Source organism: Misgurnus anguillicaudatus, chromosome 11 (genome assembly GCF_027580225.2).
Source record: "Misgurnus anguillicaudatus chromosome 11, ASM2758022v2, whole genome shotgun sequence".
Taxonomy (NCBI): domain Eukaryota; kingdom Metazoa; phylum Chordata; class Actinopteri; order Cypriniformes; family Cobitidae; genus Misgurnus; species Misgurnus anguillicaudatus.
In genome coordinates, this window is record NC_073347.2 from 22,254,445 (window position 1) to 22,745,000 (window position 490,556).

Genomic DNA, 490,556 nt, shown 5'->3' on the forward strand with positions numbered 1-490,556 from the left:
GTTAGTGACCAGTACAGAATGAGATACCGGGTCTCTCCCCCCAGAATGTTTGGAATGGCACAGCTCAGGTCAACGGCTCAGTAGGGCGGTCTCTCTCCGGGGGGCAATACTGTTTGGTCTCTCCTTTGGTTGAACTGGACACGCAGCGGCTCTTTGGCCCTGGTTCTTCACCCTTACTCAGGTGTTTTTGTTTAATCTCAGACCTTTAACTCCCTGTAGCTTAATCTGATTGGAGGGGTATCTGTTTTGTCCGAGCAGGGTGGTGTGTGTTTGCGGACGGGGTTCCAAGGAGCCGAAAGCTAAGATCAGAGGGCAACATATAGTGAGAAAATGAGAACAGGGATTTGTGGTCTGAGATCACTATCACCTTGTCTGTGATGAGGAAGTCTATGAATGTCTTCTTTTAGCCTGAGATGCACATTGCTGAACGTAGGCTATAAAAACGATAAGACTTGACAGCTTCTTTCACATATTCCAACCTGTTTAATCAAATTAAATGCATTGTATAACTGGTCAATAATTATTCTTAGATTAGTGCTGGAATGGTATTATACATGCATGCGTATGATGCAAGTATATTATTGACTAACCAGCGATTCTAGTCCATTCAGCGCTGATGGGCCTATATGTCATCCAATTTACTGGCTGGTAATCAATTGCTTTCTAGGGATAATCTTGTTGACAAGTCTTATACAACCTCAATGAACTGTAAATAATGGTTTTACATAGTTCTTAAATTAATTATTTGAAACATTTGTAGGTTTGGTTTATTACAACGAATGTAATGGTGTTCTTTTGGCTAAATAATTTAATTTAAAGAACCATGGGATCCTCTCAAAATACACTGTTAAACCACTTATAGGACAAAATAGGCATCTTTTTAACCCTTTAACTGACGCAGCTCTTTTTGAGTGGGGGGTGGTAAAAAGGTGATGTACACCTTTAAATTAATATAACTCTGGCATTTTTTTTTGTCTAGAAGCCTAATTTAAGTCTTGTTTTAAAAAAATAGACACTTTAACGTTTTTTACAGAAGTGTCTGGAGGTGAAAATATATATTTTTTAAAGCAGTTTACATTTATTTGTAATAAATAAAAAATGCAATATAGTATTATTTTTAATACATAAATTTATCAAAAAACTGAGGCTTGCTGCATACTCTTGTCACAAATGAATAAATTACAGTTACTGCATTATTATTACTGCTAAAAGGTTTTAAAATATGAAAACTTCATTCTTAGACCTTTCCAACGACATATAGTTTGCCGTGATATATATAACATTTACATGTAAAATATTGAAGTAAACTTAGGTGTCCCCCTCATGGGACAGCGCCAGTTAACGGGTTAAACAGACATACTATTAAATAAAGGGGGTTGGTCTTTAACATTTACATATAGGCAAAGCGACTTTATTCAGCGTGTTACAAGGTATACAATTTTTTTTATCATATGTGTGTTCCCTGGATTCAAACCCATGACCTTTTGTGCTGTTAACACGATGCTCTACCACTGAGCTATAGAGAAGCTTTCAAAGATTAATGTTTGTCAACTTTATAAACACAGTTAACAGAGACAGAAAGATCAGACAGTAACCAATACAAACTTTTTATTTTTGTGGTTTTATGATAATAAATGATTTAGGAAATGGAATTTCGATAACCAGTTAAAACTACTGGTAACAAAATTTGTGCATGTATTTGTGCATTACACATTGGATGTCCCCAAACAATAGTAATAAAAGCCTTAAATTTGTTCTAGTTTGGACACGGTGTTACATGAAAGAAAAGAGGCACCGGTTACAAATGACTCCCCGTGTTTTACATTGATGACGTCTGCTATTGATTAACAGACCTGGATAATTTGCCACGGTTATTCTGCATTATCAGGCCTCAGTTTCCCCTGAAATTTGTCCCCATGACCATAAAGTTGTAGGAAACCCAGGGGATCCAGCAGGTTGTGGGAAAAATCACACCTTCTGTGCAGCTTGTGATGGCATGCAAATGAAGAGCAATTCCACTGAGAAAGAAGGGACGCAAAACTGCTTTCATCCATTTTATTGAGCTGCAACCGTCATCCTTAACCCCTGATAAACAAACAGGGCTACCTTCTTAATTTGCTTAGGGAGCAATTTAGACTTGTACAAGGACCCCTGCTGAACTGGCAGAATGGTAGGGGTGAAGGAAAGGGATGACCCAGACCTTTAAGCTGCTTTTACTTCACATTCTGCCTAACCCTGGTCATAAAATCCTTCCTGCAAATTGGAGCTCAATGGAAGAAACATGGATTCAAATGATGCAGATAACGTCCGCTTCAAGTGCTCTTCTAGTATCCATATGTTTACAGCGTTCACTACATCAGCAAGCAATAAATGTCTATAGTATTTATAGCGAAAAGACTACTTATTATTTATGGTAAACCTCACTAAACGACCTCTGAAAGTCAACGAAAGCAGAAAGTCAACTTCGTAAAATCTGGGATAAGTATTTAAATAAATATATATACTGTGCTGTCATAACCACCAATCATTTAAAATGCAACACTATAACAGTAGTTGTATTGCTACACTCGCACTGATATCAAGCGCACAAGCCAACAGCCAATCACAAAGTTATAACTTACACGCAAACGTTGTTCAAAGAGAAGATGGGACTTAACAGTTTGCCTGTTTGTATATGGAACATATGGAAGAACTGTTGACTTTTCCAATTGGAGCTGTAATCTTTTGTTTGCCCATGCATTTCTAAGGCTGATTGTCTGAATGATCTGAACAATTACAGGCTAAATGTGTTTGCCAGCCACACAGAGGACCCTGCACCCCTCTAAAAAGATCAAAAGGGAAGATTCCCCCTCCTTCTTCATTTCCTTTCAGTCCTGTCAATTCAGCTGGAAAGCCAACCATAAATGATTTTTTTTTACTTTCAGAATGAAATATAATTATGCAGAGTACCCTAAAATTAGAGGATATGTATATAACAGTACACACATAGGATACGGTATGCACATTTCGTATGCATTGATGAAGATTCTGTCTGTATGATCTCAAAATCTGTATGTTGCAATGTCAGTGTGGAACACAAATCATGTTTAACACAAATAATGTTTAATTAATCTTCATTCTGGTTTACAAAAACACTATTAAAGAGACAAACGTGCTTTCCACTCCACTGTAGCTGTGAATATGGTAGCAGGTGTATGGGTTGACATCAATGATGTTTGGTCGCAAGACATTATCAACCTGACATGATGCACCAAAAAACATTGGCAACCATTGGTTCCTCACATCATATAATTACTCGATTAAGATATTGGAAAATTACACAAATAGACCTGTCAACGTCAGATAAAATGACTTAAAATAAAGAGCCACACAGATCCAAAATCGAAACTGACCTGTATTGCAGTGTGTCATGTAGCTGTCCATCAATGTAAACAATGTGCAAAGTAGTTGAACCAAAAAGTGCACGATTAATAAAGTTATTGGCTTCTAAAGGAGTCGACTCTGAATCGCTGAAACGAGTCGTTATATGGATTGGATCTCCTGCCTGACTTTTCCACGTCACACAAGATACAAATCTCCACCTACAGCCTTGCCCGTGGGAGAAACGAAAACTATGACCTGCCAAAAGCTAGTAAGTGTGTAAACATCATATCACGCTGTGTTTTAAGTTTGCATTGTTTTCAATACCAAAGGAGACTTTTTCCTGGAGGGATATACTAAACGTGTCTGGCTGTGAAGAATCAGTGGTTAAAATTAATTTTTAACGGAGGGATTTAGATGTTTGGCAATGAAAGATGGTTCAGTACCAACTTTATTTGGATAAACATGCGTCTCCTAACCACAACCTGTAAGTATGATTATAGCTACATACTTGCTTAAATTAGTGTAAAATGTCTATTGTCATTTTTATTGCTTGGATTAATGATGAATGATATCGTTGTTTAAACTCTTAATATACTGTCAGAGAGTCACGTTAGCAAGTGGTTAACGTAACGCATGCTCACTTAAGGTTTTGCTATGACCCGGTAAGTTTACATAAATGCTTAAATGAGTGTAAAATGTTAGTTTTTATCGTTGGTTTTACTGCTTGGATTAATGCTGAATAATGTCGTTGTTGGAGAGTCACGTTAGCAAGCGGCTTATGCCTCACTTACGGGTTTGCTATGACCCGGTTAGTTTACATAAATGCTTAAATAAGTGTAAAATTGTTAGTTTCTATCGTCGTTTTTATTGCTTGGATTAATGATGAATGATGTCGTTGTTTAAACTCTTAATATACTGTCAGAGAGTCACGTTAGCAAGTGGTTAACGTAACGCATGCTCACTTAAGGTTTTGCTATGACCCGGTAAGTTTACATAAATGCTTAAATGAGTGTAAAATGTTAGTTTTTATCGTTGTTTTTACTGCTTGGATTAATGCTGAATGATGTCGTTGTTGGAGAGTCACGTTAGCAAGCGGCTTATGCCTCACTTACGGGTTTGCTATGACCCGGTTAGTTTACATAAATGCTTAAATGAGTGTAAAATTGTTAGTTTCTATCGTCGTTTTTATTGCTTGGATTAATGATGAATGATGTCGTTGTTTAAACTCTTGATTTACTGTCAGAGAGTCACGTTAGCAAGTGGCTAACGCATGCTCACTTATGGTTTTGCTACGACCCGGTTAGCTTACATAAACGCTTAAATGAATGTAAAATGTTAGTTTCTATTGTTGTTTTTATTGCTTGGATTAATAATGAATGATATGTATTGATGTCGATAATGTCTTCTCAGTAAATCATGATAGCACTAGGTCAATACATGTTGCACTATTGTTGTTCTGTGCCACTGATCTGTGGTCTGTGCAGAGACTCTGTCAGTTGACCAATCAGAGCAGAGTAGGCTACTGAAAGGTGGGGTTTAGGCAGACTGAGTCGTTGAACGGCTTCACAAGACTTGTTTGGGGATCTCTGAGAAATGGGGTAATTTTAAATTTATATTTTGAGAAAATTACAGTGTTTTTTAAAACTTGTATGCATTAAAACCTGTTGCCTTCTTACTGGCTCTATAAAAACAAATAGACCATTTACAATTTATCCTAAATATCTAAAGTTACACCATTATGATACAAATCGACAAACTATAAGGTGGCTACACTGGATTCCCTGAACATAGAGAGAGAGAGAGAGAGAGAGAGAGAGAGAGAGGATATGGCTGTTAAAGAGGTAATATCTGTGACATTGTATTGAACTACACTAAGCTCAGTAAGGGAGTGACTGAGAAAGTAAAAAGATACAGAGGCCTGCGTAACATGGTCACCACACTGAATGGACTGAGGTCAGGCCACCACTTTGGTTCAAACAAAGGCAGCCATCAAGTAGTCGCATTACTGACAATCACATACCATAACCTGGGATCAAATGGCCCCATTGTGGAGCTAATATAAAAAACATGTTGTACAATGACAAGCAGTGAAAGCTTACATGAGACGGGGTCCTCTGTCAATTACAAGAGGCTCGCCATAGAAAGAGAAGAGGAGGAAGACGAAAAACATCAAGGCAATTGAATGTGCCATAGAGTGAGGGTGGACAAGTTGAGTGATTGGAGGACAGGCTGAGTGAAGAAAAGAAGAAAATTGCATTCCACAAGCAACTGAGCATGTCTTCAGAGAAATTAAAGTCCTGAGAAAACAAGCCTGAATTCTGTTTCTCGACTGTGAAATGAGCTTTTTATTGTCTTTAAGTTACAATTGACCTCATAATCTGAGATAAAACAGTTTCAGTCAGGGCAAATCAGCCCAAATAAGGGCAGTAATAAAACATTAACAATAAAATAAACACTATATAAATAAACTAATACATGGTTTTCCCTGTTCTCTGAACATTCATAATAATGTCAAACTCTGTAGACAGCCTTTTTAATGAATATAAAAAATATGGTGAATTCAGGTAGATTAAAACACGTTTCTACCTAAATTCACCCTATGTTTTAAATGTAGCCTAAATGTTTTTTTTTTTATTTGGGTGAACTTTTTTTAACAGATTCTAAAATTATAATATATGTTAGACATAGAAGGCAAACATCACAACAGAATTAACAAAAGATATTTGCAAAGCCTAATAACCGAAAATTTTGCAGTTGCAGCTCTGAAAAATTCAAGTATCGCGAGAGATATTAGAAAGCAACGCTTTCATATCGCTCTCGCGGTACTTTGATGTCATACGCCGATCGACCTGCGCATCCCCGTATAAGGTCGAACACAACAACCTACACAGCGCATGGATCACGTGACTTTCATTTGGCGATGGCTTCTTGCGCTTGTTGTGTCTGCACGCTTTGACAAAACATGGGATTCTGCATATTCCTGCGTAAAACCGACGAATGTCTTCCTTTTAAAACCCGTCATATTAGTCGAGGTAGACACAGCGTGACAAAGAAAAGAAAAGAGAGGAGGAGGCGCAATGTTTCTGTTTCATTTACCCGAGGATGTCCTATTCCTCGTCCTGTCGTATTTGGATCAAAGATCGCTCTGTCGTCTCTCTCAAGCATGCAGGAGAAGTTACCAGTTCATCTCCAGAGACGCTGTTTGGAGGAGAATAGCGAAAGATATTATTAATACTGGCCTGACACGACAGGGAATAGACGTGTAAGGATTTCAGGATAAACTGTTTGTGTGTGGCTAGCTTGCAAGTTTTGGCCTACGCGTAGTAAAAGAACTACGTAGGCTGCGTAGGGCAAAGCGCCTTCACAGAGGTGGTGACGTAATGATAAACAGCGTAGCTTACGATTCACCAAATAATTTACGCTGACAGTCACGTGGGACTTGTTTACATGCAGAACTTTTAAGGGAGAGGGACGTACTAGTAAAAGAAGAAAGTAAACAGATTAGTGTCGCTGGGTATAAATGTTTTAGGTATTTTTGGATTATGGGTTATATTGACCACATTACTGTTTTATCCAAAAATGTTGACCTTTTAAACGCATCAACAATTTAATTGCTTTAAACTAACATGTGCATAACAAACACAAACTGAGCACCATGTATACTAGTAGCAACAAATGAATACAAAATATAGAAAATAAACTTTAAATGAGGAACTTAAAACGAATTAACAAAAGAAAATGTTTCAATATTTTTTATATTCATTTTTTACAGCTCAGTTTTAGCTTTCATTAAGATGCTATTACGTCATCACATCTTTTTATTACTCAAGATACATTTGGGTTGATGGCTTTGAACTGACTAATATGGCAATTTTTACACTTCGTTTATGTGTGTTTTCCCAAAATTGTATTTACTGTATGCTGGAAAGGACAGTTAACAGGCTATTCACTGTTTATTTATCACTAATTGTTACAGGTGTCCTTCGATCTCTCTGAAGGAAAGAGTGCGGGTGTCGCAAAACTGGAGCCGTGGATTTTGTCGGAAAGAAATTCTTTTAAAATGGAAGATAAAGTGAGTTAAATGTTTGTTATCTTATATTTAAATCCTCACACCCTGGTCATATAAATTTCAACGATCAGGTGTAAAATAACCTGAATTGTACACAAAATATCATTCACAAACTTGATGTGCAAGCCAGTAAAATAATAACATGGTTAAATCTGTCCATCTTTCTTTTGAAAAGGAATTCCAATGATATTGGAATATATCATACTTTCCAATCCCCTGATGCATATTTTTTTACATTTATCCTCTGACTCGGGGAGTGTCAATGACCTTGCCAATATGGCCAAGACATTATTGTGTCTTTTTTTTATTAGCCTTCTCGTCACCTTAAGCCCCAAGATACAGATTGAACTACAGAAAAACATGTGTAGGAGTAATTTCCATTCCTTGATTGTTCGCCCACAGCTTGTTGCCATGGATACAGCTGGACTGTGATGTGCTGTATCTGTCTCAGGCAGCAAACATCAGTGCGTATCATCTGAGAGCCGAGGGAGGAAAGTTGCAGAATAATCGAGTGGCCTTTTTTTCAGGACACCAAGAAGATGTGTGCAGATTCATTCTAACAGACACACATCTTATCAGTGCAGGAGGGTAAATCCATTTTCTCTTTTTACAGTTCTTTAGAGTTTTTATGTTCCATAATATTCATCTATCACTGCTTCATTTTTTTCAGTGATGGTAAAATAATCGTTCATGACAGAGGATGTGAATACTCTATTGCGTATTGTGGTCACAAACAGGAGGTGAACTGCATTGACTGTAAAGGGGGTGTGATAGTGAGTGGCTCTAGGGACAGGACTGCAAAGGTGAGATTGTGTACAGTATGTCTGGGCTACGCTCCCAAACACTACCTCTGTTTGCGAAACAAACAGATAATCCTGCCCCACACTTCTCTGCATTTACATTTATACATTTGGCAGATGCTTATATCCAAGGCGAATTACATTCAAGTTGTACATTTTTCATCAGTATGTTTTTTCAGGTGAGGGATTAGCATAAGCCAGGACTAGGCCTAAGGTTAATTGTGAAATATAAGTAAGGAATAATTGACGACAGGCCATTGAATTATAAGAAAATAATGCACACCCAAGGTGCAATTCCCGTCGTGCCGTTACACCTTGTGCATTATTTTCAAATAATTCAAAGGACCGGAGTCAATTATTCCTCTAATACCACGGTTACCACAAACATTGCTATTTTTAAGACATTTGACAAGTTAGGTGTGCGGTTATCAGAAATTAATGCATACTCACGGAACATTTCTCAGCCAATCAGGATACAGCATTCAACAGACCCGTTGTATAACTAGCTTTAAGCTTTATCTTTGAAATCGGGGTATAATATCCTCTTTTCTTTCATTGTATGGGATTCAAGACGATACAAGACAAGGTGATGATATAGGCGAGCATATATGTATAGGGCACAGGTATTTTTTAATAATGGAAAATATATCTATGACTGATCATACAGTTCACCCTCCATGAAGTTATCACCTCAAAATTTGGACCCTGTCCAATTCAATCACAGTAAATCATTGTAAATTGCATTCATATTCTAGGGTGTCTTTATACAGCCATCAATGCAATTTCACCCCATACCCCTTTGTAAAGTGATCCTATGCTGCTACCTGACAGGTCTATTTGATGTGATGTCATGGTTCACAGTGATCCCATCCCATAGTTCACAGTGAATATTAATTTGCCAGTGGGAAAAATAATTTTATTTAAACGTATTTTATTTTTGATTATTAAAAAAAGAAAAATAACCACTATAGTCTTAAAACCATAATATGCTGTTTCTTCAGTGTAAATGAAAATCTAAACGTTAAAATTCTTTTATACAATATGCCTGTTTTTTTATTTTATTTTAGATTTGGACACTGACTTCAGATCGACTTGGAGAGTGTTTACACACGATTCCCACATATGACAGAGTTTGGTCAGTGGCCATCAGCCCATCTCTATGGTAAGTCTGTACCCATAACTCTCAACTGTACCTTGAAAGGTTTTTCTGACTGGTTTGTTTGGTTAAGAGTCATAGTAATACTTATATATTTCACATTTTAGCCATGATGCTCTTTGTGTCTCATTCGTTACATTGTCTGACTTCATACTTGCTGGTTTTCTCAATTCTTCTGTCCATATGAATCACCAGCAGACCTGAACACCAACCTTCGCTTTCATCGAAGAGAACTTGAGATCTTTCAAATAATTAATGTATCAGTGGGTTTGAAAGAAAGGGATGGGGTGAGGTCATGATTACGGCTTGTGAGGTGAAGTGGTCATAGACAGGGCAACCCAAAGCAGGTGGCCAGCCCCTTTTTTAATACATACTCTTCAATTTATTGCCATGCCATTGCTTTGAAGTCAATTAGTTCACACCTCTAAAATGCAGATGGAGAAGAATGCGATCCCAGCCCCTTAAAGACTTAGAGAGAAGAATTGTGCCCCCTCATGGTTCGGAACAAGCCCCTTTTTTGAGCAATTAAATTACGTAGATATTCATGGATTGTACTGCACAGTGTTGCATCTTCAAACTTACCAATACTGTATGTTATAAAGTTTATGTTAAAGCGGTAGTCGAATGAAAGCTGTCATAATTTACACAGCCTCCTGTAATACCAAAACCTAATCACTTAATCTCCATAGAAGACTGGATGTTAATGCTTTATTATTCCAAACAATGAAAGTAAAAGGGAACAGACTCCTTTTTTGACACAAGAGAATTCAGATTTTCATTTATTTATGGGCAAATTATCGCAGTCTACAACTGTTTAACTGTTTCTCCGCTAATACATCTGGGAAAATTTCCTTGATGTGATGAGTTGTTTAAACAAGTGTAGGATGGAGTGAGGGAAAAACGTGCAGCCAGGATATTATAGCAGAACGGGGTTGTCTTTGCGGCCGCTGTCTTTGATTGCTGGGCCATGTATACTCCCACACACTTAATGTCACACGGATACATGAAGCTGTAATGTTAGCACAGAGTCTCCACCTGCTCCTGATCTTTCAAACGCACCTTTGTAGCGCCGTCGAACGAATGGAAACACTGTGCGCCTGGAGACGCTATAGGACACCGGCTGGCTCGGCCTTGTTCTAATCGCCGTCTCATCTTCTGTCACGACATGGCTCGCGCGTAGCGGAAGAAAGCCGCTGCTACCCGAGCAAATGCAATGGTTCAACGCAGTTTTAGTCACTCAGCCGAGTTATTAATCCCTGCTGCCCCGTCTCCTCGGCCAAGAATTTAGATTTCAAAATAAGAGACGATTATCCACGTCATTAATTCTCCAATTTGATGGCTGAAATAGCAGGCCTCCGAAACAGACTGCTGCACCCAGATAATGGACCACACTTCTTTACACTTATCGGCGATGGGAGAAGTTAATGAAATTGCTTTGAAATAGAGGCGTCAACTAACCTATAAACGGACTTTTAAAATGTATCGTTCTCTGGCTTGGTAGCCGCATGAAAGCGAATTAAAGCACAAAACAGCCATTGAAAGAAAATTTCCACTTCGTCGATCACTGTGTTTTTGAATTAACTTAGTTAAGTGAGTAACTTTTTGGGATTACTTTGTTTTTACTACTTCTGATTAAAAGTAGTTTACCTGTTGAAAAGTAGTTTGGCGGTTTTAAAAGATTAGGCTTTCCACCAATCAGAAAGAGCAACAGTTGCCTAATTGCAAGTTTTGGAACAGTCTTTGTAATTTTTCAGTGCTGCAACTGTAGACGGAGAGGTTTGAAAGTGGGGATTGCAAACTAGTGATGGCGCTGTGTGTTTTAATAAACCTGAAGGCAGAGATGGGAACCCCTTGTGTTGCAAATGTAATTGTTCCAGCGTCACGCTTGAGATATCTAAAGGCCAAGGAGTAAGAGAAGAGACGCTGCAGTGAGCAAGAGAAGGGGTGAGGGACAAAGAACAGAGAGGAAGATGTCGAGAGAGAGTGCATATGGTCGCCTCTGACACTCAGGTGTTAGGGGTTGTATTGTTTCAAGCCAAAGCAAAATCACACTTGTGTATAAAACAAAAGAACTGTGTAAGAAAATATAGCCTCTTTATTTTCCCGCCACCATTTGCCCATATTCTGAACTATATATGTTTCTGAAACTTATTTGTTTCTTAAAGTCATCCTTCAAGTTAAACCTATGTGACTTTTTGAAGGTAAGGTTCAGAATTTAAACTGATCACTTTTTGCGTAAATACCATTATAATCTATGAAAACCTATGCTTTCGAGGATTACAAAAAAGTCAGAAGATCACCATAAAAGTGCCATAACAGCTGTTTCCTCTACATTTCTGTATGATTTGGAGAAAAAAATCTAATTGTGATTTTTTTGTCTGATAAAAATTGCAATTTAAAGTCCGATTTATTAGTATATAATAAAAGAGCTACATCCAGATTTGTTGTGGTGGTTTTAACAGCACCAAAGAAAGATGCTGTGCTACTGTTTATTTAAAACCTCTTAAACATTGTACTAAGTTGTCTGCAGGACTTTGCTTTTCTGCAGACACACTTTAAGGGCCCTAAAATTTTAATTTTTTCCCAAATTCCGTTTTATTTATTCTCAAATTCCGTGTTTTCCGTTTTATTATTCTCAAATTTCGTGTTTTCCGTTTTAATTTTTCTGGATTCTGGTTTTAATGGTTAAATTAAATTTCAGTAATCAAATAGCATATCTTATCAACAGAAAACATTAAAGAATACAATTTAACAACAATTTATTGAAAGTTTTATTTAAAATAACATATAGGACAATGTATTTTGGCTGTCACTACAACAATGCTTCTGAGAAGCAAATGTTTAGTTTTTTCTTTTAATCATAAGACTATACTCATCTTGTTTTATTTTTCAAGCATCTGTAATAAATGTAAATATATTAGTTATTAGAATCTATGATAATAATTAGATTTTCAAAGATTTATTATAAAAACAAATTATTTTTTCCACAAAATGCAAAAAATTGAAAAGTTTTTTTTTTTAAAAAATGCTATAAATCTATTGAATCAATATATAAATGTGCATTCATCTTTGCAATTTTATATTCATTTAGTTGACTAGTGGGTATCCACTGATTAAAAAAATAAACATTAATGGCATTAATCAAAACACTTACTTTGTCATCTTAACACTGTCATTGCTGCGGTTATACTAGACGTCGTCGCTTTACATTTTTCACAGCGATCAGCTGTAAAATGTTTTGGTCCTGCTCGATTTTCCTTGACTTTGAGTAAAATAACGGAAAGTTTTTCATAAGATTTCCTGGGGTCAATGTGTCAGCATTAGAGAAGCTTGATGCTGTCGGGAGAACAAGCGACCGTCTCCCGAGTGCCTCTCGCGTAAATTATTAGACGTTGATGGCTTTCTTTCACATCACAGAAAACCACCACAGGTTTATCAATGCCATTAAAGTATTATTTTGTTTTTGTTTGTTTGTTGATCAGGAAGTACATAGTAGATGAGGAAAACTAGGATTCCGTGTACTCAACGCGCCGGCATTGTTTGTTTACATTGCGTGGAACGATGCGCTGTAATTTGTGGAGCGGATTTATAGATTTGTAGAAAAGGAGGAGTGGGGTTTATTGCGTTTTGGGAAAAAGGGAGGAAAGATGACAGAAAAACACGGCGGATATTGTATTTTACGTAAAATTAAGAATTTACTTTTAAATACTGATCTGATATAATACTGATTTTGGCAGTAACTATTTTTTTTTAAATGCCGTTTATGGCGTTTTGGAACCAAACTCTTCAAATATATTTTCAAAGTGGTGAGGATGTGCGCGTGCAAGAAAGTACACTGTACCTCTTTCATCTGCTTTGTTCCGGGCTTTAATGAAACCTGCTTATGCTCTGATGAGGCGCTTGTCATTGTTTATGATGCATGATGAAAAACGGACGTATATACCTTTCTTTAAGTCCAACATTACTCAAAAGGGAAATGTTTCCGCGCATGTCCTTTAACATAAGTTATAATGGGTTTTAAAAATGGCTGAATCCAAAATTTGCCAAATTCCATTACATTCCGCGTTGTAGTTAATTCCATTTTTATGCTTGGATTTCGCATAGCGGAAATCATTGGGCCCTACACTTTGTTGGGGAGTTGAACTTCTGCTCTCGCTCACATTTGTTGTTCAGTCAGCACTTCAGTGTTACAATGCCCTCTATTGGTTAAACTGCATCAAACTTAAAATGTGCATGAAGCAAACTGTCAAAAACTGCGTACTAGATGATTGTTATATTTGATAGTTCTGAATCGAAATAATCACAGCTCTTGCGATTCGAAAATTGCACCCCTTCAAACCCCTTTAAAAACTATTAATCTTGCAGGCCTACTTTCATGGCTATCATAGGGTGTTAAAAGAAGCGTAGATGTAGTATGAACAATGGTGCCTGGGCATCTTTTGTATATTCCAGTCATTGCATTTGACGAAAAACAGCATTCATCCTCCTTTTGTGTTCTAAGAACCGAAAACGTTCCAGTTTTTTGTGAAGAAAGTCATGATGTTTGAAATGACATTAATATAATGACAAAAATGTAATTAGCCCTCCTTCCCTCTTTGCTGTCAGTTTTTCCAATGAGCGTTATCTCAAGGTCGGTTACTAGGATAATCTGTCTAAAGATAAATGCCAAGGTTAACTGTGGTTTGTATGTTTTGTAGTCAACGTCATGATCCGAACATCGAGTCTGTCCGGTGGTCCTTGTCATTTTTCTAGGATTGCTTTTTGGCCGTTGATTTTTTTGGAGATATTGGGTATTTCATAGTGTTCATTCTTTTTATATTAGGTCATCTCAGAGCTGTTTCAGAAGTTATATCAGCACTTAATGCATGTGAGCAGTGGGCAAGACTAGTCCTGTGCAGACTTGAAGAACGTCATTTTGACTACACGACTTTCACAGCTGATGTTGCAATGTAAATGCTAACTCTGAACTTCCCTAAATGGTGTCATATGGCTAGCGGTCCCAGGTCCCGTAACTGTGAGACCGTTCCGAAAAAAAAACCCCTCTCCCATTGCGAAGGTAATGGGCACTCTGGCTCCCCGCATTGTTCTCATTTCTCTCCAGTGGGCTGCTCTTCTCTTCTGACTTCCATTTAAAATCCCATATCAAAGAGACAGCGCCCATGCTGGAGAAAAAACATCATTCAAAGCAACCCAAATGATTCCTGATTCTTGATCTGTAACCAGTGAGCTTGACTGGTCCCCCCTCCCCATCTCAGTCTTGTCTTTGTCTGCCAGTCAGACTTCAGACTCTCACCCCAAATGTTGATTCATCTGCTCCTGTCTAAGGGAAAGGCTTGATTGCTACTAATGGCCTCTGATTAGCATACATTTTATCTTGAAAACACTGTTTTAGAACCTAGAGGAACTTGTTTAGTTGGTAATGCGGTCCTCAGAGGAGAAAGCAACACTTTTAAGTCTTTCAGCTTCTCTAATTGGAGGTAAAATGGTTTGACAGTTTACATAGCAATTAACCTACATACTCTATTCTATAATAACATGCTTTGCTAGGAGCTCTACCCACTGTGGTAGAGTAATAGACAAGAGCTACCAAAGATCTGTGCAATATAACATTTTTGTTGAAAAAATCATGTTTGAAATAAGAAGTTGTGATTTTAAGAAACACATCAAAATCTAAGTAAAAAAAAGATGCAATGCAGTAAAAGATTATTATTACTTGTCGGATTAAAATTGGTTATAAAAATCCCACTTTAAAACGGCTTTGAGCAAATCTATCTCAAGGCAGGACACAAATGTCTTTGTCCCGTTGGGTTTCAGAGGTGTTGTCCTTTAATGCCCTGCTATGTCTGTCCGACCTATCTCATGTGAGAGTCCTTCTTTCCAGTAGATGTAGAATTAGTAGGGAGCACATCTTGTGATAAATAGTTTCCTGTAGTGTCAGACATGACAGATTCTTACAGACAAGATGAGACTTGTTGAGTCTAGAAGAATCCATCAAGAACAAGGTAATTCTAGCCAGAGTTTGTGTGCACCAGAGTACCTTGAATGTTTTTATCTTGCATTTAGCAGACCACAGTGATGAACAGGTTCGTTTAGCTATTTGAAGCTAATTTTTATAACATTTCGCTTTTAGACAAAATAGCAAGAAGCACAGAAGTTATTTTGAATCTGTTCTTTTTTAACAACTGTGACTGTTTACTACATAAAATCATCCTATATAATGCAAAGAACAATCTGTAAAAATATAACCTTGATATCTTTAATATTGACATAGTGAGGCCATTTCAAAGATTGACGTTAAGGCTACGTTTACATGTCAACGAAGTAGTAAAAAATTAAGAAAAAAGTTGTTCTTTTGGGTTTTAAAAAAAAAATTGACTTACTGTAAAAGTTATCTGCATTTCCACCGATCCTCAAAGATAACTAAGAACTCTGTATTATGCATGCCAGGCCTGTAGTTGGCAATGCTGCTTTGTGGGAAGGGGCGGTTCACATTTTGTGTCTAAAATCGTGCGGATAACGCGACCGTCGGTTGGTTCTTGTCACATTACATGCGGTGCGCTTGCAACATTCTGAAAAGTTGGAATGTTTTAAACTCGATGCGGTGCGGACACGCTTGGAAAAAATGGGCACATCGTGACCATGTCGCTTCCATTATGAGCGCGCCTACATTTGAAATAACGAACTTCAGCGCGGAAAAGACGCAAATTGTGAATCGCCCCTAAGCCTGCACACATACGCATTCTTCTACAGAGTTCTCAAGGGTTTTTACTACAAGTGACTCGTTCATACCTATAGACTGAATAAATGAGCACATATCTCCCGATTCACGATTGTATGTGTAACCCCGGATTTCCACCGACTGCGGAACGGCTGCGGATCCGCTGCGGAACGGTGGCGGAGTCAATCGGTTTCCATTTAAGTCAATGTGTGTATTTCCACTGACTGCGTTCCGAATCCGTCACAGCTCCGGCCAACCGGAGCCCTCCGGCACAAATACGCAGAGCTTCTACTTTTGCCGGATGCCGGACAGCTCTGCAGGGCGGAGCCATGACTATATCGCGTGATCATACCTGAAATCGCGAGATCTCATTTTGTGTTCTGGGCTGGTCCAGCAAAACGTCATAATTTAACGTCATAATGGGCGGAGACAGAACAAGAAATAGCACAATCATCACGTGAATTTGCGAGATTATTTTCTTATACCGACATTATCATAATTCCGCCTGCTTCGGACTCAGTCTGTAATGGCGCTTTTTCATTGCATAGTACCCCACAGTTTAGTTTAGTTTGGGTTGGGTCAGCTCACCTCACTTTGGAGTGGTTAGCTTTTCCATCGAGTTTGGTATCACTTCCCAGTGGGAGGGATTATAGGTGTGTCGTTATATTTGCGCTGCCTACTGCTGTGACATCATACAAGTGAGAGCGTTGTTGTAAATTCCCATTTATTTATTTCTCAGTCCGCCACAAAATTAAAATTGGCCACCACAAATAGATGCTTTCTGATCGCGTTTATCACTAACGTTACCTCTATCCCACATGACAGTTTCTGTTTAAACACCCATGGCGTCAGTAGTTGAAGCGCTCCGCTGAGCCTCATTGTTGCATTTAAGCATATATAATGCTGACGTGCTCGTCGCGAATGTTCCGCCACAAACTACAAGTCTGGAAAAAACTGGTATGTTGCCCCTGATTCTCAACCTGTGGATGTTTTTCATCGCTAAAAGGGAGTTTGGGAACTTATAGCAGAGCACAGATGACAACATGTTTGCTCGATCGCAAGCTAGCACTAAAGGTAAAGCTAATCTTTACATTATAGCGATGATGCGTAGTGACGATTCTCTCAGACCAATCAGTGATCTACTGTGTTTTTGCGTCACGTTTGGTATCAGCTCGGGTCGCTTGGAATCCCAACCGAAGTGGTACGAAAAAAGTATCGGGTACCACGTACTCCACCTAATGGAAAAGCTCCCAAAAGTAAGCTGACCCGACCAAACCGTACGGTACTATGCAATGGAAAAGTGCCATAAGTTAACTCCTGTTAGCATTGCATTGTGAGTAAATCTTTCAAACATGGTAAGGAGCGTCACATTTCCAGCTGACATCAAAGGTATTCAGGCCAATCACAACGTACAGGTTAGCTGGCCAATCAGGGACACAGAGCTTTTCAGATGGATAAGCTTTGTACAAAATCAGTACGTTTTAGGAAGACAGGAATATCAGGAGCTACAAAAAAGTATGGTATGTGGAAAATAATGTGTTTATTGAACCATAAACCACTGAAACACATTGTATTATACCAAATCCACAAAGTAACGTTGTTTTTTAGCAAAGAAATAGGTGATTGGTTGATGCTACTAATCTTATAATTAGATTGAAACTTTAGTCTGAATTTTACAGGCAGGGCCATATTTGGTCTGGCTAATACCAAAAACACATCTGTGAACTTGAGAGAATTACATTTGTTCAGTTTATTTTCTCATAGTTTAATTAGAGTTTATAAGGAGGCCTTACTTGACTGATCAAACATGCTTGTCCTCATTGGCCAACGGAGGCATTTTTGTCTGTTCGTCACACATGGTTATTTCTAAACCTGACTAATAAATGTCCTACATGGAGAACAAAGTATTCTTTATAAACACTTCAGTGATTTTATATTAATAAAAGACCATCTAATCTCTGGCTTTCCTGTATGTTGTGATGAAATAGGCAATGCCAGTATGGATAGATGCTCCCTATCTAGCTATCTATCTGCCTCATAGAGCACAGTGCACATACTATCTCAGTGGCTGCAATGAGTCCACAGCGACCAGGCAGGGGGTATGAAAGGAACAGGGCGCAAGCGTCTGAAAGAGAAGCAACCCCGAGGAGAAGTGAGAAAGGCTCCTTTTCGGGAAGGCCTGTTTTGTTTAGAGTTGGTCAAGCACAACTACAAAGATGTTGCAGGGGTACTGCCTTTGAAATTTTCCAAAGAAAATGATTGTTGGGTAAACCGCCCCCGAAATGCCACTCTGCGACAAACGGAGGGAGCGCGACCTTTGACCCTCGGTATGAAAGTACAGCGAGACGTACTCCTCCATACCACCCTAAGCTCGCCCCGCCCCAGTTTCACCCCCTTTGCTCCACCTCATTCAAGCAATAAAGAGCGAAAGAAGGAAAAAAGGCTGAAATTCATGTCATTCATTTTGATTCCCATCTCTCTCTCAAGGCTGGGAGGGCGAACCGTGTCTTAGGAGTCAAGAATTCAATTAGTTAAAAAAGGGGAAAAAACAAGAAAGAAAGCAAGAAAAGAAAGTCTGCAACAATAAAGCGATAACGGACAGAATGTGCGTTCCCACACGTTAAATACAGGCCGCTCACTACTGAAAGCACAGCATGGGAGCTATAGCCTCTGACTGCAGGTGGTGTCCTGAATAATTGCAGTCAATATGCCCCTTCTATGCAGGCTTTGCACAAGCAGATCATTACACACATGCCACATACAGGTGTTCCCCGGCATATCTCAGATGGAAACTTTTGTTATTCCCTAAAAGCATTTTTGCTCAGAAGTTAGCTGGGAAGTTTATCGCTGCTGCATAGCTGTCATTGTTCTTTCAACAAATGTATTCAGACACATTATGAAGATGGTCACAGTGCACTATACAGTGTTTTGGACTTTTTAGGATATTGAAGATGGCTGATAAATTAGCCAGTAGCATTTATGTTTGCCTGGTTTAAAATGTGGTTGAAAATTCCAGTCCTAGCACATAAGGGGTATTTCGATGCAAGTGTTTTATTACAGGCAGCTACAAGTATATCTACGTAACTGGTTGCTGACTTTCTCATGGATAATTTTTTTGGCCTAAATTAATGTGGGGCGGTTCTACTTCGCTAAGCAAAAGGTGGTATGTGGAATGTTCCTCTGACCTCAGATTGCAGAGGACATGAACAGAAAGCCAAAAGGTCTGTGAACTCGGGTGTGAGCTGAACAGGGGGGCGGGAGAGGGGGGTTAGGGGTAACTGGGCTAGAGGACGGGGCAGGAGGGTCGACACAGAGAGGAAAAGAGAAAGACCCGATCTATTGTCCTGCTCCAGCCAATATAAATACATCATAACCCCTTTCAATTCAAACATATTTAGAGACTAAGATGAAAGCACTTTAACATCCCCTTGAACAAAGCTAGGGGTCAGCAATAACAAATGAACAACATCCAATGCAAGGCTAATGCACGGGGGTTAAACTCCCTTTGAACCCTGTCTTTACCCATGGGTCTTTGAGAGACTGAGATGCATTTGGGGTTAATAGATTTATGTCAGTGCTATGTATTTTACTGCTTTTTAGTTGTCATAATGATCTTATCCATCGAGTTCAATTTTATTTTATGATTGTATGATTGTGTTGCCTAGTGGTTAGTTCACCCCAAAATGAAATTGTCGTCATTTACTCACCCTCATGTTGTTCTAAACCTGAATGAGTTTCTTTAATCTGTTGAACACAAAAGAAGATATTTTGATAAATGATGGTAAGCACACAGTTGACGGTACCCATTGACTCCATAGTGTTTGTTTTTCCTACTATGGAAGTCAGTGTGTACCGTCAACTGCGTGATTACCATCATTTATCAATATATCTTCTAATTGCTTCAATATATTTTTTTATTTTTTAAGGAGTCTTAGGGGCCAGTCACACTAAAAGCGCTTTAAATGCTTGCAAACGCAAGGCCCGACGCACTGCCTTTTTTAAAAAAAGAGCAGTGCGACGCGACTTTTCATATTGCTAAGCAACCATCGAGTCAGCTGTCTTTTCAATCAAATATTGAAGCGTGAGCTCTCTTTTGCTGTTAACTGTCATATTAGCAGAAACTTTAAAAAGAAGGCGCTTGCTCTGACCTTGTTTGAGGGTGAGAGGTGCACAAACACAAAGGAGAGAGTGAGCGAGTGGAGTCCGGTTCTTCAAAGCAACTGTAAACTTCCCTCACCACAACGTAAGGCCTGCCTCTCCCCTCATTCGATTGGACAATGGAAAGACTCGAATGACGTCGGGCGCTTCTCCGCTCTCAGCGCTCCTTCAAAAACACGTGCGCGGCAGGCGGCAAAAAAACGCAAGGCGCTCGGCGCGCATAAGCAGCGCGCAAGCGCGCCCTGCCCATAGAATATCATTCAAAAAAGGCGCCTGCAACTGCCATAAACGCTTTTGGTGTGACTGGCCCCTTAAGCCGAAAGTATACTAGGGACGTCCGCGTATGCGCGCCGTCCGCATGACGTCATTTTCGTCATCAAGAGGGTCCGCGGCCGGCCGCGCGGACCGTCCGCGTGCAGCCCAAAATTTGAGACCGCGCGGACAGTGCGCGTACAGTCCGCGTACAACAGCGCATGCGCGTGAAAATATTTAGACGGGGCACTCCACTATAAACAATTATACAAAGGAAATAGACAGCATTTGCACACACACAATCGTTTTTCTTCTTTAACTTTTACTTCTTCCTACAACAGAAAGCTGTGGAGCATGTTTGTTTGATTCCTGTTCTTTGTTGTCTTGTTTTTTGTTCTAAACTGTGTTTGCAATGGTGGATCAGTTACTTTTCTTCATCTATCTTAATGTTTTAATGTACTGTACTGTTTTAATGTACAGTGCTGCCCTGACAGCCTGTTAGACTAATAATTTGAATAAGAAATCATTTGTATTGCGTATAGTGTCAAACGCGGCCATCCGCGCGTAGCCGCGGGGACTATACTCGGAAAGCTGCACGGACGCGTGCGCGCGCGAGCCGGATGCGGACGCGGAAAAAAAGTATACCCGGGCCTTAATACGGCAAAAAACTGTAAAACAAAAATCTTTTCAGTTTTTGGGAAAGCTGCTCTTCACTAGTGTGAATGAATCAAACGACTTTTTAACCAGAGACGAGAGAGAAAACATCTAGAAAACATCTTGATTGCTCTGCTTAATACCAGATTAACAAGATAGCTATTTTTTGGGACAACGTAGCTAGTTTTTAGCTGGCTTAAGGGCTCATTATAGTTGTGCGTAGGTCCTACAGCATAGGTTACGCATCAGTTTTCATATATACTTCATTTTAGCTAGTAATTTGATGCTATAGAAACGGGGTGTGTCGTTAGGATTGGCGTGGTTGAATTGGTCGCGTGATACCCCGGCTCCGCCTCTGGCTCCACGAACGATTCCTTCTGCGTATGCCTTGGCTCCAAACTGACGTTTTTACGTAACATGGCGGCGACCATGGTCTGACTTTTTGGCTTCAATTCTTTTCAATGGAGGGAGGCGACGTCGCGTCGTCCATCTTTTTTTACAGGTTATGGTGTAACCACAGTAGCAGCGCGACCTTCAAATAAGAACCAGCTTGGCCGTTTAACCCACAAACGAAGAAGAAACAGCAACTTGTGGTGTATGTTTTGTGAAGACCAGCAGTCATGGAAGTAAATAAACAGCGGCTTATGTTGCAGTTTGAGTTAAAGGTGCAGTGTGTACATTTTAGTTGTATCTAGTGGTGAGGTTGGGAATTGCAACCAAAGGCTCAGTCCTCTGCTCACCTTTTGCTTTAGAAACACATAGAGAAGCTACGGTAGCCGCCACCGGACAAACATGTCATCGCCAGAGACAACTTAGTAAAAAAGTTTGTCCGTTAAGAGCTTCTGTAAAAACATGGCGGCACAAAATGGCGACTTCCATGTAAGGGGACCCTCGGTGTATGTAGATTAAAACGTCTCATTCTAAGGTAATAAACACATAATGGTTCATTATGAAAGATCTTTATATACCCCTAATAATATAGTTTTGTATATTATTTTGTATTTCTGTCAAGAGATCCTCCTAAAAATTACACATTGAATCTTTAAATCACTCCTCAACTTGGCCCATCTTTGTTCTCACCGTCGCAAACGGAAATACCTATGACGCAGTTTATTACCTGAAAGGAGGGGTTCTAGTCGACCAATCACAGTGCTTGCGGTACGCATAGAACTGATACATTTGGCGAGGTACCCGTCAGGCTACACAGAGCTACACTGTAAAAAATTCCTTGTATGTTTAAGTTTATTATAAATGTTTAAGTTTAAACAACTTAAATTAATAAGTCGTTTAAACTTTTTTGACTAGTTAGAAGTTGCTATAAATTAGCAACTATAAATTATTATAACTATAATATATATAAAATTTTCAACTTTATTTTTTTTATTCATACCAACTCCTCATTAGTCAAGAAAGTGGAAATTACTTGTTTAAGTCAAGTTATTTAAGTGCACCAATGAAATTTTTACAGTGTACGGTACGCGCATGCTATGGATAACCTACGGCATAGACCTTACACCACCGCTATAACATGGGCTTTACCCATTGACTACTAGTTGTGAAAGATTTAGTGAAGCTGAAAGAACATCATGTCCAAGCTGTTTAAAGCTGATAGATCACTTTGACCGGCATCAAACTGAGCTACCATGTAAAAACAAGCTTGTCCTTTTTTTGTTAGTTACTCCTCAAAATTGTTGCTGTTATCTCAATGCTAAACCTTTTATTTATTTATATAGATTTTTCTTATACCCTGTCTGTAAAATCCAGGCCATAATCTAATTACTAGATTAGGAGCATCAAAGTTTGATTTTAATCATTGATTTTACTTTAATTTCATTTTTTGATATGATCTTTCCAGTCAGTATTAAAGTTATCAAGGTTATATTTTCACAGAATGTTCTTTACATTATATAACATGATTTATGTAGAAAACAGTAAATTACAAAAATGACTTTATCTGGGTTTTTATATACCGGGTCACATACACTTTAAAAAATGTCTGTAGAAATTACAGTATTAATGGGTATTACTGGCAACTAGCTGCCAGTAACTTACTGTAGATTTTACATTTATGTTATTTACTGCCAACATTTTGTTCAAAGTTAAATGAACATGAAACATTTTTTGACTTTATCTTCTACAGTAAGTTACTGGCAACCAGCTGCAAAATTACAGCAATTAAAATTACATTTTAGAGTGTGTGTAACATATTTTGTTGGATCTTTTAAAAATGGCGTATGGTATCACTGCAGTCCACTGTGCACGTTTCTAGTGTTCAGTTCCTTTCAAAAAGCGTTTGCGGTGGTCCTGACCCAATACGTGTGGTTGCTTGTGTTGGTTTGGCCCTAACAATGTTGTTACTGTGGAGCTCCTCTCTCAGCAGGGGCTGAATTAAAGTTTGTGTGACCCCGGCACTAATTTCATGCTGCACAGTTCCTCAAATAATGATGTCAGTTGATTAGGTTACCAAAATGGTTGTGTTGGCAGTGAACCCCTGACATGTTCTAATGATCCTGAGGCGTGGTGGGTTTTTTGGGGGGCAGAGGAGTTAGGGTCCGGGGTGGGTAGCTTGGACCAGGGGCTTCGAAGAGAGATTGTGCATGGTTTTGGTTTTAGAGGAGCATAAGGTCGAGAGAAGGTGGAGGCACATTAGGCGAGAGAGAGGCATTGACCTTTTACAGCTATAATATCACTGGGAGTCCCTTTCAGATCAATCAGAACTTGTCTGGGAGACAAAAATGTATTTAATTGTGGTGTTCTGCAATTGTGTTTTTTTTTCTCTCCCTCCCTTGTGTTTTTTCACAATTGGACGCAGTGAGGGATAAGTAATTGAAGTAATAGAGAGTAATAAGGGCTGGGAAGAGAGAGCTTTGGCCTTGCCCCTATTGTATCTTGTGTCACACGGGTTCAAAGGTCAGGGAGCCTGCATATTCTATTAGGGCGCACGGCCTTCATTGGGGCAAATGAGTTTACCCAACAGTAATTAAAATGCCAGCACTGGCCAGGCGAGCTGAATATGGTTGATGGGCCACCGCTAACTGGGTTGACAGCTGCCATGGCTGTCTTTGCCAATATGCTCGGGCCCTCAAAGAACAAACCAACTGAAGCCATCACAGACAAGGACGCATGTTCTGTCGACTTTACTTGATTTCCCTCTTTTATCCCCATTTAGTTCAGTTTTTCCAGATATTTAAGCATTCACATCAGAAATGGCTTTATATTTTAAATGTTAGGTGGATGTCTTGTATAGGTGATCTCTTCTTAAATGTGTTAGTTTTTGCTTAAAGATGCAAGAAATTGTTTTTCACCCCAAGAAATATTTAATATATACATGTCTGATTATACTTATGGGAGGCCAAATGTTACAAGAAATCCAGCAAAATATGCCAAAGGGCACATCACTATTTGAAAGTGTCATAAATGTTTCAGCGTGCTTATATTGTTATTATGGGATGACCAGTGAAGAAAAATGAAGGGTCACTGTCCCTCTCTGTTTTCGCACTGGGGGTTTGGACACCAGTTGGACACCAGGCGCTACAGAGCTTATTCACACAGGCCGGTTGTTAATTTGAGGCCACACTGGTATTCCATTGTGAAGCACATTTCTTTGGTTGATGTTAGTGGGAGGGCACAGAGCCCCATGCTCTTTCTCCGAGTTTTCTCTGGAGGTATGAAAGTATTCGAGAGGGAGATCGAAAGTAGCGCAAGCGTTTTTTATCGTGTGTTAAGCATTCGCCGTGAGGTGTGTGTCACCACACGCATTTTACATAGTTGGCACAGAGACTAAGAAACCATTCTGTCAATGAAAGAGACCATCCCAGCAGGGCATTTTAGGAATACCTGAGTGTTAAAACAGCCACATTCCTGTGTGTTCGGTAGTGTGAGGACCCTATTGTTCGGCTCACCTCTGAACACAATGCAAGGAGCAGCAGAGCCCTGAGCCTCGCCCGCCAATCCCAGCTGTCCAGGAGGGCTCTAATCCCTGACTGTCACGCAGGTCAAAACTACAGCAGTCACACACCCGCCTAACACCCGCCCACCCATACCTGCTCAACTAATTTTAACCTGTCACCCAACTCAAATGGGGCATCTGAGTGTTTTTGTTTCTTTTCTCCGCGTTCCTCCTGTTTTCCCTAGATGTCTCATGAATGAAAACACATCTGTGAACAAATCCGCTGTCTCAACGTACCCTTCAGCCTCTTTACACCTCACTACGCTCCATTCACTTTTGAAAATTTGTTTTTAATGCGCTGTGTGTAATCTCTCCGGGAGCCAAAATATTACTCCACTGTTACGTCATCTGTCCAGTATTTAAATGTTAAAAGCATTAAATGCTGGAACAGAAAAGATTTCAGCATATGTTGTGCAAGGGACTGAAAACTCATTGAGTTTTTTCTTAGTCTTAATATCATTATTTTGTTTTAACAACCTTCATTTTTTTTTAAAGAGAAGTAATTAATGTATCTAATGCTTTCTTATGTCCTTTTTGTAGCACCTTTGTGACTGGAACAGCCTGCTGTGAGAATTTTGCTCCTCTTCGAATCTGGGACACAGAAAGGTACTTTAATTTGACTATGTATTATTGACTTATACGTTATCATGTTTTTTTCTTAGTATAGAACACTCCAAAAAGATCTTGTTTTACGTTGAAAAACTTTTACAAATTTGGCAACCTTTGTATACAGTAAGAATGTAACAAATATAAAAAGAAGCATAATAATTTAAATTAATATCTTAGAATGAATCACATAGGGAATTAAGGGTAGCTCCTTTTACTGTTTTTACATTTAATATTAAGGTGACTTGAATTTTTAACTTGTAAAAAGCAAATTTTAATGTGAAAAAACTATTTTTACTGTAGTATTACATGTATAAACACCACAAAAAATAGTTATATGTTAGTTCATTCAATTTTTACAGTAAAATTAAAGGATTAGTCAATTTTCTTTAAAAAATCCAGATAATTTACTCACCACCATGTCATCCAAAATGTTGAGTCTTTTTTTGTTCAGTCGAGAAGAAATTATGTTTTTTGAGGAAAACATTCCAGGATTTTTTTCATTTTAATGGACTTTAATGGACCCCAATACTTAACAGTTTTAATGAGGTTTAAAATTGCAGTTTCAAAGGACTCTAAATGATCCCAAACGAGGCATAAGGGTCTTATCTAGCAAAACGATTGTCATTTTTTCGTCTTCCTCCAGTCGTGTGATGCTTCAGCGCGACCTCATGTAATAAGTCATCACGTCAAGAGGTCACGGATGACGTATGCAAAACTATGCCCCAGTTCAGAGTTCAGATGTGTGGATTCTGACATTGAGTCTGTTCTAAAAGATATCGACAGAGCATTGATTTTAAAAGAGGAACAGAGAAACGCGAGCAGGGCATTTGTTGATGTTTTTGCCGTCCTTCCTATTCGGCAAAAGTTGGTCGCAACTGAAATGGCTAACGTTATCACGGCGATGCAACTCAGCGTGCACGACGAGAAAAAACAATTCACCACTTATGTTCAAAGTGAAATTATACTAGTCATTTTACATTTGTTCAAAATTCCACCTGGTATTGATAGTTACTGACCACAGCAAAAATATATCTCTGTCTGAAACATTATCTTTAAAAATAAAAAAAAATTCTGAAAAATGGTACTTTTCGCCTATTCTCCCCTACACATAACCGGACACCTTACTTAAATGTAGAAAATACATACGAATAAAAAACTGGATTGTATTTTATTTAATTCCTTCCTAAAGAATCTATATACTTATAAAAATAAAAGAATAAAGTATGTTTTTAAAGAGAAACATGTTTTATATATTATAATAAATGTAGAGTTGATTTGCAAAAACAGATGAGTTCCATTTGAAATTCTAAAATAAGCATTTTATCAAGCTCCTTATGTTCATTAATTGCACATTAATGGCAATGAAAATAACCTATTCATATAAAAACATGATAACAAACAGACACACACATTACTTTTTGCTGACTGTAAGCTTGTTTAAAGGCAGATGCAGCCAAATTTTGTTGTGAACGTGAAAATAAAGACACAGTTAACTGTAAGATTTTTTTAAATGACACGTTATGTGATGTTGGAGGACTGAGATAGACTGCGTTACTTTAATCTAGGTTTATTAGTATATAAGCAGAACAATGAGACTTTTAAGGAGAGGTTTGTGAAAGCCCTCCAAGTAGTCTGAAATTCAGGGATTTTATGCTTCTTTTTAATCAGATTGGAAGTAACGAGTAACTAACTACTTGAGTAGTTTTTTCATCTAATACTTTTTTACTTTTACTCAAGTAAATAATTAGATTGTTACTTTTACTTTTACTTGAGTACATTTTTGTATAAGTACTTGTACTTTTACTTGAGTACAGATTTTGGGTACTCTACCCACCTCTGTTGTAGCGAAATAACTAGCAGTTCGGTCAGGCTGGAAAGACGTAATTTCAACATACGTCACACACTCCGTTGCTCTGATTGGTCGTAGGTCTATCCAATTGAGTGCAGAGGCATTTTTCGGTTGAGACACGCCTCATAATTATTGCTCAATGGAGCGGTATCAGACTCAAATTCTGACTAGAATTGAGTATGGCAACGTCAGGCTACTAATAAATGTCTTTGTGTCAGTTTATTGTTTAAAATGATCCGCAAATGTGCGTTTTATATGTAACATGTAACCTTTCCACAGCATTACGCAATTACGTGAGGTCGCGCTGGCGCATCACACAGCCAGAGGAAGACGAGAAGTTGTGGTTTAAAAGTGCAAAAATGACAATCGTTTCGCTAGATAAGACCCTTATGCATCGTTGGGATCATTCAGAGTCCTTTAAAACTGCAATTTTAAACTGCATTAAAACTGTTAAGTGTTGGGGTCCATTAAAGTCCATTAAAATGAGGAAAAATTCTGAAAGGTTTTCCTCGAAAAACATAATTTATTATTGACTGAACAAAGAAAGACATCAACATTTTAGGATAACATGGTGGTGAGTAAGTTGGATTTTTTCAAAAGAAAATGGACTAGTACTTTAAATGTAATGTCTCATTAAATCTATAACCGTTTTTGATTGTAAATGTGAAAGTTATTAATAGTTAACCAATTAATGGGATTAATAGGAACAACATTAATATTAAAAAAAATTACAGTGAAAATAACTATTAAGGTGTTATGTTTAATGCATAAGCTTTGCGCTGCATTACTTAGAAGTTAAAACCACAATAATTTAATACTTCTGAGAAAATAAATCCAAATTTGTTACTCTTTGAAACTATTAATTGCATATAAAGTGAAAGTACAAGCTTATCGTTCTACTATCGTATAGTCATATAGTCTCCTCAGTTCACAGTCTTTCCCCTTGGGAAGTTCAAAGCTGACTTAAAAATTCCTATCATGAAAGGCCAGGATTAAACCTGATACAACCTGACTGGTTTCCGTAATTCCCCAGCTTTACCTGCTGAATTCAGCCTGCTTGCATGTTGTCAGACGGTGAAAGTAAAAGGAGGGGGGTTCCGGAACAAAATGACAAGGAAATTTGAGACGGGAAAAATTGCGGGGAAGGAGTAGAGGCGCTTCCAGACAGATTTCCCTGGGAATCACATGTTCTATAGAACACCGGAACACAGAAGTTTAGTTTAATGTGACTCACCGATGTGCTTATCGTTTGATCTGTGAAGCAGAGGTAGCTATAGTCTGCCTGATGGACACGTGGGCTGTCTAGCTATCAGTATGCAGATGCACGCACAGGTAAACTGGCCATTGAATCACCAAGTACAACCCGGTTAATCTAGGAACCAATACAGGTTACAAAGTACTTTTGCAGTTGGCGAAAACCCACAGACATTATGCAGTCTAGCTGATGTTGAAGCCTAAAGGAATATCTCACCCAGCAATATAATGTATTTTCCCAAAGTCCAATATGTTTTTCAGATTTTTTTTATTGTCTTATGCAGATGCTTTTATCCAACGTGACTTACGGAAAATTTGAGCACGGAGAGCATCACCTGAGTTTGAGTGTGATGTGTGTGAATAGCAGGGCCAGATTCAGGAGCTTTCTGGTGACCTGTCCAGCAGTCATACGTGTTGTCTTTCCTCTTGTCTTTGTGTGACTGCACCAGGGTCGATCGCGTCCTGCCGTAATGTGTTCCCGTCTAGTAATCAGGTGCACCTTGTGTGTGGAGCACAAAGCCGCCAGTCACAGGGGGCCGAGAAACCAACTGATGAGTGGAGGGCTCATGGAGGGGGTAACAGGGAATGGGGGGTGCGTGTTTGTGTGTGTGAGTGTGTTCCTATGCCTACTTTTTAACATTTCCCAGACAGCCACCAGCATAACCCTTAGACAGCCAGCACAAACATGAGACACATTAGAGTGGTTACATTCACCCTGATCATGGGAGATATCAGAATAGATATTCAGGCTGTAACAGAGATGATCGTAAATCTGTTTCCGTTTTTCTAAGTCAAGATATGAAGAGTTTGGTTCCAAAACGGGATAAACGCCTTTTTTTTAACGAGTTACTAGTATTTAGTATTAAGAAGTAAATTCTTAATTTTACACAAAATACAATATCTGCCATGTTATTCTGTCATCTTTTATCCCTTTTTTCCCAAAACGCAAAAAACGCCAGTCCTCCTTTTCCACAGAATGCAATAAATCCGCTCAACAAATCACAGCACACCATTCCACGCATTGTAAACAACAATGGCGGCACGTTGAATACACAGAATCTTAGTTTTCCTCATCTTGTACTTCGTGATCAACAAACAAACAAAAACTAAATAATACTTTAATGGCATTGATAAACCTGTGGTGGTTTCTGTGACGGGAAAGAAACGTAAGCCATCAACATATAATAATTTATGTGAGAGGCACTCGGGAGACCGGCAAATGCCGTTGCTTGTTCCCCCGACAGCATCAAGCTTCTCTCATGCTAACACATTGACCCCAGGATATCTTATGAAAAACTTTCCATTATTTTACTACGCGAAGCCAACGAAAATTGAGGACCAAAACATTTTACAGCTGATCGCTGTGAAAAATGTTAAGCGACGACGTCCCAAGTATTACCGCAGCAATGACAGTGTACTTAATATGTGTAAGTGTTTTGGTTAATGCCATTAATGTTTATTTTTTTATCAGTGTATACCACTAGTCAACTAAATGAATATATAACATGGCAAAGATAAATGCACATTTATATATTGATTCAACAGACTTGTAGCATTTTGAAAAAAACCTGGATTTATTGCATTTATTGGAAAAAATAATTTGTTCTTATAATAAATCTTTGAAAATCAAATTATGGATTTGAGTTTTTAATGTTATTATAACCTAAAGATGCTAAGTTTGTAACAGAAAATAGTGTTTTTCATCTTGTCACTTTCTTGGTATAGAAAACACGTTCTTACCGAAATTAGTCAAAATGGATTTATTGCGTTTTGGAACTAAACTCTTCATATTTACCCATAGGAGAAACATTGCAAATGAGAATTTTTATAGATCTTTTTAGATCTTATTTAGATCTTTATATGAAATTAATTTCTTTTTTGTTTTTTCCAGACATCAGTGATATTAAAATGTGAACCTGGACCACAAAATCAGTCATATGGGTACATTCAATGCTGAATAAATAAGTTCCATTGATGTATGGTTTGTTAGGATAGGACAATATTTGGCTAGATATAACTATTTGAAAACCCAGAATCTGAGGCTGCAAAAAATCTAAATATTGAGAAAATCGCTTTTTAAAGTTGTACAAATGAAGTCATGAAGAAATGTTTTTATATTTGCAGTAGCAAAATTACCTGCCCTCCATTCTAGAATAAATTTGCTGTACATCATTTTCATAATAATAATTAATATTTTTTTTTTGAAGTGAAATAGTTTAGATGATAGTTGAGGATCTTCAAAAAGACCAGTTTCAGCTATGATCTAAGCGCCTAAAAGGTTCCAATTTCTGATTTTTGTTTAGCCGGCTACTTCAAGTACTTTTCAAATAGTGGCGAGAGCCGCTGACATCTTTCTAACATGTTCTTGAAAGATCAGGGCGCATTTTAAGGAGCGCCTGTTGACTAGGTGGAGAAATAATAGAGAGGACGTGTACGGACTGAGATCACTCAGACCCTCATGTCTCAAAGTGCCAGCTGACCAGCTGCTTGGTGAACTAATTAGGGAGCTTTGATGAAAGGCACGAAAAGAGTTTTGAGGATGAGGGAGACCGAGATTTCACTACTGTTAGTCAGCACATTAGTAGCATGCTTTCTTCTATACTATCTTTTTAAGTCAAGTGCCTAAAAATGCTTTAAAATGATCATGATGAAACTGGAGTGGCTATCCCATAATACCAAATAATCACATGAGAAACAGAATAATGGATTTTACAATATGGATGCTTGTTTGCCCATTATATCAGAGAAGCATTACACTACATCAGCTGGCATTAAGGGAATAGAAAATCCCAATAATGAAAATTACTCAACCTCACATTATTCCCCAATTTTATATATATATATAACAGATTTGGATTGTGATAAGACAAAGACAGAATTAGCATTTTTTTGATAAAATAATAAATGTTTTGGAACAGACAAGTATTAAAATTATTCAAAGTAAAAAAACTTTCTAATTTCATAACACTTGCCCTAGTCTCTTGCTTTTTCTTACTTTAATGTCTTTCACCTCCTTAAGGTGAAAAAAGTCTATGATCTCTCCGAATCAGGGACACACAAGTGGTGCTTTCAAAAGACCCCAAACTTGCCATCAAAGAATCGCACAATTGCCCAGAAATTCTTCACATTTTTCTCTGAAAGAAAGAGTTAAATGGCTGGATCCTACCAAGAGCTGTGTTATACAAATTGCAATCTCATTGTTTTTAAGGGAACGCGTGTGACATTTAAAAGTCTCCATTGTCCTGATCCATACCATTCTTTTTTCTTATCCTCTTTGCTGGTGGTTTTTTCTCCTGTGCGCTAAATTGGTTGACATGCAGACGGCGCAATGCGATTTCTGTTTGTTTTAGGCTCTGAAAACCTCAGCAGGGCTCTTTATGTACCTGTCCCACATCCTTTCAGGGCACTGACTGTTTCCCATAGCTTCCCTGTGCCAGTTTACCCTCTACACTTAACCTTACAAGAGCGTTAGCTCAAAATGACCTTTTCCTGTGGATCTAACACCCAAAGAAATGTCTTCTTTCTCAAAATCCATCAATACATTAAAGTTCCCTTTCTCAAAGTGTGTGTGTGTGGCCCAAATGGTCAAACAGAGACAGAGGCCAGTTAGGGAGGCCAGCCCAGCCATTTTTCTTGATGGCCCTGAGACCATAACTCACAACTAATTACGAACACATGCCATTCTTTATAGTGTAGGGATTTAAAAACTCCTAAACAATTTAAGAACATAAAAGGGAGGACATTTATTTGCAACTGTCTTATTAGACAGTTTGTCTATTGACAGCAGTCCAGTTGCCTATTAAATTTACACATTATATGAAGAGTTTGGTTCCAAAACGCAATAAATTCATTTTGACCAATTTCTGTAAAAATGTGTTTTCTATGCCAAGAAAGTGACAAGATGAAAACCACAATTTTTGTTACAAACTTTCACATAGCATCTTGAGGTTATAAAAACATTAAATATTCACATCCATAATTTGATTTTCAAAGATTTATTATAAAAACTGATGATTTTTTATTATTATTATTACGTTTTTTGCAAAATGCTATAAATCTTTTGACTCAATATATAAATGTGCATTCATCTTAGCCATGTTATATTCATTTAGTTGACGTATACACCAATGAAAAAAATAAACATGAATGGCATTAATCAAAAAACACTTACTTTGTGATATTAAGAACACTGTCATTGCTGCTGTCATCCTTGAAACGTCGTCGCTGAACTTTTTGCCAGGGATTAGCTGTAAAATGTTTTGGTTCTGCTCGATTTTCGTTGACTTTGCGTAAAATAATGGAAAGTTTTTCATAAGATCACCTGGGGTCAATGTGTAAGCATGACAGGAGCTTGATGCTGTCGTGTGAGAACAACAGCCGGCATTTTTCCTTCGCCCGAGTGCCTCTCACGTAAATTATTCGATTTTGATGGCTTACGTTTCTTCCCCGCCACAGAAACCACTACAGGTTTATCAATGCCATCAAAAGTATTATTTTGTTTTTGTTTGTTTGTTGATCACGAAGTACAAATTAGAATTAGAATTCCGTGTGTATTTATTGCGCCGCCATAATTGTTTATAATGTGTTAAAAGTTGGTGCACTGGGATTTGTTGAGCGGATTTATTGCATTCTGCAGAGAAGGAGGATCTACTTTTTAATACTGACCAGATACAATACTGATTTTGGCAGTAACTTGTTTTTTTCATGTTTTGGAACCAAACTCTTTATATATATTTATGGTTTTTAGGAATTTACTGTTTTCTACATAAAATTATCATACATAATGTACTTAATATGAGTAAGGTCATGTCAAGGATTGCAATTAACGTAAAATCAAACTTTGAGGCATAATTAGATTATGAGTCTTTACAGATAGGGTCACACATATTTCTAAAACTACTATAACACAGGAAGACAAAAAAAGAAAATACACATTTGTTAACAGAATTTGTTTGTTTATTGTGTAGCTTGCTTGAATATTAATTGTCCAAATAATACTTAATCTAGCATTAAATTGTTTTCACTGTTCCACATGGAATCTGTACCTGCAAACTCCAAAGAAATTTCCTAAAAAAAATTTAAGTTCTTTATGTATCAATAAAAGTGTAGTACTTTTAAATCTGTTTATCACATTTGCATTAAAAAACTGCAAAAATTGAAGTTTTTTTTGCAAATTCAGTCTGGGGGTATTGATAGCAAGTTATTTTTTGCTTGAGCCTAACATATTCCGGGGTCAAAAGAGGATTAGGTTGAGGTCAGTTGTCGTTTGAAGAGTGCTTTAAAGGGATATAGAAAATAAAGCATTTTCTTTCTAGCTTGCCTGTTTATATTTGATGGCTACATTGTTCGTGTGATCACTTTAGCAGATTGCAAATATAACGGTCACCCCCAACTTTGTCTGTTAGTGACCCATAAGCCTCCACATGTCTGAACGTTTAACAGTTTCTTTAGCAAAAGCTGCAAATGTGCCACGATAGGACCCCACTCATTGTTGTGTACACACAAAATTCTGTCCAATATAAAAAAATACCCCAGCAGAATAAAAAGTGCAATTTCTATTCTGAAAGCACAAGCACACAGCCTTTCTTTGCTGTCTGCTATTAGTGTCAATGCTTGCGATAGGGAAAGAGTGTTCGTTGTAAGGACTGTATATGTATTACTCTACCGGGAGAGTCAGATCGAAGGGATGTCAACGCGGTTTCGTGTCTTAATTAATCCCCCCATTTCACCTTGTGACCTTCATAAAACACATGCAATCACTCCGCTAAATGACTCCTGTACTCTGAGTTTAAATCGAAGATCAATTTCTCCTTAGCAGCCCTCTAACCTTTTTTCACTCAATCTAAAGCTCTCGTTTAACAGGCTTTTCGCCCTTCGTCGAGATCAGACGACGTTTAGAGAAGGGACGGTCTTGCGTTTCCAAACAGCCACAGCGCACTGCAAGATCAGACGCTGAGCCGACCGTGGAAGAACAAGATCGCCTGCCATGCAGATGCAGTAATTTAAAAGATTATATGGTTATCCTCCATCCTGTAATCTTCACAGGTCCTTTCTAAAAAGACAAAAAACATGGGACACATAAAACCTGTGACCTAACAATTTAAGAATCCTGTGTGTTTGCTGTTGTACTTGGAACGGTGCTATTACTGGCTTTAAAATCAGAGCACAGATGTGAGGACTTCTTTTACGACGCTTGTTTTTCTCACTCTGACATTTGCAGAGGCCCGAGCAGACGTCGGACGCTATCTCCCAACCGTAGTTTACACAATTTCCTAAAGCAATTAACAAAATATTTGATGCGAATTGCTGTCATGGGACTGTGTTATGTAAACAAATGTTTTGCATCAATTAATTGATTGTTCCCATTGTCCTGCACCGTCATCAGTTCAAGTTGTTGCCACCGTGTTATTTTAGCAGCAAGGGGTAAATGATGGGTTCTTGCTTAATGCAGATGCCCGAGGGCTGGAGGAGAGTTTGTCTTTAGGCCCACCAGGGTCTTGGCCTTTTGCTTCTGCTGGACTATCTCTTAAAGAGCCTGTGTCTAAGAAAGACCCCCCTTGTATCCCCCAGAGCGAAGGTTGGGGATTACCAGTCTGCCCTCGGTGAACAAACTCACAGGAGACCTCAAACGTGGGGGGCGGTCGCTAAGGCCATTGGGCTCCACTAAATGGTTGCTAGGGACCAGGTATCAAAGGTCCACAAGTCGCACACAGTCACGGTCATGGAGGGAATTAAATAGCAACAAAGAAATTGTGATTCTACAATAATCTGGCCTCTGCGGCATGGGAGGGGGGTGGAGGGCGCCGTGCGCCCGTTAAGACTGTGATCATAGGAGCGTGGTGCTAGCCCAGACACCCCCCACACACACCCCCTTTATCGGTTTTCTTCGGCCCCTTTTCTCCACTCCTCCTGCTTCACATACATCTGGGAACGTACCTCGCCGCAAACTAATCTGCTTTACCGGCCTATTCAGACTCAGAAATGTGTTTACTTTTTATCTCCTTGTCCTAAGACTTAATTTAGCCTTTGTGTGCTCTGTGGATGTTGAAAACATGGGAATATAGTGGGATTTAAAGGTAATGAGAGATTAGGTGAGCAAAAGACGTTTGGTTAGAAACTAGATCTCTATTGACTCCGACGTGCTAACTGAGATGTGAAGCCTGGAGTCGTTCCAATCTCAAGAACGAGTAAACATGACCTGTTTTATGTGTCTGCCTGTCATCAAATCACTTTGATAAAAGTGATACTCAGACATGAGACAGAGGTGACCTCCCTCGTCCAGTTACTTTTTGAAATAGGGTGTAATTCTCTCTTAGGTGCTTTTTATTAATGTATTAATCTTCCCCAATGACGTTTGACAAGGTATAATCTGTAAGCTTCATCTGTTATCTCTTTTTCTGTCTCCCAGGTGTCACCTGGTGTCGTGTCTCGGTACGGAGTTTCGGCGCGGTGCAGGCGTGTTGGATATTGTCTACGAGTCTCCCTTCCAGCTCTTGACCTGCGGATACGACACCTTCATACGCTACTGGGATTTGCGTGTCTGCACCAGGTACCCCAAACCGGAATGATGGATAGGTCTATTGGCGGAAAACTTGAAACAGTAGCGCATCGTTACGATTCAAGCCGAATTAGGCTTAGCGCTTACTTTGACCTGTGCTGTCAGCAGATTTGGCCTTGTCTACAGAGAGTAATAAAGTTAGCCAGTATGTCTCACAGAGCCTGCGAGGAAGATTAGTGTTCTCTGTTAATCTAATAAGCCCTCCTGTGCATAGAGTACCGTTTAGATAAAAAAGCAGCCAGTCTTGAGCCTACTCTTGGGTCTGTGGACACAATTGTTCCTCTGAGGGATTGAAAAGGAGCCCGGACCCCCTCTTTGAGAGAGGCTATAGCAGAAGGACTCTCACCCACCCGGGTCCACACTGGTTGGTGGCCATATTGATGTGGCGCGGCGTGTCTCCAGGGCAACGAGGCGGGTGCTGGGGATCAGCGAGCTCCTTGTGGGGTGGAATAGGGCTCTATGTAGGGCTTTGGGGAGGGGGTACCCTTACATTCGCATATGGGCAGTCAAGTAACACAAATCAGAGGTGATTGAAAGAGGGCCCTGGAGAGTTTGGGGAGGGGCACATGTCCCCTCTTAAGATATCAATAATTCACAGTAAGACCAGTCAGGGGCTAATATGTGGTACGTCTTGATTCAGAGCAGTTAGTCATCTGAAAGTCGTCATCGACTGTAAAAAGAAGGCACTTAAATTCACTCATAACGTAAACTGTACATCAAGGGTAAGTGTGGGAAATTAATTTTAAGATTAATTGCGAATAATTGAACAGGATGTGTGGCAAGCTCGTGATTTGAATTATGTTGCATTGCAAAAAAATCTGTGTGCCATGTAGTCCAATAAAAATACCTTTAATAAGAAAGTAAAAAATACAAACTTTGTGAAAGTATCTTAACTTTATTATTTTTACCCTGATGGCTGTTTTAAGTATTAAACTTCACCTTACTAAAATTTAGTTAGTTTTATACTTAAAGAAAGAAACAATAAAAATTAGGGCTGTCAAAAGATTAATTGCGATTAATCGCATACAAAGTAAAAGTTTGTTTTTGCATAATATATGTGTGTGCACTGTGTGTAATTATTTTGCATATATATAAATTAGGGCTGTCAAAAGATTAATTGCGATTAATCGCATCCAAAATAAAAGTTTGTGTTTACATAACATGTGTGTGTACTGTGTGTAAATAATATGTATAAATACACACACATTCATGTATATATATTTAAGAAATATTTGCCTTTAAATACTGTATATACATTTATATAATTTATATTATATATAAATATAAATATTTTATATATGAATATAACCAATTTGCTTAAATATATACATGATTGGGTGTGTTTTTTATGTAAATAATTATTGTACACAGTACACACACATATGTTATGTAAACACAAACTTTTATTTTGGATGCGATTAATCGCGATTAATCTTTTGACAGCCCTAATATAAATACAAACACATGCATGTATGTACTTAAGAAACATTTAAATGTCACACAATTAACACAAAAATATATTCGGCAAACACAAACTTTTATTTTGTATGCGATTAATCGCGATTAACCTTTTAACAGCCCTAATAAAAATCAGCCATTTTTCCAATGGAGTAAAATTAAAACAAAGCAGGATTTATTTACTCTTCTGCCATTTTGCTTTAATCTTGTTTTAAAAATGTTAAGTAAAGGGGTAAAAATAGAGTAAACGAGGAGATTCAGGATTGAGAAAGACAATGGGAACATAGAAAAGTAGGATATGACCGGATGTGATTGGAAGTTTGCCACAAACTTTTATTGGTTGACAGTACTTGTCTCTAAAATAGCAAATTCATCTGCTTATGCCTCCATTCATGTTTAAATATTGTGCACCAAGTTATTCTTCATTTTCAGCTAAATAAGCAGATGATGTTACTGTCTGCATATAGGATGAATAGTCCAGGTTTGTGTGTGTATTGTGTGCACATGTGCAGGCCAGCAATAAACAATCCAGACGTCTCCTGCACACTTCTGCTGCCCTGCTGTCTGCCACACCGCCCAGCCACACTCCCTCACCATGATTTATTCAACACACCATTAATGGAGAATTGATCTCTATTGGCTCAGCATGTGCGCAGATACTTCCCTTATCGTTCCCTCCTTTCTGACCAACCTGCTCTAAAACAAGAGAGCCCCTTTCCGTAAACAAGGGATGAGGTTTCACCCTTGTGGCCCGCCAGCACAAATAAGACGCTCGCCTTTAAGCCACGCAAGGAAAGCTAGCCATGGTGGCTTTGGCCCTTGAATTTAAGGACTGGTCTGATGTAGCTGAACAGCTGGAATTGCAGAGTAAATAGAGACTCATGCTTTAGAATGTCTCTATATATATTCACAGCCCATTACATTGTTCTTTCAGATACATATTTGCTATTGTTTTTAGGTAGGTCACTCAAAAGAGAAAGCTTGGTTATTATTTACTTTCATGTCATTACAAACTGTATATCTTGCCATGGAGGTAACAAAGCAGAATTGCTCCCTTCCATAAAACACAAACATATAGTAATAATCACACAATAAAAGCATAAACTATGTTAACAAATTTTAATTTTTGCTAAAGTAACTGTATGAAATCATTAATCATGATCAAAATCATCATCTTAAGCATTTCCTCCTAACAGGAAGTGTGTGATGGAGTGGGAGGAGCCTCATGACAGCGCCCTTTACTGTATAAAGACAGACAAGAATCACATGATTGCCAGCGGCTCGTCATATTATGGAGTAGTGCGCCTTTGGGACAAACGGCAAACCCGCTGTCTACAGGTAACCGTGAGCAACGTATCAGCACTTATCTTATACAGCGCAGTGCAAAGGTCTAAGGCCACCACCAGTTTCTTGTTTTAGCCAAGTTTTAATAACCATCCATAGTTATTTTTCTTCTGTATGTATTTTTATTCAAATGCAAACAGAAAATACAGGAAATATGTACACAAGATGAAAAACCCACAATTAATAAAACAAATGGCTTCTTCGGGCAAAATCAGTTTTTAGTGTGTTTAGTCCCTTAAGACTAAGCACATCTTAAACTCTATTGAGGAGACTGAAGTCCAAAAGTCATTAGAATTATTATAATTGATTATACTAGATTATAATTAGAAATTAGGCTTAAGAGAGCCTGCGGGTTCCTGCTATTGCTCAAGTGTAAGGGGGCCTCACACTAAATACTGGACACTTTAACTCTTTCCCTGCCAAAGATGACGAGATAACTCGTCAATTAAGAGAAAACGCTTCCCTGCCAATGACGACAATTTCCGACTTTACGCAATACCACTATTATCCACCAGGTGGCGCAACTTATACAACACGTAAAAGAGAAAGAACTCGGTGTATGTTTTAAAGATCGCTCTGCATCTGATCTCTAACAAAAGTCCTTCACAAAAATTGAATAATCTGAGCTTTTTGCTCAAAATTGGGTGTTTTTGAAGGAACCTACCCACATTTGAGAGGTGATAAAAAGAGAACTAATGAAGGTAGGATGAAACGTTTTTTTATTTGTTTGAAAGCAGAGGGTCTGCTCTTTCATTTTTTATTTTGTTTGTTTATATATTTAAAAACGAACCTTTTCTGGAAGGCATTAAACTTGTAAAAATCATGAAAAATGCTGGCGCTGGTTGGCAACTTTTTTTTTAAACGCTGGCGGGGAAAGAGTTAAGGGTTCATTATAGTCCGGCGTAGGACCTATGGCGTAGCCACGACTCCATAGGCAACCCGTCATTTTTCGTTCATGCTTCTGCGTTGTTGTTCACACTTACTGTGCGTTCACACCAGATGCAGTAGAGGCGGCAAAAACCCGCTATTCGCGTGTAGTTGCATGCTTGAACATTTTGAGTTGGAGGACAAGTTCGGTGTTTTGCACTTGAAGCCCTGTTTTCAGATTGTTTGTGATGAAATGGAATGGTTTTGACTGGGGTTTCGACATGTGCGGCTGCCCAGAGAGTTTTTGGGTGTTTGTTGTTTCGCCTCCCATCTCTATTATGGCTGTATAGGTGCACTGAAACAATTTTTCCTAAAATGCATTAAACTTTTGTTTACAAGACGTGAAACTCACCGAGTGGTCAGGGGTGTTCATTGATATGCTCACACAAAAATCGCTGCAAAAGATGCATTCCAACAGGTGTTTTAGCATTCGTTGTAAACTTGTGGACCTATTTTTCCAAACGCCTCACACCCGTATATTCTTCCGTTGAGAGCTTGAATAATAGACACTCCAGCCCAGGTGGTGGCGATAATCCACCTTTGCCAATTGCAAGAATACAAACGGGTTCCCGGCGCGGAGTAATACCGTACCTCACAGCACATCTAATACAAGTCAATGGAGTTGGCAAAAACTACGATAAAACCTGTTGGAATGCGTGTTTTGCAGCGATTTTTGTGTGAACATATCAGTGAACATCTCTGACCACTCGGTGAGTTTCACATCTTTGTAAACGAGAGTTTAATGCATTTTGGGAAGGATTGTTCCGGTGCACCTGTGCACCCGTTGTGGAGGTGGGAGGTGATACAAGAAACACCCAAAAAATTCTCGGGCCAGCATCATATGTCCAAATTTCAGTCAAAACCATTCTATTTCATCATAACCAATCTGAAAACAGGGCTTTAAGTGTAAAATACCAAACTTGTCCTTTAACTCGCTTCATTCGCCAGTGAAAGCCGCTCATGAAATTTTTGTCATTTGAGACATTCACGCGGAAATCCTCATCATGGGAAGGGGCTTCTGCGACTCCGCTTGCTTCCTGTAATCACGTCACTACTAGAGCATGCTCCTGATTGGTTAATGTGGTGTGATTTTCCGTCAAAGTTTCGATTTTTCAACTCGCACGTTTCCCGCCACAACGCTCAATGCGCGTCAATTCGCTTCTAGTTCGTGCGAATGAGGCGGATTCGCGTCTACCGCGTCATGCTAAACGCCTCAATTGCGCCACGAGACCTCCAGATGCACGTAAATGCGTATTTACATTGACTTAACATTGCAGTAATATGCGCCAGACGTTTTATCCGCGTTTGGTGTGAACGCAGAATTACACATCTGAATCGCCTGTAGGCAATATCCACACTGGGCATGTCATGGTGTATATAGACAGGCTATGCATATCCTAAGCCATAGGTCCTACGCATAACCATAAATCTTTCTTGTAAAAGATGGATTTTCTGATTTTTTTTCCCCCCAGTTTTTTAATATTTTATACACATTTATTTTTATTTTCTGGATGTATTCTATTAAAGAGACTAAGAAATAACTTTTCTTAGTAATACATTTTATCATTCCTTAAAGGGGATATATCATGAAAATTTGACTTTTTCCCTTGTTTAAGTGCTATAATTGGGTTCCCAGTGCTTCTATTAACCTGGAAAATGTGAAAAAGATCAACCCAGTAACTTAGTTTTGGTAAATCATTCTCTGCAAGCATGGGAAAAATTAGGTAATGAAATTTGTCTCCCTTTTGATGTCAGAAGGGGATCTTATTATAATAATACCGCCCCTTAATCTGCACAATCCAACCACAGCACTGCCATTTAGTGCAGAGATCAGCTTATTTGCATTTAAAAGGACACACCCAAAAACGGCACATTTTTGCTCACATCTACAAAGTGGCAATTTTAACATGCTATAATAAATTATCTATATAATATTTTGAGCTGGAACTTTACATATGTACTCTGGGGACGCCAAAGATTTATTTGACATCATAAAAAAGTCTTGTGAAATGTCCCCTTTTAACAGCAAATCTAATGGTGGCCTAAGACTTTTGTATATATCTCCATTTTTATTGTACTTAAATTCATATTTGCTATATTTGATTTGGCAGATGTTTCAACTGGCACCCACAACCAGCAGCCCAGTGTACAGTCTGTGCTTCAGTACTACACACCTGTACGCTGCTTTAGCCTCCGTCCTCTATTCGCTTGACTTCAGAACTGTAGGCTCCCAGTCCTGGAAATTACCATACATTTAAATGCACAGTAACTTTTTAACAATTTCGTAGTGTCTCCTACACGCCAATCAATGGTGATGGAAAAACTCATCTTGGCTTTTGAATGATCAGTTCACCCAATGATACACGTATAGACTGGTGGATATTTCCCCCTGGTTTGCTCTGTCGCAGGCTCCTGCGAGCGAGCAGGGTTCACGACCTTCTGTGGCCCGAGTCTTAACGGACTTAACACATTGCCAGCGACCTCTGGGATGTCTAAAACAAACACTGCTCAGATCTGCCAGCGCCCACTAAGGGGATTTATGTTAAACCACAGGTCATATGATAATAGATATATTGTAACTGAAAGTATATTTTTCCAACAGTGAGCCAAATAAATGTATTGTTGTCTTTGTATGTTGGGTTTTTTGGTCTCGGTTAGCTCAGTGTATGTATGCTGTGAAATGTTTAGTCCGTTACGCTTCACTTGATTCTGACACCTCAGTAATGCCCTGTTCGCACATACAGTGTGATTTTATAACTAGAGCTCACCGAGTGGCTGTATTTTTTTACGCTAGTAGCCATTCATACCGCTTGTGGTCTACACGTCTACTAGCGTAGCTTTTAAAATCATCAATTGAACAAATATCTAATTTAACTAATAATCAGAGCAAAATGAAGTGTTTGTATATGAATAGTACAGTAGTGCATATTATATAATTTCATGAGATAAGCGATCCGTGCATCAGACTCAACAGAATTTGCGTAAACAGACAAATCCTATAGACAGCAGTAAAGTCTCTCTCAGTAACTTGCAAATACTCTGTGTGCACTGATTTCTTATCAATAGTATACATTTTCATAAAGTTAACTTACAACTGTTGTATATACAATCGCCCATACGACTAAAGAATCATAACTGTTGTGTTACATGTGTTTTAATAATCTCTCTGTGGTGCTCCTAAAGAGGCAAGGAAGACATTTGGTGACCCTCTAAGTGTTTTTGACTAGTGTCATACACCGTAAAGTGAGAAATCTGAGGTCAAAGGTTAAGTCTTAAAAGCTATGGGTGGCTGCCGGGTTTGTGCAGGAACAGACATCTGCAGGAGGAGAACAGAAAAACCAAAGTAGACTTGCCTCTTTTTTCTTATTCTTCTCAAAGTGTTGTCTCGCAGTGCAATAGTAGCTTAGTTAGTGTATGACCATCCACAGCTGACAGAGGCCTGCGCTGACACGGTTAATCCATGCCATCCCAAAACAACTACCTCATGCTTCTGATGTTAAAACCCCCTTGGATTTGACTCAGTCACAAGATGCCACTGCAGTGATGTTGTCCCATTACACTTTTGTTTGCTTTGGGATTCCTCTGTGATAACTCATAGGAATATATCCATTAATCTATCCTATACAACTCAGCGGTGTTAAAAGAGTGTAGTACTCGCTGTTTTATGTAACACATTTTACAGTATTTAAATCGATAGAAATCCACAGTCTGTGTTTTTGCAAAAAATCATCTTGCATAATGTAAAGAACATTCTTACAACCTTGATATCTTAGAAATTGACTAAGTTCATGTCAAAGATGGGAATCAATGTGAAATCACACTTTGACCCTTCTAATCTGATATTTAGATTAATGTATTACCTGAATGCACTATAAATCATTTTGAAAAGTGTCTAACAAATGCATACATAGGGGTGATTCTCACGAAATCCAGACTTAGGTGTCCCACATCAGATTTTTTAAAAAGCCCTTGAGGATAATTTTCTGAATTTACTGTAACCATTATTTTTGGAGGATTTAAAAAATATTTGCTATAGAATTATTTACATTTTTTAGATGATCATTATCAAAAATGATCATTACCGTAACATGATATTCCATTAAATATATGCATTTACAAACTCATGTTTCGGTAATGAGAACTAAAAAGTTGTCTAGGTACTATGACAAACAAAATTTCAACTTTTATCTGACATGATATTCCATTAAATATATGCATTTAAAAACTCATGTTTCGGTAATGAGAATAAAAAGTTGCCTAGGTACTATGACAAACAAAATTTAAACTTTTATCTGGAGAGAAAAAATAAGAACTGTCCCTTCCAACAATTTTTTTAAAATGTTAGTTCCTTGAGGGCTTAAACAATGATTGAAAATTGTTGCGGAGGATGAGAAATTTTTTCTTGGACACATTTATATTCCTTATTATTGTCTCTACGTTTACCAATGATCACCAAATACCACATGTTTCTTTGCTGTGGATGTTTATGGTGTAGCATGCACTGAAGCTTTTTATTTTTTGGATTTTTTTATTATAAATATTTCCATGTCAAAGAACCCAAATCCAGTCATGGACACATTGCGGTAATGACAATTTTCCCCTTAAATGAGGAAAAAACAACAAAATTGGTTTGTATGATGTCATTTGAAATCATGAGCAAATGTTTCATGACACATCATAAGTCTAATTTCGCGAGAATCGCCCATATTCTCAAAAATTTGCAGAAAAAATATTTGCAGAAACCATGTGGGCCCCATAATAACTAACTAGAGTTAATCTTACTCTTTCAATTGCACATTGTCCACTTACACAGCAAATCTCCCATATCCCACCCTATAACATATGTTCACCATACTTTGTTTATTCACTACTGAGGCAATATACGTTGACCAACTCGGGACAATGCACAGAGCAGTTGTAATTTTTTAAAGGTGGGGCTCATATTGGGTGGACGTGATTTATAGTCAATCACTGAATAATTATATCACATGCAACGTGGTACAATCCATTACCTGATTTTGTCATTGAGGATAAAAGGCATGCCTACACCTCCACGCAGTATTGTACAATCATGCAGGAAATATGGCCTCCTGGGACTCCAGGACGTGGTCAGTTTAATAAATAATAATCCATATGTTTGGAGCTCAGCAGCAAATGGGCACTCAGTCATATTGAAGATGACACTGTGGATATTCCTAAATGCAGGCAGTCAATTTTAGATCCATGAAGCATAACTAAAATCTGAGAATTAGAATTAGTTGTTTGCAATGCTTTAATCACATCTGCCTATCAATCTATCTAATGTGCGTCTGTCTGGCCTCTCACAAGGTCATTAACAAAAGCTCCTTCGGGATTTGTGGGTGAACCACAAGCTCGCAGATTCTTTTAAAGGTAATAAAGACCTTCAGAACCTACAGCAACACAAAGAAACACGCACATTATCTATACATCAACCATAACGTGATTATTTATTTCTGTCTTTTGTGCTCTCTGATCTTCATACTTGTCTGTGCATGTAAAAATGCAGGCATCAAAAAAGAAATGATTACACAGAGGTGGGATTAAACCACTTTACACGCTTTGCACCTGCCCAAATCGCTGTAAAATCATACAGGCAATTTAAGCTCAGTAAAAGGTCTACGTTACTCAAAGAGCACAAAGGTTTACATTTTCCGCCAGTATTACACAACAAATATGTTTGCGCCATCTGAGCGCATTCCAGCTTTGATCTCAGAAGAAACATCTGGATGACAAGAAGGAGCCCTCACAAGAAACCGCTGTTGACATTTTTGAAAGCATTATGATCTAATTTGTTTTAATGCGTAGGTCCAGTTGTTTTGTTTGTCTGTAAAGCATCTATTCCCTTGCTGGACACATGCTCCAGCATCATAACACGGTTCAGAGCAAAGACCGCTTCATAAATTTAGATTTAAAGGACAGGCTAAAGGCTGTAATGATGCATCTGGTGAGCTTTTTGGCATGCCTTTTTAAAGCCTCAATTACGCCGTGATTCTCCCGGCAGATGTTGGAAGAATAGTGGGAAGCCGAGCTATTTAACTGGGAAAGTGTAGCAGGTGAAACCGTATCCGTCAGGTTACCTTAGACTTTAGAAAGGTGGGAGCTCATGCTCCGTGCTCATGTTTTATATTTTGTGGTTACAAAATTGAAAAACGCAAAACGTGTTTAGTGATGAACATAAGTTAAAAATTCTCCATTCATATTTCTCAAGGTGGTCAGTTAACTGGATGACTTTTATTAATTTGACCTGTAAACAGCATAATAAGTTGGATTTTATTTATTATCCTCTTGAATGATAATCCCAACAGTTCTCTTTACTTACTGACTGGACTACAAATGTAATATGAGATGAAGTTAAAAGTTAGGCTGTGTTTTGCTTGGCCAAGTTCACTGGACTTAAATGGAATTGAGGACTTCCTTTTAAGTGCAGGTGACCCTTGTTTCCTACAGGACGATGCTTTTCCCAAGCTGCATTAGCTTGTGGTTAAGTATCAGGTGTCACAGTGGCTAATCACAGAGCCAAGAATAGGCTTCAACCCACATAGACATCTCAGTGGATTCTGGGGTAATTTTACACCAATAGTGCCATCTAAAGGTCACAAGGAGGACATATCTATTGCGCTTTTTCTGGCACACTAAAAGCACAAGCTTTATAATAATTTAGGACCCAACTTGCTTCCCCCTCAAAATATTTAACTGTTTGTAGTGTTATTTATAAAATCAGTATGTATGCATATATATATATAATGTATAAGGTCAGAGTTTGCAAAGCCTGCTTGTAGGGTTTTTTATAAAAGTATTTCGACAAGCAACCCTGCCCAGAATTACAGACATTTATGTAAACTGCTTTTATTGGCTTCAGATGTTATGCAAAGCATGTTGCATGGCAGCACACAAACGGGAAGAACAGGCAACGTATCTCAAATTGTTGTCATTTGGCCTTGTTGATCTGCTACATGTATCCCCATTGAGCATTGGAATCTGATCCATCTGTCAAACACTTTCAAAGTCTTTCGAGTTTGAATCATAAAGGGGTTGACAGAGGGTAAAAGGGTGGAGGGGTAGACCGAGCCAACGGTGCTTCTTTACCTCTCAGCTTTGACTGTGGGAGAAGCCCAGGACCTGTCACTCATCCGTATGCTAGATCCGAAGAATACATGCCTTTCATGCGGACCTCCAGCATCTCTCCTAAAGGAATCCCACCAGCAGTTAATGAAAGGCACCCTTTCCCTAGAGGAGAAAAAAAGCTAATTTGAAGAAACTCGACCCTACTTTGCAAATCAGTCAGTAGATATCTGATTGTCACTCCAAGAGCTGGGGTCTAATCCTATTGTCTTTTCGATAGGATTACTTGTGCTGGGTACCTCTCCCCCTTTGGCACAGCACGGGAGAAAAGGCAGATTAAGAGGATTAGCTTGTATCCTCCTAACTGTCAAGCTGGGATGTAAGGATCCATTGACTTTACTGCTCTGAATGAGAGAAGTGCCCGAAAAAAGAGAGAAATAAAAAGCAGTGAACAAGAAAAATTCCTGAAAGAACAATGTGATTTGTTTGCTTTTGTTCCTTTTAACTTGGCTTGGTTCAAAGGGCCTCACCTAAGAAGCCGCGGTCCGAAGTTAGGGAGATGTGTCCCAGGAATAAAGCAAGAGCCCTTAGCTATGTCTGTCAAAATAACATTTACCGCAAAACAAATAGGTTTACTTGAGAGATTACACAGATTTTTTTAGGGATCAGTGCTTGTCACTATCTCAATGACAGCAGATACTTTGGTTGTGTCTGAAACCTGAAAGATGCTGCTTTCACCGGCATCTGGAGGTAGGAAAATATCAAGACACATCTGAATCCTATCAGTATTTAACATAATGGCCTGGTTTTTTAAGTCAACCCACCGTTGGTTTAAAATGGACAAACCCAGACGTTGGGTTAAATTTGGGGATAGTTCGCCCAAAAATGAAATTCTGTCATAATTTGTTTATCCTCATGTTGTTCTAAACCTGTATGCATTTCTTTTATCTGATGAACACAAAAGAAGATATTTTGAGAAATGATGGTAAACACACAGCAGATAGTGACTATTGACTTCCATAGTAGGAATAAAAAAATATTTTGGAAGTATTGTAATAAATGATGAAGAAAATATTTTGTTAAATGATGGTAAGCACACAGTTGACAGTAGCCATTAAAATCCATTATATTTTTATTCCTACTATGGAAGTCTATGGTCACTTACTGCTGTGTGTTTACCATCATTTCTCAAAATATCTTCTTTTGTGTTCATCAGAAAAAAGAAATTCATACAGGTTTAGAACAACATAAGGATGAGTAAATGATGACAGAATTTTCATTTTAAAGTGAACTATTTAATGATGGCAAAAAATTAATAATGCCATTATATAAACTCCACCCCCTTTAATTAGGATTGCCCATTTAATAACTCCATAACACTGAATCAATTAATCATAGTGCAGCTGCTCAATACAACTTATATAGATCTTTTAATTACAGCTGATCAAATACATATTTAAATAAATGTTACATTTCAAACCATTCATTGATTTGTTTGTTTGTTGGTTTGTGTTCTAAAAATATATATAAACAAGTTCATTGACTTATACTTGGCCACTTATTAATGGTGCTACACTTCTGCAAGGTGGTGTCAGAAAAACAATTACCCATAATACACTGCAACATTCTCAGGCAATAAGATGCCAGTATGTATTGGTTTTATTAAAGAGCACCTATTTCATTGCTAAAAAACAACGTTATTTTGTGTATTTGGTATAACACAATGTGTTCGCGTGGTTTATGGATAAAAACACATTATTTTCCACATACCGTAAATTTTTCTAGCCCAAGATTTCACTCTCTTCCTGAAACTCATCGATTTGAAAAGCTTTGTGTCCCTGATTGGCCAGCTAATCTGTATATTGTGATTGGCCTGAATACCTCTGACAGCAGCCGGAAATGTGACGCTTCTTACCATGTTTGAAAGATATACGGTTGCTAACAGGAGCTGACTTAAAGGCTGTAAGTCCGAAGCAGGAGGAATTATGATAATGTCGGTCTTGTCTACATCACCAATCCCAGGAAGTAAACTGTTGCCTACAATCCATGTGTTTGTTGTAGTCCAAGAAAAGAGATTTACGTTGGAGATGATAACTCGCGTCATCGTTTAATTTGGGGTATGTACCTTTTGCATATCATTAACATGTACTAATGCCACGTTCCAGGCAACCTGTAACCCGTGTTTTTCCAGTTTTCTAAAGTGCACTGGAACGGCAGTCAAACCTGTGACTTCCCACCCGTGAACTCATACTAGATCGATGTAGTCCCAGTTCCGAGTCGTGAGGCATGTTTTTGAATCGTAATTTACGAGCTCAAAAACCAGCCTGGAACGCAGCATAATACACACTTACACACCAAAAAAGAAAATTTAAAAACGTGAAAAGGGAAAATAGGTGCTCTTTAACCTGTTAATTTTATGCCACATTTTTATGTTGTTTGAACAAAGAATTTTTAAGTAAAGCTGAACAAGACATATTTATTTCTTTAATCTTTTTACTCTTATTAAGTTCACATTGTTAAATAATTTTTTTAAGTAATCTCAACATGAAGGATTAATCAAAATTGGCAAAAGTGAAAGTAAATTTTTCTGAGTGCAGAAAATGTTTACATTTGACCCAGCACTGGGTAAAAACCTCTTAGGATAGATAAATTACAATCCATGCTGGTTTGTCCCTTTTGGACCCAATGCTGGGTTAAAAATAACCCAGCTTTTTTAGATTGTAATCCTGTGTGATAGAGTGGTTGAAGGATGTTAATTATAGTATAAATGTACATTTTTATAATTCCACTCTACCAAGAAATAAGCGTTATGTTATATCTTAAGCTCATCTAAAGCTTATTTAGATTTGTGCAAGATCATTAGGCATGATTTTATGGTGCCTTTAAAGTCTTCGTACAAACGCTACCTGTTAAATCATTGACAAAAGCCTTAGTTTTGTGCACAGCAAACGGGTGTACAAAGAGATTTTTTATTTTTAGTTATGTTCTGCCTACAAATAATGCTTATAAATTGTTAATGGAACAATGAAAAGATGTAGGCCTAACCTACAAAAAGTTAAAAATACTTAAAATTGCATGTGCTATAAATATAAATTACATAATTTTGCAATTCAATAAATTCCTTTCAGGTACTGAAACACTGTTAAAAACGGAGCATTCAAGACTCCAGAATTAGTAACTTATAAATTATGAAGCTAATTATAAAGCCAGTTCCTCATACCTGTCCCACTACATAAAGATTATTTGCTAAATTTTGAATCATGTATTATATTCTCGAATTAATATAGCCTAATTAATCTACAGTTAATAATATACAACATCGGCACCACCACTGAGCAGGATATATGTTGTTTACATATAGGGAAATATGTCATTTCCTGTCCCTTTAAATTCAGAGTCAGCTGATTTCTTTATCTCAGCTGGTGAAGAACAACAAAATAACGCCCAAATCGGCGATGAGATCGTGTAAGATGACAGATAAATCAGCCTATCGCTGCCTGTTCTATTTGCCAAACCCGGAAGTGTACGCTTGAATGGACCAATAGCGACTGTTCGAAGGAAGGGGCGGAGCTTATCTTAGACTTTCAGAGTTTGTGAACGAGTTGAAAGAAAGAGACGTAACTGAAGCTAGCTCGCCTCGTAGGCTAGCTGAATGTTCTGCCGTCTCGCAGATGTGGCGAAAGCCACAAGAAAGGGCGGAATGTGGGGGGTCCGATATATAAGACTGGGAATGGGCTTGTCTATTAGTAACGCGGTTATTGGACCGGTCGGTTCGGTGTCAGTGGAAGCAGCGTTGACCGAGGTAAAGACTCTGCTAGCATCATTAGCTTAGCCGTCAGACTGTAACTGTGTTTCAAAACCTAACGAGCACCCTTCTTGAGTATAATTTTTGCCCGCAAATGTCTAGTTAGGCAGTTAACTAGGGTTTAAGCCACAGCTTTTGTGTTTACGAAATTAATTAGGATCTAAGTTTTACAAGTTTCAAACATTTCTACAAGTTTTGAAATCAAGCTCGTTGTGCCTCAGTAAAATTAGTTTTTGGTAAACACAACAGTTAGGTGACACAAACCTGGATGGCTAATGTCACGTTCATATGTCTTTTAATTAAGGTTAAGGTTGCATTTAAATCTTGTGAAATCCAAGATAGTGTAACTGTGATATTTTTCTAAAACCAACCTCAAGTTTTTGTCTGTGGAAGAAAGAAAATGAATAATTGAAAGTTAATGCATAATGTTGTCTTTTGGCAGGTGTTACTTTTTAGTTAATTAGTAAATGTCTTTGAACTGTACACACTAGACTGTTAACAAAGTCAACAACACACTATGTTATTTCATTGAGTTACAGAATCCAATCTGGAGTTTGTTCTGTTTTTGATTTGTTGTTAAGATTACATGTGAGGAAATAGCCAAGCAATCTATCAAACATTTTTGACATGATTTCTTCCTTTATGTCAGTCTTTAAGTAATTTAAGTAATCTAAAATAACCCAAAGAAAATTACACTTTATATTATATTAATATTGGTGGTTATATAATATAAAAACCATTAAATACAAAATGGAGGCCAATTTATGTTATTGTGTTTTTTGTAATAGTTCTTTGGTAATTGGTTATTAGCACTGTTGGCACTGTAACAGCACTTTACTAGTTCAGCTGGCACTGAGTGACACATAAATGTAAAGCAGAATTAACCAGTATCTGTTTCTGGAATAATCACATATTTCAAAGGTTTTACTGAGGCTGTTTTGACTTGTGCTTTTGTTCTGACCTTGACTATGAAAGGAATGTGTTTGTGGTGATGCTTTAATACTGTTGTGTTTTAACAGGTGTTAGATCAAGGTCAGACAATTGGAAAAACAGGGAGTGAGCTGTTTGTTTAACATAGGTGTTAATGCAAACGTTGTTTTTAATATGAAAATGATCTCAGATCGAGTCTCTTAACATGACAGCACGTGGTTGTTGACAGCAGTCTCACTTTTTTAGACAATGGACTGGCTTAAAATCGGCTGTGTTTGTTAAGTCAACATTAAACTATAATCACAACCAGTTTTATGTGTGCACTTAGTGTCAATGAGGAAAATGTAAGATAGGACTGGAGTTTCACAGCCTTTCTCACTGCCCCCATTCCACACAACATCCATCAAAAAACAAGTTTAAAAGCATTTTGTAAATATTTTATTGCCAATAGTATTGAAATAAATTACACTTTAACATTAGGCATTGAGAATTTTTTATTAAATAATTTTGTTAATATAAGTTCATGTAAACAGGTATCTCTGTATACTGCATTAAACGTATTTAGTATGTGGCTTTCATTCATTTGTTTCATGTTTTGTACAGTTGCCTGTTACTTTAAAGGTGCAGCAAAGTAATCTGTTCAGTGCACATACAGACTTTTGTTTATCGGTACATGGTGTACTTTTTTACTGGGATTTTGTCATTTGAGAAATAACAATAAGTTAAAATTCTACCTAACTTTGGATTCTACAGAAGCATGTATCATTGCTTAACCTCAGAGCTCACTGTTCTGTCCTGTCCTCAAAACAATTTCTCTATAAACAATGAATTTTTATAAGGATTTCCAGAACACCACTCAGGTTTTTCCTGGCTCGAAATGAGGTGGAGGTGGTGCTGTCCAGGGCTAAGTTTCCCAAAAGCATTGTTAGCTAACTATGGTCATTGTTACCATTGAACTCTATTTGTAACGACAGAACTTGCGACCATAGTTGCTTTTGGGAAACGCCCCCCTGATACATGCATACACGTGTACCATGGCTCAACAACACACTTTACAAGCGACATAGGCTATTTTAATAGTTAAAGAAAATGACAATTATTAACTTTTTTTTATAAAACATTAAATTAAGTACCACATAGTAAAACATTCTGTTAAGATCTTAATCTTTTGCTTGATCAAATAACTATAGAATTATATAACAATATTAAATAATCTTATATCAAATAATATGTCCCCTCTCCTCTCATAACTGTTTTAGTCTACTATAGCTAAATAGATTTAAAGCGATACTCCGGCCAAGTATTTGAATTGCCCCATGATGTATTCAACCTAAATCAATCCGAGGTGCATGTGTTCATCATATTCACATTTAGATGAAAACATTGGGAGTTGTCTTGGTAAATGTCCCTGCTTTTCCAGACTTGTGTTGGGAGAAAACACTGATCAGGAAACAACTTCTGACTTTGAAGCCCCAAGAGGTGCATCCATTCTTAAGAGAAGTAATCCACATGGCTCCAAAGGGTTAATAAAGATCTTTTGTGGGTGATCGATGCGATATTGTAGGAAAAATATCCGTATTTTAAACTGTGTAGACTGTAATGACTAGCTCCTGGTGGAGACGCCATGTTGGACTCACTCGATTCACGAAAGTCACTGCGTAATATACTCATGGCAACAAACGCTCACTACGCTAAAACACTCACGTGAATCGCGTGAGTCCACAGTGGTGTTGTCGCCGGAAGCTAGGTATTGCGGTTTATAGAAGTTTGAAATATAGATGATATTCGTACAAGGTCGCATTGATTGCACGCAGATGACCTTTATTGGCCCCTTAAGGGGGTCGCACACCGAATGCACAGCTCAGCGCAGCACCGCTCTAAAAGAAACCATCACATTGTTTTCTAAGAGTATACGCACACCGGCGCCGGCAGGTGGCGTGTGTCCTCGGCGCCCAGCTACGACTCGTTGCTCAAATCCCTGTCATGCCACTCACATAGTTTAACATTAAATAACATCATATTTGTCCCAAATCATTAACGATTAACATTGGCTGCTAACGTATATTTTGCATTTTAAATAGACGCTATTTGACTAAGCTCGCGCTATTTATGTGCACTTCCGGTTCTACGATACCTCGCTCTGAGTTGTCCTAGATGCGGCGCTGGGCTGCGCGTTCTGTGTGCGACCCCCTTTAGAGTCCTGTGGATTACCTCTATGAAGGATAAATTCACTTTTTTTGAGTTTAAAGTCCCTGATCGCTGTTTTCTACCATTATAAGGCTTGAGGGAGCAGGGGCATTTACTAAAATAACCCCAAACATGCTTGTCTGGAAGATGATGGACACATTTATCTCGGATTGCATGAGGGTGAATAAATCATTAGGGTAATTTTGATATATGGCTGGTGTATCCCTTTAAACTAGCAGCAGCTATGACTTCAGTTATTGCTTTTACATGAATGCATCACCTCATGCCAGTGAAAACTATTGATTTTGTAGGTAATGAACTTTATAGGTAATGAAGTCTTAACTTGTAGCTAGCTTGTCAACAATCTGTCAATAATTTTCATTATTTGCAAAAAAGTCTTACTAATAAGTTTGATCAAATGCATAAAAAGGCTCTTAAAAAGGTTGTTTTTAATATCAAGTGTTCTTATCAACAAACATCCTAAATCTCTAACCTCTAATTTGTCTGTGCCCTTTCATTGCGGTTCCCTGTATGGGCTTTTTGGCACCATGATAGTTGCTTTCTGTTCTTGCATTGGTATGCAGAATGTAGACTTTTGCTTTTTGCAGCTTATCGCCACTAAACATTATCTCAACAGCACACGAATGAATACTGAAAGACGATTTTATGCCTTACACTAGAAATGATAAATATATGCATCAGCGATGCTTTCAGATTCAATATCTTTTGTAAGTGTGCTTTGTGTCCAGCTTACCATTCGAGGCAACTGTCAGGCCAGCAGTTGTCTTCATAGCGTTCATAGTGTGTAAGTGAGAGAGGGTGCGACACTGAGAGAAGGGACAGACCACTTGTCTGGTCATCCTGTTTACTTGCATTCCCTGGCAGTGCTTGCTGAGTTTGAAATGCCATGAGGGAGGCTGAGTGTGTGTGTTTAAATTGAGAGCTCCCGCTAATAAACTGGTCAGTTCATGTCACACTGTACCATGTGTGGATGGTGGGCCGCCCAAGCCCGACCTCCCACTGTCTTTTCATCGGTCTTTGCGCACAGTCCTGTGTGTAACAAAATCGTGTCTCTGCTGGGCCGATTGTTGATTTGTCGGTCGGGTGTCTACAATGCCTTTTCTGCAGGGCTTTCGACAGGTAATACAAGAATGCATAGGATTCAGGGCTTTTATTATTTATAATACAGCCTGTTTACGCAAAGGATTGTAACGTAATATGCTTCTCATTTGCATTTGAATTTAGAAAAAAATGTTTTTAGGACACCTGCAGGTGAACCCTTGTGCTATTGTGTTTTGGCTATTTAATCTTTTTTGTTTTGTTCTTGTGCTATTCTTTTGTTCTTTTATACCAGATATTGACTTTTGAGTCTCAAATAATGTTTGCGTTTTTTAAATGCAGGATATGTTTGAATGTTTTTTTTTTTTTTTTAAAAAACCTTGCAGAGCATCCATGTGTGAGCAGGAAGTCTTTCACCACAGTAGCATCATGGTCGGAAGTAAAACAACTCTTCTGTTGTTTGTGCTCATGACGTGTGTGTTTTATGTTTGGTTTTACAGAGCAGGCTGCTGTGTTTTGGGGTGAATAACCAGAGCTATTTCTGCGATTCAGGTCACTGCTGTGGAGAGTCTCAGTGCTGCAGCTATTACTATGAAGTGTGGTGTAAGTATCTCTCAGTCTTTTCTGCCTACACATGCTGTACTATCAGGCCAATCCACAGAGTTTATGTTGGCCACGGGACAGAATTTTTTTTGGGGTTGGGGTGCTGTGTGTATGGCCATTGTCGCAGAGGTCCAGACCGCTGTAAATCTTTAAAATCCTCTTTAAATTAATAATAATTAGTTTACACTTTTTCTACATGTTAAATTCACAGTTTGCTAAAGGGTTTAAAATCTGTGGTGTACTTTGGGATAGCTGCAGGGTTTGAGAGAGCCCGACCGATAAAGGATTTTGAAGGCCGATACAAATGTTTGTTGGTTTTAAAATCCGATATTCCGATATATCGGCCGGTTTTGTTTTTTTCAAAAACACGCAACAAAACATTAACAGATTTCCCTAACATTAGTTAATTGTAGTTATTTAGGAGTTTTGACTAAAATAAAATGATAATGCATTTTAAAAAGAAACGTGTGACCAACTCACCATGAACTCACTTAACCGTTGTTCTCTCTGCCCGACTCTGGCTGGATCAGCAGGTTGCAGGATGTGTGACGCCTTATTCATTTATCGGCCATTATGAATGCCGATACCGATAGTTTGGAAAATATATCGGTCGGGCTCTAGTTTGAGAGAAAGTTGTGATGAGGGCAAGGGGGTACAGTCTTCAAAGTAGGGATGCATAACGATTAATCACGATTAATCTATAGCAGAATAAAAGTTTTTGTTTACATCATGTATGTGTGTGAACTGTGTATAACTTTGTATAGATACATGCATGTATATATTTAAGAAATGTTTACATGTGTATACATTTGTATATTTATGTATCATTTATTTTATATATATAAATAAAAATACTTAATATATTCATTTTTTTCCTTAAAATTATACATGTATGTGTGCATATTTATAGATACATAATTATTATACACGGTTTACACACATATATGATTTTATTATGCTATAGATTAATCGTGATTAATCGTTATGCATCCCTACTCAAAAGCTATCTATACTTTGTATTTGCAGGTACTATTTGCACCTCAGTATTTTTGTACATTAACAAGACACGGTGCAATATTAACAGAGTATAAAGGATTATGCATTTTTAAAAATGAATAAATGGTTGCTGCATTATTGGGACACTAAAAGCCCTCCCTACTACACCGACACCGAACCCTAACAAATACTTTCAAATACTCTTTGGCCACTTTATTTTTGTTGCATTTACAAACCTACTGTTTCTGGTCATTGATTTACACTGAGTGCCTAGTGTTTTCTAGCGTCTGGATTTCTCAACAGGGTAAGGATTTTGTAAAATTATCAAAACTCAGGGGTTTCTTAGCACTGAAACATTTGTCAGTCCTGGATTTTTAGTCCAAAATCCTCTCTGCTTGAATAGGGAAAACCGATATCTCTAAAATCGTGTGCTAAAATCACAATTAGACAACATCTTTCAGCTCAGCTGTACCATAACTTTTGTTTGTTAAACTAAAATTGCACTAAACCCCTTGTTCAAGGTCACTTTAGCCTTGGCCACATGGGTGCCACGCATGTCCTAAAAAGTAAATCCAAAACACTTTTATTACCCCCTGGTGGCTGGCTACAGTATAGGTTGTAAAAACAACTTCTTAATGTAAACGAATGGGATGTGAGCCACACTTAAAAATCAAATTACACTTCATATTCCTTTTTTCCAAAAATGGTTTCTGTAATTTCTTATCATGCTGGTCTACGTAGTATTAGCTTTTTTTTAATAAGTTTGATTTAAGTTAGTTATTAGATGCATTTAAAAGTTGTATATCGACTTGATTTGGGTGTTTATGATTGAGTCAAATGGGGAAAATGTCTCTACATCACGGTCAGTACTGCGCAGACTCTGGTACAAAATGACATCATTGGTGCAAGATGTCAGTGACCATTTTTGAGATATTTTGGCTACAATTTTTAAAGTAAAAGTCTATGAAGATGTGTCGTCCATGTTTTTTTACTGTAAACAGCCTTTCCCCCAGCGAATCGTCTTTTTTTTTATTGTTTGATGGTTGTTTTAACTGGAAGGCAAGACTTCCGTCACCGGAACGGCCGTAATTTGAGCGTTGCATAGTCTCCTGGTACTAGTAATAGGAGTGCTGAATCTTGTTATATCAAATATCTTTGACAATGACCACTAAACGGTATTATTTGTTGGGTAAATAGGCAAGTTGGGTAATGCACAGTCATTTGGTTTTTAGAGCAAAGTACACTCAATCAGGATATAACAAGTCCCGATCACACGGTTTATTCTAATAATCAACAGTTTTTATTTCTATCTCATGCATATACTACAACTATTGAACTATGTGTGATCGGAGTTTTAATGTGATATAGTAACCTCTGATACAAGAGCAGTACATGCCTTAGAAAACGTCATGGCTTATATTTGACACGGCAAGTGTTTTGTTACTATAAACGGTAACGAGAATTAAGATGTACAATTACATAGCTTACTGGAACCACATGCTGTAAGTGACCCTCTGCATTATGAAGGGTTTGGGAAACTTAGTTTATCCAAAACAAATCTATTGCAGCACCATGGTTATATGGGTTAATAATTATGTGTTGGATATAACTTTTGAGTCATGCGCTGGCACCGATCTAGTTGTTGTTCTGCCCTGTTCACACCCGTTGGCAGTGTTCCTGTGTTATCAAATTACTCCTCTCCCTTTAGCGTACCATCTATTTTAATAACTAAGGACTAACCTCACCACCACGGTAATTACAGCACATCATCTGCTGAGTCAAGGGGCTGAACTTAGTCCTTTTCACATCGTTCCAAATATGTACGACCCGGGCAGACACAAACCCAGTGTAACTAGATCTGGCCAGCTCCTGTAAACAGTTGCCTTAAATTGCTGTATTAGGAAAAGTGCCCCCCTATCTGCCAGAAAAGGTCTTTTGCTTTATTTGGGGCAATGTTTCACACACTTGGATCTCCCATCACATTGACCCACAGTTCCTTGAGTTGGTTCATCCACGTTTATGTTTTGCATTATGTCCGTTGCATTCATATCTGAAATTGATGTTATGCGTGTGTTGTTTTTCAGGGTTTTGGTTGGTCCTGACCCTCATCATTATTCTGGGATGCTGCTGCATATGTCACCACCGTCGAGCCAAACACAGACTGCAGCAGCAACAACGACAGCATGAGATCAACCTCATCGCTTACAGAGAAGCCCATAACTACACCTCTGTGCCCTTCTACTTCAGTCAGTACCAGTTTTTAGCACTCTTTTGTAAATCACTATGAATAAGGGTGTCTGCTAAATGTCATAAATGTAAGTCAACAGCATGAAGACTTTTGAGGGATTTTACTTTTTGAAACACAGAGTAGATCAGACACTGCAGTACAGCTGACTACTATGAATATATACACACATAATGCCTGTAAAATCAAGTCTCATAATCTAATTATAAGATTAGGAGCATCAAAGTTTGATTTCACTTTAATTTCAATTATTGGCATGACCTTACTCAGGCAATATTAAAAATATCAAAGTTATATTTTCACAGAATGTACTTTACATTAAGAAGGATGATTTTATGCAGAAAACAGTAAATCGCAAATAAATGACTTCAGATGGGTTTTTACAGGCAGGGTCACATATATGAACTACACAGAAATGTCAGTATAGCTGTAACCAAAATAACATATAGACGGTGAGATTTATTATGGAATGCACAATACAATGTAAAACAACAGTGCAAGCTGATAAACCTTAAAGGGACACTCCACTTTTTTTTAAATATGCTCATTTTCCAGCCCTAGAGTTAAAGCAACAGCAAAGAATTTTTTACCTTAAAATAACGTTTTCAAAAAAGTTTCAGTCATTCATTCACTCGAAACGGGGTGAACGGCACTTTCACATTCGCTTTGCAGCCCTCTATCGGTCAAAACCGCACTAAAGAAGTTTCCAACCATCGGGTCGCGGTCCTGTAGTTCGAGTGAAAACTACACAAACTTGCTTTATGGCAGACCTACAATCCAATCAGAGCCAGCTATGCTGCAGTATTTACGACAGTGGTAATGGACATATACGCTTCTAACCTGTAGGGGGAGCAAAAAGCAAAAACTCTTTAGGGTTGCTTTAAACATTTTATTTTTGCCGTTTTGGAATCCATTCAGCTGATCTCCGGGTCTGGGGGTACCACTTTTAGCATAGCTTAGCACAATGCATTGAATCTGATTAGACCAAGGACTCTGCTATTGAAAGTTACCAAGGGGACTATTTTCAGGCGCTGCGTAATATCATTGCGCTTCCTGCAACCATGTTACGACAGCAAAGTCCTTGATTATTACACCAGAATGAGAGTATAATTCCTAGACATATCGGCCTAGAAAATCTCAAATTTTACTTTTCCGTCAGTCTTAGTACACGATGTAACTACAGAAGAGTCAAGTTTTAAATAGGAAAAATATCAAAACTCTTTGGTTATTTTTTAGCGCCATGCTAATGGTCTAATCAGATTCAATGGATTGTGCTGTGCTATGCTGGGGGTGGTACCGCCAGACCTGGAGATCGGCTGAATGGATTCCAAAACTGAAAAAAAAATCAAATGTTTAACTCTAGGGGAGCTGGAAAATGAGCATATTTTCAAAAAAAGTGCACTGTCCCTTTAAGTTTGCAGACAGTACAACAAAAAAAAATTGTCCTCTCTTCCAGGGTTTCTGCCTGGCTACCTCTTACCCCCATACGAGGAAGTAGAGAACAGACCTCCAACCCCTCCGCCTCCATACAGTGCCTCTCAGCCAGGCCAGTCCACCAGCACTGACCCCCTTTGTTCTGATCCACCGAATGAGCTCTGCTCTCCCCTGCAATCCAGCCCCGTTGCCTCTGCATCAGAGAACTGTTCCCCAGATCCCTGTGTGGAGACACCTCATTCTCCTTCAACTCACCTCAAACCATACCTCAGTGTTGAGGACGAACTTCAGCAGGTAGCGTGCGCCACCTCAGACAGCCTGGTAAAACAGAGCGACAGCAAGGAAGATCTGACAAAACCTGGAGATCAAAGTCTGGACTGTTCTCCTGACAGCAAAGACAAGACTCCAGGGCGCCACAGGCGCTTCACAGGTGATTCTGGGATTGAGGTATGCGTGTGCAACCAAGGGCCTGGAGAGGAAGAAGAGGAGGAGATGAAGGAGCTCATGGATGGAAAGATGCGTGAGGAGCAGGACTTCTGTGATAGCTGCAATTCCCGTAGCAGTGGCCCCCAGGGTCTAGGGGACGAGGAGCAGGGCCTGGCTGCCTCAGACGGGGCTCTGGAGCATCAGCGACCTCCTGTCTGCCTCCATCTGCACACCATTAACGAACAGGAGGGTCCACATAACAATATGGATCCCCAAAGTTGAGCACGACCAGTCTTGCTTTAGACTCTTGTCTCCCTTTACTTTGTCAATATACATCGGTTTGTACTGTCAACAGTGTCACTTTGGGTGTATTGTATATGCGCGAGTGAGAGCGTTTTAGCAGGGCGTTTGTGCAAGTCCTATGTTTTTTAAAGAATTATTAGGATAAGCTAGTAAAGACGTTTTATAGGTCTGTTTCCTCAAAGAGGGGTCATGATCAAAGCCACAGGGGAAATTTTGTTCCTCAGTTTATAGCCTTATAGGGTTGACATGCCTGTAGATCTGGAGGTGGTTTGTCAGGGTATATTGATTGATGTGTTGTTTTGAGGCACAGTTTTTATCTGTAATATCACTTAAAATACGGCACGTCTCGTATGGGCAAAATTACACAATGTAAGAAAAAGGGTCAAGACTGCCAGTGCATTCCAAAGAGCAGTCTACCAACACTTCAGAGCTTTAATGGTTAAATTCTTTGCTTTTTTTAATTAAATATTTGATCTGAAGTGTCACTGCATGATGAAGTGTCTAATTTTATCCATCCAGAAATAATTCTGGGTATGGTGATAATTTTGTTTGCGTCTGTCTTGTCATTGTATTATATGGTCTCGGCTTATCCAAAACAAAGCCGTATTTTGCATGATTATTTGCATAAACTGAATCGATCCACAAGCAGAAATCAACAGTTCCTGTTATACCACATGCTATAAAGTAGTGAATTATGAAGTTTATTATGCAATGACTCTTTAATGAAGGTATACCATTTGTGTAGACATACCCCAGCTTATACATTAGCAATAGGTGCCTTTGTTAAATTTGAGTAGTTTTCATATGCCTTAAAAAAGTATAGTTGTGTGTGTATGTATGATAGAATGGATTTGTGCATAAATGAATCAAGGGCCAATATCAGTAAACATTTTCATCAATGATAATTTCTTGTTTTAAAGGATCACTTGATAAGCCTTCCATTGAAAGATATTTATGTTTTGCCTTAATTTTACGTCTTTATTCGCCTATAGTGCAAGTTTTTGTATCTTAACACTGTAAGGGAACTCTTGCACCACTAATGGTAAGTTGAGTTATGACTTTATTACATAGAATAAGCTTTTAATGCAAGTTTATTGTAGCAGATCAGGTAAAATTACTGTTGTTATGCTAGTATTTTCTACAGATTAGCACTTACAGTTTATGATAAGATTGAGATACAGTGTGTTTTTGTTTATTTTGTGGCAGTATATATCTGCCCCAATCCTCCACTGCATTTCTTACACTGTCGTGTGTGTGCGTGTGTGTTTTTAATAGTTTTGTTCCGTTAAGGAGATTTTTTTTTCATCAGGCCACTGTGTTTATTTGACCTTTTGGTTCGGATTAGCGGTAAGGTTTCATGATGCAGCAGTTAATTTAGGTTTGTACTGCTTTGGCTGGAAAAACTGGTTTTGGAGGCGGATTACAAAACTGACTTGGTGCCTTTGGAAAATGTATGTAGCAGTATTGTCAGACTAACTCTAATATACAGTAAAGAGTGTGAATCTTGAGTGTTTTGGACCAGTTATTACATCATAGATACATATATAAAAATACATATTTTATTTGGCCAAAGATTGAAGCTATTAAATAAGGTCAGTTACAGAAGTGATCTGTCACAGCAAGGAGCTTATGCAGTTCATTCTCTATCTCTAATCCTGATTGTTCTCTTTTGTCCTTTGCTGTTTGAGAGACCAATGTTGTTTAAAGGTGGATATCGCAATGTTGGTTAGCTCGCTGTTAATGAGTTTTGGTTGACTGTTGTACCTGATAAAGTTATCATTGCACTGTTTTGACACTGATGCGGTGAGATTGTGTGTTTGAAGGTGACGAAGGCTTCGCAAGCCAATTGATTTTGTTTTTCTTAAGCTTTGATTTTAAGCCTGGTACTACATTTTCATTTTGTATCTGTAGTCACTTTCTTTTTATATATATATTAAACTATTTTCTGCATTTTGTAAAGACTCAACCAAAATGATTGATTATCAAAGAATGTTCAATATTAATAAAATAATATTTTTAAGTCAATACATGAGTTCTTTGACTGATTCAGCTTAGGACTGTCACAATGATTAAATAATCGTCTCATTGCAATTGTTCGACCTCATTGCGATGATTTCAGATCACCGCAATGATTGCACATCTCTCTAAAAACAAAAGGGGGAGCTGCAGGAATTTTTTGTTTTGCAGCCACTACAGGCAAGTGGACCAGTACTAATATGACCTTAGTAGGATTGGCTACTTTTTAAGGCCTGTTCTTGTATAGTTTATTTTGATTGAATTGAATAATAACTGAAAATAAAAATTCAATTTTAGACACTTTTACATTTCAGACACTTTATTGTGTTTATTTCTTAACAGGAATTTTCCATTTTTGAAATATATTGTCATTAAATAATTACTTTTAAATATGTGTATTAATATTTACTGCCAGGTAAACCTTGCAAAAGATTTCATTTAAATGATCACAACAATGTGTGAAAAAAAATCATAAACAAAACATTTTGAGAATTAAATGTCAAAGCAATAAAACGGGCAATTAATTGTCATAATCGTCAAAGCATTAAAACAGGCAATTAATCGTCATAACAGTCACAATTTATTAGACAATTAACCGCCAGCCAAATTTCATAACCATGGCAGCCCTAATTCAGCATTCAAAATGACTGGAAATTTTTTATTTTTATTATGTTGAAGAGGAAGTCACATTTGTCCCAAGAAATTCATTCTACCTGGGTTTAATTTGTGATACAGCAGATTTATTTTCTTTTGACCGCCGGCTCAATAAAAAAATATTTACAAATGTCTCATAAATAAAAACAGGAGCAGAAAACACACAAACAAATTTGCTTAGCACTTCTCTGTCTGTGGAAGATTTTCCCAGTCCTTTCTAAGTTTAGCAATGACCTTGAATTTCATGGGTTGAAGAACGACTCCAAACTTGCCCTGGAGATCAGGCAGGGGCTGGCTAGTGGGCATCTCCAGACTAAACCTCTGCAAAATCCATGCCAAAAAGAGAAAGAGTTCCATCTTTGCCAGAGCTTCGCCCAGACAAACGCGCACTCCTGCGCCGAAAGGCAGGTAGCTTGCTGATGGACATCGCAAACCATCGCCCTGCTCATTCAAAAATCTTTCTATAAGATAAGACAAAGCCTTGTGTTAGCATACTATCTGTTTCATTATTCAACGAACATGTATACATAGTGAGGTAGCCCGTTGGTGAAATACCAACAGCACCGTCATATCGAGGAGGTCAAGACTGTACTAAAAACCTAAATAAACAGAGATCTGCGTTTTTTCTGTATTAATAGAACAATAATGTTTACATTTTTCTAGGGGTTTGAATTAACGTGGAGTACAAAAACATTCATGTTCAATACATTATATCTAAGAGTATCGAAAAGTAACTGAAAAATAAATTTTTTTTTTTTGCTCCACGTTGATGGTTATTCAATAAAATCAGTTGATAAATGTAATCGTTACTGTGGTTTTAATAAAATAAAAATACGCGGCTCTCCTGTTTAATTTTGCATTTATAGCACAATTTTGCCCTACCTAATATGGCGGCGCCCTTGAGGGCAATGACATCATAGTAACGCTTTCGACTCGCTCTCGCGATTCTGTGATGTCACCGATCGATCGGCGCAGCGCTAATGATGTTACTGCTGAAGATTCTTACCTGGGTCGAACAGCTCCGGATTTTTCCACTCTTTCTCGTCGTGATGTATAGACCACAGGTTAATAATGACTCGTGTCCCTTTCTGCACAGTGTACTCCCCCACACTGTAAAGAGAATGAGTCATGCCATTACTGTTCGGTATGTCTTAAATCAGTTTAGTAACTGCTAGATAACCGTGAGGTCCACTACCTGGAGTCCTGGAGTGCCACGTGAGGGATCAGGAGCGGGGAAACGGGTCGGATTCTTAGCACTTCTCTTATAGTGGCCTCGAGATAAGGCAAATTTCCTCTGTCACAGAGCTGAGGGTGTCTGTCTTTTCCAATCTTAGCGTCTAGCTCCTCCTGAATCTTTTTCTGAACCTGGGGTTTAATGTTTCAATAACATTAAAGTTTAAAAAATAAGATGTTAATTTATTAAATGCGGTCAAGTGGATGCAGTTTTATTTACCTGTGGATTATGGACTAGGTATGCTATTGACCATTTCAGGACAGTGGTAGTGGTTTCCACCCCTGCCCCAAAAATGTCCCCCACAGTCATTAAAATGTGATCTTCAGTCAAACTAACATCATGAGTGTTGTTATTCTCAGAACTGCGCTTGGCCCTCAACAGCGCATCCATCAGGTCGCGTTGGATGTTATCACTGTAATTCAACTGTAGAGGGAGACAAAGGTTTTTGAGAAGGAATTGTTGATACATTACTTGCATTTTATTTTTTACTTACAAAATGTGCATTGTGTTAAAGTCAATTTTGAAATTTACCTTGTGCTCCTCGTATTTTCTTTTAAGCAGTTTGTCTCTGATGGAAACGCATTGTCTTAAGATTCTGAGGTCTTTATTAGGGAACATCTTGGAAAAAATAAATTGTTATTCTTTTGAATATTCTTAAGACAAAAAATGAATATGTATTTATTTAAAAATAAATAGGTAAGAAGAGTCATAATTCTAATGTTTCCAACGACACATTTTGATTTAAAAGCCCACCTGCAGCCATGGGAAAATATCCACCAAGCTGTCTTTAGCAACCGTATCTACGATTCCCTGGCTGTACTGGAGCATAGACTCAAACTCAGCATCCCCACGATTATATGAGGAGCTGAAACACAGGGCACAAACCACATTTGTGACGGCACGTGTCAGCTCTGGTGCCAGATCCACTGCACTGTTCTGAGTCTTAGTCAGAATTTGACACATGGAGCTCGCCTCTCTGCAAACTGTAATTGGAAAACAAGAATAAGGTGGAATTGAAGATTAGCATAATTTGAGTGAAAAGTTGGGAAATTAACATGAATATTAGAATGTATTAATATTGCCCCTTTTGCTTTAAAGACATCACAGGAACGTAACTACAATAGTCATTGAGAAGGACATGTCGCCCACAATAATAAGAAATGGGAAAATTGTCCTTCCCAATATTTGATGTTTTTAAATTTGATGCTTTTGATGCAATATTTGATGCTTTTAAAAGCCTCAGCAGGCACATGATATGCAATTTACTCCACAAGTTGTTCTAAAATCTGATGATGTTATCCCAGCATGATCTACAAATGATCCTTAAAACTTGTTTAAGTTGCTGTGTTGATCTGGAAACAAGAAAATCTGATTATGTTAATATGGTCAGAATGTGTTTGCTTTTCAGGTTGAAATTAGTTTGTAAATCCCCAATCTCCAAGTGTGTGTATGTGTGGATAAACAGTGTATACTTTTAGGAACAGTAATACTCACTTATCTTCTCAATAGAAACTGATCCCTCGCCAAACATGCAGAGAGCCCCATGCACCATCTTCCGATGGAACTTCCATGTGGAACTGTAGTCGGCAAATGCAATATCTTTTCCACCTCGAGTTAACAAGTCTGTTGTAACCTTAAAGAAAATCATGCAAAGTTTCATTTAGCCTACAAAGTAGTGAAATTTAAATAAGCGATACAGTTTACTTACAGTTCTTGGCCTTCCTGAAAATATTTTTCCTTTTTTGATCAGGACCTCTTTTGCATGATGATGGTTGTTCACAATAAGAACTTTATGGGAACCCATCATGAGAGAATAAAGATTTCCATATTTCTTCTGAAGCTGCTGAAAGTGGATGTGTGGAGCAACGTCACTCTTGAGACTAAGAATACTTCCAATGATAGGCAGCGAGGGAAGGCTTGGAGCGAATCTGTTGCCTGGCAGAAATCCATTCATTTTTCTTTTTAGATACAGTACTGCCAAAGTTACTGCAGAAAACAGACATGAACAAATGAACCATGGCATGATGTGGTGCTCTGACATTGTCAAATATATTCAAGCAAGTGTCCACCAGCTTAACAAACAGTATGAGCTGTATGAGCAAGTCAGCGGGAGATTTTATGTGAATTCTTCAATGCCAGCTCCTTGACCCTGAAATAGTTTGGCTTCAACTAAGTGTCATCAGGGCGTTTTTCAACAAAGCTCCTAATTGGTGCCCCACATTTAAACATGCATAAATTCATGTGTGAGCAATTTGATCTTTCTTTTCTTCTTAAAATACTCACTTTAATGGGTTTCATAAAATTAAAGAACATAAAAATAATCCAAAATATACAATAAACATTTTTTGTAAAGTAACCTGTATTCATAAATCTGTGAAATTGCCTAAAATTTATTAATGAATAAAAAATCACCAAAAACTGCATGTTGTATTTTGTTGATTTTCCAAAATCAGTAGTTTCAGATTCCTCTGATCTGTGCTTTTAATTTGTTTTTCAAGGTCAACCGCTCAGGCTCACGCTTTTAATTTGTCTCTCGCGAGTTTCCGTAGTAAACAGTGATGGCTTCCACCGAAACACAACCTCGTTTCGGGCAATCTGTTAAAGGTTTATTGTCTGATAAAGTCAGTTCTTGTAGTGGAGATGTGATTGCTTTAACCCGCCAAGTGTTAAAAGGATCCCGCAGCCAAGAAGTAAATATTTAACACACTATTAAATACGCTATTATTATCCAGACTGCAAGGGTGATATAGCAACCTTGCTAGCTGTTATTTCTAGTAACAAACCCAGGTGCTGATCCGTATCGGATCTTTAGATAGTGAGATCTAATATGAATGCATTTATTTCATATAATGTTTATATATCCCATTTCTACAGTTACTCAGCCAGGCAGCGAGAAACATGGTCATTCAAGAAGATGCCATTCTGCACTCTGAAGATGTAAGTGACTGATGTATTGTAACGTATTGTAATATTACTATTACTAACATGCATTATATTTGCATTATACAAAAATGTCTTAAAGTGTTTTATACTTACAGAGTCTACGGAAAATGTCTATCATAACGACCCACTTGCAATATCAGTAAGTATTTATCTGTATCAACGTCTATTACACAACTTCAGTAAGTTGTGTACTTGGATATATATTAAAGGGGACATATCAAGAAAATCTGACTTTTTCCATGTTTAAGTGCTATAATTGGGTCCCCAGTGTTTCTATCAACATAGAAAATGTGAAAAAGATCAACCCATGAACTTAGTTTTGGAAAAATAGGTAATTGATATTTGGCTCCCCCTGTGATGTCAAAAGGGGATAATACTTTCCATTTATCTGCACTAACCACAGCACTCATCAGCTAATTTGCATTTAAAAGGACACACCCAAAAACAGCACATTTTTGCTCACACCTACAAAGTGGCAAATTTAACATATTATAATTATCTATATGGTATTTTGAGCTAAAACTTCACATACGCACTCTGGGGACACCAAAGATTTTTTTGACATCTTAAAAAGTCTTGTGAAATGTCCCCTTTAATGATTGCTGTAATCTAAATCAAATTAATTGCTTGTTATTTGCAAAGTAGTATAGTAATATTATTTAATTTAATTTATGCATTTGGCAGACGCTTCAAGCGACTTTAGTGCTTTATAAGGTATACATTTTTATCAGTATGTGTGTTTACAGGGTTTGAACCCCTGACCTTTTGCACTGCTATTGTAATGTTCTACCACTGAGGTATACAGAAGCACTATTAATAAAAATATTAGTATATAATAGTTTAAAAAATGTATAGAAAATAATAGTGAAGGAAAATGCAAGTGCATTTTTATGGGAATTCCTTCAATACTGTATATACAATACAGCTATTTACGGTTTTTATATGTTTTTTATGCAAAGCACATTTTCTGTTACTACTGTTTGTAATTCCAGTTTGTGCTAATTCAAAGTTTGATGACTATCATTATTTTAAAATGTGAAGGAACTATGCATAAATGTCTAAACATTTGTGACTGGTTGTTTACATGTGTAGACATTATTGTGGACCCTTCATTTGTAAATAACACTGTATTTTATTATTTGCCTTTTAACTTTAGGCAAGAGGCTATTCAAAAGAAGTAAGTCATAATGTTTACATAATTTCAGTAATGACATGATTTATGTGATAATGTGTTTATACACCTCTTTATTTGATTTTACAAAACATTTATTTGTCTTCTCTTTGTATTCTTCACAGTGTGGAACACTCAAAAAACCTGCAGGACCAGCTGAGACATTTAATGAAATAATGGGGCTGTGATCTTAAGCTCTTCTATGATCACACCATGGACATAGTTTCCATTTTTTTATATTTCATCTCATTGACAGATCAAACATTATGTAGCACACACTGCTTAACTTATTAAAACGGCAGATGATGATTTATACTGTATAGCAGATTGCTCTGTTAAAATATCCACATGTCAGTATTCCCCTTTGCTCTATATTTTGCTGCTGGGTGGCCCTTGTAAAATGTCTGCAGACCTTCAAGTGAAGGCTTTTCTGGAGGGAATTTTTTTTCTGTTTTCATATTTGTCTTTTTGTAATGATAATACATTGACAAAACATGTTATGTCTCTTTATGCTGGATTGGAATGTGTAGGACCATTTGCTTTTGATTTTTTTAGGACTTGCCGAAAAGAAGGTTCTTAATTCACTATTTACAAATTGTGTTTTGATATTATCTATTAATTTGTTGTTTAATTGTTGCATTGTTTCATATTTACTTAAATGTATAATTTATAATTGTATACAAAATTACCAATACTTTGGTTTAAGTTTAATGGAGCTTTATTAAAAGTATGTGCACAAGTAAGGCAAACAGGAAGAAACATCCTTTGTTGAAAGTTCAATGTGGGGGTACGTAGTAAAGTTTATCCCACATGCAATATCAGCAGCTCCTCTGCAAGGGCAAGCAGATGGATGTCCTAGAGTCGGCCTTGAGCATAACTCAAGGATTCCACGACAAAGTCTTGATTCACTATGTTTGCAAGATGTGTATGCATGTATTTTTTGAAAGTAAAATTTAAGCATAAGCTTTGAACTCACTTGTTTCATCGTAGTTATTCATGCACAACGTGCATATACAGCGATTCAAGTTGTAATAAAGGCAAAAGAATTAAAGTTTAAGTCAAGTTTAAATGGTTGATAAATGGTCTTGCACTGCCAATTCACTTTCACAGGATCATGGGAGTCAGTAATAAAAACCTTGAGCTGGAAAGAATGTTCTGTACCTCCCTTAGTTCAACTTATCACTGTTCAAGGTCTCTTATAATACCATTTCTTGCAACATGCAAGCGGATTGAAAAAGATTGTGTTTTTTAAAACAATAATGTTTTTTAGACATTATTTTTTAGATTATTAGAACATTCACAGCAAGAGGAAATTATTAGATAAGAATAAGAGGGGGAATTATTTTGATAAATCCTTTAAATAGATGCAGTTTCAGTTTGTACATAAAAATGGTCATTTAGTACATGCACTAAGATTATTAGTTTAATTAATTTAGGTTTACTAAGACCAGTTTCAGGGTTATTCTAAACATTGCATTAGAGACTCCAGTGTGAAACTATTGACAAGGTTAAGCATAGCTGCAATTACATATTTATGCACGTATATGTACAGAGAAAATAATTTGTTATTATGTCAACTATGTACTAATGGTTTAATAAAAAATATAATAAAAAAAGAATGATTGTCAGTAGTTATTGGTTGGGTTTTGGCTCCCTCTACAGGACAAAAAGAAAAACAGCAGAACATTGCCAGTAGATGTTCGTTTCGTGCACTGACATAATAATGAATGAAGGCGTTTTTTTAGAGAATCAGACGAGTTTACAAACTAAACTTTACCATCGAAATAAAAATCACATTTTCTTTATATTTTGATATTTATTCATTTATAGTTTTACGTAATTTGTTTAATTATAGCAAAAGTGTAATAACTTTGTAAAAACACTTTTTTGACATATCAATTACATGTGTATAACGATGAGTTTACTACAAAAACTATTGTTAAACTATGTTTACTGTAACATGGTTCAATAGTAATCACATTTTTATTTATATATATATAATTTTGATTCCAAAACGAGATAGCTTTTTGGTTGTGCATTCCAATTGCAGTTTTGATTTAAGCCTTCATAATTAAAACAAAATAAGCCAGAAATAAGCCTCAAATCCTCAATACGTTAATGCAATGTATTGGTCAGTAGTTTTATTGCTGACATACTGTTGGCCGTTTGTGAACACTCCCACCTGTTAGGTAGCCATTTTTTTGACCATCGATTGGTCTTTAAAAACACCCACTACCGCTTTCATGCACGTTAAGCCCGTCCCTCTCCGACATTCCACACGTCGTCATTGGATACGGTCTTCGATAGTCCCGCTCTAATTTGCATACACGATCCGATTGGTCAAAATGACAGTCCGTCAAGAGGCATCTGTACAAACAGCAGTTTACATAGAGCGTGCTGGTGTGTCATCGTGGTGCAGAGAGGCAGCGATACGCGCTGAGTAATGCCGGCCGTGTCGCTTGATGTCAGGCAGGCTATAGACAGGATGAAGGCAGACTCTAATTCCCTCTGACTGTGGCATCTTCATTCACTAAAATCTGCCCATTGTCAACATGGCAGAGCAATGGACCGCAGTGCCCACTTCTAATATGGCGGCGCTGAACCGGGCTCGATCATTGACTGTTATTTTCTTAATTGTCAGCGGTTGTTTGATTAGCTGCGCGCATGGCAAAGACTCGCCGGATGAAACCGTCATCATCGGACTCAGACTCGAGGACACGGACGAGGTGTCTTTTATGGACAGAGGTTATTTGCGCGTGAGCGAGAGATCTCGCGTCAGGTTAAGGGTCTACGGGCAAAACATTAACAACGAGACGTGGTCCAAAATTGCTTTCACGGAACACGAGCGCGACAGCAGCGCACCTGCGGAGAATCCAGGAGACGCGCTTGCCCCTCGTCCATGTGGCATCCGAACCTCCGACATCATCATCCTTCCCAACATGGAAGTTAACAGAAGGACGTCTGGGATTATTGAATTAGAAGTGAAACCGTTGAGGAAAACTGAGAAGAGTAAACTGTATTTCTTGTGCATCGCCACAAACGCACCTGCCTTACCTGGCGCACAGGACACGTGGTCTGAAAGCACCTGGGTTTATCACGACGGGCACGACACAAAAGTTCTTGTGGTGGAGGAGAAAAAGTTCCTGCTGCCTTTCTGGCTTCAGGTGATTTTTATTGCGATGCTCTTATGTTTGTCTGGGATGTTCAGCGGGTTGAATCTGGGACTGATGGCCCTGGATCCCATGGAGCTCCGGATAGTCCAGAACTGCGGCACGGAGAAAGAGAAGAATTACGCGAAGAAGATCGAGCCAGTAAGAAGCCAAGGGAACTACCTTCTTTGCTCCTTACTGTTAGGAAATGTCCTGGTCAATACCACTTTGACTATACTGCTTGATGACATCGCAGGCTCAGGTCTGATTGCTGTAGTGGTGTCCACTATAGGCATTGTAATATTTGGGGAAATTGTGCCACAAGCTATTTGCTCCAGGCATGGCCTTGCTGTTGGGGCCAACACGATATTCCTGACGAAATTTTTCATGATCCTTACTTTCCCTGCGTCTTATCCCGTCAGCAAACTCCTGGACCATGTCCTGGGTCAGGAGATAGGCACGGTGTACAACAGGGAGAAACTTTTGGAGATGCTCAGGGTGACAGATCCATATAATGATTTGGTCAAGGAGGAACTCAATATTATCCAGGGAGCTCTGGAGCTCAGGACTAAAACCGTAGAAGATGTCATGACACCCCTGCGAGACTGCTTCATGATCGCCGGTGATGCCATCCTGGACTTCAACACCATGTCTGAGATCATGGAGAGTGGCTACACGCGTATACCGGTATATGAGGGGGAGAAGTGTCATATTGTTGACCTGTTGTTTGTCAAGGACTTGGCCTTTGTGGATCCAGATGACTGCACTCCTTTGAAAACCATCACTAAGTTCTACAGCCACCCTCTGCATTTTGTCTTCAATGATACAAAGCTGGATGCCATGCTTGAGGAGTTTAAGAAAGGTAAAACTGAATGCAGTGTTTCACAAAAAAAGTGTTTCACCAAACCCTGGGATATTTCCATGCATTTATGATCAAAGTTATAAGGTACATCTATAATTTAAAGAGATTTTTAAAGATCAACAATACAAAATAATTAATTGTACGAAGCTATTTCTGTCAGCCATCTAAAATCTTTTAGACCAAGGGGTTTGAGGGCAACTGGGTGACCTGAAGGGGTCTATGACATTTCTTACTATTAACAATTTAAAACCGTATGACTAACAACCCTGGTTTCATAGACAGGACTTAGATTAAGCCTTAGTTCAACTGGGACATACGTGGCTTTATAAAGATGCCTTAGAAAAACATTACTGGTGTGCATTTTGAGACAAAACAATGGCACTGATATATTTTAAGATACATTAGTTAAGTCTATTTAGGACAACTCAAACATTCAGTTTAGTCTGGGATTAGGCTTAAGCTTTGCCTGTGAAACTGGGCCATGTTCTTATATAGGTCATATAATGTAGAGTTTTAGTTAATAATGAATTGTCACCAAGAAAAGCTTGCTTTTAAAAGGGACACTCAACTTTTTTTAAAAAATATTCTCATTTTCCAGCTCCCATAGAGGTAAACATTTGATTTTTACTATTTTGGAATCTATTCAGCCGATCTCTGGGTCTGGCGCTACCACTTTTAGCATCGCTTAGCATAATCCATTGAATCTGATTAGACCATTAGCATCGCGCTTAAAAATAACCAAAGAGTTTTGATATTTTTGCATTTATAACTTCTAATCAATGGCGTAGTTATCAAGGACTTTGCTGCCGTAACATGGTGCAGGAGGCGCAATGATATTACGCAGTGCCTGAAAATAGTCGCCTGCTATTGAAAGACACTAAAGGGACTATTTTCGGCTGCTGCGTAATAGCATTGCGCCTGCTGCAGCCATGTTACGGCAGCAAAGTCCTTGATTATTACGCCACAAGGAGAGTATAGTTACTAGCCATATCTGCCTAGAAAAATCGCAACTTTTAATTTTCTGTCGGTCTTAGTACACGATGTAACTACAGAAGAGTCAAGTTTTAAATAGGACAAATATTAAAACTTTTTGGTTATTTTTGAGTGCGATGCTAATGATCTAATCGGATTCAATGGATTGTGCTAAGCTATGATAAAAGTGGAAGCACCAGAATGAAGATCGGCTGAATGGATTCCAAAACTGTAAGAATCAAATGTTTAACTCTAGGGGAGCTGGAAAATGAGCATATTTTCAAAAAAAGTGAAGAGTGTCCCTTTAATACTGGGAGTCACTTACCGGGGTTGGTCAAAGTTAGAGTTCATGCAAGTGTTTAGGTTTCAAGGCTCAGCATAGTAGTATTGTTGATTTGATGTTAGATAACAGTTAACATGTTAATTTCAACAGTGGCACCTGTTGATGGGATGATATGTTCTTTGCAATGATAAAATGCTGACATTTTAACATTGTTGGAGCAGAGTTCATAAAAGGACCATATTCACTCCTGTCTAGTCCTATAGCTGTGTAGTGAGGAAATTCAGTTTTGGATATAATCCAAGCTTTTATTTTATGACATCACATACAGTACACAAGGCTGTTTTTTACGATAGCTCGTCATTCCTTCAGCAGGCTCGGCTACGGACTAGTCCGTCTGGCTTGCGGTTTTCATTCACTGCCCTGAGCAATGTGAACATGACGTCTCTAAGCAATGACTGTGATTTACTGTTCTTTCTGTAATATCAAACAGCAATATGAGTTGCTTTGATACTTGATACGCCTGAGTGTATTTAAACTCCATTTGTTCATTATCACTAGTGGTCAGTTGATTTAAAGACTGACATTAGCGTATACCTTCTGCATTAATTCACCTCATTAGACTTCTGTGTTGGACAGTGCTGTTTTTAAACACGGTTGTCACCCTGTTGGGAAGCGGACCACAGTAGAACCGTGGCCCAACATTCCACAAATTCTGCCTCAACAGGAAATGGACTTAAACAGATTTGGGCAACAATTGAGGTATGTGTAGTACAGTGTTGGACACCCACACATCTCCTGTATAAAAAAACTCTATATCACCCACATCAGCCTTTTTTCTCTGTCTTTGTTGAGACTCGGCATACCTTTTAAAGCACGTTTACTCAACACAAAAGTAGTGATATGCTGTTATGGGGAAAGCAGGTTGTCACCTGATGTGTCAAAGGGCAAGTGGCCATTTAGCTGCATTGTAATGGTCTGTGTGTGTGTTTTACACAAATGCTAATTCCAGGTCCCACTTGGTGCAGATGCCTACAGTTCATTTTATTCTAGCATTGCAACTTTTTTTTACTCCAATCTACTTCATTTGTCCATTTCATGTTCATGTAAACAGCTCATTGTTGCTTTTTAGCCTTGGCTCCTCTGCTCTTTAAAATCGACTCTTGCTGGGAATGAGAGGTATTTGCGTTCAAAATGTTGTGAGGTTTGTGAGGTTGGTATGTGTAATCCTATAAGCAGGGTCAGGAATTCACAGGGTTAATTGATGTTTATGTTGATAAAGCAAGGAGTTTGGCAGAGTTAAAGATGAATCGTGTTGGAAAGATGATAAACGGTTAAGATTTTGCATTTTGTGAAGTTTACAGTTAGTGTCAAACCAATACTTAAAATAATGTATCTGAAGAATGCATACTTTCCAGTACCCAAGCATTTGGTCTTTCACACACATCCAAACAAATACACAGTTAGACCTAAGCTGTATCAGTAAAGCTTAACAGTAAAAGATTTTAGTTAATTATTATTTTTTTTTAATTATATATCCGTGTATTTATTAAAAAGTAAGCAGAAGCGGATTAACTTCACAATTTATAAAAAAAGTATTTTTTTGCTTTTATTTGATAGCATTCAGCTACAAATCTTTCTTTCTGTAGATTACATATCATTTATTGTAGATTGGTATCTACAATACATTTCCCTGGGGGTGTGTATATATTGTGTGTGATGAAAGTGTTTTTAAAGTCTAGACTAGTTTCTGAACGCATTACTTCATGAAGCATTTAGTCTGTCAGGAAGTTTTATGTCTTGACATTAACTTTATAAAATTTATTGTATTCATTGTATACCAAAACCAACTGAATTTTAATGAGTGGGCCCTTTCTCTTTACTAAGCTTCATGGCTATGCTTGAATATAAAGGATTTAAGTAGGCCCTACATTCCTGGTTGTTCCCCCCTGATGAAGGCTCAGGCTGGAGGAGATGCTCTGTATTCAAATAAGAAAATCTCAACCAAAAACAAGGCAATTGTGACCCTGCCTGTGAAGCTGTAGTCATTTTTTTGTGATTTACTGTTTTCTACTATACATTATCCTACATAATGTAAAGAACATTATGTGAAAATGGAACCTTGATATCTTTAATATTGACTTCATTCGTACGGTCATGTCAAAGACTGAAATCAATAATTGAAATCAAACATTTAATGCTCTTGATCTCCTAATTAGTTTATGAGACTTTAGACTGGATTTCACAAGAGAGGTCACATTTCATGGACACTTTATACATTATGGGTGCTGATTTTCCTTTTGCGTTTTATATAACTGTTTATGGCCTTTTTTAGTGTTTATGACACCATGAGTCATATTTTGTTCCAGCAGCTTGAATTTACAGCTAACTGCATAGAAATGTCCCTTTCGCGAGCTGAAATATTATTAAGATTGTTGCAAGTCTCTGGCCTGGGAACAGTTATTTTATTGTTAAAAAAAGGAGTAGATAAAAAAAGGACTGTCGTTTTGATAAGTGCATGCAACATTTGTAAGATATTCCAGTAAGGCATCACAGACGTGCCACCCACGGTCCCACTGACTATTTATAGGGATATTCCATTATGGAAAATATCTATGGAAAAACCTAATTCCATAAATAAGGTGGGAATGGACCGAATGTGTCTGAAATGTGTTGTCTAGAAAGCATGTGTTTATTTAAGAGTCATCTTGGTTCCGTTCACTTGACTCCAGATGTTTAATGTAGGCTGTTCTGGAAAGCGTGTTTTTTTTCTCTCAGGATCGATGATAAAACATCCACGTAGAGTGTCTTAAATATTAAAACGTCTTATCTGCAGTCATCAGAGGCTATAATTCTTATGCCTTGGGAACTGTGGGTGAATTATTACCTATGTGTCTCCAATGACTACATCTATATATGTATGTCAATTACAACAAGTAGTGACTAGAAATAATTTAGCACATAAGTGGAATGACATAACATTAAGCTTTTGTATAAACTTATTTAAGTTCTTAAAGTGGCCAAAAGTAGACGGTGGTTTGTTTTTATTTGCTGTTGAAGACTTGCTGTGACACAGTGTGGGTGTTTCTTGGAAGGTCCGAACAATGGTCCTTTTTCTTTAGATGCTTTGGATATAGGACTGTAACTGGAGTGAACCGATCAAGTCATGTATTGTCTTTTATTTACTCCATGTGTTGAGTAGTAGCTGTTTCAAACTCCTTTAAGATGTAATAAATCAGGGGGTGAGAGATGTGGGCTGGCACAGCAAACCAGCTCAGCTTAGACTCTGAACTGTTAAACAGATTTTTATTAGCAAAATAATCTTCGCTTCCCACTGTTTTAAAAGTCTGACATGCTAGTTTTAAATGGAAACAGACCTATATTTCCTCAGGCGAGTAATAGTGCTTAGTGATTCCAGCAGGCATGACACAGGCCTAAACATCCGAGCATGGGATAAAATAAAACCAGTCAGTCATTAACTCCGCTCTCTCTACTAAAGGAAAACTGCCCTGTAGAATTGTAAGGAAACATCATCCTCTGTTTAATCTGGCGTTTGCTTGTATTTATAAAGAAAGGTTTACACGGACACCCTACATAACGGATTACTACGCTGTCATGCCGGTGAGAGCATCGCCCAAGTCGAATGGAAACTTCATTTCGGATCTAATATTAGCCCTGGCTACGGAAAATTCCTTTCAAATGATCACTAGCTGAGAAACAGGAAAAGAATTTTCTTTAACGTTTTGGTTGACAGTGCTGGGCAAGAATTTTTAAGCGGCTTAACGAGGAGGTCCTGGGAAAACAGATGTGGAAGCATGAGAGATTTGCTTAGAAAACGCGTCGGACGTTTGTTTGACTGACCACAAGAGCCTTTTGTTTTAACACCTTTTTTTGTTGCAATTGTCAAATTTACTCTCTCTTAGATCACTCCAGAAAGATGACTTTAGTAAGAATGCATGGCATATTTTTTTCCATAAGTCAACAAAACTGAAATTCTAGTTATTAGTGCATTTATGGGCATAGAGGGTTTAGAAGCACACCCATGTTAGGTTTAATCTTAAGAGAGAGATGCGTCATAATCAGGCCTGCCACAAAGATTTTTTGAGATTTTATGCTTTCAGATACCAGGAAGAGTGAAGTACTAATTTAAACACATTTCCAGAAGTCCCTTTCACAGATTCCATAGATTTCCAGACATAATCAGCAAATTATGCACTATTGGAAGATAGTGCTGGGATGTCTGGTTACCCTGGAAATGTAATTTAGGGGAAAAAGTGTTCCGTTTGTATATCAAGAGTTCAGATGCAAAAGGTGCTAAACGGCACCTCTATCAAAAATGACATGTACTATACATTGAGCAAATACTGTCAAATCCCCTTAATCTTGCCCTCAGGCCACTCAGAAATAAAAAAATTTAAGCAGAATGCATTAAAGCGATACTTCAGCCAAATATCAAAATTTCCCAATGATGTACTCACCCTCAAGCAATCTGAGATACATATGTCCATCACCTTTCAGACGAACACATTTGACCTTGTTCACACTGTCAGTCCAAATTTTGGTGCATATCCGATTGGAATCCAATGACATTTAGAATGACCAAAAACCGCATGAAATCTGTTTTTTATTTGTTTCAGGCTAGATCCAGAGGTGGTTTAAAATCAGTTTTAAATCGCATTTCAGAAATCCATTTGTGTAGTTTTTTTGGTTGCGTTATGCTGTCACTTCACGCAACCCCATCGCAAACTTTGGTTCACTCTAAAAATGGCTGGGTTATTTTTGACCCATAATGGATAAATATCGGACAGAACCCATCACTGGGTTAAAATTTACCCAATGCTAGGTTGTTTTAACCAAACTGTAGGGTTATTAGACCCCATGGTTGCATAACAACAACCCAACATTGGGTCATTTTGGGTCAGAATGTGTTCTGTCTAATAGTTACCCATTATGGGTCAAAAATAACCCAGCCATTTTTAGAGTGTACAGTCCATTTCTGACAAAATGATGGGTGTTTGGGAAAGTCCATGTTTTGGGGATTATAGTTTCTACAACACCAGACGTTGAAGCAGATTGTCGTGTCAGCGCAACGTCATTGCCGTAGAAACCGTGCAGATAATCCGGAACATGGCGCACAGATTGGATCTGAACAGTTGTGATACACAATCTTGACAGTGAGTCTGTCAAATTGGATATGGACTGACAGTGTGCACAAGGTATTTAGTAAAGGTCCTTGCACTTCCAAGTTTTATAATGGTGGAAAACTGGAATCAAGGAAGGAATAACTTTTGACTTTAAACCCCAAAAAGTGCATTAATCCTTCAGAGAGGTAATCCACATGAATCCAAGAGGTTAATTAAGGTCTTCTGCTTGTAAATGAAATGATTTCGTAAGAAAAATATTGATATTTCAATTAGGGTTGTGCCGATAGATGATAGTATCGTGTATCGACAATCGTCAGACATATCGCTAATAACGGCTTTTATGACGATAGTTGGTGATAGTTATTATAATTATCATCATAGTTTCACATTAACATGCGCATACATGCATGCTTTTCCTCGCATGAGAGTGTTTGTGGGCTTTATTTTGCTTGAGAGAGCTTGTAATTCGCTCAGATTCCTTCTCGCATACATGTGGACTCAATGCACACAGCTTGGACTTTTGCTCGGACCTGAATGCGCGTGGCGTGGACTCCTAGCACCTGAATTTGTAATAGTCACAGCCCTGACGTTTCCTTGCACTAGAGAGACTGTTAAAACCAGTGAGTTTGTTGTTCCCACTACCTGGCACGCAGGAAATTTTAGAGCGCCTGGAATTAATGATGCACATGGATTAATGGCATCAGTTTTAAGAAGGTTGCGGTCATGAAAGTGTTGCCCTTTCTTTCCTTTTTGTCCACCAATCAAGTGACTGGTCATAAATAAGTAAAAAATGAACAAATAAATGAGTAAACTACTGCCCCGCCTCCTGATACTACCGTGTATCAGCGATCTTGCAGGCTGGAATAGGAAGATCTCCAAATGGGGCATATCGCCTAACACTGATTTCTATATTCATATTTTGGAAGAGACATTCACTTAAAGGCAGGATAGGCAGGAAATGTCTAAAAAAAACTTTTTTACAAATTTGTTTAAACTGTATTTATATACCAATACATAAGTAAAATGTAAGTACTCTGAAAAAGAGAGCATAAAAATCGAGTGTCTGTAGACCTCTCACGACAGTTTTAAACACAGCTCATTTTTTCATTCACTCCACCCCCTCCCGTCTGGGTTTCTTCTAAAGCCATGCCCCAAAACACATGAACGTGCGACGCGCTGAGAAGCGTTTACCTCAGACGAGTGGAGAGGGAGCAGCGCGGTGACATCATGTCACAATCACATAATACACCTAACTTTATCAGTATGAATTTAAACAAATAGGGTGGCTTTTAGTACTCACTATTAAGCCAGTGTTTTGCATGGAAGAGTTTCCGTGATGAAAGCATTGTTGACTCTGATGAGGACTACACTCCGGAGACAATACCGCTACCGCGTCGTCGACTCGAGGAAAAGCCACGCGATATTTACTCTCGTTTGATTTCTTCGTTTATTCCTTTGTTTGCCTTGTTTGCCTTCGCTGACTGGATATGCAGGTACTGCGAGTTCTGAATGCACTTTCTCTGCCGTACTTTTGCTCTTCCTAGAGTGCCTCGTGCACGTTGAAATCAATCGGGTGTGTGCATGTGTGGGCAGATCCCATAGCAACAGGGGTGGTGCCATGGTCGCGCGAGAGAGTGATAGTCGCGCAAGCCAATCATTTGTTTCGTCCCAAATGGAAATAATGAGATGTGTTTAAAACAGTCATGAGAGGTCTACAGACACTCGAGTTTTATACTCTTTTTCAGACATTTTACTTATGTATTGGTATATAAAGACAGTTTAAACAAATTTGTAAAAAAGTTTTTTAGATAATTCCAGCCTTTAAATAACTCTAAATGTGCTCTTCTGAAAGATGATGGACATAAGTATCTCAGATTGCTTGAGGGTGAGTACATCATGGGGTAATTTTGATATTTGACTAAAGAATCCCTTTAAGAATCCCTATTGAACAAGAAATCATTCACAGGTTTTGTATCTGAGCTCTTCATATATTGATACTCGGTTAGAACAAAATTTGATCACAAAAATGTCAGCAGATTACATCTTGGCCCGCTCATAATCTCAAAATTTCAGTCTAACTGTATGTGTAACATTGCGTTTTCTTTGCTTTTGCAGGTAAATCTCATTTGGCCATTGTTCAACGAGTGAATAATGAAGGGGAGGGAGATCCATTCTATGAAGTCCTGGGCATCGTCACACTAGAGGATGTCATTGAAGAAATCATTAAATCTGAAATTTTAGACGAGACCGATTTATACAGTGAGTAACTACCATTTTAACCTGTTTTTAACATATTCCAATCAAATCATTGTTTAATACCGTCCTCCTGTTGTTCCCAATGAAAGCTGACAATAAGACAAAAAAGAAGATTCTTCACAGGGAAAGAAAACAGGACTTCTCAGCTTTCAAACCCACAGATAATGAGTTGAGGGTGAAAATCTCACCACAGCTTCTGCTGGCCACGCTGCGCTTTTTGGCAACTGGTACTAAATATCCGGCATGTACAGTAACTGTGTGTCTCTCTGTGTTTTCCTAATTTTGTCATTATGGATGCATTCAGAGCTTTTTTCTTCCCACCAGAAGTGGAGTCGTTTGGTCCAGCTCAAATGTCCGAGAAGATCCTCCTGCGTCTGCTGAAACATCCTAACGTCATCCAGGAGCTCAAGTACGATGATAAAAACAAGAAAATGTCAGAGCACTACCTCTTTCACCGTAGCAAGCCTGTGGATTATTTCATCCTCATCCTGCAGGTCTGAGCCTCACCGGCTGTATTATGAGTCTGTGTTTTGAACGATTGCGAGATCAGATGATGTCACTTTTACAAGCCAGGCAGACTTATGAATGTAATGTGATGTCCCTGACTGCAGTCTTAAAGGAAACACCACAGTTTTTCAATATTTTGCTATGTTTTTACCTCGGCTTATACAAATTGGTACATACCTATCTTTTTTTAATGCGTGCACTTAATCTTTGTACAGCGTGTCGTGGGTGTGTTGGCATTTGGTCTGGCCCAGTTCGTTCCTTGGGATCCAAACGGGGATGAGTTTGGAGGCCACCAAACACTTCCATTTTTTCCCTATTTAAAGGCTATTACATGAGTAGTTACACGAGTAAGTATGTTGGCACAAAATATACATTTTTTTTAAAAGCAGATAAAAAATGAGAACTATTTTGCAGAGTTTTCAGCACTTCGACCTCGGCGCACTGTAACATCACTCCTGACTACTCTCACTAAAACTTCCGTCAATATTACTGCGCTCAAGGTCGAAGTGCTACAAACTAAGTAACAGTCATTAAATATGGAAAACATGGAAGTGTTTGGTAGCTTTTAAATTCATGTCTGTTTGGATCCTGAGGAATGAATGGGGCTGGGCTAGATGCTGACGCTTTCGCGGCGCACTGTACAGGGATGGAGTGCACGCATTGAAAAAAGATGGATATGTATTGGTGCGTCTAAGTTGAGGTAAGAACATAGTAAAATACTGAAAAACTGTGGTGTTTTCCTTTAAAATTTTGAGGCTTGTTAGTCAGTCAGTGGGCAAATCGAAAGCTCTGTACCAAAACCTAGGGAGCTGCCTGCCTAGACTGCGTTTGAGGGCATCAAGTTGCACTGGTGATGTAAAGGCAGTAGATTAATGCTTTTTTTCTGGTTTAAACCCGTTTGTCACACATTCAAGCTTTACAGTTCAAATTGTTTTCTAAGTATTTATCTTGCAGCATCGAATGTAGCCAAAGGGGAGTATGCAATCCCAGAATGCCTCGCAGCAATCGTAGTTGTAGCTATATATAAATAACTTGCTGTCTATGAAGGCAACCGCATTTGTGAGCAGCTTACTAGGCTTTAGAAGAGAACTATGCTAACTTAATGACATGATTCATGAAATGGTTTTCAAATAGCAGCATCTCTCTTGGCCCACAGGGGAAAGTGGAGGTCGAGGCTGGAAAGGAGGGAATGAAGTTTGAAGCTGGTGCTTTCTCATATTATGGAGTTCTGTCTCTAACCTCCTCACCAGGTCTGAACGATGTTTCGTCACACTCATATGGATCTTGTTGAAAATAATTGATTTTAATTGAGATTTCAATGTACCAAGTGCTGTGCTAATGGGAGAAAGGCGTTCTCTTCCAAAAGAGATATAACCTCATCTATCTCATATTTGACTCTTTCCAACAAATCATGCATGATGTACTTTCCACTATGGATTTATTATAAGATGACTTTGGGCATGCAGAATACATGTTCTTTAACTCTTAATCAATCACAGTACGCAAATGATTCTTGATGGATTATGTAAATCATATTTCCTCTTCATGATTTCTTTCTATCTTTCTCTATTCCTCTTGATCTCTAGTTCCTCTCTCATTGTCTCGAACCTTTGTTGTGAGCAGGGCAGAATCTCTGGCAGGATCTCCAGGTACTGCACGTCTTTCTTTGCCTTTTCCACCTTTTCATTAAAGGGACACTTCACTTTTTTTGAGGACGGGCCCATTTTCCAGCTCCCTTGGTGATAAACACTTGAGTTTTACCATATTCATGTAGCCGATCTCCGGGTTAGGCGGCACCACTTTTAGCATAGCTTAGCATAATCCATTGAATCTGATTAGACCATTAGCATTGCGCTAAAAAACGACCATTGATAAAAAAAATACCAAATGATACGCAGTGCCCGAAAATACTCTCCTGCTATTAATAGTTACCAAGGGGACTATTTTCGGGCCCTGTGTAATATCATTGCGCCACCTGCAGCCATGGTACGGCAGCAAAGTCCTTTATTATTACGTCGAAATGAGAGTATATTTCCTTGCCATATCTGCCTAGAAAATCGCAAATTTTAATTTCCATCTGTCTTAGTACACGATGTAACTACGAGAGTCTATTTTTCCTATTTAAAACTTTAGAAACTCTTTGGTTATTTTTTTGGCGCGATGCTAATGGTCTGGTTTGATTCAGTGGATTGTGCTGAGCTGTGCTAGGAGTGGTGGCGCCAGAACCGGAGATCGGCTGAATGGATTCCAAAATGGTAAAAATCAGATGTTGAACTCTAGGGGAACTGAAAATGAGCCTATTTTCAAATAAAGTGAAGTGTCCCTTTAAACCCCTGACAATTTTTCTTGGTGATCTTTAGACGATCTGAATGGCACATGTATGAGTAAAACATGATCCTCATTACTGTGCTTTCAAAATCATTGAACTGTCTAATACAGGGGTTCTCAACCTTTTTCACTTCAAGGCCCCCCTATGCCCACAACAATATTTGGAGGCCTCACAATTTCTAGCAAATTAAATACACTAGAGCTTACCATAACCCAAAAAATGTATATTTGTTACAGAAATAAGAAACATTTTGGTTTTTGGTTGTTTTAGCTCGGTTTTATGCTTGTTTAGTCTTAATTTTAATAAGTCACCTTTAGGCCTCTTTGGAAGTTTGTTGAGGCCCCCTAGTGGGCTCGGCCCTTTTATTAAGAAACACTGATCTAATAAGAATTGCAACCAAGACACGACTGATTAAAATCACAATTTGTGCGTAAAGCTACATGGATATTCATATATTGTAGATGATTTCTGGGTGCTTGTTTTGCTCTCTGGTGCTTTCATTTTTAATCATGAACACAAAATGTTGTCAGATTTTATAAATTGTGATATTCTTTATCTGTTAGAAATAATTAAAAAATAATCAACATAATAATTAGGTAAACATAAAACCCATAGCATGAAAACAAAAATACAAACTTTTAATGTAGTCTCTTAAACATTATATAATGCTTAACAGATCATTAATCACTCCAGTCATATAGCTAGAAATTTGATAAAACTTTGAAATCATATTTAGATTTAAATGTACATGATTATGTTCATTAATGCCTTTTTAATGAAAAATATGAAGCGTTACCAAAAGGCCTCTACATTATTATAAAATTGTTTATTTATTCATTTATTCCAGTGGTGGACAATTTTTTGCAACTAACAAAAGACCCTTTTTAGATATTGCCTTACAAACAGAAAGGGTCACAGTCAAAACCCATTTTCAGGCTGAAGTCTTCTATGTAAATTTGATCAAATCCACACAGTTAGACATCTGACCTCAGGATTATATACATTCCAGTGGAATGACTGTTGCACTGCCTCCCCACGGACACCCTTTGAACTTTTTTCTTTAAGAAGTAGAGAACCTAATCTTATTTTGATTAAAAACACTTCGCTGCACATTACGTGCCAGTTATTAAGCAGATGCACCTAATCCTAATTATGTCATGTCACTGTGTTTATGACGAAAGTTTAGAGAAAGCGTGTTAAAGACCAAATATATGTCTTACACCGTTTAACGTGAGCATGGACTAATGCTTTTGTCGGCTAAAGTTTGAACAAATTGCTGCTAAATTGCTTCACAGTTTGTATTGTAAATGAATAAATCTCAAATTTTGTGTCTAAACAAACGAAAACAGCGTTTATGTCCACAACATCAAAAAGAGGCATGTAAAATAAATAACCCAGACAAGCATCTTTACGGTTGTTTACATCACACCGGAACCAGCAGCCGACAACTGACCCTTTATTTACTACACAGAAAATAAGTCACCTCCACGACCGTTCGGACTCAACCACTCGGACTCCCTGAACAGGAGTGACCGGATGGAGGCGATCACTCCCACACTGGGCAGCAGTAACAACCAGCTCAACTCTTTCCTGCAGGTCTATGTGCCAGACTACTCCGTGAGAGCCGCCTCTGACCTGCTTTTCATCAAGGTCTGAATGAAACCGAGATTAATCCTTTATTAAGTGCTTAAAGTTGTGTTTTTAGTTCAGTTGTACGTTTTTCCATTTAGTACAGTAGGCAAAAAGACCCATGTGTAGTGCTGCAATGCTAAATTTTCAACGTTTTCAGTATAAATTTTTAGGGGAAGACGGCACAGTTTTTCAACGTTTTGCTATGTTCTTGCCTCAACTTGGACGGGTGGATACATGCCTATCTTTTTTCAATGCGTGCAGTTGATTTTTGCGCGGCGCGTCGTGAATGTGTTGGCATTTGGCCTGGCCCCATCATTTCTTTAGGATCCAAATGGGTGATTCTCACGAAATCCATGTCCAGCATCAGAATTTTTAAAAAGCCCTTGAAGCCAATTTTTTTGCACATATAAGATTAAGGTCTGAACTTGCTATAACCATTATTTTTAGAGGTTTTAAAAAATATTTCCTATAAAATTATTAAAATTTTTTAGATTATCATTCAAAAAGTTATCATTACCGCAACATGATATTACATTAAATATATGCATTTACAAACTCATGTTTCGGTAATGAGAACTAAAAAGTTTTCTAGGTACTATGACAAACAAAATTTTTACTTTTATCTGGAGAGAAAAAATAAGAACTGCTTACCTGATAGCCATCTTGAGTGTTTTTTTGAAAATGTTAGTTCCTTGAGGGCTTAAACAATGATTGAAAATTGTTGCGGAGGATGAGAAAATTTTTCCTTTGACACATTTATATTCCTTATTATTGTCTGTACATTTACCAATTATCACCAAATACCACATGCTTCTTTACTTAATGTTTAATGTTTATAGTATAACATGCACTGAAGCTTTTTATTTTTTTTAGATTTTTTAATTATAAATATTTCCATGTCAAAGAACCCAAATCCAGTCATGGACACATTGCGGTAATGAAAAATTTCCCCTTAAATGTGAAAAAACAACGAAATTGGTTTGTATGATGTCATTTGAAATCATGTGCAAAATAGTACATGAAGAGATGTTTGTAACTGTATGCTTCTTATTTTGATACTCTTACTTTGCATTTACTTTTTATCAAAATGTTTCATGACACCTCATAAGTCTAATTTCGCGAGAATCACCCAAACAGGGATGAATTTAGAAGTTTTTCCTATTTAAAGACTGTTACATGAGTAGTTACACGAGTAAGTATGGTGGCACAAAATAAAAAATGGCGATTTTTTTTTTTTCTTTTTTTTAAGCAGATAAAAAATGAAAACTATATTGTATGGCGGAAGAGCGAGAGATGTTATTGTGTTTTATTTCATGCCACCATAATTACTTGTGTAACTAACAGTCTTTAAATAGAGAAAACATGGAAGTGTTTTGTAGCTTCTAAATTCATCCCTGTTTGGATCCTAAGGAATGAATGGGGCTAAGCTAAATGCTAACACATTCACGACGCGCTGTACAAAGATTAAGTGCACGCATTGAAAAAAAAATGGGTATGTATTAATTCATCCAAGTTGAGGTAAAAACATAGTAAAATATTGAAGAACTGTGTCGTTTTCCTTTAAGATGTTGTCTGATGTCAGCTCTTCTGGTATATGTCATTCATGCCCTCTATCTATCAGGTGACCCGGCAACAATATCAGAACGCCCTGATGGCATCACGTATGGACAAGACGCCTCAATCCACAGACAGCGAGTTCACCAAGATCGAGTTGACCTTCACCGAGCATCAAGATGGACCACTAGATGAGTCAGCCACTCTTCTGATCCAACAGCAGAGCTCCGCAAATTCACACAAACCCAACCACACCGCCCACAACGACGGGGCTATTTAACTCCCTTGCGCAGAGGGAGAGACAAGAAAAGAGGGGGAGAGAGAGAGAGATGGTGAGAGATTGCGCACTGTCTGTTAACCTCTTCCTTTCCGCGCAGTGAGCGAGAGGCCTTTGTACACCGGGCAGCTTCACTGATGAGTCCTCATCTAAATGGGATCGGAACGCACTCGAAGACTATACAATGTGAAGGACCGCATATCCCACAATGCATGCACTAATGACCTTAACACATTTCGTAGACCGCGGATCAGTCAGGGACCATATCGTTTTGCTTACTCATCTACTGATTAAGATCATACACACCACGCTCAGGCTGCCCGTGACTCTTGGCGCACGCCCAGGAGGTACGGGGACCACAGTACGGCTACGGCACACTTGAAGTACACACTTTCACTTTCTGTTCAGAGAGAGAGCTGTGAGGGGTACAAGGTGAAGAAGAGCCACACCTCCACCAGAGGTCAAAGAAATAATGGTGCCTTTTGACAGTGCCGAGTTACTCTCTGCTTTGTCAACAAAGGAGAAATGGAGGCCCCTGAGGGCCCAGGTGACACGGCGATCTCCCTCATCTTCTATTTCACACATTTCCTATACAGTTAGACTCAGGAAGCCTGAGACGATGCTGCCACAGAAGAGACTTCCAACATTAGCAAACATTTAGCGTAGAAAGAAATAACACTAAGCCCGACAAATTCGCATATGTATTAGCTTATCGGACGACCGGAACTGAGAGGCCTCATGACCAAAGACATTTGGCATTTAACAAGTATAAGGTCGTGGTTCACTGTGGATCGTAACAGATCTTTTAGAAGTAACAAATCTAAGCTATTTCAAATTTGGTAACTCCGCAGCAGTTTGGACTCGAAATGCATAAGCAGACGATGCAGTGTTTGTCTGGATTGTGCCAAATAGTGCAGTTATTTTTTTTAATAACAATTTCGGCAATTTCTTCTGCCCTGGTTTATCCATGTCAGGGGGTTGTGTATCTCATACATGTAAAGATATGCTACGTACAGCATTCGCAGTACAAAGAAATCAAACGTGTTTACATACGAGGGCCTTTTTCATCTATATAAAGATTTTTTTACTTTAATCCTGAGGTACAGCGTGTCACCTATTTTAAGGTGAAAAGAGTTTGCTGGTCTCATGACCGGTTTCATTTTTATGTATGTTGGACCACTCTTTATTAACAGTGTTTTGATTTCCAGTGCTTTTGTTGTAATCACATAACTCTTAATTTGTATAAAGAAAATTGTTTAAATGTCACAACTACCTTTTTTATCAGATAAAATTAGCTGCATATATATATAGTGGAACCTCGAAGAAACATCTTAAAGAAAAGCTTTCTGGAGGCCCTAAACATTTCAGGAACTTACCCGATTAACTTTTATCTTATCGTTATACTCCATTGCTATTTTATTTTATTTTTTAGAAAAAGCTATCTGTGTAGGACTCCGTCATGGGTTTTTTAAAAGTGGTACTTGCATTTGAGTAAAATAAAACGTAAAAAGGAGAATAATTAACCATTAATGTATTTATTTTGAATTGATTACAATAATTTACATTTATACTATCGACACAAAGGGGAAAGATTCTCTGGCTTATGTTTTAAATCTGCCGGGTAACGTTTGGCTTAGTGGCTTCGAGGGTCTTTTTTCCAGAACCTACTGAGATGCTTCTGTCAAAATGATAAGCCTATTGGATATCAGGACATTCAAGTCTCAACTGTTATGTAGCAACCTCTCAGTGCAATAGTGATACAGCTATGCAGGGACAATCGTGACCACAATTAATATGCTTACAGGTAGTGCACGCAGGATGAAATAATAAAAGAGAATTTAATAAAGAGGCTGAGAGGTGAAGTCTTAGATTAACGTTACACAGAGTTATAGACTTGAGATGTTTGGATGTGAATCCATTCGGTGTAAACGTTTTAACAAAGGCATCTGTCAGCATTCCTGTTTTTATGTTACATATGTTTTATTCCAGTTCTTTTGGCACTGTGTTATGAGGAGCACCCTTCATTTCCTTTAAAACGTTCGCTGGTGTCCTAAAGTTTGGACAGTATTTTCATGTTGGATTGCCTGCCTTAGAAGAAAGGAAACGTCTTCACAAATGTGGTGCTCTAACATGCGGTTTGAGTCTATCATACACTGCTGCTATTTTCAATCTTGAATGTGTATAGAGATACTGTACAGTCATAAATCAGAGAGTACTATTGTATGCTTACATTCTATAAACCAGACATACTATATCAGATTTAAATATACCTATTATATATGTATATATAATGCAAATGGAAATTGCTATAATAAAAACTATGTTTGACAACTTTATTGCTGACTGTTTTTTTTTTTTATGTTTTGTAACGAAAACGACTAACAGGCTTCCCACGTCCTTGAAAGTATGTGAATTTGGAGAAAAAATTCAAGGTCCTGGGAAGTTTTTGAAAATATACATGCATAGATACAGGTCATTGAAAGTGCTTGAATCTTTTTATAGTTTTTCTGGGGAAAAAAAATCCATATTATTCCCTGTGCATTGTAGGATGATCTCATAAAAATTCTAGACTTTATAAGCACACGTGCTAAACTGTTCGCTTTAAATGCTCATATCTTCTGTATGCGAATGTTGATTCATACCAAAATGTTTTTTTTTTTTTTGCATAGTTGTGTTTGACACATGAAAACGTCTCTGGTTAGGTATGTAACTGTTGTTCAGGGAACGAGACGCTGCGTCTTCCTTGCCATACTTCCTGCGTCCCTGTAACGCCGTCTTTGGCAATATTTCAGATAGCGATATACTTCCTGGCTCCCGCATCACCCTGTCTTTGTTAAGCCTCAACATTGGTTGAATTTGATATACACATTCAGATGCACTTACCCCTGGAGGCGTCCCCAAAGTGTCACCGCAGTGACGCAACGCAAGTTCCCTCGAAAGGGAACTGTAACAGTGTATCCTAAAAGGTAACACAATGTAACCTTGCTCTCACTTGAAATGTGTCCCCACATTTAGTCCTTGAATTTGAAGGTATTGGACCTGGAAAGGTCTTTGAATTTGAAGTTAACTAAGGTGTGGGAACCCTAGACTAATACTACATGTTTATATCAGACCATACCAAGCTGGCCAAGTATTTAATTCTGCCTAACTGATGAATCTAATACTAGTTAAGAATTTTCCATAAGTATGAGCAAAATTAAAGGGATAGTGCACACAAAAATGAAAATTCTGTCATCGTTTATCAGAATGTTTGTAACAAATCCTATCAGAGGCCCCATTGACTTCCATAGTAGGAGAAAATAATACTATGGAAGTCAATGGGGCCTCTGCTTAGTTACAAATATTCCTCAAAATATCTTCCTTTGTATACCACAGGTTTGTAAAAGGGAGAGTAAATGATGACAGCTTAAGCTAAATAACCACCAGGGGGAGCTGCAAAACTGTGGGATTTGCCCTTTATTCTCATTTAAAACACTGTTTTTACATTTCAAATGTGAAACATCACTAAAAACCAACGTTGTGTGTTGCAAACCATACAGATCTAACACTTTATAAATGAAAAACCTTTTAAACACCTTAAATGAAAATATTTAAAGTGACATAAGACGGCAGTCTTATTTTTACATTAAAACTACAATACGATCTAAATGTCACATACTAAAAGGTTTACTCTTTTCAGTAAAGCACAACACCAAAACACAAAAACATGATGAAAATGCAGTAAAAAATAAAAACGGATTCACATCCCTCGATGGGCACTGCTGTTTTCAACAAACAAAATCAAACAAATCCAATATGTCAAACAAAATTATCAACAAATTAGACATAAAGCAAATACACCCACATATACAGTAGGGTCTTTTTTTGGGGGGGTTAAATAAAGTAATTTTAAAACCTCAACTATATTATAATCACACAATACAGCCTTTAATAATTTATCAAAATTATAGACTCTAAAACAGTCTTTGTTTATGGATAAATCCCTTCTCTCTATATTTCTTTATAGATTATATTTGCAATTATAATTAACTTAAGTAAACCATAAATCTAGTTGTTTATCCTTCAAAATACTGTTCAATAACATGTTAAAGGTTTCTATTCACATGGTACTGAAATTCCAAAGCAACATAGTAAGCAAGTAAGCAGTAAACTAATACTATAAAATAAATCCCTTACTCGACTTAAAAAAACAACAACAACAAAAGACAAAACCGCTGCTGGTGCTAATAAGAGTACTGTATCATTTAAAAAGCAAATTTAATCCTTTACGCAACAAAACCTTGAAACAAAAGCAAACATGGGTCCAGATCCACGAGACAGTATGTACCTGTAGGTTCTACTTGAACAATGGCAAAGAAGTGTGTTATGACCGAGTGTGATTTAGGGACAAGACTCCTTTTGGTCCACTGTCACCCACAAAGCTTTGTGTCCATGGTCAAATGCATCTTATTATACAATATCCTAATCCATAAATCTCTGTCAAAACCCAAATGCTATGCCATGTTCATGCTAACATCAAACAAAATTACTTTGAAAATATCTTGTTGAACTAACTGGATATAAAAATAGTAATAATCTATGATCTAGATTCAAGGTATACAACACAGTGACCATGGCGAGTGCATAAGTCATATTTCAGTGTTGGCTTTTCTTCCAAGGATTTAGCAAGCGATATAAACATGAGGTTGAATCTTTTCCACCAGAAGTAATCCTGTAACATTTCTTAACCAATGCATAACGTTTCATTATTTCAACGTATGGACGGATCACTGAATAACATGAGAACTATTTGCATACTAACAGATAGTACTCCGTTACAGTGTTTTAACAGGCAGTCAGACAAAAAATGGATTTGAGCTCCCATTGTAGGTGTGAAATGACTAAGGTAATATTTCCCAGCATGCTACACGGCTCATCTCCAAAAGTTTAAATGCAATCTACATAATCCATGAAGCCACTATATAAGTGTAAGCATGCTATTTCGCAAGCTTTAATAGACCAGCGACAGACTTTGTAACCGTTTTATGTTCACACAATATCATGCAATGTCTGTGTATGTTGTAACTATACACAAAGTCTGTAAATTCACACCTGTTAACCAAACCAAAGTATTTTTTTGCATTAAAAAAGCTTGGAAAATAAGAGCTTTGCATATACCTTATTTAAAAACAAGATGCCCAGTTTAGCTTCATACTCCACCTATAAATGTAGTACTTGGTACAGTAATAATTAGAATATACAGTGCAGGAAATAAACATACTCTCTTATATCTGAATGTGAATGCTATGATCATACTTATTGATACAGAACCCGAATAATGCCAGCTTATTCTTCTTCTTCTTCCTCCTCCTCCTCTTCTTCTTCTTCATCCTCATCATCTTCGTCATGGCAGTGGGTGATCTCCTCTGGGGTCTGAGGGAAGAGGTGTGGTGGATTGATCTCGCTTACTGAGCGGGTCAGCTGGTGTCTCTTACACTCGCGGTCTTTGAAGTCAATTGAGTGGCGGTTGCGTGTCGCCATTGGCGACTCCGTGTCAATAATGTCCACATGAGTGTGCTCCACAGTGGACTCATGAGGCATCTAAACATAAACCACAAGACACAATGCAGTAGCTCGAGTTTATTACATGAAATTGGATCGGCTGAAAGGTTTAATAATACTGTTGCTTAGAGGCATTTATATCATGGTATATAAATACACACTACGGTGAAACAGTAGTTTCATGCTTAATACAACTGTAGTGTTTTGTTGACCTCATCTGGACGTGGGCGGCTCTAAACAGGTAGCTGAAGGGATAATGGAGGAGATTGATGAAGGATGCAGCGTACAGGTCAGCATAACGCATTACTTGAGACGCAAAGAGAGTCTGACGGGAGCCACTGCGAAACAGGCTTCCCATCATTCCATAGCACATGTCCATGTCATGAGTCACTTTCTGAGAAAACACCACACCACAAATTAATATGAAAGAAACAATGGTACTTGTTCTTTTCTTTGTTTCAAGAAACGTACTTTAATTTTCTTCTGAAGAGAACTGATATCAGGCCTTTCATTGCTGCTGCTGTCCAAATCTCTGTGGAAAAAAATATTTATTTGTTTGCGAGTTAACATAATCCTCAATAAATCAAAGCTTATGAGATTTGAAGGTGGCGAAAGAAAGTATAAATAACTGCGGAGAGGAGAGAGGAAAAAGATGTTTAAAAATAGTAGAGAATGCACGCTGCATTATCTGCATGGCAAACGGCTGCAGCTAGCTATGCGTCCTTCTTTGTGAATGTAAGCGCATGCCTATGGGTGCTTATACGTGCGTGATACGTGATACCTACTTGTAGAGCTCTGCCAGAAATATATCCAAACTCTGCAGCTCTTCAAACAAGGCTATAAAATAAAGAACATGGTGAACTACAGTCCTTATCTAATTTCATTCCATAGATGGGATTTAAAGGATTAGTCAACTTTCTTAAAAAAAATCCAGATAATTTACTCACAACCATGTCATCCAAAATGTTGATTTCTTTCTTTGTTCAGTCGAGAAGAAATTATGTTTTTTTGAGAAAAGCATTCCAGGATTTTTCTCATTTTAATGGACTTCAATGGACCCCAACACTTAACAGTTTCACTGCAGTTTAAAATTGCAGTTTCAACAGAGTTTCAAAGGACTCTAAACAATCTCAAACGAGGCATAAGGGTCTTATCTAGCGAAACGATTGTCATTTTTGACAAGAAAAATAACAAAATATGCACTTTTAAACCACAACTTCTCGTCTATCTCCGGTCCTGTGACGCGCCAGCGTGACCTCACGCAATACGTCATCACGTCAAAAGGGCACGGAGGACGTATGCAAAATTACTACTAAAATGATACTAATTAATGTATTTGTGTCAGTTTATTGTTTAAAATGGTCTGCAAATGTACGTTTCATATATGTAACACGTGACCTTTCCACGGCATTACGCAATTACGTGAGGTCGCACTGGCGCATCACAGGACCGAAGATAGACGAGAAGTTGTGGATTAAAAGTGCATATTTTTCTTGTCAAAAATGACAATCGTTTCGCTAGATAAGACCCTTATGCCTCATTTGAGATCGTTTAGAGTCCTTTGAAACTGCAATTTTAAAGTTCATTAAAACTGTTAAGTTTTGGGGTCCATTAAAGTCCATTAGAATGAGAAAAATTCTGGAATGTTTTCCTCAAAAAACATAATTTCTTCTCGACTGAACAAAGAAAGACATCAACACCCCGGATGACATGGTGGTGAGTAAATTATCCGGATTTTTTTTTTTTAAAGAAAATTGACTTATCCTTTAATAGTAAGCCTTCCCTTTTAATATTGACCCACAAAATGTTTAGACTCACTGCTTTTGTCAGTCCACACATGCAGTTCCTCAGCCAGCTCAGGAATAACCAGAAATGTTCTCCAGCCCTGACGTTTCTTTGACTTAAGGATGTCTCCAAAAATGTGGTCACCGATGTACAAAATGTCCTTTCCTTTAGCTCCCAATAGGTCACACACTATGTCTGATGAACCTGAGAAGAAAAGGATAAACCGTATCAGGTGCTTTTCACTAAAAACATTTCATTAGTATAAAGAAAAACAGCATGAATATTATCTTACCACCAGAATACACTATGCCATGCTGCAAGGGACCTGTATATGTCCCGATCTTCAGCCTCCCAGTGGTCTACAAATAAGATGCATAATGTGAATCAATAAGTAAACTCAATCTGACTAATAGAAAGCGATTGAAAAAATTTGCATTTTAAGAGCTTACCGTGTCGACCTGTCTCAAGACTGTTCCCTCCCCGAAAAACACTGGCTTTCTTGCATCCACCACAATGAGGTCAAAGTAAGACTGCCAGGGCCTATGAGGAATACCCGCCTGTAATAAAGAAATAATAGATTCGGTCTATCACTGTCATACGCTGTAAAACTGCAATGCAATTAGTTCACATATGGCCCCTGACAAATCCTGTCATTCTGTTCATAAAAATTTACTCAATATTTGTTGAAAGCACACTTTATAATGAAAAAATGTCCAACTATGTACCCAATGGGTATATAGACACACCATAACTGGTGAACTAACCTTCAGGGAGTACACACAGCGGTATCCTGGTTTAAGGTTTTCCACACTTGTAAGAGAAATATGTCGAATGTATACTGACCCCTTTCACTGGACATTTTTATAGGGGGTCTGAGTCAAAATAGAAGCACAATGGTACATGCAAGTGTACCCTAAAAATTAAAATATACTGAATTGACTTACTTTTGGACCATGTGGAAAATCAAACAAGTATGTCATTATTTTCTGGAAAAGAAAAGACGGGGAATTGATATTAAAGAAGGTGTACCAAAAACAAAATCTGATTTGAATTAAAAGGACTGCTGTCACATCTAGAATAACTTACATCTGTGTATTTATAATCACTGTTGGTAGCAAGGAACACTTTGGAAACTTCATTCATTCGACTTAGAAGCAAAGGCAACTTGGCCTAGATGAACAAAGCACCAACGATAGACAAACAAAACAATTATTATTTAAATAACTTCTTATTGAAAAAGAATGAATTTTGAATATATGCAGAAGGTGATCATCTGGTTGACTTACATCCTTCACCACATATTTCTCCAGGTTTTCAACAGTTTTCTCTTTTAGTGACCCCTAAAATATCACAGAATAGCAGATCTCCATAGCATTACATTTATATTGAGACCATAATGATAATTTTTTTTTATAGAAATGGCACCTAAAAGTAGTATTTAACCTTAAAATGGACCCAGTCCACAGCATCCCTGACATCTTGAAACATGCTCTTGTAGGACATGAAAAGATCTCCATCTTTAAAGCCTGTCTCACAACTGCAAAATACAAATTATGTCAGCATCACACAAACTCATGACTGAATGTGTTTGTGTATTTATGTCAATGAACAAGAATCTTTGGGACAAAACAGATGATTTATCAAAGGCTCTTTAAAATTTGTTATAGGGGCAGTGTCCCAGACAAGGTTTAGATTAATCCAGGTCTAGGACCTTAGGGGGCATGCACACCGAGTGGCCGGCGTATGTTTTCAATTGTTTCCAATGGAAGCACTGTGCTTTTCAAAAATGGCAGCAGCTGGCGGGTTTTGACTGAGCTGATAGCAGCCGTTTTACCGTGCTCAGCGAGAGTTAAAAAATGTTAAACTTTTGGGTGTCACTTCTCACTCGGCTATCCAATCACAGAGGGTCGGGACAAATATCACAACAACCAACCAGCGCATCGTTCAATGACTGCTAAACAAAGAAGAATCATAGCAACCAAAACGCTCGTCTTAAAAAAGCTGGCAAGCGCCTACAGTCGGCATCCGCCTGCCGTTTTCAGCCACGTTTAAACGCTTTGGTGTACATGCCCCCTTAGTTATATTAGGACCTTTATGTATGTTTTACAAATTTACCTTACAAAAGAACAATACTGGTGGGCATCTTGAGACTAGGGTGACCACCCGTCCCGCGTAGTGCGTGTGCGCAAAGCGTTTGAAGCACAATTCATGCGTCCCGCAAATTGAGATCGGTCACGCATAATCAATGCTTGCTCAAAAAAAGCCCCAGGCAGCCAAATGAACATTACTTGATAGTTCAGGCTCGCTCGCCACTCGGACGTTACTGTTGCCCCTCAGTTGAACTACTGACTAGGTTGTTGTCAACTTTTTCTTTGTTGTCATGACAGCACAGTGAGCACGCAGCCACGCACGTGCATAACTTTTATATGTGCGCTTTCCAATTTGAAAAACTCTGCAAGGCCATCATCAATTAGATCTATGTGGGTACAAGAAAGACTGGGAAAATAAATATTTGTGGCTGAAAGTCCATAAGATGTACCCAGAACACTGAACAGTTTTTTCCTGCGCCTGACTTTACTAACATGCAAGTTCACCATCCTTCCTACCCCTTCTCGTTCTGTGAACCTCTGGAGTTGTTCCAGTGTTGTTGAGCAACTACAATTCGTGTTAATCCTATAATTTTATATTATAATTTATTTAAAGTGAATAAATTATAATGAAAAATAAATTAAATAGCTAAAGTAAATCGTAAGTGGAAGTGCATCTGTCAATTCATTGAATGTTCAAAATATTATGAATCTTTATTTAGAGAAAAATACACATTGGTTGGCCTATTCATGGGCATACATCATGTTTAGGGGAATAGGGCATTATTAATATGCCATGTACACTGCAAAAAATGATTTCAAGAAAAAAATTCGTAGTAGGTTATTTTTATCTTGTTTTTCAGCAAAAATATCCAAACATTCTTAAATTAAGATGCTTTTTCTTGATGAGAAAAACGACCCAAAAATATCAAAATTAAGTGATTGTGTGCATAAAACAAGCAAAAAAACTGCCAAATAATTTTTCTTGAATTTGCTGTTTAAGAAAAATTTTCAAGTTTTTTTGCTTATCCCATTGGCAGATTTTTTTCTTGTTTTATGCACAAAATAATTTATATTAAATTTTACATTTGATATTTTTGGTCGAAAAACTTATATTCTTGGGTCATTTTGCTCATCAAGAAAAAGCATCCTAATTAAAGAATTTTTAGATATTTTTACCGAAATCAAGACAAAAATACAATGAATTTTTTTTCTTGAAAATCATTTTTTGCAGTGTAAGGTGGTATGCATAGATATGTACACATCTATGGGTGGTATGTGCAAAAAATGGGTAAACCACTATAAATAAGTCTGCCCAGGGAGGCCAGGGAGTGTCCCACATTGTCCCTCAGAAACATACCCCTTGTCCCCCCTTGGGCTTATTAGCAGGTGGTCACCCTACTTGAGACAAAACAGTGGCTTAATTGATATTATGTTAAGATATGTCAATGCATGCCGTTTTTAAATTAAGGCAGCACAAACATGCATTTTAATCTGGGACTAGGATACGCCCTGTTTAGGAAAACGCCTTATGAAATTTAAAATGTAATAAAAGAGAGAACACACCCCATCAGTGGAAAAAAAACGTATTAATTAAAACAGTAGAAAAAAGCTGGCAAGCGCCTACAGTCGGCATCCGCCTGCCGTTTTCAGCCACGTTTAAACGCTTTGGTGTACACGCCCCCTTAGTTATATTAGGACATTTATGTATTTTTTTATATACATACCTTACACCAGAACAATACTGGTTGGCATCTTGAGACAAAACAATTGCAATGATATATGTTAAGATATGTCATGCTTTTTTTTAAATTAAGGCAGCACAAACATGCATTTTAATCTGGGACTAGGATAAGCCCTGTTTAGGAACCACCCTAAAATTTTAAATGTAATAAAAGTGAGAACACACCCCAACAGTGGAAAAAACCCTATTAATTAAAACAAAGTTACAACAACCATTTATTATTAAGCCTTTGATTTTTGATGTGAAACTTAAACATACAGTATGTGCAGTATAACTACTATGATTTTGTAGTATTAATCAAATTAAAAGTATAAAAGCAAACCTTGTGTATCTGGCACAACTAGTAAAGAAGTCAACCAGGCAGGCAAAGAGGTATGTCTCTGACAAAATACAAAACAAGACACATGATATAGATGATTCTGGTATTGATTGGTAAATAAATGTTCTGCAATGTGTTTAGTAATAAAGACTGCTTGTATTACCTGGCAGGTTGAAGAGTGTGTTGAGGATGTAGAACCGATCTGTATCTCCACGCTGGATGAATTTGTTTGGGTAGAGCTCTCTTATCTCTGGACTATAAATAAAATAAATATAAAAAATTATTTTGTTCCTTTTCACAGTAATTTATGAAACAACTCAATTAGTCTCAACAAAATGGGTAAATAGAAAGCTGTTATGATATATTTATTGCCAAAGGAATAAAGATTAAGCTGTTTAGTTTTAGCAGAGACACAAAAACATATGTCAAGTCTTTACTAAAGCTCACTTATCAAAGCAGCAACCGTTCTTGAATAAAAAGACCTTACCCACGCAGGAAGTTGAAACCATGAGCGCACACAAGGATGTTTCCGTATGCATCTACTTTCAGCAGATTGCCATACATTGTATCAAACACCAAGCCTCTGCAAGGTGAACAGAATTTGTGTGAACAAAAGAAGAGTGAAACTGGCACTATAAATAATGAAAAATAAATTTCGAAATCACCTTGTTGGAAAGGCAGGATCATAAACAAAGTTTAGCAGCTCTTGTGGATAACCAATAGAAACCAGTCTTTCCACTGTCAGATCAAAGCCAAGTGATTCATATTCTGGAGACTTGTACACTATTAAGAGAACACAAAAACAAGTTGATCAGAATGTGCTTGGACAATGTGTACATTTGGTTTAAATATAGCAATGATATTAAAAGAAATTAAATGTAATTGTACTAATGAGCTAGCATTAGTAGGAAACCAATAAAAAGAAACTTCTCTTGCTTCTAAGAATTGCAAGGTGAATTCCAATTAGGGTTGTCACAATGATTAATTAACGTCTCATCTCGATTGTTTGACCTCATTGCGATGATTTCAGATCACCGCAATGATTGCACATCTCTCTAAAAAACACAAGGGGGAGCTGCAGCGCATGTATAAACGACACAGTATCTGACTATGTCAAACCAATAAAACAGACAATTACTCCTCATAACCGTCAAAGCCCTAAAACAGACAATTAATCATCATAATCGTCACAATTTATGAGACAATTAACCGCCAACCAAATTTCATAATCGCGACAGCCATAATTCCACCTATTATTTTTATGCCACAGGGATGTTTAATGCTTTATTCTGTATGGTTGAGAAATGCATTTTCATAATGCATTCAGAAGTATTTCAATGAAAACACCTAACTGCTAAAATTATATAATTACATGTAGGATAATTGCATAATTAAATTAGTTAACATAGTATTGTACTTAATTTGCTTCTGTTTTAACATTTAATGATTATCTAAAAACATGTATTGCAGTGATGATAAAAAAGAACTGAAATCAGATTTTATTTAGTTGGATATGTTAACGTCGCCGACAGCTGCATAAAGTTTGCTTTCTCTCGGTATTAACTTAAAACATGGATAAAAGTAACCAACTGGAAATAAACAAATGTAAATTAATAGTAATAATAAAAAAATCAGCCTTGACGACAACCTTATGTTCCTGCTGTTTTTTCTAATGCAACGGACGCACTCGAAAAAATTATCGACATGGTTTTTTTTAACTATCGGTAACGATTAATCTGTAAAACCGATTAATCGGTCTACCTCTAATGTTATTACCACTTTCTTTAATGAACTATGGATGAAATCCCTGCCTTAGTTGATTATGCCCGTCAAAGAATAAAATTTTTCAATCAAATATAATGCTGCACAATATATTATTTCAGCAATAACATTGCAATATGTGCATGCGCAGTAGTCACTTTGCATGAATACACAATGTAGTAAGGTAAATATAAATCAGTCCACTGCATTTTTTCCACAAGGAACTCTGTCTGATGTGACCTAATTTACTCTCATTCATGGGTTCTAATAATAAACATAGATTTATTTACTATTATTTTTATTTTAACACAGTTGTTGACATGCAGGCTTTAATGATGAAATCATAGCACTATTTTTTCAAGTTGCCATCCCAGAGCTGTACAACAAAACACAAGGTAAATGCAGGTCATCGTTTTCGAATAATTTATTATTTTCAAATAAAGCTATTCAAGTCATCTGCCAAAATATTGCAATGTCAAAAAAAAAAAGTGCAGTCCTACTCAGTAGTAATCAATAATTTGACTGTGTTTTGGTGTCTTTTGTCAAAAATAGAACACACGAGTATGTTAAACCTGGTTAAAGTACTGTCGATTTTATCTAGATGAGATACACCAAAACCTACGGCTGTTAAACTGTTCATGCTGAGGGCTTTGTGGTCGAGGCAATCAAAGGTCAAAACTTCAACTGATACAAAGGACATGGAAAGTTACTCAGATTACAACCCTGCTTCATTATGCTGTTGAGAGGTGTACTATTACACACTTTAGATCAAAGCATCCACAAATACTTTCAGTTAAAAATCTGTAACTCTACGAGCATCATTCACTGTCTATATCAATTCATGTGACAATCCCATTATGCACACTTACAATGTTGTTCTGTTGGCAGAAAGGCTTTTCATTTATATTTAAATGCATGTAGGCTACTACAAATAACAGTACTGGCTCCAAAACTGTGGAACAATCATCCCCTTTAAATCCGAAAGGCCCCGTCTTTCAAGGTTTTTAGGTCTTGGCTGAAAGTGTTTTTAACCCTTGCATTTGAAGTTAGGAAATTAGTGTTTTGCTTTTTTTACTAGCATTTTATTGTGAAAGCTTTTATATTGATGTCCATTATGGTCTAGTCTAATCTAGTCCGTCTCTAGTCTAATCTAGTCTTTCTCTAGTTTAATCTACACTGTAAAAATACCTTGTTGCTCTTAAATTAATTTTAACTTGAATAAATAAGTCATTTAAACTTTTTTGACTAGTTAGAAGTTTCTATAAATTATAAAGTTGTAATAATTTAAACCCATTAAACTACATTATTTTAACTCCTCACTAGTCAAGAAAGTTGAAATGACTTATTAATTCAAGTTGTTTAAACTTAAAAATGTAAGTGCACCAAGGAATTGTTTACAGTCGTCTAGTGTAGCTGAAAATTTATTTCCAGCAGCAACTAGAAGGATTTCAGCTTGAAAGAGAAAACTGAAATGTCAACCCTGTGACCAACCTTCTAAGATCTTAAACTGCTGGATCTGTCAATATAGCAACAGGGTTCACACCCAGCTAAAGATTTATTCTTAGATACTGTCCAGCACGCTGTCACAGGCACTTTTAAGAATAGTCAATCTCAACCTACAGTCAAAATAGGTGTGTATTAAACACATTTTATGGCCCTAAAAGAATAAGCTGCATTTCTCTTCTGACATTCGCAAAGCTTAGCACTTTTAGTACAGGAACATACAGCGCATATTAACATTAGTCTAAGCGGCTCTCATCTGACAAACCATATGAAATTAAAACCTTTTCCTGTAAACTTTAGTACTTGTTTATGGACAGAAGCCAATAAACAGGAAGATGACCAATCAAATAGATGATGTTTAATGTTATGGATGCTAGAAATGTTCTACCATCTTCCATGTTGTTCACTTTAAGAAGTCACATTTCAGACCTTAGCCAACCAAAGACAGGGCTGCTATTTACAGACCTATTACACCACTGTGGGCATGTTGTTACTATATTCCTTTAATAAACTGCTCCTCGATACAAGGTCTGTGTATATTGTTGTTTCACTTCTGTTGTGTTATAACTATTAATAACACAACTCTTGTGTTAAAAACTGCCTTCATGGTGTAAATTTAAAACAACTAGCAATGCAGGAAGAAGTCAAAATGCAGATACTTATCTTACACTGCTAAAGTGTAGTCCATATCAAAGCCAAAGCATTTTATCTTCTCCATTGCCAAACTTCTATTGACAAAAACTCTGTGGACGTAAATAATATAATCAATAAAATCAAACTTAGACCGTATCAGACACTGTCATTCCAGTACAATCTGTGAGCTGTGTTTGTATTAATACAGTTAATGAGTAACGCTGACATAGAAGTGCCTGTAAAAGCATTAACTCACATCTCTTACATTTTGCTTCAAGAAACTATGCATTTGATAAATAATATCTATTCATAGTTCAGCCAACATCAGCAAAACATGAGATGTGTAGAATATGTCAAGGTAATATTCATTGATTTCAAATTGAATCAAGTTTACAAGACAGAAATTACCTGATGATTGGTAATAAAAAAGCATGCAAACGCTCCTCATAAAAAATATTATGGTCCATCACACTATTATGAATTAGACACATATTTTGTTATGGGCAGCTCTGGCTAAACAAGTTAAAAGCCAACTGAGTACACATTTATTATTGCCTAAAAATGTGCCATGGTCAGTTGTTTACCAACACATTTTCTCTTAATTTCAGTAAACAGTAGTGCATTGTTTATCAGTTGTGCATTTCCAGTAAAGCATTTAACATGAATTTGCATTATTGAATCTAAAACCAATGAGCTGCTACACTATGAGGAAATTACGTGTTAAATAGCATGATGACAGGACTCAAAGGGAAAAGAAATGAAGAAGTCATCTTACAGTTTGCTTCAACTTGAATTTTTAGTGCAGTTCATGATTACATGGGAGGAAAAACATCAACTACAAAACAAATGATCAGCAAGTCAGCAATGCATGTCAACAACAAAACATTGGCATACCTCATAGAAGGATGACAACGGGCCAGATCCTGTGGTAAGCTTTATAATAAAGGAATACATGGACTATATATTATACCAGCACATACAGACTAGCGTATGCTACTGCATAAACAACTGCACTGGTCCGCTTATAAATGACTACCCGGGTCCTCATTTAAAAAAAAATATTATTTCCCTTTGTGGCTCCCACAAAGTTTACTAAGTCAAATATTCTACATGAAAGTATTGGTCTCATAAAAAAGTAATGCTGACTGGCCAGATTTACCTGTCAAACTGCATAAAAAAAATAAAGCCGATCTGGTTAAGAAACACAGGCAGTGTTAAATCCAATATGTCAGCACAGTCGGAAAACACTTCATTCTTTTAACATGGCACCAAGCTGGCTTACATTATATGCAGTGCTACAGAATTTCAGGGAGGTGAGCGAGTTTGACGAACAAATGTGCGTTAACACAGATGCATTCATCAACACACACACACACACACAAAAAGAAAACAAGAATGCTTTGCAAAATTTGTATTAAAGTATGACAAAAGAGACATGGCCTCATGTAGGGATTCAAACTTAGTAATGAATATTCAAAGGCTTGTTTTTAATTTACAGAGACCGGGTAAGCTAAGCAGAATTTGATTTAAAAGAAATGCACAAAGCAGTAAATATTGATAAAATGTATTATTACCTGTGATGTACATCTCTTCTGTACTTTTTCATCGATAAACCATCCATGTTGGCTGGAAGGTCTGCATAATCCTGGAGTCGGTCACTCCAAGACGTCGTCATCTTTAACCGTTTTAAGTCTGAAAATGTACACAAACCCCTCAGTACAACATGCATAATGTGACTATGGGTCTTTTAATGAAACAAATGCATCATTAAAATTAAAGAGAACACCCAGTACTGGTTTAGCAACTTTGAAGTTTCCATCAAATGGTAAATTATTAAATAATAGCTAGTCTAACCCTAGAAATACCATTCAAAATGTAACAATAACAACAACAATAGAGGAGACACACAAACCAATTGTAAAAATATTGGGAACATCATTAACACATATATTTTAAGAAATGTATAATTCTTTAAACAAGCCAGTTAACCAGCTTGTTAGTGTAACTTATTTCCTGTTTGTAAGAAAACAAACAACCATAAAAGACCGACCAAAAAACACCAAACAGCAAGATACCCCGAAACACTATTGTGAAATGTGTTCGCTGACTTAGTGTTTATAAATATATAACAGGCATAGGTGTCGAAGCGATAATAGGCTAGTCTGCCGCACATACCACCTTACTGCAGTCTCGTTCAAATAAAAAACAATATTCAACGTAAAGCTTTAAAAAAAAATGTATCTGACATATTAGACAACTGTGTTGATTCATGAAAATATGAAAGAATAATTGTGAGGAAATCTTTCACCAGGTAGTTCCGTGACTGTACATTTAGCACATCAGCTAACGTTACTCACATTCGTTTAATTTTTAAACAACCGGAAAATAATGCGCTAAATGAGGGAAACTGCTTTACAAATGTTATTATAATGCTGATATACACAATTCTCCTGCGACTATGTAAAAGCACACCGTTATTGAAACACGTTATCCCCCTGTAAGTACACGTATGTTTCAGCTGGCTACTTACCTCGCCTCCGTCAGTGATCAACAACTGCAGCGCTGCGCTATCTGTGTATTGCGCATGCGCGCTCACCCACCGTACGTGCATAAATCACTTATAATTTTAATATTCAAAGTAATAGGTAACGTTTTCTTTTTACACTTCTTTTAGACAAAATAATTACGATTTTGCGCTTCATCGTTGACAACCTGTGGAAATGACGTCATACAAATATACAAGTAGAGTATAAAATTAATCTAAAAGTGAAGGTCATAGAACAGCTACAGATAGACTCTATTAATAGTGACTTTAACTAGATTGAGATTATTGTATTGTTGTTGTAGTCTTGTAATACTTCGGAAGTATAAATGATCAGAATAAAGCAGAAATCATGATCCGTCAAAACTCTAAAAGAAGGATCGCATTAGAAGAGAAATATTGCCATCTACTGGCTGTCAACTGTTGACTATGTTTTTAGATTATTAACCAATTTAATATTCATCGTAATTTGACAATTTGCAATTTAGATTTGTTTATATTAAAAGACGTAAAATGTAAATATGTAAATGTAAACTACGTTATGATTACGTTAAATGAAATTTGATTTAAGCTAATATAGGCATAGGTACAAGTGTACACATTTTAAATAGCAAACATAAATAAATAAATGAATAAATATGTATGACTTGTAAGTATTCATATTTGTTAAAGGTTGTGCAGAAGTTATTTGCAGGCCTACATTTTTAGCAAAAAAACAAAGAAAAAAAAACAATGTGTGTCAATATCACGTATAAATATATAAACCCTGTTTTTAGGAATTTTAATAAATACACCGATTATGAATGTGTGTGTGTGTGTGTGTGTGTGTGTATAATAAGCTAATATAGGCAGGTACAGATGTACACATTTTAAATGGCAAACTTAAATAAATACATATGTATGGCTTATAAGTATTGTGCAGAAGTTATTTGCAGGCCTACATTTTTAGGGAAAAAAAAAATAAAACAATAACACAAATTTTGTGTGTGTGTGTGTGTGTGTGTGTGTGTGTGTGTGTAATATCATATGTATATGAATATGTATATTTCATGTATGAAATTATTTACTAAATATACATTTAAAAATATACAGGTAGTAATTAAAAACATAGAAAGTGATGAGATTTCAAGTAAAGAGATTTTAGGTGAAATTATAAAATGGCTTGAAGTGTGAAGTGTGTTTTGCTTATTATGGAGAGACTGAATAAACACGGATTACATTGTAAAGAAAGCATAAAGAATTTAAACAAGAGGTTAGATCATAAGTTAAAAATAGACCTGTATTTAACTGTTTCAGCACTGGGCAAATCCGGACAGTTCCATCTACACATAGCCGTTTCAAAAAATTCTGAAAATCTTTGTGTGAAATGTACTGTAAATCGATCCGAAAACAAATAAACTAAACAAACAAGCGCTTTAAAGTTACAAATAATACTTTAATTTTGATTGCCACCACAAGAGGGAACATAACACGCTGTTAAATGGAAGCGTCCGCCGGGTATATAACGAGAATCACACCCATTTTTAGACTCCTTCAGTTGTTACCAAGATGAGTTACGGGTCCGATCTGTACATGTCCTCATCCTATAGACGGATTTTTGGGGAAACCCCTCGTTTTACGGCTTCCCCATCTAGACTGAGCAATGCCTCTCCACGGGGTTCTGCGTCTTCCAGTGGTTTTAGATCTCACTCTGTTTCCCGCAGCAGCACAACTCCCGCCGCGTATTACAAGAGATCGGGCCGGTCATCTTCCTTTTCCCCGATCCCTTTCGACAACGTGGATTTCTCGCAAGCGTCTGTCATAAACAACGAGTTTAAAATCATTCGAACTAATGAAAAGGAACAACTGCAGGGTCTCAATGACCGTTTTGCTATGTTTATTGAGAAAGTGCGCAATCTGGAGCAGCACAATAAAGTCCTGGAGACAGAACTTATCACCCTCCGCCAAAAGCAGACCGAGCCGTCTAGACTGTCTGAACTCTATCAACAAGAGATCCGAGATCTTCGCGCCCAGCTCGATGAAATGAACAATGAGAAGTCTCATATACTCATTGAACGAGACAACATAGAGGAAGACATGCAAAAACTCCGAGGCAAGTTGGAGGACGAGATTCGAGCACGAGAAGAAGCTGAACAGGCTCTCAGAGCATACAAAAAGGATGTAGATGATGCCACCATGGTACGAGTGGATCTGGAAAGAAAACTCGAGTCCCTTCTGGACGAGATCAATTTTTTGAGGAAAGTGCATGATGAAGAGGTGACAGAGTTAACGAGCATGATCCAAGCAGCCCAGATATCTGTGGAAGTGGAGTTATCCAAGCCCGATCTCACCTCGGCACTGAAAGAGATCCGAGGCCAGTACGAAACCATCGCATATAAGAACCAGCAGTCTGCCGAGGAATGGTACAAATCAAAGTTTGCCAGTCTAAACGAGCAAGCCAGTAAAACCAACGAGACAATGAGAGCCGCGAGGGAGGAGATCAATGATTACAGAAGACAACTGCAATCCAAAACCATCGAGGTTGAAACCTTACGAGGCACAAACGAATCGCTTGAACGACAGATCCGTGAGATGGAGGATGCGCACAATGCCGAGGTCGCAGGATATCAGGTAGGCACATAATTATAATATATTGTTCTTGAGGGGTCCTTAAGGCGTTTGTATTTTATTTTTGGGGGCTTGGGATGTTAATAATTATAATGTACACTTACAAATGTAATTCATGATGTTTTAATAAGTTATATGAGCTCGATGGTTTCTGGGCGGCCTCTGTCCATGGTGCTGAACTAATGCGCGTGATGTGGACGAGGTTAATACGACTTAAGAGTCTTCTGATAAAGAGGATTTTGCAAGGGTGGCTTCTGCAAGGTCATGGTCACCCAGTGAAATAAACACAATTTATATTATATTAACAAAAATATTGATACTTTACTAAACAGTTAGTACCATATAACTTGTGAGGTGGTCATGTAAATATGAAAGTGCAACAAACCAACAAATAAACAGACTTAATGTACAACATTACTTTATAAAGCAACGTCTGTCCATCTTATGATAGACATTGCACAATAGTGTTAAAATAATATTTGTTTTCATTGACCCTAACCAGGAAACAGTTGGACAGCTGGACCTCGAGCTTAGAAATACTAAAAGTGAAATGGCACATCACCTCAGAGAGTATCAGGATCTTCTGAATGTCAAGATGGCGTTAGACATTGAAATTGCAGCATACAGGTACAGTACACAGGCAATTATTCATTGTTACTATTTTAGTTACCCATAAAAAAAGCTTAAGAATGAAAATGTCACAGTAAAATTAACTATCAATGTCCTTTTAGGAAACTACTAGAGGGTGAAGAAACACACTTCAGTTCTGGGGTCACTTTCCCCAGCACACCCAGCATTAGTTATGGGTATCAGAGTCATTCCACTTTTACATCAACTCGCAATCCCAAAAAAGAGGAAGAGGAAGAGGCACAACCCAAATCTAAGGCAGCCATCAAGCGGGATGAAAACATTGAGGAAACTGCTGTTATTAAGAAGGTAGAAAAGAGTGATAATGTTGATGCCAAATCTAAGTAAAGTTAAAATCTGACAAAATGTTTTGTTTAATATGTTTTTCTCTAGTGAGAAACCGATTTTAATCATTGTGTGATGTCTGAATGTTTGACATAGTAAACACTGTCATTAGTAGTTTATGCTAAAAGCACTTTTAAGATATTCTTACTGTGAGATGGTTGTAAACATCATATCTACAGAATGTTGGTATCACACTCCAGAATTACTGCCTCAAATATCTCCTAATTAATGTAGCATTATGGATTTTAGCACTGTAAATTATGTTATAAGACTATTAACCTTAATAATATGGAGAGAGGAGTTAAGAGTTTTTGTAGAAACAATTTAATAAATTTAGATAAATTCACATGTACTGTATTATCATGTATTGTTGGGTAGCACTATTGCATATTTCAAATAGAGGACCAAAACAACTTAATTATAATTAACTTGTACCACATGTATGCCTTAAACACATCAACAGCAGCAATTTAAGTATCATGTTTCTTCGTATTTGTCCATATTTGGCTCTCTTTAACATTAATAAAAATGTATCACAAATCTGTAGTTTGAATGGTTCTTGATTTTACGATATGCCCATCAGGATGAATAATGCTTCACATGCATTTCTTTGACCATTGTTGTTTATTCAAGTCTTTATAAGCAATACCCAAGATGAACATCCAAGTGTACATATATCCAAGTTTAATATATATCATATATCTAAATATATATCTGAAATGAATTTAGTTGTTTTTAATGCTAAAGGTGACCTTCTGTTTGAATGCTAATGGATTCTGTTTCTTTCCACACACACAACAGAGAATTTAAAGGTCTGATTGATTATTCCCTCAACCTCAATATGGCTTTGTGTTAGTCTAAATGACTGCCCCTTACTAAAAAAATATGACAGATGCCCTTTTAAAATCCCCATTATAAATCACCAAAAGAAGCTCCTTATGTCCTAAAATTAAGATAAGATTAAGCCTAAATGGATAAGACGGCAAACGTCAAGGTAATTCAAACTGATACAGTGATCGCGATCAAGATGAATTACAAGTTTAACAAATTCATATTTTGATAAATGAAGACATTTGAAACTATGACCCTACAAGTACATTCATTTGATGTAATATTTGTAGTGGATGCGGGTCTCATGGAAACCATTTTTAACAGTCTCTAGTCTAGACTGTCCCCACGGATTTATGTGCCTCGACCCCTCCTCTTACTCTTTTAGCAAGCCTCTCTCTAAAGCATTTAGTGATAATGGTTAACAAAGAAGCTCCTACAATGGACTAGTCATTTTCAATACGACAGAGTTTAATAAAGTAGGGTATATTTACAAAGGAATTCTCAAAACTGGAAAGATTTCTAAATAAAAATGGGTGTGCCATTTATGTTGCGTGTGCGCACACACATCTGCCCACGCACAGACCTGCATTTACTCATAATGTTGCTGTAGAAAAAGACTCCATAAATGAAGCTTTTGTAAAGGTATTTTTTATTCTCAGACGATTTTGTAGCAAAAACAAAAACCTGAGTAATACAGAGAGTAAAGCACTCGAATCACAGTTGAAAGAGGAGGAAGACAATGAAATAATAATTAACCACTTAGAGAAAACTATTAACTTGCAATGCTATGACACTGTGGGCACACTGCATTTTACAAAGAAAATATACCTTTTCTTTTTATTTAATTGTATTTATTTAACTAATATATTCACTGTTAATTGATCTAGAATAATAAAGTATTTTACCCTAACTTGTAAAAAACTGCACTCCTACATAAAAGGTGTAAAATCGCCTCCTTATGTTTCCGCAACATAACAGAGGTATAAAACAGAAAATTAACAGATGTGTAAACTACAAAAAAATACTAATTATTTTGCTATTATACAGTGTTTGGTGTAAATAACTCATCAATCCTCACAGTGTTTAAGTTATCAGTGCATTTGCTGAAACAATGCTGGCATCTTTCTAACAAATAGAACAAGGAAGGCATAATTTTTGCATAGAATATAATTTTTTAAAGATCATTTTAGCTCTTGAAATGAAATCGCAATGGGCTGAAGTTCACATTAGTTGGTCTTTCTATAGGTTCACTGAGCTGGCAGCATAAGTCCAAAATGTAAAACCAGCATCCCATCCTAAAAAAGCAAAGATACTCTTAATAAACATAATAAATGTCTTATTCTGGAAGATTGCTGTCATTTCGATATTGATTCATACTACTAACACTACTGTACTTTCCGGACTATAAGCCGCACCAGAGTATAAGCTGCATCATTCAAAAATGTGTCATTAAGACAAAATAACATATAAGTCACAGTGGATATAACGTTGCATTTATTTAGAAAACTATTTCACAAAATCCAAGCCGAAGAACAGACATTTAATCTGCAAAGGCAATTTTTTTAACTAAACAATAGCAGACAGAACAGAAGGCTGAATAGATGTCTGTACGTTAAAGTAATATTATCAGTTATTTAAACGATAAAATATAGCATACAGAACTTACCTGGAAGGTTGAATAGGCTAAATTAACCAAACAAGCCAAGTAGCGTGAAGTTTGCATACTCGTCATTCCACATTACTGAATCCATTGAATTACATAAATACAGAAGCAGCATACGGACACTCTCATGTTGTCTCTTGCCTCATAAATGTCTAAATTAATTCAAGGTGCACCTGACGGTAAGATGCAGCACCAGCCAAGTTATGAAAAAAAACGCGGCTTATAGACCGAAAAATATGGTTATTGTTTAATATAAAAAAATTATATGATGTTAAAGTACATATAGCCAATTTCTTATTTCTTCAAAACACCATGTTCTGAACCTGGTTTGTCTCTCTCACAAAGAAAAACACAAATATCCAATTTAATTTTGTAAAGACCAAAATACTTGACACAAAAGAAACTGCAGTGAAGATTGGTGGTAACAACCACAAACATTTTTTTTAAACAAGCCTTCATCTAAATGCTATTTTCAGATGACATTACACATATCACGCAGCAGGTGAGGCTCTAATGTAATGCTGTGTGATGACAGGAACTAGACAAGGCGCCTGTAGTTCACACTTATTAGCAGTTTATACCAGGCTACGGCGAGCCGAGTCTCTCTAAAATATCACACTGCTACTGAATAAACACAAGTCTAGGCTAGATTTCTCTGCACATAGCCTTAAATGGATATCTGTTACAACTAGCTATTTGTAGGGTTTATGCAATATTTGCCAAATGCCAACAAACACTGACACAACGTTGGCTGGTTTGTTGCCGTTCGTCGGATCAGTGTAAATTAGCTCTGATATAACTGGACAATTTTTAAATCTTAGGTCTTAATTTCCCTGAGATCGGTAATGTTTTTGTCTTGCGTATACATTTATCTCTACACTGTACGTTTTACAATTTCTAAAAGTAAAATAAAGAAAAAAAAGTCCTGTAATATACCAGTTCTATGAAAGTTATATGGAAAAAATCCTGAGTCGTACTCTTATGGAGGTGAAGGTAAAAAGAGAGCTAATGTTATTTGCACTGTTGGGCACCCACCTTAAAGGAATTTTTCCCCAAAGTGTTACACACTTCACGCAAAGACTGGTACTGCTCAAGGAGATGCTGTCCACATACAACATCAACCTGCCAAAGAAAATAATTAACTATAATACTACAAAACAACTCAAATATTAAGACTTGTAAATATATACACAATTACATACATTCCCATACATGTATACAGTACAGCATTGGCACATTCAGAAACTGTAAACAACTAAACTTCTACAATTTTTTAAAGAAAACTGTGATGATTGCCCATGCAAAAGTCATTGCCACTATACTATGTGGTAACCTGCGGTGTTCTGAGAGATATTTAGTACAATGGCATGCTGTTTCTAGGGTGCCATGGGTCCTTCTTACTAGCACAAGTCAAACATAAATAGGCTATTCCCAACATAATTAGGTTATTTTTTGAGTCTATTATGTAAAACAGGTTGTCCTGGTACAAACCACACAAACCCTGTATCCAGATACGTTTTGGCTAATCAAGACTAAGTGATCAGGTGCCAGGTAAATACCATAAGCCAGTAATCCAACATCCGTTTAGCCATACAACATGCAACCTCCACCTCAACCTTTAATGCAAAAGCCTATTTTAAACCAGAGGCAATTGTCTTAGTCTGCACTGGTAAAGCTAAATAACATAAATACGAATATCAAAGCATGAGATTTTCTTTTCAGACATAACCACTGCTATTAACAACTGCAGACAGCTATTTTAATGCTTGACTGAGCCATGGCCCTTTTTAAAGATTCCAATCCTTATCCAGAATTGGGATTAGGGGAGAACTAATTAAACGGCAACGTGGCAGGACTGTAAAGTGTGATGGAGAGTCACTGAAGCGTTGAAAGAGAAAGCGAAGAAGCTATTAACATTATTTTGTTAAATGCCCTTTCGTAAAGGCTTATACTGGAAAGAGCAGTGGCTTTCTTGAGATTGATTAAGAGTCTATCTCAATTGGCAGAGCATGGCATCAGCAATGCAAAGATTGTATAACTTAAAATAATATAACGTATACAATGAACAAATAAAAAAGCAAAACGCTTAATGACTCAGCATCCCTGTTTAATTAGCGTCTGACTTACTTTACCAGACCTGTCAGATTGAATTATTGAGCGTCTGACACAGCGGTGGTTTGTTCACCAGACACATCCTCAGACACTGTCAGACCTCTGACAGAGGTGGCCATCTGAGCCAGGATTTATGCCTCCGGTTACATGAAAAACAACCTGTTAACTGTTTCCTTACACATGGTCTGTTTTGGACATGCGTTTTGCGATTTAAATTCAAGGAATCAAAAAATGTGGATGTGATAAAAAAAGCAGAAACAAAATTTTTCTGTGCTTCACCTTGCAATTTGGACTCAGCTCCATCTTCCTCCGGATAAAGAGCTCCACATGACGGATAGTAGCTTGCCCTGACACACGCACATACTTCCTCTCTAGAGGCTTGAAAGTGAAAATATTATCAAAAAACATTACACAAAAAAAATAGCATTTAGCCATTTATTTTACAAGAACAAAAAATGCAATTTGCTTATTTGCATAAAAGGTGTGTAGCAATGGAACAAAGTCGTCAAGTTACATTTCAAAATATATTGTCAAAATGTAAACATTACCTTATAATTTGCAACTCCTTCTTCAGCTCTGTAAATCATAGATATGCAAAAGAAATGGATTCAAATACAAAGCACATTTCCCTTATTTGCATAATAACAAATTAAACAAAGACGGGCATTTGCAATTTAACCATTGCATAACAAGCTCGACCAAGAAAACAGAACAACGCCTATGAAAAATCTTTTGATGGGTTTTTGATGGATTGGCTCCATCTTGTGGTGCACATGAACTACTTGGCATTTAGCAAGTAGTAAACATTAGGGGTGAGGGGATACAGCATATAGTATTGCGATATTTTTCAAGGTGATACTGTGTCAATACACAGACACCAAGTAGCGATTTTTTTTTACGCATTAAATTTGCATTGTTCGAAATACCTGTAGTATAGTAGCACAGCAGTGCATTTAACCCTTGTGCGTTTGCATGAACATGTTTGTCTATTTTGAACTCAAGTATGCTTTAAATTGATGCATAAGGGTTAAGTAAGGTAAACTAAACTATAATACAAATATTTTGCAAGGTGCATACAACATTTATGACAGGTTTTCATAAAAGTGTTGGTCAGTTTGCCTGCCTGATAATCCCATTTTGCAGCAATAAAAATCCCCCTAGTAATATACTGAAGAATATCTAAAAGTGCAATATTATGGTATTGTGCCATAAGGACCGTGATAATATTGTATCATGGAGCCTCTGGTGATTCCCACCCCCTAGTAAACATAAAACAGCTTTCAAAACTCATTTTACTTTTATGTTACTTTTTTATAATAAAGGATGTATAGCAATTTTTAAAATAGCAACTCCTTACTAGTCAAGAAAGTTGAAATGAATTAAAAATATAAGTGCAACAAGGATTTTTTTTTACAGTGGACGAATGAATAAAGGGGAGGAGTTGAAAGATAAGAAGGTGATGTCAGCCAAAAAAGGAAAGCCATTTTTTTATCAGTAAGCCTTTATGTTACTGATAAATTTGCAAAAACGGGAAAACTTACTGACCCCAAAAACTCCAACATCAGAGACACATCCAGCTCTGAGGGAATTGTAAAAATAGACTGAGGCAGCGCATCTTTCTTATGTCTCTGAGGCAGCTTTACTGGACCCATGGCTGGCACTGCCACTTGGGATAAAGAGAGAAAAGTGCAATCTTAATGTCTCAACATTAGACCATTAAAAGGCCTGTTTATTTGTGTTCTACACAATATTCATAAAATAATCTCAGTAGTTGATTAAATTTATACAAACCTGGCTTTGGAACTTCAAGCCCTCTCTTTTTATAAAATTCACATATTCTTGACCTTTCATCTTGAAGAAAACAAATTTAGTTGGCAATTGTTGTTCACACGTACAAAACAACAACAACAACAACAATCTTGAAATGACAGACTGTGCTAGTAAGGGGCAATTTGGTTAAACTAAAGTGAAATGGAAAATAAAAGACTGATTACCTTCTTCCAAATATGGCACCATCTTAAAAACAATGTCTTGTAATTGCCTATCAGGTCTAAAAGAAACAGATGAAATTTGACTCCTTTACAACTAAGCTAAAGCATCAAACAGTGAAGAACACAGAAATCCCTTAGGAACTTTCAGGCATACGGGAGGCCATTATATAAGGGAGGGTCCTGAACATAGCAGCTAAACTAAATCTCTAGTGATAGCCCTAACTAGTAAACAAGACTATTAGGATTTCATCATAAAACAAAAAAAATGATGTCACTGCTTTACAAATTTACAAGAACAGCAATAAATTATTTTTACCTTACGTGGTACAGTGGCTGTGTCTGATGCACTACAATAGCACAGTTTGGACACCTGTTGCTGTAGAAAAAGTGCTTTACTATGCAGCTCTTACAAACTGGGGAATGGAAAGAAAACACAATTTAGATAATCAGATGTAATGTTAAAGGGCAGTTTATGACAACAAAAAAATCATCAATACTTACAAGTATGAAGACACTCTGTAATAGTGGTTGCATCAATGAGAAAGCCATTGCAGAGGGCACAGCGAATATATGGATAAAAATTCCTGAGAGGCAGCAAGTGCTTAACAGGAAAAAACAAAGTTTTTAATTAACATGCAGGAATAAAATAAATACATAAGACATAAATAATCCAGACAGATAGTCTTGACAAAACTAGAGAAAAATAGTACAAAATGGTTTATATGGAAAAGTACAAAAGTTAAATACTTAAAGCATTCATGTATTTTATAAAATGTCATAAAACTGGGGCCCCCCCATCGCGTGCCCCCCAATTTGAGAACCACTGCTGTAAAGGGTCTGAATTCCAATGTTTTTATTCTCATTACATTTACAAACATTTGTAAAATTATGTTTTCACTTTGTTATGGGGTATTACGTGTAGATCAAATGATTATAGCATCAGGCTATAACATAACAAATTTGAAAAAAGTGAAAGCACTGATTGCACTGTACAAGAGATAAAACAAGAGAGAGAAGGTACTTGCAGGCTACATTTTAAAGGTAAGATAATGATACTTAAACTTCCTTGCACAAACTTTAGATTTGATGTTGTAAGTTACCTCGTCGTCGGGTTTATTTCTCTCGCTGTGGTCAGACACAGCGTGACAGAGGGAAGTGTTTATGGACCCACGCGCAGATCCCTCCACTTCAACTGTCTCTACAGTTCCGTCCATAGTCCACCCAAAACAATCAAGTTCTCAAAACAACTGCACAACAACTCACAGTGCCTGTCTGGTGTCTTCTATAGTGTCTGTATGCGTTCACTCTAGCGGTATCACCAATATTCATTTCAGGTATAAGTTTAAAAAACACTCCTGTGCACCTTCACGGTGTGAGCGCGGTACTCAATGAAGCAGTTTAATCAGTCCAGAATAAAAGTCCCACGCTCAAAAGCAACACGTTGGTGCCGCACTTAACCAAACTAGAATAAAAGTCCCCAGATGAAAGTGGTTGTGGGGTAAACAAACGAAATAAATAAAATTAAATAACTAATAGGCGTAAAGAAATGAACTAAAACAAACACAGAAATGTAAAAATAAACAAGTGTATACATAAATCAGTATAATGTCATTATAGGGTAAGGTAGTACAAATAAATGTATAAGGGATTGCATACTGATTATTTTCCCAGATTAAAACTATACATTTATTAATAAAAATATGACCTTTTGTGAGCTCTATGTAGATTTGAAAAAAAAGGTTTTGCATTAAATTGATTGAAGTTTTGGAATTTTTAAATTGAAAAATAACAACTAAAATAAAAAATATATATAACTGCCACACATTTGCTTTATGAAACGCATTGTTTGTATTTTATAAGATGTTTAAATAATAGCTAAAATTATTCTTAATTATGTATGCGTACACGCAGGAGTCAGAAACTGTTTTATTTTGGCAATGTTTTACTGCTCTCTACCGGCGCAAGGAAAGTATGACAGCAAAGATGGCGGCGTCCAGGAGCAACGTGGATGAAATTCGTGATCGAGTAATATTGGGTGAATTTGGGGTGAAAAATGTAAGTTATGGCTCTGCGAGAGAGTTGTACACGGTTAACTGTTTGTCTGTGTGAATATACATTTATTAAGCAATTAAGCATTCGCAATTCGATAATATACGTTTGCACATGTGATACAGTTTTCTTTACACATGTATATGTGAACTTTTTTTTATTAAGAGGCGTTTCTAATGCACACACATATTAAATTGTATTGTATTTCAACCAAATTCAGGTCCATACTACAGATTATCCTGGAAATTATCCTGGTTACGATGACACATGGGACCTGGAAAATTTTAAAAAGGTGTGTGCTTTACTGCACTTTACTAAAGTGCTTACGTTCATTGCCATTAGTTGCTAAATCTGTTATACTTAATTGGTGTAAACGTGTATAACTTTACTCTTCAGAATTTCAAGATCGATATTATTCATTCGGATGAAACCACGTTGGAGTTTGATATGATTGGAATAGATGCTGCTATAGCAAATGCTTTTCGCCGTATATTACTTGCTGAGGTATGTTTAAATTACATTTTACCTATATGCATTTACGTCATCGCCCACCTTAACTTTTGCTATTAGTGTTCTTGTAAATAAAAAATGAAATAAAAAAATATAGTGTTCTTGTATTGGAGACTGGGGCTACTTGACACAAGATCATATCTAAGTTACTATAAGGTTTTGAGTCAAATGTATGCAGTTGTTTTTTCTAGTACTGTATGTTGTATCTTTTAAGTTTTTATTAAATAATATAAGGCAGTAATATTTTCTGTAACTAATGTATAGAAAAAATAAATTTTAGATTTTATAATATCATAATCCTTGCATGTGTTTTGTTTTAAAAATAATCTTACTATTTTACTGTTTACATTCAGTTAAAAATTATGAAATACAGGTGATGGTGTAACAGCACACCCCATATAGTGTAGTTATTACGTAACGTAACTATAAAGATAAAAAAATCTGCTTTTTCCCTTAAATTGATGTTCATGTATGAACCGACCCTGAGAAATATTCGGTTGAATATATGGCAACCAGTCTGGATCTCCCCTTTGTTATATAAAAGCTGGTCTTGAAACAGTATTATAGTAATTATATAGACGGTTTTAGCAGTAACAACATAAACAAACAGCTGTCGCGGTCCGCACGTAACTTCCGGTAAACTCCGCTATTAATAAATATCAACAAAGTACTTTAAACGTAGTTTATTTATATAACAAGCAAAAATACCACACATAGATTACCTAGGAAACCAAAACATTTGTTATATTCGACGAGGCATTTGTTCAAGAGATCAGTTTAGCAACTAGTCAGACCATTAAAAAAACGTAACCGGAAGTAAAGTTCGGATCCAGACGTGTATCACTTGTGTCCGATGAAACCGTCTATAGCTTATTAACACACTGACCCCATACATTCTTCATTGTTTAATTATGCTATTTTGTCTTATTTGCTAATTTAGGTACCAACAATGGCAATTGAAAAAGTGTTCATTTACAATAACACATCCATTATTCAGGATGAGATTTTGGCACATAGACTTGGTCTAGTGCCCATTAAAGCAGATCCTCGTCTTTTTGAGTACAGAAATGCAGGTGAGAACACTTAGCAAACATAATCAGCAAGATTTGTATATTTTTTATCAGATTATCAGTTGTTACTTAACCATAACTGCCAGAATTAAGTTATAAAGATATAATGACAGACATAAGAAGTGTGTGTTTTGTTTATCAGAGGATCAAGAGGGCACGGAAATCGACACAATTCAGCTTCAGCTGAAGGTAAAATGCTCCCGAAATCCTAGAGCACCTAAAGACACTGCAGATCCCAAGGAGTTATATCTCCATCACATGGGTGAGTAAAGTGATACTTACTTGATCATTCAGTTATGTGTTGCATAAAGGTCATAAAACATTTTGATTGCACAAAAATCCATCTGAGTACTGTGACTGTCTTTAGAGAATAAGTTTACATCAATATTACTTTGCTTACCACAATCAAACCTTCAATGTTTCTTTGTTGTGTTTACACTTTTACACTGACCTCTTGTGTTCGGTTTCAGTGTACTCGGGTGACATTAAATGGGTCCCTGTTGGAAACCAAGCCGATGTGTTTGCAGATGCCAAGATTGGCCCTGTGCATGATGACATTCTCCTGGCACAGCTCCGACCAGGACATGAACTTGATATAGTCATGCACTGTGTCAAAGGAATAGGTAAACTAACATTAGAGGCTGTTTTATTTCCAGAGGCGCAAATATTTTCTTTAAATAAGGTTAAATGAAATAGTTCACTCCCAAAAGAATAAAGAAAGCCATCAGGTTGTAAACTACACGAGGGAGAGTAAACCGTAATGAAAATCTTCATATCTGGATCAACTTAATTATTTTATAAATACAAAAAGGACAGGTTGTAGTCTCTTTTTCTTGTATATTTATTCATTGATTAAAAGGGACATAACATGAAAATCTGACATTTTTCATGTTTAAGTGCTATTATTGGGTCCCCCAGTGCTTGTATCAACCTAGAAAATGTGAAAAAGAATAACCCAGTAACTTAGTTTTGGTAAACTAGGTCATTCAAATTTGTCTCCCCTTGTGATGTAATAAGGGGAATAGGGGATAATACCGCCCCTTATTCTGCACTATCCAACCACGGCACTGCCATTTTGCATTTAAGGAAAACACCAAAATGGCACATTTTTGCTCACACATACAAAATGGCAATTTTAACATGTTATAATAAATTATCTATGATATTTTGAGCTAGAACTTCACATTTGTACTCTAGGGACACCAAACATTTATTTGACATCTTAAAAAGTCTTGTGAAATGTCCCCCTTTAACTTAAACTGCTTGAGATTGTGTAATCTTTTTATTGGCACCTCACAGGCAAGGATCATGCCAAGTTTTCTCCAGTGGCAACTGCAAGTTACAGACTTCTTCCTGAAATCACATTATTAGAGACCATCGAGGGGGAAAAGGCAGAGAGGTTAAAGCGCTGCTTCTCACCTGGAGTTATTGAACTTGAAAATGTTAATGGTAAGACTTTATTTGCAAGTAGTGTTGATATCTGTGACCCTGCCTTTGAAATCCATGATCTAATTATGAGACGCGGAGCATCAAAGTTTGACTTTAATTTTAATCTTTGACATGGCCTTACCCAGTCAAGATATGTTATATATTTTCCCAGAACGTTTTTTATTATGTAGGATGACTTTATGTAGAAAAAATTGTTATGTTGAAAAAAGTTGTCATAATATTACAAAATAATCATGAATTTCAGGAAAGCAAGTGGCTAAGGTTGTCAACAGTCGTTTGGACACATGCAGCAGAGAAGTTCTCCGACACGACGACTTGAAGAACTTGGTGAAACTTGGAAGAGTGCGGGATCATTTCATATGTATGTTCATAATGAAGGGTGTTGCATACAATATTTGTTGGTGATTTCCGAATGATGTAATAAATGACAATTTTCTTACTCTTTTTTTTTTTTTTTCCCCAGTCACAGTTGAGTCGACAGGGATACTGCCTCCTGAAGTCCTGGTTAGTGAGGCCATTAATGTACTCATTGCTAAGTGTCAGAAGTTTCTCACAGCACTTGATGCAACAGACATGGACTAAATAGAGAAATTAAGGGCAGTAACAATCTGCCTACTACCTGGAATGAAAAGGACCATGTATCAGTTAAATAAATGGTGTGATTGGTTTCATGAATCTGTATGTAGCTTTTGGTCTAAAGCTTTCCTTTGTGAATTCACACCAATTCCATTACCACATGCAAACCAACAACTGAACTTTAGCAGCCGCACCATTTATTTCATTCTTAGGACCGTAACGGCCTGAAGACTATGCTTAATGTCTATGTTATCTATGTTAAGTTTACTCTCTAAGCAATGTAATAGCAGAGGTGAATAGTGAAGTATTATTACTCAAGTACATTTTTCATTTTTATTTGGTGTTTTTCCTTTGAAAAATGTGTACTTAGGTTAATTCTAAAGCATAATATCATATTTTTTACTCATTTGCATTTCATATTAAGTTGTGTTTAATAATTAAATGCATTTTAAAAAATCTAGAACTTTCTTACTTAAGTAAAATAAAGTTTACTGGAGTAAAAGTAAGAAAGTACTATATTTTAAATGTACTTGCACGTTAAATTATTCAAATCAAATAATAAAAAATATATTTATAAAATAGTGATGTAAAAAGTATAGTATTATGCTTTGGAATAAAGTGAAGTAAAAGTTTTCCAAAGAAAACACTGATAAAGTGTACAGAATTGAAAATTCTATACCCAAGTTGTGTAAAACTACTTTATTGTCCACTTCTGTTTAATAGTCAGTTTATTATGACTATTACAAATATAATGCTGTATATCGCATTTGACCAGACATGTAGTGACATGTTTATGTTTTCCCATGTATATTAAAATCTTTGGTTTGTGTCCATGATATTTTGTCAACTATTAATGTTTTGATCTCTCCCATACGGCAAAAAATATTTTTTATATATATTTAGAAAGATTGCCAAAAAATATATTGGCTGAAATATAGTTTGGAATATGTTTATAAAAATATTTTTTCACTGATATATTTTTGGCCATTTTTTGTATATATTCTAAATATATTTTAAAGCGTTAAAAATGTATTTAGCCCTCCATATATTTCAATTCAAGGAAATATATTCATGTCACATTGGAAGAAAAACTTTGTTACAAACCTGTAAACATAACAGCTTTAAAAACGTTAAAATGAAATATAAAACTTAAAAAATATACTTTATAAAATGTACTTCTATTTAGCATATATTTAAAATATATTTAGGCAAAAAATTATTTTTTGCCATATGGAATGTAAAATTAGAAATATATGAAGAGTTTCGTTGCAAAATGAGATAACTCCGTTTTTTGGTTGTGCATTCCAATTAATATCAATTCAAATGCAGTTGGTTTGTTTTGATTTAAACCTTCGTAACTTAAAAAATACAGCTAAGTAGCACCATAAAACAAAATAATAACATGACATAATAATAAACATGTTTTGAGAAAAATGTTAAAAACTGAGTTATCTCGTTTTGCAACAAAATTTGCTTGTCCTTGAAATATATTTTGAAATATATGTTGATATATGAAGGTTAAAACTAAATATATTTCCAAATTTAAAAATATGTTCAATTAAGCATTACATTCTACAAATTGTATTTAGCATATATCTATTTAAAATATATGTTTGGCCAGAGAAATTTATTTCTTTCCGAATGGGCCCTGCCTGGTTGTTGGCAGTATCCAAATAATCCACCAATCTTTAAGCAAATGGTCTTCAACAAGTAAGGCATAATATTAACCCCTTCAGTGTGATACAAGACACTCCAATTTGCGTCGGATCTTGATCACACTGTCGGGTTTATTTCTGAGATAACCAACTGCCTGTGCATTAACCCGCTTATTACATGGCTATTTACCTCATAAGGTAAGAAACATTCGATACTGATTTGAAATATTTTATTAACCCATTTTAAACGAATGCAGACCTTTCACAGGAAAACCCATTTATTTTCATTCAGTTTAGTCATTTGTTAATACAATGTCATTGTGCAAGTAGACTAAATAATGATGTGCTATTGAGACTTATTCCAATCTTTGTAGCAGTGACCAGAAAATCTGCATCCTTAAAAGTTAATAGGATGGCATGTCTGTGTATGTAGGGTTTGCTTGAAAAGTTAAAAACAGAGATCCACATAACCAATCCATATCTAATAGTTATGTTCTATTGAGACTTATAAAGTGAACACGCTTGGATTCTGCATGTGCCGTTTTGAAATCAAAACATGCTGACTGAATTATAAGCTAATGTCCAGCATATGCGGTTGTTACCAGAGGCAGATGAATTTAAAAAGTAGCTTTAATACATTTGCACTGTTGGACTTTGTTTGGCACAGTTAGGGCTGTAGTCAACACAAAGTATTATCTCTTTTTCCTTCACTGGATGATACAATCACTACAGCGCTTGATGGACTTTTGCAGATTTGGGCACAAAGCTTTGTATTTAATGTCTATTAAGCTTGGCAGGAAATGTGTTTGCTGTTCCAAGAAGACATCCTTAGATTAAGTCTGTCTTTTCCATGTAATTTGCCATTTTGACTTAGTCATGCATAAGTTTGGGCACCCCTGACAATTTCCATGATTTTCATTTATTAATATTTGGATGTTTGGATCAGCAATTTCATTTTGATCTATCAAATAACCGAAGGGCACAGCAATATTGCAGTAGTGAAATAAGGTTTATTGGATTAACAGAAAATATGCAAAATACATCAAAACGAAATTAGACTGGTGCATAAATTTGGGCACCCCAACAGAAAAATCACATCAATATTTAGTAGAACCTTCTTTAGCAGAAATAACAGCCTATAGATGCTTCGTATAGCCTGTAATGAGTGTCTGGATGAATGTATTTTGAACCATTCCTCCTTACAAAACATCTCCAGGTTTGATGGTTGCCGAGCATGGACAGCCCGCTTCAAATCACCCCACAGATGTTTAATGATATTCATGTCTGGGGACTGGGATGGCCATTCCAGAACATATCAGAATGTACTTCTGTATAAATACCCGAGTAGATTTTGAACAGTGTTTTGCGTCGTTGTCTTGTTGATATATCCAGCCCCGGCGTAACTTCAACTTTGTGACTGATTTCTCAACATTATTCTCAAGAATCTGCTGATATTAAGTGTATTCCATGCGACCCTCAACTTTAACCAGATTCCCAGTACCGGCACTGCCCACACAGCCACACAGCATGATGGAAACTCCACCAAATTTTACTGTGGGTCGAAAGTGTTTTTCTTGGAACGCGGTGTTCTTTTGCCGCCATGCATAACGCCCCTTTTTATGACCAAATAACAATCTTTGTTTTATCAGTCCATAGCACCTTATTTCAAAAGGAAGCTGGTTTGTCCAAATATGCGTTTGCATACCTCAAGCGACTCCGATTGTGGCGCGTTTGCAGAAAAGGCTTCTTTTGCATCAAAGTGCACAATCTGAGTGACACCATCTACAGCAAGTTGATGTTGGAGGTCTTTGGAGGTGGTCGGTGGGCTGTTTTTGACCATTCTCACTATCCTTTGCCTCTCCAATATTTTACGTGGTCTCCCACTTCTGGCCTTAACAAGAGCTGTGCCTCTGGTCTTCCATTTCCTCACTGTGGACACTGACCGCTTATATCTTTGCGATAACTTTTTGTAGCCTTCCCCTTAACCATAATGTTGAACAATCTTTGTTTTCAGGTCATTTCAAAGCTGTTTTGAGGCCCCATGTCAGAGGAGAGTCAAAGAGAACCACAACTTTCAATTGGCCACCTTAAATACCCTTTCTCATGATTGTATGCACCTGTCTATGAAGTTCAAGGCTTAATGAGCTCACCAAACCAATTGTGTGTTCAAAATAATCAGTGCTAAGTAGTATTTAAATAAAAAAAACAAGGGTTAATTTCGTTTTGATGCATATTGCACATTTTCTGTTAATCCAATAAACCTCATTTCACTACTGAAATATTAATGTGTCCTTCAGTTATTTGATAGATCAAAATGAAATTGCTGTTCCAAACACCCAAATATTTATAAATAAAAATCATGGAAATTGTCAGGGGTGCCCAAACTTTTGCATACGACTGTATTATTAGTGGAAAGGGCACTGTATTTGCAATGCATCAGTTTGATCTGCAATCGTTTGCACCATTCCACCCATGACACATGCCGTAAACAGATATCTGTTAAAATTGGGCCAGAGTGTATTCGGAGACGACGAGTTGCCTAAGGACAAGGCGCAATAAGTGGGTCACCTTCTATTGTGTGGCTCTCATCACTATAACAGCTGCGCTGGGGAGGTTCTGCTGAGACTGGTTGAGACTGGAACACACGGATGGAGTCGCTTGGCATTCTCCATTGCTCTCCGCTATCGCAGACTGTGTCATTACGTAGCTTTGCTTTTTGGCAGGAACCACTCAAAGGATAAAAGACAGAAAAAAGGCCAGCACTACTGTTTAGAAAACATACTGTATTATTTTCCTTGGAAAGCAAATTACAGTCACTTAAATAAAGGATCAGTTCAAATCACTGACGTACTACAATGCAGCACATTGGGCCTGGACATAACCATTGTCCTATGTTTTAAAATTTCAAAGTATTTGCTTAGTTGGAGTGCAAAATGCATCATGGTGGTCTGTGAATGCATTGTAGGTAATGTGCCATCTGAGGTTGGTTAAAATGATCAATAATGTGGGAAACATGATGTTATGTATTGTGACCCTGCCTATTAAATCCCAGTCTCATAATCAAATGATTAAATTAGGTGAATCAATATTTGATTTCAGTCATTGATTTCAATGTTTGACATGGCTTACTAAGTTAAAATTAAATATATCAAGGTTAGATTGTTCACGTTTTGTCCCAGACAGAGTGCTTTAAATTGTTTAGAAACGTATTGTGTATAGGGGCATAATGATGGTGAAATAAACAATTGATAACCAGCCTCATGACCTACCACAGGCCACCCACAGTCTGTTCATTGACCTGATGCATTTGCATTGATCTCTATCTTTGGCAATCTCTAATCTGATTGGCTGACTTGACATAACCTCAGGACGTGTACACACATTTTGTTATTTTCCGCAGTATTTTGAGGATAACTGTTTGTGAGGACTCTTCCACCCTGCCTGTGAAAATTCAGATCAAGACATTTTTAAAATAAAGACATCCTACATCATGTAAAGACCATTTATTTATGCTTTTATCCAAAGCGACTTGCAGATCATTATTTTTTAATCAGTTTGTTTGTTCCCTGGGTTCGAACCTATAACCTTTTGCACTGCTAATGCAATGCAATGCTCTACCATTGGCTATACAGAAGCATTTTGGGAAAATATAACTATTAATATTGACTGAGTACGGCCACACTGCAAAAAATGACTTTCTTACTTAATATTTTTTTGTCTTGTTTTCAGTACAAATATTCTTAAATTAGGATGCATTTTCTTAATGAGCAAAATGACCTAAGAAAATAAGTCTAGTTTTTAGACAAAAATATTTATAATTTAAGTTAATTAAACTTAAATTATATCTTTTAAAAAACAAGCAAAAATATCTGCCAATGGGGTGAGAAAATTTTTCTTGAATTACCGTAAGTGTTTAAGAAAAAAGTTATCTTATTTCAAGATTTTTTTTCCCCACCCCATTGGCAGATATTTTTGCTTGTTTTAAGCACAAATGAACTCAAATTGTATATTTTTGTCTAAAAACTATTTTTCTTAGGTCATTTGCTCATCAAGAAAATGCATCTTGATTTGAGAATTTTTGGATATTTCTACTGAAAGCAAGACAAAAATGCTAAGTAAGAAAGTCATTTTTTGCAGTGCATGTCAAAGATTGAAAGCAATGAGTTAGATTAAAATAGTTATAATCTAAAACAGGCTGGATTTCACAGACCGTGTCACATTTGACTTGTTTCAACCTAGTCTATAGCACATAAAACAACTGTGCTTGTTTATGTTTTACTCTCTTTATGTCTAATCAGGGCAAGATAAGAGCAATATGGACGAGACCTTTTGCCAAGGTCTATCCACATGAGACTAGCCAAACCTTGACTCCTTGTTTCCATTGTTAATAAAACTCCCATTGCATTTGATCTCCACTCAGATCAGCTGATTTGAATAACATCTGACTCATTATGTGTGAGACAATGGAACATTGGAAGTTTAAGAGGGAGGTTGCTTCTGGCATCCTGAGAGATCATTAAAACTGCACTAAACTTAATCTGACAAGGTTTGCTTTTTCTCAAAACAAGTCTGCAGGTATTAATCTCCAGATGCTGATCTGTGACCCACTTGGAAACGTTTCAAATAATCTTTGCATTAAACAGTGTCTGTATTTGTAGCGAGTCACAGGTGGCCGGGCTCTCAGGCCCCAGGACCAGAAGAGTTAATTGAATACAAGGCGCCTGTCTGCCCGCCCGCCCGTCCGTTCTCCTGCCTACGTGCTTGCCTGCCTGCCTGAGTGGAACTGTGTATTTCCAGTGAGTGAGAGACAGAATAATGCCGTGCCTTGTGTGCCCCGGCGAGCTATCACTGCTCTGCCGTTGCCATGGTGACAGTGCCCTCGCTGGGTACAGCAGGCTGGAGAAGTTGCTCTGGCTCTGCGTCATATTTATTCCAGCGGATCCGTGCGCTCTCTCCCGCCTCTTCCTCTAAATTCTCTCTCTCTCTTTCTTTCTTTCTATCTCTCTGTCCATGCTTTTTAGGGCTAATTGACCCAGCTCCAGAACATCAATACACAGAGCTTCGACTGCCACAAACAGCGCAGACCCTGAAGAGGTAAAACGTGGTGAGGCAATTGTGACCGAACAATGTGATCTTGATTGCATTCATTTGCATGCGGTTTTGACTGCGCACACTTGAACTGTGAGTGCTGTCAATCTGAATGGTTTGGGTTTTGTTTTCATGCTGTTAACTGGATTAAGACTTGATTATGGATCCTGCATCTCTCTGTTGTTTCTCGACAGTACGGCTACAGCAAGAAGACCGTTGTGACTCCGAGGGAAGGTGAGCGCGTGTGTGTGTCAGCACATGCAGGTAAACATCCAGTGTTGAACAATGCCGTTTGTCAGAGAGAGTGTGCAGGAAGGACAGAGGAGGGATCATCTTTGTTTTCAGTGGAGCTGCGAGTGGGAGCGTGTGAATGTGTGACTGAAAATGAAAGAGAGAGACCTGATTGTGCGGTCTGTGGTGAAGAGAATCTCTCGAGGCTTATGGCTTCAAAGCCAATCTGTAGCTCTAAAAACAAAAAGCCATTTCCTTCGAAGCCTCAAGAGCAGCGTGGAGAAACCTCTCCATGTGAAATTATTCTCCCTGGAGTGGCTCTCTTTGTTCTTCGCTCACACAGGTCCTTTTAACTAAAGAAAGTAAATCAAATGAGGAGTTTATTAGTAGTAGATCTTGTAGCTCAGCTGGTCAACCATTGCGCTTGCAGCAAAAGGTCATGGGTTTGAAGTGAATGTAAAATGTCGGTTTGGATAAAAGCTATAAGTCTGCTAAATGTAAATTCTTAAAAGTCCTTTGTGTCCTAGCTTGAGAAAAATGTGTTAGATTTTACGTTTGATCGGCTGCTCATTCATGCGCATGTGGAAAGTGTTGTCTTCATGTCAGCGTATTGATTTTGAGTGACAGGTGACATGTATCAACAGGAGTATGATGAAACAGCCCCGTTCCCCTAGATACGCCGGATGAGAGTCTGTGAAATCAAGGGGTTGTTCTCAACCCCTCCGGAGTTGTCAGACGGTTTGACAGGGGCAGTGAAGGACCAGTGGTGTGTGAGATTTGGTGGTTAAAAGCACAGCCCACTCGGGGGAGAGGCTTTGAGAAGAGAAAGCGAGGGAGGCGTTGGATCGATCGCAGAGCGGGTGCCATGTGGACCTCTCCATGTCCTCTGGGACCGAGAGAAGCCAATAAGTGTGTGACTTTGAGCTCCAAATAGGGAGGGAGGAAAGAATGCGACAAAGCCCATCTGCAGGATTTCTCTTAATGTTGAAGTAATAGGCAATAACTTCTACATTCGAGGTGACTTAGTGTTTATTGAATTGCTGAGGCAGTTTTACGCACTTGTTCCTCGACGAAATTAGACTCCCTGGCGTACTACTTGCTAAGCTGTCCGGGTGCTCCAGGTAGGCTTTGCATTTTTAATATAAACTGTCTGTAACAAAACCATTTTCTTGTCAGCACAGTTCCCAGTAACCGTGTACACTCTTGATAGAGATACTATTGGGTATTATGTAAATACCATGTTATAATAACGCACAGGAGATGCTACTGCATTGCACGATTCAATCACAGAACAGAAGACAAGCTATAAAAAGACATGAACGGAGATCAGTCACGCTGCAGACAAAGTGTGCGTCTCACTCTGGCAGGGGTGAGCTGTGCAGCAGACCCCAGGGAGCTTCAGGAGGGCAGGCTGTACGTGTGTGTGTGTCTGCCTGTGTGTGTTTATGTAGTGTGTCCTAGCTCCACTAGGCAGTAATGACTCCGTGCCTCTGGGCTCCGACTGCCTGTGTTTATCTCCGTTAGCAGCACAAGGCGAAAATAGGCAATACATTCACAGAGAAAAGAACAGCATCACATGGACAGCATGATCTAAAATCTGCCTCACAGGTCACTTTGACCACTTTTACCCCCCCGGTCCTCTTCTATGTCACACACACACATACTCTCTGTCTCACTCTCATATTTTCACCCTCCCACAAGTATTGCAATTTGCATATTAATGAACCTGGGCGCAGTGTCGAGCAGGAGTGTAATTCCTACTTCCTGCTTCTCGCTGAGCTCTTGTTTCTACATTTTTATTTTTGTGCCCTCCTCCTGCTGACTCCCCACCCCTTTCTATTTCTCAGAAGAAGCCCATGCTCACAGTGCGTGGACTGAACAACACCGTTTCATTAAGAGCAGTGCCAAACATGTGAGAAGATGTCTGTTGGAGGTTGTGCTTGCCCAGGTAAGCGCTCTAATCTCTTCCGCATGGTGAGCTTCTGGACAGGCAGGAGTTGCGAAACAGCATGGGTGTTTTGGGGAGGGGGGTGATTTTGAAATAGTGAGGGCTACCTGGAAGATCTCGTATCTGGCGTGCACCACTTACTGTAGGTCATATGCTGCTTTGTGCACTGTAGTCTGTTTATAAAACTGAAGAGGGTATAAGCATTGCATTTCTGTAGAGCTATTTGTTGTAGACGTTTATTAGTGTACTAAGCCATAAGTACAAGAAATTTGTAAGTGAACTCATAGCAGCCACTTCCTGGACATTACCGTGACCTGAATAGCCTCTCTGACTGGTTTAAATAGCTGTGCAGAGCGCGTTCCTTCTGGTGTGACGTCAGCCCTCGTTCGCACATCTTAAAGTACTTTGCATAGTAGAACAAGGTTTTACTTAAGCTGGACATTTTGCAATTTTATCTTTTACAAATTCAGAAAGCATTTTCTTGTTTTCCTTCTTGTACGCTTCCTGGAAGCATGCTTCATTATTTGTGCCAGTTGCAAGGAAGTGTATAACTGAAATGGACTTTCACTACCGCCCAGCGCAGTTGTCTACATTGCATGCTTAAGGCATGTGAAATCAAAAGCTTTATCCCTGGATGTGCAAAGACTTTTATGGCACTAGGTGTTGCCTACATCATGTACAGAGTTCGGGTACAGGGGTGAATCTGTGGGGTCTGTGTTTCCATTGGCAACTCAACCGCAGGGTTGGGTCATGGGAGACGGTTGTGGTCTCAGGGCGGGACACACTAAGTTGAAGGGGAAATGTCATAGAGATGGAAACATCTGATTCTTGTCCCTGTTATTATTAGAATACTTGTAGATTTTAGTCAAATGCATAATTCATTTATAGTTTTTGAGTTAACCATGCCCTTTGTGTAGCCATCTTTTTAGCACCTTGGGCCTTGGCTGATTGTTTCAATCAATGACACTTCGCTGCTGATCTATCCCTATAGGATATCTTAAAATCATTACATGTAATGAACTTTCTGTTTTGATCGATGACAACATGAAATGTCATACTTTACTGTACCTTGTGAGATGTTGTGCAATACCGTTAAAGGAGGGTATAAAAGCTGTTTTTCCTGTATATTTGCCTTTTGGTGGAACATCCAAATCGGCCAACTGAATTATAGAGATCTAGGTTTCTGTAGGTTAAAATACTGCTCAGACCTGTTGGACTTATAACTATCATCTATAGCAGATCGAGTGTGGTAAAAAAAAGAACTGAGAAGGTTGGACTTTGGTCCGCTGTGAAACAGCTTGTGTTGACTTTGCTGTGGAGACCGATGTGCGCCAGTACCTAAATAGAGAAGACTAATTTACACGTGCAGACACAGGAACCCTTGTTTCTGACCTGGTCTTTCCCCACATCTCTCTCACAAGGTAGTCACTGGATCACCACCCAGATATGTTTTTAATAGAGTCCATATGTTCAGTGTATAGACGTTTCCAAGTAGTTTTGCTTCAAAATATTCAGAATGATAAGCCACGTAATGTCCGTCCTCTCCTTCGATGCGATTGCAGATTAAAAACAAGGTTTTAGAGGAAAGGCAAGTTTGAACCGGTGTGGGAATTGTTTCTTGTCTTAAACCCAAGGCAAGCAGTTTCTTCAGACGCTCAAAAGAAAGATTTTTATCTCAGCACAAGAGCCAGCCATGAAAACCTCTCTGGCAACCCCACTGATAAACAAGCCAAAATTTGGCATATAACATTTGTTTAAAATCAAGTCACAAGGGTACATTTTTAGGAGCGTAGTCATGGAAATTTCCACAGACGTGTGTCCTGATTGCTTTCCTTTTTTTTGCGGAGAGAGGCGGGAAAGAGAGAAGCAGTGAAGAAGGAGACAGGCTTGAAATGAAAGCGACGACTGCCTTTGTGTGGGGTCTCTCTGTGCCGTTTCGTAAAGGCAGAGGAGCACCATAATGCCTGTCTGTGATGTTCACGTCTGTCACGACGCAACCTCCCTATCTTTGCTTACAGCACATGCCCCTCCTCCTGACACAGGTTTTATTTGAAGTCTGGTTTGTTTACATTCCTACGCTCATGTGGGCTGCACGTATAGTGCTGCGGTGATCTTTCCGTCTGGATTCGTGGATATTGCTGAGCATGGATTGCTTCTTCTTAATGGCCTCTTTTATAGCTTTGTTTGAACAAGATAACAACCCATACCGAAGCTTTTAAACATGAGCTATTTGCACGGTCGCTGGTGCTAAAAGCTCCATCCACTTTGCTCAAACAGCTCTTGAATGCACCTCTCACCCACACGCTCAATGTCAGCATGTGCTCTGTTACCTCACGCAGAAAGTCACATGGCCCCTCGATTCAAAGGAAACGACTTTAAGCAAAGCTAAAATAGCAACCTAACAAAGCCTGCCTGTTTCAAGTTGCACAACGGACATATGAGCAAAGAACGAGGGTAGGGTGTGCCTGTCAAGTCAAAAAGCTGTACTGATTTACAGTTTCCCTGCTGGATTGGTAATGCCTGTGCGTGGCATGTTTTGTGTGTGTGCGCGCATGCACACCATCCCCCCCTACCCGTTGCTCCAGAGCCGCACAGATCTGTCTCATTTCACAGAGCTAGAACAAAATGGCTTCCTGTGCAGAAAATCAGCTCCCCTCAACTTGTCAGCCACTGGCAACATTAGGATGTTGCTGCTCATTGTGTCAGTGATAGTGAGGGAATATTAGATGAGAGCTGGCATTTACCAGCGTCACAAATCTCCACTATAGTAGGAATCAATGCAGTGTATGAGCAGAAAGGATGTTATTTTACTAACATAAATGTTTTTTTACATTTTTATTCATATATTTAACAACCCAGAATGTATATCTAACAGGAATGGATCTTTAAATTGGCACATTACTATAAAATTGTCATAATATTTTATTATCAATTAAAAAAAGATAAATAAAGCATATTTTAGGCATATATTTTGGTATTTTGTTTGTCGGATGCAAAAATAAACAATGTTAAAATTATCCACTACAAAATTTGTATGTGGTGGATAATTTGTATTAATTCGTATGACCATATTCAAACATTTTCTATATTATATATATAAATATAAATATTTATTATATAAATATATTTTTTTCTTTAAATTATACATGTATGTGTGTGTATTTATATAAACATAATTATTAAACGCATATACACTCACCTAAAGGATTATTAGGAACACCATACTAATCCTGTGTTTGACCCCCTTTTGCCTTCAGAACTGACTTAATTCTACGTGGCATTGATTCAACAAGGTGCTGAAAGCATTCTTTAGAAATGTTGGCCCATATTGATAGGATAGCATCTTGCAGTTGATGGAGATTTTTGGGATGCACATCCAGGGCACGAAGCTCCCGTTCCACCACATGCCAAAGATGCTCTATTGGGTTGGGATCTAGTGACAGTGGGGGCCATTTTAGTACAGTCAACTCATTGTCATGTTCAAGAAACCAATTTGAAATGATTCAAGCTTTGTGACATGGTGCATTATCCTGCTGAAAGAAGCCATCAGAGGATGGGTACATGGTGGTCATACAGGGATGGACATGGTCAGAAACAATGCTCATGTAGGCAGTGGCATTTAAATGACGCCCAATTGGCACTGAGGGGCCTAAAGTGTGCCAAGAAAACATCCTCCACACCATTACACCATTGCATTAATGAGAAATTGAACAAGTGTTCCTAATAATCCTTTAGGTGAGTGTATTATGTAAACAAAAACTTTTATTCTGCAAACGATTAGTCGCGACTAATCGTGAGGCAGCACTAAATAATTGTACAAATTTGTATGATTCACGTCATACAACTTCATATGAATGAGACAACTTGCAAAATACTCTGAGATCAGGTTGAAATTAAAGCACTATAACATTTTCATCAAAAAAAACAAAACAAAAAAACATTAAAATGTTTAATATTTTCATAAGTAACATTATTTTTCACTTCATATTATAATTTAATTTTAATATTTTATTATAATAATTTAATATTATAATTTATTTGCAACCCTATAACGTTTTTACAAAAAAAGATTATTTATTTATTTAGAATAAATGTTGATTTTTGCCCCAGGTTGTTAAAGTTCAAGATTTGACATGCAACCTGTCATGCTGTTTGTGCTGTAGACATGATGACTGACACTTTAATTTATGCTGCTTTCCATCTCCCAAACCCGAGCCAGATCTAGTGACCAGTATCACAGAAAGAGGCTGTGCTCTAGACTTGGGTCAACAACCTAGAAACCACTTACAACAGCCTGGCAACCACATAGCAATGTATTTAGTGTAATACACCATAACAGCAACTTGGCAAGCATTTACAACACCATATACTTTGTCAGGATCCTTTACATGGGTATGCAATGTAAACATTTTAAAAAAGTAACAACATTACAACAGTAAAAAAGTAAACATTTTGTTCCGATAATAATGAGGTGCTTATATTGTAATTAAGCACTGTGCTTTGTTTTATATGACATAAATTAAGGATTAAGAGAGGGGTGTACGAAAGAAGACAGGAATCAGATGTTTCCCTCTGTATGATATTTCCCTTTCAACTTCGTGTGTCCTTCTCTGAGACCACAATAGTCTTCCATGATGACCTAACCCTGCGGTTGCTGTTGCCAATGGAAACACACTGATTCTGCTTACAGCAGACCCCACACATTCGCCCCTGTACCTGAACTCTATACGTGGCAACACGTAATGTCCCTGAGCTGATTTATATGCCCAGTGACAGCAAATGTATTTTCCTGTGTGTTTTACGGCTTATTGATTTTCCTCTGCATTCTCATCAAGTAATACTGCCGCTGTTTTTTGAGGTCTGACACTTTTGGTTGATGGCACAGAATGTTAGCCAACAAAGTCGACATTTACCACAGTTAGTTATTAGTCATTAAGCAGACACTTTCATATCCAAAGTGACTTACAGTATCTTTATTACAGTCACAATCCTACTGGGAGTGATTTGAGGTTAAGTGTTTGGCTCAGTGGTGATAGGGCATTGCTAGTACAGATCCTAAACACTACTAAACTGCAGAATACATATATTTAGAAATTTCAGATATCTTGTTCCCACTTACAGCATTGCAATTTGTTTTCTGGTGATTTAATGGCTTAAAGATATCAAAGAGATGCTTGGAAAAACAGCCAATTTAATCCACTAATGGGTTCATCCAGCTTATGTCTCTGGGAATCTAATTTGTGTAAGACTTTTCGGCAGTAATGAGGGGTTTGTAATAAAAGAAATGGGAGTCACCTGTAGAGCACTGGATGCATAAAAGACTGAAGAAGTGGTTCCCTGCTGGGCCACCCCAGAACATCCTCATCTGTTTTGTATTAGTGCTAAAGGCGGCTTTTAAAGTATGTCCATTGCTTTTGTTAACATGAGTCATTTCTAAAGCTAGGTCAGATTTTTAATTCATGAGTTGCATTAGAACTTAGTTTTTAAACATTCTTATACATTTATTTCAGCTAATTTGTGTTTAATGCAAATATTTGATGTGTTAAATCAAAACTATAAACAAACAAACTGCACATTAATTCTGCATTAACTCTGCAGTTTAAAAATGCTGAGTCTAATCCATTGGGTCTAAATAACCTAGAAAATGTCAATATGACACCAAACCTTGGGTTGAAACCACCTGAAATTTCTTTGCATTAATGTAAAGCTTATTTAAAAACGTATTTTGTTTTTTGAATAAAACCCAAGTTGCACTAACATTTCTCCTTACATACATTTAAAAAATATTTATAATTCATTTATATATTGTTTACTAATGTCTATGTTTTAAAGGAATATAGCAAATATGTACATCTCTGCATGTATAGCATGCGGATATCTCAAACTAGAGTTTGATTAAACTCGGCATGTCAGTTGCAGAAAGCGCATTCAATTGCTTTCCTTTATGTTTCTATGAGTGAGGACAGCTATTATATATGATTTGTACTGCAGTCAGTCCTCCTTAGTAGTTAGTATGACTCTCACATATGTTGTCTGTTGCCAGCGCATTATCGCGCTCCCCCAGCCGTGTAGCTGCGAGCAGGCTGGGTGAGCATGAGGCACATGGATCCTCCTTCACTTGTGTTTGGGAGAGATGAGGCAATGGGATGACAAAGAGCCCCGGAGCCCTAAGAGCCAAGCAGGGGCCTCATCAGGGAGAGAAATTTCATCAGCCGTGCCCGAGTGGATTGTTTAAAATGGGAATAGCTTCACTGCTGCCGAAGAACATTTATAAAGCTCCATAAAACTTTATAAAGCTCATGAATTCACTAACCCCCCCGAACATATAGGCTAGCTATAATCTTGTCATACATTTAAGTCAACGCGAAATGAAAACTGACCCTGATTACTTTCCTAATGCATATTTCTAGTCTTATTGAGAATGATTCACCAATGCATGCTATTCCAAATAAAATTTTTAACTAAAATGTATTAACTTTCTTTCCCCGTAAAACTATTGTCTATTTCCGCTGATGTCACTGAGGTTGGAAAGGCAATTGAATAAAAGTCAGTGGCGGCTCGTGACTGCTCATCCGAGGGGTGCAAATTCAAAATATGTGTTTGGAGTGTCATGTGTGTTGCTCGTGTTTTCAAAATATGTGTTTGTTGCATCATGTTAACCATGTGCATCACGTGTTTTTTCAAAATAAGTGTCTGCTGCACACACGTTAAAACTGTTCATGATAAAAGAGACGCTCACGTTCACAAAATACACGAAAGACACTCCCTTAAATGTGCAGTGTGTAAATTTTAGCTGCATCTGGTGGTGAGGTCAAGAATTGCAACCAATGGCTTAGTCCACTGCTCACCCCTCGCTTTTGAAACACACAGATAAGCTATGGTAGCCGCCACCAGACAAACATGTCATCGTCGGAGACAACTTAGTAAAAAAAATTGTCCGTTAAGGGCTTCCGTAGAAAAATGGCGGCACAAAATGGCGACCTCCATGCAAGGGGACCCTCGGTGCATGTAGACAAAAAGGTCTCGTTCTAAGGTAATAAACACATACCGGTTCATTATGAAAGGTCTTTATACACAACTGATCATATAGTTTTGTATAATATTTTGCATTTATGTCAAGAGATTCTTCTAAAAATTACACACTGCACCTTTAACAGTAAACTCTGATTAGGGATGAGATTATGCGAGTGTCTGGCAAACGCGAGTGTCTCTTTAATCATAAACATTTCTGTGTTAAAATGACCCAAATAATGGGTTGTTTTTACCCAACTGCTGGGTTATTGTTAATCAACAATGTTGAAACATTATTTGGGCCATTTTAACCCAAAAATGTGTTCTGTCCAATAGTTACCCAGCACTGGGTTAAAAACAACGCAATATTTTTTTAGAGAGTAGTTTAATCCATTGAATATCCATTGCCATTAAAAAATAAGTCACCACAGTCACAACATGAACAGGATTTCATGTTGACATAGACACATAATGTATTGAAATAGCAGCTTATTAGACCCTTACATCTTCATGCTCTTTGTAAATATGCTCATGCTCAGATAACTATCTTCATTATCATACCCACTAATTTATATAACCATCCTTTTATCCTTTAAAAAATATATTTATTATGATTTTATATTATTATGATATAGAAATATATATTTGTGATTGTTGGCTCTTGCTTGCTTTGTTGGGTTTGGGCTGCAGTCCTGTGGTCTGGGTTGTGTACCCATTCTTGACACCAGAGGGCAATGGTGTTCCAGTTTATCTGTATGTGTTGATGGGTTTATTTAAAGTGGTCTGACACGTGCCTAGAAGTGACCTACAGGCAGTTGTGAAATCACTGTGTACTGTGACTAATATAAAATTCTCTTGCACAGTTACTGGTTATGTCATTTTTGACAAAGTTATGTCATTTTGGTTCAGATGACTTATTGCTGATATGCAGTAATTAGGTTAGGTGTTAATTTACTCACTTTCATGTTGTCCCAGAAGAAATGTTTTGTACCTGAGAATGAGTTATTGATGACAGAATTTTTACCCCATTGACTTATTATTTACCCCCATTGACCATAGTAATTATTATTATTATTTTATTTATCATTCCTACTATGAAAAGTCAATGGACCCCAATTTTGGGGTGGACTACTCCTTTAATACCATGAAAAATACTGGGGAAAGAACACTGGAAAACATTTAGTAGGCCTGCACCCAGTTGGTAGAGCATTCTGTTAGCAACGCAGAGGTTGTGAGTACAATTCCCACACATAAGATTATGCATAAGATAAACGGATAATGTGTCCGAGATTTGTCCCGGCATCTTTGATTTCGGTCCATTCACACTGCCAGTGATTTTCTGGAACATGTAATGTAACTTCTTTCACACAGCACATTGATCCCAGAAAAGTGGTGAGTGTCCAAAGTAAAAATGTGTGAAGGCAAAAACATCCTAGAATTTATCCTGTGATCTCTCCCGGGAAAGGGACCTAGCATAGAGGGTGCTGCAGAGATGACGTATTTTTGTAGGCAAAACCCAGAAGCAAGTTAGCATTTTAGCAATTTCAGTTAAAAGGGCCATGGCATGAAAATCTGATTTTTTTCATGTTTAAGTGCTATGATTGGGTCCCCAGTGCTTCTATCAACCTAGAAAATGTGAAAAAGATCAACCCAGAAACTTAGTTTTGGTAAACCATTCTCTACAAGCACATGAAAAAATAGTTCGTTGAAATTTGGTTCTCCTTATGATGTCATAAGGAGCTCTTATTATAATAATACCACCCCTTAATCTGCACTATCCAACCACAGCACTGCCATTTAGTGCAGAGAAAAGCACAATTGAGATTTAATTGCAACAAACCACCATCATTGTGATCAGCGTTTGAATTTCATCAGATCATTTGCATTTTAAAGGACACACCCAAAACGGCACATTTTTGCTTACACATACAAAGTGGCAATTTTAACATGCTATAATAAATTATCTATATGGTATTTTGCGCTAAAACTTCACATATGTGCTCAAAGATTTATTTGACATCTTAAAAAAGTCTTGTGCCATGGCCCCTTTAAGTCATCCTGAAGTTTTTTGAAAGGATTATGGTTAAACTCCTTAAATAAGATTTTGGGTTAACATAAGCCCAAGATATTTTTACCTTTTAGGTAGCATGCACACCAAAGCGTTTATGCCGGCATATGTTTTCAATTGTTCAGAAGTGCCGCAAATTAAAAAAACGCCAGCAGCTGGCGGGTTTTGTCCACGCTGAGCAACGACACTCTGCGTTTTGTCCACGCTCAATGCTGAGTGCCGAGAGTTGATATTGAACTTTTGGTGTAACCATAGACTGTAGACGGTTTTCCGCGAATCACTCGCGGAAACCGAAAATGGGTTAAGAGGCGGGACATGGGTGAAGCTGAGGTGGCTGGTTGCTGAAAACCACGCCCGCTTAGCTCGATTCTAGTGACAGCAGTGGCCGTTCACCCCTTACTCAAGTGGCCACGCCCTTAATTATGCAGAAGTTTAAGGCTTAATATAATTTAAAGGGATGAGTTACAAAACAATTCACCCCCCTCACAGTTGTCATGAAAGGCAAAATTAGCTATACAGACCAAAAACACTTTTTGTACCAGGCTGTAAACGTATTATTTTCTACTGTAACACTCAGCTCGTCAATGTCACTTCTTACTCGGCCATCCAATCACAGTGGAGGAGGGGCACAACCAATCGGCACATCCTTCAAGGACTGATAAACAAAGCCGAACTATCATAGCAGCCATATCGCTTAGCTGAAAAAAGCTGGCAGTCGGCGTCTGCCTGACATTTTCAGCCACGTTTCAACCACGCTTTGGTGTGCACGGCTGCACGCACCCTTATTCTACAACAGAGAATACCCTTACTCTTGACTTTTCCCCATGTTGGTACATGACACTACAGACTTTGTTGGGGACTTTAAACGTAATCACGCATGAAGACCTCAAAAACAATGCAACATAAGCACAATTCCCAACAAAGATTTATCCACAGTGTATTTTCTTATGAGGAAACATGTCTTTAAATGTGTTTAATAAAGTTTGAAAGAGCTGTCGGAAGTTTGGTGGTGATGACATTGATGCAGAGAGACCAAGGTGTAGTTCGCAAAAAAAAAAAGGTGTAGCTTTTCATTTCTAGTAAATTACAATTCATAAAAGTTATGTTTGTCTGTAAAGCTTATTTTGTTGGACAAAATGTTGGTTAAACACAGAGCCTATTTTTTGCAATAATCCAAAAGTCTATGGGAAAAATGTATAGGCTTTTTGCTGAGGGACCAGTGTCCTGCTAATTTCCGGTTTAGGCTACAAAAATATATCATCCCTGCGACACTCAATTGCCATAGTATTCCTGGAACACTGTGTGAACAAATGACAGGAACAATGCCGTAAGTGATGTGTTTTAGTGAGAATGTATGGTGTGTAAATAAACCAAAATCACATGATCCCGGGACAAATTCTGGACAAAATACCCTGGTATTGTCCTGAATGCACTGTAAATCACTTTGTGCAAACTGTATTGCAAATGAAATGTAAATGCAATAGAGGAAAATGTTAAACGATCATTCTGTCTTTGTAAAAAAAAACATGCTGTGGGGTCATGGGAAGAGTACGCATCAGCATCATAAATTCTTTATTTATTGCCACAGAACTGAAACCAGTGAAACTTTCTTTCTATATTGGCACAAATTGGCACAAGATCCACCTTCCATCCAAATCTTGATTATAGCTTGTTTTATTAGAGGTGGAATTATCTTTAAGAGTAGACTGAGCCCCTGGAGATTAAGCTGAGGGTTTATGGACAATTGGCTAAAAAGACCTTCTTATTTTTTGTGCTGTGCCAATGAAAGCTATTCTTGTGTGCAGTAATTAGTTGTATGGCTTAGTTGTTCATCAATATTGAACGTAAGCTATGCAGTGTGACGTTGATTAACGTGAACAAATTGACCTTGCTTTAGCAATGATTTTAATTGGTTCAAGTCATGTGCTTAAACAAAAGTAACATTATAGGTTCCTAAAGTTGAACTTCGTGGTGGAGGACTGTTTTGTCTTTTTTTCCACGTTACATTTACACCCGTATTTCGATCTTATCTGTATTTAGTAAATGGCAGAAGGGAGGCAGGGCAGTAGTATGGGGGAGGGGTGCCTTTGGTTTAGTTGAAGGATTGATGCTCCAGCAGGGGGGTTGCACACGTAGAAAGACGGGCTTGTGCCATTGTTCGCGTGCAAGAACAAAGGGTCGCACGGGCACTTTTCTTCTTTATCCCATCGAGTCGGGTTCACTTTTAAAAACATCTACAACTTCCAGTACTGTGGTGGCCGTCTGCACAGCGCAATGGTTTTAAAGGGGTAAAGCTGATGTTACTGCCCTCCTCGCTTTAAAAACAGCGAGGATACTATCGACACACCGGGATATTATCGAGGAGGACCGAGGTCGTCGATTTACTGCGTGTATTTCTCCAGGTGCGGATAAAACTTAAGCAAGGTGCAACGGTGCATAATTGCAACATTTAGTTGTCAAGAACAGAAGGAAATGCATTGAATTGTGTCGCTATGGTGATGGATTGTCAGCGACAGCCTGTGCTGGGCCTTGCCTGTCTGGTGTCGCGAGAGCAGCCTGGCTTAGCTAAGCTATGCTAGCGAGTTAGTCGTTAATGTCAGATCATCAAACATTTAAGTCTTGAAAAACAATTAAAAAACGGAACTTGATGTAAATTCAAACCTGATTATGGAAATAGTGGTTTAGGGGATTTAATCGTGAAATGCGTAAGGTGTTAGCTTAGCACAAATGTGCAGACCTCGAACAGCCAGGGCAAGTTAGTTTACCAGTGGCCCTTATTAACGTGTATAAAAGTTTAATTGCACTGTATTAACGTAGTTTACCTATTTAAATTTAAAGCATGCTTTAAATTTTCATATTTAATAATATTGCTATATTTTTTTAATAAAATTGATAATTATTATCAACAATCTGTGTAAATAATGGATGTATGTATTGTTTTTTATATACCTGCAACTTTGCTCTAAATGCAGATATGTTTAAAAGCCAGTGTATTTGTGTATATAGGCTTTATTTGTGTATATTTTTAGGCTGTAATTTTATAAATATACTGTCTTTTTAAATTGACTGTTTTCTCGTCTTTTGTATCATAGGCTGTTCGTCCAAGTCGTTCAAGCTGTACTCCCCAAAGGAGCCTCCCAACGGCAGTGCCTTCCCTCCATTTCACCCAGGCGCAATGCTGGATAGAGATGTGGGGTAAGACTTAAAAAAATTGCGATCACAGGGTCGCATACTGAAAGCTGTGTACTCAACTTGTAGGCATTAGCCATGGGCATTTAGCTTTTGTAAAACATTACCTGTTATTTTGAGCAGCCAGATGTGTTCACTGTGCTGACACTGCAAATGGAATTGACTGTAATATTGTAGATATACTCATAATGTCTATGGTTATGCCAATATAGTCTCATAATGTATCATATTTTGCAGACCAACACCAATGTATCCCCCCTCTTACATGGAACCTGGAATAGGGTGAGCATATGTCTGTAAAGAAATGTGTGTACTATTTGAGAAGAATAAACCCTAAACATGTAAACCTATTTGCATTTCTGCACTGCTTTTTTATATTCTGTTTACTTATAATATCTGCATATTTTCTTGGAGACAAATAAATACTTTAGATTTATTATTTCACCCTATCGGTCCTCCTATTGAATGTTATATTTTTTATGTATTAAGTAATTACATGCTTATTATTGCATATTTAATATGTGAACACATGTCATGTTACAGAAGGCACACACCGTATGGGAATCAAACAGACTACAGAATATTTGAGCTTAACAAAAGGCTACAGAATTGGACAGAGGTAGGAAGCACATTTTAGCAGCAACATTTTGACTTATGTTTCACTTATTTGAATAATTTCAAAAGAACATCTTTCTCTGATATGTGGAATATAGTTTGCATGTGATTTTTGTTTACGCACATGCAAATCTTAGTTAAGGTCATAGTTAAAATGATTTTTTTAAATGCTTTTCTCAGCAGGACTGTGACAATCTGTGGTGGGATGCGTTCACTACGGAGTTTTTTGAAGATGACGCAATGTTGACTATCACATTCTGCCTGGAAGATGGACCTAAACGATATAGTAATGTTCTCTTTTCAACTGGGTCATTTATTTATGCAAGCTGTATTATGGCATACAAACAGCTAACACACGTGCAATATAAAAAAAACACATTTAAAGACAAAAAGTAGACAACATATAACCAATAGGTATATGAAAACAGCTAATCGTTATATATGACATCACTTTGCTATTCAGGTGCTAAGTAACTGCTTGTGCATTTGATTCAAGTCAAATAAGCAAGTTGTTATATTAGTTAATTTTGTGGTAGTTAATTGACTTTTCTGAAGTCATAATTACAGCTTATATTATTGATTGTGAATTATGTGATAAAATATAGGCTTGATAAAACAAGGTTTCCTATTTTTCCTATTTCCAGCTATCGGTAGGACGTTGATTCCACGATACTTCCGAAGTATTTTCGAGGGTGGGGCCACAGAGCTCTTCTATGTGCTGAAACATCCCAAGGAATCTTTCCACAATAACTTTGTGTCCCTGGATTGTGATCAGTGCACCATGGTTACACAGAATGGCAAACCCATGTTCACACAGGTATCATCTTCCTCTGCTTTTATATGTAGTTTTATAGTATAGAGGCTTTTTTAGCTGGTTTTGTATGAACAATCATACATTTTCGGTGTTTAGTGGATTGGTTGTCTGAACATCTAGTTGGTTCAAAGGATGGGATGTTGTATTAGGGTTTGCTAGACCCCATTCAGGAGATTTTACAATAAATGCTTTGGCCAGAGTTGCAAATCATATATAAGCATAAAAGTCAGAAATGAATCTTTACTTTGTGTGATTTATTAGTCAATTTTAGCCTCTATGTGTTGCCCATTCATTTCTTTTCCAAAATGAATGTGGTGTCAGATGAGGCTTACATCAACTCTTATTGCAATCTTACATGAAAATCAAAATGTTTCCATGAAATAAGCTCTGCAATAAGAACAACACCAAGTCATCAAATTGAATGTACATAAGGAGGCACTGCACATGTTGTTGCTTTTATGTTAAGTGCTTTTATCCCTGCAGGTGTGTGTGGAGGGCAGGTTGTACCTGGAGTTCATGTTTGATGACATGATGCGTATAAAGACGTGGCACTTCAGTATCAGACAGCACAGAGAGGTTGTGCCAAGGAGCATCCTAGCAATGCATGTGAGTTATTCGTCATTGTTTACTGACTGCTTCTGATATCCAAACTGTAATGTTAAACATCTGGAAGTAATTCACCCCAAACCACTTAAAGGTATAGTTCACCCAAAAATGAAAATAATGTCATTAATTTCACCCTCATGTCATTTCAAACTCGTAAGACCTCCGTTCATCTTCGGAACACAGTTTAAGATGTTGTAGATTTAGTCCAAGAGCTTGTTGACCCTTCATTGAAAATCTACGTACAGTATACTGTCCATGTCCAGAAGGTGTAAACAACATCATCAAAGTAGTCAATGTGACATCAGTGGGTCAGTTAGAATGTGTTGAAGCATCAAAAATAAATTTTGGTCCAAAAAGAACAAATATTACGACTTTATTTAGCATTGTCTTCTCTTCCGCATCTGTTGTGAAGCGCATGCGCAAGACTAATGTCACGTGACTGCAGTGACACGGATGAAGTATGACGCGGCTGACATGTTATCTGGTGCGCCCCAGCTGTTTTTTTTTTTGTGCACCCGGGCTTCATTTATAGTCTAAGGGAGAGGCACGCTGTACGTTTGAAAAAAAAAAATTTCGCAAACATGTCTGAGGATAACACGTCATCCGCGTCACTGCAGTCACGTGACTTTAGTCTCGCGCATGTGCTTAACAACAGACGCGGAAGAGAAGACAATGCTGAATAAAGTCGGAATTTTTGTTATTTTTGGACCAAAATGTATTTTCGATGCTTCAACACATTCTAACTTACCCCATGATGTCACATGGACTACTTTGATGATGTTTTTATTATTTTGTTGGATATGGACAGTAGAGATCGACCGATATATCTGTTTTCCGATATTTTCCCCGATATTTGAGCATTTTCCGATGATCGGATATCGGGTTTGTGATATCGGATTGACCGATAAACGAGAGAATTGAGAATTGCGCGCTGGACGCATCTGAGGAGAGGAGCTCACAGCAGCAGCAGCAGCGTGCACAGCAAATATGACGGCGGAGTGACGCGACTTCATTAAAAGGACTTTGAGTATACTTACTTTGCATCTGAGGCATTTATAACACATCTTATTTGTGCATTAATGTATGTTATGTTAAATAAGTTGATATATTAAAAGCAATGTATGCAGTTTGTCCAAGAATAGAGACGAACTCACAAAATCACGCGCTGTTCACTTACCGGGTTTGAAGGCTGAAGCTTTTAACAAGATTTACCCTAAGTTATATTAATATTTACCAGATAAACATTATTTTGCTAAAATATCTATATAAATGTCTGTGGATATGAATTAATTATTTATTACCTCCGCAAGCGGTCACAGTTTGATACAGTTAATGCGTGAGTAAATGCATAGATAACAGCGCTGTCAACAGCCATTTCATAAGCTATAACAACAAAATATTAATTATTCTGACATCAAATAACATTACCAGTTAAAAAAAATTCAGTGATGTATAAGCCGTTTTGTTTGTTACTTTCCTGAATGAAGTATTCCAGTCAGTGATATTATTTGTAAAACCTCTTTGCTAACTACTTGTTTTACTGCTGAAGGCTACATGTTGCTGGTCAAAACAACCATATTATTCCAAAAAAGGCACTTAATCCACCTGTTTTACTCTATAAACTATGTATAACAAGCAGCCAACTCCGCTATACTTTTCTCTCTCTCCCGCTGCCAACCGCAGCGCGACCTTTGGATCAGTCCATTTCTGACGAAATGATAGGGGTGTTTGGTCCATGTATTGGGAATATAGTTTCTACATTATTCATTAAATTAATATTATTCTTCACTCTTTCAGACCCCTCTATTTATTACTTTGTATGCAAAGAGGGAGTGATTGTGATGATGATTATTATTATAAGGGTTTGTTCAGTTCAGTAGTGTTGTAGTAATTATTATGTCAAAAACAGAAGTATAACAGTAAATAAAAATCGGTTCAGCATATCGGTTATCGGGCACACAAGCATCCAAATATTTGTTATTGGCATCGGTTTAAAAAAATGAGTATCGGTCGATCTCTAATGGACAGTATATCGTACGTAGATTTACAATGAATATAAAACATCTTAAACTGTGTTCTGAAGATCAATGGAGGTCTTACGACATGAGGGTGAGTCATTAATGACTTTATTTTCATTTTTGGGTGAACTATCCCTTTAATGTACAGACTTCATTCATACTCTCTTGTTGCTAATTCCAGCCTTGTGTAGGGCGTTGTCTTTTTTTGAACTTTATACTAAGAAATTCCTTTTTGATGTTAATATAATGGTATTGTTTAATAGAGAACTAAACTCTTGAGTGTAAAAGCATTATGCAGTTGTAGCATTAAAGCAATGATGTCATTGTAAATTCAGCTTATTCATCTTTTTGAGCATAAATCACATGTACACCTTTTTTTATCTTCCAACAGTCCCAAGACCCTCAAATGCTTGACCAGCTATCAAAAAACATCACAAGATGTGGATTATCTAACTCTACCCTGAACTACCTCCGAGTAAGTTCTTTTTACATCAGTACAAATAAGAAAACCTATCCAGCTGCGATGGCTACCCTTATCTGTTCTTTTATTTTGTGAATTGTCTATTTGTCAAAAAAATCCTTTTTCATTTGTTGGTTTTGTCTCTAGCTTTGTGTAATCCTGGAGCCCATGCAGGAGCTGATGTCAAGACACAAGACGTACAGTCTCAGCCCACGAGACTGCCTCAAAACCTGTCTGTTTCAGAAGTGGCAGAGGATGGTGGCCCCACCAGCTGAGCATCAGGTGACTTTTACCAGACCAGACATCCAACCATATTTCAACCAAAGTTTCTCAAATAACCATCTCCTCTCTCGTACCAGCTGAGCCTGCGAGACAAGCCCCCAGCAAACGAAGGAAACGAAAAATGTCCGGTGGCAGCACCATGAGTTCGGGAGGGGGCAACAATAACAACAGCAACAGTAAAAAGAAAAGTCCAGGCGGCGGCGGCTTTGCGCTTTCCAGCCAGGTACCTGTAAGCATCTCATTTTGATGTCTGTTTACAACTATACACAAGCTATGGGAGATAGGTGGTGGGTGGGAGCAAGAGAAACTTTTTAATTGGTCTTTTTAAAATACAAGTAAAAATAGCAAGACAGACCCAATTTTAGAGACAAGTGGACATGATCCAATGCTGGGCAGTCCCTGGTCCTTTTGGGCCGCAGGTCTGTGAGTTTTGTGGTTTATGTCAAGTCTGTTAAAGCCTGTTGGGTGTTTTGAGCTCCAGAGACACAGCCAATACTTGAGACCCGAGGTGGAATAAACCCGTGCAGCACTCAAGGATCCGGGATGCCCACCGCTGATCTTTTCACTGTGGCAGGGCTATTTAGTTTTCAACACGGTTCCCCAATGACTGAACTTAGCCTTTTCACACACACAGCACTTCCTGTAGGTTTAAGTTCCTGTGGCTGGTGAACTGTGCTGGGCTTCATGATTTGGGCACAAGTGTCTTATAGTGGGCAGAATAGTGGAGGTCTTCTCCCTCGACGTGGTGTAGAAAGCCACCGCGTCCCCAACGGAGCACCCCCCGGGTTGCGGCGATAATGTTTGCGCCCCTTCCTGTCCCCTGCAGGATGTGATGGTGGTGGGAGAGCCCACTCTGATGGGAGGGGAGTTCGGGGACGAGGATGAGCGACTGATCACGCGGCTGGAGAACACACAGTTTGATGCGGCCAATGGCATCGACGACGAGGACAGTTTCAACAGTTCCCCAGCCCTGGGCACCAACAGCCCCTGGAACAGCAAAGCCCCCTCCAGCCAGGAGAGCAAAAATGACAACCCCAACTCACAGTCATCCCAGTAGAAGAATTAGGGGGCTAGACTCGTAGCTGGGAGACACGCACCTTTGTTAAAAGCGCCAATCGCTTGACAGTTCCTAAAGGTCTTCGGCCTCGATTAGTCCTTAATTGGCTCTTTTTGTATCATATTTGAAGAGTAAAATTACTCCTCGCCATCCAACACGCCGTTTTATTCTTTTCATTTTTGTTGATTCTTTGAGTTAGAATCATTTTCCAGTATCGCCTTTCGCATTTGACCTCTTAGAGCCTCGATTAGGTTTGGCGAAGGCAGCCGTATCTGTGGGTTATTGTTCCAACCTCGGGTCTCTCTGTGCGTGCTGTGCTGTGACACGCATGGCCGTTTCTGTTGTGCTCACCTCACAGGAAAGGATCTTTTTTATCTAACCATTTGGTAATATGACCATTGTGTGCACCTCAGACTCAAACCCAACACTCCATTTTTAAAAACTAAATTATTTGTTTTATAGGACCTGGTTGGAACAAAAACCTGTACAGTACCGGAGCTTGAGGACCGGAGTTGAGAACCACTACGTAAAGTCCTTAAAGTAAAAATAAATAAAGTGTAAAGCATTGAGGTTCTTGAGTTTGGTCGTGCCCAAAATGGTCAGGGAGAACATGCCTGACCATAAAGCCAGACTCAAAGGAAGTGTTTAATTTTTTGCATTTTGTTTTTGTTTTTTATTTTTATAACTATTTCTAAGGAGAAAAAAGCAAGCAAACAAAACTCTAAATATCCTTTGCACTCTTATCACTGTATTTTGGATCTATTTTTCTTAAAAAAAAAAAGATGAATTTTGTTCTTATTGAAAATTGATAATCTTTAACTGGAAAAAATGCTGTCAATCTCAATGTAAAATAACACATTTTGTATTGTTATCAATATTTTAAGAAAATGCTACTTGCTCTAAGCTTTACACCTTAACTGTCTTTCTGTTAAAATTGTCTTTGATAAAGGATATTACATGATCATAGCATGTATGTCTGGGTACTGCATGTGTCAGACAATAGCTAGTTCAGCTGAAACACTCCCATTGTTTGCTGGATTTTAATCCCTCGCTGTTATTCAAGACATTTTGTTCAGAGACAAAATGCAAGTGGACATGGTAGATACGTTTTTTTTTAACAAGAAATAACAGATCAAAATTACTCAATGCTTTTGTCGTTCACACTGATTAGTTTGCTAAGAAAACAATTTTTCTAAGATGGTATATGAGGTATATACTTACAAATTTTTCTTCCCTAATGCTACAGACCAAGGAGCAAGATCCTTTAATCAACACATTTCTATAAAGACTTTTCTTTTCATTATTTTGTTTGTGTATTTGTGATTGTATATTTAAGACTGTAGCCTGTATAAGTTCTGTATAAGTGTAATTCTATTTACTCTTCTTGTTCATCTTCACAATCTGTTATATGTCAAAAGCTGAACTTCTCATTTCAGAACATGTTCCTAGATGCATTAAAGGTACTACCTGTCACCTAAGAACTACCTTTCATTCAAAAGGGTAGATTATAGTTGTTAAGTCAATGTCATTGTATTTATTATTATTTTTTTAAGTCTTTGCCATTGCATTATATATCAAGACAATACATGTTGCTCTGTATTTGTTTTTGCCTTTGTATGTTGTTTCATTTTTAATGTTGTTTTATCAGATGACACAAATATAATGGACTCCATAAGAATACTTATTTAAACTAGTGTTACAACAGTCTAGACCAGTGGTTCTCAAATTTTTTGTGTGTTTAGTGCACCCATTCGTGCCCAAAGGAAATGTTTGACATAAAATGTTCTTAAACTGAAAATTTGAATTAAACAAAACCTATTCAGTTACGCAAAATGTAGTACTGTTGGTTATTAGCATTGCTTTTTTTGAGGTTTAATTACATAGAATTTATGATAAATTAATATATTTTTATAAAACTGTTTGAGAACCACTAGCCTAGACCATCAATTCTTAAAAGCCTGCAGTGTATTCTTTTTTAAAACACCAGAGGGCACTCCTGTGAGGTCTTCATCTTATAAATAATCATCAAACTAGCCAAATCCAGCATTTCCTCCTATCTACGGCAACATCATACAGACGAAACATTTCTTTTTCTACATTCATCATCAGTCACTTGTAAACTACAGTGTTGTGTAGGATTCATTAACCAAATCGGCCACAACCCCCAGGTGTGCTTTTTCCTGTCCCTGTAGAGCCACTTTGTTAGTGGTTGTTTTAGAAGGATATTTTTGCCTAGTGTCTGCCATTGACAGTTGATGTATGGAAACAATAAAACACATTTTTACAGCTATTCTGTGTGATACGTGGTTAAAATATGCACAGCATTAAAAAGAGAGACTTTCACCTAATTCACATCTTACATTAAATTTATCTTATAGCAAATAATCGACTCTAATAGAATGGTGGTTTCACAGACAGGGATTAGCTTAAGCCAGGACTAAACCTTAGTTTAATAGGAAATATAACTAGTATATAAAACATGCCTTACTAAAAACATTACTTTTGTGCATTTGAGGCAAAACAAAGGGCACTTGTGTATTTTAAGATATGTTAGAGCAAGTTGTTTTCAGTTTGGACAGCTCTTAAATTTATTTTAGTCTAGGACTAGTCTAATCTCTGTCCGGGAAACGTCCCTTATAGCTCTTAGGCATGGGCCGGTAAGATTCTGGCGGTAGCAAAAATACCACGGTTTCACAGTGTTGCGGCATTGCCATTGCAACACTAAAATGTGTTATTTTCAAATGGCAGGTAAAAATAAAGCCTTTAAATTATAACATGCTTTCAAAAAATGTATTATATTTTCGTAATGTATATTAAATGTAAACATTAAATCAATCACATGACTTAATAAATTTTGTATAAAAACAGCTTATACCTTTGAGACGGTATCACAGAACATTTTAGTGGTTTTAAAACCTTAACTGTTTAAAACCTCGGTATACCTTAAAACCGGTAACCGGCCCATGCCTATATCTCATACAAGATCGAAATCACATTAGACACCAGGAAGTATATCCTGCTTTTAACAGAAAGTCGTACATACACTCTAAAAACAAATGGTGCTATATATCACCAAAAGTGGTTCTTTGCTCCTAATCATAGAAGAACCGTTTTTAGTGCCATATAGCACCGGTGAGGCACCTGTGTGGAGCCAGGTAGTGCTATGTAGAACCAATTGTGGTGCTATAGTGGTGATCTATGGCACCTGTATGGTTCTGCACAGGTGCTTCACCGGTTCTTCACCGGTGCTGTATGGCACTAAAAACGGTTCTTCTATGGTTGCGATTCAAATCAACAGTTTTGGTGCTATATAGCACCGTTTGTTTTTTTAGAGTGTACGGATAAAAGTTGGAAACATGGGTAACTAATTTTATCCTAAATCCTTGTATCAAAACAGAAAAATAGCATAATTGTATATGTTAACTGTAGGCTATACATATCCTGCACTCTTAAAATGAATGTGTTTTAATAACACATCAACATCTCTGTGTTATTTTTGGAACAACACACTTTGTGTTGTTTTTTTACACATTTTGTGTTTTTATTTATTTGAACACAAAATCAACACGAAATGACACATAATGTGTTAAATAGGATGACACAAAACAATGTGTTAAAATTAACACATCCTTTCTTAGAGTGTGTAGTTGCTTGCTTCCAAGAAAAAAAAATTCTGTCTTGCAACAATGTTTGTTAACTTATTTTTACAGTTGTGGATTATAAATTCTGTTTGTTCACTGTCACTAGTTTCAACTGAAATGTGATTACTCAAGGTAATTCTAACAACCGTTTAACCTTTAAAAAATTCCAAATTAACCACCACGAATTAATCTAATGTGTCACCCTGTTAACCAGTCCACCTGCAGTTTTTATTTTATCCCTTTTCTCTGAATGGCCATTTGTATATGTCATTCTCAAACTCGGAGCCTCCCATTTATCCAGCCCACACCTCCCTCCTCCTCCTATCAGTCTCTTTATTTTACTCTGGTCATTGCAGCTGAATTCCAGGTCGCACATTGGATGTCATTTGAACTGGTCTATGGGTAACAACTCGACTGGAAGGCTTTAAAAAGAATACAGGTACTAAAGTTACTCCAATTTTTGCAGACTATTTTTATTACGTTCTGAAGTTAATGTTTTTAGGTAAACAAAAGTTTAGTGTATGCCTTAGTCTCGCTGACGCCTATGATGTCAGAGTTGTCTATTAAATTTTGTCTTGACCTTTAAATTTCTGCTTCAATCTCACTCTTAGAAAGGATGTGTTCATTTTTTACACATCTTTTTGTGTTAAGCTTTTAACATATTATGTGTAATTTTAACACTTTGTGTCATTTTGTGTTAAAATAAAACAAGTTGTGTTAAAAGTAACACAAAATGTGTTGTTTCAATAATAACACAGAGATGGGTGGATTCTGGGACAACGCATTTAGTGTGTTGTCCCTGAATCAACACTAATGTGTTGTTTTTAACACATCCATTCTAAGAGTTAGTATTGTTAAGGTGTTACGGGTAAGTAAATGCTGGGAGAAGTTACATGTTCCCTTTCTATAATATTCTAATGACAATAATTGTCATTATTATACAATGGACAAGTGCGTTCATGATAGTCTTTGTTCTTATATAATTATTTGCTTTGAATGTCAGTGACTAATTCTTTCACAATATCTCAATGAAAATGAGAGGCGTATTGCATTATGATATCTGTAAAAAGTAATTTCATAAACACAGCAGTCACATACAAATCTGATATTGGTGTTATTATCATATGGTCTTATAGCCTGTTTTGTAGTTTTCAATATGATACTCATTCACAGGTGAAGTTTGACAGCCATTGGAATAAAGACATGACATGACAACTCATTGCCGTTGACTAGTAATCCAGATTGAGAATGAAGGGGCAGGAGGTCTGGGCAGTGGTCATTTGTGGCTGCTTTTTGCTGCTGCTTCAGCCATGTGGGTGCCAGGTGAAAACCTGTCCGGCGGAGACAAGAAGACCACAGCTACAAACTGCAAATTCAACATTAACCCAGCTAAACTTTAACAGTGGCTTTATGTCTCCAATTGTAAATTCTTTCCTGGACTCTGTCAAGAGCCGCCCTTTCCCTAAAGGTAAGTTTGCTGAGCTGTAATGTTTATTCTGTCTTATATTTAATACAAACAGAAGAAGCTTGTTGAGCAAGTTGTTTTTGTGTCGAATAACCATGAAGAAAATTTGAGAGCGTATAGTGGTTGTAATTAGACTTGTTTGGAGAAGCAGCTCTTCCACATGGCTACATGATATTCATTCAGGTGAGATAAATGCACTACGTTAATAGTCAGAAACAAATCCACTGGTCAAACACCATGCATAGTCAAATTAATTTGAATATCCTGCCTCCCTCTTTTGAAATGTTTTGTTTACCTCAAAATATTTTATTACAGCGCATTGCTCTAGGGAATATCTAGAATATAGTGCAAGTATAGTGCATTCAGAGAATTAACCTTCTTACTGCACACCTCATGAAGTCTGAAACGGTTCACAAATTGTTAACAATTTCTCTTTGATCTCTTTTCAATAGCAAACCTATTTAGATCTGACAATATAACGTCATGTTAGTCTATAGAAATGAGTCAGTTTTTCCGAAGCTCCCCTTATTTCTGTGCTTCCTTTATAGTTTGATTTTAACCAAAGTTTTCTATTACAATGACCACAAGCAACCATTATCAGCTTTTTAAAACAATTCAACGATTAAAAAAACAAAAGATGATACTGTTACTGGAGATACAAATGGCAAAATACCTCACTTTATTAAACACTGGTTGAAATTCACAGCTTCTCTAACATTTTTCCATGTAGATCTGCTGATAGGAATGATACAAAACATGGCTGTAGCACAAGACTCGATTAAAAAGGTAAAGACTTGTGCCTGTAAGTAAATGTTGAACCTATGCAAGATGTTTTTGCCTAAATATAAGAATATTTTGATTCAATAAAAAGTTCTAAGCACTTACACTTAAGGGAAAACACCACCGTTTTTCTAATATTTTACTATGTTCTTACCTCAACTTAGACTAATTAATCTTTTCCCAATGCGTGCACTTTTTAAAATCTTTGTACAGCGCCTTGTGAATGTGTTAGCTTAGCCCAATTCATTCCTATGGCTCCAAACAGGGATGAATTTATAAGCCACCAAACAATTCCATGTTTTCCCTATTTAAAGACTGTTATGAGTAAGTATAGTGGCACAAAATAAAACTTTTGTTTGGAGCCATAGTAATGAATTGGGCTAAATGCTGACACATCCACGAAGCGCTGTACAAAGATTAAAAGTGCACGCATTGAAAAAAGATTTGTATTAATTCATCTAAGATGAGGTAAGAACATAGTAAAATATTGAAAGACGGTGCTTTTCCTTAAAATGCTTGGTTATTTTGGGTCAAAAAGCGACAAGCCCAGCCGCTGGGTAAAAAAAACCCAAAAATGTTTAAATTTAACCCAACAATGGGTTAAAACAACCCAACATAGGTTAAACATAGTGTACTGATTTTAGTGTACTTTTTGTTAGTGGGCTCAGTTTAAATTCTCAATTAACACTATGTCAGCACAACATTGTGTTTATCTGATGTGTGTACTAGGAAATATTGCTCTGAAGATTTTTTACCGTAAGTAAATTATGTCGTCACATGCATGTTGTATTGTGTAAACACTGACTGTTTGCCTGTCATTGCTTTGATCACGAGCTACACAAGTGATAGCTCATACAAATATACATGGACACGCTGTATATAATGTAATCAGGAAGTTTCTTGTTTTTACAGTTGATTTGAAGTGTAGTATCGTTCCTCATGTACTCACAGTAACCTGTCTTACGTCTTTCACATTGTCAGGTTTTGGAATATGAGATAGGTTTCCTGGTCTGCGTGGCTATCGGGATCCTCTACATCATCCTCATGCCTCTAATTGGTCTAATCTTCGCCTGCTGTCGTTGCTGTGGTAACTGCGGAGGCCGCATGTACCAGAAACAGACGTCGAAAATGAATTGCAAGAGGAGAACCTTTTACTGGTTCACATTTTTCATCACAGTAATAATTTTGTGAGCGCCAGTTCGAATTTAAGATTTAGGCATCCTGAGCCAAGCTTAATGTGATTTTTGCCTGCTTAAACACTTAAAAAATTTGTATCAGTTATTAAGCTTTATCTGATATTTTAAAGGACAAGTTCGGTATTTTACACTTAAAGCCCTGTTTTCAGATTGTTTATGATGAAATAGAACGGTTTTGATTGAAATTTGGACATATGATGCTGGCCCACGAATTTTTGTGTGTTTGTTGTATTACCCCCCACCTCTACAATGGGTATATAGGTGCACAGGAACAATCCTTCCTAAAATGCATTAAACTTTCGTTTACAAAAACGAGAAACTCACCGAGTGGTCAGGGGTGTTCACTGATATGCTCACACAAAAATCACTGCAAAAGATGCTTTCCAATAGGTTTTATCGTAGGTTTTGTCCAACTCCATTGACTTGAATTAGATGTGCTATGAGGTACGGTATTACTCCGCGCCGGGAACGTTGTCTGTATTCTTGCAATTGGCAAAGGTGGATTATCGCCACCAACTGGGCTGGAGCGTCTATTATTCAAGCTCTCAACGAAAGAATGTACGGGTGTGAGGCATTTGGAGAAATAGGTCCACCAATTTACAATAAATGCTGGAACACCTGTTGGAAAGCATCTTTCGCAGCGATTTTTGTGTGAGCATATCAGTGAACACCCCTGACCACTCTGTGAGTTTCACGTCTTTGTAAACGAAAGTTTAATGCATTTTAGGAAAGATCGTTCCATCATAAACAATCTGAAAACAGGGCTTTAAGTGTAAAATACCGAACTTGTCCTTTACAGCTTGTTTTTGTTCTCAGTTATTAACATGCCCTTTTAATATTATTTACTTTCAGGGCAGGGAACATTTGTATGTTCATAAGCAGTACAAACACTTCAGAAACTTTGAAGCGCACCCCTACAGAACTTTCAAGCATATTAGATGATGTTAAAAGCTATCTTGCAACTGTTCCAAAGGTACATCAATCAGAATAGAAATGCTATTTGTTATATGTTACACATATTGTGGGTGATTTATAAATACTTTAATTCCTAGAAAAAAATGCATGTAGCATAAAGTTTTCTGTATTTAACAGCAACTCCAACAAGTGGTGGATGAGAGTTCTGCAACTGTGGATGAAGTACAAAATAACTTAAATGGTACGTTTCTCATTTATTTTGTTTATTAACCTAAATGCTTTTACGCTATAGTAAGTTTCTCCTATAAACTGAATTCCTGTGTATTTGCTTATATAAACAGGGTCTTTGCTTGGCACATTTATCCAGAACGGTCTTGCAGATCATCTCAGCCCAGCACTGAACTCCATTACAGATTTAGCCCAAGGTAAATGCACGGACCAGTCCCAGAAATACATTATTTATTGAAAACAATATCCATGTTTTTTTCTAACCATATAAAACTATACTATGAGTTATCCTTTATTAATATAAATTCTTAATCTATAAATTCATTAACATAAGATTAGTATATAATGCAATAACGTTTCTGTGTCATTTCCCCTCTCCGAGATAAGTTCCAATTTTCGATGAGCACTTTTTACACTTGTAGTTTTGCTACTACATCTAATATACTCTATAATAATACTCTAGAGACTAAGATTTAGATTTCACGCTTAATCTGAGTCAGCAGTGTGGCTGTAAATTATGTGCTTTCAATATGTTAGGAAGGCTTGGAGTTTCATTACATTTAGCAGATGCTTTTATCCAAAGATTAGGAAACAATAAAGTGATTTATCATAGGGAGGCAATAACACAAGAAGTGCTTAGAAGTTTCTATTATTTATATGTATGGAGGTCAACCATTTTGGCCTTTCAGCTTACTTTCCAACATTCATTAATCAGACGATATTTCTTTCCTTTGTTCTTTTTGCATGTGTGTTACAGTAATAAACAGCACCGGCGTTTCACTGAAGCATGTTAATAAAACTTTGGAGCAGCTGACACCAAAGGTGGATGACCTACGTCGTAATTTATCTGCGGTACAGCAGCGGATCAACAACACGCTGCATTCGGGCTGTGTAGACTGTACATCCCTTCAGACAGATGTAGACAAACTAACCCTGGATACAGATCTCAATGTAAGCCAATCCAGAGGTATCATGGGGACAAACAAGTTAAAAACCCTTTGGGGAATTTTGTAATGGCCAGTCAGTGAAGCATGTGATTACTGCGTCTATCTTTCTGGTACTAGTTTCAGAGCAAATTACTGCACACGCATGGATGACTTTTATCTTCCTCTACAGTTGTAGACACTTTGTGCTTGCACACAAATAAAGGTGCTTCACGATTTCATAGAAAAACATTTTTGGCTAAAGGTTCCATAAAGAACCTTTAACATCCAAAAATTTTTTTGTAGTAATAAAAAGGTTATTTAGATTATAAAAAGTTATTAAAGTTATGAACCTTTGACTGAATGGTTCTTTGAGAAACCAAAAATGGTTCTTCTATGGCATCGCTGTGAAAAACCCTTCGGGCACCTTAATTTAAAAGTGCAGTTTTAGCTGTGTCATTGAAGAGGAGAGTGTTCTGTGCCGTCCTCTTGGAAAGAAAATAAGCATTGTTAAAACCTCGGCACAACAATGTAATGGTTTAAGTTACGTAGATACTACATAGCATTTTTCTCCAAATACAGAGCACCAAGTTGTATTACCTGCTTAGCTTTGGCACACAATGGTCCAAACTTTCCCATTGTTGGGAAACAGCGACAGGGGAACAACACAAACAATAAGTAACACTAGAAGTTAACGTCAGTGTTTGTAAGCCGTTTCTCTTAGAAACCCAATTCGTACCATTAAAGAGGTTTAGTCAGTACAAACTTTAAATAAGAACGGCTAGTGGTGGATTTGTGTAGAAGTGGTTTTGCCCTCTGGTGGGCTGGATTAGCAGTCACGGTGCGGAACTAAAAGTCTAAAACCACATTGAAAATCTACGATTCAAAATCTGCTATTCAAAGCCTAATTTAAACTAAAAAAAAATTAATATTTAAAAACATATAGGTAACACAAAATGGGTTAATACTGGCAGATAAAACACTGTCAGAAGAAAAAGAACATAATTGTCACTGGGACTGTAGCTACTCTTTAAAAAGGTCATAATATGCACCTACTAGGTATAGATATGTACCTCTGAGGTACAAGTATGTACTAATTTGCATCCTTTATGTACAATGTGTAGTTTTTGGAAGGGTACCACCCCAGTAATACCTGAGAGTGTACTTACAAAAGTTAATAAACAACTAAAGTTAATAAATTAACTATTTTAAAGTGTTACCAATTTCTTCTAACTCCTTTTGCATTATTTGTAGGCATATTAGCATATATTTGTCTGTTTTTGACAGTTTCCTGATCAGAATGACCTGATGTCTGCTGTAAACAAAGCTGAGAATGCTGATGTCATCGGACAAGCAAATAAGGGGAGGGCAAAACACAACACTCAAAACAACTAACCGTTTTCACAGGGATACAGTTTAGTTTCTTTTTGCAGCATTTATCCAAAAATGACTTTGATGTGGTCTTCTGTGCAACCTCTGTTCCCATTTACATTTGTTAATTTAGCCGACGTTTTTATCCAAAGGGACTTACAAATGAGAGATCATTGACAAAATGGAAAAATTGATAAAAACGATAATTTTACTTTAACACATACCTATATATAGTAAAAACAAAAGTAAGTGAAAATAAAGTGGTCTCTTGTTTTTTCTGCGGCTGTATGTGATGGTTAAACTTATGTGTGACACTGTCTGTGAAATCCATTTGAATAGGAGCATCAAAGTTTGATTTTAATATTGGACATGACCTCACTCAGTCAATATTAAATATATCAAGGTTATATTTTCTGGGTTTAAAATAGCTGGGTTTTTTCAGGCAGGGTCACATATGGGTGAGTGTGTTTATAGTAAACAGTAATGTTCCTACATGCTATTTAAGCAGTTTGGTGAGTGTTACACATTTATCTTCTAGGGGAAAGAGTTTTTTGACAGTATTCCAGAAAAGGCAAGAAACGCGACCAAGGAGAGTGTGCAGGGTATGTTTTTGTTGTTTAGTGTGTTGATTCTGTGTTAAAAGTAACACAAAATGTGTTGTTCCAATACAGGTTGATCTCACGGAAAGTTGTGTTATAGTCACGAAAATTTTGATTGGTTATTTGTGTCCATGGCACGAAATTCCAGTGTCTTTTTCGTTTTTGTGTCTGTTGCACGACTTTCTTTTTTGTTTGATTTTATGTATTGTTTTCTCATAGTTTTTTCCTATTTTCTTAGCATTGTCGCTACGAGTGGGCATTGTCGCTACGAGTGGGGTTAGAATCACTTCCTGTTTTTAGACATCCTAACACAAACCTCAATTCTAACACCAACTCCTGGAGAGACTAGTTTTAAAAGTGGAAGAAAAACATGTAGAAACCAATACATAAAAGTACATTCTAACCAAAACCCGAATCTAACCCCAACCCCAAGCGACAATGATTTAAAAATAGGGGAAAAAAATGAAAAAACAATACATAAAATAACACGAAAAAAATCTATTTATAGAAATGTGTGAGAGTGACACGAAAAGCTGAATTTCGTGCCATGGACACAAATTAAATAATCCATTTTTTTTCGTGACAATAACATGACTTTCTGTGAAATCATGTTGTTCCAATAATAACACGGAGATTTGTGTATTCTGGGACAACGCATTTAGTGTGTTGTCCCTGAACTAACACTGATTGTGTTGTTTTTAACACATCCGTTCTAGTTGTTAAAATGTCATATCTTTTTTCTTTCAAAGTGGCTCTATTGGAGCTTGATAAAGTAAAATCCCAGATTGCAGGTGTGACTAAAGGCCTTCCTCTGAATGCACTGGATATGATATCAAGCCCACTTAATAATACACAAACATATATTTCAACATATTCTTCATACATACAGCTGTCCAGTCAAATCAGGTACTATAATCGATACTCACTTGCATCTTTAATTTCTTGTGATTCATTGGCTAGTGGATCATTGGCTAGTTTAGGGCTTTTCACACTACGCTTAACATCAAAATTAACCTAGGGGTATGAAACCCTGCTCTTAATACTGGCATTGCGTTACCAAATGTGAAACAAAGCGCCGTTACAATGTTATTACTCGATGCTTAGCAACAGATTGAAGAGCAATTACCTCATATCACGACTCACGAGCTGTTCAGAAACTCCATAGGCTGTGTGTCAACAATCGTTTCACCAGTTGAGGAAAACGTGAAAAATAATGGGAAAACTTCTTGTAGTATAAAAATGTCCCAGAAGCTCATAAAGACTTGCGTGGCGACTTGTTTTGTCACTAATTCGGCAGCGCGAGACAGTTATTTAAGCGGTAGCCCGCTAAGTTACTTCAATTTAGTCAGTCATTTATCCAATCGTGAATGTTGACACCGCAAATATGCTAATTAGAACGTTAACACGGGGTTTAATAGAGGGTTTGCACATGACGTCACCGTCGGCGAGAGAGACTGCAGTTACGCCCACTGAGTGGCAAATGACAGAGCTTCGAATTTGAGTACAGCGTGATATCGGCGAAAACAAGGTAAAAAAGCGTCGAAATGGGAAAAAGCTGTTGTGCGTTAGACTGTACTAACAGATTAACAAGAATTCGTAGCTATCGTTTTACAGACTGCCAAAAAAAAAAAAAAAAAAAACACCGAAAGGTGAAGTAAATTGATCGTTCATCCCAACGTCCACAGGCCACAGGTGGGTTGACAAGTTTCTAGGGTCACTATCAAGCAGAGGTTTTACTTTCTACTTAAGCTTATTTTTTCAAGTATTTGTATTTTATCCGTGTTTTTCTTTGGAAACATTCCAAAGCATATTATCATAATTTTTACTCTATTACATTTAATAAATAATACGTTTTTGTTTTACATTTAATATTTAAGCACATTAACATGCTTTTACTCAAGTAAAAGTACACAATTTAAATTAGGTATTAAATACATTTTAATATGCAATATTAAAAAATACACAGTATGATTCTATGCTTTAGAACAGTGGTTTTCAAACTGGGGGCCGCGAGATGGTGCCAGGGGGGCCCCAGTTTTATGACATTTTATGAAATACATTAATTTATCATGAATTCTTTGTAATTAAACCTAAAAAAATAAGTCTACTAACCAAAAGCACTACTTTTTTGTATAATTTAATGTTTTTTTTTTATTAAAATGTTGAGTTTTAGAACAGTTTTTTTGTCACAAATTTTCTTTGGGGGGCCATGAAGGAATGCACCGTACACAAGGGGGGCCGCACGCTGAAAAAGTTTGGGAACTACTGCTTTAGAATGTAGTGAAGTAATGTTTTTCCCAATACAACCTAATAAAGCACAGATGCTTGGAAAAACATTGTCCACCTCCGCTATCAAGTCCAACTAAATTCAATTTAAGCTGATAGTCAGTTTTACTGGCATTTTTCGCAGCACCCGCTATGAAAACCAGCCATTTTGTTAAATGTTTGCCACTCAACAGGATGAGTTCCGGCGTGGTCACGTGGAAAAGTGACGCCAATGCATTGCATACCCTCTACTAACCCCTTAAAGAGTAACTAAACCCTAAACCAACTTTTTTATAATTAATGATCTGTAAGAATGGGGCTTTATTAGTGCTGTTCATTGATTTAAGTAACTTTTTGACATTTGGGTATAGACCGTTTCAGCAGTAACAACATAAACAAGTGGCTGTCGCGCTCCGCACGTAACTTCCGGTCAACTCCGCTAAGAATAAATAACAACAACGTTTTTTAAACGTAGTTTATTTGTATAACAAGCAAAAAAACAACATATAGATTACCTAGGAAACCAAAACATTTGTCATTTTTGACAAAGCATTTGTTCAAGAGATCAGTTTAGCAACTAGTCAGACCATTAAAAAAAACGAAACCGGAAGTAAAGTTCGGATCCAGACATGTATCACGTGCGTCCAATGAAACCGTCTATAAAGTGTTTCAATGCTACAATATATGGTGTAAAAACGTCTGAGTGCTGCCCTCTTCAGATTGAACGGTGGCTACTGCAGCTGAATTTTCCTTATGGATGTTGCAGTACGGCTTGATGTAAGCGGTACGACCCTACATAAGCAGGTTCAAGCTCACCACGCTCTTGTTATCTTACCACAAACTTGGTACTAGCTCAGTTCGTCCCCTTTATCTCCGTTGGGTTTGCCCACTTTTCTTGGATTTTTCAAATATTGCCAGTGGGTGGAGTCAGGCTCTGGCCAGGGGTTTAGTTACTCTTTAAACCGTGGTTTAGAATAACCCTTGGTTAATTATTTTAAGTGTGACAAACCCTAAATTGTGTCTAAATATTAAACACTTATTTTAGCCTGAAGTCTGAATTTAATTGTTTATACTGAGTTCAATATATCTGATTTATAATGTTCACCACAATTCACCATATTCTCTCAAAGTAAAGTTTAAAAAATCTTTTGTTTGTGTACAGCCAGGCTATTGGATTGGTCCTGAGCTGTCTGATTTTGCTTGTGGTGGTTTGTAATCTTCTGGGTCTGCTGCTGGGTGCGGCTGGACTGAAATCTTACGATGACCCATCTGAACGGTCATGCACATCCAACTGTGGAGGAATATTTTTCATGATGTAAGTACAAACTTTCCTGCAGATCTGTGGTTAACAAAAGGTGTTGTTATGCCTTCCATGGTGATATACAATCAAAACATGTCCATGTAGGTGTAATTATTTCCTCTTGTTTCATTTCAGAGGAGTAGGTTTCAGCTTCCTGGTTTCTTGGATCTTCATGTTGGTGGTGCTGATACTCTTTTTAGTGGGAGGGAATACTTATACCCTTGTTTGTGAACCTTGGCAAAGTGGGGAGCTCATCCGGGTACTTGTTCATTTAAAATGTTTGAATCTGATTTGTTGCAATTAAGTGCAACTTTGCTGGTCTGACAGTGTGGGCTACATCATTATGCTAAATTGATCAAGTGATTGTGTTTATTTAGGTTGTTGGTACTCCAGGGGTGATTCCAGGATTTGACCTTTCCGCTACTATGAATTTGAAGACAAACCTGACAATTGTTGATGTGTACAGGTAAGTCGCACATAGCAGCAGCGATCGATTGAACGAATTACTATTTTATATATCCAGCATTAACTAAACATCAATTCCTTATTTCCAGTGATTGCCAAATGAATAAGTCATTATGGACCACCCTTCATTTGTATGAGATCATCAATCTAAACGACTATCTGAGTATTTCAAAGGTAGGAAATTGTAACATTTTTTGCTAACTGTTGAATGAGCTGAATCGGCTTTCTTAACCTGCCGGGCACTAACAACGATTCAATTCTTTCAACAGTACACAGGGAACATCTATAACTCCTTTGACAGTGCACAAATTAACATAACAAATATCACAATCCTCACTTCAGAGACAGAGTCCCAGATACACAATTTCTCCAACAGTGCCACCAGTACGAACTTTAGCAGCATCATGCAGCAGGTGCACTTTACTTTCCATTTTCAAATCAGCATGTTTTAAAAAACTGAATCTAGAATAATGTAATAACAGGGGATCGATTAGTCTTTTATAAGGCATTAATTCTAATATTACATATTTCAGATCAGTGATATTTCAGATATTAATTTAATATCATCTGCACAAGATCTGGAGGATTTGGCCTCCAAACAGGTAATATATTGTAATGTTTTCAAGTTTTTTTAAAGTATGATTGCGGTGTATCATTTACACCTTATTTGTGTATTTTAGAGCAACCAAACTATCAAGAATGAACTAAATAGTGAAGCTAAAGAACTGCGAGACATCCAGGCTGCAATTTCTTCAACTATCATGCCTTCGCTGGTATGTTAAAATACAAGAGAGGTTTAAAATCAAATTTTTAATAAAACTCCACTTGTTAACGTCATTTGCTTTGGTTAAGTGTGACGTATTATGTTCTTCTATGTAGCTCGATCTGAACTCCACCATTAAGAATCTAAGTGCAACAGCATCACAAATCAATGTAAGTATCAAACCTAAGTTTTGACTACCTTGAACAAAATGCATCACTGTATTAAATAAATGAAGATGTAGGATGTATATTTTACAATATATTGGCTTTAATTTTCTGATTTTTTTGTAGGGAACTGTGGAGAATGTTTTAAAAAAAGTTGCTATTGCTCAGGACATTTTGAACTACAACATATCACAGATAGTGAAAACTGTAAGTGCTGTATTTCACTACTGTAGGAATGATGTGTCATAGTAATTTTATTAATATTAATTATAACCATATTGAAGAGTTTGGATGCAAAAGCCACTAAATGCCACCTTCGTCACAAATGAGATAATGATATTAACTGCATGCTATCATTTTATACATTTATTAAAAACTTTTGCTTCAAATCTGCTATATCCTGGCCATTTAGAAATATCGGTTTGTTGGCAGAATCCGTTTAATAAAAAAGTCTAATAAAAAATGCTCCTTTACAAGTAAACATGTCAGATGCCCTGTTAGAGGATTTTGCATCTTTAATTATTGTTCTCATTCTGCAGGGGAGCAAGGCATTCATAGATTGTCAATTGAACATCTTTACGACATTTGTTCAGTGGGCGAATCAAACGGTATATATTATTTTTTTCTTTATATTTAAAGTGTCGTCTAGCCTAATGCTAATTTGTTGCTAATTTAATAATATTGTATTGCATGTGTCAGATTACACAGCAGCTGGGGGCTTGTGGGCCTGCGGCTAAAGCGATCAATAGATCAGAAGATCTGGTCTGTAAACACCTGGTGGGAAGTTTGGTAAGAGTTGTTCAATTTGATGTCTTCTTTACCTTTTTAATGCCAATAGAGTTTTGAGTGTCCAGCATTTCCATCTAGTAAATCTTCAGTAGTGGACTATTGGACATCGGGCCAGATGCTAAATGTGTAATGTCCCATCTCTGTTTCCAGAATGGCTTTTGGTTCAGTTTGGGCTGGTGTATGATGTTCTTGATCCCCAGCATTATTTTCTCAGTTAAACTGGCCAAGTTCTACCGCAGGATGGAGTGCACAGATGTTTATGAGTAAGTTTTCTTATTAGATTTCTAAATATAACAGATCATGAATTACCGTAGCAGAGCATAATGTACCCAATGTAAAATACAGAGTTTAGTGATGAAAGTAATCCATTCCAATAATTTTTTTCTGATTTCTCTAGGAACAAAGTCATGATGAATCCTTTTCCAAGGGCCCAACTCGACCCTAAGATAAATACATAACGTGTAATGATTTATACACACTAACCCACCAATTGATGAACGTATATAAACTTTACAATCACAAGATGTTTGTGCCATTTCCAGTTATTTCTTTTGGTTGTTATTTTAAATACTGTTTTTGAATTGGCATTGAATGTACAAAACGTAAAGATGGACTTTTTAAGTGAAGGATGAGTTTACTATATTTTAGATGCGGTGGATTCATAAACAAATTTTTTTTGTGTCAAAATGTTTTAGCATGTGTTTTTAACATTTTGATTAAAGGTGCAGCGTGTATTTTTTAGAAGGATCTCTTGAATATATAAAACTATATTATCAGGGGTGTATAAAGACCTTTCATAATGAACCGTTATGTGTTTATTACCTTAGAATGAGACGTTTTTATCTACACATGGAATTCGCCATTTTTCTACCGAAGCCTTTAACGGACAAACTTTGGGACAAAGTTGTCTCCGACAATGACGTGTTTGTCCGGTGGCGGCTACCGTAGCTTCTCTATGTGTTTCAAAAGTGAGGGGTGAGCAGTGGACTGAGCAGTTGGTTGCAATTATCAACCTTACCACTAGATGCCGCTAAAATTTACACACTGCACCTTTAAATAAAAAAAAAACTAACTGTAACTGTCATATTTTTTATGCAGCAATTATGTGAATTTAAGGTTTAGAGAGCACTTTATTATATGGAAAAAATAAAATTATATATATCTTTACAGTGAGAAATGTTGACATACTGTTATTGAGGTTATAGATGTGTTGTTTTTCTTTTAATATGAAACATTTCCACGAGATGCTTGTTGTAATGATCAATTGAATAAATACACTGCAGGTAGTGACTACTGAGAACTTCTGTTAAACAACTTCTGTTTCATGAATTCATCACAGCTCTTTGTTTGGTGTAAAGCATTGTTTGCTATATTGTCTCTCAGTCCATATAAAAACCCCTCCCTTGCAAATCCTCTGTCCTGTGACCGTGGTCCCACGACACAACTGCCCTTACAGCAGTGAATAAACTGCACTAGTCCAGCACTTGTACAGTGAAACAAGCATTCCACACATATCTGTGCCGCTTAAAACACAGACAACAGGCTTTCTTTAGCAGTCTGACACCTTAAGGAAAATGTTATGTTTTCAGAAAGCAATGTGATATAACAGCTTTCAAAAACCTTAGTGTTGTTCAGCATGGTTTAACATTTAAATATGTACCCGTTGACTTGAATAGTTTGTATTTGGATTAGAGTATCTACATGAACAGCATAGGATACAGATGTGATTGCTCCTGAAAATATGCAAATCTAAAACCTATACACAAATAATATTTGTAATGCATTAAATATGATTTCACAAGCCCTTAAAAGTATACAATGCAAGGCATTTGAATGGTTATTCATCATGCATAAAATAGTGTTTCCACAACTCTCAGCAGACTGGTTAAATGAAAACAACAAGGTTTGATGTCAAAAAGAACTTTTAATTGCCTTAAAAACAAGCACACAGTGTGATACAGAACGCCTTTTTTAGTGTCTTTAGTTACTTTAGATCTTAAAATTTACAATGAAATATTAAATACAGTATAGCTTTGAATACTTTTGTCATTATGCTATTTTGTAAACACTTGGGAAATATATGAAACTTAAAGGAACAGTATGTAGGATTGTGGTTAAAACTGGTACTGCAATATCACAACTGGTGGCCAATACACAACATGACAACATAAACATAATTTGAGGGCTGCAACTCCACTTTTTAAATGACAATATCCTGGCCGGCCCACTGTTGTCAGCGATATAAGTATTTGAAATGAAAATGGTTTCATCATGTCTGGTGACATATTAGGGCCATTTTATGATTAATTGATATACATTTCTTACATACTGTTCCTTTAAGGGTTTTGAGTTTAAATACAAATAGTCATGCAGAGCAAAGCCGTCGTGAACCATTCCAATGTGTTTCAGTTTAAAGCACTGTAATTCACTGCATAATAAAATTAAGTTAAATTCAATTAAAAGCAGTGCTGTAAATGTTGCTGCAGCTTAGCCCAATATAGGTTTACTGACTTTATAAAGCTTTGTATTGGAAACACACTGCCTGTAATGAATTTCTGAATTCCCCTCTTTGACCACACAACCATAAGTAATTTATGTACTAATAACCGTCAATGCAAGTGAGGGAAGTGATGACAGAAATTGTTCACTTTAGTTCACTTTTTAAAAAGTTTTCTTCTCATTTAACTGAGCCAAAAACAGATCCGAGTATGTTATGGTCAACAACTGAGGAACAAAATTATGCATAGCATTTAATTGTTTTTTTTATAAAGTTAAAATCCCTGTAAAAGCACAAAGGTATGGATTTGCAAATACAGAGCATTACTTATACTTAAGGCATTGTAAAGCATTTACCCATCATCCAACTGCCAAATCTAAATAGTCCAATGCATCAGCATGCATGTTATATTATATTTTACTACTGTACATTTAATGTACCTCTTTACCTTATTAATAACTAATACATGTCTTAGCAGTGATACATCTTCCACATGTGATTAAATAAGTACAACAGCATTTTGACTGTAGTGTATTGTATATAGAAAAGCGAGATTAACAAGAAGAGATTACAGTGCCAAGAGTTTCTAAAATAAATAAAACATTGTGTATTGATGTTTAACCTTGTAATAGGATCAGGGTGATACCATTGCCTCCATGTGATGATTTAGAGATAGGTTTGAAGGTTAAAAATACAGGTTAAACTTAAAATCCAGACCTGTCCATATGCCAAACATGAACGATGCACATGTACAATGAAATGTAGTAAACCAAATAAATGTTAAAAACAACAGTTTTACAAACAAAAACTCATATAATACATTTTATATTAGGAATAATTAAAGCAGTTAATCTCATTACAGGAATGATTTTACAGTTTTAACTGTTCATGAAATATCATCTGATCCAGAAAGAACCCATAATTCTTTTCAGTAGTAAATAATACTTTTTAAGAGCAGGTAATTATGATTGAATAAATCTCCATTCTTAAAAAAAAAAAGGAGTACACGCATGATATTGGGAAACGGAAAGGTCAGCCCAAACTGGCTTGGGGTGTCATTTGGGCTCCAGGGGAACCCCTTTGCTTGGTTTCCTGCAACTCATTGTCCAGCTCAGCACCAAGCCTTGGAAGTCCCTTTGCCTGACGCGGAGGAGTCGGAGGAGGTCGGGTAGGTGACTGAAGGATGTCTGCGTACCTTTGACTAGGTTTAGTCTCCCTTTGGAGAACTTTCCTGAGCAGTGGTTTCAAAAGCCCGATTGTGACCTGGCCTCCCTGAGCCTCAAAAGGTCCTAAGTTCTGTTCTGAAGACGGGAGGTTTGTCAATACAATATTGAGTATGCTCGTAACGCTCATGTCCTCTGGGCACAGAGTCCACAACAGATCCAAATAAGGGTCTAGGTCCCTGTGCTGGGACACTTCACACAACAGAGCGCTAAAAATCTCCTTGTTTAGAAACGGGCTCTGGCGGCAAAACTTCTCGGCGACTTGCGTGGCGCGCTCCCATCTGCGCTGTTCAATGAGGATTCGCAAAGCTTGCATTATCGCATTGGGTCGTTGACTGCACAAGAGCAGCTCCACTTCCAGGTGTTGGTCTTTACATGGAAGTGCCATTAAAGCCCTCTTGTAAAGTGGCAAGCTCTCGGAGCTCTCCTTAACACCGTAACTCCACGAAGAAGTGGAAGAATTGCCAGCCTGCTGGTGTGCCAGCTCAACAAACCTTGGCATCCAGCCTGGCTGGAATTTATAGATGGAGTGGCAAAGGAGCTCAAAGACCGGAAGTACAACATTCCCTGTAGTGCGTTTCTGTTGATTGTTGCAGTGAGCGAAGTTTGCCGTTTGCTGGATGGGGTTGAGTATAATCTTCCACAATTCAGCGGAGGCTTTAGAGGACAGTGAACCTTCACCATTGCACCCTAACTGCAGAGTGGCCTGCACGGCGTGCCAGGACTCAGTGGGAAAGAGATTGAAGATGCTGTTCAGGTATTGAAGGTTTTCCTTGTCGATTTCAGCGCTGAGCAGTCTGCAAACTTCCTGCTGCACCAGGCTTTCACAGTAGCTTTCCACATCTTTTTCAGAAGCCTTCACCATTGATGTTTTCATGTCCTCTAGCATAACAAGACTCCTTAGCTCTGCTTCAAGAGAGTTCATCAACCTCTCTTGACCCGAGGACTTTTTCTCTGCAGATTTGCTCTTCTGGTTGCTAAGGTAATCCCCGAGGATGGCAGCCAGGGATATGGGGGCTTGAAACATCCCCCCTTTTTTGAGCTTCTCCACTGTGAGCTGTGCGCTACTGAGACTTCTTTGCTGATAATACTTACATGCCTCCTCAAACACGGCCTCTACCAACAATGTGCTCGAGTCAACGGCTATTGAATTTGGCTTTGGTTTAGCATCCAGTTCTCTTGGTGTAACTATAAATAACCCGGTCTCTGAAAGCATTTGTGGAGATTGACTGTCCAAAGAGTTTACAAAGAGAAGGCCCTCCTTTTTCAGACTTATTCTTTCGATTTCCAGACCACATTTAGTATCTATCAAAAAAAGGGTCCTGCCTACTGTTAGTGCCAGGATTTCGTTATACATATTCAGGCTATTTTGTGTTCCACCAGTGCTCAGGCAATTGTCAGGCAATTTGTATATCTTTAATAGACTGCCATCCCTCTTCATAATGCACACCCATCTGGTGCTGAGGAGAAGCAGGAGGTCTCCACATCCAGCAGGTGAGAATCCACAGATATCAGGAGGATTTATGGTGGAGAGAATACCAATGCAGCCTGCAACTAGTCTCTTAAAATCAGACGATTCTTTGTTTGAACTTTTCATTAGAAGTGAACCACGACAGGTACTGTGGACTGTAAAAGTGTCAGATTCAGGGGACCACGCTAGAAAAACTTTGAAAACATCAGTCAGGTCTGGTAAAAGGTACACCAAATCCCCAGAAGTGATAGCAGTGTATCGAGGATTATTGAATAATGCAATTTTAACACCTCCCAAACTGACACCCCCCTCATTTACTTCTATAGTCTGTTTGCAGACACAGTATTTGAAGTTGCTGCAAGGGCTTTCACATGAGGGTCTCTCCTCACACCAAACAATGAAATTCCCACAAATACACACAGATACCACTTTTGCTGCTGGGCTGTTACACAGATCCACAGTCTGGAGTAATTGCCATCCCGGCCTGCACTCTAGGAATTTCCAAAATTCTGCTTTTCCGTTCTCAAAAATGACTGCAAGTACGCATGCTCCGTCTTCTTTGCTTTGGGCGATGTAAATGACATCCACTATCGAGACACTGCGGGTCAGCATTAGATCAGCGTGCTTCTGACATTGCATTAAATGGGGTTTGTGGTATCTGTCATATGTCATAAGACCGCTCGTGGGCTCACGCACGATGACATGAATGTGACGTCCATCTGGACTCAGACGAACATCTGACAGGCTTTGAGAAGCGACGTTGGAGTACGCCTGTTTTAAAAGCTCCTTTAAATCCGTTCCCCTCGTGAAATCGCCGAAATCGGTAACTTGCTCTAATTCAAGTCGAGTCATGTTTGCTGAAATACAGGTCGATGTGAAATAGGAAGCACGCGCGTTAAAACACTTTCACTTTGGACCAGTCAACATCCATAGTCTCCCCAAAACACGTCCATCGCTCATCTCACGAATTAACTCCATGGTCGCGAACGTTACAGCTTTATTACCCGATAAACTTGTGAAATAAACGTTAATTTCACTTGTGTCGCTGTCCCACTCCTCCTGACATCACGAGTTTGTTAATTTCCGGACACTGTGGTTGTCGTACAAAACCCAGGGAGTCGCCTATCTAGGCAGCGTTTTTTGTGCTTCAAGGCTCGCGCATTTTACGCCCATAAGTGTTGTCTAGGTAGGGAGCTCACTCAGTTTTGAAACACAGCCTATGATTCTTCACTCTGGAGAAAGGAGGAGTTTAAAGCTCACCCTCTACATAGGCTATCTTCTATCATTGGCAAAATGTATTTGGCTATATTGCTGTAAAATATTAATAAAAAAATATATTTTACAGTGGAAGCATTGCTGGGTCTAAATGCAAGTCAGAAAGACAAACAAACTCACAAATTTGTATCAACTTAATTATTGATGACTGGCACCATATAGTCAATTCTCATGCATGAACTGCTTTTAGTTTTTAAAAAAGAAATAATACACAATTTTAAGCGTTTTATGTTTTACAGGCATATTTTTATGCATTTATGCAATATTGCTTTTTTTCTTTGCCTATATTTGACTATACTGTTTATATTGCCTATGTACCTGTCATTCAACAATAACATTATATATTTATTTGCATTTTTCTCTTTTCGTCCAGACTTTAGTAAATATATATACCGTATATATATATATAAAATATGTACCATCTCTATTATATATATATATATATATATATATATATATATATATATATATATATATATATATATATTATATATTGGTTTTACAGTCTGTTATGAATGCTTTTATGTGTTATTATTTTACGTCACGCGCTTGTCGGAAGTGACGTTGGTAACAAACGCACTTCCTTTGATTCCCGCGAACTTGTGGACTGCGGATTTGTAAAGTTTGTAAGTTTTAATGATACATTACTATTGGCTAATCTCTTATACCCATTTTGATCATTTGCCCTCTGGCTTTGTTTTTTATGTCCGATCTTGTTTTTATTTGCAGTGGACAGCAAGTGCAGCCGTCATCAAAACCTGTTTGTTATTAAGTTATACCGAATAATACTTTATACTATTTAAGTTAAATGTTTACGCGAATTACATGCACGCAAGCTCTTACTGTAGTAGAAAATTTATTAAAATGTCTCACTAAGATCGGTTTGTTTACGTTGTCTACTAGTGTTGATTCGCTCCATTGCTATTAATTAGCAGGAAGGATGCCTTACTGTGTCAAAATAAAATACAGTAACGTTATTAGTGTGCTCTATAATGGCTACTACAGTATACTGCCATAATACTACACAGCATGCTGTGCTATTTATTAAAATACTAAATAAATAGTATACTGTATTTTTCTATTCTGTGTGTTATTCTCTTATAGGTCAAATCTAAGGGCTCGTGACATGGGTGATGAAGATGAGATTGGTGCTGGTCCCTCAGGTATCAGCGAGGAAGATGATGATCCAGCACGCAGAAGAGAGATCAGGAGCAAATACAGGGATCTCATCAATTCTGTCCAGCGTAAGTCCCTTAGCATGACCGTTGCTTTATTGATATGATTTGAGTTTGGTTTATGAAGTAGGTATGTCGAAAAGAACATCTATAAAGCACTTTTTCTTTCTCTCCATAGAAAATCGGGACGACATGTTAAACCCTGCTAACAATAAGCTCACGGATGTTTTGGAAGAAGCCAACAGACTTTTCGCAAATGTTAATATATGCTTACAAGTTCAGTAGAGGAGTTGGATGAATGATTTGTCACACCTTCAACAGTACAAACTTAGAGTAATGTCATGTGTGTATATATTTGTATGTGCACCTTTTCCTGTGTAGTTGTGATGGTGTTTCTTTGCTGTCAGTTAAACAGGCTCGTGAAGCAGCGCTGGACGCACAGCTCTTGGTACTTGCCACAGATCTCGGGAAGGAGAAAGCAAGCCAACTACATGCAGAAGGCTCTGCTTTTGACCCCAGTGCATTTGCAGAACATTTGGTATGGTACTCTTAAGGCTAGATCTTGTGTTGAAACAAACGTTGTACTGTTTTATTCTAAAATTATTTTTTCTTTGGTTGATCCTTCTAGTTGTCTTTCATGGGACTGAATCGCTTGGAGGACGACGATGATCCGAATGGAAATTTGAATGGATATTTGCCACAAGATGCCTGGCAGAAACTGGCAAAAAGATCTCAGTGCTGCTTCAGGACAGCCCCATCATTCCACTACATGTGAGCAATATTATGGCAATGAGATATTTGTAAAACTTGTTTAGGGTGATATATCATGAATAATAATTATGATATTTTTAATTAAATACATCAAAGCATAATCATTAATTGCAATATTTAAAAAAAAAAATTTTGGGGCTGAAACGTTTTTATAAAATAGAAATGTTATACAAACAATTTTATCAATATTTAAAAAAATATGCCTTAAACTGTGCTCTTTTTAAATCAAGGCTGGGCTCATTTTTGGCCGAGCCTCCTCCACCACGCCAGAGGGTTGAAAGACAGAGAAAAGCAGCCAGTAAAGAAGCAAAGCGAATTATGCCCACTCAGGTGTTAACTTTATAATGCACTCAATTATCCACTTATTTTTTAGCAATTCATGTATAACATTATTTTGAAAATGCAATTCAAAGCTTAAAAAAATGGAGGAGTCGCACCAAGAGGCAACAGAAAAGGAGGTTGAAAGAATTCTTGGATGTCTGCAGGGTTACTTTGCTGATGACCGTAAGCATATGAACAAATTTGTCTGTTTGTTGTGTTTTTGCATTATGTTGGTGTTACTGTAATATCAAACCGAAATAGGTGTAACCTGTCAAGACTGCTGCCATTTTGGTACCTGACTTTATAATAATATTTCTTAATAATAATTCAAGTGAACATTTAGCAGCACAATAAATGTTTTTGTGCAATACATTTAAATCATCGACATTTCTATGCGCAGCTGAGGATCCCATTTCGTACTACGAGTTCGTCATAGACCCTAACTCCTTCTCAAGAACTGTTGAGAACATATTTCATACATCTTTTCTCATAAGGGTGAGTTAAGAGTCTATAGCAGTTTTTAAGATTCAATTAAGTGTTGGAATTAATGTTCTTTATATCCCTGGCAGGACGGTCTGGCAAGGATCTACTTAGACAAGGATGGGCTTCCTTGTATAGGTAACATCTAGCCACTTTTTTGGTTGTATTTGGTTGAATTTGCTTGCAGACTAAATTCAATTTGTTTGTGATAGCTCAAGTAGAAGAAGGTGAGATGGAGCCCGGTGGAGCGACCACCCGTCATCAGTGTGTAATCTCTATCAGTCAGAAAAGCTGGAGGGTGAGCATGTCATGACTGTTTGGTGTGCTTTTGCATTCTTTCAGCAGTTGTTGTTTGTTGAATAACTTACAGATATCTCTTTGTTTTACTGGAGGGAATTGATTGAAGCCTTTGAAATTAAGCAAGCTTTAATTCCGGCTCCGAAAAATGTGTCGCAGGAAAGTTAAGTAGAGAACAATTGCCAACAACCACTTCAACATTCGTTTCAAGAATCAAAACATTGTTTATAACCTCTACAGTTTTTTAATGTTTAAAAGATCTTAATTTTAGAGGTTTTGTATTTTGTATAGTTTGTAATAAAAGTGTTTTATATAATAAATGTATAAAATTGCAGTCTATGATACATTACAAGACAAACGGATATGTTAGACAAAAGCTACGTTTATTAAGAGAGATCCAATGTGATCTTTTTTAAATGAAAACTAAAGTTGATTTGACTGCTATGTTTCAAGGTTCAAAGATCTTCATCTGTTATTGCTGTTTATCTCTGTTCAATCTCAAAGCATCAGTTTTGCCATAAAAATCATACTAGAGTATGAAAATAATATTTTTCTATGTGCTTCACACAGTGACCATCACAGATTCATTATTTCATAAAACAGGTTTGCATTGTAAAACCATTATGCAAATGTTTAATTCTTTTGCAAGTCAAAACTCTCTTTACAAAGCCCTCCTGCCACAGTTTGAGTGTCTTATCAAAAAGGATTCCCAAAAAAGAAAGATAAAAATGCTTTAACAAAATCACACTCCATTTGTTTAATTTTTAAAGGGGACATATCATGAAAATCCTTTTCCACGTTTAAGTGCTATAATTGGGTCCCCAGTGCTTCTATCAACCCATTAACTTCGTTGTGGTAAACCATTCTCTGCAAGCATGTGAAAAAATAGCGGATTGAAATTTGGCTCCCCTATTGATGTCAGAAGGGGATAACACCACCCCTTAATCTGCACTATCCAACCATGACGCTGCCATTTTAACTTGCTGTAATAAATGATCTATATGGTACTTTAAGCTAGAATTTTACATGCGTACACTGGGGAATTTTTTTAACATCTTAAAAAGTTTTGTGAAATGTCCTCTTTAAAACAAAACTGTAAAAACAATTCAAATAAATATTTTATCTTAGATGGATGCAGAGATTGCTTTTATACTGTGTACTTAAAAAACTAAAGTCAGTGTAATGTACTTCTGTTATGATTTCCCAAAACAAATCATTAGTCTTTGTACTAAAATGTGGTTGAACATATTAAAAGTATAATATAGGGTGACTTCAGGAAATATAGACTACATGTAAATAATACCACCTAGTGGCCAAATATTGTATTTTCGGAATTGATGCATTCTTTTGTAGTTTTTAATAAACATCAAATTTAAATAGAAATAGTTAAACAAGAAAAACTTAAGTAAAGGTAAATTTGATATAATTTAAGATGTCACTAGCTAGTTTGAGGGCAAATGTTGGTTAGTAGTTAGTACAATTTAGTAATATTTCAGTTTTATTTAAATAAAATAAAGAAATATGTTTAAAGAAATGAATATATTTTTTAAATTTTGAAGTAACTTGGGTAACAGGTTATAAAGGTTAAGACTGACAAATGTGGTAAACACTACAATATATGTAATGAAAATATAGTGAGATTATTTTTGACTTTTTGTGATACTGCACAAATGGTAGCCAAATTTTTTTTTCTTTAGTGTCACAGCACTCTAAAAAAATTGGTGCTAAATAGCACTAAGCTCGTAATCATGTGGGACCCATTTTTAGTGCTATATAGCACCTGAAGAACCATACAGGGGTGATATAGCACCACTATAGCACCAGATATGGTTCTATATAGCACAGTAGGGTTCTACATAGGTGCTATATGGCACTTAAAATGGTTCCCCTATGATTATTATTAATCAGTTTATCAAAGAATGAAACACTTTATCAACCCAATTAATGAACTACAAAAAAAAAAAACATGGTATGCATGTCTCTAAAATAAAAATTGAACACTGACATTTATTTAAAGTGCACATAATAATAAATAAAATAATTTTTAATTAGCAACATGTGTTTTGCCTTTACTTTTTGTTTAATACAAAATTATATTTGTTTGAAATCTCTAAATGAAATGTATTAAGAGAGGTCATTAGTGTCCATTTGCACATTGCTTTAGTCCTCCATATGCACACAGATTGGTCCAAGTTTGGATTAACCGTCATGTAGTTTGACCCCACAGACATCTGAAGCCTTTTAGAAGGATCTGTCTTGTGTTAGACTATAATCATCCCACTGCTGTCTGTAACTCTCATCACAAGACGCTGAAGTGTGAAAGTCCTTTCAGGTCAGTGTATAGTGTTCAAATTTTAGCGTCTAGATCTGTGTTGATTTTTTATTTTTGCTGTTTTTTATGTTTTAACAATTAAACAGGTTGGGTGCTGTTTTATACAACTGTGAGTGTTATAGCATTTGGTCCTGCAGAGGTGGTGTACTGTATTTAGTTTTGCACTAGAGCTGGTTATTTAAATTTATAAATAAAAAAATATCTGCTCAGGTCAGTGTGGTTGCATGCTTTATATAGTCTTACATTTCATACGGTTTGTCATGTTTCTTGAAATGTGTGTAGGTTTTTTATAGTGGTAAAGAATGCCTGTATTAAATACTAAAAAAATTTAATATTATTTAGGGCACAATTGTATCTCTCTTGCCTAATGTCAAACTTTAGTTATTTGTAACATTAAGGATGCAACTTAGCAATTTTTATACATAAATTAATCTGAGCTCTTAAGATCTTGTGGTAGATGCTTGTTGAAAGCCTCCAGTTTTCTGTGTATTATTTTATGGGGTGCAAAACCAAAATCATTGCATTTATTGTGATTTTATCTGATTGTAGCAGCTATATGAATGTCTTTATAGTCCTGTTTCGATTGGGTGCTGTCATCATTTTATCTCTGTCCATTTCATTTGATGCCGAGCATCACGTCATCCAGCATGCAGCTGTTGCTCTTTTAAACCATCTGATGTTCTACAACATATTTTCAGTCTTATTCTCGCTCTATATTTTTCTCTCCTCCCCCTCCTGCCCCTGCATGTGTGACGGTTGCTTTCGATAACAGAGGGGCTTTTTACCCCCTTACTGTGCTGCATCTCTTTGCATCACTGCCGAGCTGTAGAATCGAGGAAAATGTGAAGACGCCCATTTTGCTTTCTTGAACTGTGCTATTTATATAATTGCATTGTTATGTAAAAGACCATGGAGCATGGATGCCACAGATATACCCTGGGCATTGCAGTAGATGAGGCTTATTCACACACGCACACACACATCCTTGCACGCTTGCACTCGCTTACGCTCTGCCTGGATTGATCAGTGATGCCATGCCTCTGTAGTGGCAATGCAATTCTGGAAAGACTATTTTTGCAAGCCTTGTAGTGCCGCTGTCACGTCTCCTCAGGAGGACATGGACTACAGGATGGGAAACTGCATTGGAGTCGCACGCAGTCAGGTAACATCCTTCAGAAATCGCAGCTTGAATGGTACAGTGAGATTGAGTGAGAGGAGATGCGATGGGTTGCGGAGATGCGGTGTGGTTGCCTGTGCAGGCAGAAGGGGGATGAGAGGCAGTATTTGTGTTTGAATGGGCTGACGTCAGGGGGATATGAAAGGAAGGAGCGTGATTTTTTTGCCAGTCTCTTCTTGTGCTGGCCTGTAGTGGTCGGAGCTCAGAAGAGGAAGAGAAGGAAAGGGGGATAGAAGGAAGAAAAAGGGGGAGGGGCAAAGGACACTATACAAGATCTGTACAGTAGAGGGTAAAAATGGCAGTCTGATGATAAATGGAAGCCTGTATTTTTAGTCAGGATGGCAACAGGCAAATTAAATGTATATACCAAGCTGAAAGTAAGAAAAGCAATTCTGTTGTCTGATGCTCCTATATGACAATAAATGAAATACTGATATAAGCCTTGTTTGGTTAGAAAGAAATGGATATTGTCTTGATGCCTTACTAATTATTTATTAATGAAAATCTCTTGTTTGTGTGATTACACATTGATCATGTACTACAGTCCTGCTATAACAGTGCACTTACAGTCTTGGCTATACGTTATACACTCACCTAAAGGATTATTAGGAACACCATACTAATACTGTGTTTGACCCCCTTGTGCCTTCAGAACTGCCTTAATTCTATTGGGCATTGATTTAACAAGGTGCTGAAAGCATTCTTTAGAAATGTTGGCCCATATTGATAGGATAGCATCTTGCAGTTGATGGAGATTTGTGGGACGCATATCCAGGGCACAAAGCTCCCATCCACCACATCCCAAAGATGCTCTATTGGGTTGAGATCTGGTGACTGTGGGGGCCATTTTAGTACAGTGAACTCATTGTCATGTTCAAGAAACCAATTTGAAATGATTCGAGCTTTGTGACATGGTGCATTATCCTGCTGGAAGTAGCCATCAGAGGATGGGTATATGGTGATCATAAAGGGATGGAGATGGTCAGAAACAATGCTCTGGTAGGCCATGGCATTTAAACGATGCCTAATTGGCACTAAGGGGCCTAAAGTGTGCCAAGTAAACATCCCCCACACCATTACACCACCACCACCAGTCTGCACAGTGGTAACAAGGCATGATGGATCCATGTTCTCATTCTGTTTACGCCAAATTCTGACTTTATCATCTGAGTGTCTCAACAGAAATCGAGACTCATCAGACCAGGCAACATTTTTCCAGTCTTCAACTGTCCAATTTTGGTGAGCTTGTGCAAATTGTAGCCTCTTTTTCCTATTTGTAGTGGAGATAAGTGGTACCCGGTGGGGTCTTCTGCTGTTGTAACCCATCCGCCTCAATGTTGTGCGTGTTGTGGCTTCACAAATGCTTTGCTACATACCTCGGTTGTAACAAGTGGTTATTTCAGTCAAAGTTGCTCTTCTATCAGCTTGAATCAGTCGGCCAATTCTCCTCTGACCTCTAGCATCAACAAGGCATTTTGTGCCGCATACTGGATGTTTTTCCATTTTCACTCCATTCTTTGTAAACCCTAGAAATGGTTGTGCGTGAAAATCCCAGCAACTGAGTAGATTGTGAAATACTCAGACCGGCCCGTCAGGCACCAACAACCATACCACGCTCGAAATTCCTTAAATCACCTTTCTTTTCCATTCTGACATTCAGTTTGGAGTTCAGGAGATTGTCTTGACCAGGGCCACACCCCTAAATGCATTGAAGTAAGTGCCATGTGATTGGATGATTAGATAATTGATTAGAAAATTGAACAGGTGTTTCTAATAATCCTTTAGGTGAGTGTAGTTTTTGTGAATTTTATTGTTTGTATGGCATAGCAAAACATGACTACAGAATAATGGTTGCCAATCATGTTACCAATTGACCTAATAAGATGCAAATTGGTCCTTCAGCTGTTCCTTATATGTACATTTAAAATTTCTGGTCTCTTATTGCTATACCTGTCCCAACTTTTTTGGAATGTGTAGCTTTTATGAAATCCAAAATGAGGCAATATTTGGAATGACATTTCAAAATGTCTCACTTTCAACATTTGATATGTTATCTATATTCTGTTTTGAAGTTTATGAGATATAAGTTTTATTCCATTCCTTTTTTACTCACAATTTCTACAGTGTCCCAACTTTTCAGATTTGGGGTTGTAAAAGTAAAATAAATGTATGCTGTTGCAGAAGTGTGCAAGCAAATAGGTATATAATAACAAATAACAAATAATATAATGCATGTGTTGATTTTGTTATGTAATGCAAAGAATTGTGGAAGGAAACAAATGGGATTTAATTGAAAGGAAAACAAAACATGGCAATATTTAACTATAAATATATGAAGAGTTTCGTTGCAAAACGAGATAAATCCATTTTTTACATTTTTGTTAAAACATGTTTATTATTATGTTATCATCTTGTTATTTTGTTTTGTGGTGCTATTTAGCTGTATTTTTAAAGTTATGAAGGTTTAAATCAAAACAAACCAACTGCAGTTGAATTGATATTAATTGGAATGCACAACCAAAAAACTTGATTTCTGAAAAATAAAAAAAAACGGAGTTATCTCGTTTTGCAACGAAACTCTTCATATATAGAATGCCTGCATTGGTTTGTCTCGTTTTGAGCCAATGCTGGGATAAAACAATAACCCATCATTTTTAAATTGTGCTTTTTACAATATTGCATTGTTTCAAAGCAACTTTACATACTAAATGAAAGAAAATACCAACCCAACATAGGTTTATTTATAACAGTTCGTTTTGTTCAATATTTACTGAACCATCCCACTTTTTTAGCGTGTAAGAACATACAGTACAAAGAGAATTTGCAATGAACGAGAATGCAACTTTGCAAGCAAAACCATTAAATTTACCTAAGCATTGAAGAAAAGTGGTACTAACAATGTTCAAAACCCCAAGGTAAAATCTCACAGGAAGCAAGCCAACACGGGGAAACCAAACGTCCAATGATGTGTAAATGGAGAGTGAAGTGGAGAATTAATGTGAAATTAAGTGGCCATATTTTACAAAGTGCATGTGCAATTGCTTTAAACCATGTTGACAGGCTTAAGAGATTTTGTTTGTTTACAAATGTTACCAGGAGCCTGGGCAGCTGACATTGTCATCTCTAAATCATCCAGGTCATTGCATACCCCCCTTTCCCCCATGCTCTCCATGTCAGCCCACTGCTTTACGCCCCCCCCCCCCCACACACCCCCTCTGTTTATGCCCCGTCTGCACTGTCGCCAGCCTTATGAAAATATAGCAACCCGGTGTGTCATTTACCTCAGGAGAGAAGTTTGTTTGCTGTGGCCCACTGTAAGGAAAACAGTGTAAGGAGCGTGGGTTTGGATAAATGCTTATATACTTGTATGTTAGGTGAGTGCGTGCACTGTTTGTGTGAGTTTTTGATTTTACTTTGCTGTTGTTCCTTATTGTGATTTACACAGTGACCTACACTAGTTTAAGAGTTTTACCTATTAATTACTATAAATTACACTGTAAAAAAATCTTTTTGCTGCCTTAACTTTTTTAGTTAAATCAACTCAGATTTACGGGTTATTTAGGCTTATTATTGTTTGTCTTGACAAGATATGAGTTGCTACAAATTATAAAATGAGGTTGACTACTATATTTTATAAGTTGTAACAACTCATCTCAAGATAAGTGGTGGTAAGTTGGAATGATTTGTAAATCTGAGTTGATTTAACTAAAAAATTTAAGGCAGCAGAGAATTTTTACTCTGTACCTGTAAATGTGCCCATAAATTAATCCTTTAGCTAATGCATTTGGCAAAATTATGGCACAATAACTACTGTACAGTATCAGAACACTATGTTTTGTCTATGTCCTTGCAGCATGAAGTCAATTCAACCTACTATTTTAAGTTTTGGCCTGTGAAAAGTTGACATAACTTATAAAATCAAGTTGAAATTGTTTACCGGTAACTTAAATTTTAAGTTAAAGTAACATAAAAATATATGTTGATTTGACAAAAATGCTGCATATTTCTTACAGTGTAGTAGTCCAGGAATAAAAAGGACATATTCGGGTTCCACCTAATGGATGTTCCCATGTCACCTGCCATTTGAAGCCCTTAAAGGTGCAGTGTGTAACTTTTAGCGGCATCTAGTGGTGATGTTCCCATGTTACCTGGCATTTGAAGCCCTTAAAGGTGCAGTGTGTAAATTTTAGCTGGATCTAGTGGTGAGGTTCAGCATGGCTCAGTCCACTGCTCTTCCCTTGCTTTTGAAATGCATAGAGAAGCTACGGTAGCCACCCCCCAAAAAATGTCATAGACGGGGACAACTTAGTAAAAAAAGTTTGTCCGTTAAGGGTTTCTGTAGAAACATGGCGGCACAAAATGGCGACTTCCACGTAAGGGGACCCTCTGTGTATGTAGATAAAAACATCTCATTCTAAGGCAATAAAAACATAACGGTTCATTATAAAAAGTTCTTTATACACACCTGATAATATAGTTTTGTATATTATTTTGCATTTCTGTCAAGATATCCTTTTAAAATATATAAATTAAAATATATAGGATATATAGGATATATATATATATATATATATATATATATATATATATATATATATATATATATATAGGATAATAACATTTGATATTACAAAATACAAGACAATTAACAGGACTATATGTCTTGTAAATCTGTAATGTGAGATATATCACTGAGAACATGTTTTTGGAGTAAGATTTGTTCTAGCATCATATTGGCTTACAAGCTATAGTGGGACAAAAACTTTAAGTTTTTAAACCAGTTCTTTCTTCATCTTATGTTATTGTCTTTGTTTACCACAAGAGTCTGTCCAAATCTGGTTATGCCGTCTCAGAAAAAGGTACAAAAGTTGTCACTGGGGTGGTATACCTTTTAAAAAGGCCATTTTTGGTACACATATATTACTCGAGGTACCAGTATGTACCTCTAAGGAACCAATATTCACCTTTTTTTTTGGAAAAGGTGCCACCCCAGTGACAACTTGTGTACCTTCTTGTACCTTCTTGAGTCTGTGAGAAGAGATGATCTAAACTTTATTATTCGGTGCATTATTTGTGTGAAAGTTGTTGTTGTATATATAATACACCCCTGTCTGTTTAGAAGGCAAACTGATGCACATGACTCGTGGCTTTAAGGGAAGACTTAAATAACGGGTGACAGACTGATCTATTTATAACAAGTTTCACATTCAGGTTTGGACTAACATGTACAGCACACAAACAGTTCAGTAGCATAGGAGTCTTACCAGCTGATATCGCCTGGTTTGTTTTTTGTAGTTTGAAAATAATTTAATGAGATGGTATATTGATATCATATCTCATTCTTCCACATGTATTGTGGGAGATGTTTTTCAATTTGATACCTGTATAGAAGGAAAGCTGCATACATATTCCATTGAAACGTCAGATTGCTTTTAAGCTTATAGTTTAATTTCAATCATTGACTCACTGATATGTCCTTATTCTGTTAATATTAAAGATTTCAAGGTTATCACAGAATATTCTTTACATCATGTAGGATGATTTTATGTAGAAAACAACATTAGCTGGATTTTCACAGGCAGAACGAGTATTTAAGTATTCAATTTTTTTATGTTTTAGGTCAGTTGCACTATAATTGCTTACAGAAGGGAGAGACTAGAGTAATAATTGTCTACCCACAAACACACTGTATACTCACACAATATGTCAAATGATGAGCTTACTACACCAGATTAAACTACTGACACAGCTAATGCATCAAAGACTCCCAAACTGTTTCACGATGCCAAGCAAACATCACCTATCAGATATTCTCAATGTATTCTTTCACAAAACAGTATGAATGTAAACTCTCGCCTTCATGAATGCTGAAAGATCATGGAAATAAACACACAGCTGTATGTGTGTTAGACAGATGGGATGATCAGTTCTGGGTTTCCCCACATGAGAGTCTGTTGTAGTTGCGGTTATTTGAGGGGGCAGAGACATGACGGATGCTCCAGGAGCTTTCCACTGGCTACAGATCAGCAGTGTGTGTGAAATCCCGCAAGACACAGATTTACGTTTGTAATGAGCTTGTGGTTGTGAGCTTGGGCTCTGTCCAGATGTCTGTTAGGCCCATCTAGAAGAGCTTTCTTCATGGGATATTAAGACTTACTAACTTTAATGCAGTGAACAGCTCAAGTCAAATGTGCCGGAAAACATGACTGTGGAAATGTGGCCCATGGGAATCGTTTATCCCTGCAGATTTTCCACTTTAACATCAACCACACCAAAGCTTCTGAAAGTACACTTTCAATTGTGCACTGTCAGAAACAATTGTCAAAAAATGGTCCTTATACTCTAGCTGTCATGGGCGGTCACTTTTATAAAAATATATACCTTTGCACCTAAAGAGTTTATATTAGTACCTCAATGGTACATGTATACATTTGTGTACCTAAATGGGTTAGGGCAGTGGTTCTCAAACTTTTTTGGCATGCCATGTGGCCCCCCTTGTGTACGGTGCATCCTTTCATGCCTCCCCCAAAGAAAATGTATTACATAACACATTCCAAAACTTTAAATTTGAGTTAAGCAAAACATATTAAATTTTAAAATGTATGCTTGTAATGTGCTGTTGGTTAGTAGCCTTATTTATCTGAGGCTTAATTACACAGAATGTATGATATATTAATGTATTTATAAAATGTCATAAAACTGGGGCCCCCCTTGCACGTTCTCAGGGCCCCCCAGGGGGCCCCGTCCCCCAGTTTGAGAACCACTGGGTTAGGGCCTCTCTAGAGGATACTGTCCCATTAACAGAACAGATTGGATTTTTTTTTTTGTATATATTTGACAGTTTCTTTTTCTAAGAGCGTAGAAAGGTTCTGGTAAATGTGAGATTTTCCTCGCCACCCTGCGAATTAAGAAGCTGTACTACTGGACAGCAGCTCTGCACTTTGTTCTGCTTTCACCAGAGCCTCTTAATCTCAACACATGACACATACTTACATATTTTACTCCTTGCTTCGCACAAGCTCAGCTTTATCTGGATGTCTGGTGAAGAAATTGTTTGTAAATCCTTGACAGTGTCCTTTCCGCTATCTGGTCCCTCAGTCTGCCAGAGGTGGTCTGTGTTGGGTTTCAGTGGTGGTCTGATGTGAAGGGGTCACCTGACAGCCCCGCTCAACAAGATGGGGAATGAAAACAGCACTCAGGAGTTGCCGGTAAGAGGGAATGATTGTCTGTTAAGTGTGCTCAGGCTTAAACTATCATGGGTTTGGAGCTGTTATGACATCTGTTAGTATTCTAACACCGACTTTCATGCTGCCTGCTTAAAATTGCCTTTGTGATAATACAGTAGCACAGACTGGGATTTTCACTTTTCATATCTGTTATTACTGTGTTGTCAAACATTTGGTCTGAATTTAGATGTAAAAGAATGCAGATGAGATGTGCGTGTGTGGTAGTTTTATATTTTACTGTGTCTGCTCTCCCTATAATTTAAAGAGAGAGTGCATTCAAAAATAGTAATTCTGTCATCATTTACTAATCCTCATGTTGTTTCAAACTATGATTTTCTTACTTAATGGAAGGGACCAAAGTCTGTTAAATTCCTAAAGAGGACCATAAAAGCAGTAAAATTGTCATCCATATAATCTGTATGCTATATTCCAAAAAAAAACAGAATTTATTACTCATGTCATATGGACTGAAATTTCTTTTTTAAAGCCATTATTCAATGAAAATCTTGCTTGACAGCTGTTGTCACCGTTTGGGCAATTCCATGCAAATGTCAACCATATAATGAAAAGTAAAGTTTTTCCTTAAATGTTTAACCTGAAATCTCAAATGTAACTATTTGGTGGTTTAATTACCCATGCAAAGTCTCTGTTAAAGTTTTTAAAGCATTTTTGCATAGTGTAAGTGTAAAGAATTGTCACGTCCACAATGTAAAAATGTCATGTCCATAACGTTGTTTTTTCCGCATAGATGCCTTACAAAAATTAAGATAAAATGAATATTAAATGTTTTTTGAAGAGCCACCCGTTTGTGCATTATAATTCACAGAATTTGTTGTCTCCCAAAACCTTTTGGTCACATACATAACACATGCATGTTACCCATAAAACATGTAAATAAACTGATATTTTTCTGGTGTCTGGACTCTATCATCAGGGGTTTAGGAATATAAAAACAGATTATTTAATATAAGAAAGACATTCTCAATGAATTATTTATATTTATTTAAAGAGGACTATCATGAAAATCTGATCAACCTAAAAAATGTGAAAAGATCAACCCAGTAACTTAGTTTTGCTTATCCATTCTCTGCAAGCATGTGAAAAAATAGGTCATTGAACTTTGGCTCCCCTTGTGATGTCAAAAGGGGATAATACCGCCCCTTAATCTGCACTATCCAACCACGGCACTACCATTTAGTGCAGAGATTAGCTCATTTGCATTTTAAGATTACACCCAAAAACTGAAATTTTTTACTCACACTTACAAAGTGGCAATTTTAACATGCTATAATAAATTATCTATATGCTATTTTGAGCTAGAACTTCACATATGTACTCTGGGAACACCAAAGATTTATTTTATATTTTTAAAAAGTCTTGTGAAATGTCCCCTTTAAATTTATTATGTAATATTTATATTATGTTAAGTTTTGACTGCAAATGTCACATTCATAACGCTGGATTTTACCTATATACATGGTAAAAGTAAAAGTTGGATAAATTTAAAAAATTACTTCAATTGGTAATGCCTAAAAAATTTCACTTTATGTTAAAATTGTTGAAATACTTCAAGTGTTATCAATAAAGTATTTTTTTAAAGTTTGTTCACCTTACATTTTCACTTAAAGTAAGATTTTTTTTGTTTATAAAACCTAATTTTTTTTAGGTGTTACCAATTGAAGTAAGTTTTTTAAGTAGAGCAGCTTTCACTTTTTACAGTTTAGGCTCCTTTAAAATGGAAATATCAACTTGGACATTGCTTTTAAAAACGTTTCTGTTCTATGGAAGAAAGTCGTATGGGTTTCAAAAGACATGACAGTGAGCAACTGATGTTTGTGTGATATTCCTTCAAACCTTATTGGGTCAGTTTTCCGGACAGGGGTTATCCTAGTCCCCGTCTAAATTGCATATTTGAGTTCTCTTAATTTAAAAACATCTTACACTGTCAAATCTTATCACATTTTAGTGCCATCAAGATGCAGAACCAGTAATGTTTTATGTCAGGTATGTTTGTAAAAGCGACTTATATGTCCTAATATAATTAAGGCCTAATCCTGGCTTAATATAAACCATGTCCGGAAAACTGCCCCTTAAAGTTTGCAAAGACTTTTACTGCTTACACAATTCTTTACTATTTATACACTATTTATAACCTGTTGTTTGTTCCTTAATGGATCCCCTAAGCCTCGAGGAATTTGTTGGACAAAGTTATGTTACATTGAACAAACTACAAAACTTGAAATTTAGGGATTAACCAATAGGAGTTAACGTGTGCTCTTCTTTTCTTAGTTTGTTCTCAAAGTTTACTTTAAGTATTCCTGGTTTGCTTTTAACACTGAAGCTTGCATGAGCATATTTTGCCTTGCATTTCTTTAATGGTCATTGCTTTTAACACAACTGCAAAGGGTCTCATTTTACGTCGCACTTATTTGTCTCTGCCACAGGAGGGCGCTCCAGATAACGTGGTGCTATTTCCTCCAGAAGAAACCGAGTTTGAGTCGTTTTCTGAGGTACTGGATGGCTGGTGCATGTGTGTGTATAGTTTTTGTAACTGCATTGCTTTGCTACGATAACTTTTATTCCGAAATTGGCACGTGATTGCAGTTAGCAAAATATTTAGGGAATATACTGTAGCCTACAGCAGCAAGTGTTTGCTTAATAGTTTGCCAAATAAGGAGTTTGCTCTCTGTTCAAACAATGTTAACAATGCAGTGATCTGAATTAGCTAACACAGTAAGCCATAATGTTTAAGGGGAAGGGGGTCATTAGAGGGCCCCTACAAATTGAGGCACTGGGCAGGCAATCATGTCTGTATTCTTTCTGAAAGCATAAACGTTAAGTGTGTACATATTTGTTTTTTATCTTACAGAAGCTTGAAAGTCTGTGTAAAACATGATTCCTAACAGTATGATACTGTAAGATCGACCTTTGGCACATTTCCCAATATTCACCTGCAGTGTGTGCATCAGAAAGCCCACAGCAGGAAGTGACAGAACAGCAGCAGATATAAGAGAGCAGGAGGTAACTAGAGAGGGAGGGGCCAAGAGGGAGCAGCGGGAGGGAGTGTTTAGCTGGAGAGGAGGGAGGGATCACTACTCAAGTTGCCAGTGAGTGTCCTAGTATGAGCCTTTGTACTAGTAGTTACTCTCTAGAGGAGCGTACTGTACTGTACACACTTCCTGGGACTAGCAGGGTTTTCCTCTGAATGCCCTCAGAAGGGCACGGATCTGTAGCTGTGGAGGGAAGCTGAGTCAGGAGACTTTGGAGGACATAGACAGGGCAGCAGCATGTGTTGCAGCATGTTTGTGCCTTTAACCGGCTGAACCATAACAAGCACACGTCTCTCTGCTAAGGCACTCTGGGAGTTAAGAGCTCAGGGGTGCTGCACTGTGAAGCCGCAGCGTGGTGTTGCAAACGTGTGTGTGTTTCTTCTTACAAGGTGAGTTTGGGACTTTGCTTTCTTCACGCTGCTGCAATTGTGAGTTGGGGACAGAGCTCAAAGTATGGATTAACTTACCTTAGGGCATTTCAGTATAAAATTACATTCAAGTATTGGGAAGTATTGAAACTTTTTGCAATCTTATGAAAACTATTCTAAACAAAAATTGGCTATGCTTTAATAATCTTTTAACAGAAGTCTCTTTGGGGTCACCATTAGTATAAAACATAAATAAAATGAAGATGCTAATCACTGTTTTTGAATGCATAAATTCAATATTATGGGCCCCATTTTATATCATTTATGGCAATCATTTCTATTTTTATTTATGAATAACTAACTAGAAGTCAGTCTTACTTGTGTGGGGCTTAGCTATAAAATGCCATGGCAACCAATAGCCCTACAAAGGATCCATGATAGCTAACAACAGGGATTTACTGTAGTTGGTCTGTAAAAGGGGCAGGGAGAAAGAGACCATATAGGGTCTGCATTTCAGGATCATTCATACTGCAGGTCAAAGGACAAATAAAATGTTATTACTACTAGTTACTGGTTATTACCATTTCTATTCCTTAAGTCGGCCAACAGAGCCGGGTAAAGGAAGCTCTGGACTTAAATCTTCTACACATACAGAGAGATGTAGATTACTACATGTGATGTACTGTGATGTGTGCTTACTGAAGTTGTTTAGATATAAGTTCAGAGCCCAAACAGGAAGCTGTGGAACTTGAACTCTACCGTGAGAAACAAGATCATAGATTATTTATCTAGGTGTGAAGAATTGGGTTATTATGGTATGAGCAAACTGTTACATATCACTTTCAAATGAATAGGAAGTTTAAAAAAGTACTATATGATCACGAAGACTTTCTGGCTATTGCTTATTGCTTTGAATAAAATACAAGTATTGTAACACATTTTGAAATATTTATTATATAATATTCGTATATAATGCGAATTATACATATCTGAGTCCAGCAGTGGTCTGTTTAGGTATTTATTTTATTAGCAGTTTGAGAATAAGCTTAAAGGCGGAGTCCACGATGTTTGAAAGCCAATGTTGATATTTGAAATCACCCAAACAAACACGCCCCTACCCCAATAGAATCTGGACCTTCTGTTGATAGACCCGCCGCACACATACGCATGCATTTAAGATGGAATGGACTGCAAGTTTGTGCCACATCTGACGGTTCATGTTTTCACAATATATGTGCTTTAATGGAAGCAATAAAATGTGACATTGTGCCCAAAGTTGGTATAAAATGTTTCCACAGATACTGATAGCCGATTATTCAGAAGGATATCTGCCGATACTGATACACTCAAAAAAATATTTAGGCCTAATTCATAAGATTTAAGTATTTTGATTACATGTAACATTTCCATCCATTTGGATTACATACTTCTAATCTAAAAAAAACAAATAAACTTTATATGATAGATATTTTTTAGATATATTTAAATGAAACCAATAAAATTTATGTAATAGTTTTACTTAATCCAATGTGTTTTAAATGCATTAAAAAAATTGATTATGTATTCTTTATTAATAAACCCAATTCACTTAAAATGCATTACATTTAGATATCTTACTAATAAACCATTTATACATTTATATATTCCTCCCCCATTCACCCTCCTAAATCACAATATGCTATAACAAAAAAAACACAAAAAATAAAAGAAGAGCCAGACCACTTGGTTTTACATATTATCAATTTATTTAATACTTCAAGGCATTACTCATAAGGCAGCAAAAAAGAGCAGCTAACAACTAGCATGACAGCCATGGCTTATACACCTCGTAATGTGTGCAAAAATAAATAAATACGTGTGTTTCAGACATTTCAGCCACAATCAACCTCAATCCACAAATAAGTGCAAACATTTTGAGCAAACAGGCTGCAGAAATACAAAAAACCCTGTAAAACTCGAGGTAGACATAAATCAGGGACAACAACATTACTTTAACATTTTCAGAAATCTGTGACATGATGTAATAATAATAATTTAGAATGATTGGGTGGTAAGAAAAAAAAAACACACATTGGCACATTGCTTAGTGTTTTGAGTGGCTGTGTGCCATTAACAATTTTCATGCATCTCTAATTACATGTTAGATATACATCAATTACATTTTTCAAAAACTTTTCAACTTTTAAAATTGTTAAAGCAATATTCCAATTTAATAAAACAAAAATCCCGACAATTTTCTAACCCCATATGTTTATGTTTTACTTTGTTCAGTCAAGAAGAAATAAAGTTTGAGTTAAAGATTCCAGGATTTTTCTCAATTCAAGACTATTTGACCTCAAGCTTACAGCTTCAATGCAGATCTAAAAGGGCTCCAAACTATACCGAATAAGGCACAAGGGTCCCATCCAGCCAAATGACCGTCATTTTCAAAAATAAAAATAAAAGAGGACTTTTAACTCACAACAAATTCCCACTAGCCGTGTGACACGCTAGCATGACATAATTGAAACTACTGCTCCAGCGTTTACAAGCGAGGAGAAAGAGGAGCGTTCAGATGTTGTTGTATGCTAAATGATACTACCTAATGTCTTTGGGTCCGTTTATTATTTAAAATGGTCCACAAATGTGCGTTTCACATTTGTGATGTGTAAACTTCAACGTTATTACATAGTACACAATGTCGCACTGTGTATCACATGGATAATGCAAGACAAGTTGTTGTGTTTTAAAAGTTTTCTTGCCAAAAATGATAATCTTTTGAATAGATAAAACCCTTATGCCTCGTTTGGGATCGTTTAGAGCCCTTTAAAGCTGCCTTGAAACTTAACTGTTGAGGTCCAATAAGGTCTATTAAATTAAGAAAAATCCTGGAATGTCTCTCTCAATAAACAATTTCTTCTCGACTGAACAAAAAAAGACAAGCATTTTCGATGACAGACAGTAAATTATCAGGATTTTTGTTTAATGAAAGTGCAATATTCCTTTAATGTTAAAAAGTTCACTTGTAAATGTACAAAAATGTACCCACTTTGAGGGGGATGCATCAGCGTGTCTGTCAGGTATTCACTGAAGCATCTTTCAGTAATTGCTTGGTTGTATCAAGTCCAGTTCCATTAGGATTTTTTGAAAGGTCAAAGGTGCACCTGATGTTCTTCTGGTAGTTCGGTTTAAGTGCATAAATGAGTCCAAAAAGTAATTTCACACCCATGTGTGACACCAAGTAGGTTTTGCAAAACTTCCACTGTCTGTGCAATCCCCAACTCACCAATTTCACAATTCTGGAGAAGAACAACAAAAAAATCAGTCCCAATAGCAGTCAAAGTGAAATTTTTAAAAAATGTGCAGGCAAATTGTTTTACAAACTCTGATATTTAAAATATGTAGACTGATTCAAATGTGTAAAATAATAGAACATTAGTCACAAACCCATCAAAAGACCTGAAAACAGATAATCACCTTGTTTAAACATCTAGTTATCCATAAGATATTTATATACACACACGTGCACATACATACATATATATAAATAAATAGATATAAAAATAGAGTAGGTTGACATACACTTACCACATATTCTTTAATCTGTCTCTCCATGCCTTCTTTGAGGTAGATACAGATGTCTTCAACTAGAACAAGACAAAAAAAACCACATTATTTAATGATTTTCTTTAACAATATTTTATGTAGATAATAGTTTTTATAGAGACAGATAAAGATTTTGTGAGACGAAGAGTATGTATTTTTCTGTTTCAGAAATATTGTGTCCCAGCATGTGTGTACACTACCGGTGAAATGTTTTTAAGCCTCTTATGCTAATTAATCATAACTGCATTTATTGAAAAAAAAAAACCCTACCTGTTTCCAATATTGACAATAAATCATCATATTAAAATGATTTCTAAATGATCATTTGACACTGGAATGATGAAAATCCAGCTTTGCATCAGAAATCAATATCTTTGTAGCATAACTTACATACCCTGTCTAGCAGGTTGTCCCACCATATAGACGATGAAATGATGCTGTATCTGTAAAAAAAAAGTTTTAGTTAGACACACAATGCACTCAACAACATAGTATAATTGTAACATTCTTTTGTTAATAAAGTCACAGAGATTATGATTATTTTATTCTGATAAGCCTATAGTAGCCTATGGCTTTATTTATTTCTTAGGTTTCAAACATTAAACCACAAAAATTAACCAATAAAAGCAACAGACATTGCAGGGTAACTTCCAACAGACCGTCTGTGTAGTGAGGTGTATTTTACTCTGAAACATGCAACGCGTCACACATGTAATTAAACAACAGACAATTATATTTAAGATAATCACATCAAACTTGTTAACTTTACTCACCTACAATTTGGCGATTGTAGACTAGTGAGATGACGATCTAGTCCAATGCAAAATGGCGAAGTCCATGTGCTGTAGCGTCTATTTTTGATTATGGCGCCACCTCCTGACTGGAGTGTGAATAGACGTCATTTCCGCTTCTACTAAAGTCAGTTTCCTGAAATTTGTATGTAAAGCAATCTCATAGAATTTATCCGGTTTGTTTCACGGCTAGATTTATTTAATTCATATTCATACATTTTAACTGATTAAATCTAATACTTTTTAAATTGAACAGATTTATATATATTCTAATAAATCGGATTACATATATTTTAAAAAACGAGTATTTAAATAAAATCTAAATGATCCAAATACTTAAAAGCTAATATTGCCAGGAATCGTTTTTTTGAGTGTAGTTTGGTGGTTATATTGACTTGGATTAACTAAATTCAAAGGTTACATTTTCTGAATGTTATTCATTCATAATGACCATTAAAATTAACCATTAAACTAGGGTGTTTTTTTAGAGATTTATTGCATTTACCTGTTCTCTTTTGATTGACAGGTTATATCAGCCATGACTATCGGCTGTTTTTAAACTTTACTTCTTTTGACCAATGTCGATCATTGGCTGATATATCGATGCATCTCTAGCCCATAGAAATTATTGTGAAGGAGGTATAAGTCAGATAGAAAGCATCACATCTCTTTTTACACCACACAAAGTATTAACTTTAAAAAAAATAGTAAATCTTTTAAAACTACAATTTTGGGTTATTTCCTAAAAATGAAAAAGTTGTGATTTAAATCATTTTAAAGTTTTTTTTTTAAAGTTTATAACATTACAAATCACACAAAAGTCCTTGTTTTCTAGTCTGAATGTGTGTAAATGAATCCTCAGGTTGATGGAGGATAGTCTTAGCATTTGCTTGGGAGCAACCCAGGTGCTGAAGGAGAGAGAGAGAGAGAGTTAGGAACACAGTACAGCAATACCATTGATTTTTCCGATGTAAGAAATGCATCCTGTTCTTCAGGAGTGTTGCTGTTTTCTGTGGAAAACATAAATGGTATAATTTCAGCCAGTCATCTGTCACTATTAAACAGCATGTATTCCAGGTTTGGTGAACAAATAAAGTCACTAAAAAGTGAATGGAAATTGATCCCTTAGGATTGTCTGCAGTTGGAAGAGGATGTTTAATTTGATACTGTGCCCTGATTTGAATTGAGTGATGTTTGTGCTCAAAAAAGCCTGTGAATGTTGTGTATCAGTGCATTAATACATTAATGTCTTAAAGCTCTGTGTAATTTTGTATGCATGTGTGTGTAGTAGTCAATGATAATGAAAACAATGGTCAATGGATGTGGGGGTGTAATGCACCTCTAATGTGACTTTTGTTCCCATGAGCGTGAAACATGATCCTCTTTAACTGTACAAAGACTTGCCTGTGAATCATACTGTCTGTCAATGAGTGTATTTTTAAGGGATAAGAGTTCTTACAAAGTATTTATTACACAAACGATAAGAGGAACAAACATTTATGACCTTACTGTGTGATGTCATTTTTATGTTTCATCCTCTTTGAGCTTTTCAAGAATCTCAAGGTTTGCTAACTTATTCTAACATTAAGCTTTTTATGTAAAGTATGTAGTTTAGCTTTGCAATAAAATCCTACATGTGACCAACATGTTGCTTTTAAGCTGATGATGTCATTAAACTAGCTATCAGAGCTGTTAAACTAATGGGTAGATGATATGATCAAAATTTTATATCATGATAGGAATTATTTTATATCAAGATAACTATATGTATCACGGTAGAGTTTTTTATTCTTTTAATAAGGTTTTTGTGTTATTAAAATATAAAAAATAAAAACAAACAGAACTCAGCCTCACTGAAGATATTGGTGACAGAATGATTAATAATAATAATAATAATAATAATAATAATAATTATATATATATATATATATATATATTTTTTTTCTCAATGATTTTTCATTAACATGAGTGACAGACAGGAGCAAAATTAGGTAATTTCCCCTTTAAGACCAAAGTCCGGATCTCATATACTGTTGTTACACATGCGTTTGTTCTTTTAGCTGTTTACTTTCTCTCCTGTTTATCAGGATAATTAATTTTGACGCATATGTGTAGGCCAATAAAGCGGCAAAATGCTCAAGAGCAACGGATGCGTGACTTGCGTGCTTCTCTCACACAGGAACAGCGCTTGCATGTAAACGGTTTCGTCGGACGCACGTGCGGTGGCGCGAATTTACGCGTCTGGTCGGAACTTTACTTCCGGTTTCTGTTTGTTTAATGGTCTGACTGGTTGCTAATCTAAACTCTTGAACAAATACCTCGTGGAAAATAACAAATATTTTGGTTTCCTAGGTAATGTACGTGTTGTTTGTTTTGCTTGTTATATAAATAAACTACTTTAGAAAAGGACTTTGTTGTTATTTATCATTTACCGGGAATTACGTGTTTTTCACAAAAGCCGGTTGTTTATGTTGTTACTGCTGTCTATAGCGCTGTTGTTTGTGTTTCAACAGCTTAAAATCACTTGTTATAAAACTGCTGTGCTTTAATACATGTAAGAACGTTTTCGTGACCACGCGCCCAGCAACGTGATGTGGGCGCGTAACCTCGATAGAGAGATGTCCAAAATCTCTACTGGTGGACAAATTTCTATCGGTTTATTGACTATGTTTAATAATAATTTATAACAATTAAACATTTAATTAAAGTAGTTTTAGACAGACCTGCTGTATTTTTATCACACTTGCATCAAAGATTAGGAGTTTAATTTTAATACTAAGTACTGTGGCCCTTTTACCAACTGCTTCAAAATGTAAATATGCAATTATGTGTTTGAAGTGGTTTGTGAATGTCTTTTTAGCTGAAGGCTATCTTTTGTCATCTGGACAACATAGCAGTAAAACCTGTTACATCCATGTTAGTTTATGTCCATTAATATCAATTTGTTCATTCCTGTGTGTGTGTGTGTGTGTGAGGGGAAAAAACGTGTCTGAACCAGAGGTGTAAAGTACTTGAGTAAATGTACTTCGTTACTGTACTTAAGTATTTTTTGGCTACTTTGTACTTGTACTGAGTATCAAAAATATAGGCAACTTTTACTCTCTACTCAATTACATTTTTGATTGGGTATTTGTACTCTTTACTCCACTACATTTGAAATGACACTTAACGTTACTCGCTACATTGTTTATTCGTCAAATAAAAACGAGACGAAAGTGTCAGAGGGTGATGATGGATAGAATCTGTGATACTATTGCGCCACGCAGGGCAATCGTATGAAATCAAAGTACTGCGAGACCGAATCAAATGCATATGGAGAAGTCTGGTCTCGCGGTACTTTGATGTCAAACGCTGAATGGCTTGCGTTGAGCCACCGTAGCGGGACATCTGCGTGCTGCGTATGTCATAAACTGTAGAGAAAAGTTCGCGTCTGGTCCGAGAGAAGAGATAAAGAGCAAACATATGGATGCATATCACATTTGCTTCAGTCAAGGGACCCTTTGTTAAACATGTGATGCTACAATCAAAACAAAAGTGAAGCGCGATCGCAGGATCGGGTCATCCCGCAAATCAAAGGCAAGCACAAATGTTTATATACTCTGATGCTATTTTATCAGCTAACCTAAGCTGGTTGATATAACTTACTATATAAGCCAAAATAAACCAGCGATGTCCTGTACTGATTGCCTGAGTAACTTAAGTACATTATAAGATTGATAATAAGTGTACAATTTCACTGTCCTCACATTTAATCAAGTATGCTGTAATACTGTAAAGAGGGATGCATGACTGAAGAAATGTAGTGCACTTAATGTGAGATAGTGGTGTTACGTACTACATGTGTTTACAATTAATCTTTCAAATAAACAACTTCACGTTTTTAATATGCATTATCATATTTTTGTTAGTGTAATTTTATTTTTGTTAAGCTTTAATTGTTTGTTCATGTTAGTTCAGAGTGCATTAACTAATGTTAACAAGATTTTAATAAAGTATTAGTAATTGTTCAAATTAACATTAACAAAGATGAATAAATGCTGTATAAGTGCAGTTCATTATTAGTTCATGTTAACTAATGTAGCTAACTAATGTTATCTAACGAACCTTATTGTAAAGTGTTACCATATATTTATATCACAAAGTTAGGCTATATATTTTTCAGCATGGCACATTCAAGTACACAATGACACTAGACTAAAATTAAATGGGTTTAAATTAAAATTAATGTAGATTTCTAGACTAAAATCTCATGGCATTTAGTTGAATCAATTCAGATGACAAAAATACTTAATTAAATTTTAGTCAAAAGACTATGACAATGTTTAATCTGTGTTTGTTCTGCCAGGTCAAAATTTTGAGGTGTTTGATTTCTTTTCTATATTAGGAAATAAAACCTCATAAATAAACTTTCTTGTTTTTCACTGACCTACAACGTCTCTTTGTGTTGAGGACTAGTGCATCTTTGAGCCAACATTCAGTACGAGTAAAAATACTTAAGTACTTTTAAATTGGGTTACTTTAATACTTTTACTCAAGTCGTATTTAAATTGGTGACTTGTAACTTGTAGTGGAGTAATTTTTACAGTAAGGAATTTGTACTTTTACTCAAGTATGGCTTTCAGCTACTCTTTACACCTCTGGTCTGAACTGATCCCTTATTTGCAGTACGATATAGTGCAAAACACTGTCTTTTTTGAGATTTGTGTAAACATTCTGATGGCACAATGACAAATGATCAGGGTGTGTATGGAGTGGCTCACGTGTTTTTAATAAAATAGTGGGTGTGGTTTTTTCTTTAAGCAAAAATGTTAAAGCAAGAGTGTGTAAAGAAACCTGAAAATAATTACATGTCACAAGTAGTTAATAATTATGTTAAGTTATTCAACAAACTTGTTTGGTAAGTGAACATTTTTAGGTATGTGCAACTGGGTGATACTCATCTCAGTAAACACTAGATATCAGTTTGCACTCTAATGGCTTTTATTGCATTTCTGAGGCTGCAGTTCACACTGATGAGGTGAGCCCAGTAAAGGAGAAGTGTAACGGTGCAGAGAACGGATCTGTCCGCACTGATTCAGCTACAGCGGAGCCACAGGTGTCTGATGAGGAAGACAAGCAGCGAAGACAGGAGGAGGAAGACAAAGAAGAGCTTGAGTTTCCTCATGACCTGCTGCCCAGCATTGACCTCAGCACTGAACTCAATCTAACCTGGGGATCCTCACTTGGGTAAACGTCTTATTTTGACTCTTTTTCTGGAAAAGTTGATGCATGGTAGCTGGTTTTGGTGGTTTTAAGTTAGATCAGATAGAAAACAGTTACCATGTAGTTAGTTACCAGTATAAACTGGATTTTCCAGTTGCTTATGCTCATGCATGTAAAGCAACTTGCATAAAATTGACACAAACATTTCCTAAGGAAAACTTGATGTAATCAAATAGCAAGGGGCAAGTTTCAACATGATAAGCGCTGCATTTGGAAAGCTATTCACATCTTTTATATCCTGTCAAGTTAAAATATTTTTAGAATGATCATTTCCATGACCTCTAGAATTAAATATGATAATATTTGTCTGTTGTAGTTTATTTCAGTCTTGAAACTGAAAACTACAGATTAGATTTTTAGACTCTGACACTTACTCAATTCTGTCTCACCGTATATGCACTATTAATGTTTCACAATCACAGCAAAATACACAACTTGCGCTTGTGTTTATTCTCTTCCTTGTACTCTGTTAACTGGATACACGCTGTGTGAATGTGCATTAATGTCTGACTCATTTCTATGGAAAATTTGACTAAACGGATAACTGGCTGAACTACAGAAGAGTTGCAAATCCTGCCAGTTGTAGGTTGAAGAGCCCAGACACATTCCTCTGAAAAGAAATTTACATTACAATGAGAAGGCTTAATATTATACAGTATTAAAAAATTATATTAACACATATTCTGTTGTCTATAGTCACCAAGCAATCCTAAGCAACTTCTAAAATAAAATGTGTTTAAAAAAATAGTTAAACTTGCATAAATATATATCAAAGAATATATTTATAAGCTTAAAGGGATAGTTCATCCAAAATTGAACATTCTGTCATCATTTACCAATCAGAAGTCCCATTGACATCCATAGTAGGAAAAAGAATACTATGGAAGTCAATGGGGCTTCTAATAGGTTTGGTTTCAAACATTCCTCTAAATACCTTCATTTGTGTTTATCAGAACAATGTATACAGGTTTGTAAACATGGGGGTGATGATGATGATAGAATTTTCATTTTTGTTTAAACTCTCCCTTTAACCTAACACAAGATTAAACATGAAAAAAACCAGTGATGGGATACACAGTTTTGCTTCTCAAGAAATGTATCTTTACTGGAAAACATTAAAACGTACTAACTCTGAGAATAATTTTGCAATGTAAATTGAACTTGTAAATTCACCGTAATTTCATTTGTAAGAATTAGGAAGCATGTTGTGAGTTTTCTCACAATTTATTCTTATAATGCAAAGGCTATATATGGACCTAATGTTTGCGCTTTTACAAATGCATCTGACATCTCAGATCCCTGTTAAGACTGGCCTCTGGTTTAATGTGTTAAGTGGCTCATGTTCTACGTTCATGGGTGTTTATCTGTGCATGTGTGCTTTTGTATAGCAGTGGGCAGGTGGGCTCAGGTGGGATGAAGAATGAGACCACTGCCAACCCTCTGCTGGCAGGTTTACAGCACTACATGGAGGCCAGTCCACCTGTAGTAGGCCTCATGAAGAGGTAACCGAAAAAATCATAAAAATGGAGATTGAGAGATATCACTCCAAACATTACAATGCTAAATTTGGCCAAACATTTTCTAAGATTTTAATATGGTGAGATCTCTCTACCTCCATTTTGTGTGGCTATTGACGTGGCATCACTTTGCTGTAGGCTTTACATTTGATTGAGCTGTTTTGCTGTGAACTAAACTAGTGGTTGGTTTGTGACTTGTGACAGCTGCAGTGGCCCTTAACACACTTGCATGAGGTGAAAGTGTTTGGCTTACCAGATTGATCTACAGCGTGAACAGGAAACCGTGTTTTAATGTGGTGTGTATGGTTGTTTTGTGTGCGTGTTCAGACGGTGTCAGTTTTTTCGTGTTGAGACAGTCATCAACGTGCAGTCACATATGGTTGTAATTGCATAGGATTGCACCGACACAGATGGATGAGATCTACGTTCCTACTTGACATGTTTTGATGATATTCATTATGTTTGCTTTTTCAGCACTGCCCTTCTTTGTTTGACGTAAACTCAGCAATAAACGAGATATTTATTGTACTTTTAGTATTATGTTGCTACTAGTAGGAAGGGCCCAAATCTGCTTTATTTACAATCTGTGGACTTGTGGGTATTTAAATGCTGCCTGACCGCACTTTAGGGAGTGGCTGCAGTTTAGTAATTCATGCAGGCATATGGCAAAGGCCTCAATTCTTAGCATATACACATGCACACATAACTACAGTACAGTATGTACACTGCAGTTATCCCACTTTCCAGTTATGCCAGGGAATGGTTTTAAATGTTTTTTTTTTGTATAGGAGTGGCAGCTCCAGTCATAATTATTTACTAAATAAAGAAACAGACTGCATGGTTGAAACCGTTGTCATGTACTGTGCAGTACACTCTAAAAATAGGATATGTTTATATTTTACACATTATGTGCTATTTTATTTTAAAACAAATAAAAGGGACAACACATGAAAAGTTTAAAGTAACACAAAATGTGTTCCAAGAATAACACAGGGATGTGTCTAGTTTGTGTTGTCCCTAAAATAAAACAGATTGTGTTGTTTTTAACTCAACTATTTTTAGAGTGTACAGTATATCAACAGGCTGGCAGGTCACGTGACCTCTATAATCCAATCAGAAAGAAGAATCATTTGGCTTTTTCCTCTCTCATTTGTTTCCCTTTGGGGTGAGGATGATTGATAGATTTATTGTAGAAAATGACAGATAGAAATGTTAGGAAAGCATCCTCTCTGTTTTATACACAAGGCACAGGAAGAAATACACTGAGGTCAGGCAGAATAGGCGATGTGGGGAAGCCTGGCTGTCATATTAGATCAGCTGTAACTATTTTATTTGTATGATGCTGTGTTTTGGCTCCTGAAACGTGAAATATTACCCCTGGCTTTGAAGTGTCGGCTGTAATAAGTTAAAAATGCACATTTTGTACATTTTTGGATTGGTGCTCGGATCATAGGCTGGTAGTTTGATGCAGGTCCCTAATGGATGATGAAAGCAGTGATGCATTTACCTTGCTCTGAACAGCTTAAAGGATTAGTCAATTTTCTAAAAAAAAATCTAGATAATTTACTCAACACAATGTCATCCAAAATGTTGATGTCTTTCTTTGTTCTGTCGAGAAAAATTATGTTTTTTGAGGAAAACATTCTAGGATTTTTCTCATTTTAATAGACTTTAATGGACCCCAACACTTAACAGTTTTAATGCAGTTTAAAATGGCAGTTTCAAAAGACTCTAAACGATCCCAAACAAGGCATAAGGGTCTTATCTAGTGCAATGATTGTAATTTTTGGCAAGAAAAAAAAAAATATGCACTTTTAAACCACAACTGTGTTACGAGCCAGCGCCACCTTACATAATTGCGTAATGACGTTGAAAGGTCACGTGTTACATATATGAAACACACATTTTCAGACCATTTTAAACAATAAACTGACACAAAGACATTAATTAGTATCATTCCACATACAACAACGTCTTTCTCGACACTTGTAAACACTTGGGGCGTAGTCCGTGACCTCTTGAAGTGATGACGTATTACGTGAGGTCGCGCTGGCGCGTCACAGGTCCAGAGGAAGATGAGAAGTTGTGGTTTAAAAGTGAATTTTTTTTGCCAAACATGACATCGTTTCGCTAAATAAGACCCTTAAGCCTCATTTGGGATCGTTTAGAGTCCTTTGAAACTGCAATTTTAAACTGCATTAAAACTATTAAGTATTGGGGTCCATTAATGTCCATTAAAATGAGAAAAATCCTGGAATGTTTTCCTCAAAAAACATAATTTCTTCTCTACTGAACAAAGAAAGACATCAACATTTTGGATGACATGGTGGTGAGTAAATTATATGTTTTTGTTTTTTTTTTTAAGAAAATTGACTAATCCTTTAAGCCACTCAGATTTGGATTTCTGTTAAGGCTGTTACCTAGCTAATACTCTAATTTCAGCTTTAAAAAGTGATTTGGAAATATCAGGAATGAAAAACATGCATGAGTGCAATTGATTTGTACTATTCAAGAGTAGGCTATGCTTCCTTTTTAAGAAATATTTGTAGTATGTGTGTTTGGTTTCTTGCCTTTTATATGGTAATGCATTTAGTTTTGGCCATGCATGAACTGTCATCCTGGCATTAGTGTGAGTTTTTGGCTCGGTGTGGAATGCGAAACTGAATGTTACTCAGATCAGATACATTGACACTCTCTTTTGGTGAATCCTGAATAGCTATGACGCTGACCAACTCTCTACTGCGAGCCCATCGGAGCACCAGGCCCAGTCAAGCACAGGTCAGGAAAATGTATCATCTCTCAAGCCTTTGGCTGAAATGGATTACGAACTTGAGGAAGCTTTTAAGGAATGTGAGAACCAAATGGCTGTTCTGGGCATGTCCTCACATGCAGACACCTGGAGTGCAGGTGATCTGGACAGGAGTTTCTCAGTTGCCCTACCTGACAAAAAGGATTCTGGATCATCTTCACAAAGCGATCGAAGTGATGTAGTGCACAAAAATGAGGCATCGGCAGGTGAAGTGGAAGTGTTTAGCTTTAGGGACTATATACTGGGAAATAAGAAAAGTAATACAGGTGCAGTCCGAACTGATTTAGGAAACAGCATCATGGAAAACCACAGTGATGAAGCTAGCCAACTGTCAGATCCAGAAAAGCAAACAAAGTCAGAGATAGAGACAAAAATAGACACTGCTGAATACATACCAGAACAAGAAACGATAGAGAGTATGTGGACAGGTACCCACACAGGATCAGAGATTGAAGCAGCAAAGCAAACACTTATCCAGGATCAGTTAACACAAGATATATGCTCTTTAAAGTACAGTATGGAGGCTGAAAGCACAGAAGGATTGAAAGGTTCAGACAGGGTTTACATCGCTCAAGAAGCAACGTGGTCTGCAAAAGATACACAAATTATTCAAAAGACAAATGCAGATGTGAAAATAGAAACACATGGTCAGTTAATGAGTGATTTAACCACGCTTACTGATAAACACACTGGGGAAATGTTGTTAAACTTGGAACCAAAACCAAACATACAGAAACAGGTGGAGTCAGGGACACAGAAGCCGATCAGTGGACAGAAAGAAACAACTTTAAAAGTACAATCAAGCCCAAACAATCAAAGAACAAAATTAGGACTGAGTTGTGAAGATAAACAGCCCATCTGTTTTCCATCACCAGAACCTGACACTCACCAAGCTCATCTTTCCCAATCCGGGGCTCCACCTGCCCCAATACTGCACTCCCCACAGGGGGGGCTTGAGCAACACGATGACCAGAATTGGACAGATGGCCACTGCAGATCAATATCAGACCAGGAAACAATACACCACAACCACTGTTCGATCGTGGAAGTCAAACATGAGAAAAATGTGTCCGTTGCATCTGCTGTTGTGATTGATTTTGGCCACGTTGCATCTGAACGTGAGCCCACAGGGAGTCGTGATTTACAAACATGTTTGCTAGAACAGGGGAATGGACCTCCTATAGGCGGTGGAGCTGGCGTGCACACGCCACTGTGGGGGAATTCACACTCTCTGAGCCGAACTGGTGCAGGAGAAGAGGAGGAGGAGGACGAGAGTGCCCTTGAATGGATTTCAGCTGCCGATTCGTTTTTGCAAACGACACCCACGAGGCAGGAATGCGAGGGAGAGGAAAGAGGTGATGCGTACCAAAGTGCCGCAATAATAGTACAGGCAGCAGAGAGAGATACGTCAGATTTAGATTCGGACCTGCTGCAATCAGGAACGCAGGAGCAAAAATGCACCATTTTTCCAAAGATTAATAGCTCACCTGTTCAGAGATTGGAAGAGAAAGAAGAAGTGGCTAAGAAGAGCTGTGACAGCAGAATGCCACATAACTCGTCGGAGAGTGAAGAGAAGGGAGGGGGTCTGCCGATCGTACTCTCACCAGCCGGAGACGAGGATACAAGCTCAGTCGGCACAGAGGACAAAGCCCTGGTCACCATTTCCTCTCCAGACGTCCCGGAAACATGTGACTGGAAGGAAGAGAGCTCCCAATCAACCGAGAGAATGGGAGAGGGAGAGAAAGAAGGGAGTGATGAGGAGGGGAAAGAGCAAAGTAAAGGCGGAGCACAGAACGCAGCCCATGCCGGCAGCTTGTCACTGACTGAGGCAGATTCATCCCACAGCATCACAGCATCGCTTACAGCAACGCATGATGAGAGTGACCTCACCCCTTCTGTCACAGCTGACACAGCTTTATCTGCTCTGACCATCAAAAGAACAAACGACTGCGACTCCATCAATCCACCCCCTCCTCGTTTCCTCTTAAACAACACGAAAACAGCAGAAGAGCAGAAAGAGGCAGAGGCGTATTTGAATCAGAGTCCATCAGGCAGTGATAGTTTACTCCCACCAGCTGTCTTTTCTGAAAGGGACGTACTCGCAGCGCAAGCCAGCGATCAACAGGTACAGAGCTCTTCACAAACTGGGATCACTAACAGCGACGCAGACATCAAGACAGACACACATCAGCAAAATCAAGCTGTAAGTACTGCAAGTGAAGACGTATCACTTAAGCTAAGCATGAAGAATATGAATGAAATTGCATTGAAAACAGAAACCGAGTGCTCTTTTGGGGGCCAAAAGGATACAGCGTTGAAATGCCAAATGACTAAATGTGCTTCTCTGCCCCCTCTGATGGTGTTTGAGAAACTACGTCATCCAGTTAAAGAGTCGAGCTTCAACTTTGAGGGTTTTCTCAACAGCAGCAAACCACCACCGATTGCAAACCTGCAGAAAACTGAGGTAGAAATCTCTCAGGGTGCAAATAATAAACCTATTGCCTCTGAGGAAAAAAATGAAAAGCAGGAAGACAAAAAGAAACAAGTGGAAATGACATGTCAAGAGCGGAAAAGCAGCAGAGATGGATATACCACTCAAGACATTAATGATTTTCAAGAAAATGTTAGTGTAATTATTGGTAGTTCTGAAGAAAGTGGAGAAGTGACAGATGATGTCATCAAAAACCGTCCTGTTATATCTGTATCACAGTCAGCTGCAGGTGAGACCACCAGTGTTTTAAGTGCTAAGGCTGTGAGTAATGAAACTCTGAAAGACGTTAAAGAAAAGCAGAAAATTAAGGAATCTTTCAGTGTTTCCCAGATCAGTCCAAACGATGAAAATGAGTCCGTATCCACCGAGAAGCAAAGCGTTATACCACAACATGTTTCTTTACAAGAGAATACAAGTCAAAAGGACAGCCCCGGTGTGAATTGTGTAGGAGCCGAAATCGTTGTAGGCGTTGAGCAGCTAGCCACTAAAGAACCGAATGGAAAGAGTGATGAATCAATAAGATGTGTTTCGGCTGAAACTGTCCAAAAAACATGTCCAGATAATTCAGAAATCCGTATAAATGACAATCTGGGGTCGGAACAGTATACATGTGAAGATAAGCCACAGGTAAAATCCACCTCCATGTCTTCAGACACAGACACAACTGGCCCTTGTGTGATCAATACTACGTGTTTATCTCAACCAGACATGAAATCGAACACCGAACAGCCTAATACAACCTCAGAGATGCAAATTCTGCCGAAAGCAGATGAATACCCAGACAAACTGTTCTGTGAGACTGAATCACAGCTGAATGATGGAGGGATGACAAGTGCTGCAGCGGATGCCGATTACAAGCCGGTCCCCTCTCCTACTGTTGCAGATACTTCAGTTCCAGTACAAAGAGATCTTTCCTTAAACAGCACACAAAGCACCAACAGTGATGCCAGGGATGTGCCAGTCATTGTACTAAAGACTCCAGGCCCGATGCTGAGTCACTGTGAGGACATTTATGACCGTGATATTGCTTTAGGAGGAGCCGGGGAGCACTGCAGTGTAGACTGTGTATGTGATTCCCATACAGAGGCTGTAAAGGACTTTAAAGAGGAGAGAGATGATGTAAACGAAAAGTTTTTTGAAGAAAAAAATGCAGATGATTACACTGTTGGTGTCTCCACACAGGAAGTTGCAACTTCTTCTGGATCCCTTCTGCTCACGGCTGATAGTCCAAAACAGGCATGTGGTTCACTGCTAGCGTCAGAGAGCCCAGAAACCGATAAAAATGCAAAGAGGAATGAGGGTGAGACTGATATTGGCATAAAAGGAAAGCGTGAATATTCAAATTCTGAAAATGTACCTAGAAATATTAAAATGGAGGTTGGCACGGCTGTTCAGGACGATGAGCAAAATAGCCAATCTCTATTGCACTCATCTCATATATGTAGTGATGAAAATGTCTCTTTTTCGATATCAAAAATCACTGAGCCAAAACCACTACCATCAGATCTTTCCTCTGGTCATGTAAGCTCAAAATCAGTAGCCAAAGAGTTACAGTCGATTACCAATATGCAAAATGTTTCAGTCTCTTTAGAAACAACTTGTACTGATGAGTCACTTAATTCTCAATCACCTGTGACAAGTCCAAATGATGGCATCAAAACCGAATCGCTTGAAACGTCTAAGGAACCTGCTCATCATGTATCATTAGATGCAAATGAAGGATTCATGCCAGTGATGGGAGGAGAACCAAACAACGAGTGTGTGAATGAACCTCAGGGACAAATTTCCAGTGCAAAAAATGCCTCTGAGGAGGAAGGAAACAAGCAAAACCAAAGGAGTCAAACAGCATTAAAAGAACAAGCAAAAAATACATGCCAAAATGACTTAGATAGTGCACATACATGTCAAGAAAAGGATGAGACTACTGTAAAACCTGAACGAAATGTTGATGAAACAGAATTAATAAATGTGGATGTCTTAAGAACATCAGGAGAAAAAAATGACCTTAACGAAGAAAATAACTTTACTCCTGTGTCTGATCCTGCTTTAACCTCAAAAGGGCGTAAAGAGGAAGACTCGGGTATTCATCCAGACCTAAGCCAATCAGATTTGTTATTTTCACAGTCCCAGGAGCTCCATCAGCAACAGGTGTTCATGAGCACCCCTCCAGAAGCAATATCAGATGTGGATGAGAATATGGATAAAAGTTTCGAAAATGCTGAGACCAATAATTATGCAGATGCTGAGGCAAGTGAAAATCAAGAGAAAGTGATTGTGTGCTGCACCACAGAAGCTCAAAGTTCCTTAAACGGCACATCGGAGAGTTCCACACTGCAGGAAGGTAATAAAAGACGTCTTATAGTCGACATTACTGGTCTACAGAATAATCAGCAGAGCATACAAACAACAGATCTTAGTAGTGAGAACAGCCCATATCCTGTTTGTGGTGAAAGTACATCAAGAGAAAACTCGAACCAAACACAGAAGGTAGTAAAAGAAGAAAGTGAAGTGTCACTATTACTGGCTACAGAAAAACAGGACACGCAGACTAAAGAGTCTGCTGTTTTAGCCTCACAGGAAAGTAAGAGTAACTGTTCAGAATGTGTCAACTCGGAGACCATTGCTGATAAGCATGAGAATCTGTGGAACAAAATCCCAGACGCCAAGAAAGAATCAGAATGTCCCGTAGATCAGTCAAGCGGTCCCAGCATCTCACACCAAGAAGCAGGAGAAAAAACAGATGGGCGGTGTTTCAGTTCAGTTCCCAATGGAGACAATGAGATCAGACTTGATTCACAGAGTGATGTTGCACAGATGTCAATTCTAGAAACTTCTGCTTTTCAGCATAAAGATTCAGGTTCTCAGCCTACTGACATGCAGCTTTCCATCACCACCACTTACATTTCAGCCACAGTGCTCCCAGAAAAAATTAAAGATGATAAACAGACTACTGATCAGGACTCCAGAGATACAGAGAATCTAGGTTTGTGCCGCTCGGTGGATCCCACTGAATCTCTAAATTGCAATTCTGAAGTTCTGAAGACAACACAGCCTAATACGTATTTTTCAGAGCAATTCTCAGACTGTACCCAAAAAACAGAGGATCAGGATACACAGTGTACCGCCCAACATTTGGATATCGAAAACATAATCAGTGCTGTTAAAGCAGAAGACACTGTTTTGAAGAAAAATCAACAGGGAGAAGAAATGATTAAAGCAGAGATAAATGTGCACACGGACACGGAGGTTAATCTTAAGTCTCCAGAGTCTGTTGTTGAAGGATCTAAAGATGATGAACATCAAAGGATGTTGTCAGCAGAGAAGCAAGCCATAGCCAAAGATGAGACACAAATAGAAATGAAACAGGCTGCTGTCAATGTAACATCATTATGTCCCAAGATTTCTGTCTCTTTATTTACTGACACCCAGGATTCCCTTCAGCTCCCTCTCATGGTCAATCAACAGTCTAGTCAGCCGGCAACTGAGTCTTTTGTGCAATCTTTTCAAGAAACAGAAAGGGTAGAAATTGGCAGTGATCAAAATCCTGACACAGCAAACAGCTCAACTGAAGACATAGGATCCTTTCCAATCAAAAACACTTTACAGAAAGATGACATTGAGGTTAAAGAGAAAGGCAACAGTGTATCAGAAAGTGAAGATGGGTTGCTGGGTTCAGGCCAAGAAAAAGCACAGCTATCACAAGTTATAAAGAGTTTAGATAGCCAGGTCACAAGTGTAATCTCTGTACCTGAGAGCTCAGGTACGATCAACGATTCTGAGAGTTCTGATTGGCTCAGAGCATTGAAAGAATCAGCCGCCATGTGTCAGATCACTGCAGAACACAGAGATGACACCTGTGGATCTGCAGAAAACAGGTACTGAAGCTTATGTGTCTTGTGTATTTAAGAAACATATGAAATTGTTTTAACTTATTCCCTGACAACCTTTTTTTAAAGCCAGCACGAACGTTTCACAAAATGCCTTCCAGGAAAATTTTCTTCTATAATATATAAACATACAAATATATCAAATGAAAGAACATAACCTCTGCCTTCAAACAAACAAACAAACAAACAAAACAAGAAAAACATTTTATCCTATCTTCATTTGTTCTCTTTTTATAGGTTTCTTCAAAAATACCAAAATGTGAGCAAAAAGCTGAAATAATTGCATTTTTGTAAACAAATATTGTTAGAGATCAGATTCAAAAAGATTATCAAAACATACACAGAGTTTAAAATTTGTAAAATTAATTTTTGCTTTTAATAAATTGGTGCCATTTAGTGGATAATAGTGGATTTACAGATTACAATAAAAACTTGTCAGGAAAGCGTCATTAGCAGGGAAAAGTTCTCTTAATTGATGAGATAACTCTTCAATTAAAAGATAACTCGTCAATGGCGGGAAAAGAGTTAAATATCATTTCAATCTCGATGAGATAACTCATCAATGGTGGGGAAAGAGTTAAATATCATTTCGATCACTAACAGTTTTATAATGAAACCTGGACTTAAAGGAGACAGAAAATTAAAATACGTTTTACCTTGTCTTAGTTGAATAACGGTAGTCTACCCGCATTCACGAACATACGAAAATCTCTGTTTCATAGAAATTCCTCCTGAACAACGGATACATGTTACGTAAAATGCATCTCATTCCCACCGCAACTCTCATTCAATTCTCTCCCCTTCAAAATAATTTGCATACTTCTGGCCTCTCGCCTCCAACGGAAAGTAAATCGCAGCAGTGTTCGCGAAATTCAACGCGAAATGGCGAGTCGCGTTCCGAGGTGTGCTCTGACTTCTATCTGTAAAATTTTGGTCTTTCTGTGTTCTGAAGATGGCAAAGTTTACATTCATTTGAGTGGCAGCAAAGGCAGCCAATCAGTGTCAAGTGCTTGCATTTCATATTGAGGTTGCCAGTTAAGCCCGAAGGGATGCCAAATAGGTGCAAAACCACACATTTAAAATTTCTATTATAGCTTTCTGAGGGTGGTTTTTAGGAAGCTTCTAAGGCATTACAGACCCAACCAAAATGTTGTTGTCTACATGTCACATCACAAAACAAGGATAAATACCCCGTTCAATCTTTTTATGTCACCTTTAAAAAATGACAGATGTGTAATAGTAACTTAAGGTCATGTGGCATTTTGGAAATGGAGCCAAGTGCAAGTTCTACAGCCTATTATCTCCTGTGAGTGACCTCAGCAGTGACATCAACTCGTGCCCTTTGTGGCAAGAAAGAATCCTTTCATACCCACACATACACACAAGCACACTAAATCAGGCTTCTTATATTTGAGAGCACACACTTACACAGAGGCTGTACACTTTTGATGGGTTCTTTGCTTTGGGAGAAACCATGAGGAAGATGTATTAATCTGCTCTCTTTGTTTATCTTTTCTTCTCCAGGCCACTTGAGTTCCTCAGTTCGCATCATTCTGAACCAGAATTCAAAACCCCTACTGAGGAAGGCTTCCCCCCAGCGCCAGAGAGTTTCCCCCTGGAGATCGAGGACAGTTTTCCCCCTGCTCCTAAAAGTTTTCTCCCTGCGATTGAGGAGAATTTTCCCCCTGTGCCTGAAAGTTTTCCCCCTGAGATCGAGGAGAATTTTCCCCCTGCTCCTGAGAGTTTTCCCCCTGAGATCGAGGAGAGTTTTCCCCCTGCACCTGAAAGTTTTCCCCCTGAGATCGAGGAGAATTTTCCCCCTGCTCCTGAGAATTTTCCACCTGAGATCGAGGAGAATTTTCCCCCTGCTCCTGAAAGTTTTCCCCCTGAAATCGAGGAGAATTTTCCACCTGCTCCTGAGAGTTTTTTTCCTGAGGACGAGGAGACCCTTTCACCTGACACGAAAGAGAGTTTACTTCCTGTGACTGAGCAAACAGAAGAACCACCAGACTGCAGGTAAGACCTCCTAAAATATCTCATTTGTGTTTTTATTGAGTACTGCTGATTCCTACCACATTTCTGCAGTTTAGACTAAAATTGTATTCAAATCTGACTATAACTGAAACATTATATTTTAGTACATTTATTAAGATGTATTTTTGAGATGGTTACCCCGGGTGACCTACATCCTCATTTAGCTTGCGGTTTGCGGATTTAAAATAATTTCTTCCTCAATCAGGGTGCAAAAATACTATTTTCGGGGTCAAGAAAATGACATCATTGCTATGAGCACATGATCATGTAGGTTAGTTTAAAACAGTTGCCACATAATGCTAGCTCCGGGTGTGCCTCATAAGTCTTGAAAAGTGAAGCCGCTGGCTCTTTGATCTTTCCCTGGTGGCTGGCTGCAGTACAAGTCATAAACCCCGCCCTCTCCATTCAAGCGAATGGGACTCTGCTCTAAATAAAAAAATATTTATTACACCTCCAATAAAAGTTTCCGAAAGATGGTTTTGGTCCTTTCAGGTAGTTGATATCACGCTGATATATGTTCAATTGTTCTTTTTTGTGATATGTTTTATTTTAGCTTGTAATTTGATGCTATAGAAACGGGGTGTGTCGTTATGATTGGCGTGGTTGAATTTGGCGCGCGAGCGTTTGGGCAGAAGTTTAATACCGCGGCTCCGCTTCTGGCTCCACGGACGATTCCTTCTGCGCATGCCTTGGCTCCAAACTGCTGTTTTTACGTAACATGGTGGCGACCATGGTTGGGCATAAAAAAAAAAGTTTGGTTCTGGTTGGTTGTCAGTTTAGGTGATGGGTCGGTAGGGATTTTATTTTATTTTATAATTTTTTTTTCAGTGGCAGCAAGGGATAGGTAGGAAATTGTTACATTTTTAAATTGAATAGCGGATATATGAGGTGACTTTGGCTATATTGCGTGTTTGTCTCACGCAGCGCAGCACGTCTCCACGGATTATCTCTTTTGTCATAATCAGGATTTGACATTAACTTTTTTGCTCACCAGCCAAAGTGGCTAGTTTTTCAAAGTTACTAGCCACTCAGCATTTTCACTGGCCAAATTTTTGTTGCTGGTAAATTCAATTTTATATGATGAAACTTGACTTTGGCATCCTAAAATGACTTTTATTCGAGCAAATTTACTCGCTAAATTAGATGCAGACTGAATTTCAAATGCAGTCTGACTACCCAAATTAAGACAACATTTATTAGCTGGTATATAGCTGGTATATCAGTATAGATCATATCATATATTTAGGTGCATGAAAAACATGCTAGTAAGTAAGGCATAAATAGATTAACTTTGAATGAATATATTAAAAGTAGAACAGGGGTGTAGAAGAAACACTAATTCTAAACTGAAAAGATAAACACAAAAACCATCGACAACCACTTTAAATATTTATTAACAACAGCAGTAAATACTGTCAAGAAATGTACATTAATTTTACTGTCAGCTAGTTTATGCATTTGTATTTTATAAGCTTGATTATGGTTACTGATAAAAGTGATTTAAGACTTTTTAATGACAAATGTTGAGAGGGCATTATTGTAACATTAAAATGATGCGCAAACCTCTCAGCTGGCGGGTTTTCTTTGATTTCGTGTGCATTCAGGTATGCGCTGAATTTCTCTTCGCTCTTGCCCTGAGAGTTTGCACGCAATTTATATCTAATCAATCACTTCCATGCAATTGTTTTATCTTTCCCGAAGTGTGTATGCGCTCAGACTGCGTCCTCTTGTGCATACGCAAATCCATCAGCTCTTGCGCGCTCTCTGGAAGGTGACGCTTTGGTCCGCAACGCCCCGCTGATCGCGTGCGCGTCTCTCAACAAACGGTCTCTTTGCGTTGCGCTGGGTGCAGAGTGCTCATGGAAGTTGTCGCATTGCATATTGTTTATCATTTCGCATAACTTTTAAGAAAACTACAATTAAAAAATTATATTCAACCTGGCAAAGTGGCTAGTGGGATTGGCTGTCTTACCCGCCACGGCCGAAATCTACCCGCATTTGGCGGGTGTTAATGTCAAGCCCTGGTCATAATACCATAAATTCAAATATTATAATTCACTTTCTGACCGCAAAAATGAGCCTTGGTTTGTCCTCTCTGGAAGAGAAAAGCCCACTTGCATATCGTTGTTCAGCTCGTCTTTTTTGGTCTGTAAGTTACAACTTTCGGCGGGCGCAAAAGATTACGTTGCTGTGCACGAAAAAGCATCTCGAATGCACACCAAAAGTTACCAGTGCTTTTGTGACGACAACGATGTGTGAACGATTGTGTTAACGACCGTATAGCTGCCTTGTTTTTAGCATTGGTAGAGGACGTTGCATCGCGTGCTTTACAAAAACGGTGCTGTACTAAAAGGTAAATTATAGTTCGCCTCAAAGTTTTTGTGTATTTATTTAATGTGTATTATTTCTTCCCCAAGCTCATAAAATAAATTTGGGTCGCACATAAATGGGCAGGGTCGGTCGGAAACCGGAACCAAACAAATTTTTTTCTTATGCCTTGGACATTTTTGGCTTCCATTTATTACAATGGAGGGAGGCGACGTCGCATCGTCCACCTTTTTTACAGTCTATGGTTAGCAGTAACTGAATGATACAATGGATGCACAAATAGCCCAGTGAAGAGATCAAAGCTTATCATTAACAAACCACAGCTATTGACCAATCAGCATCAAACACATCAAAAACTATCCATTTTATAATATTCCCCACCCTCTCTTCAGTCTATATCTGCTTGGTTTTAGCAGCCACACATCAGATAAAACTGAAGCACTTGCTGCTTGTCAGTCAGAGCTGTTAGCTTAACATACTGGAGCCACAGTGAAAGATCAAGAGATCCTGTGACCTCCTCTTGCCCCGAGAATCCCCATTCAACACCATATTGCTCGCCACAGATGTGTACTAAAGGAATTTCGTCTGATTCTGTAACTGTGCGTGTGTGTGCGTACACGTGTCCACTTGAGCATGCATATGTGTTTGCTATTTGCGCCAACGCCCTCACATGAGGTCATACCAAGAGGCCTGTCAGTCTGGAACAAAAGCCATAGATCAGGGCTGCTCCAGTTGAAAATATAATCTCCTCCTCTGTGTGAGGAGAGATATAGATGAACAGACAGACAGATAGAAATAAGATGAGAGAGAGAGAGGGAGAGAGAGGGAGAAAAGTGAGACCGTGTGAACTAGTTGCCCTAGGGATTTTGAGTGCTGTGCCTAAAAAATAGTTGCACACTTACTTCCGAAGGACTCTGAGTACTGATCTGAGGTGAGTTCGATATTTCCTTTGCTATTTTAAAGGATTCTTTTTGACTGATGGTGGTGGAAGTTGTGTGTTGTGGGTAACAGATGCTTTAGGATGGTCTCACAATGGTGGTGAAGGGGGCAGTAGAAAGACTGGTCCGGGAGGGATAAGTAACTGAATTCTCTCTCTTCAGTTTGCTTGCTTGCTTGCTCATTGTTTTGACAGTGTCAGGCACCTGATGATAATGATTTGATTTGTGTTGACAGATGAGTAAATTCAGTCATTGTAAGAATTCCCATAGGCATAGACTGGGTGTAGTTACGCAAACTTTGCTGCTTGTGATGTGCAATAAATGTGCATGAGCCCATACATTTCTGTCATTTCATTTGTTAATATAAATGTATTTTTAGCACGGTCAAAAGACAATATTAAAACTTTTTGAATTACAGTAACTTTTAGGGCTGGGTTTCGATTCAAATTTCAAGAATCGATTCGATTCCGATTCTCAAGATCTTGAATCGATTATCATTGTTCGATTCGATTCGATCCGATCTGATCCGATCTTCGAGATTTAGATAAATGTTTTTGAAAAAAGCCCGAAATGGTGCCAGATAGGGGTGCACGGAATGACCAAAAATCTATTCCATGAGTCATTTTATTTCACGGTAACAGTATATTTCATTGAATACATGTTTTTCAGTTTTTTGGATTATAAAAATGTGCAGTTATTTGCCACTCACTATAGCTTTTAACTGCTCACCACAGTTTTAAAATATGGACAATTTAAAGTTAATAATGTTAAAGTGAAAATGCCTGTATATATGAGAGACAGAGATAGATATTATGACGGGTGCTATGATGTGATGAAGTCTGTTTTAAGGTCTTGACGCTCTTTACTTCCTATTGCACATTAATATTTGCGTCTCTTTCTCGTCTTTCTGATCAAAGATGTTTGTACTATAAGCAAATTAGGCGTCAAACTACATCGCTCCAGCAGCGCACGTGTCACTGATATAAACGCGAGTTTTGTCTTAGCTTGCTAAAAGTTCAGAAACCTTTACAACTATTAGCATTATGTGTAAGAAGAACTCTTTATTTGGCGACCCGTTGCGCGCGCCTCAAGAAACCTCTGCCCGTCAGAGACCGGCTGCATGAGAGAGAGAGTTTCACTGGAGACCCGCGGTGGATTCACTGCATGGCGCTTATTATAAAAATTACACAAATAACTCGTTCATTTGTTATGAGTGGATTATTTTACATGTAGATCGCAGCTTTGAGCGTTTCTAGATTTTTCAAAACAACCGCTTGCTTAACGTTACTGACCGCTATGTTCGTTGTTTTAATGTCCTTCCACCTCGCGCGTACAGTATGCGTGAATTCAATGACGCGGGCGCGGCAAGTTTAAGTTATTAATTATTAAATCGATTCTTTGAGTTACGGATCGATCTTTAGAGATTAACATGAAAATCGATTCAGAATCGGTGAATCGATTTTTTCAACACAGCCCTAGTAACTTTATAACCTGAACTTTATAGGGTATAGTCAGATTTTAGATTTGGCTAGCTTTACAAGTTAAAAGTCCCATTCTTTCTGTGTTTTTAAAGCTTGGATAGTGTTTACAGTGCGCGATATACCATGTGTTCATGTTTCACATGGAAAAAAATGCGGTATTTTTCCACACAATTTACTTATCTGTATGCCACTGTTTTCACTGTTCTCAAAACGGGCTGATGTCTTTCTTTTTCTATGAAGTCCCTCCTTCAGAAATACTTATCGAGTTCTGATTGTGTAGCTTGTTTAGTGTGTCGTGATTCGATAGCAGCTTAGCTTGCCGTTAGCTTAGCTGGCGACTGACATATTCCCGTGGGCGGAGTTTAGTCAAAAAACTGTTTTAGTGATGTCCTTAAAGCAGGAAGTAGAGGGCTGTAGTCCAAACCGTCCGTTCACTGTAGGCTTTGAAAGGCGAATTCTGTTAAAGAAAATATATCGCCTGGCAGTGAACTTTGAGCTTTATCATTTTACAGGTATTATTTATGCTATTATACCAACATTACACACTAACTAGGGTTTAAAAAATGGGATCAGAAAGAACGTGACCTAATACTAATATGGTGGATGACGTTTTCCACATTTTCAATGCCTGAGCAGCTAAGATTTCATCACTGTAAAAAATTTCTGTAGAAATTACAGTATTACTGGGTATTACTGGCAACTAGCTGCCAGTAACTTACTGTAGATTTTACATTTATGTTATTTACGGGCAACAGTTTGTTCAAAGTTAAATGAACATGAAACATTATCAGTCTTTATCTTTTACAGTAAAGTACTGGCAACCAGCTGCATAATTACAGCAATTTTTTACAGTGTAGTTTTTAGGATTCAACCATTTATTTTTAAAGTGTTTCTTATTTCACATCGCTTCTGCCACTCCCAACAACAAGTGCAACAATTATATAAAATATACAAATTGATTTCAGCTGCTTAACATTTGAGCTCACGTTTACTGATTTTAGCAGAGCCTACCACAATGTCAACAAAGAGAACATCATGTACACCAGCCTTTTAATTCCCCTGATGTCATACATTATGCAGAAATAGCGCAGCTAAATGTGCCATTTCCAAACAGTTTAAAATGCTTAAGCCTTACCTTTTAAAGTGTTTTAATTGGTTCCAGTTCAAATTGAGAGGAAGAGAGAGAGAGGGTTGACTTGTAAACCATGTGATGTAAACCGTGTCAAGAACTGGGCAACAGTTACCGTGGCAACAAGTATTAGCCACAGCAATTACTTCGAGTACTGGAACACAGTTATTTTTAGAGAAAGCGTTTCAATTGGGGCTTCAATCAAAACGTTTCACAATTTTACGAGACGAGACAACAGGCCCTAATAATTGGGATCAAAAGAGAACAGTGTCGTCCCTTCAACACTGCTTATAAAACCCAAGCACAGCCTAATTGTCCAATAATGCCCTAAATATATCTATCAGTCAGTTTGATGGAGTGCCTCTGCACAGAGGTGTGAAAACACTGTGATACGGCGACTGTGCTAACAGTAGTGTCGTTGTTGTTTTTACGGCTGGTGAAACACCAGCTCCCCCTTTATTTACTGCAGTCTGTTTGCTATTAAAAACCTGTCTGGATCCATTCCTCTAGACACAGCTGCTTGTGGGAGATTAGTTGTGTGCTTGTGTGTAGGGCGGCTATACAGTATGTGTGTACGTTTCACATCAGCTCCTGTACATTGGTAACCTTGCTTATATTGCGCACAGTTGCTAACAATCTCACTTATACGTTGAAAGCAAACATAAGTGGAGGAACCTCGAATCTGCTTAACATCTACAAGTGTTTCTGATAAAATAGCACAGTGCTATGCGCAGTTGTTTTGGCTGTGCGGTGGGGCGAGTTGTATTTTTAGTATGTGACATGAGGCACGCCTGTTAACAGGAGCAGCTGAAGGGCTGTCTGCTGCGCTGCCTGTTGGATTAGGTTTTATCTCAAATATTGCTCAGCTGGGTGTGAGCCAGCTAACCCTGCCCTGTGCTAGTGAAGGAGGATGATTTGTGACATTGTGATTTATTATAGAAATAAAGTTCATTGTCTATACAGATGAATTATTAGTGTTAAGTATGTTGTTTGTCAAAATATCACATGTGACAAGTATTAGTTTCATAATGTTTTTAATCTTAATCCTAATATTGTTAAGATTCCTCATTTTATAAGTGTCCTTGGCTCAGAAGTTAGCACAGGTTTTAACACATTGAGCTGAGGTTCTTGTATGGGCAACATAGTATGTGAGTGAGGTGGAATTTTTAATTATATTATGAATTAGTAAGATTAAGATTATTATATATGATGTCTGTATGCGTTGTGCCTGTGATGGCACATTGAATCAGTCTGTAGGTACTGTGGGAATGTTTATGACGCGAACCATCTCACAGGTGACAGGACTTCTCACCTGCCCTGTGTGTTTGCATGTGTTTGTGTGTCGTTCATGTTTATGTAAGTGTGTGTTTGTTGTACAGGTCCCCCATTACAGAAGCTGTTGAGAGAAGTGAGCCCATTCTCTGCTCCCCGTCACCCCCACCACAGCACGTGGTTGCTGCCGCCCTCCCTGCCCACCTCCTCTACAACACAGTTGAGTTCCCCACTCCGCCTCCTACCCCTCCTGACAGGGCGCTCCCCGGGCCTCAGATCTTTCCTTCAACTTCTGCTCCTCCTGATCTACCTGAATCTTCCCCTGTCGCTCCTCTGCCTCATCCGATCCAACAGCTCCAGCAGTGTGAACCTTCAGCCAGGTAGGATATAACTATCACTACTGTATATTCAGCTGGTTAATTTTGCTTCTGTTTACTAATGGTGTTTTATTTATATTGAGTTATATAGTTTATTATTTTTAAATTGATAGCACAATATGTTCTTTCTCTGCTACAAAGCTCTTGAGACTGCTTTTATTCAAATTTATGTAAAACATTATTCATTCATATGCATTGCACCTAAAGGGTTTGTTTGATGGGGCTGATCATGTTGATAATGCTGAGAGACTTGAGGAGTACACAGAATGCGCAGTTCTGTACTTTTTAACTGAATAATGCAATACAGCCTGTTTTCCCCCTTTGGCTGAACTACTTTTGCAAATAAATTAGTTTACCCTGAAGTCTCCAGGCTTTGAATAAATTGTCCCAATTTCTCTGAAATTATTTGCACACTAAGCATAGTCTCAATAATTAAATTCTGTTATTATTAGTTTCTGCTGCTGTAGCTTAACCGTTACAGCATTGTGTTCGGCACACAAAGGGTGTGGGTTCGATCTTCTAGGGAACACACATATTGATTTATTGTATGGATTGAATGCACTTTAAGTTGCTTCTATATGCATTGATGTTATAATGTAAATTAACTCACCCTTATTTAATTGGTGTGGAATGACAGGAGGACCAGTAAATGTTTAATTTCTGCATAAATGTAAATCCCTAAAATCTATGTAAATTCTTCACAAAAACTTTTCCCTGCTATTTGGAAATTTTTTGTAAATGTATGATCTCAGATTTTTATCGGGTGACTGAATGAGATCTAGCATAAGATCCTGTGTTGAGTGTCTGTTCAAGGTGACTCATTGTTAACTGTGTGCATAGCTATAAAAGTTATGGCTATCTGAGGCTTTGTTGTGTTTGATAAGAGGGCCGGATGACTCAGACATCTATTGCATTTCTTGAGTCAGACAGTAGAGGACGTGAATGTGTCCTCTTTGTGCTCCTGTCAAAGTCTCCATTTGAGCTTTGCTGCCGACTGCAGCACGCAGGTTGTAATTACAAATACACAGTTTTAGAAGTGATTGTTTGATTCTGTTTTGTTTCAGTAATCTGTCTTGTGTATATATGTGTGTGTGTGTGTGTAACCTACTGTACCAAGGAAAGCTCATGTTCTGTTTACCTTCTTCTTTTAAGTACCTATTAGGGCTGTCACAATGATTAAATAATCATCTCATCGCCATTGTTTGATCTCACCGAGATAATTTCAGATCACCACAATGATTGCATATCTCTTTAAAAACACAAGGGGGAGCTGCAGCACCTGTATAAATGACACAGTATCAGATTACTTTTAAATATGTGTTATGTGTATTAATATTTACTGCCAGGTAAACCTTGCAAAACATTTAATTTAAATAATCACAACAATGTGTGAAAATTATTTCATAAACAAAGAAAAAAATGTATGAGAATTAAATGGCAAAACAATAAAACAGACAATTAATCCCCATAATCATCAAAGCCCTAAATTAATCGTCATAATTAGGGCTGTGACAAATAATCGTGCAAATGCGAGTTTTCTCAATATATTTAATGAATTACGGTGAAATGCCGCCACATACAAAAGCCAGAGGGTGCTTTCGTGCAGAAACGCCATTTGTGCCACAGAAGAAGTACCATTACAAACGCTATTCCAGGAAATTTCTAGAGGCATATTTATATCTTCGTTGTAAATACTCGTAATGATTTTAGATTGATAAGGAGTTTCTACTGATCAAAGCCCGTAGTTCACGCACAAGCTGCGCATGAAACACAAAATTGGAAGTTTTGCGATTCAGAATCGATTTCAGACAGGTCTTTTTAATGGGAAACACGATGCATCGTCACAGATCTAGTCAGAATCGTCACAATTTCTTAGACAATTAACCGCCAGCCAAATTTCATAACCGTGACAGCCGTAGTACCTATGTAATATGCTCTTCTAAGAGATGAATGCTTTGGCTGTTTTAGAAGGCAATGTAAAGTTATACATTACTGGTACTTGGGCAAGATGTTTATATGGTGTATGAACTAAAAACCAAATGATTAATTTACAATTCAGATTGTGTTTTCTCGATGACTAGATAACTCTGACTATGGCCTCTTTCTGCTCTGCGCTTTCTTAGGGCCTGCAAGTTAAACCTAGATACTAAAAGTCCATGTTATTTAACTTTAAAAAATAACTGCCTTTGCAATTTCTTTCAGTGGCATCGCTTGAAATTTTAATTTTTAATTTCCTGTGTCTAAACATAGGCACACACACACACACACACGGGCGCACCCACCCAAATACACACACACGCACGACTCTGTATCTTACATTACTGCAATTCTAATTGATTTGAAAAAAATTTTGTGGTTTAACTCTCTCATGCTTTCCAACTTGCTTGCCTAAGGTACTGGTTTGTCCTTATTCTAGGGGAGCTGCTGAGATGAAAGCAGAAGTTGGATAATGTTAGAGCTGCACAGGGTCTGGAATAAACATAGTAATAAATAGCTTTAACACTTAAATAAACACTTGCCGGCAGTGGGTATTCTGAGAAAATATACCAGCCATTAATATTTCTTGCCGTGAAAATTTATTGTGCATTATTTTTATTTAGGAAAAAATATCTTGTTGACAATGAAATTACTTTATCATGGCATATTTATAATGAGCAGTCAATCTCAGTCTTTTTCACTCACTACAATGCACTCTGTAAGGGGGCATGCACACCAAAACTTTTTTACACGGCTGAAAACGTCCAGCAGACAACTTTATTTCAGCTGACTGACAGCTTTCTTCAGCTGAGCGCTTTGGTTGCTGTGATACTTCTGCTTTGTTTATCAGTCGTTGTCCGATGCACCGGTTGGGTGTTGTGATATTTGTCCCACCCCTCCTCCACTGTGATTTGACGGTTGTGTGAGAGCTGACACTGACGAGCTGAATATAAGCATAAACCGCCAAGCGCAGGGTTTCAGCGCTGAAAAAACTGCCAGCTGCTGGCTTTTTTGAAAAACACCACGCTTCCATTGGAAACAACTTAAAACATGCCACTGCTGTAAAAGCTTTGGTGTGCACGCCCCTTAATAGTCATTTTATTCCTCATATTTTTGTTATGCCAAATACTATCATTTATCATGGAGAAAACCAACTTTCATAGATTTGCTAGATACATTTCTGATGGTAAAGCTTCCACTGTAAGTTATCAAAAACATACGTTGTTTTTCTTTAGTAGATGTTTGCATGGGTTTTATTTAATTTATGCGTGTCACATCAGCAAAAGGTTTATTGACAAAGCAAAGTTTACCTTAACTTGGGGCATGAAGACAATCCCTATTCTCTATCCACACTGCAAGCGTTGTAAGTGAATAGGCAGATCTGTGTCGAAAAGCTGTTTGTTCTGCTTTCTCATACATGAACAATAGATTTTTAATCCTCGTGTTTCAGACCCCCCCACCAATGCCCCAATTTCCCACAACTAATGTTGTCTCACACTGTAAATCAATATGGATTAGCCTGACCTAAGTGAGTCACTGGCACTCCGCTTGACGCACATAAACGCTTTGTTTTTTGTTTTACTATTTTTCTTTCACTTTGCGTCTATTTTACACTCACACACTCACATTTGTGACCCCGTCCGTAAAACCCCAATTAAAGTCATTTTCCCTACATAATGTAAAGAACGTTTTGTGAAAACATAACCTTGATATCTTTAATATTGATGGAGTATTGATTGAAATCAATGATTGTAGAGTTGATAGATAGGGGACATATATTAATAGTTAATCATTGAGTCAGTGAGTCATTTTTATACATTGTGAGTACTTGCAGACAGACATAGATAAGGTAATGAATAACAACGTTGGCTAGATACATAGAATCTATTATAGGTGTTACATTATTGTGCCTCCTTTTTTGCCTTGGTGTGAAAGAGAAACCAGTATCTTTGGTTTTGCGTGGGGTCGGCTTTTGTTTTTGTACTCTCTTCTGATCACCCATGAGGGAGTTCAGATCGACAGGGGAAAGCGCTCATCTTGTAAAGCAGTCGAGTCCCTGAAGAGAGCGAGAGAGAGACAGAGAGAAACAGGGAGAGGGAGGGGTTAGTTAGACAACCACCAGCAAACTGCTTTGCTAAGCTACACAGCAATCCAATGAGAAGACGGACTTGCTAGAGAGCAGGAGCATCTCTTATTCCCTCCCTTCTTTCCCCACACTTCCTTCTTCTCTTCTGCACTTGCCATCACACCGTTCCACATCGGTACCCTTAAGGCTTAGCAGCGCTCTTCTATTGTTGTCAGGGATACAGAGAGAGATTCAGCCTCCCCCTTCTGTAATGTAGAGCAGCCGGGTGAGTCAAGAGAGAGAGAGCAACCGAAAGGCTCCAGCAGGGATGCTGATAGCTCCGTGTGGGTAACCCGTGTGCCCCCGATGCCATCTGGTCCAGCAGCAAAGCAGTGCGCATCAGCCACTCGACCTCCATTCCTCTGCTCTGACGGCAGCCGGAGCCCTCAGGACGAAAGACGTGGAGGAGCAGGAGGTGCAGGAGGGGGGAGGAGGAGGTGGGAGACGGATATCATATAGCAGAGGATGGGAGCCGTAGAGTCGGCTGAGAATGGACAGCCCCTCTGTCCCTCTCATGAGCGTCCTGAAAGCATGTGAGTAGGATGGGGGTGGGGGGTCTTGATGATCTCATTGTCGCCGCTGTTGTTGTTGTTTTGATGGAGGTGTCTGGTACTGAATGTACAGCTCACCTGGTTTGGGATTGAATGCATACGAGCCCTGTGTAGAGCAGGTCACAATTCAATTCCAGTGACAGAAATGGCGCAAAGTGGATGTTATTATTGTCTAGACTTTGTGATATGTCATACATAAAGGTGAAGTTTATTTACCTTTGCCATGTGTTGGCTGTAGTAAGGCTTTGGCGTATGTGTATATATATATATATATATATATATATGTGCTGCATATAGACACATGTGTGTGTGTTACAGTCTGGAGGTCTTGCAGACGTCTGGATGGGGGCATAATGGCTGTATTTAATAAGGTAGAGATGCATTTGTTGTTGTGGGGGATGGAGGCTTATGCCGCAGCACTGGGAAAGAGAGAGAGAGAAAGAAAGAAAGAGACGGAGAGAGGGTGTTGAAGCAAAACACAGAGATTTGTTTGAGGAAAAGGATTATGGGAGACAGAGAGAGAGAGAGAGTTGGGCTATTTATAATGTGTGCTATTTTTGACCACACGTATACTGTAGGTGGATGTATGTTTTTATATAGAGAAAACTCTACTTGGTTATCCTTCTGTAAATGTAAACACAAAATTGAGCATTCTGTCATCATTTACTCACCTTCACTTGTTTCCAAACCCGAAAACTTTCTTCATTGGAGGATCAAAGGACTTATAGGATATTTATGTAAGTGAATGTCCAGCAAGATTTTCAGTCTATTCTTTGCATTGCATGGCTTCAGACGATTTAGGAAATGAGGCATGAGTCATATAGACTTGTAATGATGCTATTGTGGAGATTTTTAAAGCCCTAGTTCCCATCCACTTTTATTATATGGAAGAGAGCAGCTCATTGTGTGTCTCTTTTGGTTCTCCACAAATTACATTTATGCACTTGGGAGACACATCTCTATCCAAAGCGACTTACAGTGCATTACAAGGTATTCATTCTTACCAGTTTGTGTATTCTTGGGATTGCACACATGACCCATTTGCTAACCCAAACCCAAATGTCTTAAAGGTGCCGTGTGTAATTTTAAAAGGATCTCTTGACAGAAATGCAAAATAATATACAAAACTATATTATCAAGGGTGTATAAAGACCTTTTTATAATGAACGATTATGTTTTTATTACTCTAGAAGGAGACGTTTTTATCTACATACACAGAGGGTCCCCTTACGTGGAAGTCGCCATTTTGTGCCGCCATGTTTTTTCAGAAACCCTTAAAGGGATAGTTCGGCCAAAAACGACACCAAACCCATGATCCACTCACCCCCAAGCCGTCCAAGTTGCATATGTCCATCGTTTTTCAGACAAACACATTTTCGAATATTTTAGAAAATATCCTAGATCCTTCAGTTGATCAAATGCAATGCCACGGGGTCCAGCCACAGTCCACGACCCTCAAGTCCAAAAAAAGTGCGTCCATCCCTCACAAATCAAATCCAAACGGCTCCAGCATGATAAACAAAGGTCTTCTGAGGGTAATCCGTGCGGTGTTGTTGTAAAAATATCCGTATTTAAAATTTTATTAACGTAATTAACTACCTTTTGGTAGCGCCACCATCTTAGTCTCATCCGCATTCAGGATGAGAGCTTACGCAGCGTACAGAGGTTTCTCTGCTGCGGCTCTGTCCCCCCGCCCTCCGAATTTGTCATCCGTCACTAAGAAAAGTGCGTACACTACGCTAATACTCTCTCCTGAGTCTAAGATGGCGGCGCTACCGAAAGGTAGTTAATTACGTTAATAAAATTTTAAATATGGATATTTCTACAACAACACCGCACCGATTACCCTCAGAAGACCTTTGTTTATCATCCTGGAGCCGTTTGGATTTAATTTGTGAAGGATGGACGCACTTTTTTGGACTTGAAGGTCGTGGACTATGGCTGGACCCCGTAACATTACATTTAATCAACTGAAAGATCTAAAATATTTTCTAAAATATCCGAAAATGTGTTTGTCTGAAAAACGATGGACATATGCAACTTGGACAGCTTGGGGGTGAGTAAATCATGGGTTTATTATCGTTTTTGGCCGAACTATCCCTTTAACGGACTAACTTTTTTACTAAGTTGTCTCCGTCGATGACATGTTTTACGGTGGCGGCTACCATAGTTTCAAAAGCGAGGGGTGAGCAGTGGATTGAGCCGTTGGTTGCAATTCGCAAACTCACCACTAGATTCCGCCAAAATTTACACACTGCCTTTAAGCCCTGAATACACTATGGGATTTTTGCACTCCTATAAGATCATTACCATATCACACTGTGCGACATGGATCGTTTAAACTTGGGTACGACAAGCTGTATGGTAATGACACGGAGGCTTAGACGCCTGTTTCACACGTTAGTGCAACGTCACCAGCATGCGCTAATGGTAAACAAATACCAGTACGCAGGTCGTAGCAGCAAACACACTGTGCGTTGATCATGCTGAATGACACTGTCAGAAAACTATCGTAGGCTATCTTTGGACGCAAGAACGGAAAAACTTCGTCTTTGAACCTCTCTCACTGTACGACATAGGACCACCGATGAAGAGCCACTATCACAGAAATCGCAGCGATTGTTTCACAATGGCAATCTTTCGCCTGGGACAGCCAAAAACCCGGGCTTTATATAAAGCATTGTGTATTGCAGTATGCATGCATTCTACTACCATAAGTTTTTGCTTTATTCCTCAGCCTCATTGACCTAATTTTATAATAGTTAGGGACATGCAAAAGATCCTCTAGACAGCACATCTACAGATGAGGGAAAGTCAGAGTGTTGTACCATCATACAGTTGTGCTCATTCAGCCATGACTAACATAGCTTTTAGCATGTCTAAAATTACTCGCATTCAGCCTCTTTTGAGAGGTCTTACATAACAGCACTACTGCAGTTTGTTGGAAGTTGGCTTTGGAAGTTGCTTATAAATACATTTGTGCATTGGAGTATTTTGTACATGCAACTGCAAGCCATGCAACCAGGTTTGCTTGATGATTTTATACATTGTATTTTTATGTTCACACATGTTTCATGTGATTTATAAAGAATTTTCTGAAATATAAATATAGAAACAAATGTCACCACCACTATTCATTCACACATGGTCCAGTCAGAAGAATTATATATATTGCTCATACAGAAGTATCGTTTAATAATCTTCAATTATTCAGTTTTGCTTGGTGCCTGATCTAATCTTTGGTACAATGAAATCTTAAGAATGTTTTTCTTGCACTTTGTACACTTACAGTACTGTGCAAAAGTCTTAGGCCACCATGCCAGAATTAGATTGGTTGTTTTTGTAATGTTATAGTCATCGTATTTAATTGTTTCTCAGTCTCTTTAATAGAATACCTCCAGAAAATACAGGAAATGTCTATAGTATTAAAACTGTATAAATATAAACTGATTTGTCAAGTTTTTAGGGTAACTCCCCTTCCACTTGAGCAATAGCAGGAAACTGCAGGATCTCTTAAAACTAAATAAAATGAAATCCTAATTTCTAATTTCTTTTTACTTCATCCTGCTCAAAAACGCTCAAGATGTGTTTAGTGCCAAGAGAGGTCACACTAAACACTGACGATGCGTTAAGAAAATTAGTCCTATATATATATATGTGTGTATGTATTTTCTCTTTTTATCTTGATAAAATAGATTTAAAAAATAAATGTGGATGGACATTAAAACTTCTAAAACAACAAGTCTTGTGGTGGCGGCCTAAGACCTTTGCACAGTACTGTACATATTTGTGCATACAGTATGACAATGGATGACTATGGGCTTGACTATGTTATAATGTTAAGTTGGATTTAGTTGGTTTGAGTGATAGGCTGCTAACAGATGGTCTAAGACCATGACTTCCTCTGTGTCCCTAGATGTTTCAGTACATTGGGCTGTCTGGATATACTTAAATCCTTTTAGTACTTTAGTAGATTTCAGCAGACATATTTAGTGAGAAACTGTGGCTTCAGATGTCTTTCAGTAACCAGGGATCATTGCTTCTGTATACAATATTATTTTATTAAAACTGTCATGTTTTATTACTTCATCTATAACTCTTTGTGTCTGCTCCAAATTCTCCAGTGGTGTAATACAATGCTTCAAAGTGATCTCGATCCACTTAAACAATGGTATTCAGTATAACTACAGTACAGTATACATGCTTCAGAAGCCAAGTTTGATTTTGCTTTTTGGTCTCTCAATTATTTAGCCTCACACAATTTGCTCTGCCTCAAATATTTCCGCATTAATTGCGGATGAACTTCTTTGGGTTCCTTACTTGCTACTGTAGGACACATTGACCTGTACTGCTGTACTCACTTGCGCACTCTGCACCCATGAATCAGGTTTGCTGTCTTCATCCCAAATTTCTGTCCTCTTTCTGCTCTCTGAATTAAGTGGCAGAAGACCAAGAATAAAATGGAAACGAAAACTTGAAACTTTTTATGACAGAGCCATAACACGGCCGTAAAGCAGTCGTGGGTTGAATGCCAAGGCACTAAAGCACGATTTGTCCTTCAAGTTTTACTGTTTGGCAAGAATCTTTTAGACTAAACAATGTCTGTGCTGTCTTCAGCAGCATTATAATGTGATGTTTGAATCTATATTCTGCCAAAATGTTCTATACCAAATTCTTATTTTAAGATTTGTAAGAATTTTAAGTCAATGCCATGCACACAGCATGGTTCAAAGGGCATGTGCCCTGATTATTGGTCAATTTCATTTCCGCTCTGTCTTTTGACAACCTTTTGATTAAAATGAGCACCATGTGAATAATATTTTTGAGATATTGCTAATGATATAGGTGATGCATGTATGACAGCACTCTAGTTGTCTCTCACCACTTCTTAAAGCCTCTCAGACCCTGATGAAAGCTCCATGACGCAGGAGATCTAGAACACATAAAATATTAAGAGTGTTCATTTTGGTAGGGAAATTTGGTACATCACTTATCCCTCCAGAGAGGTAGGGGGAATTTCACTCTGTTTTCTCTCTGTTTCATGCATGCATTATATGCATGGCTATAATAGCTTTCTATGATTTAACTGCTTAATGAAGTTATATAAATTGCTGCCATAGTGTTTATTAAATTTAAATTATGTTTGTTAATTTGGCAATTGAAGGAATGGTTTACTCAAAACACTATCACTGTCAAACACTGCTGACACTGCATAAACATTAGGAACAGTTGAAACATGGCATGGATAAAGGGGATAAAAGCTGTTGTTCAGCAGGTACATGTAAAGGATTTCTTATACTTTTGTTTCTCTTTCTAAAAATGTATAAATATAGGTAAAATAGTTGATTCATTCATTAGAGTGAATGACTCTCATTATGCTAATATTCTGCTTGTCTTTGCCTCTTTATGGTTTACTTGGTCTCCCTCTACTGGTCAGTTTGTTTCCTTACATAATTGACAGTACACTCACTAGTCCTCAGGGCTCTATCATAAATACAAGCTATCACAATATATTATTTTATCAGTAGTATTATTATGTTTATTTTTAGGTTGAAGAGTATATTAAGGATGAATAGATCATGTATTGTAGTGCATTAGCATGTATTTACCTTTATCCATAAAATATATGTATAGTAGGCCTATATATAGTGCAGGGTAATAGCTGTGTTTTCAAATTAGGTGAATTTTGTTTAAACAGATTTTTAGGTTGTCAAATTCACAGCAGTGTCTGCGACTGAAGCCCAGCAGTGTCTGTTCTGTGCCAGAAAGCCTGACTGTTTCCAGGCAGAAAAACTCCCCTAAAACCCACTCATCACCTCTGTCTCCTTTTACACTTCCCTTCTTCATTTATGTTTATCGCAGATGTTTACTAAAAGTAGCATTGTGCATTGATCCTGCAAATGGATATACAATCACTAATGATTGATACGTTTTATAGTAAAGCAACCATTTTATAGCAACCATCGTACATTTAGCAATATACAGTTGGTCTCAGTGGAAAAACAAAATATGCTCGGATAGATTTACCTTTCCAACTAAGATGTGTTAACGCTATATTTCTTCACAATCTGGAGGGAAGTTTTACAGACAATGATGGGGAAGAATCATTCTTTGTTTTTTAAAAACACTCGCGGGGAACATAAAGCTTGATGATACAGCATCCCACCTAATTTCCTCAGCAGACCTTTAAGAAATAAATTAAGTTTTTTATTTTCCTATACCAGGAAAAATGGTATACATTTTTACAGTACATGCGCTAATAGACTTTCTGTGTGTGTGGGTTTGTGAAAGAAAAAAAGGAAATTGGAAATATCTGCCAAGACTTTGTGCAAGTTGCCAGTATGTGCGTTGCCTGGCGCATGGGAGCATATGTCTAGAGAGCACCGTCACCATGGCAACAATGACATTGAAGATATGTGAATATGTCCTCACACAGGAATTAAATGCTCATTTACTGATAACTAACTCATTAGCCATCACATCATAAACTGTAAAACTACTGTAGATATTATCTCTGGAAACTAGACTGGAGTTTATTTTTGAAATAACGTATTCTTGGTTTGGCCGTATTGCTACCCCCCCCCTTCTTTTTTTCTCTCTCTTCTCCAATAAGTGCATTGCCTGTCTTTAAATTTGGTTTATTATTGTATATTATTGTGTCCTCATATTAAAGCAGATTGCAAATACAGAATCACCCTTGCAGCTTAGGTCAATGTGAATTTATGTTTCTTTATGTTAGTTTATGCCTGTAATCACATTTTTACCAGCAAAATGTTAACCATGGATGTTTTACTGGTTGCGCTAGTTGAGAGGCCTGATGGGAACACCAACACATCAGCATATTCAATGCAGAGGACCAGCATCCTAAACACAAAATATGCTGATGATCAGCTATGCTGGTTTTTGCTGGGTATGTTCACTGTACTCAGGCCATCAATACATTTATCAGAGCTTAATGCAGCAAAATTGGATATATGACTATAGCCAAAGTCTTTCCTAAGGCACAGCGAAAAATCAGATTGAGGAAAAATTGAGAAAAATTAGGAAATATGGACAGTGTGAATTTTGGAATTTTTGATGTTTCCTTTACACTATTAGAAAAAAAATGTACCTACAGTATAAGATGTACATTAAAGGTGCAATTTGTAAGATATTTGCAGTAAAATCTCCAAAAACCACTAGGCCAGTGTTATATATTTTGTCCAGCTGATTACTATCAATATCTGTAATGTTTTCAACTACTTGTAAATCGTGAGAAAATTTCCATCCAAAACATTGACACGGGGCAGTGCAGTCTCCTGTCAATGACGTTAATATCCATGTGACCCTTTGTCACCGCCTTTACTGACGTAAACCACTTGACAACACTGTCGAGCTCGAAAAAATAAAATGGCGGCCAAGGAAGCGGCTAGAGCACAAATTTAGTGAAAATAAACGTATATTTTCACTTTTTAAGCATTTTAATTTCATTTCTAACGAGAAATTAGTATTGTAGTTTTCAAATATGTGATTAGTTATCACAAAGGCGCTCTCTGTTTATATTTCAAACACGCTGCCTTTGAAGTGCATCGGAAAGCCTTTCTCTGAGCGGCCTTCAGGCCTCCAAGTCTGAAGTCATGTCCTCATGAGGCAGCAAGGCAAGTCCTCACTGCCTTGAGTTTTCGGACGCAGCCAGTGTTGTGGACAAATGCGGAACTTTGCGCTTGCTTATGGACTTATGGATATCTCTGTACCGTCTGCCGCTGGTTGTGTCAGCTCCTGTAAGCGTACGGGCCAACCAAACGACCCAAGAAGAGTTTGGAACAAAATGAGGATCAATTTGGTGTTGCATTATCTGGATAGAGAGAGCTTCACGACAACATTTAACTAGACCGAGATTCTGATCCTGCTTGTGTTTTACGCGATGGGTGAGTTGTTTTGATTCGTAACCCTTCAAAAAACGTATGCTATTATATTGATCACAACATTAGTGTAATCAGCGCGTCTTCCCGCGGACGATATGCACATCAAAAGGTATTGTACAGCAATATAAATGGTCATTTTAAAACACTTCACAATAAGATTTGTACTGTCAATACATTATGTGAAAAATCATTGTAGATTGTAAGTTGAAAACTTAATTCTGAGCTGTGTTTACCATCGAATTTGGACTAATACTGTAATATCAATATGACTAACAATTTCGTTTTGAACATCACATATCAAATCATCAAACGCAACATTTATAAGACTTGATTACCTTATCCATCAACGTGATTTCTCGTTCTCGTCTGATTGATGGCTAAAGTTAAAGACTACAAATCCCATAATTCCACGCTGCTTCAGAGCGTAAGTAAACAACATCATTGTTTTTGTTTGATCTGGCGCCATCTTTCGGCGCATAAATACAAATTGTATCTTTAATGATCATTGATCATATGACTGCATTAACAAAAAAGGTGCAAAATCATTTAGTTCAATTAGTTTTTTTGTCTAAATATATTTAAAATAGGACTGTCAAACGATTAATCGTAGTTAATCACATACAAAATAAAAGTTTATGTTTGCATAATATATGTTTGTGTAATTATATACAAATACCCACACATTCATGCATATTAAAGAAACATTTACATGTGTATAGATATAAATTTATATTTGTATATATTTTATATAAAAAAAATGTATATATAAAACAATTTTCTTAAATTTATACATGCATGTGTGTGGTTTTCCATACATACACACATATATTATGCAAACACAAACTTTTATTTTGTATGTGATAAATTGTGATTAATCGTTTGACATCACATATTAAAAACAAAATACATTAAATAATAATGTTTATGACTGAAAAAGAAAAAAAAGGAAATACACTAAAAATAATTTATTCAATTTACTCAATTTGCTTAAGGTAAGTGGTGGCAATCAACTTATTTAAGCTGCATTTAAACAACACAACAAAAAAACTTTTGTTTATATGTAGCTTAAATAAATTGATTGCAACCACTTACCTTAAATACATTGATTAAATTGAATGATTCATTTTTTTCCAGTGTAGGTAAGTAAAAACAGTTTATTTTAAGAAGATAAATTCTTGCTGTCCTAGGCAGTCCTAGGTACAAATGTATGTTGTTTTTCAAAATAGTTAGATATTTTAAGATAAAAAATATTGTTAGACAATTTGCTGTGTTATGCTATAGCATCCATTCTGTGCTTACGATGGGGGAGGGAATATTTGTCAAAGGATGTATTAAAGAGAGAGAGGCAGTGAGTCTGCAAAGACCTGCAGCGGGTTTCTTTGGGATAAAGCCCTCTATCGGAGAGCAGAAGATATTAAGTAAGAGGTTAAGAGAGAGAGACTCGAGGGATGGAGGCAAGAAGAAAAGGGATAGAATGCACAAAAGCTTCGTAGACACAACACAGAGGAGAAATCAGCATTAGGAAGAAATAAGGACGCGTGTGAGTCTCTGATCAGCGTCAGGGATGGCGGTGAGCGCATGGCAGGCTCTGTCTCCACTGCAGTGGGCTCGCTGGGGCTGGGATACGCTGCTGGGTGGGACACCAGGAGAGGATGAAGCAGACCCAGCCCTGGGGATCCTCAGACGCCTCAGCTGGAACTCCAGACATGAGTATATGATTCAAGGCAGGCAGAGGTGAGCGTGAGGCAAGGATGTAACCAAATAATCAATATTATTAGGGGAATCAAGGGTTAAAGAAGAATTTTTAATTGAATTTACCCATGTCCCCCTCAGTGGTAATGGTCTTGGTGTGGGGTAATGGCAGGGATAATGCAGTTAGGCAGGGTGGAGGGCTGCACGTCTTGCATACGCTATGCCTTTGTTGCTTGATTTGGCTTGTTGCTGGGTCGTTGTGTGAATTTAACTAGTATGTGCCTATTGTGTCAGATTTTACCTGTATTGCACAGAAGTTATCTTTTATAGCTCAGGATACCAAACTGTGATGTCAGATATGGTTTTGTTTAATTGGGAATTTTGTCAAGATTTATCTTATTAAAATTCCTGTGACAAAGGAAATAGAACGCAAGGTGTCATACAGAGATAGACCTAAACAAAAATGTGAATATACAGTAGCTTGGATCAAATTGTGATTGCTTATTGTTGTTATCTTGACAAATCATAGTTTAGACATTGTTATTGTTGAGATATCTGATACTGGGAAGACTGACTTGATATTACCTGTTTTTTCTCAACATAAGGAATCTCAGCATGAGATTTGGGAAATTTGTTACTTAAATATTAATGACAGGAGAAACTGGCAGTGTGCTAGAGCTGATGAAATTTTTGAGCTGCTGTTATTGGTTCAGGGCTTTAATTTCCATCTGCTTTATAATAATCCTCATGGGAGTGATGTAAACTAATGCTGATGCAGACCTTTCTTTATAGTTAGCTTTGGATCACCACAAATGATTGTTTAATGTAGCTTTAGTTGAATGTATTTGATACTGTGGCGTTAATTTCAGCTCTACTGCATTGTGAAATGTGGCATTATAGTGCTCCTATACAGGCTATCTTAGTGATAGAGCATTGCGTTTGAACCCAAGGGACACAGATACTGGTAAAAAAATGTTTAGCTTGTAATGCACTGTAATAAGGGTCTGCCAAATGCATAAATGTGATGTAAATGTAAACTAATGTGTCTTATTTATCCCACCAGTCCTGGACAGGATGTGCAGCTTCATTGAATTAAGACACAAAGCACATTCAGTGTTCGTACCCCAATCGCATTACTTCATACTTCAGTGTATTAAGACTCTTCTCTTCTACTGTTTATTCTGTAGGAGTTCAGACTCAGATGGAGCATTTGAAACCCCCGAATCCACCACCCCTGTGAAGTCTGCTGCCTCACCAGTGCCCCCTTCAGAGCCCCCCAGCACCAGTTCAGAACCATTGCCCTCACAGGAACACACAAGTAAGAATTATTACAATTATTTTTTCTTTTACAAAGAGTCATGCCTTTAACAGTGTTCTCAGTTAGTTTCACTGACATTTAATTATAAAAAAATATAGTGACAATAATGGTATGGCATCAATCTGAGACATAAAAGCTTCAAATGTGCAGGTCTTTGTCATTGAGCTTACACTCTAGTGGACATGTACTGTATTGAAATTACTTGTTACACAAAAAAATAAAGAGTAAAAGTTTCTATTTCTTTATGTACACAGATATGCTACTATTCAAAAGTTTAGGGTCTAAAACTCATTGTTTACTGATTTTTTTTACCCCTCTAAATTAGTGATTCTTAAACGTTTCAGCCCCCTCTTGTGTGCAGCCCCGCTTGTGTGTAGTGGGCCATCCTTTTTGTGAAAATTCATAACATTAAACAATCTCAAACATACAATTTTATTTTAACAAAAACTTTAAATAATACCATGTAGTAGTTCTGTTGGTTGGTATTTTTGTTTTTCTTAAAGGGATAGTTCATCTTAAAATTCAATTTTTATGTTTATCAGCTTACCCCTAGGCCATACAAGATGGTAGGTGACTTTGGTTCTTTAGTAGAACACAATTGTAGATTTTTAACCCATTTTAAACGATACACTGACACAAAGACATTAATTAGTATCATTTGATATACATCACCGTTTTATACTTGTAATGTTTAACCTTGGAGAACCAACGGGGTCAAATTTGGCCACTGTTTATTGCTTCTACCCAAAATCTTCTTGGGTTCTCCAGGGTTAATGGCGGGCTGCGAAAGAACTGCATAGGTGCATACCGCCACCTACTGTATCGATAGTCCCGTATAGTGTATATGCGCCCTCATGCCGTGCTCCTGTCCCCTACATCTTGGATGGCCTGGGGGTTTATAGCTTATTAACACAAAAAAATCATTTTAAGATGAACTATCGCTTTTAGTTTGATTTCATTTATGATAAATTCATATATTTCATAAAATGTCATTAAACTACTCACCATTTTTAAAATATTAGCAGTACTGTAATTTTTTTTTCACTTTTACAACTTCCACTGCTGACATCACTGCCAGCGAAGTTCAAAATACAGAGTCATCACCTCCACCCCCGAGTCGATCTCCATCAACTGTTTTTGATGAGGACAAACCAATAGCTGCAAGCGGTGCCTACAACCTTGAGTACTTAGTCACTAATGACCCCTTCCAAGAATCAAATTCTGGGCAGTCAAGCCAACAGGGTCGTACGCCTCTAACACGCTCCTTAAGCCTTCAGTCTGGTGAATTAGAAAGTCCTGGAGATAAATCCTCAGTAGGTACCTCTGACCAACCCTCTCACCCACGAACACAGTCCTTTAGCATAGAAACAGAGAGTGCTCCAGGATCTCTCCGCAGAGTGAAGAAGCCCCGTCCAGGTTCTATAAAGAAAAAGCCTCTTTCCAGACAGAACTCAAATCCGGAAGGTTCCTCTCCCAAGCCTGCTTTTTCTAGCAGCACACCGGAGGAAAAGAAAAGGGGGAAACCTCGTGCTGAAAGCCCATTGCAAACTCAAGAGAGACTCAGTGCCTCACCCAGTCCTAGTCCAAGTCCCGCTAGTACCTTGAAGAAGAACAGAATAAAGTCTCGAGTGGAGACTCCTCCGCCATTGGCTGAGGAGATCACACCTGCTCCCACCTCAGTACACCTTCAAGCAGAGGCTGTTGATCCAATATCTGAGACCCCAGCTGTCCCTGACGAGGACTCTCCTATCCCTCCCAGTGCCTCCTACAAATGGGATCCGGATAACTTTGAAAACATTGACCCATTCCGTACAGGAGGCAGTAAGATTGCTAATTCGCCGGAATTATCCAGGAAAGCTGATTTTACATCAGTTTCAGACCCCAATACCAACACTTCTGTTGCTGTAGAAAAGCACCATTCCCCATCTCCTGCTAAAGAGGAATCCCTCAACGCCGAGGAGCAGCCAGTCGTCAAACGTCAACCAGTCAGGCTGGAGTTTGACTATTCTGAAGACAGTGGAGAGGCGCCACGCACCACTCCTCCTCCTAAAAAACTGGGCAAGAAGCCAGGGGCCAAGATGCCCATAAGAAAGCCAAAACCGGTGATTCGAAAGCCCCCTCCACCTCAAATGGAACAGTTAGACAATGCATCACCTGTCCCACCACTTTCAAATGACAATGATGATATCGCCATCCCCAAGGCATCATATAACTTTGACCCTAGCAAGTGGGATGACCCTAATTTCAACCCATTTTCTTCAAGCAGTGGTGTCCCCAACTCTCCTGGCTTGTCCAAAGGAGGCTATAATTTTGACCCAGACTCCTTTGATGAGTCTGCGGATCCCTTTCAACCATCCAGTAAGATGGGGAACTTACCTCCAAAAGCTGCCTCTTTTGACGTGTCAACCAATGACAGTGAAAACGATAACATTGTTGAGTTGGAGGATCACAACCAGAACAAACCTGCCAAAAATAAGAAGAAGCCTCTGAAATCGTAAGTCTGCTCTTATTCTAAAGTCATTATCTTATCAAATGTAGGTACAGTGTCAAGAGGGGGTATGTTGGCCCCTATAAATAAACTGTTTTTCTACTGTGATTCGCCATAAAATGTGATCTGATCCTCATCTAGGTCACAACAATAGACAAACACAATGTGTATAAGCCAACAACGCACACATAATTTTAGTTTCTTGTGTCTTTTTTGAAAACACCCATTAAACATTCACAGTGCTGGAGGAAAATGTAAATTAACCATTGGATTTAATAGCTCGTTGAACCTCCTTTGACAGCAATATTACTTCAAGCAAGCGCTTTCAGTAGTTCTGAACGAGACCTCCACATTGTTTAGAAGGAATTTTTATCCATTCCCCTTTACAAAACCGGTTCAACTCAAACACATTTGTAAGATGTCTGGTGTGAACCGCTCTCTTGAGGTCATTCCACAGGTTAAGGTCTGGGTTTGACTAGGCCACTCCAAATGGCGCATTTTGTATTTCTTAAGCTTCAACTGGCGGACAGCCACCCTGACATTATCCTGTAGGATATTTTCCCCTCAATGATGGCAAGTGGTCCAGGCCCTGGGGCAGCAAAGCTTTCCCAAATCATGATGTTCCCTCCACAATAGTTCACTGTTGGGATGATGCTTAATGTTGGTAAGCTGTGCCATAGTATTTTTAAACTTTTGTTCATCAGTCCATTAAATATTTTCCCAGTAACGCTGAGGTTTGCTAAGGTGGTCTTTTGCAAACTTCAGGCTCACAACAATGTTTTTCAGGAGAGCAGCGGTTTCCTCCGTGGTGTTTTGCCATAGACACTGTGCCTGTTCAAAGACTTATGTATGGTAGACTCATGAACAGAGATGTGTTCCAATGATGTCTTCAAGCCTGTAGCTGTTCCTTGTGGGTTTTTCTTGTATTTTGCATTGTGTCTTAGGAGTCATCTTGGCTGTGCGTCCACTTCTAGGAAGAGTAGCTACAGTATTAAACTGTCTCCATTTATGGACAATTTGTCTAACTGTAGATTGATGGATGTCTAAACATTTTGAGATTGTTTTGTATCCCTTTTCAGCCTTATGGAGTGCAACAACTTTTGATCAGATATCTTTAGAGGGACAGCAATCTTAGAATGTTTGAGTGTCTTTATATCAATCAAAGTTGCACTAAACCACATCTTTAAACTTATTTTACTAGTTGGACTCCAGTTTGCCAGCTTCTGATACAAATTAGCTTTCAGTAAAGTAATTAGTCTATGGTTTAACTTACATTTTACACCAGCACTGTGAATGGGGGTGTTTTCAAAAACGACACAAGAAACTAGAATTATTTGTGTGTTGTCAGCTTATGCACATTGTGTTTGTCTATTGTTGTGACCTAGATTAGGATCAGATCACATTTTATGGCGAATTACCAATTTATTCCTAGGGGTTCACATACGTTTTCTTGCCACTGACTGTATACGGTGTTGAATAGATCACCATTGCTCATCATTACCATCTTGCGTTGGCCGGCACATGGCTTCTAGCACAACCAATTTATCTTTCTTGGTCATTTATTTAGAGGGTTAATATGAGCCCCCATGTGTTGTTTCTTATTGTGTATGAAGTTTGGGTGAATTCTTCTGGATGATTTGAATACAGTATGTGACAGTGAGTGTGTTAGTATGTGTGTTCTGTCAGTCTTTGTGTCACATGTCTGTTGATCTTATATATGGCAGGGAGCCCAACAATTTCTCTTCTCTGTGTTGTTTCTTGTAAGTAGAGTTGATTAAATAAGCATTAGTAATATTATAACATATGTCATAAAATATATTATTTTTAAAACTCATGAGATTTTCATCCGACTGCTTTATCATTCATTTAATGCATATATTAACCTGATAAACGTTACATCATTCCTAAATCCTTTATAATTTCCTGCTATAATGGGTGAAATAATTAAGGGTAAATATTGCACCGACCTGTCATCATAGCCTTAATGTTTCCCTCAAAATAAACACATTTTCACAAATAAAATACACAATCAGTCATATATCTTACTAATAGAGCACTTATTCAATGTAAACCCGAGAAGTTAATATTGTGCAGCAACATTAAGATTTCAACTCGCTTTTAAAATGTTAATCCCTTATTAATAATATACTTGCATAAGTTGTCACAAGTTTTTCCAACATTTTCTGAACGACACAGGTATGTATTACTCTTTTTCAAGAGAACAGCTTGAATATGATGGTTGGAAGGCAAACAGTAGAAGTACAAACTTCATGTCCCCTAAATTAAGTGTATTTTATGTGATTTTTCCAAATCCATTCCCTTAATATAGCACGTAACAAAACTTCTGTTTTATGATCTCAAACAGTAACACTTTCAGAGTGAAGAAATCTCCAAAGAGGTCTCCGATTTCCGAGCAGAATGCACAAGTGAGTTCAGACACTTCCGCAGTTATTCAAACTAAAACTGATGGTCATTTTGAGGGTGATGTGTTTCTCCCTTTTTGCTGTCACCTCATATCATAACAGTGTTGTCCTGTGTGTTCCCCACTCTCACCCTCCACCTCACACACACATCATCACCTGCAGGAGCACACACCCGACACAAACCCTGACTCTTCACAGGATCTCGCTACTGATGAGGAGAAACTGGCTTCCTCCACCAATCAAAAATGGGCAACTCGACATGATGTGGAGGTGGAGCTTACCAACAATCAAGACTTCCCACAGCCATCTGATTTTACAACTTTTGTCAACGAGAACAGTTTATCCACACAGAATGATGGTGAGAGAGTGAATTAGAGTTATTATATCACCATACCATTCATGAGTCATGGATGAACTGTCAATGATCCTAAAATATTTTATATGGAGCAGTGGTTAGAGTCAAAGAAACTGGGTCCATGTCCTATTTGACACAAAAACAATGAATTTATATTTTTGCATTATTTATGTGACATCTAAGCACTGTTCCAATTTTTACTTCCATACTGTTAGTTGTATGTTCTGTAATTTTTAGAAACAGCTAATAGGATTACAGTAATATGAATCTAATGAATGCCACTACGGAGAATAATGGGAATTACAAAAAGAAAAATGTTGGGAATTCTAGAAAATGTAGGGGTTAAAATACAAGATAGTTCAATGCTATCTCATGGCAATTCGTACGTATTTTATGAGGTGGCTAATTCATGTTAATTCGTATGACCACATTCGTAGATTTTTGTACGATTTGCCCCTGTGATGTTGGGGTTAAAGGGCGGAGTTTCATTATTGTTATTGTTTTATGATAATCGTAAGTTTTTGCACATTTAACTTCTGACAAATTCATATGAATTAGCCAACTCGTAAAATATGTACGAATTCTCATGAGGTCAGGCTTGATAGTTTTGGAAAATAATGTGCTTATGTGCTTAATGTGACCTGTACACATTTTCATGAGATATATCTGATCATGTACCTCTGGCTCTTTGATCGCCCCCTTGTGGCTGGCTGCAGTACAAGTCATAAACCCCGCCCTCTCCATGCAAACGAACATGACTCAGCTCTAAATAAAAAAATTATTTACACTGACTTCCAATAAAATTTTCTTTTAAGGTAGCTGTTATACACTCACCTAAAGGATTATTAGGAACACCTGTTTAATTTCTTATTAATTCAATTATCTAATCAACCAATCACATGGCAGTTGCTTCAATGCATTTAGAGGTGTGGTCCTGGTCAAGACAATCTCCTGAACTCCAAACTGAATGTCAGAATGGGAAAGAAAGATGATTTAAGGAATTTTGAGCGTGGCATGGTTGTTGGTGCCAGATGGGCCGGTCTGAATATTTCACAATCTGCTCAGTTACTGGGATTTCCACGCACAACAATTTCTAGGGTTTACAAAGAATGGTGTGAAAAGAGAAAAACATCCAGTGTGCGGCAGTCCTGTGGGCGAAAATGCCTTGTTGATGCTAGAGGTCAGAGGAGAATGGGCAGACTGATTTAAGCTGATAGAAGAGCAACTTTGACTGAAATAACCACTCGTTACAACCGAGGTATGCAGCAAAGCATTTGTGAAGCCACAACACGCACAACTTGAGGCAGATGGGCTACAACAGCAGAAGACCCCACTGGGTACCACTCATCTCCACTACAAATAGGAAAAAGAGGCTACAATTTGCACAAGCTCCAGATGAAGACTGAAAAAAATGTTGTCTGGTCTGATGAGTCTCGATTTCTGTTGAGACATTCAGATGGTAGAGTCAGAATTTGGCGTTTAAACAGAATGAGAACATGGATCCATCATGCCTTGTTACCACTGTGCAGGCTGGTGGTGGTGGTGTAATGGTGTGTGGGAAGTTTTCTTGGCACACTTTAGGCCCCTTGGTGCCAATTGGGCATCGTTTAAATGCCCTGGCCTACCTGAGCATTGTTTCTGACCATGTCCATCCCTTTATGACCACCATGTACCCATCCTCGTACGGCTACTTCCAGCAGGATAATGCACCATGTCACAAAGCTCGAATCATTTCAAATTGGTTTCTTGAACATGACAATGAGTTCACTGTACTGAAATGGCCCCCACAGTCACCAGATCTCAACCCAATAGAGCATCTTTAGGATGTGGTGGAACCGGAGCTTCTTGTTGAATCATTGCCACGTAGAATTAAGGCCATTCTGAAGGCGATAGGGGGGTCAAACACAGTATTAGTATGGTGTTCCTAATAATCCTTTAGGTGAGTGTATGTTCAATTGTTAATTTTTGAGTTCAGTTTAATTTTAGCTAGTAATTATGCGATAGAAATGGGGCGTATCATTATGATTGGCGTGGTTGACGATTATTTCTACGCTTCCCCTTCTCAGAACTGAAGTTTTTATGTAACATGGCAATGCTTATGGTCGGCCATCTTTGGCTTCAATCCATTAAAATGGAAGGAAGCGACATCGCCTCATCCATCTTTTTACAGTCTATGCTGTAAACCCAAATGACCTGACAGTGACCCATTTTATCAGCCTTTGACCTAAATGTGAACCAGCTGCACCCTGGGGCCTGAAATTAACTGGGGCACTGGTAGAGGCACGAATGAGTTATCGTGTCTCTCTCATGTTTGTCCTGTCAGTTTAGGAACTGATAATCAGGGTATAAAAGATTTCATTCCCAGTCATGTATTATTTTTAAGCCTTAATTTACCCTAAATAAAATATTTAACCTTTCAAATCCTCATTGTTTTGGGCCTCTCCTCTGCAGTTACAGATTATGAGATTGAGTACATGGAGAAGATTGGCTCTTCAGCTCCGGTGAGTGTTTGATTCATCAACGAAGATGTAACTTATGGCAAAACACCAAACCCTAAGGGAATGGTGCATTACAAGAATTTTGAGTTTGTAGAAGAACATATTTGTCTTTGTTTACAGTCTCTCTCATCAAAGAAACCATCACTTTACCTTAAGCTGGACTCAGTGACAGACAGTCCGAAGAAAAGTTCCAACATGCAAGATTCAGAGCCTAACTCGCCATGCACTGGGTAAAACACATACTCAGCCATTTATTACTTACAGTAAAGACCCCATAAAATAGCTTAATGAGCATGTTGTCCACCAAAGTCCAATTATTAATCCATAGGGCATTTAAAACATGTATTTCCATTGACAGTATATTCAATGTAGTTTTCTGTATGTCTAATTCTTCACAGGAGCTTTGAGGAGATGGAGGCTCAGATCTCACAGGGGAAATCACCAGTGCTGCCACCACGCAGTGCTCGCGAGCCCACGGCACCAGAGAAAAGCAGAAAGAGAGAGAGTCAGTCTCAAAGTCAAACACAGAGCATTGAGAGAGATGGAGCGGTAAGTGTAAACCAATTAATCTGATTGGTTTGATAGATTAGAGTGATAGAACGGTCCTCCAATGAGCACCTTCACAAAGAGTGCATTTATTATACATTTATAATCATTGTGGAGACGTGTATGAAGATTGAGTGATTTTATTTGGTAACAGCTTATTGTATTTTTTGTCATTTCTTCTGTGGAACACAAAATTGAAAATGTATTTAATCTTTTACAGGCCTTTCCTGTACAATGACACATAACAAACTTGATTTATATGGATTACTTTTTCTAATGTTATTTGACCATTACCTATGATCTGCCACATAAAGGTTTTGTGCTCCACATAAGGATGTGTAAATAATGACAGAATTTTTATTTTTGGATGTAATGCTGTTCTTACATGCATCATAGGTTCTAACCACCACAGAATTGCATAATCTCAATTCAGGTTTCTTAAACCCGTCATAAAAATGTTAAGATGCACTAGGTTGCTTTGACTCACTGACACCCAGACACCTCCCACTCCTCTTGTCCCTTTCCTGCTCTTGGTCCCAAAACAGTCCCCGATCCATGGCCCTATGGACCCCTCAGATCTGCCCCTCTTAGACAGACTGTCTGATTCAGCCACCCCTCTCAGCTACCTGGAGCCTGATCTGGCAGAGACCAACCCCACTGCCTTCGCCCAAAAACTGCAGGTGTGTAGAGAGAAACCCTCCTGCCCTATCTATTCTCCCCTGGACTTCTGCTGCTACCTTATATGTGCCTGTGTGTGTGCGTATCATCACTCAACTGTGTGTCTACTGTCTTCTGCACTGTAAAATCATTTTCTTAAATAGTTCACCCAAAAATTCTGTCATCATTATTCACTCTCATGCTGTACAATTGTTTTTGTTCTGATGAAAACGAAGGAAGATATTTTGAGGAATGTTTGTGGCCAAATCGATCGGAGGCCCCATTGAGTTCCATAGTAGGAAAAAGAATACTGTGGAGGTAAATGGGGCCTCTGATCCGTTTTGTTGCAGGCATTTCTTGGGTATCTTTTTTTGTGTTCATCAGCACAAAGAAATATACATGTATACAGGTTTGTAACAACATGTGAGTGAGTAAATGATGACCGAATTTTCATTTTTGGGTGAACTATCCCTTTAAGGCCAATCTAACAAACTTCAACAAACTGGTTTATTCAGTTTTATGTTTCAAACAGAGATCATCTGTCATTTATTTTTCAAGGATATAAAGTGTCTGTTTCTACCTTGTCTGTTTCCTTATCCCACATTTGTTTTAAACATTTGTTTCATTTTGTTTTGTTCCTTGTTTGAGTCGATAGAGATTCAAATGATGGCACTGTATTCAAACTCCTGGGATGTTTCTTACAGTGCAGTGGATCTGACCTCATTCATAACATTTGTGTATGAGTGTCTGTATGCGTGTATGTTTTCTCCTCAGGTTAGTATTTGAGTGGGGTCAGTACAATTCTAACCCCTCTTTTCCTCTATGCCCCCTGTCCCCACTCCACGGGTCACTCCCCTTTCCTCCTCTGCTCCTCAACCAACCCTTCACCTCTCCCCCTGTGGCCCAGGAGGAGCTGGTGCTCGCATCCCTGAGGATAGAGGCTCTTCAGGTAGCCAAAAACATCTCTCAGAGCCCCTCTTTGTCCACTGTGTCCCCTAAGGTACTGCGCTGGGCCCGCACCTGTTTGTGTGTGTGAGCGTGTGTGTAAGCACGTGTGTGATATCCCCCTTTGAACGGAACCCCCTGACTGCTTTGTTGGTAACTACCCATAAACTACCTCACCATACTGTGGACGTGACATTTCACCCCCGGTGCTCCCCATGTGACGTATCTAACTTGGCTCCTGTACCCTTGATTGGTGCTACTTTCTCCCGATCCAGCACCCTCTTGAGCAAAAGAGGCGTGTTTCTCCCAGGGCTTTGTGACAATCCTGCATGTTTGCCTGGACAGGAGATGCATACAGACAAAGGTCAATGTGACTTGGAAACTAATACTGTAAAATATATAAATTGCTAAATCAAGCATGAGGACATTCCTTTAACTACAAGCAGTTTTATTTGTCAGGAGTTGATTTTTCTTAAATACAGAATTCAACTACTTGTTGAGTTCACACAGTGAGAATTATTTTGCATAATTGTAGCATCAGTGTGTAAATATTTATTTGTGCACTTCAGAGATATCCAAGATGTGAAATTAGCCTTAGGAGACAAATGAATAAGCCATTATATTCCAAACATATTTAAAATGTCATTTTCACCACAGTATGTTATCAGTGACAATTCATGCTGCATTTTAATTTAGGATGATGAATATGACAGTATGGTGGAGATGTTTCAGATGGTGTCTGCACATCATTGTCAGAAAACAAATTGAATAGTCTAAATTGTAAAAGTATGTTTTAAAATCAGTCAAAAGTGCCTGTAGTTGAAGAAACGCTCATGAATGTTCTTCAGATTATAAAATGCATTGTATACTTTTCCAAAGCACAAAAATTCCTTGTCACATTCTTGCTGGTTCCTGGTTTTTATCAATACTAATTCACATTAACCCACTGGAATACTGTGGACATACAGAGCATCTGTATGCCTGGCCTGAGGACGCTGGTGTGGCTTCACATGAAGCTTTGCTCTGATCAGATCTGCTCTCAGTCTGACCTTCAGACATGTCATTTTGAATGTGTGACCGTCACCTCAGCCTCAACATTTGTACGAGAAATAAAATGAACAGACTAATCAAATGATCTCAGACACACAAATCCACTACAGCCCCTTTGACATCTCTTCAATCCACTCTCATGATGTTGTCTTGCACGATTCACAGTCTCGCCTCAGGAAGCCCAGTCAGCGCCGCTGGTATCTCAACGGTTCCCACATGGCTAAAGTAAGAAGGACAGAAAGTAACTTTTCTGCAGTTAACTAGACCTAATCTATTTGTGCTAATCCCAGTGTCCTTGTATCACCATTAGACTAAACCATCTGTGTCGCCTAGTGACAGAATATAAGCATATTATAGAGAAAAAGCGTTTCATATCTTCTGCATTCACTGCAAATTAGTTTTTAATCAGTATTTTTCTTGTTTGCCTGTGGTTCTTTAAAAAGTGTAATTTTTCTTGTTTTAAGTCAATTTTTTTTACAGAAAAAAATATTTTAAGATATATTTAAAAACAAGTCTTGCTTTTATTGCAGTTTTGCTGCTTACATACATTTTAATAGATGAAAAGCAATATAAAATTACTGATTAAAAAGGTTTTTGCAGTGTTTGTTTAACCATAAACTAGGATGTCTATGCTAATTCTGAATTACTTTATTTTCTAGAAACAAAAAGTGTAACATTTTGGCCTTGAAAGAAAGTCACATATTAACAACACATCAACCTTCACCTTCTAGACACATTAAAAGGATTGGTCCATTTTCTTAAAAGAAATAAATCCAGGTGGTTTGCTCACCACCGTGTCGTCCGGAATGTTGGTGTCTTTCTTTGTTCAGTCGAGAGGTTGTGTTTTTTGAGGAGAGCATTCCAGGATTTTTTTTTTTCATTTTGATGGACTTTGGTGGACACGTAACACGTGGGAGTTTTGATGCAGTTTAGAATTGCAGTTTCAAAGGACTCTAAATGACCCCAAACGTGGCATAAGGGTCTTATCTAGCGAAACGATTGTCATTTTTTACAATAAAAATATGCCCTTTTAAACCAAAACTTCTCTTCTACCTCTGGTCCTGTGTTGCGCCAGCGCGACCTCACGCAATATTTCATCACCTCAAGAGGTCATGGAAGACGTATGCGAAACTACGCCCCAGTGTTTACAAGTGTGAAGAAAGAGGACCGTCCCAACGTTGTTGTGTATAATGATACTAATTAATGTCGTTGTGTCAGTTTATTGTTTAAAATGATCCGCAAATGTGCGTTTCATATATGTAACACGTGACCTTTCCACGTCATTACGCAATTACATGAGGTCGCGCTGGCGTGTCGCGGGGCCGGAGATAGACGAGAAGCTGTGGCCCAAAAGTGCATATTTTTTATTTTTCTTGCCAAAAATGACAATTGTTTGGGATCGTTTAGAGTCCTTTGAAATGCCGTTGAAGCTGCCATTTTAAACTGCATTGGAACTGTTGCGTGTTGGTGTCCATTGGAGTCCATTAGAATGAGAAAGATCCTGGAATGTTTTCCTCAAGGACATAATTTCTTCTCGACTGAACAAAGAAAGACATCAACGTTTTGGATGACATGGTGGTGGGTGAATTATCTGGATTTTTTTTAAAGAAAATGTACTAATCCTTTAATATGACTATATACTGTACTTACATCTTAAACATCACAAAAATGTCTTCTAATATTTTAGGTCTTGCACTTCTGGCAAGATCTTTAATCCACACCATAGTTAAATTTGTTCTTACTATTGCAAAACTAGTCTGGTTATTTTTGTAGAAGACTGCAGGAAAATCCACACAAACAGATATCAAACTCTGTCTCAGGATGTCCCGTATACCAAAGGTACAGTTTCTGCCCATGGAAAAGTTCTGAAATTTTCTAAAAATAGATTCAAGCTTTAAATGTCTTAGAAGTATTTTTGGCACAGTACTTCGATATAGGGAAAATGAGTGACACTGTATTATACAGCTTTTTAATGGAGTAATGAGGTTTAGTGATGATCACCATAAATTGATAATGTTCTTTAAATATTAAATATTTTAAAATACATTACTCCTCCTGAATTAGTCTCGCAGACACATTTCATATGCTGCCTCGCTGTATGTATCATACTCACTTTTCTTAACCTTTTCATTATTATAAAAATACATTTTTCATGCATAAACTACATTCTAAAATTATTTTCAGCCCAGCGTTGGGTCGGAGGGAGACAGGCCCAGCCGTTGGGTTAAATTACAGCCCGGTTGGCTGGGCTTGACCCTTTTTGACCCAACACCGTGTTGAAAAACCCCCAGCATTTTTTAAGGTGTGTATACGCTCTGAAGACTTCAGGATTACATCACAAACCCCCTTTGGCACTGACCTCTCTCATATTTGCATATTCATTTTCAAAGCTTTTGTTTCCCATTGGCATTCACAGTTGTACCTAAACATTCCTTATTGTCCACTGACTGTGTTTTGGGTGATAATATACAATAGGTGATGAGATGCATCCTGTTCTTTTTGGCTGGATCACACATTCAGGGAAATCAAAGTCTAGGTGTAATCATGCAGATTGTTGGAAAGGTTATGGAGCAGACTGGATTCAGGTCTAGCTGTGCATTTTAATGAACTGAAATAAAGGAAATAACATAACATAAATAGTCATAACATTCGTCTGAAATGAATCCTCTGCAGTTGTGAAGATACGGTATCAGTCTGTGGTTGAGGTGCTTACCAGATTTAGTAGGTTGAAATTAGGCAATATCCAGATTTATGTGATCATGAAAGGTCTCAAGACACCCAAGAATATTTGCTAGAATATTATAAGTTGGTCAGTTTTTCTTGTTGAACCTCTTGTGTCATAGTAGAGCTTTGTCTTCCATTTAAGTACAGTAAGTACAATAAGTGGTATTAATGTAGGTGTAAATGCTTCTTTCAGACCAAACATTATATGATTGACACACTTTGTACCCTAACACACGACCCCCTACCTTTAGCCAAAAGCCAAACTTAATTAATCTTTTAATCCAGCTCTTTTAGGGGGAATTAATCTCTCAATAGCCAGAGATTTTAAGGGCTAAACATGACGATTATTGAATAACTACTGTACACCACATGACTGAATATATACCCATTGGGTTGTATTTTAACTTATACTAATTTTTTTGCAACCCAAAATATTGGGTTATTTTAACCCATTGTTGTGCCAAATATAAGCATTTACTGGGTTAGTTTGTCCCTTTTTGACCCAACAAGTTTATGAATACATCTAGTCCTTTGGAAACAATTGCCACACCTGTGAATAGTGAACATAGCGAGCACCTGTAAACATTTAGTTTTAGTTTTGTTTTTGAAATGTTTAGATGATTTGAAAGTCAATGTATTGAATGACATTTATTACGACTTGTGTTTTTCTAATATTTGCCGTCTTTATTAATATTACAAGCAAAGCATGTCTGCTTTGTCTGTTGGATACATGCAGAATTTTGGTAACTGACAGACTCGTAGAGTATGTGCTCAGATGTTCTCTAAAATTTTTTTTTTTGCAAAAATGAATCATCAACTTCTCAATTAACTTCTCTCATCATTTGATCTCCAATAACCAACAAAAGGTCTGACCTAGAGCCTTGTAGCCCTCATCTGACCCAGCATTCCCCTCCTGACCCAGATCCGGTCACTGCCGCAAACTCTTTCATGACAAACAGCTTATTGCAACCATCTTGCATTGGGGAATGTCGATCATGGCATCCCAGCTGTATGCAGTGGGCCGGTCACAAACTAAAAGCTCATTTTCAACTGCTGGAAACTAAGAGCCTGCTCTCCATGGCATTGTGGCTTTGCTGAGTAGATCCTGTAGATGATGTGCTGCCTCCCTCCAGGTTGTGTGGACAAAATGTTTATGCAGATATAAGCTCAGGCCTTTAATGCTTTCCACACAAATCTCTCTTCAGCAGCAGAGGGAAATGGCCTCACCGGGAGACAGCGGAGTTTCCAGGGGTTCCCTGTATTCTCGAGCAGGATACGGTGAAGGTGAAAGCCCTCATCTGCCTCGTGACATGGACCACTCACTGGGCATTGCCCGAGAGGAGGTATTGTATCATATTTTTAGTATAGTATTGAAGATGACAGTCTATTAATTTATCACAGCACTGGTTTTCTAAATGTGTGTGACATGTTGCTGTTTTAATCATCAGGTTGTTGTCAAAGAGAAAGAAGCGATGGAGTGGAAGAGAAAGTATGAGGAGAGCAGACGGGAGGTGGAGGAGATGAGGTAGGACAGATGCTTTTATGACCTTGTGGTTACTTTGTGTTTGCGTCATTTTGTGACCCCATTTCTCTGTACTCTTCTGATCAGTGACACTACCCAAATTAAAAGCCAATTATAAAGGGCCTTAATGTATCAAATGTGCCAATAGGAGGGAGGAAATACTTTAGTTTAGTTTTTATCATCTAAAACGCACAATTTTATGTCACACAATGGAGTAGCTCATAGATGCATAGATAGAATGATAGAAAAAAATAAACTTTTCAAACCTTTGTTTCCAGGGACAGAGTGGATGAGGCAGTTGAGGAGCTCGGGGATTATGGCCAGCTGGACTATGGCTTGTTAGCATAGATAAGAATAAAGCTTATTTTATTAGTCTGATTGGGCTTAGGATAAGGAAGAACTAAGAGGCTAAGGGAAGGCATAGCTTATCCATCTGCTTACTTTGCTGGCAACCTGCTTTTCTTTACTGGCAGTTTCAGCCACCAAGGGTATTGAAAGAATGCCCAACTCCAGCGCCTGCCTTGTGCAAAAGCTCTGTATTAAAATCTATTGACTTCCCTCATTGCCTACTACACTGTCAATGGTCCCTAGCTGTCACTACGGTGGTATCTTTCAAAAAGTAGATCTTTGCACCTAAAGTTCCTTTTAGTACCTCAGAGGTACTTTACATACTGGTACCAAAGAGTGCATTTTAGTACCTCAAATGTGCACATTCATATCTGTACCTAAATGGTAGATATTTTTTCTGATAGCATACATACTGTAGGCAGCTGCTCTTTAAGGGCATTATCACTAATGACTGATTTAGGATGCTCTAAAAGGTAGCACCACTATAAGCCACAAAATTATTCTCTGCAGAGGAGATGTGGCTTGCAATTGCTTTCAATATTGAAAGTTGCATGCTGCTAAGTTATAAAAATTTAACTCTAAAAAGCATAAAATAAATATTTTAATACATTTCATTGTTGTGCATTTGGCAGATGCTTTTATCCAAAGCGACTTACAGTCCATCCAAGGTGTACATTTTATATTTTATAGATATGCGTCTTCCCTGGGAATCAAACCTATAAGCTTTTACTTGTTAATGCTATACTTGACCAACCGAGCTGCAGGACCTTAATATAAACCTACACTGACATAAAGGCGTAATTCAATTACAGACACTGGTTCCACATGTTTGAAATAAGTTTTCTTAAAGGGGCCATGGTATAAAAATCTGATTTTTTCCATGTTTAAAGGTGCGAAAGAGGATGTTTTCACCGACTGAGAATCCAAAGACCGTTACTGAGTTTTTGAAATGAGCGCATGCGTAGAAACAGTCCCCTCCTTCACAGCTCATTTCTAGGGAACGCCTTCCAAAACTTGTGCACGAGTATTTGAACACGAGTGCTTGTTTACCACTGGCATATGCTGTGTCGCGTCAGTGGATTCATTGTGTGAAATGATATGATAATAAACACATAAAGACGTAAAGTTAGATCAGTCGACGCTACTCCCATTTCAACTAGCATGTAGCAGACTGGTTACTGCCTTACAACTACAGTACAAGAACAACGTCAATATACCTGAATAACAGTACAACAATAATTATTCCACAAAGAAAAAATAATCACTGTTACCTGTCGAGGAGAATTTTTGCGAACTGCGCGTCTGTCTTGACACCTCTCTGTTCCTTCATTGCTCTCCAGTGTTTAAATGTTTCTCCAAGAACGACTCTGGTTAGATTACGTTCTTCTGACAATTTTCTCCTCTTCTCAGCGACTTCAAAAAAAGTCTTTCTTTTACGTCCTCTTTCACGTTTCTACTCTACCATGGTGCAAATTCGAGGATTGACAATGAAAATAAGCCGAAACTTAAGACGGAGTTTCATGCGCTTTGCAAATGCGGCGCCTGTGTAAAGTTACTGGAGCACACACATCTCTCACAAGGATCGTAATGGCAGTGATTGACAAGCCAGAGGGCCATTGGCTGATGTTTTTAAGGCCCTATCTTGTGCACAGATGACGTATATTAATATTATTACTTTCAGTGCACCTAATAAATAGTCTTTTATAAGTTAGTAAAGACAGTTTCAAGTAATATTGCAAAAATGTATAAAACAAACATCCTCTTTAGTACCTTTAAGTGCTATAATTGGATTCCCAGTGCTTTTATCAACCTAGAAAATGTGAAAAAGATCAACCCAGTAACTTAGTTTTGGTAAATCATTTTCTGCAAGCACGTGAAAAATTAGGTCATTGAAATTTGGCTCTCCTTATGATGTCATAAGAAGATCTTATTATAATAATAGTGCCCCTTAATCTGCACTATCCAACCACAGCACTACCATTTGGTGCAGAGAGAAAGTGAGAGAAAGAAAATAATTCACAGCACAATTGAGTTTCAATTGCAATAAACCACCATCATTGCGATCGGTGTTTGAATTTCATCAGCTCATTTGCATTTTAAAAGACACACCCAAAATGGCACATTTTTGTTCACACCTTCAAAGTGTCTATTTTAACATGTTATAATCAATTATTTATATGGTATTTGAGCTAAAACTTCGCATGTGTACTCTGGGGACACCAGAGATTTATTTTACATCTTAAAAAAGTCTTATGACAATGGCCCCTTTAAAATAAATTGAATGTGTTACCTCTGCAGATACATGTTAATTTTATTTTAAGATGTGAATCCGGTGTTCATAACTGAATTACATAAATCCAACAATTCTCTTTTATCAGTTATGTATCATCAAAATTTCTCTGAATTTATTTAAATTTCTAAATTGATTCATGCTTTTTTTGCAAGAGAATAGTTATGGAGTATGAGAAAACCATTGCAGAAATGATCGGTGAGTCTTGATTTATATTGCTGCAAGTTTGCGTTTTGTGAAAACTGTCAGGCACTTTTGGTTTGCCTGTTTCTTCTTCTGCTTTAGTACTTTAAATGACCAGGCACAAACCTTCCCCAATCATGTCACGTCTACACACATATGCAACACTTATGCACATGTGCAAGTTTTTAATATCTCATTTAATTTGCAGAAAAATCTTGTGTGCCTCTGGACCCAAAGACTGGTCAGTTAAAAGCACAACCCTTCCTCTCCCTGTATATTCCACTTGACCCGGCTTACTTTTGCAAACTAAACATGATCTGCTTAAACACGTCCCTCGCCAGGCCTTACCCACTGACAAGTTCATTGTATTTCTTTGCCTTTCAGTATTTTCTCTTTCAGACTTTGACACCGGGTGTCTGGTTTACTCTTGACATGCTTTTCTCTTTTTGCATCAAAAACTGTTTTCTGGACATGCTTCATTTTTTTTCACTTCTTTTATTCACGATTCTTCATAAAAAAACATTCACCTTCCAGCTGCATAATTTATTTCATTTTATTATTTATTCAAACATATTCGACTTTCTTGGCTTATATTGTCCAGTTAATTTAGTTTCATTCTCACTATATTTCATCACTTCTTAGTTTAATTTCATTTCTGGCTCCAGTTTCATTACTTTAGGAAGTTGTTCCATATCTGTATGTGACATATATACTTGTCTCTCACACATCCATCCCTGCTGGCTTGATTTAATGCAGTGCCTTCTTTCTGTTTTGCTCCCTTTGTCCCCCATAAATATTTGATAAATGACTCAGGCATGCCTGGTAAGTAACAGCGACTTTTCATTTTTTTGTTTGTGTATCATCTACATATGATAGTGACTGGCAAAAAGAGTTCTGGCTTTAGTCTGATATTGTCTGTTTTTCATTTTATTATCATCTTCAGGTGTTTTTGTAGGCCGATTCTCAGATATTCTCACCACCACAATCTCACATGAAAACTACTAAAAACTAATATAGAACAACACACTAAATGGCACCAAAAGTGGTTCACTGGCTCGTAATCATATAGGGAACCATTTTAAGTGCTATATAGCACCTATGTAGCACTTTTGTAGAACCCTATAGTGCTATATAGCACTAAAAATGGTTCCCATACGATTACGAGCTTTTAGTGCTATTTAGCACCATTGTTTTTAGAGTGAACTGCATTATAATTTATATAAAACCATTCACTGTATTAATAATAAATAATCAAAGTGTAGGATATTCCATAATCTTTTCTTTTGATGTGTGAAAGTTTGTCTTTACAGTTAAACAGGTTGCAAGTCTTTTCATTATGTGTCTCAGTGGTTTGCCATTCATTTAATGTGTGTGAAAGTTGTCTGCATGCATCACAGGGATTCAGGGTCAAAATAACAGCTACCATTTTCATTTAAGTCATCATAAAAATGCATATATAATGTGTAGAGTATTTAAACAGTGGTCACCAACCCTGTTTTTGGAGATCAACAGTTGTGTTACTGTAATGTCAACTTTTAATGATTTTATGTATCGATGTGTGTGTTTCTCAGAGGGTGAGCAGAGAGAGAAGAATCTGTCACATCACACTATCCAACAGCTGATTCTTGAGAGGGACCAGGCTTTGGCTGACCTCAACTCCGTAGAGAAATCTCTCGCTGACTTGTTCCGGCGCTACGAGAAAATGAAAGACGTCTTGGAGGGCTTCCGCAAGGTCAGTCACTTACACATGACCCAGTCCTAGCTAAAGTCATTATTTTGCAGTGGTGGCCAGTGACGACTTTTTCCGAGGGCACTCGATGCGGAGTTCGTCATAACATGTATGTAGCCAGTCATGTGTGTGGTTCGTAATTTCAAAATATGTGTTCTGCGCCTCGAGTGAACCTATGTGCATCACGTGTCTTGTCAAAATAAGTGCCTGCTGCAGACGCGTCTAAAGGGTTTATGATAAGAGGCGCTCGCGTTTGTCAGATACTCATATAATCTCATGTGTAATCAGAGTTTACTGTTAAGTGTGTCTTACGTGTATTTTGTGAACGTGGGCGTCTCTTTTGTCATGAACAGTTTTGACGCGTGTGCGGCGGGCACTTATTTTGACAAAACACGTGATGCACATGATTCACATGAAGCAACAAACACATATTTTGAAAACGCAAGCGACACACATGACACTCCGAACACATTTTGAATTTGCGCCCCTCGGATGAGCAGTCACGAGCCGCCACTGTTATTTTGTCATTTACTGTTTTGTACATTGAATCATCCTATATACTAATACATGTAAAAATGTAACCTTGATATCTTTAATATTGACTGAATTAAAATCAATGTGAAATCAATGACTGAAATCAATCTTTAATGCTCCTAATCTCATAATTAGATTGAGACTCTAGATGGATTTCACAGACAGGGTCACATATTTAAATTTATATCATGTAAAAATTGCATATTTTAGTAAATCTTTTGAGTTTACATTTAAAGAAAATTTGGTTAAAGGTCTTTCCATTATTAATGGCTTATCGGCTATAATGTTTCATCTTCCATTTAGAATGAGGACGTCCTGAAGAAATGTGCTCAGGAGTACCTGTCTCGTGTCCGTAAGGAGGAGCAGCGCTACCAGGCCCTGAAGTTCCATGCTGAGGAGAAACTGGATAAGTAAGCACGGTTCTCACACGTTCTCATCGTTTTTATCTGCTTTGCTTGTTATAGGATTTATACTTTCTAGATGACTGCTCAGCTACAGTATATAACTGATAGAAGTCAAGAAAAATGTAAAGTGATGCCATGCGTTTGTCCATGTGACGTGCAGGGCGAATTCTGAGATCGCTCAGGTGAGAGTCAAAGCCAAGCAAGAGCAGGCAGCGTATCAGGCCAGTCTGAGGAAAGAACAGATGAAAGTGGATTCACTGGAGCGCACGCTGGAACAAAAGGTCTGAAACTCGAAGTCCATCTGTCCATTTGCTACAGACATTGACTGTTGCATAGCTAAAATTAAAGGCGGGGTACATAATTTTGAAAATCACTTTGGAAAAGGGAGTCGGGCCGAGTACCAAAACACACTTGTATCCACTCAGCAATAAGGGGCGTGTCTACTAACCAACATCGTTGCCTGGGTTGCATATGTGTGGGGCGGGTCTATCATAAAAAGGTCCAGATTTTATTTGGGTAGGGGCGTGTTTGGTTAGGTGATTTCAGATATCAACATTGGCTTTCAGAGATCATGCACCCCGCCTTAAACTGATTCAAATGATTAGTTAATCTTCCCATCAATCATTGGTTAGAGCATCGTTTTGGTTGTTGCAATACAGTTAATTTAAACTTTCTTGGCTAGTGAGAAATTGCTGTAAATTATAAAAATAATGTTATATCTCATTCAACTTTATTTTTTATAATGTATTGTAAAGTCAAGTTGGAAATTTAAGTGCAACAAGGGATTTTTTTATAGTGGGGACATAGGGAACCGTATACCATATAAAATGTATACCTTGAATGCAAGTCAGTTTTAGATGAAAGCATCTTCCAAATGCGTAAATGTAAATGTTGTTGCAAATAATCTCGATATGTTTTAAAGCTAAGCTGTTCTCTTTCTTTTTAACAAAGCAAACAAAATAATAAGTGCATTTTTTTTTTTTTTTGCAGAACAAAGAGATTGAGGAACTGACCAAAATATGTGACGAATTGATTGCCAAGATGGGGAAGAGTTAGCCCCCTATCAGAATCCTGTGTAATACTACAACAGGACAATGTTTGGACAAGAGTTGTATAAAAAGATGGAGGTTCAGTGTAATTTTTCGCTTTTTGTGATGGACAGAACTAATGGATCTCACACTACTGATGTCTACACAAACACGGACGCTCTGGGAGGACGCACTATGTTCTGATTGTAATTATTTCATTTTGATGTATTAATGTACACAAATGTACCTATATCGAGGGTCTTGTGACAGTACTTTCCACCGGTAGAGACTTTTGTGAGAGTCTGTATAGCTCACAGAGAGAGAGTATGCGTGTTCAGTGAGTGTGAAGTTATGAGTGCCGTTGCCATGACAACCACTGATGGAGCCGACTGTTAAACTGATTCCTGTGGTTCTCGTCTTCTTAACCTAGAAACAGAAATGACCGTAAGAAAGAGAATATATGAATATATAACATAGAACAGTCTAAATAATCATTCACAGTTGTCACAAAGTGATATTCATGATTATGAAAAAATGCATGTTGTATGCCTTGATGGTTTTGTAAATATGAAAATGACTTGAATATATCGTAAAGGAACACAACTGCGGATTTTGATACTGTTAGTTTGTTTTGCTTCATTGCTTATCTTTGTAGATACTTGTTGTTTCTTTTGTTGTCTCTTAGCAAACTGATTTTATTTTGATATATAAATGAACCCAGTTGTGACTCTCAATTGCTCTGACTTGAACTAATTTAACACGGATTTGTCTCAGTCCAGCTATGGTGAATGTTTTACACAAGAGAAGTTCTGCCAGTTGTACAGGACATGCTTACAAAGTGCAATAAAAGATGGCAATACAGATCTTTTTAATCTTCTCATCCATATCTCACAAAGTCAATACACAAATACATATATATATTTTTTTATGTTTGCTGCAGTTATATTGCGATTTACTCCCTCACTGGGTCGTTTTAAAAAGCATTATGAACAAACAGTGACTCTTGCTCACATGATCTCATGTGTCTGGAAACATATGCAATAATTATCTGGCAGATGGGCATTAACCAGACAGACTATAATAGTGCCAGTGACATGCTGGCACACAACCAAGATGTCTGTGAGCAAGCAAATTAAAAGACCTGCAATATAAACAACAATACAAGAACAGAAAGAAACTGCTTCATTTTGTAGGTGATTTTACACTGCATATAATTAAAAAGACAAATACACAAAAAGTTATATAATTATTAAATAATAAATTAAAGTATTTAGAATTAAAGTAATTTACTTTTAATAAACAAGAAGGCATTAATAAAATGTATCTCATGATCACTAGATATATTGCATTTTTTATTGCCATTTTAATATATTGATAACATTTGAAGCCAGCCAACATCGATTATATTATCATACAGATCAGTGGCGGCCGGTGACTTCTTTTTTTGAGGGCGCTCGATGCGAAGTTCGTCACAACATGTTTGTAGCCCATCATGTGTGTGTTTCCTTTTTTCAAAATATGTGTCCTGCGCGTTGATTGATTCTGTGTGCATCACGTGTCTTGTCAAAATAGGTGCCTGCTGCAGACCCGTCTAAAGGGTTTATGATAAAAGAGATGCTCGCGTTTACCAGATACTCGCATAATCTCATGCGTAAACATAGTTTACTGTTAAGGGAGTGTCTTGCGTGTATTTTGTGAACGTGAGTGTCTCTTTTATCATAAACCGTTTTGACGCATGTGCAGCAGGCACTTATTTTGACAAAACACGTGATGCACATGGTTCACATGACGCAACAAACACATATTTTGAAAACGCAAGCACACACATGACACTCCGAACACTTATTTTGAATCAGTGCCCCTCGGATGAGCAGTCACGGGCTGCCTCCGATACAGATCATCAATTATACTGGACTGATGCTGACTTATTTTTTATATGGATTAAAGAATTGATTTTACCTGATTTATACACACAGCCTTGATTACTAAAATAGGTCTTAATTGGTTTTCTGTTTTCCCACGTTTGTTGGTTATCAAGTAATGTTAAACATAGATGATGCATTATAAAACCGGTAGGGATACCTGGCCAGCATGCAGCACTGTAGGGGTGGAGCACAGTAATTAGTCCCTCATCTCTGATTAGTCTAGATGTTAAGGATCCATTCAGAGCCTAAGATTGAACCACAGGCCTACAGTAAGTGGACAGACTGGTAATCTGTGTCTCCTCACTCCTGTTGGGTATTAGCGCTCCAAGAACAAGGCTTAAGCTGAAGGGTTTTGCAGGCAAACAACCTGCTTTTCATAGTAGTGACCTGACAGCAAGACCACAGGAGATATGAGGTCGGTCTATTTCTACCTGCTGATTGGCACCTTCCTTCTTGCTCAGAGTAAGTAACCTTTCCTTCAGCGTTTGTGTTGTTAAACTGGCCAAGTGTCCTCTTGGTTACTGTACAGGTGAAGCTTTGTGACAAATCCTGATAAGCTTTTCAGTCTAGACCTCTTAATCTGCTGTTTTGTTCTTCAGTTTAAATTTTCTTTGTTTTATTTAGCTTATACAGACCACTATCTGCACAGTGACTGGTTTCCGTAAGCGTGCATATGAAAATCGTGTCACTCTTGATTTGTGGAATACTGTAAATGTAAGGAATTCGTAAAAGCAATCCTTTAAACATAAACAAAAGAGATAATGTTCCCCTGTACCAAAAGCAAAGTCAAAGCAATTAAAACATAAACTTGAAGCTTTTGAATATTGCTTTTACTGTATATTGAGTGGAGATTTCCATGTTTGGCTGTGGAAAGTTTAACTTTAGGCTATATAATGGAAGTTTGTCATTTTTATTTATAAATGTGCTCTTTCTGACTGTGTATATACAGTATGCAACTTTTGCAAATATATTGTAAATATTCCTTCTTCAGTATAGCTTCAGTTTTTAAACAAAAGAAGACTGTTTTATTAGTTTTACAGAAAAGGGCTCTGGAAAGTCTATAGTGTGTAGTCTGTATGTGCCATAAAAATGGAATTTAGATGAATGCTTTAAAAAATAAGGTTTTACTTTAGTGCAAGCACAATACTTTATACTTATTGATTTGTGGATCATTTCAAACAGCTAGAATAAGTGCCAGTAAAAAGGTTTTGCTATAGGCCTACATGTCCTGTACACTGAAGGTCTTCGCTATAAAAGACAGTAATTTAGATCTGTTATATGGTGAGGACACAAATGCCAGAGAAAGCATAGAAATTCAGTTTTTGAAGGTGTTTTAGTGGTGCAGGCATGTGTGTGTATGTCTCTGATCTTGTTGGCTTCAAAGGATGTTTGTTTATAAAAGCAGACGAAGAGGATGATAGCAAAGAGGCACTTAAAAAAGGCTTAGCTACAACATATTTGCCGGGTTTTTACAAGACACTGTCTTGTTTCTCCACCATTTTTTTGTTAATCCCTAGTGTATGGTGAACGGTTGCTAGAAACAATGAACTGTTTGAGTTCACAGTCCCTAATGAAAAATGTGGAAAGTTTGGAAGATGTAAAATGGCCTCTAGAATTTTATAAGACGGTATCAAAATTATTTCTTTTTGACAGCATATTTGCTGCCATTGTGTGACTCTTCTAGTGACTTTACACAAAAATCCTCTTAAAGGGATAGTTTACCCAAAAATGAAAATTCTGTCATCATTTACTCACCCTCATGTTGTTACAAACCTGTATACATTTCTTTGTTCTGATGAACACAAAAGAAGATATTTTTTTAGGAATGTTTGTAACCAAACCGTTCATGGACCCCATTCACATCCATAGTAGGAAAAAAGAATACTATGGAAGTAAATGGGGTCCACGAACAGCTTGGTTACAAACATTTCTCAAAATATCTTCCTGTGATCATCAGAACAACAAAATTTATACAATTTTGTAACAACACGAAAGTGAGTAAATTATAACAGAATTTGCTTTTTTTGGGGTGAACCATCCCTTTAAGATAGTAGGCTTTGCTTAGACATGATTTATTTTTCCAGTTATGAGCATAGATTTATTCAAAATCAAGAAATGTGCTTTGATTGTCACCACAAAAAAAACAGAACCTTGAGTTAATGCAAATGGACACATTGAGCCAGTGTCAAAAGGATGTGCTATTCATGTAACTACATACTTGATAGGGATATGTTGAATGTTTTGCCTATATATAAAAACACGTCTTCTCTCTCCCATAACAGATAGTGTCTCTATAAAATGATGAAACTTTTTAAGCTTTGCAAACACATTCTATGTAATTGCTTAAGACTAATCTATTTTTTATTAAAGCTTCCACTAAATGCATAAATAATGTACAGTAAAATGTATTTTGTACTAGATATTTGTTTAGAATGTAAAGAAAACTTTTAGTGCAGGCTTACACTGTCAGATAAAAATGGTCAAAAATAGTTGGCTGTACCCTTTCCAAAAGCTCACCTTTGCTCTTAGGGAAGGAAAACACCACAGTTTTTCAATATTTTACTATGTTCTTACCTCAACTAAAATGAATTAATACATACCTATCTTTATTCAATGTGTGCACTTAATCATTGTACAGTGTGTCGTGAATGTGTTAGCATTTAGCCTAGCCCCATTCATTCCTTAGGATCCAAACAAGGATGAATTTAGAAGCCACCAAACACTTACACCATACAATATACAATATAGTTTTTTTATCTGCATAAAATCACGTTTTATTTTGCACCACCGTACTTACTCGTGTAACTACTCATGTAACAGTCTTTAAATAGGGAAAACTTGGAAGTGTTCAGTGGCTTCTAAATTCTTCCCCATTTGGATCCTAAGGAATGAATGGGGCTAGGCTACATTCACAACGTGCTGTACAAAGATTAAGTGCACGCATTGAATAAAAGTATGTATTAATTTGTCTAAGTTGAGGTAAGAACATCTTAAAATGTATAAAACGGTGGTGTTTTCCTTTAAACTTCTTCATAATAGCACATCAGAGGTACATATTAAGTGCATAATAGTACCTCAAAGGTACATATTGGTACCTAATGTAGGCCTATATCAGTAGCCTACATACATTTTACATAGTAGCACCTTTCTAAAGGGTACTGCCCTACAGGACTATAACCACAACAGACATTGAGGGGGACATGTCCACCCAAAAATCTAAAACATTGATATTTTTAATATACATACTGCACTGAATGTTTTGGTCCCACCCAATGTTCAAAATGTGGATAGGGCCTTGCTGCCCTAGTGACAGCTAGGGACCATTTTCTCTGATATGGTATAATCTTTTGCCTCTTCATATGACTTGTAATATTAAATGGATTCTTTTTTCCCATAGGTGAAGCACTGCAGTGTTATACCTGCATGGGTGCCACAGATGAAGACTGTAATCGGCAGGGCTCCAAAACATGTCCAAGCTTCTCAGATGCATGTGCTATTGTCCGAGGACATGGCAGTAAGTTTAATGGTAATGTAAATTATTACTGTGCAGTGGAAGAGCATTGTGTAAGCAGTGCAAAAGGTCATAGGTTTGAACCCAAGAAACACACATACTATTGAAAAAAAATGATAGTTTGTAATGCACTCTTTGGGTAAGAGCGTCAGCAAAATGTGAAAATGTTCTTGCATCGGCACAAGAGAAAAAAACTCTCAGAACATTAAATTGCTTACATCAGAGTAATTCATCACTTAAAAATAAATAAATTGGAAAAATCATTAACAACTTTAGTGTGTGTATATGAGTGCTTGAAAGAAATACATTAAATAAGGCTTGTGTTTGGGAAGACTGTCTGACTTTAGCTTGGAAATAGCATCTTCCTTTTTATTACTATATGTAATCAAGCTTTCATACCTTTTATGTCTTCTTAGGTGGTGTTATGAAGTCGTGCTCTTACAAATCCTTCTGCAGTCAGGCTAACAGTCAGGGCTACAGAGCTCCAGGGGTGAAAGTTCATTGCTGCTACTCTGATGACTGTAATGTTAAAGGACACGCCAACAGAATGAGCACAGGGGTCAACTTTCTTCTGGGGCTTCTGCTATTCGTCTGGCATTTGCTGTCAAACTAATGTGGCCATAGATGAACTGACCTGGCTGTTAAAGTTCATTACCACTGTGGGACTTGACCGAACGCTGCGTACTCCATGATTTTATTGTCATATTTAAAATAAGTCATGTAAAAATTTACAACACCTACATTTTTAGCAACTTGTTAAAAGCTGTGCATGCAATATAATGTTTAGTCAAACACATAGAACCTTACATGCACAGATGTTGTGTCATATGTCTACAATACATGAGGCAAATGTGGCGTTGTTTCAATAGGAACTCAAAAAGCCAAAAGCCTTTTATTCTGTAGGCCAAATAAATGTAAATGAGATCTATTTAAGTAAGTTTTGGTGGTACAGAGTGAACAAGAACATTATGGGGCAGATTCCCAGACAGGGTTTAGATTAACACAGGACTAGGCCTTAGTTATATTACGACATTTAAATAGTTTTTACAAACATACCTTACAAAAACAATTGTGTGCATCTTAAGATGTTAAGATATGTCAGTACAATATGTTTCTTTTTATTAAAGCAGCTACTTGCAACTAAAACATGTATTTTAGTCTGGGACTAGGATAAGCCCTGTCCGGGAAACCTCCCCTTTATCCCCTATATGATTTAATCTTTATGATACTCTGTGGATGGAAATGAAGACATGGAAAAACATACAGAAACACAAACTTGCTGGCTCTGTTTGTTTTTCTGCTTGACTGTAAATAAACTGCTTTTTTTGTTTTAATGACTGTTAATATGGGACTTAATGGGATTCAGTTAAAAAATAGATATATAAGGAATAAGATAGTATCGATAAAAGATTATCTGAATGTTTCTTTACCCTCAAATTGAACCTGTTTATCTACTGAAATATATTTAAAATGTTCTGCTTTAAAAGTACAGCTTTTTAAAGCGCCTTCAGGTGTTATACACCTTTTTAACACTAGGTGTCAGTGTAAATACACATTTCAACAACAATTGAACACAAACACCGTTAAAACACTGAAGCTGCTGGTGGCACCGCGGTTACTCCATCCAAAATACAGTACCTGACCAGACCAAGGTAGAGACACGAATGTTACATTTTTAAGTATTACGGTTAATCCAAGTCAAACCTGTAACTGTTGTGTCGAGATCGTAAACAATATGGATTATCACAGACGTGGTAACTTAGTGCTGAGAGAAGTCGACATGGGACCTTTTTTACTGTGATACTATGATATTTCCAGTACAACTGTAGTAATGATAATCAATCCGCTAAAAATCCTAGGTTAATTTTGTAAGGGTTTTTATTAGTCTATTGTTTAAGTCTGTGATTAAAGATAAGCTACATTTGAACTTTTGACCTTTTAATACGCGTTCAGAATTATATTTAGATTTATTTGTTCATTATGGTGTCTGTGTCAGGAAAGGCCTACAATATGTGAGAGTGGGTTAATTGTCTTTGATTTAGAAAACGATCGGGAAACTTTGGTGTCTCTGTCTATTGACTAAGCCCCCTAAAATGTGTGTCCCAATTTGCATACTAGTCCAAATTGTAAATGTTAAAATGATGAGTATCCTTAAACTCCGATGGTCTGTTTCCAGTGAAAATTTTATATTCAGTTCCGTGCAAACACTGCTACGACTGATATTTTATACGACAGTCTATGGAAATTAGCCACAACTCACACAACTACAAAAATAAAAGCCACAATATAGCCTATGTAGGCCTATCATTCCAACTTTCATGAAGTAAAATCACTAAAAGATTACCTTCCGCTGAAAGAAATAGACCCTAACTGACTGTGAACAGCAACAAAATGTTTTACGTTTATGTTGCTAAGGGCGCAGTGATACACAGAATCGTTGGGTGCAGCGGTCCTAGCTGTGTTAAAGCTCACGTAACACACGGTGTTTCTGCATTTCTGATATTAATCTGGAGTACCTATGGAGTAGTATGACATCCTTTATATCTCTGAAGAGTCTTGGTTTAATCAGATTTATAAAAGAAAGATTAGCTTTACCGAATCTTTCCGATAACGTACGAAAAAATGAAGAAGGAGGAGTTATAACACGGGAGGAGCGAGTACGAGTCATGCAACACTATACAACACTGTTTTAACTTATGATTCACTACATGTTCGTGTCATTTATATAATATACACGCGCCTATTTCCAACATAAGACAGAAGTCTTACTTACCACGTGTAATTCGTCATGACCCGGTTCTGAAAATCCACCGCATCAAACACACACGCAAAACTCCGCTGCTAATCCGGATAATAAACTATATCCATTGTTTCCATAAGGCTGGATGTCTTCTCCTTACATCCAAAAACACACTTCTTGTTGTGCCATTGTTGACTTTTGAAATTAAACAAAGCTGAGTGGCGTGATAAGCTGTTAGCAAGCTCTAGCGTCTCCCGCTGACTGACGGCTGGGCGGGGTTTTCCGGGGGAAGTTTTCCGGCGGAAGCCCATATAAAGAAGTGATACGTATCGAAAACCCCTGGAACGTCAGTTAGAACCGTAATCGAAAAAAAATAGCCGAAACTTGTACGAACCCTGGCGAAGTGCATTCGGTACAGAAATACTCTGAAACACGCCCAACTGCATTTTTGACACTTTGCCTACGTTTAGCATGAGGAAACAACTCTATAACTGTGTTAATAAGTCAGAATGCTTGAAATACCATTAAACCCCCCCTTTAAGCTATTGAACAAATCAGAATCAACGACTGGATCTAACCTTATCAACTAAAATATATTAAGGGTTTGGTTCCAAAACGCAATAAATCAATTTTGACTCATTTCGGTAAAAACGTGTTTTATATACCAAGAAAATGAAAAGATGAAACACCATTATTTTTGTTACAAACTTTTACATAGCATCTTAAGGTTATAAAAACATAAAAAATCCATAATTTGATTTTCAAAGATTTATTATAAAAACGAATGATTTTTCCACAAAGTGCAATAAATCCATGACAAGTTTTTTTTCAAAATGCTATAAAATTATTGAATCAATATAAATATAAATATAAATGTGCCTTCATCTTTGCCATGTTATATTCATTTAGTTGACTAGTGGTATACACTGATTAAAAAGAAACATTAATGGCATTAACTAAAACACTTACTTTGTCATATTGAGAACACTTGTCATTGCTGCAGTTATACTTGGGACGTTGTCGCTTAACATTTATCACAGCGATCAGCTGTAAAATGTTTTGGTCCTGCCCGATTTTCGTTGGCTTTGCGTAAAATAATGGAAAGATTTATTGCATTCTGCAGAAAAGAATGACTGCAGAATTTACTTTTAAATACACTGATTTTGGCAGTAACTCGTTTATCGCGTTTTGGAACCAAACTCTTCATATATACTTTCCCACAACAAAAACAGACGCCTACATCATTTTAGAAAATGTAAATATTTGTAAAAAAAAAATAGGCAAATTAGGACACAGCAAATGTCTACATTTTAATCCCATCCTTTCCATCTACCGTTATGTCAGTTTCCTTTCATTTTCTGACACTTTTGCACTCATCAACCTTCCTCGTTTCCACCTGTGAGGCCTGTAAGATTCTCCTCTGACAGACAGGTGTGATAGTGTGAACCAGCTGCCCCAGAGGGGGATAGAGCCTGACCCCAAACTGTGATACTCCAGGGCTGTTCAACCGGGTGCTCAGTGCCCATCAGGCCTCATCATCTTTATTTGCAGATTACTGTATGTTTTCATTTTGTCAAGACTTTAGCACGGAGGATAAAGCTATGAATCATAAGACTAATGGGTGTTTGGGGAAAATCAAGGGTGCACTTTACCTTCAAAAGCAGAGGTGCATCTAGCTTGGCAGTACATATATTATTTTTATTACTATGGTAAACATTTGTTTAGATTATTAGTAGCCTTGACATAAGTATGTGTCCTTGTGTATTCATCTGTGGGGTGGGGGACATCTTATTGTTTTTTGCCTTCTGGAATTCTTCATGGTAAGATGGGGGAGCCTTCCGCAATGAAAAGTCTGGCTTGAAGAAGGTCTGTTGCTATGATGTATATTCGTGACCTGCCTGAGGTTGCGTTGAAATTTTATCGTACTAAACCAGAGCAGGTGCCTTGGAGCTTATAGGGAAAGTGTTATCCAAAAAATGTCTTATCATTTCATAAATTTGCTACTGGTTCCCATCAGTGGTATACTTAAAGGTCATTACTATGGTGACCATATCGCTCATTTGATCTTCCCTAGGTAACTGCTCAGGTCTAATCCTTTTCTTCCTATAGGGAGACTATTATTACTGTAAATCCTATCCTCACTATGGAAAGCATTAAGCCAAATGCCATTTACTGGTGAATGTTGGAAACCAGACAACGGTCATTTTGATCCCCTAGAAGGTCTTGGCAGCACACTTGGGTTTTTGCACATTGTTCTATGAACTATGTGGCATTAAATCTTCACAATTACCTTTTGCAGTAGAGCAGCATCTTAAATGATGATACGCTCTTAGTAAATTTGTGCAACGTATTTGTTGTGTTTGGTAACTACTCCCTCCACTGTGTAGAACAAACTTTTGGCTTGATGTGTTGCGATCAATTACCAATATGTATGTACAGTAAATATTTCCAGCTTAGTGTTTAAAAAATGCCATTTAGCTGGTGTTTCTGGTCACACAGTCTGGATAAAAGGATATGGGAAATTATTTGAAAGTGTTTATTTTGCTTTCATCATATCAAATGTTGGAACACAAGAATGTGGTGGAAAAGTATGTGATATGATGTCTGTGTTTGCGCGTGTGCTGTGCCAGACTGGCAGGTCTGGGTTCAGCCCACGGTCACTGGATCTGGGGTCTCCGGGTCTCGGGTCTTTTTGAAAAAGATCTATGAAGCAGAATTAAAGTGATCTACCTCCGGACTGAGGACCCAGGGCTTTTGGAACCAGGAAAGGGAGTGGGCACAGAGACAGGAGGGTGGGGGGAGAAGGGAATAAGTTCAGGAAAAGGGGGTGGATGGGGTGTAGGAAGAATTAGAGTTATGCATAATCAGTCAGGCCTCAGCCACTTTGAAATGAAACTAAATAGTCTGCTGTGGAGAGCTCATACATTCAAGTATAAGCACTGTAGTGAAGATATTTAAAGAAGCAGAATTCAACGGAGTTGAAACTTGAGAATAAAAAATAACCCTAATTTTTCATTTTCACTTCGTGATCATGTAAACAAAATCTGCAGAAGTATGGAATCAAGAATTACTAAATTTGAAGCTTTTTAAGTCATGCAATTTATTTGAATGTTTGAATGTTTCAAGATAACTGTTTTATCACTGGAGTTTTATTTAGCTCATTATCACAAAGTCTGCAAGGTAACAGTTTTTATATAACATGAAAACAGTGGATTCCCATGGTTTACAATCGTGAGATGCTAAAAATAGTAGTTTAGTTTAATTATTTTTCTCACGTGCTATTTCACACTTTAGACACTGACAAATCTTTCATCCCTGCAGGCGACTCGCTTTCAACAATTAAATACTTTCTGACCTGTCAGAGAAGGGTTTTTGAAGATCCATTGCTGAAGATCCTTTTGAAAGGTATAATCATTTGGTTTTACATGTGATAATTATTTTAGATTAATATTATTTGCAGCATAGTAAGTCTGACACATTTCAGAGAAACCATTTATTTTATTATTAAAAGACTTATTCTTCAACACTACAAAAAGAAAAAGATTTCAACCTTAGTATTTCATTCCCCAGTGAAAATTTCTTATGAATTTTTATTTAGTTTTAAGGGGAAAGCTTTGTAGGCAAATTATTCAATATTTGGTCAATTAAAATCAAATCATTAAACAAGACTTAAAGGTGCAATGTGCAGTGGCGGCTCGTGACTGCTCTTTTGAGGGACGCAAATTCAAAATATGTGTTCGGAGTGTCATGTGTGTTGTCATGTGAACCATGTGCATCACGTGTTCAAAATAAGTGCCTACTGCACACGCGTCAAATCCGTTTATGATAAAAGAAACACTCACGTTCACGCAACACACTCCCTTAACAGTAAACTCTGATTACACATGAGATTATGCGAGTATCTGTCAAACACGACCACCTCTTTTATCATAAACCCTTTAGACGCGTCTGCAGCAGGCACTTATTTTGACAAGACACGTGATGCACATAGGTTCACTCGATGCACCGAACACATATTTTGAAATTACGAACCACACATGTTGTGACGAACTTAGCATCGTGCACCCTGAAAAAAAAGTCACTGGCCACCACCAGCAATGTGTAACTGTTACAAGTATTTTTTGACAGAAATGCAATATAATATACATAACTATATTATCAGTTGTGTATAAGACCTTAAATAATGAACTGTATTATTTTTATTACCTTAAAATGAGACGTTTTACTGTTCTAGATGTTCTAGCGCGTTTCATCCCTACGTTGTCTCAGACGACAACATGTTTGTCCTGTGGCAGCTACCGTATCTTCTCATTGCATTTCGAAACTGAGGTTGATTGCAATTCGCAAGATGCCGCTAAAAACCCACACTGTACCTTTAATAATTTTTGTCACCTTGTTTCTAGGAATATCAACATTTTTCTGGAAAACAAAGTTCTCCACTTTTTAAAAAAATGCAATTGCGCAACACTCCTGATTGACAACTAGGAGTACCAATAGTCTTGATGATCCACCTGGAAAAAGAACATCCTCCGCAATACCTTTAAAATAATACATTTATAAAACACACAAAGTCTCTGTATATAATAATAAGTGTGCAACATGAGACACTGGAACAACATGGAAGATCCTTGTTGTTCATCCCCTTCTGGACCAGACTGAATTTCAGCAATTAGGAAATGCAAAAATGCATCCCCATCCGTTACACCCTAGAGTCATTATGTTATATTGAATTAAATATTTTAATTGAAATCATATAAATTGCCTACAAATAAATAAAATAAATCATTCCACTATTCATCGATCAAGTAATGGCTAAGCACTGTGTCCAAAATAATGAAAATGCCCACATATGCACTGTACAATTCGCTGCCAATCAAAGTCTTCAACAGTAATATCGCTTGTATGTATGTTTTTACCAGACTAAACTTGCAGTTTAGTGAGAATTAAATATTAAGGACATTTTAGCCACTTTAAAATCAACTAGAAAAAGCAAAAAATACAGTGGAGTGAAGCAAAGCTCCCAACCAAAACCAACTTGCACCACTGCACCCTGGGGCAGGGGCAGACTCACTCAGCCATGTCATGCAACTTGGACAATTAGTCTTGGAAACAAATTTCAACTGATATAATTGAACATTCTGTCCTAACGAAGATCCTTCACATTGTAACTAGTGAGGCGCTAATTGAAGAGAGGTGGAAGTGGAGGCCGTGAAGGGGTTCAAGTTTCTGAAGGCCAAGCCTTCCATCATAGACTGTCAAGTTATACCTTTCCCTAGCGACGTTTTCTTTGCCTTTGTTTTAGGCAGTTAATTGTGTTTCCCGAGCCTTTGCATTTTTTTATCCTTTATTGTTTTCTGTTACAGAGCGAGAGTTTAACAGAGAATGAGGTCCACATTAAAGCAGGAGAGATTGACACTGCAGGTACTGTAGAGTCCAACTCAGGAAGGGTCCGGATGGTGGGGGGTTATTCGGTTTAGTTGGAGCACAGGTCGTGTTGGGGTTTCCGTTGAGAGATGCAGTGGATTGAGGAGAAAGTGGGAAAGTGGGGGGGAGACAGGAGGTCACTCCGAAATCAGTTCAGGGGATAATAGGGGAGCAAATTGGTTTTGACAAGTTTGTGGAGGTGGAAGTAATTCTGTTCTTTAAAGAGAAGGGCGCAAACACAGGAATACCATGAGATAATAATGGGAGCTGGTGGAAAGGGGGAGAGATGGGCCTTAGGCCAAAGTTTGAGGCCTGGCTCCGGGTACACTGGGAGAGAAGAGCTCACAACAGACGGAGGCATGGAACAGCGGCTGCCAGGTGCCATAATGGAGGAGGCACAGCTGGGTATGTTCTTAACCGTCCAACTGTGACTATCCGACTGCTAGATGACTCATGTCTTGGCCTATAAATGAGTTTGTTGAAGCACAAGTCCGCATGTAAGATCTTCTTTTACCTGTCAGAGGATATGCTTAGCTGGTCATCTTCATACTGATTCCTTTTGTATTGCAATACCACATCAATTGGGTGTATTTGAGCACAATCACCAGGTTACTGTGGGACATTATTCTGCTGGCTTTCATCATACGGACAGAGCCCTGTTTGAATCAACCACTGACTGACTGCAGAGAGTTGAGCATAAGCCTCCCTGAAATATTTATCGGGTTTCAGGAAACTATTTTGTATAAAACACTGCTTTCCAAAGCCATTGTTAGCAAGCAAATTTACACTTATTTCAAGTGGACTCTCTAGGGTATTGAAGTACAAAGAAGTGCAGGCATTAAGTTGTGATGCACTTCCTAATGCAAGGTGTTTCTTCTTCTACTGGCTAAATGGAAGAAGATGGGTGGAACAGAAAGCTTCAACAGAAATGCATCTACTGTAGTGCTCCTGCATATCCATAAAAAACACTATTGAAAGTCACACACAGAGGATGACTCACATCCATTCAGTTCTCCTCAATTGTACAGTTAGATCCTACAAACTCAAATCAATACCATTCTCTTGTTTAAGTATGTGAGGATTTGCATTTAAACCGTAATTAAAAGTTTTCCTGACAAATGTGATTTCACCCCGGGTTCCTCTTCAGCATGTATACACTCTTGTCTCCTACCCACTCGGTTCAACCAGTGACTGCAGTGGGCTGGTAGATCTTGCAGAGCTGGTAGACAATGACAGACCTTGGCAGACAGTTACGCGATGATATATTCAGACTCCTGTCATTAGTACGTTTCTATCTATGATGCGCTTCCACTCTTGGCTTTTTTGCTTGCATTAGAAAAGTCTGCCATTCCGTTGGGCTTGTCTTGTGTTTGCAATGCCTGTTGAGTGGGCTGACATTGCACTTAATGAGAAACTGCTATTTTATGAAGACTCCCCTCACATAACCCTGATAAGGGCCAGCTGTTACATTGCTGTAAGCAGTTTGGATGGGTCATATGTTACCGGAAGAACTGTTTCTGTAAATCAACACTGATTGTACCTCCCTTTAATCTTTTAGAAATGTACCTTTACATTTTTGTTTTTATGCTTTACAGTGCTACTTAAGCTGGATGAGCATGGTGCTTCCAACGGAAAACGTTATGGCTTCGATTTCCAAGGAATGGATGGACTGATAAGATGTATTAAGTAAAATTAGGCGATTTGAAGAATAGTAGCAGCCAAATTTGTAAATGTTTCACCAAAATGTTTTGTAGCTAGGTGTTCCTGTAGCTTATAGCGCTTTTCCATTGAATAGTACCCCACAGTTTGGTTTGGGTTAGGTTGTGTTAGCTCACCTCAGTTTGGCTTGGTTAGCTTTTTCATCGAGTTTAGTAACACTATGGAGTGGGAGGGATTATAGGCGTGTGGTTATATTTGCCCTGCCTACTGCTGGGACACATGTGAGAGCGTCGTTGTACATTGATACATTCATTTATTTCTAAGTGCGCCACAAAATTAAAATTGACCACCACAAATAGATGTTTGCACATTGCGTTAATCAATACCTCTACAGTTTCTGTAGAAACACCCATGGCTTCAGTCGACACGCTCCGTTGAGTCTCATTTAAGTTGCATTTAAGCATATATGCGGACGTGCGCATTGCGAATGTGCCGCCGCAAACTGTTTTGCTGATTCTCAGCCTGTGGATGTTTTTCATTGCTAAAAGGGAGTTTGGCAACTTACAGCAAAGCACAAATAACAACAAGTTTACTCGAGACACTGCAAGCTAGCATAAGGGTAAAGCTAATCTTTTACATAGCGATGACGCTGGTAGTGACGATTCTCTCAGACCAATCAGTGATCTACAGTGTTTTCGCGTCACGTTTTGGTATCAGCTCGGATCGCTTGGAACCCCGATCGAGGTGGTACTAAAAAAAGTGTTGGGTACTACGTCCTGCACTCAGTGGAAAAGCTCCCAAAAGTAAACTGACCCGACCCAAACAAACCAAACTGTGGCGTATTATGCAATGGAAAAGCGCCATTAGTTGCAGAACAACTCAAAGGTCATGGGTTCAAACCTCCAGGGAAGACACTGCACTGTAAGTTGCTTTGGATGAAAGTTGCTGCCAAATGCACAAATGTAAAATTTAAAGCAGGAAATTTGGGATTGAAGAAAGGAGATTGGGGGCAACAGCGACACCTCTGAAAAATACAAATTAGGTTAGTTGCTGTTTTTTGGAACATAGTCGTGGTCAGCACCCACTAGTGTTGTAGTCATGACCAAGACCAAGACATGCCGAGACAGAGACAAGACCAAGACTTTAAAGGGTCGAGACCGAGTCAAGACCAAGACCAAGACAGGCTGAGACCAAGTCAAGACCAAGACCAGTGCAAGTCACTGCATTAAAACACTTATAATAAAATGTGGAATATGCATGATTAGGCACTTCTTGTCTGTGTGTGTGCGTGCATGCGTGTGTGTGTGTGTGTGTGTGTGTGTGTGTGTGTGTGTGTGTGTTTGTGTGTGTGTGTGTTTGCCATCAGAGAAGTTGGTAAAATAATCAAAGGCATTGCAGATATGTGGGAATTTATCTTTGTCTATAAGCAAATAAAAGTGAACAAACACTAAAGAGCTGAAATCAACTTAGCCATTTAATCTGAACTGTCTTTTCATGGCTTGCCATCCACTTAACACAATGCAGGTGTTTTTAGTAATAAAATTTGAAAAACTATCATTGGGAGAAACTTAAACAATGCTTAAATAATGCCAACATCATATGCCAAACCTGAATAAACTGCATAAAATTAATGATAAAAATAAATTTGTGATGTGTACTGCAAAAAATGATTTTCAAGAAAAAATGTTCTTAGTATTTTTGTCTTGTTTTCAGTAAAAATATCAAAAAATTCTTAAATTAAGATGCTTTTTCTTGAGCAAAACTACCCAAGAAAATAAGTCTAGTTTTTAGACCAAAAATGTCAAATTTAAGTGATTTTGTGAATAAAACAAGCTAAAAAATCTGCCAATGGGGTAAGCAAAAAAATCTTGAACCTTTTCCTAAACACTAAATTCAAGAAAAATTCAAGAAAATTTTGCTTACCCCATTGGCAGATTATTTTTGCTTGTTTTATGCACAAAATCACTTAAATTTTATATTTTTGCTCTAAAAACTAGACTTATTTTCTTGGGTCAGTTTGTTCATCAAGAAAAAGCATCTTAATCCAAGAATGTTTAGATATTTTTACTAAAAAAAAAAATACAAAAATACTAAGAATTTTTTTTCTTGAAAATCATTTTTTGCAGTGTGCCATCAGTTGTGGTCTTGACCGGTCTTGAAATAAAATTCTGAGTCCTCTTTGTCCGAGACCAAGACGAGACCGAGTAAAAATGCGGTCGATTCCAAGACGAGACCGAGACCTTTAAAAAGTGGTCTTGAGACTGGTCTTGAGACCGAGACCGGTCTCGAGAACTACAACACTAGAACTATGACTCAGTAGTGCTACATCATATGCTCTAACCACAAAGCCATAGTTTACGTTATTGGAAGTCTTGAAAAACCATTGAATCATTTAACATATCATGGCATTTCAGCATTTTAGAAAAAAATAAAACGAACGTGTTTGTCCTTATTCTTGACAGAAAAGCTAAACAGTCTTTCTAGTTCTCCTAATCTTGCTTCTTATAAATCCCGATCCTGATAAGTTGTCCATTTCCATTTATTCTCTGTTGCTGTATCCTCACCAAGTTAGTGGACCCTGTGAGAGTAGCTTTAAAACACAGTCAGCGGTCAGTTTCAGGAGGGGGAAAATATGGCCAAGACTTTCTAAGACTTTTTTCCTTCTCTTCCCCACCCGTTCTTGTTTTCTCAGACTGTAATCTTGGCAGCTCTGATGCATAGTGGTCACAGGTTTTGACAGCACACTGTAATGACCTAAGCTACTCTCTATAGGGGGGCACGAGGCTTTGTTGAAGCTGTGTGAGAAGAAAAGGGAAGAGGGCATGTAGCCTGGTTGAAGGGGAACATAGGGGTCGGGAAGCAGGGATTATTCTGCACTACTGCCTGAACCTGTGTGTAATTTTCCATAGCACCACTAGGGGTAGCAGCGTCACACATTCAGAGATGGACCAATTTTATCCCAACACTCGTCCCATGTCTTGGCCATCTATCTGCCTTGGTGTTTTTTCAGCTCGTGCATCACAAACTGCATGACTCATTCAAGAAATTGCACATTTGTAATTTTAATTCAATTAACACCATGTAACAAGGTTTTCGAAACTCGTGAAAAGTCGCAGTGACTCTACGTGTCATCTCAGGATGTGGTGTTATTACAGAAGGCTCATTTAATCAAAACATTCTTTATAAGTCTTTTTAATGTGCTCATTTTCATCCTCTCACTCACCCGAGTCAATGGACAAGGCTGATGTGTGTAACCTTAGTAACCTGGTGCGTTCAATGAGCTGTAATTTTAAAACGGTTTCGATGTTGGCAGCAGTCCTATTGTAAGATCACAGACACTTTAATGTGGTTGCGCATGTTATGTTTCACACAACTGATTCCCATAGATGAATGCTCTTGAGTCATACACTTTGAGTCAATAATAGAAAGATGTGATTGAGCATAATCTGCAAAATCAGAGGGCAATTTAATGATCAGCCTGTACTTTAATGTAGTTGTCAGTGCACAACTACACACCCACTAAAGTGGTGTTAAAATGAAGTTCATTTTTTCAATTATTATATAAACATTGCAAACATTTTAAAGATCAGAGTGCAAATAATGGCTTAGTGACATCTCAGAGAAGAAAACACATTCTGAATACTTCTCCCTTTGAGAATGTCAAAAATCCTGCCGTAATTTTGCTGAGAATCTCAATTAATGTGTCGCTAGCATTTTCCTCATATCTCTTTTTTGGCACAAATATGAAACATCGTTGTGATCCTGCCATTGGCTCCAAAGAAATAATTCTAGACAGGGTAGCTTTACTGCATCTTATGTACTACTATACAGTTTTTTATATTCATATATCATAATATGAATTTATGGTTTATAATGTTTTTATTGTTATTTTTGAAGAGCTCAGAATGTGTATATATACATTCAAATATATACAAAAGGAAAAAATTAGGCATGACCTGGCAAAGGGTTGGACATAAAATTTCAACAAGCAATGAAGAGAACATTAAACTAAAATATTTTTTGTGAGGAACAGACTTAAAGGAAGAGCTTACTTAAAATGAATAACTGTGCTATTAAATTCTTTTTATTTGTTTTTAATATGCTTTAAGACAAAACATTGAAGTTCATCATTCCACACCATTGCTGAGTATTTTCTCCATAAGACAGTCTCAAAACTGGTTTGAAATCACCTCAGTTTGCTACGTCACATACACGTAACCAATCACCTCAAAATAGTTGAACAAGTGGATCAGTAGTTTGAGACATATATATATATATATATATATATATATATATATATATATATGGATGCATAGGCGCAGTGCTGAAACGATTGCAGCACTGTTGCTTTTGCTCCATTTCTGTGACGTGAGCACACGCTGCTTACACGTGCAGTGTGAATGCTCTAACCTGTTAACATCAGCACTACTCTCAACATGCTGCAAACTCTCAACTCACATATGCATTGTGAAACTGGACTTAGCAGGTTTGTGTCTGCAACTGCTAAATATAGCATCTATGTCCATATATATTTATGGTCAGAGTTGGTGCGATGTAGTGGAGGTGGGGCTAATTTGCATATTCATATCTGTTGTCCTACTGGTGTGCTTGCCAGCGTTTCTTCAGCTATGTGCTTTGGTTGCTATGATACTTCTGTTGTGTTTATCAATTATTTTAATTATCTCGCCCCTGAGTGTTTCACCCAGAGTTTAACATGGTTTTACCACGCCCAGTGCTGAGCACCAAAAATGTTCAAATCTGGGTGAAACACTCAGGCGCTCACAACGGACATAACCCGCCAGCTGCTGCCGTATTGAAAAGCACGGCAATTCCATTGAAAAAAATTGAAAACATACGCCAGCCGCAGGCGTAAATGCCTAGGTGTATAATATTGAAGGGGTGGTTCATTGGTATTTCATGCATTCTGACTTATTAACACTGTTTAATAGTTGTTTCCTCATGCTAAACGTAGGCAAAGTGTCAAAAAAGCAGATGGGCGTGTTACAGAGTATTTCTGTGCCGAATGCACTTCGCCAGGGTTCGTACAAGTATTGGACATTTTTTTTCGATTACGGGTCCAGCTGACGTTTCAGAGGTTTCTATACGTATCACTTCTTTTTATGGGCATTTCCCCCGGAAAACCCCGCCCACCTGTCAATCAGCAGGAGGCGCTAGAACTTACAAACAGCACATCACACGACAGCTTTGTTTAATTTCAAAACTCAACAATGGCACGAAAGAAGAACTGTGTTTTTGGATGTAAGGAGAAGAAAGCCAGCCTTATGGCAACAATGGATATAGTTTATTATCAGGGTAGCAGTTGAGTTTTGCGTGTGTGTTTGATGCGCTGGATTTCATTGAAAGGTCCAACCGGGACATGAGTTGCATGCGGTAAGTAATGCTACGTACACACCAAACGCGGGACATCGCGTTACTCGCTCTAGATTACTCACAGGATTTAACTTTGCGTCATGCAAATTTTTCGCTCAAGTTGAAATTTTCAACTTGGGCGAAGACATGTTTGAGGCGAAAAGTGCGTGTTTTCGCGGTAAACGCACCGCCCATATCGCGTCATTCGCATCGCCACACGCGAGGACGCGTCTTTGCATTGACTTTGTGTGCAAAGTCTATTCGCGCAAATTGTTGAACTGAAGATTTCTGTCTTATGTTGGAAATAGGCATGTGCATATTATATAAATGACACGAACATGTAGTAAATCATAAGTTAAAGAGTGTTGTATAGTGTTGCATGACTCGTACTCCACCCGCGGTAGTAACTCCTCCTTCTTCATTTTTTCGTACGTTATCGGAAAGATTCGGTAAAGCTAATCTTTTTATTTTATAAATCTGATTAAACTAAAGACTCTTCGGAGATATAAAGGATGTTATTCTACTCTATAGGTACTTCAGAATAACATCAGATATGCAGAAACAGCGTGTATTATGTGAGCTTATTATGATGCTTAAAGATGAGTTTTAAGTGATAAAATTATCCACTACAGGGGGGATTTAAAATGAAGTGTCCTTTAATAATGGTTTCTCTATTACTTTTTTTTCTACTATTGACAGCGACCCCAGTTGAACCAGGAAGCCAATGAAAAACAAAAATAAGGGTGCACCTCTGGGAAGAGGCAGGAGGAAAACCTGTCTAAATTGCCCCGACAATTACCACCACACACACCAGGTACGTGGATATACACAGCAAACATTTATGTGGTGCAAATGCGTTTGCCCTTTTTTATTTAGACTCATGATTTCACATTCAGTGCTAAATAGGTTGAAAACATCTCTGCTTATATATTTAAAGTTCGGATGGAAGGAATGTTTTATCACCGTGAAATCAACGGGTGAGGGTAGGGGCGGAGTGCTGTGCGGTAGCACATTTTTAGCTAATTGGACAGCATAAAGCGTATCTTAAAACTGAAATGTTCTCAATGTGGGCCACCATCTAATTATTTAACCTCCAATCTTGCTGTGTTTGACGCTTGGGGCATATGCATTAAAAATCGTAATGAAAAAGTTTGCCAGTTACAGAAACAGAAACGAAGGGCTTATAATTGTGGAAATTCATTATGAATGATTTAATTACATTCTGCTTTATCACATTCCAAACAGCAAGAGGACCTCAAAGGTGAGGCCACACTGTCAGTGCAGTGGAAATTAATTTCCGCCACTGAATGCCATGTTTGAGAAGATCTACAGATAATATAGAGTGAACCAGGTGTTTTCAGTTATTCTCGAATTGGCTAAATGTTTTGCTTTTGTTATTTTGGTAGAAAAGTTGAGTGGTGCTAGTACACTAAGCAGGGCCGGCACCGCGGGTCGCCCCTCACCGGCACTATTCTGCCCCCTCAGATCACCATTAATGTTGAATAGGATTTTAATGATAAAATGAACAACACAAAAATGCATACCTACAAATTAGCACAACACTGAACACTCAGACCCAGAGGTAGTGGCTCTGGGTCTGAGTGTTCAGTGTTGTGCTAATTTGTAGGTATGCATTTTTTTGTTGTTGTTGTATATAGTAAGATTGTTTAGAGCTCTGTACGCTGCTCACTATAGGTGCAGTTTTTGTAGTTGCATTACTGAGATGTTTGTTTATAACGCGTTAAAACTTAAAGGGACAATAAGTAGGATTTACTCCCATCTAGTGGTGAAATTGTATTTTGCATTCAAACGAATAGTGCTCTCTAGCGCCTCGTTTTTTCCAAATGCGTGTTGCAACTTTGGTAGCCGTTATGTAATCACTGATCTCCTTGTTCGTTTCAGCTAGTTAACATGTTCTGAATGAAAACACCTTGTGGAAACACGTTGGTAGGCTTGTGCTTTTTGTCCCTCTCTGCTATTATAGTTTATGAATACGGTGGTACGACATGGAAGCCCCCTTGGACTTATGGAATGTAAGTAAAGAGAAGAAATTCTAAGCTTACAAAGAAAAGTCAGATCACTGGCAGAGGTCATTTGACACCAACTAGGACATATTATGAATAAAGACATTGATTTTGATTAATACAACACTTAAAATCCTACTAACTGTCTCTTTATGGAACGTACCAAGGCTATATGTATTTTTTATCTGGGAGAATTATATGCATTCATGTGATTGTCCCCCCCCCCCCTCTTAGTATTTCAGACGCCCCCTCATCAGCGCTCGGCTATGACCATACGTGCCATTTTCAAGGACGCGTCCTGGCCAGGATTTGGGGTGCATCTTTTGGAAGTCGTATTTGACGCGTCCCGGAAAAATGGCACATATGGTCACCCTATTGTACACCAATCTTTAAAATTTAAGTCTGATTAAAGGGCCGTTCACATTATAACGATAACTATAATGTTAACTATAACGATAAATATATTAGCGTCCACATCATAACGATAACTTTATTCTAATTTGCTCACACTCGTGGCATTTGTGCAAATCACTTGCCCTTAATGGCTTTAACTAATATTGGATGTTTCTTGTAATAAAAACTTTTGCAATTGTTGCAAAAGTGTCACTGAATATGTAAATATGCATTGCATTTGCACAGTGTGTAACCAGCAGATGTATTCAACACACTGCGCACACACAATTTCGCAACTCTAAACAGTGAATCAAGTAGTTTGGCGCAGTCAGTGATTTTTGGAAATCAAATGCTATAGCAGTACAGCCTGTCCTGTATTCTGTCTGATCATAGCACAAACAAACAGCAAGTCTCAGTCCCACTCACAGTCATTTTTTTTAAACTAATAGAGAACACCCATTGAAGGTTGAAGCTTTCAGTGGTTGGAGTTCAGTGCTGAATGTCACAGATTTCATACTGGCAAGCTTTTAAGCGATTCCAACAGTGCCATTAGTGGCAAAAAACATGTTGGTGAAATCATTCAAAAAGCGTACCAAGACTCAAATATGGCCTCAAAAACAGCAGTTATCACCACTGGGTCGTGTGTGTGTGTATGCAAGGCAGTGGTAACTTGTCATTTTGGCTGAATCACTTCTGCCATATTGATATGAATGAAAGGAGAGTCTGACTCAGAAACTCACAATAAAGTGGATGCCAGTGAACTTGTGTAAGTGTCACACAGTTGAGCCTGTGAGAGAAATGGAGAGGCACCACATATGTACTATGGTGAAAGACATTTGCAAGTTATGTACGACTTAAAAGGGTTGTGTTTGTGTGAATAAGTTTTAAGTGGATTGACCAAAAGGGGAAAAATTAGGCATGACCCGGGCAGATGGATGGAGAGAGAGTTTCAGAAAGTGATGAAGAGAACATTAGGCTTGAGCGGTAAAACAAAATAAAGTTTGTTTGTGTTTATTACACAAAGCTATCATGTTTTATGGTGCTAGTACATGCTCTCAAGTTTTAAACACTCAATAAATACTGGGTTCAAAAAGGGACAAACCCAACTATTGGGTTATATAACCAAGCATAGGTTAAATTACAACCCGATGTGTTGAGTGCGTCACTTTTTGACCCAACGCTTAAAGGAAAACTACACTGTTTTTCAATATTTTACTATGTTCTTACCTCAACTAAAATGAATTAACTGTGGGTTTACACCAGATGCGAGTTCAACGATTTGCGCGAGTAGATTACATACAAAGTCAATGCAAAGACGCAATCAGACCGTCCTCGAGTGGGGCGATGCGAATGACGCGATGTCGCGTTTGCTGTGAAAACACGCGCTATTCGCCTCAAAAGCGTCTTCGCCCAAGTTGAAAATATTCAACTCGAGCGAAAAATTTGCATGACACAAAGTTAAAGGACAGGTTCGGTGTTTTGCACTTGGGGCCCTGTTTTCGGATTGTTTGTGATGGGGTGGAGCGGTTTTGACTGGGGTTTCGACATTTGCGGCTGCCCCGAGACTTTTTGGGTGTTTGTGTTTCGGTTCCTACCTCTGCAGTGGGTTTGGTGGTGCACTGGAGCAATCCTTTTTGGGATGCATTGAACTTTCGTTTGCAGGGACGTGGGGCTTATCGAGTGGTCGGGGGTGTTCAGTGGTGTGCTCACACAAAAATCGCGTTAAAAGATGCTTTCCAACAGGTGTTTTAGCATTCGTTGTAAACTTGTGGACCTATTTTTCCAAACGCCTCACACCCGTACATTCTTCCGCTTAGAGCTTGAATAATAGACACTCCAGCCCAGTTGGTGGCGCTAATCCGCCATTGCCAATTGCAAGAATAGAAACAAAGTTCACGGAGTAATACCGTACCTCACAGCCCATCTAATACAAGTCAATGGAGTTGGCAAAAACTACGATAAAACCTGTTGGAGTGCGTATTTTGCAGCGATTTTTGTGTGGGCATGTCGGTGGGCACCCCTGGCCACTCGGTGAGTTTCACGTCTTTGTGGACGAGGGTTTGGTGCATTTTGGGAAGGATTGTTCCGGTGCACCATTGGACCCATTGTGGGGGTGGGAGCTGGGGCACAGGCGCCCGGGGATTCTCTGGGCAGCCGCATGTGTCGAGGTTTCGGTCAAAACCGTTCTGTTTCATCGTGGACAATCTGAAAACAGGGCTTTAATTGTAAAATACCGAACTTGTCCTTTAAATCCCGTGAGTAATCTAGAGCGAGCAACGCGATGAGATTGCATGCTTCGCGTTTGGTGTAAACCCACAGTAATACATCCCTGTCTTTTTGAAACGTGTGCAGTTCATCTTTGTACAGTGGGTCGTGAATGTGTTAGCATTTAGCCTAGCCCCATTCATTCCTTAGGATCCAAGCAGGGATGAATTTAGAAGCCACCAAACACTTCCATGTTTTCCCTATTTAAAGACTATTACATGAGTAGTTACACACGTAAGTATGGTGGCACAAAATAAAACATAGAGATTTTTTTAAGCGTATAAAAAAGAGAACTATATTGTATGGCGGAAGAGCACTTAGTATGCAACACTTTAACCTATGGCGCAGTAACATAAAAAAAGTGTAACATAAAAAATCGGCACGTTTTATTTTGTGGCACCATACTTACTCGTGTAACTACTAATGTAACAGTCTTTAAATAGGGAAATGGAATTGTTTGATGGCTTCTAAATTCATCCCTGTTTGGATCCTAAGTAATGGGGCTAAGCTAAATGCTAACACATTCATGACGCGCTGTACAAAGATGAACTGCACGCATTAAAAAAAGACCGGGATGTATTATTTCATTTAGGTTTAGATAAGAACATAGTAAAATATTGATAAACTGTGTAGTTTTCCTTTAAGTTCTCATTCGTATTTGCACAAACAAATTCATCAAAATTATGCCTTTCTTTGTTTAAGCCTTTTATTACATGAAAGAAATAAGTCAGACAGGTAGTAAATGATATACATAAATGATGACATTCATTGTTGAGTGAACTATCCCTTTAAATGAAGAACAGAGAAAGCGAGTGGCCTTTGTGGCCTTAGCCTGAGGTGGACATGGTCTGTAGTACGTGTCTCCATGTCCCTACCTCCCCACTTCATCCCCCAGAGATGCGGTTAGTTCCCCCCCCCTCGATCCACCGCTCGGCGCCCCTGGCCATAGCTGACTTTACAAGCAGCTGGCCGTGATATGGAACAAAACACTGTGGAAACAGCAGAAAAAAAGTTCGGCTCTTATCTCCCTATTTTCTCTGCTGTCCCCTCCGAGGTGGGGTACGGGAGGGGTTGACCGATTTAGCAGCTGCTAGGTAATACACTTAGAAAGTCATTTGTTAAAATCTAATTGATGGCTATACTTGCACCTTCACTCATGGTGTCTGGGCAGAGCGGGGCTGAACTGCAGCAGATGTTGGCCGTCTGTTAGAGACCTCCATTTAAGTCAAGGTGCTCCTCCAGCACAGCACATCCACAAAAACACACACACCAGACTGCACGCTTGATACGCACACAAGCGCATCTGCATGATCTGGCCATATAATTAAACTGGAATATAGGGTGCTGTCTTCATCAGCATTGATAATGACAATCAATCACGCCGTGTCTTATCTGACGTTCGCCGGTGCGCGCAAATCAACAATCAACGTTCGTGCATAATCTTCTATTCTTGTGATCTGTATGAATACATTTTTGCCGCCTCTGGGTCTGTGTAAACTCGAGTTATATTTGCAGCTTTTGTGCAGCATCTACGCACATCTTCAGGCCTATTTAACTAGAATAAAATTGTTAGGGAATCCCTCTGTGCACTGTAGGTTCGGGTCCAGGGATTGTGGGGGTGTCCTGTACGCCGGCGGCAGCCATGATTTACGCAATCTCACTTTGATTTATTAAGTATTCAGCATTGCATTATGTGCTGCTCTGAATGAAATACATTAAAGCTTATCTTCTCATGTGTTTTAACACAGAGATCACACCTCAGCGCAGACCTTATGTTTTAGTGATGTGTTATTAAGCCACAGGGACTACCGTATGGGTTGTCGGCTTGTTTTTTTAAGAAGAGGGCATCACTGAGATCATTTCCCGTGTATGCGTCACCCACCTTCAGTCTGCATCCTTTTCATTTGCACCTTTCAAGCTGAGCACAGGGTCTCTCCTAAAGGGACATTACCTGATGATCAGACTAGCAGCTGTGTTCTCACCTAGCTCAGTTGTGTCGCTTGTGTGCCCGTGTAGGGTATGAGAGTTAACATTAGCGAGCCTATTTGAGTGAGAGCACAGTGGTATCGAAATTCACCCGCGGTCTGTGGACCCCACCGGCGGGCACAGTGAAATCATTTCACATCAAAGCAATCACCAGAAGGGCCCGCGGCGCCATTCTCACCAACAAAGCTGTGAGACGCCAGGCACCATCACGGCACACTCAATCTCTCGCCTTCCAAAACCAGGATGTCACACGTGCCTAGCATTAAACACGGGCTCTGACACACACATACATTCACACGCTCATCCCGGCAAACCTCCTGCTCCTCTGCGAGTCCCAAAGAGCAAGTGGCTAATTACAAACCTTACTTCAGGCAATCTGCAGGCTTCAGCCCACCTCTGAAGCCTCCCTGCCCTGCTGCACCCTGAGCCGAACCAGAGGGAGATGGAGAAATGGAACTGTCAGCCTGGGTGCTATGCTGTCACCCCGGGTGCAAATAGGATGGATGTCCAGGCATCTCCTGGGAGGCTGTACATACACGATGTGTGTTATTGTTGTGATGCCTCTGATTGCAGAGTTTCAGGAGAATATGATGTGATGTGACGCGTACTGCGGGAGGTTTATCGACCCGCCGTGCTTCGAGAGACGGTCCCATGCAGATGCGCGCATCCGTGCATGCTTAAAACGTTCAAATGCAGAATGCCAACTACTCTACTTTTGTCTGCCATCAATCATGTACAACAGGGGCTCTGGAATCTCATTTTTAACAAGTGACCAATGGGACTCATTTAAATAGCTTTTACCAGTGGGAGACCAGGGAGAAGCTACGGCAGATGATGATGGTAGTGATGAGACTCGGTTGTAATGAACTGGCTTCGATTTAGCGCAGTTGCAAGCAGGTCAAGCAGCAGTAAAATGGCTGTGTGTGAATATCTGCAAGCAGGGCGTCATGCCCATTGAAAGTGAAGAGTGCAAGTGCACCATAAGATTTTTGAGGAATGCACATTTTGAATGTAAAAAGTCGTTGATGTCAATCATACAAAACACAAGAGATGGGACTGCTTTGCATCATGCCACAATTTATTAGCAGAACATTAATACAGATGCTGATTATGTTGCTTATGTTGCAACTTAAATTTAAAAAGTAATACAAATCATATGTTGCAACTTAACATTAACAATGCAACAATAACTCCCGTTTTTTAAAGCATTTTTTATCGATGCATGTCGGCATAACAATGCTAAAATTATACAGCTCCTAATGTTGCAACTTAACATTAACAATGCAACAATAAATAAAAAAAGTATAGTGATTAATGCGACTAGTCGACATTAAGCTTAAAGCGTCATGACTTAGCATTAAGGTTGACTTGTCGACTAGTCGACTAGTTGGTTCAACCCCTAGTTCGCATTAACATTTAGTCGATAGGGAATGAGATAAATCATATTTGGTGTGCTGTCCGAGAGGAGGGCTCCGAACTCGGAATTTTAGCCTGAACCCAAAGTACTCCCCCCTGTTTAACTGGGATAGATGAAACTAGCTGAGAGTGAGGTGATGGGGTGGAGGAGGGATGCTGCAAAAACTGTTGAGGGACAGCTATTTATAGGCTCCTCCCGAACTTAATTAAACAAACTTCATAAAAAATAAGGGTATCTAAAATTCTCATTTGTGTTCCGGTCCATTTAATTTAGTTTTTTGAGATAAAATTTTATTAAATCAGACTTACATTTTTTTTTACTTCTAATGAAGACTAAAGTGTCAAATTAAAAGAACTTGATTTTTCAAGTCATATCAACATACTCTTTTAAGTCTTGTGATATGGTGACATAACTTATAAAAACAAGTTAAAATTATTTAACTTTTTTTAAGTTAAAGTAACATAATAATATATGAAGAGTTTCGTTCCAAAAGGCAATAAATCAATTTGGACTAATTTGGGTAAAAACGTGACAAGATGAAAACCACTATTTACTGTTACAAACTTTCACATAACATCTCTGTTATAATAAAATAAAAAATTCAAATCCATAATTTGATTTTCAAAGATTTATTATAAAAACTGATAATTTTTTTTCCGCAAAATGCAATAAATCCACTTTTTTTTAAACAAAATGCTATAAATCTTTGAATCAATATATAAATTTCCATTCATCTTTGCCATGTTATATTAATTTAGTTGACTAGTGATATACACTGATTCAAAAAATAAACATTAATGGCATTAATTAAAACACTTACTTTGTCATATTAAGAACACTGTCATTGCTGCTGTCATCCTTGGGACGTCGTTAATCAACTGTAAAAAAAATTTGTCCTGCTCGATTTTCGTTGACTTTGAGTAAAAAAATGGAAAGTTTTTCATAACATCTCCTGGGGTCAATGTGTTGGCATGACAGAAGCTTGATGCTGTCGTGTGAGAACAAGCAAAGGCAGGAATTTTTCCTTCGCCCAAGCGCCTCTAACGTAATTATTCAATTTTGATGGCTTACGTTTCTTACCCGCCACAGAAAACCACCACAGGTGTATCAATGCCATCAAAATCACTCATTTTTTTTGTTTGTTTGTTGATGACGAAGTACAAAGTAGATGAGGAAAACTAGGATTCTGTGTGTATTCAAAGTGCCGCCGCCATTATTTTTTACAATGTGTGGAATGGGGCGCTGTGATTGGTTAAACGGATTTATTGCATTCTGCAGAGAAGGAGGATTGGTGTTTGTCGCAGTTTGAAAGGGAGAAAAGATGACAGAATAACATGGCCGATATCTGATTTTGCGTAAAATGACGAATTTACTTTTAAATACTGACCTGATACAACACTGATTTTGGCGGTAACTAATTGTTTTTAAATGCTGTTTATCGTGTTTTGAAACCAAACTCTTCATATGTTTTGACATCATGTCCTACTTAAATTAGAACTTAATTATTATAATTTTGGCTGCACATTGGGTTTTTATTTTTGTATATACAGAATACAGTGTATGAATATGGATATGAATTTACTATTTTTTTAGTAATTTTTTTTTAAACATAACACACAGTATGCTGGTGTCCTTTCAGCATAGGCGTTGTTAAAAAGTGAATATTTTTTCTTTAGCCATGTGTTATCTTGTTTGGGACATTAAGTGAGCCAAAACGGTGACCACTCACAAAAAATAGGTGCATGATGCCTTTGGCTGGAACCTGAGCTTAATGTAATCTTAATAGAGGTTTAAATGACCAGAGGCTGTTATTTACCTCTGGACAGCAGACAGCTGGTTTGACAGGTGCTGGCAGCAGTTCTCAGCCTGCATAATCAGTGTCCGAATGGTTCAGTCACACTCCGGGTTTACAGGAGCCTTGTCAGACAGTGCTGTGGGCTGTCACCACGATTGCTTTTGTCAAACCAGACACTGCTAAGATTCCTGGATGATGATAAGGACTTTCATAATGCAATGTGCCTGTGTTGTCTGACAGGTGGACAATACGGTCAGTGCTGATTTTATACAGTTAAACGCATTTGTTAGCCTGTGTTTTGGAGATGGTTGGAGGTGAGGGATTGGTGTGACAGATGTCATTGTTGTAGATTTTAAATTGTGTGTTTGAGACATTATGGACTGAGAGGAAAGATACTGAGTTTCTGGCAATAATGAGGTGGAAATTGCACAATAGGTTGTCTCTTGTCTGCTCTGGGCAAATGCTGTCATTAAGAGTTTATGAAGTGGTAGAAAGACAGAAGAGATTCCAAAACAGACCAAAAGTATCACCGGTCACCCTTTTATTAGTGTTTTTGTAATTTCTACTTTCCTCCTGTTTTCCAGTACTTTTTCTCTTTTCATTTTGGTGCAGTATCATTAACTACTGACTTCATTTCTGTGATTGACAGCCGTGTTGAGTCGTCTGGAGGTTTTCGTATCTCATGTCTGAGCGTTACCTGCCGCTAATGGCAGCATTCCCCAGACAAGGACTCCTGAATTAGCATCTGCCAGTCTGGGAGCGGACTGCGCTAATCCGCCTGGGACAGGGAAGTGTAGGAAGGGAAGCTTTAAATTACATCTTTCGCAGTCAAAAGGAGGAGCACATGAAAAGGCTGCATCCTGCCGTCTTATCAAATGCCTGGAAGACTGGAGATCAGTTTTGACAGCACCACATACACCTTGGAGACTCCTGGAGACCATCACCAATTAAAGTTCTTTAATGATTTCTTGTATTAATAATAAATGGCCTGGGTTTGGGGAGGGTGTGTGTCAGATACCGTATGTGCGTTTGAGGTCGAGAGGTGTGTGTGCGCCGAACATGACTTTTATGTGCGTTACATCATGTACAGGGGACTGAGTTTCATAATGGTGTCAGTAACAGTTTGTGGCGTTTGTGGTTATCCCTCTATCCTAATGCAAAAAGCTGTTAGAGGCCTCTGAGGAAACTGACTCCACATTGGGTTACGACTGGAAATCTGAAGAGTCGACGCCTGCGAATTGCTGAGGCGGATGCCGGGAAGCTGGTGCTGCTTGAAAAAAGATTTTTTTTCCAGGAAAAGGTGCTACCACTAAACTTATCTTTTGTTCCGATCTTATAGCAAACATTAATCACATCTACAGAACACCTGCTTGGCACTAAGCGTTGTTATGGTGACTGCTGTATTAATAACACTATTAAAGATGATCACTAGCTAACCTTAAGCCCTAAATTAGAGGAATGGACATATGGGGTTGAGGGAAAAATATTTGTAAAAGTGTTGTGAGGTGTTTTAAAGGGAAAACTTTTTTAGTATCTAAAAAGTAGGTCAGTGACTTCATTAAAGTTATCATGCAAAAGTTTTCTTCCGGAAGAGCAGCAGACTGGTGGAGCAGCAGGTGGAAAGCAGCATATATTTGAGAAGTAAATTGGACTTTTCAGTTTTCTCCTTAATAATTTTTTCTCTTTATAGTTTGGCTGAATGTCTAAAGAGCCCTTCTTGTATTAACCAGAAAATCTAATATTTGATAGTGCTTAAAGGGATAGTTCACCTAAAAATTAACATTCTGTCATAATTTACTCAATTTACCCTTTTGTTGTTTTAAACCTGTATGAGTTTTTTTCTTCTGTTGAACACAAAAGAAGATATTTTGATTCATGATGGTAAGCACACAGTTGACAGTAGGGGAGAACCGGGGTGAAAGTAACATGGAACGAAAGTAACAAAGCGATATTCTCCAAACCCTGATAACATTTGCATTACAGACTATGACAGCATCTTTAGCACGCAACTCTTGAGAGAGCTTACAAATTTTGCGTTATTTCCTAACCCTTTTGCACGTATAGGTCTGGAAAGCTTTCAACCAAGTAAATTCCTAAAGCGGTTATTTTTTTCTTATAATGCGTTGTGTTTCTCATTTCATGTGTTAAAGTACTGACTTCCTGTCAGGACGAAAGTAACACTTGTTACACAGCTATTACTGTTGCATTATGTGTAATATTTATATTATTCTAATTTGATTTAAAGGACAAGTTTGGTATTTTACACTTAAAGCCCTGTTTTCAGATTGTTTATGATGAAATAGAATGGTTTTGACTGAAATTTGGACATATGATGCTGTCCCGAGAATTTTCGGGTGTTTGTTCTATCACCTCCCACCTCTACAATGGCTGTATGGGTGCACTGGAACAATCCTTCCCAAAATGCATTAAACCCTCGTCCACAAAGACGCGAAACCCACCGAGTGGTCAGGGGTGTTCACTGATATGCTCACACAAAAATCGCTGCAAAAGATGCCCTCCAACAGTTGTTTTATTATTCGTTGTAAACTTGTGGACCTATTTTTCCAAACGCCTCACACTCGTACATTCTTCCGTTGAGAGCATGAATAATAGACACTCCAGCCCAGTTGGTGGCGATAATCCACCTTTGCCAATTGCAAGAATACAAACAAAGTTCCCGGCGCGGAGTAATACCGTACCTCACAGCACATCTAATACAAGTCAATAGAGTTGGACAAAAACTACGATAAAACCTGTTGGAAAGCATCTTTTGCAGCAATTTTTTAACTTGTCCTTTAATTTCATTTAAGTGTTCAAATTGTTTTTTTTTTAATTTTCAACAATTCATGTTTGTACTGTCAGGGTGCTTTTGAAACATTTGATAAAATTGAAATTTAAAATGAAAATGTAATTTCTTTATTTGTTGCAAAGAAAAATGACAAAATATGTTTGCAGTTACATATTAATAAGGACATAGTCATGTATATTTACTAAAAACAAGTGTAACACAAAAATCTATCTTGTTTTGTTGTGTTACTTCTGACCATAGACTGTAAAAAAAGATGGACGACGCCTGTTCACTCACTTTCATTGGTGAAAAGTGAAGCCGCCAGTGTCCCGATACGGTGCTAACATCTTGGGTCTTGAGTCTGCGCACTATTGGGACCAGTCCTGCGCAGTAGTGAGCAGGAAGTAAAGCCGCGAAATCAAGACCCCGCATAATGCCCATATCACACGATATCACAGCTGTCAATCATGGCGTGACACCGTTTTTATATCATTAAATATCTAACTAAACACAAACATATTTTAAAAACAAACATTTGAATTTACATCAGCATGATAAAAACTACAGTAAATGACAGAAACTAGCTTCGGAAAACAGATAATTGAAGTGTAATTAAATTTTTTAGTTGGTCTCAAGTCCTATTGAATAACATGGGGAGGCGGGGTTTATGAGCTATACTGGGACCAGTCACTGGGGGGCGATCGAGATGTTTTGGCTTCACTTTTCAGGGCTTGTGCGGCACGCTTGCTTCTGACCCACCTGTGTATTACTTTCGTCTCTGCTGTCAGGGTCAAAAGTAACAATGCGCTTGAACAATGTTCAAAGTGAAATTATACTTAAGTCATTTTACATTTGATCTAAATTCAACCTGGTATTGATAGACCACACTTGTGAGTTATTGACCACAGCAAAATATATCTCTGTCTAAAACATAATGTTTTTTTGAAACATGGTACTTTCGCCCCTGCTCTCCCCTACCCATTGACTTCCATGGTAGGAAAACAAATACTACAAGTCAATGGGTACCATCAACTGGAATAAATGTGCTAAACCATCGTTTATCATATATCATCATATAATATCTTATTTTGTGTTCAACTTATAAAGGTTTAAAACAACATGAGGGTGAGTACACCCAAACTTCATCAAGTTATCCTAAACTCACTTACTTTCTTCCATGAAACATGAAAGGAGTTTTAGGCAAAAATCTTTTTGACTGACAGCCTCTGCCCCCATTATATGAAAAACAATCTTAACATTCTTAAAAATGTATTTTGTGTTCAATGGTTAAAAATATGAGTGTGACAAATAGATTAGTAAATGATACCCCAATAGTACTTTTTTGGTGAACTAACCAAGTATCCACCAAGCTAAGATTTTCAGGTCACTTCTCCAACTCTGAGTGCATTATTTGTTTGCAAATCTCTTCTATTTGCATAGTGTAAGATATGGTCATATGAAGTCCCAGAGGTAAGAGAAATGATCTTGTTGGGATGCCCTGTGGGTGATTTGTTTTCTGTACGTGGCCATGGTGTGTCGGCTTGCGGAGGCCACAGGGTGAGGTGGTGTGATGTATTAAGCAAGACTGACCTTGCAAAGGGTCTGACTCTCTCCACAATGCTGTGACCCTGCTCTCTCCTCAACGTTGGCTGCCATCATAATGAGACCACTGAAAAATGACTAGATATTTCCCTACTCCTTTGTCTCTCTAAATTCTTATTGGTTTGAGGCCTGCTGTATCTGTCATGTTCTGCCATTCATGACACTAGCAGCATTTAAAATTATATTTTAGGGGCCGTTTAGATGACAATGTTTACAAACAAAAGTTTTTATGTGTTTTGGGGTCCTGAAACAAAGTAACAAAGTTTTAAAGTGCAAGTTTTTGAATACGACACCTTTGTCGTCTCTGTGTAAACTGAAAACGTAAAAACTCATGAAAAATCATGCGAAACTGTCCTCCAAAAATAACGACCTCATAGGTCGTTTGTGCAATCACCATATTACGACGTAAAGTGACGTATTGAAGGATTAGTGTCCTCTAGCGCCAGTAGCTTATACAACCTGTTGTTACATTTTAAAGGACAAGTTCGGTATTTTACACTTAAAGCCCTGTTTTCAGATTGTTTATGATGAAATTGAACGGTTTTGATTGAAATTTCGACATATGCGGCTTCCCCGAGAATTTTTGGGTGTTTGTGTTTCACCTCCCACTACACCTCTACAATGGGTTTATAGGTGCACTGGAACAATCCTTCCTAAAATGCATTAAACTTTCGTTTACAAAGACGTGAAACTCACAGAGTGGTCAGGGGTGTTCACTGGTATGCTCACACAAAAATCGCTGCAAAATACGCATTCCAACAAGTTTTATCATTTTTGCCAACTCCATTGACTTGTATTAGATGTGCTGTGAGGTTCGGTATTACTCCGCGCCGGGAACTTTGTTTCTATTCTTGCAATTGGCAAAGGTGGATTATCGCCACCACCTGGGCTGGAGTGTCTATTATTCAAGCTCTCGGCGGAAGAATATACGGGTGTGAGGCGTTTGGAAAAATAGGTCCACAAGTTAACAACGAATGCTAAAACACCTGTTGGAAAGCATCTTTTGCAGCGATTTTTGTGTGAGCATATCAGTGAACCACTAGGTGAGTTTCACGTGACGTCTTTGTAAACGAAATGCATTAAACGAAAGTTTAATGCATTTTAGAATGTTCCAGTGCACCTGTAGACCCATTGTGGAGGTGGGAGGTGGGGCGCGGACACCCGAGGATTCTCGGGGCAGCCGCGTGTGTCGAGATTTCGGTCGAGGCCGTTCTATTTCACCATAATCATCTGAAAAGAGGGCTTTAAGTGTAAAATACCGAACTTGTCCTTCAAGGTTTTTGCCTTATACATCAGATTAGACACATTTAATTTTATGAATTTGTAAATGTAGAAACGGTTTCATAAACATTTATGGTTTTAAAGATATTTTGGGGCATCTATACCCCACCCTTACTAGAGCTGCAACTAACGACTATTTCTTCTGTCGACTAATCTAGCGATTATTTTTCCGATTAGTCGACTAATCTAACGACTATTTTTTGTTATTAATACAGTGTTCTTTTTTTGATTAGCTATTTAATCTGTTGGATAATCTGATGAATGCTGTATTTTCACATATTATCTGTTCTGTTGTCAGACATATAGTGAACTGTTTTCTGCATCCTTGCAATTCATTGTATTTTTTAAATGGATAATTTCCAAATCAATGCAAATACAGTAAACAATTATGCTTTTTTTATATTATTCAATTAAACATATTCAAAGGCTACTAAAAGGGAACAAATGTGTTTGTGTTTTCCCCTATATTTCTATTTTTAAAAAATGGTGGGTCTTGAGATTACCTGTTGGGTTGAAAAAGTTTAGAAACTCCTGATATACAATAATACACAAGCAAGATTTATCAAGTATGCAGAGGAACAGGAGGAAAAGTAAAAAATCCTTATCTTAATTTTAGTACTTGGATCATGTACATTGCCAAATACCTTGTGTCATAAAAGAACAAATATTGAATGGACTTGTTTTACTCAAGAAAACTTTATATTCATATGAACGTTTTAAATAAACTGATGAGTTTTGCATCAAATAAGTTTTTGTTATCAAAAGACGATGAATAAAAATGACTATTCATAGTTCATTCATTATTTCATCTATGATTTTTAAAAATTACGATTTGTCTCATTTTCCTTTAAGTTGCCGTTCGTATCAGGTCGCGCATCCAGACGCGCGGCAAACGCCCTCAAATATAGACGCATCTGAATCTAAACTCGTGTTCACAGGCGAGCACTTTGAAAAGCAACCCGTGCGTCTTGCGCTAACATTTTAAAGCCGGCAAATTACGCGAGTGGGGCTGAATAAGTGCTGGCATCAGCAACCTTCAACCTGGTCGCATGACAACTCACAATTCGGCGCAAATTAAAAAATTGCCATTACACAGAGTTACTACAGAAGGCATGCGCGGGCATAGGAGAGAGAGAGCTTGCGCACAAGCACACAGACAACCAGTGTGTGTGGGAAAACATTGCTAATCTTTCATGATAAACTCAGTCGTCTTCTCTGCCAGTAACATCTGACGTTTACGTGAAAATGCAAGTACAAAACACAGCCAACTTTTAATTATTTCACTCAGTGTCATGTATGAGAGGCGCTGTCTAGGGGCTTCACGCAGAGAAAGAGAGAGAGCGCGCGTGCACAAGAGAGGCACCACCGAGCGCTCACAACAATAAATGAAGGAGAGCCGTTTTAAATGAAAATAAAAATGTAAATGTTGCGGCCATTGTTGATTTTGTGGCGCACACAAACAAATCAATGTATGGATAACACTGCCAGGAGCAGAAGCCGCCATTACGCGAAATGAATGTAAACAGCGACGCGTCGACGCATTTTACGCATGTCGACGTATTTTCATAGTCGACGTAATCGATGACGTCGACGCGTCGTTGCAGCACTAACCCTTACCCTAAACCCAACCACTTCTCAACCATATAAAACACAACACGCAAGTAAAAAACACTCACAGGTATTTATTGCATAAACAGTATAAAAGTATTACAAACCATTTGCATTGCAAACCTTGCGAACTGAAGCCATACGATTACTTTATATGAAGAACTCTGTGATCAAAACACACAGTCAGATCTCATTTAAACATAAACCAGCATGACGTAGCATCACAAGAACCAATAGCGCTTCTTATTCTTAGCTAACGTAATGATGCAATTTGTCACGAGAGCCAATGCCTTTTCACAATCATAGATGACGTATCATCGCTTCTTCTGGCGGCAATTTTTGAATCGGTGTACACCGGGTCTGATATTTACAGCAGATTATCATAACTTTTGCATCTTTTCTTCAAACAAATTGATCGTTTGACCTCGGTACACTTGGAATATTTTAAAGGCAGAGTCCACGATGTTTGAAACACGCGTTGGAAAAGGAGACGGGCCGACTACCAAAACACACTTATAGCCAATCAAATCAAATCAAATGCCGGGTTGCGTATGTGTGGGGCGGGTCTATCAACAGAAGGTCCAGATTCTATTGGGGTAGGGGCGTGTTTGTTTAGGTAATTTCAAATATCAACATTGGCTTTCAAACATCATGGACTCCGCCTTTAAGTGCGTTTTTAAAAAGTTGTGACTGTTTTGTATGCTGTCTTTATATCATATAATAAATAAATGGGTACTTTTTTCCCCTAAATGCCTGAATAGTGTAATGTGTAATAAAATACAATTAATCCTAGCGGTTTAAATTGAAAATCTTATCCCAGTACATGTCATCATAGCAAAATTATACCACAAAATATCATTTTATACCCTTATATATTAAGTTTCATCTGCTGCTGGTAGAGTCGCTATTTAGTAAATGCATCTATTAGTTGTATTTGGTGAAATGGACAAACGACCAAAGCAATCGTATGGGTTGGAGAATAGCACATGAATCATGTGCTCAGTGTGTAGGCATGTGCAAGTATAACCAAAACAAAAATGGCAACCTACAGTATTTGTGAGTTGATTGATGCTTCTCCAATAAAGTTTATAAAATTTTGCAGCTTTATAGGTCATTTGGTGTTAAAAACCTACCTCTTGTCTGTCTAAACAAAACTGCTTTCTGGTTTTGCTATTATGATTATGATTGTTTGTATTTATCGCTCTACTGCGATACGGCTTTTATTGTTTCTTTACACGTAACATCGCCATCTATTGGCCTTGTTTGCGTAATACATTGTTTTTAGGATCCATATAAACGCGGATCTTTTTATTACTACATTGTTTTCGTGTAAATGTAGCCTTAGTCACTACGAGTCATTTTATTTTTTAGTCGTTTAGTCATTTTTATTTTCTTCAACTTCAACTGCTGTGTCAGAGAAACCGGGCTCTTCTAAAGCAATGCTGAGCATGTAAGCTTGCTTGGCAAGTGAAGATAGTGGCGGTATAACAGCAGGGGGTTCACAGAGTCAGCGTTCTGGAGGTTACTTTCATTATCAGTCTCTGTTTGAACATCCTTGGCTCCAACTTAATCTGAGCTGTCACAAATGCTGTTTTTAACACTGCCATACAGAACAAAGCTTCATGCTCTGAGTTCTGTGACCTCTCTGTCTGTGGCAGCTGTTTGTGCTGTCCCCTCTCAACTATAAACCCCAAAAAACGTCAGAAACCATATTTCTTATTACTTAAAAAGAAATAGCCATTAAGGTGACTTTGTAAGACGGGTCGCTTTTATCTAATGGAATTTGAAATCGGCTACACTTAAAGAGACGGCTTAAAAGAAACTGTTCAAAAAGAAAATGCTGTCATTACTGCCTGATGTCATTTCAAACGTGTATGCTTTTGTGCGACACACATGATTTTTGATGATTTTCATTATACGACAGTTCTTAGTGGTGATTAAATCTGTTCCACTGTCAGGCACTAACAACTTGTTGGCATGTGGTCTATTGGCGTATTCTCTATGTGGCATATTTTCTTTCAACATTCAAAGCACACATGTGTTCGGTCAAGTAAGCCAAATTGTCATAATTGTCATAATGTCCAATAAAATGATTCTATGAAAAGCACATGTTCATGCTATAAATCTAGCAAAACTAAAAGCAATGATTAGTATAGAAGATAAAATGACACTTGTGTCTAGACAATAAAGTGACATTTTCAAAATAGCTTTTAAATGTCTAACCTCAAAAAGCCTCCTTTTTGCCATTGTGATAGATGATACCTGCCCTGCCTGTCAGGCTTCACTAATTGAGCCTTTTTAAAATCATTAGCTTGCAAAGCGGCCTTGAAATCCCCATGGTTCTGAACAAATTAGCCGAGGTGTCTCCCTTCTTCAATTCCTATTACCATTATGACAAGTTTTACCATCATCAGTTGCTAAGACTCTGACCAAACTACTTTAACATATGAGCACTAAGCTCTCGCTTTGACTTCTGCCTTCGCACTGAGAGTTTTGCAACGCTACTTTTCTGTCAGGGTGATTCAGACATGTTTTTTTCTTGGCTATCTTTTATTAAGTTTTAAAACAGATTTTACAGTTTTTTTCGGTTGCTAAACGACAGTGGGCACAACTGGAGTCACATGTGCAAAACTCTAACTACAGTCTGCACAGCAGCAGTTCATGTGGACCAAACTCTAGTTCATTTTTCATTGGTTAAACACAGTTTTCAAAACTCTACACACTTATCCCATGACTTTAAACACAACCTGCACAACACTGTGGATTTACAGCACTTTGTTCAGATGCTAAACCACTGCTGTCAAAACTGTGAACCACACATTCAAAACAGAATTGATTTCAGCATTGTGCCTTTCAAACACTGCTGATTGCAATTTCATATAAATAAAAATTCCAATTTCATATATATATATATTTTATAAAAATATTACTTTTTATATAAATATGATAGGTAGAGCTCAGAAAGGAAGGAAGACGGGAACAAGGAAGACGGGTTTGTGGAGGGAGAAGGGTGGCATGTAGTGGCCTGATGCTAGAGAGAGGCAGGATTAGTCCCTCATTTATTTGTTTGAATTACAGTATGTACTTTTAGTTTCTACCTTTTTTTTCTCATTACTATAATTACATAAATTACTGCAGACTACTGAAGCAAACTGCTAATTTTCATTTACCTTAAAGAATTGTTCTGTTTTAAAAATGTCAATAAATCATGTGATAAATCAATCAATAAATAAATAATTATATTAAGAAAATATTATTTGTATGGAGTCACTGAAATTGTTCAAACTGTAAAGATAAAAAGTTAGTAATTTCTGTATTGGTGTTTGATTTTAGTGTTTTTCATCTCAGTGTGTTGTGAGTGACAGTGTGTGTTATCTTAGTGAGGGTTGTGTTTAGTGTTTGGCTGCACTGAGCTGTTTTGAGTCATGTGTTAAGAGTTGTGCTCAGGTGACTTTTGGTAGTGCAGACTGTAGTTAGAGTTTTGCACATGTAGCTCCAGTTCTGCTCACTGTCATTTAGCAATCGAAAAAAACTGTAAAAGCACTGCAGCAGAATAGGCTTTATGCCCAGCTGCACTACTTCCTGAACTTCAGCCAGTTCCTTGTTTCTTGTCTGCCATTATTGGACAAACTGATTGGTCCAGGTTTACCTGACCTCAGTAGTCACAACAACAATAATCAGACACACCTGGATTGATCACCAATGATGGCAGACAGGAAACAAGGAGCTGGCTGAAGTTCAGGAAGTAGTGCAGCTGGGCATAAAGCTTATTAACTAACAACATGCGCTAGAAGTTTAATTCTTTTGCAAAAATATACTGATGCAGCTTTATAAAACAACAACACAAAGTCTATGAAACAAGAAAAATAAGAAACCTTTATTTTAAATTCTCAAATATAATTATGATTCGCTTTATTTGACTTACTGTTTGTTTCTCTTATAAGTATGTACATTTCACAGGGCTTCACTCAGGGCGCTGGTATTCACATACCAGAAGTACATCTATGACATTGCTCACACTAATATCACCGTTGTGTTCCTTTCTTATATACAAAGATCACAGCCTGACATTTCCCTTAGAAGACATATGCGTTTTTGTCTGGCCAAGACTTCTTCCATTCAGTCTCTTTTTATGATGAGTCCTGAGTACAATTTTGTTAGAAACCTGGAAGATGAGTAATAGGGAGCTGACCTTCTGTGAACACATAGTTGCCAACACTGAGTCCTGTCAATTCTGACCTTCTAATAGAAGAAATAGTTGCACTTTACAATAAGGTTGTATTTGGTATAGTAACATAAACTAACAATGATGACCAATATAGTTAAAGGGGACAGAGAATGAAAAACCATTTTTAACTTGTCTTTATTGAATAATGGTAGTCTACCCACATTCACAAACATACAAAAAGTGCTAAACATCTCAGTCTCATAGAAATTCCTCTTTTAGAAATGTCAGCTAGAAAACAGCCCAATTTCATAGACATCACAGGCATCTAACTGCCCCTCCACTTTAAAATAATTGGCTACATTCAGCCAATCAGTAATAAGATTGCAAGTTAAGTCAGTAGGAGAGCCAAATAGGTGCAAAACCAGTTGTTTAAAATCCCCCACCCTAATAGAGCTATCTGAGAGAGGTTTTTAGGAAGCTTCTAAGGCATTACAGACCCAAACAAAAAAAACTGTCTACATGTCACATCACAGAACAAGGATAAATACTCCGTTCAATCATTCTATGTCACCTTTAATAAAGGGCACCTATTTCATTGCTAAAAACAATGTTATTTTGTGTATTTTGTATAATTTAATGTGTATGGTTGGTTTATGGTTCAAAAACACATTATTTTCCACATACCATATATTTATGTAGCTCTAGATTTCACTCTCTTCCTGAAACGCACTGATTTTGTACAAACTCATAGATTTGAAAAGCGCTGTGTCCCTGATTGGCCAGCCAATCTGTATGTTGAGATACCTTTGATGTCAGCTGGAAATGTAATGCTCCCATAACCATGCAAAACCATGTTTGAAAGATTCGCTCACAATGCAAATAGGAGTTAATTTACAGGCTGGGTTCGAAGTGGAGGGATTATGATAATGTCCGTCTTGTCTACATCACCAATCCCAGGAAGTACACTGTTGCCTCTGGGGTATGTACTTTGGGGTATTTACCTTTTGCATATCTTTACATGTACTAATACACACCAAAGGAAATGTAAAATCGTGAATAGGCCCATAGGTGCTCTTTAATCTTATTAAATTGATTAATCTTATTTAATGTATAATGGTCCATGCCAATTGAATTGTTTATGTTAGTTCATTGTGCATTAACTAATTATTTCAGAAAAAATTTTAATTTTAAAAATGTATTAGTAAATGTTAAAATTAACATTAGCATTTTTGCATTCAAATTAATGCAAAAATGCACTATTAGAATTGACTGATTTTTATTCATACTGTATATTGCACAAGAGATTCATGAATATGTGCTATATTGCTGTAGGGACTAGGTCCAATTAGATAATTGGCCCTTAAATTTGTCACTGCTTTGTGCTTTAAAAGTTAAAATGAGCCACTTGTGACTTTGTGGTTTGTGCAATGGCTCAGAGAAATCCAAATCTACCTGATAATATCTTGATGATCAGGATCTGTGAAGGGAATATGTTAAAAGAAACTGTTAAAATTTATGTCATACCGCTCATATAATGATACAAATTTACAGACGGCCGAATTTACAACAATCTTTTTGGAAAGATCACCATCTAGCTTGTAAACAGCAATTTTATTTATACATGTGTTTCAGACTTTTCAAGGTCTGTGCATTTTAGATGTTGGGATTTCTTACCGCTTGATTCTTGCAAGTTGTTTACTGCCCAGCCTTGGCCAAATAACATCTTCCAAATGCAGCTACATACCTTGTTTATTCATCTTAAAAATTGCATCAGCTCTGGCAGTAGTTGCAAGGTGCTCAATGCCAGGTGTAGAGATTTAGTATCTCCGTGCAATGGTGACCGTTTAGCAGAGATGCTGTTGGGTTTATAATGAGAGTCAATGTTTAAAAGCGGACACAGTGCCTTGGAGGCTTCTGAGGGCATTGCTCTAAAATAAAGGGATAACTGGGGTGGGGAAAGTAATGATCTGGCCTGCAGCTTTCTGGACTTTGCCTTATGAAAGCATGTACAGACTGTTTTTGCGGAACAGATGATGTGTTGAGTTTGTGGGTTTGTCTTAAAACTATATTTTCTAAGCTCTTTGCTTCAAATAATCACTGCTAATGGTTTTATGATAATAGGAAGGAACATAACATATTGCCAGGGAGGTTCATGTAAATATAGCTTTATATTCATGGAGAGAAGTCATTAAACTGCATATTCAGAGCTGCTGCCAGATTTGAGCCAAGTGTGAGCCAAATTGGTAAATTTGAATGCATTTACCCGCATTTTTTCAGCATGGGGCAACATGCCAGTCTGTGATCTGCCAACACAATCTCATTTGTACTTCGTGTTGTGTATTCATACAGAACATCTCATTTGTTTTAGTGTGATCTGCTTTCACCCCAGTGTCATTTGGTCTAGGTTTGGGGCTTTTCTATAATTGTATGTCTTTATACAATTTTCAGTATATGAATTCATACTAGTCTAGACATCGCATCTCTTAAAATATTTGACGATTTTAAGGCATCTGTATTAAACAAGGACAAACTCAACTCAAGTATTTCCAGCACTAAGCCGTCTAGTCGAGCTCAATAAGAACATTCAAAACAGGCTAAATTACCAAGTTATTAAAAAAAACTACATGTAATATGAAAAATTACGTACAGATATGTATTTGGTACCAACACTGACATACTAATATAAACTCTTATGAGGTGTACTTTTTAAAAGGGTACTGCCCCAGTGACAACTATTTTCTGACCTTTTATATAATCTGATAGTGTATTTATTTTCTTTAATCTGCATACAGTAATTAAAATGTGACATTTGACTGGTTATTAACAGTGAAACAAAAATGAGCCTGTAATGTGTACTGTGTTATTTTTCTCAAACTGCGCATGAAGCGTATACACTTCAAATGCACAATGTTTCCAATAATAGTTAATTAACTTAATAACAGGAGCTCAAATGACAGATGTTGGAAGGAAGAAAACATTATGTGATGTAATGCATGTGTGTATTCAGTAGTTAAACAGGATGTTGTTGTATATTTAAACTTGAATTAAGCTTCAATAAAAAATGTTTTATATGAATGTAATGGTAATGTTGATTTTTAGTTGATTAAGAAAAACGTGTTTTAGTTGACAGGATTGGTTGAAAAATATTATATATATTTTAAAGAGCACCAATTATCCAATTCAGGATTTTACATTTTACAACAAACACACGGATTGTAGGCAACAGTTTACTTCCTGGGATTGGTGATATACTGTAGACAAGACCGACCTGATCATAATTCCCCCCGCTTTGAACTCAGCCTGTAAGTTAACTCTTGTTAGCATTGCATTGTGAGTGAATCTTTCAAACATGGTAAGGATCGTCACATTTCCAGCTGACGTCAGAGGTATTCAGGCCAATCACAACGTACAGATTAGCTCGCCAAGACATCGATTTCAAATCGATACGTTTTGTACAAAATCAGTGCGTTTTAGGAAGAGTTTTTTTTTTAACATAAACCATGCCAACACATTGTATTATACTAAATACACAAAATAATGTTGTTTTTAGCAAAGAAATAGGTGCACTTTAAATAAAAGTATAAATATGGAAAGAAAAAAAAACTTTATGCGCAGACTGGTGTTGCTATGGTAATAGGGATATTATTAAAGCTTAAGGGAATTCTGGCTATATCACTCCGATTGTTTTGATTTTAATATTTCCCATAATGCCACTTTATTTGGTTTGCTAATCCACAACAATCTGGTCCCTTTCCTGCCACAGTCAATTATTAATCCTTGTTTATTTTCCTGAATTAAATGGAGTTATTATTTTGTGTTTGGCATTATTTCTAAATGTCAACGTTTACTCAGTTAATATTTGCTGTAATGGCTTTAAGGTTGTACATTATTTACAGGAAAGTGTTGTATAAATACATGTAAATATGTCTTTTTCACAGTTATAGTAAAGAAAGTAGAAAACTAAAATGCATTCTGATATTACAAGGCTCTCTTTTACATACAAAGACCTACTGTACCATACACACACACTAACTCGCTGTCGCACTCCAACACTGGTTAATCCTGGAGGTGGTCTGCAGCCCAGCCGGGAGAGAAATACTGATATCAGTGTCAGTTATTTTTACTCCCATTCTTTTTATAGCGTGTTTTAATAAATCTTTAAGCCCATCTTCAAGAGTCCAACGAGCAGGAATTCTTCATCAGTCCTTTTAGACGGCATGAGTGATCACAAATTATTAAAAAATAATTCCCATAGGAAAGTCTGGCTGGCTATTTTAGTCAGCAGAGTGTTTATTGCCATTTTATATGTTGCTAGATATTGGAGGATAGCCGTGTTTTGATTGAAATTTCAATATTCAAAATTTGGATTTTCTCTTTTGTTTCAGAAGTTAAAGTTCAGTAAAGCTCTTTGAATCAGTGCTGTTGAAGAGTGTTGCACCTTAGAAACAATGTAGGCAGGGCAAGTTTATTTATATAGCACATATCATGCACAACAGTAATTCACAAAGGTAATTCATTGGTTGCTTTGCCCTCAAAAGCCTGAGAAATGAGATGAAAGACATCTAAGCTGTGAAAACAATGAGAAACGATGTAATAGCCTATATTTACAATATGAAAGGTGGATTCGCCACTCGGCTGCCGCTTTTCTCGTATTGTGGAAGCGGTTTGTGCGGTCTAGGTGGTGCTGGCGTAATTGCTGGCATAATTATACTGTAATTTATATACTGTACATATATACAGTATAATGCATGTACTGTAACACGCTATCCAATTATGTTTTTACACAATCGACACAAAAGTTTTGCTTGTGTGAAACCGATTCATTTCAAACCAGAGTAATGAAAGTGCTAATCAACCAGACAGCCTTAAATGTTGTGCTACCTTACTGTTGCTAATTAGCAGTTCCTTATGAAAATATAATTTTCTCCCACACCTGGATGCATTGGAGTTTGTTTAAATGGCTGGGTGCCAAACCATGACCTTGGGTCGAGAGACTTTGTACTAAAATCTTTCACACACCTCAAACAGGTGTAAATTAATAAGCCACCTATAACTTTCTTGCAAGTTCTGAGAGAAACTGAAAAACTCTTAAAATGTAATTGCTTTAGTATAATAGATTAAGATAAAATTCTCTCATGTCATACAGTACAGATACATTCAAACATATTGCTTGCCCATTTACACCTGGGGTTATGTTAGCGGTTTTAATGTCTCACAAAAATTACAGTCTAAAGATTTGAACATTTTTAAGGGAGGCTGATGCTACTTTATGCATTCTGACTTATTACACTGTTAAAGAGTTGGATTCTCAGGCTAAACATAAGCAAAGTAAAAAAAAAGTTGGACGTATTACCAAATATTTCTGTGCCGAATACTCTTCGTCAGGGTTTGGACAAGTTTCGGAAAAGACTCTTCGATTATAGTATATGTTACATAACAACTCGCGGAGGTACAGTGGAATTCCTTGTATGGTCAAGAGCAAGCCCATCAATATCGTAAATGCAGGCAGTAAGTAAAACTGCATCTGTGTCTATGTTTTATTGACAATCAAAGCGTAAGAACATAATGTAAACGACACAAAAGTATAGTAAATACAATTTTTTCCACGATTATGCAATGATTTATTATGTAGGGGAGAGTGGGGCACAAACTATCTAACGCTTTTTGGCTTTGGCTCTATCGTTCAAAAAATATTTAACCTGATAAGGAACACTGTGCTGTACACGGTACACCCCCTCCCTTGCACGTGAGGCTGCATTACGTCATTGTAACTTTGAAGCATTAAATCTTCAAAATATACGGTCATGCTGCACATCGTTGTAAAGCTTAGACTTTCGGGATTCCATTAAGCGCACACACAAAGCATCATATGATTTTTAGCAGTCATAAAACTGTAATCTAGTTGTTAGTTACCTGAACCGGGTGGCGCCGATTTAGGATATTTACTTACCTTCAAAATCGTTCCTTTATCCGCTTCGGTGAAATTGTCCAAAACAAATTGTTCATAAATCCCCAAAAGTCCAAGGAAATGGAATATCCAAGCCTTTTAATCCAAAACGATTTGTTCATCTCACAATCTTGACGTTTCTGACCGAATTACAATATAAATAGTGTATACAATTAGTTCACTAACGGACATTCGTTCGAATCTCACTTTTTATAATGAACATATTCGGATGTCTCGTTTATTGTGCAACGTCTGAGGAACAAATACGCCCCCTTGTGGAATTTCAGCCGTTCCATAAGAGGCTACGGGCGGTTTCACATTTGTTGCGATTGCCTGGTCCGAACCCGAGTTCGATTGCTCCCCCCTCCCCATGCCCCCCATGGACTGTGTTCACATATTATTTTTGCATCATCAAGCTGCAGCGGCGCATTCTCATGTTGCTTGGCAACCGCTGTAAACGAGAAGACGACAAGCGTGATTAATGAACTGCAAGCAGAGTGATGATTTCTGAATGCCTCCGCAAAAATTGACGTCGGCGGACAGCCCGTTGTCATCGAAACGACTTTAGTATGTTTGCGGCAGACAGACGCAAGTGCGTTTCTGTATTATTTCTTTGAAAACAAAACAAAAGGTTTAAAAAAATAAGAACAAAAGTCAAGCAAGCATTCTATGCATTTTGTTGTCAAGGTAAGTCCACGCACACAAACACACACGTCTGTTTTGGTGGGACAGACCATATAATACGTCATTAACAGCGGTTCACTTCCGCGATTTGGTATGATTGCAATCACATCAGCAGCGAACCGATCTGGAGTTCACATGAACCGGACCCCAGACCACCCTTTTTAAGCGGACTGGAGTACGTTTCGTGGGTGCGCACCCGAGTTCAGAAGACAGGGTTCACATCATCCAAATGTACCGAACTCTGATGTCAATCGAACCCGGGTGCGCACCAAAAGTGCTAATGTGAAAACGCCCTAAGTTAGATAACTAATTTTCTTACACAATCAACATACACATATCTGCTACAAATAAACACTTAAAGTGTGTTTGTGGGACCTACCGTTATCTTACAATTAGACCGAAAAGTGCAAACGTTACAACTTACCCCATACGTGTCTATCATAAATAGATGAATGTGGATATCCATCCATGATCCTTCATCTAACCCTTTTTGCATCCATGCATATAAATAGTTTTGTTTGCATAATGCATAATTAAGACAAAAATGATAACTGTGAGTTATTTCCCCTGATATTGTATTAAAAGTTATCATTTTGATGAATAGTATTGTTATTGTTTTCATTTCATTATCATTGTATACTGGAGGCTTAATTATAACACTGTGTTACAACTAACCCTGCTGTGTAAAAATGTTTTCAATCCCAGCTATCATTTACTAGGAGTTGCTGACATGTTTCAAAATGCTGTTATGTGTTAGATAACAAGACAGTGATTAAAATAATATAATGTTGGATTTGGTGACTTACACACCCAACATAGAAATAAAAAAAAAAACTTAAGATGAAGAAATTTACTTTCATGCCTCCAAAACACTCTTTGTTCACTAACCAAAACACATCAAAACTTTTCACAAATTCACAGGGATCATCTTCTGACAGTAAGAGAAAAAGACCAAAAGCACAGATTGCTCCGCCCTGTAAAAATATGTAAAGTAACTGCATTACAATTAACCCTGCGTTCGTTTGTGCCCCGCTCACCCCATCTCTTTCAGCAGCTCGGCTGTTTTCAGAAAATATAAAGGATGCTGTACTACTCTATAGGTACCCAAGATTAACATGAGAAACTGTGTGTGTGTTATGTGACCTTTAATAGCTATTAGAAATGGAATTTTGTACATGAATATGATATTTTTGAACAGGCATAATATAAACATAATAATAAACATAAACATATGGATACCTCAGCTTTTAAACATTTCTGTGAAGACAAATTTTAATGGTACAGTATATAGCAAAATGACCTTCAAAAAAGTTCTTTCAAGTTTGCTGTAATGGTATGTGCATTTTCTGTTTCAGTTTGAAAATGTGAGCTTACTGAACCTGTTGTGGACTGGCCTAAACAAAGCCCAGACCAGAATTCATTTCATACAAAAATAGTGAAGAGTAATAGTAGCTGTCAAACTCTTTTAAAATGAAACAAAAATCTTGTAGTCTTCAATAGGCATATAAAACAATTTGGAAAGGACTTGAAGTGATTCTGTTTAAATCAAATTACACATTGTTTGCATAGAGACAGAGCGCAGCGCGTCATAACCTGAAAACCACGCCCACCGGGGGGGAAAGCAATCCAACCGTCTCCATTGACTTTGTATTGCGAGAAGCCACCTCCTTGTCATTTCTGGCTTATAACAAAAAACTGAATAATGCCTAAAAGCTGCTGTGTGACAATATGTACAGCTAACAAGCCAAAGAACCCAGAAATAAGTTTTTATAAGCTGTCGAGCCGTAAAACCCAGTCTTTAAGGAGAATAAAGTGGATCGCCGACTACGTTTCCCCCTATTGGACGCAGTTTTACTAATAGGAGTACTATGAAAAGTTGCCTGTTTCCATTTCTGTGTCTTAAAACGCTCGTTTTTTTGAAGTTGAAAGCTTATAAAAACTTATTTGGTTTTTTTGGGTTGTTAGATGTACACCTTGTCACACAGCAGCTTTTAGGTATTAATCTGTTTTTAAGTTTAATTTGTAAATAAGTTTTTATAAGCTGTCGACCCCAAAAAACGAGCGTTTAAAGACACAGAAATGGATACAGGCAACTTTTCATAGTACTTCTATTAGTAGAACTGCGTCCACTAGGGGGAAACGTAGTCGGTGATCCACTTTATTCTCCTTAAAATCTGGGTTTTACGGCTCGACATCTTATAAAAACTTATTTCTGGGTTCTTTGGCTTGTTAGCTGTACATATTGTCACACAGCAGCTTTTAGTCATTATTCAGTTTTTTGTTATAAGCCAGAAATGACAAGGAGGCGGCTTCTCGCAATACAAAGTCAATGGAGACGGCTGGATCGCCCTCCCCCCCGGTGGGCGTGGTCCCCAAATCTGCATAACTGCGCTCTGTCTCTATACAGAGAAAATAACGGATTAATGGAAAAGGAAATAGCACATACCTTTATTTGTATGTATTGTGAACATGCTATAAACGCTTAAACAGTTTGAGATGTATACCACATCTCCTTTTAAATTGATACAGCAGTTCAAACAGAACAAAGTATATGTATGTACTGTAATTGATCTTGTTAAAACAAAGATCAGAGTTTTAAAGAGTAAAGCATACTGGAATGATTAGAGATGCGAACATTTTACAACACAGAGCAAGAAAGTTATCTTTGATGTCTTCAACACTATTCTCACCATGTGTTATCACAGTTTGTTAGAAGACACTGGCTACAAAATGCCAGCAAAAAAGAACAAAAATAATCACAAGCTGGAAGGTAATGAATGCTATTTTTAAACTCTACTAATTTGAACACCTGTTCTGCACATTTATCTACTAAAACAAAATAAATATACTTGCTCCTTTGCCAAAAGTTCCAATTAAACCCATTTCTTTTATATTGTCCCACAAGTCACCTTCGGTTCTAATGTGCTAATGATGTCTCTCCCTGTATCATACACACCAACCGCACCAAGCAATTTACAATATTTTATTCAATATTATTCGGTTTAATCCAATTTAAGGCTGAAAGGTCTGTACTGTAATTTTTGTGCCATTATAGCATCACTAGAAATTGCTGTTTATAATCAGGTTAACCAACTTTAATTTATCAACTAATTATTAGGCTATTTTGAAATCACACAAATGGTTTTGACGCTGTTAAATTATGTAATTGTCTTTGTATTTGACATAGATAATGACCTTTTATTATCTTGCAAAGCTTCTATAAAACAATGGCATTACAATAATGAAAGGCCATTGACATGACAGTGACCTTAACGGCCATGTGGATGACATTATGCTTGTAATAGCCTAAATTACAGAGGCACAAAAGCTCAGCACATCAATGAAAATGTACCTCTTATTACAGGAGCATGTAGCCGTGGGACATGTACACTTTCGTCATCCTAGATAGACAATGGGGAACACGATGATGGGAAGAGAGGGGGGAGAAATAGAGGGGAATAAAGCTAGGAGGAATATTTGATAGGATTGAAGGACAATGATGTCTTATGGACATAAGTGATTCTTGTGTGCTGGTGTGACCGTGACTGTAAGCCCTAAACATGCAGACAATGGCAGAAACATTTCTTGAATGTGATATACATGCCAGTATTTCTTTACAATGCGTATTCTCTTATTTTATTAATAAAACATATAGGGCCCTATTTTACGATCTAAGCGCATTGTCTAATGCGCACGGTCTAAACTGGCTTGTCCGATTCCACTTTTGCTAATTTAACGACAGGAAAAATGGTTTATGCTCTAAGCGCACAGCCTAAAAGGGTTGTTCTTATTCTCGTAATGAGTAATGGGTGTGTTTTGGGCATAACATACAATAAACCAAGGAGAGTCTCAGCTCTCATCTCCTTTAAAAGCCAGTTGCACCTGGTGCCATTTACTTTAGAAAGCGGAATTTGTAACCTGAAAAACTAAGCGAGGATAAAGACCACCAGTCAAGAATAATGTAAAATTTTTTGTTTTTTTCCCACATTTCAATGTTTGTGTGACATTAAAACACAAAAGCAAAACTTTAAAACATTACCATGTTGAAAAAACTTATTAGGGTAAATGTATCTAGATTATCTGTTTTATATAAAATCAATCTTAATCCTAGCATTTACGTTGTAATGTTTGTGTGGGATTTTTTAATGTATTGTGACGAACTCTGTCAGATTCAAATCGGCTGTCGCGCGGCGCGCACACACACAAATAGGTGCGCTGAAAGAGAGATTCTCATTATAAAACAGATTCTTAAACCAGATTTTAAGCCCATTATGGGGCGGTTTCCCGGACCAGGATTAGCTTAATCCAGGACTAGGCCTTAGATTAATTAGGAAATATAACTAGTTTTAAACAACATGCCTTACTAAAAACATTACCTGTGTGCATCTTGAAGTAAAACAAAGGGCCCTGATGTATTTTAAGATCTGTAAGTGAAAGTTGTTTTAGTTTGGAGAGCTCTTAAAAGTGTTTAAGTCTAGGACTAGTCTAATTCCTGTCCGGGAAACCGCCCCTATGTGTTTTTACCGAACTTTAGAAGAGAAAAAAATATGGACTTAAATCTGCTTTTTTGACACACAGTAATGAAAACGCGGTTGAAGTGCCTGTCATTTATATTCACGCCGGAGCCTAAAGAAACATCACTCTCCAATCCACTCCATGCTGTCCCGCCCCTTCGTGTTCGGCAATCAAGTTTCATGCGTGCGCAGCTTGTTTAGTAACAACATAAGTATAAACGTGTGTGTGTGTGTGTGTGTGTGTGTGTGTGTGTGTGTGCGCTCTCTGTTCAATAGCTCTGTGTTTGCGCTGCGCGTTCTGCTCTGTCGCTAACGGCACATAACATAAGTAACATTGTTTGAAATTTAACTTGTCCAGTTGGACAACTAATTTTCTCTAATCACACGAAAACAGGAATTTGTTATACGATCACGAAAAAATGCGGAAATTTGTGACAATATCACGAAAAAATAATCAAATAAATACGTGACTATAACACGAAACCTCGTAAGACTGGGTAGTGCCATATCCACAGGTACAGAGTCATCATATACAATAAATCCGTAGGGTAGCATTTAAAAAACATTTAAAAAATAGATGCATTTGTTTAAAGCAAAGCATTTATTTACTTACCAGGCTACAGGTGAAGTAGCTCTTTACGCCTTCTAACGTCTCATAATCGGTCCTAATTTATGTCCAAGAGACTCAATAATAATCTTTTACATTTTTCATGTGTGTAATAAGCAAGCCCGCGTTGTCATTCCTTTTATAGGCGCATAATACTAACACGCTCATAAAATAACAAAAAGAATATTGCGCCATTGACTTTAGACTTTAGACCAGGTTTTAGTTGGTCAATGGCATAGTCTATTTTAATTGCCTCAAAATAGCAGCATGCTAACAATGCACCTGAACACACCTCATTTTTAGACCAGAACGCCCATGGGCGCAAATGCATTTGCTATTTAAACATTGTGGCGCTAAACGTGAAAATGATCACTAGCAAAAGACACTTGCATCGCGCATTGCGCTACGTTGCACCAGGTGTATGATAGAATGTTTTACAAACATTTTAGTTTTTACAAACATACTTTAAAAAAAAAAACAAGACTGCTGTGCATCTTTAGACAAAACATTGGTACTGATAGATATGTCAGTGCAAGTTGTTTTAAAATTAAGTTAGCTCAAACATGCATTTCAGTCTGGGACTAGGATAAACCCAGCCTGATCTCGCGAGAAATCATACATATTTTACGAGTTGGCTAATTTGTATCAATTCATATGAAGTTAATTGTGTAAAATCATATGATTTTCATGAAAAAACAACAATAAAACCGAACCCCTAACCCTGCACCTAACCCCAACGTCACAGGGGTCAAGGCAAATCGTACCAAGACTTACAAATGTGGTCGTATGAATTAATACGAATTAGCCAACTCGTAAAATATGTATGCATTCTTGTGCGAGAGCATTGGATAAAACCTGTCTAGAAAACCGCACCCGAATAATTAAAGTCCATTTGAATGACCCTAGTTAGGTCCTTAGTAACAACTGTATTAAATATAAGATGAATGCCCTATACAATATTCCATCTTCCTTGGAAAGTAAATATCATAGAGACAGAGCGCAGTTATGCAAATTTAAAAACCACGCCCACCGGGGGGGAACGCAATCCAACCGTCTCCATTGACTTTGTATTGCGAGAAGCTGCCTCCTTGTCATTTCTGGCTTTAAACAAAAAACTGAATAATGCCTAAAAGCTGCTGTGTGACAATATGTACAGCTAACAAGTCAAATAACCCAGAAATAAGTTTTTATAAGCTGTCGAGCCGTAAAACCCAGTCTTTAAGGAGAATAAAGGGGATCGACGACTACGTTTCCCCCTATTGGACGCAGTTCTACTAATAGAAGTACTATGAAAAGTTGCCTGTATCAATTTTTGTGTCTATAAATGCTCGTTTTTTGGGGTCGACAGCTTATAAAAACTTATTTACAGATTAAACTTAAAAACAGATTAATACCTAAGCTGCTGTGTGACAAGGTGTACATCTAACAACCAAAAAAAAAATACGTTTTTATAAGCTTTCGACTTAAAAAAAAACGAGCGTTTAAAGACACAGAAATGGAAACAGGCAACTTTTCATAGTACTCCTATTAGTAAAACTGCGTCCAATAGGGGGAAACGTAGTCGGCGATCCACTTTATTCTCCTTAAAGGCTGGGTTTTACGGCTCGACAGCTTATAAAAACTTATTTCTGGGTTCTTTGGCTTGTTAGCTGTACATACTGTATTGTCACACAGCAGCTTTTAGGCATTATTCAGTTTTTTGTTAAGCCAGAAATGACAAGGAGGCGTCCTCTCGCAATACAAAGTCAATGGAGACGGTTGGATTGCTTTCCCCCCCGGTGGGCGTGGTTTTCAGGTTATGACGCGCTGCGCTCTGTCTCTATGCTGACATCTGTTTTCCCCTATAAAGTTTAAACCTCAACTCTTTTTTTTTAAATGATGCAACCTGTAAAATAATCCTCCGCTACGACTAGAAGACCATTAAGACAGGGTGTCAAAGAAGAATGTAAATAGCTTATAATGAATCAGAACCCCCTGAGTGTATAAACCATGTGTGGGAACGTTGTGCGTGTTCGCAAATGGATTCAAAGAAAATTTTATTGGTGCCACGGCTGTCTGAGCTGTTAAATGGATAATTGCTGGATATTTCATGCAACTAGTTTTTAAGTCTAATTAGAATTAAAAAGCATTTGTCACCAGAGCTTTCATGTAATTGGCTAAAAGGCACTTAACTGTGATGAGATTTAGCCCCCTTTACCCAACAGATACTTTAGGGATATTAGTAGCACAAATATAGTGTTGTATATGCAGAACAGTACTTAAAACGCTTTACACCTACATAAATGTTTGGTGAATCATGCACTATTATGTTAACTTAATATCATATTGCATTAATGTAATGTTTTAAATATGGTTTCACATACTGTATATGTTTCACATATGTTTCAAAATAACTACCTAAGATCATCTTTCTTTAATGTAAAGCTGCTTTGATACAAAGTGCTATGTAGACAGATTTTCGGCAGGGATGTTGCCTGTATTGAGTTAGACTATCGTATTAGGGATTTCTTGGCATGAAACTCATTTCATGGTACTTAATGAAGTAGCATGTAGTGCATTCAATAGTGATTTTTCAAGCTCAGACAACATCACGTTTTTGTTTTGAAGGACATTAACTGCTGTTTGATTGATTGCATCATTCACTTTTGGGCTTAGTTCACTGGCAATATATTTGTCTTTGGCCTCAGGCGTGACATGCACGTCTATACCAAACAAATTATTGAGCTGACTTTTTTCGTAACAATGGTGATTATTGTTGAGCTGTAGCTGTAACTGTAACTGTTCTGTGTACAGCATCTAACCAAAGCATTTGTCTTTTTTTTAACCTGACAGTGTCAGGCTTTTATATGTTGATGTCATTTCATGCTTCATATGTTGTCTCATTAGCATCTTTTAAAGAAGACAAAATTTTGATATTTGTCTCACTGAGCTTTTGCAGAGCAGGTGCAGTGCTTTATCCAATTCTTAGAGTTACTCAGGTGTTCCTAAGCAGGGCCCTGGGGGTACATAGTCAAGGCAAAGCCATAGGGGAACACACTCTTTGATATAGCCTGAAATCACACTTCAGTTACTTTTAATATCCCAATCACACACTACCCAGATGGATATAATTATAGGCTGGTTTATTTTAACTCAACCCTGCCTTGCTTTTCTCTGTGTGCTGCTCTGAGATAAAGGATAAAGAATGGCCCCTCATGTTGAGGGGGCCCAGTGACCCGTCAGCAATTTCAGTTTGCCTTAATGTGAAAATCTCCTCATCTGCTTTAATTACCAGCTTGCGGTTGGACATCTACTATTACTGCTGTAATCATAAAGGGATCCAGTGGGGTTTGGACCCTGCCTCTCGACTTGTGTAGCTTACCTGATTTAAGCATATATATTTAAGGTATAATTAGGCTACTGTTGGCCTTGGGAATATAATGCAGTGTTTTAAAGTGTCGTCTTTCGGATATTTACACGTTTCAGGTGCTTTTGTGTGTTGCAATGGATCTCGGATACCTGTCCCTCACGTGCAATAATAAAGTCATTTATCCAAAATGTATTTTCCCAGTCCGGGCACAGACGTTATGTATTACAGCCGGGCGTGGGCTTATAGCACATCAAGTGTGCAAGCTACAAATGGCCACTCGGAGAGTTTTAAAATATATAAATGAAGGATTTGCTGTAGAGCCTTTGAAAGTTTCTTAGCACAAGGCAGAATAACAATTTCCCTTTTCTTTCTTTATTTGATGGAAGTTGACAAGTTAAACGTATAACAAGTAATATTTTTTGCCATCGACTGCGGACACGCCCACCTCCATTTCAGTCTCCCAAACTGCACTAGGTTCTTACTGTGCTTTTGTTTAATTGAAGGTTTGGAAAAACCTGAGGTCTTGTTAGAGTTGGAATGCAAGATTTGATCTGGTATCAAATTACATGCATACAAAAGCAATTTCAATTTTAAACACTTTTCCTGTCTGCCTTCCAGATTGGATGTGTGTAACATTTTATATGATTTGAATGTTTATGATTGGACAGTCAGTCATTGCTCAATCATTAAAGGGGTCATGTGACGTTGCTAAAAAGAATATTATTTTGTGTATTTCGTCTCATGCAGTGTGTTTATGTGGTTTAAGGTTCAAAACCACATTATTTTCCACATACATTATTGTTGCTTCTCTATGTCCTATGATTTTACATCCTTACATTTGGGCGGTGTTATGAAAGTCTTCCCACACAGTGACTAACCCCAGATTTCCACCAACTGCGGAGCAGCTGCAGATCGGCTCCGCTGCGTTACGGCTCCCCACTCCGCCGTCCGCCAATACCCACCAGTCCCGTATTTGTTGCAGAGCGGCTGCATGCTGAAGTGACGAGGACCCATGAAGTCTCGCAAATTCATGTGATGATCGCGCGATATCTAGTTCTGTCTCCACTAGGGATGCACCGAAATGAAAATTCTTGGCCGAAACCGAAAACCGAAAAAAGGAAACCAAGGCCGAAAAAACGAAACCGAAACACCGAAAGAAATTATTATGCCAATTATTAGTACAATTGCATTTATGGCTATCACTATGTACTAACTTTACTAGGGGTGTGTGACCGATAAAAAAACTCACAGTTCGGATCACATTACAGTTTTTGAGGCACAGATCAGATTATTTTTCGGATCAGCAAAAAGCAGGTGGGAAAAATCTAATAAACAATAAAGAAATTGCAAACATTTATAAAAAAAGAACAAAGTTGTACATTAATAAGGTCTGAAATTAGCATTAGGTACATAAATCAAATTAAATTAATCATAACACAATAAATTAAATATATTATTATTTTTAGAGCTATTTGTCTCTTTGTCATGTTTTTTTATTAACATTAATGACACAGCCTTAAGTAGGTTAATCTGACTGTAATCTATACATACACTTAAGACATAAACAAATGTTTTTATTAGAAAAAGAATACTGTGGAGATCATTTGTTTATATGTGCCCTGTCAATAACAGAGATTTTATGTTTGCTTGTTTTTTTTAAATGCATTTCTCTCGTATGTGCACTATTGAGGGCACTTAAACGCGCGCACACACAGAGACAGTCGCTCCACATGAAAACGTTACGTTGTGTTTCGTTGCTTTATTCGCCAAATGTATATTTATGGATTACAGTATGAGACAAATTAGCGCGACTCTCTCTAAAGTTTACACATCAAGACATGCTTAATCTTTGCAGACGCATGCAAACAGCTCGACCGTGAGTGAAACCTGCTTGAACACAAAGGGGAGGGGTGTGTGACGACTGATCACCGTGAGTGAAACCCAAGCGCTAGCGCACAGATGGGAGGGGCGCGGTTGACATTCATTTTCGGTTGACATTTTTGGCTGGATTTTTTATTTCGGCCCGAAACCGATAATGCCATTTTTGGCCGAAATTTTCGGCGACCGAAATGTCGGTGTACCCCTATCCTCCGCCCATTATGACGTTAAATTATGACATTTTGCTGGACCAGCCCAGATCACAACACGAGATCTCGCTAATTCAGGTATGATCACTCGATACAGTCATGACTCCCCCTGCGGAGCTGTCCAGCATCCGGCAAAAATAGAAGCTCTGCGTATTTGTTCCGGAGGGCTGCGGATGGCCGGAGCTGTGACGGATTCGGAACGCAGTCAGTGGAAATACACACATTGACTTGAATGGAAACCGATTGACTCCGCCCCTGTCCCACAGCAGATCTGCAGCCATTCCGCAGTCGGTGGAAATCTGGGGTAAATTAAAATCGATCGAAATTAAGTCACAACCTCGAACTTCAAATAAAAAAATGGGATCGTTGATGCAGCCACGCCCCATGTCACGTCCGGTCAGCTTGCCAAGCGGAGAAAAAAAACTCTCAGAGGTGCCTTTAAAAACATCGGCTCAGCAGAACGCGATTTATATTTTAAACATGAGGGATGTATTGCTTCCTTGAAATGCATATCATAAACAGGATTACTACCTAGTGATCTGACTTCGTACAGAGCGAGCTCTCTGCACGTGCGCGAGAGTGAGAGAGCGGGTTATATTTTAAACAAATGGGATAGTTAGCCTCAGCTCGCATGAAATGCATAAAACTGAACAAATACGTAAGGATTACTACTTTAGTTTATGTTTAGACTTCGGACAGATGCGAGAGCGCGTGCACGTGAGACAGAAAGAAGCGCAGCTGTTTATGACGCGCTGGATTTCAGATGTTAGGAGTCCAAGACGCGCGCATTAAGTCCATGTGTTGCATGAAGGAATCCTCTCTACAAGCTCTCTCGCGTAAAGTGAAGCCCACAAACCCCCATGTGAGGAAAAGCATGCAGTGTGCATGTTAATGTGAAACTATAATCATAATAAGAAGAAATAATAATGGCATAGCATTTTTTGTCTTTAACAAAAAGTAAAAATCGAGAATCGAATCGTGACCTTATAATCGAAAATGTAACTGAATCGAGGATTTGGAGAATCATGACACCCCTAACAGTGACGTACAGTAGAAATGTAGGGGCGTGTTTGAATGAAACGTTTTAGGAAGCCATGAATGAGCCTTTACTTTTAAAAAGAATCTTATTTCTTTCGGTTTAAGACTTTAATCTTTGCGACTTTACAGATCTTCTATATGCACAAACAGATTTTAACAGTTGCGGCTCGTGACTGCTCTTCCAAGGGCCGCAAATTCAAAATATGTGTTCGGAGTGCCATGTGTGTTGCTCGTGTTTTCAAAATATTTGTTTGTTGCGTCATGTGAACCATGTGCATCACGTGTTTTGTCAAAATAAGTGCCTTCTGCACACGTGTCAAAACCATTTATAATAAAAGAGACACTCCCTTAACAGTAAACTCTGATTACGCATGAGATTATGCGAGTATCTGGCAAACGTGAGCGTCTCTTTTATCATAAACCCTTTTGACGTGTCTGCAGCAGGCACTTATTTTGACAAGACACGTAATGTACATAGGATCACTCGACCCGCAGAACACATATTTTGAAATTACGAACCACACACATGATGGCCTACATACATGTTGTGATGAACTTCGCATCGAGCGCCCTTGAAAAAAGAAGTCACTGGCCGCCACTGGCTTTTATCACTCCAAAGACAAAGAAAAACATAAAATTGCATCATATGACCCCTTTAAATAAATAATTAAATGGCATACCATGCCAAAACACAGCATTTATTATAAAAAGATTGGGCAAATGAGATTATAGCAACTGCATTTAAAGCTGCAAGTCTTGCTTTGAGTCGCATGTTTTAATCTACATTGAAGGTGACTGACAGATACTGTACTAGATGTAAGCAGTCCCAGATCTAATTAATGAAAGATACAGCCATTAATCTCATAGTTCAATGCACTGTAGCTAATTGTTGTAGTATAATTACATCCGGACAGCAATACAATTTTGAATAAATGTGGTGATAAATAGGTGAGGATATGAAACATTGATTCCTTTCTAACAGGAGACAGCAATAGGCTCCAAAAGCAATCGAAAAGTAAAATTTAAAAATAACTAAAATGGTGACATTTTACATGAGATGATGCATACTGTACTTTATGGGCAGTGAAGGAGCTCACATGAAATAAAATGTATTACAGTATTGCAACAACTACTTGCGCTTCCTGCAACCACACACATTGATTACAGACATACACAGACAGTCTGAGCCCCTTGTCCATCTCTATTCACTTTGATTCACTACAAGTGATTGGATACGAAAGGGCTTTGACATTAATGTAACCTAAATTAAAAAGCTGGTTTGCAGCTGTCTTCTGTCGGGGAAAGCAGGTGAGAAATCTCTTCAGCATCTCTTCGCTGTTTCTTCAGCTTCCTTTCCTGGTTACATCATTTGCTTTTCAAACCCTCAAATATTAGTGTATAATTAATGTATTCTCGTTTCATCAATGCTTAATGCCAACAAGAGCTGAAAACAGCTCATGACGACGACAATTTGCTGTCAGGAAACTGTCATACCAGATCATCCACCTAATGTTTGTATTATGGCATGTGTACTTTGTCAACAGCGGCGCATTGTTTACAGGAAGCGTGTTTGTGAGCTTGGCAAAATCCCTGAGGCAATATATTTTGACATTTCCACAGAAAATTAGAAAGAAAGAGAAAAAGCTCCCTTCAAGTGAATGGTTGTGGATCTCTTTTTTCTGTACGAGCGCTCGCTTTTCCACAATGCACGCTTGGAGCCAGCCATCATCTTACTTGTGAGAACGCAGTCTTTTTATTTATTCATGTCATGATGAGTGGATTTTAAGGCTTGTGCCACTTTGCATTTCTCACACCATTTCATGTTGATGTGCCGTCGCAAATAAGAACCCCCAAAATGAGACTTAATGCTTCTTTCTTTTCTGTCAACCCCCTTAGTACCTCGGCACAACCAGTTCCCACTGTGTTAAAGCTGCCTCTAAGCTTTTAATATATCTCCTTCTGTTTGCAGCGCTGGCTCTAATGGCTGACCCACGCTGCACTGTAGGGACCAAAGCTCAGAGGAAATCTGCTGCTCTGCTTTTAATGAGAGCGGATCAGATCAATCGCCTCTGCTTTTCTCTCTGTCAGCGTGACAACGCGTCTCAATAGAGATTAGCTTCTCTGCGGCGCCGCGAAAATATGTGAAGATGTCTTGTTTACACCGTCTGTCTTTTTCTAACCGTTCTCGCTGTCGGATGGGCTTTTCTCTCTGGTTTTGCCTTCAGATGAGACTGTCCATCAGTTCAGTGGGCTCCTGCTTGGGTTTGTTTCATGGCTGTAGTGGACGAACACTCAAGTGGTTTGATCCGTCTTCTTCGAGCGTTATCAAATTCAACAGATCAGATTTTACCTGCTGTGATTGATTGTGCACTCTTTCTTTATCTCTTTTCTCCTTTTCCTAATTCTTTCATTCTTTTTTGCTTTGAACTTTTTCTCTTGGTTTAAGCGGAGTGAATCAATAAATCAGCCAGGAAGATCGATACTGGAAAGGGTGGGCTGTAATGGCTGTCTCTGTGGCTTAAGTTGTATACATGACAAACCTCCTGTGAAAAGTCCACGAATCAAGATCTGTAACTGGCTTCGTAAAAAAAGTCAACAATTCTGTTTAAAGCTGCAGTCAGTAAGTTATTTCCCATTGCCATAAGAAGCAAGTAAAAAGTTTAAATAGGTGCACCTGGTTTATACTGTATTCACATTAAGTGTTAGTCCAAGACGACTGCTATATTGACTATGGCACAATTACTGAACGCACTTTAAAGTGCAATTTGTAGAATCTGCCGCTAAAGGGCGAACTATCAAAACAATAACAATGACGTAGATTAATGACGCTCCGAAGCAGCGTGGAATTATGAGATTTATATAATACTTGTACATTTTTATGTAAAGTGTGGATGTACCATTCATACATTTACTTACCTTTATACTGAAACGTATAATACCGATGTGTTGACAGGACTAATACATTAATTAATTATCTATTAACAGCTTTACAGATGTAGAGATTTGCACGTATTCCTATTCATAAATATTAAAATCACACAGCAAAATCAACACTGCTGGTGTTTATATGAGTAACACCAGACCTGGTGTTGTCAGAATCCTGCCAGATCCTTGTTTGTATTTAGATCTAGTTTAGCATGGCAGGGTTCTGACTTTACATATGTTCTATGTGGGAGATGCGTGGTTTTAGTATTGGTTTATTCTGCACACGATTCTCGGGTCTCGAATAGCATAGCTTAGCACAATCCATTGAATCTGATTAGACCATTAGCATCACGCTAAAAAATAAACAAAGAGTTTCGATATTTTTCCTATTTAAAACTTGACTCTTCTGTAGTTACATCGTGTATTAAGACCGACAGAAAATTAAAAGCTGCGATTTTCAAGGCAGATATGGTTAGGAACTATACTCTCATTCTGGCGTAATAATCAAGGACTTTGCTGATGTAACATGGCTGCAGCAGGTGTAGTGATATTACGCACTGGCCAAAATAGTCCCCTTGGTTACTATCAATGGCAGGGGACTATTTTCGGGCAGTGAGTAATATCACTACGCCTGCTGCAACTTTTAATTTCCTGTCAGTCTTAGTACACGATGTAACTACAAGAGAGTCAAGTTTTAAATAGGAAAAATATCGAAACTCTTTGGTTATTTTTTAGCGCGATGCTAATGGTCTAATCAGATTCAATGGATTGTGCTAAGCTATGCTAAAAGTGCTAGCGCCAGACCCGGAGATCAGCTGAAAGGATTTAAAAACGGTAAGAATCAAATGTTTAACTCTAGGGGAGCTGGAAAATTAGCATATTTTCAAAAAATTGAATATCCCTTTAAAATTTTGCAAATTAATCAATTATTGTGTTTACAGCTGTCTGTTATGCTTTTATTTCTAACAGTGCATGATTTTAATAATAAGTTTTGGGCAGGAGCGTATTAGTGAAGTTTTGTATTAATGCCATATTGTTACTATTGTCCATTACGTTGCATAATATAAAAAGAAAACATTAAATTTTATATTTTTTGGTATACAAAGAGTTTGGGTTTAGGGTATAGTTTGGGGTAGGGTGGAAACATTATCGATAAAATGGTTAAAGGGAAATTATACAGCAATCTTTATGGTATGAAAGATTTGTTCATGTTTTACATTTTGTAGCTGTAAAATGGTGATATAATGCTACAATTAAATGTTGCAAATATGTCTACAATATATGCTTCAGCATCTATTTAAATGTAAAAAATATGTTTTTTGAAAGTTCTATATTAAAACTACATATTAACAGTGAGACCAGGCTGGTCTTCTAATTAAAACTATATAAATCTTGGCAGCATTACAACTTTAGGCATACAAGATCCAGCCTCCAACCTGCAAGCCACGTACAGTTTAAGCTGTTTGGCTCATTAGCGAGTGAATTTGATCCTCATTGGCATAATGGTACCCGGTGTGTGATATCCCGCAGAGGTGGCAGAACCATAGCACATTCACTTTCAGTGCCTTTGAAAATATACATCACACACTTGCAGGATGATTTCATCAAACCTTCCAGACAAACAATCTGTATCTTATCTAAATTAAACTTGATTGAATTAATTCTTATGAGTATGTTCTTTGTCTTCAGGGAATATAATATAAGTAGACGGAATGAATTTGCAATTACAGAGCCTTGCACTTCAGGAGTGAGTTGTTTCATTTTCAAACCATCAAAGACATGACATGTCTCACTTTTAAGTGAAGTTATATAGTTTAGACTTGAGTGGTGATGGTACTCTTTAAAGATAAATGTGTGGATGCGTTACTTTTTAAACTGTCATCATTACATCACTGCTAAAATAGAAAGAGACTGCATTTAACCTTTCTTTACACAATCACACCCCTGTTTCTTGTTCAGTACAGGGTTTTCTCATAAAAAGTCTATTTTTTGAAGGTGGCACTTACAGGCACAAAATATGTCAAGTTAATTAGATGACATTGAATTTCATTCTAACCTACAGCAGCCATTAACCTTCATTGTGATTTACACCTGACTATGGTTGACTCTTGTGTTAATTATTCATCAGTAGTGTGAATGAAAAAAGCTACTTGAAAACAAATTAAAGAGAAAACAAGTTTAAATAGCAAATCATACTGCTTTTTATGATAGGCAGAGATTCGCATTTGTGCTTGGGGGCACCTACTGGCAAGCAAGGGTACTGCATGCTTTAAAGGGACAATCCACTTTTTTGAAAATATCTAGCGGTACCACTTTTAGCATAGCTTAGCATAATCCATTGAATCTGAATAGACCATTAGCATCGCGCAAAAACATAACCAAAGATTTTTTTTCATATTTTTCCTATTTAAAACTTGACTGTTCTGTAGTTACATCATGTACTAACAGAGCCGATCCGCCCTATACGCAGGCTACGCGAGCTGCGTAGGGCCCCGCACAACTAGGGGGCCCCCTTGTTCTTAACTTCATGCAGCGCTGCACAGACCAGCTGGCGAGTGACATCATTGTGCCGCTGGAGCCATTCGAAATGATAACAAGCAGTCTGATCTCACGATACTTTATTTACAGCTGCAGTCCATCTATGCAGCTCTGCATGCGGTTGACGCGCCTATCAACATGCGTCTTCATTCGGAAATTGAAGCTATCCGCCCAGAGCAGGAAAGACAAGTGCCATGAGGTGGAGTAAAAAGATTAAGAACACAAAATTCCTATTTAGTCTTGAATAACCATGCAATGGATTTATACCAAACACTGCAGTCCAAATCCCTAGATTCAGTTTTAGTCCAGTGTGTTTTGTTAGAAAGGCTTGTACACATTAATAATCAAAATCTTTTATGCGTGTTAAAAAAAAACAATTATTCATGCAAGATGCTGTGTGACTCCTGTTAGCATTTTAAAACAATGCACATTAGGTCTAATGTTTGCATATTAAGAGAATGATTTATGTATTTTGGTGTGCTTATCTGTGGAGTCTGATCATGCCTTAGTTTTTAAACAAATTGGAAAATATGTTGAGTTATTTTGTTATAGTTTATCTGACCGCTATTATGGTTTTATTTATTTCATAATTTTAAATTTCCCTGATAATCTACTTCTCTTAAAAAATTATATATTTGGCAGTAGACCTTGTTTTCTAAGTACTAATGTAACAGATTAAGGGCTTTTTAGAAAACATGCCAATGTTATAATTAGGAAGTATTCTGATGAGTGTCACAGTAATGTACATGTGGCAAAAATGTACAGCTAAAAGATAATGTGTTTTAGTTAACATTTGTTTAATAGCTACATTTAAGCAGAGACAGTGAATGTTTTTTATGAACGCGATGACAGGGCCCCCTCACAAGGTGCTTAGGGCCCCCAGAAGGCCAGAAACTATTTTATCCTTACGTTACTCAGTAAAACCATTAAAATATTAAGATTAGAGAAATAAAATAGAAATACTCATATTTCTATTAATTAATAGCTCAGACAAAATCCAAATTGGCTCTGGTCTGGGACAGTACCCTGCCCACCCCCAAACTTTGCCTATGCTATGTGTGCCACCTTAATCTTTTAAGAGTCAGTAAAAACTGCTTCAAATCTGAAAAAAATCCAGCCATTTTAGATTGAAATGTGTTATTTTTTTACCCCTGTTGGGCTTCTTTATCTCTTCTTGGGAGAAAATAGCTCAAAACATTACGTAATGTTTCATACAACAAAAGAGTGAAACCATCCGTTTCATTGGAGAGGCTTAGCGGGGTCTTTCTTGCATTTCAGATGATCAAAGTATGCTGTATAGAAGGCTGGGCTCTGAAAAAGATTACAGGACATAGCAGGCCATGTAGAAAGTGTTTCAAACCAATAGGCATGTTATGAAGTCTCTGTGAAACACGTCGGGCTGTGATTCAGCGGGTGGTGATCTCATTTAATGCTTTCTCCTCTGATCTCATGCATGGCTTGGAATATCACATTAAGGAAAACTGTGCCTCCAGTTTACAGTGCTATATATGCACAAATCCTGAAACAGTTTATGCCTAACGGACTGTAATACCGAATCTAAAGGTTCTGTGTGTCACTGATAATATAGTGCTTAGTTGGAAAAGGGCAAAATAGAGTTCATAATATTACAGCTATGCATAGATATGCACACATAATGTGTGCGTGTGTGTGTGACTGCGGTGACTCTCGTAGCGTCATTGCTGTAGTCTGTGAGTCTACTTTACTTACCGGTACTGACTTCCCCCTTTCCTCCAATACATAGCTCTTTAATTACCCTGCCCCATCGATTCCCATGCACTGTCTGCTCTGTCCTCCTCCCTGTGTCGTGTCGTCTGCCCTAATGAACATCCCTCATCTGCCTTTTCCTCCCAGGGGTGAGAGCACCAAAGAGGAAAGACTTTACACCGCGCCCATCTTTATCGCACAGCATTTGACTGTCCGTAGATGGACTCATGAAAGTTGTGGCTGAGAATCTGCGTCTCTTCCGTGATATGATTGGCTGCCCCAAAGTGACACGAGAGTGCTGATGCTTAAAGTGCCATATTTGATTTGGACCCTAAGAGCTTGTGGTTGTATCTCAGAACAGTTAAGGGTTTGTCACAGAATTGTGGATATGTAGAGTCAGCAGCACAGATGGAATTGCATATGGTGCTCATTTACATCTTTGTGAAAACAGCACGTACAAATTCATTTAGACATCATGGTTTGTACTGTTTATGATTGATAGACAAATAGACGTTCAACCCCAACCCTATTCTCTATTTTATAAAATGAGAGCGAATGTGAGCTATGAACAGTCATATTGTTTTGTATGGATAAAACAGATTTATAACTATTTAGGAGAGATACTGCTTCACAGTAGGGCTGATAAAACTTAAAGCGGTGGTTTCCTAGACAAGACTTAAGCATAGTCCCAGACTAAAATGCATTTTTGGGCAGTCTTAACTGAAAACAAGTATCTTAAAATATATCACTGACATAGTTTTGTCTAAAGATGCACACCTGCAATGATTTTTTATAATTTATATTTGTACAGTAATACTGCTTAAATGTAATATAACCAAGGCATTGTCCTGGCTAATCTAAACCCTGATGCCCCAAACAGTGTTGGGTCAGTTACTCAAAAAAAGTAATTAATTATTATTTTTTAATAATTAATTATTAATTAATTGGCTGCGCTCGCCGCTGGGATTTGTGCTCTGATGGCCAGACCAAAGTAGACGGGGTCTTAAATTAATTACTACAGTGTTTATATTTGCGTTAAAAAGTGGATAAGGAATACACAGACTGATGTTGCCCGTGTCGATTTCACGTAACTTTAAGCTGCCTACCTACAACAAGCTACCTGACTTAAAACACACCTGACGTGCCAACTTGAATTGCTACGTGTTTCCATGACACGGCTTTTCTTCCGATGTCCTTCCGATGTCCGATGTAGGATCGTAAACTTGTATTATAAAGCTCTGGGAATTTCAAAACACACAGTATATAAGCTTTTCGTCCATTTTGATTTGCTTGTTTGGATGCCCCGTTTCTATTGGCCGCCCGGGTAATTGTCACAGAGCACAGCGCAAAATTTTAACTATTTTGAACTTTGACCGCTGAGCTCGAGCTTCGCTCGACGCAACAACAAACCGCCCTCACGCGGTGCAAGCCATTGAAATGAATGGGTTTAATAGCGCACACTGCGTCCTATGTGAAAGCCGCATTACCATTATTCTTTTTCACTTACCAAAGTGTTTAAAGTGAGAATGATACATGCATTTAAGGGTGCGTCTCATTTCTCTGTCTTACCCCTTCCCCTTACCCCTTCACCTCGGTTTTGCGCGTTCATGTGAGGCGAAGTGGTGTCTCAATTCTCAGTTTGATCAAGGGCTAGGGCCAAGGCGTAGGGATACATAGCCCTTGAAACGAAGTGTGATAAGGACCACACTTGAAAGAGAGGGGTAAACGTTAATGTAGGAATATCTCAGGAGAGCCTGCATCAAGACGTCGAACTGTCAAGGAGTCGCACAAAAGAAAGTAACGTTATTTTCTGCATTTTAATTGAGATTATATTATGACACTCATGTTTTATGATACTTTTAATAAAATGTTCAAGCGGTTTTAATTGTAATGTTTTTGTTTTGAATCGCTAGTTAAGGCGCTAGCTAGCAGCTAAGTTACTGTATGCGCTATTTGTTGAGCTCCGCTCAGACAATTGATACCACAACCTGAGACAACGGCATCTTCTTTGTTTGTCAACTTGTGTCTGTTTAAGTAGCAGCCAGTTAGCGGCAAGGGAAGGTGACGCAAACGGTAATGGAGTGGTGTCTCATTTTTTAGACGAACGATCTGTCTTACCCCTTTCCCCTTTACTCGGTTTCGAGGGGCAAGGGGAAGACAAAGACAAAGGGGCAGGGGGAAGACATAGAAATGAGATTGGCCCTAAATGTTATACTTAAATGTTGATGTTAAATCCACTGTTGCATTATTTATAACTGTTTTACAATCCATACCGTATTTAGTTCAATTACATCAGAAGTAACAGTAATTAATTACTGGAAAAATAAGACTAATCCCATACTTTACTTTTCAAGGAAAATTAAATTACAGTAACTAAATAATTACTTAGTAACTAGTTACACTCAACACTGGCCCCAAAATATATTATTTACTTTAAATCTACAACAAAATTGTAGCAACACAGGACACTGCCTCATGCAAAATTGATATTAGGCAATGCAATCTTGTTTTTCCCAACATTCAGAATATTTCTTTTCATTTGATGCTGGTCTTCTGCTCACTTCATCTCTTATTCTAGCATTTATGTACACATCTGAGGACATTTTACTGAGACCCTTAGCCCGCCCCAGCCGCTTGTAATTGAACTCATAAATTCATCATGTCACATGATCACAGAATGAAATGTGAGTGCGTAAAAGTAGATTTGGATTTAATGAGCAAGCTACTTTGAAATTGTCTGGAGCTCAAGGTGCTTCTGTCTGGATGACTGGCACAGACAGGGTTAACACCCCTTTCTGGTTCTTTTTTGTCACTTTCCTGCCTTCTCTCTTCTTACCTTTATCTCAACATGTCCTCCGGTTTCTGCCTGCTGCTCGACTCAGAATCTTTCTCTTTCTTCTTGTACAGCGAAAGCGCAGCAAGGGAGAAATATTGGAGGGTTTATATGGAATGATCTTTATCCATCCTTCCTGAGGGGCCAGTGCAGAGATGAAGGAACAAATAATGAATATATCAGATGGAAAAAAGATGAGTGAAAGAGCAAAATGATAAACGGATATCCCAGACTGAATAATTATCTCCATACCGTCCCATTCAGAGATGCCTAGAAGTCAGCAAAATTTCACTTTTTTCAGAGCCGAATAGTACCCCCCTTTTTCTCTCTTTCTCTCTATCTCAACATTTTTGACATTTATTCTTGCTGCTGTTTACTGTTGTATAGCCAATATAACCTTGTCTAACATCTATTTTTTTTTAAATGTTTCAAAAGATGTCACTGTTAGCAAAAGCTCTAGATGTTTTGGACAAAATAGTAAGCCACAAAACAACACGAAATCTATTTTCCAGAATCTAATGAGCTACCTTGCTATCTACTACCTACATAGGCAGCTGCCTTCTAAGGTAACATCCTAATTGAAATGGAACACTACATACATAGCAAGTTTGTGCACCAATTATGCCAAACGAAGTACACTTCAAATAAAGTAAAGGACATATGAGACTTAACTAACTATTGTCTTTTATCAGCCTTAATTTGATTTAACTACTTTTTTATCTGTCTTTCTCAATATTGAATATATTTTTGTCGAAACTCCTCTCACTTTATCCGCCCTCCTTAATGAGCTTTTCCCATGTGCTTGCCCAAAATGCGATCTGGGATTACCTCACAAGTTAATTCATACACACAATGCTTGGGATTTGGCCCAAACTAGGTATCTTAGAAGCAATCAGGTTGCTGCATACCTTTTAGAAGAGCCTTCATATCATTAGTGCATCTATAATGACTTTAGATGCTCACTAGGCAGGCAGCTCACTAGATTTTGAAACGTTATTCCTTTTCTGCTCTGAATCAAAAAGCTTTGAAACATCTCTATACACAAGCTCTCACACAGTGACCCCATGATCGATCTAAAGTAATTGTGTCAGTAACAAGTGCCTTTACTTTCCTGTCTCTCAATGCGCTTTATGTTGGTGTGATGGATATTGCAGTACTGCTTCTTTGTTAGTGCCTGGTATATTTGCTGCCTGGCAGGACCACTCCTCCGAAGCAGTGCTTTTAGCCAAAACATGCATATGATTAATGCGTCCTCAGATGCAATCCATCCCTGCCACCAACTCTTCTATGCTACATTACCAGGAATCCTGACAGGGCCGTGTGCTAAGATGAATCTACGCCATTCTTTCCTTTAGGAACGAAACTAATAGCTCAAACAAGTCATACATGAGCTATAATGAAATCTAACAATCTGGAATATATTAATCACTTTTTTCACTCAAACATGGGCATTTTTGCCATTACACTACAGTTACATCACCGCTGACGTGCCTTCTGGTTTTATGGCCAAGTTTCCTGAATCCATATTTCTTCTGCTCATTCACAGTTAATCTTTTTCTTTCTCTACCTCCAAAAGAGAGGCTGTGTCTTAAGTCCAGTCACACTGATGGTATTTTAATTATGCTCTTCAGTCTATTAACTGAAAAACGATTGGCTACCATCAGCCATTGCACTGAAACAAACAGACATAGCCATAAGTGAAAGAATTAAGGTAATTAAAACCGGTTCTAATGAAAATACAAAGGCGAGAACACACACTAATTGAATTTATTGAGCTGCCGAGAGCAACTGTAGTTCGATTAGCAGGACATTTCTCTAACTCTGCCCTTTACTCTTCAGGGGATCGGAGTTTAAACTTGCATTGTTAGTCAAACAGTGTATCAGTCACATGAGACCTCCACTGTCAAATAAATGCTGACGTCTATGGATTAGAGAGGGCCAGTTTTCAATGAAGTTCTGCCCAACATTCAATAAAGGTCCACGGAGGTCCTTCGCTGTTGTAGACGGTTAAAGTTAATTGATTTGTGATGTGTGTCAAGTATAAAACACTTCTGTGAATTCTAGCAGAGATGTATTTTTTGTGGTACTCCATGGATTGGACTGACATGCAATTTAGAAAAATATGTGTTTGCTTTTTCTGAAAATGACTGCTTAAGCAACTTCCTGCTTGTGTGGTTGATTGTGTATGAGTTTTTGCTATATGAACTTATTTGCTTTCTCAATTAAGGTGCAAATGAACTCTGTCTGGTTTCTAACGCTGCAAATGACTTACTCACACCCTGACAGGAAGAATGAAACTGATAATTGCAGCATGCGCCTTTTTTGTTGATTATATATTTTAGAAGCCCTTTAAAGTTATTTTGATTTTTATTTGAAATTATAATATGAATCCACTTATTAATAAACACTGGAGATATATTTCTAAGACCTTTAATTTTTATTTTAAATAATCATTAAAGGGACACTCCACTTATTTATTGAAAATATGCTAATTTTCCAGCTCTCCTAGAGTTAAACATTTAATTTTTACAGTTTTGGAATCCATTCAGCCGATCTCCGTGTCCGGCGCCACCACTTTTAGCAAAGCTTAGCACAATTCATTGAATCTGATTAGATAATTTAGCATCACGCTCAAAAATAACCAAAGAGTTTTGATATTTTTCAAATTTAAAACTTGACTGTTCTGTAGTTACATTGTGTACTAAGACCGACGGAAAATCAAAAGTTGCGATTTGTTTTAGGCCGATATGTCTAGGAATTATACTCTCATTCTGGTGTCATAATCAAGGACTTTGCTGTTGTAACATGGCTGCAGCAGGCGCAATGATATTACGCAGCGCCTGAAAATAGTCCCCAGCTATATTTTTAGTTACCAAGGGAACTATTCTGGGGGCTGCGTAATATCATTGAGCCTGCTACAGCCATAGTACGACAGCAAAGTCCTTGATTTTAATGCCAGAATGAGAGTATAGTTCCTAACCATATCGGCCTAAATTTTCCGTTGGTCTTCGTACACGATGTAACTACAGAAGAGTCAAGTTCTAAATAGGAAAAATATCGAAACACTTGGGTCATTTTTGAGCGTGATGCTAAATGGTCTTGTCATATTCAATGTATTATGCTATGCTAAAAGTGCTAGCGCCAATCAGAGATCAGCTGAATGGATTTCAAAATTGTAAAAATCAAATGTTTAACTCTAGGGGAGCTGGAAAATGAGCATTTTTTAAAAAGTTTAAAGGAAGATTTCACTGAACAATTAAAATTACCTCATCATTTTCTTATCTTAATGCCATTCTAGATTACTTCATTTCTTCAGCCAAATGCATTCAGAGTTATAATAGTAATAATAATAATAATAGTTCATTACATTTATATAGCGCTTTTCTTTTGCACTTTACATGTGAAAGTGGGATTCTTCTCAGCCACCACCAATGTGCAGCATCCACCTGGATAATGTGACGGCAGCCGTATTGCGCCAGAACGCCCACCACACACCAGTTTATTAGTGGAGAGGAGACAGAGTCATATAGCCAATTAGTATATATGAGGGGATGATTAGTAGGCCAAGTTTGGCCAGGATGCTGGGGCAAAGCCCTACTCTTTTTTGAAAAAACATCCTGGAACTTTTAACGACCACAGAAAGTCAGGACCTCAGTTTAACATCTCATTCAAAGGACAGTGCTGTTTTTGACAGTATACTGTAATGTCCCCATCACTATACTAGGGTGTTGGGACCCACACAGACCACAGGGTGAGCACCCCCTGCTGGCCTCACTAACACCTCTACCAGCAGCAACCCAGTTTTCCCAGGAGGTTTTCCTTCCAAGTACTGACCAGTCTCAGCCCTACTTGGCTTCAGTGGGCAACCAGTCTTGGGCAACAGGGTGATATGGCTGGTGGATAAAGTGTATTTAGAAATCGTAAACGTCACGTTTGAATGTAAACACATCTACATAAAAATTGACGGCACACCAGCTACATGTTGGCATGTAGTCAATGTCTCATAACTACAGTATGTTACACTTGCGAAAACCAGTGATCATCTTGCATACCAACTAGGGCTGTGACGATTGTCAGAATGGATAACGCAAATGGCCAGCAGAGTCAGATTTAGTGCACTATTTGCAAGGGAAGGCAACTGATGACCCGCTGGCTTGGGGTTTAACAATGAGGCAAGATATTTTCTATCAAGGTTGCGAAAAAAGTATCTGCACTACCAGTACACCATCAGAACGCATTTTCAGCGTGATTGGAAACATTATAACCCCAGTAAGGTTCCTCACTTGAACCATATGTTGCTTCAGGGATGGATGTGCTACAATAAACACACACATAGGCACTGCTTTTAAATCTTCGGTGCATTACTATGGCGGTGGTAAAATATTGCCACCATCACAGCCCTACATGGAGTCGGCATAGTCCCTTTTTAGTCTAGATGTGTTTACATTCACATGCGACATATTGATTGCTAAATAGGCTAAAATATGAATGGTTTTCTCTCACAAACACTTGCTGCTTCGAAAGACATATTAGCCCACTGGATTTCTTTATTCAGTGATGTATGGGCTTTAAAAATTGAGTGCTATTCAATGCTATTCAAGCCAGGATATTATTTACAGTAATATAACTCTAAATGTGTTTTCCTGATGAAAGGAAGTCATATACGTACACCTAGGATGGCATTAAGATAAATAATGCTGCAAACTATTGCTTTAAAAATAAACCTTTTAAAACTCATTTTAAGAAAATGTTTTTGTACAATGTATATCCAAGAATATAATGTATAAAGATTCTGCGCTATTTCTGGGTCATTAATTAAACAAAACGAAATTTGTGACATTGAGCATGTTAACAACTTTATACAAAAGGTCACACTTTTCACTGTGCTCTTTGGAACGTTGTCAAATCATGATGGGATAACATGGATCATCAGGTTTTGCTTAAATCTGAGAATTCAATGCCAGCTCATTTGCATGCTATTATGACCGCAAAAGAGAAAGATACCAAATACCAAACCCTAAAATAATGAGTCAATGGTCAGACAAAATATGGACAAACCCAACCGTTGGGTTAAAATTCACGTATGCTCGGTTGTTTCAACCCATGGTTGAGTCAAATATGGAATTTTTCTTGATTAATTTAAATCAGTGAATGGGATTATTCATATTTTACCCAAATATGGGTTGAAACAACCCAGCATTTTTTTAAAATGTTTTTTTACTCATCATTACAAACTTTTGGGCTCCACTGTATATTATCTAAATACTTTCAAGCATAACAGTCATTCAGATGTCGATTTGTTTTATGTGTGCTCCGTTCTTCTGTATTAAGACTTTAAAGGTTTGCAAGCCTTGTTCCTGGATCAAGCAATAGTCTGGCAGGCAATGTGGTATCTGCGATATCTGAAGCCTCAGTTGATTGTTGGTTCCACAGCCAGCCATGTTAAGCCAAAGCGTGCCTGACAGGCAGTTGAGCATCATGCACCAGGCTTTGCTGTTCCCTGTCACAAACCCCAGGATGTCCAGCACACATCACCCTTACTATACCCAAGCAGACGACACAAAATCCTTCATACAGGATTTTCTTAGTGTGTCTAGAAATGGGAACATGTATGTGTCTACGTGTCGTGACTTTATATCCTTTACTTGGGTGTGTGTGTGTTTGTGTGTAAAAAAATGACTATTTTGTCAGGAGCTTGTTTAATTGCAGAGATGAGAGCCGCAGCAATAATGCCGGCCCTGTCTAAGAGGGCCTGTGGGGTTATATTTTAATTGAGATATAAAAGTTCAGTTTCCAAGGACAGACTCTGACATCTAAACAGGGCTAACATATCCGCCAGCTTCACTATTGTGACTACTACTGATTTTCCCTCTAATTTTATTGTATTCAAAAGTGATAGAGTGCGAGAATGAGAGAAAATGATGAATAATGGATGTGAACTGAGCAAGACTATGGAAAATTCCCACTGATGTGATTATATAAACAGAAGCCCAAGCGGTTAGATGTGATAGATAGCATGGAGAGCATTTACTTACTGTAAGTAAATGGGATGTGACGAATCTCTTTCCTACGATAAATTTGTGTTCATGAAGTCAAATGTGTTTCATAGAAAACGATTTGCATGTGAAACATGACCTAAATTGTCCTCCATGTTTATGTTTAAGGTGGTGGCCAGGATTGAGACAGTTCATGTCTCTTTGAAACCTGTTCTGGTTTTGACCTATCAGCAGGATCAGGTTCCAAACCATCATATGGCTGCTGCCATGCAAATGACCTGAGCAATTCAAATAATCTCTTGAATCCATTTCACTTGAAATGGTGGTTTCAAATATCATGATGCTCATTAAACAAACCGATCCCCATTATGTTCCTTATAAACAGAGAATATCTGACTACTTTGCCAATTCACAGTTGTAGAAAGCCCATGCATCTATACTGCCTGTTTTTTCACTACTTTGCATAGTAATCCAAAGCATCAACACACATAGAAACTGAAGTACACAATAGATCGTAATGAGTCAAAATCCACTAAACCAGGCAAAACAGGGAAACGCAAAACAGGAACTCATTTCACAGTACAGCAGCTGCAATGCATGCTTGGAAATGATATGCACCACTCTGGTCATCTCTTTCATACATCATTTATTCCAGCTATGAGGTTATTATTGTGTTTTGCAAGGTATTATTGTCATTAGTTTCACAGGTAAATGTCCTCTCTGCACTGCCATATGAAGATTTTCAATGATTGTGTTTTCTGCGGCAGAGTTGCGGTATCCAGATGTTTGTAACCAACTGTGCTATATTGGTACGGGGACCTTAATAAAGTGGTTATCCTAACAAACACCATCTGGAATCGTTTGGCAGCTCATGTGAGAAAATATGATATCAGAGTTACCCGGAGTATAGATAAGCATTGAGTGACATAGACCTGTTCACATCTGATCTGACTGAACACTGGCTGTGTCAAAGTTGGTGCCTGTGCTCAGAGTATAGACGGTTTAATCGGACGCACATGCGGCTATGCGTCTGGTCAGTCTGACTAGTTGCTAAACTGAATTTTCAACAAATACATTGTCAAAAATAACTAATGTTTTGGTTTCCTAGGTAATGTACGTGTTGTTTATTTTGCTTGTTATATAAATAAACTACTTTAAAATGACTTTGTCGTTATTTATTCTTAGCGGAGTTTACCGGAGGTTACGCGTGTTCCACGAAAGCCGCTTGTTTTTGTTGTTACTGCTGAAACCGTCTATACAGAGATAGGAAGACATCAAGGCACGTCAGAATTAGATGTGTGTGTAACGTTACACAACTTATAGATATGTATAAAGGCTAGATGTCTTGCCCGCGCTGCTGGCCTATTGAGTGGAACGTCCGCAATTGGCGGCCATCTTACCACAGGCAGTTCGCTCACTCGTAGCATTGAGTTTTAATGGTGCAGGTACTTTTAAATGACCATAACTTGCTTAATTTTTTACCGATTTTCAAACAGTTTGGTTTGTAATAAACGTCAAAGATGTAAAAATGACACTGCATACTTTTTTTCATGAAACATGTTAAAGCATCCAAAACTATAGCCACGTTAATAGTGTTTGTAAGAAACCAAACCGTTTGAAAATTGGTAGAAAATTGAGCAAGTTATGGTCATTTAAAGTACCTGTACCATTAAAACTCAATGCTACGAGTGAGCGAACTGCCTGTGGTAAGATGGCCGCCAGGTTAGAGACTCCGCCATAACACATCTAGTCTTTATACATATCTGTGGTCTTGACTACCAAGATGCCTCCATCTGGTTGGTTTTTAAAGACAGCATTGACGTGTGCCTGATATGGGAGACGCTTAGATGCAAAGCGACTTAAGTGCATTGAACATATACAACTCAGTATGTGTGTTCCCTGGGGATTGAATTCATCACCTTTGTGCTGCTCATGCAATAGAGACAGAGCCATAACGCATAACGCACGCGTCATAACCTAAAAACCATGCACCGAGGGAGGGAAAACAATCCATCCATCTCCATTGTTGTATTGCGAGAGGCCGCCTCCTTGTCATTTCTGGCTTATAAAAAAGCAGAATAATGCCCAAAAGCTGCTGTGTGACAGAATGTACAGCTAACAAGCAAAAAAACCCTGAAATACGTTTTTATAAGCTGTTGACCCCAAAAAACGAGCGTGTAAAGCACAAAAGTAGATACAGGCAACTTTTCATAGTACTACTATTATTAGAACTACACCCACTGGAGGGAAACGTAATCGGCGATCCATTTTTGTGTCTTTAAACCCTCATTTTTTGGGGGTCGACAGCTTATAAAAACGTATTTCTGTTTTTTTAGCATGTTAGCTGTGCACCTTGTCACACAGCACCTTTTAGGCATTATTCTGTTTATTGTTATAAGCCAGAAATGACAAGGAGGCAGCCTCACGTAATACAAAGTGAAAGGAGACGGTTGGATTGCCCCCCCCGGTGGGTGTGGTTTTTAAATTAGCATAACTGCGCTCTGTCTCTATGCTTTACTAATTGAGCTACAGGAACACTGATCTTACAATTTCATGTATGTGGTTCAGCAGATGGTTAAACGGTCTAAATGGCATTTTAAGGAGCGGTTAAAAGAACTAAAATTCATGTCCATATTTTTCAACATGATTAAATTTAGTGAAAGATTGTCTGGGCAGCGAGACAGCAAGGCAGCTGTCTTCAGTTTCACAATGCCAACATATTCGAACTTGCTTTTTGCCAAAAAATGGGCACTCAAAAACATTTTTTTTATCTTGTCATGCATATTCTCTATGCCAAAAATGTGTCCGTGGTGCAAACAGGCCTTTTGTTTGTGTGTGTTTTGTCCTTACTAAAGTATACGCTAGACACTTGTACACCTTGCACACGCATAGATAGACACATCGAGTTCACCCTCTCTTGCCTTTCTCTTAGACCCTCTAATTCAGCACTTTGTAGCTTCATTGATTGAACAGCGCCTTAAATAGCTTTCAAATACCGCAACCTATCTGAAGAGGATCTTTGAAGCATGAAGAGAGATGAACCTTTAAAGATTTACTCTCAACTCTGCTCACCTCCAACACACCAATTTTAGTGACGCTACTCTGCTTTTGTCAATTGTCTTCACATTGGTGTTGACCATAGGCCAGCGATGCACTCTCACACATTTTAATGAACAGATGTCCACTGCTTCTGTGTCCACTTGTGTCCTTCACAGCCTGCTGTGGGCTGTAACCAGTGTGCGGTCTTTAAACACCTACGGCCCCAACGTCCCCCAGCGCTGGTTTCACACCTCAATGTTCCAGTTCTACATTGCGAGGAAGGTGTTGACGGTCTGAAAATTGTATTGTGGTCAGTTACCGGCATTGACCTACACTTCTCTCCCACACATAACTCAGTAAACCCTGGTGGACTGAACAACAGACCTCCAGGTACAAATGAGACCTGAGGCGTTGAGCTTGTGGGCTATGCTTGCGATCGTTTGCCATTTTGTCTTCAGGGTTTTGCGGGGCAGACTTGGGGTCTGGCAGAATCGCTTCCATGGCCTGCATCGCTACGGGACACTGGAGCGAGGCGACGGTACACTTCTCAGGGTCACTTTGGCTCGCCTTTTTCAAAGACTTGCAATGACACACTCATTTAAAAAATCCTGCAAGAGGAGCAAAATGAAAGGCAACCTTGGGAGAGGGAGATACAGAGAGCAGCATATGGTGCTTGAGTGCTCTCATTACACTCTTTTCCTCTCACTTTCTCTGGCACTTACAAGGGTCCTTCAATTTAACACTGGTGTGATCCCCTACAAAGGGGCCTTTCTTTTGTGAGGTCACCAAAAAGCAGTTTGTTACCCTCTTAATCCCATTTTTTATGTTGTTCAACACTGAAACAAAAGTAACAACCAGTCCAAACACTTAAGCCCAAAGCATTCAAATTAATGAGCGCACCGGAGCGTTAAAGCAGCGGGCTTTACACAGTTTAATTGCGAAATTAGATTTTGCACGATTTGAGCACCTTGAAGTATTTATCTCCGTTTTGCAGGACACCGGACACGAGACGGACATGAAAATCATCAGGTTTACTTCATCTGCAATCCTCCACCCCATTTTTGCTCTGTCTTGCACCAGATCCCTTGAGACGGCGGCTGATAATTGGTTGAAATCCCAGCAGGCAGAGGCGTTGGTTTAATCTTGTGCGTGTGTAATCCTAACGCCTTGTCTGGCACTGATAGGTCCACACCAAACCTGAAGCGCCCTCTGAGCTCTTGAGACACCCAGCTTCAAAGAATGCGGGGGTACAAATCCTGTGTATCAGAGAGAGAGAGAAAGCATAACACTTTGTAATAGAGACAATGATGTTTTGGACAGATTTTACAAAAGAACAAAACCTCTAGTTTCAATAGTAGCTACTTAAATATTGTCCAGAAAAAAGTTAATGTTAACCTTTTGAGACAGGATGCAGTCAAACCAAAATGTATTCAAACACCTTCAGCATTTCTCACATTATCACAGTTTATTTGCTATCGTTTAGATAATGGTATTAAAATATGACAAGAACTGAGTTAAACTAGTTGATATTTCACTGGTTTTGGCCATCCTTCTGTTAAGACTGTCTCACAAATAAATTACAGTAGGTCCAAAAGCTGTTAGCTATTGGTACACAATTAGATAATACCAATTAAGGTCAAGCAATTACCAAGCAATGCTTATTTTGCCCAGTCTGTGGTGTTAAAAGGTCGCATTAGCAATTAAAGAAAAAAACACCTAAGCAAAACATGGTCAGGTCAAAGTGCCTGAATAAATTTGGGTCCCAATTTTCTTTAAAATTTTACTGGTAGTCCACTATTATGAAGAATTATTCGGTATATTTCACAGTTTACTTTATTTTATTACACGGCTCTCTGGAATGCTTGATTCTGATTGGTCAGTTGAGACATTTGCAGGTTCGTTCTTTTCAAATAAAAACGCTCCAAAGTAATAACGCATAGCCGGTACTACTTGTATGTTTTAAATCCCTCCGTGCCAACAAAGATTACTGTTTGGCGCCAACTTGTGACAAACACTGGACAACCACAATTAGGAATGGAAAATTTTGACATTCATTTTAACATGTACGGAAAAAACAAAACATTTAAACAGTGGATAGAAGAACGAACAACGACAAGACACAGAGAGCTTACTGAGACTGAACTTGACAAAATAGAGCATGACAGCTACGAAGCCAACACACAAAAAAATACAGAATGTGCATTAAAACTTCTCAAAGACTGGCTAAAAGAGAAAAAAATGGAGACAGACAAGTATGAAGCAGAGGATCTTAAGGTATTATGATCATTTTATGCATCTGTACAAAGTTTCGCGGAAGGATAAAAATGTTAATCAAAACAAATATGCCAATAAAATGTTTCAAATTCATATTCATGTCCAGTTTTTTTCTTATGTGGCAAGTAGCCGTGTAATAAGCAGGATAATGTAGAGGCAGTCGGTAGTTATCAGGTAAATAAGCCCCTTCAGTGTGATACAAGACCCTCCGCTTCGGGTCAGGTCCTGATCACACTGTCGGGGCTTATTTCCCAATACTGGCTGCCTCTACATTATCCCTTACTTGGACTTTACTCTCAATTGACTATAGTGTCATACACCCCATCTGCTGTCTGAATAATTTTTTGTTTCAATGTCAAATCTTGACATTAAATGCAATCTAAATTTAATTTTTTGGGTTATTTTCAACCCAGCATTGGGTCAAAAAGGGACGAGACGAGTTCGGTTGTTGGTTTAAATTAATATAATAAGCCTATAAAAATAACCCAGCATATTTAAGAGTGTAGGCTTTTTAAATAAGTAAATCAATTATGGAAAACAAGAAAAAGTTTGATTTATGCCACACATATTTTATTTAAAAATAGTTTAATCTTCAGTTCATATCCAACCCTGTATCACAAAATTATGTACCTATAGTCACGTAAATTTATGAGTATTTTCCGTGACACTGACGTTTTCTCACCTTTTTACGTGAACATGTCACGTATTTCTGTTTACGTGTCACTGTCAAGTATTTGTTACTCAACTGTTTTGTTCTATTTTCAAACCTTTGACGCTTCGGTTTAGGGTTAGATTTGGTGTTTGCGTTAGTATTGGTTTCTACCTTTTTTCATGGTTTATTTTTTAAATTTTATGATTTTTAAACAATTGTCACCTGGCATTGGGGTTAGAGTTGGGTTTGGGTAAGGATGTAATTTTATGTTCTAACCCCAAACCGAAGTGACAATGGTAAGAAAATAGGACAAAACCGTTGAGTAACAAATACGTGACAGTGACACGTAAACAGAAATACGTGACATGTTCACGCAAACATAAATACGTGACATGTTCACGCAAAAAGGTGGAAAAATGTGTCAGTGTCACGGAAAGACTCACAAGTTTATGTGACTATAGGTATGTTATTTTGTGATACTGCACTCTAAAAATGGTTGGGTTATTTTTTACCAATAATGGGTAAATATTGGACAGAACACATGCTGGGTTAAAAATGACCCCGTGTACATTGGGTACATTTTTAACCCAGCACGTGTTCTGTCCAATATTTACCCATTATGGGTCAAAAATAACCCAGCCATTTTTAGAGTGTGGGATGTAATATCTATATTAGCTTTAATTTATTCAACCCAGCGTTGGGTCAAAAGGGACAAACCCAACCGTTGGGTTGAATCAAATCAGAAAATAACCCAGCTTACATTTAACCTAGCAATAGGTTATAACCTCCCAGCATAGGTTAAATTTCCAACCCATTGGGTTGGGTTCATCCCTTTTGACCCAATGCTTTTTTTTAAAGTATACACTGCATGTTGGTTCAATTGTGTTTACCTACCTACAGCACTTACAATATGATATTGTCGGAATTTTAGTTAAGAACAAAAAAACGCATTATTAATATGTGAGGGTTTTGAACCAACTGTTTGAAACTAACATACAAAACCACTGCAAAAGAAATAAAGTGTAATTTGACTTTTGACTAAAAATGTCCTAACTGGCAAGTTGTGAAGGGATGCATCCCTGTATGTATGTGTCCTTCTCAGCTACAGAACGAGAAGCGCACAAACAAAACTACACACTATATTTATCGCATTTAGTTTGGACAGACAAATTGCCAATCGTTGGAATCTTATCACGTCTAGTTAGGACACTGTGTTATAGTTACTAAGACATAGCCCTTGTTGTAACTGTGTGACAACTAGCCCCAGTCTCTTCAATAGCAAGAAAAGAATAATCCACATTTTTAAAAGCTAATAGTTGGGAGCCTGGTTAAACACTTTATACCATTTGAATTTACGTTCTTTATTTCTTTGTATATATAAGGCTTACTGAAAATGCTGACATTATTGAATTCCCCACTTTACAATGTATCAAATTTTGTAGTACTGTAGATGCATAATTTGTAGAATTTCAAAGGTAAACAGCATAATATAATGACAGCAATTTTATTTCACTCCCTGCATAGTGTAGCTATTTCTGTGCTATTTACTCTTGCTTCTACTGGATATGATATAAATGTGTGAATTGAATCTCTAGATTCAATTCCAGCTAGCTAAACATCTCGTAGATATTGTCTATTCCACTGTCTCTGGGTTGAATGTGCTGACCTTTCTGTCACAGCACAGGCCTGTCACTGGTGTTGTTCTGGGCTGTCACTGTTTTAGAATGGAGTAGGAGTTTGCAGGATCCATTCCTGGATATAGCTTGGTAATGAGCGATTGCGGCATTTGGCTGGGTTTACTGGCAGCCCACGGTAGATAAATGGAGATCCTGACTGCCCGACGCAAGCAGGCTCAGCCTACAAGCTGCCAATAGAGATCAGGTTGCATTATGAAATTAAAAATATGCACACTATCATTGCTTGTATTTTAATCCAGGGTGTCACTAATTCTGACAACATTGCATCTGCCACAACTGCGTGACAACAGGGCAGTTTTTCAGCATTTTAGCATTGCTTTTTGCACGTGATATTTGCAATGATTTTGAATAAGCTCTGGAAAGTTTCTGGGTCATTCTTACCAAACTGTGCCATCTGTGGCCACAAGATTTGTTTAAACTGATAATTAATAGGAAAAATGTAACACTGAAAGTATAAAGGATTAGTCCATTTTCTTAAAAGAAAAATCCAGATAATTTACTCACCACCATGTCATCCAAAATGTTGATGTCTTTCTTTGTTCAGTCAAGAAGAAATTATGTTTTTTGAGGAAAACATTGCAGGATTTTTCTAATTTTAATGGACTTTAATAGAGCCCAACATTTAATACTTAACACTTATCAGTTTTTTTCAACGGAGTTTCAAAGGACTATAAACAATCCCAATGAGGCATAAGGGTCTTATCTAGCAAAACGATTGTCATTTTTGACAATAAAAATAACAAATATACACTTCTCGTCAACTTCTCGTAATGTAGATCTGGTCGTGATGCGCCAGCTGACCCCACGCAATACGTTATGACGTCAAGAGGTCACAGAGGACGAACGCGAAACTCCGCCCCAGTGTTTACAAGCGTCTTGAAAGAGGACCGTTCCGACATTGTTGTATGTCAACTGATACTAATTAATGTCTTTGTGGTAGTTTATTGTTTAAAATGGTCCGCAAATGTGCGTTTTATATATGTAACACGTGACCTCCCTACGTCACTACGCATTTACGTTAGGTCGCGCTGGACCGGACCTAGACGAAAAGTTGTGGTTTAAAAGTACATATTTTTCATTTTTCTTGTCAAAAATGACAATCGTTTTGCTGGACGGGACCCTTGTGCCTCGTTTGGGATTGTTTATAGTCCTTTGAAACTCCATTGAAAAAAACTGTTAAGTGTTGAGTTAAGTATTTAATGTTGGGCTCTATTAAAGTCCATTAAAATGAGAAAAATCCTGCAATGTTTTCCTCAAAAAACATAATTTCTTCTCGACTGAACAAAGAAAGACATCAACATTTTAGATGACATGGTGGTGAGTAAATTATCTGGATTTTTCTTTTAAGAAAATCAATGGACTATTCCTTTAATAGATTTACAAATATGATGTACAACATCTGTTTAGAAGTTAAATAAAAAATAAAATAGTGTGCTTTTAACTGCCTACAGTACAGTAGTTTCTGTTACAATATCAGTATTCCACTTTGTTTACACGTTTTGGCTCAAAAAAAAAGTTTTTAACAGATTTCTACTTCATGCAAGTATAAAATTAATGGCAGCCATTTCATCTCAAACTGTTTAAAATGGTACATGGTACTTTACACTCCTTTATTCATGTAAATTTCATTAGCAGTGCATTGCTGATACATACTATTTAAAATGTATACCACTGCATGTTGCTTTGGATAAAAGCATGTACCAAATGCATAAAATGTAAAAAGTGAAAATGTATACCGATACTGTAACTAAATGTAGCTTGTGTTTTTTTAAGCAAAAATGTGTTTTTTTAAGCAAAGATGCCATTGTTTGCTATTCAGCCACTGCTTTAATCATCTCCAATTGTTACAGTCTGTGCAAGTACAGCAGTGGCTAAAGTTAACACCCATGAAAATCGAAGGCTTGCAAATCAATCTCATTCTATGTACTTTTAGCCCTTGAGCCCCACAATGATGGTGCGGCTTGGTGCTTCAATACATCAATATGCATCTTCCTGCAAGGGGTATTTAACCCAAGCCGATGGATAGTAGTGTCTGTAAGGGAAATCTACATTACACATCATAGAAGACATAAGGTCATGTGCAGAGGGCATTGGAAATGAAGCTTTAGGTTATTTAAAGATGCAGTAAAATAATTAGCTTTATGTGTCTGTCAAAAAACAAGACCTTAGCTTCGGTTTTTTTTTTTTTGCATTTGGCACATATACAAATAAAGTATGAGCATGTGCAAATTCTCTCTTCCACTTACACACAATCACAATCACATGCACACAAACACACACACATACATCAACAGACTCACCTGGTCAAGCTGTTCCTACCTGTTCTGTTCTCTAAGCCCCGCCTTAGTTTGTGCCGAGAGCTGTTATCCTGCTCTCTAATTATACTGTAGCTTTCTCACACACACCTTTCTAATTTCCCTTCTTCCGTTCTCTGAGGTTTTATTCTGTCTGTCACGCACTCACACTATACGCACACAGGAAACACTTAAGCCGCATCTACAACCTGACAGAACTGCCGAAGATGACATTTCGCCCACTGAACGGTCAATTAAAAGAGAAATCCATGGCAGTCATGTCTTTATCTATAAACGTACACCTCTGTCATTTAATGATGCCACCACTACAAATATTTGAGGATTATACATAAACCCTTATGCATGCAATCACACAAACATATCAGTATATCAGTTTCTTCTCGCAGGTGATTTTCAACACCTCTCTGCCACTTAACTAATCCGATTACGCATCCTAAAAACAGCTTGGTTGTCATAAAATACCATACTTTTTGAGTTTCACACTCCAGCTAAAGTTAAAGTCACAGAACTTTCTGTAATGGGATGATGTGGGCTCACGGAGAAAAGGATTGACATGGGCGATTTAACTTTTGCTTAGGTGTTATTCTATTGGTCACTGTGCGGGTGGGCCAATGCAGATGATAAAGCTTTTTACAATACCGTTGCAAATGCGGAAAAATTTAAGCCTTGTTCTGCCTTATCTTATATTTTTAAAGAGATGTCTGCTTAACTCAATAACATAGATGAGACACATTATATTATTTAATTTTGAGCTTAAGCATAAAGTAAGGGAATAAATGCTTATCCTCAATTATACAACCCTATGACTTAATTTGCATAACTTTCGCATTTACATGCATCAATATGCACGACATACGCTTTATGTTGTCAAATGTGTCCTGCCGGGAACGCCCGTACAGACATGGGAAAAATTTGCAAATAAAGTGCGAGGTTTGCCAGTGCACATCTGTGATAGAGTTTTTACTTTTTTTATAAAGCATGACTATGCTTTTGTATCATGTTGTTAAAAATGCTTTCACGCCATGGCTTTGTTATATCCGGATTCATTGCAATGAACGCCTTATCTGTTTTCAGCTGTCTAAATGTAATTAACATTTGTCACGCCGGGGCATCATCATTTAGCATACGTGACACTTTTATTTGTGCGTTTCATTGATATGAACCACATTAATCAACATGGTACTTAAAGATTATGATAGACTTTTACCGTATGAAATGAAGAACTGAATGAATGAATAAAAAACAATGCAAATCTCATGCAAAGCGTTTCTTATTTACTCTCATTTACGCAAGAGCAGAGCCGCATTTAGTAAACAGCTGTCAGATATGAATAACACAATTTATCTCAGTGTGAAATATTTTGTGTTGGCCCCCAGTGTAACAGGAACCAAAAATGATGGTTGCAACATCTGTAATGACATGATAATATTATGGAGCTCATGTTGCTTGATCAAGCAAAGGCCTCCGAATTAATGTTTTGTGTCATACAGCAGTGGTTCCCAACCTTTTTCCCTTTAGATAGCTTGGAATGACTAGACAGATGTATGTTCGCTACAAAAACGACCAAAAAAAGAAACATCTTGATTTTTGCTTGTTTTAGCTTATTTTAACGCTTGTTTTGTCCAATTTTTAATAATTTTAAGTCATACCGAGGCCCCCTTGGAAATCTGCTGAGGCCCCCCTGTGGGCCCCGGCCCCCTGGTTGGGTAACACTGTCATACAGTATATAGCTGCCTAGGGAAATTCAATGAACTTTGCGATGTTATGAGAGGAAAACTGGAGGACAAAGCCAGCGTAGGACAACTCGTCATCTACAAACCGATCATCATCCTTTCACTGCTTTCAGTAAATGTCCCTGTCCCGCTGTATTAAAATCTTTGAATTATGACTTCATCAACAAACAAAACCTCTCACCCTGACTTTAAATGCTCACATGGTTTTTATTCCTTTAAGACGTCTTTGCAAATGACAAATATCTCTGGAACATTTTAGGAAAATGTGTGTTTGCGCGAGGTTTGTTGTGCCTGCGAATGTCTTTCGGGAGGGACAATGTGTTTGTCCTGGAGATTATTACCCAAACACACACTCCTGAGGGATAAAGCCCTGCAGGCAGACAGCGTCTTAATAGAGTTTTACTTTTATCAGGGTATACCGATGTGCACTGAGTGTGTTTGCTTTAAGACGTCGAATTGCTGCTCTAATGGAAGCAAACATCAAGTATTGAAGTAAATTGGAAAATATTCACCCCCCCCTGCTTTAAATCCCATGAAATCTCAAGGTCCCCAAAGTAATTAGCGTCTCTGGCGAGAAGGGGCACAAAGTGAAGCCCCTCGAACCCCCGTACCTCCAAAGAATTCCTCCCCGAAGAACACCCACTCAAAAGTCAGGCACCAGGTTAATACATTTTATTATTCCATTATTCAAATCTTCTTTGGCGTACTGTACTGTATGTACACACTGAACTTCTCATCCACACATTTAGTGTTTTAATGACACATACACTCAATCCTGGGTTCATTTCAACTCGTGGTTGGGTCAAAAAGTGACAAAGCCAACCATTGTGTTACAAGTCAACCAATGTTGAGTTGTTTTAGCCCAACATGCTGGGTTGTTTCTACTCATGGTTGGGTCAAATGTGGACATTATGTAGGTTAATTTAACCCAGTGGCTGGTTTTGTCCCTTTTCACCCAACATTGGTTTGAAAACAACCCATTATTTTTAGAGTACATAATACATTTTAAGGCCTATATCCTAAAACACAATACATTTTGATTAGCCTGATAAGGAAAATTATATGTGACTTTTTCAGACAATGGGTCTCATTCACTAATAATTGCGTGCGTTTTTCGTATTTATACGCACACTTCTCACGAAATTATATTCGTATTTATATTTGTTTTTTGTATTTATACCAAGTGTGCCACACAAGCCCTGAAAAGTGAAGCCAAAACGTCTCGATCACCCCCCAGTGACTGGTCCCAGTATAGGTCATAAACCCGCCTCCCCATGTTATTCAATGGGACTTGAGACCAACTTAACATTTTTATTACACTTCAATTATCTTTTTTCCGAAGCTGGTTTCTGTCATTTACTGTAGTTTTTATCACGCTGATGTAAATTCAAGTGTTTGTTTTTAAAATAAGTTAAGTAAAAACGGTGGTGTCACGTCATGATTAATAGCTGTGATATGCGCATTCTGCGAGAGTGAGGGCGGGGCCTTGATTTCGCAGGACTGGTCCCGAAATCGCTACTGCGCAGACTCAAGACCCAAGATGTTAGCGCCATATCGGGCGACTGACGGCTTCACTTTTCATCAAAGGAAGAGACCGAACAGGCGTCGTCCATCTTTTTTTTACAGTCTATGATTTATACGCACACTTCTCATGAAAACTTTCCGCCTAATTCACAAAATGTGTGTACGTACGTGAATTTGGTCCTATACTTTTTCTTACTGTACGTTTGTGAATTTGGAGTGTTCTACGTCCGCATGCACAAGTTTGGTCATTTGCATAAAACACGCCCAAACCAGTTCCATATCAGGAATTTCCGCAGCGGTGGTCTACAGAAAATTTTAGACTAGTTTGTCATAGAAGCAAAAGAGCTCGAAAAGAAAATCAGGATCATATTTATTATCGGTAAATTTCCGATAATAAAACAGACAGAAGATCAATTGATTGACGTTTGGACTTCTCATTACATTTACATGACGTTTACATTAGGAATTAGGCAGACGCTTTCATATAGAGATTTAAAAAGTAAGGAAGGAAAGCATGAAGATTTGTCATTACTGTACGTGCATCTTCTTTATATGTGTATGCTATAAGTAGGCTATAATAATGTATAATATAATGTAAATAATAATAATATAGATGTATAATATTATATAATACAGAAAATATTATGATATCAAATATAATCATGTGAATTGTATACACTGAAAAAATTATTCATTTAATTTACTCAATTTTTTAAGGTAAGCTGTTGCAATCAATTTATTTAAGCTACATTTAAACAAAAGTTTTTTGTTTTGTTTTGTATTTCTAATTTTTTGTTTTGTTTAAATATAGCTTAAATAAACTGATTGCAACCGCTTACCTTAAAAAATTGAGTAAATTGAATGAATAATTTGTTTCAGTCTATATCAAAATTATACACATTATAATTATAGCTTAGTATTTGATTATAGCGTACGTGATTATTGCTTTTAGAAGAAATTTTGATACAAAATTTTTTGTTGAATCACGATTTGTTTTTGAAAACATCTGTTACAAATCTCACAAACAAATTTGAGCAAACGCATGCTTAGTGAATGAGACACAGTGTTTCTTAATTGTGTAACTTTTGGTTAAAAAGGTACTAAAATCAGTTATTGAGCAAGTACATAAATAGTCAGTGTTCAAAACTGTCTCTTTACCTTAGCATGAATCACAAGAACTTATTATAATGATTTATAATTTAAGCTTTTGAGTCAGATTTTACAGGCAATGCCAGTTGTTTTAACAAATGTAAGGATAAGCATGTAAAGCAACCTGCAATTTTATATTCCAAACAGAGATGGCGATATAGAGGCAAAAGTTATGGACTGCAGCTTTAAATTTCATATCATGTTGTTTAAAAGATGTTTTACTATTTTTACAGGACAACAGGACAAAGATACGCATTATGATTTTTCGCAAGAATATAATTTTTGCAGTGTGGTCAAAGAGAAGCTGCAAATAGTAACAACAAATCATGCTCAACGTTGACAATGACTTGCATTATGAATCAGCACAAAAGCACAAGTGTGTCCTGTTCGTACACACTTATTGTACCACACTTTCTCTAAACCACATCTGCCAGAGGGACCAGTTTAAAACAAAACAAAGAAACACATAGATCATAGTGACGTGTCGAATAAATGTTTCACGGAGAACAAAAATCTAAAAATGATCGCTTTACTTTTTGTCCTGTCTAAAATGTACTGTAGCTAAGCTTACGTGCCTCAAGGGGAGCACAGTATCTGACTTAGATAAGAAGGTCACATTCTTCCTCATCTCTATGTATGTCTGATAAAACATGGCTTTAGGTCAGGGCACCTATTACCCATCAAAGGCATAAACCCAAGCTGTCTGACGTCCACCAGACAACTTTATCTGCTGAAGAAGTCTGGTGAACCCAGATGCCTTGTAAACCTTGTTGTGTACATACTGTCATGAGTTAATGTGGCCTGGAGGGCTGAGGAAAGAGATGTACGCTGTATCCATAAGTACAGTAAAATAAGCCTGGCACTCTGCTGGTTTGTGTATAGGTTTCCCACAGGTCAGTTGCAGTTTGCCGGTGTTGTGGTTTTGGCCTCATGTCCGTCCAACTGCCGGTGGGCTTGAGCTCATGTGAGTACCGTTTCATTTATGGCTCTATCATTTCCCAATTCCTGTTCTTTTCCCTGACATGCCCCTCTCACGCCCTCTTTCTTGCTCCCCATATCCTTTTTTTATTAGCTCTATGTCACTTCCTGTCTGGAGCCCGCATCCCTTTATCCCCATCAATATTCTTTACTCTCTACTTCTCTGTAGAGATGGTTCATTGTCCTTTTGAGTGCAAGACACTGAAAGTTCTTAAGATCTCCTGCACTATTATTTTCCATTGCTTTATCATCCATCTCTCCATCCATATATGAGCCCCCTTTCTTTTCTCCATCCCTCTACCTCCCCCAAGACCATCTCTTCTCCTCCCCTCTTATGCTTTCTTTTTCATTTGCTCTCTTCTCTGTCAATGGACTGATTTCTATTTTTCCAGGAGCACAGCAAGATTAGGAGATATTGTATCATGGCCAAGACAGGCAAAGCCCCTTTCTGTCCCTGACATCTAATTAATGGTAATCCTTTAAGCTGCTGCTTGTAGAGCAGACCTCTTGGTCTCTGTCCCATTTGCCGAACTGGGGGAGAGAGAGAGAGAGTTTTGAGGTAAAGCTGGATCGAGTCTTCTGCCTGCTCAGCATGTCCGATCGCTGGCCTTGTTTTTGAATGCAGGGGTGTTTGTGCTGGTCAAAGGGGTGGGTTTGTGCGGTTGCGGTCCACTGCTTTGCCACTGAACATTTTGCTTGCGTTGCAAAAAAAGTTTTTATTTTTGTCTTGAAGAAAGAAATTGCCAAAGCTTGTCAGAAAAACATTATGTGTTAAGCTTGTCAAAATAAAGTACAGACTGTGCCACAGATATATTTTCTAAAGATAACTATTGTTTCTTAAGTAAATGTGTCATGTTTATAGATTGCAAAACATGACAAAACCTATAAGAACACAGAAAATACTACCTGTGCCCAGTTTCATTGTGGCAGCTTACAGTATATCTGGTCCTTTTGAGGTTGTTTAGCATTTTTACCATATAGGCCAAATCCACATAATGCCAGAGCTCGCCATATTTAATTTTCTTTTGTCCTCATTTAAAAAAAATCTTTGTTGTGTCAAGAAATATCTGCATACACACAAAACCACTGAAACCGACTCAAATCGATGCAATATACTACCAGACCCATATGTGGTGTTGTAATTCTGCCACAGAGATGCAGTAAAAACAAACAAGACATGCGCATTTGTTGCTCACCGTATAGCAAAGGAACAGAGATTTTGTTTTAGTAAAGCTAATAGGCTCATTACCTTCTGCAGCATGAACGTTTGCCGTTGTTGTTACGTGAGGTAGAGCTGCACGATTAATCGTTAAAAGATTGTGATCTCGATTTGACCCCCCAACGATCTTGATCTAGCATTTCCACGATTCAGGTAATTGTATTTTCAAGAAGGAAAGACGCAGTCTCGGCAGTTCTCGTGAAAACACGTGATCACTTACAGTGCCCATGATGAAGTCTGGACCTCACATCGGGTATTGTGCAAGCCAGCTTGTGTTCGCTCTACCGGTACTGCGGATGCTTTCACCGAGACATTAGACAGAAAGAAACAGAAACTAAAGAGAAAGAGTGAGGCAGAGCAATGTGCAGGTACGTCTGACAAGAACCCTGACATTGTTTTAGTACCAAAAAGAGGATCTTATCCCTTCGGAAAGCGTTTTTAGCACGGGGGAAACATTGGCTACGTCCAAATAACCACACTTGCGGTCTTTGCACTTGACCACTTACACGTTTTCCTGTATTTGGCCCTGGTGTTGTAGTGGGCATGAAGATCCCAAGCGTGCATGTAGAATTATTTACCTGATGGGACACACTTAGCAAGTGTAAAAATGTCAATCCATGTAGTGGCAGCAATTTGCACCAAAATGTATTTGTTTTTTATTTAGGCTACTTAAAATACATATTTTTAAGTTTTTCTTTAAAGGAACAGAATGTAGGATTGTGGCCAAAACTGGTACTGCAATCACAAAACTGGTGGCTAAAACTGGTATTGCAATCACACAACTGGTGGTCAATACACAACATGACAACATAAACATCAGTTGAGGGCTGCAACTCCACTTTTTAAATGACAATATTCTGGCCGGACCACTGTTGTCAGTGATAAGTATTTGAAATGAAAATATTTCTTATATTTTATGATTAATTGATATACATTTCTTACATACTGTTTCTTTAAATAAAATAAACACATAATCACACTGAAATTATCATTTGCTGAACTTAAAGATTATCTACATTTTTTTTTACTAAGTTTCATTTATCTAAAAACTTTGTACCTGTGAAAACTAATGTTAACCTAATGTTCAGGTGTTGTAAATCTTTAAAATTAAAAAGTTCTTGAGAATCGTCAGAGAATCGTGATCTTTATTTTAAGCAAAAGAATCGTGATTCTCATTTTATACAGAATCGTGCAGCTCTAACGTGAGGTAGCGTTTAGGGTGACCATACGTGCCATTCTTCCCGGACGCATCCCGTCCAGGATTTTGGGTTCGTCTTCCGAAAGTCGTATTTGTCGACCGCATACGTCATAGAGTATTATTATTATTATTACAGAAAAGCAACCGTTACATTTTAATGTAAGAATGAAACTACAATTGTATATCTTATGTTTTTAACTGAATGGCGTATGCGGTCAACAAATACAACTTCCGGAAGACGCACCGAAATCCTGGACGGGATGCGTCCGGGAAGAATGGCACGTATGGTCACCCTATAGCGTTGGTTGTCTGACTCTGGTTGAGACATGGGGGGATGACATCATCATATCACTAAATATATGGATTTGTCATACACACGAAATCGCAAGGGTTTCATGTTCAGATTTATTAAAAAAAAAATGTTTTCAGGCTCCCAAAATGCGTGTCCATCTGGACAAAACACTGATACGATTTTTTTTTTACCTATATAGGTAAATGTATCTCCATGTAGACTAGCTTAAAATTGGTCACAATCAAAGAGACATGGCACAAAATGCAAATCCCCTCATCTAAAATGTTTGACGACAAACCTGAGAAAAATGTCTTGATGTGTGGCAGCCGTGGTATAAGGACAATAATTGACTCCCAGCTGTTGAGTTATTGTAAATTAATGTATACCCAAGGTTTATTTTTAACATAATTGGTTGATGGAAATAATTGTTTTAAAGGGACACTTCACTTTAAAAAAATGCTAATTTTCCAGCTCCCATAGAGTTAAACATTTGGTTTTTACAGTTTTGGAATCCATTTAGCTGATCTCCTGGTCTGACGCTAGCACTTTTAGCATAGTTTAGCATAATCCATTGAATCTGATTAGACCATTAGCATCGCGCTAAAAAATAACCAAAGGGTTTGGATATTTTTCCTATTTAAAACTTGACTCTTCTGTAGTTACATCGTGTACTAAGACAGATGAAAAATTAAAAGTTGTGATTTTCTAGGCCGATATGGTTAGGAACTAGGAACTCTTATTCTGGCATAATAATCAAGGACTTGGCTACCATAACATGGCTGCAGGAGGCGCAATGATATTTCGCACTGCCCAAAAATAGTCCCCTGCCATTGAAAGTTACCAGGGGGACTATTTTCGGCTGCTGCGTAATATAATTTTTAGGCGTGATGCTAATGGTCTAATCAGATTCAATGGATTGTGCTAAGCTATGCTATAAGTGCTAGAGCCAGACCCGGAGATCAGCTGAATAGATTCCAGAATGGTAAAAATCAAATGTTTAACTCTAGGGGAGCTGGAAAATGAGCATATTTTGAGGAGTGTCCCTTTAACATTAATTTATAAAGCATTAAAGCCCAGTTCTCAAAACCTCTTCTAAACAGTTTCACTTAATAATTTACCTTTTAAAAAACTCTTGACATAAAATTAGTCCCATGTACAAGAATGTTACCCCCTGCCTGCTTTAATGTTGCATTATTTTCTATTATTGCACAAGCTTTAAAATGCTCTGCAATAATACAATGAATTATTGTCCTCACAAAAGGTTTTCTGGCAAAAGAGATTCAATTAAAAACGAACAAAGAATGCCAAGCGAATTCTATTTTCCTTTTATCCTTATCTGAGCACTCGGTTTACAAATACTTCTCTCCCCTGGCCACTGTCTCTATCCATGTGTCTTTACCTGTGGGCTTAAATCAATGAATGGCCCAAGTCCAAGATGTCTACCTGTTCTACTTTCACATATGTTAACTCCTGCAGAGGGAGAAATAGAGGTGCACCAGTGAAAGTAAGAGATCACAGCCACAGACGTGGTGTGAAACTGGCCTTTCACGTCACGATTTTACTCGCAAAAATAATTATAACACGCTCGCATGTTCAAGTAAAAGCCAGACTTCACCTCCTACGGAGTGGTGATTAATGCGACTTGCGTGTATGTGCACTTGAAACACACACTCGGCATGTGTTATTGCGGTAGCTCACAACACGCATTCTGATGAATGAGCAAATCACACTTTTTCCAAGTTGCCCATTACCTCCGTCCACACTGGTCTCATGCCAAACATAGCGTCACACAGAGCACAAATCCCAGCGTGCGACATTCTGACACCAACCATTCAGGTGTGGCCATTGGCTTAAATTATAATGGTCTCACAAGCTGACTGACAATGAATTCATTAACCTACATTGAAAGCAGAGGACATGAGCTATTCATTGGCCATATGTGCTCTTCTAGCTGGGCAGAATCCATTGAGAGGATTTCGAGTGAGGGCAGTTCATTGGGAACATTAGCTTTTATTATGTACTGTATGGGCTGATACAAATGGATCTTTGTATCTGCTCATGCCATATGTCCTTAGCCAACTGTAACAAACCCATTTTATTATGCGTTTATTATGCAGGAGTGCTGTTGTACTGAATGTCAGCACTGCGATACAAGCTGTTGCATAAGAGTTTTCATAAAAGAAGTTAATTTTGGAACTCAAACTTGCCTATAAAGCATTCAAAAGTGTTAGCAATGAGAGTGGAAATATTTGTTCCTGGGCACCTATCATAAAGCAGTCATAAAACCGATGTATGATTTTCACAATAAAAAGGTAGAATATAAAGACTTTGACAGTCCACTCTCATCGGTCCCCGTGGAGCTACGCTACCTTAAAGTGAGAGGGGGGGCAGCTGGAGTAAGGAAAAGCTTTTTTGTGTGCCGTTGCCCACGACACATTTCAAATTAACCTCTCTTGCTTCACAAGTCTTTCCGCTGGGAGTCCTGTCACAGCTAGCCACCGCTGGACAATGCTCTATTAGGGAATATCTTGCCATTCTTGCAGTCATCTGATGGCTACTCTGGCATGATAGAGGTCTCAATGAAATCCTGAGATTTGAAATATGGTAATGCATTTTTGTATTTATATTAGATGAGGAAAAACAAATAGGAAGAACCTGATGGTTAGTTTTTGTTTCTCATCCATCCTCGCATTAGTTTCAAGCCTTTCGCGTCTTTCATTTCAACAGCCTTGTTTCACCCTTCACTCTTGTCTCCTCTAGTCTCTTGGTAATTTCTTTTCTCCACCCTGTTTGTTGTCTTTTTATACCAGGCAGTGTTGAAGAGACTAAAAATATATGTGTTTGCTATCGTGAACGTCCCGGTAGAACTCCCTGCTGTGAAACAGGTTGTGTATACTGATCAAATAAAGCTCAAATAATCAGCGCCGGCTCTTTAAGCGCTTTGCTTGAGTGAATAATATAATCATCGGATTATCGATTTATACCCTAGAATAAAAAGGTACATAAATTAGCTTAATCTTGTTAAAATTTACTGTAGCCCTTTTATGAAAATGGACTCATCTGAAGTGATTATTTTTAATGATCTGACGGCCCAAAGTGTTTTTGGATTATGCGAGGAAGGAATGTTCTTCCCGAGAGAAACTGTGGTGGATTGGATGGAAGTGTCAGACCACAGAGTCGTTGTCTCGAATGAAAGACCGAAGTACAGACGGTGGAGGAAGTGACATTCTAGTGACATTTGGTGGCTTACTGGCATTTTACAAGACAGATGAGAGCGAGCTTCACGACAGTTCGGTTTAGGACGAGATGTTTCACAAAGCGGCTTCACTCGGGGCCTACTCTTATCCTGAGGCACATTCTCTGACCTCTGGAGATGTTTTTAATACATTTTTGCTTTGTGAGTGCCAAATTTGATCTAATAATGTTGTATGACTGTCATGAAAATGATAGAAAAGTCAAGGTCATTTAAATTTGTTTTTAATACTTAAACATAAATATTATTATACACTGAAAAATATGGTCCTTAAATGTCACTTAGGCAGTTTCCTTTTACAGTACCCTAAAGTTCCTTTTTTTTTTTTTTACATTTTACAGGTACACTGTTAACCCAGATATTGCCTTACTCAAACAATCAAGGAAACATCATTAATATTTTCTGTTTTGAAGCCAAAGCTTAAAAAGTTATACAAATTAAAAACTGATAAGAACTTTCTCTACTCAAATATTTGTTAATAAAATGTCATATAGGTTCAAGCTCTTATTTTATTGATGTTGTTTTGTTGTAAACTATAATGAAGTCACCGTTCAGGTGATCAGTGTTTCCGTACATGAACGCTGTTCAGAACATTTTATCGTATTTCTCTCCACAGTACTGACAATGTATGTCAAAACACATTTTTGTGTGTTTCTGTGGAGAATCACGTTTATTCAATGATTGACTTAAAGTCAGTCATTGATTTTTGTTATAATACCATTTATAACATCAAAAGTAATATAACGTGATAAAAACTAAAGTTATATCCAAAGGGTTTCCTCACATATTTCTAGTAATGTCATCTAATCTGGGTTAAGAGTGCAGGAATATTGGAAGAAATTAAAACATTAAGTACATTGAACTTAAAATTAATTGTTATTTCAACCATGCAAAATTTACTTTTTTAGGGCAACGAGTTTCCATAAATTTTTTAAGTTCAATCAACCTGTATGGGCTTACTGTGTATATTAAATACAATACAATGTTGTTGTACCTTATTGGGTACATTACTGTACTTTAATGACTAATTGCATATCTTTAAACTTTAAACAATTAACCCTAACTTTTAACTGGTACAAAATAGTTTCTTTAAGGTACACAAAAGGATCTTATGGCGCTTTTCCATTGCATAGTACCCCATGGTTTGATTTGGGTCAGGTCAGGTCAGCATACTTTTGGGGGCTTTTCCACTGGGTGCAGTACATAGTACCGGATTCCTTTTTTAGTACCACCTCGGTTGGGGTCCATGCGACCTTTTTTTAGACTTGCAGTTTGTGGCGTCACATTCGTGACGTGCACGTCCGCATATATGCTTACCGTAAATGCAACTTAAATTTTCACTGACGCCACGGGTGTTTGTACAGAAACTGTCATGTAAGACAGAGGTAGTGATAAACGCGATGTGCAAATATCTATTTGTGGTGGTCAATTTTATTTTTTTGCCGGCTGAGAAATAAATCAATGTATGGGAATGTACCACAACGCTTTCACTTTTTTGATGTCACAGCAGTATCCAGCACAAATATAACGACATGCTGTAATCTCTTCCACTCAGAAGTCTTACTAAACTCGATGGAAACGCTAACCAAGCCAAAGTGAAGTGAGCTGAATCGATCTGTCCCAAACCATGGGGTACTATGCAATGGAAAAGCACCATAAGGCTATAATATTGTACCCCAAAAGGTAAAAGATTTCAATGTGTTGTATACCCATAAAGGTACAAAAATTAACATTTGAGAATACCGTCCCAGCTACAAAAAAGGTAAAAAAGGTAACAAATCTGACAGTGTACCTCAAAGGTACATGAGACCAAATGTATATCTGTTCCCAAATGGTACATATTAGCACCTTTTTAAATGATACAGCCCAAGTGACAGCTAAGGACTAATTAATACAGTATATTGTAGTGATCTGGCCTCTAAAATTAATGGAAAAATGAAGAGACTAAAACCCCAACCAAAATGCTAGGACACTTTTAAGTCCTGGTACAATGAGAATTCAAGAAGAACTTACTTTGACTTTAATGTCTGAACTTGGTTTTGAGTTAATTTATTTTTTAAAGAAGACTAAAAAACACACAAACACGCACGTTCAAGCATTACTCTGACATTCTTTTTAACACAAGCTGTCAAAATCTTCAAAGTTCTCGTGTTTCTTTTCCTCTAAGACTAAAAAAAGAGAACAGCATGTTTCCCCTCTCGTCAATGTGACCCTGATCATAAACTGTTCTTCACTTTTAAAAGATTGAAATCCAGTGAGGCAAAGCAACATAAACTTTTCATTGAGCCTTGCTTGAGACTGTCTCTTTCCCTCTCCACCCCACGTGCTTTTTCTTACATCTCTCCTCTTTCCCCATCCCTGCCTTTCTATTCATCAGGGAGGGCTCCGTTGGAGCGCGGCGGCCCTTGCAATTGTCCTCATAAATTGTGTGTGTGTCAGGGTGAGGAAGGGAACTAAGTGTGCAGTAAATAACCAAGGGCTCCGTCGACAGCGCCACATTCTGGTCAGCGAAATTACCTGGCATGCCCTCGGGAGAAAAAGACGCTCCCTTAACATAATGAATAGCAAACGAGGGCAGCACAAAAGACCACCCAGCATCCTCCTTACCTGAGGTGCAAACAAGGCGCGGCCGGCCCCGGGGCCTCCAGAGATGATTTAAATGGATGAGTGTCTTTATTTCTCAGTGAAAGAAGCTGTTTGTCTCTCAGCTTGTGTAATAACCGATCTCTCAGCAGACATCGGTTACTGCTATCATTCTTCATTCCCTCTCTCCCTGACACACATCGGCTTTTGCTTTTATGCTCGCTCCCTTCTTATTCTATCTCTCTCACTTTCTGTCTTGTATTGATCATGCATTCATAACTGCCAGCGCATTTTTGTTACTCTTGACTTTCACTCTGCCTCTGTCATCCTCCCCGATTCATGTTATTATGGCTGGTCACTGAAGAGTGATGTGTTATTGCATTACTGTTCCTATTCTCTCTCTCTGTCTCTGTCTCTGTCTCTCTCTCTCTCTCTCTCTTTATCTATATATATATATATATATATATATCCCTCTTTGTCTGTTTTATTTCATGTCTTACACATATACTGATAGGCTACTACCCATGACCCTTTGGTGCATAATCTTTTAAAGATATTCTGTGTTTGTTTGTGTTTTTATGTTTGTGAAAGTTTTGTGAAAGACCTTAGGTATCAAATATCAATATCTAAGGTCTAAAAACTTTCTGAACTGTAAACACCAGTGGTAAACTTGTTTGCTTATTTTAAGCAATAAACTATATATGTTGCATTTCTTAAAAGTATTGTACACTGTAAAAAAATAGTTATGCAGCTGCTTGCTAGTAACTTACTGTAGATTTAAATTTATGTTATTTACTGGCAACAGTTTGTTCAAAGTTAAATGAACATTAAACATTAACAAGTCTTTCGGCTCTATCATACACCCGGCGCAATGTGGCGCAATGCGCGACGCAAGTGTCTTTTGCTAGTTTCAACCCAGCGCAATGATAATTTTCACGTTTAGCACCACGTTGTTTAAATAGCAAATGCATTTGCGCCCAATTTTGTGCCCATGGCCGTTCTGGTCTGAAAAAGAGGTGTGTTCAGGCGCATTGTTGGCGCTTTGCTATTTGCGCAATGTGGCGCAATGCGCGACGCAAGTGTCTTTTGCTAGTTTCAACCCAGCGCAATGATAATTTTCACGTTTAGCACCACGTTGTTTAAATAGCAAATGCATTTGCGCCCAATTTTGTGCCCATGGCCGTTCTGGTCTGAAAAAGAGGTGTGTTCAGGCGCATTGTTGGCGCTTTGCTATTTTGAGGCAACTAAAATAGACTATGCCATTGACCAACAAAAACCTGGTCTAAAATCAATGGCGCAATGTTTTTTTTGTTGTTATTTAATGAGCGTGTTCTAATACGGCACTACAATGCGCGTTCTAATACGGCACTACAATGCGCGTTTGCTTATCACACACATGGATGCGCAGCAGAACACAACCCTTTTTATAATATAAAAAAATAAAGTATTAAAATGTAAACGATTATTATTGAGTCTCTTGGACATAAATGAGGATCGATTATGAGACGTTAGAAGGCGTAAAGAGCTGCTTCACCTGTAGCCTGGTAAGTAAATAAATGCGTTGCTTTAAACAAATGCATCTATTTTAAATGTTTTGTAAATGCTACCAGACAGATTTATTGTATATGATGACTCATATAAGAAACATTTTTAAGTAATGGTTAAAAAAAACTCATGGCGCTGTCCGAGTGCTGAAATGGCTCTCCACACGTTTGTAAATTCTTTATCTCTTGTTTGTTTCAAATAAAGTATTTTTAGAGTGCAAACCTTTTCTTACATACTTGTAAATTATTTTTTGATGGTGCTGGATATCTATACATTTACAGCAATTAAAAGCCTGCTATTTTTACTTCCATGACTAAAAGAAAACAGCTTTTAAAGGTTTTCATCCAAAAAATAAAACAACACAATTATTTAACATTAATCTTAAACTGGGGGTCTTCTTCCTCCGCTTAATTTTTCAGTTTACAAAGTCCATCATCTAAATGGGGATTAGACATGGCGCCAGCGCAACTTGCTTTTAAAGGGGATGAGAGCTGAGACTCTCATTGGTTTATTGCATGTTACGCTCAAAACACACCCATTACTCATTAGGAAAATATGAACAACCCTTTTTACCGTGCGCTCGAGCACAAACCATTTTTCCCGTCGTTAAATTAGCAAAAGTGGATTCGGACATGCCGGTTTAGACCTTACGCTGTGCGCTTTAGACAATGCGCTTAGATCGTTAAAATAGGGCCCCTAGTCTTTACAAATAAAACTATAAAATAACAGCTTCCGGTAATACTGTAATTTCTACTGAAGTTTTCAACAGCGTATTAGTATTATTATTATTATTATTATTATCGTCATCATCATCATCATCATCATCATCATCATCATCATCATCATCATTATTATTATTATTAATTTCTTTTATTCATTCATAAGAAAACCCCAAAAAAATTGTTGTTTTTGCAATGTTATAGTGATCATATATAATTGTTTCTTAGTCTCTTTAATAGAATACATCCAGAAAATACAAGAAATGTGTATGTAGTATTAAAAACTGTATAAATATAAACTGATGTGTCAAGATTTTAGGGTAAACTCCCCTTTCACTTGAGCAATAGCAGGAAACTGCAGAATCTCTTAAACCTAAATAAAATTAAATCCTAATTTCTAATTTTAAATAAATTAGTCTTTTTACTTTTTTTGCTCAAAAACACTCAAGATAGAGACTGACAATGCCTAAAGAAAATAATTTTTTTGTACATATTTCCTGTATTTTCTGTTTGTATCTTTATAAAATAGATTGAAAAATAAATATTTTATTCATCTTTTGCACAGTACTGTACCTGTAGGTGTTTTATTTTAAAATAATAAATAATAATAATTGTTTTTTATATTTGTTGTTTATTTTCAGCAATTCTCTTCACTGACAAATAAGAAAAACCTCACTGTTTCAAAATTTCTTGTAGTCTTTACATTTCTTACTGTCCCGCACTTTTTCCCCACACTTTCCTTCTCACTCTTTTGCACACTAGAATAACTGTGTTCACATGTGTGTATTCTCATCTAACAGACACCGTTTATCTTTTATCTATCCTTTATCTTTTTCACTGTTATTTGGCATCTGTTCTCTCTCACATTCCTTTCTCACACCCCAGCTTATAACACTTTTACTCATTTCTCGTCTGTTTTTCTCCGTTGCTAGAGAACTTCATAATCTCATCTCTAGAACCTGTAATCTATTTTGTCAATCATGGCATTCCTCCCTCCTTCCTAGTCATATCTGTTGTTTTGTTTTGATTTTTCTTGCAGTGTTCCATTACCTGTGAGATGCTGGCTTTTCTGGGCACGTTACATAAGCATTGTGTTTCTGCTGATAGATGATTGACAGGCACTGATTTATAATATGAGGTGAGGTGGTTTCAACCGCGTGGAATCAGATTCCCCGACACGGTAGAGATCTCGCTCTGTGCCGGTCTCGTGGTCTCCAGGCTATGCAACTTCCTTCCCAGCTTGCATTGCTGACAGCAACTAGAAATAAGACGAATTGTTTTAAAACAGAACTATTTGTGGTTGTTTTTCCCCAGAATACTTCCAAAAATAACTTGGACGGCAAGACCTTACATGCGCCTTTGGCCGAACAATCAAGGCATGTTTATATCCTCACATCGTATCATTGTATAAAATACCCAGTAAATGTTCTTTCTTTATATTGTTATCTTCTCCGCACATTTTTCATACGGTGAAACATCTCGGAATATCCATGCAGGGCAACAGATATCGGATTGGGTCAATAATATATTTAATAGTTTTATTGTATAACCTTTTTGAAATTATTGATTTCTGTTCCCGTTTCTTGCCTCCAGAATGAGGGCTCACTTTGGAGTGTATTGACTGTGGTAATGTTATGATACGATGAGACTTGCCCTCAGGCTCCACTCAGACGCGTGCTGGGTTATTGACCCTACTGACCTTCCAACAGCTCTATTTCATACGTGCCGTCTCATGCATTCATACTGTATACTGTAAATCTCTCTATACTGTGTTATGCTATAGAAAGTGCAAAGTAGTGCTTACCAGTACCTTGCATTTTTATTATTGGCTATTGTGGAGGTGTTGTGCATAATCGGGAAAAGAAACAGGAAGTTGAATAAAGCAATTTTTCACTATGGCAGTAGTATTACATTCATATTTTTCCCAAGAGGTTTAATTTTTTCTAATATTAACTTAATTCATTGCTCATCTCAGCATGACATCCTACAGTCGCAACGCTGCTATTTATTTAAGTCATATTTAAAGAAGCGTGGGTTGTAAGTACAGTACAGTACATTCTGTAGTTTGTATCACCCAAGCCAGTCCTGTTCTTTATCTGACCCCGAATATCCCAGATGGCTTCTTATCAGTCTCTTTACACATTCATACATTCATCTTATTCTATCATTTAATCTACAGTTACATGAGAAGTGCTCCCATTGTATCATGCGAGCTGGCAAAAACTGCTGCTGCAGTTCTCTCTTTGTCTTTTCTCAGATGCTCTGCAGAACGCTACGTGAATCACCAGTCTAGAGGTGACCCCCCAGTCCTATTACCCGAACCCACCGTCAGCAGCCAGAACACATTTCCCAAATGAGAAGCTTCTCAGCCTCAAAGCTCCATCAACACCCTTCCCTCTATCAGATTGCTGGCTCTCTTCTTTTATAAGGCTCTTAATGGTTTATAAATTGCGTGTAATGATTCCTCCTCACCCCTCTGTGCTCAGAGATTTTTTATGGCCTTACTGGTTTTGCGAGGCAGAGGTTTTGTAAATGAGCAGCGATATGAAGGGATGTGTGCAGAACTGCAGAGAGGCAGGAGGTTAAACTGGATGAGCTGTGTCTCATGCCATCATTTCACACTGGCCCGCATCTACAGTATGCTGGAGTTTGTGAGAAACGCTGAGGGAATCTGGCTCCAAACCGTCAACAATGTGAAGTGATGCTGCATCCAAATTCCTATACTTTTATTCTGTAGTATAAACTGAATTATTAAAGAAGATGTGCTGGTGTGTGTAGTACTGTATGAGTACACTTATGGACATACTTTATTGTACTGTATGTACCACATTGGCGTTCGTTGGTGTTTTTTGGCCCGTGTGCTTTTTGCCCTATGGCATTAAAGGGACACTCCACTTTTTGGGGGGAAAATATGCTCATTTTCGGGCATACATTTGATTTTTACCATTTTGGAATCCATTCAGTCGATCACCGGGTCTGGCGGTATCACTTTTAGCATAGCTTAGCAGCACAATCCATTGAATCTGATTAGACCATTAGCATCACGCTCAAAAATAACCAAAGAGTTTCGATATCTTTCCTAGGCAGATATGGCGAGGAACTATTCTCTCTTTCTGGAGTAATATGCAAGGAGTTTGCTGCTGTAAGGAGGCGCAATGATATTACACCGTGCCCGAAAATAGTCCTCTGCTATTGAAAGTTACCAAGGGGACTGTTTTTGGGTGCTGCGTAATATCATTGCACCTGCTGCAACCATGTTACGGCAGCAAGATCCTTGATTATTACATCAGAATGAGAGTATAGTTCTTATATTTTGGCCTAGAAAATCACAACTTTTAATCTTCTGTTGGTCTTAGTACACAATGTAACTACAGAAGACTCAAGTTTTAAATAGGAAAAAATATCAAAACTCTTTGGTTATTTTTAGCACAATGCTAATGGTCTAATCAGATTCAATGGGTTATGCTAAGCTATGCTAAAAGTGGTACTGCCAGACCCGGACATCAGCTGAATGGATTCCAAAAACGGTAAAAATCAAATGTTTAACTCCAGGGGAAAATAAAATTAGCATATTTTCAAAAACCGTGGAGTGTCCCTTTAATAACAACTATGAGATGAGTTGTCTTGTGCAATTCTATAAAAGTACAATTTAACCAACTTTTGCTACAAACTTTTCTTGTAATAGCATTTACACTTAAAAAGAGTTGCTTGACTTACAACTTTTTGAATCTGATGCTCCTCAGCTCCTGTTAATTTCCTACCTTATGTGTCCACTGTTTACACACCATGAGAATCAATGCAAAGGCAATATGACATCTGGGCATTGCCCACCTTCTGTGTTGTAAAAATAAGTGTGCTGTTTTGCATGCTGTGTTCAAGGGTAGTATACATATTCATGCTTGTGGTATGTGAGCATAATATGATTTAAAACTGACTGTTTGCACCGGTTTGCATGTCAATTCTAGTATTAGTAAAATGCAAAATTAGGATCAGCAGGGCTTTTGGCAGTTTAACCCTCTTTGTCTGCCTACAGATCCTTAGTGATACAGAGTCAATAGTTCTTCTAAAGGCGGTTACATATTCATCACTCTTGCATGTGAAGAAATAAAATAATCACATTTTATCAGAAGGATGTGAATTCATAAAATAGGTCAAACACCTTTCCAATAAATTAATTTTAGCAAGGCAGCTGTTTCCACAAGCTCAGTTGAAACGTGTTATTTTTTGTAAGACAACTGTGAATTCCTACCTGGTGCAGCATGACTAGCTTCTAACAGCAAGGTATTTGTCTGTCCACAGCGAATGTGAAACTGCTGTGTTACATGATGCATTTACAGCCAATCAGGATATATTTTTGAAGAATTTGGTTCCTAAACGCCATTTAAAAAAAATCTGTATTTAATCATGTCAGTATTAAAAAGTAAATTGTAAACAACAATGGCGCCGCTTTGAATACACGCAGAATCCTAGTTTTCCTCATCTACTTTGTACTTTGTGATCAACAAACAAACAAAAACAAAATAATACTTTTGATGGCATTAATAAACCTGTGTTGGTTTTCTGTGGCAGGGAATAATTTACGTGATAGGCACTCGGGTGAAGGAAAATGCCGGTTGTTGCTTGTTCTCACACGACAGCTTCTGTCATGCTAACACATTGACCCCCCAGGGGATCTTATTAAAAACGTTCCATTATTTTATTTGAAGTCAATGAAAATCGAGTAGAACCCAAACATTTTACAGATGATTCCTGTCAAAAAAAGTTCAGCGCAACGTCCCAAGGATGACAGCAGCAATGACAGTGTTCTTAAAATGACAAAGTAAGTGTTTTGATTAATGCCATTAATGTTTATTTTTTTTAATCAGTGTATACCACTAGACAACTAAATGAATATAACAGGGCAAAGATGAATGCACATTTAAATATTGATTCAATAGATTTATAGCATTTTGAAAAAAAACTTGTCATGGGTTTATTGCATTTTGCGGGAAAAAAGTTTTTATAATAAATCTTTATAAATCAAATTATGGATAGAAAACACATTTATATATTTTTATGTCTAAATTATTGTTTCTGCATAATTCTATTAAAAAAATGTGTGTGTCCTGAGAAAGGTTATACCTTTCTAAGTTGGTTGGAAAAAATGAAAAAGTGTGGGAACCACTTCCCCAATCCACTTTTTAGGGATGCACATGGTGCACAAGTGTTTTGTATAAGTGATAATGAATCCTGTATGAGCAGAGGGAGTCAGGAGCTTTAGTGGCAGTTCAGTCTGTACTGTTTGCTAGGACCTGATGTTTATCTTCACTCGACAGTCTCAGGTAACACAGCCTAAAGTTTGGGTACCTCAAGGCACTGGACCGCTCCATTATCTAGTTCTCAGTACTGGCTGCTCCCCTTAGGTTTGGACCACAGTCATTTATTCCAGATTTATACCATTGGCCATGTAAATCAATAACGGCACAAAATAAATCCCAAGTAATCAACTAAACAAACTTACAGTAAGTTGACAGCATGTTTAATTCTGTAAAAAAAAAAATATTGTAACAGAATCACTGCACTCTTAAGGGTGCTCTAAGCAAATCTGTGTGACATCACTTTTTGTTGATGTTTGAACTGTTTTCAAACAAACGGAGCATAGCTAACTCCTCCCCCTCCCTTCTGTGCTTTCATGAACGCGCCCAACCCTCACCCTCAAATCCTTCTGGTCGCTTTTTGGCTGGAACACTTTGTTATGGTTTCTGTTTGTAGGTTTGGCCACTTTGTTATTGCAGTTTGTGGAAGCCTGGGCTGTCTACAGAGATCGTGCTTTTTTTAAAGTTTGATCAGCGGACAGGCAGCAAGCAGATAGTGAGATGTTTGCTGTATGTAACAAAAAAATGTTTTATTGTCTAAAACGCATGAATTCGCTTAGAGCACCTTTAAAAATAAGGGTGCTTGAAAGACAACCCAGTCTTACTGAAAGTCATGTTATAGTTAAGAAAATGTTTGACATTTTGATTCGTTTGATGACAAGAATTTCCACTATTTTTCGTGTCTCATGTCTTTTTCTTCTTTCCCAGCACGATTTTCTATCAATGGCTGTTTCTTTATTGTGTCATTTTATATTTTGTTTTCTCATCGTTGTTTTTTATTTTTTGACCATTGTCGCTTGGGGTTTGGGTTAGATTCACTTTCTGCCACTTCCTAACCCAAACCCCAACTCTAACCCCAGCTCCAGGTGAGAATAGTTTTAAAAGCGGACGAAAAACATGTAGAAACCAATGCATAAAATTACATCCTACCGCAAACCCTGAATCTAACCCCAACCCCAAGCAACAATGATTTAAAAATAGGAAGTGCCGCAGACACAAACAGCCAATGATATAAATTCGTGCTGGGAAGGACGAAAAAACAGCGGAAATTCGTGTCATCAAACACTAATAAATTAATTAAAATTTTCATTACTATAACACGACTTACCGTGAGACTGTGTTGAAGAAGAACCTTTTTTGGTACTTCAAAGAACCATTTCTGATATACATTTTTATAACCTAAAGAACCATTTGTGAAACTGAAATGTTCTTTGGCTGTAAAAGGTGCTTTAAAGAACCATTTAGACAGAAAAGGTTCTTCTATGGCATCTAGGGTGGCCATTCGTGCTAGTTCCGCCGGACACGTCCCGAACATGTTTTCGGGTTCGTTCTCCGGAAGTCGCGTTGCTCGACCGCATACGTCATCGAGGTTCTCACATTTCAGTTAAAATACATTAGAAAATTAAGATTTATTTATTTTAAGACATACAATCATTGTAGTTTCATTCTTACCTTGAAATGTAACGGAAAGGAAACATTAAACCTTGATGACATATGCGATCGACCAACGCGACTTCCGGAGAACGAACAGGAAAACATGTTCGGTACGTGAACTGGCACGAATGGCCACCCTAATGGCATTGTGAAGCGCCTTTATTTTTAAGAATGTGCTATCTCTCGTTCTCTGTTTCCAGGGGTGCGTTTCCCAAACAACAACGTAACTCATTGCTGAACGACCATAGTACGATGCATCGTTGGAGAAACTAACTACCTTGTCACGACTGTTTCCCGAAAGCATGGTAACTTTGTCGCACATTCATTGTTTGAACCATGTTGGTTTAACAACATAGTTGATGATGTCACGTGGGAGGTGAAGTACTAATTAATCTGTGCAAATCGATTTAATGTCAGATTATTGCTGTAAATTACATATATTGCATCAGAAGACTGATTTTGTTATCATGATTTAGTTATCTGTTGTTTATTTTCAAGATATTTAATTCACGCGCAAGTTCCCTCTTACGTCACTCCTCCCAGGGATTCCCCAGGGTCTTAAAGCTCATAGCTGCGCACATGCGCAGTGTTCAAATGCAGCGCTGTCATTCTGTTTACAAATTTAAAGATGTAAAACAAAATTGTAATATATTTAGAATGATGGATGTAGACTGTACTACATGTTTTTTGCTTATTTTGTTCAAAAGCATGATCAATGTAAGTCTACATATGATAATAACAAGGAACGATGCTTCTAACGACAGGTGAAGAGCTGTTGTTCCAACGGGAAACACCAAATCATTGAACGAAGTTAGTGACGATGGAACTTACGATGTTCGTTGGCCAACGATGCTTTTGGGAAACGCACCCCTGATCACTAATGCCTTGATATCTTTCTCCATCGGGTGACATGAGGCTACATTCAAGAGAGAAGAACGGAGGAGAAGATTGTGCTGAGTGCACATTAAGAACACATCTGGGGGGAGAAAGCTTAATAAAAGACATTCTCTCTGCCTTGTGTTCTTCCGAGCCTCCATTTATTTCCACTCGTGTTTTGCCCCGACTCCCTTGCTTTCTTTCACTCCCCTCCCTGTCTCAATCCATCTACCTGCCTTCATCCATCCTCCCCATAGGTGGGTAATTACAGGGAGGAGAAAGGGAGGATTTTAATTTTCAACTGCTTCATTGCAGAGCTGAGAGTAAGTATGGTGCCGCTTCTCCCTGTAGAAGTGCTGCTATTCTGACACCATATCATTTCCTGTCATTACTGTCCACTGGCAGGGAGGAAAGGCAATGCTTCTTAAATCTTGGGTTTGTGAAAGTTACATAAATACACCTTGGAGACTTACAGTCGTGCTGTTCAGCAGAAGTTAGCTTTCTCCGACACGATATCTAATGTTTAATAGCCGCTCTTACCTGTATTGCATTTACTGTAGAATTGCGCATGCATATATGTGACCATGCCTGTGAAAACTTAACTGCAAAAAGTAATTTACTGTTTTTCTACATAAAATCATCCATCATCAAAAGAACATTTTGTTAAAATAACCTTGATATCTTTATAAGTGACCAAGTAAGGCCATGTCAAATATTGAAATCAATAATAATAAAAAAACTTTGATAAGATGATGAGATTTTTATATAAATATCTTTGTTTGTTTTCAGCTGAGGTCATATACATCTAGGATGGCTTTAATTATGAGCCATTAGCAATATCCCGTTACATTCAATATCATTCATACATCTTACTTCGACACTGATCTTTGCTTTAAGTGGCTTCTAACATCTAAGGAAACATTTTATATTCATTTAAGATTTGATGTTAGCATCAAAAGGAGATGACACAAAATGTTGCTCTCAATTTAACACAGTGGGGAGGGTATATTTTATGGCTCTGGTCTTTGCCTGAGCTCTGATAATGAGAAGATACAGCCTCATAAAATGCTACCTGCAGGGCCGCAGGGAACTGTCAGATCTTTCTCTGTGTGTATGCATGGGTATGTGTGTTGCCGCTGTGTTTCAAAATGCCTTTATCATGTACCTGTAGTGTTCCTATACCTGCTCCTTTTTCAAAGGCTAAACGATTGTGTTTACAGCACAGAAAACTGTTTTTCAATTTCCTTTGTAATCCAAAGAAACTTCCTCTTTCATCCTGACCTTGCAGAAACCTCCTTTATCCTGTACTGTATGTGAGATGGCAAAACACTCTTCTGCATTCGGCTGTCTCACGGATGCTTACGAAATTATTCAGCATCTCCTGTTGAGGATTTAATGTTACTTATGTTCTCTTTGATGTCTTAGAGACTCCATGACCCATTTATTATGTTAGGAAACATAATTAACAGTGAAGTATCATATTAATGCTTCATGACTAAAAAACTAAATTTCAACTTTAGGATGCTTCAAACATTGTCTTATTACATCCCAGAAATACACTCCATACTGATACTGTGTTTGACCCCCTTTCGCCTTCAGAACTGCCTTAATTCTACCTGGCATTGATTCAACAAGGTGCTGAAAGCATTCTTTAGAAATGTTGGTACATATTAATAGGATAGCATCTTGCAGTTGATGGAGATTTGTGGGATGCACATCAAGGGCACGAAGCTCCCGTTCCAGCACATCCCAAAGATGCTCTATTGGGTTGAGATCTGGTGACTGTGGGGACCATTTTAGTACAGTGAACTCATTGTCATGTTCAAGAAACCAATTTGAAATGATTTCGAGCTTTGCGACATGGTGCTTTATCCTGCTGGAAGTAATCATCAGAGGATGGGTACATGGTGGTCATAAAGGGATGGACATGGTCAGAAACAATGCTCAGGTAGGCTGTGGCATTTAAACAATGCCCAATTGGCACTAAGGGGCCTAAAGTGTGCCAAGAAAACATCCCCCACACAATTACTCCATTGCATTAATGAGAAATTGAACATGTGTTCTTAATAATCCTTTAGGTGAGTGTATATTTACCGTTTTTTTTTTGTGTTCTTCACAGCAAAAAGTGGACATGAATGGTTGTTATATCTACTTCATGAAATTAACAAAGACCTTTGTTAAAAAACTTAATGTAAATGTCAGATTGATAATTGACCTGAATGAAGCCAATTCATTTAAATTCAAGTTACCTTACTTTGGTGATCAGAACTTTGGCTAAGTAATATTTCCCGGAAAGGGATTAGCTTAAGAACTTTGCTGCCATAACATGGCTGTAGGAGGCGCAATGATATTACGCAGTGCCCGAAAATAGTCCCCTGCTATTGAAAGTTACTATAGGAAATTATTTTCGTGGCACTGCATAATATCATTGCGCCTCCTGTAGCTATGTTACAGCAGCAAAGTCCTTGATTATTACACCAGAATGAGAGTATAGTTCCTCGCCATATCTGCCTAGAAAATCACAACTTTTTGTTTTTTATCGGTCTTAGTACACAATGTAACTACAGAAGAGTCAAGTTTTAAATAGGAAAAATATTGAAACACTTTGGTTATTTTTTAGCGCAATGCTAATGGTCTAATCTGATTCAAAGGATTATGCTAAGCTATGCTAAAAGTGGTACCGCCAGACCTAGAGATCAGCTGATTTCAAAATGGTACAAATCAAATGTTTAACTCTAGGGGAGCTGGAAAATGAACATATTTTCAAAAAAGTGGAGTGTCCCTTTAAATAACATCTGTTTACAAAAACAGTTTAATGGTACAAGTTGTACATTTCTGTCATTTCAGATATCATCATGGAGACGTTTACTCATGGGTGACATGAGACCGAAAGCAAGACTGTTGAAGACATTTCAATAGACATTGTGGTTTTTCAGGGGCAGGAAATGGGAAAAGGTTAGTGAAAACAAAGGAAATGAGCAAACACACACACACACACACAGAGAAATGTGCTGATACATGGTCCCTGTCTGGTGAGAGGAGAAGGTGCATTGATTGTGCACAAGCCACAAATGAGAAATCCATTGAGGTTAGGTGCTCCTGGCTCACGCGAGTGAAGGGGGCACTGGAGGTCAGCTGGGTGTCCATGTCCTGCCAGGGTAAGACAGAGCTGGCAGTAGATACACTGTATCCATTATACAGAGCATGACCAGGAGGAGTCAACAGTTTGTACCAACCTCTGGGTCAGTCAGGAGCTATAAGCATTTGGCCAGCTGGAAAACATGCTCAGTGGCAGGAATATTGCTTGCTGGACCTTATTTAGAGGGGTTTCTGGTCCTGTGCATTCTCCTTTGAAGACTCTTAATGGGGTCGCACACCAGACAAGAAGCTTAGCGCCACGTAGCACCATGAATCTAAAAACAGAACACATTATTTTTTATGAATTTACCAACCCTGTATCACAGATTTATGTCTTCTCCATGACACTGACACGTTTTTCCGCCTTTTTGCGTGAACATGTCACGTATTTCTTGTTACTTTTAACTGTCACGTATTTGTTACTCAACTGTTTTCAAACCATTGACGCTTCGGTTATGGTAAGATTTGGTGTTTGCATTAGGATGTCACTTTAAGTATTGGTTTATACCTTTTTTCATTATTTATTTTTTTATATTTTATGATTTTTAAACCATTGTCGCCTGGATTAGGGTTAGAGTTGGGTTTGAGAAAGGATGTCATTTTATGTAAATCTAAACCTTAATCGAAGCGACAATGGTAAGAAAATAGGATAAAACAGTAACAAATACGTGACAGTGACACGTAAACAGAAACACGTAACATGTTCACGCAAAAAGGCGGAAAAATGTGTCAGTGTCACAGAATAGACTCTGGTACATAAGACTCTGACTATAGGTACGTAATTTCGTGATACTGGGTTGAATGTACGCACACCGGCGATGCCTGATGGCTGCTGTCCGCTGTGACTCTGGAAGCAGCTCAAATCCCTGTCGCACCTCAGAACGCCATTCACATAGTTCAACATTAAATAACATCATATTTGTCCCAAATCATTAGCGATTAACATTGGCTGCTAACGTATATTTCGCATTTTGAAGTAGACGCTATCTGACTAAGCTTGCGCTATTTTCTTCTTCTTCCTTTATTTCTTAACGCCATTCAAGCATATATGGCTATATTCATGGCGAGAACCAGTTAATCCATACACAAGTTTTATTCAGACAAATTGATCCATACACAGGTTGGAGGAGGGACAATTTGGTATCTCCAATTTGCCTAACTTGCATGTTTTTGGCCTGTGGGAGGAAACCGGAGTACCTGGAGTAAACCCACGCTGACACAGGGAGGCTTGCGCTATTTAAAGTGCACTTTTGGTGCACGATACCTCCGAGTTGTCCTAGACGTGACGCAGCGCTGCACTTCTTGTACGAATTGCGATCCTCTTTATACTTGTATACCATTTTTTGATTGTCTTTTTCTTATCTTGGTCTCGACTGACTTTGGTCTCAGTCTTGTCTTGGTCTCAGTTTAGGTGGTCTTGACTATAACACTTATCTTGGATAACACTTTACAATAAGGTTGTAGCCCTACTGTAAAATCCAGCTAAGACCAGCAGCTGGTGAGCTGGTTTTAGTTGATCTCCCAGCTTGGTTTTAGCTGGTATTGCTGGTGTAGCAAGCTGGTCTAGATGTGTTTTGATCACTTTTTTAAGCTGGTCTAGCTGTATTTTGGTCACTTTTTAAGCTGGTCTAGCTGGACTTAGCTGGTCAGGCTGGAAGACCAGCTGACTCCCCAGCTTGAACAGCTTTGCCAGGCTGGGAGGACCAGCTTAAACCAGCTACTGCCACCTTAAACCAGCTAAAACCAGCTACCAGCTTGTGAGGGTCTTAGCTGGATTTTTTAGTAGGGAGGCTATTTGTTAATATTAGTTATTGCATTAGTTTACATGATCTAAACATGAGCAATATAGTTTTCCAGCATTTATTGATATTTGTTAATGTTAGTTAATGCTAATACAGTTGTTTATGTTACAGTAATTCATTGTGCATTAACTAATGTTAGCAGACAAAACGTTTGATTTAAAAATGCTGAAACAACTAAGATTAATAACTGAGGTAGAAGTATTGTTCATTGTTAGTCCATGTTAGCTAATGTACTAGTAAATTTTTAATAAAATGGAGCATCGCCTCACAAACAGCTGTTAGAGACAGGATCTCAATTTTCTTTATCCTTTCTGTCAACTTAAGACTAAGGTTGAAGTTTGATTGAATATATAAATATAAACATTTCATATTCAAAACTAAATGATCTAAGCATATGCTCTGTATTTATTTTATTGCTCTGTTTTTCAGGTATATGATAAGGCTCATTTGTTACTTTTTTAATTTCTCCTTTGGTATTTTAAGAGTACATTAGATTGACATTGATTCACTGAAGAAACACAAATCAGAACTCAATTACATCTCCTGAGCCATGAACGATCAACTGCCTCCTCTGGGAGCCTATGGGAAATGTTTCATCCATTAGTATGAGACAGACAATAAACACATCTATAAACACATGTCTCACATACAGTCAAGTGAGCAAATTTAATCACATTATACGCAAGGGACCTTGTCTATAACATAGCACCGCTTGATTTTCTCCATTAATGTTTCATCCTACACAGTCCGTCCTTCCAGAAGCAATCTCATGGACAGTATACTCAAGGTGTGTCCATTTAGTTGCATGACGCGTGTTTCAGTTAATCTCCACATTACGGGTCTCTCCCTCTGTATATCTCTAAGCTCATACTTCATCCACCCACAAAAAGTAATTTAGAAACCATTCATGCCCCTCTGCCGCCACTCAGACCTAAAATAAAGCGCAGCCGTGGATGTCTGCTTGCTTTTCATCGAATCATTTACCGTTCCCCTGATGCTAGTGAACAGGGAGGGTCTTTTTTCTCATTACCTCCCACCTCTGTTTCGATTCTGTTCAAACACATCACCAGAGTCAAACATAATCTCAATTCAGATATGCTAATCCCAAAAGACCTTTGCAGATGGAAGCCCACCAAAATGCAGAGAAGAAACATGAAGAGAAGATTCATTATCATTGCCCCTAGGGTGTGCTGGGTGGGAGTTTTGGGTCTGAAGGCGATGATGTGTGTGGTACAAGGGCGGCTTTTCTTGCTTGGTCTTGCTGCTTGAATCAGTCGACCTCATCTCCTCTGGGATTCGGTGGCTACACTTTGTGACTGCATAGATAAGCATTAGATACAAAAGGTGACAGGTGAATGAGCATTGGGGGGTTGGGGTCGCAGCAGGTTTGGTGGATGCAGATTGGATTATAAATGACAGCTTTGGTATTGTTGAGTTGTCACAGTAAGTCCGTCACCTTTGAGTTCGTTGAGGCATGGCACACCTGACGTGTGTTTCTGTGGAGTTGCGTTTGTGTCATGAACATATTTGGAAAAAGCTATATTTAAATGCTTTAAATGCTATATCCAATAAAATGCTAGAAATATAGATTTCTAAAATATATTATTTGGCACCAACGGTTTGGAAGATGAAACAAGAGGACTTTAAAAGTCACTACTGTAATAAAAAGCAATAAAAAGTGAAATGCAATAAATGATACGGTGCTGAAAACAAAGGTTGCACTGAAGAGTAACTTACTGCGTATGCTAAATGAATGTGCGATTGAATGTACATGTGAACGGCTTTGGGGAAAAACATAAATATATAATTCATTATTTGATGAAAGTCTGGATTTGTGCCTCTTCTCCACTTCTCTACTCTTCTGTTGTAGAAGTCATTGATATGGTCTGGTTGTTTCACAATTTTAAAAGTAAACTGGCCAAGATATTAATCAAATAATGGATTATTTTTAACCAAACCTGTTTGTATGCCTTCAGACCCTTGAAATATATGACCCTTGGTTACTTTCAATGGCAGGGGACTATTTTCAAGCAGTGCGTAATATCACTACACCTGCTGCAGCTGTGTTACATCAGCAAAGTCCTTGATTATTACACCACAATGAGAGTATAGTTTCTAACCATATCTGCCTAGAAAATCGCAACTTTAAATTTTCTGTCGGCCTTAGTACACGATGTATCTACAGAAGAGTCAAGTTTTAAATAGGAATAATATTGAAACTCTTTATTTTTTACCGCGATGCTAATGGTCTAATCAGATTTAATGGATTATGCTAAGCTATGCTAAAAGTGGTAGCGCCAGACCCGGAGATCAGCTGAATGGATTCCAAAACGGTAAAAATCAAATGTTTAACTCTAGGGGAGTTGGAAAATGAGCATATTTTCAAAAAAAAGTGGAGTGTCCCTTTAACCTTATATATACTCAGTGTTTCAACCCAAAATGATGGTTTGTTGTAACCCATTGATGGGTCAAATATAAGCATGTTCTTCATTAATTTTAACCCAGCGGGTTATGTTTTTCTTTTTGACCCAACGCTGGTTTGAAAACCACCCACTATTTTTTAGGGTGTAGCGACACTTTTGCGACATTTTGTAGCTTAAAGGACAAATTCGGTATTTTACACTTAAAGCCCTGTTTTCAGATTGTTTATGGTGAAATAGAACGGTTTTGACTGAAATTTTGACATATGCGGCTGCCCTGAGAATTTTTCTCCCACCTCTACAATGGGTTTAATGGTGCAATGGAACAATCCTTCCTAAAATGCATTAAACTTTCATTTACAAAGACGTGAAACTCACCGAGTGGCCAGGGGTGTTCACCGACATGCCCACACAAAAATCGCTGCAAAAGATGCTTTCCCACAGCTGTTTTAGCATTCGTTGTTAACTTGTGGACTTATTTTTCCAAATGCCTCACACCCGTACATGCTTCCGCTTAGAGCTTGAATAATAGACAATTCAGCCCAGGTGGTGGCGCTAATCCGCCATTGCCAATTGCAAGAATAGAAACAAAGTTCCCGGCGCGGAGTAATATCGTACCTCACAGGACATCTAATACAAGTCAATGGAGTTGGCAAAAACTACGATAAAACCTGTTGGAGTGCGTATTTTGCGGCGGTTTTTGTGTGAGCATACCAGTGAACACCCCTGACCACTCGGTGAGTTTCACGTCTTTGTAAACGAAAGTTTAATGCATTTTAGGAAGGATTGTTCCAGTGCACCATTAAACCCATGGTAAAGGTGGGAGGTGAAAAACAAACACCAGAAAATTCTCGGGACATATGTCCAAATTTCAGTCAAAACCGTTCTATTTCATCATAAACAATCTGAAAACAGGGCTTTAAGTGTAAAATACCGAACTTGTCCTTTAAGAGGCGGTCACCAAACTAATAACACCAAATAATGGTGCACACAATAGTGATACGCAGGTTAGGAGTTTTTCCAACCTGCGGGTCCCGCTTATATAAAATATTTGGCCCACCCCACACCACTGTATTTTTATTTTTACAACCCACCCTGCAACCGCGACCATTAAAATAGACATATGCATTTGTAATGTAAATGAAAAGAGGCTTTATTTCAGCCTTAAAGTGCTTGGAAACAGCCATTATATTACATCACCCTGTTAACTGGCAACAGCATACACTTATGTACCATAGAAACCAGCATGGTCATATTAATATAGAGATAGGATAATGATAAACATTTTATTATTTACAAAGCAGCGTTTATATTATCTATTCACAAATTCCCAACCTTAATTTCTCCCGCACCTCGTCTTTCATCTTCTTTTATATCTCCGTTTGTTTTGTTGTTGTGGCTGGCAGTGGAAGCTAACATTACTTGGCGCTTTCGGACATGAGGCAAAAGGTTTGGGGATATCAAGTTACGTTGTGGGGGTGCAGTTGCTATGTAGGTCAGGGATGGGCAACTTCGGTCCTGTAGGGTCGGTGTCCTGCTGAGTTTAACTCCAACCATAATTAAACACACCTGAAGCAGCCAATTAAGGTCTTACTAGGCATACTAGAAACTTTTAGGCAGGTGTGCTGAGACAAGTTGGAGCTAAACTCTCCAGGACACCTGCCCTCCAGGACCGAAGTTGCCCATCCCTGATGTCCCTGTTGAAAAAAATTACATACCAGCAAGACCAGCATATGTTGTGTTTTGGTGCTGGTTTGCTAGTGAACACCAGCATCAGCACCAGCTAAACCAGCACAAAACCAGCATTAGCACCAGCTAAACCAGCACCAAACCAGCATTAGTACCAGCATCCCATGCTGGTCATACCAGCAAGACCAGCATATGTTGTGTTTTGGTGCTGGTATGCTGGTGACCACCAGCACCAAACCAGCATGGACCAGCATAATTCCCATGCTGGTTTGAAGCTGTTTTTTCCAGCAGGGGTAGGTTGATGTAATTTACCCTTGTCAAAGAACTTAATAAAAAATATTTAATATAGGCTAGGGAATTGCACGCAACATACATTTTTTTAATTTTGTTTGTAATGACCTGCCCCAAACCGCCCCTCAACAAAGTGACAATTTCTTTAGCAGCCCCGACCCGCAGGGGGGCCTGCAGGTTATGAGACGACCCGCGCATCACTAGCGCACACATATTATACCTAACCCAACAGAACCATGCCAGAATGCGATTGTCCCCTCTCCCTACTCCCCCAGAAGCACGCAGTTACACTGCACTTTGACCGATCCGAGCATGCTTTTGTCATTAGAATGTGATTGTCTCTTAACACTGGAGCACAACGTAATGTTACAGTAAGTCTGTGCTTTTTTATTCTGAGTTGTTTGGGGTGCGATGACACACTGCCCTCTGATATTGGATATTGGATTAGTTGATCTGTTGCTTGTGCAGCTCAGACACTCACATAACCCTACTGCATACATCAGAAGGTTTTTATGAAGGCAGATGAAGGGGAGTTGTCGCGCAATTGACGTCTCTCCTTTTGAACTGCTCTCTGGCATGATTTGCGATCACACTGCTTGTTCCGTGTCGAATCCAAGTTAACCAAGCCCACCTCTGCAAGCCGCCCAGGGTGCGATTAACAACCCAAGCATGGTATAGAGCGATCACACTAGTCAAACAAACCAGGATTTGGGGGTCTGCACTTAGGACACGGATTGGATAATTTGAGTGCGCCCTAAAAATCCATGCTTTGGTTTTGAATAGTGAAGAAACTCAGTGCAGGTTTAAATGACTTAAGAATGAGTAAAAAGTAACTAAATTTTCATTTTTGCATGAACTAACCCTTGCAGAAAGAACATCTTGCCAATGAAAGTGGCCTCTTCACAGAACCAGACAGCAGCTTGTAGCCCATTAAACACTAATTCTATGTTTTACAGCCTGAGTTAAGCTTCCCTATTTATCACAGGTCATAATCACACTGTTATGTGGCATAGTGGAGAGGCATCAGTGTAGAAAACTGCTGCAGTGACATCATCTCACGGGCTGCTATGTAGATACAGTATATATGTGCACTCCATACAGTAGGTATTGGGACAGTAAAGACAAAATTGCTCTGTTTGCTGTGGAGACAAGAAATTTGGAAGACAAATATAAGACAAAAGTACAGAATGTTACAATGTTTTATTTATTTATAATACTTATAAAATTAACAATTATGGTGCTGCAGTGTGTTTTTTTGTAAATTTTGTTGATAGCCTAACTATGTATGTATAAAATATATAAAAAATGCAGGGTTGTTTTTAAAGAGCACCAAATATTCGATTTAAGATTTTTCATTTCCTTTGTGTGTAAGTGTGTATTAGTACATGTTAACGATATGCAAAAGGTACATACCCCAAAGTAAACAATGACACAAGTTATCGTCTCCAACGTAAATCTCTTTTCTTGGACTACAACAAACACACGGATTGTAGGCAACAGTTTAGGACGTAGACAATAGTGATGCGTGGGTCAGCGTTTTTCCAACCCGCGGGTCCCACTTTTATGAAATATTTGTCCGGGCCCAACCCACCCCACACCACTGTATCTATTTTTATAACCCGCACCACCCCGCACCCGCGACCATTAAAATAGACATAGGCATTGTAATTTAAATAAAAAGAGGCTTTATTTCAGCCTAAAAGTGCTTGGAAACAGTCATTAGATTACATCACTCTGCAACAACATACGCGAATGAACTATAGAAACCAGCATGGTCATATTAATATAGAGATAAGATAATGATAAACATTTTCAACATTTACAATGCAGCGTTTGTATTATCTATTCACAAATTCCCTACCTTAATCTCTCCCGCAGATCGTCTTTCATCTTTTAATTCTCCGTTTGTTTTGTTGTTGTGGCTGGCAGCTGGAGCTAATTGGTGCTTCCGTGACGTGACGCCAAAGGTTTGGGGACATCAAGTTACGTTGCGCAAGTTATGTTGCGGAAGTTACGTTGCCACGTAGACCTACGTAACTCAACCTTGTCAAATAACCTAATAAAATATGAAAATATATATTCCCAAATATTTAATATGCTACAGGGAATTAGACACAACATACATGTTTTTTTTTTATTTTGTTTTTAATGACCCGCCCCAACCCGCCCTGCAATAAAGTTACAATTTCTTTAACCACCCCAACCCGACCCGCACATCACTAGTAGACAAGACAGACATTATCATAATTCCTCCCACTTCGGACTCAGCCTGTTAACAAAGTTAACTACTGTTAGCATTGCATTGTGAGCAAATCTTTCAAACATGGTAAGGAGCGTCACATTTCCAGCTGACGTCAGAGGTATTCAGGCTAATCACAACATACAGATTAGCTGGCCAATCAGGGACACAGAGCTTTTCAAATCCGTGTGTTTCAGGAAGAGAGGGAAATCTGGAGCTACAAAAATGTATGGTATGTGAAAAATAATCTTTTTTTAACCATAAACCACACGAACATATTGTATTATACCAAATACACAAAATAACGTTGTTTTTAAGCAATGAAATAGGTGCCCTTTAACCCATGCTTGGGTAAAATATGGGTGGGTTGTTTTAATCCAAAATGCTGTTTTTTCATGGTTGGGTCATATATGTACATTAAGTTTAATGGAAACCAGCAGTTGGCTTTGTGCAATAATGAGTTAAAAACAACCCAGCATTTTTTAAAGCACAGCTAAGTACTTTTTCTAAATGGTGTAGCTTCACCAACACTGGTGCAAAGGCTATGCAGTATATCCAGGTTTTTGTTTTATAGCCAATAGGAAGGGAATTCATTTATTCCCAGGTAAGTAATTCTGTACGTTGTGTTCATAACATTTGGTTGCAGTACAGTGGGCCTTTGAGATACAGCCAGACATTCCTATTTATCTGTAGTTTAATTAGCATAATGACATTGGTGCTCAGCAGACCATTTCCTTCACCATAGTTATTTTAATTTGAACGGCACAGATGCGGAAATGCCTGAGGTGTAGACAAACTGCAAAAGAGATGCATTCACTTACAGTATATTAGACCAGCAGAATATTTTATTAATCCTGGGAGTAATCCATTACTTGTTCCTGTTACTCTACAAAAACAAGTTCTTTTTTTATTTGTTTGCATAATGTGCAGGTGTTAGAGTAAACAGACAGGTGGAATAAGTGGATGATGGGACAGTGTTACTCATGAACGAATGAGAGCAAGAGAGAGGGACTCTCTCTAATAGAGACAGAGAGGGAGCAAAGTGTCCTCTACCGCTTTAGCCCCAAGGCACATGGTCACCTCAGAAACTGTCCATTGAATTATCCACAACTCCTGGCTGCTCATGGGAGTGTCTGGACAAGGGGAGAGGACAGGAAAAGTTAATGAGGGGAAGGGACAGAGCAGTTCCTCTGGGACACCCGTGGGCTTTGGTGTGACAGGCTCGGGGAGTTTGCCTACTCTGATTGGATAATTAGTTAGATAGATTTGGCCCACAGAGAGAGAATTGATTGATTAGATGGTGAAATGATTTTGCTTTGCCATGTCTCTAGATGCCCGGGCACTGGAAACCCAAGGATAGAGATGTGCACACATATATAGACACACTTATACACATTAACACTTTCTTGGCTGTTCTTTACCAAAAGTGCTTGCTTTTGCTATAAGAATGATTATCACGAAAGCCCATGTGTGGTTTTTGCTTTACTAGTGTCACCAAACAGAATTTTTTAAAAGGTCATTTGCCAACTCTGTCTGTCATTGGTGGGGCTTGGATAGTCCTGCCCCAAACTCATAAGGCTCTATCATACAGTAATGTGCAACGCAAGTGTCTTTTGCTAGTTTCAACCCGGCAAAATTATAATTTCCACATTTAGCGCCACGTTGTTTAAATAGCAAATGCATTTGCGCCCAACTTTGTGCCCATGGGCGTTCTGGTCTGAAAAAGAGGTGTGTTCAGGCGCATTGTTGGCGCGTTGTTATTTTGAGGCAACTAAAATAGACTACGCCATTGACCAACAAAAACCTAGTCTAAGGTCAATGGCTCAATATTGTTTTTGTTATTTAAAGAGCGCGTAAGTAATATGCGCCTATAAACGGTACGACAACACACGTTTGCTTATCACGCACATGGATGGACAGCAGCACATGAATGTTTTAAAATATGATATATCAAAGGATTCAAATGTAAAAGATTATTATTGAATCTCTTGGACGTAAATGAGGATCGATTATGAGACTTTAGAAGGCGTAAAGAGCTGGTTCACCTATAGCCTGGTAAGAAATTAAATGTTTTGCTTTAAACAAATTTAGAGTTTCTTGCATATTTGTAAATTTTTTTTTGAGATAACACTGATCATGTAGGCTATCCATTCATTTACAGCAATTTAAAGCCTGTTAATTTTACTTCCATCACTGAAAGAAAACGACTGTTAAAGGTTTTAATACCAATACAAATGAAAACAACGCAATTTTTAATATCAATCTTAAACTGGTGGTCTTCTTCCTCCGCTTAGTTTTTCAGTTTCCAAATTCTGCCATCTAAGTAGGAAATCAGCATGGTGCCAGCGCAACTGGCTTTTAAAGGGGATGGGAGCTGAGACTCTCAATGGTTTATTGCACGTTACGCCCAAAACACACCCATTACTCATTAGGAGAATAGGAAGAACCCTTTTAAATTGTGGCGCGTTGTTATTTTGAGGCAATTAAAATAGACTACGCCATTGACCAACAAAAACCTGGTCTAAAGTCAATGGCTCAATATTGTTTTTGTTATTTAAAGAGCGCGTAAGTAATATGCGCCTATAAATGGGACGACAACACACGTTTGCTTATCACGCACATGGATGGACACGCACAAACCATTTTCCCCGTTGTTAAGTGGCATCGGACACGCCCGTTTAGACCGTGTGCCATGCGCTTTAGACAATGCGCTTAGATTGTTAAAATAGTGCCCATAGTCCAACGTTGCTCTGGTTGGTGTGCTGGGATCCTCAAACAAGCATTTTTGATAGTGATACATGGCAACTGTTTACACATTTTGGTTGAAATATTTATATTTTTTAATTGGTGTTCAAATTAATCCCAACATGAGCTCTAAACAAGGTTTACGTGGGGTACCTATTTTTTGCCATGGCCATCTTAAAGTTCTATCAGCAATGGAATTAGCGTGTTAATTATTCAACAAAGATCAGCTTGAGAACAAAACTGTTTTCATCAAAATCATCTTAGGCTTTGGATACCTCTTGAGTTTAGTGTGACACAAACTAATGCTGCCCATGAGAAATTGGTATCCCTTGGATATAAAAATGCATTCTTGTGAGATTAAGACACCAAAAACACCCATCCTCTCTTATCAGTCATGTTTAATCCATCTTTATGGAAACCAGCAGAAATCCACCAGCACCCTGCAGCTTTGGAGAATCTGGCTGAGGGAAGAAATATCTCTTTTAAAGTCTGTTTGACAGACCCAGCTGAGAACATTATTGGATCGTCCAGATTACGGCAAAAGAAAATAGGGAGTGTTTAGCTCTATGGTGATCGCTGGTAATGTGGGAGAATATGTAGAATGCCCACTTTGAAATTTAGTCAGAGCTACCACAATGAAAGTTTACCCATCCCAAGGGCAATGTGTTTGGTTTGGGATGGCAGGGATTACGGCGGTCCAGTCTCAGTGGGGCTTCAGGTTGGCAGGATATTAATTAAGTAATTATCATGCTGTGAGGCGCAGTCATGAATATTCATGAGGTCTTGATTGGGACATTTGTGATTGTGTAATCTAATTTCAGCAATATGTCTGACGCCTTTTGCTGAGTGTCTAATGCACAATAGATTTTTTATGTTTTCAATTATGTATTTGAGATTCAAACCTGAATATTTAAAGTGCACCTATTTCCTTGCTAAAAAACAACGTTATTTTGTGTATTTGGTATACAATGTGTTCGCGTGGTTAATGGTTAAAAAGACATTATTTTCCACACTGCGTACATTTTTGTAGCTCCAGATAAACTGCTTTCCTCAAACGCATTGATTTTGTACAAAACTCATGGATCTGAAAAGCCCTGTGTCCCTGATTGGCCAGCAACCTGTACGTTGTGATTGGCCTGAATACAGGAAATGTGACGCTCCTTACCATGTTTGAAAGATTCGGTCACAATGCAATGCTGACAGGAGTCAATTTTCAGGCTGTGAGTCTAAGCGGGAGGAATTATAATAATGTCCATTTAGTCCACGTCAACAGGCCCAGGAAGTAAACTGTTGCCTACAATCCGTGTGTTTGTTGTAGTCCAACAAAAGAGATTTGCGTTGGAAACGATAACTTGCGTCATCGTTTATTTTGGGGTATTTACCTTGTGCATATCATTAACATGTACTAATACACACTTACACACCAAAGGAAATGTAAAAAATGTGAATCAGACCATACAGTAGTTGCTCTTTAAACACAAAAATAATTTACCCTGTAGCCACCATCATGCATGTTAAGACTTAAATACTAATGTATGACACTTTTTGATAACTTAATTTCTCATGCAACTCCATATTTATATGAATATATTTATGTTTCGTTTTGTTAAATAATACAAGAGATCACATTAATACCTAAACTTGCAGGTGATATTTCAATGTATTTATGTTTATAAAGACAAGTCCATATTATCTTTATTCGGTTGACGTAATAATGTTTGTTCAGGTAAGAATCTAATGTGAACTATAGATCAAATTACTGCATTATGGAAATACAAAAAACATACGTGTTTCAAAGTTTCAAAACAAAATGCAAATTTTGTTTACATGAAAAGAAGTGTAATTGTGTTGTACACTGTGCACCATTTAAGCGAGGCTTCAGCATTCCAACATGGATCTGAAAAGTGATCATTAGCACAATTGTCTAAATTGAATTTAATTATAGCTGCAACACTTCAGGAAACAATTAGCACTTTACAGTATATTTGTGATTCTGATCCTGTGCCTTTCTTTGGTATAGTAATCATCTCTTCAAATGGACAGCTGGTAAGATCTTGTAATGATACTCCTTATGTAGAGGACAATAACAACACAGAGCAAATCAAAGCAGTTTCGAAAACTGCCTCATATATCTGTTGATTCTGGCACTGGCGGCTTGCTGTGAGCTTTGGGTCCCTGATCTGCTTGCTTCTCGCTGTTCTTTTATTTTACTCTCAATTGTTTTATTCACTGTTTAATAAAAAAGTCTGAGCGGAGGAATGTATTTTGTTCTCTCTTTTTATGATTGAAAAGGATCCTCACTCTCATACAAGCCAATGAGTGAGACATCTGTGGTTGGAGGTTGGAGAGTGGTAAGTTCATAATAAGCCTGGCAGCTACTGGTTAGTTTGGTAATTGGTAGTACTGGTAACTTCTTTAGCTCCGTACTTAACTTTGTTGTACTATTTTTATGGTTCTCATTGATGGAATTCAATTAGTCTGATTAAAATATTAAGTTTATATGTGAGGTTGCATTTCATGATGTGATATTTACACTTTTTACACATTTAAAGGAACACACCCTACTTTTTGGGACACAAGGCTTCTCAGGTACTGCAAGCAAATCACTCAAGTGCCCAAGTAGCAGTGCTTCACCTTCTGAGAATAAAGTTCCCAGTATGCATACGGTTAAAAGATGGCTGTGTCTCATATCACCTTGTTATTTCTACACACTGTGACTATACAAATCACAACATATAAATAGGAAACTGTTGGCATTATTTTCTCACTTATTGGGAGTAGTATGCTAGCTGGAGCCATTTACTTCCAGTCTTTGTGCTAAGCTAAGTTAGCGGTGGGTGCATCAGACAGAGTTACGGCATGCACAGAGATAAAAAAGGTATGTATTGACTGTTCTTACTCTGGGGAATACAGTGAATAAGCTAAAGTCCCAAAAAGTCGCTATGTTCCTTTAAAATGTCAAAAAACGCCCTCAACCCATCACTAGGGCATACTCAAAAATAGCTATTTGGCCGAACATGATTCAGTCATGGACAGTGATTGATTGGAACTGGTTCAGGTGTGGAAGCGGCCATCTTGAGAACAGGTTCAGGCATGGTGGCGGCCATCTTGAGAACAGGTTCAGGCATAGTGAGGGCCATCTTGAGAACAGGTTCAGCCGTGGTGGTGGCCATCTTGAGAACAGGTTCAGGCATAGTGAGGGCCATCTTGAGAACAGGTTCAGGCGTGGCGGCGGCCATTTTGAGAACAGGTTCAGGCATGGTGACGGCTATCTTGAGAACAGGATCAGGTGTGGAGGTTGGCTCAGGAGACTCAGGAGGTTCATGGGCTGCAGCTAATTCCATGGGAACTGTAGTACAGTGTGTGGCCCAAACACACCACAAAGGGTGAACACCCCCTGCTGGTCTCTCTAACACCGCTACCAGCAGCAACCTGGTTTTCCCAGGAGGTCTCGCATCCAAGTACTGACCAGGCTCAACCCTACTTAGCTTTAGTGGGCAATCAGTCTTGGGCTGCAGGGTGATATGGTTGCTGGCTATATCACCCTGTATGTGTATATATATGGTCAGATGAAGCAAAAAAATTGTTTTTTAGCAGCAAACACTCAACATTAGTTTGATGCACACAGGGGTAAAATGTACCCTATGTGTAAAATTAAATATACTGCTGTATCTTTAATGTTGTGTGCCTATTCTTCTGCTGGAGGTCCTGGACATCTTGATCAGATACATGGCATCATGGATTCTATGAAATACCAACAGATAAAAAATCAAAACCTGACTGTCCCTGATAGAAATCATATAATGGGCCATGGTTTGATCTTCCTTCGGGCAATGATCCGAAACAAACATCAAAACTAACACAAAAATGAGTCACTGAGCACAAAATGAAGCTTCTGCCATGACAATCCCAGTCCCCTGACCTGAACCCTAAAGAAAATGAGAGGGATGAACTGAAGAGAAGCACCAAGATGGAGCTGGAATCTGAAGGATCCGGAGAGATTCTGCATGAAGGAATGGTCTCTAAACTCTTGTCAGGCGTTCTCCAAACTCATCAGACATTATAGGTGTAGACTAAGAGCTGTTCTCTTGGGAAAAGGAGGTTGCAAAAAGAATTGAATAAAAGGGTATGATTATTTGTGAGCAGTGTGTATTAGAGAAAAATATTTCTCTCATAATGAAATTATTATTCTCCAATGAAAGGTTGGATTTTTGTAGATTTTTTTTAAATTAAAGATCAAAAGTATTAACTATGCAGATTTATTTTTACAGACTTTTTTGGTCATATTTACAAAGGGTATGAATAATTTTGAGCTCAACTGTATATATATAAATATTCTAATTCCCTTAAAATTTTATAATATAGTATCTAGTATATCTCCATGGAATCAGCGATGTCTGGCTCTCTCTCTCAAGGGTTTTTTTCTTTAAAATTAGGTTTTTTTTTCTCCAAGGAGTTTTTCTACCCCTAGGGAGTCAGCAGACATTGGCTTAACTCTCTTCTATGCATTACATTATTACTAGTACTGATTAAATTTAGCCGCTGTACTATCCTACTTTAGTTGTCCTCTGATTTTTCTGTTTTTTCTTGCTTTTATTAATGTGTTTTTTTAATGCTTTTATAAATTTAAGGCTGCTTTGAAACAATTAAACAATTGTGAAATAACTATATAAATAAAATTGAATGAATTGAATTAAGAATTAGAAACAGCTTGCGTTATGTGAGCTTTAAATAAATTACTTAAATATAAGTCTTCCTGTGTCAGTGTGGGTTTACTCAGGGTACCCCGCTTTCCTCCCACAGTATAAAAACATGCATCTTAGGTGAATTGGAGATTTCAAATTGCCCTTCCCCCAACATGTGTATATTAACTTGTGTGTATGGATTAACTGGTTTTTACTGTGAATATAGATGTTGAAATAGCGTTAAGAATAAATACATAAAGTAAAATATTGAAACACCACTTGGCCAATCAAATGAAAGGATTGCTTTGTACAGATATCTGCATACAATGGTTCCATCTTCGATTCATTTCAATGAGTTCATTGATTCAGGTTCATTTTTTTCCTCCTTTCTTATTGATTTTGAACATCTGTGTATTGGGCATTCAGTACAATACTGAATGGATTTCATGGCGCTAGACTATCTCTCTGTATGCTTGCTCACCTGTGTCCAAATCATTTGTCTTGTCTCGTGGGTTCTTGCTGGACCGACCTCACAATCTGATTCCGATGGCTCACTCCAATAATATTTTTTCTGTTTTAGTCCACGTTTCTTCAAACGTTTTTTTTCTCCTTTTTAGAAGTATCTACTGTTATGTACTTCTCTGTTAAAGTGCAATCATGATTTGGATTTTATGATATAAACAACCGTTCAGGATGCATTTGGAATGGGAGCATGTGAGGAAATGGAGCACCACGGTCTTGCAGGAGCTTTAAAGAGCTCGTGTTCTGTTATATCTGTGTACGATGCACATCCTCAGCTTAAAGAGCTCCCCAGTGCACTAGCTACCCTGGAGAAGAGACTTAAAACTGAGACATTAGAAGGAGAGAAGAATAAAGAGTAACGTTTCTCTTCTCTCGAGGGCAAGCAGGCGCTCTCTCCTTCTGTGTTGGGTTTGAGAGCAGCTCTTTGTCTTCTGCTCTCCCTGGACCCCTGCTGTCTGAAAAGAGCCCACTGCAGGGGCCTGACTGAATTCGGACTCTGATTTTTCTGCTCAGGGTTCACGTGTAGAGTAGACCCTCTTTGTGAGTTTCCTTTCAAGTTCAAGTGTTTCGAACTTGAGGCGCTGTATGATGACATTTAGTTTGACTCTGAAAATGTTTCTACCATATTTTTCGGTCTATAAGCCGCGTTTTTTTTCATATCTTGGCTGGTGCTGCGTCTTATAGTCAGGTGCGCCTTGTAAGTCCGTATGTATTAATTTTGACATTTATGAGGCAATAGACAACATTACCGTCTACAGCCGTGAGAGTCCGCCATATGCTGCTTCTGTATTTATGTAATTCAATGGATTCAGTAATGTGGAATGACGAGTATGCGAACTTCACGCTAGTTGGCTTGTTCGGTTAGCCTATTCAACCTTTCAGGTAAGTTCTGTATGCTATGTTTTTGTTTAAATAACTGATAATATTACTTAAACGTGCAGACATCTATTCAGCCTGCTGATCTGTCTGCTATTGTTTAGTTGAATAACTTGCCTTTCCAGATTAAATGTCTGTTCTTCGGCTTGGATTTTGTGAAATCATTTTCTAAATAAACGCAACGTATAGTCCACTTTGAGTTATATCTGTTATTTCGTCTTAATGTCGCATTTTTTAATCATGCGGCTTATAGTCTGGAAAGTACGGTATATGTAAATTGAAGTTTATGTAAATAGATGTATTGCAGGAGCATTTACAGGTGTATACATCTGAATGCATGCCACCAAAAATACATAGAGACCAGTGGCGGCCGGTGACTTCTTTTTTCAAGGGTGCACAATGCGAAGTTCGTCACAACATGTATGTAGCCCGTCATGTGTGTGGTTCGTAATATATGTGTTCTGCACATGGAGTGAACCTATGTGCATCACGTGTCTTGTCAAAATAAGTGCCTGCTGCAGACACGTCTAAAGGGTTTATGATAAAAGAGACGCTCGCGTTTGCCAGATACTCACATAATCTCATGCATAAGAGTTTACTGTTAAGGGAGTGGCTAGCGTGTATTTTGTGAACGTGAGCGTCTCTGTTATCATAAACGTTTTTGACATGTGTGCAGCAGGCACTTATTTTGACAAAACACATGATGCACATGGTTCACATGATGCAACAAACACATATTTTGAAAACACGAGCAACGCACAACACTCCGAACACATATTTTGAATTTGCGCCCCTCGGAAAAGCAGTCACGAGCCGCCACTGATAGAGACAAAATATATTACCAAAGCAAATTTGCTGTTATAATAATAATGTCTCTCAGTGGTATAATGCACCCAACAGTAAACCTTTTCTTGCACAAACACTAAAAATAAATTGCGCTTATACTTCTGTTTGTAGCTTTTACCATTTGGTATTATAGGAAAGCTGTACTTGTGTTGCATTGAATTTTTTTGCTTCTTATAATTTAAAGTGTTAAATGAATACATTTTCATGTAATGTGAATGTAATCTACATATGTTAGCAGGGAAACTAATTAAGGCGCACATGTTACTCACCAACTTAAACAAGTATAAAACTAGTTTTCACCTACTTGTTAAAAGACACACCTAATGTGACAAAGACACATAAACTTCTGGTGACAGTATGACACAGTTGTGTGTGAGAGAGAGCAAACAGACATGTGGCAGTGTTATATTTAGCTGGGCTACTGTGCTCATTGTGTGAGGAGCGTGGATACTGAAATCAGGTGTCCAGGTGTCTTTCCGTGTTTAAATTAGCACCTTGCTCTCGTTTAAGCTCAGGGAAATATGTCCTCTCCTCACCTCTCACCAAGAAAAGCTGCAACACCGTGGGCTAAAAACTCTTTATTCTGTCTTCACGTCTTTCTCCCTCTCAGTCTATCATTGCCTATTTGACCCTTTATCACTCTTCCTTTCATGCCCCGTGCATGCGCTGGTTTATTAGACAAATTTGGACTTGTGTACCCGACTCATCTGAGCTTTGTTTTCTCTTAAATCACCGGCACCAAATGTCAGTTAATGCCACTGAACCGTGTCTGTAATAACAGTGAAAGAGAGCAAGCACAGGAAAATATTGATTAAGTCTTTAAAAATGAGCAGTCCTGACACGTTATTGCTTCTCCCTGCTAGTTCAATACGTAACTTAATGACTGCAGCTTTTCTTTACCCTTAACTGTTATCACAGGATGTTTGACCAGAGAGTGCAGGAAGGATTAGACGGGTGGACTGCCAGAGATGGGAGTCTCATCGGGAGCTTGATGGATTGGATCACAGGATCAGTAGGAGGGGGAATCAAACCTGCATCTTGGGGTTATATTGCTGCTGCTGATGTGCCATTTAGGGATGTTTAGCAAGAGAGAACTGCACTGATCCAAAAGAAAACCAGCGGTCTACAACTGATTTTAGGCCTATATTGGATTACATGTTGTAAAAATATAGTGTTGCGTATTAAAGGGACACTACACTTTTTTGAAAATATTCTCATCTTCCAGCTCCCCTAGAGTTAAACATTTGATTTTTACAGTTTTGGAATCCATTCAGCTGATCTCCGGGTCTGGCGCTACCACTTTTAGCATAGCTAAGCATAATCCATTGAATCTGATTAGACCATTAGCATCACGCTAAAAAATAACCAAAGAGTTTTAATATTTTTCCTATTTAAAGCTTAACTCTTCTGTAGTTATATCGTGTACTAAGACCGACAGAAAATTAAAAGTTGTTATTCTAGAAACTATTCTCATTCTAGCGTAATCAAGAACTTTGCTTCCGTAACATGGCTGCAGGAGGCGCAATGATATTATGTTATTGATGCTAATGGTCTAATCAGATTAAATGGATTATGCTAGGCTATGCTGAAAGTGGTACTACCAGACCCGGAGATCGGCTGAATAGATTCCAAAAAGGGAAAAATCAAATGTTTAACTGTAGGGGAGCTGGAAAATGAGTATATTTTCTAAAAAGGTGGAGTGTTCCTTTAAGCTTGGCATATACATACTTGTACATTATTTTTATTTTAGATTTTGGGAGGAACCATTAAACATAGCTGAATATAGCTTTTCAACTTTAACCTTGGATAAAGTTGTACTTAATATTGCATTTTTGAGTTACTCTTGTTTTTATTTTTTCTCAGAAAGTTTCAGATCTAAAAATGTTGGTGGACCCCCTGCTGTACCTTTGCAGACCCCATGTGCCGCCAGTTGAAGAGCCAAGACATTACTACGAGTTAAAAGAGATGCAAGGGAATAACTGGGTATGAGATTTATTTTTTTAGTTTATACTGCAAAAATGTTTTTTACTTTTTTATTTTGCTCGTTTTCTAGTACAAATATCTAAGCATTCTTAAATTTAGATACATTTGAGAACCCAAATGACCTAAAAAATAAATAAATCTTGTTTTCTGAACAAAATTATCAAAATATATGCTTTAAACAAGAAAAGGGGTAAGCAATTTAAACATACTTGTCAAGTGTATGTTGATTTATGAATTTTTAGATAATTGTAGAAAGTAGTTTAAAGAGTAGTGGAGTGCGGGGGCGAAAGTACCATTTTTCTGAAAAACTTTATTTTAAAAGAAAATGTTTTAGACAGTTAATTTTTTTTGCTGTGGTCAGTAACACACAAGTGTGGTCTATCAATACCAGGTAGAATTTTGAACAAATTAAATGTAAAACGACTATAATTCCAATTTGAACATGAGTAGCGCATTGTTACTTTTGACCCTGTCAGCAGGGACGAAATTACACAGAAAAAAATTATTCATTGAATTTAATCAATTTTTTAAGGTAAGTGGTTGCAATCAATTTATTTAAGCTACATTTAAACACAAAAGATTAGTAACATAAAGTAAAATATAAAACTTTTGTTTAAATGGAGCTTAAATAAATTGATTGCAACCACTTACCTTAAAATTTTTTATTAAATTCAATGAATAATTTTTTTCAGTGTAACACACATCGGTCAAAAGTAACACAACAAAACAGATATATTTTTGTGTTACACTTGTTTTATTAAATATACATAACTATGACTTGTTAATATGTAACTGCAAACATATTTTGTAATTTATCTTTTATAAATCTATTAAATTACGTTTTTATTTTACATTTCCGTTTTATCAAATGTTTCAAAAGCAACCGACAGTACAAACTTAAATTGTTGAGAATAAAACATTTTTCAACAGTTTGAACACTATGCAAATTAAATTTAATTAAATTAAATTAGAATAATATCAATTTTCAACATATACAACCGTTTTAGCAGCAGGACAACAAGTGTTACTTTCATCCCGACAGGATCTCCTCACATTTAAACAAGATTTACTTTTATTTTGAAAAACTCTGGGAAGTCAATCTTCAGGATGTGTTGGGTCACTAAATAACCTGTAGATTGATCAGTATTGTAACACATGAAACCAGAAACACAACGCGTTATAAAAAAATGACCGCTTTAGGAGTTTACTAATCCTGGTTGAAAACACCTTTCTGGAATGCAAATGTAATTAGGGCTCGTGGAAAATCGCTTTGTTACTTTCGTCCGGTGTTTCTTTCACCACGGTTATCCCCTAATCTTTAAGGGGAATTTTATGGATCATTCTCCCTTTAAAAAATAACATAATATTTTTGTATAGATTTTAGACATTTTCGTTCATTCTGACAGCAGTTGCATAAAGCTTAAAAAAATAAAGTAGCTAATTTTGGCCTTAACTAAAGCTTGAGAGTAGCAGCCTATCACAAATGACCAAAAGTAGCATAGCATTACAGAAATCATTATTTTATGTTCTCATTTCATACCTCCTTAATTTCTCTTTCTCTTCCCCCATGCACCCCTGAGGATGAGGCGAGATCAGTGCAACACAGGAGCCTGTGGAAGCAAACAGAGCGTACACACACCTGGACCTTTATATAGGCCTTTAATAAGGTGACCAAGACGGCGAGCAGCTGTAGTCCAGAACAGAACATTCACACGTTATTATTCTTGAGGTCATAAGACCCATTTATCAGACAGTCTGCTCACAACCAAAGGTGACAAGAGTTGGCTTCAGGTGGTTATTAGATTTCTAAAATCCATTTTGGTATATAATTTACAAGCATTTTCCTAGCATCTCGCTCTCTGATTTCATATAAAAGGCGCACTTTGTGTCTGTTTTTGTGCCGATTTTATGGTGTTTCCAAAGAACGGCTGTTCCATAATTCTGTTCTGCTTTATCCCTTGCTACCTAAAGCTAGTCTCCACTTGTCTCTTTTATAGAGTGGGGTTGAGCAGTGGGCCCATGGGGGTCTCTCTAGGTAGCTGCAGAGAAGGCCAGGCGCGGCTGAGAGCCGTGGTCTGCTGCAGGAACACCAGAACTTATTGTCACTCCATGGTGCCCTCCATCAAAGCCGTGATTAATCGAATGGGCCTTTTCTTCCCTATAGCCTCCAGCATTTTCTCACCTTCTACATTTATACTCCGTGCACAGCTCTGCTTCTCTCTCCTGCTGTCCGCTAAAATTCGGACGTGCCATACAGATGCTAGCTGCTCTCCTGGACGATCGTTATGGGTAGTTCAATTTTACCATGCTACTGCAAAATAGTCAATACATCTAGCTGCTCATAAAACAAAGACATTTATTCGATTGACAACTCTTTAAATGCTTTATTGGATAGATGTGTTCAGTCACAAACAAGTAAAGCACGTTTTTAATATTGGTATAAACCTGTGGCTTTAGGGTATTATTTACGCTCCCAAAGATGGAAATGTAATTTTTTTTACAATTCCACAACACAGAAAAGATGAGAAGAGATTACACACTGTACATTTTTTGCTGCCTTGAATTTTTATAGAAGTATTATCTGATTGTCTGTAAAATAAATTTTTGCTTAATATTTAAATATTTTAGTTGTTTTAATTGCTTATAGTTGCAATCTGTAACGTTTTGGTTATAAATGAACAAAAAAATCAGTTATTAAGAAAGTACGTAAACAATTTTTTTTCAGAATGCTTTCCTTAACTAACCACCATTTGGACCGGTAAGCTTATAATCATTTATTTAGTTGGACTCTCGGGTCACATTTAATAGGAATTGTTAGCTGTTTTTCAATTTTATGTTTCAAACAGTGATGGCGATAGAGAGGCAAAAGTTATGGACTGCAGCTTTAATTTTTTTGGATTAGTTAAAGGGATAGTTCACCCAAAAATTATGTCATCATTGACTCACTCTCAAGCTGTTACAAACCTTTATACATTTCTTTGTTCTGATGAACATAAAGGTAGATATTTAGAGAAATGTTTGTGATCAAACCATTTTTTTGCTGCCTTGAATTTTTAAGTATCTGATTGTCTGTAAAATTAATTTTTGCTTAATATTTAAATATTTTAGTTGTTTTAATTGCTTATAGTTGCAATCTGTAACGTTTTGGTTATAAATTAACAAAAACTCAGTTATTAAGCAATTACGTAAACAATTATTTTTCAGAATGCTTTCCTTAACTAACCACCATTTGCACCAGTAAGCTTATAATAATTTATTTAGTTGGACTCTCGGGTCACATTTAATAGGAATTGTTAGCTGTTTTTCAATACAGGCAAAGATAAAATAACATGCAATTTTATGTTTCAAACAGTGATGGCGATAGAGAGGCAAAAGTTATGGACTGCAGCTTTAACTTTTTTTGATAAGTTAAAGGGAAAGTTCACCCAAAAATTAAACTTATGTCATCATTTACTCACTCTCAAGCTGTTACAAACCTTTATAAATTTCTTTGTTCTGATGAACATAAAGGTAGATATTTAGAGAAATGTTTGTGATTAAACCATTTTTTTTTTTTGCTGCCTTGAATTTTTAAGTATCTGCTTGTCTGTAAAATTAATTTTTGCTTAATATTTAAATATTTTAGTTGTTTTAATTGCTTATAGTTGCAATCTGTAAAGTTTTTTTTATAAATGAACAAAGAAATTAGTTATTAAGCAAGTACGTAAACATTTTTTAGAATGCTTTTCCTACCTAACCACTATTTGCACCAGTAAGCTTATAATAATAATTTATATAGTTGGGCTCTCTGATCACATTTAATAGGAAATGTCAGCTGTTTTTTCAATACACGCAAAGATAGAATAACATGCAATTTTATGTTTCAAACAGCGATGGCGATAGAGAGGCAAAAGTTATGAACTGCAGCTTTAACTTTTTTTGATTAGTTAAAGGGATAGTTGAAAAATACACTGAAAAATAAAAATTCTGTCATCATTTACTCACTCTCAAGTTGTTACAAACCTGTATTATGATGTATAAGCTTTTTGCTTCGGCCCACTCCTTTTGAGCAGCATGGCTACTGCTCAAATAAATAAATAAATAAACCGTTTTTTTGAGCACCATTGATTTCCATAGCATTTTCTTTCCTACTATAATGGTCAACCTGTTTCCTGCTTAATTACAAATATCGTCCTCTGTGTTTGGCAATGCGGGGAGATTATACGGGTTTGTAGCAGCCTGAGGGTGATTAAATAAAAAAAAATCATTTTTGGGTGAGCTATCCCAAAATTAAGGGGACCTTTTTAAAATGTTAAAAATCTTTGATGTCCCCAGATTATGCATGTGAAGTTTTAGCTCAAAATATCATATAGATCATTTATTATAGCATGTTAAAATTGCCACCTAATAGGTGGGAGCAAAAATGAGCCATTTTTGGGTATCCTTATAAATGCTAATGAGTTGATATCTGCACTAAATGGCAGTGCCATGGTTGGATAGTGCAGATTAAGGGGCGGTATTTTCTCCTTTTGACATCACAACAGAAGCCAAATTTCAATGACGTATTTTTTTTCTTTTTGCAGAGAATGGTTTACCAAGTTACTGGGTTGTTCTTTTACAAATTCTTTAGGTTGATAGAAGTACTGGGACCCAATTATAGCACTTAAACACGAAAAAAGTCAGATTTTCATGATAGGTCCCCTTTAATGTAAAATCATACAGTATATTGTGATGACTTATTAACCGCATTGTTTACATTGCAATAGTAAATGTAAATTTCATTTTAAAATAGTTTTATGCAAGCCTACTATTTGTTTAGCAATATGGTGCTTGTTCCAAATTGGCCAATTATGGTGTCTTATGACAGTTAAGAGAGTTAAGACAGCACTAAGTTTTAGTAGACAGCTAATCTTTTATGCACATTCCTGTTGGTTAGCTTTTCTCTTTTTTTGGTCGCACAAAGTTTATGTCCTTGAGTTTTATTGCTAGTAACAGCCATGACTTTGGAATGTCAAAGTCATTGCAGATTTCAGCACTTGTTTCTGATCCCTCCTCCAATGAAATTAACACCGGCACACTGTCTTTCCATCATTATATTCAGCATCCCTCCCAAATTTCCTTTGCGACTTCAATTCAATTCCTTTCGTTTATTTTTCTTTCCCTCTTCTTATATGTCATGCTCCCTTTTTCTAAATTTCATTATCTCCAATCCTTTTAGCTCTTTCTCTCTCTCTTTAGTCTCTTTAATTCTTTCCCTTCCCACCCCACTCGTTCCTTCTCTGTCTCCAGAGCTCCTAGTAAATGATGCATGGCTGGGTCCCAGACTCTGAGTGATCATTAGTGTGGTGGTCCAGGAGAGATGGAGTGAAGGATGATGGAGGGAATACGAGAGAACAGCAGAAGGCATGTTTCTGCCCTCGGGCGTTTCCCCGATCCTCACCAAACCAGAGATTGTTTATGTAAAGCGCCAGTAGGTGGCATTTCCTCATCCCGTGGTCATTAATTCCAGCACACATAGCCTACACGTGTACACTTATATATATACACACACAAACATATGCACCTGACGCTTTTCACAGCCACCTGAAAAAAAGCCTTTGGCTCAGTTCTCACACGGCTGCTTACTGACTGTTGGCATGGTGAATGTTAGATTTCATTTTGAAATGCACATTTGTTAGTTCGACTCGCTAAACTGACGTTGTAGAGCTTGTGAAAGTTAATGAATTGCTATGAATAACTGCTGCCTTAATCACTAGAAAATAGACATACATGTCTCTTTCATACAAAATGTCATTTGCTGGCTGCTTTCTTTGGGGGGTAACAGTGCTACATAATTGCACGAAGCAAATACGATAGCGTTGACGGCTGTAATAGCAATTTAATAAGCCAAATTTACATAGAAAGAAGGCATATTTGCACTAAAAATCATGTCAATTAATGCAGATGGCACACAGTTCAACTGGAATGCGCTTGTATAAGTCACTTGTGTGTTGAAATACCATGAAAAAAATCTGCCTCTTACTGTTTATTGCGAATGTTCCCACAGGCCTATATGTCGTTTAATTAACCTTTCCACAGATTTTAGCCTTCATAACTGTGACGCATATGCACACATGCCTATACACAAACACATAGTGCCAATTATTTTAGATTTAGAAAAATCAGCTTACATCTCCCCAATGAGACTCATGTGGTTCACTCATTTTCAGAGCATTATGTGCGAAGGAAATGTGCGAGGAAGACTAAACAATAAAATGAAAAGAGTGACGAAACACAGGATCTGTAAGTGCATAGTCTTGTATTGCCATGCACTGACCTAAATTAGTCCGTATTTGCATGTATACCATATGGAGTAATGTGAATACTTTAATCAAAAATGTAACATTGAACTAAAATGTTTCCATGACAATCAACTGTGCAGATACTACAGAAAAAAAGTATTATTGTATACAATAAGAATAACATCTGTGAAATCCAATTACATTTAAGCAGAAGGTATACTAGGGACGTCCGCGTATGCGCGCCGTCCGCATGACGTCATTTTCGTCATCAGGAGGGTCCGCGGACCGTCCGCGTGCAGCCCAAAATTTGAGACCGCTCGAACTTTTTATTTCTTCCAAGAACAGAAAGCTATTGAGCATGTTCGTTACCATAATGTTTGATTCCTGTTCTTTGTTGTCTTGTTGTTTGTCAATGGTGGATCGGTTACTTTTCTTCACCTTTCCTAATGTTTTAATGTACTGTAATGTCACCAAATCAGTGCTGCCCTGACGGCCTGGTAGAGTAATAATTTGAATAAGAAATAATTTGTATTACGTATAGTATCGAACGCGGCCATCCGCAGGGAGTATACTTGGAAAGCTGCGCGGACATGTGCGCGCGCGAGCCGAACGCGGACGCAGAAAAAAAATATACTGCGGCCTTTAGATGTCCATCCATTCACTCTAAAAAATGCTGGGTTATTTTCAACCCAGTGCTGGGTCAAAAAGAGACAAACCCAAATTAACAACAAAAAAAATGGTTATATTTGACTTAACAATGAGTTTAAAGGGACATCCCAGATAGCAATGAGTCGGCGGACCACCGGCGGTGCTCTGGAGGCAGTAAGCATCATAAGGGCGTAATCGCAAACAGGTCTGACGGCGGACCGCCGGCGGCAGCCGCTTTTTAAAAGTTAAGCATAAATTAAGCAGTCAGTCCGCCGGCTGCATGCTGGCGGCATCTCGCAACAAATGGGAGTCAGCGGGACGCACCTATAGACGACAGCTTGGGGCTGGTGCCATAAAGAAGCCATGCAGATATTTATTGCTATCTGGGATTTCACTTTTTTTGAAAATATGCTCATTTTTCAGCTCCCCTAGAGTTAAACATTTGAATCTTACCGTTTTGGAATCCATTCAGCTGATCTTCGGGTCTGGCGGTAGCATGTTTATCATAGCTTAGCATAATCCATAGAATCTGATTAGACCATTAGCATCGCGTTAAAAAATAACCAAAGAGTTTCAATATTTTTCCTATTTAAAACTTGACTCTTCTGTAGTTACATCGTGTACTAAGACTAGACCGACAGAAAATTAAAAGTTGCGATTTTCTAGGCAGATATGGTTAGGACTATACTCTCGATCTGGCGTAATAATCAAGGACTTTGCTGATGTAACAGGGCTGCAGCAGGCGTAGTGACGCACTGCCCGAAAATAGTCCCCTGCCATTGAAAGTAACCAAGAGGACTATTTTCGGGCAGTGCGTAATATCACTACGCCTGCTGCAGCCATGTTACATCTGTAAATTCCTTGATTATTACGCCAGAATGAGAGTATAGTTTCTCGCCATATCTACATAGAAAATCGCAGCTTTTAATTTTCTGTCAGTCTTAGTACACGATGTAACTACAGAAGAGTCAAGTTTTAAATAGGAAAAATATTGAAACTCTTTGGTTATTTTTGGTTATATTAGCCCGATGCTAATGGTCTAATCAGATTCAATGAATTGTGCTATGCTAAAAGGGCTAGGGCCAGACCCGTAGATCAGCTGAATGGATTTCAAAATGGTAAGAATCAAATGTTTAACTCTAGGGGAGCTAGAAAATGAGTATATTTTCAAAAAAAAGTGGAATGTGTCTTTAAACAACCCAGAATTTTAGGTTAAAACAACCCAGCATAGGTTAAATTACAATCCAACAGGTTGGGTTCATTCCTTTCAGGTATTTACCCAGGTGGAAGTCAAATTTAAAGGCTGGATTATTCGGGTCTGGGCTGCTTTTATGTTCACTAAATGCCAGAATGTGTAAGCATCAACCAGGCCTCTGCTTTTTCACTGACTCATTCATAAGCCATTGAACAGCTCTGTTTACTCTGGAAAGCAATTTAAGATGCATCACAGCACATTCAAACTGCCATTGAGCAGACCTGCATTTGTATGAAAGACTGCAGGTACAAGTGACAACTGTGAAAGGTATTGTCCTCGTATTGTCAGCCTGTAATTACAAAAAACATGCATTTGCGATTTAATTTTGTTTACCCCGGAATATGATATATGCTATGATATTGAGAGCAATTTGTGAGCCTTGAAAAAGATTTTCAATTTGCCTTGTGTACTGATTTCAACACTTATAATTTTCTGTTGTTGAATGTTTTGGATAGCTTTCATCTGTTTTACTTGGTGTTGCTATCTACAGTTCAGCATATTAAAAGCAAGGGGTTTTGAAATTGGAAAGCGAAAACGGTGTGGAAACTGCTTCTGACCTCTCTGACTCTCTCTTACTTTCTTTGCTTAAGGCGAACTATTACATTTTAACACGCAGTTGGTGGAAAGGTTCAAAGGAGCATTCATGTGGTCAGAAAATTCGAATTTTTCCAAATTGTTGTGGCACCTTTAATTTCATTAGCTTTCCCCCGCAGGAGTCCTGAGTTTCTAGGGCGACAATCAGAGTAATAGTCTTGCCCAAGCAATCTGCTAAAAGCCCCCCTGATGCCCACGGGCCTGGATGTACCTGGGGATTAGAAGAACAAGGCGGGACAGGTAAACCCAGCATGGGATCACTTACACAGTACTCATACTGAAACACACACACACACCTTCAGTTCTCTATTGACCATTTAATCCTATATATAAATAAATAAATAAATATTTAATATATTTGCTAAACACCCACTCTTTACAGAAACCTTTTAACATTTTAATTTTAATTTAATTAGTGCCTTTATTAAAGTGTTTTCCTCATGGGGGCCGTTTCCACATTGTAGGTAATTGCAGATTTTTTATCCGTGTGGAGACGCCTTGTCTCAGATTAAACAAAGTCTGCAAAAGAATGCAGAATGCATTAAAAAAATCTTAGCTAGCCATGTATAGTAAACTTTGTTATTAAGATAAAATAAGAAAGTAATGAACAGCAGCCATGACTGTAATAATAAACAAGGCTAAGTACTTTACATGCTTACTTTCTGTTCTGATGGTGTGCTTGAAAGCTGCATTCTGCATGTAAATACAGCATACTTCACACACCAGCATTGCTAATGCTGTGCTTTACCCATGAACAACAGAAACGCTTCAATTCATTATGCAAAGCAACAGTTGTTTTGTTGTGTTCCCTATGACCTTGGTGTTGATAGTTTCTCAATATTGTGCCAAATTCTGTTGAAAATATCTGAACAGGGCTGTTATTTGGAGAACCCTGGTTTGGAGGTTCTTTATATTGTTTATATGCTACATATCATGCACAGCCCACATCAGTAATGTAACCCCATCTTATTTCTTAATAAAAAGATAAAAATGAACACATATCTTGTTTGAAATCTATGACATGACTTCCATTCTGAAGCAGCAAGGATAATTACTCTGGTTTGGGTTAGTTTGATAATTTTGATAATTCCTAAATAAAATTTTAGGACTTGCAGACTATTTTTAGTGCTTTCCTTCATGAATATAGGTTTTATCCTTTTCAAGATTTGAAAGACAAAGTTAGTGTAAAGAAAGATTGCTCTCTTTAGTCCAGAATAGCATGATTCTCATTCTTTGTATTTTAAGTTCTTCTTAAACCAGCAACATCTTCCATTATTCATCATTTACATCACCATTCCAGCCCTTTTGATTTTTTTCTCCATACTTTTTCTCACCTTCTTTCACCTTGCACTGCTCATCATGAGTTACATTTCCAATTAATCACAACATTATTTTAAAAAATGGAACATTACAGGGCGGTTTCCTGGACAGGGTTTAGATTAATCCAGGACTAGACTTAGTTATTTTAGAACATTTATGTTTAAGTACAAACAAACCTTACACCTGGCACTTTTATATATGTTAAAATATGTGAGTACAAGGTGTTTTGAAATTAAAGCTCAAAAATGTATTTTAGTCTGGGACTAGGATAAGTCCTCTCCGGGAAACCGCTTCCACAAGTATGATCAGAGTTTCATCTGATGTTTGAGATATGTTTGAGAAGAAACAAAAGAAAACCTTCATTCGTAAACACTTCTGTATTGTGATGACACTGGCAGGGAATTATATCAGTTTGCTATTGTGAAAATTTGTTTAGGATTGAATTAAAGATTGATGAAACTTTGTCCCTGCTCACCTGATCCTACAGGACTTGTGACTTGTGAGGCATTGCTATAAATTATAAAAATAAAGTTGAAATTACTTAAAGGCGGAGTCCACGATGTTTGAAAGCCAATGTTGATATTTGAAATCACCTAAACAAACACGCCCCTACCCCAATAGAATCTGGACCTTCTGTTGATAGACCCGCCCCACACATACGCAACCCAGCAAGGATGTCGGTTAGACACGCTCCTTACTGCTGATTGGCTGTAAGTGTGTTTTGGTAGTCGGCCCGTCTCCTTTTCCAAAGCATTTTTCAAACATCGTGGACTCCGCCTTTAAGCTAATCCAACTATTTTTTATAATTTAAACACAACTTATAAGTCAAGAAAGTTAAAATTAATTATAATTTTAAGTTGATTAAACTTTTTTTTACAGTGGTTGTATTCGAGTACTTACAGGCCCTGTCCCAAATGGCACACTCCTGACTTGTGGAATTCCTCAGAGTCCACACTTTGATGACATCATGTAGTGCAGACCTTAGGGACCCTTGATGCGAGTCCCTAAGGGCGCACCATAGTCGTATTTTAGGACAGAGGCCCTGTGTGAACTTCTCCCTCCGTTGTCTGATTTGTTTGATTGCTCTTTTGCAAGGACTTCTGAGTTGGTAAAGTGCGCGATGCCTGCAGCAGTGCGGGCTTCGGCGAAGAACGAATCAAGGGTGCGAAGCGTAAAAATGAAAGATGAGACCCTACGGACTCGTAGACTAAGTGAGCATGCGCAATTTAAGGCCATAAGATCGAAAGTCCACATGAAGTGCGACATTTGGAACAGGGCCATACTCGAGCGTCACGCCTGAAATAGGAAGAGAAGTTGCCCATCAGTGTGAACTCCTCCCATCCATCTTTTGCAAAGACTTCTGGGTTGGTAAAGTGTGTGAAGCATGCAGCATTGCTGGCTTCGCAGAAGACAAATATGATTCACGATTGCTTTGCATGTTATTATTCGTCTATTTCATCTTTCGTGCACGAAAAGGACATGTGCATAAAGTAGACGTGACACTTAAGGCTGGTTCAGACGGGACGAATTTAAAATCGTCGGCCGATTTTCCAACCCTGAGAGACCCCACACACGGCGATAAAACATCGCGGGTCTAACAGCTTTGGTCGTACAGTTAGTGGTGCGCCACCACATGGCAAAATCAACACATCACACACGAACCGATTTGACTCCCGAGCAGTCCCAGGTCAGACGGGAAATCTCGCAAAATCTCTTGAGATCAAATGTGATTTCAGAGTCAACAATCATGGCGGACGAAGAGGATGCAGTGGGGATAGTTTGCAGTTTGTTTTTAACCGACAAAAAACGTTCTCAAAAGGAAAGGACGATGGTCAAAGAAGTGGAGACAAGACAACGCGAGCATGGACTATACTTGCTACATCATGATATGGATGTGAGTTGTTGTGACCCGTGATTTTGTTTCCCGGTACATCCTTGCTTCTTCGTCACCTCACTTTCTGATTGGCCACACGTCACAGCCCACAGGCTGCATGCTCGTTTCCCTGGGAGACACCACGCACGAGAAGAAATCGGGCCAAAAAAATCCAACATGTTGGATATCCCCGATTTGAGATTGGAGCGGTCCTGAGGTGCTTCCGAGTAGACGAGAGCAGTCTAAACACACCACACACGGCAAGAATATCTGATCAGTTTATTTTACGATTATCGGAACATCCTTAAGATTGTCGGAAGGGGTGAATCGGGGCTAAAATCGTCCTAATTACCCTGCCGTGTGAACCAGCCATTAGCGGATACTGATAACAAATCAGTATTTTTGAATGCCGTGAGGCATTAGGCACATTTAAAGCAAAGGTATTTGATTAACATATAAAACGTACCGAGAGCATTCGGTCAATATTATTATCTAATTTTCTTCCCTTTAGCCTGAACTAAAGTTCAGTTTTTACACGTACGCGAGGGTAAGCCTACAGTGCGTGTGATGCACATTTCGTCATCAAAATAGTACGTGCACACTGTGTGTGCACCGCCAGATTTTTGTAACCATGCATACTTTGTATGCATAGGTCATGCATGCGTGTAGAGGAGTATGTATTATGTAGGCCAGGGGAGGTATTGCAGTTTGTCACAATGCGCATGCGTCAAATGTCTGCGTATGAGTCAAAGAATCCTTGCTTTGCAATGCTGTGTGTTGGCCATACGCATATGCTCACGTACACATAAAACGAATTATACTCCAGGCTTTTTAGTGGCCTTGAATGCACTGTAGGTCGCTTTAAATAAAAGTGTCTGCTAAATGCATGAATGTAATGTAAATGTAGACGTTTCATTCTTAGTATTTTGAGAAACTGTGAATCCTTAAACACGTCCATGTTCAAAAAGTGAGCACCAGTCTTGAGGGATTTGAATCTTTTAAGTCAGCTTTAAGCAGCTGTGTGTTAAAGACTGCCAGACAGTCATTTTAGCATAAACATTGTCTGACATTAGCATTTAACATCCTTAACAAGGCTTTATTTTTCTTTGCCTCATTTTTAGCATGTGTTTTCACAGACTGTTTTTTTCTTAGAGCAGGTGTGATTGGGAGGAATTTATAACTTGTAACAATGGTACCTGACTGTATGAAGGAGAAATAAGGCAACGTGGTTGTGTTTTCACCCATTAAGCTAGGTATTTTAGATTCTATCCCATGAGAACATTTTATGTATTGTACATTTACTGTAGCTACTGTTAAAAATAAATCACAGACCTGTCTATTTTGGGTCTTAAACATAAAATACATTGTAGTTCAGGGAGCAGTTTGTCTCTCAGCAATACCTGCAAATCAGGTATAACAGCGTTGAGCCCCTCTATCTGCATTACAGCTAGTTCAAAGGATTTTACTACGTACAGCATTTATACTAAACACTTAACCCATAAACCGGTTTTTAAAGTATGCTTTCATAGTTATCCACCCAATGGAAGGAATCAATAAAACATTGAGTGAACATGCCATTAGAAAATAAGTTTACATTTGCGTTCTGAGCTACTAAGCACGTGTAGGAATTGTCGCCCTCGTGTGGTGTACTCGAGAACACTTTCAATAACTTTTACTGAAATGTGCTGGGACTGCGAGCGCGAGCCATCAATTATTTGACAATGGTTGTGCCAAGTTATTACAAATACCTAAACTAACACAAACACATTCCGCCCTTCACTATTACACTGATCGTTAAACCTTAGATGCTGTCATAGACAGTTTATAAAGAAAAACAAAATTATGGAATGAATAATAGTTTGAGTTAAAAAAACATTTTGTATGGTTATATCCCCAAATAAAAAATATAATATAAAGTGAATAAAATAATAGGCTAATAATAATGATGTTTATTCGGTGGATCCATATAGTCTGTCTCCGGGCTTTCTGTCTTTCCAGTAACATCTCTCACATTGCTGAAGGTTGATCATTGGCTGATGGGAGAAATGAGAGGCTGGAGGTTGGCGCTTCGCACCCGTGTCCGTGTGTTTACACTCACAGTGCTCAACACACACAGACGAGCATACGCGTCAGGACCATGGCGCTCCGCAGATAACAGCGGACATTTACAAGCTATACACAAGTATTACATACAGTTTTTTTCCCTCTGTACTCGATAGGAATAACGTTGTAGCCTACTTTTGTTTTTGATTTGTTTTGTTCATTCGTGTTCGCGTAAAGAAAATGCGTTCACCGGCACGGAGTTGTGAATGAGATGAACTTTACGCAGATTGTTGGTTACCTTCTGTTTTACTGGAATTCCTCCCTGACTGGACGTTTTGTGTAACTGTGTCGTTTTAAGGAACATCATATTTTTCTATAATCGCGGGAAATATCTGGGTCAGACTGTAAAAGGAAGTTTTTATAGCAAAGCACTCTACGGTCCAAGTTAAGTTGGAGGGACTCGTCTCCGTATTTCACACCGTTTGAAGTATCCGGAGACTGTTGACAGAGGATTCAGCGAGACTTCAGCCGACTGAAGCGAGAGAGCACCTGGGGACATTTGGCAGAAGCGTGACCGGGTAAAGATGCTCTCTGCTTGGATACAGCGCGACCAGTCTGCCGCGTCCTTTCTCACTTTAGTTCTTCTATACGGAACCTTTGCGACCCATGCAGGTACGAGCAACCTTATGTGTCTCTTTCACTAGAAATAATAGAAACTTTCATATTGCAGACTTCCACCTAGAAATAAGCAGGGGTGCGTTTTATAGCACGCATACTGTACTCACTTATGTAAACACGCACACCCCAAAACACAAGTCAAGTAGCATGTATTTCTTATTGATTACATTAAGAGAAAACGAGGCTGCAATGTTAAAAGTTACACGATTTTATTTCTTACATGCTTAGGCGAATACAATGATTGTTTGTAAAGCTTGTATGTACTTTTATATACTATTATATTTCATTATTGTTTATGTTTAAACCCCGTGCTGGTTATTGCATAAATGCAACTTTGCATGGAATAATACAGAGGTTAATAAAGGTCCAATATAATTTAGGACAGATGGGGAAATATGAATGAATAAGCGCTTAGGTTTATCCATCTTTACCTTGATGCACATCTCTGAAATATAACAGGTGGCACTGTTCATTTTAAATATTAAACTATGTGCATCCTATCTATCTATCTATCTATCTATCTATCTATCTATCTATCTATCTATCTATCTATCTATCTATCTATCTATCTATCTATCTATCTATCTATCTATCTATCTATCTACAGTATAGAGTAACGAGTACCAGTTGACAGCATGACTGCTGTATGTGTACTCATCTCTCTCTCTTCAGTGAGAGATATATTTTGATGTCTTTCTGCTTGCGGTGCTGAGCTTCTAAGCAGAGGAATAAAGCTGAACCCCTGGTGTTCTCTGAGTAATTAAGGTTTAGCTCGATGCCTTCCTGGCTTTAGAAGGAGAGAGAGAGAGAGAGAGTGAGAGAGAGAGAGAGAGAGAAAATATAAACCTTGAAAAAGAAAACAACATCTAAGGGAAAGCAGAGATAGTGAATTCTTAATGAACATGGCATCATTTATATACATCTTTATTTTATTATTTTTATATTATTTACATGACTCTATATGATTAATTCATGGATGTTGTGTTTAGCAAGTGATATTGATTACATCCCATAGTGGTTAAATGTTGGTGCTTTTTCCAGTAAGTAACATTACTAGGCTATCAAGTAGCCTAATATAGTTTTCATGTGTACTCATTAAAAGACTGCTTTAACTACGAGGCCTGATGTCTAATCATGGCATTGAACAAAAAAGAAACCAAGCTAAATGAACTCGCACAGCAAGTTAATGCAAGTTTCTCTAATGGCTGCTTTAATGAAATCACCACACCATCTGTTGGCATATTAGGCATATTTCATACCTTTGCAAAATTTGAAGTGTCTAAAACTGCTTAAAAGTTGTGGATATGGTGTACCAATTGCTGGAGAGACGTATGCAAGTAGATCATATTGTGATGTTATTTTTCTGCATGGAGGCTAGCCTACCTTCTGTCTGACCTTAGAAGTGACAGGAGGCAATGAAGCGTACAAGAAATCTTTACGCTGTCTTCCTACACATGAAATCAGATTGACGTCCAGTGAGTTAATATAATTGTTTTCCTTTGGTAAAAACAAAATAAAATCAATAATAAACTGCAAATTTGTAGAGGTGTGTTAACTTTAAATGCACCTTTAGCAAAAAAACACATTTATCCACCATATGACATATGTGAAAACTTTTATAACTTTGCAGACAAGTGTCTGTGCCGACACGTATCAATCACAGTCAAGATAGATAACATTTATCTTTGCGTTCCGTCCATTCTTGTTTTCTCCTCCTTCCGTCTGTCTGTATTGTGGATGTGCTGAGCTCAGATTTCCTGTATGCTACAGCTTTCTCACTGTTGACATACACATTAATTACCCAGACTGCCAGGAACCCACGTCTGGCTCCTTTGCCCCATCAGCTTTTTCGCTCTGTGTGCACACATGTATGCGTGTTTCTTTGGCAGAACATCCTCGTATGCAGGATGAGCGGTGGAAGATGTGTGCTCTTGTGTATGTCACGTATTTTCAGTTTGCATGCACGTGCGCATGTTGCGGGAGCTGGAGAAGAAAAGGCACTCAGGAATGCTTTAAATAAGACAATAACTTTTGATCCTCATTGTTTTGACTCTTTGGAGACGATTGAGCAGATGAGGTGACCCTGTAGTGTGAATGTAAAGTGCTGTTGGCTGAAAAGTGGGCGGGCATGGGTCAGGCTGGAGTGCTTAAGGTCGAGACCGAGGAGGGAGGTATGCACTTGTAGCCACCCCATCTTGCTGCTTAGAAAGCGTAACATGTTGGATCCTCCCAATGGGAAGTGTAAGACTTCTTCGTTGGTAGTCCAGGGCATAGGGGTGTAATTGGGTATCTTTAGGAGTAGGTCATCTGTGTCCTGCAGGATGCCATTGCAGATTCTGATATCAGTCGTGGATATGAAAAGTCTTAAAGTAGTAAGAGAACTAGTAAGCCTTGTAATTAGGTTTAGATGGTGAAAAGTAAACGAAACAGGAAAGAATGCTTAGATCTATGAGACGGCTGGTGAAGATTTGAACTGCCAGTCTTGTGGTGTGCATTAGCTTTATGGCCGCTGTGGGAGGCAGAGAGAGGGGTGAGGAGAGGGCAGTGGAGGAGATCGCTGGTTTTCCACTCACCCCCATACTGTATTATTCATCACTGTAAAGTGGCCCTCTTTAATATTTTAAAGGAGTTTATGGTTGCGTGTGATCTGTTTATGATACAGTAGATTCCTGAAGTGGCGATGGACGTGCATCTTTGTGCATACAGGTGTGCATACCTGATGAGTATTATAGTTGGGTTAGTGGTAAGCAAAGATTTTTTTTTTATAAGGTATGGGAACTTTGTGATGATTGTGGTGTTTTATTATCTTGGTCATAATTTCCTTTGTTGAATAGATGTCATATTTGTTGAAAACAATAAAGCGTAAATGGTTAATAAAAAAGAAATGCACACACAGGCACACACATTTAGTATGTGGAATGATTATTGTTTTTGATGCAGGCAGAGCCCAGGGTGCCAAACTCAAATGTATATACATTTAAAAAATAAAAAAGCCAAACTACCCTGCTGGAAAAACCAGTAACCAGCATCCAGAATCCAATGCTGGTCATACCAGCAAGACCAGCATTGTGTTTTGGTGCTGCTATGGTGGTGACCACCAGCTAAACCAGCCCCAAACCAGAATGGACCAGCATGGGAATTATGCCGGTCTATGCTGGTTTTTCCAGCAGGGTATGAACTCTTATCAGTGGATGTATGTCAGAAACAGGGACTCACTTGTTTGCACTTTAGTTTGGTTTCATTGGAACAAAGGGAAAACGGAGAAGCACAGATATCCCTCGCAATGCAACTACTGTATGTGCTGTTTATATCAAAATAGTTTTTTTGCAGATAATTGCATGCATTTGCATACATTTCATTTTTAAGACAATTATGTTTATTTATACTGGTGTCTTGACAAAGATATATGAGCAAGTTGCAAAACTATATCGCTCATCTATAACGCTATAACGCACCACCAAAAATTCTGCGCTAGGTCAATGAAAACTGAACTGGAGTAGCCTATACACAAACTGGAATGATTGAAAATATTTTTGATTGCGAACTGCAAATCAGAACCCTTTTGATACTGAAAGCTCTGAATGTTATTGAATGCCAGAGTGTGAATGTCGATGGTACATGTGCTTGTGCGTGTAGCGTAGGTTATATGTGTGTGCAGCACGGAGATAAGACGGTGCAGACATATTCATCTACGGCTTAAAAGTAAAAAGCAGATAGGGAAAGTGAGAGAAATACATCTAAGAGAGACGTATTGAGATAGATGGAGCCCAGGGATTGCCTTTTAAATAGACTTTATTAAAAAAAGAGTGTGAGAGTGAAAAGTCAGGAGTCAGAAGCATTGGCATTCAAGCATCATTAAGTCCCTGGCACGCTCTGAGAGAAGAAGACAGCGCTGGGCGAGAAAAGGAGGGAGAGCGAGGAACGGTGACAGAGAAGAGCGTGTGATGAACGGATCGTTGAGTGGAGATGTTTTTATTAAGGTTCTTATCGATGCTTGGAGCTCTCTGTATTAATGGTGGACATTTTTAATGCTTTGCCAATACTGTGCATGTACACCACCATAAATCTGCAACAAACAGGAGGGATGGAGTCTGCGAGAGAGGAAGGAAGAGTAGGGAGACTAGGTTAAAAAGATATATTAAAGAACATGGTGGATTTGTAATTGCAGGAAAGATATTCACTTGAAAGCGGTAGGATGAATGGCAACAACTTCATAGTTTGCCATACAAACTATTTGTATGGCATTTGTGTTGTACTACTAAGCAAATGGCACAATAATGTAAAGGTAATTTAATTGATGATTTAAGAATTAAAGGGACATTCCACGTTTTTAAAAAATATACGAATTTTTCAGCTTCCCTAGAGTTAAACATTTGATTTTTACCGTTTTGGAATCCATTCAGCTGATCTTCGGGTCTGGTGCTACCATTTTTAGCATAGCTTAGCACAATCTATTGAATCTGATTAGACCATTAGCATCACGCTAAAAAATAACCAAAGAGTTTCGATATTTTTCCTCTTTAAAACTTGACTCTTCTGTAGTAGTTACATCGTGTACTAAGACCGACACAAAATAAAACGTTGCGATTTTCGAAGCAGATATGGTTAGGACTATACTCTAATTCTGGCGTAATAATCAAGGACTTTGCTGCTGTAACATGGCTGCAGCAGGTGCCCGAAATAGTCCCCTGCCATTGAAAGTACTAAGGGGACTATTTTCGGCTGCTGTGTAATATCACTACGCCTCCTGCAGCCATGTTACAGCTGCAAAGTCTTTGATTAATACGCCAGAATGAGAGTATAGCCATATCTGCCTAGAAAATCACAACTTTAAATTTTCTGTCGGTCTAAGTATACGATATAACTACAGAAGAGTCAAGTTTTAAATAGGAAAAATATCGAAACTCTTTGGTTATTTTTTAGCGCGATGCTAATGGTCTAATCAGATTCAATGGATTGTGCTAAGCTATGCTAAAAGTGGTACCGCCAGACCCGGAGATCGGCTGAATGGGTTTCAAAATGGTAAAAATCAAATCTTCAACTCTAGGGGAGCTGGAACATGAGCATATTATTTTAAAAAGTGGAATGTCCCTTTAATGCGAACATAAAAATACCCAGAATTCACAAATAAATAAATTGGTTTTTATTTACAGTACACTGCACTTTTTTTTAATACTTTCCACTATTAAATAATTGATAAAGAATTAGGAATTCCATTCATAATTAACATTTCCCTTGCCTCATCTGCATCATCAGGTTTTTTCTCTAAATGTATCACAGTGCATTATGAGATTGCCTCCTGCTTTAGAAGTTACTGTATGCTGCATGCGTGCCTATGATACCTTAAAATGCTGTCTCTGTAGGCAGCTCAGATTTTGGAACAGAGCAAGCGCATGGTGTAAAGGGATAGATGGATGGATGATGGGAAAAAAAGAAAGACACTTTAATGAAGTCAAAGGAGTGGTTGAATGAGAACAGAAGAGAGGGAGACTCTTCACCCCACCCGGGATTACGGCAGCTGGGTGGTGGTGGAGGTGGGCTCGAGGGGCGGAGAGTGACAGGGTCTATAGAAGAATAACTCGGTGGGGTGGCTTTGTGTCAGACCTGAATAGAGAACTGAAAGAGGCTCTTTTCTGCCACTGCGTGTGGGGTGTTTGTGGGGTGAGGGAAGAGGGGCGAGTGTCCTCGCAACTTCTTTAGCTTCTTTAGAGAGTGACTGACGGTGTATGTTTGTGTTTCCTCTGTCTCTGCTTTCCATTCATAGTCACACTTCTTATTCACTCCTCCTAAACAATACCGTGAAGAGCCGACAAGTTTAAGTCAGAATTCATTGACAATTCATTACTGTACGTACTGGAAACCTAACTTTTTCATCTTCTAATGCAAACATTCCTGTCGTGGCATTAGCAACAACCAGGTCATAGGTTTGATACCCGGGAAACACACATACTGACAGGTTGAATGCATGGTATGTCGATGTGCATTAGCAATGCAAAAGGTCATAGATTCGAACCCCATAGAGCACACATACTGATCAATTTTATGGCTTGTAATAGTCTACATTGTATGTTGCTTTGGATGTAAATGTAACACCAACCAGCTGGCACAGAGTGAAAAGCTTTACATCACGAAACTGTGTGATGGCTGAACATTTCACAGTGAGCTGACCGACACACTTGCGCCAAGCCAGCAGTGATTTTGGCGGACAGCTTTCCCTTAGGCTCAGGGCTGCTGTGCCTGGCAGAGTCCAGAGATTACTGCATACGGTAGAATCCATTCCAAACCCAACAGCACGACAAACATCTAGGAGCATCAGTCTCTCACTTTTAGTCTGTCGAATTGCTCGCTTTGACAGTATTCAGCTGTGCTGGCTAGAAAACCAAGACCGTCATTTTGATTGATAGATGTGACTTGTATACTTGGTCTTTTTTGCCAACGCTTCTGTGTTTACGTTCAGTTCTCTAAGATGGTTTTGAATCGGTCTGACATGCAGACCGCTTGTGTTAGGCTCTTATATGAAAGTTAAAAGAGTTTTAAAAATGAGGAGTGCAGGGGCTCCCAGTCAGACCCCCTGATGGTACCTGTGGGGGTCTGGATAGCATGTCAGATTCCTTTCGGCAGGGGTCTAGAAGTGGTGGTGCCATGGCCACGTGAATAAGTCTCCTGCTGTCCACCTGCCTTTGTGTATGCTGTCTTGAATGAGAGACTTTTTGAGGCCATGGAGATTTTCCTCATCTTCTTAGCCTTCAAAGGAAGTTTATCCCGGTCCATGCCTAGATTAGACCTCAGCCAGCCTGTGATATGTGTGACAGTACATTTTGTTTCTGGGTAGATGCCAAACTATAGTTTTAACTGGTTGAAAGGAGTATTTCGGTTTTAAAAGTTTATTTCTATACACGAATATCAGCTGATGTTTCACTTGTCTTCCGCCATTTTGAGTACCTGAAGTGGTCGCAAAAGAACTAGAAGCTATGCCTTCAATATGTTGTGAGCATCAAAATCGCTATTTTTACAACACTAAGAAGGCTCGACACAACATGATACTTTGCTCTAAGTATCACCTGTGTCTCTACATGTGAACTCGAGCATTGAGAACATTGTTTGTGTACACAAAGTACTAAAAAGTAGTTTTAAAGAACTGACTTTGGCTGTTTTGGCGTCCACTCGCCGCCATCTTGCCAGTCAAGATGTATCGATCTCCAAATGTGACGTAAGGAGGGAGGAGAGTAAAGATGGATAGTTCCATATAAATGCACGGTTAATTCGTTGTTTTGTCGGAAGTGAAAAACAATATTGACCTTCTAGTTGAAAAAGGAGCCTCATATGAGATTCATTCATTCGCATTCGGAAATCGATTCGGATTACGTCTGGCAAAGATGACGAGCTGACACCATAACAGCCAAAGTCAGTTTCCAAACCTTTCTTTTTAGTAAACTCTGTGTACACAATGTTCTCAATGCTCGCGTTCATGTGTAGAGATCAAGGTGATACTCCGAACAAAGTTTCATGTTGTGTCGCGCCTTCTTAGTGTTGTAAAAATAGTGGTAGTTCGGTAGCAGCGGACAGCGGCTGGAAGAACGCATCAGGGATCGAGTAGGCATTACACCCTAACCAAGATATTTTTTTTAAGTAGTGTTTTTTATGACAGTCAAGGTGCGAAATGTTGTCTTTCGTAGCCTTTTACTGTATCCGTAAGAATCATAGACAGTAAAAGTTAAGAAATCTGTAAATCGTAAGCTAGCCAGTGCTTGTCAGTAGCCTACTGGTACTCAGTAGGTACTCAAGATGGGGGCATGACGTAAAAGGTCACATGACTAATTTTCATCTATTGCTGCTACTTCTGTGGCACAAAGGGAGTTTCTGCACAAGAGCGCCCTCTGGCTTTGGGATGTGCGGGGATTTCACCGTAATTCATTAAAATTCATTCACTGAGAAAATATACATTTGCACAATTAATCGTTACAGCCCTAGCTGGGTTTTTACGGACTGGGTCACATCCAAAATTATTCTTCTCTGCAACACGAAGACTTATGGTGCATTTTTCTATATAGTGTAAGAAAACGGAAACTGAGATTAATATCTTTTGTATAGTAAATGTCAAATGGGTTAGACATCCACAAAAATTCATAATTGAAAACACATATATTTTAAGCTGTCCCTTTAAGTCTCCACTACTTTATGGTAAGCCAGTTTTTGACAAAGGATAAATATAAACCACTCTCTCACCCATAATCCCTTTTCCATTTTAAATGTTTGCTCACTCCATCATGCTCTTACTTCTTTGGCTTCCTTCACTGGGATGGGGGTTTACAGAGTTGCTTTTTGGAAAGCAGCGTGGAGAATCCTATCTTTCCGAGTTTAACGCCTATTAAGGCTCCCATCTGCCCCAGGGGTGGAAGAATATTGGGGGTTGAGGATCTTTGGGGGGTTTTATTAGGGTCCTCTGTGGTTTGCATGCTACAACGTGGCCTCCTGGGAGGTATAGGGGACATCTTCACCGAGAACACACACATACACGCACATGCCTGCTCACCGGCTGGTTTTCAATGTCGGAGTGCTGGAACGAAACGTCCCCTGTGTGTGTGGCGTGCTGGTAAAGGGAGTGTGATGGTGTGTGACCAAAGACTAATGTTCTTTTGTGATGTTGCTCTAGTTTTTTTTTGTGACAATCGTAGAAGGCCACACACACAATGTGCTTTTGTATACGAACAACTCTGCCTTATCAGCTAATAAAAATGTGCTGTTTGACACACAAGAGCAGTGTAAAAATGCTGATGAATTAATATGATACACAGTACAAAGGTTTACACTGAAGGAAATTGATTTTGATGTGTTGAAGCTACATACGGTTTGTTTGTGAGTGGTTGTGTATTACTTAACTATCCTTCAGAACAGAACAGATTGGCAGACACTTTTTTCCAAATGAAAGCAAGAAACTTGGATTCAGTGTCAATACTGTACCTCAGGAGTGACTTCATTGATTTTGCTGCACCCTTCGTGCTTGTTTTGAAACACCTCTTGTTGTCAGCTCCACACATCTGGTTTCCCATTTTCTAGTTTTGCCTGGATTCCTTTCCATTCCTAGACTGAGAGGTTGCAAAACTTGAAAGTGATGGGAAGTGAAGAGAGAAGAAACAAGCACAGTAGTCTTAAAATGCTAACTAAGGTTCACAAGAAGGCCTGTCAATCAGATGTTTTTCACACCCCTTGCTCATGCAAATCTATGCTCTGCTGTTTTTGACACTGCTTTAGGAGCTGTTTACACAACAGCGTTTTCAACAATAAATGTTACATTTTTATGCAGTTTGGCTGTTCGTTTACACAACAATGGCATTTGACTTGGCAATTGTGAACTTTATAAGATATAAAAGATGTAAATCTGACTTATTCCAATGTATAAGTGCTATAATTGGGTCCCCAGTGCTTCTATCAACATGGAAAATGTGAAAAAGATCAACCCAACTTAGTTTTGGTAAACCATTCTCTGCAAGCATGTGAAAAAATAAGTCATTGAAATTTGGCTTCCCCTGTGATGTCAGAAGGGGATACTACCGCCCCTTAATCTGCACTATCCAACCAAGACACTGGCAATTAGTGCAGAGATCAACTCATTTGCATTTAAAAGGACACACCCAAAAACAGCACATTTTTGCTCACACCTATAAAGTGGCAATTTAACATGCTATAATAAATTATCTATATGGTATTTTGAGCTAAAACTTCACATATGTACTCAGGAGACACCAAATATTTATTTGACATCTTAAAAAGTCTTGTGAAATGTCCCCTTTAAAAGCGGTTGCTCTTTCATATAGCATTTAATGACATTTAATGGAGTTGTGTTTCAGATGTTTTTACTAAAATTGCTTAAGAGAAACAAAAATAAACAAATCAGAGAATTATTAAAATACATTAAATGATAAGCAGTAAAATATCTCATCTTTGATTTTTCTTTTCTGATGAAGTCAAATGTATCAATTAATCTTTTGATTATTTCTTTAATTAAAATGAATAAAATGAATAATTTCTTATATCTTATTCTATTTCTTTCATTTTGTATTAAAGAATAAAGTCTAAAAGCTTTTTAAAATTGCACACAATTTCACATTTCCACAAGTTTAAAAGCATCTCACTTGTTGTTAAAAGTTTTCAGAATAGATATTCAGTCTATAAAATGTAATGATAAGAATTTTATGTGCTTGGAAAACATCTGTCAATCACACTTATAGCTACAAATAATTTTTTATGCGTATGCAAAAAACCGTATGCAAAGCTTTGAAAAGCATACATTGTATGCAATACCTCTCCTGGCCTACAGGGCTCTATAGGGAGAAGTTAAAAATCTGACTTTTTCCATGTTTAAGTGCTATAATTGGGTCCCCATTGCTTTTATCAACCTAGAAAACATGAAAACGAACAACCCAGTAACTTTGTTTTGGTAAACCATTCTCTGCAAGCATGTGAAAAAAATAGGTCATTGAAATTTGTCTCCACTTGTGATGTAAAAAGGGGATCTTATTATAATAATACCGCCTCTTAATCTGCACTATCCAACCATGCCACTGCCATTTAGTGCAGAGAGAGAGAGAAAATTGTTACCGCTTTCAGCCATTTTTGAATAAACAATGCCTCTCTGTCTTCTTTTTCATTGGCTAACTCCTCTCCTGGAGGATCACGGGATAACAAGTGTCCATTAAATGAACACTTTGGGATCTTGCAGGATACTTGCGGGTACTTTTCACTCACTGTTTTTCAAATACTATGAATTTTTTTTTGCATACTACTCGCCTTGCCTACTGTTTTTTTTCGTACTATATATTATGGAAGTAGGCGGTTTCTTACGCAGCCATGGAAACAAATTTGTACACTTTAAAGGCAGAGTGCACGATTTCTGAAAAATGCTTTGGAGAAGGGAGTCTGGCCAACTACCAAAACACACTTGTAGCCAATCAGCAGTAAGCTAAACAACATTGTTGCCTCGGTTGCATATGTGTGGGGTGGGTCTGTCAAAAGATGGTCCAGATTCTACAGTATTGGGGTAGGGGCGTGGACCCTGCCTTTAATGGTACAGTTGTATAAATGAGGGAACACACGTACTATTCTGATGACGAAATATGCACCCCGCGCATTGTACGGTGACCCTCGCCTACGCGTAAAAAGTGAACTATACTTAAGCCTTAAACAAGCAAACTTTGATGCTACTAACTGCCTACATGAAACTCTTACCAAAATCTTTAAAGAGTTATATTTAATTCTAAATGGATAAATGTTTTTCAGAAGTGCTTTGGACAGTTTAGGTGGGTGACGGCTCTATTTTTATTTTCAATAGATGTGACCTACTTGCTTGTCAAATGCATAGTTCTTCTCTTAGTATTTGTATTTTATACTTATGCCCACCTCTGCTGTTTCCCAAGCCTCTTACCCACTGATAGACAGATGGATGGTGCGGTTGACCTCACTTTCACCTTTTTTGGTCACTCGGCTCTGCTCCACCTCTCTGCTCTCATTATCAGGTGAACCGAGCGTATAGAGGTTTCTTGCAGACTCTAGCGGTTATACAAGACCCGGACCTGATGCATCTCCAACCGCTGCCATGGCCAACACTTCCCCAACGCAGCCCCCTCTCCAACCCACCCATCCATTAACAATAAGCAATACGGCTCTTATGCCTGTAAATCAGAGCACAGGGTGTGCACAGGGTTGGCTAGGGCCCTATCACAGTGTGGCTCATGTTTACGAGGATTAAGGAAACAGATGGACGGCCATGCTGACAGGTGTGGCTTCATTAACTCTCGGCGCGACCATTCTACACTTCTCCACCCCTGCACATCTCGCTCCGGAGCGCCGAGCCAACCCAGAGGTCTGCGGGGAGAACGAGGTTACAACAGGGGGAGGTGGATCACACTGGGGACGCTTGTGAAGATGTTTATTGATCGGAAAGCTGAGATGTGGGCAGGGTGTTTCTACTTCATTGATTAATGTTGAAGTGAAGCAGTGGGACTTTCTTTAAAGAAAGACTCCTGACATCATGTTGTCAAACCAGAGGCGAGATGGTTTGTTTTTCCCAGTGGAGTTCTGTATGTAATGACAAGCCCTCAGTACTGTGAGTTTGTGCGGCGTTTTGTCAAAGAGTATTTGTGACAATATAATAATGACAAATTCATTTCAAATTGATTTTAAATTGTACGACAGGACTGATGGAGTTCCTTTTTTGTCATTTGGTCAAACCAGCCGTCAGACACATTGCGTCATCATTTTCCCACTCTCATGTTGTAACAAACCTGTATAAATTTCTTTGTTCTGATGAACACGAAGAAAGATATTTCGAGGAATGTTTGTAACCAAACTGATCATGAGCCTTCACTTTCATAGTAGAATAAAGAATACTATGGAAGTAAATGGGGCTCATGAATTCCTTAAAATATCTTCCTTCGTGTTCATCAGGACAAAGACATTTAGAGGCTGTTTACACTTGGCATTAACATGCGTTTTCGTCGATCGGATCACCAGTGGACGACGTTAATTTTCCAGGTGTAAACGGTGTTCAAAAAGTTTTGAGCGTGTCCACTTTCGACCACTTTCAACCACATTAAGAGGTAGTCGAAAACACTTTTGATCGGATTGCTTTTGTAGTGTAAACACACATGTGGTTGAATGTGTTCGAGCAGCCACAGGAGAATGCCATCACTCCGCCCATTTATCTAATCTGAGGTACTGAACACAATGTTTGACGTCTTTTCTGACTTATGGCGTGAACACACGGTAGGGCTGCAGCTATCGATTCTTTTTGTAATCGATTAATCTAGCCCTGAATCGATCGATTAATCGAGTAATCGGATAATTTTCTTTGTGTGTTTTTAAACAACCAAAACAAATAATGCATAACGAAAATGACTTGGCTGTAAAATGTTCAAGCATTTGGCTTTTATTTCTAAAAAAAAACAGAGGTATTTGGCTCCAAGAAATAAGCCTATTTATTTAAATGTTTTACCCATTTAGTGTTTATAAGTGCCAGTGCCAACAATAAAACACTTTAATTTATTAATATGCAAAACAGGTTTCATGCTGTAATCTAGCCCTGACATCAAAGTAAATATCTGGTTTATGTACATTTCTACACCTGCAGCATTTACCATTAGGCTACTAACAAATAATATATCATTTCTGGGGTGAGCCTATTTGCTATGGTAACAACCTGTGTGTATGCGCGCACGTGCACTTGTGTTTGTGTGTGTGCACGCGTTCTGTGCGTGAGGAAGAGTTACACCCCAGTCAGACGTTCAGTTGCTTCATTGCATTTTGGTACTGCAGAAATACATACATTACTTTTCAATAGAACGCTGCATTTGGTTTGCATCACTTGCATTGCGGTGCATTTTAGGTTAAGAATCCGTTCGAAAAATCACAACATCACGTCCCGCTGTATACAGTGAATGCATGCTGAAATTATTGTTGCGTGGCTACATAAAAGTTTAAGCATATGTGATACATTGCGAGATCGGTCTGACTCGCGTGAGAGAGAATAACTTCCTTATGCTAAACTCCAATAAGACAAAGATTAGTATTATTGAACAAAATATGTCAGATTAAGTTGCCCATCTATGATTGCACTGTGGTGCCGTTTTTTGGTACACACACCTGTAGTGCATGCGTGTGTGTTAGGTTCTTTTTTAATCTATACTGTCCTGCAATTGAACATGAATACGTTTACTACTTAAAAACATCAAAGCTAAACATCATATCTAGTCAAACCGCATAACGACATCGCTACAAATACAGTATGGGATTAAAATCAGCGGAAGCTAAGTTACCTTGTTTTATCGACGCTTGGTGAAACAACAGTGGATGTTTTCAGTTCAGATGCTGAATGTAATGATCCCAAACTTTAGATAGTCTCTCTCTGCCGTTTATGGACATATTCGCTCCGCCATCGCGCCAACTAAATTCAAAATGTACCACGCGCTATGATGCGCTTCCTGAACATTGAACAACGGTCCTTGTGAATCAGATCTCGGCGCGTGTAGTGCGCGTCATAGGAATTTAACGAGGCTTCGAGGCAGAATTTTTGCCTCGAGGAATTTTTTGAATCGAGTAAATCGAGTAACTCGATGAATCGTTTCAGCCCTAACACACGGTGTACAGGACTATTTTTCGCCTTTCATTGATAAAACTAAAGTGGCTGATCTCCGCAGTTCTTTTTAGTAAGTATGTCTGAAGAGATCATATGAAAAAATGTGATACTGATATTTACCGAATAGTCTCGACATGTAAAACGTTAAAAACAAGCAAAGCCCTATCTGTGCACGGAAGACGAATTAAATGAATGACGGCACACTGTCGTCGGATTTCCATTGTTAAGTTGCAAGAGGAGGTTAACTGAAAATATTAGGATATTGACCGAATTTTTGAGCCTTTATTCGGAAAGGACAGTGAAGAGTGATTGGAGAGAGATAAGGTGGAATTGGGAAACGACCACAGATTACATTCAAACTTGGGTCCCTTGTTGTGATTACTTGGACTAAAATACAACCCAGATGTGGCACATGCATCACAGCAGCACCCCCAGTTTCTTCCTTTTTTATTTTGAATTCCGACTTTCATCATTTCAAATGTTTCTGGTTGCATAATAACTGTTTGTTATGTTACTATGTTTATTTTGTCAAAAAAAGTGAATTTTTTTTACGTCAAGGTTTTTGCCAAAAAAGCTTGCATGCACTTAGAGGGTTTTGCAGCGAAAGACAGCCAAAGATATTACCAAATTGACATAAAATAAAGCATTTCAATTACTGACAATGTTTTTGCCATCTTAAATCATCATTTGATTCCTTGAAATCAAATCCATGACCTTTGCTGCTAACGTAATTCTTTACCAATTGATCTACAGGAGCACCTAAAATAAAACATAACTGATCGCTCTGCAAGAGTCATATTTGAGTGCATCACTGAATCATGCATCATAATTTAGCTGTTTTGAGTACAAATGGTCATTGCCCTGAAGATGACAAAATGGTATTTTTTTAAGGAATGAGAGACAGGCACCAGAGATAGGCTACTCTTGTGCACCCAAAATCACTGTCTCAACACGTCTATCGCTACTGTAAGCCATGTGTACAGCACAGTTAAACACCTACTGGAAGCCCCACCTTGCACATCATGCAATTTGAACCTAAACCCCCAACACCCTTCATTTGTCTTTTAACATGGAATGAACACGGAACCTCCTTGGACATCCTAATAGTTGACTTAAACCAGGTAGACAGACTGCCGTCCAGCAGCCCGTGGGAGAAAGCTTTGACAGAAGATGTTTTTGGAAGGACAGATCCACAGGGAGTCTTTGTGGTCTGTTCAATGTACTGTAAAGGCTGCAACCCTACAGTATGTCACTCTGGGTTGACAGGTGGTGTAAAAAATGAACTGAAATCTCTTTTGGGGTCAAAGAATACTTGTAGTGGTCTTGATGTTACCATCTGCCTGTAATAAGGATTTAAACACAACAAAGGGATCTGCAAGGCTAAGTGTATTCCCATTTGATGCTTCTAGAAATCACTTATTCGGTCATTGCTCCATTGCTGCTTATTTTATAGATACCATCACTGCAATTGCTTCTTTTAATCTGCTCGCTCATAATGACTTCCAAACACATTTAAGGTCTTTCTGCTTTATTCGCGGGACAAATTAAAGTCCAATGGTGGAGAAAAGAAGGCCTGGCAAGTCTATCTCGTAGTCATTTGCTGCTTAAGTCTAGGGCTGCAGCTATCGATTCTTTTTGTAATCGATTAATCTAGCACTGAATCGATCGATTAATCGAGTAATCGGATAAAAATTTTGTGTGTGTTTTTAAACAACCAAAACAAATAATGCATAACAAAAATGACGTGGCTGTAAAATGTTCAAGCATTTGGCTTTTATTTCTAAAAAAAGACAGAGGTATTTGGCTCCAAAAAATAAGCCTATTTACTTCAATTTTTACCCATTTAGTGTTTATAAGTGCCAGTGCCAACAATTAAACACTTTAATTTATTAATATGCACAACAAGTTTTTATGCTGTAATCTAGCCCTGACATCAAAGTAAATATCTGGTTTATGTACATTTCTACACCTGCAGCATTTACCATTAGGCTACTAACATTTAATATATCATTTCTGGGGTGAGCCTATTTGCTATGGTAACAACCTGTGTGTGTGCGCGCACGTGACACCTGTGTTTGTGTGTGTGCACGCGTTCTGTGCATGAGGAACAGTGATACCCCAGTCAGACCGTTGCTTCATTGCAATAGAACGCTACATTTGGTTTGCATCACTTGCATTGCGGTGCATTTTAGGTTAAGAATCCGTTCGAAAAATCACAACATCACGTCCCGCTGTATACAGTGAATGCATGCTGAAATTATTGTTGCGCGGCTACATAAAAGTTTAAGCATATGTGATGCATTGCGCGATCGGTCTGACTCGCGTGAGAGAGAATAATTTATGCTAAACTCCAATAAGACAGAGATTATTATTATTGAACAAAATATGTCAGATTACAAGTTGCCCATATATGATTGCACTGTGGTGCCGTTTTTTGGTACACACATCTGTAAAGTGCATGCGTGTGTGAAGAGGGTTCTTTTTTAAGCTATAGACTCTCCTGCTATTGAACGTGAATACGTTTACTACTTAAAAACATCAACGCTAAACATCATATCTAGTCAAACCGCATAACGACATCGCTACAGATACAGTATGGGATTAAAACCAGCGGAAGCTACGTTACCTTGTTTCAGAGACGCTTGGTGAAACAGCAGTTGATGTTTTCGGTTCAGAGGCTGAATTTAATGATAATGTAATGATCCCAAACTTTAGACATTCTCTTTCTGCCGTTTATGGACATATTCGCTCCGCCATCGCGCCAACTAAATTCAAAATGAACCACGCGCTATGATGTGCTTCCTGAACATTGAACAACGGTCCGTGTGAATCAGATCTCGGCGCGTGTAGTGCGCGTCATAGGAATTTAACGAGGCTTCGAGGCAGAATTTTTGCCTCGAGGAATTTTTTGAATCGAGTAAATCGAGTAACTCGATGAATCGTTTCAGCCCTACTTAAGTCCTCATAACGCAGGCTGCCGCTAGCAAATAGCGCTTATGTTGTTGTATAGACATTTGCGTTATTAAGTGCAACAGAGCTTTTGTTTCATTGATTTAAACTGCAGAGTGTGACTGACAGGAAAAAGAGTGTTTGTACGAGCCTTTGTGCGGCTCGCGCCCACGTCTCTTGCTCGCTCGCTCGGGGCTGCGTTTAAGATTGCATTTGTTTGTGAGTGTATGTTTCTGTTGAATGACACTTGTACAGTGCTGTGGAGTGCGTAAATCCATCCTAAATGAGGCCTAGACCCTTAAACACCACAATTTACACATCTGTCCTGAGGGCACAGACACATAGGAAATAATGACCCACAATCGACTGGAGACGCTATGGTGGCCACAGAGGAGAGAAAGAGAGAGAAACGATGGGAAACAAGAATAAACAGGATGTATAGAAACAAACCTGCCCTCTGTCTATTCCTTTTCTCTCAGCAAGAGCTCCAATTACACGACTATGTCTTACCTGTCTTTCATCTGCTAAGAGGAGCAGTGTTGAAATGATAGTCCTCTCTCATGCAATTACACTTAGACGTCCTGGATAGGGGCTGTGTCGCACCCGGCGACAGAGATACTGCCCTAAATACCTTTGAAGACATAAAAGACCCGTTTGACTCTTTGATCCATCAGGCATCTTCTTAATCTTTTGTATGCAACCCCATTGTCTTTGTAGTATTGTTGTTTCACTGGACTTTTAAACTGTATTTAGTGGTGAGCAGGGCACAACCATAACACTTTTTGGTTTTGGCTCAATCATTCAAAAAATATTTGAGTTAATTGTATTTTTACAAAAGCAACACACACATCTCTGCTACAGATGAACATTTGAAGTTTGTTTCTAGTACTTACCATTTTTTGGACAATTACACCAAACGTGACAGAAGTGCAAACGTTACAACTTACCCCATAGGTGGGGTAAATTGTAACAGGCAGGGGGTTAGTTGTAACACTTGCTAAAAATGAAGTTTGCAGGCAAATATTTCAATACTATTTTGTCTATTTGAAGTGGATATTGTTTATATATCTGTTTATAATAGACAGGTATCCACACTGTATTCATTTATCCAGTCCTTTTCTAACAATAGAGACAGAGCGCAGTTATGCAAATTTGAAAACCACGCCCACCGGGGGGGAAAGCGATCCAACCGTCTCCATTGACTTTGTATTGCGAGAAGCTGCCTCCTTGTCATTTCTGGCTTATAACAAAAAACTGAATAATGCCTAAAAGCTGCTGTGTGACAATATGTACAGCTAACAAGCCAAAGAACCCAGAAATAAGTTTTTATAAGCTGTCGAGCCGTAAAACCCAGCCTTTAAGGAGAATAAAGTGGATCGCCGACTACGTTTCCCCCTAGTGGACGCAGTTCTACTAATAGTATTACTATGAAAAGTTGCCTGTATCCATTTCTGTGTCTTTAAACGCTCGTTTTTTGGGGTCGACAGCTTATCAAATACGTGAAATCAATACGGAAAAAACTAATCGCTCAACCCTGTGCAACAATGTAAATGGTCCGTATTAAAACTAACCCCCACGTTTTTGCCCCGCGCACCCCTACTGTATGTTTACAGTACACTTATAACTAAAGCTACTGATATGATACTGTACTGTAACTACATGCTTGCTGTAAAAAGCTGACATGCAAGAAAACGACATACTGTTTTTATTAAGGTTTATATAAGTTCATGTTATGGCTGTGTATCGGCAAGAATCTGATGATACGTTACTTATCCCCGATACGAGGGTTGAGATACGATACGCTGCGGTGCTGTAAGCAAGTTTATATACCGGGATATTTCTTATTTTGGGAATAGAATAGGAAATAATTTTAGGAAAGCTGTCATCAGGAACACACCACCACATGCAAACCGTAGCAAAAAATATTTAACTTGTGTGAACTTGTTCCAGAGTGAATTAAGAACCGACCCGGACCCATCTAATACTTAAACATTGGACCCAGACCCATGAAGAACCGAAAAATGCCATAAATGTAATACCCAAACCCCTTTTATTTGATCGCTTGTGTGAACTTGTTCCAGAGTGAGTTAAGAACTGACCTGGACCCGTCTAGTATTTAAACGTTGGATCCAGAACCATGAAGAACCAAGAAATGCCATAAATGTAATACACAAACCCCTATTATTTGATAGCTGGACCAGCTATTTTACTGCACATTATGCTATTAAATCAGTAAACAAGTTGTGAAAGTGTAGCGCGTGGTTGCTTTTAAAATAGGAGCCAGAAACCGGAGGAGACTGGACATGCGCTGTAGCATGTTAGCACTGACTGACTCTGATCACGGCCGGGTGTTCTCCAATCGACTTGGGTTCTAAACACATTGTTAATCAGACCTGGGACCTGCAGCAAACTAGGACCTACCTGGACCGACTGACCATTTAAAACATGTCCTGTACCTGTCCTGGGTTCTCTGTGAAGACCTTTACTTCCTGTCACTCTTGAAGTTCAGAGATAATAATATCTAGCCGTCAAGATTGAAAAAACAAGTACCATGAATCTTGTATGATAAAAAAATTTCAATACTGCGTTTTTGAGAATTGACACAGTACCTGCAAACAAAATATATCCGATACGCATGTGTTTCAATATTTTCTTACACTTACACTCTTACACTAGTTCATGTACACTGTGTGGTTCCACAAAGAATCTTTAACATCCAGAGAAGATTTCTGTTGCACAAAAGGTTCTTCGTAGAGGAAAAACGTTCTTCATACTATAAAGAGATGGTTCTTTTAAGAAGCTCTTTGAAGATCCAATAATGAATTTTCTATGGCATTGCTGTGCAGAACCTTTAAGAACCTTAATTTTGGAGAGTTTATAGTAAATAAAAGAAGTTTAATATATGTGCATATAAATACATTCATTACCACTATTCATGAATCCTTCAACACTGGCTACCATTGAGTATATGTTGTTCTTTTGATGTGGAGCGTTTGAGCACAAAGGTTTTGTTGTGATACTGTAGGCCTCTGCCGTCTGTCGTGTCTGAGACAGGCCAGTTGAAAATCAAGAAGATCTGGATCTATGAGCTCAGACAAAGACCTTCACAGAGCCAGAGTTCAAAGGTGGTATTTTATCAAACATACAATGACAATGATGGTTTAATCGCTGGGTATTAATCAAGCTCAAGAAGGAAAAGTATTTGTGTGTATGTTAAAGATGAAATAATGAGTTTACTATTGTTACAAAAATACTTTAAATACTTTAAAACTCATTTACACTGAAAAAAATGGTTGCAATCAATTTATTTAAGCTACATTTAAACAAAAGTTTTATATTTTACTTTACGTTACTAATCTTTTTTTGTTGTTTAAATGTAGCTTAAATAAATTGATTGCAACCACTTACCTTAAAAAAATTTATTAAATTCAATGAATAATTTTTTTCAGTGTACAGTGGTTCTCAAACTTTTGACGTGCGCCTCCCTTGTGTAGAGTGCATCCGTTTGAAGCCCACCAGAAAGAAAATGTTTGAAGAAAATGTGTGATATAAAACAATCTCAAACTTAGAATTTGAATTAAACAAACATATTAACTCATTCCCCGCCAGCCATTTTTTTAAAGTTTCCCGCCAGATTTTTTTTGTGATTTGCCTTCCAGGAAAAGTTTATTCTAAAAATATATAAACATAAAAATATATCAAATGAAAGAACAGAACCTCTGCTTTCAAACAAACAAAACGGGGGAAAAAACGTTTCATTCTATCTATATTTTTTAATATAGGGTATTTAAAAAAAAAAAATATATATATATATATATATATATATATATATATATATATATATTAGCAAAAAGCTGAAATAATAGCATTTTTGTGAAGGAATTTTGTTAGATATCAAATTCAGATTGATTAGCAAAACATACACAGGGTTGGTAAAATTAGTAAATAACGCTTTGGCTTCAGTTTTTATCATAAAAGTGCGCTTTTAGTGGATAATCGCAGTATTGCCGATTAACATAAAAATTCATCAGAAACACTGCAAATGTTTTCTCTTAATTGACGAGATAACTCGTCAATGGCGGGGAAAGAGTTAAATTATACAATGTAGTGCTGTTGATTAGTAGCTTTATTTTCTCAGTAGTCTTATTTTTTTATCGTACAGAATTTATGATGAATTAATGTATTTAAAAAATGTGGCACCATATCCCCCCATTAATTTATAGTAATAGAAACAAGTATATTGTTTGAATGTGACCCTGTCGCAGCAAATGTCATTTTTGTGATTCACATTTCTTCATAAAATCATACATAATGTAAATAACATTCAGTTCAGTGAAAATATAGCTCTGATATCTTTAATATTGACTGACTGGCTAAGGCCACGTCAAATATTTAAACCATAGTAAAAATTAATGGTTGAAAATCAAACTTTGTTGCTCATAATCTCATAATTTGCCTTTAGCTTCACATGCAGGGTCACAAATACTTTTGTTAGAAATTGTCAGCATGAGATGTCAAACTTAGATTTAATATCAACACATAAAACTAAGAAAAGTTATGTGGGGCATTAAAACTACCACCACAGGGATCGTGAAGCTAAATATTGTAGTCTATTAAAAACTGTGCTAAGATTTTAAGATCAGCATTTCTAAATATGGAGACCTCAAGGTGGGACCAAAGGAGGAAGAGTAAAACGAAGAAAGAATAAAAACGGATTTGTTATATAAGTTTTAAAATGACAGTTCAATTTAGCTTTACTAAGATGTGTTCATTCTGACTAGCCAATAAATTTGATTTCATTGAGCATAATAATGACAGACACTGCGTGTGCTTTCTTCTGTAAGATTTAAAAGGCAGTGATGTTATAAATGTTCAAATTACATTTCATCACAACTCATCTAAAGGTCAGAAGACAAAGGCTTAAAAAATGAGGTGTTTTAAACAAAACAAAAATAAATATATGAAATAGAGGCAGAAATTGATTAATGTGCAGCCGGAGCAGATAAAACACAGCCACGCACATAAAAATGCATGGAAATGTGCAATGAAATCATCAAAGATGAAGCTGTAATAAAAAATCTGATTGATATACAAATACTAGTAGTGCAGATCATTTGCTTGTTAATTAAAAAAAGAAAAAACAAGTTTCAGATGATGTCTGCTTTACTTGTGAAGTAATGGAACATCAAAGGGTCTTAAAGGTCTGTCTATAAATGATTTATCTTTAGATAAACTGTGAATTAGATCAAGTAGTCCTACTTAAATAACATAAAAAGCACTAAACAGATATTCCATAATACATTTTAAGTTTTGGTAATTCAGTTTCCTACTAAATTGGGATAGAAACATTGTAAAGCAAAATTAGACACATTACCTTAAGAAGGCTCACATAATGATCTCATTCAACGTCCAATGAGCTGCTTAAATTACGCCCATGAACATTAATGTGCCATATAATGAGAAAGGGCATTAAGTGTGTATTTTTCACCTTTAAAATTTAACTACTTCATACCCGTTCACCAGGTTTTCCAGTTGGCTATAAGGCTGAAGAGAGAGGAATAGATGGTCAAAAAGAAAGGAGTGTGGGAAAGAAGGAGAGGGATTGCTTGAGGATTAGCTTGGTTTTGATGAAATGGAGTTTCTGAGGTAGAGATCTGTCGAGATGGACGACATCATTTCCAACACACACTGGCATTCGGCTACACACGGCCTTATTAACAAATGGAGTCCCGCAGGACTTCAACCCCCCACCTAAGCTTTTTTCATGCTCACTTTTTTCTCGCTGTTTATTCAGGGGATTATAGACCCCTAATCTCTTTGAACCATAATTCAGATTAGATTTTGTATTATTTTTAGGGCAGAGCCACTACCCAACTCACTCCCCGACAGACCATGTTACTCTAATAAAAAACGGACTAAAGCGCTTATTTCAGATTGCAAATACATGACAGAGAAATGATAAAACAGACATCACCATTCAGCACATAATGCATGTATTCAGTCGTCCACCATCGATGACACACCGCAATTGATTTCTTTGTTGACGTGTTTGTGTTGACACATGCCCGCAGAGACGAGAAGAGACTCCGATTGAGCGGGAACGAGTCAGTCTTAAGGAGATTACTTTATGATGAACCCTGTCATTGTGTCACGCATTTCCCTTTCAGCATATTTTCTTTGATGGATATTATTGTATTCAAAGCATGAATTGCCCTCTCTGTGTGTAGATGCCCTGGTTTAGGGGCACTTGAATCTCTATAGGTATTACATAGTCTTAGCTTGACACAATTTTGCCTAATTGCTGACCATCTGATGCATGCAATTACAAATGGCGGGTGCTAACTAAAATCGGCAGTTTTAATATAATTTACAAGCTTTATGCAACTTATAGGGGTGCCCTAATTTATGTTAAAGGTAACATTTCACAGGACTTTTTTAAGATTCCAAATAAAACTTTTGTGTCCCCAGAGTATGTAATTTATTCTATCATGTTAAAATTTCAACTTTGTATGTGTGAGCAAAATGTGCCGTTTTTGGGTTTGTCCTTTAAATGCAAATGAGCTGATCTCTTGCACTAAATGCCAGTGCTGTGGTTGAATAGTGCAGATTTAGGGGCGGTATTATCCCTTTCTGACATCACAAGGGGAGCCAGACTTCAATTAGCTATTTTTTCTTCTTGCAGAGAATGTTTTATCAAAATTAAGTTACTGGATTGTTGTTTTTCACATTTTCTAGGTTGATAGAAGCACTGGAGGCCCAATTATAGCACTTAAACATGAAAAAAGTCAGATTTTCATGATATGTCCCCTTTAAAAGAGCTACTGGGGCTAGACAGAGACTTCTTTTGAAGAAGAACTACTAATTTAATTTGCCAAACTGAATTAGCATGTAAATTAAATACAAGCAGAACATATGGACGCAATATGGTCGCTCTGGTGAAGGAAGTCCCGCCTTCCAGTTAGGGCGCACCCACATTAGGGCTAACCCAACCAAAACGTGTCCCAGCACGATTGTCCCCCACCCTACTCCCCCAGAAGCACGCACTCACACTGTACTCTGAGCCAACCGAGCCCGGGTGTGCTTTTGTTATTAAGATGACTTTTTTTATTAAAATGGGAAGTAAAGCGCTCTCTTAACACTGGAGCCCATCATAAGGTTAAGTCTGTGTTTTTTATTTTGAGTCGTTTGGTGCATGATGACACCCAGCCCTCTGACATGCCTATCATATTGCTTAGTTGATCTGTGGCGTGTGCAGCTCAGACATTCACGTTACCCTGCTGTGCGCATCAGAAAGTTTTTACGAGGCAGATGAAGGTGAACGATCACACAATTGACGTCTTTTCTTTTAAACCGCGCTGTGGAGTGATTTGCGATCACGGTGCGTATTTCGTGAACTATGCGAACTATATGCTCGAGCCCACCATTGCAAGCTGGCTAGTGCACGATTAACCAAACCGCACCCGGGCACAGTACAGGACACTAGTCAACACCTAGTTTGGATAGTGTGAGTGCGCCCTTAAAAGAACCAATCATCAGACGAGAAAGTCTGATGTTTCTCTTGGGGAGGGGCTAACAATTTGAGTTTAAGAAATTAAAGTTATGGTACAGTTGATGTCAGGTTTAATTGTTGGTTGGAAATGTGTTGTTTAATTGTTATTCTAGATCTAGAACATAATTATAGAGATAAAGAGTTTGGTTCCAAAATGCAATAAACGCCTTTAAAAAAAAATTGTTACCACCAAAATCAGTATCTGGTCAGCATTAAAAAGTAAATTCTTAATTTTACGCAAAATTTTCCGATATATGCCGTGTTATTCTGTCATCTTTTCTCCCTTTTTTTCCAAACCGCGACAAACGCCATTCCTCCTTCTCTGCAGAATGCAATAAATTCGCTCAACAAATCACAGCGCACCATTCCACGCATTGTAAACAATAATGGCGACGCTTTGAATACACAAGGAATTCTAGTTTTCCTCATCTACTTTGTACTTCGTGATTAACAAACAAACAAAAACAAAATAATACTTTTGCTGGCATTAATAAACCTGTGGTGGTTTTCTGTGGCAGGGAAGAAACTTAAGCCATCAGAATCAAATAATTTATGTGAAAGGCACTCGAAGACACGAAGAAAAAATGCTGGCTGTTGCTTGTTCTCACATCATGACAGCATAAAGCTTCTGTCATGCTAACACACTGACCCCAGAGGATCTTATGAAAAACTTTCCATTATTTTACTTGACGTCAACGAAAATCGAGCAGGACCAAAACATTTTACAGCTGATTGCTGTCAAAAAAGTTCAGCGATGACGTCCCAAGGATTACAGCAGCAATCAAGGTGTTCTTAATACGACAAAGTAAGTGTTTTGATTAATGCCATTAATGTTTATTTTTTATCAGTGTATGCCACTAGTCAACTAAATTATTATAACATGGTAAAGATGAATGCACATTTATATTTATATTCACTAGATTTATAGCATAAAAAATCATGGATTTGTTGCAGTTCGCGGTAAAAAACAATTCTGTTTTTATAATAAATTTTTCTAATTATGGATTTGAATTTTTAATGTTATTATAACAAAGGTGCTATGTGAAAGTTTGTAAGAGAAAATAGTGGGTTTCATCATGTCACTTTCTTGGTATAGAAAACACATTTGTACCCAAATTAGTCAAAATGGATTTATTGCATTTTGGAACCAAACTCTTCAGATATCTGACTTCTTGTAAAACTGGTGTTGCAAACATGGCCTTCACTAAAGAGACTTTGCTTTAATCCAAAGCAAGTTTTTGCATTATACATTTTATCAGTATATGTGTTCCCTGGTATCGAACCCATGACCTTTTGCGCTGCTAACACAGTGCTCCACACTGAGCAACAGGTACATTACTAGTAGTATTGTAGTAGTAATATTTGTATATATGTAGTATTTTGTGCTGTAAATATGTAGTATTTTGTGCCATTTGTAGAAACTGTACCTGCGTACATGTGTCAATATGTGATCTCAGACAGTATGAATTTCATTGCTCTCTTTCTTATATAATCCCCTCCAACATTAGCTTTGCCCTTACCATCCTCTGGTTGCTTGACTGCTTGTTTGTTTTCTCCCCTTGTTTAAGATGAATTATGAAACGAGAAGAGAAAGCTGAGAGCCGCTGTGAGTGAGTGTCAAGATGTTCAGCCCCGGGCAGAGAGAGATACAGATGGGAGGGAGACTTTGTCGTTCCCCTTTGCTCACTAATGCATCCATTCCCACTAGACTCTCATAATATACACCTAAGCTAAACAAATGAAAGCATGCTCCAAACTGCATATTAGAATTGGTTTTATTGCTCATATGAGAGAGATTGAGGGGGGTTGCTGTGTGTTTACACTAGCTTCCGCTCAGCCGGGGCCTTGACTTGGACTGCAGTGTACATTTCATTATTCTTGCCTCCTCCGGGGAACGCCTGAGACGATTCAGCGGCCCAGGCTAAACAGAGCCCAATTAGATTATGAGCTGAAAGATTTTAAGCCACTGGCGGGTTATCGGTCACCACTTCTTTTATTATAGGCTCTCACAAGTTTTGAAGAAAAGGGCACAGCGAAGCCGAAGGCGTTAACCAATTTACCAGCACTTGTTCCCTGTTTTATCTCCTGTGTTTTTATCATAACTTTTCTCCCACTTGGTTTGGTTGTTTAGTCTGGTGGTTGAAGTCTCCAGTCAATCTCTTGTTTGTGATGTCTGGTTTGATTCGCTCATTTACTCGCTCACACTGTTTTTTCTTCTCTCACTTGAGAGTATGCATGAATAACCAGTTACTGATCTATTTTACTTAACTACTAATGTTGATATACTACAAGCAGTTGCGTATATTGGATGTCATACAGAAGATGAAACATTGTTATTGTTCACTAGGCAGAAATGTATAATAATTAAATTTGTTTTCACCGTGCTTCATTATTAAATATATTGTGCCTGTGAGGTATTAAGTTGCTCCATATCTTTGTGATTCATTGGTTGCCATTATAGCCTCTGCACTAATATGTTACCACTACGGGCAAATACACAGATGTGATATTATTTGAGCGGTAGCTGATGTACTCTTCAAGAATTTCATTACTTTGTAAACTAATTCAAGTACTCTATACAGTACATTAAAATGGTCGACCATGTTTATGTGTGGTTGTAAAAAGTAAACGATTTTAATAATATTTATATGTTTAATTTCACCAGAAACATGCTGTACAGTAGTTTTTGTATTGGCCCCCAGACATTTATTTGTTAATTTGGTTTAGGTTGTTTATTTCCCTGAAGAAACCGTACCTGCTATTTGCTAAACATCTTTATTCTATTTTTACCATTATGTTACCTGAGCTTTATAGCAAAAGCTTAAATTATTCATCAAAATCAGTCACTTAAATAATGAAATATCTGCTAATAATTTGTTCCAATATATGCAAATAATATGTATGCCCATTTTACACACTTAATTTCAAGTGAAATGTATTTCTTGTGATCATTTAAATGTAATTATAATAACATATATGTTTAATATATTCAATCTACTGCAGTTATGCATTGAGCGGTGGTTGTTGAGACTCTTCTGCAAGTTGAAAATGGAAAGTTCATAATATGACTTAAAGGCAAAGTAAGCAGGTTTAAGTCTAAAAAAGTCTAAAACACTTTTTTCCAAATTAGTTTAAACTGTCTTTATATACCAATACATAAGTAAAATGTAAGTACTCTGAAAAAGAGAGTATAAAAATCGAGCGTCTGTAGACCTCTCATGACAGCTCATTTTTCCATTCACTCCACCCCCTCCCTTCTGGGTTTCTTCTAAAGCCACGCCCCAAAACACATAAACGCACGAGCAGAGATGAAGGAGTGCGGTGCATGTAGTAACATCATGTCAGAATCACATGTAATAATACACCTAACTTTATCACTATTAATATAAACAAATAGGATGGCTTTTAGTACTCACTATTAAGCTAGCATATCGATATTGGTAAAGTTTAAAATATATTTTGTTTGATTCGGTAACAAACAAGCTAGTATATTTATAAGACAAAGATAAAAACAGGTTGCATTGATACAAGTTTTTTCTTACCATCAGTTACACTGTGATGAAGGTGAATTTCATTAAAGATTTATAACATATACAATGTTTTGCATGTAAGAGTTTCCATGATGAAAGCATTGTTGACTCTGATGAGGACTACACTCCGAAGACAATACTGTTACCGCATCGTCGACACGGGGAAAAGCCACGTGATATTTACTCTCGTTTGATTTCTTTGTTTATTCCTTTTTTTGCCTCGTTTGTCTTCGCTGTCTGCACATGCAGGTACTGTGAGTTCTGAATGCTCTTTCTCTGCCGTACTTTTGCTCTGTCTAGAGTGCCTCATGCACGTTCAAATCAATCGGGTGTGTGCATGTCTGGGCAGATCCTGTAGCAACAGGGGTGGTGCCATGGTCATGAGAGAGAGTGATAGTCGCGCAAACCAATCATTGGTTTCGTCCCGAATGGAAATAATTGTGTCGTGAAAGGTCTACAGACGCTCGAGTTTTTATACTCTCTTTTTCAGAGTACTTACATTTTAATTATGTATTGGCATATAAAGACAGTTTAAACAAATTTGTAAAAAAGTTTTTTAGATAATTCCTGCCTATCCTGCCTTTAAACCAAGTCTATGAGGGTGCAATTTTCCTCATGGATTGACAATTATTATGTCATTACTGGTTTTCTTATATTTCCATTTTTCTTGTAATTTCAGTGCAGCTATATTACCATGTAACAATAATTTAAACAAACAGTTGTTTGAAATTATCAAGCAAATGTAGTAACATTATTGGATTTTAAGTAAAATCCAGGGTGGCTCAGTGGGTACCAAGAAAGTCCCTGATTCGAGCCTTGGCTGGGTCACTTTGGATGTTTTTCCTGTGTCAGCGTAAGATTACTCCAAGTACTCTGGTTTCTTCCCACAGTCCAAAGACGTGCAGGTCAAAGGGGGTTCAATGGTATTTCATGGATTCTGACTTATTAACAGAGCTTAAGAGTTGTTTCCTCATGCTAAACAAATGCGAAGTGTCAAAAAAGCAGTTGGACGTGTTACAGAGTATTTCTGTGGCGAATGCACTTCTCCAGGGTTCGTACAAGTGTTGCAAAGTTTTTTTCGAATACGGGTCCAGCTGATGTTTCAGGGGTAAGCCATACCTATCATTCTTTTTATGGGCACTTCCCCCGGAAAAACAGCAAGAAATGAGGAATCTAAGGGGCTGTTTACCCTTGGTATTAAGATAAGGTAATAAGTTTTTGTCGATCGGATCACAAGTGGACGAGAGAGACACATCATGTTAACACCTGGTTTTAAATACGTCTCTTTTGTCCAGTTTTGACCGCTTCTGTCCTGAATACTGTGAGGGGGTGGTCTGTCGAGACTGTAGGCGAGTCTCTCCGCTGTCATTTAAACGCGAGCGGGTGTAATGATTGATGAGTTTATATGGACGCAAACTAATATTATGTTGGAGTCTGCTGCTTGTGTATTAAGTAAACATGCTGCACAGTGTTTTGTACATGTATATGTTAGAGCTTTCTCTGAATTTTTATTGCAATTGATGAAATAGGATCGCGCAACTTTCACACGCTTGCAAAATGAAACTGCGGAGATCAGGCGCTTTAGTTTTATCAACGAAATGCTAAAAATAGTGCTGTTCACCGTGTGTTCATGCCAAAAGTCAGAAAAGACGTAAAACATTGTGTTTAGTACCTCAGATTAGAAAAATGGGCGGAGAGAAGGTGGTCGCATATGCCTGTTCGAACACATTCAACCACATGTGCGTTTACACTACAAAGGGGTTTCGACTACTTCTGAATGTGGTTGAAAGTGGTCGAAAGTGGACGAGCTCAAAACGTTTTAAACACCGTTTCCACCTGGCATTAACGTGGTCCACTTGTGAGCCGATCGACGAAAACTCATGTTAATGCCAAGTGTAAACAAACAATCTCTAAGTCACAGGCATCACTTCACGCGACAGCTTTGTTTTTTATCAAGACAATGGCACGAAAGAAGAAGTGTGTGTTTGGATGTAAGGAGAAGAAAGTCAGCATTATGAAAACAACGGATATAGTTTGTTTATCTGGGGTATAGGGTTGTGCCGATAGACGATAGTATCGTGTATCGACGATCTTCAGACATATCGCCAATGGCAGGCTTTCATGGCGATAGTAATGACGATAGTTGGCGAATGGTTATTATTATTATTATTATCATCATAGTTTTATATTAACACCCACAATGCATGCTTTTCCTCACACGAGGGTTTGGCTTCACTTTACGTGGAGAGCTTGTAAAGAGAGAATTCCTTCTTGCACGTACCTGCATTAATGCGCGCGTCTTGGTCTCCTTCTACCACTAAAATCCAGCGCGCCGCGTCATGAGCAGCTGCGCTTCTCTCTGTCTCACGTGCACGTGCTCTCGCGTCTGTCCGAAGTCTAAACATAAACTAAAGTAGTAATCCTTATGTATTTGTTCAGTTTAATGCGTTTCATGCGAGCTGAGGCAAACTTTACTTTTTGTTTAAAATATGACCCGCTCCATATTAGCGCCTCTCTCTCACTCTCGCGTACGTGCAGAAAGCGGTGCTCTGTCTGAAGTCAGATCACTAGGTATTAATCCTGTTTATGATATGCATTTCAAGGAGTTGTAGAAACACGTCCCTGGTGTTTAATATATGATTCTGTTTAAAATATGATAGCGTTCCGCTGGACCGATGCGTTTAAAAAGGCACCTCATGAGAGCACCACTGCTTGACACGTGTAGTCTTCTGCAACAGCACTAAACCAATGCATTGAATTGTTTATGTGCGCGCACGTGTGTGTGCGTGCGCAGATGCATGTTTTTACAGTTATTAAGTTATCATGATAGGGTTTTAATGACGCGCTCGCATTAATGGCATCAGGTTTAAGAAGGTTGCGGTCATGACGGTGTTGCTCTTGTTTTTTTGTCCACCCAATCAAGTGACTTGTTATAATGAGTAAAAAATTAACAAATAAAAAAAATGAGTAAACTACTGCCCCGCCCCCCGATAATATCGTGTATCGCCGATCTCACAGGCTGACGATAGGACGATCTGAAAATAGGGCATATCGCCCAACACTACTGGGGTAGCAGCAGAGTTTTGCGTGTGTGTTTGTTTAACGCTGGATTTCATTAAAGACCCACCTGAGTCATGAGTTGCATGCGGTAAATATGCAAGACTTTTGTGTTATGTTGGAAAGATTATATATATCATATTATATAAACGACACAAACATATAGTGAATCATAAGTTATCCAGTCAGTGTTCTATAAAGTGTTGCATGACTCGTGACTCGCTCCTCCCGCAGTTCGTAACTCCGAATTTTTTGTACGTTATCAGAAAAGAATCTGATCTGTCTTTTATAAATCTAATAAATCTAAAGACTCTTTGGAGATATGAAGGATGTAATACTACTCTATAGCTACTCCAGATTAACATCAGATACACAGAAACAGCTTGTGTTATAGGAGCTTTAAGTGCATTGGAGATGCCAAATTGTTTTTTTCCAACTTGTGTGTAGATTAACCAGTTCTTGCCATGAATAGAGCTATAGATGCTGGAATGGTGTTAAGTAAAATCTGATTTGGCCAACTTTGAATCCTTTGATCACCTAGAAACATTTTTGTGAGAATAAATAATAGTTTTTCCCCTCACAGCCCAAGCCTGAACACACATAAATACAGTACACCAATTCCAAAACATCTGTAGGTCAGTTCTGCAGTGGACTTTATTGGCACTTGTACATTATGTATAGTTTTAACTTTCAGTGCTCCATAAATGACAAAACTGATTGGAACCTTTGAAGGGTCAGACTTGATTGGTCTAACTGGTCCTCATTTACTGCCACTCTTCCATTTGTAGATTTATTGTAAAAGTCTACCCCCTCCTGGCACTCTTTCTTACCTTTAATACACCTTCATGTCTTTTCTTATGAGTTGTCCTATGTCCAAAAGTCTACTCAAGCCTGGTTGATTGTGTTGTCTGCGTCATGGGAATAGTTTGAGATAGCTAAATCTAAAGAGTCAGTTACAAGACCCCTGAGATATGTAACATTCATATGACAGACTTTTCTCTCTAATAGCAGACGAGCGCTCTCACAAAAAACATGCCTGTTCTACTGAAATAGCAGGTTCATTGGCCCTAAAAGGCTTGAGAGCATCCCGAAGGGACACTTAGATATTATATTGGTTTAAGTGTGTGGGTGTGTAAGGATGTGTGCGTGTGCTCTGTATGGAAATGATTGTAGATATTGGCTTTCTATTCTCAAGCGTGTGCAGACCCTGGGTTTTATTACAGCGCATCCAGGCGTTTGCAACACGTCTACGCAGAGGCCTTTATTTCACCTACAGTATGTTTTTCTAAAGCATTTGCTGGAAAAATATTTTTCTGCTTGTTTATGACTTAGCTATGATTTCACAAAGCGATTACGACCTCGTGGAAAGATAATCTATTATGATTGACTGCAATAATCTAGGCTTTCAAGAGGGTGGGGGTGAGATAGAGATAGGAAGGCTGGCATTGCTCTGCTTTCCATGTCTAAAATAGACCACCAAGACCATGACATCATCCGACAGAACCCCCATATGCTGCTTTTGCTCATGTTAATAACATTTGTAAGTGGATTTAGACAGATTTTGGATTTCGTAACGTCACCGTGTTACTATAAAGTCCTTGTGGATTTGCCTTTCATATATAAAGTGATTTGTTTATAACATTTGTTTCCCTCAGCTTTTGTTTAAGCTGGCTCGCTCTAATTGTGTTTGGCTTTGTGTCTGAGCTTATGCTTAGTCTTGTTTTCAAAAATTTTTGCACTTTTAATATGGAACCTGCTCTATATTGACTAGTTAAAAGGGATAGTTCACCCAAAAATGAAAATAATGTCATTAATGACTCACCCTCATGTCGTTCCAAACTCGTAAGACCTCAGTTCATCTTTGGAAACAAAGTTTAAGATGTTTTAGATTTAGTCAGAGAGCTTTCTGACCTTCCATTGAAAATCTATGTACGGTATACTGTCCATGTCCAGAAAGTAGGGCTGTCAATAGATTAAAAAAATTAATCTAGATTAATCGCATGATTTCATGAGTTAACTGCGATTAATCGCAAATTAATCGCACATTTTTATCCATTCTAAATTTACCCTAATTTAACACTTTTCAGGTTTTTAATATTCTACTCATATATACATATATAGATGCTTTATGCAAATGTATGTTAACAACAGCCTGTTTACATTTTAACAGAATCACCAGCCATTGTTTTGTATATGAATTTTCCTTTCAGAAGATTTTTCTTTCTCCATTTTTGTTTGCTGCTGCATCATTATTGACCTGTGCTGGCAAGTTGAGTCAGAATTGGCAAATTTAAAAAAAATAGTTGTTCATATTTTGACATTCTCTATTAAAACATAGAACAATGCGTGATTTGTTGAAATATAACAAAATATGACAGAACTACACGTGTTTGAAGTTGAAAGAGTCAAATTACCACAAAAATGTCCACATCCATACATTATATTACCACATCAATACCTTAAAATCACTGGTAAAACTAATAGATTTAGCACACACAAAGCAAAAACATCATCAATGTATGTTCAACTTTTTTTCCTTTTGTTTGATTGACATTGAGACAGACTGCTTAAAATCTAAGTGATCTAATATTATGTTAGACATCAGATATTTTTACCCAACAGTTAACCAAACATTTACTTAAAACATAACAGATTATAGAGCCTACCTGCGTGAATTCTTATCAAAACAGATATTTGTAAAACTGTAATTCTGTGTAGATGTCTATATATCCGGGTCGCGCGTCTGTGTGCACGCGCTTCATATATCAGTCAGTCAGCGTGAGGGGATCGCTTTTGAGTCTTGTCGCTCTTAATAACTCTTTAACATTAATCAGGTACCGAACTTTATCTCTCTTAATGACTCTTTTAACATCAAGCAAGTCCTGCAGTCTATTTTCTAAGTCATGCATAAAAGTGAAACCAAAATGAATTGAGACGCATTTTTGTATTAGATTAAGCATTAGGAGGACGGTAACGTTACACCTCTCAGACGTATAAATATTCATTTCAGATGTCCAACGAGCATTTAGAGCATTGGATTTGGTAGACGATTTATAATGTTCTTATTTCTATGAAAACCTTTTACTCATTTAGAGAGAGTTACATTTGTCTGCGTCTCTGTTCATTCAACTATGGGCTGGACCAAGGGTCAAACAGAAATTGCGCGTTGCATTAATCTCCGTTAATAAAATTAGTGGCGTTAAAATGAATTTGCGTTAACGCGTTATTAACGCGTTAATTTTGACAGCCCTACCAGAAAGGTAATAAAAACGTCATCAAAGTAGTCCATGTGACATCACTGGGTCAGTTAGAATTTGTTGAAGCATCGAAAATACATTTTGGATTAAAAATTACGACTTTATTAAGCATTGTCTTCTATTCCGGATCTGTTGTGAACCCGCGTGCACGAGACTGCAGTGACCCTGCTGACGTACGACGCTGCTAACGTGTTATCTGGTGCGCCACAGCTTTTTTGCGTCCAAGCTTAGTTTACAGTCTGAGGAGACAGCCAAGTCTCACAAAATGTTGTTATAGTCACGTAATTTATTGATTCTTTTTTCGTGATATTATCACGAATTTCCACGTTTTTTCATGATCTTATAACGAATTCCTGTTTTTGTGTGATTATCACACATTGGTTACTCAACAGTTTTGTCCTATTTTCTTACCATTCTCGCTTCGGTTTAGGGTTAGATTTACATAAAATGACATCCCTACACAAACCCAACTCTAACCCTAACGCCAGGCGACATATACAAAAATAAATCAGAAAAAATAGTACAAATCAATATATAAAGTGACATTTTAATGCAAGCACCAAATCTAACCCTAAACCGAAGCATCAATGGTTTAAAAATAGGAAAAAGCAGTTGAGTAACCAATACGTGACAATCACACGAAAACAGGAATTCGTTATACGATCACGAAAAAACATGGAAATTCGTAATAATATCACGAAAAAAAAAATAAAAAAATTACGTGACTATATCATGAAACCTTGTGAGACTGGGTAGAAAGAGACGCACACTGTAAGTTTGAAAAAAAAATCTTTGCAGCGTCGTACATCAACAGCGTGCACGCTCAAAATGTATTTTCCAGCTTCAACAAATTCTAACTGACCCACTTATGCCACACGGACTACTTTGATGATGTTTTTATTACCTTTCTAGACACAGTATACTGTACATAGATTTTTAATGGAGGGTCAGAAAGCTCTCGGGCTAAATCTAAAACATCTTAAGCTGTGTTTCCAAAGATGAACGGATTCTTACGAGTTTGAAACGACATGAGGGTGAGTCATTAATGACATTATTTTTATTTTTATTTACTATCCCTTTAACTTGCAAATGTGCTACTCTAAGTTTGTACAAATGTTACCTTTGAGATCATTTAAAATTTAAATCAAATTAAATTTAAATCTATTTATACCGCACTTTATAGACTCTCAAAATAGTTTTACATAAAACACATAAAGGAAAAAAATTATTATTAAATATGTAGAATACAAATAAAATATAATTTATAGTTTATAATCTATTTAAACAGTATGTACTTTCTGAGACTATGTGACAGTCAATTAATATGAAAAATATTAATTAAATATTCCAGCTTACATGGAAAATTATATAAAAATTTATAAAAAATTAATTATATAAAAATAGGAGCGTAACATAGAATGTGCGTGTAAAATGCTCAGAGAAATTGCAGTAGTACCATGAAATACATGAAATATGCATTATATGGAAGTTAAAAGTATTATATTGGGAATTCATAGGTTTAGTTGTTTCAAATGTTTCATGTTGAACGCATAGTTTTCAAGGCTGTATGAAAATCTGAAAATTCTTTCATCACGTGTTTTCAAACCCATATGACCAAAAAAAATGTTAGGCAGAATAAAGACTAACAACCTCAGTCGTCCTTCATTTCCATTGTATGCAAAAAAAAAGATGCCATTGCATTGACGTGGAAGATTAATAATAGTATTTTTGTACCACTTACTTATAGCGTCACAAAGTGCTAAAAACTGTAAGCAGTGGACCTTTGGTCTGCCCAGCTCTAATTTAGTTTTAATCAATATTATTCCCTCGTATGCAGGTCAGACTCAACCTGCATCATATTGCTCTTACTTTTTCCTCATTATTTCTCTCTATCGGTCCAGACTGCATCTGTCTTCCTGTCTCTCTATTGATTTACCATCTACATTTAAAAAACCTTGCCGCAGTGCTATTGTACTATAAAGGCTCCTCTATAACACTCCTGCCTTAGATATCTAGACTACAGGCTTAGAAATATAATAAATATGGCCATGAGGAACAGTCTTTTTTCTTTTGCTCTCTCTCCACCTCCGCCTGTTCAGTTATTTGGCAGGCTGTTTGGCTTGTACGAAGCACTTTTGAAGGTAAATCTTATGTCAGCTATTAGCCAGAGGGACCGAGATGATGAGAGGTCTCTTTATCATCCTAATGGGAGTCACATAGCTCTAGGCTTGCCTGTGTGCGGTGAGGGACCGCGACGTGCTGTAAAATAGTTCACCGTTCTTCTCCGGAGACAGTGTCCATATGCGGGCACGGTACCGAGGGAATGGCACACAAACAGCTGACCCAGAGACTGTATGTGGTCCGTGCGTGCAGCCTATCAAGCTGTAAATGCTGATGCACAGTGAGGGATGGTAAAAATATGCAGATGGTTAAAAAAATGACTTGCGCAGGAAAACGTGACACAACAACAGATACAGAAAATGTACTTTTGTCTTGTGTATATGGTTTAAATCTCAGGACAGGCTTGAAAATCTAACAGACTGCTAATGAAGTATATGAATAGAGCTGTGGTAAGTATATGCACAGCTGGAGCCACCAAACTGTTACTCATGCACAGTTGGCATCCTAGCTGTGCTCTGGAGCGATGCTGCTGCTTTTACAGAAACTAAACTTTTGGCTGCAGGGAATGACCGGCTATAGCGAGTGTCAGGATATTTTCCAGTGAGCTGGGCGACCAAATTTATGTACCATGTAATAAAAGTTTAATGTAAGCTTAAAATTTTCTTGCCGTTTGAGGCACTGATCATAAACATTGTTTTACAAGAATGTAAAAGATTTACCATACACCACTTTTTAAAGGAAAACACCACCATTTTTCAATATTTTACTATTTTCTTACCTCAACTTAGATGAATTAATACATACCTATCTTTTTTCAATGTGTGCACTTTTATTCTTTGTACAGCGCTTCGTAAATGTGTTAGCATTTAGCCTAGCCCCATTCATTCCTTAGGATCCAAACAAAAGTTTTATTTTGTCTCGTGTAACTACTCATGTAACAGCCTTTAATAGGGAAAACATGGAACGGTTTGGTGGCTTCTAAATTCATCCGTGTTTGGATCCTAAGGAATGAATGGGGCCAGGCTAAATGCTAACACATTCCAAGGCGCTGTAAAAAGATTAAAAGTGCACACATTGAAAAAAGATAGGTATGTATTAATTCGTCTAAGTTGAGGTAAGGACATAGTAAAATATTGAAAAACGGCGGTGTTTTCCTTTAAAAACTGTTAGTAAAATAGTCACTATTTTAATTACTCAAATTGAAAATTAATGAACATTGACAGCATAAATACTGTGGACAGCCCCAGGGACAAGATAATGCACCAGTCAATAGTTTGTCATGCACGCATCTCTAATCCACATAGCAGGGGATTATACGCAGTGGATTGTGATTGGCCGCCACAGGACCGGGCTTTTCTTTAGTCCCAGTCAGTCAGTGGGAAAAGACACCGTGAAGGAGCGAAGAGCAGCTGAAGAAGAAGAGAAGAGGAGACAGAGACATCATTGCTTATTATCATCACATCAGACGTGGAGGCCCGTCACGCCAGTCGCTGCATCACAGAAGAAAACATCCAAGCCCGGGGCTCTGAACATGTGACAGGACCAGTCTTTCTTTACCACAGCTCCCAGTAACACACTGTCACTATCAGTCAATCACACAATTACAGCACAGCTGTAATTCCAGTCGACCCACAGTTGGCTGTTGGATTTTACAGGACATTGATTTGACAGGACCTATATAATGTGCTTTCAATAAATAATGCAATATAAAAATTTTAGACAAAAGTGATTAAACAATGGTGCCAAATGAGTTAGTCTGAGGAATGATATAAGTCTTGAGATCAAGATGATGACAGATCCCAGATCATGTCCTTCACTCCATTTGTGCATCTGAAATGTTTTGAGCATTTTTTATCAGGCTCTTATGTTTAGGTTCAAAAGGTTATTGGTTGGTAATTGAAATGCCTTACTTTTACAAATATCACTTTTGTCATTTAATTGGTATTTAACAAATACACTCACCTAAAGGATTATTAGGAACACTATACTAATACTGTGTTTGACCCCATTTCGCCTTCAGAGCTGCCTTAATTCTGCTTGGCATTGATTCAACAAGGTTCTGAAAGCATTCTTTAGAAATGTTGACCCATATTGATAGGATAGCATCTTGCAGAGATTTGTGGGATGCACATCCAGGGCACGAAGCTCCCGTTCCACCACATCCCAAAGATGCTCTATTGGGTTGAGATCTGGTGACTGTGGGGGCCATTTTAGTACAGTGAACTCGTTGTCATGTTCAAGAAACCAATTTGAAATGTTTCGAGCTTTGTGACATGGTGCATTATCCTGCTGGAAGTAGCCATCAGAGGATGGGTACATGGTGGTCATAAAGGGATGGACATGGTCGGAAACAATGCTCAGGTAGCCTGTGGCATTAAGGATGCCCAATTGGGCACTAAGGGGCCTAAAGTGTGCCAAGAAAACACCCCCCCACACCATTACACCACCACCACCATCTTGCACAGTGGTAACAAGGCATGATGGATCCATGTTCTCATTCTGTTTACGCCAAATTCTGACTCTACCATCTGAATGTTTCAACAGAAATCGAGAATCATCAGACCAGGCAACATTTTTCCAGCCTTCAACGGTCCAATTTTGGTGAACTCGTGCAAATTGTACGACCCTGGTGGGGTCTTCTGCTGTTGTAGATTTTGCATCTGAGATCCTCAAACCGATCACTTTTGTGTGCTGTACACATCATACAGTAAATGGGTTGTGGTTGGTCTGATGCTAAGAAGTTTGAGTTGTTTTTTGGATTTATTTGATTTATTTATCATTTAAACTCACTTGTTACATTCTAGTAAAGATAAACGGACATGTGCATGTAAAAAAAACATAGCCGCCAGTCGCTGTTTTTTAATAATTTATATCGGAGTGCTAAGTCACTAGACTGGGAAAACAACCAGTAATGTGAGTGGGAGACATTAGCCTGTAAGAGCTTTTTTACTGTTGTTTTAATGGAGATGGCGGGGCAAGAATGCTGTGCTGTCTACCGACAAGGTTCATGGAGGAGAAATCGAAAGGTTTTGAGGGGCTAGAAGGTGAGAGGTTAAAGAAGTCAAAACTGTGTATAATATAGAGAGTGGAAAGGCCAGTGAGGCTGAAATTTAGTAAGAAAGAGAAAAATATCAGGCAGATAAAGGATGTAAACAGCATTAAGCTTAGTTAAGCTGAGTGCAAGACACATTCACTTAGCCAAAGCCAATGTGGGGTTAGGAGATCGATGAGCCGCTCCATTTTTTCCCCATCTCTCCATCTATCAATTTTATCTATCTTTCTTCTACTTAAGTAAACTTTGGTTTCTCTTCTATTTTCATTCCTCTGACTCAAACTCTTTTCATTATCTGTTTGTGTAGCAGTGTTGAGAAGAAACTAAGTGGCACACTGCCAACCTTAAATCTAAACTTGATTCAGAACTCAGTTGGTGATTCATGTGAATAAACTATTCATTGATCTATTATAAAATCATACATTTTAGTACATAATATTTAAAGTGCACCTATTTCATTGCTAAAAACAATGTTATTTTGTGTATTTAGTATAGTACAATATGTTTGTGTGGTTTATGGTTAAAGGTGCAATTTGTAAGATATTTGCGGTAAAATGTCCAAAAACCACTAGGCCAGTGTTATATATTTTGTCCAGCTGATTACTATCAATATCTGTAATGTTTTCAACTACTTGTAAATCGTGAGAAAATTTCCATTCAAAACATTGACACGGGGCAGTGCAGTCTCCTGTCAATGACGTTAATATCCATGTGACCCTTTGTCACCACCTTTACTGACGTAGAAACCACATGACAACAGTGGTCGAGTTCGAAAAAATAAAATGGCGGCCAATGAAGCGACTGGAGCACAAATTTAGTGTAAATAAAGGTATATTTTCACTTTTTACACCTTTTAATTGCATTTCTAGCGAGAAATTAGTATTGTAGTTTTCAAATATGTGATTAGTTATCACAAAGGCGCTCTCTGTTTATATTTCAAACACGCTGCCTTTGAAGTGCGTCCAAAAGCCTTTCTCTGAGCTGCCTTCATGCCTCCGAAGTAATTTCCCCATGAGGCAGCGAGGCAACAAGTCACTGCCTTGAGTTTTCGGACGCAGCCAGTGTCGTGGACAAATGGGGAACTATGCGTTAGCCGCTGGTTGTGTCAGCAAGACAGCCCCGTAAGCGTACGGACCAACCAAACGACCCAAGAAGAGTTTGGAACAAAACGAGAGAAAGAATGAGGATCAATTTGGTGTTGCATTATCTGGATGAAGAGAGCTTCGCGACAACATTTAACTAGACAGAGATTTTGATCCTGCTTGTGTTTTATGCGATTGGGTGAGTTGTTTTGATTCGTAACCCTTCAAAAAACGTATGCTATTTGATTGATGACAACATTAGTGTGTAGACTGTAATCAGCGCGTCTTCCCGTGGACGATATACACATCAAGAGGTATTGTACAGCAATATAAATGGTCATTTTTAGACACTTTACAATAGGATTTGTACTGTCAATACATTATGTGAAAAATCATTGTAGATTGAAAACTTAATTCTGTGCTGTGTTAACCATCGAATTTGGACTAATACTGTAACATCTATGACTAAAAATTTCGTTTTGAACATCACATATAAACTTACATAATGAAATAAACGATGTCATCAAACGCAACATTTATAAGACATCAATCGCGCCTGATTGATGGCCATCAGCGGTTGAGTTTAAGACTACAAATCCCATAATTCCACGCTGCTGCAGAGCGTCATTAAACAACGTCATTGTTATTGATTTGATCTGACGCCGTCTAGCGGCGCAGATAATACAAATTGCATCTTTAAAAAAACACATTATTTTCCATATACCGTACATTTTTGTTGCTCCAGATATCCTGCCTTTCTCAAACGCATTGATTTGAAAAGCGCTGTGTCTCTGATTGGCCAGCTAATCTGTACACCGTGATTGGCCTGAATACCATTTTAAAGTATCTTCTCTACACTGGTGTGTATGTGTCATTAGATATGGCCATTGCTGCTTTCTGTACCTGTTCTTGCCTGAGCAAGCACCAGGGGAACTCTCTGATGCAAGCGGACGCAACGACAGAGCCGAGTGACGCCAGCCCCTTTGCTCGCACGCCTGTCCGGGTGTGCATGTGTGAATGTCTGTGTGTTTTGGTGTTTACAACCAATATATCACATCTCATCTGGTCACAGGCATGACTGATCATGCCAGTTCTGCAGCATCTGTTATGTGTGTGGGATATGGGGGTGGTGTGTCGGTCTATCAGCGTCTCCAGTCGGCATCTATTCTTACCACAGTGCATCTGTGCATGTATCGATGGATGTAAGAGTGCGTGAACAGGTTTGTCCACAATGTGACAGTCGCCCGCCGCTTTTGCACGTCTCCACTCATCTTCATTAATATGACATGAGTGCGGCTTTGCCAAATCATTTAGTTGAGAGATGCCTGGCTGTCTCAACGCAGTATAACAAAACCAGCGTTGAGAACAACACACTGGTAAATTCACCAGAGAATTGTATTAATACTCCCCACTTCTTCTCTATTATTTTCCTCTTGCTTTCTGTTTCTCGTCGCTTTCTGTCTCCCTCTCTCTCTTTCCATCCTTCTTTCACATGGTTACTTGGACACAGCAGCACACGTGTTTTGGTCCCTCCTTCTTCCTGGTTCTGTCTTCTTCCTTCACAGAATTCTTTCTTTCTCTTAATCTCAGTTTACATTGCCCCTTCTTTCTCTCATCACATGTGCGAAATCACGAAATTTCCAGACATCACTGACATTTTGATGATGCAGCAGTTCACACACGCACATATTCAGCATCACATCCAAATATGCATTTAACATCCAAGATGAGATAAGGTTTGTTTGAAATGTCTAAAGAGAAAAATGCTTGTTAGCAGCTTTTGGGCTCTTTGAAACTTCCTGCAGAGGATGACAGCTAACAGTTATTTCACAGCTCAGCATTATGGTTGTGAGGTGTCAGATTCGTTTACAAAGCTTCATCTTATTAAGATTTTCATTCATACTGTATACTGCAGTAAGTGTTTCTTACTGTGTGTTTTCGAGGTGATTTTCTTTCACCTTGCTACATTTTCCATGTCAGTCTTAGAAACTTGTAAACTAAATTGGCTTATGTATTATGAATGGATGGATGTATGGATGGGTGAATGGCAGTGGCGGCTCAGGACTGCCAATCCGAGGGGCGCAAATTCAAAATAAGTGTTTGGAGTGTCATGTGTGTTGTTTGGGTTTTCAAAATATGTGTTTGTTGCCTCATGTGAACCATGTGCATCACGTGTTTTGTCAAAATAAGTGCCTGCTGCACAGGCGTCAAAACCGTTTATGATAAAAGACACGCTCACGTTCACAAAATACACACAAGACACTCCCTTAACAGTAAACTGTGATTACACATGAGATTATGCGAGTATCTGGCTAACGCGAGCGTTTCTTTTATCATAATTTAAACCCTTTTGCGTCTGCAGCAGGCACTTATTTTGACAAGACACGTGATGAACACAGGATAACTCGATGCGCAGAACACATATTTTGAAATTACGAACCACACACATGACGGGCTACATACATATTGTGACGGACTTCACATTAAGCGCCCTCAAAAAAAAGAAGTCACCGGCCGCCACTGACGAATAAATGGCGTTACTTATCTGAAACAGAAAAGTAGACAGGCTGAATGTATTAGCCTAATAAAATGAATCGTGTTAATATATAAATTGTGTTATTCTAAATCAAGCATCATTATTATTATTGCTCATAATCCAAGACTAAGCCCCATAATCCCATACATATCTAGAAATTTCAATACCATAACACTTATAGACAACCATCATAGTATTATACAGTAGCAAACCTCTAAAAACTCAAAACACCTTTACACATGCACTGACAAGTGACAACCACCAATCATATTTTCTTCAATAAATGTAAAACTTAATTAATGGCATTTCTAGTAAATCCACATTAACCATTGCAGATTCATGTTGTGTATAGAGGAAGATTGTTTTAGGAATGTGAGGTTTTAAAGGGCACATATTATGCCCATTTTCACAAAATATAATATAAGTCTCAGGCAGGCCCAGATTGGCCATAGGGAGAACTGTGAGAATTCCCGAGTCCCAACCACTTATTGGAAGAATTCTTGCTTTGGGGTTCTTTAAGATCTAAAATGCATGGAAAACAAAGGACGCGCCGCTTTCTTTTGCTTTCAAAGAGCTCACCCGTGAACATGAGTTTTGTTTCGGATGTGTCTATATTTGAGTGTGCTTGTCGCGGGTCTAGATTTAAAATAAACTTAACCGCGTCTTGATAAGAACGGCCTCTAAAAGGAAAATAATCTACAAATAATATTTTTAAAAAATGTAGATGTTACTCATAGATGTAACAATGAATCGTATATAAATAGTCATTATTCATCATTTATTGCAAGAGGAACAAAAATCTATTTGATTTAAAACTCATCAGTTTATTGGAAAAAGTAAGTTTATATGAATATGATGTTTTCTCAAGTAAAACAAAATTTTTTAAAGGCTATATATTTGGGGGGTGTTTTTTTTTTGACACAATGTAGGCCTACCTTACATTATTTAGCAATATACATTATCTAATTAGTAAAAAATTAAATAAGGATGTTTTTTTCATCTGTTTCCCCTGCATACTTGATAAATCTTGCTTGTGTATTCAGGGATTTCCAAACTTTTTCAACCCAACAGGTTATTTCAAGACCCATTATTTTTGAGAAATAGAAATATAGTGGAAAACACAAACACATTTGATCCCTTTCAGTAGTTTTTTTGAAGATTACTTGAATAATATTAAAATGCCTTATGGTAGGGCTCCACAATTATGGCAAAAATCATAATTTTTTAGGCTATTTGCACTGAATTGGAAATGATATTTTTGAAAAATACAACGAATTTGCTGTAAGAGGCTGTAGAGAACAGTGCACTATTCAGACTTATATACTACTAAGGATTTAATGATATTATTTTAATATAGTCAGTCGTGAACTAAAGTGGGCCGGTCTAAGGCATGAAACTCCAGCCCTGGTCTCAGGTGTGCCTAGACTATCCAGTCTCATTTAGATGCGTAAAAATAGCACGAAGTGTGAAAATCGTGCAATACATACGCAAAATTCCACTTTGGTGTGCATATAATACGCCAGTCCTTCCCATTCACCTAAACGGCGCATCTTTTTTTGTCGTTTTATTTTTGGGTTTCTCAATGTTTTCTGTTTTTAAACCATTTTCGCTTGGGTTTAGGGTTAGATCTGAGGTTTGCTTAAGGAGGTTATTTAATATACAGGTTTCTCCATGTTTTTGTCTATATTTAAGCCATGGTCGCTTTGAGTTGGGGTTAGAATTGGGTTTTGGGTTAGGATGTCATTTTTATATAACAAAAAGTTGTTCTTACCCTAAACCCAAGCGAAAATGGTAAAAAAAAGCATAAAATTGAGAAACTAAATAGTAAAACGACAAAAAAGATGCGCTGTTGAAGTGAATGGGAAGGACTGGTGTATCATATGCACGCCAAAGTGGAATTTGGCGTATGTATTGCATGACTTTCACACTTCGTGCTATTTATATGCAACGCCGTGAGACTGGGTTTGCCTAGAATGTCTGTGAAGTTTCAGCTCAAAATCTTCCAAAGATTTTTTATTATACCATGTCCAAATGCGGTATTTTCATGTGTGTACCTTTAAATGCAAATGAGCTACAGCTCCTTACTCCCTTACCAACAGACAGTGAGCGTTTTTGCTTCATATGATTCCTGTGAATACGGCCCTGGACAATAGTATTTTAAGCCGCATCAGCGCTACAATGTGCTAACAAACACATTTAGAAAAACTTGTGGGTAAAATTAACCAGTCAGTCAATGGCTGTGTGCGGGGCTTTTTTCAGTGTGACGTTACATTATCAAGAGAATCAAAACAGGATGTTTAATGAGACTTTGGAGATTAAAAATGGAAAGGGTGAATTTTTTGATATTTTTTTCCGATTTTGCAGTATACAGTATGTGCCCTTTAATAAAGTACTGTAAATATGTAAATCATTGGTTCTTTTGAGCAAAGAATATTGGACTGAGTGACTCACAGGTCGCTCATTATTATAATCACTCTTGAACTGAACATACCATTTACTTTGAGTGAGGTCAGAGTAAAAAAACTGAACAGAAAGCTAGGTGCAGGTCTGGTTTGGTTAGGTCTTATTGAAATTATAGACCCCACCATTACCTGAGGCTTATTTGTGATGATATCTCGGGTCAAAGGTCAGACTGTTCAGCCCAGCTTTCTAAAATTGTGATTTTTTTTTTTTGAGAGAGCTTGACTGGGTTTATCGTAGTTGTCCTCTATATGTCCTTACACAGTGGAGATGGAAATCAGGTGTAGTAGTTTGTTAAGGAAAGAGAGCGGCCGTGTGTTTGTGTGTCTGTGTGCGCATGTGTGTGTATGTTTGGAAAAGAGTGGATAATTGTAGGGAGTCTAAAGAGGGCCTGTAATCACCCTACCCTTAGGAAGGAATGCTGCTCATCTTCTCTTTTAATTATACCCATTTAAAGCAGCCTGGCTCCAAAACTCAGCCCAAGGAAAGAGGTGGTGTGTGTGTGGGAGGGGGGTGTTTGTAAGGTACACAGTTAGATACATTTTTTACTAGAAGTACTAGAAAATACTACTGTTGTGAAAAAAATGTAGGAATTTATTTGTGTGCATGTGCGAGTTGCCAAGAACTGTTATTGTGACAAATATAGTGTAAATCACTACGCATATATTAGCATCTGGTAAATGTCAGCTTGCTATTTACTTTCTTTCTAAATTTAAATCAAAACATGAACTTGATATTTAACGTTACCTATTTGCAATTGCATATCTAGACAACAGATGGAAATTAAAGCAATGCTAATAATAATATACCCACATGTGCATAGTAGAAATCAAACTCCCTTTTAATATAAAAATGGCAAGGTAAAATTTAAACAACTAGTTCACGTAATCAAAGACACCTTTGATCAAAGATAATTAAAGAATTACTGGAATGTCAGATAAAAGACGCTTAATGGGGACATACTGCACAAATAGGAAAAAACATGAATGTGTGTGTGTTTTAGGGATAACCCAGAAGATCCTTGATCACTGCATGACTCCAAGATGAAACGCTTCCTCCTGCGAGTTAATATGACAGTGAAATAAACTTTGTGCCTTGTGTCATTTGGAAAATGTATCTTGAAATGTAATTCTTAAAGGCGGGGTGCATGATTTTTGAAAAAAACTTGGAGTCAGGCCGAGTACCAAAACACACTTGTAGCCAATCAGCAGTAAGGGGCGTGTCAACTAACCAACATCATGGCCTGGATTGTGTATGTGTGGGGCGGGTCTATCAAAAGAAGGTCCAGATTCTTTTGGGGTAGGGGCGTGTTTGTTTGGTGATGTCAAATGTCAACATTGGCTTTCAGAGGTCATTCACCCCGCCTTTAAGGTTTACGCCTCTTGTGAATGTACCGTCAGGGAGATCAAGTCCATGTGACTGTACATCATGGCATCCAGCCACACACATGCAGAGCGTTTACGGCCTGTGCCACCTTACACTCAGCTACACAAACATGGCATATACACAAACACACCAAGAAGGTCAAGTGCCATCACTTTCACATCAACACTTAGTCCATGACTTTATTGTTTCATTCATCACACATTAACATTAACATTCCCCCTCTTGATCTCACTCTCTGCATTTCCTTTCTGTTTCCCTGAGATGTTTGTGACTGGGGTGATGGATGGTTTGGGGGTGCTCTGTCTGTTCCCATGCAGTAGGTGGTGTTGGGGGATAGGGGTTTGCATGGATGGAGCAGAGGGGGTCCTGCTGAAAGGGGGCTGTTATTGATGTTGCCTGATAAATGGGCTCAGTGGGGGGTGGCGCCCTCTAGCTGCTCCCCAATACAGAATGAGCGGCAGTGGAAGAGCAGCAGCGAGGAGTTCTCCATCTGTCATTCCCGTGGAATGTGTCACACGCCTGGAGACGTTTTGGCAATTCAGACACCAGCAGAACACCTGATTTTATTTGCATGTACATTTGCTCGTTTAACAGATGCTTTCATCTAAAGCGAACGTGTGTATTTCTGTTAATAAAGTGATTCCCAGCCAGGGCTTAATGGTAGTAAATTATAGTGCAGCCAAATATTAAAATTCTCTCGTGTCAGTAATGTCAATATTTAGTTTTCGCATGTCTCGTAACTAGTTGTCATATGTGTGTGTTTTGTCACAAGACATGCGAGAACCAATGAGATTCGAAGTTATCAACACTCCCCCATATTTAAACTTGTCGCTCTGTTCTGTGTGTTCCCATGGATGTGTGACGTTACAGTTGCTAAATAGGCTTAAAATTATAATAATTTGCTCTTACACACCTATCGTTTTGCTTTAGAAGAATGTTATTGTCACTGTAATTGATTCTTTGTGGAAGTCTACACTGTAAAACATTTGCTGTAGTTATGCAACCGTTTGCCAGTAACTTACTGTAGATTCAAATTTATGTTATTTGCTGGCAACAGTTTGTTCAAAGTTATGAACATTAACATTAACAAGTCTTTGTCTTTATTAAGCTCAATGGATAAAGAACTGCGAATGTTATTTAAGTTATATACATTTGTTAAAAATAAGGGTTTAAAGCCCCCCTACCTAGGAAATGCACTTTTACGCACATTATCCAAATCGTGCACTAGTGCGATTGTCCCCCTCCCTACTCCCCCAGAAGCACGCAATCACACTGTACTTTTATCGATCCGGACGCGCTTTCGTCATTAGGATGTGATTGTTTTGAACAAAGCAGAAAGTTAATGGGAGAAACAAAGCTTTTCAAAGCTTCAAATCAATTGAACCAATTGCTTTGCAAATCGATTCAGTTTTTTGAAGTGTTCAAAACACCACACACGCTGGTGACACTTGCTGGTCAAAATAGAATAAAACAATAAAATAACAACCTCATGTAAAGCATTCTGGGAACCAGAAATCCTCATCAACCTTTTTCTTTTTTTTTTTACAGAAAGTTACTGGCAAGCCAGTAATTACCGAGCCCCTAAGGTGACATTGAAGTAAAAAAAATCTAAAGTTTAGTTTCATGTGCTCACATGAAACTTTCATGTGCTCACGCGAAACCTTCACGTGCAGAATTTTTTTTTAAAGTTTAGTGTTGCATGCTCATGTGAAAGCGAACGTGCGCGCACGAAAGTTTCACATACGCACTCGAAACTAAGCGCGGTAGTTTCACGTGTGCATGCCGTTAGTTTTACGTGAGCACTCAGAAGTTTCATGTGAGCATGCGATAGTTTCACATGAGCATGCGATAGTTTCATGTGCGCACACGAAACTAAACTTTATTTAATTTTTGCTTTATGTCCCCTTAGGGGCTCTGTAAGTAATAGTGTAATATCTACAAAAATTTTAACAGTGTACCAAAAGTTAAGTTTGGGCCACAAAAGCCATTTATCTACACTGAAAGGGTTATTCATTAGATTTACTCAATTTTTTAAGCTAAGTTGTTGCAATCAATTTATTTAAGCTACATTTAAACAAAAGTTTTAATGTTTCAGTTTAAGTTCAATTTTTTGTATATATGTAGCTTAAATTGATTGCAACCACTTACCTTAAAAAATTGAGTAAATTGAATGAATCATTTTTTTTCAGTGTAGTTGCCGCTGAATAATATAATCCATCTATAATTTTAGTATCTTGTGAATATTTTCAAATTATACGCATTTTGTGAAATTTTGACGACAATTAAAAATACATAAAAACCTCAAATAATCCTGTCCTAATAGACACCATTTAAATATAAAAATATATGTTTAAATATTCGAATATGATATTACTGAAAAATGCCCATCCATAATATACATCTATGACATGTTTGTTACCAAAATATGAGAGAATTTTTTATTTTTGGGCAAGCTGTTCCTTTAACCTCCTAAGACCTGAGATTTGGTTTGTCTTTTTTTCAGATTTTTACCAGCTATTTTGGGGTTAGGAATAAATATAATTACCAAATATTTTTCTTAGAACATAAAGCAGTGTTCCAGGTTCCAGTTACACAGAATTAAGTATTATGGTGCCAAACAACAAAACAAATGTATGTCCACTTTTTTTACTTAGTTGTCTCCGATTATGACCTGTTTGTCTGGTGGTGGCTACAGTAGCTTTTCTATGTGTTTCAAAAGCGAGGGGTGAGCAGTGGATGAAGTCGTTGGTTGCAATTCACAATCTCACAACTAGATGCCGCTAAAATGTACACAATGCACCTTTAAAAGGTTAAAGTAATTTTTTACAATGTAGACCTATCTTGAAACATTTTGATTTTCATATTTGCTTATGAATGTATAATCTAAAAGTTTGACTGGATAATTTTTCAGTAGTTTGTTTTGATTAATATTAAAGTAAAAATATTCCCAAACGTATACCATTGGGTGAACCAATGTTGTGTTTACATTCTTCAGGAATATCAACCTACAAATGGCTTTTTATGTTTGTCTATGCATATTATGTTTGAATGAGATTTTAAAATTAGAAAACATAAACACTTTAAATTCACTTCTATCGTACCATGTTAGTGTTCAGTGCAGGAGCGTTAGATTCATGCATTGTGACAGTGCAGTAACAGCATTGTTTTTGGGTTGTCTGGTCAAATAAGTAAGGAGTTTGTTGTTGCATTTTTGCGTGTGACCACCAACACACCACAGACGCCAGTAATGCCCTCAGTAGTAATTATAAGACTCGGGGGAGTGGCCGTGTCTGCACAAAGTTCATCTCTTATGCATTCAGTGACATGTATATGCATTCCTGACATGTGTGTGTTCTTTGTGTCTGTAAACACACTGAAAATGTCACCTAAGGGACTTTGGTGTCTGGGTATGCGAGCGAGCACACATCTGTCGGTTTGTCCAGCGGCTATTAAGATGCGCTGAATGGGTGAGAATGGGCATCCTTGTCAGTTCAAATATCCGTTCTATCGCAAACCCTCACCTAGGCCGATCTGCCACCTAGCCCGGAGACTACATCCGCACCCTCGCGCATCCACAGAAGACAGAAATAACCCTGTCACACAAGAGCTTGTTAACATGCTAGATTCAATCAAAGGCGTGACATTTCTGTTGCCATAATGATTTCCCAAGCCAGTGTTCTCGAATCTTCAGCTCACACCTCATTCGTGTAGACGGCTTTTATACATGTTAAGTATTTATATGCTTGTGTATCAGGAAAGGAAGTTGAAGTGATAACAAGCTACAAGATAACGCTAAGTTTCCACAAAAGACGAAAAAAGATGGATAACGTCATTTTGGGAAATCTGAGAGACTTACAAGATGAAGGGTGAAAAATGTGTTTTATATTTACTGATGGCTTTTTCCTTTACGACTTGTTTTTGTAGGTCTTGTACTTTGTCCTCTAGCATCTCTCAAAACACATAGCATCTGATGCTTTGTGCATGGCAATTTTGCGAGTACAGATACGGCAGAGATGCACAGATTGTGTGCGCAGTGAACTGTTATGTGACCGGTCAGATCCGCAATGTTACAGCTTTCTGTACTTTAGACGTGTTAATGGACTGCTGAAATCTGTCAATATACCCATCCCTCGGCCAGTGTTTATATAAATACACTCTCTAACAGCCTGTCTTACTCTCTCCACCTGTCTCAAGTGCTTTTAATTTGTTCTCATCTTGTCCTTTTGCTGCAGTCCTCTTCACACTCTTGTCTTGATTTTTGTAACACTCTTTTATGACACATCTGTTGATATGCTTTTTCTTTACCCATAATTCTTTAAGTATCTGTTTGAATAATGTATTGTCCGAGATTATGCATTAATGTAAAATCATTTTTGCTATGACAACTGTTGTTAGCAGAGATGCTGAGCACATTCCCGTCAGCTGTGTGTCAGCATCCTCAGAAACAACACATTCATCATCTGGGGAATATAAGCTGGGCTAATGATATGGATTGCATAAAGAGTGGTGAAATGAGGCATCATGCACCAATTATGTAGGAACAAAGGATACAATAAATGTAAAATACAGCAACAAGACAACTGATACTTTCCTAAATTGCATTTACTGGGGTGAACTCACCGTGAAGTACAACTCCGAGTGGCTTTCTTTGATGAAATAGCATTAGCGACACTATTACAGAGACGTGTATTTTTAATAAATAATTACATTTATTTCAATAAGAATCACAAAAACACAAATGTTCTGCCAAGTAATATAGTTCATTAGTCTGACTGTAGGCTTATTATGGTTGCCAAGCAACGTGGCAACTTGCCAAATTAATATAGAATTCGGCTGATGTGTGATCACAGGTGCGAATATTTGATGTTTCACAATATGAACAGAGATCTGTTTTATAAAACGTGTGCTTTAGAACAGATCAGTTCTGAAAAGGAAGGATCTTAAAGGGAAAATTCACCCAAAAATAAAAATTGTCTGTTTATTTACTCAACCTTAGGCCATACCTTATGTTGGTGACATAATTATCAATAAAGAAGAAATTTAGCAAAAAACGCAGTGCTCTGTGAATTATATAATGTGAGTAAACAGTTTCTGCCACTTTGAGAGTTATATATTCAATACAAAATCCCACTCCTGGACTGGTGATATACTGTACTGATGTCTTGAGAAGCCAATTGATCGATTTTTGCAAGAACTTGAACGTTATTTACAACATTAGTAGTGTTAATGCAGAGCCTCTTCTTCATGTGGTGGTGGTTGGCAAACCAGCCTCTTATGGTGCTTTTTCATCGCATTGTACTCCATGGTTTGGTTTGGGTCAGGTCGGGTCAGCTCACCTCACTTTGGCTTGGTTAGCTTTTCCATTGAGTTTAGTAACACTTCGGAGTGGGAGGGATTATAGGCGTGTCATTATATTTGCGCTGCTTACTGTTGTGACGACATACCAGTGAGAGCGTCGTTGTACATTCCCATACATACATTTATTTCTCAGTTTCCCGGAAAATTAAAATTGACCACTACAAATAGATGGTCATCGCGTTTATCACTACCTCTGTCTCACATGACACCTGTGGCATCAGTCGACACCTTATTTAAGTTGCATTTAAGCATATATGCAGACGTGCGTGACGCGAATGTGCCACCACAAACTGCAAGTCTGGAAAAAAATTGGTATGGTGTTCCTGATTCACAACCTGTTTTTCGTGGCTATAAAAGGGAGTTTGGGAACTTATAGCAGAGCACAGATGACAACATGTTTACTCGAGACAGCGGATGCTAGCAGGAAGCTAAAGCTAATCTTTTACATTATAGCGATGACGCTGGTAGTGACGATTCTTTCAGACCAATCAGTGATCTACAGTGTTTTCACGTCACGTTTTGGTATCAGCTCGGCTCACTTGGAACCCCGACTGAGGTGGTACTAAAAAAAGTATTGGGTACTACATACTGCACCCAGTGGAAAAGCTCCCAAAAGTAAGCTGACCCAAACCAAAACCGTCTTTACTTCCGGTTTCTGTTTGTTTAATGGTCTGACTAGTGGTTGAAATGTACTCTGGAGGAAATACTTTGTCAAAATAATAAATGTTTTGGTTTCCTAAAGACGGGAAGACGGCGATCATGAATCACCACTATGTGTTGGGAGGTTTGGCAAGTGGTTTGTAGTTAACATTGTATACATTATAGTACACATTTTACTAGGGTGACCATAAGTGCCATTCTTCCCGGACGCGTCCTGGCCAGGATTTTGGTGCATCTTCCGGAAGTCGTATTTGTCGACCGCATACATCATAGAGGATTATGCACTTACAATCGTAGTTTCATGTTTACCTTAAAATGTAACGGTTGCTTTTCTGTAATAATAATAATAATCCTCTATGATGTATACGGTCAACAAATACGACTACCGGAAGACGCACCGAAATCCTGGCCAGGACGAATGGTACGTATTGTCACCCGACATTTTACACAGCAACGTTAGCTCTGTGTCATTTTATGAACTATGAACTATGAACTAAGGTAATCTACTTGTTGTGTATTTTGGTTGTTATAAGAAATAAACATCTCCAAAAGGACTTTGTTGTTATTGATTCTTAGCGGAGTTTACCGGAAGTTACGTGTGTTCCACTAAAGCCGTTTGTTTATGTTGTTACTGCTGAAACCGTCTATATCTTTAATGTGAATGTATATCTAAGAAGTGCACTTTACCCTCCCACTGATACGGCCTGACAAAGACCATTTCTGAAACTTTTATTTTAAAGGTGCAAAAGAGGATGTTTGTTTAATACATTTTTGCAATATTACTTGAAACTGTCTTTACTAAATGATAAAAGACTATTAGGTGCACTGAAAGTAATAATATTAATATACGTCATCCGTGCATAAGGAAGGGCCTTAAAAACATCATCCAATCGTTGACGCAATCATCATGTCAACGATTGGCCCTCTGGCTTGCCAATCACTGCCATTACATTCCTTGTGAGAGACGTGCACGCTCCAGTAACTTTACACGAGCGACGCATGCGCACAGCGCATGAAACTCCGTCTTTAGTTTCGGTTTGTTTTCATCGTCGCTCCTGCTTCCCTCCTCGAATTTGCACCATGGAAGAGAAGAAACCCAAAAGAGGACGCAAAAGAAAGACTTTTTAGTCGCTGAGAAGAGGAGAAAATTGTCAAAATAACGTAATCTAACCAGAGTCATTCTTGGAGAAACATTTCAACACTGGAGAGCAATGAAGGAACAGAGAGGTGTCAAGACAGACGCGCAGTTCGCAAAAATTCTCCTCGACAGGTAACAGTGATTATTCTTTCTTTGTGAATAATTATTGTTGTACTGTTATCAACATTGTTCTTGTACTGTAGTTGTAAGGCAGTAACCAGTCTGCTACATGCTAGTTGAAATGGGAGTAGCGTCGACTGATCTAACTTTACGTCTTATGTGTTTATTATCATATCATTTCACACAATGAATCCACTGACGATGGTAAACAAACACTTGTGTTCAAATACCCGTGCACGAGTTTTGGAAGGCGTTCCCTAGAAATGGGCTGTGAAGGAGGGAGGCTGTTCTTACGCATGCGCTTATTTAAAAAAACTCAGTAACGGTCTTTGGATTCTCAGTCGGCGGAAACATCCTCTTTTGCGCCTTTAAGAGTGTATACACACATGGACAAGCAAGAGCCGACAAATGTACACAATAACAGTTTAGGGTTGAGATAAATAATAGAGTAGCTCAGGATGTCTTCAACTAATGAATAGCCGGTATTTAGAAAAATCACTCACCCGACTAGCTCTTTGCTGTGCAAATGACTAAAAACTAGTCATTTGTTTTGAATGTGTGGAATGTGTTGTTGTGGTTCTACCTGTTACACAGTGTAGTTTATATCTGTCCTGCGTCATTCCCAAACTTCCCTCATCTCTCTCTGTAAACCCCATCATTCCTACTCCAGTTGAATCAATGAAAAATAGCAAAAATTGAAAATGGATGCTTTAAGGCTTGAACTTACATTCCCTGCCGGCAGAACTTTACCACTCATTTTCCCGGCTTGATATCTGACTCCTGAGAAATCTTGGCATTGATGAAGTCCAGTTTTCAAAAGCATCATTATGAAAGCTGCAGAGTTGAGGGTAGGGCTGTAGTCAATATATATATAATGCGGACGATAATGACAGCTTTTGTAAGCTAATGATAAAGCATCTCTCCCATGGCTGCTGACTTTCTGGAGCTGGTAAAATTACACGGTCTGACACCCTTTGAGTGAGCTTTACAATTCTTCTGTGTATAATTTGAGACTTGCCATTGTACTTTTGTGTGTGAGAGCAACAAAAAAGGGTCAAGGAACATTCCTGGTCTTACTAGTCTGCAGTATTGTTAGCTGTGGGTTTGACTGTCTACGCTCTTGCATTTAAGAAGCACCTACACGTATCCCAGAGTCCATCTGGCTCTAGTTTGGGTTTTTGTGTCTTGTTTTCCTGTTTTTGTGTGTGGCCGTGTGCACATGTGCGTGGATGTTTACACCCTTCTCCGAGACCAAGAGCTGGAAGGCTTTGGTCCCGGATGCGTCTTGTCTATCATTACTGTGATAAAAGACCTGCAGTCGGGGGGCTTTTAAGAGCTTCCCTTTTTTAGGAGTGCCAGGACCATTCCAGCTAAATTGTGGGCTGCCAAAGGCCTGATGGGTATTCAAGTCTGCTCTTCAAAATATGTGTGAAAGGATTCTGTGTAAGTAAGTGTCCAACCCGGCCCATTTTGTCTATTAGCGATTTTGTGAGCGCAAAAACAACAAACCTTCTTTCCATATGTTCAGTCTGTGGTATCTCACTGATTCCATCTCTTCACACTAACTTTCACACACACTCACATTGTCACCGAAACATCCTCGCTTTCACATATACACACACAATCACACATGTGAAGAACTCGAGCACACATTCTCACTCATCTTCACCCCTTGTTTCGACAAAATGTTTTTTTTTCTCTGTGTGACAGGGAATGACAGCCTGTGTTTTTGACTGGTGATTTTGTGTAGCAATCGATGCCATATGGAGGTAGTGGGGAAAAGGCGAAACACAATTGCTTATCGACAGAGAAGTCAAAGTCTGAAAAAGACAGGCTGACAGCTGACAGAAGAGAGCGAGAGCGAACGGCACAAAGGAGCGTGGGGGGGTAGAGATACTGAGTCAGTCGTTGCCACAATACATGAAAAGAAGAGCGAAATTTGTGAAAGTGCTCAACTGCTTGGATTTCTTTGTGTCATTTTTTTTCATTAAGACATGTGGGGAGTATAATATACTGTAGGGTGATATAATTGCATTTAAGTGGTCAAAAATCAAAGCATTGCTTGTTGAAATTGTAGTGGTGTGTCTGTGTTTCTAATTTTTTTTCATTATATATAAGTGTTGTATAGATCACACAGATCAACTGTGTGTCTTTCTCACTGTGGGTTTAGAGAAAGGACGTAGCTGTCAAATAGTGACACAAATTTAGTCTGACACTTTCATGCAGGACCTTCAAGTGGCCTTCCAGCCACTGACCTATGTGACGTGCGTGCCGGTAAATTTGATTTTGTTGCGTGCTTTGCACTCCATGACACCACACTGGCCTCCACCCATTTTGACATGTCAAGAAAAATCCTGGTATAGTGTTATTAACAAGTATTTTTATAATATACCAGCACTCTGATGGTGTGATACATTATTTTTGTATTTATATTTGATACATTTGGAATGTTGTAATGCTTCAGTGTATTGTGGTCTTTGGTCAAACCCAGTTTGCTCTATTTTTGTCCCTCGATCTGGCTTTTGTACGTTGACCTGACTTGTATAGTAGTCTCCTTTTTTCTACACCCTCCCAAATCCAATTTTCAGCTTGCTTTCTCCTCACCTCTCTCACCTCGGCAGCGCACGGACATGTCCAGACTCCGGTACCTCTCATACGCTTATTCCATCAAACACAATGGCACGGAAAGTCAGTCGCCCTGCATGTCAGGGTTCAGAGCACTTATGCTGTCCCCACCTCACTCTCTATCGCTCTCTTTAAATCCACAGTACAGCATGTATTGGCCACCTTTTAGTGGTGCAACACCCTGTGTCGGTTAGAATGAGTGTTTCTGTAATTCAGATCAGGGGTGTCATGCACCAATTTTTTTTAACTCTTTTCCCGCCATTGACAAGTTAACTCATCAATTAAGAAAAAGCTTGACTGTAAATTTCGTCACTGCCCCTTTTTGGGGGAAACAAACCAGACCTTCCATTGACTTCCATTCAAAATAGCGGAACAAAGCAACGTTCGTACACAGCCGGCAGGCGTAAATAACTTATGAAATCACTCAGATTAAACATGTTGAGTAATTATCTGTCCACCCCGCCTGCCATAGATACATTAACACATTTGATTTGGTCAATATAAAAACATTCTCCCAGCGTCAAATTTGTGTAACAACGCTTTCCAGTGATTGCTGGAAAATCACTAAGGCTAGTTGTATGGCTGGACGGAAAAGTGCACTCTAAATATAAAGACATAATATATAAATACGAAGTAACTTTCAAATACGAAGTAAAATCATTCAAATCCCTGTTGACTCGATGAGGTACGAGTAAATGTCCGGGTAAGACACCTCTGGCCAATAGGGAGCGTTGTTACACAAATTTGACGCTGGGAGAATGAAAGAGACATGTTTTTGTGTTGACCAAATTAAATGTATCTTTCGCGCTCTATGGCAGGCAGGGTGGACAGACAACCACTCAACATGTTCAATCTGAGTTATTTACACCTGCCGGCTGTGTACGAGGGTTGATTTGTTCCGCTATTTTGAATGGAAGTCAATGGAATGTCTAGTTTGTTTTCCCCCAAAAGTGGCCGTGAACCTGTTCAGATACATTCTATGACATTGCGCCGGTTGTGCGTATCCACCAGGTGGCGCACTTCCGCAAATTATACAACCCGGAAGTAACTCCTCACGTGAAAGAGAAAAATGAGAAAAGAACTCCATTGCTCAATTGAGTCCCAATTCGCCTACTTATACTACGACCTAAAAGTATGTACTGTTTTTTGTGAGGAAAACGTACATACTTTTGAGTGTGTAGCAAAAGAGTATGCACGTTCTGGGACATACTTCGATGACGTCATGCAACCTGAACGAAAACGTGGTTGCCTAGTTATGCACACCACAACTGTTAACATTATTTCATTCATTCTTATAACTTATGTCCAATATAATTTTATTTACTATTCTCATCTTTTTTTCTCATCGTTTTTTTCCCACAATACATTTTACACATTTGTTCTACCAAGTTGAGGAGTGAAGCTATGTTTATATAAAATTATTAGAGGAATGGATTTTTGCATTCAATTTTACGTCATATGTGAGCATGTGTGATTCCGCGCCCCCATGAACTTTGGCAAACTTTGGCATTGTACCAAGAAGATGAGTCTAGAAATCTCTACTAATTTAATGTTGAAACGGTCACATTTTAAACTATACATTTTCTACACAGAGGAGGTTAACTACACATTACCGTACTGGGGTTTGGAATGTTGTGAGCGTTTTTTACACGTTTTAATTCCTCAGATAGCCAAATGCAACAGCAGCAACAAAGCTTGTGAGCACAAAGCTCTGTCTACAACGCCTGCTATCAAGAATAAAGTTATGTAACACAATCAAAATCACAGGATTCCCAAGGATCCTTGAAATCCTTGAAAGTTTGTGAATCTGGGGGGAAAAATGCAAGGCCCTGGGAAGTTTTTGAAAATATTCATACTTAGATACAGGTCATTGAAAGTGCTTGAATCTGTTTATGCAAGAAGTTTTCTAGAAAAAATCCATATTATTCCCTGTGTAGTGTAGGATAATATCATAAAAATAATAGACTTTTTAAGCACACGTGCTAAACTGTTCGCTTTAAATGCTTATATCTTCTGTATGCGAATGTTGATTCATACCAAAATGCTTTTTTGCATAGTTGTGTTTGACACATGAATACGTCTTGGGTGTAACTGTTGTTTCCTGAGAAGGGAACGAGACGCTGCGTCTCCCTTGCCATACTTCCTGCGTCCCTCTAACGCCGTCTTTGGCAATATTTCAGATATCGATATACTTCCTGTTCCCGCGTCACCCTGTCTTTGTTTTTAACCCTCACCATTGGTTGAATTTGATATACGCATACAGACGCACTTACCCCTGGAGGCGTCCCCAAAGTGTCACTGCAGTGATGCAGTGCGAGTTCCCTTGAAAGGGAACTGTAACAATGTATTTTAAAACTAAAGGTAACACGATGTAACCTTGCTCTCACTTGAAATGTGTCCCCACATTAAGTCCTTGAATTTGAGGGTATTGGACCTGGAAAGTCCTTGAAAGGTCCTTGAATTTGAAGTTGACTAAGGTGTAGAAACCCTGAAAACACTATCAAAACGGCAAAAATCTCTAAAAAAAAGTGACAAGGATGCAGCACAGAATTGTGCATATTAAACAGATTAAAAAAGAAGTAACAGATTAATGAATGATTCTTTGATTTTGAGTTTGCATGCAAAATCCATTTGGCTCAAAAAAAAAACGAGGGGGCACGTGCCCCCGTAGGTTGAATGGGCATGACGCCTCTGCCTCAGATGGTATTCTGTTAGCAGTTGAAAAGATCACAGATTTGATCCTCAGGGAACACACATTCTGATAAAAAAATGGATACTAAATGCATAAATGTACTTGTTTTTTAGTCACATCATTACGATGACAGTTGATGACAGTGTTTGCTTGATAATTAAACTCATGGGCTTTCAGTCCCGAGCAGTTTATAGTGGTTGAAAAATTCTTTGTTGTGACAAAAGAGAGGTTTTATCCTTCTAGGGATTTATTTTTGTTTTTAATTGCCTTCATTGTCATCTATGATTATGCCTGTGAATGAGTCTCGGAAATGAATTTTTATGGTTGACAAATGTGCCTCATCCAGAACTGAGTCAGTCTTTTGTTTTTAACTTACTTACATCTGAATAAAATCATTTTTACACGTTATTTGGATAGCTGATAAAAGTAAGAAAAAGATTTGTCGGCTCTGAAAAGTGTTGCAAATCGCTTTAAGTGCAAACGAACGACTTTGCAGTTTTGCCCTGCGGTGGTGATGTCTCCAGACCTAATTTTTGCTTGGTAGTCAATAGTCTGTGTAGCTTTTAGCTTTTACCGAAAGGTTAACAGCATTGTCGTGTTAGAGGTGACAGGGGCCCGGGTGTGGAGCCGTGAAGCACGCGGGCCCCTGGATGAGCTCTGCGCTGTGAGGGATGTGTCACCAGGAAAATGTCAGGGGATAATGTGTGATCACTGGACGTTTGAATGGAAGGTCAAGCTGCCCGCCTTTACTCTGGTTCTGCTTGGACTCCTCAGGGATGCTTTGCCGAGCATAAGAGCATGAGACTAAACTTGAAATGTCAAAGACCAAGGCTATCTTAATAGTCACTAGCATGCGCACCGTTAGTCTTGCCATTACCCTCAAGGCCAAACTCATTTTCAGTGACAGATAGTATATACTGAGATACTCATGTACTGTAAATACACACACATAATTTGTGCATGTTTTATTCTTTCTCTCTCTTTCTCTTTAGATGGAAGTGATTACAGCGAGGTTCTTCCCGACTCCTTTCCGTCTGCTCCGGCTGAACCGTTGCCGGAATTTCAGACTGAACCGGAGGATGCCTTCATTGTGAAAAACAGACCGGTCAAGCTTTCCTGCAAGGCTGCCCCTGCCACGCAGATATACTTCAAGTGCAATGGAGAATGGGTTAACCAGAATGACCACGTAACTAAGGAAAGCCTGGACCCCATCACAGGTAAATCCTGCTAAAAGGTTTTGTTGACACTTTAACTGCAAAAAGTTGATATATTTAGATTTATGTCGTCTTCCCATCTTTCTTCTGTTTCAGGTCTGGTTACGCGTGAAGTGGACATCTCTGTCTCTAGGACGCAGGTGGAAGAATTGTTTGGGCTGGAGGATTATTGGTGCCAGTGTGTTGCCTGGAGCTCAGCAGGCACCACAAAGAGCCGACGGGCATACGTCCGCATCGCCTGTGAGTTTGTCAGCTGGTTATGAAATACTTTAATAGACTGCATTTAGGAGACCTGAACAAAAGCTGTTTTGACCGTACAACCCTTAAGGGGGCGTGTACACCAGGGCATTTTTCCTGTGGCTGGCGTATGTTTTCAATTGTTTGCAGTGGAAGGGCCATGCTTTTAAAAAACACAACCAGCTGGCGGTTTTTCCTGTGTTTGTGTTACTGTTATAAATTGGCACTATTTTCCATTTGAAGGAATATGGTACATTATTTAATTTAAAGGACAATTCCATAACACATTGAAAAGGAATCCTTCGGTTGTTATTTTGCCCAAATTTGTGCCAATTTGAAGGAACCATTCTTTGGAATGGATTTTAACATGGTAAATTTTGTTTAAAAGAGCTAAAAAAACCTTAAAAGCCTCAAAGAATTATTAAATAAACCAAAATATTTAATAAGCATAGATGGAAAGGTTGAAAGAATTTGTTACACTGCCTGTGAAAACCCAACTAAAGTCATTTTTTTGTGATTTGCTGTTTTCAACTCTACATAAAATCATCCTAAATAATAGTGTTGCCTCAGAATAAAAGATTTTGTTTACATAATATATGTGGGTGTACTGTGTATAATAATGATGTATAAATACACACACGCATGTATATAATTAAGAAACATTTGCATGTGTATATACATGTTTATATTTATATATAATTTATATTATATATAAATATAAATATTTATTATATAAATATATTTTTTTCTTAAAATTATACATGTATGTGTGTGTGTGTTTATATAGACATAATTATTATACACAGTACATCCACATATATTATGTAAACAAAAACTTTTATTCTGCAAACGATTAGTGGCGACTAATTCTGAAGCAGCACTAAATAATGTAAAGAAAATTTTGTGGAAAATAACCATGATATCTTTATAATTGACTGAGTAAGGCCATGTTAAAGTTTGAAATCAATGAGTGAAATCAAACTTTGATGCTAATTACTTAGATTATGAGACTTTAACCTTGATTTCATTTATAGAAATTTATGAAAGATCCATTTGTTGGCTCATATTCTATAGCAAAAAAGGAATCACATTGACATATCTTTTGTCATAGTTTGTTGTGGTAAAAAAATATTTTTGTGTATGTTAATTAGACCTAAGGAAAAACTTTGAGCAGGAGCCACTCGGCAGGGAGGTTCGTCTGGAACAGGAGGTCTTGCTGCAATGTCGTCCTCCAGAAGGCATCCCACCTGCTGAGGTGACAATTCTTCTTCATCATTTCCTATTATTGTTTGAACCATATATTTTACACATTTTATATTGAACAACTCTGTTATATTTAAAAAAAAATTCAACTTTGTGTTTCAAATGATAAGGTTCTTTCAAAGTGCAATTTTAATCCAGATTTACATCATTCTTCCATACACTGAATGGATTGATTTCCCATAATGGCACAGGTGGACTGGCTGAGGAATGAAGAGCTCATTGACCCGACGTTGGATTCTAACTTTCTAATTACCATCGACCACGACTTGATCATCAAACAGGCTCGACTCTCTGACACAGCTAACTACACCTGCGTGGCTCGCAATGTGGTCGCTAAGCGACGCAGCAGCACTGCGACACTCATCGTCTACGGTAACCACTTGACCAATCAGAGTCCCTGCAGAAAGCTAAATTACTGAATGAATGTGTGAGGAAGAAGTCAACAACTCGCAGCATATTGTTAAACACAGGGGGTGCTATTTATGTTAATTTATATTAATTAAAGATGCAATGTGTGACTTTTAGAAGGATCTCTTGACAGAAATGCAATATAATATACACAACTATATAATCAGTGGTGTATAAAGACCTTACGTAATGAACTGTATTGTTTTATTACCTTATGGAAAACAAGTCTATATTTTACTATGTTCTTACTTAAACTTAGACAAATTAATACATAGCTATCTTTACAGCGCGTTGTGAATGTGTTAGCATTTAGCCTAGCCCCATTCATTCCTTAGGATCCAAACAGGGACGAATTTAGAAGCAATCAAACACTTCCATATTTTCCCTATTTAAAGACTGTTACATAAGTAGTTACACGAGTAAGTATGGTGGCTCAAAATAAAACATTAGCAACAAGCAATTTTTTAAGTGTATAAAAATGAGATCTATATTGTGTGGCGGAAGAGCACTTAGTTTGCAGCACTTTGATCTTGGCACGCAGTGACATCATTAAACTAAGTGCTCTTCCGCCATACAATAAAGTTCGCATTTTTATCCGCTTAAAAAAATCACAAAGTTTTAATTTGTACCACCATACTTACTCATGTAACTACTCATGTATCAGTCTTCAAATAAGGAAAACATGGAAGTGCCCGGTGGCCCCCAAACTCATCCCCGCTTGGATCCCAACGAATGAATGGGGCTAGGCCAAATGCTAATACATTGATGAGGCGCTGTACAAAGGTAAAATGCACGCATTGAAAAAAGATAGGTATGTATTAATTCGTCTAAGTTGAGGTAAGAACATAGTAAAATATAAAAAAAACGGTGGTGTTTTCCTTTAAAATGAGCCATTATTATCTACATACACCGTGGTTCTCTTTACATGGAAGTCACCACCATGTTTCTACAGGAGCTTTTAATGGACAAGCTGTTCTACACAGCGTGTTTTGTCCTTACGTTGTCTCAGGTGACGACATTTTTGTCCTGTGGCAGCTATCGTATGCATTTCGAAATTGAGGGGTGAGTTGGGTACTTGCAATTCCCATTTCACCAAAAACCCACATTGCACCATTAATTTATGTATTTATTTAAGTATAATAATGTATTAATTCATATAATACAGCAGTTAACTTTTTTTTTTTTTGATGTAGGCCTCTATATGCAATAGAAAACGGTATATACGTAAAAATAAATGTTCAGTAAACAGCAACTAAAAAGCAACCCAGAATGATTCACCACTGCAGTGGTACCATTAATGCGAATTGTAATGCGCTACCCAAACAGCACAGCATGACTCAAAGGATAAGTACTTGCATGACACACTACAGTGCCGATCGTTTTTCGGTTTGTGTGATTTGATATATTTTTGCATAATGTATTTTCCCTTTAGTCAAAAATATATACAAAACATACTACATAAATAAATAAACAATACAATTATAATTGAACACTTTGCCTCTTTCTTGTCATTGTTTTGACACTGGCACATATGTGAGATTGTCAGCCACTGTTATGATATCTAACATCTGGGGTGCTTTACCATTTTAGGACTTATGCTGTAATTTGGCTAGCACAAGATTCCTTTCGCATTGTTGTCTGTTTCTTTTACAGTCCAGTTACAGTGTAATGTGCTCCATTTTCCTCAGAGCAAACGGCTTGTCCTGTCTCATGATATCTGTCTGACTCCTTCTTCCTTAGTGAGTGGCGGTTGGTCATCCTGGACAGAGTGGTCGGAGTGCAATGCTCAGTGTGGGCGGGGCTGGCAGCGACGGACACGCAGTTGCACCAATCCGGCACCTCTCAATGGAGGTGCCTTCTGTGAAGGCCCACCTTTTCAGAGAGTCACCTGTACCACACTTTGTCCAGGTGAAATATGTAACAACTTTACATAGCTATATTTACTTATGCACACTCATATATGCAACATATACAGCTATTTGTCCAGCCAACTAAATTATTCAACATTCGAAGTGGATCAAAACCCTAAATAAAACCAATCCCTAAAACTCGTTCTTGTCTTAGATACTAACTTTGATAAACTTTTTTGATTCACTTCCACTGTAGTTGATCTTTGAGTTTTCACTAAGAATTGAAAAATAATTGTTTTGTCATACAATGACAATGTATTTTCTTAGTGGATGGAGGCTGGACAGAGTGGGCCAAGTGGTCTGCCTGTGGGACGGAGTGCACCCACTGGCGCAGCCGTGAATGTCAGGCGCCCCCGCCACGCAACGGAGGACGTCATTGCATCGGGAGCATGATGGAGAGCAAGAACTGCACAGAGGGACTGTGTGCCCGCAGTAAGTCACATGACCCATGACATTTACAAGCATCTCTCATATACGCACAGGAAAAGGGTTGGCACGGGGATCTGCATCAGATAAATAACTTATAGACTTTATGCATTTGTAATTTTAGAGTAGGCACACATTTGGCACTTTACAGTAACTCAACGTTGCACTGATAAAATAGGTGCTTAACACAATACCTAGCCAGTCCTTTCAGAAAAATGTTTTTTTTTTTTTGATTGTTGCAAGCAAAAATCCTTGATCTTGTGGCATGTTTTCTTAAAAAATGCGATGGAATATACTGGATTTCTATGCAATTTTATGCGATACAATGGCGGGAACTTGCAAAAACTGTTTGGAACTTTTGCAGCTTTTCAATGATGTTCCAGTCATGTAATTACGTCACTTCGTAACGTTCCCATGGCAACAAGGGACATGGCTTCGCTTGTGTGAAGTAAATGCAACATTTTTCGACTTTCTGCTAAGATATATGTGATTTTTTTCTACGAAAATGCTGTGATTATGAAATCATGCAAGCCTCGCATATTTTTAGATGCGGAAATCTGCAATTTATGCGGCGACAGTGCGGCCTATTTAAAAAAAATGCGCCCCCCCCGCATAAATATGCGGACTTTGACTGATTATGCATTGAATCATGCAATCGCATAATCACGGTTTTCTGGAGGGACTGCCTAGCATTCCAAATAAATCAACAATCCACAACATTACGACCGTCACGCAATGATAGTCCAATAAAGGCACACTGTACACTAAACCCAAGTAAACCTGGTAGGCTATATCAGTGGATGTATATTATAATTTTATTGTATGATTTGAATAGCCGTACATGTATGCAGTACCCTAACAGTATTATCATCCATCCCTACTCTATTTTCGCCTTCTTGTACTACAGTAGGTAAAGAGATTGTCATAGGCAGACTGCTTATCCTGTGTCTGTGGAGCAGGCAGATAGCAGCTAAAGCAAAACGAGTGGTGAAGTAAAGCACAGAAATCCGCTCAGAGAAAGTTTCCCGCCAAGTCACAATTCGTTTCTATGAAAGGGTCGAACAGAATGGAATTCCCATGAATCAGTCCTGAATATAAGGCAGACATCAGAGAGTTACCTCTGGACACAGCACCCCATACCGTTTACAAACATACCACCCGAGGCAGTCATCTGCCTATACTGCCCGTCCCGGGCTTCAATACTGCTCCAATCAAAAAATGTATGATTTATTCTGTATGGGAAAACATAAAATAATTTTGCACAATGGTTCCACCTACTGTATCTGAGATACACCCCACCCCTTAGCGGTGGGCAGAAGGGTACATTTAGAGGTTTTAAAGACAAATTGTACTTAAAACAAGGGAGTAAAGAACCACACAAGTGGATCATCCATGGAATTGTGAGCCAAATTTATCTTGACACTGGGTGTTCGTTGAAGCCGATTTTGGAGAGCACATCAGCAGGCAGCTTTGAATTAACCTAGGAGACCACCAATAGCATGCTTACACACACTTCGAGTATACAAACACTGTTCAGCACAGCACAGACTGCCTAGTGTGGTCTTTCTGGACTGAATGTTGGAGTACAACCCAGATTCCAGCATTAATAATGCAGCACAGACACTCTCACACACACACACACACACACACACACACACACACACTCACACACACACACACACACATACTGTATATACCATCAGAAATAATTCCTCTACTGCCTACAGTCTCCTGAGCACTCTGTTAAGTCATTTACTTTTGCCTCGTCTGCTGTAAATCATTTCAGTGTTTATGTTTTGATGTTTTAATTGCAGTCTTGTTTTTGCATTTATTGATTATTTGTTCCACTTTCATTTGCAGCCGTCTCTGATCTAAAGTCATAACTTGCCCATCCATCCTCATGTTCATTCTTTCTTGTTCTTTTTCTTTGTTTTTGCCTTTTTTTCTGACAGATAAAAAGGTTTCTATTGAACATTCAAGTCATCGTAAGTTTTTCTTTTAATAACAAACTTTCTTTATTGGGCACTCTGTTATTTGGTATACGTTAACCTGAAAGATTCACTACAGTATGTGTGTGTGTGTGTGTGTGTAGCGTTGCACTCTTTCTAAGCTGTTTTTTCACACATCTGGATCGGTTGTGTATTGATTTTCCTGTATTATAAAGGCAGACCATGTCTTGCGAGATGGTCAAATAAAGATATACATGTCGCTGTCCACTTTCTACATTTAATTTTCTTGTAGTTGTTGTTTAGAGATTTATATTTAGCGGTCGACTGATGTGGGTTTTTAAGTGCTTGATGCCAAAACTGATATGTAATGACTGAGGTGGCTGATGGCCAGTATAATATCCATATACGGGTGATTCTCACGAAAACTTTGTTTTAAAAATGTCAAGCATGAAAATGTAAAAATTGCTTAAATTTACTTTTTTTCCCACCAGACATTGAAAAACAAAGTCTGGAGTAAATGGGAACATTAATTTAAAAACTTTTACTTATCATTTAACACTTTTTGTAACATAATTTAAAAAATTAGTCCTAAAAAATCTCATTACCGCAACAGTCAGAAAACATCAACACTGACTTATTTTCAAAATGACATGACAAACCTGAAAGAACATAATTTGGAGATTCTGCACATGCATTTAAAATCAAAGTATTATGCTTTTATTAATTAAATTAACATTTAATAAGCATCTGTTGCGGTAATGATAATCAAAATGTCGTGTAAGCATTCTGACAAGACAATATTTCAAATTAACTGTAAAAAAATGATCTTACCTGGTAGCCATCTTGAAGTAACTGGTCCATGTGCTTGGTCACTCAAAATCAAACTTTATTAAAATTCTGTATGTGTGCTTAAACTGTTCTCAAAAAGTGTTGCGGAGGATGAGAACATCATTCAGGCATGGACACATCATTTTCCTAATTTTTCTTCATTATTATTAAACATGAATATTCAGTAAATATTTTTTCTGTCATCTAAAGTAGTCTAGCAAAACATCCATTTATTTTTTTCTTAATATTTTTGTGTTAATTTGATTAAATTACAACATAACGCATGTTAAAACACAGCCGGACACATTGCAGTAATGAGAATTTCAGCAGAAAATGAGATAAATTTCCAATTATAAATTCTTATGTTGAAATCACACATTGTGCAAGGTAGAACACAGTATTGTGTTAATTCTGATGCTTTTTAATGTTACTATATTACACATTTTAAAGCTAAAATCATTAGTGCCGTGGTGTTTCAATGGTTTCGTGAGAATCACCCATACACTGGGATATAAAAGTGTGTGAATTTCAGAAATTCTTATTATTTGGTTTGCACCCATTTTGAACTAAAAACATAATGCACTTGAGAATGTGCTAAACACACAGTTATCAGCCAATGCTGCCAATCTCAATATGACATATAATGGCTGATGAATTAATTAATTACAGGTCTATCATTTTTACAATTTAAAATATCACTTTTAGGTTCTCTCCAGCATTATGGTATATAAAAATTGCAAATATATTTGGTGCTGAGAATCTTAAACTCCACATAATGATTTAAACATACATATGTATTTGTTATTTTTTAGATTCATGCTGTATCATACAGTAGATGTAATTTATAACATTAAAACTGCAAGCAGTGATGGAAGGGCCCTCGCACACCTGACACCGCCACGCGTGGAATAAGAATTAAAGGGAACAGTAGTAAATAGGCATTTAAGCATGTAAACATAGGTGAACCATTTGAAAGTGTAGTATAATGTGCCACATTTCCTGTTGCTAATTACAAATGACAGCGAGGTAGCATCGTGTAAGATAGCATGAGAGAGAGAGAGAGAGAGAGTGAGTGAGCGAGTGTGTGTGAGTATGAGTGACTACATGTAAATATTGGCACGTAGATGTGTTCTGTCCAGGACTCTTATCAATCATGTGAAGTTTGGGACAAATCCGACATTGCATTATCATTGTAAACATGTTACTTCCTGTTACCAGCTGGTGGCGCTATGACCGTAACTGACTATTGGCATCATAAGTGACTATCAGTGATGGGAGTAACGCGTTACTGTAACTCCACTATTTTTTTAAATCAAGTAACGCAATTACAATTACTGAAATTTAAATGAGTTCGTTACTCGCGTTACTCTATTTTGTAAAAAATAGACAAGACATATCTGACGTCGCAGGACCGTAGTTGGCGGTGCAATGATTCATTACACTTCATCATAGCTGACAGTGCATATAGAATGAACATGAAAAATCTAAACGGGACAACATACCTTTGTTTAAAAATTGTGCGCAAGTCATAATCCATCCGGTCTCATGTTTGTAAATTATCTTCACCAAGCAATCGCTGTATGACATCAACTTGCATTTGTAGTCCACAAAGGTAATAAATCTAAGAAATGTTCATATATTCTTAGATGTTTACATCGGCTTCATGGAAGAGAACGATCCGCGATTGTTGTTTCCACTAAAATATTCACACTGCGGTGTACACCCGTGTTAAAACTCCATAGTATGTGTGAGCTCGCTTTTAGTTTTAGTTTCAGTCTCTCCGTATCCGAACAAAAAATCCACTCGCTCTGTGTCCGTCTGACAAAACAATCCACTCGCTCTGTGTCCGTCCGACAAAACAATCCACGTAGCCTACTCCGTTTTCTGAATAAATATCTTCCTTTAATCCTGTGTATCATTTAAATCCAACAGAAAACAAACAATATATGACCAAAGAGCGCAGTCCCTGCGGCAAGCTTCACAAGCTGTGTTCCAATTCAAGGGCTGCACCCTACTAAGCATGCAATAAAAGGTGAGCACTCGGCCATTCAAGGCGCTCAGAAGTTCGCGAAGAGAACTGAAATGAGACGGTCTAACCTTCGGAGGACCCATAATTTGCCTCATCTGCTGCATGCGCATCGCGCCTGTCAGCAGGACACAGCGGAGACGTTTCTAACTTATTAAAATAAATATGAAATCAGAAAAATTATAATTTATTTTACAAAATTTGACATGTTGACACAATTGTCTCCAAATTTTTAAAGAGACACTACACAATTTTAACACATTTTATATTTTTGTAAACATGCAGAATATTTGTCTAAATGGTCTAAATGATATACATAAATAAACTAAGTTTACATATTAAGATAATTTCTAACAAAAATATTCAAAGGTTGAATCTAAAGCAAAATAGGCTCCTACAGTATGTGATATATTAGAGTCTTACGTGTAAAATAGCCCATCCATATAATTTTACTGTTTGACTGTTCAGTACTGTTCATATTTACATTTAAAAAGCAGACATAAAAGTAACTTAAAAGTTACTTTTCTAAGTAACTAATTACTTTTGATATACAGTAACCGGTAGAGTAATTCAGTTACTTTTAAAAGAAGTAATTAGTAACTAACGAATTACTAATTTTTTAGTAACTTGCCCAACACTGGTGACTATTGACATGTAGATGTGTTCAGTCCAGGACTCTTATTAATCATGTAAAGTTAGGGGAAAGATCGGTCATTGCATAATCAGTGTAAACATGTCACTTCCTGTTGTCAGCTGGTGGCGCTATAACCATAAGTGACTATTGACATGTAGATGTATTCAGTCCAGGACTCTTATTAATCATGTGAAGTTTGGGACAGATCAGACATTGCATAATCAGTGTAAACATGTCACTTCCTGTTGTCAGCTGGTGGAGCTATAACCATAAGTGACTATTGACATGTAGATGTGTTCAGTCCAGGACTCTTATTAATAATGTGAAGTAAGGGAAAGATCAGACATTGCATAATCAGTGTAAACATGTCACTTCCTGTTGCCAGCTGGTGGCGCTATAACCATAAGTGACTATTGACATGTAGATTTCTTCAGTCCAGGACTCTTATTAATAATGTGAAGTAAGGGAAAGATCGGACATTGCATAATCAGTGTAAACATGTCACTTCCTGTTGCCAGCTGGTGGCGCTATAACCATAAGTGACTATTGACATGTAGATGTGTTCAGTCCAGGACTCTTATTAATCATGTGAAGTTTGGGACAGATCAGACATTGGATAATCATTGTAAACATGTCACTTCCTGTTGCCAGCTGGTGGCGCTATAACCATAAGTGACTATTGACATGTAGATGTGTTCAGTCCAGGACTCTTATTAATCATGTGAAGTTTGGGACAGATCAGACATTGGATAATCATTGTAAACATGTCACTTCCTGTTGCCAGCTGGTGGCGCTATAACCATAAGTGACTATTGACATGTAGATGTGTTCAGGTCATGAATCTTAGCAATCATGTGAAGTTTGGGACAGATCGGACACTGTATGCCTGAGTTCCAGCAACCTGTTTCATAGCGAAACATCAAACTTTGGCTGGCCGAAATAGACACAAATTTTAATATAGAATCAAATCCTTCGCAATTTAGCATCACAAAGGCCTTAAGATGAGACTCGCCAAATATGATGATGATCCGACGAAAACTGTAGGAGGAGTTAGTTAAAGTATGACTGCTGGAAATGAGAAAAACTGAGCCAAAATCTGAGAAATAATTCAAAATAGCTGACTTCCTGTTTGGTTTAGGGCATTGCTCCAAGAGACTTTTTTGTAGGGCTTGTAATAATACATGAGCATACCGAAATTCGTACATGTAAGTTAAACACAGTCCAAGGGCTGCTTCATTCAATATTTGAAAGTGGCGCTAAAACATGTTCCTTCAGGTTGCCAGCTGGTGGCGCTATGGCTATAAATTAAAATTGTTATGTAGATGTGTTCAGGTCAGGACTCTTAGCAATCATGTGAAATTTGGGACAGATCGGACATTGTATGCATGAGTTCCAGCAACTTCCTGTTTCATTGGAAAACATCAAATTTGTCGGGCCAGAACCGACACAAATTTTTATGTAGAGTCAAATCCTTCGCAATTTAGCATCACAAAGGCCTTAAGATGACACTCACCAAATATGAAGATGATCCGACGAAAACTGTAGGAGGAGTTAGTTAAAGTATGACGTCTGGAAATGACAAAAACTGCGCCCAAATCACAAAAATAACTCCGAATAGCTGACTTCCTGTTTGGTTTACGGCTTCGCTCCAAGAGACTTTTTTGTAGGTCTTGTCATGCTACAGACGCGTACCTAATTTCGTAATTGTACGTCAAACACAGTCCGAGGGCTGCTTCGTTGAAAATTTGTAGGTGGCGCTATAGAGCCATTTTCTCACGCCTAATTCTAAAGCCTACACCACATGTAAATTTTCATCACTCTTGACATCTGTGCAAAATTTCATGAGTTTTCGAGTATGTTTAGGCCCTCTAAAGTCCCGCTGAAGTCGGAGAAAAAGAAAAAAAATAATAATTAAAGCTGCAAGCAGCGATGGAAGGGCCCTCGCACGCATGTGCACCGCTACCCTATGGCATTAGTAAAGCAGTGAACCAGGGGGATATGAATTAAAGTGGGTTAATATAGGTGGATATTCAAAGGAAAATGTATGTGCCACACCACCTTTGTGCAGCAGGTGGCGCTATGACTGTACATGATTATTATTATATTGACGTGTTCAGGCCGGGACTCTTAACAAACGTGTGAAGTCTGGGGCAGATCGAACAATGTATGTCTGAATTACAACAGCTTCCTGTTTCATGGTGAAACATCACACTTTGCCAGGCCGCCACGGACACGCCCTTAAACGAAAAGTCAAGATCTTCACAATTTATCACTGCAAAGGGCTTAACATCAATCTGACCAAATATGATGATGATTTGATTAAATCTCTAAGAGCAGTAAATCATAGCGTAAAACATGGTATTTCCTGCTACCTCTAGGTGGCGCTATGACTGAAGCTGAATATTGGCATTGAAATGTGTTCAGGTCAAGACTCTTATCAAACATGTGAAGTGTGGGGCAGATTGGACATTGTATACCTGAGTTAGAACAACTTCCTGTTTCATGCGAAAACTCCGAAATTTGTCAGGCCCCCACAGACACACCCTCGAGCGAAAAGTCAAAAGCTCCGCAATTTAGCATCTCAAAGGCCTTTAGATGATACTGACCAAATATGATGATGATCGGATTTAATCTCTAGGAGGAGTTCGTTAAAGTATGAAGCCTGGAAATGACCAAATTTGCACAAAAATCAAGGCAAAAATTCAAAATGGTCGACTTCCTGTTGGGTTTAGAGCTTCGCTCCAAGAGACTTTTTTGTAGGTCTTGGGGTGATAAATGATCCTACCAAATTTCGTATCTGTACGTTTTTCGTAGTGGGGGGCTGTTCTCTTGAAATTTTGCAGGTGGCGCTATCGAGCCATTTCTACACGCCCACTTCTGGCGCCTATACCACATGTAAATTTTCGCCACTCCTGACATGTGTGCAAAATTTCATGAGTTTTCGAGCATGTTTCGCCCCTCAAAAATGCGATTCACTTTGGAGAAGAAGAAGAATAAATAATAATAATAATAAACGGAGCAAAAACAATAGGGTCCTCACACTTGTGTGCTCGGGCCCTAATTAAAGCTGCAAGCAGCGATGGAAGGGCCCTCGCACGCATGTGCACCGCTACCCTATGGCATTAGTAAAGCAGTAAACCAGGGGGGTATGATTTAAAGTGGATAAATACAGGTGGATATTCAAAGGGAAACTGATGTGCCACACCGCCTGTGTGCAGCAGGTGGCGCTATGGCGGTACCTGATTATTGTTATATTGACGTGTTCAGGCCGGGACCCTTATCAAACTTGTGAAGTCGCGGGCAGATTGGATAATGTATGCCTGAATTACAACAGCTTCCTGTTTCATGGCGAAATATCACACTTTGCCAGGCTGCCACGGACACGCCCTTCAACGAAAAGTCAAGATCTTCGCAATTTATCACCGCAAAGGGCTTAACATCAGTCTGACCAAATATGATGATGATTTGATTAAATCTCTAAGAGCAGTAAATCACAGAGTAAAACATGGCATTTCCTGCTACCTCTAGGTGGCGCTATGACTGATGTTGAATATTGGCATTAAAATGTGTTCAGGCCAAGACTCTTATCAAACATGTGAAGTGTGTGGCAGATTGGACATTGTATGCCTGAGTTATAACAACTTCCTGTTTCATGGCGAAAATGCCGAACTTTGGCAGGCCGCCACGGACACACCCTCCAGCGAAAAGTCAAGATCTCCGCAATTTAGCATCGCAAAGGCCTTTAGATGAGACTGACCAAATATGATGATGATCGGATTAAATCTCTAGGAGGAGTTCGTTAAAGTCCGACGCTTGGAAATGTCAAAAAATGACAGAAAAAATTCAAAATGGCCGACTTCCTGTGGGGTTTAGAGCTTCGCTCCAAGAGACTTTTTTGTAGGTCTTGGGGTGATAGATGATCCTACCAAATTTCGTATCTGTACGTTTTTCGTAGTGGGGGGGCTGTTCTTTTGAAATTTTGCAGGTGGCGCTATCGAGCCATTTCTACATGCCCACTTCTGACGCCTATACCACATGTAAATTTTCACCGCTTCTGACGCGTGTGCAAAATTTCATGAGTTTTTGAGCATGGTTAGGCCTTCAAAAATGCGATTCATTTCGGAAAATAATAATAAATATAGCTGCAAGCAGCGATGGCGGGCCCTCGCACGTTTATTTACCGCTATACGGTGCCTTAGAGAAAACGATGCACGGTGGGCAAGTGCATCAAGTGGGTAAATATCAGTGGATTATTTTATGTTGTTACTGACCCATTTGTGGACTAAGAGGTAAAAGAAACCCCACATTTTAGACAAAGGGGGCGCTAGTGAGCCACTTAAGAGACACGCCTATGTCTGACCTTTTTGACCACACTTAACAGCCGACAACTCTGATGTGTGTTAACTTTTAGGTTAATCTAAGCACGCCAAGAGCCCTAAATATGCCTGAAATAAAAGTAAAGTTTGGGGCGTTGGCATGGGAACAGCGTTCGAGATGTCAAAAATTCCTTCGCAATTTATCATCTACAATGTCTCAGTATCATGTTGACCACTTTTGGTGTCAATCGCATGAATATCCTAGAAGGAGTATTTAAAAGAACATTGGATGGAACAGTCAAAAAAATCAACCTTTATGACTGCAACACTTCCTGGCGCCTGGTGGTGGCGCTATACCCGGGAGTCACAATAGGCACATCGATGCGATCGGAATCTTCAGACGAACAAACACCCCGCGTGTCATCACAATAAGACATTTTTTGCCTTAGATATTAGACACTTCCTGTTTCTCTGATTTCGCCTTGAATTTGTCGCCTCGCCATGGCAGAACCGTTCGAGATATCAAAAATCCCTTCGCAATTTAGCAAGTACAATGTCTTGACATCATGTTCACCACGTTTGGTGTCAATCCCATTAATCCACTAGGAGGAGTATTTAAAAGTTCACCGCATGCATTTTTTAAACAATCCAAAATGGCCGACTTCCTGTTGGGCGGAGCTAATATGTTAGAGTACGAAAGTTGTTCGGGTCGATGAGATCTATATGCGTACCAACTTTCGTACATGTGCGTGCATGTTTGTCCGATCTATGCACCAATGTTTTTTTTTCCATTACAGGGGGCGCTACAGAGCCCCCCTGCCACGCCCGTGTTCCAGCCTTTGGTTTTCTGCGATGACGGACGACTCTGACATCTGTGCCAAATTTCAAGAGTTTTCGAGTATGTTAAGGCACTCAAAATTCCCAAAAGTGTTGAAAAAAATAATAAAAAAAAAAAAAAAAAACAAAAAATAATAAAAATAATAATCCGAGCAAAAACAATAGGGCTTCGCACCTTTCGGTGCAGGCCATTCTGGCCTGCTCCTCGGTGCTCGGGCCCTAATAATAAATTCGAGCAAAAACAATAGGGCTTCGCACCTTTCGGTGCAGGCCATTCTGGCCTGCTCCTCGGTGCTCGGGCCCTAAATATAGCTGCAAGCAGCGATGGCGGGCCCTCGCACTTTTTTTACCGCTACACAGTGCCTCTGAGAAAAACGATGCACGGTGGGCAAGTGCATCAAGTGGGTTAATATCAGTCGACTATTTAATGTTGCTACTGATCCATTTAGGTAAAAGAAACCCCACATTTTAGACAAACGGGGGCGCTAGTGAGCCACTAAATAGACACGCCTTTATCTGACGTTTTTGTCAACACTTAACAGCCGACAACTCTGATGTGTGTGCCAAATTTAAATTTAATCTAAGCCCGCCAAGAGCCTTAAATATGCCTGAAATAAAAGTAAAGTTTGACGTGTTGCCATGGGAACAGCGTTCGAGATGTCAAAAATTCCTTCGCAATTTAGCATCTACAATGTCTTAGGATCATGTTGACCACTTCTCGTGTCAATCGCATGAAAATCCTAGAAGGAGTAATTAAAAGTTAACTGTATGCAACTGAAAGGCTTAAATATGCCTTTAAAATGAAAGTAAAGTTTGACGCATTGCCATGGGAATAGCGTTTAAGATATCAAAAATCCCTTCGCAATTTATCATCTACAATGTCTCAGCATCATGTTGACCACTTTTGGTGTCAATCGCATGAAAATCCTAGAAGGAGTATTTAAAAGAACATTGCATGGAACTTTCAAAAAAATCCAGCTTTGTGACTGACACACTTCCTGGCGCCTGCTGGTGGCGCTATACCCGGGAGTCACAATAGGCACATCGATGCGATCGGAATCTTCGGATGAACAAACACCCCGCGTGTCATTACAATAAGACATTTTTTGCCTTAGATTTTAGACACTTCCTGTTTCTCTGATTTCGCCACAATTTTGTCGGCTCGCCATGGCAGAACCGTTCGAGATATCAAAAATCCCTTCGCAATTTAGCAAGTTCAATGTCTTGACATCATGTTCACCACTTTTGGTGTCAATCGCATGCATCCTCTAGGAGGAGTATTCAAAAGTTCAACACATGCATTTTTTAAACAATCCAAAATAGCCGACTTCCTGTTGGGCGGAGCTAATAGGTTAGAGTGCGAAAGTTGTTCGGGTCGATGAGATCTGTATGTGTACCAACTCTCGTACATGTGCTAACATGTTTGCACGATCTGTGCATCAATGGGTTTTTTTGCATTACAGGGGGCGCTACAGAGCACCCGTGCCACGCCCGTGTTCCAGCCTTTGCCCTTTCGCAATGACGGACGACTCTGACGTCTGTGCCAAATTTCAAGAGTTTTCGAGTATGTTAAGGCACCCAAAATGCCCAAAAGTGTTAAAAAAATAAATAAATAAAAAAAAATAAAAAAAAATATAGCTGCAAGCAGCAATGGCGGGCCCTCGCACGTTTATTTACCGCTACACGGCGCGTCCGAGAAAACGGCGCACGGTGGGCAAGGGCATCAAGTGGGTAAAATATCAGTGGGCTATTTAATGTTGTTTCTGAGCCATTTGGGGACTGTAGGTAAAAGAAACCCCATATTTTAGACAAACAGGGGCACTAGTGAGTCACGAAATAGACAAGCCTATGTCTGACCTTTTTGTCAACACTTAACAGCCGAAAACACTGATGTGTGTGCCAAATTTAAAGTTCAACTAAGCACGCCAAGAGCCTTAAACATGCCTGAAATTAAAGTAAAGTTTGACGCGTTGCCATGGAAACAGCGTACGAGATGTCAAAAATTCCTTCGCAATTTATCATCTACAATGTCTCGGCATCATGTTGACCACTTCTGGTGTCAATCGCATGAATCCCATACGAGGAGTATTTAAAGGTTCACAGCATGTAACTGTCAGCCTTAAATATGTGTAAAAATGAAAGTAAAGTTTGATGCATTGCCATGGGAACAGCGTTCGAGATATCAAAAATAACTTCGCAATTTATCATCTACAATGTCTCTGCATTATGTTGACCACTTCTCGTGTCAATCGCATGAAAATCCTAGAAGGAGAATTTAAAAGTTAACTGTATGCAACTGAAAGGCTTAAATATGCCTTTAAAATGAAAGTAAAGTTTGACAGGTTGTCATGGGAACAGCGTTTGAGATATCAAAAATCCCTTCGCAATTTATCATCTACAATGTCTCGGCATCATGTTCACCACTTCTCGTGTCAATCGCGTGAAAATCCTAGAAGGAGTATTTAAAAGTTAACTGTATGCAACTGAAAGGCTTAAATGTGCCTTTAAAATGAAAGTAAAGTTTGACGCGTTGCCATGGGGATAGCGTTTGAGATATCAAAAATCCCTTCGCAATTTATCATCTACAATGTCTCAGCATCATGGTGACCACTTTTGGTGTCAATCGCATGAAAATCCTAGAAGGAGTATTTAAAAGAACATTGCATGGAACTTTCAAAAAAATCCAGCTTTGTGACTGAAACACTTCCTGGCGCCTGCTGGTGGCGCTATACCCGGGAGTCACAATAGGCACATCGATGCGATCGGAATCTTCAGACGAACAAACACCCCGCGTGTCATTACAATAAGACATTTTTTGCCTTAGATATTAGACACTTCCTGTTTCTCTGATTTCGCCACAACTTTGTCGGCTCGCCATGGCAGAACCGTTCGAGATATCAAAAATCCCTTCGCAATTTAGCAAGTACAATGTCTCGACATCATGTTCACCACTTTTGGTGTCAATCGCATGCATCCTCTAGGAGGAGTATTCAAAAGTTCAACGCATGCATTTTTTAAACAATCCAAAATAGCTGACTTCCTGTTGGGCGGAGCTTAAATGTTAGAGGGCGAAAGTTGTTCGGGTCGATGAGATCTATATGCGTACCAACTCTCGTGCATGTGCGTACATGTTTGCCCGATCTGCGCACTCCTGTTTGTTTTTGCATTACAGGGGGCGCTACAGAGTCCCCGTGCCACGCCCGTGTTCCAGCCTTTGCCCTTTTGCAATGACGGACGACCCTGACGTCTGTGCCAAATTTCAAGAGTTTTCGAGTATGTTAAGGCACCCAAAATGCCCAAAAGTGTTAAAAAAAATAAAAATAAAAATAAAAAAAAAAATAATAAATTCGAGCAAAACCAATAGGGCTTCGCACCTTTCGGTGCAGGCCATTCTGGCCTGCTCCTCGGTGCTCGGGCCCTAATTAAAGCTGCAAGCAGCGATGGAAGGGCCCTCGCACGCATGTGCACCGCTACCCTATGGCATTAGTAAAGCAGTAAACCAGGGGGGTATGATTTAAAGTGGATAAATACAGGTGGATATTCAAAGGGAAACTGATGTGCCACACCGCCTGTGTGCAGCAGGTGGCGCTATGGCGGTACCTGATTATTGTTATATTGACGTGTTCAGGCCGGGACCCTTATCAAACTTGTGAAGTCGCGGGCAGATTGGATAATGTATGCCTGAATTACAACAGCTTCCTGTTTCATGGCGAAATATCACACTTTGCCAGGCTGCCACGGACACGCCCTTCAACGAAAAGTCAAGATCTTCGCAATTTATCACCGCAAAGGGCTTAACATCAGTCTGACCAAATATGATGATGATTTGATTAAATCTCTAAGAGCAGTAAATCACAGAGTAAAACATGGCATTTCCTGCTACCTCTAGGTGGCGCTATGACTGATGTTGAATATTGGCATTAAAATGTGTTCAGGCCAAGACTCTTATCAAACATGTGAAGTGTGGGGCAGATTGGACATTGTATGCCTGAGTTATAACAACTTCCTGTTTCATGGCGAAAATGCCGAACTTTGGCAGGCCGCCACGGACACACCCTCCAGCGAAAAGTCAAGATCTCCGCAATTTAGCATCGCAAAGGCCTTTAGATGAGACTGACCAAATATGATGATGATCGGATTAAATCTCTAGGAGGAGTTCGTTAAAGTCCGACGCTTGGAAATGTCAAAAAATGACAGAAAAAATTCAAAATGGCCGACTTCCTGTGGGGTTTAGAGCTTCGCTCCAAGAGACTTTTTTGTAGGTCTTGGGGTGCTAGATGATCCTACCAAATTTCGTATCTGTACGTTTTTCGTAGTGGGGGGGCTGTTCTCTTGAAATTTTGCAGGTGGCGCTATCGAGCCATTTCTACACGCCCACTTCTGACGCCTATACTACATGTAAATTTTCGCCACTTCTGACGCGTGTGCAAATTTTCATGAGTTTTCGGGTATGTTTAGGCCTTCAAAAATGCGATTCATTTCGGAATATAATAATAATAATAATAATAATAATAAACGAAGCAAAAACAATAGGGCTTTGCACCCACGGTGCAGGCCATTCTGGCCTGCTCCTCGGTGCTCGGGCCCTAATAATAAACGAAGCAAAAACAATAGGGCTTTGCACCCACGGTGCAGGCCATTCTGGCCTGCTCCTCGGTGCTCGGGCCCTAATAACTCCTTGAAGAACAATAGGGTCCTCACACCCCGGTGTGCTCGGGCCCTAACAAGGAAATACACACCTTGAAGATTATGTATTATACAAATGCAGACTTATGCAAAAACAGAGTGCTTTTTGAAGACGTTGAAGTTAATGACTGTGCATTTTGCTGGCCCAGAGCGATCAATAGGGTAGCTTACATTTGAAGTGATGCTAATATTCAGAGATCAATGTGACATTCGGGACTTGAGAGAACGAAAAGTAAAGCACCTAATTTGGCTCGGTTCCGTTTGCTATAATAAGTTAAGACGGCTGTCGGATTCACTTTCGTCCTGCCACGTGAGCTGTTTTGCCCATCCTAACTTTTCACACACCTTTGCTCTCCTCCACACTTTTTTCTTCTTTCACTTCTTCTAGGGTCCAGAATAGTGTCCGAAATTAATATTTTCTTTTTATGCCATTTTTCTAACCACATAAAACCCGGCGGGTAATAATAAAAATGAAACGATTTGTTCAAGTATTATTCTCAATCTGAACAATTGTCGCTGCTGCCTATAAAACTAAATCAACTTTAAATATACAAAGATTTTATAGCACAATAAAAAAACTGTTGAAATGCATTTTTTAAATAACTGGTTGATAACAGTGTTAGATTATAAAATGCTGTCCAGTTTTTCATTACAGTAAAGTTTAATATTAAGTTTTAGAGAGTTAGTTTTTCAGATTGTATTTTATAAATTAAAAAAACAAAAACATATTACCATGTTTTGAAAAGCTGGGCCCTTTTAGATTTTTTGTAGTTATTCTCTTGTCTCTTCTTGTCTCATTTCCCTCTCTCCTCATTGTTCATTGTACATTATAATATGTTTATAGTATAAGGTTAATGAAAAAGCCTGCTCTGTCTATCCCACAATGCTAGATCAACAGCCGTTTAATAATAAGAAGAGTAGTGGAGACGACAGAAGATACTTGTAGACACTTAACTCTTTCCCCGGCATTCACGAGTGAACTCGTCAATTAAAAGAAAACGCTTCACTGCCAATGACGCGTTTTTCCAACAATCCGTATTTCCGCTATTATTCACCAGGTGGCATTTTTACCCAACTTATAAAACCCGGAAGTATTCCATTAGGGCAGTGGTTCCCAACCTTTTTCACTTAAAGGCCCCCTAGTTGCCCACAACAATATTTAGCCCCCCACCACAGCAAAATCACCAGTGTTAAATCAACACTGCTGGTATAAAAATGGGGACCACCAGGTGTGGTGTTACTCATATAAACACCTGCAGTGTTGATTTAACACTGCTGATTTTGCTGTGCACTAACTCAATTTGTTCCACATAAAATTAAATAGAACTTGGAATGACTAGACAGATGTATATTTGCTACTAAAATGGCCAAAAAATAAGAAACATTTTGATTTTTGCTTGTTTTAAGTAAGCCCCGTTGGAAATCTGCTAAGGCCCCCTGTGGGCTCCGGCCCACTGGTTGGGAAACACTGCCTTAGGGCAAACAGTTCAAACTCTGTGTATGTTTTGAGGATCGCTCTGAATCTGATCTCTATCAAAAGTCCTTCACAAAAATGGAAATATCTCAGCTTTTTGCTAAAAAAAAAAATGTAAGAAACCTACCCATATTTGAGAGGTGCTAAAAGAGAACAAATGAAGGTAGGATGAAACTCTTTTTTTAAGCAGAGGGTCACTTATTTTATTTGATATATTGTTTGTTCATATTTTTAAAGAAGAACTGGAAGGCATTAAACTTTTGTAAAAATCATAAAAATTTTTGGCTGGCAACATTTTTTTTTAAACGCTGGCGGGGAAAGAGTTAAAGGTGCACTGTGTAACTTTATTAGGAGGATCTCTTGACATAAATGGAATATAATATACATAACTATATTTTCAGTTGTGTATAAAGACCTTACATAATGAACTTTATTGTTTTTATTACTTCAGAATAATGCTGCGCTCCAGAGCCCATCCAAACCAGTGGGACGTAGGACCCATCCCACCTCCAACTAGGAAAAGTGCACTGGAATGCCTGTCGAAGTGGAACCTCCTACCGGCGAACTCGGGGGAGTTCGACCTACCCCGACTTCAGAAAAATAAGTCGGAGGACAATGGCGGCGCCCATAGATCGCGTCGTCGTGAGAGGAAATCTTCAAGGAATAGACTATAAATTGTACTTCTCTGCTTGTATGGTTGTTTTAGACACTGTAATTTTAACACAACTTGTTTTTTTATATTATGGCGTGAAATTATGTCGTTATTACCTGTTATCATGAAAATACGGTAAAAATATACCAAGTTACTTAGCGACATGCAGCGCTTTTATATAATGGCTCCAGAACACTTTGTAAAGATGATTAACTTGTTGTTTTACTGTAGTGTGAACTGCACAGTTCGGACCGACGTTTAAAAGTTATGTAGTCTGTACGAGCCTTAAGAAGACCGGTCGGTCGTCCATGTTTTCTGTTTACGTTCCACTTCAATTGTCTGGAACGCTTTGAAGTAGGAGCTAGGACACTTCAAGAAGGATAAATCCCACGTCCCACTGGTTTGGATGGGCTCTGGAACGCAGCATAAGCCAATTTTACATGGAAGTCTCCATTTTGCACCACCATGTTTCTACAGTAGCTCTAAATGGACAAACTCTACAGAGCGCGTTTTGTCCCTATATGTTGCCTCTGATGATGTGTTTGTCCTGTGGTGGCTACTGTAGCTTCTCTTTGCGTTTCGAAAGGGAGGGATGAGCTCTGGACTGAGCCGCTGGTTGCAATTCGCAATCTTACCACTAGATGCTGCTAAAATCTACACACAACATAGTTGTTGACCTGTTTGTTGATGCAGCCTCAGATGCACCACACGTAGTTCACTAAACTTGCTGGCTGTACACTAAAACAACTGTAAACTGATGTTGTGCTTTTCGAGATAAGTTTGTGAAATAATCTATTCTAATAGGTGCTTTTTTCTCATCTCTACCTTATCTGTTTTCTTAGATCGTACCTTTATGTTGTGTTTTAAGTACATGAGGGATAGGTTTTCATGTGAGTAAATCTATAATGTTTGTGTCTCAGCTTCGGGTTCTGGTGCTGGCGTAGCCGTGTACGCGGGACTGGTGGGAGCTTTGCTGCTCTGCATGATCCTCGTGCTGTGCGTCAGCATTCTGGTCTATCGCCGGAGCTGTCGACATCTCCATGGCGAAATCACGGATTCCTCCTCGGCCCTCACAGCTGCCTTTCATCCTGGCAACTACAAACCACCACGGCAAGGTGAGATATCTCACTATCAGTCTTTCTCACTTTATTACTATTTCTCTGACTTCCGAACACATACTCTGCTAAACCTGCTAGGTGTTCTTTTAGCCTGGCCAAGCTGTTTTTTAGCAGCCAACAAGTACTTTAAACCCCTTTAAGACCAGCCAAACATACTAGCCTGACAGCCTTAGGCTTGGTTTCCTTTTCTTCACGCTTCCTCTCACTTTCACTTTATTCCTTCACTTCCTCCCATCGAACCTAATATAATCTCTTTTTCCCTGTATTTTAAGTTTTTAATCCGTTCTCATGCTGTCTCCTGCTCTCTCAACAGTTCTTAATCTGCTATAACTTGTTTATACGGTGCCTCTTTTAAATCCTCTACTTTTTAATGCTCTCATTTCTTAGGCAAATCCAGTCAGAACTTTGCAGCCTATCTGCAAACATTCACTTTTTTGCACAAACATAACTCCTCTGTCTTTTTTCGGTTTCTTTAGATAACCCACACTTGCTTCACCCGGCAGCTCCTCCTGACCTCACCGCCAGTGCCGGAAACTTCCGTGGGGGTCCCCTTTACGCACTGCAGCAGGCCACCCTTGACTCCGCCCATAAGATCCCCATGACCACGTCTCCTCTGCTGGACTCACTTCCTAGTCTTAAGATAAAGGTGTATAATGCATCTACCATGTCTTCGCTGGAGCTGCCGACCGGCCTGGATTCTATTGATGGAGAGATTATGAGTCTGAAGACTGTGGGCTCTGGCCCTAAAGACCACCATGGGCACACGTTGCCTAGAGAGCCCAGTCACAGTGCCAGCGTCACGCTGGGCTCCCTGGGAGGTCGTCTCACCATCCCTAATACAGGTAATGTGCCTCAAATTGGCCATATTTTGTATTTTTGTAGCACTTTTCTTCTCAAAATCCAAATGGATTGGTGACACTTTAAAACAAAATTGCTCCCAAAATAATCAATGACAGCGTCAGCACTAAAAACGTTCATGTGTCATGTTGAGATGGACGTGCTGTTTCTATTCTTTTTTTCACTGCAGGCATGCTCTGGCCACTTTATTTTTCTTATTTGTCTAACATAAACTGCCTTTACCTTAATATATATGTGATCCTTTCTGTGAAATCCAGGCTAAAGTCTCATAATTTAATTTTGAGATTAGGAGCATTAAAGTTTGATTTCGGTTTAATGATTTTACATTGATTTTAATCTTTGACATGACCGTACTCAGTCCATCTTAAAGGGACACTCCACTTTTTTTTGAGAATATGCTCATTTTCCAGCTCCCCTAGAGTTTTGATTTTTACCTTTTTGGAATCCATTCAGCTGATCTCCGGTTCTGGCTGTACCACTTTTGGCATGGCTTGGCATGGTCCATTGAATCTGGTTGGACCATTGGCATCGCGCTAAAAAATAACGAAAGAGTTCGGATATTTTTCCCATTTAAAACATGACTCTTCTGTAGTTATATCGTGTACTAAGGAAAAATTTCCAAAGTCTTTGGTTATTTTTTAGCGTGATGCTAATGGTCTAATCAGATTCAATGGATTGTGCTAAGCTATGCTAAAAGTGGTAGTGCCAGACCCGGTAAAAATCAAATGTTTAACACCAAGGGAGCTGGAAAATGAGTATATTTTCAAAAAAAAAATTGGAATGTCCCTTTTAAAGATATGAAGGTTATATTTTCACAGATTGGCCTTTACATATTATGTAGGATGATTTTATGTAGAAAAAAATACTTATGCTTGGTTTTCACAAGTATTGGGACATACAGTATGTGTTTTATATGTTGTATATAATGTTAATAATAAACAGTATAAGGATCTCAAATGCAAATGCCCCTAAACGCCACCTCTGTCAAAAATGAGATAATGCTATTAACTGAATGCTCTTGGAGCGTATTATATGTTCATCGAATACTTTTGCTTCAAATCTGCTTAATCCTGCCCTCTGCAATTCAGAAATACCGGTTTGTTGGCAGAATCCATTAAAGGCGGAGTCCACGATGTTTGAAAAACGCTTTGGAAAAGGAGACGGGCCGACTACCAAAACACACTTATAGCCAATCAGCAGTAAGGAGCGTGTCTACTAACCGACATCCTTGCCGGGTTGCGTATGTGTGGGGCGGGTCTATCAACAGATATCAACATTGGCTTTCAAACATCATGGACTCCGCCTTTAAAGGCAGGGGGCATGATCTCTGAAAGCCAATGTTGACATTTGAAATCACCTAAACAAACAGTATCTAGACCTTCATTTGATAGACCCACCCCAC

At 38.0% G+C, this 490,556-nt stretch overlaps 16 protein-coding genes, 2 long non-coding RNA genes and 1 other non-coding gene across 46 annotated transcripts in view; 14 read left to right on the forward strand and 5 right to left on the reverse strand.

Annotated features, from left to right (window-relative positions):
- Positions 1 to 6,250: 6,250 nt before the first annotated feature.
- On the forward strand, positions 6,251 to 42,751 carry fbxw4 (F-box and WD repeat domain containing 4). Of its 2 annotated transcripts, XM_055169892.2 has the most exons (9): positions 6,253 to 6,625; positions 7,340 to 7,435; positions 7,835 to 8,020; positions 8,103 to 8,235; positions 9,300 to 9,394; positions 25,660 to 25,725; positions 36,240 to 36,380; positions 39,044 to 39,185; positions 42,230 to 42,751. In XM_055169892.2, the coding sequence occupies exons 1-9, from the start codon at positions 6,441 to 6,443 to the stop codon at positions 42,374 to 42,376; spliced, it is 1,191 nt and encodes a 396-aa protein (XP_055025867.1). In that variant the 5' UTR covers positions 6,253 to 6,440; the 3' UTR covers positions 42,377 to 42,751. The 2 variants fall into 2 exon arrangements, with proteins under 2 accessions (XP_073729404.1, XP_055025867.1); XM_073873303.1 differs by lacking the exon at positions 36,240 to 36,380 and having other exon boundaries at positions 6,251 to 6,625.
- Positions 42,752 to 50,776: 8,025 nt separating this feature from the next.
- On the forward strand, positions 50,777 to 63,214 carry wbp1la (WW domain binding protein 1-like a). 2 transcript variants are annotated; one of them, XM_055171284.2, is made up of 4 exons: positions 50,777 to 51,003; positions 55,683 to 55,785; positions 58,866 to 59,027; positions 60,483 to 63,214. In XM_055171284.2, the coding sequence occupies exons 1-4, from the start codon at positions 50,854 to 50,856 to the stop codon at positions 61,166 to 61,168; spliced, it is 1,101 nt and encodes a 366-aa protein (XP_055027259.2). In that variant the 5' UTR covers positions 50,777 to 50,853; the 3' UTR covers positions 61,169 to 63,214. The 2 variants fall into 2 exon arrangements, with proteins under 2 accessions (XP_055027259.2, XP_055027260.2); XM_055171285.2 differs by lacking the exon at positions 50,777 to 51,003 and adding an exon at positions 55,037 to 55,263.
- Positions 63,215 to 63,762: 548 nt separating this feature from the next.
- cyp17a1 (cytochrome P450, family 17, subfamily A, polypeptide 1) lies at positions 63,763 to 67,224 on the reverse strand. The gene is made up of 8 exons (XM_055171283.2): positions 66,802 to 67,224; positions 66,588 to 66,726; positions 65,847 to 66,076; positions 65,625 to 65,711; positions 65,313 to 65,516; positions 65,055 to 65,224; positions 64,866 to 64,969; positions 63,763 to 64,320 (listed from the first exon to the last, which is right to left on the reverse strand). Exons 1-8 carry the CDS (start codon positions 67,132 to 67,134, stop codon positions 64,037 to 64,039), a joined length of 1,551 nt encoding a protein of 516 aa, XP_055027258.2. The 5' UTR covers positions 67,135 to 67,224; the 3' UTR covers positions 63,763 to 64,036.
- A 382-nt stretch (positions 67,225 to 67,606) lies between these two features.
- On the forward strand, positions 67,607 to 70,178 carry borcs7 (BLOC-1 related complex subunit 7). 2 transcript variants are annotated; one of them, XM_055171286.2, is made up of 5 exons: positions 67,620 to 67,783; positions 67,968 to 68,030; positions 68,132 to 68,175; positions 69,193 to 69,213; positions 69,333 to 70,178. In XM_055171286.2, the coding sequence occupies exons 1-5, from the start codon at positions 67,652 to 67,654 to the stop codon at positions 69,382 to 69,384; spliced, it is 312 nt and encodes a 103-aa protein (XP_055027261.2). In that variant the 5' UTR covers positions 67,620 to 67,651; the 3' UTR covers positions 69,385 to 70,178. The 2 variants fall into 2 exon arrangements, with proteins under 2 accessions (XP_055027262.2, XP_055027261.2); XM_055171287.2 differs by lacking the exon at positions 68,132 to 68,175 and having other exon boundaries at positions 67,607 to 67,783.
- Positions 70,179 to 71,555: 1,377 nt separating this feature from the next.
- cnnm2a (cyclin and CBS domain divalent metal cation transport mediator 2a) lies at positions 71,556 to 90,505 on the forward strand. 2 transcript variants are annotated; one of them, XM_055171281.2, is made up of 8 exons: positions 71,557 to 73,218; positions 81,730 to 81,873; positions 81,960 to 82,097; positions 82,195 to 82,364; positions 83,534 to 83,627; positions 83,964 to 84,026; positions 86,178 to 86,356; positions 87,960 to 90,505. In XM_055171281.2, the coding sequence occupies exons 1-8, from the start codon at positions 71,760 to 71,762 to the stop codon at positions 88,170 to 88,172; spliced, it is 2,460 nt and encodes an 819-aa protein (XP_055027256.1). In that variant the 5' UTR covers positions 71,557 to 71,759; the 3' UTR covers positions 88,173 to 90,505. The 2 variants fall into 2 exon arrangements, with proteins under 2 accessions (XP_055027257.1, XP_055027256.1); XM_055171282.2 differs by lacking the exon at positions 83,964 to 84,026 and having other exon boundaries at positions 71,556 to 73,218.
- Positions 90,506 to 91,610: 1,105 nt separating this feature from the next.
- On the reverse strand, positions 91,611 to 106,186 carry nt5c2a (5'-nucleotidase, cytosolic IIa). 6 transcript variants are annotated; one of them, XM_073873306.1, is made up of 19 exons: positions 106,073 to 106,186; positions 105,117 to 105,234; positions 104,437 to 104,475; positions 103,575 to 103,652; positions 100,311 to 100,424; positions 100,133 to 100,228; positions 99,809 to 99,900; positions 99,649 to 99,706; positions 96,939 to 97,032; positions 96,782 to 96,835; positions 96,582 to 96,665; positions 96,440 to 96,481; positions 95,945 to 96,052; positions 95,788 to 95,854; positions 95,529 to 95,699; positions 94,496 to 94,547; positions 94,182 to 94,242; positions 93,925 to 94,104; positions 91,611 to 93,746 (listed from the first exon to the last, which is right to left on the reverse strand). In XM_073873306.1, the coding sequence occupies exons 2-19, from the start codon at positions 105,215 to 105,217 to the stop codon at positions 93,495 to 93,497; spliced, it is 1,743 nt and encodes a 580-aa protein (XP_073729407.1). In that variant the 5' UTR covers positions 105,218 to 105,234; positions 106,073 to 106,186; the 3' UTR covers positions 91,611 to 93,494. The 6 variants fall into 6 exon arrangements, with proteins under 6 accessions (XP_073729407.1, XP_073729405.1, XP_073729408.1 ...); XM_073873304.1 differs by lacking the exon at positions 106,073 to 106,186 and adding an exon at positions 106,015 to 106,037; XM_073873307.1 differs by lacking the exon at positions 106,073 to 106,186 and adding an exon at positions 105,900 to 106,031.
- Positions 106,187 to 107,626: 1,440 nt separating this feature from the next.
- Positions 107,627 to 110,203, forward strand: inaa (internexin neuronal intermediate filament protein, alpha a). The gene is made up of 3 exons (XM_055169844.2): positions 107,627 to 108,694; positions 109,194 to 109,318; positions 109,423 to 110,203. Exons 1-3 carry the CDS (start codon positions 107,633 to 107,635, stop codon positions 109,664 to 109,666), a joined length of 1,431 nt encoding a protein of 476 aa, XP_055025819.2. The 5' UTR covers positions 107,627 to 107,632; the 3' UTR covers positions 109,667 to 110,203.
- Positions 110,204 to 111,120: 917 nt separating this feature from the next.
- On the reverse strand, positions 111,121 to 117,690 carry pcgf6 (polycomb group ring finger 6). 2 transcript variants are annotated; one of them, XM_073873310.1, is made up of 10 exons: positions 117,361 to 117,690; positions 116,762 to 116,861; positions 116,577 to 116,673; positions 116,264 to 116,319; positions 116,061 to 116,120; positions 115,815 to 115,929; positions 114,818 to 114,845; positions 114,549 to 114,647; positions 113,193 to 113,279; positions 111,121 to 111,789 (listed from the first exon to the last, which is right to left on the reverse strand). In XM_073873310.1, the coding sequence occupies exons 1-10, from the start codon at positions 117,472 to 117,474 to the stop codon at positions 111,742 to 111,744; spliced, it is 804 nt and encodes a 267-aa protein (XP_073729411.1). In that variant the 5' UTR covers positions 117,475 to 117,690; the 3' UTR covers positions 111,121 to 111,741. The 2 variants fall into 2 exon arrangements, with proteins under 2 accessions (XP_073729411.1, XP_055025830.2); XM_055169855.2 differs by having other exon boundaries at positions 115,815 to 115,935; positions 117,361 to 117,689.
- Positions 117,691 to 118,161: 471 nt separating this feature from the next.
- On the forward strand, positions 118,162 to 122,750 carry polr1c (RNA polymerase I and III subunit C). Its single transcript, XM_055169852.2, has 9 exons — positions 118,162 to 118,315; positions 118,530 to 118,601; positions 118,706 to 118,813; positions 119,760 to 119,892; positions 120,032 to 120,151; positions 120,360 to 120,512; positions 121,189 to 121,338; positions 121,583 to 121,699; positions 121,802 to 122,750. The coding sequence occupies exons 1-9, from the start codon at positions 118,232 to 118,234 to the stop codon at positions 121,918 to 121,920; spliced, it is 1,056 nt and encodes a 351-aa protein (XP_055025827.1). The 5' UTR covers positions 118,162 to 118,231; the 3' UTR covers positions 121,921 to 122,750.
- A 6,849-nt stretch (positions 122,751 to 129,599) lies between these two features.
- ldb1a (LIM domain binding 1a) lies at positions 129,600 to 151,246 on the forward strand. The gene is given in 12 exon segments (XM_073873311.1): positions 129,600 to 130,009; positions 130,736 to 130,836; positions 143,008 to 143,110; positions 143,342 to 143,386; positions 143,648 to 143,723; positions 143,903 to 144,005; positions 144,364 to 144,536; positions 145,017 to 145,139; positions 147,549 to 147,632; positions 147,765 to 147,958; positions 147,960 to 148,128; positions 148,726 to 151,246. Coding segments are annotated over 11 exon segments (1,329 nt in total). The 5' UTR covers positions 129,600 to 130,009; positions 130,736 to 130,808; the 3' UTR covers positions 148,957 to 151,246.
- Positions 144,803 to 144,937, forward strand: LOC129416880 (small nucleolar RNA SNORA13). The gene has a single exon (XR_008635610.1). It is a non-coding gene; the product is annotated as a small nucleolar RNA SNORA13 (small nucleolar RNA).
- Positions 151,247 to 152,895: 1,649 nt separating the features above from the next.
- Positions 152,896 to 166,956, forward strand: prom2 (prominin 2). The gene is made up of 24 exons (XM_073873312.1): positions 152,896 to 153,036; positions 153,771 to 154,065; positions 154,793 to 154,848; positions 155,824 to 156,029; positions 156,891 to 157,011; positions 157,131 to 157,194; positions 157,295 to 157,378; positions 157,939 to 158,132; positions 159,392 to 159,464; positions 160,012 to 160,077; positions 160,824 to 160,980; positions 163,502 to 163,654; positions 163,775 to 163,898; positions 164,017 to 164,105; positions 164,194 to 164,278; positions 164,374 to 164,517; positions 164,638 to 164,706; positions 164,785 to 164,877; positions 164,984 to 165,037; positions 165,158 to 165,238; positions 165,571 to 165,639; positions 165,731 to 165,820; positions 165,971 to 166,083; positions 166,218 to 166,956. Exons 2-24 carry the CDS (start codon positions 153,846 to 153,848, stop codon positions 166,276 to 166,278), a joined length of 2,466 nt encoding a protein of 821 aa, XP_073729413.1. The 5' UTR covers positions 152,896 to 153,036; positions 153,771 to 153,845; the 3' UTR covers positions 166,279 to 166,956.
- Positions 166,957 to 168,557: 1,601 nt separating this feature from the next.
- On the reverse strand, positions 168,558 to 172,108 carry hps6 (HPS6 biogenesis of lysosomal organelles complex 2 subunit 3). Its single transcript, XM_055169842.2, has one exon. It carries the CDS (start codon positions 171,861 to 171,863, stop codon positions 169,350 to 169,352), a length of 2,514 nt encoding a protein of 837 aa, XP_055025817.2. The 5' UTR covers positions 171,864 to 172,108; the 3' UTR covers positions 168,558 to 169,349.
- Positions 172,109 to 172,786: 678 nt separating this feature from the next.
- On the forward strand, positions 172,787 to 175,881 carry nsmce4a (NSE4 homolog A, SMC5-SMC6 complex component). 2 transcript variants are annotated; one of them, XM_073873313.1, is made up of 12 exons: positions 172,787 to 172,912; positions 173,016 to 173,057; positions 173,389 to 173,530; positions 173,640 to 173,719; positions 173,868 to 173,999; positions 174,090 to 174,232; positions 174,463 to 174,562; positions 174,646 to 174,736; positions 174,954 to 175,048; positions 175,123 to 175,171; positions 175,246 to 175,324; positions 175,420 to 175,881. In XM_073873313.1, exons 1-12 carry the CDS (start codon positions 172,802 to 172,804, stop codon positions 175,496 to 175,498), a joined length of 1,143 nt encoding a protein of 380 aa, XP_073729414.1. In that variant the 5' UTR covers positions 172,787 to 172,801; the 3' UTR covers positions 175,499 to 175,881. The 2 variants fall into 2 exon arrangements, with proteins under 2 accessions (XP_073729414.1, XP_073729415.1); XM_073873314.1 differs by lacking the exon at positions 173,016 to 173,057 and having other exon boundaries at positions 172,805 to 172,912; positions 173,391 to 173,530; positions 175,420 to 175,664.
- Positions 175,882 to 178,406: 2,525 nt separating this feature from the next.
- Positions 178,407 to 257,538, forward strand: tacc2 (transforming, acidic coiled-coil containing protein 2). Of its 12 annotated transcripts, XM_073873315.1 has the most exons (28): positions 178,409 to 178,824; positions 185,938 to 186,047; positions 188,510 to 188,575; positions 198,856 to 199,085; positions 200,510 to 200,623; positions 203,355 to 209,813; positions 211,350 to 211,841; positions 219,115 to 219,387; positions 234,821 to 234,947; positions 236,001 to 237,445; positions 239,164 to 239,199; positions 239,805 to 239,865; positions 239,965 to 240,220; positions 242,669 to 242,718; positions 242,836 to 242,945; positions 243,114 to 243,264; positions 243,807 to 243,941; positions 244,826 to 244,918; positions 246,079 to 246,138; positions 247,687 to 247,752; positions 249,843 to 249,980; positions 250,086 to 250,162; positions 252,952 to 252,995; positions 253,189 to 253,221; positions 254,552 to 254,712; positions 255,547 to 255,653; positions 255,808 to 255,928; positions 256,638 to 257,538. In XM_073873315.1, the coding sequence occupies exons 2-28, from the start codon at positions 186,015 to 186,017 to the stop codon at positions 256,701 to 256,703; spliced, it is 11,004 nt and encodes a 3,667-aa protein (XP_073729416.1). In that variant the 5' UTR covers positions 178,409 to 178,824; positions 185,938 to 186,014; the 3' UTR covers positions 256,704 to 257,538. The 12 variants fall into 12 exon arrangements, with proteins under 12 accessions (XP_073729428.1, XP_073729427.1, XP_073729416.1 ...); XM_073873316.1 differs by lacking the exons at positions 185,938 to 186,047; positions 188,510 to 188,575; positions 244,826 to 244,918 and having other exon boundaries at positions 178,410 to 178,824; XM_073873317.1 differs by lacking the exons at positions 185,938 to 186,047; positions 188,510 to 188,575; positions 246,079 to 246,138; positions 247,687 to 247,752 and having other exon boundaries at positions 178,411 to 178,824.
- On the reverse strand, positions 190,983 to 193,929 carry LOC141368808 (uncharacterized). The gene is made up of 4 exons (XR_012372161.1): positions 193,842 to 193,929; positions 193,463 to 193,511; positions 193,051 to 193,109; positions 190,983 to 192,761 (listed from the first exon to the last, which is right to left on the reverse strand). It is a non-coding gene; the product is annotated as an uncharacterized lncRNA (long non-coding RNA).
- A 1,183-nt stretch (positions 257,539 to 258,721) lies between the features above and the next one.
- Positions 258,722 to 263,437, forward strand: ly6pge (lymphocyte antigen 6 family member pge). 2 transcript variants are annotated; one of them, XM_055170850.2, is made up of 3 exons: positions 258,722 to 259,062; positions 261,998 to 262,114; positions 262,528 to 263,437. In XM_055170850.2, the coding sequence occupies exons 1-3, from the start codon at positions 259,011 to 259,013 to the stop codon at positions 262,722 to 262,724; spliced, it is 366 nt and encodes a 121-aa protein (XP_055026825.1). In that variant the 5' UTR covers positions 258,722 to 259,010; the 3' UTR covers positions 262,725 to 263,437. The 2 variants fall into 2 exon arrangements, with proteins under 2 accessions (XP_055026825.1, XP_055026824.1); XM_055170849.2 differs by having other exon boundaries at positions 258,727 to 259,062; positions 261,998 to 262,126.
- Positions 263,438 to 263,664: 227 nt separating this feature from the next.
- LOC129416550 (uncharacterized) lies at positions 263,665 to 392,731 on the forward strand. 3 transcript variants are annotated; one of them, XR_012372294.1, is made up of 8 exons: positions 263,665 to 263,763; positions 268,173 to 268,256; positions 278,004 to 278,118; positions 348,140 to 348,221; positions 369,556 to 369,663; positions 389,825 to 389,944; positions 391,525 to 391,735; positions 391,942 to 392,731. It is a non-coding gene; the product is annotated as an uncharacterized lncRNA (long non-coding RNA). The 3 variants fall into 3 exon arrangements; XR_012372293.1 differs by having other exon boundaries at positions 391,525 to 392,731; XR_012372295.1 differs by lacking the exon at positions 348,140 to 348,221 and having other exon boundaries at positions 391,525 to 392,731.
- Positions 392,732 to 403,913: 11,182 nt separating this feature from the next.
- Positions 403,914 to 490,556, forward strand: part of unc5b (unc-5 netrin receptor B) — a 94,457-nt gene continuing 7,814 nt past the window's right edge. For 2 of the 3 annotated variants that reach the window (XR_012372162.1, XM_055170364.2), the window contains exons 1-10: positions 403,914 to 404,609; positions 465,311 to 465,535; positions 465,629 to 465,772; positions 466,921 to 467,024; positions 467,224 to 467,404; positions 469,181 to 469,348; positions 469,618 to 469,782; positions 471,729 to 471,761; positions 488,099 to 488,293; positions 488,773 to 489,138. Coding sequence is in view for 2 of the 3 variants with exons in the window: in XM_055170364.2 (XP_055026339.1) it covers positions 404,522 to 404,609; positions 465,311 to 465,535; positions 465,629 to 465,772; positions 466,921 to 467,024; positions 467,224 to 467,404; positions 469,181 to 469,348; positions 469,618 to 469,782; positions 471,729 to 471,761; positions 488,099 to 488,293; positions 488,773 to 489,138 (1,669 nt within the window). In the remaining variant the exon portion in view is untranslated. The remainder of the gene's footprint in view (positions 404,610 to 465,310; positions 465,536 to 465,628; positions 465,773 to 466,920; positions 467,025 to 467,223; positions 467,405 to 469,180; positions 469,349 to 469,617; positions 469,783 to 471,728; positions 471,762 to 488,098; positions 488,294 to 488,772; positions 489,139 to 490,556) is intronic. The other variant, XM_055170365.2, reaches the window with a different exon arrangement.

Excerpts from the sequence above, each read along its gene's own strand:
- borcs7 (XM_055171286.2), top strand. The coding sequence starts at position 67,652 with ATGGCTTCCACCGAAACACAACCTCGTTTCGGGCAATCTGTTAAAGGT. Across the intron at positions 68,031-68,131 it reads CCATTCTGCACTCTGAAGAT|AGTCTACGGAAAATGTCTAT; the intron begins GTAAGTGACTGA and ends TTATACTTACAG. Across the intron at positions 68,176-69,192 it reads ACGACCCACTTGCAATATCA|GCAAGAGGCTATTCAAAAGA; the intron begins GTAAGTATTTAT and ends TTTTAACTTTAG.
- prom2 (XM_073873312.1), top strand. The coding sequence starts at position 153,846 with ATGAAGGGGCAGGAGGTCTGGGCAGTGGTCATTTGTGGCTGCTTTTTG. Across the intron at positions 160,078-160,823 it reads GACCAAGGAGAGTGTGCAGG|TGGCTCTATTGGAGCTTGAT; the intron begins GTATGTTTTTGT and ends TTTCTTTCAAAG. Across the intron at positions 163,899-164,016 it reads AAAGTGGGGAGCTCATCCGG|GTTGTTGGTACTCCAGGGGT; the intron begins GTACTTGTTCAT and ends GTGTTTATTTAG.
- cyp17a1 (XM_055171283.2), bottom strand. The coding sequence starts at position 67,134 with ATGTCAGAGCACCACATCATGCCATGGTTCATTTGTTCATGTCTGTTT. Across the intron at positions 66,077-66,587 it reads AGTTTCTATTGAGAAGATAA|TTTGCAGAGAGGCGAGCTCC; the intron begins GTGAGTATTACT and ends TTCCAATTACAG. Across the intron at positions 64,321-64,865 it reads TCCGGAGCTGTTCGACCCAG|AAAGATTTTTGAATGAGCAG; the intron begins GTAAGAATCTTC and ends CTTATCTTATAG.
- inaa (XM_055169844.2), top strand. The coding sequence starts at position 107,633 with ATGAGTTACGGGTCCGATCTGTACATGTCCTCATCCTATAGACGGATT. Across the intron at positions 108,695-109,193 it reads CCGAGGTCGCAGGATATCAG|GAAACAGTTGGACAGCTGGA; the intron begins GTAGGCACATAA and ends GACCCTAACCAG. Across the intron at positions 109,319-109,422 it reads ATTGAAATTGCAGCATACAG|GAAACTACTAGAGGGTGAAG; the intron begins GTACAGTACACA and ends ATGTCCTTTTAG.
- polr1c (XM_055169852.2), top strand. The coding sequence starts at position 118,232 with ATGACAGCAAAGATGGCGGCGTCCAGGAGCAACGTGGATGAAATTCGT. Across the intron at positions 118,602-118,705 it reads ACCTGGAAAATTTTAAAAAG|AATTTCAAGATCGATATTAT; the intron begins GTGTGTGCTTTA and ends TTTACTCTTCAG. Across the intron at positions 120,152-120,359 it reads GTTATATCTCCATCACATGG|TGTACTCGGGTGACATTAAA; the intron begins GTGAGTAAAGTG and ends GTTCGGTTTCAG.
- cnnm2a (XM_055171281.2), top strand. The coding sequence starts at position 71,760 with ATGGCAGAGCAATGGACCGCAGTGCCCACTTCTAATATGGCGGCGCTG. Across the intron at positions 73,219-81,729 it reads GCTTGAGGAGTTTAAGAAAG|GTAAATCTCATTTGGCCATT; the intron begins GTAAAACTGAAT and ends TTGCTTTTGCAG. Across the intron at positions 83,628-83,963 it reads GTCTCTAACCTCCTCACCAG|TTCCTCTCTCATTGTCTCGA; the intron begins GTCTGAACGATG and ends CTTGATCTCTAG.
- ly6pge (XM_055170849.2), top strand. The coding sequence starts at position 259,011 with ATGAGGTCGGTCTATTTCTACCTGCTGATTGGCACCTTCCTTCTTGCT. Across the intron at positions 259,063-261,997 it reads CACCTTCCTTCTTGCTCAGA|GTGAAGCACTGCAGTGTTAT; the intron begins GTAAGTAACCTT and ends TTTTTCCCATAG. Across the intron at positions 262,127-262,527 it reads ACATGGCAGTAAGTTTAATG|GTGGTGTTATGAAGTCGTGC; the intron begins GTAATGTAAATT and ends ATGTCTTCTTAG.
- fbxw4 (XM_055169892.2), top strand. The coding sequence starts at position 6,441 with ATGTTTCTGTTTCATTTACCCGAGGATGTCCTATTCCTCGTCCTGTCG. Across the intron at positions 6,626-7,339 it reads ACACGACAGGGAATAGACGT|GTGTCCTTCGATCTCTCTGA; the intron begins GTAAGGATTTCA and ends TAATTGTTACAG. Across the intron at positions 8,236-9,299 it reads CTAGGGACAGGACTGCAAAG|ATTTGGACACTGACTTCAGA; the intron begins GTGAGATTGTGT and ends ATTTTATTTTAG.
- nt5c2a (XM_073873306.1), bottom strand. The coding sequence starts at position 105,217 with ATGACGACGTCTTGGAGTGACCGACTCCAGGATTATGCAGACCTTCCA. Across the intron at positions 100,229-100,310 it reads GATCCTGCCTTTCCAACAAG|AGGCTTGGTGTTTGATACAA; the intron begins GTGATTTCGAAA and ends TTCACCTTGCAG. Across the intron at positions 96,666-96,781 it reads AGAAATATGTGGTGAAGGAT|GCCAAGTTGCCTTTGCTTCT; the intron begins GTAAGTCAACCA and ends TTGTTCATCTAG.
- tacc2 (XM_073873315.1), top strand. The coding sequence starts at position 186,015 with ATGGGGAATGAAAACAGCACTCAGGAGTTGCCG. Across the intron at positions 200,624-203,354 it reads GTAGTAGGCCTCATGAAGAG|CTATGACGCTGACCAACTCT; the intron begins GTAACCGAAAAA and ends AATCCTGAATAG. Across the intron at positions 239,200-239,804 it reads TCTTCTCTGTGTTGTTTCTT|TAACACTTTCAGAGTGAAGA; the intron begins GTAAGTAGAGTT and ends GATCTCAAACAG.
- nsmce4a (XM_073873313.1), top strand. The coding sequence starts at position 172,802 with ATGCTTTTATGTGTTATTATTTTACGTCACGCGCTTGTCGGAAGTGAC. Across the intron at positions 173,531-173,639 it reads TCTCATCAATTCTGTCCAGC|AAAATCGGGACGACATGTTA; the intron begins GTAAGTCCCTTA and ends TTCTCTCCATAG. Across the intron at positions 175,049-175,122 it reads ATACATCTTTTCTCATAAGG|GACGGTCTGGCAAGGATCTA; the intron begins GTGAGTTAAGAG and ends TATCCCTGGCAG.
- wbp1la (XM_055171284.2), top strand. The coding sequence starts at position 50,854 with ATGTTCTGCCGTCTCGCAGATGTGGCGAAAGCCACAAGAAAGGGCGGA. Across the intron at positions 51,004-55,682 it reads TGGAAGCAGCGTTGACCGAG|AGCAGGCTGCTGTGTTTTGG; the intron begins GTAAAGACTCTG and ends TTGGTTTTACAG. Across the intron at positions 59,028-60,482 it reads CTCTGTGCCCTTCTACTTCA|GGTTTCTGCCTGGCTACCTC; the intron begins GTCAGTACCAGT and ends CCTCTCTTCCAG.
- hps6 (XM_055169842.2), bottom strand. The coding sequence starts at position 171,863 with ATGACTCGACTTGAATTAGAGCAAGTTACCGATTTCGGCGATTTCACG.
- pcgf6 (XM_055169855.2), bottom strand. The coding sequence starts at position 117,474 with ATGGACGGAACTGTAGAGACAGTTGAAGTGGAGGGATCTGCGCGTGGG. Across the intron at positions 113,280-114,548 it reads AGCTGAGTCCAAATTGCAAG|GTTGATGTTGTATGTGGACA; the intron begins GTGAAGCACAGA and ends TTTCTTTGGCAG. Across the intron at positions 111,790-113,192 it reads TGGGGAAAAATTCCTTTAAG|GATGGGATGCTGGTTTTACA; the intron begins GTGGGTGCCCAA and ends TTGCTTTTTTAG.